The 576,716-nt window shown below is 42.8% G+C and overlaps 2 protein-coding genes across 6 annotated transcripts; one reads left to right on the forward strand and one right to left on the reverse strand.

Annotated features, from left to right (window-relative positions):
• The first annotated feature begins 28,940 nt into the window (after nt 1-28,940).
• Nucleotides 28,941-331,317, forward strand: Otud7a (OTU deubiquitinase 7A). Of its 5 annotated transcripts, XM_045145981.1 has the most exons (15): nt 31,329-31,354; nt 40,305-40,409; nt 207,591-207,721; nt 238,525-238,617; nt 240,640-240,794; nt 276,116-276,298; nt 287,033-287,251; nt 311,194-311,295; nt 314,711-314,838; nt 315,441-315,553; nt 318,878-319,005; nt 320,706-320,855; nt 327,335-327,449; nt 327,613-327,697; nt 329,893-331,317. In XM_045145981.1, the coding sequence occupies exons 5-15, from the start codon at nt 240,644-240,646 to the stop codon at nt 331,315-331,317; spliced, it is 2,799 nt and encodes a 932-aa protein (XP_045001916.1). In that variant the 5' UTR covers nt 31,329-31,354; nt 40,305-40,409; nt 207,591-207,721; nt 238,525-238,617; nt 240,640-240,643. The 5 variants fall into 5 exon arrangements, with proteins under 5 accessions (XP_045001920.1, XP_045001916.1, XP_045001919.1 ...); XM_045145985.1 differs by lacking the exons at nt 31,329-31,354; nt 40,305-40,409 and adding an exon at nt 28,941-29,015; XM_045145984.1 differs by lacking the exons at nt 31,329-31,354; nt 40,305-40,409 and adding an exon at nt 65,129-65,221.
• A 112,428-nt stretch (nt 331,318-443,745) lies between these two features.
• Nucleotides 443,746-491,203, reverse strand: Klf13 (Kruppel like factor 13). The gene is made up of 2 exons (XM_004658131.2): nt 490,580-491,203; nt 443,746-445,589 (listed from the first exon to the last, which is right to left on the reverse strand). Exons 1-2 carry the CDS (start codon nt 491,163-491,165, stop codon nt 445,300-445,302), a joined length of 876 nt encoding a protein of 291 aa, XP_004658188.1. The 5' UTR covers nt 491,166-491,203; the 3' UTR covers nt 443,746-445,299.
• Between the last annotated feature and the right edge of the window lie 85,513 nt (nt 491,204-576,716).

Below are 576,716 nucleotides of genomic sequence, written 5' to 3' on the forward strand. Positions count from 1 at the left end.
TTGTAGTGTTTCTTGTTGCCATTTTGTGGTTTAATCCCATTGTGGTCAGAGAGAATACAAGGGATTATGTCAATTTTCCTGTATTTGTTAAGATTTGCTGGAGTTCTGGTTAAGATGGCAGCATAGGTAACACGCCAAAGCAGCCTGGGGAGAAAAAAGACCAAAAAACCTCAGCAAAATACACACTTTTACTAAAAAGTGAGGTGTATAGGAAACTGAAGTGGCAGCAGAGAAGTAGAAGAGTTCCAGAGCATCCAGAGACCGCACAGGCGGCAAAAGCGGCCCCAGCAGCTCCGCCAACCGCTGCGGTGGCGGGGCGCACCAGAAAGCCGCCAGACTCGGCTCCAGCCGCAGGAAAAGCCAGGTGCAGGATTTTCCACTCACATTGCGCTCTCCGCAGCTCAGGAAAGGTGAAGGGAGAGCTGCAGTGAGCAGCGGAGGAGCAGACCACAAGGTAGATGAACACCTGGAGCAGCGAGAGAACCTGAGCAGCTGCGGCTCCCTCCCCTCCCCCACAGCCTGAGCCCAGCTCCGGCGAATAGAGCAGCGTCCCTGGACGGCCACACCAACTTGGGCTGACAGCGGGACCCAAGCAGGAGCAGAGTTCAGCAGCAACATCGGCAGCTCCGGAACCGGTACCAGCAGCCCCAGCAGCAGCAAACCTAGGAGCGGCAGCAGCGGCGGACCCAGGAGCGGCAACAACAGCAGACCCAGAAGCAGCAGCAGTTCCAGCAGCGGGGGTGCTGATCTGCAGGGCCACAGTTGCCAGGCTTGGTTTGCCCCTCAAGAAAAGCCAGTGCCCAGCTCCAGAAATCAGAACAGCAGCCCGACGACCCAGGCAGCAACTTGACTGAGACCAAAATCATCCAAGGTAACTGGGTTTGCACCAGGGAAGGGTCTCACTTGGTCACAAGCTGACTGGGATCCCTCATCAGACCAGAAATCTTAACCTCTGTGTTGATAGAGGATCTGGTTGTTATAATAACTACTCTGGCATACATACTTGGGGCTGTTTTGACTGAATGGGTATAGTGTTTAGTTAACTTTTAGAATCTACCAGTATTTTATTCCATTCAGCCTACTTGAATACTCCCATAGCAGAGAAACTCAACCCCTAGGAGCACCTTTGTAGATACTCTCAGAGTCTTAAGAGCCACATCTAACACCTTAAGCTCCTACCCTGAAAATATATAACATCAAATCAATTGATACAGCTAAGAATACCCAGCTAGCTAGAAAATCCAAGCATTAACTTAATCCAGGATGCAAAAATATATACATTATAACACAAGAAACACTAAAAAGCAAGATGATATAAATCCACCTAAAAATATTAATGCATCAGAAATGACCTCCAGTGAGAATGAGTTAGAGGAAATGCCTGAAAAAGATTTCAAAAGAATGATTGTAAATATGGTAAAAGAAGTCAGAGAACAAATCAAAGGAGTCAAAGAGGAACTTAAAGAGGAAATCAGAGGAATCAAAGAAGATGCAGGACACCAATTTCATGAAATAGGCAATACAAGGCATAAATAAAGAAACAGAAATAATAAAGAAAAACCAGTCAGAATTACTAGCAATGAAGAACACAGTTAATGAAATAAAAAACTGTATAGAAAATCTCACCAGTAGAATGGATGAAGGAGAGGACAGAATATCTAAGCTAGAAGACCAGGTGGCAGATCTAATACAGGCCAACAAAGAGAAAGACAAACATATAGAAAAATATAAGTGGGAATTTCAAGATATTCAGGACACTATGAAAAGATCAAATATTAGAATTCAGGGCATAGTACAAGGAGAAGAATTCCAATCCAAAGGCATAGTAGGTGTCTTCAACAAAATCATAGAAGAAAATTTCCCCCAAATTGGTAAAGAGGTGCCAATACAGATACAGGAAGCCTTTAGAACCCCAGCCAGACAAAACCTGGAAAGAACCTCTCCTCGCCATATTATAATCAAACTTCCAAACACACACACCAAAGAAAAAATATTGAAAGCAGTTAGAGAGAAAAATCAAGTTACCTACAAAAGTAAGCCCATCAGGATTACAGCAGAGTATTCAACACAAACTTTTAAAGCCAGAAGGGCTTGGGGTGATATATTCCAAGTTCTGAAAGATAACAACTGTCAACCAAGGTTACTTTATCCTGCAAAGTTATCCATTCAAATAGACGGAGAAATAAACATATTCCATGACAAAAGCAGGTTAAAGGAGTATTTGAAGACAAAACCAGCTCTACAGAAAATACTTGATAGAATCCTCCATGCTGAAGAAAAGGAAAAGCACATATATAAGAACCTAGAAAAAAACAAGCAATACTTAAATACTAGTTAACAGAAGAGAGCGCAGGTAGGACCAGAAACACACACACACACACACACACACACACACACACACACACACACACACACAAATGGAAAACATAAATACACACCATTCAATAATATCTCTTAATATCAATGGCCTCAAAGCCCCAACGAAAAGACATAGATTCGCAGACTGGGTTAAAAAGCAGGATCCTACAATTTGTTGTCTCCAAGAAACTCACCTTTCTACAAAGGATAGATATTATCTTAGGGTGAAAGGTTGGAAGACGGTGTTTCAAGCAAATGGGCCTAGAAAACAAGCAGGGGTTGCTATCCTAATATCGGACAGGGTAGACTTTAGTCCAACATTAGTCAAGAAAGATAAGGAAGGTCACTTTATATTGATTAAGGGAACACTCCAACAGGAGGACATTACAATCCTAAACATATATGCACCTAACATGGGGGCTCCCAAATTCGTCAAACAAACACGATTAGAACTAAGGTCACAGATAACACCAAACACAGTGGTGGTGGGTGACTTTAACACCCCACTCTCATCAATTGACAGGTCATCCCGGGAAAAAATAAACAGAGAAGCATCTGGACTAAATGATGTCAAAGAAGGAATGGAATTAACAGATATATACAGGACATTTCATCCAAAGGCCGCAGAATATACATTCTTTTCAGCAGCACATGGAATATTCTCTAAAATAGACCATATATTAGGACACAAAGCAAATCTTAACAAATTCTGGAAAATTGAAATAATTCCTTGCATTCTATCTGACCACAATGGAATTAAACTACAAATCAGTAGCAAGAAAGGCTATAGAGCATACACAAAATCATGGAAACTAAACAATACACTACTAAATGATGAATGGGTCAAAGAAGAAATCAAAAAGGAAATCAAAAACTTTATACAGTCAAATGATAATGAGAACAGAACACACCAAAATCTCTGGGATACAATGAAGGCAGTTCTAAGAGGTAAATTTATAGCCTTAAGTGCCTATGTTAAGAAATTAGAAAGGTCGCAAGTAAACGACCTAATGCTTCCCCTTAAAGCCTTGGAAAAAGAAGAACAAGGCAAACCAAAAATCAGTAGATGGGAAGAAATAATAAAGATTAGGGCAGAAATTAATGAAATAGAAACAAAAAGAACAATCCAAAGAATTAATGAAACAAAGAGTTGGTTCTTTGAAAGGATAAACAATATTGATAAACCCTTAGCAAATCTGACCAAAAGAAAGAGAGAAGAGACACATATTAATAAAATCAGGGATGAACAAGGTAACATCACAACAGATTCCAGAGAAATTCAAAAAATCATAGGGACATACTATAAAAGCATATATTCCACAAAGTATGAAAATCTGAAAGAAATGGATTATTTCCTTGATCTATATGACCTACCTAAATTAAATCAAAATGAGATTAATCACTTAAATAGACCTATAACAAACATGGAGATCCGAACAGTTATCAATAATCTCCCAACTAAAAAAAGCCCAGGCCTGGATGGATTCACTGCTGAATTTTACCAGACTTTTAAGGAAGAGCTAACACCATTGCTTCTTAAGCTTTTCCAGGAAATAGAAAAAGAAGGAATTCTACCAAACTCCTTCTATGAGGCCAGCATCACCCTGATACCAAAACCAGGCAAAGATAGAACAAAAAAAGAAAATTACAGACCAATCTCCCTCATGAACATAGATGCAAAAATTCTCTACAAAATATTGGCAAACAGAATACAAGAATATATCAAAAAGATCATTCACCCAGACCAAGTAGGCTTTATCCCAGAGATGCAGGGATGGTTCAACATATGCAAATCTATAAATGTAATACATTACATAAATGGGTTGAAGGACAAAAATCACATGATCATCTCATTAGACGCAGAGAAAGCATTTGACAAAATCCAACATCCCTTCATGATAAAAGTTCTACGGAGACTGGGAATAGAAGGAACATATCTCAATATAATAAAGGCTATTTATGACAAGCCTACAGCCAACATATTACTGGAAGCTTTTCCACTAAAATCAGGAACAAGACAAGGGTGTCCACTGTCCCCACTTTTATTTAATATAGTTTTGGAAGTCTTAGCCATAGCAATAAGGCAAGAGACACATATAAAAGGGATACAAATTGGAAAGGAGGAGATCAAGTTATCATTATTTGCAGATGACATGATTCTATACATAAAGGACCCTAAAGACTCTACTAGCAAACTGTTAGAGCTGATCAAAACCTACAGCAATGTAGCAGCATACAAAATAAATACACAGAAATCAGTAGCCTTCATATATGCTAACAACAAAAACACAGAGGATGAAATCAGAGAATCACTCCCGTTCACAATTGCATCAAATAAAATAAAGTACCTTGGAATAAACCTAACCAAGTAAGTAAAGAATCTCTACAATGGGAACTTTAAAACACTCAAGTGAGAAATCGCAGAAGACACTAGAAAGTGGAGAAACATCCCTTGTTCCTGGATTGGAAGAATCAATATTGTGAAAATGGCAATCTTACCTAAAGCAATCTACACATTTAATGCAATCCCTATCAAAATTCCAAAGGCTTTCTTCATGGAAATAGAAAAAAACAATCCAAAAATTCATTTGGAATCACAAAAAACCTCGAATATCTAAAATAATACTGAGCAACAAAAATGAGGCTGGTGGTATCACCATACCTGATTTTAACCTATACTACAGAGCCATAGTAACAAAAACAGCATGGTACTGGCACAAAAACAGACATGTAGATCAGTGGAACAGAATAGAGGACCCAGATGTAAGCCCAAGTAGCTATAGCCACCTGATATTCGATAAAAATGCCAAAAATACTCATTGGAGAAGAGACAGCCTCTTCAGCAAATGGTGTTTTGAAAACTGGATATATATCTGCAGAAGGATGAAAATAGATTCTTCTTTCTCGCCATGCACAAGAATTAAATCCAAATGGATTAAAGACCTTAACATCAGACCTGAAACTCTGAAACTGCTAGAGGAAAAAGTAGGGGAAACCATTCAACATATTGGTCTGGGCAGAGACTTTCTGAATACAACCCCAATTGCTCAGGCAATAAAACCACAGATTAATCACTGGGACCTCATGAAATTACAAAGATTTTGCACTGCAAAGGACACCGTGAAAAAAGCAAAGAGGCGGGGCTTCCGGTCAAGATGGCGACCGCCTAGCTGCACTACAAACAACGAGGGAAAAAAAGGCAAGTATTCAAGGGAAATTAGGAACTTTCTGAAGAGGGAGGGCACTGATTGGGATAAAAGAGGGAAGCACACACCCCCACCACCCACGCCCCGCCACCCCGCCCGCTGCGAATAACTGCATCGGGCGCGGCCCCGCGCCCAGCGGCCCGGCGCCCCGTGCACACCAAGCCCCACGCGCCCCGGCAGCCCAGCGCACCCCACAACCCCCGTGCCCCACACCCGCCGCACCCCCCGCACCCCTACAGCACGCCCCTCCCCCCCAGCGCGCCCCACGCTCCCTATCCACACACGGCAGACGCGGCCCAAGCGAACCAAGGCTTCCCGCGCCCCGGGCATCCAGGCCTGCCCCGCGCCCCTGCGCGCCCAAGACCCCTGCGCCCCACCCCCGCGTGCCTCGAGACCACCCCACGCCCGCCCCACCCTCCCGCGCGCTCTACCCCCCGCGCCTTCTGTGCTCTCTATCCACACACAGCAGGCATGCCCCAAGCGCCCCGCGCCCCGGGCGCCCAGGCGTGCCCTGCACCCCCGCGCCCCCCGCGGGCCCTGAGACCCCCACGCCCCAACCCCACGCGCCTCGAGCCCCCCCCGCGCGCCCCGCCCCCGCCTCCCCCCCCAGCGCGCCCCACGCTCCCTACCCACACGCGACAGGCGCGCTCAAAGCGCCCCGCAGCGTCCAGCGCCCGGGTGCCCAGGTGTCCTCCGATCCCCCTGCATGCCCCGAGACTCCCCGCGCCCCACCCCCGCGCTCCTCGAGCGCCCCCCGTGCACCCCACCCCCGCCGCGCCCAGACTGCCCCGCAGCGTCCCACAGCATCCAGCACTCCATCTTACCTCAGCGTGCTCCACGCCCCCTGCGCTACCCGCAACACCCTGGACCCCCTCAGCCCCCTCCCCCGCGCGATCCGCCCCCTCCCCCCCTGCGAGTCCAGAGCACCCCACGGTATCCCACAGCACCCCACGCTCCTAGCTGCCCCCCCTCCCCTCACGCCCTGCTGTTCTCACATCACTTGCCGCCGGTCAGTTTCTGCTGTGTCCTGATTCCGTACCCACATCATCTGCCTCTGCACTACAATTGCACGTGCAGTGGGCCCAGTCCCACAGCAAGAGCCACATAAGTCCACACTGAGTCACTAGCGCCAGCGCAGGTGCCATCCCCTACCTGTACATCGCCACCCATCCCCCACTCCCCTGAGGCGGAAGAGCACAGACTGTTTACAGACCCCAGTGTACCCAGCCAGAATCTAGGCACCTTCAAGGCTTGCTACCTCAGTCCCTTTTCAAGCTCAAAGGCAGGCAGCTTAGGTGCATTACTGGGTGAGAATTCAGGCAACTTTGGTGCCCCTGTCAGGCTATAGGTAGGCGGCTTTGGCAAGAGTGAGCAAAAACCCAGGCTGCTTACAACCGCCCCAGGCTGCCTTGGATTTGCATTAAGCTAGATCCCAGGCTGCTCCACCCACCTACCTGCCCATACACTGACATGGGTAGACCACAGCACAAAAGAAATAACACGAAAAATAAAATGGAAGAAAATCCAGACAGATCACCCAGTCCAACAAGGATCACAACAAACCAAAACATAGAAGAGTGTTTAGGATCAGAACATCAAGTGGAAGCAATGAACAATGCAACCCTGACCAAACTACTGCTAGATCTGACAGGAAAGCTACAAAGGATAGATAAACGTATGGATGCTACCATCACTAAGCTAGAGCAATATGATAAGACACTGGAAGGAATTCAAAGAGAGCTAAGAGAGTTGAGGGAGAATGAAAAAAAAGAGGACCTTAAAAATCAGCTGGCCACACTAAATGAAAACATAAAGAAATGCAAGGATGATTTCCAAGAATCAGCAAGAAAATCAGAAAATGAGACAAAAAGGGAGCTGGACAAAGCGATTGAAGTGATACATAGGAAAGTAGTAGAAAATGCAAACTTAATTGAACAAGTCCAAAACTCACTAGAGGCTCTCAAGAATAGAGTCAGCGAAGTGGAAGATAGAAATTCTGATCTGGAAGACAGGATGGAAGAAACAGTTCGAGAGTCCAAAAATTTCAGTAAGTTCAAAAGTTCCTGTGAACAGAACATGAGAGAATTGTGGGATACACTTAAACGTCCTAATATTAGAATCATTGGAATACCAGAAGGAGAAGAATTTCAGACCAAAGGCATGGAGAACTTATTTAACACAATAATTGAAGAAAACTTCCCCCGTCTCTTAAAAGAAAGGCCCATCAAGATTCAAGAAGCAAACAGAACTCCTAACCGACTAGACCAAAGGAGAAACTCCCCAAGGCATATTATCATTAAGACTCTAAACATTGACACCAAGGAAAAAATCCTAAAAGCAGCTAGGGAAAAACAGCACACCACTTTCAAAGGAAACCCCATCAGAATTACTTCAGACTTCTCAATGGAAACCCTGAAAGCTAGAAGGGCCTGGAATGATACTCTCCAAACGCTAAGAAACTATGGCTTTCAACCTAAACTACTCTACCCAGCAAAAGTCTCCCTTATAATAGATGGTGAAAGGAAAACTTTCCATGATAAAACTCAGCTTTACAATTATATGAACACAAAACCAAACCTACAGAAAGTACTCCAGGAAATTCTCCACAGAGAGGAAACAAATAACCAAACACAAATGCCTACAAGAAGAAGATCACAGCAATCAAACCCAGAGTAGATACAAAAAAAAAAAAAAAAAATTCCATGGAAATGCCAACACACCTCTACCACCACAAAATGACAGGGATCAAATCAAATCTCACAGTCATCACCCTAAACATTAATGGCCTTAATTCACCCATCAAGAGACACAGGCTAACAGGGTGGATCAAAAAATTAGACCCCTCAATCTGCTGCCTTCAAGAAACCCACCTTACCACTAAAGACAGAAACCTCCTCAGGGTGAAAGGGTGGAAAACAATATTCCAAGCAAATGGGACTAAGAAACAAGCAGGTGTAGCTATATTAATATCAGATAAAGTTGACTTCAAACCAAAAACAATCAAAAAAGACAAAGAAGGCTACTTCCTACTTGTAAAGGGAACAATCCATCAAGAGGATATTACAATCATAAATCTGTATGCACCAAACACAGGGGCACCGCAGTTCATAAAACAAAACCTACTTGACAATAAAACAGAAATAACCACCAACACCATCATAGCTGGGGACTTTAACACACCATTATCAGTAATAGACAGATCATCCAAACAGAAGCTCAACAGGGAAGTAAGAGAGCTCAACAAAACCATAGAGCACTTAGACCTAACAGACATCTACAGAACTTTCCACCCCAAATCCACAGACTACACATTCTTCTCAGCAGCCCATGGAACATTCTCTAAAATAGACCATATACTGGGTCACAAAGATAGCCTCCACATATTTAGGAAAATCGACATAATTCCCTGCATGATATCAGATCATAATGCTATATTCCTAGAAATCAACAACAAAAAAACCAACAAGAGCCCCAATGGCAACTGGAAACTGAATAGCACACTCTTAAACAATAAATGGATAGTGGATGAAATAAAAAATGAAATTGCAAAATTCCTGGAATTGAATGACAATGAGAACACATCATACCAAAACTTGTGGGACACAATGAAGGCAGTCCTCAGGGGAAAATTCATAGCACTCAATGCCTTCATAAAAAAGACAGAAAAATCCCAAATCAATAGCTTAACCATCCACCTAAAGGCATTGGAAAAACAAGAAAAATCCAACCCAAAGAGCTCCAGAAGGAAGGAAATAATTAAAATCAGAGCAGAAATTAATGAATTGGAAACCAAGGAAACAATTAAGGCAATTGACAAAACAAAGAGCTGGTTCTTTGAAAAAATAAACAAGATTGACAAACCTCTGGCCAATTTGACCAAGCAAAAAAAGGAGAGACTCCAAATTAACAAAATTCAAAATGAAAAAGGAGAGATTACAACAGACATCAGTGAAATCGGCAGAATCATCAGGACTTATTTCAAAAACCTCTACTCCACAAAACTGGAAAATGTGGAGGAGATGGATAAATTCCTGGATGCATATCATCTACCAAAGCTAAACTCAGAGCAGATCAACCACCTCAATGAACCCATCACGCTCATGGAGATGGAAAAAGTAATAAAAAACCTCCCAAAAAAGAAGAGTCCAGGACCAGATGGATTCCCAGCCGAATTTTATCAAACCTTCATGGAAGAACTCAAACCAATCTTCCTAAAACTGTGCCACACAATTGAAGAACAGGGAAAACTACCCAACTCCTTCTATGAAGCTAGTATCACCCTAATCCCAAAACCAGGCAGAGACGCCACAAGAAAAGAAAACTATCGGCCTATTTCCCTAATGAACATAGACGCAAAGATCCTCAACAAAATTCTCGCAAACCGAATCCAACAACACATCAAAAGCATTATCCACCTTGACCAAGTGGGATTTATCCCAGGAACACAAGGGTGGTTCAACATACGAAAATCTGTCAATGTAATACACCACATAAACAAGCTTAAACATAAAAATCACATGATCATTTCGATAGATGCAGAGAAGGCCTTTGACAAGATACAACATCACTTCATGATCAAAACATTGGAGAGAATCGGCATGGCCGGTTCACATCTTAATATAATAAAGGCAATATACAAAGCTCCAAAGGCCCAAATAATTCTTAATGGAGAGAGACTGGAGGAATTCCCATTGAGATCAGGAACAAGACAGGGATGTCCTCTCTCACCTCTGCTTTTCAATATAGTTCTGGAAGTCCTAGCTCAAGCAATAAGAAAGGAGAAGAAAATAAAAGGGATACAATTTGGAAAGGAAGAAGTTAAGTTAGCTCTATTCGCTGATGACATGATTGTATATGTAAGAGACCCGAGAGACTCCATCCCAAAACTCCTGAAGGTGATTAACTCCTATAGCAAAGTAGCAGGATACAAAATCAACGCACAAAAATCGGAAGCATTTCTGTATGCAAATGACAAAGACACAGAAAAAGAAATAAAGGACATAGTCCCATTTTCAATAGCAAAAAATAAAATAAAATACCTTGGAATAACGTTAACCAAGGAAGTAAAAGATCTATACAACGAAAATATAAAAACTCTCAAAAAAGAAATTGAGGAGGACTTGAAACGATGGAAAGACCTCCCATGCTCCTGGATAGGCAGAATTAACATTGTGAAGATGACAATCCTACCAAAGGCAATATATAGATTTAACGCAATTCCAATTAAAATCCCTACAATGTTCTTCACAGACATAGAAAAAATGATCTCAAATTTCATATGGAAAGGCAGAAGGCCTCGCATAACCAAACATATCCTCAGCAAAAGAAATACCTCTGGTGGCATCACCATACCCGATATAAAGTTATACTACAAAGCCATAGTAATAAAAACAGCATGGTACTGGCATAAAAACAGGAGTATAGACCAATGGAATAGACTTGAGGACCCAGATTTTGGGCCAAGCAACTATAGCTACTTGATATTCGACAAAGGCCCAAACAATATAGACTGGAAAAAAGATAGCATCTTCAACAAATGGTGCTGGACAAACTGGATAACCACATGCAGGAAACTAAAACTTGATCCACACATTTCACCATGCACAACACTCAAATCCAAATGGATCAAAGACCTCAACATAAGACCAGAAACTCGAAAACTACTGGAAGAAAATTTAGGAAGTACTTTCCATGATATAGGAATGGGAAAAGACTTCCTGAATAAAACCCCAGTGGCTCAAGTTCTTATACAGTCACTCAACCATTGGGATCATATGAAGCTGAAGAGTTTCTTTACAGATAAGCATATAATAAACAAAGCCAATAGAATACCCACAGAGTGGGAGAAAATATTTGCAGGTTATCCAACTGATAGAGGCCTTATCTCTAGAATTTACAAAGAACTCAAAAGTCTAAACAATAAGAAGACAAATACCCCACTCACAAAATGGGGCACAGAGTTAAACAGGCAATTCACAGAGGAAGAGATACAAATGGCAAACACACACCTAAGAAAATGTTCATCATCCCTAATCATCAGAGAAATGCAAATTAAAACAACTATGAGATTCCACCTTACCCCAATAAGGATAGCCAATATCAAAAGGTCAAATGAAAATAAATGCTGGCGAGGATGTGGAGAAGCAGGGACACTCATTCACTGTTGGTGGGAATGCAGGATGGTACAACCACTTTGGAAAGCAATATGGAGACTCCTGAAAAAGCTGACTATAGAAATACCAACAGACCCAGTTATACCATTACTGGGCATGTACCCTAAAACCTTCAAACCAAAAGCCAGAGAGATTTGCTCAACCATGTTTGTAGCAGCTCAATTCGTAATAGCTAAAAGCTGGAATCAACCCAGATGTCCATCATTAGAAGAATGGATAACAAAGATGTGGTATATCTACACAATGGAATTCTATACAGTAGTAAGAAAAAACGACATAAAGAAATTTGAGGAAAAATGGTTGAACCTGGAACAGATCATTCTCAGCGAACTTACCCAATCACAGAAAAAAAATCGACACATAGTCTCACTCATCTGCAACACCTAAACTGAATTTGCCCAAGATGCCTTACATACCCAGCAAGTACCTCATGGACTAGACAATAAGATGGATGGGAGGGCGGGGAGGGAATCAAAGGGTGGAAAACAGTAATCCGGACCCAAACGGCAATGGTACCATAAAATTCTACTTCCTAAAAGACAGACCAAATAACTGAACCTTCACTAGTCCCTTACAGGAAACACCTGAACCACAAGACACTGGAGAGGGTAGGATCAAGACTGACCTAAATCTCCTACATCTTCCCTCCCTCCCTCTCCCCTTCTCCCCTCTATCTGTCTTCTCTCTAACTCTTGTATATTAGTTATCTTTTTCCTCAATTTCTTAGTGGACACTGACCTGTAACCCCCACTTCCAGCTTGGGCCTACAATCCACAATGAGCTTTTGATCAAAGAAACCTACAAGGTTTCCCAAAACAATGACAGACTTCTGTCAGAGTAATTGATGACCCACCAAAGGCCAGTGGTAAGACCCTATTGCTGAAGACTCCATACGCAGCTGACACGTAAAATGGAATGACATGGCTGGAAGCCAGGAGAGAGTCAGTCCCCAGACAGTCAGCGTGTCTAGTGCCAGAAGGCACTACATAGGCGACTGGGGGAAGTGACCAAGATCTGTCCAAGCAACACATTGTTTAACCTAAGTAGCAACAATTAACCGGATGTGATACCCATACAAGTGCAATAGTGGTACACAGCCATGGTGAGGAATCAGTTGCTCTTGATTTGGCTAACTGATCCACTCAGTGGTACTAGACCCTTAGCTGGAGCTGGGAAACAAGTCAGAACCATACCCAAACACAAGCCCACTCTACAATATCAAGCTACCATCAATCACGGGGTATAAGAGGGCCTACACCTATCAAACTGTCTATCAAAAAAGTAAGTGTTATCTCAATTTTCTGGGTGCTAACTCACTCTCCGTTGGAGAATCTGCTTCTCTTTTCCAGATAGATGCAGATCCTAAGAAGAGAGCTGCCCCAACATACCTCAGAAGGGGCCCAACTGAAACTAAGGACAACTGGCGAAATAAGCAAGGGTGATGTTTTCCTGTGAACTGGATACCAGCACAAAGGGGAAGGAGATCAATTCAGAGAAAAATCAACTCCTACCAAATCAGAGAGCCAGAGCCTCAGAGGCCCCCAACACCTCAGCACTGAAGCAGACCAAAAATGAACCCAACATGGCTCAGGGAAATCTTGCGGAAGAGGGGGCGGAAAGAATGTCAGAGTTACATGTTGGGTCATGATTTTCAGAGACATTTATCATATTAATAACTGGGGGCTAACTCCACAATGCACGACCCATTTTCAATAATAAGGAGGGTCTAATGGGAGGGGGTAGATCACAGATGAGCCTAAATAATGGTACCAAACTGCCTGTATTTACTGAAAAGAAAACTAATAAATTAAATTTAAAAAAAAAAAAAAAGCAAAGAGGCAACCTACAGAATGGGAAAAAATCTTCGCCAGCTATATATCTGATAGAGGATTAATATCTAGGATATACAAAGAACTCAAAAAGTTAAATAATAAGGAATCAAACAAGCCAATCAAAAAATGGGCTATGGAGCTAAATAGAGAGTTCTCAAAGGAAGAAATACGAATGGCATATAAGCATCTAAAAAAACTTTCTACGTCACTAGTCATCAGGGAAATGCAGATTAAAACTACATTGAGATTTCATCTCACTCCTGTCAGATTGGCCACCATCATGAAAACAGATGATCATAAATGTTGGCAGGGATGTGGAAAAAAAAGAACCCTTCTACACTGCTGGTGGGAATGCAATCTGGTCCAGCCATTTTGGAAAACAGTGTGGAGTTTCCTAAAACAGCTAGAGATTGATCTACCATATGACCCAGCTATAGCACTCCTAGGCATATATCCAAAGGACTCATCTCATTTCCTTAGAAGTACATGCTCAACCATGTTTATTGCTGCTCAATTCATAATAGCTGGGAAATGGAACCAACCTTGATGTCCCTCAACAGATGAGTGGATAATGAAGATGTGGCACATTCATACAATGGAGTTCTACTCAGCAGTAAAGAAAAATGAAGTTATGAAATTTGCAGAAAAATGGATGGACCTGTAAAGGATTATACTAAGTGAGGTAACCCAGGCCCAGAAAGCCAAGCGCCACATATTCTCTCTCATATGTGGATCCTAGCTACAGATGATTGGGCTTCTGGGTGAGAATGAAAATACTTAGTAGCAGAGGCCAGTAAGGTAAAAAGGAGACATAAAGGGAAGAGAAAGGAAGGGAGGAGGATACTTAATAGGTTGATATTGTATATATGTAATTACAATGATTGTAATGGGGAGGTAATATGATGGAGAATGGAATTTCCAATGGGAAAGTGTGGGGGTGGGGAGGGATGGAATTACCACGGGATATATTTTATAATCATGGAAAATGTTAATAAAAATTAAAAAATAAAAAATAATAAAAAAATTAAAAAAAAGATTTGCTTTATGTCCTAACATATGGTCTATTTTAGAGAATGTTCCAAAATACATATTTTGCAGCATTTGGATGGAATGTTTTAGATATCTGTTAGGTCCATTTGTTCCATGATATCATTTAATCCAGATGTCTTTCTGTTTATTTTTTTTGCCAGCATGACCTGTGAATTGATAAAAGTGAGATATTGAAGTCATCCACTTCAAATGTGTTTGGTGTTTTCTGTGACCTTAAGTTTAGTAGTGTTTGTTTGATTAAATTGGGAGCCCCTGTGTTAGGTGCATATATGTTTAGGATTGTAAGGTCTTCTTGTTGGAGTGATCCTTTAATCAGTATAAAAGGAACTACTTTATCGTTCCTCACTAATGTTGGTTTAAAGTCTATCTTGTCAGGTATTAGGATAGCAACCCCTTCTTGTTTCCTAGTCCCATTTGCTTGAAATACCATTTTCCATCTTTTCACCCTAAGACAGTGTCTATCTTTTATTGAGAGATTGGTTTCCTGGAGGCAACAAATGGCAGGATCCTGCCTTTTAATGTAGTCTGCAAGCCTGTGTCTTTTGCTTGGGACATTGACATCGTTTATATTAAGAGTTATTATTGAAAGGTATGCATTTATTCTCACCATTATTCTTGTTTTGTAGCACTTCCTGTTTACATATTACTCTCTTGTTTTAAGTGTTGAGTATAGTTTAGTTTTTCCTGTTTCCTCATGTGTGTGCTTTGCTTTCTCTTCAGTGTGAAGGATTCCTTCAAGTATTTTCTGCAGAGTTGGTTTAGTTGTCATAAATTCCTTTAGCCTGTTTTTGCCTTGGAGTGTCCTTATTTCTCCTTCAATTTGGGTAGATAGCTTTGCAGGATAAAGTAATCTTGGTTGACAGTCGTTATCATTCAGAACTTGGAATACATCATTCCAAGCCCTTGTTGCTTTTAACATTTATGTTGTGTAAACTGCTGTTATCCTCATAGGCTTACATTTATAGGTGACTTGCTTTTCCTCTCTAACTGCTTTCAATATTTTTTCTTTGGTTTGTGTGTTTATTTGTTTAATTTGTTTTGTCTGTTTGTTGTTCTAAAAGATTTCTTTATCTGCATTGCTATTTCTTTCATGGTTTGGGAAAATTTTTTCTTCTATGATTTTGTTGAAAACACCTACTTTTCCGTTGTATTGAAATTCTTCTCCTTCTGGTACAGCCTTAATTCTTATGTTTGACCATTTCATAGTGTCCCGAATATCTCTAAATTCCCATTCATACCTTCCTATTAGCTTGTCATTCTCTTTGTTGGACTGTATTTGATCTGCCACCTGGTCTTCTATTTTAGATATTCTGTTCTCTCCTTCATCTATTCTACTGGTGAGCTTTCCATAGAGTTTTTTATTTGACTTTCTGTAGCTTTCCATGTTAGTATTTCTGCCTGTTTTTTTCTTCAATATTTGTATTTCCTTATTCATGTCTTGTAATGACCTCCTTATTTCATTAAGTTGGTGTCCTGTGTTCTCTCATAAGTCCTTCAGGGGTTTGTTTTCTTCTTTGATTCCTTTGATTTATTTGATTATAGATGAATATTTTTTGAAATCTTTGTCAGGCATTCCATCTAAAACAGTCTCATTGTGGGTCATTTCTAATGAATTTATAATTTTTGTTGTAATTATATTGTCTTGATTCTTTGTGTGTCTTGTATTATGATGCAGTGATTTTTACATCCTGAGTTGATTTGATGCTTGGGTTTTCTAATTATCTGCAGTGCTCTTAGACTTGGAAATCCAACTTTACGTACCTTTAGAGTAGGAGTTTAAGGTGCAATGTGTAGCTCTTATACTCCAATCCAACTGCAGAAGTAATCCTAGGTGTTGAGTTTGCCTGATATTCAAGTGTTCTAGTAGTCTGGGTGGAGCAATTTACTGGAGAGATTCTAAAATTCAACTGAGCAATATATACATTCAATAAAAACTAGAACAAAGTATGCAAGTGTGGGGATTGAAACAAATAGATAACCTTAAAAAGCCAAAATCCCTAAGAGTTTGTGTTACTCTACACCCTTAATCCTGTCATCTGGGATGTTGAGATTTCTGTTCTGAAATGGGTTCCAGGTCAACCTGGCTCTGACTCAGACCCAGGCCCCAATCATGACAGAAGAAAAAGACAAAGACCCTATGAATGCTGTCTTTGCTATGGGGGATGATAGGCTGGCAGTCCTGAGCGTGGGTTCCCACTAACCTCTGTGACATTCTTGAGGAAGAGTTTGCCTCAGCCATATCCTTAAGAGCCACACTTCAGCTCCCTTGTTACATGCCTGTAGAAATGTATCAGACCCTTGTTCCCACTGGCTCTGGGCTTTTCCAGAGCTCTTCCTGTGGGCTCTTCCACAATGCTGTTGTACGGTGGAGTGATAGATGTAGGCCTGAGCCTATGATCTCCTTCAAAGTCTTCAGGTTTTTGGGTGTCACTGCAAACTGTGTATGAGGCCCTGTCATCCAGTCTTCTGCTCCTTCAGGTATGTGTATGTAAATGGCTGTGCTCCCTAGCATTTTCCATTGACCATGCCTAAGCCCTCCTGCAACTGGATACTAGAGGCCTATTTGAAGCTGTCCCTGCCTGCTTCTTCATGGAGATCTCATCTGGAATTGTGTTATAACATCACCAAAAGGAATGACACAGCCCTCTTCTAATAGCAAATTAGCTTTCCAGGTGTATGAGCACCTACCATGGATGTGGATGCTCAGTTTCTGTCTAGCCTTCAGGTGATGCACTATGACTGCAGCCTAATAGATATCACTGAGCTAAGGGTCCCAGCTAATCTTTACCCAGCCCTGCCCCAGACAAGCTATGTGAGAGGGAAAAAAAAAAAAAAAAACAAGAAATGTTTCTATAAGCTGCTAAACTTGGAAGGGGTAATTTGTTACACCAAAGCTGATACCGTTGGCACAATTATATCTTTGCATGTTACCTTCTACATTAGGTATGAGATTCCTTAAAATTATGACTCACATATACTTTACTACATCTTGCACAATGTCTAAACCTTGATAAGTTTTCCAGAAATCTCCACTCTATAGATAAATGAATGATTTTTTTTTATCAGCTTCAGAGCTGAATTTATTCATTAACACATGAATGGGAAAATGTCTGAGCCTAGGGCTCCCCTGTGGCCAACTGTAAAAGAAAATTATGAACATGGTCAGAGAGTGGAAAGCTGGGTACTCACACATGGACTCCCGTCCAACTTCTGCCGTGGGGAGCTGCTTCAAGGACCTCACATTCTGCCACTGCTGACATTAGAATAGCAGTGCTCAGGCAAACAACTCCCAGTGCATGCCATAAGCAGCTTTGGCACAGCCCAGGAATGGCAGTACCTGCCCATGTGATGACATGTTAGACTTGTGTACAGTGTTGAAGGAGCTCAGATAATGGTCAAAATGTATAATAAAATATTAAAGAGGAAAAGATAAGAAGCTGGTAGACATATCAATGCCCTCACTAGAGATGTTGAAAACTTTGTTAAGAGATAAGATTTATGTTGTTGCTGTGGAATGAGTGCTGAAAACCCCAGGAGAGTGCATTTGAAGGAGAAGGTGTAGTATTTACCAAAGCGAAGATGATATGTCAGGTAACAGGAAATGTTCACTTGGACCTGGGGGATTAGGTGCACAAGAAAGAGGAAAATGGAAGCATGGTGGTGCAGCCCTACTTCCCAACACTAAGCAGGCAAAAGCAGGAGGACCAGAAGTTTTAGGCAAGCTTGGGCCACACAGTGAACTCAAAGCTGACCTGGATTCACACATAAATCCTGTCAGCAAGATAAGGTGAGTGAGAAAGAAAAGGAAAGGGAAAAAGAAAGGAGAAAAGAAGACAAGAAAAAGAAGAGAAAGCCAGGCATGGTGGTGCATGTCTTTAATCCCGGCACTTGGGAGGCAGAGGCAGGAGGCTCACCATGAGTACAAGGCCACCCTGAGACTACACAGTGAATTCCAGGTCAGCCTGGGCCAGAATGATACCCACCCTTGAAAAACCAAAAAGAAAAAAAAAGAGAGAAAAAAGAAACAAAGAGAAAAAGAAGGAAAGAAGGTGGACTAGAGGGATTGCTTAGCAAAGCCAAAGGACCCAGGTTCAATTCCCCAGGACCCACGTTAGCCAGATGCACAAGGGGGCACACATGTCTGGCATTTGTTTGCAGTGGCTGGAGGCCCTGGTGCTCCCATTCTTTCTCTCTCTCCCTCCCTCTGCTTCCCCCCCTCTCTCTCCCCCTCCCTCTGTCAAATAAATAAAATCTAAAAATAAAAACTTTTTTAAATAAAAAAAACAAAAGAAGCTTATAGCCAATGGTTCTTTAAATTTGGAAGCATTCACTGGTGTCAGAAGTGCTACCACAAGTGGGTAACTGAATGCACTGTAAGAACAATGTACATTATTTTGAAACTTACTCATATTCCTCACACCCAACACTTCCAACTTTTCCACAGCATCAGAACTCCTGACAGCACCAGTACTCCCAATATTTTCAATATCCCCAGTATTTCCAACACCCCAACTTTCTTAGTATTTCAAATGTCTCCCGTATTCTCAACATCTCCAATACCTCCAACACCCTCATCATCTCCAATGGTTCCAAAGATTCCAAATGTTTCTAACATGAAGACTTGTCCTAGGAAGCAGCACCCTGTGATGGATGGCAGCCTGACTTCTAGAGACAAACAACCAGCCTCTGCTGTAATGAGAGAGGATTTTAGTCCTTATGCTTTATGTTGTGGCTGTTGCACAACTCTAAACCTTTTATATATTTGAAGCTGTTGTGGATTAAATTTTTGTGTCCCAACAAAACTAATATGTTGAAGATCTGGCTCTCAGTGTGATGTTAATTGGAGGTAAAGATTTGGGCTGGGATGAGGAATAGATGAAGTCATGAGAGCGGTATCCATGTGAAATGGTGCTCTTATAAGTCACCAGAGTGATAGTACCTCTTCTTCATCTACTGGCAAGAAGGAAGCCATTTTCAGCCCAGAAGAGTGGCCATGCTGGACCCCAGCCATGCTGTTACCTGACCTCGCACTTCCTCCAGGATGATGAGGAGTAAATGTCTGCTCTGCAATTCCCCCATCGAGTCTCTGGTCTTCTATTATGGCAGTCTGAAAAGATTGACATAGACTCTGCAGGATGATCTTAGAGATGTAGGATCTTGCCTTCAATGACAGACATCAAAAACATTGATCTCCCCTGAACTAACCCCAGAGCATGAACCAGCTTGGGTCAGTGAAATGCACGTCTGAGAGAATACTGAGGTACATGAGGCCATTGCAAAGTGATATTGATATATGGGACTATGAAGCATCAGCATATCTCTTCCTAAATAGGGGACACTGGACATCAGGTAATACATGCAGTCCTAATTCAGCCTGCTTGGGAAACAGTGCAGGAATTGTGAGACTATGACATGACGTATCTTGCTGTGTCTTCCTCATTCCATTCATATACATATTAGGGTTTTATTATTTACTAGTGACTTGTGGACTTCTATGGTGGTTTGACTGTAAAATGTACTCTATAGCCCCATGTATTTGAGATTAAGCCTCATACTTGGTCCACAGCAGGTGGAGCCCTTGGGAAACAGAATCTTGCTGGAGGAGGTGTGTCACTAGGGATGGACCTTGAAGTTTATTAGTCCAGACCCTCTGATTATGCAGATCAGTTCACTTTTTCTGTTTCTTCCCTGTTGATGCAGCAAGATGCAATATTCTGGCTGTCTGCTTGTGTTATGCTTCCCCCACTATAATGAAACTTTTTCTTGAAGCTGTAAACTGGAAATAAACCTTTTCCTTCCATAAGCTGCTTCTGATCTGTTTTGGGTTTTTTGTTTGTTTGTTTTTAGATCCAGCAACAAGAAAATAAGTGGGACTGAAAAATGGCTTATCAGTTAAATTACTTGACTGCAAATCCTTTTTTCATTTTATTTTATTTTTACTTATTTATTTGAAAGACAGACAGAGAAAGAGAGAGAGAGAGAGAGAGAATAGGCATGCTAAGGCCTCCAGCCACTGCCAACGAACTCCAGACGTGTGCACCCCCATGTGCATCTGGCTAACGTTGGTCATAGGGAATCAAGCCTTGAATCCAGGTCCTTAGGCTTCACAGGAAAGCGCTTAACCACTAAGCCATCTCTCCAGCCCTTGCCTGTAAATCCTAAGGACCCAGGTTTGATTACATAGTACCCATGTAAGCCAGAAGCACATGGTGGTGCATGTGTCTGGAGTTTGTTTGCAGTGGCTAGAGGCCCTTGTCCATCCATTCTCTCTTTCTCTCAATCTCTCTCTTAAATAAATAAATAAATAAATAAACATTATTTTAGTTTCATAAAGAAGAAGGTAAGGAACACAACTTTGCATATGGGATCCTTTCTTCCATAAGGGTGATATAATGGCCTTGATTTAACTCAATTCTTCTTCTCCTCCTTCTTCTTCTTTGAGGCAGGGTCTCACTCTAGCCCAAGTTGACCTGGAATGGAATTTACTATGCAGTCTCAGGGTGGCCTCAAACTCATGGTGATCCTCCCACCTTTGCCTCCCCAGTGCTGGGATTAAAGGCCTGCACCACCACACGCAGCTTAATTCAATTATTCTTGACTGAACAATTGTTTTCTCTTCATGCTGATGCTTGTGTGCAAATATAGCATCTCAATAGCTTGCTCTCTCTTCTTCCCATTCACCCCAGTATTCACATTAAATGGACTAAATTGTCATCCCCATCTACCTACAGATGATATTTCTGTGTGTGTGTGTATGTGTCTGTGTCTGTGTGCACGCATGTGCACACACATGTGTGTCACAGAAAATGTGTAGAGGTCAGAGGACAACTTCGGATACCAGTCCTTGCCTTCCACTTTGTTTGAGGTGGGGTCACACATTGTTTACTAATACATTTGCAAGGCTAACTGGCTTGTTAGCTTCTTGAAGATTCTCTTGTCTCCAACTCCCATCTAGGATTACAGATGCCTGCTATACCATGTGGTTTTTTAAAATATATAACATTTATTTATTTGAGGGAGGAAGAGAGACAAAGAGAAAGAAAAAAGAGATTTATAATTCGCATGTCAGGGCCTCCAGCCACTGCAAACAGACTCCAGACTCATTCACTACCTTGTATATCTGGATTACGTGGATCCTGGGGAGTTGAACCTAGGTCCTTAGGCTTTATAAGCAAGCACCTCAACTGTAAGACCATCTTTGCAGTCCAACATCTGGCTTTTTTAATATTTGAAAGTGTATTCAACATCCTTAAACATGCAAATTAAAACTGATTTAAGATTCCATTTCACCCGAGTCAAGATGACTATTATGAAAGAAAAAAAAGACAACAAATGCTGGTAAGGATGTGGGGAAAGTTGATTATAAATCTGCACAGCCACCATAAAAGTCTGTATGGAGGTTTCTTATCTGGCTTTTTATATGGGCTTTAGAGATTCAAAATCAGGTACTCACATGTGTGTGGCAAGTGTTTTATCTACTGAGCTACCTCCCCATCTCTGAGACAATTTCTTGTTTGGAACTTTATAGGTAGAACTAAAAAAATTGATGTCATTATTACTGTAATTTGAAAATCAAATGTATTTTATTTTAATTTATGCTTTTGCTATAGGAAAAATAACAGTAATTTTATGTGCCTTTAAAATAATTTTTCATAGCAATGAAATATTCATTCAATAATTTTTATAATTTCCCATCTACAGGTGGGATTATATCTATTTGCACTTTAAAGTGTTAACAACAGTTATTCCCAACAGTAGATTTTATTTTTATGTGCTTTAAATTCACTGTAAAAAATATTTTTTACCAAAAAGTAATAAAGAATGAATTTCAAAATTTTCAAAAGAAAAATGTTGCTTCAACATAATATATTTTTAAGGTCACTCCCACCCACCTGAGGCAGAAGTAAATTTCCAGACAAATAAGTGCATGCACACACACACACACACACACACACACACACACACACACACACACCTTGTGAGCCTTGTCACATATTTCTACAAGTTGTGGCTCTGTTGGCCTTGAGGATGGATAGGGATAAGTATATAGCCCCATCACTTGAAGATGCAAGGATGCAATGTCACTGGTGGCAGCCAGTATGCAGGGCTCTGACAGTCATCTCTTGTACCAGCCACAGGGCTTCTCCAGGTCACCTGCTCCTTGCTACTTGAGGTTGTTCCTAGGGACCTAAAAGGAACCCAGTCCAGCAGAGTAGGGAATATAGGAATATTCAGGTCCCTTATATAAGGAGCTTGGGGACTCAAATATCCCACCTTGGACAAGGAAAATTACTTTACTGCTACCCAGGTGAGCAGAGTGGGTGAGAGCTTTGTGATACTGTTTGTGTCCCTAGACCAAGTGACTGCAGACCCAGGGATGTCATGTTGGGAGATATTCAGAGATTTTCAAAGAGAACAAGATTCCCACCCTACACTTTTGATACTGCCTTGTCCTTTCTGCTATTCCCAACTAGCCTTCTTGTTTGGCATGTACCAAGGTATGGAGAGAACTGGCCCAGCCCACTTGCTCATCTCTTGATTCAATATCTCCTGTTTTCCCTCTGATAGTCTCTCTCTCTCTCTCTCTCTCTCTCTCTCTCTCTCTCTCTCTCTCTCTCTCTGTGTGTGTGTGTGTGTGTGTGTGTGTGTGTGTGAGAGAGAGAGAGAGAGAGAGAGAGAGAGAGAGAGAGAGAGACAGACAGAGAGAGAGAGAGAGAGAGAGGTCCATATCCATAGGTGTGTGAGTGTACTTGTATCTACATATACATGGAGGTCAAAAGTCAATCTCAGGTGTCACAGATACTCTCTATATTATTTGAGAAAGATAATCTCTAAGTTTAGAGCTCAACAATCTGGCTAGACTAACTACCCAGTAAGCTCCAGAGGTTCCCTGACTTGACCTTCCCAGCACTGGGATGACAGGCATGCACTACCACACCAGGCATTTTTACATGGGTTCTAGGAATCCAAATGCAGGTGTTCATGCTTATGCAGCAAACACCTTACCTAGTGAGCCATCTCCTTAGCTGTATATATATTATTTGAGGCATGTTCTCATTATATATTCCACCTCAGCTCCCCAAGTTCTGGAATCATAGTTGTACACCATGATACATGGCTTCTCTAACAGCCTTTCACTCTTTCATTTCTCCCTCAGTTCAGGAAAATTTAAGCCCTTTGTCAGTGTGAATGAGTACATACACTTCCTTGGAGCTTATTGTGTAAACTCAAAATGCTTTCATGTCAGACCCTCACTTCAGTGATATTGAAACACTAAAGCTGAGCAAGATCATTCACATTTGTACTCCCAGCACTTGGGAGGCTGAGGAATGAGGAGTTCCCTGAGATCAAGACTAACCTGAGCTACAGAGTGAGTTTCTGCCAAACTGTGCTAAAATTAAGACCTTGCCTCAAAAACATCACAACAGTAGCTGTTCGGACATTTGCTCTTTTATATACTCTGTTATGAATGGTCTCTACTGCTGTGTGAGGTCCATACATGGGCTCTGGCTGGTTCCTCTGGGGATGTAAAGCAAAGGGACACCCAGGAACAAGAATCTGATGTTTCTATTATCAGGATGTTGCCCACTGCTAATGTAAATACTGGGACAACATCTAGAAAGGGCATTTTGTCTCAGAGATGCTCATATCACTAATGATGTTGACTTTTGAACTATTGAAAATCATGGGCTAGATTACATTGAAAGTCTACTTTCTTCAAGGACTTTTGGAGCAGCCTGTAGCAGGCCCTCCAGAGGGGTCAGTCCTGACTACTGCATGGAGTTGGTGGCTGCCTAGAAGGGCTCCTTGGCATATAGGGCCTAAGAAATCTATGTGAAGGAAAATGTGAGGATTTGGGAGAGTATGGCATAAGCATGAAGTCAGTCTTCCATTATGCAAGTTCTGCATCCATAGACTCAACCCACATCATCCAGACTCACAAGGTGATGCATTTCAGAAAGTGATGCAAGTGCGCAGGGTGGCACTCTATCTGAAGTTCAACTGCAGTGGCTAGCAGCCCTGATGTACCAATTTTCTCCCCCCCACTCATAAAATAAGCAATTATTTTAACTAATTTTAAAAGAACAAATATTTTTCATCATATGATGCTGAAAGAACTGGTTATGTCCATGCAAACCAGGAATTTTGATACAGACCTGCCTTCTACTTTACACAAAAACAAAAAGTGATCATAAATCCACTACAAAGTTCTAGAAGAAACAAAATTAAATACATAATTTTGTTTGATGATGGTCTTAGTTACAAATAGGAAAAAAATAGAAGATCATAAATTTTTCTTAGAATTAAAGCTATGTCTCTGCAAAAGACAAGAAATTTAAAAGACAAGCTTCATACTGGCAGAAGATATCTAATAAAAAACACACAGGAGTACTTCTCTCCAATATGTGCAATGTGGGTAACAGCTCAGTGGTAGAGCAATTGACTATAAAATGTGCCAAGAATCTTAATAATCAACAATAAGGGAACAATCCAATTTAAAAATAGGAAAAATTGTGAACTATACAAAATACATTGATTTAAAATATAGAAATGAAAATATTCCCAGTGTTATTTTCTTCTAGGAAATTAAAAAGTAAAACAATAGTGATTTTGTTGCAGTCAGGTTCACATTACTGCTAGGAAGCACCCAACCAAGAGCGCTTGTGAGGAAAAAAAAAAAAAGGTTTATTTTGGTTTATAGACTCAAGGGGATGCTACATGATGGCAGGTCAAAGCAATGTCATGAGCAGAGGGCGGACATCAACTCCTGGCCAACATAAGATGGACAATACCAGCAGGACAGTGTGCCAAACACTGGCAAGGAGAAACTATCTATAATACCCACAAGCCTGCCCCCAACAATACAATGCCTCCAGGAGGCATTAGTTCCCAAATCTTCATCAGCAGGGAACCTAGCATTCAGAACACCTAGGTTTATGGGGGGCACCTGAATCAAACCATGACATTACATCTCTAGACCCCATAAACTGATAACCACCCATGATATAAAACTCAATGCATTCTGCCCAACTTTAAATGTCCTCATAGCTTTTATCAATCCTAATGATGTTCAAACATTCCCATAGTCCAAAATGTTTTAACTGAGCCATAATTCCAAAATTAAAAAAAAAAAACATAATAACACAGAGTACACGTTCACACTGAAAAAGATGAAACTGGACATAGCAAAGAAATATTCAATCAATACAAGATTGAAAACAACCAGAGCAAACATCAAACTCTGTAGCTCCAAGTCCAACAACTCTAGCCAGTGACAAATCTCCTGGTATCTTACTGAGTCTCCACTGTTATCCATGGTCCATCCTCACAGCTCTATCAGGTCTTCATGCAGGCATCCAGCAAACCTGCTTCATACTGCCTATGGCCATTTCCAAAACACAAGACTGTGTTGCAAATTCAATGACCCATTCTTTCCTGCATTTCTTACATTCCATAATACCAGGGAGGGTGCCAATTTGTTAATCTGGAGGGGAGGGGGATAAAGCAGACTTTGAAGAATAGGACACTCCTTTTGTACTCAGGCAATTTCAAAAGACTGAATTCTGTCTGTGGTTCCAATGCAGGTAAGCTAGCCCAATGTCAATGATTGTAGTCTCTAAATCGCACCTGAACAGGCAGCAGTTTCACCCATAGATTTCATTTTATTCTGTGCCAAATCTCTCTGCTCAAACCAGTCCATTTCTATGCAATGCAACCCTGCCAACGTCTCATGGCCATAACAGCAAGCCTCTCATACAAACTGCTTCTATCCAAGTCCAGACAAAGCTCCTTTTTCCCTTGTAAACCAAATCTTGCAGTCCATGGTTCTTACTGCACTCAGGGCTTGCAACTCTGACCATAATAATCCATCAAGCTGTACTTATAGAACTTCAAGGCATTTCTTAGGCCGAGTATTCAAATCCTTCCACATTCCCCTTGAAAATCAACTACAAAAGGCCAAAGCAATGCAGTCAGGTGTCTAGCAGCAACCTCACTCCTAGTACCAACTATATTGTTGCAGTCAGGTTTGCGCTGCTGGCAGAAATCACCCCCACCAAAAGCAGCTTATAGGAAAAAAGGGTTTATTTTGGCTTACAGACTCAAAGGTCAGCTCCATGATGGCAGGGGAAAATGATGGCATGAACAGAGGGTGGGCATCACCCCCTGGCCAACATAAGGTGGACGAGAGTGACAGGAGCATATGCCAAACACTGGCAAGGGGAAACTGGCTATAAGCCACAAGCCTGCACCCAACAATACACTGCCTCCAAGACAAGATGCATTAATTCCCAAATCTCTACCAGCTGGGAACCTAGCATTCAGAACACCTAAGTTTATGCAGGACAGCTTAATCAAACTACCACAGATATATATATATATATATATATATATATATATATATATATATATATATATATCCAAATGTCTCATATACAGACATTATATACATTAAATCCAGGTTTATACTTACAAATATAAGCCCTCCCTAAAAATGTCCAATTAAGTTTTTATTTATTTATTACTTTACAATGATGCAAAAGATATACAGTCAGTACAAACAGTACTTAAAAATTTAAAGTTTGTTCCATTCTTGGTTAGTCCCACAGTGATGGACAGTAGCAGGGGTCTCCTCTCTGAGTAACCTCCAGATCATAGGAATGACCAACATACTCTATAGGGTGTGCTGTTGCCTAAGAGCTATGATGCTTAGAAGGTAGGTGTATTAAAGGCATTTTCAACTTGTGATTTTTCAAGTTACAATGGGTTTTACAAGTGCAATACCATTGTGCATCTGGGAGCACTTATATCTATGTTGATCTGTATTCACCCAACTAATTTGAAATATTTGTCTATATAAACTCCTGAACCCAAACACTCTTCAGTGGATGAGGCACAGATGATAAGACAGAATTTGTGTTAGCCAGCATTATGTTGCTATAACACATATCTGACAGAAATGAGTTAAAATGGGTAAAGATCTATGTTGGGACACAGTTTTTAAGTTTCACCCCATCCTGACCCCAAGAGCAAGGCAGAGCAGCTCACATCTTGGAGGCCAGGATGCAGAGACAGAATCCCTGTAACTAGAGCTTTTTCTTTCCCCCATTTATTCCATTTGTACCAGGTGGGTCTTTTCCCCTTAGTTAATCTTCTCTAAAAGTAATTTTATGGACACACCCAGGGATGAGCTCCTAGGTTCTTCTTAACCTAATCAAGATCAATCACAACAGTACTCAATAATAGAAAGGACTACTGATCTATGGAACACAAAGACAGATCATAAAGGCATAGAGTCAGTTTTCATGTGCTTTTCTGTAGCATAATTTCCAGTGTAGACATCTCAACAATGACAAAACTGTAATGATATATAAGCAATTGCCAGAGTTTAGAGCTTGGTGAGGATATGGCTTTAAACGGGTAATACTAGGGACTTCTTTCTTTGATATATCCTGATTATGCTGCTTAAAGATATCCAGTTGTTTAAAATCATAGGCTTTCATATTTAAAAAATAATAACTTTACTGAATGCTAATTTCAAGTCAAATAGTGTTAAAACCACGCAAAAGCCCTTAAACAGGAATAAAACAGACAAAAAATAAAAAAGCATCCCGGTGCTATTCGGGGCACTATGTTTGACTTGTAATAAGGGGCGTGGCTACTCCAAGAGGGGACAGACAGAAATGGGCAGAACTTGAAATGTCTTAAGCAATAGCGTGAAAAGGCATTAAGCCAAGGAACAGGAAAAGGTCACCAAACTGATTCAATAGGATGTCTAAGTCTCCGGAGAAGGGCTCAGTATTGGAACCCAGACAGGGAGCATGGAACAAAGTTTGGGACACTTAGGCAGCCCTGAGGAAGAAACCAGAGGTGGACTCAAACCCTGCGGAGAGGCAGAAGCAAAGGCAGGAAAGGTGGGTAAACGGCCTTCCTGTAATCCCAAGACACGGTGGAAGAGGGCGACCAGAACCGCAAATGTGGGTTGCGGTCGGGCGCGCGATCACTGAGCATCACCGGGGACGGGTTGGGGCGGGAGGGGTGGGTTCGGGTCCTGGTCGCGAGCACGCGCGCTTCTGGGGCCCGCTCGAGGCGCGGCGCGCGCACGCTCGCGGAGGGCGGGGGCGGGGCGCGGCCGCGGCCGGTGACGTCAGGGGGCGGGCGCGCGCGGGGCCGCGGGCGGAGCGGAGGGGCACGAGGGGCGGAGCGGGCGCTGGAGGAGGCGGGGGAGGAGAGGCCCCCGGGACCGCGAGCGGCAGCTGGGGAGGGGGCCGCGGAACCCGAGCGGGAGCCGAACAGCTGATGCGGCTTTCCTCTCAGGCGAGAGAAAATGGAAGTCGGGTAGCGGCGACTGCGGCGCTGCAGACGGGCGGCGCGGCGCAGCGCGTACGGCGCGGCAGGTGAGAGCCGGCGCTGGCCGCGGTGCTGCCGGCGGGGCCGGGCCGGGCGGCCGGAGCGGAGGCAGGCAGGTGCGCCGGCGGCCGCGGGGGCGCTCCGCCGCGAGGCAGGTGGACTCCCGGGCCGGGTGGGTGCGGGCCGGAGCGCGGGGGGCGTGCTGGGGCGGCCGACGCGTCTGCATTGCGGGCTCTGCTCCGGACCCCGTGGGCGCCGCGGCCGGCGGCTCCTCCGGCCCGGTGCCGTGCGCGACTCGCGGGCAGGGCGCGGCGCGCTCTCCGGGTCGGGCAGCGGTCTCCTCACCCGGCGCTGTCCGCACTGGAACGTGATGACAGGCGCGGGGACCCGGCCCTCGGTCCGTGCGCGCGCGTCGGGGGTCCCTCGGTCGTGTGCGCAGGGCCCGGCCGGCACTGCACGCGAGGCCGCTCGCGGGCGCAGGGCTGTGGCTGCGTGGGGCGCCGCGGCCCCGCGCACCGCTCGCCTGCTGGCTCGCTCCGCGGGGTCTAGCTGGACAGCGGTGAAACCCTTGGTGCGATTTGGCTGTGAACCCGGCGGCCTTCCCCAGTATCTCTTCAGTGGAGGGGGAAAATTTCCATCTGCTGTGCTTTAAGTGCTCCTTTAAATTTGGGAGATGTCAGTGATGTCATCATTAACTAAAACTTTCCTTCATTGGACACCACCGCTCAAGTGTACCCTCCTCCCGCCTGGTGCAGCTATTTGCAGCCCTTTGGGAATCTTTGCAATGAAATGGATTTGTCTTTGCTCTCCAAACTCCAAAACCTCACAGAAGTACAGTTTTTATATATTGGCTTTGAAATTCATACATTTAAGACTGGCTGAAGGGAAACTTGTTAGATTCCAACAGATCTGAGAATCACTCCATCCACAGTCCACAGATTCAGGGAAAAGTCATGTATTCTCGCTTGCCCTACCTCTAAATGAAAGTGAGTTGTAAGAGGATCATATTTTTAAATGCTCTAATGAGAAGGTGAACAGCAAGGCCTGTCTTTTCAGACAAATCTGCAAATCTCGGTCTCTTCAATCACCCCTTTCTAGGGTATGCCTGAGAAAGATCTATCCCTGGGCATAAGGTATCACTTCACTGGGGCTACCCCAAAAGTTGTGTCTCACCCGGCTTCAAGACCACCCCACAGAGAGTCCAGGGAATGTGGAGGCTGGAGATCTTCACAGCATACCAAGTTCTGAGGAAAATTCTTCTAAATGCCAGCAGAACATTTTCTTGTGGGAGTGTTCCATTAGTACCAACTCATGGGAACAGAAGCAGCTAGTTCCCTGGACAGTCTACCTAAGCCTATTGTATTGTTCAATAAGGAACAAAAATATTGATGTTCTTATATTTAATAATTAATGACAGTTTCTAATTGGTCACAGTAAGGATTTCTTGAATTATTAGTGTGATCATATTGGGTCTGCAAGGAATTTAATACCATATGCTAACCTATGTCTGAATCTGGTTAGGACTGTGAAACATTTGAATTGGTGTGGGAAAGTATGTGAAAATAGTGGTTTACTGTAGACCATTGGTGTTCAGAATTTCAGTGTGTAGAAATCATTGTTTTATGAAGTTTTGCTAAGGCCTAGATTCTGAGTGACAGGTGTCCCTTTGGGAAATCATTCTGAGGCCCTCAAAGGGCCTTGGTGGAGAAGAGGAGGGAACATCTTCCCCTAAGTGAGCAGTCAACACACTTCATGGCCTCTGACCCCTTGATGGTATTACTTTGCTTCACAATGGCATGCCTGAGTGAGATTGGCCTTGTATAGAAACTAGTCCCAAACAGATTGGTTTTCTGTGATATTGCTCCTGCTGCATGTAGTTGCTTTGAGAACTTCAGCTTGTTAGAGGTACCTAAGATACTTGTAATTAAAGTGTCAAGGACAGAAGGATTGGTTTATGGGGCTCTGGACTGAGCTCTGAAGATTGAGTTCATGAAAGGAATCTGTCCACTGTAGATCTGTGAAAATATTCATAATGATGTTTTTGATTTAATTCACTGTAGTGTTCATGAAAATACAAATGTGCAAGTGTTTCCTCTTAATTTTTAGGGATTAATCGCGTGTTTTCTAAAACATTTTTAAAATTCATTTGAAAGATTCCACCTTCCCCTTCTATGTTGATTTCATGTCTTCAGTTTCTAAGAAGCCAAAGTAGCCTTACCTTTTCTTTGTGTCCCTTTAAATCTTAAGGTCATTCATCCGTGCCTTAGGCCCACAGAAGATTGGATGAGTCAGCTCCTGCCGAGCCAGCAGGGGGCGTGCTAGTTGTGTCTTCATGGTACCCCTAGCTGAGCCACCTTGGGGGAGGATTGCCAAGTGTATATGTGAGGTGTGTGTGTACACTGAACCCCCATGTTAACCACTGGATACCCGAAAGATGGAAACTTGAGGGGGAAAGCACATGCTTGGATGGCCAGAGAAAGGGATATCCGGAATGTGAACCTGCTTTCAGAGGATAGAAATTGCTGTAATCACTCCATGTCTTTGGAGAATGGTTGCTAGTTCTTAGGACACCTTGAGTCTGAGGATTTAGGGTTCTCAAGTGTGTTGGGTTGGGGAAACAAGAGTTGTCCTCAGGGACCTCTGGTCTCATATACTTGTGAGGTACAACCATGTCATCTAGAGCAACCTCTGGAAACCCTTTCCCCATAACATTTACTTTGGTTTTCATTCCAAACAGATTTAAACCCTAGGTTCTTATGTTGTGGTACTTCCCAAGGGGCCCTACTTGATTTCCTCACCAGAGTTATTCGCCTCAAAGGTCTTATTGATGGAAAAAAGCAAATGTTTAATCAATATACATCTCTATGTTCCTAGAAAATGAAAACAGGAGAAAGGTGACCACTATGCTTTTAATTGAAATGTGATTAATATCAATGTAAGTTTACGAGGGGTTCTTCAACTATGTGTTTCTTGTGAGGATAGGCCTCTTCAAAGCACAGATCAGGCAAGCCATCTCCTGCTTAGGTCACCTTCATGAGCTGTTAGGAGCATATGCCATGGCTCAGATGTTATTGTAGTGTTTGGTTATGTTACTGACAACACCTCAGGGAGCCCCCATGCAAACAGACCACTCATGTCTTAAAAAGAAAGGAGTTTAAGGGATGCCCTAATAAAGGACTGTCCAGATGCCCTGTCTAGGTATATTATTACCCCTTTGAAACTATGGGAAAAGCCAAGTTACCCATTTCAAGGGAGAAAATAGGAATAACTCATTTTTCAGCTTTCTGCTTTTTACTCTGAGCCCTTTAAATGGCCATGGGAAAGAACCACTAGACATAAAAACAAGTGTCACCAGCTCACTTAGGAAGCTTTCTATCACTAATGGTGACCACAGAATATTCTGCTTAGAAGGAACCTGAAAGGGAAATACAATATAAAGGCTCCCTTTTTATAATTAAGTTAAAATTTTTACCCTTGAGCCCTGTAAGGAGAATTTTTCTTGCCCTTTAGAAGATTGCTGTGTCCCCAGGAGGTTTATATATTGGACTAGGAACAGGGTGATCTTAATATGGCTATGACGGAACAGTTCAAGGGGAGCTACCTTCAGGATACTTTGGGAGGGGTGAAGCTCTTTATCATCCATGGTAATAAGATTTTGAGTTTTTTTCTCCCAAGGAGATGTTTTCTATTTGAGTATAGTTTATTCTTTCTCAGTATTCCTTACAATGAGCTGTAGTGTTGATTTATGAAACATAAAATTAGACCTTTTCTTTTTTTATTTTTATTTATTTATTTGAGAGCGACAGAGAGAGAGAGAGAGAATGGGCGCGCCAGGGCCTCCAGTCACTGCACATGAACTCCAGATGCATGCAACCCCTTGTGCATCTGGCTAACGTGGGACCTGGGAAACTGAACCTCGAACTGGGGTCCTTAGGCTTCACAGGCAAGCACTTAACTGCTAAGCCATCTCTCCAGCCCCAAAATTAGACCTTTTCAACTCATTTCCAGGGCCTCCAGTCACTGCACATGAACTCCAGATGCATGCAACCCCTTGTGCATCTGGCTAACGTGGGACCTGGGGAACTGAACCTCGAACTGGGGTCCTTAGGCTTCACAGGCAAGCACTTAACTGCTAAGCCATCTCTCCAGCCCCAAAATTAGACCTTTTCAACTCATTTCCATGACTGCTCAGTGTTTCATTCAATTATTTTATTAGCTTGCTGCAGTTTTCATGTGGTTTTGGATAACACACTTATCCCACTGTGAGGTTAGACCATTTCTCCTTTACTGAGACAAAGTTTAGAAGCTTCATGAAAGGAGAGCAGGCATCTGTCTCTGGCGCCACCTCATCAGGTGGAGCATTGCTACTCCAGGTCTGTTATTCCCTGAGCCAACATAGCATCCCAGAAAGAATTGAACTGCTCATTGCTTACATTGGCCTGTCCTGGTTCTGACACATGTTCAGGACATGTCCTTGTTGAAGAGGCTGCCCAGTATATGTTGTATTAAAACATGACATGTCCTTCTCTCCTAAACCTCCACTACTACCACCCCCAAAGCTAATGCTATACCCTTTTATTTCAGGTTCTAAAAACCTTCTCATGCATAAAGTCCATTTCTTGGCCATTCCTGTCATGATTTAAATCTTGAAGGTAGTATATTGCCTGTGCTTATTTTCTGTTGCTGAAATAAAACATCTGAAGCTGAATAATAGGTGTTACAAGAGACTTAATTTGGCCCATAGTTTCAGAGGCAAAAGTCCAAGATTAGTGGGGAGAGTCCCTTTGACTTTTACAATGTGGCAGAATTTGACAAATGCATGAACTAACTTCACTTTATAAAATCCTGATCTCTGCAGAACTAACTCACTCCCTGAGACCTGCATTAACACTGCTGAGGGCACATACCAGTGACCTAATTACTTCTTAAACCTTGCCCAGACTGTACCTCTTCATGGCTCTGCCACCTTAACACAGCCACACTAAGGTCCATCTAAGCGTCTAGCATATGAACTTCTATAGGGCATACTCAGGTCACATTTGAACCACAGATTTACTGAAATGTGAACAACACAACTTTGTGTATAATTTTTCATGGCTTAAAAATCTCATCAACATCCAAAATATACATAGATAACTTTTTTTTTTTTTTTGAGGTAGGGTCTTGCTACAGCCCAGGCTAATCCAGAATTCACTATGTAGTCTCAAACTGGCTTTGAACTCATAGACATATTTCTACCTCCACCTCACAGAGATTAAGGATGTGTACCACCATGCCCAAGCAGAGTTGGGGAGAGGGAAAGAATGGGTGCACCAGAGCCTTGAGACACATGTACTACCTTGTGCATCTGGCTTTACTTGGGTATTAGGGAATCAAACTTGGGTTTTAAGGCTTTACTAGCAAGTGCCTTAACTGCTGAGTCATCTCTAGTCCAATTTTTTAAAAAAATGTATGAATTGGGATATTTGTCTTTTAAATATTTTATTTTTTGAAAGAATCATCATTGGGCAGTTAAAGTAAATAGGACAGAATGCCACTTGGACCTGGTAACCAGTTATGTGACCTTGGGTGCAATAACAGGTGGCCTTGTGGTTAGAAAACCTCTCTGGTCTCTGTGTAAGCTCTCTGGTAGAGCAGGTGAATGAACACATGTAGGGAGTTCTTAAATTCTGAAGATTGCTAAATCACTGCAGTATAAGAAATTGTAAACAATGCATTTGCCTTATCACTAGCCCAGCCTCTCTTTTGTCAGCTGATTTAGTTACTGATTACACTTACCACTGAAAGCATTGCTTGGATGAACTTGCTTTGACTTTGATGGTTTTTTATTAGATATGGACATATTTAGTACATAAATAATACATGTTAGTACCATTCTTTCCCTTATCTCTGCCCCTTTTCTGAAGAAGCCCTCCTCATTGGAGATGCAGGTCAACCCCATGGGGATTGTGGGTCATGCATTATGGGGGCAGCAGTCAGTTATGGGGGAGAGCCGATGTCTCTGTGTAAAATGTCCCAACTTGTGGCTCTAATAACCCTGTACCCCCACTTCTGCAAAATTCTCTGAGCCATGCTGGGAGAATTTTAACTTTACTTCAGCGATGAGCACTTAGGAGCCTCTGGATCTCTGGTTTGGTAGGTGTTGCGTGTCCTCAGTGTCTATCTCCTTCACCCTTGTGCTGATATCAGATTCACACTTACTTATTTCCCCAATTCCTTTGTGGTTTCAGCTGGGGATGGGGTGGAGTTCATTGGGTCATTTATCTCCTCAGGTCCAGCAATCATCTGAAAAAGAGAAGCAGGTTCTCCAATGGATAATGAAGTTAGTATCAGTTAAATGGGATAACCATTATTAATTTAGAAGAGAATTGAAGGGTGTAGACCTTCTTATAGTCTAAGGAAAGCAGGATCATTATCTGGATATGATTCTGATGTGTTTCCCAGTTCCAGGTATGTTTTCCTTTACACTGAGTGGATCTGTTAGCTAATCCAAGAGTAGTTGGTTACTCACCATGGCTATGTGTCACTATTGTACTTGTGTGAGCAGTGGGTCAGGTTGCTTGCTTCTGAGTTTCTTAGACTTTGGGTTGCTTGGAGAGATGTTGGCCACTTTCCCCTGGTAGTTCAGATAGTGCCTTAAAGCACTAGATGGGGGCTGGAGAGATGGCGTAGCGGTTAAGCGCTTGCCTGTGAAGCCTAAGGACCCCGGTTCGAGGCTCGGTTCCCCAGGTCCCACGTTAGCCAGATGCACAAGGGGGTGCACGCATCTGGAGTTCGTTGGCAGAGGCTGGTAGCCCTGGCACGCCCATTCTCTCTCTATTCCTCTATCTGTCTTTCTCTCTGTGTCTGTCACTCTCAAATAAATAAATTAAAAAATTTAAAAAAAGAAAGCACTAGATGGGTTAATTTGACTTTGACTTTTTATAGAGGAAGAAGGAAGAAAGAAGTGTGGGGTAAAAAAAAATGGGACTTCTGTGGCTGAAGAATTCTTAAAGTTAATTTAAGGCCATTAGGCAGCTCTGGTAAACAGTACTATAAGTTCTTTGAAATCAGAATGGATGGCAAACTTTGTATGAATCAGGCTGTATCTTCTACATTGTGTGTACTGTTGGGCACATGGATAGCAGTTCCACACAACCTCATTTATTGGGATCTTTATTGAATATATTTTCCTACTCCTAGAGTCGATGCAAGATTAGTCCTTTATATGAAAAACTGTGAAGTGAGTGAGAGGTAAGAGACTAGCATTCTGAAGGTGGAGTTCTGAGAGGAGTTGCCAGGGAGAGAAGTTGTGTTGGTGGACAGGGGTGACCATAGGTCCTGCCAGCCAGGATGCCATTTTACTTTGGGGTGGTATATGGCCAGGCTAGGTCCTGTTCCTCTACTATACTCTGAGCATGTTTCCTTGCAGAAATACTTTTATTCCTAGGGCAAGATTGGGGCTTTGGGATCACGTGCATCTCTTGTCATTGGCTTGACTGTGGTAAAGGGCCTAGGTCTTTGTGCCATTTCTGGGATGGAATATACTTACAAAGGTCTTCGGTCCTTTGTATGTGGTGTCACTTGTTAGGTTGAGTGAAAGTTCTCTGGCTATCTGTTTAACATGTTTGTGGATCTGCACTTATGGGGGCCAAAGTGAGTCTCATAAGAACCTGTGTTCTAAAATTGCACAGTTGGGTTACAATTCCCGCATATATCTTTTGATTATTCCCTTTGTAAAACTTGTTTTGTCTGAGGAACTGCTTGTGACCTTGGCTCTCAGCTCTATATGTTTGCAAGGTTCTTCTTGACACAGTGACTCTAGCTTATCAAACAAGGTGAGGTGGTAAAATATAAGGTAGTAGGAATGTGAAATGTTCCTCCATAGCTTCTTATGTTTGAATATATAATCTCTAGTTGGTAGCACTGCTTAAGAAGGTTGGGAGCCTTTGGGAAATGGAGCCTTGCCAGAGGAAGTATGTCATTACAGGCGAGCCGTGGGGTGTTATGCCCCAGCTTCACATGCCTTACTCAGGTCTCATTTGCTGCATCCTCCCTGCTTCCATGCTGATGTGAAGATGTAATGCAGTGTTGTCTGTTTCTGCAGTGCTTTCACTGCTATGTAAAGCTTCCCGTTCCTGTAAGCTGTAAAAAAACAATAATAATCATCAATAGAAAAACCCCACATTTCTTCCACAAGCTGCTTCTAGTCAGGTGTTTTGTCCCAACAAGAAAGGAACTACAAGATGAAGAGATTGCTTAGTGGTTAAAGTGCTTTACAGAAAGTCCCAAGAACCCAGGTTCAATTCCCCAGGACCTGTGTAAGCCAGATGCAGAAGGTGGCACATGCATTTGTAGCTCATTTGCAACAGCTGGAGGTCCTGGTGCACCTATTCATATTCATTTATTCTACCTCCCCTCTCTCTGCCTCTTTTTCCCCTCTTTCTCTCTTAAATAAATAAATAAATAAAAGTAAACTGTTATTTAAAAAGAAAGTGGGTGGGGAGATGGCTTAGCAGTTGTACCTAGTACCCACCTAAGCTAGATGTACAAGGTGACACTTGTTTCTGAAGCATTTTTTTCCCAGTGGCTAGAGGCCCTGGTGTGCTAATTCTTTCTTTCTCTCTCTATCTGCCCCCCCTTAAATAAATAAATAAATAAATAAAATATTTAAAAAATAGAAAGTAACTATTGTGCAAGGCATACTCTGCTTTGTTGTGTACCTATACACATGATGTCAACAGGATTTCCTAAGGCTTCTACCAAAGTTGACATCCCAATCCCATTTACAGTCTGGTAGGCTGTGTGTTCAGAAGAGCCTTCTCATAGGTCAGAGTCTTCTGGGCTCTAGGGCAGAAGTGTCTTTGTGGAAGCCTCCCACCTCAGCATGTGCTGATTATTGAAGGATGATCTCTAGGTGTGCTCATTATCATCACAATTCCTTCATTACCTATACAGTACTCTTTAGAGGGCTTGGCCCTGCTCTGCTTAAGAGAGACAAAATCTCAGGCCCTGTCTCACCTTTTGGAGGCAGCCTACTTTGGGCATATTTTGTAAGTCTTAATTTTATGTGTACAAATAAAGAGATGTAGCTATGCCTGCCTTGTCATATCCCATTCGACTCCATGATTCTGTACAAAATTAGTTCCATAGTGCTTCCCAAATGCTGACTAATCAAAGAGAAAGAAAGCTGGGCTCAGTGCTATATGAGAACTAGTAGGAAAAAAAAAAAGGTTTCTCTTAAAAATATTTGTCTCAAAAAATAAAAATTGTCTCCATGTTATAAGGGTTAAAGGATCTACTGTCATCTGTTCAAGGACTTATAACTTATAATGAATTGTATGTTCAAGAGTCATCCTTCTGACTTTTAGGCCCATAAGGAAGAGCTGATATATCAGCCTTTACTATATCTTGGTGGCACCTTGTTCAGAGCAGGCTCTCAATTCATGTTTGTTAAATGCATTTAGTAGCCTTCTGGGGATTAAAATTAGAAATTTAAGTATTCTTTCTAGAATTACTTAGCTCCCATGAGTTCAGGAGCATTATAGCTTAAAATGTTGCTGATATAAAAAGTGAAACATTTAGAATCTTAGTTCTCAGTTCAGTACTATGCAAAATTTTGTTTAGGTTGCAAATAACAAAACTCAGCTAAAATAATACTTGTTATACAGCAGAGCACATGTTCTAAGTAGAGTTATGGTTTGATATTTCCTGTTCCATATATTACAAACTTTATAGATAGCCATAAGGAACAGTAGATCTATCTGTTTAATTATTTCTTGATTAATTTTAAAAGGTAAGATACAGTCATTGTACTTCCTTAAAATATTAGTATTATGAATGAGACAATGAAAGGTCATATGAATGAGTCATATTTTAAGCACTCCTTTAGGCATGAGAAAATCTGTAGTATAAGAACAGGCATACATATTGTGATTGATTAAAATGATTGATTGTATTAACTTCTGCACAGGTTGAATATCCATAAGTGTTTGGGAGTTAGTTTTTTCTTTTTCTTTTCAGATTTTGGTACATTGAGATATACATAATGACATGCTTTAGGAGTGGGACGCAAGTCTTAATACAGAATTCATTTCTATTTCATGCACACCTTACACATCTAGGCTGAAGGTAATGTGATATGGAAGTTTCAGTGTACCTGTGTTGTGACTGGAGCCTATTACTTGAGGCCAGGTATAGAATTTATGCTTGTGGTAGCATGTCCACACTAGTCATCTAAGATTGTGGATTCTCAGATTAGGCATTCTCAACCTGACTGAAAAATAGAAGTTGTGCATCATGCACATCCAGAATACCAGTCCTTGGTGATAGAAACAGGATTATGAGTTTGAAGCACATATTGAGTTCAGGGTCAGGTTTTAAGACCCCATCTCAAAAGAAAAAAACAAAACCAAACAAACAAACAAAAAAAGCTAATGCTAGAATCTTCCCAACAGGGAAGAATGTGCCTCCCACTACCAGGCCTATCTTCCTACTAGGTGCTGTATGTTCAGAGCCAAAGTCTTGGACTGCCTTCCTATCTGGAGGGTCTAGGGTGAAGGCCTCCACTTAATATGGAAACCATGTGGGTGCTTTAAAATTGCTGATGTTTGGTGCTGAAGCCAGCCTCTGAGCTCATCGGTGAACCCATGAAAGTTGGTTCTGAGGTTCAAAACCACTGACCTTAAGGAGAGTCTTGTAACTTTCAGAGGGGAGAGAAAAGTGTTAGGAAAAGCTGGGCAGATCCAAGAGCCCTCTTGCCTTCCTGCACAGTATGCCTACTAGTGGCAAAGACAGGAATTGATCTCCATAAAACAGGAGATTAGGAGGCACTATAGGAAGATGAGCTACTACAGGTGTCATGATCTGACCAAATAATCATGTTTTGTAACTGAACAATATTTAGTTGTTATAAAACTTCTACATTCAAGAGATCAAATGTACATGTTGACTAACCATTAATATGAATATGCTATGTTAGTGAAAATTTCTAAAAGCATATGTTTTAAGTGTTAGTACCACAAAAAATAAATGTACAAAATAATAAAAATGTTAATTAGCTTAACTTGGCAATTTTACAATGCATATATACTTTAACAAATTATACTGGACACCCTATATATGTATGCATATATAATTCTCCATATCTTATTTTTAAAGCAAAAATAATGGAAAACAGCCAAAAATAAAACTATAGAAGAAACTCAACAAACAAACATGACTGTTAAGAGAAACAGCCATGCAGAAGGGAGCCAAATTATTTTCCAGTTTTATTAACCTGCATAAATCTATCTTCATGTCTTGCAACGCTTGCAGTGACATATTATGTATATTATCTTATTTTATTTTCTCAATAGCTCTGTCACATCAGAATGGAAGTTAGTCACATTCTACAGGCGAGGAGACTGAGTATTATGACCTGTGGCTGTCTTTCAGTTGTGAGAACGAGCAACACATCTGGGGTAGGTACTCTGCTTGGTCCCAGGGTAACAACTGCCATTTATCTGGTGACTTCAGGGCTCTAGACTCAGCCACGGGCTCCCTGGTACTCTAAGAACATTTGAGGAGGAAAGAAACAAAGGTATTCAGTTGGGAAAACATGACTTTCCTCTGAAGCTAAAACAGCCATTGTCTGAGTCAATTGGAGTAATATGCACTGTGAGCCAGAAATAGTCAACTCATCCTCTTCTCACAGTTACATTTGCCCTCTAGTTTAGGTAGGGGTCTCAGGCAATAGATCCAATAGCAAACATGAATAAATGTTAGGATGGATGGATGCCTGCATGCACGGTTAGATGGATGGATGAGAGGAAATTTATTAGGGGAATTGGCTCACAAGGTTAAGGGGCCTGAGAAGTTCCATCATAGACTATGTGTAGTGGGATATCCTGGGATGAAGGTAGCTTTGCATAGTATAAGTCCATAGGCCTCAGAACTAAGGAAGCTAGTGGTGTAATAATTCTCAGTCTGAGGCTGAAGGTTTGGGAAACTGTGGGACAAGGGTTGTTACTTGTGTAAGTTCTGGAGTCCAAAGGTCAGAGTATCTGGAATTCTGTATCTGAGTAGGGAAGTGAAATCTGTTCTACCTCAAAGAGAGTGAAACATGTATTTGCTTTTGGGGGGTGTTTGTTCTTTCTAAGCTCCCAAATAATTGGAAGGTATCTGCCCATGAAGGTAAATCTTCACTTAATTCACTCAGACTCACACACCTGTTTCCTCTGGAAATACCTCAGAAACACAGAGAGAAATAATGCTTCACCCAACTAAAGTAAACTACCATACCTCATCCTCCTGTGCCTCTGGGCTTGTCTTGTGACAGCAGCATCTCTACATCATTATGTACTTTTTGGAAGAAGCACCTTCTTATATTCCATAATGATATCATCCAGTAGCATCTCCATATCAGTATGTACTTGTGGGAGGAAGAACCTTCTTATATTCCATAAGGACATTGTCCAGCAGCATCTCCATATCAGTATGTGCTTGTGGGAGGAAGAACCTTCTTATATTCCATAAGGACATTGTCCAGCAGCATCTCCATATCAGTATGTACTTGTGGGAGGAAGAACCTTCTTATATTCCATAAGGAAATTGTCCAACAGAATCTCCATATCAGTATGTACTTCTGGGAGGAAGAACCATCTTATATTCCATAAGGACATTGTTCAACAACATCTCTACATCATTGTGTACTTGTGGGAGGGAAAACCTTATTATAGTCCATAAGGATATTGTCCAGAAGCATCTCTATATCATACTTGTTGGAGGAATTACCTTCTTATATTCCATATGGATATTGTCCTTGAAGAAAGATTTTTGTCCTTACCTGCTCCTGTGTCCTCTTTTGAGGTTTAGTTCCAACCACCTGCATGTGTGCCTTTGGCAAGTGTGCATGGTCACAAAGCCACTGGCTTTCTCTCTGGCCTCTTGTCATATCTGGTTACTCAAAAGGCTCCTTGAAAGAAGTCTCTTATGCCATGCATGGCTGATTCATGAGATTATGGACTTAGGGTTCGTGTGGGCCTCCGTCAACATCAGGTACTCTAGCCAGTGACTGTACTATTCATGTACCATATAGTCTTATTACCATCACTGTGTTTTTGCTCCATTTATGCCTCTCTCAGGGGTTATCACCCTTCTCTAAAAGACTTGTGGGGGTCCTTATATGATATATGTCTAATGCTGCATAAGGCTTCTATCACCTGCCACATTATTACTTCAATTTGGCAAGGAATAAGATCTCCCCAATTTTCCATAACAGGTTAGTACCTGTTATGTAACAATGCACAAATTGGTTGTCCCCATAGTAGTATTGAGTGGGAAACTATACTACCTGAATAAAGAAATATTGGGCACCCTTTCATTTAGGTGAACTTCTCTATCATCATTTCTTTTGCTGTTTATTGTACTCTTTCCTGCAAAAATTGCTTGAGATGTAAATGAAGCACTTAACACATTATAATAAAATATGGGTGCACAGTGCAGTGTTGTGGGCTTTGTAGAGTATCCCTTTTCCAAAATTGGAAGTCCATGATCCTTTCTGCCTCAAGCCCCTTGATCTAGGTAACCTAGGGTAGCAGTTGTGAGGCCCTAGAAGCAGACAAACATTGTTAAGAAAGAGTATGTGATCAAATGTCAATCCTTTTTGGTATGAGATAAGCAAGGAATGCATCAGCTAGAGGGAAAGCCATGGTTAACGGTTTAAAGGAGCAATATGGAATCAAACTGAGACCTTCTAACCACAAAATATGTTCTAGTTACCTTCTTGTTGCTGAAACAAAACACCTGATCAAAAGCAGGTAATGGAGGAAAGAGTTTATTTTGGCTTACAGTGTCAGGAAGCTTCATGATGGTAGGAAAAGATGGTAGAGCAGAGACTGGACATCGCATTCTACCACAACAGGTGGAGGAAAGCAGAATGACAACTGCCCTCTTTCAAAGGAGAAGCTGGGTGATAACACTCCAAAGCCCACTTCCAGAAACACCTCCTCCAGCAAGGCTCCATCTCCCAAATTACCGCCCACTGGGGAATAAGCATTCAAAACCCATAAGTTTATGGGAGATTCAAACTACCACACATATAGTCTTCATGTCCTGTCTTCATAGCTTGAATAAAGATCAGAGAACCCACAACAGGGACAGGAATCATGCCTCTGACACCCTTACCCATAATTTTGTATTGTACCTAAGAGGCTGCTAATGCTCCTATCATATTCTTGTGTGTCATTCTGTAGACCAGCAAAGAAAGTTGTGAGAAAACACCCTAGGAATGGATGCCTACAAAGAACCAAGTCTGCTGGCCTGAGCCAAGCTGTGGTGACATAAAGTGAAAGGATATAGCAAAAGGTCCCACAGAGAAGCCTATAAGTGCCAGGACTAGATCCAGATGAGATACCCAGTTCTAAGGTTACACACTGGATTCACTTGAGCTGTCTCTTGCTGAAAGTTCTTGGCTGCATAAGTTCATCTCCCAGCTTCAGTGTCCCTACATGTGATATTTGTCTCACAGGAAACAGCAAGTCTAGGGTGGCACTTGTCAACTCTGGCTGACCATTTTCCCAGCTCTTCTTTCCTTGAGCCAGAGCGTAAACCACCCTGGACATTAATTCTGTTCCTGGGTGGCACAAATTGGGCCAAGAATTGGAAGTAAGACCTGTTCCATTACTAATAATCTTGGAATATGAATTTCCATGTTGTATATGGAGGATAAGACTAGGTACCTTACAGTATCATTTTCATGAGGAAAGCTAAAAGGCTATATGCTGTCAACTCTTAGAAGTAACCCAGGAAAGGAAAGAGGGCACAGTGGTCATTAGGCATGGACCCAGTGATGCAAGCCGCTTCTCCATTGGTTCCTGGATGTTCCAAGACAAACAAGAGCTTAGAATCAGAAAAAAAAAAAAATTGAACCCTTCAGGAGATGCCAAAATATACATGTGTGCTTGGCATTTTGGGGAATGTGCAGGCTTCTTCAAACCTTGTCCAGTGTGCATCATTCACTTTAACTTTTACATACATTTACTAATGGTCTTGGTTAACATGTGGTAGTGGCAGTATGTTGCATTTATGTGTGTGGATGGGGTGTTGAAAAGCTGTTCTGAGTTCTGCTTTGCTACTTGTATTTTGAATATAACCATCTGCCTGGAGGGGGAACTTTTATAAAGTATATCCTTTAAGAAATACATCCACAAAGATAATACAGTAATCAATAAGTTTCCAATCTCTATGCTCCACTCTTAGCTTCCCCATTTTTTTTTTAATACAAGGAGAAGCAGGGGAGTGGACATTACATCAGTGACATAAAAAAAAGCCATACTCATTTTTGTTATTTCTTACTCCTTTGTTTGTTCATTTGCCTTTTTTCTTAAGAAGAAAAGCCAATATCTACTCACATTAAAAGAATAAACTTATGGAAAATGAGTTAATAGTGAAATGAATGATATTACATTACCAGTTACACAGTTGTTCCTTGTGTGTCCTTCTATACTCATCTTATGGATACGCATGTGTTTCATATTGAAACACATAGTACTTATTGGATATTACTCCATTTTTAACCTAGAATATGTGCTAGTTCCAATAAAAGTATTCAATTATATCTTGGTTTTACTTGATAGTATAGGATTGCCTAAATTTAAGCTACATGTCTTATTTTGGTGCATAAAGCTTCTAACATATCCCTTTAGATAAGACTATGGTTTCAGTTACTTAGCAGCCCCTCCCAGATACTAGGTCCTACAGCAGTACTCTCTGTTGTATTGGCAATATTGTCTTCCCACTCTCTGGCCACTGAGAGCACCCCCCAGAAAAAAAAAAAAAGCACTAATTACTCCATAGTGAACACCTACTGAAGGCAATGAGGAAATGGCGACTGGGGGAGAGAGGTTATACTACAACCTATGTAAAAAACAATTAAATAAAAACTAATAGAGAGGTTATCCTGATTATATATTTGTATGTGCAAAGTGTGATAAGCAGGATCTTTCCTGAAGCTGGACAGAGGGAAGCAGAAGAGCAATGCATATCCATGTAAACTTATAGGATGCTCAGGAAGAAAAGTGGATGTGGGAGCATCCGCAGTCTCCCTCCATTCCTCCTGTAGTTAAGAAAACTCTGTGTAATAATACCTGTTTGATTGTTTTTGCTGTTTGCCAATTTTGTGTTTGATGTGTGCTAAGTACTGTGTGTTGAGAGTTGGCAAAGACTTGGGCTGTAAAAGCAGAGTAATTTGTGATCCATCACTTCCTTTGGCCTCTTATCTATTTATCATTTTCTTATTTACAACTTCTTACATGTTCAATAACTTGTCTTGTGTGTTAAGTAATTTCATTTCGTAGTTATTTGTTCTTAGTGTTTTAAAATAGATTCTCCAGCTCACATTTTTTGTCAGTAGTTTTAGAAGACAGTTTCTTGACAGTTTTATGTTTCTCTCATTTATCTTTCCTTTCTTCAATATTCATTGTAGACCTTGTTTTGGCCCTATTGTTTTCTTCTTTTCCTCTTCTCAAATGGCCCATGCTCCCCTCTTGGAGAATTCTTGCAACTTTGGAAATATTTCTTGCCTGAACATAAAGTTGTTGAGTCACACTGTATTCTATAAAACTAGATAAAAAATGTTTGTACTATCTTTTAGCACCACTATTATGGAGAAATTCAAAGTTAACTTGTTTCCCTCTCTAGACACTGACTTAATTCTTTCAGTCCTAGTAATTTCATCAGGCTGTTTCTAGAGGCTTGCCTTTCATATCACTTTTTTTTTTTTAATATGGTCAGCCTTAATTTGACAATCATTTTATTTCCAAAGTTTTCTTATGTTATTGATATTTCTGTTGTCAATTAAAAAATGTTAATTATATGTAAATTATTTCTGTGCTTTTCTACTGTCATGTCCTCAGTGAACTTTCCCATTTCATTCACTTATTTCTGTGTATAACTATCTTTATTCTATTATTTAATTACTTCTAACATGGTTTTCACCCTTGCCCCATTTATTTTCATTTCTCCATTTCTTCCCCAGTATCTGACTTTCTGTTGACTTATAATATGGTCTTTGAAATTTGTTTTCCTTTTTAGGAGCATATTTTAGACAGGATAATGGCCTTTCACAGTTGTTAATATTCCTTCAGCAGAATCTTTGAATGTTATAATTTAATAAGATATGAGTTTGGGGATTGTAAAAATAAAGTTGAATATAGAATCAAGTTTGCTAATTGGTTGAATTTGGAATAGGGAGGTTATCACTAACACATCCACCAAGGCTCAGGAATTGTTGCAGAAGAGGGGGCTAGAAGATTGTAAGAACCTCAGAATGGGTACAAATACCCTGAGGCAACCCAAAGCACTAATTACTCTACTATGAATACCAGTAACTCTACTGAGGCCAGCAGGGAAAGGGGAATTGGGGGAGAGGAGTTATACTACAACTTATGTAAAAAAAATTTTAAAAAGAATGGGGAGACAGCCTCTTCAGCAAATGGTGTTTTGTAAACTGGATATATATCTGCATAAGGTTGAAAATAGATTCTTCTCTCTCGCCATGCACAAGAATTAAGTCCAAATGGATTAAAGACCTTAACATCAGACCGGAAACTCTGAAACTGCTAGAGGAAAAAGTAGGGGAAACCCTTCAACATATTGGTCTTGGCAAAGACTTTCTGAATACAACCCCAATTGCTCAGGCAATAAAACCACAGATTAACCACTGGGACCTAATGAAATTACAAAGATTTTGCACCACAAAGGACACAGTGAAAAAAGCAAAGAGGCAACCTACAGAATGGGAAAAAATCTTCGCCAGCTATATACCTGATAAAGGATTAATATCTAGGATATACAAAGAACTCAAAAAGTTAAATAATAAGGAATCAAACAAGCCAATCAAAAAATGGGCTATGGAGCTAAATAGAGAGTTCTCAGAGGAAGAAATACGAATGGCATATAAGCATCTAAAAAAATGTTCTACGTCACTAGTCATCAGGGAAATGCAGATTAAAACTACATTGAGATTCCATCTCACTCCTGTCAGATTGGCCACCATCATGAAAACAAATGATCATAAATGTTGGCGGGGATGTGGAAAAAAAGGAACCCTTCTGCACTGCTGGTGGGAATGCAATCTGGTCCAGCCATTGTGGAAAACAGTGTGGAGGTTCCTAAAACAGCTAGAGATTGATCTACCATATGACCCAGCTATAGCACTCCTAGGCATATATCCAAAAGACTCATCACATTTCCTTAGAAGTACGTGCTCAACCATGTTTATTGCTGCTCAATTTATAATAGCTGGGAAATGGAACCAGCCTAGATGTCCATCAACAGATGAGTGGATAATGAAGATGTGGCACATTTATACAATGGAGTTCTACTCAGCAGTAAAGAAAAATGAAGTTATGAAATTTGCAGAAAAATGGATGGACCTGGACAGTATTATACTAAGTGAGGTAACCCAGGCCCAGAAAGCCAAGCACCACATGTTCTCTCTCATATGTGGATCCTAGCTACAGATGACTGGGCTTCTGCGTGAGAATGACAGTACTTAGTAGCAGAGGCCAGTAAGTTAAAAAGGAGACATAAAGGGTAGAGAAAGGAAGAGGGGAGGATACTTAATAGGTTGATATTGTATATATGTAATTACAATGATTGTAATGGGGAGGTAATATGATGGAGAATGGAATTTCAAATGGGAAAGTGTAGGGGTGGGGAGGGAGGGAATTACCATGGGATATATTTTATAATCATGGAAAATGTTAATAAAAATTAAAAAAAAAAGAATGGGGAGCTGGAGGGATGGCTTAGCAGCTAAGGCATTTGTCTGCAAAGCCGAATGACCCAGGTTCGATTGCCCAGGACCCATATTAACCAGATGCAAGAGGGGGCACATGTGTCTGGAGCTCCTTTGCAGTGGCTGAAGCTCTCTCTCTCTCCCTTCCCCTCTCTCCCGTCCCTCCCTCCCACCCTCCCTTCATCCCTCCTTCTCTCCCTCTTTTTCTCTCTTTCTCGCTGTCAAATAAATTAAAAAAAAAAAAAGAATAGGGAGGTTATCCTGATATGTATTTGTATGTGCAGTGTGTGATCAATAGGATCTTTCCAGAGCTGGAAAGAGGGAAGCAGAAGAGCAATGCCACATGAAAAGGACATTGGAGAAGGCAAAGGGCCATAAGTCAAAGTGTTTGTTGGTTGTCTCTCGAAGCTGGCAAAGTCAAAAACAGTCACCGTGTGGTGGGCAGAATAATGACCCCTGGAGAGCATAGTTCAGGAGTAGAGCATTTTAGGGCAGAATAATGCTCTCCAAAGATGTTCATGTACAAATATTCACCTTCTGTGGAAAAGGAGGGTTGCAAATGTGGTTTAAGTTTAGGTCTTTGAGATGGGATCATGATCCTGGACTGTCTAGGTAGATGGCAGGTAATCCAAGAGGCAAGAGTGTTTTAGAGAGGATGCTGTGACAATGGAAGCAGAGGTCAGTAAGGTGCATTTCACAGAGGGGCCCATGAGCCAAGGGCCTTGAGAAGCTATAGAAGAAAAGGAGCAGCCTGAAGGTATGCAGCCCTGTCCATACCTCCGTTCTATTCAGGAGAATATTTTGACCTCCTTAACTCTTATGACAGCAGTTTCTGTTGTTTTAAGATGTGTTAACATATCATTTAAGATGTGCTTTAAGTTTATGTGTTGTTTCAAGATGTTATTATAGTCATGAGAGGAAACTAATAGAACGTGAAATAGCCTGTTGTGAAGATCATTTATAAAGAAAGTTATTTTTATCTTATTAAATATTTTTATTTGAGAGAGAAACATTCAGGGAGGGGAGACAGAGGGAGAGAGAGAGAGAGAGGAGAGAAATAGAGGGAGGGAAAGAGAAAAAATGAGCATGAGCACACCAGCACACTTTTCCTGCTACAAACAAACTCCAGATGCACGTGCCACTTTGTGTGTCTAGCTTTACATGAGTACTATGGAAGTGGACCAGGGTTTCAGGCTTTGCAAGCAAGCAGTGTAGCTGCTGATCCATGTCTCCAGTCCTAAAAGTTCTTTACTTGATTCTATTTTTTCTGAGTGTCTTCATTGATTTGTCTTCTTTCTCATACCCTTTCCCATGTCTGATTCCTATGCTAGAGACTTTGTAATTTGGGGATTATTTTGAGTGTGGTCAGGTTTTTGCGGAAGAATGAGGGTGAGATGAATCTAAGGCATGGTTTCACACTTGATTCAAATTTGTGGTCTGCAATGTGCTTTCTCCAAGTGAACTTCCTTTGCCCAAGGCAGGACACCACATTACTGTATTGTATTTGATGCCTGCCTTTTTCTCTGAGCAAAGTCAAGTCCATAGGCTCAATGGCTCTACTCCCATGTCTCCATGTTCTCTCATGAGGAGCTACATCCAGGCTACGCCATTTTTCCCAGCGTGACTCATGAGCTGCTGCTGGAGTCAAAAGTTGGTTATGGCTTCAGTCCCTTCCTGACTGCACTGATTTGGTGTGCTTGCTTTGTGGTTTGTGGTTTATGATGGTGTCTGCTTGATTCATTGGGGGTGGAATATAGTTATCTTTCTAGTGCTCTTTCTATTTTTAGTGTTTTACAGGCTTTCAGAGAAAATGTGGAGGAGTAAATTGTTCACTAGAAGCTGGGAGGTGCTATCGGTAGATGACTGTGGATGTTCAGGATTTTGTTTATCATCTTTGGGGGACACCTTGTGCTTTTAGAAGGAGAAGCAGGTCATTATTTTGTATAGGGGCTGGGCATGGTTTAGTCAACTTGGGGTTCCTTTTCCAAGTAGAGTTGTTGTTTCTTTAATCCAGAATGCTTCCTCACAAAACCCCTTCTGTTACATTAGACAAGCTATTGTGTTAGTGTTTTGGCAGCCTCAAGAATCAGCCTGGCCCTTCCTAGCACAGCAGCCTAGATAGAAGGGAGTCAGGCAGGTACCACACTGGACATCCGTATCCCTTCCTCTCAGCCTCTGGGCACTCTGCTTAGTTCCTGTCACTTTGTACTGACTGACCACCTCACCTCTGCTTGGAGGTTCGCATGAACTTCAACTGCTAATAAATCCTTGAGTAAGCATGCATTGTTTTAATCATTTTCTTATCTGATTAGTTTAATATTTATTAGGTTATTTTCTGTAATTGCTAAGAAGTAAGACTGTCTATGACTGAGTACCATGTGCTGTACTTATATTATGTACTTGAGTTTCACAGTGACCTGTGAGGCCGATATGGGGTTCTACCTACTTCACAGATAAGCCATCAAGGTTAACAGTTTTGTCAGTGTTTTTCCCTTTGGCTAATAAGTACATGTGCTCTTTGAAACATCCATTTCATCTGCTACACTGAAGTAACTGAGTAGGTAGAGTTGTTCATGTGTATCTGTGAAGCAAAACTCTATTATGTAACAATTTCTTGTAATGTCTTTAGACATGTTTGTTTAAATTAGTCATATTTAGGCTAGAGAGTTTTCTTAGTGGTTAAGGCATTTGCCTACAAAGTCAAAGGATCCTGGTTCGATTCTCCAGGACCCACATAAGCCAGATACACAGACACACATGTGTCTGGAGTTCGTTTACAGTGGCTGGAGGCTCTGGTGCATCCCCCTCCCCCGCCAACTTTCTATCTCTCTCAAATAAATTAATTAATTAATTAAATATTTAAAAAATTCTTGACCTTAGAGTTTCTTTTAAAGGTCATGGAAATTTAAAAGTGGGAAATTCTAAATCCCAAAGAATGAGAGTTGGTAGTAATTTTATCCCAGCCAAAGCTCCTCTAAAATGTCAGTTTTACAATTCCATAATGAATACCAGCAATCACTGAGGAAGGTACTCAGTGGAGTGGGGGCAGGGATGAAAATGATGGTACCAAAAGATGATGTTTCAATACAAAATTTCTACTTAATAAAAAAAAAAAAGAGCATAAAAAGTGCAGCCATTTCAGTCTGTTGCTGATGAGGCACTTGTCAGTCAAGAGATTTAGGAAAGAACACCTATCCTTATGGTTTTAAGTTTCCTAGAGGACATAAACTCTGCCTTAAAAAGATAACAGGCTGAATATCTGAATAGTTTTCTTCTTGCTCTGCCTATCTTTAGTTCATAGAGTGCACTGGGGCTGTTACTCACGAGACAGGAATAGCTGTGCCATGGCTTCAAAGAAGCCCAAAGGGCCAAGACCCTGCATTTCTGCAAACAGGAGGTCCTTGGAACCAAGGGAACCAGTTCAAATGACTGACTCCATCATGATGCAGAGAAAGAGCAGAGCATCCAGGTGTTTGAAAATGGCTACATCTCACACCTATATAACTGGAATGTTTGACATGTGAAAAATAATATCTTCCTACTCTTTTCTGGACATCTGAGGAGTTAGGAGAACGATCATCCATCTGTTGTCTTCCTTTGGCTCTTTTGAGTAGAAGACTCATTCCTGGCATTAATTCTAGGGCTCCTCACACATTGCTAGTACCCACATCTCTCTTGTCTTCCCTTGTGGGTCATCTTTTATTGGTTTGTTCAGTACTTTCTTTTATAGTCATTTTTCTCTTGTCACTCTTTCCTCTAGTTCCCTGTGGCACATTCTTGATAATTCCTTCCATGATGCCTTTCAATTTTACTCATCTGCCCTTCACCTAATACATGTCAAATTCACTGTAAAACTGGCCACTTCACCTTTGATTTCTGTAATAGATGGCTAATTTCTATGGATTCTTTCTGCTTCCTACCACCAAGTCTTTTTAATAATGTCATATTCTTTATTTAGGCTTTTGAACACATTAAAAATGGTTCAAAGCTTTACTTCAGTTAAGTGAATTTTAATTAAAGACAATCAGTCACTTAAAGCATGATTTTAAACTCTGGGGAAACATGTTCAATTGGTTTGCTGGTGGTGCTGGTGGGGTGGGAGAGGGGCAGGCTCTTGCCTTGTCCTGCTGCCTGCCTGCCCTGCTGGTCTCTGCTCTTCTGGCCCTGTGCTGCTTATGCTTTGTCCTGTGATTGCAGCCTTCATAAGCTTGCCTCACGCTGGCACATGTGGCCAGGGAGCTGGGTTTGTTTCTATTGGGTCCCTACACATGCCTCTTGGGTTGGTCGTTTTAGATACCAGTGGACTATCTTGGCTGAGGGTCCTCTTGGACCGAGTCTTTGTCTGTATGTCTGTATGTGAGGATTGTGGAAGTACTCTGAGTGCATCAGTACTGGGATGGGTGTGGACACAGTACAAACCAGCCACACACCAGTGGTCCTGTGGGCCTATTGGATGAGATGCTCTGAAGATCACTTAAGAAGTAGAGCCATGGAACAATGAAACAGAACTGAGGTATTTGTGTGCCAAGGATAGAGAGTACCCAATGGATAGTTTTCTGACTTGTCCATGATTGGCACAGGCTTGGGCCCATCAAGGAGCTCTACTGGTTAAACAGAGGCAGGTGACTTACCAGCCCTTCTCAAATGGGTGTGTTCCATTTTCTGGAAGTCTATTTGTTTGATTGTTTTTATTACATCACCAAGACTAAACTGCAAATCACTGGATGTAGAACAGCACATGGGACCTTGGGAGATGATTGCTGAGTCAGGGCAGAGGAAGGAAGCCAGGAAGTACACACATTGAAGGCTGGACTATTCTAGAGCCTGCTATGTGGTTGGTATCTATTTGTGGTCTCTTCACTTCTGTAAGCTCTTAGAAAACTTTAATAAACTTAGAACATTATAAGGGTATCCAGACTGCAGAAATTGTGATATGACATCATCTACAAATGTGTAGGCTGCATTCATAACTGTCCTAGGATGCAGCTCTGAAAGTGTACATTCTTCTTACCCACAGGGAACCTTCCTCATGGTGGTGCTGATATTCCATAGTGGAAGGCCTCTTTAGATTTCTAAGTGAAGGCATGCCCATGTTTGAATCCTTTATAGCTTCAACACTTCTATGACCTCATGGTGGTGCTGATATTCCATAGTGGAAGGCCTCTTTAGATTTCTAAGTGAAGGCATGCCCATGTTTGAATCCTTTATAGCTTCAACACTTCTATGAAACTTTGCACTAATCCCCAATACCTCTCCAATATGCAAATTTGGAAATCTGAAGTTATTTTAATTTTTTTTCTTGGAGTTCAAGTGTGTTATTAAGCATTGTGACCTGTGGTCTTCAGAAATACCCTCCTTTCCCTAGGAACAAAGGGTAGGGATACTCCCAGTTGTCTCTAGTGGAAGAGATTCCACATGTTGTTCTTCAGTATGTTCCTGTGCATGTGTAACACATGCGCCATTATTCATTTCTGATTTATGCTGAGCCTCAGTTATGTGTTTGCAGTGGGCCACACTGGCCACTTTTCTCCTGTATGTTGGGAATGAGGCAGCATAGTCTAGGAAATATGTAGCATGGACGGTTTGTATTTACTCCTGGAGGGAGTTTTGAAGTGCCGTACATGCTTGTCAAGTTCCTAGTCATCTAATCACACTCTTTGCCTACTCTGACATACTGTGCCAGCTTCCTTATATACTCGAGTCACCCACAAGGTGTCCAGGCAAAGTCAGGGCCTGCTGAGCTCCATGCTTCTCTATAGCCTTGGGGTAGGGCAGAAGTTGGGCCCTCACTGCTCTGTGGCACAGGGAGCAGTGGATCGACACTCAGCTTTACATTATTTCTATCTCTACATTTAATCTATCACCAAATCTCCTTGTTTTTGGTTTTGTATCATCTGCTCATTCAACAGATATTTTTCTATTTTTTAAAAATCAAAACATTGTCTTTTTCATATAGGTAGTATGTTTAATTTAGAAAAATATTCATTGGAGAAGAAATTATCATGCGTGCAAAGAATATTTCATCCAACCACATTTTCCTCACCTGGCTTCATTTCTTGAGCCTTTTCCCAGTTACTAAATATCCTGTTCCCTTGGAGGTTTTGGTGGCCGTCTGGCTCTGCACTGAGTGAATGGAATGTGGATGTAGAGGATTATTGATTGAGGGCTCACCAAGAGAGGGCACGGTGGCTTTGGCCAGCATCTGAATTGCTCCCATGCATCCTGGCAGGTCATCATGAGCCACCATTTCTGCCCACTACTGTCCCATTAGTGTTATTGCTCTGCCTTTGCTTATATTCTGTAGAGATTCCAGTATGTCTCCCTTACCACTTTCTCTGATCTCTACAATATGTGCTTATTCCAGCTTTCTAAACTAGGCTCTTGGCAATACACCCAGCATGTTGACAATTAGTCCTTCCTCCACAAGCCTTCACAAAAAAAAAGAAAGAAAAAAGAGGACTGGCTGGTGTGCCAACTTACACCTTGTGAAAAGAGTGCAGTCTACAAGGAAAAAGTCCTGCTGACCCTCTTCATGACAGCAGCATTGTTTGGGGGGCATGAATTGAGAAATATTGAAGCAGTTAGGCATCTGGAAATAAGATCAAAGGCCCAAAGGGTAGGAGTTGGAGAAAGGCTAGTGATACTGAGATGTACAGAGCTACTGTATGCTTGGGTATGAGGAAAGAGAGCCTACCCAGCAGATGAGCAGGTAGAAGCCAGCAGAACCCGGCACCCACACTGTGACATTAGTGTAAATGTCAGACTGGCCTGGTAGTGTTTCCAGGTGGTTTTCCATGTGTGCCAGTGTCTGCTTCATATATTTGAAACCTGAGGCAGAAGGTCCACCCAACAGTAGAGGAATTTGTAGCCCCTTTCCTTTGAGGCTCAGGGTATAGAACAAGGCGTGTGCATTCATCAGGGAAGCAGGTCAATGCCTTATCATGAAAATAGCAGGATGCCTTATGCCTTACCTCATATGGACAGCTGTCATGATAAAGTATCTGTCTTTTTATCATTTTTATTTTAAAACAAGCAGCAGAATGGGATTGGGAGGCAAGAAAAAAAGACTATGTTGGGCTCTCTCAGGAACCCACCATTAAGGGCACAACACACTGTCCACAAAGAGGACAGAGCTGTTGAGGATGCTCATGTCTCCAGCTCACACATAGGAACATAGGCTACAGCATGGAGCCTGACTGTGTGTGCAGGGCCCTAGGGACCTTCCTTCCCCATCTCCTTCTGTGGGACCCACTGGTCTGCCTGGCACCAGGCCCTTGTCTTTATGGAAGGCTAGGTATGTTTGCTTTGATATTTGATGTTTTTACTCAGTGAAGTGACTCATACATAGGTGTTTTGGCATTTTAGGGAGCAAGTTACTAGTGATGACATGAAAGTTCTGAGAGTTGTGCAGGAGGACCCAGGAGACAGCTGCAGGTTCCTTTGGCTCAAACTGGCAGAAAGCCAGGAATAATAAGTAATCTCCAATGTCACCAAAATCACCGGCTTATGGAACAAGTTTGAGTGTCATGGTTTCTTTTTTGTTGGATCCTGTGTAACTATATGGGTACCTGGGCCAATGGCGTAAAATATTCTTGGAACTTTGCCAGGCAAGGATTAGTAAGATCTGATTTGAAAGCTCCCATGCATGTCACCACACCTTGAAGTTGTGTCCCTCTTGACCTGGCAAGGCATCCTCACAGGTCCTATGTAGTTTAAGCTGGGAGTGAATGTGGCTCTGTAGGGTACTGCATGCCATAAACATTGATTTAGTGTGAAGCACAGAACTCATCTTGCAAGGACAGATGTCTGCTTCTGGGATTTTTTTTTTTTTTTTTTTTTTTTTTTTACCATTTTGTGACACAAACTGATCCCAGTAGTCCTTGACCTGTTATGTTTGATTCATAGGCAAAACAAGGGGAAAAAGCAGGCCCAAAACAATGACTATGACACAGCCAGGATTTGTTCATTGTCACCCAGCTCAGCAAGGCTCTGCCAAGCAAGGGCTCATCTTCATGCCACAGCAGATGTTTGCTGGAAATGCGGTCATTGCCTCAATTCTGGGACTGGGGGAGAAGCAGTTACCCCATTGCACAGAAATTATACAAGTTTTTGTTTTAAGATGGGGATTTTTTAAAGGCTAGAAAAAATAGCATTGCTCAGAAAAAAAAAAATCAGTCTCAAGTGTGTGTTTGTGTGTCTGAGTTTTTTGCAGTGCTGTGGATGGGATGGAATCCAAGGTATCATGTGTGCTACATAAATATTCTACCACTGAAGCACACTGCCAACCCCTATCACAACATATTTTAAAGAGACCAGATTTATTAAGGCTTGATGGTAACATGTGCTTTTGAGAAAAAAAAAATTCAAGGTAGAATCTCATTGTAGCCCAGGATGACCTGGAATTTAGTATATATTCTCAGGTTGGCCTTGAACTCACAGTGATCCTCCTACCTCTGCCTCCCGAGTGCTGGGGTTAAAGGCATGAGCTACCACACCTGGTGAGAAAAAAAATAAAATAATGTTTCATCATGGAGAAATATCTCCCAGAAGATGGATGGGACATCTTTTCCTATGCCAAATGAACTTTTCTAGGCATGACTACCTAGGCTGTCAGGGGAGTGACCCAGTGGGACAACGTCACAGATTTCTCACTTCAGCTTTGAGGACAGAGCAAGAGTGGCCAAATTTGTTCCCTTCTCCATGTTCCCTGTTGAACAGGCTCTGAGGCTGTAGCAGGGTGGGAAGTGTCAGTTTCTAAGCCACTGGCTTGGAGCATGAGATGCATGCTGCACTGGCATTTAGGGTTTTCAGAGCTGTTAGCAAGTGCAAATTGTGCCTTTTCCTTTGTTCTATTGCTTAAGTCATAAGAGACATGTTTTAAATAGGGAAGCAGCAATGTCACTTGTAGGCACTTTCCTGGCCCTAAGTAGGTCAGGGTTTTGTCATAGTTTTGAGATCACAGGTGATTCACAGCAAATTTGGAGTCACAAATCTCCTTGTCAAAATTCACAGTATGTTTGTGGTGGTGTTAAATAGTATACCTAACACTTGTCCAAGTTAGGATCTTCTATGCCTTCACCCCACATCCTGACCCCATATACACAGAGCACACAGAGCACTGTTGAAATCAGCCTCTAAGCACTCACCCTTAGTTCTGGCTGTGAAAGTCCATCCTCTTGCGGGCTTAACGTTGGAGCAGGGCCTGCCCTGCTCTCCCTAAATCTTGGGACTTCGAGCAGGCCTTGGCCACACAGTTTCTCATGGAAATAAAGCCTCATGCATGGTAAATCTTTGCTTTGACAATCGCGTATGCATTGAACATACCAGGAAGCCCTAACCCAATTCAAACCACAGAATTTGGAACACCTTTGGAGTACCCCGCAAACCTTTTCCACATCATCCTTGGGAAGCCACTGTCCTCCTGAAACAACTCATTTGTTTTATCTTGTTTGTACTGTGCACCAGGATCATACAGTATGTGTGCTCTTCTGCTGGGCTCTAGTCACTGAGTACCAAGTACTTGTGTGTAACAGTAGCATATTAGTCCTGACTGCATTATGTGCAGCTGGTTTGTTTCCATTCTGTGCTGTCCTGGCCGCATGACTTTTGTCTCTCTAGATCATGGTTTTCGTGACCATTCTGTTGGAGCATATAAGTGCCTCATCTGTGCATTCAGCTAGAGCATGCTCCCACTTTCCAAAAATATTGTTTCCCGTAGATGAAGGGAAGAATGTGGGTTTTCCAGGCAGAGATAATGAGTTTAGGATGGCCATAGAGTTTATCATGGTTGTTACCATGTTAAGTAGGGAACCAAAGACATTGAGCAAACAGTTGTTCTTAGACATCTGAGGGAAGAGGTCTTTATAGAGACCCTGCATTTATGTGGGGACCTTTGTTCCTGTGTCTGTTCTTACAATTCAGGTTGCCTTGTACTCGCTGGGTTCAGTGTTATCCAACAGATCATGTCTCGCCCTTCATAAGCCAGGGGGGATTATAAAGTCTATTGTGTGGAAAAGTAGGCAGAGTGGAATCATTGAATAGTCAACTGTCCACTTGTAGAGGCTTTACTGTACAGTAAGATATGTCTCGAATGTGGTGATTTGATTCAGGTGCCCCCCATAAACTTAGGTGTTCTAAATGGTAGTTTCCCAGGTGATGGATACTTGGGAATTAATGCCTCCTGGAGGGAGTGTGTTGTTGGGGGCAGGTTTATGAGTATTATAGCCAGTTTTCCCTTGCCAGTGTTTGGCACACCCTCCTGTTGCTGTGGTCCACTTTATGTTGGCCAGGGGGTGATGTCCACCCTCAGCTCATGCCATCATTTTCCCCTTCCATCATGGAGCTTCCCCTCGAGCCTATAAGCCAAAATAAATCTCTTTTTCCCAGAAGCTACTCTTGGTTGGGTGATTTCTACCAGCAATGTGAACCGGACTGCAACAGTCTCAAAGCAACTTTCAGAGGCTAAGAGCACCCACATTTGTGAGTCACTCCAGGTTTTGACCAGGCCTCTGCTACCATCAGGATCACTTCACAGTCAGGGTGGGGCAAAGGCCAGTGGTATTCCTTTATCCAGGTGATAAAGCAGAGGTTTAAGCTAAATGTCTTGCCTAGGGACCATGAGTGACTAAGAAATAGATGGGTCCCAGCCCATTACTGTTTATTACAAACCTCCTGAGATTCTTCCAGTTACAGCCCCATCTTCTTTGTACCTAGCACATGCTTTAAGAGGCAGAGGTTTGGGCTGGAGAGATGGCTTAGTGGTTAATCACTTGCCTATGAAGCCTAAGGACCCCGGTTCGAGGCTCAATTCCCCAGGACCCACATTAGCCAGATGCACAAGGGGGTGCACGCATCTGGAGTTTGTAAGCAGTGGCTGGAAGCCCTGGCGTGCCCATTCTCTCTCTCTCTCTGTGTCACTTTCTCTGTCTATCACACTCAAATAAATAAATAAATTAAAATGAACAACAACAACAAAAAGAGGCAGAGGTTTTACAGTCACTTCCTTGGTCTGCAAAAGCAGCAGGCCCTTTGGTGTCTGACCAGGGTTTGACTTTGCAGTCACCATTCTGAACAAGTGGCAGCATTCTTCAGCAGTAAAACATATCTTCAGGCAGCCTTCCTAGTATACAGCCAACACACCTTAGACTGGGGCCTGGAGATACAAAGAGAGGCCTGACTTTGAGTAATATATATGGAGTATCACCAGTGCCAAAATCTGCAGCTGAGTGCCTTGGCGATGGCTATACTGCTGGCAGAGGGGAAGTACCTGAAGCTCTCTGCTAAAGACTTTTGATAGCTATTGCTTTTTAAAAATTTAATGGCACAATTTGTTCTTGTTTGGGTGAATTTTGAAGAACTTTTTATCTAGTGGGCACTAAAAACATTCTCTTGTGATTTATGGTTTTATATTTTACGTTTGATTCTGTGATCCACTTTGAATACAAAATATGATTTTGGTTAAAGCTCCATATTTTGTCCATGGCCTCTGGTTGCTCCAGCACTATTTTTGAAAGGCTATCCTGGTATTGAATTGATTTCTATCTTCTGTCAGATAGTAATGGCTACTGTCATGAATGGGATTGCTTTCTTATTTCTTTCTCAAGCAGTTTACTGCTGATTTATAGAAATAGCAACTGATATCTGTATTTTTGGTAGCCTATAACTTTACTGAATTTGTTGGTCAGTTTAAGCATGGTTTTGGTTTAGTCATTGGCATGTTTATGCCTAACATTATGCCCTCTGTAAACAGAGTTTACTAATACTTTTCATACTGGATATCTTTTCTCTGCCCATTTCTATGGCCAAAACCAAAGTAATATACATAGGAGAAAAGTTAACAAAAGAGGTGAAATGTTTATATTAAAAATTGTAGGGCTGGAGACATGGCTTAGCAGTTAAGGCACCTTCCTGTGAAGCTTAAGGATCCAGGTTCGATTCCTCAGATCTTACCTAAGCCAGATGCCTATGGTAGCCCATGCATCTGGAGTTCATTTGCAGTAGCTAGAGGCCCATTCTCTCACTCTATCTCTCTTTAATAAATAAATAAATACTAAAATTTAAAGAACAAATTCTTGAGCAAAACTATGAAACACTGAAGAAAGTAATTAAAGAGGATACAAATATATACATATATCCCATGTTCATGTATTGGAAGAGTCATTTAAAAATAACTGCTAAAATGGGGTTTGGTGATGACTCAGTGGATAAAGCGCTTGCTGTTGAAGCCATTGTACCTGAGTTTAATGTCTAGACCCCACGTCAAAACCTCAAAACCATTGTGGGCTTCTGTAATCCCAGCTTCCTGATGCTGATAGTTTGGTGGACGTGGAGGCAGAAATTTCTAGAAGTGCTGCAAATAAGAGCAGTGTAAGAATTCAGAGAGAAAAACTCTTGAAATAAGGTGAAAACGTTAAGACTGACCCAAAAGTGTGACTGCCATACATGGACTATGCTATGTGCATACCTGTACTCACACACTCACACATGAGCATCCACACACCACACATGAACACACACAATAAAATAATTTTTTTAAATTACTGAAATGTCTATGCAACCCAAAGCAGTTTATAGAATCATTGAAAATCCTATCAAAATTTCAATGTTTTGACAGAAATATTAAAAAATAAAATTCATATGGAGCCTTAAAAGAATCCTTGAAGCAATCTTGAACAAAAAGAGCAAAGCTTAAGGAAATATGTTCCCTGATTTCAAAATATATTCTAAACCTATTATAATCAAAGCACCATGGTACCAACCTAAAAATTAAGGCCATCAACCAATGGAACAGGATAGAAAGTCCAGAAGTAGGCATCTGGAAAGATGGCTCTGTTGATAAAATGCTTATCACATAAGCATGAGATTGGAGTTTAGACCCACACACCTATATAAAAACTGGATGAAAAAAAAAAAAAAACTGGATGAGACAATGTGGGTCTGTATTCCCAACACTTCAACAGTGGGATGGGAAGCAGAGACTTGAGAATCAGAAGCTTGTAGGACAGCTATTCTGGTGAATGTAGCAACAAATAGCATAGAAACCCTGCTTCAAACAAGGTATAAGGTGAGGACTGACATCTGAAGTAGCCCTCTGAGTTTTCACATGTGTGCACATGTTCATGCATACACACACGCACATGAGATTTTTTTAAATCCCATAAATAAATAAGTTTAAGTACTTACTATTAATTGATTTTCAATAAAGGCGTTAAAAATATACCAGAAAAGACAGCATTTAATCAGTGTTGCTAAGAAAACTGAGTGTCTACCTGCACAATAATAAATTTGACCTCTATCTCATGTCTTACATAAAGCCCAATTCAAAATAGATTAATTATTAAATACAAGAACTAAAACTGTAAAGCTGCTACAAAAAATAGGTTAAAAGCTTTGTGACATAAGCCTTCATACAGTGATTTCTTGGACAGAATACCAGAAACAAAGGCAACAGAAGCAAAAGTAGAAAGATGAGCTGTCTGCAGAAGGTAAAACCAAAACAGTGATGGGAAATACTCATATGTAAGCCAGACATGTGTAGCCCGTACCTCTGACAAGGGGCCAACACAAAACACACAAGCAATTCACATAGTAACACAAAAAAAGCAAATAACTCAAGACATGGATTAGAGACTGAACAGATATTTCTCAAGGAAAATATAAATGGGCAACAGATTCATTTATTTTGAGCATCACTAATAAGGGAATTGAAAACTGAAACCACAATGACACTACTTCACACTTGGTAGGAAGTCTGTTATTAAGAAGATGAATGCTAGGTATTAGTTTGGACATGGAGAAAAATGAATCCCATAATCTGTTTTGAGGAATGTAAATCACTATAATCATTTTGGAAAATAGTGTGGGGTTTCTTCCAAACACTAAAATAAAATTATCATATGATCTTGCAATCCACTCTGGGTATATATCCAAAGGAGTGAACTTGCCCAAATTAATTTCCACATTATTAACAATGTATAGAAGCCAAGGAATAGAAGCATCCCAATGTTTATCATCATATGAATGGATGAAGAAAATGTCATCCAGACAATAGAATACTGTGTGATATTCTGTCTCTCAAGACAACATAGATAGAATGGAGGACAATGTGCCAAGTGAAATCAGCAAAGCAAGGAAAGATAAACACGCCATATGCTCTCACAGTTGTAATCTTACCTCATAGACACTGACTCGAAAGGTTATTACAAAAGACTGAAGGAAATATGAGGAAAAGAAATGTGTTAAGTAATCAGCAAACATTAAGTGTCAGATTGTAGGGGAAAGTTTTGGTGATCTTGTTCTATATAGTGACAGTAGTGATTAACAATGTATTTTTCAAAATTGTTACAAGGATAAATTTTGGATGTTTGTACCATAAACAATGATAAGTTGGTAAGATAATGAATATTAGTTGATTTTTTTTCTAAAATGTGTACACAGATCAAAATATCTAGTTTAAATAAATATATACAACTTTGTCACTTTAAAAACATCACATGGTTGTACTTACATAAATCTCTGTTTTTTTTTTAATCTGTTCTCTTAATCAATGTGCTATCTATCAACTCCATACTGCCTTAGTCACCTATAATGATAAATAAATAAGTTATAATAACATTCATAATGATTTCTCTCTTTTAATATTAGTGTAACCAATTATTTTCTTTGATCCTGCAAAATTATTTACATCATTTGTCTTCTAAAATTAGTCAGTTACAAAATACATTTCTGGGGTGTTTATTAGAATTTGAAGAGAACTGATATCATTATTTTGTTAAAGCTTCCTTTTTTTAATAAGATTTCAATTATTTATTTAATAATTCACTTATTTTGCTGTGCTGGGTATTGAACACAGGGCCTTGTTTGTGCATGCCAGGAAAGCACTTTACTATATCCTTAGCCCTAAGTCTTCAAATCCATGAGTCTCTCCATTTATTTGGATCTTTTTTATTTCCTTTATCATTATTTTCTAATTTTAATTTATAAATCTGAGCATTTTATAAGCATCGAATTTGATTTTGAATGGTTGTAACTGACACTGTGTTTAAATACCAGTTTCTACATGTTATTACTAACATGTGGAAATGGTTGCTTTTTTAAAAAATCTTATATATTATGACCTCATTGAGTTTACTTAGTCTGGGAGGTTTTGCACAGATGGCTTAATACTTGATACATTGATTATGTTGTCTGTAAATAAGGCAACCATTATTTCTTCCTTTGTAGACTATGTGACTTTTATTTCCTTTCTATGCTCTTTTGATTGGCTGTAACTTCTGCTGTGTTGGATGTCAGTGTGAGCATGAGTTGCTACCCTGTTTAGCCTCCTAGTCCTATTTGTAAGGTATTCACTTTATCTTCACTATTAATTATAGTGCTGGGTTTTTCTGGCATGAATACCTTTACTCACTGAAAATGTTCCTTTCTATTTATTTTGCTGAGTTTTCATTATAAGTGTATATGTTAAATCATGTCAAATTATTTTCTGGGAACTTCCAGACAAGATGGCAGAGGCATAACCATGCTAGAGCTCCAGGGGTGAAGTTAGGAAAGAATAGTGGGGTGGGGTGGAGATAGGCACTCAAGTATTAGTAGGTCTTAAAGGACCTCCACTGGATGGGCATAAGGGTACATATTTGGAATCTACCAATTTTTATATGGCCAAGCTAGGGTGTAGCCACAGGCTGGCAGGGCATTCTGGCTGTTGGCCTTCCTCCATCCTCCATGCACTCAGAAAGTGAACCAGCCCACTGAGCCGGTACACACAGTGCTAAAGGCAGGACCCTCGCTTCTGCTGGGTTCCAGTGGACCATCCATCCAGGGGATCCTAGCACCTTGCAACTCTGTCAGTCCCATTCCCATCTGACACACACTGTTGCCCTCTGACTCCACATTGTGCTCCCATGCTACACCCCCATCTGTCTCACATCGGATCCATGCCTCAGGTCTCCACTGTGCCAGGGCCAAGGCCCATGCTTCTTCTCAACCCCTGGCTGTTTAAGTTCTACCCCGTACTGCTTTTGCTCCATTCCAAGCCACCTGCCCCTGTGCTTCTGGCCCCTGTGTGTTGCCACAGTGCCAGAGCCAGGGCCCACACTTCTGCCCTACCCCAGCAGCCATCCCCTGTGGGTCCCCACCACACATCTCTGGCCTTGAAGGTCTGCACATTATCAGCCTCAGAAGATCTTTCTGGTCTCTACCACTCCCCTAACTTGGCAAGCCATGACACTGACTGCCTTCATATACTTAAGCCTCCATGCCAGCTACATCCTAAGACCACCTTAAGGCCTGTTTTCTGCATTTCAGAGGCCCACCCACCACTCTAAACCCCTCCACCAGCATCCACTTACCAGCCTCCTGAACAGGGAGCACAGGAATGACTGGCAGCTACATGCCAGGGGTAACCAGTGAGTCTTCAGGAAGTACTCCACATAGAAGAGTTGAATCAACCAACCTCAAGAACACAACAACCAACCTCAAGAACCTACAAGAGGAAGAACACTATAGCCAAAACTAGAACAGGCACACAAATGTACAAAACCCAAGAAAGCACCAAACCCCATCAAGCCTCTAATATGGCAGGGATTAAATTGAACCTCACAAGTATAACCTTAAATATCAATGGAACTATGAGGTCCCCAAAACATTAGACTTCTGTCATAGCACTTGATTACCTGCCTATGGTGAAAGGTAAGGCCCTGTTGCTGAAGACACTGGCTGAATCTGTAAGGATGCCAGTTCCAAGATGATTAGCCCATATAGTGCTGAAAGGTGCCTCATGAGCTGCCAGCAAGGGGGCTAGGGATGGCCAAAATGTTGTGAATAAGCAGAGTAATCTGTTATATGAAAGCAAACAGCCTGGCAAGATATACACACCTGTGCAATAGTGGCACACAGCCTAGGTGGGTAAGCAGTGGTTCTCTGATTAGCTAGGAGATTCACTCAGTAGAAAGGAACCCATAGCTGGAACAGGGAACCAAGTCAGAATCCTATGAAGACCAAGATTATGGACTCCAATGAGGAGCTCCCATAAATATTTGTCTAAAAGTGAGGCTACACCCATTAAAATCTCTGTAAACTGTGGCTGAAGAGATGACTTAGCAGTTAAGCACTTGCCTGTGAAGCAAAAGAACCCCAGTTCTAGGCTTTATTCCCCAGGACCCACATAAGCCAGATGCACAAGGTGTTGCATGTATCTGGAGTTCGTTTGCAGTGGCTGGAGGCCCTGGCGTGCCCACTCTCATTCCCTCCCTCCCCCCTCTCTGTTGCTCTCAAATAAATAAATAAAAATAAACAAAAGCCTCTCTAAATTAAATTAACAATGCTTATTCTCTTTAAACTTATCTTGGTTTCACTCTTCATTGAAGAATCTGGTTTTCTTTTTCAGAAAGCATTGAGAACCAAGTACAACCAAAATCTATCAACAAGACAAGAATAGATAGCTGACTCCCTTGCAGAAGATGAACCACCTCTTGCACAACAACAGCTAGGACCCAGGTGAAACCACAGAGGAATTGGTGAGATGAGCAAGAGTGTTGTTTCTAGGCTGGATGGATGACTTAGCAGTTAAGGCATTGGCCTGCAAAGCCAAAGGACCCAGGTTCAGTTTCCTAGGACTCATGTTAGCCAGATGCACAAAGGGACGTATGTATCTGGAGTTCATTTACAGTGGCTGGAGGCCTGACATGCCCATTCTGTCAAATAAGTAAATAAAAATAACATATTTTTAAAAAGAGCTGCTTCCATGAGGAGCCTGACAACTTTCTCCAGGATGGTGAAGGCAGACACTGAGGATATTGAAAACACACCAGAGCAGAAATCCTGAATCCCCTACAGCCCTAAAGTAGACATAAACCACACCCAACAAGGCTAAGAGAATTTTGCAGAAGAGGGGCAGGAAGAGTGTAAGAGCCACAGGGTTGGAGGGAATATCCAGAGACATTGTCTCTCCCATAATGACTGACTGCTGCTGTCATAACTCATAACCCATAACTCCATGGTTAATACCAGTTATTTCACTAAGGAGGGTCCTCAGTGGAGTGGGTACCGGGAGGAGGGAAATGATGGTACCAATATATGATGTGTTCATACAAAATTTCTACATAAAAAAACTTGGATGTTACTCTACATACCTGTAACCCTAATACTGAGGGCCATAGAGACAGGAAGATTGCTGGGGCTGTCTCAAAAAATTATCAGCTGCTTTGCATATTTCATTTAACCCTTTTTAGAAGAAAAGTAAATTTTAAATATTTCTGCAAATTAAAAATATCAGCTACAGGGGATGGAGAAATGGCTCAACAGTTAAGGCACTTACCTGCAAAACTTAAGGATCTGGGCTTGACTCCCCAGTACCTATGTAAACCCAGATGTACAAAATGGCACATGCATCTGGATGTAGTTAGCAGTAGCTGGAGATCCTGGCATGCCCATTCTCTTTGTCTGCCTCTCTTCTCTCTGACTCTCTCTGATTTCAAATAAAAAATAATATTTTTAAATATCAAAAATATATTTTCTGAAATAATTAGTATGATTTTATAGATTTTATATGTAGTCTGTTAATATAGTAAATCATATCAAATTATCTTTGTTTTGTTTTGTTTTAGGCAGGGTGTTACTGTAGCCCAGTCTGACCTGGAACTCATTCTGTTGCCCCAGGCTGGTCTTGAACTCATAGTGATTATCCTACCTTAGCCTTCCAAATGCTAGGACGGAAGGAATGCACTGCCATACCAGGCTTACTTAATGTTTTAATGTCAAAATAGTCTTGCATACTTGGACTAAAGTCTACTTGGACACATGCACGCATGTGTGTGCGTGCGTGTGTGTGCACACACACACACCAGTTGATTATATTTGTGAGTACTAAGTGGAGGTTTGCTGTGTCTGTGTTCATCAGCATTTCTCATGAAGAATGTTGATACTTTTTTCTTCTGTTTTCAGTTGTAATTATAACACTAGCCTCAGAAAGTGAGTTCTGAAAATAATTGTTCTTAGTAAGGATATGTGAAAGGAATCATGAATGAAATTTCCCACAGTATGTTTTTTTAAATCTTCTCATTCAAACATGTTTAAAATCCATGAGAAGTACAAAGAGAGAGAAAAATATTTCGGAAGTACTGATTAAATAGGTGAACCACACAAATATCACAGATATGTACTTCTCCCTTATGCATATTTTGACTTTGTGAGGTTTTAGTAACATTGTCAACTGTAATCCAAAAATATTAAATGGAAAATTCTAAATATTAACAATTTGTAAGTTTTAAATAACTTATTACAATAGAATTTGTACTTGTTCTATTTTATTATACATTGTTACTGATCTCATATTGTACCTAACTTAAAATTAAACTGTCAAATGTATGTATGCCTGAAAACTCCATCGTCTTTAGAGTTTCTAGGCTTCTTTTGAGGGAATGTGCCTCCTGTGGATGAGGGAGGGCTGCAGTACTTTTTCCTTTTACATTTTATTTTTTTTAATTTAATTTATTAGTTTTCTTTTCAGTAAATACAGGCAGTTTGGTACCATTATTTAGGCTCATCTGTGATCTACCCCCTCCCATTAGACCTTCCTTGTTAATGAAAATGGGTCGTGCATTGTGGAGTTAGTCCCCAGTTATTGGTATGATAAATGTCTCTGCAAATCATAATCCAACATGTGACTCTGACATTCTTTCCGCCCCCTCTTCCACAAGATTTCCCTGAGCCATGTTGGGTTATTTTTTGGTCTGCTTCAGTGCTGAGGTGTTGGGGGCCTCTGAGGCTCTGGCTCTCTGATTTGGTAGGAGTTGATTTTTCTCTGCGTTGATCTCCTTCCCCTTTGTGCTGGTATCTGGTTCACAGGGAAACATCACCCTTGCTTATTTCGCCAGTTGTCCTTAGTTTCAGTTGGGCCCCTTTTGAGGTATGTTGGGGCAGCTCTCTTCTTAGGATCTGCATCTATCTGGAAAAGAAAAGTAGATTCTCCAACAGAGAGTAAGTTAGCATCTGGAAAATGGAGATAACACTTACTTTTTTGATAGACAGTATGATAGGTTTAGGCCCTCTTATACCCCGTGATTGATGGTAGCTTGATATTGTAGAGTGGGCTTGTGTTTGGGTATGGTTCTGACTTGTTTCCCAGCTCCAGCTATGGGTCTAGTACCACTGAGTGGATCAGTTAGCCAAATCAAGAGCAATTGATTCCTCACCATGGCTGTGTACCACTATTGCACTTGTGTGAGCATCACATCTGGTTATTTGTTGCTAATTAGGTTAAACAATGTATTGCTTGGATAGATCTTGGTCATTTCCCCCAGTCGCCTATGTAGCACCTTCTGGCACTAGACACGCTGACTGTCTGGGGTCTGACTCTCTCCTGGCTTCCAACCATGTCATTCCATTTTACGCGTCAGCTGCGTATGGAGTCTTCAGCAATAGGGTGTTACCACTGGCCTTTTACATTTTAAAATGGACTGTCCTGAAGACAGTTGTGAGAGAACTTGTCTGCACCACAGTTCTGTATTAGAACATTTTAAGATGTTTCTGTCCAATTAGAGTGTTTGAAAATTGGAGCATTAGCCAGGCATGGTGGCGCATGCCTTTAATCACAGCACTTGGATGGCAGAGGTAGGATTGCCATGAATTCGAGGCTACCCTGAGACTACATAGTGAGTCCTAGGTCAGCCTGGGATAGAGTGAGACTTTACCTTGAAAAAAAATTGGAGCATTAAAAAGAACATTTAGGGGCTGGAGGTATTGCTTAGTGGTTAAGGTGGCTGCCTGCAAAGCCAAAGGACCCTGGTTCAATTCCCCAGGACACACACATTAGCCAGATGCACAAGGGGGTACACATGTCTGGAGTTTGTGTCTGGAGTTTGTATGCAGTGGCTGGGAGCTCTAGTATGCCCATTCTCTCCCCTTTCTCTCTCTCTTTCTCTCTCCCTCTCCCACCTTATTTCTCTGTAAAATAAATAAATAAATAAATATTTTATAAAGAGAACATTTAGAAATGTCAGCATCGAGGATCACTTTGGGAGTTCACTTAATATATGTATCTTGAAACAGATACACATTACACAGTTCTATACTCCAGCAAGAAAAGTACTGCTTTGTTTGGGATGTGATCATAGTGGATATGCTTTAACAACTCAGTTGGTTACAACCACTCCTATGTGCATGTATAAAATATTTAAATGTAGGTCTCAAAAATAAGGTGGTTGGAGCTGGGCATGGTGGCACACGCCTTTAATCCTGGCACTTATGAGGCAGAGGTAGGAGGATTTCTTTGAGTTCGAGGCGACCCTGAGAACACATAGTGAATTCCAGGTCAGCCTGGTCTTGAGTGGAACCCAACCTTGAAAAACCATAGTAGTAGTAGTAGTAGTAATAATAATAGCAATAATGTGGTTGAAAAAACAGGGAGGAAAATAGCATTTTAAAAAATAAGAGATTCGTGGTAATTGCATTTCATGTTCATGATGACTACCTGTTCTTGCTGCCTTTTATATCCTGTTTCCAGGTATAAAATTGGTACATCTTTGCCAAGTTCTAGTGAGCTTTACCTTTTCCCTGTGGAGACTAGCAGATAGGATATTGGGAATCAGGTCAGTCTGTATCCTATAGAACTATGGGAGGTGTAGTGCTTATGCTGGCTGGCTTGTCAAATATGTATCACAACCAGGAATGAATTATGTTCCATTATAAACTTGTCCAAAATATATCATGGGACAAACACTAAAACTTGCACTGCTTATCATAAATTAACATTCACTGGACATCTGGAGTTTATCCAGCAATCTACTTCCTGTACACACATGACTTTCTATCTCTGAACATTGCTGATTTTCATTTAGGGTAAAAGCAAAGAATTTATAGAAGGATCAGAATTCTATATCATTAGAGAAGTGCTTACCGGGCAGTTCGGTGAGCATAGTATATACATTTAACCAGACCCTAGCAGACATTACACCTGTGGGGCTCATGACCCTCCCAAATGTTTTAAGTATCAGGGATGTATCACCTCCATAGGTTTTCAGTACCAGGGATGTATTACCTCCCATAGAATGGGCCTCCAGTCAAATTAGAGAGTGGTTGATGCCACTATTGCACCCGTCGGCCCATTTGGCTTGGCTGGCCAAACTTATGGCTTACAGTGTCCACTGTTGTTGATCTCCACTGGTGATGTAGAGAGATACAGAGAGAGTGAGGGAGGGAAGAAGGAAGGGAGGAAAGAAGGAAGGGATGGAGGGATGGAGGGAGAGAGAGAAAGAGAGAGAGAGAGAGAGAGCATACCAGGGTCTCCAGCCACTACAAATGAACTGCAAATGCATGTGCCACTTTGTGTGTCTGGCTTAAAATGGGTACTTGGGAATTGAACCAAATGCCTTAACTGCTGATCTCTCCAGCCTTTTTTATAAAAACTATTTATTGACAATTTCCATAGATATAAACAATATACCATGATCACAATCCCCTCTCATCACCCTCCCTTTTCTCCCTCCTAACTCTCCTTTCACTGAATTCTTTCCTCCTTCCAACTAGTCTCTCATCTAGTTTGATGCCATTGTTTCTCCTTCTGTTAGTACTCTCATGTGTAGTTGGCATCAACTACTGTAAGGTAATGAGTATTAAAGCCACTTTGTGCCTGGATGACAGCATTGTAAGCAGTTCTCACTTTGCTTTGGCTCTAATATTCTTTCTTCCACCTCTTCCACAATGGTCCTGGAGTCTTGGTGGTATGACAGAGATATCACAGTTACTGATGAGCGCTCCACTGTCACTTCTCAGAACTATGGTGATTTTTGAGTCCCTGACCAGTCACTGCCATATAAAAAGTGAAGCTTCTCTAACCAAAAGTGAGAGTAGTATTAATTCATGGGCATAAACATAAGTGCTCGGTGAGTATAAAATAGGAAGTTAGCCAAACAACAGTAGTCATTATTCCCCTAGGTCTTATAACTTTCTCAGCCACAGGCTTTTGACTAGGTTTTCAGTACCAAGCATGTATTCTCTTCTCTGCAGTGAGCCTCCAATCCATTCAGAGAGTAGTTGATTTCCCCCATAACAGACATGCCTCCAGGTGGCACATTTGGCCTGGTTGACCAACTGTAAGACTAAGAGGGTTCACTGCTGTACAACACTAGTGATGAATTTCCCCTTCTAGGAGGATAAATAGCTTTTGTTTTTTAGACATAGTCTTGCTGTGGAGTCCAGCCTCAAACTTACCATCCACCTTGCTTTGCCTCTCAAATATCAGGATCATGGGTATGCACCATGCCTGACCCAGCAAGAGTTTTTATTTAGTGAAATTAAATAACAGTAGAATAAGGGAGTTTCCAGACATTTGAACATGATGGCACACCTTATGGTACCTGTGACCCAATCCCAGTGACACTTTGCTCTGCACCACCATGGCTCACTCACATTTCCTATTCACAGTGATCTCACTTCAGTGTCTTAATTATCCAGGAAGAATCTTATGCACCCACACATCACCCCTAGTCCTATTTGCATTTACCCTTTTCATGATGCTGCCTAAATTCCATACACATGTAACTTTCCTGTCCAAACATTAAGTAGATACAGAGTTTGCCACTTTTCTGTGTTTCCATTACTCACTGTAGTAAACATTGCACTGATATAACATATAAAGCTCAGATTCAATGATTCAATTATTGGCCTAAAAATATAGGATATCCTCTTTGTTAATGCCTGAGATCCCAGGTTCCAGAAACAGGTGGCCTTGCCAGAGATATTTCTTCATGCATATTCTGCTTTCTCTCATATAAACACTCCCACAAACCCTTATTTCATTCCTTCTGCTTTGTTCTGTTCCAGGCAGCTGGCAGATTCACACTGCTGTGAACAGAGTTCTTCTACCTTTAGACATTATTTCAGCTCCAAGGAAGACTGTGCCACCATCTCTTCATTGTATTTGTTCTGGGTGTAGGGTATCTGCACCCCAAAAAAGGTCCCTTTGTTGTGTTTATTCTATGATTAAAATACCTACATCCCAAAGGAGATAACACCACTGTCCCTTTGTTGTGGAGGTTCTGGGATTTGGGCACCTGCACCCATTAGAATGCTAGCTCTGCTGGAAGCACATCTGGATGTCACCTCTCCTTTAATTCCAAGTATCCTTTAGAATGAGCCCAGTAACTTGTATGGGGGGAAGTCTACAGGTAGCTAAAATGAAAGCATACTATGGTGTCCCTAGTTGTTTGTAAGGTTCTAAGAACATGGGTATCTGGATGGGGTACATTGAGAAAGAGAGCCCTGAGAGCAGAGCCAGCATCTGGGACATTTTCCTTACAGCTCTGCAAGTGTGCTCCGTGTTCCCAAGCTGAGCTTGCTTTTCTGGTTTCCACTGTTCTCAAACAAACTTAAACACAGATTAACATGGAATCTTTTGTGCTGAGCTATGTTGTTCCTCATTGTGGTGGCGAGACACTTGATTATTGTTAATATCTCTGAAATTCTGACCATATTCATATCTAGTCTGGTTCTAAGTGTTAATGAATTGTAAGTGTCATTTTTATTGACTTCAATATGTTTTATTGGTTATAGTGCATAAAAATAGATTTTTTTATCAATTAATCTTTTTGTGCTCACGATGAATGTTCCTGTATTCTTGATATTAGACTGAGAGAAACACCCTTGCACAGCTCCATCACATTTACAGGGAATGATTATTTCTACAGTCCTCAGCACTGGATATAGAGTATACAAATAAAGTTGATTGATTTTGTAAACATTTCCTGTCTTCTCACCCTTACATGTAAAGAAAACTTTGTTTTCTAATCATCAGGAACTGTGTGCACATTTTGTTTGCAGGCTAAGTCCATGGGTAATGCACAGGAAAACCATCCGAGATGGGCTCTTTGTGGAGACAGGGTCATCTTTTTCATCACCTGGGTCTTCTTTACCCCCTTTCCTAGCTATGCCTGTGCTGGGAATTCATACTTGAAGATAAAGCCCTCTTCAGTTCTCCTTTGGGGAGGGAATATAGAACTGCTTTTTTTTTTAAAAAAGTATCATGAATTCTGCCACTACAATGAATGCTGTCACAAACCCAGGAAATAAAAGCTGCTGAAACTGAGCCTTTCGTACACTGTTGGTGGGTGTAAATGACAGCCATGGGGAACATAGTCTGGTGGCTCCCCCTAAAAGTAATCAGAAATGCAACATGAGTCAACAATTCTACTCTTGGGATAAGCCCAAAGAAACTGAAAGAAGGGACCCAATGAGATGCTTGCACACCTGTTTTCATAGTAGAATCATTCCCATTAGCTAAGAGTGGCAGCAGACCTAGTGTCTCATAAAGGATGACTGGATCAACACAAGGTAGTGTATGCACACAGGAGGAGTTTAATCAGACCTAAAGAGGAAAGTCTGACACCCACTGCAACTCTGATGAATCTTGAGGAGATTATGCTTGGAGAGGTATACCAGTTAAAAAGCAATAAATACTGTGATAGTCACATTCATAGAGGCAGAGGTAGAATCCAGGTTACCAGGGGTTAAGGGATAGGATGTTAGTGTTTAATGGGATCAGTTTTACTTCACAATGATGAAGTGATAGAAGACAGTGGTGATGACCTCTTAATGTCATTGAACTATATACTTAGAATGGTTGTTTTATGTTATCTGTGTCCTATCACATTTTTGTTTGAAGTATCAATGGTATGACGCTGCCCGGACTTGGAGTGACCACTCATACCTTCCTAGGCTCATGCAGATTTTTCTTAATGTGTGGCACTGTGGCCATTACATGTTCACTCAGCAGATGACATGTGATACCACTGAAAATAAGATTTCTTTCAACTTCCAGGGTACTGTGCTTGCAGCTTCTATAGGTTTTCTCTGGCCCCAACATCTTGGTATTGGTATGACTGGGGTGTTGAATGGAGAAACATACTGGAAGTACATCCAAATTAGGCCCAGATTTCAGCCTAATAGCCAATTAATTCTCTCCCTCTGCTTATCTCCTTCTTTCTCTCTTTCTCTTTCCTTCTCTCTCTCTCTCTTTCTCTCTCATAAAGTAAAATGCACAAATGAGATGAATCTTGACAAATACTTTTACCTGTATAAACTAGATCCTTATCAAAATACATAATCTTCATACCAGCATCCCTTTAGACAATCCCTCTATGCCCTGCTCTGGCCTTTTACCAGGCAATAAACTTTCTGATTTCCCCATCACAGGTGAGTTTAGCCTATTCAGGAGCTTCTTCTCAGAAGACTTGGAGCACTGATCACCCCCTCAGCAAAGTGTTTCTGTGGCCCACCACAGTGTGGCTATACTTTGGCCTATTCCTTTCATTGCTGCCTGTGTCCCATTGTCTCATTGTGCCAAGGTGTTGGACACCTGGGCTGCTCCTGATTTGGTGCTCATAGGAATAAGGCTGCTGCGAACATTCTTATGCAAGATTTTAATGAACAAATATTGTCTTTTTTAAAGTTAATAACTATGAATGAGATTATTGGGTTATTGGGTAGTTTCTAAGAGACTGGCATATGGTTTCATACTCATGCCCAAGAGATGTGAGGGATCTGGCTGCTGAGCTTCAACCAGCCTTTGGTCCTGGCATCTTACATCCTTCAAGGCACTCCAGTGACTGTGTAGTGGTATCCTATCATAATCTTGGGGCATCTGTATGTGTAGGATGTGTGGAATGTGAGTGGTGTATGTACAGGTAAGTGGCCATGTACATGCATGCAGAGTCCAGAAAGGGACCTGGAATGTCCTCCTCCATTGTTCTTCTGTTTCCATGGGACAGGGTTTCCTAGAGTTCACCATTCCTCACTTAGACTGGCTGAATAATGAGTCCCAGCAATCTCTCTGTGCCCCTCAGTGCCATTTGTGGCCTTTTGCATGGGAGCTAGAGATCAAACTCAGGTTCTTTAGCTGTGAAGCAAGTGCTCACCCACTGCCATGTTCCTAGTACCCTGGTGTCATAATTTTCAATAGTATTTCCCTGTTGAGTAGTGGTGTTAAACCCTCTTCTTGACCACTCAAATATCTGGTTCTTCATGTTTACTGGGTTGTTTAGCTATATATTGTTGTATTTTTTTTGGGGGGGGGGCGCATAGTGTGTGGTGGTGGCAATGTGTGTGGAATGTGAACATTTGAGTACTGATATGGCTCCCTATGTGTTTGCCTGTGGTGGCTGGAAGAAAACTTCAATGCATCTCTCACCAGCTTGATTTTATTTATTTATTTTTTTCCTAATATTTGAGCTTTTGTTGTTTGAGAGCCCCAGAGATGCTCTGATCTCTGCCCTCCATAGGGCAAGAGTTATAGACATGAGTGACCATGCCCACTTGTTTCTGGATTTGAATGCCAACCATCTCAGGCTCCCTCTGGCCTTCATGCTTATACAGAATATACATTTAACTACTGTTAACCACTGAACTCTTCAACCCCTATAGTTGTCTTTGTTTATTTTAGGGGGCTGAGGCTGGGCTTCCCTAGCTCGGGCTGACCTGGAATTTACTCTGTCTCCCAGGCTGGCCTCAAACTCACAGTGATGCTCCTACCTCAGCCTTCCAAGTGCTGGAATTATAAGCATGTGCCACCATGCTTGGCCAGTTATCTTTTGATTAGTAAAAATTTTATAATTGTAGGAAGTGTACTTTATTACATTTTTAAATTTATGGTTATTATTTCTTTGTTTTCAGAAACTTTTGCATATCCTAAGCCATAGTTATATTCTTGAACATTTCCAAAAAGTATTGCTTTCATGTTATAGTTTGTAGCTCATCTTGAATTGCCTTTTATATATAGTGAATAGGAGCTTAGGTTTTTTGTTTTTTCTATATGATAGTGTTTATCCAACACCAAGTTTTTATGTGTTTGTGTATGTATGGTGTGCATGCATACCATGTGTGTGGATACGTTCATATGCGTGTGGACACATGTATGTATGTGGATGCATGTATAAGTCAGAGGCTGATATCAGGTGTCCTTTTCAATCATTTTCCACCTAAATTTTCTTTCCATTGTGTGTGTATTAATGCATTTGGGTTCAGGCATAAGCATGCTGCAAGGTACACGTGGAGGACAGAGGATAATTTTGGGGTCCTTGTTAACTACCTCATTTGAGGCAGGGGCTCTTATTGTTTGTTCACCACTGTACTCACCAGTCTGGCTGGTCCACAATCTTCTGAACATTTTCCTGTGTCTGCCTCCTATCTCACCATCAGCTTGCTAGGATGACAGATGCTAGCCATGGCTTCCTTCTGTCTTTTTACATGGAGTCTAGGGTTCTGAATTCAGGTACTCAGGTTTGCTGTAGCAAGTGCTTTATTCATTGAGCCTTTTCCACATTCCCTTCACCTCAGGTTTGAGGCAAGCACTCTTGCTAAACCTGGAGCTCACTTTCAGCTAGAAAAGCTGGATAGTACGTAAGCCCAGGAATTATCCTATCTCCACCTCTCCAGCACTGACATTCTCTCTCTCTCTCTCTCTCTCTCTCTCTCTCTCTCTCTCTCTCTCTCACACACACACACACACACACACCATTTTATGTGGGCACTAGGGATCCAGCTCAGGTCCTAATGCTTGTACAACAAGCACTTTATCCACTGAGCCATTTTTCTATCTCCTATGGCTCCATTATATATTCTTCTGTGATGAATTACAGTAGTACCTTGTTGAAAATGAAATGGTCATTAATCAAGGGTCTATTTCTTGGCTCAATTTTCATTTCCACTGACATTTCATCTGTCATTTTGCCTATACCACACCTCCAGATAATTACACCTTAACCATAAACTCCTGGCCATCATGCTGTTGTAACTTTGCTCCAGTGTTATGGAGTAGACAGTGTTAATACTGCCTGATTCCCTCATGTACAAAACAAGGGTGATGTCACAAGTGGATGGGGTTGGTGAGGTGAATTCTTATGGTATCGTAGGTCAGTACACACAAGATGTCTTAGGAAAGCATCTTCCTGTTTGATCCTGGCAGTGGATTGCATCACTAGGGTTAATTGAGAAGTCAATGCTAGAGCAACTGAATGAAATAGTTCTAATTAAAATCTTTGATTCAGTGGTAGAGAAAAATTTGTAACTAACATCTACTTAGTTCTAGCTTCAACCTTGGACATTTTATGTTGCAGTATTATCGAATATTTTGAGGAATACCTGTCTGAACCTCAGTGTTTATATATGCAAAGATAAGGATAAAACCCTCAAACTCATTGTCAGTCACAGGTGCATTTAGGCCATATGCAAGCACTTTGTAGGATCTAAATTATAATGGCAGCACAAATTGCCATCTCAATTGTGGTGTTTTGAATATGAAATGTCCCTCATAGCCTCATGTGCTTGTGATTAAGCCTCATCCTCAATCCCCAGCTGTGGACCTTTCCAGATGTGGAGCCTTGCTGGGGGAGGTGAGCTGCTGGGAAAAGACTCTGAGGTATAGTAGTCCAACTCTTGTTGTTCCCAATGTGAGCCGGTTGCCTGCTCTGTTATGCTTTCTCCATGCCAAAAATCCTCTTAAAACTGTAATCCTATAATAAACCCTTTCCCCCCATAAACTGATTCTGGTCAGATGTTTTGTCCCAGCAATGAGATAACTGCTAAATTCCCTCTCCTCTCCATTGAAATTCTGGGTACTCAGAAGATGAGCAGGTGTTTCTTTTCTCATTTTTGTGTATGACTCAGCTGTGAGAACTCACATCATTGATTTGCTATTGATGAACAGAATATTTAAAATCATTTACTTGAAGTGTTTACAGACTTAAAGAGCCAGCACTCACCCTCTCCAGTTTCTAATTATAGGCAGGATTGAGGGCAGATAGAAACAAGAATAATAACCATAGAATACAGATAACAAACAGACAGTGCTAGCAACAAGTAGTGGTGACTGATCAGCCAGCCACATGCCATTCTTACCTCTTGGAGCAGGTCTAGAGCATCCCAAATTCTCTCAGTTGAGAGAAAGGGTAAGTGCCATGGGAAAACGTAGAGAAAGAATGCTGAGGAGGGTAGGAACTGTTCCCCCCAGTGAAGGCAAAATGGCTGTGATCACTGTAAGCCCAATGCAGGGTTTTGTGCCTGTTTGGAGTGTGTTGGCTCTGGGGATAAGTGTGTCTGAGTCTCAGGTCACAGATGAAGTGTTGAGGAGAATCTTCCCTTTCCAGTAAGTCTGCTTAGGTTCTGGTTTTGCACTTCCATTCCACACAACAGTGCCATGGAAAATTGGCATTTTCTGCCTCCCAGGATTATACTGGAGGTAGGATCTTCAGAACTGAATGTGGCTTGTTCATAGAGGAAATAACCATGGGGTATTAATCCAAACAGATGGACTCTGCAGTGTCCATGCCCCTGTTTACCTGGTGTGGCATATGAGTATATCTGGCTATGGTAGGGAATGCTTGGCATCTTTATAGTAACAACCAACTTCTAGTATTCCATCATGCCATGGAAGTCATTACTCTTGCACTGCTTGAATGACAGAATTACCTGGAGCTGCCCAAAATACAGAATATCAGGCTGGAGAGATAACTTAGCAGTTAAGACACTTCCCTGTGAAGCCTAAGGCCCAGATTTGATTTCCCCAAAACCCATGTAAGCCAGATGCAAATGGTGGCACATGCATCTGGAATTTATTTACAGTGGCTAGTCCCTAGCACATGTGTTCTCTCTCACCCCTTATCTCTATCATAGAATAAGTAAATGAAAATAAATAAGACATATAGTGTGTCAGTGAGCCCCACCCAGGTATAGCACCATCCTTAGAGGAGAAGGGTGTGTCTTTATACTTCTAGTCTTAACTTGTGGACTTTGCTGCTGCTGCTTATGTAGGGTACTTTTCATCCCCAACTGTCTAATCTCTGCTGTTCTTCATCTGGTTAATTAATCAAGGAAATGTTGCATTCATTTAACAGAGGTTATGGGGCATGTACTATGCCAGGAGGTTCAAGTACAGAAGCAAATTAGCATCTTTCCTGCAGGTACATAGCTAGTTCAGTTCCATTAGATGTTCAGAGGCATGGCAACAAAAAAGTGGTCAAGTTCTCTTTCATAAATAGTATGCAGCATCTGGCGCCTAGCCCAACGGGAAGCAGGAGAGGGAGGTATGGGGGCATCAGACTCTTCTCTGCCCAGAAGGCTGGATGCAGGGAATGTCTGTTGAACCAACCCAACATTTGAAAGCCAAAACAGTAGAAATAGATAAGAAAATATTTCAGACCAAATTGAATATAAACCATACAGTTCATACTTGCTTCCCCAAGTCATTCTATACTGTCTTATGATGAATGAATGAAGTCTACAAAAGAATCAACACACAGAGAAAGTAGAACAGAAAGAAAATTAAAAACATGAGCAAAAGACTGTGAAAGAATGTGGACAACTCAGACTAGCCCAGTAATTCAGAAAAGCATGGACTGGGGAGGTGGCTTGTTTGGTAAAACACTTGCTGCACAAGCATGAAGACTGGAGCTTGGATCCTCAGCACCCACATAAATGCCAATAAAGATGGAAGCTTGCGTGTAAACCCAGTGCTCAAGGGGTGGAGACAATGAGTCCCTGGGGCAAGTTGACTAGGACTGAGCTCAGGAGAGAAACCCTGTCTCAGTAAATAAAGAGGAGAGCAGTCAGAGAAGACACCCAATGTCAGCCTGTAGCCTCTACATGCACACATTTGAATGCATACCACACACACACATGTGCACACACACACATAATTCAGAAAAATATATTTCTGTCCTCTAAAGAAAATGTTGACAATAGGTTCTTTAATACAGAACCACAGCATCAAAAAAGACTTGGAGAGTGAGGAGGGTACATGCAAACAACCCCCAAGGTGGCAAAATTGAGAGGCGGCAAGATGAAAACAATGAAATAAAACTGACCAAGAAGCACTGATGCTAACTTGAGAACACTCTGTGGGCAGGCTGGAGCAAAAAGCACGAGGGGCAAAAATTTACTAGCAAAGCGTTTCTTAAAATAGGGGAAACATTCAAGTATATGATAAAAGAAGCCATGTGCAGGCTAGACCTCTCTGTCATTCAAAGGAATGATGGCATTTAGGTAAACCTGAAACCAGTCTCCAGTACTGACATGTATCCTGGTGAATTCCCTGGTTCCATGGGGTTCCTCTTGTTTCTTAGCAGAAAAGTCAATGGTCACTATGTGGAAAATTCCTAATTTTAAAAATGAAGGATGGCTGGAGAGAGGGCTTAGCAGTTAAGGTGCTTATCTGTGAAGCCCAAGGACCCAGGTTCAACTGGCCCAGAACCATGTAGGCCAGATGTACAATGTGACGCATGTACACAAGGTCACACATGCACACAAAGTGGGACATGTATCTGAAGTTTGATTGCAGTGGCTAGAGGCTCTGACATGCCAATTCATTTTCATTCTCTCTCTCTCTCTCTTAAAAAATAAGAATAGGGCTGCGGGGACGGCTTAGTGGTTAAGGTGCTTTCCTGCAAAGCCAAAGGGCCTAGGTTCAACTCTCCAGGACCCATGTAAGCCAGATGCACAGGGGGCACATGCATATGGAGTTCATTTGCAGTGGCTGGAGGCTCTGGCGTGCCCATTCTCTCTCTCTTTCTGTCTCTCTTGGCCTCTTTCTCCCAAATAAATAAAATATATTTTAAAAAGTTTAAAAACTAAAAATGAGGGATATAATTATAAAGTTTTTCCTTCCTATTTTCTGACAATGTTATGCATATAATGAATTTTAAGGCTTTTATAATGCTTTTATTACTTTTAGAGCAGTAGGTGAGGAAACTATCTTATGATGAAGAATTGTTTCCCTGAAATTTTGAAGTGTTTATCATTTGCCTATGGCCTCTTTTCTCTATGATACTTATAGAGAAAAATGGAATTTTTCAAACGCTGAGGGTTCCACTCTAAGTACTGCCATTCACAAGCAGAACATCATGGCAAGGTACAGGTTATAGTTAGAATGTAAAATGTTCTTCATAAACTGGGTGTGGGGCCACATACTTTTAATCCCAAGCACTCTGGAGGCAGAGGCAGGAGGATTGCTGTGAGTTTGAGGTCAGCCTTGGATAGTGTGGTGGTTTGATTCAGGTGTCCCCCATAAACTTAGGTGTTCTGAATGCTAGGTTCCCAGCTGATGGATATTTGGGAATTAATTCCTCCTGGAGGGAGTGTATTGTTGGGGGCGGGCTTAAGGGCTTTATAGCCAGTTTCCCCATGCCAGTGTTTGGCACACCCTCCTGTTGCTGTGTTCCATCTTATGTTGGCCAGGGGGTGATGTCCACCCTCTGCTCATGCCATCGTTTTCCCCTGCCATCATGAAGCTTCCCCTCGAGCCTATAAGCCAAAATAAATCTCTTTTTCCCAGAAGCTGCTCTTGGTTGGGTGATTTCTAACAGCAATGCAAACCGGACTGCAACAGTAAAGTGGTACCGAGGAGTGGGGTTGCTGCTGGACACCTGATTATGTGGCTTCAGCCTTTTGTAGCTGATTTTCAAGAGGAAAGTGGAAGGAGTTGAAACCTAGGCCTAAGAGATGCCTTGCAGTACTGTAAGTACAGCCTGATGGACAATTCTGGTCAGAGCTGAAAGACCTGAAGGCAGTAAGAACTATGGACTGTGAGGTTTGGCTTATGAGGGTGAGAAAGAGCTTTGCCTGGACTGGGCTAGCAGTTTGTGTGAGAAGCTTGCTCTTATGCCCATGTCCTGAGAAGTTGTGCAGGGTTGCTTTGCGTAGAAATGAACTGTGCAGAGGGATATGGCACAGAAAGGAAAATCTTTGGGTGAACTGCTGCCCGTTCAGCTGCAACTGAGAGATTACAACCTTTGAGACTGGGCTAGCTGACCTGTGCTGGGGCAACAAGAAGAATGTAGACTCTTTTGAAGGGGCCTGAGTGATCAAGGAGTGTCCTGTTCTTCAAAGTCTGCTTTATTCCCCCCTGGATTAACAAATTGGCACCTACCTGGTATCGTGGAGTATAAGAAATGCTGGAAAGAGGATCATTGAGTTTGCAACACGGTCTTGTGTTTTGGAAATGGCCATGGGCAGTGTGAAGCAGGTTTGCTGGTTGCCTGCATAGAGATCCCATGGGGCCATGAGGATGAACCGTGGCTTGCAGTGGAGACCCAGTGGAGATGCCGGGACCATGAGATGGCTGCCAAGGAGCTGCCGGCCCTGATGAAGTTTTCCAGGACTGTGAGTAGCCTAGCTGGAGGGGCGGAATTGGAATGCCAGAGACTTGTTGCTGGTTAGAATTATCGGACTTGAAGACTTGTCACTGGTTTGAGTTGCTGGACTTGAAGCTACAGAGTTTGATGTTTGCCCTGGTTGTTTTAAATCTTGTATTGGTTGAATGTTTCTTTGCTATGCCCAGTGCCATCTTTTGCAGTGTGAATATTTATTCTGTGCCATTATGGGTTTTTTGAGGTTATATTTTGGTATTATGGCTCAGTTAAAAGATCTTGAACTATGGGGATATATGAACATCATTGGAATTGATAAAAACTATGGGGACTTTTAAAATGAGATGAATGCATTGTATTTTACATCATGTATGGATATCAGTTTATGGGGGCCAGGGGCGGAATGTGGTGGTTTGATTCAGGTGTCCCCCATAAACTTAGGTGTTCTGAATGCTAGGTTCCCAGCTGATGGATATTTGGGAATTAATTCCTCCTGGAGGGAGTGTATTGTTGGGGGCGGGCTTAAGGGCTTTATAGCCAGTTTCCCCATGCCAGTGTTTGGCACACCCTCCTGTTGCTGTGTTCCATCTTATGTTGGCCAGGGGGTGATGTCCACCCTCTGCTCATGCCATCGTTTTCCCCTGCCATCATGAAGCTTCCCCTCGAGCCTATAAGCCAAAATAAATCTCTTTTTCCCAGAAGCTGCTCTTGGTTGGGTGATTTCTAACAGCAATGCGAACCGGACTGCAACAGATAGTGTGAGACCCTACCTTGAACCACCACCTACCACCACCACCACCAAAAAAACAAAACCAAAAAAAAAAAAAAAAACCAAAAACAAAAACAAACCACAATAATGTCCAGCATGTCCTTGTGTGTTTATGATTAAGCCTCATACTTAATCCCCAGCTGATGAAGCCTTAGGGAAATGGAGCCTTGTTGGAGGATGTCTTGAGTTTTATTAGCCCATCTCCACTGGCTCTTTGGAACAAGCTCAGTCTCTCTTGTGCCTCTCTGCTGATTTGGAGGCAGCTGTCTGCTGTTATCATGCTTTCCCCACCATGATGGAACTTCTCAAAACTATAAACCAGAAATGAACTCTTGCCTTCCAGTTAGATTTTCTTTCCCCCCAGCAGAAAGAAGGTAACTTCTACGCAGGTGTTGCTATGGAACTTATGAAGTTATGTAGTTTATGAAGTAGGTAAAGTGATCATGGGTTGTGGTAGTGTCACTCAGGAAGGCCTCTCTGAGGAGGTGGTTATAGAGGACTGCTATCCTGTAGCAGATGGTCTATCTGTTCCAAACTGTACTGTTCATGGCTTAGACTGTATCTTAGGGTTTTTGTTTCCTTGTTTCTTGTTGTTTTTTGTTTGGTTTCAGCTTAGTGATTGTCACTTTTATAATTTGCTTTCCCAACCAGCTTTTATGGCCTATCTGTATGATACTCAATGACTATATCAGGATGAATGCTTGCTTGAATTCAGGGAAAAAAGGAAGAAAGGAAGGACTGACTCTTGGTAGACCCTAAGTTAATCACATATTATAATTTCTGTCATTAAATATTTATAAATGTAATAATTTTAATGTAGACTGCTTCTTGGAACCATTATGAAACCCACATTTTATAGCATAGTATTGAGCCTGCTAATAAATGGCTTGTGACCAGGCAGTTCAATATTCTGGCATCTTCCCATGAACCACATAAGTAGCTCTTTTAAGAGATTTAGTTTCTATAGCATATATGCAATCAGAGACATTAATTTTACAGCCAAGACCTGAATATGTATTGATTTGAGAAGAAAATAATGTGACACATTATCTCCTCAGGTTTAGGAAGCTGCTAGCACCCTTGTACTGGATGTCTTGAGCAGAACACTCATGACTTTTGCTCACCTTTGTTTACATCACAAACATGGCATCTCTGGAATATAGGACTATAAGTAATTGTAGCTCCTCTTTATTGCCAAGATGGGGACATGGGAGCTTACATTTTGACAATAAAATATGTAGATATTTTGTGTTTTGCTGGTTTACATGGAGAATGAAATTGTAAATCTACCTTAAGGGTAGGGCAGAGCCAATGTCTCCCACCCCAAAAGGCCAGCTCAGGAACATTGGTAGAAGATGGTTGTGCCTATGTTCTAGGCTGATCTCCAGGAGGAGAGCTCTATGAATATGACATTTTTTTTCTTGTCTTTACACACAAGCTTCAAAGAGACTGATGAAAGTTTTCAATCTATAGCTCACACATCCTTTGAATGCTCTATTTTAACCTCTGGAATTCATGCCTCATTGCCCAAGACTTTTATTTTTACCCATTTTGCTCTCCATATTTGGACAGGGAGCAGTGCATCTTAGAGCATTTCCATACAGGAAACTTACAATTGAGATGTTTGTTTTTAACCAGTATGGAAGGGTTCTATTAACTGTAAATAGTTCTCTTCTCTTGTCTTGAGTTTGAGTTTGTACAGAGATATTTCCTGGAAATGTGTGCTACTGTGTGTTTCCTGGTATTTGCCCCCATGGTCCACTAAGTGTGCCTGGATTCTAGGTGACATCTCTGTAAGCTGTAGGATTGCTTATCCCACTTATATAAGGATGTCCCCACAACTGATGCTCACAGTGTTCTATTTAATGGAAGTTTCTGTGAATCTCTGCAAGTGAAGTGAACAGATTTGGGTTTGTGGTATTCCTTCTGCCCATGGGAAAGCAGGGTGGCTGGGCTGGGAGTGCAAGTATTTGTTAGCTGCTCTAGTACCAGCTTCATGGCTAGACTCTCTTGGGTCCTCTTTTCTCATCTGTGCATTTTCTTTGATGTTCCTTTGTTATTGTGTTAGTAAATGTCAGAAAATAAATAGATGGAGGAGTGACATAGCAGACAAAGTATTAATAGCTCAAGCTCTAGTACCCAAATTCAATCCCCAGACCCCACATGAGAAACTAAAAACTATGGAGGGGCTTCTGTCATCCTAGTATGCTGACATTGACATTGGTAGCCAAATGGGAAGCAGAGACAGGAGAATTCCCTGGAAGCTGGTGGTGAGTGCAGCAAACAACAGACAAGCCCAGTGAGAATCCAGAGTAACAACCTCTACCTTCCTCAAATGAAGTGAGCAAGTGAGTACCCACCCATAAGTTGTTGTTGAAGTCAGCTCCTATTGCTGGGACAAACACCCAACCAGAAACAGCTTATGGGAGGAAAGGGTTTATTATAGGACTTCAGGAAGTACCAGCAATGATGGAAGAAGTTGACTCACTTCCATGATTGCATAGCACAGACACACCACCAAGCTTCCAGCAAACACAAACAAGCAGAGCTCAAATTGCCTTTTACATCTAGTAGAGCTGGATTAAAGATCTGCCCCCAGTAACATACTTTTTCCTCTGCAGGCTACTGGAGACTTAAGTACGAAACAAACTTATCAAAAATTTCTGAGACTATGGGGGATATACATTCACATTTACACCTCCAAAATTGTCCTCTGACTTCCACACCATGGCAACCATGGACCTGCCCATACTCACTCTAGGAACACACACACACACACACAATAGTAAAATAAAATGAAAAAAGAAGAGAAATGTGTCTATGCATGATGATAACGAATGGTATATTCCTTGAAGGGTAATGTTATTCAAATGAAAAAATACATGCAAATAATTTAATAAAGTATCTGGCATGCTGTACATATCAACTCTAATTGTCATATCAATGTTACTTTGCCTCAGGAAGACTCACTGGGATACAATGTATATAAAATTCAAAAAAATAGTTAAGTGAAGAATTTAGCCTAAAGGAAACTCAAGAGAAATCCAAGTATGAAAAGATTATTGAACTCTGATTTATCATTTAAAGGCAAAATGGTTGCTTGATTATGTACATGAGATACAGCTATACTTCACATTTTAAGCCCATAGATTTGGCATCATGTCCATATATATGTATGGTCACGTTCTCCCTTACCAGTTGGTAGTAATTTGTATCTTCCATGACTAGCACTATAAACAGTTATTGATTGCTGGTTGTATTGCATTGTCATTAAGTTTCCATTGCTACTTCCTCTCATGTGATACATTAAGAAGTAGTCAACAGAAGCAGATAACAAGAGTGCATAAGGATGAAGCAGGACAAAAGCAGGCTTCATATACCCAGCCTGTGTCAACAAAACTCAGAGCCAGAGTTTTATTGCTCATGTGGGGTTCCATCCCCTATGTGAATGATGAAGTGTCACATGTTGATGTGGAGATTGAGGACTTCATGGGTAAAACACTTGTATCCCTAACAACCATATATACTTTGATTTTAATCTTAATAATCAAAATATAAATATAGGCTATCTAATATTTATAATTATCTACATATTAAATACATGAACATGGATTTTATACAAGTTTAGTGAAAATTATAATTTGAATTATGTACATAATAATAACTTTAGAGAAAAATGGATGTGTAGAATAATTAATATCTTGAAGTTGTATATTCCCAAACGACCACTATTAGTATCTATCCTTCCAGATTTTATTTAGTTATTGCTGCACAGAGACACAGATAATTTGGGGCTGGAGAGATTGCTCAGTGGTAAAGTGCTTGCTACACAAAAATGAAGACCCAGACTCATACCCCAGTACTCATGTAAATGCTGGGTTAGAATGGCAGGCTGTCTGTAACCCCAGTACTTGGGGAGGCAGAAATAGAACATTCCCTGGTAATCTAGCTAGATGAATTGGTGAGCTCTAGATTTAACTGGGAAGACCCTACACCAGTCAGATGAAGTAGAGAGTGATTGAATAAAACACCAAAGTCAACCTCTGGCCTGTATCTACACATACACATGCATGCATGCACACATGTAAACATTTGTGCCCAAATGAATATGCATAATGTGTGCACCAACACATACACATTTATGCACACACAGAGAGAGAGATTATGCTAGTAATACTGATTGATCACTTGCTAAATACACAAAATTTCCTTGTGAAGTACTAAATACATATCCAAATTTCAGACTTTTTTCATGTACATGTTTGTATAGTAATATATGTATGTGTATATGTTTATATGTTTGCATGTACATGTGTAGGTATGCATAAAGAGACTAGAGGGCAACCTTGGATATCATTACTCAGGCACACAATCAAGTTGTTTTTGAGACAGTGTCTCTGATCTGTCTGAAGCTCACTAATTAGGTTATACTCATTGGACAGCAAGCACCAGGGATTTGCCTATTTGCTGTTCCATTGCTGGGATTACAGTAAACCAGAATTTTAACATGGGTTCTGAGGATCAACCTCAAGTCCTTGTGTTTGAGCGGCAAGCACTTTGGTGACTGTGATATTTCTCTTTAATTTTTTTCCAAATAATTTTAGAGTTACAGAAGATTTGCAAAGTCATGCTATCTCTCACTTGTTGTCTCCTGGGGCCTGTCAAGCACCCACAGAAGTGCTTAACCTTAGTTTTTAAGTTTTAGTCCCCATCTTCAAGCCATTTTGTTCACCTTAAAAGAATCCCTGAACTTTTAATCCACACATAATATATAACAGCACTGTTAAGGGCCTTTAAAATTTAGGTTTTAGTGGAGCTGTACAGTTAAGAGCACTTCCTATTACAAGTATGAAAGCCTGGGGAGGCCTTAAAGACCATTTAGAGTTAATAGCCTGCAAGAACCACATAATAGCTGTGTATGACCCCAGACTCATAGGGGAGCAAAGAACCAGCAGGCTCTGAGATCAGCGAGACTGGCTCAAACAAGAATGTGTGGAAGAGCAGTGGGTGGAATGCCTGACATCAAGCACACATACATGTGCATAACACAAACACAGACACACAAACACACAACATTATATACACAAGCAAAACAAGGGGTTTTTAGGACTGGAGAGATGGCTCAGTGAATAAAGTGCTTCCACTAGAGCTTGAGTACCAGATTTTGATCCTTAGCCCCTGAATAAAGGGCAGTAGTCCTAGAGAGCGTCTATAATCCCAGCATACAGAAGCTGTGCTGATGAGGAATGGGAAGGCAGGAATGGAGAATTTCCTGGATGTACTTGGTAAACCCAAAGAACCACAACAATAGCTGAGCAAGAATCAAGATAAGAGACCCTGCTTCAAATGAGGTGGAAAGGCAGAGGATGGCCCAAAATTTATCCTTTGATTATACATGCATGCTATGGCATGTACATGCACACAAGCTTACAAATATATATTTTTAAGTTTTTATTCTTCCAGATTTTTATTAACAACTTCCATGATTATAAAAATACCCCATAGTAATAAGACTTTAGGATTTAGCCCTGGTTCCCTGCACTAGAAGGCATGAGTGTGGGCACAGTGCAGAATGAGTAGGTCAGATCCCTGTTCTCTTACTCCTCCCAGTCCCCTGGTCCTAGTAGGTCTCATTGTGCTTTGCTTGAGGAGGCCTGGTCCCTATGTGGGCTGTGGAAGCAGGCCTTTTGCTCAGGTAACCTGACTGACTACTGGGTACCAACATCCCCATTCACCTGAGTCAGAGGGTGCACAGGCCAAGGGGGACAAAAGCTTGCTTTCCCTTCAGTAACATACAGTCTCTCTAAAATGGATAAACCACAATGCAGAAAAGCCAACAAAAGTCAGAAAACTAAGAGAACTCCATCAAGGATGCCTAGTGCTACAATGAAAGCCTCCAATGAAATCATAGAGAAAACTACAGAAATTCAATCCCATTGAAAACACAACAACCAATGAGACCCCAATCAAAAGACTTGCAGAAGTGGAACCAACAGTTGTGTCAATGAAATTGAACAAAATCATCTCTTAGAGTGTTCATCTTTTGACAGTAAGCTTAACTTGTATGAAGAAAACTTTAGAACCCACAAAAGAGATACGAATGAATTGAATGTGAGGAAAGAAATGGAAGATAAATATCAACAACTGATTGACTAAACTTAATGAAGACTTGATCAAATATAAGAATGAATTCCATAAAGCATCAAAAAAATCCTAATTTGAACTGAAATTGTACCTCAAAAAAAGAGAAACATGATGCAAACTAACACAACAGAAAACAAAACTCAAATAAAGATTATAAAAATCTCTCTAGAACCCCTGACTAACAGAGTTACTCATGTGGAAGACAGGACCTCTGACCTGAAAGACAAGAGAGAAGAATTTGGTGGGGAGGCCAAAGACTTTGCTAAGTACAAAAAATCAAGTGAACAGAATATGAGAGAAGTGTGAGATACCCTAAAATAACCAAACATCCAGATCATGGGTATACTAAAAGGAGAGGAAATCCAGGCCAGAGGCATAGAGAACATATTCAACAAAATTACTGGAGAAAATTTTCTGAATCTCTCAAAAGAGAGGCGCATCCAGATACAAGAGGCCCACAGAACACCAAAAAGACAAGACCAATGAACAAACTCTTCAAGGCACATCATAGTTTAAACTCTTAACAATGAAAACAGAGACTGTGTGTGTTAAAAGCATCAAGAGAGAAACAACTCACTACATACAAAGGCAATTCCATCAGAATTCCCTCAGATTTCTCAATGGAAACCCTAAAGCCAGAAGGGCCTTGAATGGAACACTTCAAAATCTAAAAAAAAACTATGGCTTCCAATCCAAGCTACTCTACCCTGAAAAAGTATCCCTTATAATAGATGGTTAAAGTAAAATTTCCATGAAAAAAGTCAACCCTATGGTTATATGAACCTACAGAGAATACTTCAGGGAATACTCCACACAGAATAGTCAAACAACCAATCTTAAGAGCCAGCAAGAAGATGACAATATCCAAAACTAGACCAGGCTCAACATATTACAAAATGAAAGGATAAAACACCTCATCATGGTAGGAATTAATCCAAATCTCACAGTAAAATCCTTAAATATTAATGGTCTTAAATCTCCCATCAAAAGACACAAGTTATCAGGGTACCCTTCTATCTTCTGTCTTCAAGAAACCTACCTCACCACTAAAGATAGACACCTTCCCAGGGTGAAAGTTTGGAAAATGGTATTTCAAGAAAATGGAAATAAAAAGCAAGCAGGTGTTGCTATATTAATATCTGATAAAATAGACTTCAAACCAAAAGTAATCAAAAAGGACAAAGAAGTCCACTTCTTCCTCATCAAGGGAATGATCCAACATAAGCACATCACAATCATAAATATATGTGTGCCAAACACAGGTGCACCACAATTCATCAAACAAAATTAATTGACAACAAAACAGAAATAACCACCAATACCACTGTAGATGGAGACTTTAATATTACACTATTATCAATAGACTGATCATCCAGGCAGAAAATCAACAGGTAAATAATAGAGCTCAACAACGTCATAAATGAACTAGACCTACTGGATATCTACAGAACTTTCCACCCCAACTCTATAGAATGAATATTCTTCTCAGGAGCCCATGGAACCTTCTCCAAAATTGACCATATATTAGGCCATAAAGCATGCCTTCATAAACTCAGGAAAATTGAAGTAACCTCCTTCATCATGTCAGATCACAATGCTTTAAAGCTAGATATTAACAAGAAACACATCAAGAACTCTACTACATCCTGGAGATGAAACAACACATTTTTGAACAATGAATGTGTCATGGAATAAATCAATAAGGAAAATTTAAAATTCCTAGAATTTGGATGATAAGGAAAATACAACCTACCAAAACGTGTGGCGCACAATAAAGGCAGTTCTAAGAAAAAAAAAATTCATAGTACTAAATGCCTTCATTACAAAGACAGAGAGATCCCAAATTAATAACCTGACTGTCCACCTAAAGGCACTGGAAAAAAATTAAAAGAAGAATCCAACCTGAAGAGATTCAGACAAAAAGAAATAATCAAGATTAGAGCAGAAATTAATGAATTGGAACCTAAGAAAAAGATTTAAATTAAAAAATTTTTTAAATCAATGAAATGAAGAGCTGTTTCTTTGGCGGGGGGGACAAAAGATTGACAAATCCATGGCCAATTTTATCAAGCAAAAAAGAAGTCTCAAATTAACAAAATCAGCAATGAAAAAGGAGATATCACAACAGACATCAATGAAAGTGGAAAAATCATCAGGGCATACTTCCAGAACCTCTCCTCACAAAATTGAATAATATGGAAGAAATAGATGAATTTCTACACACACACCACCTACCAAAACTAAACTCAGAGAAGATTAATCTCCTAAACAAACCTATCACATCCATAGAGACTGAAAACGTAATCACAAACCTCCCCCAAAAGAAAAGTCCAGGACGAGATGGCTACTCAGCTGAATTCTATCAAACCATCATTGAAGAACTGAAACCATTTTTTCTCAAATTGTTTCACACAATTGAAGGCCAGGTAATCCTCCCCAACTTCTTTTATGAAGCTAGCATCATTCTAATAGCAAAATCAGACAGAGATGCAACGATAAAAGGAAACTATAGTCCTGTATGCCTGATGAACTTAGAGGCAAAGATCCTGAACAAAATCCTTGCAGATCAAATTCAACAAAATATCAAAAGCATTATCAACCTTGACCAAGTAGGCTATATCTCAGGGATGATTCAACATACGGAAATCAGTCAGCATAATACACTTCATAAATAAGCTTAACTGTAAGAACCACATGATCATCTCAATTGATACAGACAAAGCCTTTGTCAAAATATAACCACTTCATGATCAAACCGCTGGAAAGAATAGGCATGCAGGGTTTATATCTCAACATAGTAAAAGCTATATATAAAGCACCTAAAGCTTAAAATAATACTTAATGGTGATGCCTTCACTCTCTGTTGGAGAATCTGCTTATCTTTTTCAGATGGGTGTGGGACCTGAGGAGATAAATGGCCCAGCGCACTTCACCCTGGCCCCAGCTGTAACCACAGAGGAAGTGGGGAAATGAGCAAGAGTGCTGCTTTCTTGGTAAACAAATATCAGCACCAGAGTGAAGGAGATAGACACTGAGGACATTCAACACCTACCGAACCGGAGATCCAGAGGCTCCTTAGAGCCTATCACTGAAGAAAAACTAAAATGCACCTAAAATGGCTCAGGAAATTTTGAGGAATAGTGAGCAGAAAGATTGCTAGAACCACAAGTTGGAACATTATGAACAGAGACTCTGCCTCTCCCCCATAACTGACTGCTGCCCTCACAATGCATGACCCATAATCCCCTTGGGGTTGACTTGCATCTCCAATGAGAAGGGCCTCTTCAGAAAAGGGGCAGGGATGAGGGAAAGGATGATACCAACATCTGTTGTTAACATACTAAGTATGTCCATATATAATAAAAATAAATATAAAAAGAAAGTAAACAGCCTTAACAGATACAAACAAACTACTACACACTAGTGGGTGAAAAAAAATGTAGGTTTTAGGGCTAGTAGTCAGTGGTAGAGCATTTGTCTAGCATATGGAAGTTCTGGGCTATATCCTCAGCATTGAAAAAAAATATAATTTAAGTTTTGTAGCTCAAAGTTCATCCTTGGTTAAATTTCATATTATTTGGAAATGAAAAACAATAATTTTATTTTTCAACTTGACAAGCCTCTAAATTTATGGGCCATCTGTCTCCTTTCATTCCTGCTTGCAAATCATCCAGTCTTGTGTGAACTCATTTCTATCCTGTATTATCTTTCCAAAACCATTCAGGAGCAATCCCCCACCTCTTCCCATCTAATAGAAAATACACCCACCAGCTTCTTATAGGAAATATTTACCAGGGTGTTTTTCAGTCCAATTCCAGGGCTATATAAATTATTGTTACTGTTATTATTATAACATTAGACCAATAGTCGATACCTTTCTGCATGAATCATGTTAATCCCTGTTATGTTTTAGAAACAGGCAATATCAATAATCTTAGTGGCTTACAGATTTTGTAGCTAGGGCAGGAGTGTGGTTTACAGGTGATAACTACACTTGGGGATCTGCTTCCCCCCATAAGACAGGGAAGTACCCTATCATCTTTTGTTGTTGACAGGACTTAACCAAAAATCCCAGAAGTGGAAGTTACAATTCAGAGTTGGTTTTTGCTTTTAACAACTATGAACATGTCCTGAGTAGCTAAGACTAAAAGAAAAATGAAAATGCTATGTATTTTTTTAATTTTTTATTTATTTATTTGAGAGCGACAGACACAGAGAGAAAGACAGATAGAGGGAGAGAGAGAGAATGGGCACGCCGGGGCTTCCAGCCTCTGCAAACGAACTCCAGATGCGTGCGCACCCTTGTGCATCTGGCTAACGTGGGACCTGGGGAACCGAGCCTCGAACCGGGGTTCTTAGGCTTCACAGGCAAGCACTTAACCGCTAAGCCATCTCTGCAGCCCATGTTTTTTTTTTTTAATCAGAAATTAGCATTTCTGTTTCCTTACATGTTTTTCATTTCTTTGTATTGGGAACCTTTGCTATCTCTTCTAGGTCTTTGGAAAACACTTGCTAAATAATTTTGAACTATAGCACTCTGTTGTGTAACTAAATGCTGTTTCCTGTCATCCAACCTCCATCATCATTACATGGTGTGTTCATTACTGGATTACTGCTCTTCACCACATAAATGTCTGTACTTACTATGTACAAATTATAAAACTCAGCAGCAGCAAACAAACTCCAATATAGAGCCACTCATTCTGTACAGCTCATTCTAGTCTGCAGATTATATTGTATCTCTGGTTGTAGTATACCAAAATAGAAAAATGGGACTGCATGTATCTAATCTCCTGGTTTTTGTCTTCTTGTTTGTGGAGGCTTCCTTCTTTAGAATTGAGTTGTTTTATCAGTCATGTAGTGCTCTGAACTTTTAACCAAGCCAGTGGGGAAGTAATCCAGGGTGGCATTAATTAAGAAAGGAGAAAGTAGTCACAAATAATGGACTTAGATTGGACAACAGAGCTATGAATAACAACTAAAACCACCAAGATCTGTTCAGGACTTCAGAACCCATGAAACCAGGGAGTCCACTGACCATGAAGCCAGAGTTTTCACAGCCCCAGGCTGGAAAAGTATCCAAGAACCACATTGTTTTGTTCTTCTTATTTGGGATCTGAAAATGCAGTTTGATTCTGCAATTTCAAAAATCAAGAGCACAGTTAATTTAGGGAAAGTCTTTGGGTTGGTTTGCCTCTAGGTGTGCCTGTTAAAATGCGCTGTAACATGACAGGTGCCTTCTTGTTGTTCAGTCCCTTGTCCAGTGGGCTTTCCAGAGCAGCCTTCCTCTGGGATGGCCAAAGGCTAGTGCAACTCACAAATGAAGGCAGTTATAGGTCTGTAACTCTAGTCTGCACACCTTACATTTTGGAGTTTTGTGTTTGCTAGAGGATTTACTCTGGAAGTCAAGTACTAATCATCTTAATATAGATTCAACATATGATTCTAATTTTAAAAAATCATTTCCCTTAATAAGATCAATTGTTAATGGAAAACCCTACCTACCACAGTCCCCCTTATCTGTGGTCTTGGTTTCCAGGTTCAGTTATCTGACATCAATAGCATTCATAAATATTAAATTTAAAATTCCAGAAATAATTCATAAATTTTTAGTTGTATGTCGTTCTTAGTGTGCTGTAATCACATGCTGGCCTACCTCAGACCTGAGCCATTGCTCTGCCCTGTGTGGACACTGTATGTTCTATCTGCCTATCAGTCACTTGGTGGTTGCATTTGTTAGCTCATTGACTGGGGAAAGAACATGGTGCTTGGGCTCAAATAACCATTACTTTGTTTATCAGGGGCTCCCAAGTGCAGGAGTAATAGTGATGTTTGCAATTTGGATACGCTAGACAGAGGCCATAAAGTGAAAAGATGAAATCACTTAACATATTTGAAAGAGAGAGAGAGCACTCCCATAAAGAATATAAGACTTTAAAATTGATGTATTTTGGGGCTGGAGAGATGGCTTAGCGGTTAAGTGCTTGCCTGTGAAGCCTAAGGACCCCAGTTCAAGGCTCAGTTCCCCAGGACCCACGTTATCCAGATGCACTAGGGGGCGCACACATCTGGAGTTTGTTTGCAATGGAGGCCCTGGCACGCCCATTCCCCCCCTCCTCTCTCTCTCTCTCTCTCTCTCTCTATCGGCCTCATTCTCTCTCTGTATGTCCCTCTCAAATAAATAAATAAGAGAAAATTTTTGAAAAAATTGATGTATCTTATCATTAGTAGTCAATCTCTTATGCCAAACCTATAAATTAAACTTTATGATAGATATGTATGTATATGATATAAAGTATATATGGGGTTTGATATTATCTGCAGTTTAAATCATCTACTGAGTAGGTTGTGAGTATTCCCATGGATAATGGGCATAGGGATTACTGTATGTTTCAGATATCTTTTCACTCCCTCTTTCTTTCCATTTCTGACTATAATCCATGTTACCTTGGATTAATGAAATGAATAGCATGTCCAAAGCCACTGTTTTCATTTACTGACAAGAGCTGGGAAAGTAGCTAGAGCACTCTATAATTGCCCCACCAGGGCACCAAGCAAGTGGGCTTCTCTCCTGCAGGCCAGCAGGGGCTCCTCAGGCAGGAGTGACCACTGAGAAATCCAGCTAGTCACTGTTCCAGAGTGAGGAGATGGTGTATGGCATAAACTACCACCTGTTGGGAAGGCTAAGTCTGTGAGAGGGATCCAACTGTGGGCAAAGAGACTTATCTGTAGATATATTTTCATGTGAGTACATGTCTTATCTTTGGGGAATCATTTTCTTCATTATTCTTACAGAATACTTACATGTGTGAGTCATGACTCAACACGATTCTCCCTGAGACTTGGGATGGGACACTTTGTCTGTGTTTGGTAGGATACATGAGGTACCTGAAGGAAGGGACCTCAGCCATCTTCAGTCTGCTCTCATGTCCTGGTATAGGTTCAAATAATCTCATCCTCATTCTGGGTGCTGGCAGCCCTGGATCTTCACCAAGTATACTCTCAGAGGACATTCTAGCTTTCCTCAGACCTTAGTCGAAGGCTAAGCAGAAAAGTTGGAAGCACTGATCCCAGTGAACTGTAACACAGATTGCAGGTGATCTTGAGCTCATCATGAGAATGGATAACTATGCAGCATCCTGGCTGCCTTCAAGTGATGGTTGTGGGAATGAGATGGGCAAACAGATGTGCAGTGTCAACAGCACATGGGACTGTGGCATGGCAGAGCCTCTGCTTCCTGCAACAGGATTCTACCCAGAGCCTGAATCACAGCTCTGCTCTGATATGTTGCTTTCCTGGGTAAATCAAAGGCTGGAAAAATCTCCCCTGCTCTATCATAGCAGGAAGTGTTTGAGGAGAGTTTCCTGTTTAACAGATTTGTGGGATTATAAGCATAGATGTTGCTTCTCATCTGAAGATAAGAGTGTGGCAGGAGGAAGAAGAAAGGGTCAGGAATTCTATGTGTGTATGTTAAGGGACAAGGGGCCAGTGCTGAGGAAAATAGACTATCTCCTTTGCAGCCAGCAAGGGATTCAAAAATCAACACAGGTTTTGCAGAAGATAATGGTTCTTGAGCTCAGAGTTCATTCTACTCTCATCAGGACAGTCTGCTTATCTATATCTTTCAAATTATGAATAGATGCTTAGCTACTATGATCATCTGGGTTGATGTTGATGCTCCAAAGATGTTTTATCCCCTGTTTATTTTTTAGAAGGTTTCAGTATAATTTATCATAAAATTGAGGCATTATGATTATTTTCCAGAATTCCAAATGATGAAATATTTTCAGGCATTCTCAAGGAACTACAGTAGATCTTCCTGGTCCAGATGGAATGGCAGAAGCAAGAATTAGTCTTTGAGATTCCAGGACATACATATTTACAGAAGTATTTGAAACTAGATAGTTTCACAAACTGGTGACTTCATGTTTCGTGATGCTAAAATATATTTCATTACAAAAATAAAATTAGGTTATTTGGTATAATAAGCTAGGAATATTATATTCTATCATTTGTTCCTATATATGAATGATGCCAATAGCAGCTACCTTCTTTTGGCTATAACAAAACACCTGATCAGAAACAGCTTATGAGAAGGAAGTATTTATTTCAGGTTTATAGTTTCAATAGGAAATTTCAACATGGTGGAGAAAACATGGCAGAGCAGAGGCTTTGCATAACATATTGTCACATCATCGGGAGGTAGCAGCAAGAGTGAATAAAGCTGGACTAATAAATTTCAAGGTCTTTCTATAGTAACACCCCAAAGGCTCTTAGCTGGGGACCAAATACAACACATGACACTATGGGGGGCATTTTAGTCAAACCACCACACTGCCCATTCATATATATCTGAGTCTGTGAGGAGACTTATAACACTGGACTTATTATTCACATGTAATCCTGTATTTTTTTAAATCTTATTTGACTTAAATGTATTAATTCCTTCCACATAAATATTTTAGACCCACTGTTTATGGAAAAGTCAGTATGTGATGTACAATTGGCCTGATCTTGGTTTGGTAAAACAGTGTTTGTGTCTGCCATAACCTGAACGGTATCTTATATTATTATGGCATGGCACCCATATCTACATAGATAGTTATTTCCTTCATAGTCTTTAACCAACACTTTATTGAGTTCCTCGTGTAAACAAGGCTAACTGTACTAGATGTTGAGTGGAATGCTCTTTGCCTGGTCCATGAGCCCATGCATCTCCATCTGCATCTGTGTGTGGAGGCCGCATATATGAGGGGACATGTATGCACTTGCATGTCCCTGGACTGCTCTATCACTCTCATAATGAAGTTCTCCTGGATGGATACTGGAGATATGCTTTGAGCACATACTGGTATTTAAAAGTGATACACCATCCCTCTTTCTTCTACCTTATCTCTGCTTTAGGTTATTTGGAAATAGCCCTGCCGATCTTGTTGTGGGGTCCCAAGAGATGTGTGTGCGAAGAAGCTCAGGGCCCTCAGACCTCACGAGATGTGTATCATTTGCATGTTAAGGCTGTGTGCTAAAGACCAAGGTATGTGGCTTAGGCTCTTGACATTTGTGTGTTTGATTGATCCAGCCTTTATACTTGCACATGTACTGACCATATAGTGATATCCTTTTAGAGACAGGGTATTACTATATAGCCCAGGCCGGTCTAGAACTCACAATACCCCTGCCTCAGTATACCAAATTGCTTGGATTTTAGATGTGTCCCATCATCCAGGGCTCACATGGTAACATCCTAAAGGTTTCAGGAAGTAGGAGTAACATATAGTGAGGGTTTAGTAGTAGCTAATCCACTGGCCTAGCTCTTAAATGCTTTTCATTTTAGCCATCAATGGTAAGGCTCCTGAAGCATAGAAATCTGTTTCCAGGTATCAGTTCTGGAATTTGTTCAGGCACACATGAGATTGAGCAATTTCTCAGGGTCCATTAAATGATTCTAGGCTTATATTTCCTTGGGGGGTGGGGAATGCTATTAGCCATTCCATGATATTCCTGCCAGGCTGTTTCATCTCTCCTCAAGCAAGGGCAACTGTGAATGAGACAGAGTAATTGAAATTCTGTCCCTTTACATTTAAATTACATCATGGTGGCTGATGTGGCTGTTGGGAAGACATTACTGAAGGACAGTTGCTGGTGTGGTTGTCTGAGTTCTGCAGGTCAGTGTACTGGGCTGGGGTCTCTAGGACCAGTACTGAGGGGGTGGATGGGTCTTCCAGGGACTGTACTAGCTGGTACATGCTGGCTAAATGGGTTATTGAGTTTGGGAATATGAGAGAAACAGGCCAATGAGATGCAGATGGAGGCTATAGAACCAGGTAAAAGTGGGGTTCTACCCACACTGGAATCCTCTTTCTTAATACTCTCTGACAGTTGTTTGTGTAGCCCCTAGGAATCCCATTCTGAGGAGAAACAGTGTGTTGTGTCAGTCCAGTTGGCACATCCTCTGGCACCTTCTCTGTTCCTAAGACAGCTGGTTAAGTGAAGGTAGTAGGGTCAGCATCCTCCTGGATCCGCCCGTTACTCAGGTCTTCCAGGGGTGACCCTACAAGGTAGACTGTGGTGAAAGGGAAACTGGCCTTTCAGCACCTGGTGGGTGGAATGAATGTGAAAGTGACTGCCTGAGAGACTGACTGGAGGCTAACTGCTCTGTGCACAGCTGGAAAGGGAAGGGAAAAATTAGCTACCTCAATTAAGGGAAATGTGGCAAATAAATGGACTAATGGTTTGCAGAGGTCACACTGTCCCACCTATAACAGTGGACAGATGGAAGCCTTCTCTGTGATTCTGTGTCTTCCTATGAGGACCTCAGCAAAGTACCTGTGATGACAGTGAGAGGAGGGCATACAGTGCTGCCCTTTAAGGAAAAGAGCTTGACGTGCTTGTGCTTCTGTCTCATTCCCTTTGCCATATTTCTTGGACACATTCTCTCTTTCTACCTCTATCTCTTTCCCTGCATTTACATACACACATGCAGCACACAGTATGTAAAACACACACACCACAGACATCACACCTTCCATGCTTAAAGATGTACACATGTACTTATAGAGACACAGTCACAAACTACATATCCACATGCACATATGCCATGCACCCACATACTGTACATATATGCAAACATAAGCTCTATATCTCCCACATACCACATTACATAGACCCTCCACAAATATTTCTATACCCCAGACACATACAAGTCACACACATACACTTATATTTATATACATATCCACTACATCCTAACTTCCTCACAAACACCATACATCAACAGTATGCCATATATGCAAAGTACATCCCACAAATCCATAAAATAAAGCAGATACACCTCATCCTATACTCCCCAAAGTGTGCATACACAGCATGCCAAATCTACATATACACATCAAATCAATCAAAATGCCCCTATAATTCATTTTCCAAAATGCCTTTCTTACTGTCTGCCTCTTTCCATTCCTAATGTCCTGGTTGCAGTCATCCCTGTCTCTCCCTGGTCAGAAATACTATTATATTTTCCACCAAATATAATTTAAATTGCCCTTGACGGTAGGGGCTGAGACAAGAGGCAGAATCCACATAACTTCTGCAGTGCCTTGTCTGTTGTAATGAGCTCCAGTTGCCATGCCTCTGCTCCATAGGAATCTCCAGGACTCTGCTCTGAGCTGGAGATGCAAGGCACTCTGTGTCCATAAGCATTTGGTCTGGGAAGTCTGCAGTTTGGCTTTGGGCCTCATTGAATGAGGGCAGGGACTTCTCATCAGAGAGTACTCTGCTTCTCCCTAATCCATATCTGTGAGGATCACAGCTTCCTGAGTACCACATGGGGGCTAAGCTGGCTGACACTACAGAGCCAAGAGAGACTAGATTCTAGATGGGATTCCAGAACATGCCCACTCAGCCCTGAGAGCAGTGGGCCCCCAAGGATTAGTGCAGAGTGTTTACTAAAATGTCTTATTTGTAGTAGTGGGCAGGGAGGATGCTGGCATTATCTGTTGTCTCAGACTGCTTGGGCTGCCACAGTAAAGCGCTATTTTATTTTCTGGGTGGCTTAAGCAGCAAGCATCTAGTTCTATAGGGTAGAATTCTCAGATATAGGGCACTGCCCTTATAACCTCATTAACTTTGGGTACTTTATTAAAGATTCATCTCCAAATCCAGTAATATCAGCATTAAGAATTCAACACAAGAATTTGAAGGACACAACAGTCTCTAGCAGTGCTAGACTTTCTAGAATCTTCCTGCCAAGAGTAGGATGTAGATCTGACATCCTGCATCCATAAAAAAAGAATACAGCCAGGCATGATGCAACATACATGTAATCCTAGCATGAAAAGCTGAGGCAAGAGGATTGGTGGCTTGGCACTAGCATGGGCTACATAGAAGCCCCATCTGGCAAAAGGATGTGAGGGACTAGGAGCATGGTTCAGCAGTTAAAGGTGATCATTTACCAAAAGGAGGTGAGGAGAGAATGCACCTGACTGTCCTATACATAAACTTCTAAATATGTAAAACCAGATCCTAGGTAAATGTAAATAGCATCCCTGAAGCTAGGAATGATGAGGATTCACCCACAAGGAGGTGGAACCAAGAATAAGGAACCCACGCCCACCAATGCTGGAAGACTGGACGCTTATATCAGGTGTCTTCTGTTTGCACAGAAGACTGTTTTCTAAATGTGCATCTCTTCAGGATTGCTCTGGTAGTAGAGGTTTTTGGCTGGGAATCAGCTTGGTCTTAGCAGTTCTGATGGTGTCTCAGCAGTGCAGTCCTGCAAGGGCTTTGGAACAGAAAGACAGAACTGCTTACATAGGAAGATGGCTGGGCTGTTGTATTTCCTTAGCAGTTGTTGGGCATCATTTATCATACAATGATGTGGGGAAATACCATACATTTGGACTTTTTCTGTCTCCTGGCCCTTCTCTAGGTAAAAGTACTACGCACTTTGAGTTGTCTACAGCTTTAGTGGGTGTATAAAAGTGACACTAGAAATTCTTAAATTCTCTGGGATAGTGAAACATCATAGACCTTGAGATTCAGCAGCCTGCAAGGGTTCAGTCTATCTCTCTGTCTCTTCTTTGCTCTGTTTGTTTTGGTCTATAGTTTCCAGTCCATTTTATTTCTGGAAGAATGTAGAAGATCCTTAAGCATACTATGTTAATTACTGTGGGAAAAAGCTGTCATGAATCTCTGCTGCTTTTCAGCCATGTCGGGCTGGAAATACATGTCATGTAAACAGCTGGAGTCAGGTGGAGGACCTTTGCCTACCACACACATGACAACCATTCACCAACTCCCTGTAAACCTGTAACAACTGGAGCTAGAAGTATCACATGTGAGTTTCTCAACCATCTGAAGGCCAAAAGAGCTTGGCAATGTTTCTGCCTTTCCTGCTAAAACACTTTTGGACAAAGTGACATGCATTTTGGAGGTAATCAGAGAAAATACAATGTAACAACTTAATAATAGGGGTTTATGTGTATGTGTGTGCACCCACACATGCACAAAATCCATTTCTCCATGTGGTGGTGTGTCTCGCAGGAGAGCAGTGGAGTGTGAGATTCAGTGGTTGAGAAACCCACTCTCAACTGTAGGTAATGATATCAAATTAGCCCCCGCTCAGTTTTACCTTAAGAGTGAGAATGATATTGTTGAACCTACTAAGTGTGCAGAGGGATTAAGAGGCAGGTTTTGCAAACAGACTAGTCCATTGCCTACTACAAGAAAACTGATAGTAAGGGAAAATTGAGTTGAGTTGAATTGTGAATGGAAGAGGAGAAGAGAGCTGGTGGCAGGTGTGAACAAAAGCCATCCCCACTGCTTGGAAAAGCAAACAAGTGTGCATCCCTATAATGAAGGGAATGGAGCAAGGGAAGAGACAGAAGCAGTGCTCCATGAACCCAGCTGTCTCAGGTTATAGACCACGCACTCAGAGCTGGTTTCTGGACAGGGCTATCATGATGGCAACATTCCCTTTCCAGTGAGAAACTTGCTTTTCTAGATTTAGTTTACTTCTGTGAGACTGGAAATACATGTCATGTAAACAGCTGGAGTCAGGTGGAGCTGATTTTGATTGGTGTTTCTCTGATCTCCACCTGTGCAGGCCTGGGTTACAGACATGCATAGCCACATAATGTGAGTGCTGGAGAATTTAGTTTAGGCAGAGTTAGACCCTCTCGGACTCTCATGCTTGTGAAGGAAGCATTCTCAACTGTTGATCCACCTTTCTGGTTCCCTACCCAAACTCGAAATTAGAATATTATTTTAGTTCTGTGGACTGAATACATCTCAAGAGCTTTAGAGGCTGGAAATCAGCAAGAGTTTTATATAAATCAATGTACAGTTTTATTGCTCTAGTTATTATGTATAGACTGGAATATAATTCCTAAATGTGCAAATCTCCAAAATCTTTTTTAAAATAGTTTGTTTCCATATAGAGACTTTCCTAAAAGTTATTTAAAGTAATATGTTATATAGACAATTTCATCAAGCCAGAGAGGGATTTGGAAATGTTGATCAGACTTGTTTCTCCCATGGCTTCACTGCCCAGTGCTTTTAATTGATAGTGTTAATGGGTTTCACATACACATTTGTTCCTTTTGTTGTGTTGTAAAGGAGATCCCAAGCAAAAACTATCTCTACTGTCAATCTTGGTGAGGAGAGTCAGGAATCCAGGCAGTTTTCTGAGATGAGAAGCACCCTTCCTCTCATTCCAGTAATTCTCCTCTACTCATTGAGATCTGAATACAGGCACAGAGTGTGATGTCATTGGGCTCTGGATTTTGCCAAATGTAAACTTGTCAGTTTCTACATGTGCTTACTGTAGACAGAGAACCTTTTGGTAGGTAACACACCTCCCTTCAGAGCATGGTTCTTTCTTATACTGTGCCTGTTTGAGCAAGGAAAGTTAGTGCCCACAGGAAGAGAAAACATACATACATGTAGTACACTGGCTGACCTTTTAGTATAGAGGGCCCCACACAATGGGCACTGGAGAGAGTTGGGAGAGATTCCTTTACAGGGCTCTAGCTTCAGTAGGAGCCTCCATTGCAGGTCACTGCTGCCCAGTCTGCCTTCTCCAGATTATTGGCTGTCTGAACCTCTGCTATGTTTGTAAGTTGCTCCCAAACCAGGTTCAATACTTTTTTTGCACATGACAGCCTTTGGTGAGTTCATCCCCCAGCCTTCAAGCTGAATCTAGACCCCCTCAAGCTAAGTCATCCTCCTGTTGCTTTCTTAGGGGCCTTGTTCAAGTAGGGGGGCAAGTAGGACAAGATGAGGACAGCTCCTACCAGATTTTAGGTTAGCACACCTAACAGATGAGAAACAACTGAAGCACAGAGAAGCTTTCTGATGGCTGGCTTCTTCGCTGGCCTCTGGATACAGTCCTTGGGGGTAATTATTTTATGTTGTGGCTATTGTTTTGTTATAGTAATGTTTGCACAAGTTGTGTTCAGTTCTAGAGCTCAGAAATAGCTCATCAACACTTAGATACCAGTGGTCTACATAGACATAGAATATCTCTTCCTTGGATAAATTGGATTGAAAACTGGGTCTAGGCCTGGTTGGATGCTGTTCATAGAGCTACCACTGTGGTGGCTTCTCAGGACAGAGAACTCTGGCATGGCCAGAATTGGGCCAACTTTCCCTAACCCCACCTCAACATGAGCCTGATCTCTTTGTAATCTCTGTCTTCACTCCCTGCTCTAGTCCTGAGAGGCATCATGAGGTAGAGGGGATTAAAATGGCAGTGGGCAGTATCAGTGTCAGGTGCAATCAGAGTCACATTCCGAGCTCCTATACAGTGGGTAGAAAGAGGGGATCCTGGTGCCCTCCTAGATTCTAACTCAGGAGGTCAGGGTGAGGCTCTAAGGGTTTTCAGTAAACTCTATAAAGAGATAGCCAATCTGTTGACATTGTCATATATAAATATGTTGGGCCACACACACAGCTACTCTGGGATGAATGTGACCATGGAGCCGTAGTTTGAATGTACCTATAAAACCAAGAGCCCTGTGAAATTATCAAGGGTTGCAGCCCCTCCTTACTACATTAAAGATAAATTATATTAATTGACATCAAATAAAACTGGCTGTGTTTAATCTCAAACCGTAGTTTCATTCCACTCCACTGTAGTTTGTCCCTCACCTGGTATCATATGCTGTCAGCAACCACGTGGAAACTTTGAACTCTGTAACAGACAACTACAGTTGGTCTATGCATGCTTCTCTGGGTTCAGAACCAGTTGCTTATGGTGTAATGCATTTTATTCTAAAGTTAAATTTAATTTTAATGGGCATAATACATGTACATATTTATAGGGCATAGTAAGTAACATTTGTGATAATCAAATCAGGGTAATTAGCATTTCCATCCCCTAGAACATTTATCATTTTTTAAATATCTTTTTGTTAATTTTTTATTTATTTATTTGAAAGTGACAGAGAGAGAGGGAGAGAAAGAGACAGATAGAGAGGGAATGGGCACACCAGGGCTTCCAGCCACTGCAAATGAACTCCAGATGTGTGTGCCCCCTTGTGCATCTGGCTAATGTGGGTCCTGGGAAAATGAGCCTCGAACTGGGGTCCTTAGGCTTCACAGGCAAGTGCTTAACCGCTAAGCCATCTCTCCAGCCCTATTTATCATTTTTATGTGTTGGGAATGTTTGGACCCTTCTAGTTATTCCAAACTCTCTCCTGAGTTGTAGTTCATAGAACTGGCATGAACCCCTCCTGTCTGTATCTCCACTAACCTTTCTCCTGGTCCTGGTCTCATGAGGAGCTCAGAGGTCATCTGCATAAAAACCTTGCTTGCAGATGCTCACTTGGAGGGGTGGGTGCTTATGGAACTTCCTGAGAACAGTACAAAAGCCTTTACATAGCCAAGTCTTTTGAGTTATAAAGAGGAGGCTGTGACTTCAGCTGGGTTCTGCAGCATGTATGGACAAGAAGTGGGATTTGGGGCCCATAAGCAGCTCTCATCAGGTTAGGAACAAGATGACCTCTTAAAAAGAGCTTTTCTTTCCCCCAGTATCCTCAGGAAGTCAAGTGAGAGCTGTTCCCATGCTTTTCTGGGCATGTTGGTCGCTATGCAGAGCATGTGTTTTGATGTCTAACCTGCATGAAAATCTGAGCCACTGGTGATTTGGAGCAAGAAGTAACATGTATCAAATACAGTGAGCAATTTTTGTTCAATATTTTTAATAAGTGTTTTGTGAATGGTGAAAATTGGAAGGAAAATGACATTTTAGCAAATAGTAATTTACTGTTTTGAAATTCACTTTAGGCTTTTAAAATGATGCAGACTGATATGAGATGATGCTTTATCCCTGAATTCTGAGCAGCAGGCAGTGTGGCATGGAAGCAAAGCACTTCCTAGCCTGCAAATTAGAAAATAGCAACCACTGTCAGCTGTGTGCTGCTGAGTGACCTGGAAACTTGGGCTACTCTGATCATCTTTTTCCAGAACATGATTGTTGGTTGTACGAATCAGAAGCATTCAACGGGCCATTTTTAGTACTGGGAACAGTGAATTCACTAAACCTCACCCATAAAACTGATCCTTCCCTCCCCAGCTCAGAGTCACCCGAGGAGCCCAGACAGCCCCCTGCTGATGATGTTCAGGGCCTCTCTCTCCAGAACTGTAGAGGTCCTGAGCCTCTGTAGTGCTTAACACCACCTCCTAGTCATAGGTAATTCAGTCCAAAGAGGTCAGCCTGCAGTCCTCCTAGTATTGTTATGCCAGAGAGGTGGTAACGGTCCAAAGTCCATTTATGGGGAGGAATGTGGTGGTTTGATTCAGGTGTCCCCCATAAACTTAGGTGTTCTGAATGCTAGGTTCCCAGCTGATAGAGATTTAGGAATTAACACCTCTTGGCAGCAGTGTATTGTTGGGGGTGGGCTTATGGGTATTATAGCCAGTTTCCTCATACCAGTGTTTGACACACACTCTTGTTCCTGTTGTCCACCTTATGTTGGCCAGTGGGTGATATCAACCATCTGCTCATGCCATCATCTTCCCCTGCCATCATGGAGCTTCCCCTTGAGTCTGTAAACCAAAATAAACCATTTTTCCCCCACAAGCTGCTCTTGGTCAGGTGATTTCTGCCAACAGTGCAAACCTGACTGCAATAACATGTATTTTATGATTTAAGTTTATGACAAATAATATACTTATTTTGCAACATAAATATTACTTACTCATTTAAAACAGCATTCAAACATCATAAGTTCTCTTGGCTTTAGCTAAAAATTTAAGGTAATATAAGAGTAAATCTCATTGTGTACACTCACACTTATAGACATACAGTATAGTTTGCCCTTAGACAGATCTTTGCAGTGACCAAGTAGATTTCTTGTCTGTAATTTCTTTAATTCTTTTAGGTTTTTATTTATTTATGAGAAAGAGAGAGAGAGAGAGAATGAATGAGTGCACCAGGTCCTCCAGCCCTGGCAAACAAACACCAGATGCCTGCACCGCCATGTTCATCTGACTTATATGAGTACTGGGATGGGTCCTTACCCACTAAGCCATCTCTCCAGCCTCAATTTCTTTAATTTTTTAAAATTATACTTTAAATTTTTATAATTACTTCAAACAAGCAGTTTTAGATCTTTTTTAAAAATGTGGGTGCATGCATGCATGCACACACACACACATAGGCAGACACATGAGGAGATCAGTATCTTAGGTATCATGACACGCCTCTTTTTTATTTTTATTTTTTTGAGGTAGTGTTTCACTGCAGTTCAGGCTGGCATGAAATTCACTATGTAGTCTCAGAGTGGCGAACTCACGAATTCATGGTGATCCTCCTACCTCTTCTTCCCAAGTGCTGGGATTAAAGGCCTGGCTTTTTTTTTTTTTTTTTCCTCATTGCTAAGGAACTCAAATTTACCAATTAGACTGCACTACGTGACCAGCAAGCTCCAGAGATCCTCCCGTCTCTGCTTCTCCACTGCTGGGATTACAGCACTATGCTATCATATAGAATTTTTATGTGGGTTCTAAGGATTGAACTCAGGCCTTCCTGCTTGCAAGGAAAATACTGTACCAATTGCTATCACTCCAGCACTGGTTTTAAGCCTGTTGAAAAAAATACCTACATATCCATGATGATATGCATTGCTGGCCTGGATATGCATTGCTGCTCCAGTCTTGGAAGGTTTAGATTTCAGAGAACCTGTTTCCTGTGGCTACCTGCTGTTAGGCAGGAAACACTGAGACATTGGGTGCTATGGTTGGTGCTGCAGGCTTGGCTTAGCCAGTGTAGGAAGAGTGCCTGGTCCCTGAGAGTCATAGGCAGGTTCTGTCCTTGCACCTGACACCCTGTTGTCCAAGATCTGGAGGCTGACTCAGCTCTGTGCCCTGCCTGGCTGAGGCTTAGCACCATTGTAAGAGTTTAGTAATTGAATGCTCCAGTGACTGTATATTAGAATACTAATTGTAGGGTGGGGCTTTTTTCTGGTCATATCCACTTTCTACAACCATCTGTGGAAAGCTGATCCTGTTCTTTAAAAATAATGAGGCTGCTGGGTAATGTGGTTCATTGTCTGTGTGTGTCGGGGGGTTGAGATTACAGGTATGCAGGTGTGCTTTGCTAATTGTTTTGGGTCCAGAATTTAGAGACCCTGAAAGGCCGCCCTAGGTCATATGGAGGGTCAGCAACCTGGGTGATCCACAGAAGGCTCCTCGGTATTCCTCGGTGTGCCCTAGTTCCTCGCAGCAGAAGTCAACAGAAAACCACTTGCTTGTCAGAGGTTTCAGAAGAAACCACACCAACCCCTAGGCCTCCTTTCCTTTGGGGTAAGCTCTCGGTGGAACTGTCTTCCCAGCTTCTCTCTCTGCTCAAGCTCTGGTGGTGAGACCGATTTGTGATACAGATCTCCTGTGAATGGAAAGCTGGACTGAGACCCACAGCAGTCTCTATGCAGATGGAATTGGGACCTTGGTAGCAGCCTTCACAGGGCCTGGGATGCCACCATCAATGATAGGGAACACCCACCATAGTGACCAGCCATAAAGAGCTTTGGGTGAGCTGGCTCCTATGTCCCTGCTGGCTGCCTTGCAGAGACTTGAGCATCTTCCCTGATGTCGTCAATGGAGTCCCAATGACTTTCAACCTCCAAAAGCAGTGGGCTATACTGGCATTCCTAATCTGCATTGCATGTTGAACATGCAGAGTGGTGATCCCCTGAACATCCAAAACCCTAGACATAAGGTTGCCTCCTCTGGACCAACGAGTGTTCGTCTGACTGAGCCTCGGGTTCAGTACTGCAAGTCATGCAGTCTAGGATTTGCTGTCTAGTAGTGGGCATTCCTTGAACTTCCACATGAGCCCAACCAGGGTCATACAGGTCTCATTCTCTGATCCTGCCCACAGCAGACCCAACTCTTCCCTGCCCCACATCTGGAGTGATTTGGGGGCTCTTTAGCGACTAATTGCCTTTAGTTCTGCCTTTCCTGAGGTCCTGAGATGAAGTACTAGGGTACTGTGATAAACAAGATATGTAGATATCTACACTCCTTGTGTTTCCACCAGATGGTGATAACCAGTGTCCTGATGTATAAATTGGTAACTGTATAAAGGAAACACAGAAGCAACTTGGCTAGCACCAGAAGGCCTCCCTTAGCTTGCAATTGCTTTAATGTGTAATGGATGAGTAGGTAATGAGGCAAAGAAAGAAAAGGGCATCATTTGGCTAGTCAGGCAGCTTGTACCAGACAGATGGTTGGAGTGGAGAGCATGCAAAGGACCTCACAAGGCTGGGGTTGGTGTGGGCTGCATTGTGCAAGGCCTTTGCCTCTAGGTTAGGGGCAAAGTGATTGCATCTTCATGGCTTTGTGTGTACATTCAAAGACCAGGACTTTCTGTGCTAGGAAAAGATGCCTCCTGCTGCAGATAGAAAACCGCTAGGTTTAGCAGGAAGTCTGGGAGACCTGTGCCTATCATCTGGCAAGAGAAGGTGCTTGGCTCAAACATCTACTTTGGACTCATTACTGCCTCCTCTTGAGTCCTGACACCTCTGCTGCATGGTCCTGATACCTTACCTGTTGTATGTCTAGCCATGTGTTTCCTTGGTAAACTTCAAATCCTTTATGCACAGGGGTCTGTGTTACTGAATTTCTTAATTCTGTCCTATCTAGCACACAGAGGCTGGGGATAGAGTCAATGAATAAGTGGGTAGATGGATGGGTGGGTGATGGGTAGATGGATATGTACATGGATGGATGGGTAGGTGATGAATGAGTGCTTACAGGGCATAGGGGTGGGGGGACACTGGACTTGGATTTAGTCATTTTTCTATCATATCCTATCTGATTTCCCTTGAGTGAGTAACTTCATTACTCTCATTTTTAATTCATTCACCTGAAAGTGTAGCTAAGTGTTACGTACTACTTAGTATTATGGGATGACAGGAGATAAGTACAGCAAATATATATGTGAATATTATAAGAGCATGAATAAATGTTGTTACTGTGCTAAGCAAACCCTTCAAATAATGTGAGGCAGCAAAAAAGACTCCCTTCCTGTCCCTCAGCATCTGTAGGAGGGAAGCCTTTCAGTTTGATTACTGAAGCTCCCATATGGTAAGTGGATGGGGGACATCTGTGTTCATATGCCAGAGAGAGTCTTCATGTATACCCAGTGCCTTGTGTTAATAATCATCCAGCCATTAATATCTTTCCAGACCTCTGTCTGCATCAGAACCTGGTACCAGCCTACTCACTCCATGTGGATTTTAGTATAGTAAACACAGTCTCTGCTTCTGTGAATCAGGAGTGGTTTCTGGGTTCAGCATTTAATGTGGATGCCATGATTAGCTTAAAGGAGAGTTTGGATTATATGTGAAGATATCCTAGACCACCTGCTGCACTGCCTGTGTCTTTAGCCCTATTTTCTCCTCTGGCTTGTGACTCTTTGCTAAGGTGAAGCCCTAACTCCTAGGACAAGCAGAAGCCAGCAGGCATTTGGAAAAATTAGGTGCAAGCCAAACAGATCTAGATCCCTCTCTGTCTTAGTAGGCATAGGATACTCTAACAGATAAACAGGCTGGTGGCTTAATAAGCAAACATTCATTTCTTTATGTTCTAGAAGCCAGGCCATTAATGCAATGTCAGGTGTTAGGTAGGTTTAGTTTCTAGTTAGGACATGCTTTTAGATTTGTAATAGGAAGCCTTCTGGCTATATCCTTACATAACCTATCTTTAGCACATGCAAATGGAGAAGGAATCTTCCTTCTCTTACAAATGCACTAATTCTGTCTCGGGGAACTCATTCCCTTGGCTTCATCTAAACCTGAGAGCCTCTCAAAGCCCCACCTCCAAATACAGAGATGCAGAAGGCTAAGGGCTCACCTTGTGAACATGAATAAAAATAAGCATTCAACCCATAGCATAAGCCCACCACTTAGGAGTCAAGTGTAGCCAACATTTACATTGTATTCATTGTAATACATCATATAAAGATGAGTTAAGATGTACGGAAGGGCTAAGTATGGTGGTACATGCCTGTAATTCAAACACTCACGAAGCAGAGACAGCAGGATCACACAAGTTCCAAGCCACTCTGATTTGTATATCAAGTTCCAGGTCAACCAGGGCTGTATAGAAAGGTCCTGTCTTAAAAAAAAAAAAAAGCAACTATACCATTTTAAATAAGGGACTTGAGCTGAATAAAATTTGATATCTCCCTGGGTCTTGGAATCAACTCTCATGAGATATTAAAGTACAACTATAATGTTAAAAATTAAGCCATATGGTGAGTCCTTAACATGTATAACTGCTGTCTTTATAAGAACAAAGGACAGCCAGATGCCAGGATTTGCACACAAAGAAATGGCCATGTGAAGTCATAGTCCCTCCACAAACACAGTAATCAGTGTTCCACGGTGAATGTGCTAGGAAGAAGCATTGCAGCACTGAGAGGATCAAGACATACCCAGACTGACACTTCCTTTGAACACTTGGCATTAGGGGATTTTTTTGTGTGTGGAAAGCAGCTTAAATTTGTAAGCATCAATTCAAGTTTAGGACTGAATATAGGAGAGGGCAAGCAACTTTCTTTGGTTACAAGTCATGTGACTGTTAGGTTCAACCCAAGCAACAGGGGCTGTTCATTATGCATGGAGGAGCTGGGAGTACACTGGGAAGACAGACAAGTTCATGGCCGTGGGACATAAGGAAAGGGCTTGAGATCCAAGAGAGATGTCAGATGCCTGAGCAGAGACATCCCTGAGAGTCACATGGGATAGAAAACCCGAGTTACTAGAATCAAGTTCTTGTGGGTGGTTCTGACACTGATTTAAGGACAAGCCTCCCAGAAATGTCATGTGCCTGTAAAACATGGTACTTATACAACCCAATCTCTACTGATGCTGAGGAAAGCACAAAGAGAGGGAAATGGTTCATTAACAAGTGTCAAGTTCATGAGGTTCCATCCAGCTGGGACCAACATGTGCCATGTGCCTCTGCCCAGAGTATCTCCTACCTGGACTCAGGAACTGACTAGAAGGGAAGGAATTAGATTTGAGCTGTCCATTTCATGGATTGATTACATTAGATGATCTGTAATGCTGAAGGAAGACAATTAGAACCTTGGCTTATTCTGCAATGGAGAGTAGAACCTTTTGTTGTATAATTCTAACTTAAATATCCTTAATTATGAATGTATGGAGAATAAATAAAGCAACTAAGATTGATGCCACATATCAAAATTGATTCTGCCTTTAATTATTAATGAATGTACTTGAGCTCTAATCCTATAATCTTGGCAATCAGGAAGCTGAGGCAGGAGGATTTCTAGTTCAAGACCAACCTGGACTATGTAGAGAGTATTTAAGAAAAAGAGATAAAAAGAATTTATAGCCTTATAAGTTAGGCTTAATGAAAATGGGCTACTTCTGAGATGGAAAGGGGCACTGTTGACAATATGCTTTCCCTGGAGGACAGAGCTATATATAGTCAGACCATTTATAAGGGGTGTGGCATAATTCTGAATAACAAGATGTCAGGTAGAAGGAAACAGCGTGCAGTAATAAATATGATTATAGATAAAGATGAATTATAGCAATGCTTTCTTCAAAATGGATTCATACTCACTGGTTGAGCTCCTGCATATGACTCGCACAGAGGAGCCCTCAGAAACATCCATGACACACATGACCCTCCTTCATGGAGTTCCACATTCCCCAAGGCAAGGAAGAAACCCGAGAGAGCTCATGCTGTAAGAAAGGCTATGTGTTTGGGAAACTGAGGCTCATCACTAGGAGAAAGCATGAACAGGCAGCCCTGCCAACTCAGGAGCTCTGCAGAGACACCACCTATGGCCAGGACTGTGGTCTTTATGAGGTGGCAGACCCATCCTGGAAAAGTCTGTGTTGTTAGTGAATGATCTATAATGATAGCAACAAACTCAATGTTGTAACTCATTGATCCTAAGATTACATTTTATCATGGCTCAAACTGTGATGATCATCCCACTACTAAAGTCTAGTAGGTGGTCCGAATGGCCACTAAGGCTGTGTGTGTGCAAACTCTTCATGGTGTCATCCCTTGCATAGATTGACGATGGAAACATATCAGGAATCCATTTGCCTTTGCATTGAAGAGAGAAGCCACCAAAAATGGTGTGCCTAGGCATATTCACAGAGTAAGTACTTCCACTGAGAAGTGACCACAAGCTTATATTTCCGGTGAGAATCAACAAATTTCTGGAAACTCAGGAAGGAAAGTTTCTACAAGGAGGAGGATTTGTGTTCCATCTTGATCATACAAAGAAGACACTGTCACCACTCACCCTGTTTGTAGGGGAGGGTGGGAAGTTTGAAACAGTGTCCCCAAAGCAACCTGAAAGCCCCTCCATGCTCCCAAGGTCAGCATAAATGACGCTAGGAGAGTGTTGTCACCCGGGGCACCTCAGAAAGTGACTCTTAGGATGTCTTCCCTTATTGGTTTCACTTACTGTTTTCCTTTTTGTGTCTGTGCAAGAGTAATGCTTTAAAGGAAACTTTGCTTAGATCTAAATAAAACTAGAAATCAGGTCCTGGAGAGATTACTCAGTGGTTAAGGCACTTGCTTGCAGCGACTAACAACCTGGGTTCAATGCCCCAGTACCCATGTAAAGCTGGATGTACACATGGCACATGCATCTGGAGTTTATTTGCAGTGACCAGAGGCCCCACTATACCATACTTCTTTTTCTCTCTCCCTTCTCTCTCCTTGCAAATAAATAAATAAACATATTTTTTTTTAAGAACAGGAAATGTGCCAGGTTTGGTAATGTATGCCTTTAATCTCAGCACTTGGGAGGCAGAGGTAGGAGGATCACTGTGAGTCCAAGGCCACCCTGAGACTACAAAGTGAATTCTAAGTCAGCCTAGACTAGAGTGAAACCCATCCGTCCCCCACAAAAAAAGAACTGGAAATGATACAAAAGTGTCAGCTTATAGTTAGCTTGGTGGCTTTTCTTCCTTAATTCTCTGTTACACTTTGGCCTTTCTAGCAATCATGACCATCATTTTTTTTTTCAATTCTGGGGATGCTATGGTTAATTTAATAATTTAATATTTCAACTAGACTAGGTTTTGATACCCATATATTTAGTAAAACACATCTTAACGTTGCTGTGAAGGTATTTTTCACATGTGATTGACACTTAAATCAGTACATTTTGAATGAAGCTTTTTTCTCTTCATGATGTGGGTAAGCCTCGGCCAGTCAATCAATTGAATGTTATATGAGAAAACACAATGTGTCCCAAAGCAAAAGGAAATCTACCTCCTTGGTGGCTTCAGACTCAAGTTGCACCATCAAGTGGAGTTTCAGTCTGCTGATCAGCCCTGCACAGTGTGTTCTCGCCAGTTCCCACTAATAAGTGAGCCATGTCCCGAACATACATCAATAGACAGACAGACTGACTGACTGACTAATACTACTTCCATATCTCTGGAGAGCCCTGAATTCTACAAATTTGGATTCAATAAGTATTGTAGTGTTCTTTACTCTGAAGCTGGCTGACTTTGTGAGAAGCTCACCAAGACTCAGCTGAGCCTTCTGTGAAATGAGAATGTTGTTGCATCCTCACAGCTTTATCATGGAGGTTCCAAACATGAGACAGTAAAAGCATTTACCCAGCCAAGCTCCAAGAAGGAGCTAGGACTATGTTTGAGGCATGAGTGACTGCATTCTTTGCTGTCTGTGTTGTGGAGGGTGAGGTATGAATGTTCTTTATTTTATGAAGAGAAGGCTGAGTCAGAGCAGTGCAGTCATGTTCCATGTCACCTTGAAGTGGCAGCCTGAACCTCCCAGGGGCTAGTCTCCTAGCTCCTGTGTAAAGAGAGCTAAAGTGGCATGCACAGAACACTGGCCACAACCCTGTTCTATATATCATCCAGTCCAAACTTCCAGCTACACAGCTCTGACTTCATAATCCCATCCTGGCTCTGCCTTGGGCCAAACCTCTGGGGTACATGCCCAATTCTAAGAAAGTGTATATATGTACTGGTCACTAGTGGCTGAGACAGCCTGGCTGTAGATGCATTTCTAACAGAAAGTCTGCTTTGCCCTTGCATGTTCCAAATTAACACTGAGTCACTACCAGATTCTCCTGCCTAGATGGAGCAGGCAGCTGTGAATTTGTCAAGATTTACTCTCAAATTGTTCTTTTGAAGGGACAGTTTCATTTTTAATATTAAAATATAATGAAAATAACTATTGTTGATTGTTTAGGAGATTCATAATAGCAATAATTTTATCTTCATATGGATGGATTATTATTCACAGAGCAGTGACTATACTAGAGAGAGAAAGGAAGTGATCTTCTATTTCACTGAAGTTAAATAGATTGACTTTTTACAAAATTAAATCTTCAGCTAACTAATTCATGTATCTGGGTTGCTTATAAAAGCCAGGAGAAACAATCATTACTTATTTGCAAGGTAAGATTTGTCCTCTTCTCTCAAACATTCATTTACTCTACAAGTCAGAGGGAGCTTTGACCCAGTCACCTTGTGGAAGAAGCTTTCCCCAGGCTGGACTAGGAAGGATGCTTAAAATGGTCCCCTAATTCCTGTCACTCAAGCAGAAGTTCAATGAAGGGAAGATCAGGATTTTCCTTGCACACTGCTCAATCTCCAGCCTGTAAAGCTATGTCTGCTAGCAAATAGGAGGTATCTAGTGTATATTTGTTGAATGAATGCATCAATCAATCATTTACCAGTTTACCTCCATATTATACAGAGGCTGATTGGCATTACTTTTTGCTTGGTGCAATAAATATTACATAATGTCTTTAGATAAATAACTTCCCATACAGAGAGACCTTACTGTTTGAGATATTAAGGTATACCACAAATGCACAGTAATTAAAGGCTGTGGTCTGAGGCAAATATAGACAAATAGGCACATAACACAGCATAGGGAGCTGGCTTGAAGACAGACCTTTGTGTGGCAAAAGCTCAACATTCATAAAGGTAGAACCACAAATCAATAGAGAGAGTTTCTACACAGAAACTTTAGAAACATTCTATATGGGGAACACTTCTATGTAAAGAAAAACCAAATAGGAACAATACCAAATCCTAAAGCAATGCTAATAGTAAATAAAGGCTTAAGTTGTAAAGTTAATTGAAAAAGGCTAAAGTAAAAGAAGGGCTTCTAAAATAAAGCTTTTAAGAACATAGATTATGAAGCTGGATTTGGTCATGTTAGAACTAAGCATTCCTGGTTGTAGCGATCTTGGAAAGAATGAACAATCAAATGACAGGTTGTAAGTAAATAACTATAATTCTAGGAATATATAAAGAACTCTTCCAGAAGCTGGGTATGGTGGTGCACACCTTTAGTCCCAGCACTCGGGAGGCACAAGTAGGAAGATCACCATGAATTCAAGGCCACCTTGAGACTCCATAGTGAATTCCAGTCAGCCTGAGCTAGAGTGAGACCCTACCTCAAAAAAACCAAAACAAACAACAACAAAAAAAAAACACTTCCAAATCAGTAGGAACCAAGAGGAGCTCAAATAGAAAATTTGGTATAATGGATAACCTTAATTATCAACATGATATGACTTAGAATCACATAGTAGACACATGTATCTTGAAACATGAGTGTGAGAGTGTTTCCTTCTGAGAAGGGACAACTGGCCCTAAATATGAGCAGGGTCATCTCATGGCCTGCTGTTGTAGCTATCTTGTTATTGCTGGGATAAAGCCCCTTAACAAAAGCAGCGGATATGAGGAAAGTTTGTTGTTGTTGTTGTTGTTGTTGTTGTTTTTAATTTTGGCTTGCAGTCTCAAGGGGAAGTTTCATGATGGCAGGGGACAGCATGGTATGAGCAGGGGCTGGAATTCACCTTTGCACAGCAGGTGGAAAACAGCAGCATGAGAGTGAGACAGACTCTGGCAAGAAGGAGCTGGCTATAATACTCTAAAGCCCGCTCCCAATAACACACTACTCCAGTGAGGCTCCACTCCCCAAATTGCCATGAGATGGGGACCTAGCATCTGAACACATGAGTTTATGGGGGACACATGATTCAAACCACCATAGGCGGAGTCCCTGACTTAAAAAAGAGAAGAGAGATTGTGAGAAGGCAGGCAACATATCAGCATCCATCTCTCTCTGCTTCCCAACTGCAGATGCAATGTGACCAGCTGCCCCAAATTCCTGCCACCATGTCTTCTCTGCCATCAACCAAGATAAACCTTTCCATCTGAAGTTGCTTTTTTCAGGTATTTTTACCACAACAATGAGGAAATAAATAATAATAGGCAAAGTATATGACCAGACTGTAAACTCCCAGAACTAAAATAAAAGTTGTTGCTCAACATTTTAATCAGAGATGTATGCATTGGAAATCACCCAGTTGGCTCTTTATAAATCATAGGGACATAAGACATCTTCATCAAATCCTTCTTCTGGTAGCCCTGGCCACAAATGCAGGAATAAATAAGAAGGTGACACCTCCTTAACTCTTTTAGAATATATTAAAGAGTGAGGGGGGATGAGAACACATATTTCTGCTTAGTTCATAAGAGGCTGTGACATATTTTCCCTTGATATTACAGATATTTTTCTTCCAGTCTTTCATTGGTGTTAATTATATCAAGATAGTTTTCATCCATCAGAAATTCTTAGTTTTTATGTGACTAAATTTATTGTTTTGTTCTTATAATTTGTGCTCTAGAAGTAGAATGAAAGTTTTCTAGGAAGGGAGCAACAATGGAAGGAGGACTAGGAGCAGGGAGGCCACTGGGAGACTTAGTCTTGGCACCAATGTCTTCATGGTAAAGCCTGAAAGCTGAAGAGATAGGAGGTAAAGTTCTTGGTCACAGTAAAGCCTCTCTTCACTCTACCCACACCAAGTCCAGGTGTTCCTGGTTTGGTGTGGTGGTTTGAATAGATGGCCCCCAATATATTCAGTTCTTTATTGTTTTTAGTTTGCATCTACTGGCTACCTGGCTGGAGGCAATGTCACTGGGTGGATCTTTAGGTATGGTGTTGGGTTTCAGATTTCAATCTAAAGATATGTTTATAAAGTATGCCTAGCTGGAGTTCCTGGAGTGTGCTGTGGCTTTTGACCTTTAGGCTTGTACTTCCCTCTTTCTCTCTGTTTGGGCCTGTGAAGGCAGGCCAGCTTCTTCTGCCATTATGGAACTTCCCCTGGATCTGTAAGCTTCAATAAATCCCTTCCTCCATAACTGTGCCTGGTCTGGAAGTTCATCTCAGCAAACCTAAAACTGTCTGCTACATTTGGGAATACAGGCTACCAGGCCACAACCAATCCAGAGGGTGGGAAACAAGATCCTGGGCTCTGATGCTGATGCAGGAGAGATGGGAAAGATGGCCCTGACCTGTCATCAGAAAGAACATTCCTGAAAGAGCATCCATGGTATACTGGTTATCACTCTGGTTTTTGCATTCATACAACTTCTAGAGCAGCAGTGCAAAGAGGAAAGTCCTAAAAATTTTCACAGGCAGCAGTGGGATGGAGCAAGTGGTTTCTCCGTATTTTCAGCATTCATATATATTTGGTTCCCATTGAGGCCTGTGTGTTTTCTGGATGGAGATAAAGAGAACAACTCTAACTGTGGTGGGATTACTCAAGAGTCCCTGGTGGCAAGACAAGCCAGTAGCTACGCTTATCCCCTCTGCTTCAGGGTTGTGGACCTGGGCTACTTGAAGAGCTCCCCTATCACACCCACCACCAGCTCTCTGGGAACTATTGACTTGAGTGTTACTGGGGCCACTGTTCCAGATCCTGAAACAATAGATGTGGGTGGACACACAGGTGACTTGCTAAAAAGCTTGAGGGGAAGACATGAAGTGGATCTGAAGAACGAAGAACATCATCTGGTGGAGAGAAGCATTGTGTGGAGAATTTACATAGATTGTGGAGTAGAGGTTGAGGCAAAGTGAGCCTGGGAAGGAAGCATAGGCCACACAAAAGATGTTCAAGGAAACCTAAGGGGAGGACAGGAACTAGACAGCTATAACAGAATAAATAAGAAATGCTAGGTGTGGATAGCTTGTGGCTGGGCCTAGGACCAACAAGCTAGCCTTTCTGGCTAAAGCAAGGGATGGGAGAGAATAGAGCAGGGAAGGCCCAGGATGCCATAGAGAGAGAGACAGCCAGCATATAGGAATCTTTTGAGCCTGGGCATGGAATTTGGGTTAGAGCCCACATGTTAATCGGAGATGATGGCATTTAGTTTCCTTTTGGGGGGGGGGAGGGTTGAGGTGGAGTTTCACTCTAGCCCAGGTTGACCTACAGTTCACTGTATAGCCTCAGGCTGGCCTTGAATTGATGGTTATCCTCTTACCTCTGCCTCCCAAGTGCAGTGATTAAAGGTGTGCGCCCCCATGCCGAGCTAGTTTCCATTTTTAAGTACCATAATGTGACTTCTGTATAAGGAGTACAGAGGACAAAGATGTCAGTCAGTGGACACTCAGTCAACAGGTAAGAGATATCTTGAGGTGTACAGGTATTGGCAGAAAAGTGAAGAGAGGTAGAGAGCAGGATTGCAGTGGGAGCTGGGGAGAGAGAAGGGAATTGAAATATTGGACTTTCTGCTTGAAAAGCTGGATAGATGCTTCTAGCCTGTGTTAAGCGGAAAAAGGAAGAACTGGATCTAGAAGCATAAGGAAGTTAGACTCTGGTTAGGAAGTTTATGATTTGCAATGAGTGGTAATGTCAGACAGGAAGCTGGACATTGAAACCCAGAGTGCCACTGAAAGATCAACATTATAGGCAGAACTGTGCCCTTCCTCTCACAGCAAAATGCTGTTTAGAGTGCTGTGCAGGGAGTGCATTGTGGAGTGTGTAAATGGACAGCAGCAGTGCAGGCTGAGCACTGCATCCCATGACAGCTGTCTGCAGGGCTTGACGAGCATCTAGTGAGGAGGCAGAGGACTGAGAGAGAGTGAAGTTCTTCTGGAGGGAGGGGCAGCTGCAGTATCCTTGAAGGCTGATTAATACACTCCCCAGCTGATTATAGAAACCCACATCAGATAATGCAAAACAAAGCTGAACAGAAAGCCTTTTAGATGTTGGCATTGGGCTGAGATATTGGTACCTTCTCATTTGTTACATGCTTGTGTCACAGGTATCTGTTCAATTGAGTATTCCTCTTCTATCAACTAGAAATAAAGATGTGAGCCTTTACTTGACCTGCCTACTCAAAAAGGACATAGTGAACAAACCAAAAAACAAGGTGGAATAGAAAGGGTGGCAAGTCCCAGAGAAGCCATCCACCCATTTCATATGTTTAGCACAATTAACCTCGTAGGGCCAGATGATGCACTTAGGGCAAGTAGATGAAAGGCCAGAACTCAACACAGCACTTCCAGCTGTCAGTCCATTATTAGCAATATGACCACTCTAGAAAAAAATGTCACTTTGGGAAGTGTCTCAATTGTCATCATCTCATACCATTTCCACACCCCACTACTAAAGAATCAGACCCACTGTGAGGCAACATCTGTAGCCACCAATGCCACCCCTGGTAGATGGTGGTCAGTGAACTCAGAGGTTCCTACAGGACACAGATACATCATCTAAATTATGTGACATTGTCTAGAATTTATCTTCATGATTAGGTGCCACAACAGAGGTCACATGACAGAAAATCCCTGGAGCAGGTCATATTTGTACCTTCCTAACACTCTCAGACTTCAGGGAGCTGTTTGCTTTGTATTGTTGTCATTGTTTTGTTTTTGTTAAAGCTATGCAGTCATTATTTAATTTTTCCCTCTCCCCCATCTTCCTTTGTACCATTCTTCTTTTATCTTCTCATTTATTTAACCTGTTTTTGTTTGTGTACATGTACTGTGTGTGTCTGTATGTGTGTGTATGCACGTGTATGTGGTATGGTGCACTCACCTGTTTCATCAATCTTCTACCCAGTCTTATTTGAGCTGGAATCTCTTTTTTTTTTTTTTTTTTTTTTTGAGAGCGACAGACACAGAGAGAAAGACAGAGGGAGAGAGGGAGAATGGGCGCGCCAGGGCTTCCAGCCTCTGCAAATGAACTCCAGACGCGTGCGCCCCCTTGTGCATCTGGCTAACGTGGGATCTGGGGAACCGAGCCTCGAACCGGGGTCCTTAGGCTTCACTTAACCGCTAAGCCATCTCTCCAGCCCTGAGCTGGAATCTCTTACTGATCCTGGAACTTGCCATGTTCTCACATGCTCTGGCATTTCCCAAGTCTCTGCTCCTCTACAGGACTTTGTTAAAGGCTTATGTGGCCATACCCAGTTGTTTACAAGGGTTCTGGAAATTCAAAGTAAGGGGCCCTGGGGCATAGGAAGCACATTAAACTGTTGAGTTGTTTCTCCAGCCCTTCACCTTTTCTTTTGTGAGTCAAGATAACTCATCTCCTCGGTGCTTGTGTCTGTGAAATGAAGGTTTTGGGACTCAGCTGGCAGAGGTTCTCCCATGTGCTTGCTAGACCCAGAGAATCAACATTCCTGGAATGGAAAGCACAACCTTGGGGCCAATCAAAACCTGGAAATAGACAAAATGCCCTGGTTTACCAGGCCCTTTGGGTCTTTTGGTGTTACCACACCAAAGGGCCATGATTTCAGGGGTCTGTGGTCACTGTTGTCCATACATCTGGAGAATATGTCACACTCTGTTGGCTCTTTACTTCATAGGACAGCAATGGCTATATATCCACATATAAGTTTTAGAGTCAGGCTAGGCTTATCTTTGTAAAGTTCAGACTGTTGCCTTGTCATCCCTCTAGCTGGTGAGAATCCTGAAACTTTATAGCACTTGTCACCAAGTCTTGGCTCTGATGCCTATACCTCTAGCTGCACAGAATGGCAGCAAAGAAGCAGGTCACAGTTAGGCTGGTGGACAAAATGCAGCCTATTGTTTTCCCTCCCCCTCCCCCTGCCTTTCTGAAAAACAGGACTGTTCATCACCTGTTGCTGACATAGCTGTGACAGGGATGAGGATAGCAAGGATTAGTATTTCCTATCCATTTTCCCCATGACTCTCCTTAGTCTCCTTCCTCTGTTGCCTACACTGGGGTCAGCTGTGCTAAGTACCATAGGTGGATGGATCTGAGAAGATGTGTTTTCCTCAGATTGGATGTGACCTTTGCTTATCTCAAGTAAGAGCATCTATAATCCCTATCATGAGACCTTCTTGGCAAGACCATGCCTCATGACATTCTCCACAGAGGGAAATAAGGTTGTGACTCCACTCTCCTCTCCAAGGTTGTGGAAATATAAATTACTGGAGTGATCTTTTAGTGCAGTTGTCTGTAAGTTTCCCAAGGGACTGTTCAACCATGCTAGGGTTTGGGGGAATGAGACAGGATATGGATCTCTTCAGTTGTATAGCTGTCCATATGCTGCCCAGGTGACTTTTTGGTCCTATAAATAATCTTAGTAAACTCATTAGTTAACTAAGCTGGGATTGAACAGAACCTTTCTTTGGCCTCTCAGTACCTACTGTATCTGAAGTAGATATTTTCATACAGCTCCTCAGGAAAATCACATGATAGAGGAAAAAGAAAAGGAGAGGCTTAAATAACTTAAATAGTTACTGTATGCACAGCTTTGCTTTCCTATCCTAGCATCTACTTGTCACCTGTGGTGTGAAAATGCTAAGTGGAGAATTCTGTATTTTTGAGAGAGAACCAAACATAACTTATTACAGTATATTGTTATGATTGTTCTATTTGTATTATTAGTTGTCAATGATCTCTTATTGTTCCTGATTTATAAGTTAAACCCCATTGAAGGTGTGTGTGTGTGTGTATAGGAAAAAATAAAATGTATAGGGTTTGGTACTGTCTGCATTTTTAAACATTTTAAAATATTTTAAATGAGGGACCTTGGAATATGCCTACCATGGATAAAAGAAAGATGGCTGTATGAGAACAAAGGAAGGGATACTGCTAGAGAAGGGAAAAGTCTGTTATGGCAAAGGAGAAGGGGAGATGTGAGTCCTAGGAGTGTTCCAAAGCTGGCCAGAAGCTGAGTTGGCGTGGAACACTGCAAACCACGCAACCACCGACGAAACAGTACAATCACTGTGTCATGTGGTGGGGTTCTCCATTTGTGGATGATCTTACGTGAAAACATCTTCTGAAAATTTTCCTGCAGAGAGGCCTTTGTTCTTTTGGTGTTCCAATCAGCTGAAGGGGTCACTTTCTCAACATTTCTCTTCTAAAGGTGACTGTTCTCATTTATTCATTGTTTCATTGGGCTGCCATAGTTCCTGTCTATGACTGTCTATGACTGGAGATGATTAGCTCACAGAAGGGCACATGAGGGATAATGCAATCTTCTCTGAGAATGTAAAAATAGTTCCTTGAGAGTCTTTTGTCTCTGGGTGGCTTAGTCTATAACATGGAAACTGGATTGCTATCTTTCCTGATCAGGGACTGATATGGGAATCAAGGGCAGACTAGGTGAACTCTTCATAGCATTGTCGATCTGGTTTACTGTCCTGATGTGAAGACTGGATCTATTCTGCTTTGGGGCATCTGTCTTTCCCTTATTTTCATAAACTGACATTTGCAGTTCTGTAATTTATGGCCCAAAAATCTTTGGCGTGCAGATAATCATAACTAGGAACATAACCATGAAGTTTTATGTATACTTCTCAATTCTTATAAGGCTTGATTAATGCATTCTTGCAAGGAAGAAAGAAGTATGCATACTCAGAAGATAGTAACAAAACTGTTCCTTGAAATCAATATGATTATTTACCTGAAAAAAATCTAAGATTAAAACTAATTTTTGAGTACATTTCTGGGTCTGACATTGTAAAAAGACTTAGAATTTATGATACTATTCAGTGAAGTGGTCAATTATAAGATATTATGTAATAGTAAGCTTTTCACATTGCATAAACTATATTATAGATCCTTTGATATTGATTTAGAATAATAGGGTTTGGACCATATTTTAGCCTATATTATGTTGCTGTAATAGAATCCCTGAGACTAGATAATTTATAATTAACAGAAACTTGTTGGCTCTGTTTATTAGGATGGGAAGCCTCCTCTCAAGGTGCCAGTATCCAGGACATCCACTGCAGACCTTCCTGCTGTGTTACCCTATGGATAAAAGAAAGGGGGGCAAGAGAATGAAAGAGAGCAAGAGACAGCAAAAGGGGTCAAACTCCCCTTTTTTAGCAGACCCACTCATGCCACAGTACCCACTTCCATGAGAACAGCATTAATATGTGACTTCACCTTGCGTAGTACTCAGTGGGACCCAGGTACAATAACAGCATGCAACACCCATGCCTCTAACTTCTTTTCCTTAAGTGCCCAGGAACATTCAGCAAGAAGTGTTGCTGAAGATGGAGAACTTATTCTGTGGCTCAACAGCATGTATCATAAGTAGTAACCATTGCCAATATTAATTCAATGCTCATCCTAGGTCAAGCCCTGATTTGTGTGCTTTATATGAGTGATTTAATCCTAGTGCTCTCCCTGTAAAAGTGAAACTCTTCTCATTTTATAGGTTAGGAAGCTGAGTCGTATACAGTTACATAATTTGTCCAAAGTTCCATGGCTGGTACATAGCCTGAGTAAAGCAGTGTGATGCTTCATCTGTATCATCAACTTGACTGAGCTGTGAGGCACCTGGTTCATTATTGAAGCACTACCAGAAGTGTCTTTGAGAGCCCAATAAAGGGAGGATGACATGGCCTGCATATGGACAGCACCATTGTACAGGCTAGGCACTACATGAAATCAAAGGAGCAAAGGAAGAGAAAGAGCCAGAGAGATGCAGGTATCTTTCTTCTGCTCAGCCCTGCGTGTAGGCAGCACTATACCATGGACTGTGGTCCCAGACTGAATAAAAAAGAGAAAAGAAGAAAGCAAGCGGAGCACTAGCATTGCCTTTCTCTGCTGCCTGACCTACACAGCTATGAGAAAGCTACTTGCCATCACTCCTTCCCTGCATGGTAGACTCAGGTAATCACACCATGAGCCAAAAGAAATTCTCCTTTAAGTTGCTTTCTGTCAGACATTTAATCATAGTAGCAAGAAGAGTACCTGAAATACCCATGATAATTCCAGAATAATTCTATAGTAGACTACAACCTCTCAAACAGAGCCAAAAGCAAATCCTTCTTCCTTTTAATTTGTTTTTCTCATGTATTTGTCACAGTAACACAACTGGTCAACAGGAAGGTGACACATAATAGACCCAATGTGTCAGTTGTGGTTAAGCAGGCATGCATGTCATAATCTGAGCTAATACCCCAGGCGGAGGCAGAATTATGTAGGATGCTGTGCTCGTGAGGACATCCAGGGATGGCCTGGATGATCCACATTGTCCTGCTTCTACAAAATGGGAATAAATAAAGAGGAATTTCTGTTCTAAGAGATGGTCTGGAAATGTTACCCACAATTTTTCTGTTCCTCTTTCATTAAAAAAAAAAATAGTAACAGGTTATGTGTTGTGGGTTATGCATTGCGGGAGTAGCTGTAGGTTATGGGGGCAGGGGAGGCAATGCCTTTGGACATGTCATCCCAACCTATAGCTCTTAAAATCTTTCCACCACCTCTTTTGCAAAATACCCTGAACCTGAACCTTGTTGGGTGTATTTTAAATCTATTTCAGTGATAAGCTCTTAGGAACTACAATTTCTGTTTTGTTATGTGTTGAGTATTCTCAGTGTCTGTCTCCTTCACCCTGACATTGATTGTCAGGCTCACCATGGAAGCAGCACTCTTCCTCATCTCCCACTTCCTCTGTGGTTTTGCCTGGTTCTTAACTGAAATGCAAGGGGTAGTTTATCTCCTCGGGTCTCACCACCTTCTGAAAAAGAAAAATAGATTCTCCAACAGAGAGTGACGGCAGCATAGGTAAAATTGGATAAACATTATTAACTTAGGGAGAGATTGATGGATGTAGCCTCCCTTTTGGCCAAACATTAGTGGGAGCTTGACATTGGGGAGCATAATATTTGGCTCCATAGGGTTCATACCTGGTTGTGAAGTCTAAATATGGGTTCATTTCCACTGAGCAGCCCTCTTAGCCAATCAGAAAGCCATGAGTTACCCACCAAGGCAGTATTACACCATTTGAAATGGTGTGTGCTTCTTGTCAGGATAGTTGCTTCTGAGTAGCTTAGAACCCCTGTTTGCTGTTCTGTGTCGATAGCATATGGTGTCTTCAGCAATATATTCTTACCTTTTACCTCATGTCAGTAATCAAGTGCTTTGACAGAAGGCTGCCTTGTCTTAGAGACCTTGTAAGTCTCTCCAATCAACAGCTTAATGTGGGTAGCAACTATTTCTAGTACTGCAAATTACAGGTCAGAGCCAAAGTTTATAAGGTTAGGCTTCATTCCACCCTCTACAGGCCCTTTTTTTCAGGTGCTCCTCTTATACACCTATTGAAGGTTGTATCTTTTAATCTACGTTTAATGAGAAAGATTTCTATGGTACCAGTTCATTTCCTCCACCCTCTCCGTCACTAACCCCCAAACCCTTCCATCCCTGTGGTCTGGGCCTTGAGTTGCCTATCATATATGTCAGCAACTCAAGTAGGTCCAGGTTAGGAACCACAGATGAATGAGTACATGCAGTGTTTGTCTTTCTGTGATTGTGTGTGTCCACCGAATATGACCTGTTCTAAGTCCAGCCATTTTCCTACAAATTTTATTGTATTACTTTTTCTTACTGCTGAGTAGAATATCATTGTGTATATATGTACCACAACTTCATTATCCATTTGTCCAATGATGGGCACCTGGGTTGATTCCAGTTCTTAGCTATAAAGAATTGAACAGCTATAAACATGGTTGAGCAAGTGTCCATGTAGTGATGCATGGAGCATTTAGGGTAAATGCCCAGTAAGGGAATAACTAGGTCTCTTAACATCTCTATATTCATCTTTTCAGGAATCTCAATATTGATTTCCATAGTGGTTGCACAAGTTTACATTCTCACCAACACTGAGAGTTCCTCTTTCCCCACATCCTATACAATATTTGTTGTCATTTGATTTTTTAATAATTTCTATCCTTACTGAAGTAAGGTGGAATCTCATAGGTGTTTTAATTTGCATTTTCCTAATTGTTAGGAATGTTGAACATTTTCTTTTCAAAAATATTTAACAGCTTTCATGATTATAAAAAATATTCGGGGGCTGGAGAGATGGCTTAGCGGTTAAGCGCTTGCCTGTGAAGCCTAAGGACCCCGGTTCGAGGCTCGGTTCCCCAGGTCCCACGTTAGCCAGATGCACAAGGGGGCGCATGCGTCTGGAGTTCGTTTGCAGTGGCTGGAAGCCCTGGTGCGCCCATTCTCTCTCTCCCTCTATCTGTCTTTCTCTCTGTGTCTGTCACTCTCAAATAAATAAATAAAAAATGAACAAAAAAATATTAAAAAAAATATTCTGGCTGGAGAGATGGCTTAGCGGTTAAGCGCTTGCCTGAGAAGCCTAAGGACCCCGGTTCGAGGCTCAATTCCCCAGGACCCACATTAGCCAGATGCACTAGGGGGCGCACGCATCTGGAGTTCATTTGCAGTGGCTGGAGGCCCTGGCGTGCCCATTCTCTGTCTCTCTCTCTCTGCCTCTTTCTCTCTCTGTCTGTCACTCTCAAATAAGTAAAAATATTTTAAAAAATATTCCATGGTAATGCCCTCCCTCCCCCCCATTTTCCCCTTTGAAACTCCATTCTCCATCATATCCTCTCCCCTTCTCAATCTCTTTTATTTTGATGTCATGATATTTTCCTCCTATTATGACAATATTGTGTGTCAGGTAGTGTCAGGCACTGTGAGGTCATGAATATCCAGGCCATTTTGTGTCTGGAGGGAGCATGTTATAAGGAGTCCTACCCTTCCTTTGGCTCTTACATGCTTTCTGCCACCTCTTATGGATCCTGAGCCTTGGAAGCTGTAATAGAGATATTGCAGTACTTATAACTCCTGTCACTTCTCTGCTGCCGCACCATGATGCCTTCTGAGTCATCCCAAGGTCACTGCCAGCTGAAAAGAGAAGATTCTCTACCAAAAGTAGAGTAGTATTAATATAAGGGTATGTTCATTAAGAGAAGTGCTTACTGGTCAGTTTGATAAGCATGGTATATACATTTAGCCAGATATCAGCAGACTTTACACCCCTAGGACTCATGACTACCCCTGTTTTAAGGTTTCAGTATCAGGGATGTATTTCCTCCCATGGAGTGGGCCTCCAGTCCAATTAGAAGGCAGTTCATTTCCACCATGACAGACATGCCGCTATTGCGACTGTTGGCTCATTTGGCCTGGCTGGACACATATAAGGCTTGCAGTGTCCACTGCTGAGTATCTTCATTGGTGCTTTCTTTCTCCCATAAAACTGCATGCAGAATGGTTTCTTCAAGCTTGCTGTCAGTTTGTCTACATGGAGGAGGTTATTAGCTCAGTTCCAGCAGGATTTCTCAGTGGCCTTGCAGCCCAAGTATGTGGAGACTTCAGCAATAGGGTCTTACCATCTATTCCTGGTAGGAAGCCAAGGGCATCAGCAATGGCCTATAATGTTTTGGGGGCATCAGGAAACTCCCTGGCCAAAAACTCACTGGAAGATATCCCATCCCTGACACTGAAAATTTTACAGCATCAATCTATGGCTCCTGAGTGTTCCATTGTCCAAAAAAGTAGGTTTCCATATGATTTATTTATATCCTCTTAGATTTTGATTAGCCCTCCCTCCACCTTTCCTTTACTTAATCTCTTCCCCTGACCTCACTGTGGGCCTTTTCACACCCATAAATCTAGTCTACTTACATATATACAATACCATCATATTAAGTACCCCCCTCCCTTCCTTTCTCTTCCCTTTATATCTCTTTTCTAGCTTACTGACCTTTGCTACTGAGTTTTCTTCCTATTCACACAGAAGTCCAATCATCTGTAGCTAGGACCCACACTTGAGAGAGAACATGTGGCGCTTGGCTTTCTGGGCCTGGGTTACCTCACTTAGAATAATCCTTTCCAGATCCATCCATTTTCTTAAGTGTGTGTTAGCCATTTGTATTCCTTTCTCTGAGAACAACCTATTCAGTTCTCCACTCCATTTTTTTGTAGTGGGTTGTTTGATTTTTTTTTTTTTTTATTGTTTAGACTTTTGAGTTCTTTGATAATAGGCCTCTGTCAGTGGTATAGCTGGCAAAAAATGATCTCCCATTCTGTGGATAATCTATTGGTTCTGCTTATGGTGTATAAATGAAAAAGCTTTTTAGCTTCATGAGATTGAGAGAATGTTTAATTTCCTGGGCTACTGGGGTGTTGTTCAGGAAGTCCTTACTTCTATATTGGGAGAGTTCCTCCTATTTTTTCTTCCAGTAGTTGAAGAGTCTCAGGTCTTATATGGAGGTCCTCAGTTACTTTAGAGTTGATTTTTATATACAGTTAGATGAGTGGATCTAGTTTCATCTTTCTACGTGTGAATATCTAACTTGCCCAGCACCATTTGTTGAAGATGCTGTCTTTTCTCCAGCCTACATTATTGACATTTTTGTCAAACATCAAGCCGCTGTAGCGACTTGATATAAGATCCAGGTCTTCAGTTCTCTTCCATTGGTCTATATTTCTGTTTTTGTTCCAGTACCATGCTGTTTTTCTTACTATGGTTTTGTAATACAGCTTTAGATCTGGTGTGGTGATACCACCAGAGGTGTTTCTTTGTTGAGAATATGTTTGGATATCCCAGGACTGCTGTCATTCCATATGAATTTTGAGATCATTTTTTCAATCTTCGTGAAAAATGGTGTTGGAATTTTTATTGGTATTGCATTAAATCTGTATATTGCTTTTGGTAGGATTGCCATTTTCACATATTAATTCTACCTATCCAGGAGCATGGGAAGCCTTTCCATCTTCTCATGTCCTCAGTTTCTTTCCTGACTGTTTTTTTTTTTTTTGTGTGTGTGTGTGTGTGTGTGTGTGTGTGTGTGTGTTTCACATCCTTAGTTAGTGTTATTTCAAGGTATTTAAATTTTTGTTGCTATTGAAAATGGGACAGTTTTGTTGATTTCTTTCTCTGTATATCTGTCCTTTGAATATAGAAAAGTTACTGATATCTGTGAGTTGATCTTGTATCCCACCACTTTACTGAAGGAATTATTCACTGTTAGAAGTTTTGAGATGGAGACTTTTGGGTCACTTATATGTAGGATCATCTCATGTGCCAATAGGGCTAACTTAACTTCTTCCTTTCAAATTTGAATCCATTTTATTTCTTCTATCTTATTGCATGGACTAGTACTTCTAATACTATGTTGAAGAGCAGAGATGACAGTGGACACCATGTCTTGTTCCTGATCTCAGTGGGCATTCCTTGAGTCTTTTCCAGTTAAGTATTATTTTGGGCTTCAAATGCTTTATATACAGCTTTTATTGTGTTGAGATATATACCACTTATGTCTATTCTCTCCAGCATTTTAATCATGAAGTGATATTGTATTTTGTCAAAGGTCTTCTCTGCATCTATTAAAATGATTATGTGGTTCTTATGATTAAGTTTATTCTGTGGAGTAAAGTATTGTGGAGTATAAAAGTTCCCAACTATGATGGTGTTGGTATTTATTTCTGTTTTGTTGTCAAGTAGGTTTTGTTTTATAAACTTTGGTGCACCTGTGTTTGGAGCATATAGATTTACAATTGTGATGTCCTCATGCTGGATCATTCCCTTGATGAGTAAGAAGTGGCCTTCTTTGTCCTTTTTCATTACTTCTGGTTTGAAGTCTGTTTTATCAGATAATACAGCAACACAATGCATAACCCACAACCCCATGGGGAATATTAGGAACCCCACAGAGGAGGGGCCCCTGCCAAATGTGGCTAGAGAAGAGAGAAATGATGGTACCAACACATAATGTATTCATGCAATGTATGTTCTCAATAATAAAAATTATATTGAAAAAAAAATAAAAGAAAGAAATCATACAAAATACAGAGTGAGGGCAACTGTTTCTAAACAGAAACTCCAGGATAAGTTCCAGATGAAAATACAAAATGGAATTTATAAAGTGTTTTTTTTAATTTTTAAACAATAGAAATTTATTTCTTGCAGTTATGAAAGCTGAGAAAAGTCCAATATTGAGGTGCCAGAAAGTTTGATTTATTAATGAGAGCAGAACCCTTATGACTTCAAAATTTCTCATAAGACCCTATCTCCTTTGGGGTATTTTTGAGTTTTTTTGAGGTAGGGTCTCACTCTAGCCAACGCTGACCTAAAATTCACTATGTAGTCTCAGGCTTGGCTTGAACACACAGTGATCATCCAAGTCTACCTTCAGAGTGTGGAATTAAAGGTGTGCACCCCCATGCCCAGCAATAACCTCTCTTAATGTCACTACCACACAGAATAGGTTCCAGTGTGAATTCTGGAGGAAACCTTTAAAGTTCACCAAAAACTTAGCAAGAGTTATAAAAGGAGCAGCTGAGAAAAGATGTAAATATGTATTTGCCATCTTAGCTGCATGATATATTCATGGTGTCTCTATACCCACACTTAAGATGAGTACAGGGGCAGAAACATGCTCTTCTGAGATGACTTCAGTAAATGGCACAAATATGGCCACCTGCTTCTGCTGCCTGTCTTGAAGGAAACACAAAATTGCCCATCATCTGTACATAATGTTGCTACTACTTGCATTCCATTCATTTTTAAATTTTTTTTAAGTATTTTATTTTATTTATTTATTAGAGACAGAGAAGGAGGGAGAGAGAGAGAGAGAATGGGCATGCCAGGGCCTCTATCTACTGCAAATAAACTCCATATGCATGTGCCCCCTTGTGCATCTGGCTAACATGGGACCTGGAGAATCGAACCAGGCTCCTTAGGGTTTGAAAGCTCGCACCTTAACCGCTAAGCCCTCTCTCCAGCCCCCATTCATTTTTAAAATTATAAAATCTTGATTTTATAGCATTTTAAGCAATCAGAATGTATTATTATAAAACCCATTGCTTGTAGAATCTCCTCCTTTGGAGTTTAGCATCCTTCTTTCTGAACCAAACACTTTAGAATACTGAATCCAACTTTTTTAAAAATCTCAGAATCTCTTTGTATTCTTAAAACTTACTGATGTTCTCTAATGAGTGTTGCTTTTTTTTTTCCTTTGACACAACCTCATAGTTTAATATAAACAGAAAACATCTGAGACTCACAAACTGCTGTTCATGGAAGAAAACCAGGTAAGGAACTCTGCAGGAGAGAACAGTAAAAACAGGCAGTGACATGGGGAAATTCAGTTTGTAGTAGAAATTGTTTCAGGAGCAAAGAGCATTGTACAATGGACTGAATAACTGAAAGATTATGGGGGAAAGATCATGCCACCTACTGGCAGGAAAGAAACTCCTTGGGTGTGCTTCTAACACTCCTAAGAGAAAAAAATCCCTTTATGCTTAAGCAAAAATATATTTATACATGAGATTAGTAAATACTATGAATTATATACTGAAAAATTTAACTGCCAAAGGTGTGTGTGAAGGGGGTACATATGCACACATATTTACACTCTAGTGTGTATGCTAAAGGGTGGAGGTGGAAGAAGAAAAAGAAAGGTGATGAGGCTGATTATTTAACAGTCCTATTATTAGTATTATTATTATAATTGGATTTTCAAGATAGGGTCTCACTCTAGCTGAGGCTGACCTGGAATTCACTGTGTAGTCTCAGGGTGGCCTCAAACTTACAGCAATTCCACCTACCTCTGCCTATTGAGTGCTGGGATTAAGGTGTGTATCACCACAGGGAGCTTAACAGTCTAATTCTGCTGGTACCTGTCACACCAAAACAGCTGTTAGTACCTATCCTTTCCCCAGAAAAGGATAAAACATAAATTTCATATGGGTATTTTCTGAGAATTCATAGATCTCATTATATCTATAGTCTAATATTGTTTTTAGCTTGATACTTTTTCTTTATTTGTTTAAACAAATTTCAGTCAAGGTCTCACTCTGTATCCCCGAGTGGCCTGAAAGTTATTCAGATTCACCATGCTGCAGCTCAGGCTGACCTTAAACTCATACCTGTCTTCCTGCTATAGCCTCTCAAGGGATAGGATTCCAGATGTGAGCCCCCTCACTCTGCTTTTCTCCTTGAAATTAATAATGCATCATATATTTATAAGATCTGAAACCTCTGAAAGTCCATATCATGGTTCTGACATCTAATGGGAATATAAGATTTTTTCCTTAGGCACTCTACAATGCTCAGTATTACTTTTTCTTTATGAAATCTCAATTCAAAAATCTTAACTATTCAGACATGTATTGTATATCATAGAACTCAGTGTGATGAGAACTCATTTGGGGTTCTTTTTTTAATTAGTTTTGTACTCAGTTAATACAGTCAAGTTGGTACCATTGTTAGCCTCCTCCCTGTCCTCCCTTCCCCCTGGCCCCTCCTTATTGGGTCATGCATTGTGGGGTTAGCCCTCAGTTATGGATAGGAGGAAATGTCTCTGTGTATCATGACCCAACATGTGGCTCTGAACCAAAACAGCACATCTCTCTGATAATGTGGGTTCTACATTGTTCTATTTATAGGGGAGCAAACCTGTAAGGATAAATGTTAACCAAGAGTGAGTATAAAGATATGAGTGGGAAGAGGGATGAGGGATGGGCAAAGGGACCCGTGTGACATGTAAACAGAAGGGGAGAGGATATCGGGCGGATGGAAATAGGGGGGAGGATTTGGAGAGGAAGGCATGAGAATCAACTAAAACAAGTTGTTTTTGAAAATATTACAACAAATGATACTTAAATCTTTCTATACCAACTAAAATAAAATAAAACTGGATGGGGAGGGGATATGATGGAGAATGGAATTTCAAAGGGGAAAGTGGGGAGAGGGAGGGCATTACCATGGGATATTTTTTATGATCATGGAAGATGTTAATAAAAATTGAGAAAAAAATAAAATAAAATAAAAACAAAGAGATGCTATTTATATGTAATTAGCTTTCTTGTTATACCAGTGGAGTACTTCTAATATGAAAAAAAAAAAAAAAAAAAAAACTTTATCTTATGAAGAGCTAAGGTTTCCCACACAGCCTCCAGGAAACATAGGTAAAATGCAGAGGTTGCCTAACTGCGTTTGAGCGAAAGTTTGAAGCACTGAATGAAGCTTGCTTTCTAAGTTGTGTTAGCACTGGGGAGGCTGTTCCTGCAAGGGAATTATTTCAGAGTTCTAGGTCACAGTTTTCTTGGGTACATGGGAAATGAAACTGCTAAACCCAGGTAATTCATGTGGCCTTTGGGAGGAAGAGCCACTGGGTTAAGAATATACAGACTTATGAGGTGGCTATTGCATTCATTATCTCACAGCAGCTTTTGTTCCCTACACACGACCCGTGCAGTACTGAACCCATCACCATTCTGTCATAGATGGTGGAGGAAGAAAAAAAAAAAAAAGACACCAGAGAAGAAGAGGGATGACTACTTGAAAAGAGAAAGGAGTTCTTATACTCTTGGTACTAGATTGATTCTGAGGGATCTGATTTTTAGGATGCAAGAGTGCCCTTCCTGCTTTGACTATTCCACACATATGTTCCCTTGACCTTAAGTTATCTGCTAGGAGTTGAAGCACCTTGAGGCCTCTGCCAGATCCGTGTCCTTTAGCTCTCCAGCCTCCAGAACTGTGAGCCAACATTAACCTCTTTCTAAATTATTCATTATCGGGCATTTCATTATAGCAACAGAAAATGCATTGGGGTACAGTCCTTATCCTTGAACTCACCTATCCCTACTCTGGCATATTTTTTTTCACATGAGTATCATTATCTGTGGTTTGATTTAGGAACACTGTTACTTCAAACCACCCCCTGCGGACTCCGGCAAAGTAGCATTGAGGAGAGGGCTCAGGTGACCCCAAGTTCCTTCCTTGCATGTGGAACTTATGCTAACATGTTTTTTCTTCCCCCCCTCTTTCCTCTTATCCCACCCTCTCTCCACCCCACCTTCTTAGATGTTTGTCCTGAGGTTTAATGGCTACTAAATCTGTCATTAACATGGAACAAACCTAGGTGGTTCTATAACTGTGCAGCCCAGGCTCTTCCCAAGACTGAGACCCCTCTAGATCAAACTGTTCCATAATTATCCATCATTACAAATTCTGTGCCTAAGAACTCCAAGATGGTCCTCCAAGAGGCCTCTCTAGGCAACTCCCCACCCCAGTTCTCTTCTCCAACATAAGAGTGAGAGACTAGCAGGGCCCTTGCTCTTATTTGCTTTCCTACCATTCCATACATATTATTCCTCTCCTTCCACTCTCTGCTGCCACTTCAGATTGGGGGATTTGCTTTGAGTTCTGCAGGCTCTCATTAGGCTATTATCTTTTCCTCTCAGCCTAGGTCTTGCTGCAAGAGAGATTTGTCCCTAGTCCGCCACTTAGCCATCTTTAGGCAGAAACCAAGTGGATAAACTTAGAAATCGAGGGAATCCCACAAGTTTGGCTTGGCCACAAGCACATCCCAGTCCAGGTTATACCTTCCTGAGGGAAGGTGCACTTCCATATTCCTTCCAGGATTAGCCCTCTCTGATTTCACACCTTTGGGCATCCAGGACAAGTCTTGTACTCTTAGGTACAAGTAAGACTGAGTTAGGAAATTACTGCCCTCCTTCTGTTGGGGAAATTCATACCTTTTTGCTTAAAAAAATCAGTTACCAAAGATGCTTTTCCTCTCACATATATGTGCAACTGACTACATTTTCATGCCGTCATGTAAATGTCTTCTTCTCCTGAGGTTCTCAAAGTTTGTCCCTTCCAAATCTCCTGCTCTCCTATCTGGCAGCCAGATCTGGCATTTTATTCTGGCATTTACAGACTCAAAATCCATTGTTTACTTACTTTTATATTTGTTGCTTGTCTCCTCTGGACTACAGGGGTAGAAACCAAGGGGTGGATTTCTATATTCCCTAACATGTACAGAGCACCTTATCTACTCTACATAGCATGATTACTTGTTCAGTAACCCTAACCCTTACCCTTACCCACTTTAGGATTTAGGCTGGATCCACTTTGTTGATCACAAGAATCCTTATGGTTCTATATATTTTGACATACATTTTTGTTCATAAGCAGCTATGTCTTTAAGAAAGCAAATAAAGATGATGCTTAATATATTAAAACTGTCTAGATTGCTAGAGTGACTTACAGTGTGTGCATGTACATGCACACATATGAGAATGTGTGAATACGTGTGCAACAGAGCACACACATGTGCATGTAAAACAGAGCAGAGAACTGGGTTGTGTATAATGCTGAGTTTCTTCTTCCAGTAAAATCACCATTTTGTCTCTTTTCAATCAAACTCATCCTGCTGTGAAGGCACTAAGCCATCTCTCTGGTGAAATGTCCTGGCTCCCACAAAGAGATTGCCAAAGTTCAGAGTTTTATCACAGAAGAAAACTGTTGCCAACTTTTACTGTGTCTGTACAAATGTCTCTTTTCTCCTAAATTAATTTGTGGAGTTGATAGTGTCTCCTAGACAACTGGGATTGTTTTTGAAAACTCAGTGAAATGGTGTGTTGAATAATCTTTGGATGCCAGAGAGGTGCTGTAATTGGCAGCTAGCAGTGTTGAGCATTTGAGCGCCCCCGCTGGGACATCCTCCCAAGTGCCTTTATGTGCATGGTGTTACCAAATCCTCCTTGGAAGCATGTACTGATCTACTGTTTTATTTTTGAGCAGCAGGTTCAAGCCAAAGTGTTTCATTGCATGCAGATGGCCATTCACTTTCCTTCCAGGCTGGTTTTATTCTGGGAAGAGTGTTTTAAAAGGTGTTGGAATATTGTGGGAATAAAATAAGTCTAAACCAGTCATGAAGAGCCAGTGCTTGCAAGGTCCTGTTATCCCATTTCTGAATATATATCCAAAGAAAATAAAGTCAATGTATGAAAGAGAAAATGTGAACACCTGTGTTTGTTATGGCCTTATTCACAGCAACTAAGATATGGAATCAGCCTAGATACCTCTTAAGAGATGACTGGATAAAGACAATGAGATCTATATGCATGGTGGAATATTGTTTAAACATAAAGAAGAATGGAATGTTGCCATTTCAGCAAAATAAATGACATTGGAGGACGTGTGCTAGGTGAAATAAGCCAAATATAAAACAAAACATATTTTCCCTCATGTATGGCAGTGAAACAAAGTCTACCAAAGTGTAAACTAGTCACTACTAGAGTTCAGGAAAGGCATGGCAGGTAGATGAAGGAAGGTTATATTTAATCAGTACACATTGTCTACACCTGATGAAATATAATTAACACCATTAAAATCCACACTTAATAACCAAAACCACAATGAAATGTTCAAACTAACAACAACAAAAAAAAAAGAGCCAGTTCAGAGAATCCTGGGTGCAGATATGCAGACCAAGTTGTAAAGTAACCATAGCGCTGGTTACAGTGCTGTGCTCCACACTGCCTGTGACTCATAAGCAACAGGTACCTGCTTTGCCCTCTTCCTAGGCTGCTTGTCTGACCTTGCTCCTGACAGAGTCTTTTCTGTATGAAAACCAGAAAGCCCCTGAGTTCCCACCAACCCAGCCACCTATGCTTGCTTGCTAACTCCAGAATCTGTTTTCAGGGAGCACCCCTGCCAGGCTGTATTTGGAGAGGAAGGAAGCTGCTCACAGGTGCATTTACAACACAGGGCTGGTGGTTGCTCTGGGCTCATCCTTAGAGAACCTGGTTTTTATGATGTTTACCATCTTGTTAGTTTTATTCCAGTAGACTGATCCCAAGTTTTCTTCTTGACAAATAATCTGTGGAGTTGTGGGGATCAATTTATTTTTTGTTGTCTTTTCTTTTTTTTTTTTTTTTTGTTGTTGTTTCTTTGCTTTATGGTTTTTCGAGGTAGGGTCTTACTCTTGCACAGGCTGACCTGGAATTCACTTTGCAGTCTCAGGGTGGCCTTGAATTCACAGTGATCCTTTGCATCCCAAGTGCTTGGATTAAAGTTGTGTTCCACCACACCCTGCTATTTGTTGTTGTTTTTAAAAGTGCCTTGCACTTCTAAGTTTCTATCCCTGACCATCCCCCACCCCACTAATTATTATTTGTGTGATATGTGATTATATTTTGGGGAATTAATTTACATGAATTGAAACATGTGTATGTATCAGGCAGTGTAGCTCTGCTAAATATTATTTCATGTGATTTCAGACTATCAAAACTCCTGTATCCAGTTTACTGTAGTCAGATTTCAGAAAAATGAAGATTAACAGTCACTTAAAGTTAGAGAATAGTAAATAATAAAAATTGGGATTGAAGTGGCATAATGAATTAGATATTTGTGCCTCTCCTGAAATTCATATGTTGGCACATTCACCCCTAATGTAATGATTTTAGGAGGTGGGACCCTTGAGGGGTGATTTAAGTCATGAGGTTGGAGAACCCTTGAATGGGATTTGTGACCTAATAAAGGTCACCTCAGAAGTTCCAATCTTTCCCACCATGTAAGTTCACAGTTGCATGCTCCTCTTTTAAAGGCTCCATGTCAGTTGTTCTCAGCTTTTCTGAGCATCATTATTACCTAAAAGCCTTTTAAAAATTTTTTATTTATTATTATTATTTATTCATTTATTTATTTATTATTTATTTATTTGAAAGGGCGAGCATATCAGGGCCTCCAACTGCTGCAAACAGACTCCAGATGCATGCACTACTTTGTGCATCTGGCTTATGTGGGTCCTGGGGAATTGAACATAGGTTCTTTGGCTTTGAAGGCAAGCACCTTAACCATTAAGCCATCTCTCCAGCCCCTAGAAGGCTTTTAAAATATTAATATATGGGTCCCACCTGAAGCCATTTTGGTTTAATAGGAGTAAGATTTAATCTGAATACTGGGATTTCTAAAGGCTGCTAGGTAAATGTAACACATAGCAGAGTTGGGGAACCCCTGTCATACTAAGTGCATGGTGAATCACCAGATTTAGTATCTGAGCATTCCTCAAGCCATTCAATTCATTAATTTATTCATGTTTTCACTGTGTATTGGCATAAATACCACCTATCTTCCCAAAATTCTGCAGACAGAAACTGAGCACATGGGAATGAATGAAAAAGGCATAGAAATGCCCTTCCATTATGCTAGTCTAGTAGAGGAAGACAGACAGTATACAGGTAAATTTATAAGCACTCTATGTTTTTTATTAAAAGTTGTGTAAAGTGAGTTCACAAATGTGATGTTATAGAGACTGAATGAGATTCTTTGACATGGTGAATCTGCATGAATGAACACTGCAAGGCAGGAGGAAGTTTGTAATGTTCTAAGACTAAAGCAGAAGCTGAAGTGTCCTGTAGGAGAATCTGATGGGTTTGAGCAGGGCATCTGTGGAAGAGCTTCTGAGCCATGACAATGACTTGAAATATTGTACAGCTACTGCCTATATTAAAATAATGGGCTGGGCTGGAGACAAAGCTATAAGGAACCATTTTAAGAGTTCTTTGAGGAAACTACTGTACTCATGCAAGAGGTGACTGCAGAAGAGTTGGGGATGATAGAGCTGGACTCATGATATATTTGAAGATAGAATCCACTGGAGTCATAGGTGAATTGTACATGAGATAGCAATGAAGGAAAGGAATCAAGGATGATTCCATGTGTTCTACCTGAAGAATTAGGTGGATCTCTATGCCATGTGGTGAGGAGAAGTGGAGTTGGAAGAAAAGTCAGTAGTTCTTTTGGCACATTAAACTTAAAATGACAAATGGTCATTTGATTAACCCCATACCCGAACCTAAAGCAGAACATTCTCATCTCTCCAGATATGACCCTGTCAGCCCACCTGCCACCTTGCAAATGATACATTTGTGCTGGTAGCTTTGCTGTGAGTTTTTTAGACATTTATATGTAAAATTCATGTCTATCAATAAAATCAGGTTATATTGGTTTTTTAATATGAATGCCTTTTTTAATGCTGTTATTTATTTTATTAGGTGCAGCTTCCAGCAAAGGTTTGGCCTCAAGGGAAGAGAGCAGGAGATCTTCTTTGTTCTTGGCCTTGTTTGTGGAGTGTTCATTAGCAGCTTCATCATTAAACATGATGCTGGCTACAAGATTTACAAATATGCCTTCTAGTAAGCTTAGGAAGTCTTCTTAAGTTTTTGACAGTCTGTGTCAAAAATGAATATTAGGTTTTGTCAAATAAGTTCTCTAAATTTTCTGGATATATTGAGGTTAGTATTGGAGGTTCTCTTTTAGCTTTTATTGTATTACCTGTCTGTTAGTGCCATATTAATTGAACATTCTAATAACAGTTCAAGCTTACATTACTGGATAAATCTAACTTTTCATAACATATAATATTTAATATTTTGCTAAATTTGATTTAGTCATATTTTGTGAAGGAGTTTTAGGCCTGTGTTCATGAGAAATATTTTCTTGTAGTTTTTTTGTAGAGTCTTTGGTTTTGATATGAGGGCAATACTAGCTTTCTAGAATGACTTGAACAGTGTTCTTACATACACTTTATAACAATATCTGTGAAGAATTAATATTATGTTTTCTTGTATACTTCTTAGAATGAACCAGTAAATGCCTTTTGGATTTGGCTTTGCTCTGTGGAAAGATTTTATTTCTAATTGAATTTTTCTTTAGTTGTTATTGGTCTATTCATATTTCTGCTTGTTTACATATTCCTTAGTACCTGTCCATCTCACACGACTCATTTGACCTAGTCTGCATGAAGTTGCTCTTTTTTTTTTTAGAGAAAATGTTATTTTATTTTTATTTTTTTCTTTTTGTAAAGCTTTACTTTTATTTCTTTTTAATTTATTGGATATGGATATATTTAGTATGTAAACAACACATGTTGGTACCATCATTTTCCTCATCTCTGCCCCTTTCCTGAAGAGGCCTTCCTCTTTAGGGATGCAGGTAAACCCCATGGGGATTGTGGGCCGTGCATTATGGGGGAGGGCTGGAGAGGCAGTGTCTCTGTGCAAAATGCCCTAACTTGTGACTCTAACAGTCTTTCCACTCCCTCCTCCACAAAATTCCCTGAGCCATGCTGAGAGAATTTTATGTCTACTTCAGTGGCTCCTTCAGTGATGGGTACTTAGGATCCTCTGGATCTCTGATTTGGTAGGTGTTGAGTGTCCTTAGTGTCTATCTCCATCACCTTGTGCTGATATAAGATTCACTAAGAAGCAGCACTCTTGCTCACAACCCCAGTTCTTCTGTGATTTAAGCTAGGATTGGGGTAGAGTGCAATGGGTCATTTATCTCCTCAGATCCAGCTCCTGTCTGAAAAAGAGAAGCAGAATGGAGAATGAAGTCATCTCCAGCTAAGTGGGATAACCATAGTTAATTTAGAGAGAATTAAAAAGTTTAGACTCTCTTATAGTGCAAGGGTAGTGGGAGCTTGACAATGGAAAAGAGAATCATTATCTGGATATGATTCTGGTTTGTTTCCCAGTTCCAGATACGGGTTCCTTTCCACTGAACAGATCTGTTAGCCAATCCAAGAGCAGTTTGTTACCCACCATGGCTGTGTGCCACTATTGCACTTGTGTGAGCATCACATCAGGTCGTTTGCTTCTGAGTTGCGTAGACTTTGAGTTGCTTGGACAGATGTTGGCCACTTTCCCCCAGTAGTTTATGTAGTGCCTTCCAACCCTGGATGGGATAATTGTCTGGGGACAGGCTCTCCTCCAGATTCCAATGAGGTCTCTCCAAAGTTCTTGCCAACAGCGTATGGTGTCATCAGCAGTAGGGTCTTATCATTAACCTTTGGTGGGTAATCAAGTGCTCTGACAGAAGTCTGTCTCATTTGTTTGGGAGATCTACTAGGTCTCTCTGATCAACAGCTCATTGTGGATGTAGACCACAACCTTGTACAAGGAATTACAGGCCAGAACCAAAGGAAAAGAAAAAGACAGAAAAGAAGAGAAACAGGAGAAATTTGAAATTAGGTTTCATCTCACCCTGTCCAGCGCCCTTTGAATCAGGTGCTCCCCCTAATGTCCTCTTGAGTGTTCGACCTTTTAATCTGACTTCCAGGGTATAGGATTCTATAGTACCAGTTCAATTGGGGTTATTGGGGTTCCAGTTTTGTGCCTTCCCCCACCATTTCCCTTCCCACAAGGCCTACCCTCTATTGTCTAAGCCACAGGATGCTAGTCATGTCAGCAACACAGTCTGATCCTAGTTAGGAACTGCATATGAGTGAGATCATGTGATGGTTGTCTTTCTGTGATTGTGTAAGTTAACTTAGAATGACCCGTTCCAAGTTTACCATTTTTCTAAAAATTACAATGTGTGATTTTTTTTTCTTACTGCTGAGTAGAATTCCATCATTTAGATATACCACATCTTGGTTATCCATTCAACCCATGATGGGCACCTGGGTTGATTCCAGTTTTTAGGTATTATGAATTGAGCAGCTATAAACATGGTTGAGCAAATATCTCTGATCTGAGATGTGTAGTTTTTAGGGTAAATGCCCACTAAAGAAATAACAGGTCTTTTAGTGACTTTATTCCTACTTTTCAGGAGTCTCCATGTTGATTTCCATAGGGGTTGTACCAGCTTACATTCCCACCAACAGTGAATGAGTGTTCCTATTTCTCCACATAATCACTAACATTTGCTTTCATTTGATTTTTTAATGTTTGCTATACTTAATTGGGAAAGGTGGAATCTCATAGTTGTTTAAATTTGCAACTGCCTAATGGTTTGGGATGTTGTACATTGTCTTATGTGTGTGGTAGCCATTTATAATTTTTCCTCTAAGAACTTCCTATTGAGTGCCCCAGGTTTAGAGTGGGTTGTTTGATTCTTTATTGTTTAGTTTTTTGAGTTCTTTGTAGATTATACATATTAGGCTTCCGTCAGTGGTATAGGTGGCAAATATTTTCTCCCATTCAGTGGGTGATCTCTTGGCTCTGCTTATGGTATGTTTGTCTCTGCAAATGCTTTTTGGCTTCATGAGATCCCATAGGTTGAATGTTTGTTTAATTTCCTGAGCTATTTGGGTTCTGTTTAGGAAGCCTTTTCCTCCTCCTATATGATGGGGAGTGTCTCCTATTTTTTCTTCTAGTAGTTGAAGAGTTTCAGGACTTATATTGAGGTTTTTAATCAATTTGGATGTGAATTTTATGTATGTCAAAATGAGTGGATCTAATTTCATTTTTCTACATATGGTCATCCATTTTGCCCAATACCATTTATTGAAGATGCTATCTTTTCTCCAGTCTACATTACTGGCAACTTTGTCAAAGATCAAGCAGCTGTATTTGCTTGCCCTAAAGTCGTCTGAGTCTTCAATTCTATTCCATTGGTTTATGTTTCTGGCTTTATTCCAGTACCATGCTGTTTTTGTCAATATGGCTTTGTGATATAGATTTAGATTGAATGGTGATACCACCAGACGTATATTTTTTGCTGAGGATATGTTTGTCTATACAAGGGCTTCTGTCATTCCATATGAATTTTGAGATCATCTTTTCAATCTCTTTGAAGAATGATGCTGGTATTTTTTTGGGGGGGGAGGGTTTCGAGGTAGGGTCTCACTCTGGTCCAGGCTGACCTGGAATTAGCTCTGTAGTCTCAGGGTGGCCTTGAACTCATGGCAATCCTCCTACCTCTGCCTCCTGAGTGCTGGGATTAAAGGCATGCACCACCATGCCCAGATTTGATGCTGGTGTTTTTATTGGTATTGTATTAAATCTGTATATTGCTTTTGGTAGAATTGCCATTTTCACAGTATTAATTCTACCTATCCAGGAGCATGGGAGGTCTTTCCATCTGCTCAAGACCTCCTATATTTCTTTCTTGAGTGTTATTAACTGTTCATTATACAAGTCTTTCACATCTTCACATCTTGGTGTATGTATGTATGTGTATATATATGTTTGACAAGTACTATACTTACAGACAACAAACCATGGTATTTCCCTCCCCTCCTCCACTTTCTCCTTCATAACACTGTTCTCCATCATATCCCCTCCCTCTCTCCATTAGCTTATCTTTGAATTTGATGTCATCATCTTTTTCTCCTATTGTGAGGGTCTTATGTAGGTATTGCTAGACACTGCAAGGTCTTGGATATTGAAGCCAATTTCTGTCCAGACAGTTGTATGTAAGGAGTGGTACCCTTCCTTTGGCTCTTACATTCTTTCGGCCACCTCTTCTGTAATGGACCCTGAGCCTTGGAGGGTGTGAGATGTTTCAGTGCTGGACTCTCCTCTGTCCCTTCTTCTCAGCACTATGTTGCCTTTTGGGTCATTCCAAAGTATTTAATTTTGTTGTTGTTGCTATTTAAAATGGGACAGCCTCATGATTTCTTTGTCAGTATATTTGTCCATTGCATATAGAAAAGCTACTGATTTTGTGCATTTATTTTATATCCTGTCACTTTGCTAAAGCAATTTACCACCTTTAGAAGTTTTGAGATGGACACTTTCAGATCACTTATACAATCTCATTGATGTCTGTTGTGATCTCTCCTTTTTCGTTTCTGATTTTGCTAACTTGAGACTTCTCTTTATATTTTTCCTTGATCAATTTGGCCAGGGGTTTTTCAATCTCGTTTATTTTTTCAAAGAAACAGCTCTTTGTTTCATTGATTTTTTAAAATTGTTTTCTTGGTTTCCAGTTCATTAATTTCTGCTCTAATCTTTATTATTTCATTCTGTCTGGAGCTCTTTAGGTTGTATTCTTCTTGTTTTTCCAGAGCCCTTAGGACAGACAGGTTATTGATTTGAGATCTCTCTGAATTTGTAATGAAGATACTTAGAGCTATGATATGAATTTTTTCCCCTTAGGACTGCCATCAGTGTGTCTCATGTTGTGGTAGGTTGTGTTTTCCTTATGATTCAATTCTAGGAATTTTATAATTTTTTTAAAAAAATTTCTTCCATGACCCAATCATTGCTATTTAATGTTCAGGAGCTGGTGGAGTTTTTGACGTTTCTCTTTTATTAATTTCTAGCTTTATAGCATTGTGACCAGACATAATGCAGGAAGTTTCTTTAGTTTTCCTTAATTTATGAAGACATGCTTTATGGTCTAACATACGGTCCATTTTGGAGAAGGTTCTGTGAGCTACTGAAAAGAATATATATTCTATAAAGTTGGGGTGGAAATTTCTGTAGATACCTGTTAGGTCTAGTTGATCTATGATGTTGCTGAGCTCTTTTATTTCCCTGTTGAAAGTCTGCTTGGATGATCTTTGTATTGATCATAGTAGGTTATTGAAGTCTCCAATTGTGCTGGTGTTGGTGTTTATTTCTGTTTTAATGTTGAGAATAATTTGTTTTATAAGCTGTGGTGCATCTGTGTTTGGTGCATATATATTTATGATTGTGATGTGCTCATGTTGAATCATTCCCTTGATTATGAATAAGTGGCCTTCTTTGTCCTTTTTGATTACTTTTGGTTAGAAGTCTATTTTAACAGATATTAATATAGCAATACCTACTTGTTTTTTATTTCCACTTGCTTGGAATATAATTTTCCAACCTTTCATCCTGAGGAGATGCCTATCTTTAATGGTGAGATGGGTTTCTTGAAGATAGCAGAAAGAAGGGCCCATGTTTTTGATCCACCCTGATAACCTGTGTCTTTTGATGGGTGAGTTAAATGCATTAATATTTAGGGTTATTACTGTGAGGTTAGAATTAATTGCTGCCATGATGAGGTGCTTTTTGGGGTTTTGTGCTTTCTTGTGTTTTGTACTGTGTAGAGCCCAGTCTATTTTGGTTATTGTGATCTTCTTGTTGGCTCTTGAGATTGTTTGACTGTTCTGTGTGTAGTACTCCCTCAAGTATTCTCTGTGAGTGTGGCTTTTTGTTCATATAATCATAGAGTTGACTTTTTTCATGGAAAGTTTTTCTTTCACCATCTATTATGAGGGATACTTTTGCTGTGTAGAGTAGCTTGGGTTGAAAGCCACAGTTTTTCTGACTTTGAACTGTTTCATTCCTGGCCCTTATGGCTTTTAGTGCTTCCTTTGAAATATCCAAAGTAATTCTGACGGGAATGCCTTCGTATGTTGTGAATTGTTTCTCTCTTGCTGCTTTTAACACTTTCTTATTATTTTCATTTTTAAGGGTTTGAACTGTGATGTGTCTTGCAGAGTTTCTTCTTTGATCTTGTTTGATGTTCTGTGAGTTTCTCGTACCTCAATGGTCCTCTCTTTTGAGAGATTCCGAAAATTTTCTTCAATAATTTTGTTGAATTTATTCTCTATGCCTCTAGACTGGATTTCTTCTCCTTCTGTTATATCCATGATCCAGATATTTGTTTTCTGTTGTGTTATTTTTCATCATGTCCATCTCTTGTCTGAGGAACAATTTCAATTCAAGTTCTGGTTTTCTTGATGCTTCCTGGAGTTCATTCTTGCATTTGGTCAAGTCTTCATTAAGCTTAATCAACCAGTTGTTGAGATCTTTTATTTCTTGACTTGCCTTCAATTTATTCATGTCTCTTTGGAGGATTCTAACATTTTCTTCAATCAAGTTAAGCATACTGTCAAAATCTAAAAGCTCTAGGAGATGATTCTGTCCAATTTCATTTATATGATTGTTGGTTCCTTGATGGTTTGCTTACAGTTCAGCAATTTTTTTGATCAGGAACTCGTTGGCTGTTGCATTTTCATTTGGGGAATGAATTTCTGTTGATTCCTCTATGATTTCATTGGAGGCTTGCTTCCATTGTAGGATTAGGCATTCTTGGTAGAGATCTCTCAATTTTCTGATTTTCATTGACTTTTTTTGCAGTATTGTCTACCCATTTTAGGAAGACTCTTTATTTTATTGAGGAGGAAGCAAGTTTTTGTCCTTTGGCCCATGTACCCTCTAACGTTGGTGCCCAATGGTCAGTCAGGTTACCATCGCAAAAGACCTGATTCCACAGCTCACACAGTGACCAGACCTCCCCAAGGAAGGCACAATGGGACCTACCAGGACCAGGGGACTGGGAGGAGTAAGGGAACAGGAATCTGGCCTACTTACTCAGTGCTGACCCCTTTAGCACACAGACTTGTGCAGGGAACCCACACCAGGGAGGTGGGAGGAGCCAAGAAACACGGGTCTGGCCTACTCACTCCAGACCACTGTACCCCATCAGCCCACAGACAATCAGGGAACTCAGACAGAGGAAGTGGAAGCAACTAGGAGACAAGGATCTGACCTACTCACTCCAGACTACTTCACCTCCCTGCATACTGTCCACACAGGAACTCCCTGAAGTTCTTCTTGTATCCACAAAGAACACTTCTTGTATCTGAGGAGTTAGTACTGGTAGTTCATCTTCCACTCTTTATTTTTACAATTTCTTTTTTATATTTATTTATTTATTTGCAATCAGAGATAGAGAAAGAGAATGGACATGCCAGGCCCTCTAGCCACTGCAAAGGAACTCCAGAAACATGTGCCACCTAATGCACCTGGCTTATATGGGTACTGGGGAATCAAACTTGGGGCCTTGGGCTTTAGAGACAAGTGCCTTAACCATTAAACCACCCCTCCAGCACTATTTTTACAGTTTATATCCTCTCTTCATTTCTTGATAGACCTGAAGAATGGCTTGTCAATTTCATCAGTATTCTAAAAAAAAAACTTATTTTTTATTAGTTATATACACAGTGTGTATACAGTCATTGCCGGGGTCCAGCCCAGGCTTGAATGAGGGTCCCCAAAGAGAGGTGTTACAATAATGACTCGAAGTCAAGTTCTGGTGCAAGCTGACAGGCTAATGCTGAAGGCAGCTGAGTTTTTCCATCTTTCTCTGCTTCTCTGTTCCAATTTTTTTTCTTTTCTCTCTCTGCTTCTCTGTTTCTTTTTCTCTTTTTCTTTTTTTTCTTTTTTGCTTTTTTTTTTTTTGTCTTTTTCTCTGTTCTCTGTTTTTCCCTGTTTCTATGCTTCTATACTGCTACAGCTCTTAGCCTCAGTCTTTTATTTTCTGATCACGTCATACAAGAACAAACTTCAAGAAAGGTACAATCTCACAGAATTCAAGGAAACTTTGTTATTCCTTTTCATCAACCAATCCCATAATTATTAACCTCAAGTAAAGTCATCAGGCCCCTATAATGATTAACTGTTTTCACACTTTCCCCATATATGTGCGGTCAAGCACTTGCGATTTCCTGAACTTCTACTTCCAATTACTCTCTCTCTCTTTTTCTCTCTGTCTGTTACTCTCAAATAAATAAATACAAATAAACAAAAATTTAGGGAAAAAAAAGAAAATGAGGAGGACTTGAGAAAATGGAAAGACCTCCCATGCTCCTGGATAGGCAGAAGTAACATTGTAAAAATAGCAATCTTACCAAAGGCAGTTGTCCTGCCTCAGCCGTCCAAGTGCTAGGATTTACAGGTGAGGGCCACCATGCTCAGTTTCCATTTGAATATTACTGATATTTTTTCTCCTTTTATGACACTTTGTATCTTTTCATGTGTCCTTACTTCCTGGACCAGGGTTATAGTAGTTGCTTTTGTCTGGTAGTGACAACATTTTTTGTCATCTCAGGGTGATATATGTGTTTTGGTGTTTTTCCTTAGCTGATGAGTTTTTCTTAAATGTTTTTATACTAAGTAATTTGGATTAAACCTCTAGGCATTTTGAATCCAAAATCCCTTTATATTCAAGAGGGATGCATTCCAAAACCCACATCCTCACCCGGTGGATACTTGAAATTGCAGATAATACTGAATAATACATACCTATGATGAATTTACCTTATAAGTGAGAAATTAACAATAACAACTGATAACAAAATAGGACACTAATAAAACAAGGTTATATAATAATCACACATATGGTCCCTCTTATACACAATGTAGCCATCTCAATTTCTGATTGACTAGATGGCATTGTGGTGCCTATGTTCCGGTAATTCTTATTTTACATAAGAATAGTCCTACAGAGCATGGATAGTGGAATAGTGATGCTGGCTACCCAGACACAGCAAAGAGAAAACTTTATTTGAAAAGGTGAAGGTTCTTAGCAAGGACAGCAAAGCATTATATGCTAGAACAAATCTCTCCTACCTGAAATTATGAAAAATGGCAATGAATTCTGTGTTACCTTTGCCATATGTTTAACCATGACGAACTGGAAAATGAGGTGCTGTGCATAGTAAGACTCTGAATCCCACTCAAGTCTATGGATAAGAGTGGTTGCTTACCTGTTTAATCAGGCAACCAATTTAGTTAGATTCAGGCTTCAAGTTATGATCCTCCTTAGAATGTGCTGCCAATTATCAAGTTGGTTTTCAGACCCTTTCCAATACTGTTTGGCTCTTTCAAGCTATGTGCTACAGAGAGGCAAACTTGAATCCTAACTTTGGTTAGTCTAATGTTTATTGCCAAAGAGGCTGGCATTCTGTGTAAGGCTATCCTCAAGCATGAAAAGCTCTGCAGTAAACCAGGAGTACATCCATCATTCTCTGGAGCTGGTCCCCTATCTTTTTCCTAGTACTCCAAGGCTTTCTTCTTCCTTCTAATGTCCTGTGACAAAAGGGCAGGATGATGGCAGGGTGTGAAGCTCAGTGGTGGAACACTTGCCTAGCATATGCAAAGCCCTGAGTTCCATACCAAGCACAGAAAATGAGAAGGGAGGGAGAATTTTGGCTTCTGTGTTTTGCCTTGTACTTCTTATGTGTCAGTAGTCACATAGTGGGGAGACCCAGAGAGAAAAAGAAGCATTACAGATTTGATCCAAACCCATGAGACCATAGCTTCTGCTCAGAGAGTTTTTGGTGTATGTCTTGAATATCCCCAAAGGGCAGGAAGAGTGATGCTGGTTACTGAGACACAGCAAAGCTATTGACGCTGTTGCCACTGTAGAAATGCAGTTTCTTCACAGTGCTGACTGTTACTGTCGAACAATCAGTTTTGTTGAGAGGTAACATAGATACCACAAAATTCACTCACTTAGAGTATGCAGCCCATTACTCTGTAGCATATTGCACCCATCAGCCCAAAGGAATCTTAGAAAATCTTGTCCTTTCCAAGAAAAACTCATACCCATGAACAATAATTCATATTCCATTAATCTGTTTCCTGTCTTCATAGATTTACCTATTCTAAACATTATATATAGTCATATAGTAGGTTATATTTTATATCTGACTTCTTTTATCTGGTTTCATTTCCATGCACTCATTTTGAAAGCATTTCATAATATTCTGAGTTTATCGATACTGTACAGTGTTTCAGCACTCCATTCCTTCTGTTGCCTAGTAGTGCTCAACTGTTTCGATGCATCACATTGTGAATCTGCTCATCAATTGGTAGACATTTAGGTGCTTCTGCTTTTTAGCCAGTATGAATATTGTTGCTATGACAGCTTGTCTGCAGGTGTTCTCATTGCCCTTTGACCTTGTCTTAAGAGTGGATTTGCTGAATCATAAGAAAAGTTGGCTTAGCTTTTGGAGGAACTGCCAAACTATTTTCCAGTGTCTGTATCCCTTTCCATTTCCACCAACAATACATGAAGATTCCCATTTTTCCACATTTTTGCCAGCACTTAGTGTCTTTTTCAATATGATCATCCTAGTGGGTGTTAAGGGCATCTCCTTGGTTTTGATTTTTCATAATTATTTGGAGCATCTTTTCATGTGATTATTGACTATTTGTATTTATCATTTGGAGAAATGTCAATTTCAATCAAAAATCCAACTGAGATTTTGAAAGGATTTGCTTTAAACCTGTACACCAATATAAATAGAATTGTTATCTTAACAGCATCAAGTCTTCAAATTCATGAACATGGGATGCCTTTTAGCACTAGCACTGACATCAGAGAAGAATGGAAACAGTGAAAATTTCAATGTGTTCAGCACAAAAATACATGAATTTAAATTTTTATTGCCAGTGAAAATATCTTTATAAAGTGAAGGAAAGTGAAGTAACCATGTGGCAACCAAGAATATAGATAAATCTTCAAATATAGTTAATACAAAAAGAAGAATGGAGAAAGTGGTGGAGTTGGAAAGAGATGCAAAGTCTGTTTTTAGTAATGAACAATAAGAAATCACAAGTTGACACAACTGGAAACACTGTTGATGGCATGAAAATTGGCACTAATTAGAAGGATGATATTCTTCAGTAACCTGCAGAGCACAGAGTAGTATCCAAAACTAACACTGTGTGGAAGCAAGTTGCCAAGACAGAACATGTTGGAGATTTAAAAGGAATCTAAATGTATGATAGTCACCATGAAGAACAGGAAAGTGAGTTCAAATGCAATAAAGCAGTTTGTCACTATTTAGATTCTTATGTGAGGAGAGTGACTGAGTTTAAAACCTACTTCCAGCAATGCTCAGATGTTTTAGTGCAGGTGCACAATGAATGAGGTAGAGGGAAGGATAAGCACAGTGTATTCTTTGTCACAGCACAGCTGTGTTGAACTATGATCTGTTGTGTCAGCAGTTAGAGATGCAAGAAATAAATGGGAAAGATGAAGTATGAAAAGTGACAGCTTTGGCAAATTGGAGGACTTGAGAAGTGTGTATTCATAGGTGTATGTGGCCATTGGATATCGCAGAAATCAGGAATTGGTGCTTAACTATGACTACATGTAATAGTAACTTGAGTACCTTTCTCCAATGCCACAGTGAAATCTATCCCCACTAGTTTAGAGTCTCTGACATCAGTGTCTTTAAAAAAAAATGAAGTTGACTCTGATGCACAGACAGAACTGATAATGACAAGATAGCATGAAATGCTGGCAACCTCAGAGCTGGGCAAGCAGAGCTGCTGCCTTGCTTTGCTCTTGATGGCACCATCACTACAAATTGCAATGGCCCTGGTTGGAAGGTCACAGAAACTTGGAACATTCTAAGATTGAAGACTGTGAGGGGAATGGACCAGTTCAAATATTGAAGATTTAAGTTATCTAGAGCAGTGATCCTCACCTCTGTGAAGAAGTAGCTTTTAAAAATAATCTCGAGCCGGGCATGGTGGCGCACGCCTTTAATCCCAGCACTTGGGAGGCAGAGGTGGGAGGATCGCCATGAGTTCAAGGCCACCCTGAGACTACAGAGTTAATTCCAGGTCAGCCTGGACCAGAGTGAGACCCTACCTCGAAAAACCAAAAATAACATAAAATAAAAATAATCTCAATGCCAGGAAGTTCTGCACAATGTACAAATTGCATCCTGTCTTGGAGGTGAAGCCCAAGAAAAATCAAGATTTGATAGAGCTCCTCACATCTTAGGCAGAAAGCATTGGACAGATGCACACTTAAGTGAAGAGTCATCAACTCCTTCTGGGGTCCTGCTGGGTTAAGAAAGCTATGCTACATCTAGAGAAGATGTCAGCAGGGCAGTCAGCTCTGGATTTAGCCTTGAGCTAAAGCTGTGCACCATTCCCACATACTCTGGAAAAATTGTTCTCAGAGCTGTTACTTTTTGGATGCTCCTATGCAATGCTTAGCCTATACAAATAACCACATGTTTGCATGACCCTCTGAGCAGCACCCAGCTAAACAGAGGTAGGACATGTGAAGTTCTGGCATGGAGACAGAATAGTTAAAATACAGTTACAGAAACATCTTGGAGGGAAAGGGTCCAAAGAGGTGACCATGTATGGTGATTTTATAGTCAGAGGCCCACACTAGTAGAATACTCACTGCAGACATCATGAATAAGACCAGCTAACATCTCCTGTTCTGTGCAGTGGCAGTGACTGGCCTGGCCCTGGGCTTAGAGTGTAAATGTGGCAGAGTTGGCAAAAAGGAGTATCTGCTTGGTTTTCTGTTTGATGATAAACATACTATAAACTTCTCCAACTCAATAACATTCTCTCATTTTCACATTTCTAGTTATTTTTAAGGGAAATTTATTATCTCAAGGACATTTTTGAACTTTATTTAGTTGTTGTGATGTTTCAGGTCACTATATTCACTTTGATAATTTCCTGTAGAGGCAAGATCACAAGCCTGAGGCTAGTCTGAGCTATAAATATAGCAAGACCCTATTGCAAAAAAATAACATTAACATTTTGTACAGTTCAGGAAAGCCTGCATTTTCAGATTCACACAAAATAAAAGCCCAAGGCATTTTTTCCTGGGAGCTCTGTTAGCATATGTCAAACCACTGGGCACAGTTTATTGAGGCTGTTTCAGGTGAGAGGACCTAGGCATTGTTTTGGGTTACACATTGCTTTCCTGACTCTTCTAGAATTATTAGCAGGTCAGCCTTAGTTATGGAAACTCTTACACATGCTCATTCTTATGGGTATTCCTTTGCTTTGTAAAGGGTCTGAGATTTCTACTGAATTGTTTTAAAAAGTTTCATTTTAAAAATGTTCTTGGGCTAGAGAGATGGCTTAGTGGATAAGGCACTTGACTATGAAGCCAAAGGACTCAGGTTCAATTCCCCAGTACCCACATAAGCCAGATGCACATGATGGCACATGTGTCTGGAGTTCATTTTCTATAGCTGGAGGCCCTGGTGCACCCATCTTATTCTCTCTCTCTCTCTCTTTCTCCCACCTCCTCCCTACCTTTCTCCCTCCCTCTTTGCCTCTTTCTCTCAAATAAGTAAATAAAATTTTTAAAGAAATTCTTTATTATGTACAATGTTCTGCCCATTTAGAAACATTTACACATTTAGAAACAGAACTGACATTTTCTAGGGACTGCAGGTTTATATTGGAGCAGATTTTTGTCATCTTGAGGCAGGTTACAGTTCCAGGAGGACTTTTGGAATAATCTGGTAGTATCCCAGTTGTCTCCCAAAGGTCATTCCATCCTTCCAGCCTGCTGTTTCATCTGCCTTTGTTTCACATCTGTTATGCATCTTAGAGTTGAGACTCCAGTGTACCCTTAACTAAGCCTATTTGAAATAGAGCAGCAACAGTTCTAATGGTGTTAAGTTCTTCTTCTCTGTCAGGCACGCTTTCTGTCTTTACCATATATGTGGTGGTTTAAATGTAAGATGTTTTACATAGTCTCATATGTTTATGATTAAGCTTCCTAGTTAGTCCCCAGCTGGTAGAGCCTTTGATAGGTAGAACCTTGCTGGAGTAGGTGTTTTACTACCTTGAAGTCCAGCCCACTGAGTGTTTAGAGTCATCTTGCTCTTGCTGCTCTCCCAGTTTCTGCTGTGTGAAAAGTTGAGCCAGTGTCCTGCTTGTCTATCATTTTCTCCACAATGATGACTTCCCCTTGAAACTATAAGCGTGAAATAAACCTTTTTCCTCCCATCGCTACTTTTGGTCATGTGCTTTGTCCTAACAACCGCAACCTAACTACTACAATGTATGATCTCATTTCAATATTACAGTTGCCCTAGGAGGAAGATGCTGTTTCCATTATTATTCTACAAAAGAGAAAATTGATTAACTTTCCCAAGCTTTTGAAAGGAGAATTACAAGTCATGATCACCTATTCTAACATAAGGTGCCTGGAGATGCAGATACTGAGGTAATATCTCAAGGCACAGGATGCATGTGATCCTTTCCTACCTAGCAGAGCAGAAGGTGACATAATACCACAATGACATTGACAAGGGGCTGGTCAGGAGAAGCATGTATGTAGCATATCCTTCTGTCTCCCTTGCTCAGTCAACCCCTGTGCTGGCCTTCCATTGGCTCCCAAGGTAAGCTGGAGTGGTTCCCTACTTTGAGGAAGAGACTGGCTCCCCACCATCCCTGATGTGGCATGCAGTAACCCCTGTGTAGTCAGCACCAGTTGTCACTTCCCTCATACTCATGCCTTTCCTCAGAAGTAAGGAGGATGCTAAATGTTTGTTGGGAGTGCAGTAGCTGCTGTATGAGTCCAGAGGTTCATCAGAATGTCAAGTATTTGGACACTGACCAATCTCATATAATTCATGCACCTTGCATGGGATACTTCAAATGTTAACTTCATGTGGATCAAGGTCAACAAAAGCTGTGTCTATATCTTTATTAAGTATAGGGTTCAGTTCTGGGTCTTTGCTCCACTTAACTGAAAAGACACATAAAGAAGTGTGTGTGTGTGTGTGTGTGTGTGAGAGAGAGAGAGAGAGAGAGAGAGAGAGAGAGAGAGAGGGGTGATGGATTGTGGTATAGTCACCTATATATACTCTTGTGGTACCTAGAAATTGAATATCCAGCATCCCACTCCAGCATTGTTCTTTCTGGTTTTGTTTGGAGCAGGAGTCTCTCTTTACTGATTCCCAAATCTGTGAGGCTCCAGTGATTCTTGGGGGTCTTCTTCTCTGTGAGACTGAGGTTACATGAACATGTAGTCATATTCAATTGTTTTACATGGGATCTGGATTTGAACTCAGACAGTCTCAGAACCCCCGAGGCTCTCATGTTTGTGTAGGAAGTGTACTTGACCACAGAGTCATCTCTCCAGCCTAAGACACTTTTAATCTAGAAGAGGTCTCTATCTTTTTGACATTGATGTTTTTCAGGATTGTAGACAGGTTCAATTGGAGAGTAACTCTCAGCGTCAGCTTCCTTGGTTCCTTGATGATAACAGTCAGATGAAGTGTTTTTATGAATAATACTGCAGATGTGGTACTGTGTGCCTCCTAGTACATCAAATCACACTATAGAGAATATGCTGTTGATTTGGCCCATTGCCAGTGATGTAACCTTCAGTCACTTCACTGTATATCTGCCTAAGGCGCAAACTTGGAACAAGTTTTCACACAATGCATACCAAGTGGTAAAGGCTAACTGTAGTTCAGTATTTATGTGACACTGTTTTAAGTTAAATTCACATAAATAAAATGCACGTTTTAAATGTATAACTCAATAAATTCTGACAAATGTATGTATTTCTATAAATGGTATGCCTATCAGGACCCAGAAATCTTTCTTTGCTGTACAGTCTCACTCTACCCCATTCTAGTCAATACCATCCAGGAGCAATGAGTGCTAAAGGTTTTTTAAAGTTCTAAGGTTTTAAAAGTACACATTTATTATGCCCACTTGAATGTAAAAGGCATGATGGCAGTTTGACTTCTGATGCTTCCAACTTCTCTGAGATTCATCTGTGTGGCTGAGTATGTCCATACGGCTTTCTTTTTATTGTGAGATAATAAGCATTCCATTGTAAAATGTTCCATTCCCTTGTGGATGGACATTTGTACTGTTTCCACTCTTGTACTGCTGTGAATGGAGCTCTTTGATCACTCGTGTCTACACCTCTCTGTGGGCACATGCTCATTTGTCTTGCATCCATACCTAGGAGAAGAACCCTAGGATCTGATGGTTGTGATGCACTTATTTTATTCAAAACTGCCATATTTCTTTTCTGATGAGTTGTATCATTTCATTGTCTTCTCCAGAAATATGAGAGCAGCAGAGGTTCAACATCTTTGACAACATTTGATGATGTCAGACTTTTTAATTTCACTCATTCTAATGAGTGTCAGTTGATATTTATTAACTATAGAACTTCTACACTGACATTCCTGTCATCTACAATTTAGGAAACTATTACCTTTTGTCAGTCTTTGTTCCTTTATAAGCTTACTATTAGAGATTCATGAGCCAGTAGTAATAATGGGTATGCTGAGCATGTTCTTAATTAAGGGAAAGTAATTCAATATTTCTCCATAAAGTATTATGTTAGCTGTAGATTACAAAATAATACTCTATCCAGTAAGAAATTTTTCTTTTGTTTTTTAGTGTAAGACTATTGTAAATAGAAAGAGAGAAGAGAAGGGATGTGGGAGAGGGAAAGAAAGACAGAGATAAGGAAATAAGGAGATAGACAAAAGGAAGTTGCATGTATCTGGAGAGAAGAACCAAAAGAGAGTGAAAAAATCCACTTTTATTCCAATTTTTTATGATTTTTAAAAGATATTTATTTACTTGGGAGAGAGAAAGAAACAGACAAAGAGAAGGTGAGTATGGGTACATCAAGGCCACCTGCTACTGCAAACAAACTCCGTACACATGCATCACTTTGTACATCTGGCTTTGCATGAGTACTGAGGAAGCAAACATGGGCCAACAGGCTTTGCAAGCAAGTACCTTTAATCACTAAGCAATCTCTCCAGCCTCCATATCTATGATTTAAAAAACATATAGCTTTTAAACCTGGTAATTTTTTTGCCTGATATGATGGATATTTATTTTTTTTAAGTGTCAACCCCTCCCTACTTGGGATATGCTCTAGTTGGCCTTATTTTATTATTTTGTAGAATTCAAGTAATATGAATGGCTATGCTTATGTTTACAATGGTATGGATATATGATCTTCTTTTAACGATCTGTTCAACAAGGTCTAGTTATAGCTTAGTGGTAGAGTACTTGTCTAGTGTATTTGAGGCCTGGGTTTTTTTCTCTAATACCAAAGTTATTTTAACTGTTGATTGACAATTTTATGCATGAAAATAAAATAATTTGATCATAATACCCTCCCATTAACTTATTTTTCACTCCTTGTAACATTCTCTTTCACTAGATCCCATGTTTTTTTTTTCTAATCAGGCCATCTTCTATATTGATGTGTGTTTTCTTGCCCTCCTAAGTCATTATTGTCAAAATGTTGATGTGCTCTATATTGGGCATAACTTGTAGTAGTTACGACAGCCACTGTGAAGCCATAAAATAATGATCAATGTATGTGAGAGAGCTTCCCAAAGTACTCCTCCCTATCATGTGGCTCTTACATATTTTTTTTAATTTTTAGAGAGAGAGAGAATTGGCATACCAGGGCCTCAGCCACTGAAATTGAATGCCAGATGCTTGTACTACCTAGTTGGCATGTGCAACCTTGCACTTGCCTCACCTTTGTGTGTCTGGCTTATATGGGATCAGGAGAGTCAAACACGAGTCTTTAAGCTTCATGGGCAAGCACCTTAACTGCTAAGACATCTCTGCAGCCCCCTTACATTCTTTCTACCATTTCTTTCACGAATTCTCTCAGCAGTCAGGTATTCTCAGCATTTTGACAAGTTTTGAGTCTCACCAATAGTCACCACCATCTGAAAAAAAAAAAAGCTTCTCTGACTAAAAGTGAGAACTTAACTAATCTATGGGTATAACATTTTATATATATCTTTAGAGGGCAATTTGATGGCCACAACATATCCCTTTAGTTAAACAACAGTAGTAGCTTCCCCCTAAAAGCCTATGACCTTCCCATCCATAGGCTATTGATTAGGTTTTCAGTACCAGGGATTAATTCCCTCCCATGGAGCAGGCCTCAAATCAAATCAGATGCATTGTTTATCACCATCACACAAATACCACTATTGTAATGGCACTTCTTAACTGGCTGGTCAGCTGTGTAGAATGCAGGGTAGATTCACCATTTGATAAAACTGTTGATGACTTTTCTCCTTTAGCAGGCTAGATAGCAATTTCCAGTACTATGACAATTATCCAGTAGAAAAGAGGCTTCGAGGTCAGTTCCAGCTTGACTTATTGGTGAGGTATCTAGCAACTGATACAGATGGTTCAACATCAAAGTTTTTAATCCAGTATTATTCCTTTCAAAAACCAAAATAATAATAATAATAATAATAATAATAATAATGGTTGATTTTGTTGATTTTATCTACTGTATTTTTGGTATTTGGTTTTATTTTATTTATTTCTAATATTTTCTGTTGTATTTATTTTCACCACTTTTCTATTTAACAGAAAGCAACTATTATTCAGCATACTGCAAGGAGCAGCAGATAGCCAGCAATAACAGTACCACCTATAGATTACTTTTTCTCTAATTTCTTTCTTTTTTGTTTTGCTTTGTTTTGGTGTTTTTTGTTTTTTGTTTGTTTTTTTTTTCTTTTTTTGAGGTAGGGTCTCGCTCTAGCCCAGGCTGACCTAGAATTCACTATGTATTCTCAAGACAGCCTCAAATTCACAGTGATCCTCCTACCTCTGCCTCCCAGCTGTTGGGCTTATGTTCTCTAACTTCCTGAAGTAGACACTACTTTTAGTTCTTCTTACACACATATACACAGCAATAGAAGTCCCGTAGTCCAATAGTCTTACTGTTTCCCACGTTCTGTGGAAATTCTTACTTTTTTTTTTTTTTTTTTGCAGTGTCAGGAATTAACTCTGTATTCTCACTATGGAATAATAATTTTCAATTGCTAGATTATGTACATGAAAGAAGTTTTTACAATGTATATTTAATAGTGTTTCAAAAGACCTAGTATTTCTTTTCTTTTTAGGTTAAAGATTATTTTTTAAATTTAATTTATTAGTTTTCTTTTCAGTAAATACAGGCAGTTTGGTACCATTGCTTAGGCTCATCTGTGATCTACCCCTCCCATTAGACCCTCTTTGTTGATGTACATGGGTCGTGCATTGTAGCGTTAGCCCCCAGTTATTGGTATGATAAATGTCTCTGCAAATCTTGACCCAACATGTGACTCTGACATTCTTTCCGCCCCCTCTTCTGCAAAATTTCCCTGAGCCATGTTGGGTTCTTTTTTGGTCTGCTTCAGTGCTGAGGTGTTGGGGGCCTCTGAGGCTCTGGCTCTCTGATTGGGTAGGAGTTGATTTTTCTCTGCGTTGGTCTCCTTCCCCTTTGTGTTGGTATCTGGTTCACAGGAAAACATCACCCTTGCTTGTTTCACCAGTTGTCCTTAGTTTCAGTTGGGCCCCTTTTGAGGTATGTTGGGGCAGCTCTCTTCTTAGGATCTGCATCTATCTGAAAAAGAGAAGCAGATTCTCCAATGGAGAGTAAGTTAGCACCCAGAAAATTGAGATAACACTTACTTTTTTGATAGACAGTTTGATAGGTATAGGCCCTCTTATACCCCGTGATTGATGGTAGCTTGATATTATAGAGTGGGCTTGTGTTTGGGTATGGTTCTGACTTGTTTCCCAGCTCCAGCTATGGATCTAATACCACTGAGTGGATCAGTTAGCCAAATCAAGAGCAATTGGTTCCTCACCATAGCTGTGTGCCACTATTGCACTTGTGTGGGCATCACATCAGGTTATTTGTTGCTAATTAGGTTAAACAATGAGTTGCTTGGCCAGATCTTGGTCATTTCCCTCAGTCACCTATGTAGCGCCTTCTGGCACTAGACACTCTGACTATCTGGGGACTAACTCTCTCCTGGCTTCCAGCCATGTCATTCCATTTTACCTGTCAGCTGCGTATGGAGTCTTCAGCAATAGGGTCTTACCACTGGCCTTTGGTGGGTCATCAAGTACTCTGATAGAAGTCTGTCATTGTTTTGGGAAACCTTGTAGGTTTCTCTGATCAAAAGCTCATTGTGCAAGAGGGGGCGGAAAGAATGTCAGAGTAACATGTTGGGTCATGATTTGCAGAGACATTTATCATACTAATAACTGGGGGCTAACTCCACAATGCACGACCCATTTTCATTAACAAGGAGGGTCTAATGGGAGGGGGTAGATCACAGATGAGCCTAAATAATGGTACCAAACTGCCTGTATTCACTGAAATGAAAACTAATAAATTAAATTTAAAAAAAAAAAAAAAAAAAAGCTCATTGTGGATGGTAGGCCCAAGGTGGAAGTGGGGTTTACAGGTCAGTGTCCACTAAGAAATTGAGGAAGAACATAACTAATATAGAAGAGTTAGAGAGGAGAGAGAGAAAGAGAGGGAGAGGGAGAGGAAGGGAGGGAAGATGTAGAGGATTTAGGTTAAACTTGATCCTACCCTCTCCAGTGTCTTGTGGTTCAGGTGTTTCCTGTAAGGGTCCCTGCACCCCCGCGCTCCCCCGCCACCCCCCCACCCCCCCCCCCCCACCTCCCCGCCCCCACCCCCACCCCCGCGCCCTGCCGCACCCCACACTCCCCGCCCTGCGCCCCCGTTCCCAGCCCCCCGTGCCCTGTAAGCCCCATTGTGCCCCCCCCTGCACGCCTGCCAGGCTGTGCTCTGACCCAGCACCCACCAGCCATGCCTGCCAGCCTGCTGTACTGAAGCTGCGACCTCCAACCTCCGACCTCCGCCCTTGTTCTTACTTTTTTCCAAAGTATTTTATTCTTTCAGCTTTGGTTTCTTTATTTACTAAAGAAATTATATTTTATTTTCATGATGACTTTTTTTCTGCTAACTTTATTTCACTTTAGTTTTTAAATAATGAACTATGGAAAATACTAAATATCTGTAAATTTACATGGAATACTATGAGTAATTCCCATGTGCCTATTACCCAAATTCTAGAATCACTGAGTTGTAGTTTCAACAGCCTACTTTGCTTTTGAGGCAAATCTTTTGGGTTATTTTGATGCAGTTGTTGAATCTGTAATGTTTCTACTTTAATTATAGTATGATCAGGAATCATAACCTAGGAGCTGGAGAGAAGGGTTACCAGTTAAGGCATTTGTCTATAAAGCCAAAGGAGCCAGGTTCAACTCACAAGGACCCACATAAGCCAGATGCACAAGAGGGCGCATGTGTCTGGAGTTCGTTTGCAGTGGCTGGAGGCACTTACATAGCCATTCTCTATCTGCCTCTTTCTCTGTCCTCTCTCAAGCTCAAATAAATAAACAAAAATAAAAATAATTGTCTTAAAAATTAATATCATAACCTATATGATTTTATCCTTTGAGGTGTTTGCAGTTCTGTTTAGGTCATAGTGCATGATACATACCTCATAAATGTTCCGCATATAAAGTATTTTGTAACTTGTAGCTCTTGGGAGTATAATTCTATATGGACTTTAGGTAAATGTTTGTTAATAGTATACTCAAATCTTCCATATACTGCTTTTCTTTCATCTGATTTTATTACCATAAAGTGATTTTTATCATTAGCAAATGCTTTCTCCCTCAAATTCCATTCTGATACTAGTATGGATATACCAGCTTCTGATGGTTACAGTTTACCTGGTTCATTTCTCCCCTTTTCATCCTTTTCTGTATCATCCTTTAGATGTCTTTTATAGCCAGTCTATAGTTAAATTTTGTATTCAGCCTGCCAACTTACTGCTTGTTACTGGAGCATCTGTCCCTTTACATTTAACTTAATTAGTGGTACATTTGGGTTTAAGTTCACCCATCTCATCTTGTACTTTCTATTTCTTTGTTTTATCTTTTATGATTCTTTTGCCTGTTTACTTCATTTTGGGGATTCTTTTTAAACTTGAGCTCTCAAGATCTATCTGGAACCTAGCCCTTTCTCATCACCGCCCTGCTGCCATCCTAGCTGGACCCTTTTCTTCCTCCCTGGAGATGAGGCAGCAGCCTCCTGACTCATCTCCTAGCTCCTCTCCTTCCTCCCACTTCCCACCCTCCCCTCAGCCATCTGCTCACCGAGTAGCCGCCAAAGGGAGCCTCACAGCTTTCAAGCTCTACCACCCTTGCCTCAGCTTCAAAATGTACAGTGGTTCCTAGGATGACAGAGGGAAAACCTTGAGTATCAAGTAGCAGCCTGTGCCCTATAGGCCTCAGCTCTGGCCCACCTTATCTCCATGCATTTCCCTTAGGACACATGTGCCCACCTGCAGGTACTTGATCGCAGAAGCTCTTGCAATGGCTTGCCCCCCAACCTTGGTTCAGAATATTGATGCAAAACACAGCTATTGTTCCAAAGAGAATAATAAAGTGCATTCTGAGCAGTGTGTAAGTGGTCATGGTTTAGGAGCATAGATTCAGGTTGCCCTAAATAACATGATCCACCATGGAAGTGACTACATGAGCTCTTTTTAGTGACAGAAAAAAGACAGAGAAAGTCATAAGTCACCCTATTTACTAAAGATATCAGTGAAACATCAGGTAGGCAGGTTACAGCAAAGTGAGAAAACATCTGCTATAGGTTTCAGATGCTAATGACCTGCTCAGCTTTGGGGTTGATAGAAGCTGGTAGTCTGCTAAATTAATCCATTCCAAAGGTTTTCTCTGACAGTCAAAAAACATTATGTCATGTACAAAGCTGAGTGATAAATGGGCTATTAAAGGGACTAATGATAACCCAAGGTGATCTGTAACATTGCCTCTATATTCACCACATTCCAACTCTCTACAACCACTGTTTTAATCAGTCAGGCTGCAAAATCTTCACCCTACATGTAGCTTATTCAGGGACCTTCAGTTCACAAGAGCCGCTTTCTCAATGAGGCCTGCTTTAAAAGTCCCATTAAATTTGTCTTCATACATACCCCAATGCCCTTTGTCCTCCTCTGTCCACTCTTCATCATGGCAACTGGTCACATTCTAGTATCCTGTGCAGTGCACTAAGGGTGGTGTCACTTTGTTGGTTTGTGTGCAAAGGTAGCAAAGAAGCCACAGTATCCTTAGTAGGTCCTAGCCATATATCTCATCTTATGCTATTTCATTTTATTTTTGAGGAGGGAGATAGCCAGGAGTAAATAATCAGTTGTTTGGTGAGAAGCTGAGTCCAGGAGCTTAAGTACTGGACATGATGACGTTGCTGAGTCAAAGACATGTGACCTCAAATTGTAATCTTCATTTAAATTAACCAAGCTAGGTTAATTAAAATTTGAGGTAGGGTTTTACTACATAGCCATGGATGACCTGGTTCTCACTATGTGGCCCAGGGTGGCCTTGAACATTTGACAGTTCTCCTGCCTCTGTAGGTGCTGAGGATTATGATTATGAGGATGTGCCCAGCTTCCAATAATTTGCATTATTATTTATGTACATTTTATAATATTTGAGAAAGTTTCCATCCCAGAGTCATTAATACTCAAATGAAATTACATGTACTGTGTCTACATTTAAATTGATTACATTTCCATCTTTATCTGAAGTGTTTTTATAAGTTTGTAAGGTATTTCTCTTCCTGATCCATTTATTAAATGAACTTTTCTTCTCTGGGAAAATGAAATGATCAAGGCATATTTTTCTCTCACAATGCATTGAGTAGCATAGCTGCATGGTCAACCAAATGCTCCCTTTTAATTGTTCCATGGTTTTCTTGTCTGCTATTGGAAAGATGTTACCAGATCTAAAGAGATTAGGACTATCTCTTTTTGTGTTCTACTGAATTTTCTTTTGCTTGTATTTCTATTAATTTAATGAAATTTTGAATATCTATAAATATACACAGAATTATATATTAAATTTAATATACCCATCACCCAGCTTCAGTCGTGACTAAGAATGGCCAAACGTGTGTGTAGGAGGGTGTTTTAGACTTTTTCCATGTCTAGAACAACCAGAGTCATATAAAAAACCCATTGTTTTTATTAATATTACTACTCATGTCAATCCTTCTTTTAAAATTTTTATTGACAACTTCTATACTTACAGGCAGTACATTATGATAATTCCCTCCCTCCCCTACTTTCCCCTTCACAACTCCACTCTTCATCATATCCCCTCCCTCTCTCCATTAATCTCTTTTATTTTGATGTTATCATCTTTTTCTCCTATTATGAGGGTCTTGTGAAGGTATTGCTAGGTACTGTGAGGTCATGGATATCAAAGCCAATTTCTGTCTGGACAGTTGCATTGTAAGGAGTGGTACTCTTCCTTTGGCTCTTACATTCAATCCTTTTTTCATCCTTCAAAATGATCATATCCAGTTCCCAAAATGCAACATTGGAATTCCAGTGGAAACTGCATCCCAGTGTTTCATTTATTTTGAAAGAACTGTTGTTTGCATGACACTGCTTTGTGTTTCAATATGACCTGCCTCTTCTTTGCCCTGGGTTCTGCTCTGTGGCTTTCAGGAACTCTCTGAATGCTTGAGTCAGGATGACTGGCTGGTGTCACCTCTTTCTCTTGATTTCTGATTTTGTTACCTCTACCCATGGCTAAGACTTGAGTCCTGAATTCTTTTGAGGCCAAACTTGCTGTTCAATAGTACTCAGATGGTATTGAATCTACATTTGAGTATCTGTAAAGTGATTGTAATGACTCTTTGTGTGCTGAACATTGGACAGCAGACAAATATTATCTCTGATCCCTAACAGACCCAAGGTTTCACTGAGGCTAGAGAAGTGGACAGTCAGCCTTTTCTGAACAGCTGGAGAGGGCTTCTTGGAGGAAGAAGAGTATACACAGAATTCTGAAGGTCTAATAAAATGAACCAGGCTGAGGGGCAATATGTTAGTGTGGGGCAGAGGAGGCAGAATGGCAAAGGCTGGCTTGACACAGGGCTCAGCTTTCCAGCTGCAGCACTTTCCACTGTGTTCAGGAGTGTTATGCAGCACACACAGCTATCATTATAGAGCAAACTTGACCACTCCAGGTGAAATCACAGTGTTCATCCCAGATTTCTGGTGTGCACTTTTCTACCAAGCAACTTTTGGTGTTTGTTTTTTCCAACTACATGTTATGAAGCATCTTTCTAACTGAATTGTAGGCTTGAGGGTTTACTTATAAAGCTGAAGATAGGCATCTAAATAATTCTTCTCCTTGATGCAAGGATAAGGTGTGGTATCATTCTACTAGGAGGAGGATGTGCTATGTGAACCTTGACTTCCCTTTGGGCCAGGCCAATCATCTCTCAGAGCTTCACTGTCTTCATGGTTTCCTCCATTGAAGAACTACCCAGACCAGACACCCGCTCCACACATGCACACAGCAGGAACAGCTTTCCCTAGAGCAGTGTGTTGCTTACTTTCTGCTGTTTAAATTTTCATTGAGTGTTTTGTTTCTCTGGGTGACTTAATAAAAAAAAGTGGAAATAGGAAAGTGGGATCGTGGAATAAAGGGATGGCTAAGGGGAATATCTTGCTTTCTTAAACACAACTGTTAAAACTTCAGGGAAAAAAGAAGAGGGAAGAGAGAGTTGCACCTCATTGTGTTCATATTCATTTTAATCCTGTGTACTTGTCTATCTGTCTGTCTCTAACTCTGTACCTCCCACCATCTCTCCTTCTTGTCCTATACTCTGCTCCACACAGGACAAGTGTATGTTGAAGAAATGTTACTGGAGGCAAACTGTTTATGTGATTATGCATAAATTTTTCACTAGAAATGATTTCCTGTCTTTCTCTTCTCAGTAGACTATTTGTTAGAACAGTTTTAGTTTACAGCAAAATTGAATGGAAAGTATATAAACAATGTTTATATACCTCACCAGTAGCATCTCGATGCTTCACAGTGATGCATTGTTGAAGTCAGTGGACCTGCATTGACATATCCTTGTCACTCAATAAGCATGGTTTACATCACAGTTCACTCATGGCATTACATATTCCATGGGTTTTGACAAATTTATGTCATTGCTATACTTTACATCTTAAATGTTCCCTAAAAGTTCACGTGTTAAAGCTTTCCACCCTACGGTGGTGCTATTGGGACCTTGAGAAGGTAGACTTTCTGGAGGAGTTGAGGTCATTGAGGGTATGCCTTTTAAGGGGCATGTGAAATCTCAGCCTTTTCCTACTTATCTTTTCTTTTGTGGCCATAAGATATGTGGTTTTTTCTTCCCAATGCATTGCCACCATTATATGTTGGTGGCCTTGTTACAGGCCACAAGTAACAAGGCCATCCAAATGTGGACTGTTATATCCAAAACTATAAGTCAAAATAAAACTTTTCTGTTCACAAGTTGGTTATTTTAGGTATTTGTGATAGTGAAAGCTGACTAACACAGTTATATATCTATTCTCATGGTTTCATTCAGAATAATATTCTTATCTTTAAAGTCCTGTGTTCTTACCTGTTTCTTCTTTGCTCCTTACACACTCCACATAGCTACTAATCTTTCTCTGTACCCATAATTTTGGCTTTTCTAGTATTCCATGTAGTTAGAATCACAGAGTATATAACATTTTTAAGTTTATCTCTGTCTTTTCATCATTTGAGAGTACATTTCCTTTTAGTGCTACATCTTATTCCATTGTCTGGATACACTGCAGTTGTGTATCTTTTCACCTTCTGAAGGATACCTTGGTTGGCTCTATGTACAGACATTCATGAATAAGATTCCACTCTTGAACATGGAAAGACTCTTTTTAGAAGAGGACAAAATACACATGATCTAGCTGCATTTGACTAAAACATCAAAGAATAATGATTAGTTTTATAAGGAATCAATTTCTTGGGATTAAACCATGTGTGTACCAACTAGTAAGCTAAATTGGATTTACTATCTTAATAGTTTGACACCAAGCATTAAATGAAACCACAAGAGTAAAAAGGTGATTTCAACTGTTAGAGAGAAAAGGGGATCTTAGATACAATTTATTTTACATTTGCATTTTTTTTGTTTGTTTGTTTGAACTTCTAGCGACTACTAAACTCTTCCCCAGGGATGGGAGAATCTGGTGTCTGAGCTTTGAACTATGTGTGTTCCTTCCCACTGACCCAGTAGTGTTCACGCTGTTCTGGCTACAGGCTCACGCTGTAGGGGGGTGGCAACAGTCATTTCACAGTTAAAAGAAGGCAATATCAGTGTTCAGCCCTGGTTGCATCTGTCTAAACCTATTTAGAATTACCTTTTCCTGGTGAAAACTTAGCTTCAGGTCATTTTATGTGTGCTTCATGAGATAAAACTCTCCAGTGGACCAATGGAGAATGAGCTGAATTTGACTTCAAAGACTGGCTGGGAAGCAGACTTTTTTTTGGAGCCAGGCATATAAAGGGTTCCAAAGCACTGGAAATATGTGGATGGACTCACTAGTAAGGCATGACGGTGGTCCACAACTAGTCAATTAGAAAAGGAAGGCATATATCATTAAAAGAGGGAGAAGCATGATGAGAGACTAGAAAGAGAAAGAAAAAAACAAAGAGATAGAGTAAGGTAACATAATGGAAGGCAAGAGATTGAAGTATATTTGATTGTCTTAGTCAATTGGACTGCTTCAACAAAACATGACAAGCTGGATAATTTACACAACATAAATTCATTTCTCTCCTCTCAAGAACTCAGCCCTCTTAACCTTATTCCTTCCCAAAGCTCCATCTCTAAACTCTATTGCTTTGGAGGTTAGGGCTTCAGTACATGGATTTTATGAAGACACAATATGAAATCTATATCAAAGCTATAGATTTATAGTGAATGAAAAACAAAGAGTACACGAGACTCAATTGAATAAATAGGAGTGGAAGATAGCTGGCAGAGAATGGGGGTAGGCATGCAAAGAAAGAGGAAAAGATGGAGTAGATGTAGGCCAGGAATGGGAGGCTGTCATAGAAACCATGGGTTGGGGGTAGCATTAAAGCCCAGAGAGGGTGTGCATTGTGCCTAGAAAATCAGGAAGAAGGTCTTGGACAAGGAGCACATAGTCAAAGTCGGCCAGAGCCTTGAGAAGCAACAGCCATAGAAGCAAGAGAAGACCAAGCCCCCAAGGACCCGGCCATCTGTGCTGGAAAAATTTGTGTACTGAGCCAGAGACAACAATCCCCAGGATAGCCCATAGGGAATTAAGTGTTGCCTGATGATTGCTTTTGTAACTTGGGGCTTGGCCTCTAGCTCCTTGAATGGGTTGGTATTAAAGAAAATGAGCTTTAAAAACAAATCTGGAAGTGTTGTCAAAGAAGTCATATCTTCAAAGAGGGATGGAAGCAAGCTGTGGCTAAAGGGAAAGAAAGCACAGGACTGACACTGAATGGTGGCAGATAAAAACAATATCCAGTGTGAGCTTCATTTTTCTAGGATTCAAATCAGGTGCCCTTGAAGGAAAACTAGGTAAGGACCAGAATCAATGTCCTGCTATCTTCCTTTGCCCAGTGGCATCACAATGCACACTGGGCCTCAGCCCAAGCTGTGTTGCTGGTCTGTGGGCATGACAGCTGCAGACCAGTCATCTGTTTATTGTTAGTCTCAATAAACAGGTAGTTTCTGTTTAGTTGTCACTTTCTGGGTAGTTTTGACATTATGTCAGCTATTGACTCTCTAATGGACAAAAACAGACCTGAAACTCATAGTACAATGAAAGATGAAGATATTAACTAACACGTATGTGCACATAATTGCAATTGCTGTCCACATGGAAGAAGGGAAGAGTAGGTGTAATCTTACGCTGGTCAGGCCTCTGTTTCTTGTTAAGCTTTTTGTAAAATCAGTGAGCAGACCATCTGGTGCTGCAGTCCTTTGAACCTGAACATCCTGCAGCCCTGACGTGGGTCCTCAGTGGCTCACTGTTGCAGCTGTTGGCCTGTCCCTGCCAAGCTCTCAGTTGAATTCTTGTGCTATAAGAAGAGTTCAGCTCAGGAGCATTCTTATATTTTGCTCCTCATTATGTGACATTATTTTCGTACACATTTTTTTAGATAAGGGAGGAAGAGAAAGAAGACTGACATGCCAAGGCTTCTGCCATTCCAATTGAACCTAGTATGCATGTACAGCCTTGCACTTGCATCCCCTTTGTGCATCTGGCTTACATGGGATCTGGAGAGAGATCAAACATGGTTCCTTAGGTTTCACAGGCAAGCACCTTAACCACTAAGCCATCTCTCCAGGCCAAGATAATTCTTTGTAGAAAAATCTCACTCTCGGATCTCTTCCCAGGCCCTGAGTGGTAGCAGCTCAGTGGCTCTGGTCACTCCTCCAGGCATGGTGTTCCTTCATGCATCCATATTCAAACTAGTGTTCTCATAAACCTCCCTGCTACTGCTGCATGCAAACAATCCTTCCTTATGTATAACTGCACTGCAGTCAGAAGTGCAAGGAGCCCACAAGTACATCTGTGTTTCCAACCATCAGAACTTTGAAGCACTTGGTAGGCACTCGTGTCCCATTCTGAGAGGAACCACTCATGTTCCAAGAAATTTAGGAATATCTACAACACGTTGTGTGGTAGCCACCATATACACATGTGCAGTGACTCTAATTGACAGATTCTTACTAAGCATCTGCTTCAGGTCAACACTGAATTACTTGTAGGCAATTAGATGAGAAAGATAAAGCCCTTGGTCCCATAAACCTCAGGTTTCATTACATAGCCATTCTGTGTATAGTAGGTGCCATGTGGCTTCTGTTTGTGATGTACTCTTGTGATTTTATGGTAGTTGCAGGTAATTGAAAGTTCTTCTAATTTTATGGGAGAAAATGGAAACCAGGTAATAATCATTGATTTAGAAATCATTGTATCATTTTGTATTTAGTTTCCTAATTGTCTTTCTCAGTGATGCTAGAGAAAATTAGTAGTAAGGTTTTCTTTAACTGACTTTCAGCTTGTATTCTTTAAAAATATGCTAAAAGAATAACTGTGGCTTAAGATTGTTCTGTGAGGGAGAGCATGACAAATGTTCTCTCAATGGAGGAAAAAGCAGGATTGCTCACTTAGGTGGAGGGAACCCTTGGAAGTCAGTAGCTTTGCCTGCACAGGTCACAATGATAACCCAGGGCTCTGTGTTCCTTCAGAGGGTCATCTTCAAATTCAGCTAAACCCAATGTTATTCTGATTCCTCCCCCTCAACTGAAAAAATCATCTGCTGCTTAGTACTTTATGATGACTCTAATTACCTCACAGAACATGTATGTGTTCAAGCACACACACACACACACACACACACACTTGTATCATGTGAAGTTGCTGTTGATTTCCATGTGATCAGAGTGTGTGGTCCAGGAATGCACATGAGGAAGTAAATAGCAACTGCACTGGATGTATCACAGATGGAACTTCCTTAAACGGTCTATAAAATATGAACAAATGACTGGGCTCCCTTCTGTTAGTGTCTTGAGAGCAATTTTAAACCTTCCACACTCATTTCTGAGCCTTAGAGTGTTTAATTAACTTGATATTAATATTACTATTTGCATTTTTATTAAGCCTTTTAGAGAACAGCTGCATTTATTATTTCTGGATACAAAATGCATTTGTCTGTACTCTTAAAAGCAAAAAGGATGGTAGAAGGTCTGGATTTTAACATGAAGTGACTGAATTTCCTTCAGTTGGGGAAGATCAGTGTGCTTATAGTTTACTGACTAGCTTAAAGGTAAAGAACAGTGAGTACCCACATGCTTGACCTTTGACTTAGAAAATAAACTGTAGGATCTGGAGTGGTGGTGCACACCTTTAATCCTAGCACTCTGGAGGCAGAGGTAAGAGGATTGCCCTGAGTTTAAGGCCACCCTGGATTACATAGTGAATTTCAGGTCAGCCTGGGCTATAGTGAGACCCTACCTCAAAAGAATTTATCTATCTATCTATCTATCTATCTATCTATCTATCTATCTATCTATCCATCCATCCATCCACCCACCCACCCACCCACCCACATACATATATATAATGTTTCCCATGATATAGGTCAATGATATTCTGAAAACTACTTCTCTAGCTGGAACTTCAAGGTAGGGTATAAGAAACATCTTTCTAAATGTAGGACTCATTGTACTTCCCCTTAGTTTTTCAAGTGGGTATGTGTACCTGTGTGCCACGGTCTTCATTTGAATGAACAAAATCTCCTGTCCTTCAGTGCTGAGGTGTTGGGGGCCTCTGAGGCTCTGGCTCTCTGATTTGCATGGAAGTTACCTCTTGGGGGAAGGGGAGGAAGGATCAGCAATAAATACAAGATATGTGTATAAATTAAAGGCAAAGAAAGCCAAGAAGTGAAGTGTGAGGGCTGAGGGAATGGAACTAGGAAATCTGGGTATGCCTCACCAAAGGGCGTTATGAGAAAGAACGGAAGCAGAGACATGGCAGATAAACATCCCAAAGAGTAAAGAATGACAGATGCAGGTGCTGGAATTTTCAGAAAATAGGGGATATGGCTGATGATTAAAAAAACAAGGAGAAAAGTGGGTGGGGACACAGTATGACAGATGCCATGTCATGGGGAGCACTATGTCATGTAGTAGGACTATGGCTTTTCCTCTGAGTAAGATGGGGCATTGTAGGAGAGCCCAGGGCAGAAGGACTTGATCATAACTCCAGTTAGGGCTGGGAAGATGGCTCATTGGTTAAGAGCACTTTATTTTACAGCCTGATGACCCAGGTTCAATTACCCAGTACCCACATAAAGCCAGATGCACAAAGTAGGTCTGGAGTTTGTTTGTATTGTAGTGGCAAGATTCCCTGGTATACCCATATTCATATTCTTTCTCTCTCTCTCTCTCTCTCTCTCTCTCTCTATGTTTTTTGAGGTAAGGTCTTACTCTAGTCCAGGCTGACCAGGAATTCACTGTATATTCTCAGGGTGGCCTCGCACTCACAGAGATCCTCCTACTTCTGCCTCTCAAGTGCTGGGATTAAAGGCATTCATCATCACACCCAGCTTCTCTCTCTCTTCCATACATAAATAATTTAAAACAAAATAATTCAGCCAGTGGTGATGGTGCACACCTTTAATCCCAGCATTTGTGAGGCAGTTGTAGGACAGTTTGAGCCCAGCCTGAGACTACATAGTGATTCCTGGTCAGCCTGACCTAGAGTGAGACTCTACCTCAAAAAATCAAAACACCAAATCATCATCATCATCATCATCATCATCAAGTTGAGCAGATCATTCAGTGCAGTAGTTATTCAGCCATGACAAAGTATAACAGGGATGAATCTGGAGAATGCTTTGTTAAGTGAGATAAACCAGATGCAGAAAGTCAGTCATGTATGTTCTCACACATACTCAGAACTTCAATCAAGCTCATAGATGCTGAGAGTAGAATAGTGGTTAACAAAGTGAACAGGAGAGGGCAGGTGATGCTGGTCAGTAGGTGCAAAGTCACAGTAAGAGAAGAAGGAGAAGCCATGGCGTTCTGTTGCACAGATTGATGAGTATGTTTGATGATGGATGTTTCACAGTAGATAGAAGATAGGATTTAAAACATTCCAGCATGATAAAACAGTAAAGAGGTGACAGGTATCCTGGTCACACTCATGTGATTCTCCCACAGTGTATGCCTGTATCATGTTGTATTTCAAAAATTTGTATAATTATTATATTATTATCATAATTATTATGTTATTATATTATATCAGTTAAAGTAAAGAACCAAACTGGGATAAAGATGTTCTTCACATTATAATTAGAGCCCAAAAGACTTGCTTATGGGCCCATTGTGGGATGTGAAAGAAGAGCAGCAAAGTTAAGTCCCATACCTTGACCAGATCAGAAGTGGGAGGCTTAAAACACAAGGTTTTCTGAAACCAAGTTTTAGCTTGTTTACTTTAAAGTTTTGATATATATTTATCTTCTTGAAGAAAAGGAGAGTAGGTTGGAGCCAAAACTGAAGGAAGATTTTAAAATAGGTCACAATTTTCAGCATATGAATAACTGGAAAAATTGACAAATATGAATTATAAGACTAATGGGCTTTTGAATAATTGAAAACCAGAAAAATAAATAGAAGGTATATGGAAATTGCAAAAACAGATTGAAGTTGTTTATTTTAATATAGATTTAATTTATAGGATGATCTAGAAATGATCTCAATTCATTTTGATTTTGCTGTAATCTTTTCTAGCAGTCAGGCTCTGAGTTTTTCATATGGACCTGGCAGGTAGGTACTTTACAGAGGAAGCAAAGAAATTTAAGTCATAGGCACTGCTTTTACCTGAGAAAACAGGCACAGGTCAAGCACCTAACCAACAAGTGCCATGATGGTAGCAAGGTGTTGGAAGTGAAAGGAAGAAGAGAGAAATTGAAACAACCTTCTAGTTTGGCTAATAAGTAATAGTATTACCCAGCAAGAAGCAGAGGGCACAATAAGAGGTGTATAGGGTAGGGTGTGGCTAAGTGCTAAAACGACATCCAATAGGCAAGGCCCTGAATCAAACTGCAGCACTACAAGAAGAGAGATGAAAAGTACAGAGAAATATGGTATGTTGTCAGAGCTTGCACTTCAAGGGAAAAAAATCAAGGGACGAAAGAATGAGAGGTTATATCAGATTAAATACTGAACCTCAAAATAATAACTACAAGTGACATTCTTTTGCATTAAGCTCATAATTATTCTTGGTGAAAATACATATTTCATATGTCAGCATTACTGAAAATAAGTGAATGAATAGGGAACTAAGTAGGGATAAAAGGAAGGCTCTCTTGTAGTGGAATGATAGCTAACAAATATAGAAGAAAAGAAGGTGCTATCATTAAAAAGCCACCACTAACAGGCACTGATTTTTGTAAGTGGACTTCTCATTGAATGGTAAAGCCCATGAGAAATTCAGTGAGAAATGGGATATTTAAACCAAGAATCACCTTACAAGATGAACATTAACTACAAATAGAAACATTCGTAAGTTTTAGTGAAGCTCATTCTGGGAATTACCCTAAACAAGAGATCAAAATAATCACCATCAGTAAATGGCCCAAAGATGCTATGCCCCTGATAGTCACTTGAATACAGTATCATTTCTGCATTTCTGGATGAGTAGAACAAAGTCTAATCATCAAGCCTCCTGGGGCAGACCCAAACTAAGGAACTTTATTTACCTAACTGGTATGACAGGGTCAATGAAAGACTGAGGAACAATTTCAGGTGCTTATAAACTAGGCTTATAACATTATAATGAGATGCAACATGGAATCCTGGATGGGATCCTGATCCTGAAAACAGTTGTTTTGCTATAAAGCACATTTTAAGGGACGTTGAGTGCTCTGGTTTGAGTATGGCATCAAGACTCATGTGTTTCATGTACTAGAATTTGACTCCCCTTTATGAGGTATGGGAAGGTAGAAACTTAGTGCAACTATGATTTAGAGGTGGGGTCCTTGGGAAGTGATTAGGATTAAATAAAGTCATTTGGCTGAGATCCTCATGACTGAATCCTACAAGTGTTACAAGAAGGAGAGAGGCAATATGCATATCTGTACATGCTCACTCCCTGTTTTTCACCAAGTCCTGCCCTATGCTATAAGAAAGGAGGCTCTAATCAGATATGGTTTGGGGCTATACACCTCTATGGTTTCACCCCCCCCCAAAATTAGAGGTTCTGAGAAGCTTCTAACAATGATGTGGTCCCTTCCAATTTCTCCTTTCATAGAGATGCACAAACTGCAAAAGGAGAGGGCATGTAGTTAGAAAGTCTTCATTTTTCTGTATCTTTTAACTGAAAAATGTCCCTCTATGTGATAGGCTGGATTTCACCATAGCTCTTCCCCTTTGGGGCCTTAACTTTGCTTCCAGCATGTCCTTGAGGTTAGTACTAACGATATTAGAACACATGATGTTCAGCTAGAAATACCTTATTTGTGCCTTGCTGATTCAGATATACATGCAGTAAGGCTCTTGCTTCCTTTTGCCATACTGTTTTATGTGTGTGATTTATTTCTCTGCCTTCCTGAAATTCTTGTTCATCTCTACAAAGTAATCTCTTGGCAGAGCACAAAATGAAGATATGAATTCAAAGTGCATTATTGAATTAATTATGTATATACATATAGCTAATTACACTTCATGTATGTACTAATATATCACAAGAGTTACCAGAAAAAACTTTGTATTTCGTTTTTTCTTAGTGTTTCTGATAGATGTTTAGTTAGAATGATAGGCAGGTGGGTAAATAGATAAGATGAAAGATGCATAGGTGATGTGATAGATAGATAGATAGATACATACATACATACATACATACATACATGAATGATAGTTTCTATTTTCCCAATATTTTTTACAGTTGCATAGCTTCTTTGCAAGCCAATCTGAACACAGTACTTTCTTTGTGTCTTGCTTTACCACTGACAGGCAGGCAGCATCCATGTGTTAATGCACCCTTCAAATCTATTATACTAAAGGGTATCCTTAGGAAGGACTTAATACTACTTACTGTATTCTTCAAGAAAAGGTCACTTTGGAATTACATAATAGATGTAATGCTTAGTTACAAAACTTTTAAATGAATGACCAGTTAAATTTATAATATTCCTTTATTTCTTTGTTATTTCACTGAGTACCAACCACTTGTCCCAAACTGTGCTAGGTTCTTGGATAGAGAAGACAACAGGCAAGTTTCTAGGATTTAAATTGTTCACCAGGAGAATATAGCTCAGGTGGATGGATGGATGGTTGAATTGATGGATCATGGATGTGGAATGTTATTAAGATGATAAAAATTGGTCTGAAAACAGTAGTTGTTTCAAAGTAGGATAATAGGGAGGTTCATTCAGACAGAGGAGGAGACAAAGAATGCCTCTCAGTAGCAGGGAAATTAAAGCAGATACTTGAAATAAAAGGAGGAAGATGGAAAGTTCTGGAATATTTATTATTCAGTTATTTATTAATCAGTTATTCAGAATATTGTCCAGCAAATTCACTCAAGAATGCACAGAAAGGTCAAGAAAGCAGCCAATATATGTGAGGTAAATAGATGGCCTAGCCGGCAGTGCTAGACTATACAAGCCATGCATGGAGGTAGGGGGTAGGCAAGGACTAAGAGAGATGTACATGGCTTGGTGGCATAAAACAAGGCAGACGGAGGTTTGGAAAGTTTGGATGTTATTCTGATGCAATGGGAAGCTAGCAGATGCTGCCTCCCAAAGTGAAGTGTAGGACCAAGATCTTCCAATCGGGAGGGAAAAAAAAATTGCTTACCTGGATTATAGTAATCTGGACTGATCCTGAATACAAAGGGGTCATCAGAAGTTGGGATGAAAAAGGACTTTTGTGACTAAAATTTTTAACTTTTTGGGAAAATCTATTATAGTACTTGAATGAACAGCTTTGGCCCAAGCAGAGAGAGAAAAAACAACACCATCACCAGCACAAGCAAGCACACTTCAGGAATTCCAGGCAGGGCTCAACCACTCTGCATATCTTTAGACTGGAATTCCAGATCTACCTCCACACCTTAGGGATAGAGCCTAAAATCCACCCAGTGATACCACCTCCAGCCAGGTGGCTGGAGATCTAAATTACAAATTGTAATAAAATCCTGAATACATTAGAGGCCATCTATTCAAACTACATGTCACTCTGGCCTCCAGTAGATCATAACTATCTCACACTGTATATTGTCAAACTCAATGGTCCCCACCATCATTACTAACTTAAGATAGTTCCAAACTCCTAAGTCTCATCTGATATTTAAGATTGTCTCTTAGCTGTAAGTCCTGTAAAATCAAGCAAGTTATATTTTTAACATATAAAGGCACAGAATAAAGACTTATTATTCTGTGGTTCAAGTCTGATATAACTAGTGACTAACAATTTCTGGATTTTCCAGTTCTACCCCTCCAGCTGAACTGGAGGGAACACTTCCATCCCAGGCCAACAGTGTGCTCCACAGTAGCCCTTGCACAGTCCTGGTATATCCAAAACATCTTTGGGTCTCCATGCAAACCAAAGCCCATCTTCCAAAGGCTTTGCCAGCTTCAGGGTCATCACGCCCCACCTGTGTCATGTCTCAGCAGTGGCACCTGGGACCATGTAAACTTCATGACCACTCCACACATTTTTCATGCTTCTAAAATCAATACCAGGTATGTAGCACACACCTTCCCTAAACTGCTTCATAACTCAGGAAGGAAATAAATCATAACCTTGAAGAGCAGGTTTCTTTACCAGTCATCTTTTTTCCAAAAGAGTGCACTTCTTTTATAGTCTTTCCTTGGGCATCCTTTTCATTGTTTCAATGCAAAGTAGTTGGGTCACTTTACTAATGTGTTTGACAATAGCAACTTCAGTAACCTAAAAGCAGTCATGGTACCAGTAAATTTTAAAATTGCTTAAATTTTTCCAACTTAAAATCTTAAATCTCTCAGTCCCATATCTTTATCCATTTATCTAAGCACAACAGTCCATTACAAATTTAACCTTGATCAAACTGTCTGGGCCTGGGCAACAGTTCACAGCCAGTGCTTATGCCAGTAGCTCAGTCCCAACGAAGTTTTCGCTAGTCTTTCCTTTCCCTTAGAAAGTTCATAAACCAAGCCTTCAAATACATTTCTTTCTGCACTTAGAATTTTCAAACTCTGATAAGAATAGTTCATAAAAGAAGACTTACCACTCCAGAAGGCATCTTCAGTTTCAAGCACCAAGTCCATGCCCATTCCTCTAAAACAAAATTACCAAAAGACCAAAATCTAAATGGTCAGATTCATTACAACCACACTCCACATTCTGGTACCAATTTTGTAGCAGACATCTTTGGCCCACTTTCACAGGCCTGAGCAGAAAGAGAAACCAACATCATCATCAGCACAAACAAGCACACTTCAGGAACTCCAGGCAGAGCTCAAGCACTCTGCATATCTTTAGACTGGAATTCCAGATCTACCTCCACACCTTAGAGGTGGGCCCTAGGATATACCCTCAGTGACACCTCCTCCAGCCAGGTGGATGCAGATCTAAATTACAAAGTTTAATATAATCCTAAATATATTGGCAGCCATCCATTCAAACAACTACAAATACTACCCACTTCATACTGTGGAGGACAGTCTAATAAATCTCCTTCATAAAATATATTCATTCTATTAGAGAATCCTAACTGGTATACTCTGTAGATGTGGAAGATTAGTGTGGCAGATCTTGATTGGGAACATGTGGTGTGGTGGTTTGAATGTAAAGTTTTCCAAGCCTTATGGGTTTTTAGTGCTTAGTCTCCAAATGGGAGATAGAGTATTGTTAGATAAGGTTTCTCACTGGGGACAGACCTTGAAGTTTATTATCCCAGCTTGATAGTACTAGCTAGCTGAATCTTGCTGCTACTTCCCAGCTTCTGTGGAAAGATATAGTGCCCAGATCCTGCTCTGCCATACTTTCCTGCCATCATGAGACTTCCTTTTGAAACTATAAGTCAAAATAAATACTTTGCTTTCATCACTTGCTTCTGGTCAGGTGTTTTATCCCAGCATTAAGAAGTTAACTGCAATAGAAAAGCACTACCAAGAAATGGGGTTGTTGATGATATAAATTTGACTCTGTGTCTTTTAGTCTTCTGAAACTGATTTTCAGAAAGAATATGGAAGGATATGGAATTCAGGACTGAGAGAAGGCTTACAGTACTGTAAGGAGAGTTTGAAGCTGTTCCACTTACAGTTTGAAAGACATAAATTCAGAGAAAACTTTGTACTATGGAGGTTTAGCTTATGATATCTCAGAGAAGAAGAACTTTATCAGAACTAGACTAGGGGCAGTTCATGTGATAGTCTGGCTATATCCTGCCCATGTCTTAAGAACTTAACCAAAGGTGAATTTAAAAGTATTTTACTCATGTGTTTGTTGGGAAGAGCAGCAGAAGGATGTGAAAGATATAAGTTTGACACAGAAAGAAAGTTTTGGGCTAGAGGCTATAGCCTGGTTCAGCTACAGTTGTTTTAGAGATTAACACCATTGAGATTGGGCCAGTTATGGATTATGATAATAGGAGGAATGCTGGTTCTTTTCAAAGAAGAATATTGAAGTAGTGCCGTGCTCCTCAAAGTCAGCTTTATTTCCTCCGTGATTAGCAAATTTTGGTGCCCTAGCCCATCTGCTCCTGGTTTTGGAAGTAATACAGATGCAGTGAAGAAAGTGTCATTGGATTTTCGATGCAGTTTTTTTTTTTTTTTGAGATGGCACCTTGGTGATGTGGAGAAGAATCATAATCCCTGGATAGAGATCCATAAAGGACTATGACATAGAGCTCTGACAATGAACCATGGGATGCAGTGGAGACCGCAGGATTTTGGAGATGCTGGTACTGTGAGCTGGCTGCCAGGCATTGCTGCTCACTTTGGAATGGGTGGATCTGCCAAGAATGTAAGCAGCCAAGGTTGGAGGGGCAGAATTTGAAGTTTTTTGGAACATTTTGTCACAGGTCCCAGATGCTGGATATGGAGTTGCAAGATTTGGTATTTTCCCTGCTGGTTTAACATTACATTGGTCTATCATTCCTCATTATTCCCTTATTGCTCCTTTTGGAAAAAGTTATGTTTACTCTGTCCCATTGTGTGTTGTAAGTATTTAACTTGTGTTTTTATTTTAAATGCTCACAATTAAGAGACATGGTCTCTTGAATCACAGTGAGATTTTGGATTTTTGAACAGTGTGGGATTGGTAAAGACTATGAGAACTTTTAAAGTTGGGCTGAATGCATTTTGAATCATGAGATGGTCTGTGGGGGTAGGGGTGGAATGTGGTGGTCTGAATGTAAAGTGTCCCCAGTAGCCTCACATTTTTGAATGTTTGCTTCCCTAGCAGCTTCTATTTAAGAGATGCATCATTGCTAGAAAAGGTGTGTCACTGGTGACCAATCTTAAACTTATTATTCCAGCTTGTCAGTGCTAACTAGCTGAATCTTGCTGCTACTTCTCAGCTGTGACGGCAAGATGTGGTGCTCAGTCTTTGTTATACCATGCTTTCCTGTCATGGTGAAACTTGCCCCTTGAGACTATAAACCAAAATAAACACTTTTCTCCCACTATCTGATTCTGGTTAGGTGTGTGTTTTGTTCCAGCAGTGAGAAAATAACTTCAACATGTATACATCTAGACATGAGAAGTGGGGCCAGGACAAGTTCCTTGGCATGCCAGTACAGGGTACATGAACACTTTTCAAGGACTGGAGAAAAGATGTGATCCTATATCATTCTAGGTCCTGTCCTTGTATCACTTGAAGGGCAGATAGAATCTAGTCATAATAAACTGTGATGTGGACATGTGATTCCTAGTATGGCTATTGCTCAATGTCACCATTAAAAGCAGGCATGAAGCCACCTAGGGCAAGGATACTGCAAGCAGGTGACCCCTAAATATGACTCTCCAAAGAAGCATTAAAACATCCACCAGTCAGAGTACAATTAAGGAGTATGTGTAGGACCCTCAGATCAAACTGCTTTTCCTGCTACCTTCTCCCCATTTAGTAGCCATAGTGCTTTGATTCAGGTGTCCCCCATAAATTTATGTGCTCTGGATGCTAGGTTCCCAGCTGGTGGCAATTTGGTAATCAGAGCCTCTTGGAGGCAGTGTATTGTTGGGGTCAGGCTTATGAATGTTACAGCTAGCTTCCCCTTGCCAGTGTTCTGCACACTTTCCTGCTGCTGTTATCCATATGATGTTGGCCAGGAGGTGATGTCCACCCTCTGCTCCTCTGATCATGCCATCATGCATCTTTCCCTCAAGTCTGTTAGCCAAAATAAAACCTTTCCTCACACAAGCTGCTATTGGTCTGGTGTTTTCTGGCAGCATTGTGAAGCTGACTTAAGTAGTAGCAGTTGGGTGCCAGGTTTAGCCTGTGTGTGACACAAACACTCCTGCATTCTTCCAGACAAATGAACTTTAAAGTGACAGAGGGAGACAGAATAAATTATGTTTTTATACATCTCCTAAATCACTCTCTTTCATTTTTCCTTGAACTGGACAATTAACTCTTCACTTTCAACACTGCCCTGGGAAAAGTCACCTTATCACTCAGAGCCTGCCCCTACTAGGTAAGAGTTGGCATAAAGATGTCTTATGCCCTGGGGCCACTTGTTACTATACCATACAAATACTCAAGCAATATTTGAAGAGGAAATGGAAAGAAAACATAGAAACTCAGTACACAACTGCTGAAGGAGGCAGGGAAATGACCCATTCTTACAGGAGTCTTACTAATAAATTTAGGGAATCCCCATATCTTCATCTTACAAATTTAAGGAATTAAATTTGTAGACTAGAAGGTAGAACTTGAAGAGGGCTTATTAGATTAAAAAAAGGAAAGAGGGGCTGGAGAGATGGCTTAGCGTTTAAGCACTTGCCTGTGAAGCCTAAGGACCCAGTTCAAGGCTCGATTCCCCAGGACCCACGTTAGCCAGATGCACAAGGGGGAGCACGCATCTGGAGTTCGTTTGCAGTGGCTGGAGGCCCTGGCATGCCCTTTCTCTCTCTCTCTCTCTCTCTCTCTCTCTCTCTCTCTCTCTCTCTCTCTCTATCTGCCTCTTTCTCTCTCTGTGTGTCACTCTCAAATAAATAAAATAAAATAAAATAAATATTTAAAAAAAGGAAAGAGGAGAAAAGTACAGAGAAGTCCTACCATGCAGAAGGTAGGAGGGGTAGAGAGCACATGTAGGCTGAGATGAGGGGGCTTACCATGGGACCTGGGAGTTCAGGAAATGTGAAAAGCCAAGGTAAAGGTCCTGCCCACCTGGTAAGGGTCTATTTATAATCTTATTGTGGTGAGCTTTATCCTCAGGCTCAGGTGAGTCAGAGAGTCTGAGCTCAGGTGCTAGCTCCAGCGTAAGGGAAGAGAGCTGATTGTATGGCTGGATCAGATGCTGAACTCTGATTCTGCTCATGCAAGAAGGCATGTGTTCCCTCCTCTAGCCATCTCTCCTGACTAGCTAACTAATGCCTCCTCACTATCATGTCACTATCTAGTATGTGGCATCCCAACAACTCAGAATTTATGAATAAGAGTCACTCAATGAAGTGGAAACATTTTTAAATAATACCAACATAAATACATGAATTCACCTTTACTTTCATTTATCTCATATGTGCTTTGAACTTTGGTGCAAATTGGGGAATTGGCTTTCAAAATTAAGACCAGTGAGGTAATTCAAGATATCCTGCTCTAAGAAATGTTAAGGAGTAAAAGCCTTTCTCACTTGAGTCTGTGTTTTTCCATTTTTTCAAGATTCTACAGTTATTACAGATATCATCAAACAATTTAGAATTTATTTCCCCCAGAGGACCTGGTGTCTTCAAGGTGATTTATAGCAAGTGAAATTTGCAGAGTCATGGACAGCAGTTATAAATAAAGTGAGGCAAGAGAGAGGAAGAAATAAAAGAAGGAAATTAGACTCAGGTAATTCTTTATAAAGCCTGGGGAACAAATAAGGCATACCAAGGCTTACTGTATGGAGCCATGTGAGCATGAGTGAAAGCCTAGAGCCAAGTAGCACAACACCCTCTGCAAATCTGTACCCCATGGGAGTAACTCATGCACATCACTTCATCTCTCACACCTTAGTGATGAATTGCTTCCCTCACTGATTTGGGAAATCAGGCTTTCATCATCCAGAGCCAGCCAGGGAAGCATTTCACATAACACTTGGTTCTTTGAGGCTCATTTGGACTCTTTCTTGGTTATTTCACTTTCATCCTGTGTGACCCTCTTCTGAGACACAAACAGAATGGAAAGAATTACTCAGGTCTCCCAAATCCCTTCAGGTGGCTTCTGACATTAGGCAGGAATGCACTGTATGGGAGTGGGTCACAGTACTGCTACTAGATTTGTTCCTTCTGATTGGGTCACTGACTTTCTTTCACATGCCCTGAGAACCAACCTGGAGGATATGACTCTAATTCTTTTTTTTTTTTTTTTTACTTTTTTTGTTTATTTTTCTTTATTTATTTGAGAACAACAGACAGAGAGAGAGGCAGATAGAGAGAGAGAGAGAGAGAATGGGTATGTCAGGGCCTCCAGCCACTGCAATCACGGGTCCTGGGGAATCAAGCCTTGAACCAGGGTCCTTAGGCTTCACAAGCAAGTGCTTAACTGCTAAGCCATCTGCCCATCCCTTTTATTTTTTTTTTACTTTTTATTGACAACCTCAATACATGTACAAGTTTATCCTGATCATAATTTTCTCTCACCATCCTCCTTTGTTCCCTTCTATGTCTCTCTCCACCAAATCCCTTCTTTTTCCAGCTAGTTCCTCTTTTACTTTATTTCATTTTATTTTTTCTCCTTCATATTATGCAGGTGTGGTGCAGCCACTAAGAGAAGGTCATAAATGTAGCCGCCACTTTGTGTCCAGAAGACAGTGTTCCAGAGCACTCTTCCCCATCCTTTGGCTCTTGCATTTTCTTCTCTGCCACATCTTCCACAATGGTCCCTGGGCCTTGGAAGGTGTGATAGAGATGTCTGATTTATTGTTGAACACTCAGCTGTCATTTCCCTTAGCACTTTACTGAGTTTTGAGTATCCCCAATAGTTATTGCCATCTGAAAACAAAAACTTCTCTAACCTGAAGAGAGCTGCCCCAACATACCTCAGAAGGGGCCCAACTGAAACTAAGGACAACTGGCGAAATAAGCAAGGGTGATGTTTTCCTGTGAACTGGATACCAGCACAAAGGGGAAGGAGATCAATGCAGAGAAAAATCAACTCCTACCAAATCAGAGAGCCAGAGCCTCAGAGGCCCCCAACACCTCAGCACTGAAGCAGACCAAAAATGAACCCAACATGGCTCAGGGAAATCTTGCGGAAGAGGGGGCGGAAAGAATGTCAGAGTTACATGTTGGGTCATGATTTTCAGAGACATTTATCATACTAATAACTGGGGGCTAACTCCACAATGCACAACCCATTTTCAATAACAAGGAGGGTCTAATGGGAGGGGGTAGATCACAGATGAGCCTAAATAATGGTACCAAACTGCCTGTATTTACTGAAAAGAAAACTAATAAATTAAATTAAAAAAAAATAAAGAAAAGTGGAACTTTCCAACTTTCAAAAAAAAAAAAAAACTTCTCTAACCAAAAGTTGGTGACTCCAATTCTTAATCTTATGATATGATGAGCTAGGAATGTCTGTAGCAAAAAGTAGATTCCCATTATAAAAAGTAAGGCCAAGTATATAAGGTCTAGTTATACTTCCAAGGACATGTTGCTTTATATAGTTTAAGGGCTCAGAATATGGCTGTATTACAGCATTTTCCTACTGTGCACAAGACCCTAGATTCAATTCAAAGTACTGCCAAAAAAATGAGCATTATGACTCAGCACTTTAATACTTTAATACCAGTGCTGGGATTAAAGGCATGCACCACCATGCCTGACATTGTGTCTATTTTAATCAAAGAATTGAATAAAATAAGATTGAAAAGGATAAGTACAGAACCAAGAGAAGGAAAATGAATACACCCACATGGCTTGAGAGCTCACATGGTGGACCTGAAGAAACTATGGAGAGGACAGAAAAGAAAATATAAGAGCTCCAGCCATGTGGGGGAAAGGAGGTGGTAAAGAGCCCAGGTGGAAAGTTAGGGGTTAGGGATTATGCCTTCATCTCAGTCTGGCAGGCCAAGATTAGGAGAAACTCACCAGAAGCTAGAGGGTCACAGGTGATTGTGCAGAGACAGATATGGCCCTCCCCTGGTAAAGTGTATTTAAAACCTTATGGTGTTGGTGTTACCTTCTGGCTCAGGTGAGCCAAAGAGAGACAGCTGATTGGTCTGGGATAAAGGCTGGCTCAGAAAGATGCTACCTCTGATGCCAAGTTCTGGGGTCTAAGCTTGACCAACCACCATGTCAGTATTCTAGAAAAGGACCTCCCACCCAGGGAGGCACTCAGGTATGGAAAAATAGGTCAAGAGAACTAGGCAAAAGATGAGAAATCATATTATCCTTTGACCTCTAGCTAGTGCAAACCTTCCTACCTTTTCATCCTAACTGCCTAACAAAGCTACCTAACTCACTCTAATTACCAAATGTAGTAGTTTGAGTCAGATGTCCCTCGTAAATTTTTATGTTTGAAATCTTGGTCCCCAGCTGGAAGTGGTGCCTTGCTGAAGGAGGTATGTTGTTGAGGGCAGGCTTGGGAGTGGTGTAGCCAGTTCCCCTTTGCCAGAGATCAGCTCACTCTCTTGCTTTGCATTTCTATACATTAACAGTGAATTATAATGCAAAGGAAATTAATAAGACAATTTTGTGTATAATAGCATCCAAAATAATGATACTCAATGTTTAAAAACCTTTTTTTGATAATTCCATACATATGCACAATGTATCCTGATCAAAACCTCTTTCCACCACTTTTCTTTGTCCTCCCTCCCATGTCCCCCATCCACTGAACCCCTTCTTCTTTCTAACTAGTCTATTTTCTATTTTGATGTCATAATTTTTTTTCTCATATTATACAAGTCCTATGTCGGTAGTATCAACCACTATGAGGTCATGAATGTGAAAGTTACTTTGTGGCTAGAAGACAGCATTCCAGAGCAGTCTTCCCCACACTTTAGCTTTTTCATTCTTTCCACTACCGCTTCTGCAATGGTTCCTGAGTGTTGGGGAGGGGGTGATAGACATGTCTCAGTGCTAAACACTCAACTTCCTCTTCTCAGCACTTTTGTGAGTTTTGAATCTCCCTAATAGTCACCATCACCTGAAAGAAAAAGCTTCTCTAACCAAAAGTGAGAGAACTATTAATATATGGACATAAACATGATTATTTATAGGACAATTTATGGTCATAGTATATCCATTTAGCCACAAAGTACCAGTGACTTCCCCTCTAGAGCTTATGGCTGTCAGTTTTATATCCTCAGAATTTGTCCATTTCTACTAAGGTTGTCCAATTTGTTGACAAATAATTGTTCAGAGTAGTCCCTATGATTTATTTATTATTTATTTTTGTTATTTTCATTAATTTTTTCAATTTTTCTGTTCTCTATTTAATGTACTTCTGCTCTCATATTTATTGAATAATTTCCTCCTTCAGTCAGCCTTGGGCCTACTTGCTCTTTTTTGTTTATGCAAGTATGCCTTGATGAGATTTTTCTTCTCTTTTTCCCTTTTTTATCTAGATACTTGATGTAAGCTTTCCTGTTAGAGCTGCTTTCTATGCTGCATAGACTTTGACATGTTGTATTTTAATTCTCATGTATTTCAAAATAATTTCTTTTTCTGAATATGTTTGTTCATGTGTGTGTAGATGGACATGTGTCTGAACATGTGTGTTGGAAGGGGGTTACAAGGGATAACCTGGGGTGTTATCCTTAGGAATGCTGTCCATCTCTTTCTGAGAAGTCTGTCATTGGCCCACAGCTTAACAATTAGGACATTGAGCCCCAGGGATCTTCCTGTCTCTGCCTCTCCAGTTTAGGGAATAGCAGGTGTGCTAGGCATTCTTATGTGGGCATTAAGGGTCAAACCCAAGTCCTTATGCTCAGAAGGCAAGCAGTTTGACAACCTAGCTCTCTCTCCAGCCCCATGTTTCAAGACAGTTCTGAATTTTTTAAAGTTTCTTTGACCCAGTAATTAAGAATATGTCATTTAGTCAGACACAAAGTGGCACATGCATCTGTAACCCCAATGTACCCATGTCAGTGGAAGGAAGAGCCAGATGATTCTAAAAGCTTATATGCCAAGTAGACTGGAATGCACACAATTGCAAAAAAAAATAAGTGGGACTCTCTTAAGTAAAGTGGAAGGAGAAGACAAAGTCCTTAATGTTGTCTTCAAACTTCCACACATGTGCCATAATAGAACAATATCACCCATCCATGCACACACAATTAAAAAAATAGTTTGTCATTTTAGTTTCCATGGATTTGTAAAATTATCTATATTCCTTTTGTGTGTTTGTGTGTGTGAGTGAGAGAGAGAGAGAGAGGAGTGTGTGTCATGGCATGCGTGGAGATCAGAGGACAATTTTAGGATACTGAATCTCATTTTGTATCTTATTTGAGGCAGGACCTCTCATTCAGCTGCTTCATTTGCCAAGCATCTTCACTTCCTATCATGTCATAGGTATGCTGGGATTAGATGGTCATGACAGCATCTGGGTTCTATGTGAGTTCAGGGGATCTGAACTCAGGTATTTGTGCTGCATGGTAAGTGATTTATTCACTGAGCCATCCCCTCAGCCCCTAAATTCCTTTTGTTATTTTTTAGTTTTATTTTATTGTAGGAAATGCTTGATCAGTTTTCCATCTTCTTAAGCTCATGTTGTGACCTAGCATGTGATCGATCCATCCTGGAGAATCTTAAGGATTAAGAAAAGTGTGTCTTCTGTTGATCTTGGTGCAACATTTTGAATAATGTCTTTTGGTTCCATTTCATATGTATGTTTTCTGTAAGTGCTATTTCATCTGTAGATGTTGGTTCCATTTGGATTTTCTGTCTGGATAAACCATCCATTATTAATAGTGCATAATAAGAGATGGAAGTCTCTTATTGCAGCTGCATTGTTCTTTCTCACTTTTGTTCAGGGACTTCTTTGAATTTCTACAGCTTTACCTCCTGAAACAATAAGGAACCAAGGTCCCTGTAACACAAGCTCAGACAGGCCCTCCCTTCATACTTATAACCTAGGTTGTTGACCATCCCCTTGATGTCTCCCACAGGTCCCAAGCCCTGAAGATTTGTTCTTACCCTGTGCCCATGTGTAACACTGGGGCTATGACACAACTAGAAATTACCTTATAGGTTTAATAACAAATGTATTAAATGAGTTAACATGATTATGTTTATTTTCAGTATCTAAAAAACAATATATAACTATTACAAAAATTAAAGATGGCTATTAGAAAAAAAATTAGAAAGCACATAAAAAAACAAAGATAAAAGTCACAATTTACCTGAAATCCTATCACTGAAAGGCCTATGACTAACTGGTAGCATTTTTCCCTTTTTCTTATTACAAAATCACTATGTAGTCATGATAATAAATAACTATTACTAATCTTTTCCCAGCTTAATTCTATCTCCCAGGGTACTGTTTAGCCTTCCATGAAGTTTTCTAAACTTAAATAGCCAAGACAATTTATAGGACTTTATTTTGTCACAGTTTGTCTTGCCAGAGGGTTTAAACCATATATTCTACTGCAAAACTTATTTTCTCCTGTTGAAAATAAAATATGGACGTATTTCCAGATACATGCTTATGCGGCTATATATATGAGTACATATGCACATGTAGGTGTACAAATCACATGTTATTTTGCATTTGTTTGTTTGTTTGGTTGGTTTTTTGAGCTATGTAGTAGTTAAGGGGCTACAAAAAGCAGCATGTGGAAACAGCACACAGGCATGAAAAGCAATGGTGCCTTTCTGAGACTGGAGTGTCTTCCTATTCTCTGTCTTTTTGTCTTCCCTTTTCCCAAAGCAGAACAGAGAAAATGGCTTCAGGTTCAGCCTTGCAGTTTGTGCTGTCCTGCACCCTGTTTGCAGAGCCCTCTTGGACTATGCTCATTCCTTCAATTACCACCTCCCTTTGACATCTTGGCCACATAGTCTGTTGGCTACCTGCAGTGCTCATGAGAACAAAGGACGTGGCCATAATGATGCTGGAACCCAAATATGTCCAGGAGTCTCACAACTGTCCCTGCATTTCCTCCTGCCAGATGCTCCTGTGCCAGGCTTCTGGGTCTGTCCCCAATAAACTGCTGACATCTCTGAAGATGGCTACATATGACAGAACACCTGCCCTTTCCTGTGACATACTCAGGCCTGGGGTCAGGGCAAAGTTAAATATCAGTACTGTACTTGCTGAATACACCTAAATCACCCTGCAGCTCATGGAATAACTAACCTGGAAAATGCAGGTGTAAATGAGAGACACTGCCTCAAACAAGGTAGAATGTGAGGACTGAAGCCCAGAGTTGTCCTCTGACTTTCACACACAGACACAAAATAAGGCACGTGAGATGCTGAAAGAGCCGTTGGAATGTTTAGAGTCCTTTGCTTGCTTTCTGTCTGGATTCCTAAACTTCATTCTAACTAAGGGCACTAAGAAAGGTCAGCAAAACACTGAGACCCAGCACTCAGCAACAGCCCCTTTGAATGTGACTTTAAGTCAGCTTTTAAGGGGAAAGCTTCAAAGGTAGCATTATTATGGAAGAAAGATGTAGACATTCAAAATGGAATGTTTGCTGTATTAGAGTGACCCCTCTTCCTTTGAATGATAGATACACAGTCTTTTGGGGACAAACCTTTTAACAATAAGTTGTCTTTACTTGGACTTATACTTTTTGTAGAATAAAATTCTAAAAGTGTGATTCATATGGCAGGTGTTGTAGAATAAATTTCTAAAAGTGTGCTTCAGATGGCAGGTATAAGTTAATTGTTAGCATCTGTCAGCCCACCCTTCTTCAGTTCACACTCATATCATGGGGTGTGAGTGCTTGTTTACACACAGCTCACACTGGGTGCTGTTATCTCAAATGTTACACAAAAGTATCTTGTTTCATCTTGCCTGTTTGCTTGCCATCTGGTAGGCAGTGGTGCTTTCAACCCCTTATCAGCTGTCCCTATCCCCTCTTTTACAGGATAACATTTTATTACTCGCTTCTAAAGCTACTCTTCTTTTTTAATTATCAATCTTATAAACTGTTTACACACTAAGAAAACTAAATTGTAGTCAGGCATGATGGAAATTTCACCCTCTATATACTCAGTAATACTGTGTGTTTGGTGATAAAGATAGATATCAAAAGCAAAAAGAATAATAAATGTGAATTTTTGTTAACTAATTAAAATATCAATAAATACATCATTACATTATGCTTATGGATGTCATTGATACCTGGGGCTGTCTAGTGTGTAAAGAAAAGTCTTTGTTAGCTCAGAGTTGTGGTACTCCCAGAGCATGCATGGTACCTGAATCTGCTGGGTTTCATGGGGACATTCTGGATACATCACAACATGGCAGATGACATAATAGCAGAAACATGTAAGAAAAAGAGAGAGAGATCACATGGTGATACAGGAAGCAAGAGAGATTTAGGGACCACACTTGATCATTTTGTAATAAATTCCTCTCTTGGGAACTAACCAAAATCCCTCTAAAGCTAGTTAGTCTCTGCTAAGGATGATCTCACAGTGAGCTAACCACCTTTACTAGACCCAATTTTACTAGATCCACCATTGCTATACTAGTGACCAATCTTCAAGCACAATCTGCTTTCTGACCCAGGTCTCTGTCTGATGGTCTTGAGATACTAATAGAGCTGTTGGAATTTAGACAAGTGCTTACTTACTTTCTATATTTCTACTAAGCCTGGATTTCTAGACTATATTTTTGCTAAGAAGATTTTAAGAAAGGTCGGCACTAAGAACCTTGAAGGATAAACTCACATCATATTCTAGCTACAAACAGATGGGGAGCTAAATTGGAAGATATCAATACTTTTGAAGGTATTATATAAATCCACTACAATTTGAGTCAGCATGGTGTAGTTTTATTTTAACTAATACCAAACCATCCACAAATACCAATAGGAAATTCTTAAAGGACACTAGAAGGGACTTGTATCATATGCTATAAGTTTCACATAGCTATTCTAGTCAGGAGTTATGAAATCATGACATTTGCACAAAAATGGATTATCACGTTAGGCAAAATAAACCAAGCTCATAAAAACCAATAATGAATATGTACAATTTAAGTTTAAAATGTGTGTGTGTGTGTGTGTGTGTGTGTGTGTGTGTGTGTGTGTGTATAAACATGAAAGTACAAAAGGGAATGTGAGAAGATAGCTAAGGAGAGGGAAAGGGAATAGAAGCCAGTGATGGGTAGTGAAATACATGTGGCATGAAAACAGAAGCAAAGCTACAGAGGGTGCATGCAGAGTGAGTAGGCCAGAGCTTCCAGTTCCTTCTTGACCTCCCAGTTCCCTGGTTCCAGTGACTCTGCTCCGGGCTTGCAGTGTTCTGGTCCCTCTGTGTGTGCCGTGGAAGCAGTCCTTTTGCTCTAGTTTCCTGATTGAATAGTCCCTGGTTCCCCAAATCCCTGTTTCCCTGAGCCAGAGGGTACATGGGCCACTGTGGGAGCTTACCTCTTCCTCTGGTTCCCAGCTTCCTGGGTCCCAGTTACCTAACCCTTGATTCCCTTAAAATGAAGAGTGTGTGCAAGTGGAGTGAGTAGGCCAGAGCTCCCAGTTTCTCACCATTAAGTTTCCCAGGTACCTTTGATGTACTTTCATTCTCCACAATCTGAGCACCTGCAGTTATAACTCCATCCTATCCCAATTTGATTAACATTTAAAATAAACACTCACTGAAAATCTTACAAGGACAAATACTTGTTTCCACCCAATAAAATAAGCCCTTTCCCTCAGATGGGTAGACTACAATGCAAAAATAAAAAAAAAAAAAAAAGTCAGAAAACTGGGAGATCTCCACCAAGGATGCCTAGTCCCACAATGGAAGCAACCAATAAAATCATAAAGGAATTAACAGAAATTGTGTCCCAAAATGAAAATACAAAAAGCTATGAGATCATGAGGGAACTGGGATACCCTAAAATTACCAAACATCTGGATCAGGGGTATACTAGAAGGGAATAAATCCAGGCCAGAGGCATAGAGAACATATTCAACAAAGTTATTGGAAAAAAATTTCCTGATCTCGCAAAAAAAAGAGGCCTATCCAGATACAAGAAGTGCACAGAAGACCAAACAGAAAGGACCAAAGAAGAACTCTCCAAGGTACATCATAGCTTAAACTCACACTAGTGAAAACAAATAGAGAGTGCTAAAAGTAGCAAGAGAGAAGCAACTCACTACATACTAAAGCAACTCCATAGAATCACCTCAGATTTCTCAATAAAACCCTGAAATCCAAAAGGGCCAGGCATAGAACACTTCAAAGTCTAAAAAATGATGGCTTCCAACCCAAGCTACTCTGCCCATAAAAAGTATCCCTCGTAATAGATAGTAAAAGAAAAACTTTCCATGAAAAATGTCAGCTTTATGATTAAATGAACACAAAGCCAAAACTACAGAGAATATTTCAGGAAATAATCCACACAGAAGAGTCAAATAGCCAATTTCAAAAGTCTACAAGAAGAAGATTAAAATAACCAAAACTACACCAGGGTCAAAAAGAATGCCAAACCTGGGAAAAGACCACAACCCATAAAGAACCCCATTATGGCAAGAATTTAATCAAACTTCACAGTTATAAGCTTAAATATTAACAGTCACAAGTTAATAGGATGGAGCAGAAAAATGGACTCTTCTATCTTCTTTCTTCAAGAATCCCACCTCACCACTAAACACAGATATCTCCTCAGGGTGTAAAGATAGAAAATGATATTCTAAAGAAATGGAAATAGGAAACAAGCAGGTATTGCTACATTAATATTTTATAAAATAGGTATCAAACCAAAAGTAATTTTAAAAAAGGACAAAGAAGTCCACTTCTTACTCATCAAGAGAATGATCCAATCATAAATGTATATGCACAAAACACAGGTATACCAGTTTGTAAAACAAAACCAAAACGTATGGGATACAATGAAGGCAGTCCTAAGGAAAATTCATAGCACCAAGTGCTTTCATAACAAAGACAATGAGAACCCAAATTAATAGGTTAACACTCTGCCCAAAGGTATTGCAAAAGCAAGAACAATCCAACCCTAAGAGCTCCAGATAGAAAGAAATAATCAAGATACAAGCAGAAATTAGTGAATTGAAAACTAAGAAGACAATTAAGAAAATCAATGAAATGAAGAGCTGGTTCTTTGAAAAAATAAAAAAGATTGATAAACATTTGGCCAATTTATCCAAATGAAACAAAGATAAGTCTCAAATCAACAAAACTAGAAATAAAAATAGAGAGGTCACAACAGACATCAATAAAATTAGAAGAATCATAAGGACATTCTTCCAAAACCCCATTCCACAAAATTAGATAATATGGAAGAAATGGATGAATTCTTAGCCACATACCACCTATCAAAACTAAACTCAGAGCAAATTAATCTCCTAAGCAAACCTAACACATTCATTGAGATTGAAAAGATAATCAAAAACCTCCCCAAAAGACAAAGTCCAGGACCAGAAGGCTTCTTGGCTGTATTCTATCAAACCTTCATTTAAAAACTAAAACTAATTTTTCTCAAAGTGTTTCACATAATCAGAGGAAAAGGAATCTTCTCTAGCTTCTTTTATATATATTTTAATTATTTATGTATTTGAGAGAGAGAGAGAATGGATGCAAGAGGGCCTCCAGCCAGTACAAACAAAAAACTCCAGATTCATGAACCCCCTTGTGCATCTGGCTTACATGGGTCCTGGAGAATCAAACCAGGCTCCTCTGGCTTTGCAGGCAAATGCCTTAACCACTAAGCCATCTCTCCAGCCCCCCTAACTTCTTTTGTGAAGCTAGTGTCACACTAATACCAAAACCAGACAGAGATACAATAAGAAACGACAACTATAGGCCTATATCCCTGATGAACTTAGATCAAAATTCCCGAACAAAATCCTCAATTTAATCAAGCAGAATTCATACCAGGGATGCAGGTATGATTCAACATGTAGAAATTTGTCAAAATAATACATCACATAAATGACAATCACAAGAACCACATGATCATTTCAGCAGATGTAAAGAAGGCTTTTAGCAGCACAACTTCATGATCAAAACATTGGAGAGAATAGTCATGGATGGTTGATATCTTAACACAATACAAGCTATATATAAAGCACCTAACACCTAAGTAATACTTAGCAAGGAAGGACTCCAGGAGTTCCCATTGAGATTGGGAACAAGACAGTGTGACCACTTTCAGCATTGTTCTTTAACATAGAGCTAACAGTCCTAGCCCAAGCAATAAAGCTGGAGAAAGAAATAAAATGGATATAGATTGGAATGGAAGAAGTCAAATTAGCCCTATTTGCAGATGACATGATCCTATATATAAGTAACCTGAAAGTCTCCAACTCAAAACTTCTAAAGGTGATTAGTTTCTTCAGCAAAGTTGCCAGATACACAATCAACATAAAGAATCAGTAATCTTTCTATATGCAAAAGACAAATATACAGAGAAAGAAATCAGTGAAGATGCTCCATTTTCAATACTCACAAAATAAATCAAGTACCTTGGAACAACACTAACCAAAGTGATAAAAATCTACATATTGAAGACATAACAATACTCAAGAAGGAAACTGAGGATGACTTGAGAAGATGGAAAGACCTCCCATGCTCCTGGATAGGTAGAATTAATATTGTGAAAATGGCAATTCTACCAAAAGCAATATACATATTTAATGCAATACCAATAAGAATTACAGCATCATTTTAACAGAGATAGGAAAAAAAAGATCTCAAAATATATATGGAATGGGAGCAACCTTCAGATATCCAAATATATCCTCAGCAAAAGAAATACCTCTGGAGGTACCACCATACCTTATCTAAAGCTATACTACAAACCCATAGTAACACGAACAGCATGATACTGACATAAAAAACATAAATATAGATCAATAGAAAAGAATTTAATGCCCAAACATGAGGTCAATTAGGTATAGCTACCTGATCATTGATAAAGGTGCCAATAATGTAGACTGGAGAAATGACAGCATCTTAAACAAATGGTGCTGGACAAATAGGATAACCACATGAAAAATCAAGCTATACCTACTCATCTCACCATACGCAACAATCAACTCCAAATGGACTAAAGACCTCAATATATGGCCTGAAACTATTTAACTAATGGAAGATAAAATAGGAGGAACTCTCCCAATATAGGAGTGGGGGAAGAATTCCTGAATAATACCCCAGTATCCCAGGAAATTAACCAATCTCACAATCTCACAAAAAGCTTTTCCACATACAAACATACCACAAGCAAAACCAATAGACTACCCACAGAATGGGAGAAAATTTTTACCAGCTATACCACTAACAGAGGCCTAATATCTTAATCCACAAAGAACTCAAAAACCTAAAGAATAAAAAAATCAAAGAACCCACAGAACAATTGGGGTACAGAACTGGGTAGGAAATTCTCAGAGGAATACCACAAATTTAAGTGTTCAACATCTCTAACCATCAGGAAAATGCATATTAAAACAACTAAGAGATGCTACCTTACTCCAGTAAGGATGGCAATCATTTACAAAATCAAATGACACAAATGTAGGCAAAGGTGTGTGGAAAGAGGAACCCTCATTCAATGTTGGTGAGAATGCAAACTTGTTATAACCACAATGGAAATCAATATGGAGATATCTGTGAAAGATGAATATAGAACTACCAAAAGACCTAGTTATACCCTTTCTGGGCATTTATCCTGAATGCTTCATGCTTCACAACATGTGCACAACCATTTTTATAGCTGCTCAATTCATAATAGCTAAGAACTGGAATCAATTCAGGTGCCCATTGGACAAATGGATAACTAAGTTGTGGCACACACACAATGGAATTCTACTCAGCAGTAAGAAAAAGTTTACACCAAAACTTGTAGAAAAGTAGATGAACTTAGACCATACTCAGTAAACTATACAATCACAGAAAGACAAACACCCATGTTCTCACTCATCTGCAGTTTCTAACCTGGATTAGCTTGAGTTGCTAGCATACTGGATAGACAACTTGAGACCAAGACAATAGGGATGGAAGGGTTTTGGGGGGTAGGAGTGTGGGAAAGGTGGAGTGGAAATAAACACAAAACTAAACACAAGATGAACTTGTACTATACAAACCTTTCTCTTTGGAGGTAGACTAAAAGATATAACCCTCATCAGGAGTATGGGGGAACAACTGAAAAGAAGTTCCCAGATAGGGTGGGATGAAGCCTAACCTTAAAAAATAATTGGCTCTGACCTGTAACTCACAGTTCCAGAAGTGGCTACCTACATTAAGCTGTTGACCAGAGAGATCCCCAAACCAAACAGGCTTCTGTCAAAGCACTTGATTACCTGCCTGAGGTAAAATGTAAAAGCATATTGCTGAAGACACCATATGCTGCTGGCACAGAACATAGAGAGACCTGGTTGGAATCTGGAAGACAGCCAGTCCCCAGAGAGTTAATCTGTCTAGTACTGGAAAGTGCTGCATGAGCTACTGGGGGAAAGTGGCCAACAGCAGTGTGAGCAAGCAGGGTGCTAACCTACTCAGAAAGAGCTAGTCTGACAAGAAGTGCACAGCAGTGCAGTAGTGGTACACAGTCTCAGTGGATAACCAATGGCTTTCTGATTGGTCAAGAGAGAAGCTCAGTGGAAGGGAACCCATATCTGGTACTGAGAACCAGGTCTGAATCCTGTGGCGACAAAGATAGTGCTCTCCAATGTGAAGCTCCTCCTAATCTTTGGCTAAAAGAGGGGCTAAATCCATCTAACACTGCTTAAATTAATAATGCTTATCCAGTTTAACCTATGCTTGTTTACTCTGCATTGGAGAATCTGTTTATCTATTTAAGAAGATAGCAAGACCCAAGGATATATATCACCCCTCGTATCTCAGTCAAGGCTCAGACATGACCACAGAGGAAGTGGGGAGACAAGCAAGAGCGGTGCTTCCATGGTGAACCTGACAAGCAGCACCAGGGTGAAGGAAACAAATGCTGAGGATACTCAGGACATACCAAAGCAGAAATCCAAAGGCTCCTAATAGCTTATCATTGAAGTAGACCCAAAATACACCTACCAAGGCTCAAAGAATTTTGCAGAAGAGGGGGGCAGAAAGATTGTAAGAGTCAGAAGTTGGGATATCACATGCAGAGGCGTTTCCTCCCCCAATAACTGACTGATGCTCCCACAGCACATAACCCATAACCCCACTGAGGAGGGCCCCCTGCAGAATGGGGGCAGGGAGGAGGGAAAAGATGATACCAACACATGATGTTTCCATACAAAATATGGTATTAATAATAAGAAAGAATGAAAGAGAGAGAGAAGGGAAGGAAGGGTGGAGGGAGGGAAGGAGGGGAGGAAGGAAGGAAGGGAAGGAGGGATGGAGGGAGGGAGGGAGGGAGGAAGGGAGGGAGGGAGGGAGGGAGGGAGGGAGGAAGGAAGGAAGGAAGGAAGGAAGGAAGGAAGGAAGGAAGGAAGGAAGGAAGGAAGGAAGGAAGGAAGGGGAGGAAAGAAAGCAGACCAGGAAGAGGGAGAGAGGGGAGATGGAGTGGGCTTAAGGGAGAAAGACGAATGAGATCAAAGTAGAATGACATATATATGTGAAAATCCCTGGGCTGAAGAGATGGCTTAGAGGTTAAGGCACTTGCCTTTGAAGCCTAAGGACCCATGTTAAACTTCTGAGATCCCATGTAAGCCAGACATACAAGGTGATGCATGTGCAAAGTTGAGCATGTGCACAAGGTAGCACATGTGTCTGTAGTTCAATAGCAGTGGCTGGAGGTCCTGGTGTGCCAATTCATCACCACCCCCAATAAAAAAAAGAAAATTCCATTACTTTGTATACTGACTTGAAATTTTAATTTTATAAAGAGTGAGAAATTGGCACCAAAATGAAAAAAAAAAAAACAATTGAAATCACTAAAAGTGAGTAGGGATCTTACAGATTTAAGAACAGGCACAAATGCTACTCTCATGGCTAGCCATTTCCTGGGAACTCCAGAGAGATGGCAACAGACACTGTGGTCCCTCAAACCTCATCAAGCAGAGATCCAGAGGCTACAGAGAATGTAACATTAAATCAGATCTCTATTTACAGGAAAGGCTTAGGAAACATTGTAAAAGGAGGTGAAAAGATTGTTAGAGCCTCAGGGTGGGTGGGAATAGTCTGAGGCACCATGATGCCCTCCCCGATAGACACTGACTAAGGCCTCTTGGTCCCCACAATGAATACCAATAACCCCACTGAAGAAGACCCTGACCAGAATTGGAGAAGGGGTGAAGGGGCATAAGAGTGCAACTTTTGGACTATGAAGACTGGGAATCTCCCTGTGCACAGCTTGCTGCTCCAAGACTTGCAGGATTACAGTGAAGGCATAGAAGCCCCTGGGGATCAGGGATAAGAGAACTTGTCTGTCTGGGCCCAGAGAGGGAGGGAGTTCCCTGGAGATGCCAAGAGGCCTGTCACTGAGCCTCGTGTCAGGTTCAGGGTGCCCAGTACTGAGGCAGCCAGGTGTGCAGAGCTGTGGTAGTGCCACCCCAACCCAAAGGGGACCAGGGATTTTGGTGCACAAACCCAAGTCCTCTTGTCCCTTGCTAGCTCCTCCCTTACCTACAAACTGGAATTCTGATGAACCACTTGGGAATGGAATTTCTAAGAAGGTTAGGAAGTCTTTATTCTGTGAAATTAAGCAACAGACTCTAACCCTCTCCTCTCTCCCATGCCGTAGAATACTTTCTCCCTGACTGGCTACTGGAATTCTCATTCAGCTCACCAAAATAGCTGTAGGGGATCACTTGCGAATGGATGACCATGGGTCCAGGGTATTCCAGGAGGATAACCAATGGAGGAAGTCCTGTGAGCAGTGGCTAGACATGGTCAGGTGACCATAGATTCATACTTCTTTTCTCTCTTAGGGATGTTTCATTGATTTCTCACCAAGTTTATTGCTTCTGTTTACCACTTTGTGATTTCATTGCATCTCTCACTCATTACTTAGCTACTTCTAGCTACTCCACAGAGGGTAGGTAATCTATTGTCTTATGTAGGCCTATCTGGTTTTCTATAATGTGGTGTGTGGGTGTGGGTGGGTGGGTGTGTGTGCCAGGGTTTTGCTATGTTGCCTTGGCAAGGTTCAAGTCATGCTAGTGTCTTGGTCTGGAGCTATAGATTTGTACCTTGCCATTAAAGGACAACTTTTTTTAGTTAAAAAAAAAAGTAAATTTTTAAAAAGAAAATCACTTGGTAATTTTTTTTAAGGTCAGTGCAATGATTCATGCTGCCATTTGGTTATTGTGACTACTAATTATCAGCTATTAAATGTAATAAAGTCAAGCTCTGGTGAGATTTTTTTTATCAAGTAGAGACTTTATATGGATACATCATTTGTTGGTACCATCATTTCCCTGCTCCATTCCACTGAGGGCCCTCCTCAGTGGGATTGCTGCTATTAACCATGGAGTTGTGGGTGCAAGTGATGCCAGCCCTGGGGAGGGATCTCACTGACCAGCCAGTCTAGCCTACTTGTCAAGCTCTAGGCCAATGAGACCCTGTCTTAAAATGTGGACTGTACCAAAGGAATGACACTTGAGGTTGTCCTTGGCCTCAACATTCACATGCACACACTAACATGCACACACACATCACAGACACAGGCCAAAATAAAATGGGTTCAGTTCATTATAGAGCCAAATCTTCTAAATTATTCATAATTCAATAAATCTCTCTTCACTCGCAAAGATCCTCTCCTTCAAGTATTATCCCTATATGGATAATCCCCTAACCCTTCTCCTGATATTGTATGATTTGATCTTTTTCTCCAAATTTAGGTTTAAAACCCATCTGGAATTTATTCACATAATGGCATATTATTGGCATCCAATTTTATTTTCCTTCAACATCACTGTTATTTACTAAATATGCCAATTTTCCCAGTGAGTTAAAATACATCTATTCTTTTGATTAAATAGCAGAGTTATTACTAAATTTCCAGAAATGATCCAAAGAATGAAACTATGTGTACACAAACATGAGCCATTAGTTAATACCACAAGTAAAATTTTGCAAATTTCATAGGCCTTTTTTCAGAATTCAGTTATGATTGCCATTGTTTGTGAGGTCATTGTTACATATTTTTCTTTCTTTTCAACATTCTGATTATTTGACATAGATCAGTTTTACATTTGTCAGTTACTATCTCTAGCAAAGAGCCATAAAATAGTAATTTCTCAATAAATATTAGTCAGAGAAGCAACTCAACATATGGTGTCTTCAGCAATAGGGTCTTAGCTTTTCCCTAGGACAGGTAATCAAGTACTTTAACAGAAGGCTGTCTTGATTTGGGGACCTCATAGGTCTCTCTGATCAACAGCTCAATGTGGATAGCAAACAATCTCTGGTACTGGCAGTTCCACGCCAGAGACAGAAAAAAATTATTTTAAGCTTAGGTTTCATCCCACCCTCACCAGAGCCCTACTTTTCAGGTGCTCCCCTTACACTTTTGAGGGTTGTATCTTTTAGGCTATCCCCAAGGATAAAGATTTATATGGTATCAGCTCATTTTGGATTTAATTTTGTGTTTGTTTTGCTTCCTCCACTTTCCCTCTCTCTCCCCTCCCCCCAAACCCTTCCATCCCTATTGTCTGGGGCTTGAGTTGCCTATCATGTATGTCAGCAACTCCTACCTCCATGTATGTCAGCAGGTCCAGGTTAGGAACTGCAGATAAGTGACACCATGCAGCGTTTGTCCTTCTGTGATCATATGAGTTCTCTGAGTATGATCTGTTCCAAGTCTGTCCATTTTTCTACAAATTTTATTGTATCATTTTTTCTCACTGCTGAGTACATTTCCATTGTGTAAATGTTCCACAACTTTTTTATCCATTCATCCAATGATGGGCATCTGAATTGATTCCAGTTCTTAGCTATAATGAATTGAGCAGCTGTAAATATGGCTGAGCAAATGTCTCTCTATTTGATGCATGGATTCATTAGGATAAATGCCCAGTAAGGGAATAAATGGGTCTATTGATACCTCTGTATTCATCCATTTCAGGAATCTCCAGTTGAATTCAGTAGCGGTTGTACAAGTTTATGTTCCCACCTGCAGTGGATGAGGGTTTTTCTTTCCCCACATCCTCACCAGCATTTGTCACTGTTAGATTTTTTTAATGATTGAGTAAGGTGGAATCTCATGATTGTATAATTTGTGTTTCCCTAAAGGTTAGGGATGTTGAACATTTTCTTAAGTGTGTGTAGCCATTTGTAATTCTTCCTCTGAGAACTCCCTATTCATTTATCTGTCCCACTTTTGGAGTGGGTTGTTTGATATTTAATTGTTTAGTTCTTTGAGTTTTTATAGATTCTAAATATTAGGCTTCTGTCACTGATATAGCTGGTGATGCTTTTCTCCCATTCAGTGGGTAATCTGTTGGCTCTGCTTATTGTATGTTTCTCTGTGCAAAAGCTTTTTAGCTTCATGAGATCCTACTGGTTGAGTGATTTTCTTTAACTTCCTGGAGTACAAGGGTTTTGTGTAGGAAGTCTTTCCCCACTGCTATATCATGAAGGGTGCCTCCTATTTTTCCTTCCCATAGGAGAAGTATTTAAGGTCTTATATTGAGGTATTTAATCCATTTGGACTTGATTTCCATTTATGAAGAGATGAATCAAAAGCTGAATGCTCTAAGGGATAATTTTGTTCAATTTCATTGACATGATTGTTGGTTTTTTGATGATTTACTTCCAATTCAGCAATTCTTTTGATCAGAGTCTCATTGGTTGTTGTGTTTTCATTTTGGGACTAAATTTCTGTTGTTTTCTCTATGATTTCATTGGAGACTTCCATTGTCAGACTAGACATCCTTGGTGGAGATCTTTCAGTTTTCTGACTTTTTTTGGCTTTTTTGCATTGTGGTCTACACATCTTGGGGAGACACTTTATTCTGTTGAAGAGGAAGCAAGATTTTGCCCTTGTAGGTTCTTCAGAGGGTCCAGAGGAATAGGGATGTTGGTACCCAGGGACCAGTCAGGATACCAGAGCAAATGGCCTGTTCCCACAGCACCAACACAGGTACCAGGCCTCCCAAGCCAGGCACAGGGGGTTGAAGGGGGACCAGGAAACTGGAAGAAGCCAGGGAACAGGGATCTGGCCTACTCAGTCCATGCACCCTCTGGCATGCACACTCAGGCACAGGGTATCTGGGAGCTGGGGACCCAGGGACACTTTGATCAGGAAGGCAGAGCAAGGATCCTACTTCCACAGCAAGCTCACAGAGTCCAAGCAGCTCCAAGTCAGCTATAGGGGGACCTACTGGGAGGGACTAGGAAACTGAGAGGAGTCAGGGAACAAGGATATGGTCTACTCACTCCACACTGCATACACCCTCTGGTGCATACCCTCAGGCACAGGGTATCTGGGAGTTGAAGACCTAGGGGAACTTTGATCAGGAAGGCAGAGCAGGGGGCCTGCTTCCGCAGCAAGCTCACAGGGTCCAAGCAGCCCCAAGCTAGCCACAGGGGTGATAACCAGGCCAGGAAACTATTTTCTGTGTTCTTGAGATTCTTCCCTGTGATTTTCTTTTGTGTTTTGCAACTCGTAGGTGTTTCCCCATTGCATATGAAACTCCAACAATGGAATTCATCTCTGTATATGTTCTAATTTTAACATGTACTTACAGTTTTTAAATGAGAAAAACATTTCTTTGAAATTGTTTTGAAAATAGAGAATTCATTTCATAGCAATAGAAATTGAATAGATATTTGACATGCAAGACACATAGCATACTGTGGTACAAACTCTCAGGAGGAGATAGTCAGAAGCCATATGGTTACTAGACCGTGTGATCACAAGTGTGTACTAGTGGGTAAACAGTGTTTAATAAATTTTTAGCCTCATTTGGTAACAAGTTACAAAAAGGAAAATTATTAGGACTTTTCCTCATTTCATATATTTTGATAAAAAGAAGGTAGATGATATGGGATTGATACCTCAGGGAACAAGTACCACATATGCATGTGGCAAAGTTAATGTATAACCTCAACAAGTGACCCAGAAGACTTTCCTGACAGTTTATCAGGAACTTGCATAAACACTTTTCTAGCAATTCCAGGAGGACTACATATTCGTTTTGCAAATTATGGAGGTAATACTCATGTCATACACATGTCCAAAAGAAAGGATGGTGTGCTGTGAATATTCATGGGATCGGGTAGTGTTGGCTGCAACTCAGCACAGGTTCTGACCTTGTTTGTTTGTGAATGATCCATCCCTTGCCAGCACTGAGCATGACTTTTCATTACTGGAATTCTGATAGGTGTGGAATGAGACCCATTTGGTTGTTGTTTGCATTTCCCTGGTGGCTAATGATGCTGAACATGTTTTTAAGTACATTTCTGCCACCTATAGTTCTTCAGTGAAATGTCACTTCCTGTTTCTTCTAATTAGAATTATTTTTACTATGGAGTTTTAAAATTCTTTGTACATCCTACATAATAGTCCTCCATCATATAAAATATTATAGTAACATTGTATCTATGCAAAAATGTTGCTGGCTTAACAGAAGTTACCCTAAACCTGAATGTCTATAGTCTGTTAATGTGTGACTTACATTGACTTGTTTTCAAATAGTAAATCAACATTGCCTTCCTCAAATTATATTTGTTCATAATGTGAAATTAATTTATATAATACCAAATTATATTGGCTAATATTTGTTAAGGACTTTAAAAACACGTATTTTTGAGGGCTATGAATATGTAGTGTGTGTGTGTGTGTGTGTGTGTGTGTGTGTGTGTGTGTGTGTGTATACATATATATATACACACACACATATACATACACTTTCTGTCTGGTGTAGGAATGAGAGGGAAGTGGAAGTGTTAGAAAGTATTCCCTTCTCTCCTATTTTTTAGAAGAGATTTTGCAAAATTGTTGCTAATTCTTGTCCAAGTGTTTCATAGAATTCTTCAGTGAAATTATGTAGACCTTAACATTTCTTTAAGAGACTTGTTTAAGTAGTGAATTTAATTTCTCATAGTTGTAGGGCTATATAAATTTTCTGCTTCATATTGAATCAATTGAGTAGTTGGTCGTTTTTAAGTAATTACTCTATATCATCTAAATTATTAAATATATGTGAATATATTACTGTTTCCATAACTGCTTCAATCATTAACACAATACTAGGGTAATTCTTTACCCTTGTGTTTTATCTTTAGTTCTCAAAAATAATTGCTTGATTAATAATACAAGTAGATAATATATTATCATTTTTAATTCACTGTTTCTACTTGTATCTCTCCTTTACATGCTAAACTACTTTTTCTATTGTTTGTTTTGATTTTGCAGGGCTGAGGATTATGCCCAGTTTTATTCTTTTGAGTATTTGCTCTCTGAATTTTTCTCAAGACTGGATAATGAATTTTCTGAGTCTGTCTGCAAATCCATTTCTCTTAAAATAATGTTGCTCCTTATAAAAATTCTAGGCACCATATCATATCTGCTCCACCCTATGTCTTCAGATATTTTTTCTATGAATGGTATATGCTCAATGGGAAATTTTCAATCTATCTGATTCTCATTTTTATGGGATTTTGTCTCTTTTAAATGTTTTATTGTGATGAAGTATGAGTAATAACCTTTACCTTGTGAATTACATTCAGTGCACAAGTCAGTGACATTAAGTTCATTCACATTGTTGTATAACCATCACCACCCTCCATAGTCAGAACTTTCAACTTCCTGAAAAGAAATACCTGAAACTCTACTTCCCCATGCAGACTTCACTAGCCTCTGCTTTGTATATCTAGGAATTTAAATACCTCAGATATTTATCAGGAGTCACCAGTGTTGTACCTTTTGTAATTGGCTTAGTTCACTGAGCATGGTATCCTCAGGGCTCATCTGTGTTATAGAATGTTTCTGAATTTCCCTCCTTTGAAAGGCTGATAAATATCCCACTATCTGCAGAGATAACATTTTGTTGGTATGCTCATAAATAAGTCAAAGGAAACTTTTGGTGTTGTTACTTATTAGCTTATTAGGAACAACTGGACTATGAACATGCCTATACAAATACCTATTTGAGTCCTGCTTTTAATTTGTTGCATTAAAGTTTACCAGATTATATTGCTGAATGGCATAGTAATTCAATCTTTACTATTTTATTATATTATTATTTATTACTGTTTTCCATAGCAGTTGCACATCTTTACGTGCCTGCCAGCAACACACATTGGATTCTAGTTTCCCTGCAGCCTTTCCAACCCTCTTCTGGTGCTTATGGGTGTGTGTGTGTGTGTGTGTGTGTGTGTGTGTGTGTGTGTGTGTGTTAATTACCTTCTCATTGCTGGGATGAAACACCAAACCAAAATCAGCTGATGGGAGCAAAGTATTTATTTTGGCTTGTAGTATCAAGGGGAAGCTCCATGATGACAGGGGAAAAAAAGTAGTACAACAGAGGCTGGGCATCACCTTCTTGCCATAGCACATGGAAACAGCAGCCAGGAGAGTAAGCCCAACACTGGCAAGGGGAAGCTGGCTATAACACCTATAATCCTACCCCCAACAATATACCTTGTACATCAAGGTTCTAGTTCCCAACTTGCCACCAGCTGAGGACCTAACATTCAGAACACATGAGTTTATGGAGAACACCTGAGTCAAACCACCATAGTGTGAATGCATGTACATGGGTAAATTTGTGTGTTTTGTAATAATAGCCACTTTGATGTGTATGAAGTAACATCTCAATATAGCTTTGATTTGCATTTCCCTAATGACTAGTGATAATTAGGCATAATTTTATATGCTTATGACAACATATATATCTTCTCTGGAGAAACTGACAAGTATTTTTGATTGAGTTGTTAATCTTTGTTGAATTATGGTTCTCTATATATCTTGAATACTAATCTTTTATCAGATATATGATTTGCAAACATTTCTTCCAGTTGATGAGTTATCTCTTCATCCTGTGGATACCTCTACATACTGTGGATAGTGCTCTTTGATGCAGAGGGACTTTTGATTTTGATGAAATGTACTTTATTCTTCTCTTTTGTTGCTGGGAAAAATAACTGTAAAATTCAGTGTCATAATGCACTTGCTTACAATGACTACTGGCCAAGGTTTGATGTTCCATTACACATGTAAAACTAGACACATAGTGTGGCACATGGTTCTGGAGTTCATTTGAGGAGCAAGAGATCCTGGTGTACTCCCACTAACACACTCATATACTCTCTCTTCACTCCCTCCCTCTCTTTCTCAAATAAATATTTTTAAAAAGCCAAAAACTTTAAAAATATTATAAATAAAATAATATGATAATATTTAAACTAGCTATACTCATTTTAAAAACACTGAAACACAGTCCTATATTATAGTTGTTAATGATAAAGCTAAAAATTTGAAACAACTATTAAGAAATAACTTTCAGAACTGGGCTTGGTAGCGTATGCTTTTAATCCCAGCACTTGGGAGGCAGAGGTAGGAGAATCATTGTGAGTCCAAGGCCACCCTGAGACTACATAGTGAGTTCTGAGCCAGCCTGAGCTAGAGACCCTACATAAAAAAGACTCTCAGATTGGGATTATAGCTTAATGGTAGAGCATTTGCTTAGCATACTCAAGGCTCTGGGTTCAATCGTTAACACTGCAATAAATATCTTTAAAAAGTAGGAATATGAAAATTAACAAGAACTTGGAATTAAAGTTTTAAGTGTTTTCAGGAAACTAGAACAAATGGTTGGAAGCAATATGAAGTATATTATACTAATGACCTTTGTGAAAATTACTGGATCTATACGTCAGTTAATTCTTAATTTAGATAAAAATCAATAAATATGTATGTTATAAGTTTAAGAGAGTTATTGAAGAAAAATAAGGTAGATAACTTTAAAAAATAGAGGAAAATAAGAGCAACAAAGTTAGCTGAAGTCAGTTAAACAAAAAAAAAGAAAGAAAAAACATGAGAAGCATCGAATCAAATAAAATGATGTGAACAGTCCAAATATGCCATCACCCCTACTCTCATCCCTTGCCAAAATAAAATGGGACATTCTACAATTAAAATATGTAGACTCAAAATCAAGTAAAGAATTAAATTTGATCTGTAAGGTATTATATGAAACACAATTGAAAAATAAAACTATAAAAATGTAAGAGCATAAGCAAAAATGTAACAAGTAATACTGCGAAAAAAAAAAAAAAGAGGAAGGTAATATCTGTGGCCAACGTGGAAGATTGGAGGAAATGAAGTTTGTGGATATCCGGTGGAAACCACCAAAAAGAGATGGTGACCACCCTGGCTTTGAGATGATGAGAGCCACTCAGTTCATGAATATATGTGATGAATTTGTCTGAGTGGGATAAGTCAATTGGCAAGCCTGCTGGGAGTCTGGATCCTAGGCTGTTCAGGGTCTAGAGGTAGATAGTGTCTTCTGTACCCCACACCACAGAACAGGACAAGGAGCTTGACAGTGGGGCTTGAGAACTCACCCAGGCCCCAGGTGGTGAAGTCAGAGTAGCACCTGGGATCAGACTGGACTCTTTCCCCTGACTCAGCTCCTAAGCAACAACAGAGTTCTGGTGACTGGAGGAAGACCTCCATTGAACATAAGCAATCTGCAAGGGGACCTTAAGGTCAGCAGGACATTCATAATCCACATAGGGAGCACAGTGCAAACCACCTGGACAAGGTTGGGGGTCAACATCTTGGCCCCTGGGAATCCCCTTGCTTCCTGATTTGGCTGATCTATGCTTTTTAGCCCAGAGTCACTTCAGTCTACATGGAGGAAAGACATGTTTGTTTAGTTTTTTTTAATTTTTTTGTTTATTTTTATTTATTTTTTGAAAGTGACAGAGAGAAGGAGGAAGAGAGAGAATGGGTGTGCCAGGGCTTCCAGCCACTGCAAATGAACTCCAGATGCATGCACCCCCTTGTGCATCTGGCTAATGTGGGTCCTGGAGAGTCAAGCCTCGAACCAGGGTCCTTAGGCTTCACAGGCAAGTTCTTAATCGCTAAGCCATCTCTCCAGCTCCAAAAGACATGTTTTAAAATGATTCATTTAAAAATGAAGGAGTGGGAGGCTATTAGGAGTGGGATTCACAGTTCAAACCATTTAACCAGCATGCAGAATAACTTAAATTTTAGTTTTTCACTGTGAATGTTCTCTCACCTTACCTTTCCAGCCTTCTCAAGAGCCAGGCCAGGCTCTGGCACCTCCACTGTGGCAGCAATGGACCATTTCCAGCAGGTACGGTGCCGTGCTGACCAGAATGCCTGACTGACACCAACCCCAGAGAACCAAGGAGTCTGAAAAGTAAGTCCTGTTACAGAGTCCTGGTGACAGGGCATGAGGGTTAGAAGCAATCAACATCTCCACCAATATCTGAGAGCAGATTGCCCACAGCAATGTGTTATCCACTCACAGTAGTGCACTGAAAAAGAGTTAAGAAACTATTTCACATTATGTCAGAATATTAAAGTATACTTACATGGAATGTGACTGTGATCATTGCGATTGACAAGTGATTTCATGTACATTGGTGTAAAACCTTGTTAACTCTTGTTGCATCTGTTGCAACTCTGATTCATTTCTAAAGTATTAAGAAAAGTACATACAGGGGCTTGGGACATGGCTCATTTGGTAAAGAGCTTGCTGTGCAAGTTTGAGGACTGCGTTCCAATAACCACCACCCATGTTAAGAAAGAGACAAACGTTGGGCATAGTGGCATATACCTGTAAACCCAGTGCTGAAGTGGACATAGAAGGAACCCTGAGGCATGCTAGCTAGCTTGTATAGCCAAATTGGTGAGTTCTAAGTTCGGCAAGAGACTCTATCTCAAGTAAAGGTGGGAAGTGGAGGTGGAGACCCATCTTCAACCCCTGGCTTCCACATACATGTACAAAGCTGCACCTACACCCACATGTAACCACACAAACACACTGTTGCATACAACAAACAAATGAGCATGCAAAAATTAATTTAAGAGAGCAATATAGATCTAAAGAGATAGATCAGTAGTTAAAGGTACTTACTTATAAAGCATGACAACCCAGGTTCAATTCCCTAGTGGCCATGTAAGCCAGATGCTTTTGTCTGGATTTCATTTCCACTGACAACAGACCCTGGCACACCCATGCATGCTCTTGCTCTCTCTCTCCTTCCAAATAATTAATTTTTGAAAATATAAAGGTTAATATAATCAAAGAAAAATTATCTCATTTTCTTAACACACTATTTTCATTTTTAGTGTATACATATAGGATGTGTGGTAGGTACACGTGTGTGTCTGTAGATGTATATGTGTCACACACACATGAGATCAGAGAAGAATGTCAGGTGTTCTTCTCTTATCACTCTTCTGCCTTAATTTTTCTGAGCCAGAATCTCTCACTAAACCTGAAGCTTGCTATTTTTCAATTAGACTAACTAAAGAGAGCCTCCTGCCTCCACCCTCCCTCATCATTTGGATTACAGGAATTCATGGCCATGCCCAACTGTTTACGTGAGTGCTGGAGTGCTTGGAATTGAACTCAGGTCCTCATGCTTGTGCAGCAAGCACTTTTACCCACTGAGCTACCTCCCAAGACCCTATTTTCATTTTTGTTTTTTTTTTTAATTTATTTATTTGAGAGTGGCAGGCAGAGAGAGAGAATGGGCACACCAGGGCCTCCAGCCACTGCAAACAAACTCCAGATGTATGTGCCCCCTTGTGCATCTGGCTAACATGGGTCCTAGAGAATCAAGCCTCGAACCAGGGTCTTTAGGCTTCACAGGCAAGCACTTAACCACTAAGCCATCTCTCCAGCCCCCTATTTTCATTTTTAATGTTTCTTTTTAGTGCTTGTTCAAAACCACAATTTCTCTTTAGCTGGTATCTGAGCAGTGACATGTATAACTTACACTTCTTGGAACAAACATTTCATTACCTTTTTGCCTACATTTTTATTAAGAAAAAATTTCAGATTTTCAGGAAAATCTAAGTAGTAGGACAATGAAAAGTCATGTATTCTTACCCAGATTTACCAACTGGTTATGTATACATGCACAGGTTATACATATGTATTTGTAAGTATACATGGGTGTGTTCAATTTTTTGTCAGAAACATTTGAAAACAAGTTGCAAACATCACAATGTCCTTGAACATGGATCTTCTAAGCCATGAGTTCGAGGCCACCCTGAGATTACATAGTGAATTCCAGGTTAGCCTGGGCTAGAGCAAGATCCTACTTCAAAAAAGAAGAAGAAGAAGAAGAAGAAGAAGAAGAAGAGGAGGAGGAGGAGGAGGAGGAGGAGGAGGAGGAGGAGGAGGAGGAAGAAGCGAGGGGGGAGAGGGAAGAAAGAAAGAAAAATCCAGTATATTTTTCCAATTCAAATGCCCTTTAATTTACCTAAAAGTACTCAACACAGCTATGTTTATCTATCTGGCATTCATTTAAGTGCCATGCATTGACTTTGGTTATGTCTCTTTCCTTTGAAACCCAAGCATTGATTTTGTTTGTATTTTCCTGATACTGTACTGTTCTCCTTTCATTTCCTTTTTGTTCATTCTAGAAGTTGAACCTTCAGGACTAAGATCAGGACCTTATACATGCTAGGCAAGTAGGCAAGTGCTCGGCCACTAAGCTATATGTCCAGTCCTATTATGTTGATAATTTTAATGAATCTAAACCACTATTTTTATGGAATGCCTCACAGTCTGAAATTGTTGTTCTCTCACTAGATTAAGGTGTACATTTTTCTGTGTTTACCTATAATGACCAACAGGAGGTACACAATGCCATCTGGCCTGTGAGGGATGGTGGTATAGTATTCTCTTAGCTAAATTGGTTTCTGCGTAGCTCCCCTTTATAAATTACCTTTTTTCTCCCTTGTAATTAGTAAGTGCAGTAAACTTTGAAGTCACATAAATATTGTCTTCCAAGGTTAATTTTCATCGAGTGGGTATATTTGTTAATCAGAACATTACACATTCTTCCTGACATAGTCCTTTTTCACTTTTTGGAGGTCGAGAGATAACCACACAGGGGAGAGTATTAGGATGGCCAAGAGAAGGTCTCTGAAATTCAACTATTCAACATGTGCTCCTTCTCTGTCACGCACTAGCCCACTGACCACAAGAAGGTACTTCACCTCACCAACCTTTGTTGTCCTCTCAAGGACTAGGCCACTAAGTGACCACTACCAAGGTATGTGGCACAGGGTGAAGCTATGGTCAGCCCCACTGAGCACTGTAAATTATTACCAGAGGCAAGGAGGATGACAGCCAACTGGATGCTATGCTCCTACTGAGATCTTTTTAAAGACCCTTGGCAAAATGCAATCAAATGTGTGTGAACCAGTAGAGGCTCCTGTGATCTGAGGGTCTCTTTGTAAAGTTCTGCATTTAGAAGGCTGCAAAGAGAAGCTAAATAGCCATAACAGGAAGCATTCAGTACTGCACCATGTCCTGACCAGTTGTGGGCACTCTGTTGTTCTAATTATTTCTAAACTGCTTGGTTACTCAGGTACTTCCCCCTCTATGCCAAGATTTTCCTAGCTATTTGTTTGTTTTGCCTTTCAGTCACCAGTAACAGTTGGAGTTTGTTTGAGGAGTAGTAAACCTTTCCCTGTGCAGACTGTCTGTGGTTTTGTGTGTACTTCATTGCCATGAAATAAATCTAATGCTTTGAAGAGGTTATTGAGAAAACTTGTGAAACAGTTTACAAGTTATAAATACATGTGTGTTTTTATAAAGACTGTTCTTAGTGGATATGTTAGTACATTAAGCGTACTTCCTATGAAACTTTCACCTGCCCAGGTTTTCCTTCATGACTCTTCACAGCAGAAGAAAGCTGAGATTCACAAAGCCTGACTGTTGGCATGTGTGTTCTGTGGGCTGCATCCCAGTACTTTTAGCCTGTTTCTCTGCAGGTTGAGTTTGGGGGATTGTCCTGTTGGTGTCACCTGTGCCAGTGCTTCTTGGGGCAATATCCAAGGCAACCTGTGGTTTTCAGGATACCAGATGGGCCCCACAGATGCAAAGGGCCAGTGAGCATCTGGGCAGCATGCCTGCCACTAGCTTCTTTGTATTAGCCTTTGGCATGCCAGGGATCCACAACTACTGTCCTGGTCCCTAATACACACCTAGGAACATCCCTGTATCTTCCTATACTTCATTTCATTTTATTGGTGGTACCAGATGGTTATCCTAGCTAGGGTCAAGCACACTTACCACTGAGATACATCCCCAGCCCCTTACCTTCCATTTTTCAGGGTTCATACATGACATAAGTAATGTATGAGGTGAGTAGGTTGGTCTCTAGTTTTGCATGAACAACAAAGAAGCCACTCTGTTTTCATTCAGTTGACTTAATGGGAAAGAAATAGTGGTGCTACATTTGTATATCCCAAGTATGTCCTGTGGAATCCCAGTCCAGTTAAAAGTGCCCTGTGGAGAAGCCCATCCCCATATGTTTTAAGGTCCTGGGCCACTTGAGTCAGGAATATCACTGCCTGGGCAGTGCTGGGCCATGCCCCTGCATACCCTTCCCTTTCTTCTTTTTCCCTTTCTTTCAACTCTGCAGTCCTGTCCTGCAGGTGTGGTTGGGCACCGTGTCTCTCATCATGGAGCCAGAATGTCCCTGGAGCAGCTCAAGAGTCACTAGCATATCTGGGCTGTGAACAGGAGCCAGTGGCCTGAGGTCAGCTTAGGGAGCCAGTGCCAATGAGTTTCTGTTGCTGTGACAAAATGTCTGAGATAAGTGATATTGTTCTTTGCAATAGAGTCTCATTATATAGTCCCAGCTGGTCAAACTTTCAATCCTTAGCCTATTACTATATATAAAAACAAGTTCACCCCAGTGACATGGCCAACTTTTAAAGAGACAGACCTTATTTTGACACATAGTTTCCATTGTTCCGTGGCCATGGTCATCTGGCTGTGTTGCTTCTTAGCCTGAGGTGGAGGCAGCACATCATGGTGCAGAAAGCATATAGAGCACAGCAGCTCACCTGCCAGCATCTGGCAAGCAAAGACAGAAAGAAGGGAAGAAGAGAGGTGGCATCCCAGTGTCCCCTTCAAGGCATCACCCCAATGGCCTTCTAACCAGCCCCTGCTCTTAAAGACTTCACCAGCTCCCCAACAGCACCATAGGCTAGGAGCCAAGCCTTTAACAAATGACCTGCAACATACCATACTGGAACTAGAGCAGTCAGGTCATGCCCAGTGGTGCCAACTGTGTGGGGGGCAAGTGGTGCTGGATACAGCAGGTTGTCCTTCAAACAAGCAAAGAGCAGCCTATGACCTCGTTGTGGTTCTGGGTCCTGGGATCAGGACCTCTTACTGCCTTCTGGTTGCTGACTGTGGTGTGCCCATTGGTTGTGTGCAGCTTGTTTCCTTCCTATCAAAGAGGAACAGTCCTTGCTGAGTCAGTCTCCTTGTGTGGATTTGGGGATACTATATCCTTACAGTCGTGGAGGCTGAGTATCCAAGGGCACAGCTGTGTATTCGAGTTCCCTCCTCACTCTTCCTGCATTAGAGTCACTGAGAATGCCTCATGGAAAAGCCTTTTCCTCACCCTTGGTTCCATAGGTGTTAAGGAAGAAATAAATCTCTGCAGAACATGAGGTGAGACCCACAGGGCAGACAGGGGTTGCAGTGCTGTGACCTTTTAACTCTTCCAATGGAAGCATCATTAAACCCACCCCTCCTTTAGCAGAGGTAGCTGCAGCTAATGAGGGTGGCCACAGTCTCCAAGTGGCCTCATTGCAGCCAGATCAGCTCCCTGTATGTCCTGAGCACTGTCCTTCCAGGATGTAGGCTAAGTTCTGCCAGAGGACAGAATGCAGGGTGCTTCTAGTAAGACAGCACCGGAACTCAGCTCCTTGTCATGCTAGCTGTGGGACTAAGTGTCAGTAGGAAGTGGATCAGCATCCTATGCCTCGGTTCCTTTTCCTGAATTCAACAAGTGATGGGAAATCACACCAAATAAGGAATGAGTGTAGGTGAAGGAGTTACACCAGAAGTATACCTTCTAAGAACCATGGACCATAGGAATACAGGGAACTGTTGTGATGGCATGGTTGGTTGTCATGAGTTGAAACACAAGACAGTGTCTGACCAGGGTGAGAACTTGCTAGGTTTTATAGTATCTCTGATCACCCTCATGATCCCTCAGTTGTCAGATCAACTCAGCTCCTGGGGTCATTTTTCAGGATGTTAGGAACATGTTAAGAGTACACCCTGAAGCTGATTCAGTATTTTGGTTTGCCTGCTATACTTTTCTATCACAGGGCCCAGAATTTAGAGCACATGAGTCCAAGAGCTACCTATATGTGGCATCCACTGAAGAATGAGACTAGCCTTTGTACCTGTAACCATGCACCACTGGCCATTCCTCTTTATCCTAACTCTGTGCATGACTGGTTAATACCTGGTCCATCCAAGCTGTCCCTCATGCCTTCGTTTCTGAGCCTCAAGACCCCTCCATCCTTTTCAGACTGACCAGAGGGGCTTCCCTTAGAGACCAGGAGAGCCTTGGGAACTGTAGCCACAACAGCTTGCTGTGTCCATAGCCTGTGGTGCAAAGGATGAGGCTCCATGAGGACCCAGGTACTCCTGATCTAATGTAAAATCCCTGGGTTCCCACTTGCTTGATATTGCCTAACACTACAGATCATAAATTTAAACAAAGGCAAAGAGGATACTTAATCATAGAATGGTTTATTATTTAAAGCACAAAGTTACAATGAAGTTCATGGGCAGTGCCATGGTTTTGAGGTCTCAAGGTCCATGGACTGGGAGCTTGGTCCCCAGTGTGGTGGTATTGAGATGTTGAGACCTAGTGGCAGGGCCTGGTGAAAGGTGTCTGGGTCCACTCTCGAAAGGGGTTATGCTGGGTTAGTGGGCTAATTCTTGGACAGCAGAATAAAAAAAATTCTCCTTCTTCAATTTAAAATGAATGGCAGGGTTCCTTCTTCACCTTGAAAATTTATACTCTTTGTTTTCTCCTTGAATTTGAATTTCTGTTCTGTGCTCCTTCCTGTCTTTGTCTGTTTTGTGTTGCTTTAACAAAGTAGTTGAGTCTGAGTGTACAGTAATATACTTCATATGCTTCATAATTCTGATGGCTGGAGGATCAGAAGAAGATGCTGCCCGCAGAATCCTGGCATGGGTCCCTGGCAGAGTCACAACATGGCATAGAAGTGAAAAGGGAAGTAGCCATGCACAGAAGGGCCGAAGCATGTGAGGTGGCCAGCTTTCCAAAAACTGACCAAGCATTAACCCCTTCCAAGGAGGGAGATGCCCTCAAGACCCAGTCACCTGGCATCAGGCCTCATCTTTACAGGTGTCACTACCACAACACCACCACACTGGGGACCAAGCTCCCAACTCACAGATCTCCAGTGACACCCTCAAACCACAGCACTACCCAACATTTCCTGTAACTTTGTGCTTGAAATTCCCTTGGGGATCATTGTATCCTCTTACTTAGATGTGTACATTGTAGTCAGGCATATAACAGGATATCTGTGTATGATGAATCCTTTTTTATTAATTGAATTATTATCTTTGCTTACACAGCTTATCACAGTAGCATTCCTATAAGAAAAATATATATCAAATAAGGTCTGCATGAGATGGACAATAGAAGAGCTTCTAACAGTTTCCCAGCCCAGGTCAGTGAATTTGTGGTGAAGAAAGACTATAAGTCAAGAAGCTTCCCCAAAATGAGTATTAGAAGGGATTATATAGTGAGATTGAGAATTTTTTAAAAAGCCTCCCATACTCCTGTTTCCTTAAAATAAATGAGTGGGTCATCAGAAGATCTCAGGCCTGTGCTGGTGACACTGTGCAGGGCTCTTCCAGCCCAGTTCTAGCCCCAACCCTATGAGTGGGTATGTCACCACTCCTGTGATGTGATTCTTGGTGCCTATTCTGTCATTACCCAGAATTCCTTGCTCCCCCACTCCCAGCTGCCCTGGGAACATTTCCAGGATGCAGTGGCATTCTGTGTGTGGCCATCTGTCCAAAAGCATGTGAATTCCCAGAGTTATGCAGAGGCCATATTAGGTTTGAGACATTCGCTGAATCAGTCTTCCCTGAAGTCAGCCTATATTCCATATTGGCTGTGCTCCTATATGCCATGTGCCTGTGCAGAGCCACGGCAAGGTATATCCAGCAGCATGGGCACATTGACATTTCCAGTCAGTAAAGCTCTAGTAACCAGGACTCAGTTTTGAAGCATTAACCCAAGCTATGAAAAGAGGCCTAGCACACCAGGATAGAGCAGGAGTATAGCCTCAGAAGAGTTCTAGGATATTCTGGGATGAAAGGGACTTGCTATCCACACAGACATGTCACCATGAATATGTTAATGGTCTAGCCATGGTCACATGAGCCTGGGAAGCTTTCAACAATCACTTTCAAAACCCAGGCCAGTTTCTATTGATACCACATTTCGGCACTGGACAGAATTTCCTTTGCATGTTGTGGACACTCCTAGAGCATGCAGACACTCAACTCTCAGAAAGAATCATCTGTTTGCATGTGCCAAAGCTCTGTTTTATGTATTCATTCGTAAGGAAAACAACAAAACAAATGGTCTGGCTCTAAGAGTTTTGAGAAACTAGAATTTATACACCATTGAAAAAGAAACAGAGATATAAAATGTGAAGTTAAGCTAACCCTATAGAGCAATAAAAACAATAGTATAATTGGGGTTGCATTTTACTAGGCAATAAAATTCATAATCATCTATTTTTATAGGCTAACTTCTGCCCTTACAGAAATCCTTTGCATTTTTATCAGCAAAGAATTGTTAAGTACTTATGATGCTTCTCAAGAGTTTCATGATAGGATCTAGCAAGCACATTAGCAAGATACCAAAAATTTAAGAAATCTCACCATTTTCCCCTTTTTCTAGTTGGAAATAAATATTTGAGAAATTTTAATTTTTCACAAACTAAGGTGAATATTGAATTATAAGTGGTCATATAGTGATCATGTACAGGCATCTTTTGAACTACAGGATTAACTTACGCCCATGTGTAGGTGCTATAGGGGAATTCTAGGTTCCCTTTCATGGGTGCTTAGTCTCATTAATAAAAGAATTTAGAAACATGCTTAGAAGAAAACTCAAGGGAAGCTTTATTAGTGTTCACAAGGAAAAACATAGGGCTGGAACACTGTAAATCTCAATAGCTGCTGGAAGAGGGAGGTGGATACTAGGAAGACAGAAAGACCTTTTGGGTCAGGGTCAAGAAAGTAGGCAATTTCAGCAGTGCAGACCAGCAAGCAGCTGCAGTGCTGGGGGAAGGGTCTTCAATAATGAGGAAAACCAGAGTGTCAAGGAAAATATTCTTAAAATTTCAGCAGGCATCCAGAGACAGAGGAAAAACAGAAAACTTACACTTCCTAACTAGGTACTCAGAGAAGTGGGAAGGCCTCAGCAGTGAGGGTCTGGGAGCAACTGCACTAAGGGAGGAGCTTTTGCAGGTGTTGTAGTTACCATCCCATTGCAGGACAAAACACCTGACCAAAAGCAGCATGTGGAAGGAAAGGGTTTATTCATCCCCTGTTCTTGAGGGGAAGCTTCATCATGGCAGAGCAGAGTAGAGGCTGGGCATCACATCCTGCCACAGCAGCTGGCAGGTAGCAGCAAGAGTGAGCTGGCCCTGACAAAGGAGATCAGGGCTATAATACCCCAAGGCCCACCCAAGCAGCACATTCTAAGGCTCCACCTTCAAAATTACCACCAGCGTGGAATTTAGTATGAGGTTTAGTCACAAACACATGAAGCTGTGGGGGCATTTTATATTCAAACTACTGTGGAAGGTTAAGTACATTGTCTCACTATTATATCCTTGTTTTGTCCATAGGTGAGGGGTGATCTCTTGGTGGGATGACTGAGAGGCTCAGTTGAATTAACTCTTAAGGGATGGGAGCATAACCTTGGGTTTTGGATAGCTTAAAATGTCAAGTCTGGGCTGGAGAGATGGCTTAGCGGTTAAGGTGTTTGCCCTGAAAAGCCTAAAGACCCATGTTTGACTCTTCAGATCCCACATAAGCCAGATGTACAAAGGTGAAGCAAGCACAAAGTCACACATGCCCACTAGGTGGCACAAGAATCTGGAATTCAACTGCAGGCCCTGACGTCCCAATTCACTTGCACACACGCTCGTGCGCTCACTCGCTCGCTCTCTTTCTCTCTCTCTCTCTGTCTCTCTCTAAAAAAAAAATAAAAGAAATTTTAAGAATTTCAAGTCTCCTCCCAAGACCAGAGATAAAATTCTAATTCTAATCTTTTGACCAGGAGAAAGTAGCTTTCCCTCAACAAAGTTAATACTTCCACTCTCTTCTGCTTACCAGAGAAAAAGGAGGTTCAAAGCTAATCATGGAAGAGGGCTTCATCTTTAATGGCCTGAAAGCCTTCTAATGCCTTTTGAACTACCTTATGGGTACCAGGAACGCATCTAAAGCCTGCAGCTGCTAACAAGGCTCCCAAACATTCCTGCCTCCTAACATCCCATCTTTGTGTCAGGGATGCGCCTAGTGGCTTGTCCCCAGTAAACAGAATACAGCAGAAGAGATGGCTGTCACTTCTGAGATCAGGTAACAACAGTCATGGTTTTCCTCTTGATATCCTCTCCCTGACACTTCTCATGTGATTGTCCTGATGAAGCAAGATACCATGTGTTCTCCCCTGTGGGAGTGCCAACATGGCATGGAACTGAAGATGTTAATGCAAGAACCATAAAAACAGTCCTGCTGGGTGGGGATTTGGCATGCCTAGCAAGGGATCCTTCTTCAGTTGAGCTTTCTCATAAGACTACAGCCACAAACAACATTGTGATTAGTCAGGAGACAGATACCAAACCAGATACTCAGCCAAGATACATGCTGGTACTTGCCCTACAGACAATGAGATTACAAATGCAAGTTGTCTTAAGTCTTTAAATTTCGGTGAGTTTGTTTCACAGCAATTGTAGCATCCCTGAAATATATAGTATCAATTACAGTTGGATGTTCATTCCCAGGCACAACTCTCATTTGTCCCTTTCTCAGCCCCTCCCATCTTTCTTCTCTCCTCCTTCTATCCTCATTCTTTGCTCTATTAATTTTCCTTTCTTGATTCCTATTTGGATTTAGTTCTTCTCTGCAGCTATGATTGTATCCTTGATGATTCATTACAGAAATCATGTGCAGCTTATTTGTAGGAACAATATTCAGTTGAGAAAGAGATGCCTCATCCAAGAGTGAAAGAGTTCACTTTCTTGAAATCAATTTTTTGAAACTTGCTGAGGCTCTTTCCTCCAGAGCTGTGATACTGCTTGCTGATGGTCCCCAGCCAATGCCTAGTATTGGAGTGAAATTGGTTTTGCCATTCTTTCCTCAGGGGACTGTGAACAAATAATTTTTCTGCTTAAAAGTGCAGTTTCTTTATTGACCTAAGCAACTGATGCTGGAAACTTGGACTTCCTGTTCATCACTTTCAATACAGAAACAACATTTTAAGAATTATGAGTCCCGTTAATATAATATGAAAGTTATCCAAAGCATATTTGTGAAAGAATAGAACTCCAGAGGCTTTTATTAGGTTTCTAAGATTACTAGTTTAAGGATATATTTGCAGATCAATACATAGGTAATATCATCAGCTATGCTAGGCATACCCAACCCTCTCTAGTGCTCACCATGCTGTTGGCATAACTACCAAACCACATTAAAATGAGAAGTGCTGTCTTCACTTAAGACATGAACCAATGAGAGCTGGAAGTGTATCTCAGTGTTAGAGTGATTGCTTAGCATGCAAAAGGCCTTGGGGTTGGATCCCAAGCACTACATCCATACATTTTTTTAAGCTATGAGAACCAGAGATAAGTCAGTTGTCCCCAGCTTATTTGGAAGGACTTTGTTGATTTGTATTTCTATAGATGCTTCTAGACACTAAAAAGTTGAAACTCCAAAGAGTTAAAGAAGAAAGAAATATTAGATTAATCTATAAGTTCGCAAATTTGCCAGAGTATCAGAGAAATGTGTGTGGGTTGTTAAAAACAATCCACCTGTGTCAAACGCATTTATTTAAAAGTCTCAAAGTCACCCAATATGCTGGATGAACTATGTCTGTGGATGCCTTTTTTCTTCCCACATGCATATTTATTTGAGTCAACTGTTTGGTTTTTTTTTCCTATATGGAAAGATCTATCATTAAACATTGAGTTTTACCAGTCATTGATATGTGTAAACTCAACTAAAATAAGTCTCTTTAAAAGTTCCAATACTGCTGGGAATAGTGGCACATGCCTTTAATCCCAGCAGTTAGAAGGCAGAGGTAGGAGGATCACCATAAGTTCGAGGGCACCCTGAGACTACATAGGTGAATTCCAGGTCATCCTGGACTAGAGTCAAACCCTGAGAACTCACACACACAAAAAAGTTCCAAGGGTGAAATTATCTTATACTTTTGAAATTTAAACCTATATTTTAAATAATAGGTAAGAGCTACTATACCCATTCTCATGGTTCTGTTTGCCATACATAAGCTAGAAACATCAAGTATAAATGTCCAGCCTATTGGACAAATGTTCAAATGTCCCTTGGATGCTCTTACCAACTGATCTATTTAATAGAAATTCAGACACACATAACTGTACAAATGTACAGTACATTAATGCACAAGAGCATAAACATGTATGCACATGCAAATGTTATCTTCACCCATAATTAGCATGAGCAAATGTTCACACTGACACACAGAAGTTCACAACTATACATCCTTCAGCATATGGTCAGACTCATAGACAAATGCACACATGTACATACTCATGCATGGATACATGAATGCACATGCATTTGATAGATGGCCTAGTTACAGTTAGTTTTACATATGTTGTGTGATGTATGCTGAAGTTATTTTATTGCATTTTACAAGTATACAAATTATATATTTTTACAAATTTGTTACAGCAACATTTATTGAAAAGTCTGTCCTTTCTCCATTACAGTGCCACTGTACCTATGTGAAAAATCAGTTGTCTGGCTTGTGCTACATTCATATGTGTCTTTCTTTTCCCAAGTAATGTACTGTCTTATGCATATACTTAATTGAGTAATGTAAGTTTTCAAATTTTTGTTTTCAATACTGCTTAGACTAGCATAGCTCTTATTTTTACATGTAAATTTTCAAATCAATTTTATCTGTGTCTACAAAGAATACTTCAGGAATACTGACTGGGATCACAATGAATTCATAAATTAATAAGATAATGTATATCTTATGCGTTGTAGTATATATTCTGTGGAAACAGAACATCAACCCACTTACTTGGGTCATATTTAGTCTTGCACATCTGAATTGTATAAACTTTTCAGTCCTCATTTCTGCTCTTCTCCAAGTCTATACACAGCCTTTTCCCTCTTTCTGGCTCTGCAGACACTGCCCATTACCCAAGATTAACCCACAAACAGTACCATGGAACCACCTTTTTGCTTCTTTATAAAATCCCCAGTCCTCCTATGGTTTGCCAGTGTGGTATCACATCCCCAAAGCCTCTTTCATTCTATGTGTCGTGGTCTGGGTAGGTGACCTTCCCATGCACCTGTCTGCTATCTTGCCTCTCTTAAAACACTACATGCCATGTGAGGTACTTACCTCTTTAATTTTTTTAGACTATCAAGTTAACTTGGAGACCCTTAGAAAGAAGAGGCCATGCCTGATGTGATTGTATCCATATCACATACCTTAGAGTAAGGGCTCCATTAATGGCAACTGATTATAGAAATAGGGAAATAAAGGGATGAACAAAAAAATGAACCGGTAAGAAACTAAGCTGTGTTATTAACATTTTTCCCTGTGTTAACCACTATGGCGGGACACTGATGCACTGATAGACTGAGAAAGATAAACAGTTGTCAACCACTTGTGAGATAGTACAGCAGATATCTTATGCACATTTTCTGCACAAGATTATTTTTCCTTCTAATGTTATTTGATCTTACTATAACATATAAATATTCTTCAAGTACCTTAGAGAAATTACCATATTGATACCTATAGTTCGTACATTGAATGCTCCACACCTTATTAGCCACCCTCATATGGGTGATCATTTTTCTGTATCTCATTCTGTGGAACACTCTCAGACATGTATCCTTGTGTCCTGAAGCTAGGTCTCCGCTATAGGAAATATCAGTGGTCAAAAGTGTTGATTATAGGATATGCATATGATTAAAAAATGAGATATTGAAAAATGCCCACAATTGACTGCTGCAGACAGCTCCACATTGCTTGGAAGACCTGCCAAACATACAGTTTATGGTAGGAAGGAATTTATTTCAAGCTTACAAATTCAAGGGAACTTTCATTGATGGCAGAAGAATCTGGCTTCCTTTCACAGATCCAACTAGAGAGAAAAACTGCATCAAGCAAAACATCTGCACCAGCAAACACACACCAAAAAGCAGCAAGCAGCAGGGACCCTGCAGAGCTCAAACCTCTCTGCTTATCTTTGGGCTGAAATTCAGGTCCACCTCCAGGGACACCTTCTCAAGCCAGGAAGCGGGAGACCCAAGTTACAAGCTTTAATAAAACACCTATTTGGGACGTACATTCAAACTATGGCACTGACCTCATCAATACCATAAAACCCTCCCACCAGCAGTGTCCACAAGTTTCTAGTTCGCCTCTCCGAGATGAGGTTTCCAGGCTTTTTTGCCAGTATGATGAGCAAGGGAATGGATGGTAATGGTTATTATCATGAGTTTAATTTGTATTACTGTGATTGATCATCTTTTCATTTGTTGATTGGTCATTGACTTTCCTGTAAATTGCACATGCATATAGTTTACCATTTTTATTGGCCCATCTGTCTTTTTCACATTATTTGGGAGTATTCACCATATATTCTTTTATTTTATTTTATTTTATTTTTTGAGGTAGGGTCCCACTCTAGTTCAGGCTGATCTGGAATTAACTATGTAGTCTCAAGGTGGCCTCAAACTCATGATGATCCTCCTACCTATGCCTCCTGAGTGCTGGGATTAAAGGCATGCACCACCATGCCCAGATTCAACATATATTCCTTTTTCTTCTTTTTATTTTTTATGAGAGAAAGAAAGAGAGAGAGAGAATTGGCGTGCCAGGGCTTCCAGTCAGTACAACCAAACTCCAGACGTGTGGGCCACCTTATATGCATGTGTGACCTTGCACACATGTATCACCTTGTGCATCTGGCTCATGTGGGACCTGGAGAGCCAAATATGAGTTCTTGGGCTTCACAGGCAAGGGTCTTAACTGCTAAGCCATCTTTCCAGCCCTGTTCACCATGTATTCTAAATGCCAATTATTTATTATATAGTTTTCAAATTTTTCTGTTGTTCTCTTATGTAATGTTTAAATTGTTATTATATGTCAACAATTATGTTATTATATGTCAATTAAAAGTTTGTGGTTTGCTGCTATTGTTTTCCTCAAAGCATTTGAGTGGGTTTTACTTCTTGTGCTTTCAGAATGTTTCTTTATTGGAGAAGCAGGTCAATGCAGAAGGAAGCACTCCCCAGAATCTCAGGCCTGTAGCACAGTGATGCTTTATTTTATGTTGTGTCTGAGTCAATGTTTACAGCAGTGAGAAATTGGCACCACATGATGCCCTCTAGGCCCCAGCCACTCCATGGAACCTTCTATAGATCAGAGGGACAGTTTGGAGACACATCAAACTTTGTCAACTAGCCATATCTAACTTCACAGAGACCAAGGCATATGCATAGTCATGAGGGAAGGCCCAGGGTCCATATCCAGCAGGACTTGTACCCGGAGGCCATTATGTGCTCACCCAAACTCAGACCCTCTGACACACTTACAGTTTTGTTTCTTGTTTAACAAAGAAGACTATCAGGCATGAAATTATTTTATTGCTTATTTGATTTCTGTGGGGTTTGTTAATTCATTGCATGATACAGGGGATGTCACTATTCCTTTCAAAAGGATTGTCAGCTTATTTTATGAATAGTTCTTCCCCATGAGATTCTATATATCATGGTTTCACTACATTTGTCATTCTTTCAGCCAACAGTGCTCGCAGCCTCAAGTGACAAGAGAGCTGCCCATCGCTGAAGACTTACCTGTATTCAAAGGACATCAGTCCTCAGTGCAGACACTCAGGCAGCTTCTCAGGGAAATCAAGCCAGCAGCTTTTGAGACATCTGAATTTCCTCTCACTTACAGGTTCTTGTGTCAATCTCTTCAAGGAGGAGCAGAAATGGAAGGATTCTGTGAGTGCCCCATTTATTAGGGAAGAAAAATACTTGCCTGAAGGAACATTGTAGATTTCCTCTTTCCTTCTAGCATTTTATGGAAGGAGAAGTGCCTACCTACATAATTTCAGCTGCCAGAAAAACTGGTAGACAGATATCAGAATTGTCTTGATTTGCTTAGACCAATTAAGACATTTTCCAAGGGATGAGCATGATGCAGCCAGAAACAAAAGCAACTATCTGACAATGAAGAACAAAACTGGGCCTTAGAGGGGAAATTAAGGACATAGGCCATGATCCTATACCAAATTCTCTCCTCCTAAACCATCACATATGTATGCACACAGGCACACATGCACACATGTCTGCAGCTTCCTCCTGCACTGCTCTGTCTGCCCTCATATGCCTACTAGAATCACAAACATTGTTAGCAGAAGGACAAACATCTGCTTCCACATTTTTCTCTTTCAAATCCATCTTTGACTTTCTTGTTTATTTATTCTCCTATGGTAGAGAAGTTTGTCCTAATGATTTCACTTAAATATGACCATTCTCATCATTAAAATACATTCTTCCCATCCATAATGTTAATTCTCTTAACAAATTAGTGTCTCCTTTTTTTGCTGTGTTTTTATCTTTTTTCTTTATTAGTTATACACATACTCAGTGTGTAAACAGCACATGTTGATAGCATCATTAGCCTCCTTCCTCCTCTGAAGGGACCCTCCTTGTTGGAGATTGTGGGTCATGCATTGTGGGGTAGCCATCAGTTATGGGGAAGAGGCAATGTCTCTATGCATAATGTCCCAACCTGTGGCTCTAACAATCCTTCCACCCCCTCTTCCATGAAATTCCCTGAGCCATGTTAGGTTCATTTTAGGTCTACTTCAGTGATTAGGTCTTGTGAGACTCTGTGTCTGTGGATCTCTGGTTTGGTAGGAATTGAGTGTTCTCTCTATCTCCTTCACCCTTGTACTGGTACCAGGCTCATCAAGAAAGCAACACTCTTGCTCATTTCCCAAATTACTCTGTGGTTTCAGCTGGGGCCCTGGTGAGGTGTGATGGGCTGATTCTCTCCTTAGGTTCTGTGTCCATCTGAAAAAGCGAAGCAGATTCTCCAAAGGAGAGTGAGATCAGTATTAGATAAATGGGATATCTATTATTATTTTAAAGAGAATTTAATAGGTGTAGGCCCTTTTGTAGCCCAAGATTGGTGGGATCTTGATATTGGCAAGTGAACTTGTTTTTTGGATATGATTCTGACTTGTTTCCCACCTCAACCTATGGGTCCCGTTCCACAGAGTGGATCTGTTAGCTAGTCCAAGAGCAGTTGGTTACCCACCATGGCTGTGCACCACTATTGCACTTGAGTAAGCATCACGTCAGGTTGTTTGCTGCTGAGTAGCTTAGACCATGAGTTACTTGGACAGATGTTGACCATTTTCCCCCAGTCGCTCATGTAGTACCGTTGGCACTAGACAAGCTAACTGTCTAGGGACTGACTCTCTTCCAGATTCCAGCCATGTCACTTCATGTTCCATACCAATAGCATATGGAGTTTTCTGCAGTAAGGTCTACCTTTGGTGGGTAATCAAGTGCTCTGACAGAAGTCGGTTGGTTTTTCTTTTTTTTCAATGGATTTACAGGCTGTTCTTTTGGAACTGTAACCTATTTTTTGTTTATTTTCATGATACAGAGAGAGAGAGAGAGACGGGGGGGATGTATTCATGTGCATGTATAATATAACCTGGGGTCTCTTGCCACTGCCAACAAATATCCACTTACATGGGTAAATGGGGAATTGAATATTGGCCAACAGGCTTTGCAAACAAGTGCCTTTAAGTGCTGATCCATCTCTCCAGCCTGCAAATAGATCTTTTACATTTAAAATGCTTCATTGAGGCTGGAGAGATGGATTAGCAGTTAAGACACTTACCTGCAAAGCCAAAGGACCCAGGTTTGTTTCCCCAGTACCCATGTAAGCCAGATGTATAGTGTGGTGCATGCATCTGGATTTCATTTGTTGGCTGGGGCCCTGGCATGGATATCTTCCCATTTGATCTCCATCTATCTATCTATCTATCTATCTATCTATCTATCTATCTATCACCCTACCTATATATCTCTGTGTCTTTCTGCCTCTTCTTCTCTCTCAAATAAATAAATAAAGTATTTATTCGTGAACGTGACCTGATCTTTAGTAGCAGTACTAAAGTTTTCATTACTAGGTCTGAACATTAGTATTAGTTTGGAATATATGCCATCTAGTACATAAAAGAAACCTCCTTCTACTATGGGTTTGTTTCAAGATAGTATACCAAGCAAATGACTTTTTAGCATCTTTTTAGATATCCTGTGGTTTTTTCCCCCACAAATTTGCTTATAATATATTGACAAGAGAAATATGTTTACCTAATAGAAATAGAAGAAATAAAACAGTGTTTAGTAGGAGAAGTTGTTTCTCATGTGATTCTGGAACAGGACATTCTATAGACAGCTTCTCCAGTAACTTAACTCACACCCCAGCTCATTAGCCTCCATCACCAAGCATCCAAGCCCAATGTGTCCTTCCAGCCCTACTTTGTCTTTGTATGTTCTTTTCTATAGCTTAGAATCATTTGCTTATCTTTCACTGTACTTTTACATTGTGCTTATGAGTGGCATTAACTTTAGATTTTCTTTTCAACTGATGCTCATTACCAATCCTAATCTCCTAATCATTCTTTCTTTCATCAGTTAACATAGGGTTAAATAGTTGATGTGCTTGACTTGCACAAATCAGTGTGTATATGGAAAATACAAAAAAAGTCCAAGTATGGGTTGCCCACGGCTGGTGCAGATGCCCAGTAATACAGGCAAGATGGTGTCTCTGTGCTGTCCAGCTTCCAGTGAATTTGCCTTCTTGTTTGACATGCCATAGTCCCAAAATATTGTACTTTTTCACAAGCCACCGCCAGCAATGTCACTTTCCACTGGGTAGATTTTATCATCCAGCAGGACCTAATTCACACTGGTGAATCACAGGTCCAGAGCCCTGGTTGGCTTTGACCCATCATGATACTCTGGGAGCTGAAAATGCTGCCTGTTTTCTCTCATAGGCAAGGGCTCTCCTACTTTCTGCTAAATCAAGCTTCTGTCTGCAGTAGGCTATAAGGTAGAGGGTTGACAACACCTAAGAATGTGATCAGAACCTTCCATGACTTCACATGGTCTGGATATTCTCTATTACAAAGTTTTAGCATCTTTGTCATTTTCATAAAGCAAATGTCATTGGTGTCAAATTATCCTCAGGATTTTCATAAGCCTTATGATATACTCACAGCTACTTATACTGACAACCCAGGATGCTGGTCCCACCCTTTCCTCAGAGCTGGCTGCTGGCTCCCTGGGTATGCAAGAGTCTTTGTTCTAATGACCTCTACTCATGTTGCTCATACAGCTAGGAAAGTCCTGTTCCCAGCCACATCTTAGGGCGTATGACTCAGTGCTAGAGTACTTATACTTGCCTGGTGTGCATAACACCCTGAGTTTGATGCTGGGCACTGCTAGAAATCAAAAACAACAACAAAAGCCTCATTTCAGACTAGAGAGTTAATTCAGTGGTGGAATGTTTTCCTAGCTTTGCAACAATATGGGTTCTGTCCCCAGCACTGTCCCACCTCCAAAACTCATTCTTCCTTCTCATTTCTTCATTCAGACTCATTTCTTCATTCTTTGAGGCTCTTTTCTTGGGTTCCTATGTGTTTACTTATAATAGCATTGTGTTTATTCTTATCTAGGTTCAATTTGTGTGTGTGTGTGTATGTGTATGAGATAAGGTCTCTCACTGAGCTTGGAGCTGCCATTTTTCAGTTAGTTTACCTGACTGGCAAACCCCAGCAATCTTTCTGTCTCTCTGCCGCCTCAGCACTGGCGTTTCAGGCATGCATGGTCACACCCACACTCTTACCTTGGTGCTAAGTTCTAGTCAGGTCCTTGTGCTTGTGCACCAGGTGCTTTTCCCCATTGAGTCATCTCCCAGCCTGAGTTGTAGTTACTTTCAGTTCTACTTGTCAAAATGAAGAAGAATTCCCTTTCCTTTTGTTCAGTCACTCTGAATGTTTATTTGGTTCCTGATATCCAAACTGTGGTGATACAGCAAGAAAAGGATGAGCTCTGCCCTCTATGGAGGTCCTCACCAAGAGAAGGTAGGAAGCAGGTTGGCTGGGGCAGCAACATAGTGTTCCCTCAACCTGGCACAGTGACAGCAGGAGTGTGAAAGGAGCCAGATACATCATGTCGCTTTCTCTTTGTGTTTTTACCTGAATAGGAAGCTGAACAAAATGTATAGGTTAGTAGTGAAGGGATCAGCCTGATTAGTAAACCATTTGACTCTTCTTAGGCCTGGGCTGAGGGACACATAGGTCTAATATTTACATATTTTATGTCATTTAAACAGCCAGATTTGTGAACCTGGAAAATAAGAACATGAATTTTCCAGAGCAAGTGATCTGTATTCATGCTGGTGCTAGAGGTCTCAAAGGGTGCAGGGCAGCTCTGCCGCACGCTTGTAAGAACGAGACAAGGCTTCCAACAGCCCTAGGAAGGTAACCATTCTGAGGCAACTCCTGTAAAGTTATTCATTGTCAAGTCATTCTTATAAGTCAGAACATGTGCCTTTTGCAAAATTCAACTCAATTTTCTCGTCTTCCTTCAGATTTAGTGATTATCATTCCTCACAGATTCTTTAGGAGTTATCTAGTCTTTGTGTGAGGTCAAAGCAGAAAGTGGGATGAAAGGAGCCATGTTGACTCCTGTGGAATCATGATCTGTGGTTATGATGGCCACAGTGTACCTGTTCACATATTACAAGCTCTTAAAGAGTTCCATGTGTCATAAGTTTAAACATCATTTCAGTGCACACAGAGGAAACCTTACTACAAAGGATATATATTCTAGGAGAGACAGTTCCTGTATACTCCCATACAGAGAGAAAAATTTAATTAATATCAACCAAGGAAATCCTTCTCTTTGAGTTACATGTCTATTCATGTAATGGATTTCAGAGTACCACATGTTTTGTGGAAACATCCTATTGTTATTGTGAAAAGACAGCATTGTGTGATGGAAGGATGGTGGCTTTTCAATCAAAGCAGGTCTGTGTAGGAGTCACAACTCTGCCACCAGGATGTTTGGGCCTTTGTAAAATGGAAAAGAGCTTCTTGCCCTGTGAAAATGACTGTACTGAGTGCTTTCTATGTGAGTTCATTCTCACAGGTAAAGGAGTATTTATTTTCCTGATTTAGACAGGATTTAGCCAAAGGAAATTTTTATGTTTTAACTCCTTTCAAATGAAATTGAAAGCCAAGATAAAATGGAAAATCTCTAGGAAATATAATCTAATAAAATTGAGCCCTATAGAGACATAAATTCTGTCTCTATAAAAGCAATCCTCATAGGGTAAAGAAAAAATGGAGAAGGTTATAAGAAATAGCCCCTGCACCCAAAGAAGCCAGAGAAACAGATTTATAGGGGAAATCGTCCAGGCCTTAAAACTCCAAGCAACTGCAGAGCTTCTGTGTACCACAGAGCATTGATCAGAAAAAAAGCTGTATGAGTTTTGTCTTTGGTATGTAGTTGTGATGATTTGATTCAGGTGTCCCCCATAAGCTAGGTGTGCTGAATGCTAGGTCTCCAGCTGATGGTAATTTGGCAATTGAATCCTCCTGGAGGCAGTGTATTGTTGGGGGTATGCTTATGAGTGTTATACCCAGCTTCCTCTTGCTAGTGTTTGGGACATTATTCTGTTTCTGTTGTCCATCTGATGTTGGCCAGGAGATGATGTCCAACATTTGCTCATGTCATCATTTTCCCCTGCCATCATGAAGCTTCTCCTCAAGTCTTTAAGCCAAAATAGCCCCTTTCTTCCCACAAGCTGCTCTTGGTCAGGTGTTTTGTGCCAGAAGTGTGAACCTGACTGCAACAGTAAAGTTGGCACCAAGAAGTGGGATTGCTGCTAGAAATTTGACTGTGTGGTTTTTGGCCTTTTGGAGCTGATTTTCTTTTTTTAAAAATTTTTATTTATTTATTTGAGAGTGACAGAGAGAGAAAGAGGCACAGAGAGAGAGAGAGAGAAGGGGCATGCCAGGGTCTCCAGCCACTGCAAACGAACTCCAGAGGCGTGCACCCCCTTGTGCATCTGGCTTATGTGGGTCCTGGAGAATCGAGCCTCGAACCGGGGTCCTTAGGCTTCACAGGCAAACACTTAACCACTAAGCCATCTTTCCAGACCCTTTTGGAGATGATTTTCAAAAGGAATGTGCAAGGATTTGAAACTTTGGTCTAAGACATGACTTGCAGTGCTGTAAGTATAACTTGATGGACCATTCTGTTAGAGTTGAAAGACCTAAATGCAGTAAGAACTATGGACTATGAGGTTTGGTAATGAAAGAGCTTTACCTGGACTAGAGTAGAAGCAGTTTGTGTGAGAGGCTTGCTGTTATGCCTGTGTCCTACTTGTGCAAGGTTGCATTGTGTAGAAGTGGACTGGTATGCATGGAGTATGACACAGAAAGAAATGAAATCTTTGGGCCCAAACTGCTGTCTGCAATTATATGAGAAATTACAACTATTGAGATTGGGCCAGCTGACCTGCATTGGAACAATAGGAAGAATGCAGAGTCTTTTGAAGGGGCCTGAATGCTGAAGGAGTGTCCTGTTCTTCAAAGTCTGCTTTACTCCCCTCCTGGATTGACAAATTGGTAGCTGACCTGGTATTATGGAGTATAACATAAATGCAGGAAAGACAGGGTTATGGAATTTGCAACACGGTTTTGTATTTTGGAAATAGCAAGGGGCATTGTTAGATATGGACACATTTTGCATGTAAACAACACATGTTGGCACTATCCTTTCCCTCCTTACTGCCTCTTTCCTGTAAAGGCATTCCTCAGGGATGCAGGTCAAGCCCATGGGGATTGTGGGTCATGCATTATGGTGGGAGAGAGGGAATGTCTGTGTGAAAAATGTCCTGACTTGTGGCTCTAACAATCTTTCCACACCATCTTCTGCAAAATTCCCTCAGCCATGGTGGGAGCATTTTAAGTCTATTTCAGAAATGGGCAATTAGGAGCCTCTGGTTTGGTAGGTGTTGAGTGTCCTCAGTGTCTATCTCCTTCACCCTTGGGCTGGTATCAGATTCCCTGAGAAAGCAGCTCTCTAGCTCATTTCCTCAATTAATTCCCTTGTGGTTTTGTGGTTTCTGCTGGGGCCAGGTAGAGTGCACTGAATCATTTATCAAATCAGGTGCAGCTCCCATCTGAAAAAAAAAAAAGCAGATTCTCCAACAGTGAATGAAGTCAGCAACAATTAAATGGGATAACCATTATTGATTTAGAAAAAATTAAAAGGGTATAGATCCTCTTATGGTCTAAGGTTAGTGGGAGCTTGACATTGGAAAGCAGAATCATTATCTAGATATGATTCTAACTTGTTTCCCAGTTCCAGATATGGTTTTCTTTGCACTGAGTGGATCTGTTAGCCAATACAAGAGCAGTTGGTTACCCACCATGGCTGTGTGCCACTATTGCACTTGTGTGAGCATCATGTAAGGTTGTTTGCTTCTGAGTCACTTAGGCTTTTGAGTTGCTTGGACAGATGTTGCCCACTTTGCCCCGGAAGCTCATGTAGCACTTTCCAGCATAAGCCGGGCTAATGGGGGATTGGCTTTCCTCTAGGTTCCAACCTGGTCTTTCTATGGTCCGTGCCACCAGTATTTGGTATCTTCAGCAGTAGGGTCATACCATTAACCTCTGGTGGGTAATCAAGTACTCTGAAAGAAGTCTGTCTTGTTTGTTTTCAGAGATCTAGTAGGTCTCTCTGATCAACAACTCATTGTAGATGTAGACCATATCCTGGTTCAGGGAATTATAGACCAGCATCAATGGAAAAGAAAAAAGAAAAGGACAGAGAAGAAAGAGAAATTTGAGGTTATGGTTTATCTCACTTTCTTCAGCAACCTTTGATTCAGGTGATCCCTCTAAGATCCTCTTGAGGTTTCCACCTTTTTGTCTGACTTCCAGGATATAGGATTCAATGGTACCAATTCAATTTGGGTTCAGTTTTGTGTCACCTTTTCCCTTCCCCCAAGCCCTACTCTCCCTATTGTCCAAGCCTCAAGATGCTATTCAGTTATGTCAGCAAGTTGGGCTGATCCAGGTTAGGAGCCACAGATGAGTGAGACTATGGAACAACTGTCTTTCTGTGATTGTGGGAGTTCACTTAGAATGATCTGTTCCAAGTTTGACCATTTTTCTATAAATTTCAATGTGTCATTCTTTCTTACTGCTGAGTAGAGTTCCATTGTGTAGATGTACCAAATCTTTGTTATCCATTCATCTAATGATGGGCACCTGGGTTGATTTCAGTTCTTAGCTATTAGGAATTGAACAGCTATAAACATGGTTGAGCAAATAGTTCTGAACTGACATGTGGAGCTCTTAGGGTAGATGTCCAGTACTGGAATATCAGGGTCTGTTGGTAACTCTATATTCATCCTTTTCAGGCATCTCCATATTGATTTCCACAGTGGTTGTACCAGCTTATATTTCTACCAATAGTGAATGAATGTTTCTGTTTCCCCACAGCCTTGCCAACATTTTTTTTTCATTTGATATTTTTAATGTTTGCTATCCTTACTGGGGAAAAATGGAATCTCATAGTTGTTTTAATTTGCATTTCCCTAATGGTTAGGGATGTTGAAAACTTTCTTAAGCGTGTGTTAGCCATTTGTAATTTATCCTCTGATAACTCCCTATTTAGTTCTCTGCCCCACTTTTGGAGTGGGTTGTTTGTTTGTTTTATTGTTTGTTTTTGATTTATTTGTAGATTCTAGATATTATGGTTTTGTCAGTGGTATGGTTGGCAAAGATTTTCTCCCATTAAATAATTAATCTATTGGCTCTGCTTATTGTATGTTTGTCTGTCTGTGCAAAAGCTTTTTAACTTCATGAGATCCCATTGGTTGAGTGCTTATTTAATTTCCTTGGTTACGAGAGTTTTGTTCTGGAAGTATTTTCACAGTCCTCTATTATGGAAAGTGGCTCCTGTATTTTCTTCCAGTAGTTGAAGAGTTTCAGGTCTTATTGAGGTCTGTGATCCATTTGTACTTTATTTTTGTGTATGGCAAGATGAGTAGGTCTAATTTCGTTATTCTACATATGGTCATCCAATGTGTCCAACACCATTTGTTGAAGTTGCTGTCTTTTCTCCAGTCTACATTATTGGCAACTTTGTCAAAGATCAAGCAGTGGTAGTTGCTTTCCCTAAGGTCTGGGTCATCAATTCTGTTCCATTGTTCTATGTTCCTGTTTTATTCCAGTACCATGCTGGTTTTGTCACTATGGCTTTGTAACATAGCTTTAGATCAGGTATTGTGATACCACCAGAGGTTCTTTGTTTTGTTTGTTTGTTTGCTCCTAGGATATGTTTGGATATCCAAGGCCTTCTGCCATTCCATATGAATTTTGAGATCATTTTTCAGTCTCAGTGAAGAATGATGCTGGTAATTTTATTGGTATTGCATTAAATCTGTATATTGCTTTTGGTAGAATTGCCATTTTTACAATATTAATTCTACCTATCCTGGAGCATGTGAGGTCTTTCCATATTCTTAAGACCTCCTCTGTTTCTTTATTGAGTGTTTTTGTTTTCATTATATAGGTCTTTCACATCCTTGTTTAGTGTTATTATAAGGTATTTAATTTTTTTGTTGCCATTGAAAATGGGACAGAATCACTGAATTTTTCTCTGTATATTTGCCCTTTGCATATAGAAAAGCTACTGATTTTTGTGCATTGATTTTATATCCTGCCAGTTTGCTAAAGTAATTTATCACCTTAGAAGTTTTGAGATGGAGACTTTCAGATCACTTATATATAGGATCATGTCATCTGAAAATAGAGCTAACTTGACTGCTTCCTTTCCAATTTGAATCCCTGTTATTTCTTTCTCCTATCTTATTGCTTGGCTAGTAGTTGTAGTACTATTTTTAAGAGCAGTGGTGATAGTGGGCACCACTGTCTTATTCCCAATCTCAGTGGAATGAGTTTTTCCCCATTAAGTATTATTTGGACTTTAGGAGTTTTATATATATCCTTTGTTGTGTTGAGATATAAACCCTTCATGCCTACCCTTTCCAGTGTTTTGATCATGAAGTGTAATATATTTTGTCAAAGGCCTTCCCTTCATCAATTGAGATGATCATGTGGTTTTTATGGTTCAGTTTATTTATTCGTGTATTATGTTGACTGATTTCCATATGTTAAACCATCCCTGATAATGCTTTTGATATGTTTCTATTTGCAATTATATTGTTCAGGATCTTTGTGTATAAGTTCATATAGGGATATAGGCCTATAATTTTCTTTCCTTGTTGCATCTCTGTCTGGCTTTGGTATTAGGGTGATGCTAGCTTCATAGAAGGAGTTGTGGAGGATTCTCTGGTCTCTGATTATGTGGAACAGTTTGAGAAAAAAAATGGTTTGAGTTCTTCTATGAAGGTTTGATATAATTCAGCTGAGAAGCCATCTGGTCCTGGACTTTTCTTTTGGGGGAGGTTTTTGATTGCCTTTTCAATCTCCATGGATGTGATATGTTTGTTTAGGAGATTAATCTGCTCTGAGTTTACTTTTGGGAGGTGGTATATGTCTAGGAATTCATCCATTTCTTCCAGATTATTCAGTTTTATGGAGTAGAGGTTTTTGAATTATGCCCTGATGATTCTTCCAATTTCACTGATATCATATGTGATCTCTCCATTTTCATTTCTGATGTTGTTAATTTGAGACTTCTCTTTATTTTTCTTGATAAATTTGGCCATGGTTTTGTCAATCTTGATTATTTTTTCAAAGAACCACCTCTTCATATCATTTATTTTTTAAATTGTTTTCTTAGTTCCCAATTCATTAATTTCTGCTCTAATCTTGATTATTTCTTTCTGTCTGGAGCTCTTTGTATTGGATTCTTCTTGTTTTTCTAGAACCTTTAAATGGGCAGTCAAGTTATTGATTTGGCATCCCTCTGTCATTGTAATGAAGGTACTTACAGCTATTAATTTCCCCCTTAGGACTGCCTTCATTGTGTCCCATAAGTTTTGTTAGGTTGTGTTTTCATTATAAGTCCATTCTAGAAATTTTACAATTTCTTTTTATGATTTATTCCAGGACCCATTCATTGTTAAAAGTGTATTGTTTAAGCCAGGCATGTTGGTGCACACCTTTAATCCCAACACTGTGGAGGCAGAGGTAGGAGGATCACCATGAGTTTGAGGCTACCCTGAGAATGAATAGTGAATTCCAGGTCAGCTGGACTAAAGCAAGACCCTACCTCAAAAAAATAAAATGTGTGTTGTTTCATCTCCAGGAGGTCATGGATTTTTTGATGTGTATCTCGTTAATTTCTAGCTTTAAGGCACTGTGATCTGACTGATGTAGGAACTTACTTCAATTTTCCTGACTTTAGGAAGGCATGCTATAATTATGGCCTGATATATGGTCAATTTTATATATGGTTCCATTGGCTGCTAAGAAGAATGTGTATTCTGTTGAGTTGGGATGGAATATTTTATAGAAATCCATTAGGTCTTATTGATCTATGGTGTTATTATTATTATTATTATTTCCCTGTTGATTTTCTGCTTGGATGATCTGTCTATTGATAATAGTGCAGTATTGAAGTCTCCAACTATGATAGTGTTGGTGTTTATTTCTGTTTAGTTGCTGAGCAGACTTTGTTTTATAAACCGTGGTGCACCTGTGTTTGGTGCACATATATTTATGATTTTTATGTACTCCTATTGGACCCTTCCATTGATGAGTAAGAAGTAGTCTTCTTTGTTCTTTTTTTTTTAATTTTTTTTTATTTTTTATTGGAGAGCGACAGACAGAGAGAAAGACAAATAGAGGGAGAGAGAGAGAATGGGCGCGCCAGGGCTTCCAGCCTCTGCAAACGAACTCCAGACGCGTGCGCCCCCTTGTGCATCTGGCTAACGTGGGACCTGGGAAAGCGAGCCTTGAACCGGGGTCCTTAGGCTTCACAGGCAAGCGCTTAACCGCTAAGCCATCTCTCCAGCCCTTCTTTGTTCTTTTTGATTACTTTTGGTTTGAAGTGTATTTTATCAGATATTAATATTTGCTTAGAATATCATTTTCCAACCTTTCTCCCTGAGGAGGTATCTTTAGTGGTGAGGTGAGTTTCTTGAAGACAGCAAGCAGATAGAAGGGTCCAGTTTTTTGGTCCATCCTGATAACCTGTGTCTTTTGATGAGTGAGTTAAGACCATTAATATTTAAGGTTATTTCTGTGAGGTTTAATCCTTGCCATGATGAAGTGTTTTATGGGGTTTGGTGCATAATTAACTCTGAAAGAAAGTCTTTAAGATAGCAACACAAGGAATCAACTAGTCCTGTGTGTTTATCTAGTTGGTGATACAGCCACATGGAAAAAATTCAGTGATACACACACAGAAGTAATATAAATAGGTTAAAGTGAAAATCTAGCATTTATTATAATAGCTACAGGACTTAGGAATCTAAGAAATATAACTAGATCATATGATAGTTCTTTATTTTTTTAAAAAAACCACCATACTGATTTTCACAGTGGCTATCCCAGTTTACACTTCCACCTGCAGTGACTGAAGGGTTCCCTTTTCCCCATACCTACTCCAGCATTTGTTGTTATTTCTCCTTGATGTTAACCTTTATAATAAGTAAGGGTACTGAACACTTTTGAAAATATTTATTGACCATTTGTGTTCACTATTTTGAGAACTATCCAGTTCATTATCTTGTTTATTGTTTTGAAGATTTGGAGGTTTTGCTGTTTTATTTTTGCAGGTTTTTGTAACTCCCTTTCTAAAGCATAGTTGGCAAAGATATTCTTCCTCTATGTGCTTTGTCTCATCACTCTGCTGAAAGTTAGACTACATCCACTACCCTACCTTCAGTTTCTGTCCCCACCCACTTACCCCTCTTACCTCCAGACTCCAATTCCAACATCTGCAGACAAACACGTCACAGTCATGTTTGATCTGGGCCCCACCTGAAACAAGTTCATGAAAAATGGAGACCAAAGTGTGGCCTGTGACAACTCTACCCTGTGACTTTGTTCCCTCTAGTGAAACCCATTCTTCTTCTTGGTCTCTCAGATTCAGCAGTGAGCTTGAGTGGCTGCCACCTATGACTGTGCCTGACTCCCTCTACTCAGAAGCTCAGGAGTGTGAGAGAGTCTGTTCCACACAGCAGTGGCCTCCACAGAAAACAGCTCAGCAAATGCTGGTTACACTGGTAATGAGTGAAAGTGGCTACTCCTGTGAGGGACAGAACATGTGTTGACAGAAGGACTCTGATTGCATGCTGAGCTGGAGGCAGCCCCTTCTTCTGCCCATGGTGACAACATTCTCATAGCTCAGTGGAGACCACGAAGGAGGTGTTTCCAGGGTTCTTGCCTAGAACTCAGTAATAGTGTTTATTGAGTAGTTTGTGCACAAATTGTTTAAAACTTCATAGCAACAATGTTATTCTGCCATTATGCTGCTTCTACTGGTGGGACAACTGAGGCACAGAAGGTAAAGTAGCATGCTTGAGTTCATACAGACAGTAAGTAGACTGATTCCAGGGTCCACTTCATCCACTTCATCCCCACACAGTGGAAACAGCTTAAGACACCACTTTCCCTGGGTGATACCCTCAGATCTTCTATCACAGTGCAAGAAGAGGAAAGTGGAGCCAGGACATGGCTACCCTAAGGTTCATCAGGTTTAGACCTGGGGCAAGCAGGTCTAAAGGTACAGCAGTGTGCTTTGGAGTGGGGTATGTGCTGCTGAAAGAGAAGAGCCCAGTATCTATGACCCAGTGTCCTTGCTGACCCTGCTGCTCCACAGGTATTTGAAGTCTTAATGGTAATGGCATTGGGCTTGAGAATAAGTCTTGATACAGATGTACACAGAAGTTTCTTTCTGTACAAGAGCATTCATTTAAAGGCCACCCTTGAATCTCTGTCTATGTTGCATTCAGGGAAAAGTACAAGAGAGATGTGGACACAGATACCCACCACTTGTGAGCACCTGTCAGGTTAACAACAAGGTAGCCTGGCATAATCATAAGGCACATGACATCACATTATTTCCAGTGGCCAAATGGTGTAAGAAGTTCAGGTGTCCCATCAGTGGATAAGTGGATAAGCAAAAGATAACACGCACACTCTGGAACATATACCAGGTCTTGAAAATGAAGAAAGTTCTCATGCAACCTACAACATTGATGATCCTTGAAGGCTTTATGTGAAGTGGAATAAGATAGTTGTAAAAAGATAAATACTGTGTGACATAGGAGGTATTTGGATTAAATTAATAGGTACATAGAATATAATGGAGATTACAAGAGAATGATAGAAATAGGTATAGGGAGTTAGTGGTGTTTAATGGGGTCAGGGTTTCTATTTAAAAAGATGAAGGAATTCTAGACACAAATGGTGGTGAATACACTTAATGTCACTAAACTTTATATTTTAAAACAACTACAATGGTAGCTAAAATCAAATGCAGTAATACAGTAATTACTAGTGAGGTTGAAAACAATTCTATTCTGTGAAAGTCTTCGTTGAAATATAAACACTGGCTAAATAGAAGTATGGTTAAGACCTCCCTCCCTTATCGGCATCCACACGTGGGAGCTTCTGCCAGCTGGCCAGGATGCCCCTATGGCACCCAGGAAGCACAGGACTCATCTCGGGCAGCTGGGCCCCTAAAGATACATCCTCATGTGATAAGGAGAAAATGTGCTCCAAGCCTCATTCCCAAGGTCAGGAGAGTAATGTGCCCTTGTTCTCTTACTTATCCCCCAGGTGACAGTGACACAAGGACACTCTGCCGGCCGAAGCTCCGGTGCATGGAGAGAAGGAAGAAGGCAGTTTCCTAATTGGTGCCATATATATCAGGTCGAATCATTTTCATATTTTTTAGCCACATAAACCAAAAATTTCTCTCAAGTAGAAGCCACATCCAAGATCGTGCAGTAGCACTGATAGTCTGAGTCACATGCTTCCCACCAGAGACCCTTGGTCCTCATGTCCAAGGCATTATGAGCATATGTCATCCCTTCTTACAAAGATGCAGCACCCTTAGATATCCCATCAATCACAGAGCTAGGCTCAACTATGACCAGTGTGCCTGGCTTCAGAACCTTAGAACCCACCCTGAGAAAAGCCCCTCCCAGTAGTTATCAGAGAAGAAACAAAGTAAGTTCATCACAGTACTGCACAATGTGTAAATTAAATATGTAGTTGCTGGTCTAAAAGTGTCCTTTGTCTGCCTTGGCATCAGAAAACCTTCTGTAAAGGCCCAAGTAGTAATTTTGACTTTGTGAATGTTATACTTTCTGTTTCTACTCGTCCATTTATTCATGTGCTAAAGTGGCCACAGGCATGTAAATGACTTGATGTGGCTGTGTTCTAATAAAACTTTATGCAGAAAAACAGATGGAGGGCCACATTTGGCCTGCCATGAGCCATTATTTTCTGGACCATTATCTATACAATGGTGGATATATCTGTATATTCTTAGTCAGGACTGAAATACCAATGCCCCATAACTGCATCAGTAGTGTGAAGCACATATGTGTGGCCTCTGGATGGCTTTCCCCAGCTGCCGCAGTCCCCATTGAATACTTCTGCCTACAATCACTCTCCTTAGGGCATCTGACTTCCTTGTAAATGTCATGGGATTATTACTGAGGCTATAACAACTCACAGAGGAGACAGATGCTTGAGTAGTCATCTTCAGCAGGTATGGCATTCCAGTCAGCTATCACTGAACACAGAGTCTATTCTAATAACCAAGTGATGGTCAGGGAGGCTACAGAGACCCCTGAAATAATGCAAGCTCTTGCCATTGCTCTTGATTGCCCACCAAAACCAGATGGTAAGTTCCTATTGCTGCAGATACCACAGGTTCCTATTGCAGGACATAGAGAAACTAAGCTGAAACAGCTGGAAGCTTCCTCCCTGCTGGCTAATTTTCTTTTACCAGAAGGTGCTACACCAGCTGCTGGGGAGGGGGAGCAATTAACAGCCCTGCCTAAGTGAGGGGTGCAAATGAGGGGTGGTGTGTCTACCTGCACTGATGGAGGCATGATTGGGGTTGTACTTGGAGGCATTACATACCTAAATAACTCAGAAAGGACTGGGAGCCTGTTTTATCCAAATTAGCTTCTCCACTCAGTTGTTAGATTCACAAAAGTACCCCAGACTTTGTTTGTCCCCCAACAGTTATTAACGGAATAAACTGAGTGTAAGATTACAGAAACTGAAGTTAGGAATGTCCCCTTGCCTTGGTTTGTTTTGACTGCAATAAACAAAATATCACAAAGCTAGAGGCTTATACAAAACATAAATCCATTTCTCATTGTCCAAGATCAAGGCACACCCTTGTTTGTTATCTGCTCAGGGCTGCTGGCTCACAGGTGATGTCTTTTCACTGTGTCCTCTCTTGGAGGAAGGGTGAAGCAACTCCTCAGCCTCTCTACAGAGGCCCCAATGCCATCATAATGCTGACACCCCCTCAACTCAAACACTTCCAAGACTCCCAGAGGCCCCTCCTACTGATATCACCTTGAGATACAGACCATAGCACCCCATCTCATGACATGCAGAAGAACAATGTTTTAGTTTGACTTTTGTGATGTAACATCCCATATGAAGAATAGGACAGTATCAAAAAATAAAGAATAACACAGTTCCCAAACTAATTCTAATTCAAACTATATAATGGGGTGACAGTGGTTCCTTCTGCCTGCTGGGCGTGTGTGTGTGTGTGTGTGTGTGTGTGTGTGTGTGTGTGTGCATGTGTGTGTGTGTGTGTGTGTGTGTGTGTGTGTGTGTGTAGGAACGGGGGTGTGCATGCGCTCACTCACACCTCCAGGTCCACCATGTGGTGAGCTGCCTTCCTCTTACTCCCTGCAGATGGATGGTCTCTAGCCTGCTTCCACACCCCACCTCGGCTGAGTGCTGGGCAGCCCTTCTACATGATCCTATGACGCTTGATATGGACGCAGTCCTGTCAGACTTTGTTCGGTCCACAGGGGCAGAACCTGGTCTGGCCAGAGACCTGCTAGAAGGTAAGTGGACCTTCCTGTTCCCCATGCTACCTGCTCAGGCTTGACTGCCTTACAGCCAGAGACAAAAGACCTTTAGTACTTAATAAAGATGTCACTTTAAATTTGGCTGTTTACAAAGTGAAAGCAACTGTTGGTGGTGTTGAAATTATTTTCTTTATTTTTGTCTTTGGTTTGGGTGAGGGGTTATCCAGCTCTCTATTGTTGCTGGATCTGGGGCACAGGAAGCTTTGCTTGTTTAATTCTTATAGATATTGGGTCAGAACTTGACATCAATCATTTTTTAATATTTTATTTATTTATTTATTTATTTATTTATTTATTTGAGACCGAGAGAGGAGGAGAGAGAGAGAATGAGCACACCAGGGCCTCTAGCCACTGCAAACAAACTCCAGATGCATGTGCCACCATGTGCATCTGGCTTACATGGGATCTGTAGAATCGAACTTGAGTCAGTAGGCTTCGCATGCATGTGCCTTAACCGCTAAGCCATCACTCCAGCCTGACATCAATCATTTTTAAAGATCATATGCTTATAAAGTAGAAAATCTAGAACATTCAAGTAAATACTTTTAATACAAAGTACTTGCATCTTCTGTCTGATCTGAGACAAAACTATCCAAAGTTATTGGTGAAACAACCACCTTGGATCTAGCCAAATAGTTGTAAATAATTCCTAAGAAAGGAATCAAAGGTATCTTCAGCCTTTTTGAGTAGACATGGCATTTGCTCCATGAAAACTGCATGTTGTATGTATGATGTATCCAGGTATCCAGCTGTAATCATAGTAGACTAAAAATTAAAAGTTTCATTGCTATCTCTAAAGTGGATTTATTTTGTGTCGTTTTTATTGGTTTTATTTCTATCTGGTAACTGTTTACAACTTCTCAGGATGGGCCAATGTGGGAAATTAGAGAATCTTTTTAAAGTTTACTGTGCTTCAGAAACAGAAGTTATATTTTGTAAAGTTAGTAAAGAATTGAATGCTATAAGTCATAATGGTCCCTTAAGTTACATAGAGAAAAATACATTACTACACAATTTTGTGAATGGAGGTAACTTGAAAGTTAGGATGTACCTATTGGAAGGCTGGTGAGAAAATCCCAATGGCAGTCTTAAAATTCTCCTCAACCCTCATAATTCCAAAACAGCTCGGGGTTTGGAATAAATAAACTGAGAGACTTTCTGTAGGTTGTGTGAGTAATCACACAGTCCTCACTTCCCTCCCACAGATCACAGTGTTTTGATTAAGGTAAGTGGGTAGCCATGTGGACATTCATGCTGGGAAGGAGGATGGTCAGAGGAGCTGATCTAAGACCAGTCTCTGGTTCTTGTCAGCTCTGAGATGTATGGCCAATTAATTTTCTTCCCACGTCTTGTGGGGTTTTGTTCCTGTAAGTAGAGCCTAGTCTACCTCACAAAGTGAGAGTGAGCATTGGAAGTTGGAGTAGAACTTGCCTGATAAAGGAAGCATTGTCAGCAGGCCACTCAGAATGCTATTGTTGAGGGTGTAACCAGCACACACTAGTATTCCTTCCTAGACAGCCTTCCAGTGCAAGAATGAGCCCTTTCCTTGACCCTTATTCTTAAATTATGATCCATAGGAAAATGATTTCTGTTCACTAAGAGCCACAGTGTTGGTTGAACTATCCGGAGGCACAGTCCCCCCTCCCACAGACACTGACTAAGGCTTTAATTACCCAATAGTGAACTCCAACAACCCCACTGACAAGAGCCCTCAGGGAATGTAGGACTTGGGGACAGGGGAATAGAAAACTAGAACCTTTGTAAAAAGAAGAAAAAGAGGGCTGGTGGGATTGCTTAGTGGTTAAGGCATTTCCCTGCAAAGCCAAAGGACCCAGGTTTGATTCCCAAGGACCCATGTTAGCCAGATGTACAAGGGAGCACAAGCATCTGGAGTTCATTTACAGTGGCTGGAAGCCCTGGGGCAGCCATTCATATTCTCTTTCTCTCCCTCTCTCCCTCTCTCCCTCCCTCTCTCTCTCTCTCTCTCTCTCTCTCTCTCTCTCTCTCTCTCTCTCTCTCTCTCTCTCTTTCTCTCTCTCCTTTCTCTGTCAAATGAATAAATAAATATAAAAAAGCTTAAAAAATAAAATTTAAAAAAGAAGAAAAATAAAAAGCTTTAGAGAGAGAGATTTAAAAACACACAAAAGGACTTATGTTAGTACTGTTGTCAGGCATATATTTATCCCCTCCATGGACTCTATCTTGCTTTCTTTTATAGTAAGGTACTCGCCAGCCCTGTCCACAGGCTTTATCATGTCTTATCATTGGTTTTGTCTCTGTTTCAAAAGTGTCATCTCCACAAAATCAGTCATCTTTTGAACTAGCATTTCACTCAGTGTGATTCCTCTTGGAGTCATTCCAGGTGTATAGCAATAATTTGTCTTGGTTCTTGAGTAGCAGATCCTTCTATTACTATGAACTATGAACCATAGTTTGTTGATATGCTCACTTGTTGAAGGGCATTTTGCTTCTCCCAGCTTTTGGAAATGATGTCTAGAAGTGTCTACGAGTGGTTTTTTATTATTATTTTTCCAGGATAAATGCACACAGTGTCAGGATCCCTGAGGCATATAGAATGTGCTTAGCTGTACAAGGAACTGTTGAGCCGCTTTCCACAGGAGTTGGGCCATTTCACATTCCCACCAGGAATGGGGAAATGTCTGTTTGCTCCCCATCCCCATCAGGATTTGTTTATACTTTGGTGCTGTTTTTGCATATGTTAGTCGTTCTACTAGGTATAGAATGGTACTGTCTCACAGCTTTAATTTTAACTTTCCTAATGGTGAATACTGAAATGATTTCATACTATTATTTCTACCTCATGTGCTATAATGTAACATATAACATCTAGTAATGTTATAATGTAATATAACATCTAGTCAGACTTTTTGCCCGTTTCTAAATTGCTTCTTATACATAAGTATTGAGAGGTTTTTATATGTAGAGAGTATAAATCCTCTGTCAGATATATGATTTGCAAATATTTTCCCTTGGTTCTTGCTTGGCTTTCATTCTTATAACAGTGCCTCTTTTGAATAAGACATACTCAGTTTTGATGTGATTCACTTGTCAGTTTTGTCATCTGTGGATCTCACTTCTGGATACCTATTGTAGTTACCTTCTTGTTGCTGGGACAAGCACCTGACCAAAAGTAGTTGATGGGAGGAAAGTTTTTATTTTGGCTTATAATCTCAAGGAAAGGCTAAATGTTTTCAGGGGAAAACATAGCACAAGCAGACGCTGGACATTACCTCTGCCACAGCAGGTGGAAACAGCAACAGGAGAGTGAGCCGACTAACACTGGCCAACTGGGGTCTAATAAACCTTAGGATCTGCCCCACATCACACACCTCCTCCAGTAAGTCTCCACCTCCTAACTTGTTACCAGCTATGGACCAAGCATTAAGAACACATAATTTATGGGGGACATCTTATTCAAACCACCACACATTTGTATAACTCTAGATCATGAAGCTTCTTCTTCTTCTTTGTGTGTGTGTGTGTGTGTGTGTGTGTGTGTGTGTGTGTGTGTGTGTTATTTATGAGAGAGAGAAAATTTGCATGCCAAGGTTTCAGCCACTTCAAACAAACTCCAGACACATGTGCCACCTTGTGAACATGTGACACCTGTGTGTATGCATCACCTTGTGCATTTGGCTTACGTGGGTTCTGGGGAGTCAAACCTGGGTCCTTAGGCTGTGCAGGCAAGTGTCTTATCCACTAAGCCATCTCTCCAGTCTCTTCTTCTTGTGTCTTTCAAGTTTTGTATTTTTTTTATTTTCATTGAGATTGATGAATCAGCATGAGTTTTATTTTGGTATAATATATGACATTGAGATTGAGGTCAATTTTTATGTATATGGATGCCAAATATTTTTATACCATTTGTTGAAAACATCCATTTTTATTGCTTTTGAGTTACTTTTGCATAGTTGTCAAAATCAATATGATGTGTTTGTGGGAACCCATTTCTTGTCCATACAAGTACTATGCCGACTTACAGAAGGGACGCGAGCAAGCTTCCTGCACAGGCAATAGTAAATATTTGAGTCTTGGAGAACACTGTAGTCTCTCTTGTGACTCAACGCTCTGGTCGCAGAAAGATAGCCATGGACTACAAATGAGGAGGCAGTATGCTGACTTACAGAAACAGGCAGCAGGATGAATATGGCTCATGGGCTACAGTGATTTAAAGAGACCACAGCTAGACTGCCAAATGGCAGAAATATTTCATATTTTATTAAAAGAAATATAATGGCGCATGTGCCTTTAATTCCAGCACTTGGGAACCAAAGGACCACCATGAGTTCAAGGCCAGCCTGGAACGAGAGTGAGTTCCAGGTCATCCTGGACTAGAGTGAGATCCTATCACAAAAAGAAAGACAGAGAGAGAGAGAAAGAGAGAGAGAGAAGGGAGGGAGGGAGGGAGGGAGGGAGGGAGGGAGGGAGGAAGGAAGGAAGGAAGGAAGGAAGGAAGGAAGGAAGGAAGGAAGGAAGGAAGGAAGGAAGGAAGGAAGGAAGGAAAGAAAGAAAGAAGGAAGAAAAGAAAGGAGGGAGGAATGGCATGAAAACCACCTCCCTGGCTTGCCTCTGACCGCCACAGCTCCAAATCCATTAACACTGGAGACACACATTGTTTAGCGGAAGGCTAGTAACCTTTCTCTTAGTTTGAAAACTCATAAGACCCTCAACCCACTGAAGGGCTGGAAGATGGGGGTGGGGACCCCCACATTGCTTCTCGCTATGGTATCAGGTTCTGGAGCTCTGGGAATGACTGGAATTCTGTTCCATTGATCAGCATGTCTATTTTTTTTGCCAGTAGTGTATCACATTATTACTATAGCTTTATGAATCTTAATATCAAAAGATGAAGACTGGGTAGATGACACAGTGGGTAAAATATTTGCTTTGCATGCATGAGAATCTGAGTTCAGATTGCCAGTACCACATAAAGGCCAGGCACAGTAGTGTGTACCTGCAATCCCAGTGCTGAGGATATACAGACAAGAGGATCCCTGGGGCTCACTGGCCAGCCAGTCGAGCCTAATTGGTGAACTACAAACCAATGTGATATACTGTCTCAAAAGAGATGGGTGGCATGTCCTGAGGATGATACCACAAGTTGTCATTGGTCCTCTACACACACATGGACACAGGTGCACATGTAACATACAAAGACACATATACACATATGCATACCACACACATGCATTTAAAAACATCAAATTGTATTACTGATAAATTTCTTCTCCTTAAAAAGTGTGCCAACTATTCCATTTCCTTTGCCTTTCTGTATAATTTTAGGAGCATCTCACTTCTATCAATAAAGTGTCCTACCAGGTTTAGATTGGAATTATACTAAATGCATGAGTAAATCCTAGATATTTGGTATCTTAGTCCATGAAGTACAGCCGTATTTCCTATTTCTTCCTTGAGTTCTTCCATCAGCATTTTATAGGTTTCAGCAGGTAGATCTCACACATGTTTTGTTAGATACATGTAGAGGGGTCTGTTTCTTGAGTAAATGGTAACCTTCAATTTTTTAAGCTTCCAACTGTTCTTTGCTAACATGAAGATATACAGTTATTTTAAGTCTTGATATTGTTTCCTGAAATCTTGTTAAAACTATAATGTATTTCTTCTATAAGATGTGTGCATATGTGTGTGTGTATGTGTTCACGTTTTCATTGGGATTTTCAACAAAGGTATCGGGCAGCCTCTGAATAGCAACAGTTTTTCAATCCAGATGTCTTTTTATTTTTTCATGACTCACATCACTGGTTTGGATGCCCAGAAAGAGGCTGAGTAGAAATGGTGGATGATCATCCTGGCCTTGCCCTTCATCGCAGGAGGAGGCCATGCATCTTTTTCCCTGGCTGCAGGGTTTCCTATTTCTGGGGGCAGGTGTTCTTAGTTTGTAGAGTTATATCAGGAATAGATGTTAAATATTTGCAAATACATTTTCTGTGGCAAGTGATATGATGCAGTGTTTCTCCCACAGCACAAACCACCTTCACCTAGCACAGCAGCCTTGTGGTGGTAATTCTAGATGCTATTCCTTTGTGTTTCCATCCTCTCCTTCCAGGACTCAATGATATGAAGATGGCACCTTTTGTTCACAGGTTCCCCTGCTGCCATTCCTTTCCTTTTACTGTCTTTTTTTCCACATGTTGTTTAGACTAGATCATTTCTATTAACAACACATTTTGTATGGATACCTCATGTGTTGGTACCCTCTTTTCCCTCATCCCTGCCCCCATTCCATTGGGGACACTCCTCAGTGGGGTTGCAAATATTTCCCATGGAGTTGTGATTTATGCCTCGTGGGAGCAGCAGTCAGTTGTTTTGGGGGAAAGGGAATGAATGCCTCTGGGCGTGATGTCTCAACCTGTGACTCTTAAAATCTTCCCAATTCCTCTTCCACAAAATTCCCTGAGCCATGGTGGGTGATTTTTAAGCCTACTTCAGTGATGAGCTCTTAGGAGACTCTGGAACTCTGCTTTGGTAAGTGTTAAGTATCTTCATGGTCTGTCTCCTACACCCTGGCACTGATTATCAAGTTCAGCATGGAAGCACTAAAAGGGCTAACTGTCTGGAAACTGGCTTTCTTTGGGATTCCAGCCAGGTCTTTCCATGTTCTGTGTCAGTAGCATGTGGTGTATAGCTATAGGGTCTTACCATTTGCCTCAGGTACATAATCAAGTGCTAATACAGAAAGCTGTCTTGATTTGGGGACCTTGTAGGTCTCTCCAATCAACAGCTCATTGTGGGTAACAACCAATCTGTGATACTGGGAGTTATAGGCCAGAGACAAAAAATTTTTTCTTTTAAGCCTAGGCTTCATCCCACCCTCTCCAGGGCCCTACTTTTCAGGTGACCCTCCCTCCCCCCACCTTACTCCTTTTGAGGTATATATCTTTTAGGCTCTCTTCCAGGATAAAGGTTTATATGGTACCAGCTCATTTTGTATTTAGTTTTGTGTTTGTTTTGCTTCTCCTTTCCCCCTCCCCCAAACCTTTCCATCCCTATTGTCTAGACTTTGAGTTGCCTATCATGTATGTCAGCAACTGGAGCAGGTCCAGGTTAGGAACCACAGATAAGTGACACCATGTGGGGTTTGTCTTTGATTGTGTGAGTTTACTGAGTATGATCTGTTCCAAGTCTGTCCATTTTTCTACAAATTTCACTGTATCATTTTTTTTTTGTTACTGCTGAGTAGAATCCCATTGTGTAAATGTACCATAACTCTTTTTAAATTTTAGGGATTATTTTCATTTCTAAAACTTCTTCATATCTTATATTTCTTTGCCAAGATTTTCGATATTATTTCATGTGCTATTGAGATTGCTGTGTTGTTTTGTTTTGTTTGGGTTTGAGATACTAAGTACATTTAAATTGTATCCTAGACATTTAGAAAATGATGGATTGAGATTCTTATTTTGGGGCTCTTACAATGAATTTCTATTTCTGTTTGACAAGTTAGTCTTCCAAGTTGTGTTCCGACCCCAGCACCTTCCATAGATTGTGGTTTCAACAGCAAGGTTAAGAAGGGCTATTTGGGGCTGGAGAGATGCCTTAGCAGTTAAAGTGTTTGTCTATAAAGCCAAAGGACCTCAATTTGATTCCCCAGAATCCACGTAAGTCAGATGCACAAGGTAGCACATGCATCTGGAGTTCATTTGCAGTGGCTAGAGGCCCTGGTGTGCCTATTCTCCCTCTTTCTCTCTCTTTCTCTTTCTCTCTCTCAATTAATTAATTAATTTTTTTAAAGAGCTATTTGTATCTGTCTCGCTTGTCTGTCACCTAGTGGCAAGTGGATGTTGTCAGCATTCTGTCTTATTTCCTGTGTGCTAGGGTTAGATACACCTAGGAGCAGCTCAGGGACAAGCTGAGAGTCACCAGCCTCCTGCTCACTGGAACCACCTAGCCCTGGACTCCATGCTTCCTCTAGAAGTTTTGGTCAGTGGCTTTATCTATTCCACCTCCTGGCACACTTGACATGGCTGTGGAGCTAGAAAATCAAGCCTCAAGCAGAGCAAGGAGGATCCCCCTACCACAACCCTTTTGGTTGGGGAGGAAGACTGCCATGCGGAACCAGTTTTAAGTCCCTGCCATCCTTGTGCCATCATAGAATTGCTTGGAGTACAGAGCACAGAGATTTTAAGAAGACAATGGGGGAAAACAAAACATAAGTGAGGAATTCCCACACTTTGTCCTGCCCACTGAGCCAGGACTGGAGGGCATCTCCTGCAGCAAATGCCACTTCCAAGCAAGGGCACATTGAGTTAGTGTCAGGAATGCTTAGGGGAAAGGGATAGTACCACTACCAGCTGTGTAGGAAGCTAGAGTGTGGGCTCTTCTACCATCTGCTTCAGCTCAGCTGCTTTTGCTTATTTTCATATTTATTTTTTAGGTTGATGAATAAAATTGTATTTATCTTGTATAGCACAATGTTTTAAAGTATATACAAAAACACATATAACCACATATGCCCACATTATCAAATGGCTAAATCTAGATATGTTTCACTTTCTTTTTTTGAGTATGTATAATATATATGCAGGTAGGTATATGTGTTCATACAAATGAACATGTATGTGGATATCAAAGGGTGGACTTAGCTGTCATTCCTCAGATACCCTGTGCACCTTTCATAACCTTGCAGTGGCAAGAGAACCTGGCGTGCATGTGTTCTCATATGCTCTTGCACACTCTCTCTCTGTGTGTGCGCATACACACCCATATGTAAATAAATAAAGAAATTTTTAGTGAAAGGATAAAAGGAAATCACCATGATGTCTAATGCTAGACAGTAGAATTTGGGCCTTCCTGTACTGCCTTTGTAATATTTTGTGAGTATAATTTATCTCAAAGGAGGAAGGGTTGATTTGGGCTCACAATTAAATGGACAGCCTATCCTGAAGAGGCAGGCATGGTAGCAGGAGCAGCTTTAGCTGTGAAAGTAGGAGTATGAGGCTGCTTGATCACATGTGAGTGGATCAGGAAGCAGAAAGCTAACAGCAAGTGGAGCTAGAAAATCAAGCCTCAAGCCCCACCCTTACTTACCCACTTCCTCCAGCAAGGCTCCACTTCCTAAAGGTTCCACTACCTGCCAAAACACTGCCAGTGGCTGTGCACCAAACGTTCAAGCACATATGCCTATGGGGTCCATTTCATGTTCAAACCACAGCACCCTCCAAGTTGGATCAGAAGTACTGGGACAGCAGGGAGGCTCAGCTACTGTGTTCCATCAACACCCAGCTCAAGAAGTCCCCTGATAGAGTAACATCAGTGAGCAACCAGACAAAAAAGCTCACCTGCTCAGAGACACACAGGCCAAAACAAGTTACAGAGCATCTTGGTGCTGTGCATGAAACTAACCAAGCAAGAGGGTGGGGCACATTTTAAATTAGGATTGTCAGAGAAGGCCTTACATCGTTAAAAAGGGATCTGAATGGAAATGTGAGAGAGGTAGGAAAAGGAACTACTGTATTAAAGATTGGAATGAATTTGTCATTCTCTGTCATCCCTTGAACTTTTGTGGACTTCCATGCTGTCTTTCACAACCAATTGCATGTGCTTAATTTTCTTATTTAATTAGAAGTACTTTAAAACAAAGAAAATATCATTTTTAATTTATTTTATTAATATTTTATTTTTATTTATTTATTAAAGACAGAGAGAGAATGGGCATTCCAGGTTCTCCAGCCGCTGCAAATGGACTCTAGGGGGGGCTTGTGCCCCCTTATGCATCTGGCTTACGTGGGTCCTGGGGAATTAAACCTGGGTCCTTTGGCTTTGTAGGCAAGTGCCTTTACCACTAAGCCATCTTCCCAGCCTGAAAATAGCATTATTAATGGTTGTTAGCATTTACAGAACATTTTAAAGAAATTTTTTAATTAATTAATAATTGTGTGTATATCTTGGTATGTATACTACTCCCAAATTCCACCACCTACACAACCTGCACCAAATTTGAGTAATATGTGTGTTCTCATCATTCTCATCATTTTTTGTACTTGCAGCTTTGAGTTCCTCTTTTCTAGCTTCATGATGTTGATAATGGGGACATGTTATATGGTAGACATTAAACTCTTTACAGGTAGCATCTCATTTCTCACTTCACATTGAATTAGCAAAGGAGATGTTAAATTTCCCATTGAATAGTCAAGAAAAGCTGAAACCAAGAACATTCCCTGAGGTTGCACAGCCAGAAATTACATATTCAGAGCCAACAGCTGAACTTGATTCCTGCCACTAAAGTCTCAGTGCTCTCTACAAAGCGAGTTATCAGCCTGTTACCTTTGTATACACTGCCCTTCTGCAACTTAACAGCATTCTATGCAGCATGAATGCAAGAGTGTTTTTATAAATCACTAGAAAGAATGTTTAGTAAACCTTTTTATGAGTTGGCTAATTGACTTATCTTTCAAATGAAACTATATTCCAATAGACTGCAAAAACTATTCAAAAATAGAACTAATGGCTAGCATCCACGTGCTAGACACTGTCTGGACACTTTCCATGTATTAGACATTAATTAAGATTTTTGGATTGGGGCCAAACACATGAGCTGTTTATAAAGTGTCTGTTCCTTGCCTAAGGAGAAACAACACTCATACTTTCACAGTAACTGATATTTAGGCTCATACACAGCTAGCTCTACTGAGATACTCTTTCAACAAACCCATACCTCCCTGACCTTGTTCTCCAGAGAAATAATTCATGAACAATGATGCACCAAGATTGCATTTAGAAAAACTACTAGTGGAAAATTAATATCTCGTATGTCCTAGGTAAAATTTTTCAAAATCATTGTGGAAGTACAAAAATTAAGGAAAAGATGTCAACTAAGTTAAAGTTATTCTTCAAAAGTGTGTGGGAAGGGAATCCACTTATGGTGGCATGCACCTGTAGTCCTAGCTAACGTGCAAGTCTGAAACAGAAGGATCTCTTCAGCCTGTTAATCCAAGGCAGGCCTGAGAAATGCAATAAGACCTCAGTCTCTCATTTTAGAAATAAAAGCTTAGGAACGCTATCTATCTGTCTTAAGATGTATAGGTTACCACTTGAGCTGATAATTTGAAAAAGAGTTGTTCATGATAAAGTGCCACCCTCTTTTCCTGAGTCCCTTGTGTTTGAAGAATGTGTTGTTTGGAAATTTATATAAGAATATATATATATTGGTCCTTGTTCACAAAGAGGGATAACTCAGTCATACTGACAGACAATTCACTGGTATTTATGTTGAGCCTTTGAAAGCTTTCCCATGATGTAGGGATAGCAGCAGCTGGCTAGGATCACTGCAGTAATGCTCCACAAGGTTACCCAAGAAAGGGGAGGGAAGACTTTGTTTAGTAAAGCCCATCACTGTCTACAAGCCAATCATGGAATCCAGCTGAAGTAAATTCACTTGGCATCTGTGGAACATCTCCCAAAGCAGGCAAGGTGAACCAACATGCAAACCTGCCAGCACCTAGGACAGCCCCACGGGGTTTTGCCCTGCCAGTCCTACTCATGCTCACTAAAACACTCTCAAGGTAGGAACAAGAATGTTCCCTCTTCTAACAAAAATGAGCCAGAATTCTGTACCCTGGTGAGACATAGCAGGTGTGGGTGACCAGGGCAGCTTTCCTCTAGGATCAAGTAGATTTTCCAGTCTTGAGCAGGAGCCACCATGGCAACAGAACTCATTGCTGAAGCTTGTGGGGTTTACGTGGTTAGAGGACCACTATTGGAAGCCACATTCATGAGCACCCTAGTGACTGAGTGTTAGGCAGAAATTAGAAGAGACAGGCTGCCTGGTGACCAGGGCAGGGGCTACCTTCTTGGTGTGAGTAAAAATACCACAATAAAGCTTTTGGCTATTATTCCTGCTATCCTGTCCCTACATGGGGAGAGCTCTGCAACTAGACTAGACATTTTTATTCATCTTTCTTGGGTGTATGGACTGAACCCAAAACCTAGCACAAACCAAGCATGTGCTCTACGTCCTATTCAAAACTAGACATTTTTGAGTTAAAATGGCAATGCAGGGCTGAGGAAATGGCTTAGTACTTAAGGTATTTGCCTGCAAAGCCTAAGGACCCTGGTTCCATTCCCCAGGACCCATGTAAGCCAGATGCACAAGTGGGCACATGCATCTGGAGTTGGTTTGCAGTAGCTAGAGGCCTTGTCAGGCCCATTCTCTCTTTCTATCTGCCTCTCTCTCTCTCTCTGTCTCTCATAAATAAATAAAATATATTTATTAATGGCAAGACAAAATTGGTCTCTTCATGACTAGACTTCTAATGACACTTCTCTGGCCTAACCCCAGTCATTTTAGATAAATGAATGTATCTACACCCTCTGGAAAACAAACTGAGGCCCATTTTCACCTTTTGTGGTGAGGTTTTGTTGTTGCTGTTGTGGTCAATTAAATACTTTTCTTTCCCCTATTTCCTCTATTAAGAAATGTTGTGACCCAAGTACCATCATTAGCCTATTTTCTTGGCTTAACTCAAAAGTCTTCCTTAGTTTGGCTGACTGAGATTAAACATTTCCTGTCCAGGAAACCAGGTGTACCTCAGAATGTTTCTTGGCAACTCTACATGGGTCTCTATTGCTGCATAGATATGACTTCACTGTTTTATAGGCATAATTCGCAGGCTTTCTTTGATTATTAACAAGCGTGTGTGTGTGTGTGTGTGTGTGTGTGTGTGTGTGTGTGTGTATATCCTTAGAACCCAACAGCCTTCTGTTATATGGAAGGTTGACCACCCACAGCCAGCTGGGCTGATGAATCTTTTGGAAGTTGGTCCTCCATAGATCGCTGGCTCCCCAGAGAAGTTCCTAATCCAGATGTGATGCCTGAACAGAAGCAGTCTCATTGCTAACCTTGTGGTATAGGGACAGTGTGGAAGGAACTCTGGTGTGCTTACAGGTAAAACTGAATAGATAGAGCTAGAAAATTTTCTTTATACATAACAGATTAAGACTCCTCCTGGCGGCCAGGTTGGCAAACATCCAAGATACATGAAGTGATTTATTTTTCAGATCTTTAAGATTTAGCTTAATTGCAGGTTTTAAAAGCTGTCTGAAGAATTTTTTAACTGAAATGATTTAGCTGAAAGTAATAGATTCTTAAACCGATCTACAGCACAGGCACACAGCTAGGGTGAGCACTCAGGTGGAGGGTTCTGGAAGTCCCTGCTTAGAAAGGTGCTGCCAATCTGAGCAGAGCACACGCTCAGATTCCCATAGGTTCAAATACATGGACAACTGACTCCCCTTTCTTAGACTTTATGAGATTTAGATTCTTTATGCAGCACCACTCTAAGACTAAAGGTCAGGAGCCCTTTCTTGGTGTTTTAGTTACCATTCCATCACTGTAACAAAATATATGAGATAATTCATTTGTAAAGAGAAAAGGTTTATTTTAACTCATAGTTTTGAAAGTTCCAGTCCAGAATCAGTTGGTGCCACTGTTTGGGGCCTGTGGAGAGGCTGCACGTAGTGACAAGAGCATGTGACAGCAAAAAGAAAAAAAAAATAATTTCCCACAGTCCCCTGAGGGCATTTTCCCAGTTATAAAAGACCTCCCCCTAGGCCCCACCTCATAAAGGCTCTACCACCACCCAACTCAAGGTAAGCTAAGCCTTAACACACAGGCCTTTAGGAGGCTTTCAGCCTTCAAAATGCAGCCCCTGGGTTAACAAGGCTGACTCTGCTTGTTGTTGATGATTTCAAAGTGTAATTTTAGGCTGGCAACAAAGAAAAACATGGGGCTTAGTGGGAAGATTGAGCCACAGCTTAATTTTAGCTTTCTGTGCCATGACATGCTATCCCAGCAGCATCCACCTCTACTGAAGCAATTGTAAGAATGGTGTTGCTTAGACATCAGTGCAAATGGCTGAGGGTATGACCAAGGAGGTAATAGCCATTCACAGAACTCATCTATTGGTGTTGTAAAGCAAGTCATATTTTTTAAAGAATACATCTGAAAGTTTGAAATCAAATTACATAACTTATAAAAGTCCATATGAGAAAGTATCGTTTGGTCCTGCTGACCTTTTGTTATATAAATGAGCCAAAGACAGACTCTGCTGCCCCCCCCCCCATTGGTTGTTCACATCAGGGTAAGGTGCATTAGCCTAAAAATGTACCATCCCCAAGCTATTTTGTGGCACTGGAGGACACAAAAAAAAAAAAAAGTCTCACACACACACTATACGAAAGTTCTACCAGCCTCACATATCCAATCAAACATAGCCAAGACAAGCAGAATGTTAACTACTTAGAGACTTCATATTTTGCATAGCCTGCCAGCCCTCCTCCAGCATCTACTGACATTAGCATTAGCAATTAGCAAGACAGAACATCATGATTATATGACCACAGCAGACTCTCTGCTTCTGAATCTAATATCTATATATTTCCTAATGGATAGCTTACACACACACACACACACGCGTGTGCGCACGCGCGCGCGCACGCGTGCGTGTGTGTGTGTAGAAAGAAAGAGAGAGGTAGACTTATAAGGAATTGGCTTATGCAATTATGAGGACTAACAAGCCCCAGAATGTATACTGAGCAAGCTATATAAGCAAATATAAAGAGATCAGTGGGGAGGGGAGGCTGTGTAAATTCCAGCAAGAGTCTGAGACAACTCTCTAAGTCAGGGGAAGAGACTTTTCTCTTTTCAGCCTCTGTGTTCTACTGTGGCCTTCAATAGACTTGATGAGACCCACTCATACCAGGGAGGGTACTCTGCCTCAGTCTGTGGATTCACATATACATCTCATCCAGGAAGACCCACACAGATGCACCCAACGTCATGTTTGACACCCTGTCTGGAACGCTATGGCCCAGTTAAGTAAACAAAAAATGAACCATTATAGCATTTAGCTAGCTCTCCAGCCTTTCTCTCCCTGGGAGTTGCCTTGCCCTCCCATTCAGAATAACACTCTCCTGGACAGTCTCCTGTAGTGAGTGTCTTCCAGCACAGAACCCTGTCAGCTTTCCCAGAAAGCTGTGTGTTCTGCTGCCACCACGTGGTCACATCTCTTTTTCCTTGTTCAGCCTCAAAATCTCCCTAACCCTGGCACTTCTGTGCAATTCACTGAGGAGGCTTTGCTAACCTGTGAAATATATTGTTCCCCACATTGTCTTCCTCTTCCTGTACTGGAAATCCTCCACTTCCTCACTTCCAAATGATGGGCACTGTGCAAAGGAAAAGCTCCAGGCTGTGCTTGAGATGCTCTTGACATCAAAGCTAAGCTACCAAGTGAGGAGCTGGATATGAGGCAAGAGTGGGTCTAGGTGGGCTGGCTGTGTTGCTCAGTGGTAGAGTGCCTATGGAGCCCTGAGTTGGTGCATCACTGTGGAAAATAAAAACAACTGGTGGAGGAACACGTCTCTAGTCAGTAGTTACTAGTGAGTAGCCTGGGTGGAAATTGCAGTGAAGATAAGTGCTCCTACAATGAAGGCCCTCCTACCCACAGAAGCCAGGGGAGGAGAAGGACCAATAGAGTAGGCAGAAGAACAGTGAGTGAAAAGGGAAGCAGACCAGATGGATTCATCAGAGGCCTGTCAATTATAGCTACATAAAAAATGATGCACATACACAAAATGAAGTATCACTGAGCCTTACTGAAGTATGAAAGCTTGTTATTTACAACAAAATGGGTAGAACTGGGAGACATCATATTAAGTGAAATATGCCAGATAAAGCAAAACAATACCATGTTCCCTCATAGGGAGAAGGTGAAAAAAAATAGTATGATAGTTACTAGAGACTGCTAAGGGTGTGAGTGGAGAGGGTGGATAAAGGAGGTTATATTTCATCAGTGCTGCATGTGAAGAAATATCTGAATGAGCTCCATTAATATGTGCAATTAATGTGTGTTCATAGAATTTTATAATTTTCTTAAGAAGTATTATGGAAGTGGCTCAGCAATTAAGTGCATTTCCTGTTCAAGCATAAGCTCCTGAGGGGGCCTGAGACTACTGCAGTTCAATTTTCCAGGTCCCACCTAAACAGCTTAGTGTAGCCACATATACCTATCCACCAGTCTCATAAGCTCCTGAATTAGTAAAAGGAAACTCTGGCTCAAAACAAAACCAGGCATGAGAGCAATGGAGTTGTTCACCCAATGTTCTAAACTGGCCTGTGCAGCTGAGCGACCCCGGACTCAGGTGAGCACGTGGGCACTACAAGAGCACAGACTCATGCACATACCACAGACAGACACACACCACCACACATACCATTTACACATACACACACACATACGCAAGTAAATAATAAAATAATTTAGTGGGGAGTATTATGGTATCACAGAAAGCAAGAAGAAGGGAGAAAGCAGAAAGGAATAATCAATGTTGAATGTCCATGGAGGTTGACAGAGTACAGGTGCTGGTTATAAGAATGGTTTCACTACAGTGGTGGCAAGAAAAAGACTAGGGAAAGGAACAGGTTGTGACAACAAACACAGATGAATCTTAAACCCTGTCTGATGATGTCCTTGTGCTTCCTAGAGTTACTTTAGCAGCTTCCCCATTTGCTTCCCCTTGTTCACACATAATGAGAGTGCCCTGTTGGGTTGGCTTTTTGGGTTCCAGTAACCCACTCAAAGTAGGATGTTACTTGCTCATTTATTTCCTTTCCAGCCAAGCTGGTGAAGAACCTAAGAGATCACTGTCCTGTGCTGCTTTTTACTTATATACTTGAAATTTAGAGGCCCTCATAAATTCTTCTCAACCTGCTTGCCTTAACATTGCCTAAATTGGGACACAAAGAGGAGACAGAAATTGCCCAAGGTCACACAGAAGTCTGGGCAGGGAGGGCTGTGGCCAGAGGGTTCCTGCTCTCTTCATTCCCAACCCAGCCCCCACCTCTGATTCAGTGTATCTTTCAGGATAACCTCTCTCTCTCTCTCTCTCTCTCTCTCTCTCTCTCTCTCTCTCTCTCTCTGTGTGTGTGTGTGTGTGTGTGTGTGTGTGTGTGTGTGTGTGTGTGTAATTTACCATCCCAGAGGCTCTTATATAGAAAACCCTGCTCTCCAGCATTTTGCCTTTCCAATTCACTTAGCCTTGTTTTAACTTGAGCAGTTCATTGTATGTATAGAACTGAAACTTTCATTTTAAATTTCAAGTTAATTTGTGTAAAGAAATGGGTGGTAAAAGTGAAGCTAATGGCTGTCATGTACCATGTCAACGCTTACTGCAATCTCTGTTCCCTCTTCTTCCCTATGCTATGCTAGTCCTTCCGTCTTGAAAGAGAGAAAAAATGATAAATAGGGTCACAACAAGAGTACTATTTGAAGTGAACTTGGGGTCATGTAATAGCAACTAACTAGGAACCTATATCTATAGTAAACTAACACATCCTCACCTTTCAGAATTTCAGCCAAGGCCCTCTCTAACCCTACTTATTTTATGTAGCCATTTGTATGCACATCATGTGTAAGTTTGTTAATTATATCCTAAAAATATACCATCTCTTTCTAGAAAATCTTTTTGCTTGGCCCACTCTACCTACCCCCTTCTCAGTGTGTGTGTGTGTGTGTGTGTGTCTTTGCATGTCTATAAGCACATTATATGTTTTGTAGGAATGTGCACACAGGTATCTGCATATGGAGGGCAGAGGTCAATGTTGGTATATTCCTCATTTATACTGTCCATCCTATTTTGTGAGACCAGGTCTCTCACGGAACATGAAGCTTGTACAAATGAGCAACTTGTAGTATCAAAAAATTCTGGCTGTTGGAATCAATACCTTTTTGGCTGTAAGAGCTAAGATGCTCCTCAGTGGAGGACTTGGGTGCTCAGGCTCTACAAGCATACTCAAAGTTGGGATGAAAGCCCGGCATGCCTTTTTCTCCTATAACTCTATGGTGGAGTTGGCAAGGAGCATCTCATCCTTTTCCTCCTCCTAAATCTTTCAAATCCCTGCAAGATGCCACTGGACATACTAGGGGATTCTAGGATGCAGATCAGTGGGTTATAATTAACTATAAACAGTAAGGTAGGGTATGAGCCAAATTAGATTGCATAGAAAACACTTTCAGCATATTTTTCTCACTCAGCAATCCCAAAATCCATTGTATAGAGAAACTCCTTTGTAATGACTGAGTAGTATTCCTGATAGGTACAACTGTAAGTGCTGGCCAGTGAACCAGACCCTAAGCCTCTCCCCTTCCTTTCTTCTTCCTCCAGTAAACCATACAAACTTTGGGTTCATTCTTAGACTTACCTCCAGAACCACCCTCCTCTCCATCCTCGCTGGTGCCAGGTGAGGACATCTCTGTCTCTTACTGGTGTTGTTTCAGTCACTTCCTGCTTCCAGTTTTGTACAAGCTCTAACACAGTCTCTGCTATTTAACAGGCGTCATTTTTTCCTTAAATAAAAGTGGTTTTCTCTAAACTAAAGAAGTTCACTCACTTCTGTCAAAAATGCCACCACCGAGCTAGAGAGATGGCTTAGCCATTAAGGTGTTTCCCTGCAAAGTCAAGGGACCCAGGTTTGATTCTCCAGGACCCTTGTAAGTCAGTTGCACAAGGTGGCACATGCATCTGGAGTTCATTTGCAGAGGCTGGAGGCCCTGGAGACTCATTCCCTCACTCTATCTGCCTTTCTGTCTTTCAGATACATAAATAAAAATAAATATTTTACAAAATGTCACCATTGCTGTTCTTTGCCCTTGATGTCAATTCCAAACCCTACAATACACTAGTTAAGATCTTTAAGGCTAGCCAGGCATAATGGCACACGCCTTTAATCCCTGCACTAGGGAGGCAGAGGTAGGAAAATTGCTGTGAGTTTGAGGCCACCCTGATACTACATAGTTAATTCCAGGTCAGCCTGGACCAGAGTGAGACCCTACCTGGGGAAAAAAAAGATCTCTAGGGTACATCTTGCCCTTGCACCTTACCCTCCCAGCTTCAACTTCTGCCATCAGTCTCACCACTCGTCTCTTCTTGAGCTCCTTGCATTGTATACTCCTCACAACCTGAAGCCTTGACTTCTGTGATTGTCCTAACAGATGTACCTGTCCCCATCCCTTCACCAAGAGGGCTTACTTTCTGCTGTGTCTTCTTCTAAAATGAAACTCTGCCACAGGCTCCTGGAATCATCCTCAGAGTTCCAAATGCTATCCTTTCCTAGACATCACAGAAGACCCTGTGACTCTATATAGCACTTAGGTTCCATTGGATACATCTATTTTTTTTTCTTTCTTCTTCCATTATTTAAGAATGTGTTGGGCTACATGTAAGTTTTTTTTATATTATTTTATTTTTTTCACAATTTTTTAAAACATTTTCCATGATTATAAAAAATATCCTATGGTAATACTCTCCCTCACCCACCTTTTTCCCCTTTGAATTTCCATTCTCCATCATATCCTCTCCCCGTCTCAATAAGTCTCTCTTTTATTTTGATGTCGTGATCTTCCCGTCTCAATAAGTCTCTCTTTTATTTTGATGTCGTGATCTTCCCCTCCTCTTATGATGGTCTTGTGTAGGTAGTGTCAGGCACTATGAGGTCATGGATATCAAGGCCATTGTGTGTCTGGAAGGAGCACATTGTAAGGAGTCCTACCCTTCCTTTGGCTCTTACATTCTTTCCGCCACCTCTTCCGCATTAGACCCTGGGCCTTGGAAGGTGTGATTGAGATGTTACTTGGTACTCTAGTCACTTCTTTCCAGCACCATGATACCTTCTGAGTCTTCCCAAGGTGACTGTCACCTGAAAAGAGAAGATTCTCTACCCAAAGTGAGAGTAGCATTAATATAAGGATATGAATATTAAGAGAAGTGCTTACTGGGCAGTTTGATAAGCATAGCATATTCACATATCCAGACATCAGCAGAAGTTATACCCCCTAGGGCTCACAACAACCCTGTTTTAAGTTTTCAGTATCAGGGATGTATTTCCTCCCTTGGAGTGGGCCTCCAGTCCAATTGGAGGGCAGTTGGTTTCCACCATGACAGACCTGCCACTATTACACCCGTTGGCCCATTGGCCTGGCAGCCAACTATAAGGCTTGCAGTGTCCACTGATGAGTATCTTCACTGGTGGTATCTCTTTCTCCTATTGAACTGCATGCAGAATGGCTTCTTCCAGCTTTCTGTCAGCAGGCCTACATGGAGGAGGTTATCGGCTCAGTTCCAGCAGGATTTCTCAGTGGCCTTGCAACCCAAGTATGTAGAGTCTTCAGCAATCGGGTCTTACCATCTATTCCTGGTGGGAAACCAAGGGCCTCGGCAATGGCCTATAGTGTTTGAGGGATATCAGGGACCTCCCTGGCCAACAACTCACTGGAAGGTATCCAATCCCTGGCACTGAAAATTTTCTGGCAATGATCTATGGGTCCTGAGTGTTCCATTGTCCAAAAAGTAGGATTCCATATGATTTATTTATATCCTCTTAGATTTTGATTAGTCCTCCCTCCACCTTTCCTTTACTCAGTCTCCTCCCCTGACCTCACTTTGGGCCTTTTCAACCCCGTTAATCTATTCTTCTACTTACATATATACAATACCAACCTATTAAGTACCCTTCTCCCTTCCATTCTCTTTTCTTCATGTCTCTTTTTTAGTTTACTGGCCTCTGCTACTGAGTTTTTCATTCTCACACAGAAGCCCAATCATCTGTAGCTAGGATCCACATATGAGAGAGAACATATGAGAGAGAACATGGCTTTCCAAGCCTGGGTTAACTCACTTAGTATAATCCTTTCCAGATCCATCCATTTTTCTGCAAATTTCATAATTTCATTTTTCTTTACCACTGAGTAGAACTCCATTGTATAAATGTGTATATCTTCATTATCGACTCATCAGTTGAGGGACATCTAGGCTGGTTCCATTTCCCAGCTATTATAAATTGAGCAGCAGTAAACATGGTTGAGCACATACTTCTAAGGAAATGAAATGAGTCCTTAGGATATATGCCTAGGAGTGCTATAGCTGGGTCATATGGTAGATCAACCTATAGCTGTTTTAGGAACCTCCACACTCATTTCCACAATGGCTGAACCAGATTGCATTCCCACCAACAGTGTAGAACGGTTCCTCTTTTTCCACAACCCCACCAGCATTTATGATCATTTGTTTTCATGATGGTAGCCAATCTAACAGGAGTGAGATGGAATCTCAATGTAGTTTTAATCTGCATTTCCCTTATGACTAGAGATGTAGAACATTTTTTTAGATGCTTATATGCCATCTGTATTTCTTCCTTTGAGAACTCTTTTTAATTGGCTTGTTTGATTTCTTATTATTTAACTTTTTGAGTTCTTTGTATATTAATTAATTAATAGATATTAATCTTCTGTCAGATATATAGCTGGTGAAGATTTTTTCCCATTCTGTAGGTTACCTCTTTGCTTTATTCACAGTGTCCTTTGCAGTACAAAATCTTTGTAATTTCATGAGGTCCCAGTGGTTAATCTGTGGTTTTATTGCCTCAGCAATTGGGGTTGTGTTCAGAAAGTTTTTGCAAGACCAATATGTTGAAGGAATTCCCCTACTTTTTCCTCTAGCAGTTTTAGAGTTTCTGGTCTGATGTTAAGGTCTTTAATCCATTTGGATTTAATTCTTGTGCATGGAGAGAGAGAAGGATCTATTTTCATCCTTCTACAGATACATATCCAGTTTCCCCAACACCCTTTGCTGAAGAGGCTGTCTTTTCTCCAATGAGTATTTTTGGCATTTTTATTGAAAATCAGGTGGCTATAGCTACCTGGACTTTTCTGGGTCCTCTATTCTGTTCCATTGATCTATGTATCTGCTTTTGTGTCAGTACCAATCTGTTTTTGTTACTGTGGCTCTGTAGTAAAGGTTAAATTCAGGAATGGTGATACCACCAGCCTTATTTTTGTTGCTCAGTATTATTTTAGATATTTTAGTTTTTTTGTGATTCCAAATGAATTTTTGGATAGGTATTTCTATTTCCATGAAGGACACATTTGGAATTTTGATGGGGATTGAATTAAATGTGTAGATTGCTTTTGGCAAGATTGCCATTTTCACAATATTGATTCTTCCAACCCAGGAACAAGGGATGTTTTTCCACTTCCTAGTGCCTTTGCAATTTCTTGCTTGAGTTTTCATTGTAGACATCCTTTACTTCCTTGGTTAGGTTTATTCCAAGGTACTTTATTTTTTGGATGCAATTGTGAATGGGAGTGATTCCCTGACTTCATTCTCTGTGTGTTTCTTGTTAGCATATATGAAGGCTACTGATTTCTGTGTATTTATTTTGTATCCTGCTACATAGCTGTAGGTTTTTATCAGCTCTAACAGTTTGCTAGTAGAGTCTTTAGGGTCCTTTATATATAGAATCATCTTATCTGCAAATAATGAAAACTTGATTTCTTCCTTTCCAATTTGCACCCCTTTTATATGTGTCTCTTGCCTTATTGCTATGGCTAAGACTTCCAGTACTATATTAAATAAAAGTGGGGACAGTGGGCACCCTTGTATTGTTACTAATTTTAGTGGGAAATCTTCCAGTTTTTCCCCATTTAGTAATATGTTGGCTGTAGGCTTGTCATAAATAGCCTTTATTATATTGAGATATGTTCCTTCTATTCCCAGTCTCTGTAGGACTTTTATCATGAAGGCATGTTGGATCTTGTCAAATGCTTTCTCTGCATCTAATGAGATGATCATGTGATTTTTGCCCTTCAATCCATTTATATAATGTATTACATTTATCGATTTGTATATATTGAAAGATCCCTGCATCTCTGGGATAAAGCCTACATGGTCAGGGTGAATGATCTTTCTGATATATTCTTGTATTCTGTTTGCCAGTATTTGGTTGAGAATTTTTGCATCTATGTTTAAGAGGGAGACTGGTCTGTAATTTCCTTTATTTTGTTCTATCTTTGCCTCTGGTTTTGGTATCAGGGTGATTCTGGCTTCATAAAAAGAGTTTGGTAGAATTCCTTCTTTTTCTATTTTATGGACAAGCTTAAGATGCAATGGTGTTAGATCTTCCCTGAAGGTCTGGTAAAATTCAGCAGTGAATCCATCTGGGCCTGGACTTTTTTTATTTGGGAGAGTTTTGATAACTGTTCAGATCTTCATGCTTGTTATAGGTCTATTTATGTGATTAATCTCATTTTGATTTAATTTAGGTAGATCATATGAATCAAGGAAATCATCCATTTCTTTCAGATTTTCATACTTTGTGGAGTATATGCTTTTATAGTATGTACTATGATTTTTTGAATTTCTCTGGCATCTGTTGTGATGTTACCTTTTTCATCTCTAATTTTATTTATTTGTGTTTCTTCTCTCTTTCTTTTGGTCAGATTTTCTAAGAGTTTAGCAATCTTGTTTATCCTTTCAAAGAACTAACTCTTTGTTTCTTTGAGTCTTTGGATTGTTTTTTTCATTCCTATTTCATTAATTTCTGCCCTAATCTTTATTATTTCTTCCCCATCTACTGATTTTTGGTTTGCCTTATTCTTCTTTTTCCAAGGCTTTAAGGTGAAGGTCATTTACTTGTGACCTTTCTAATTGCTAATATAGGCATTTTAACCTATAAATTTACCTCTTAGGACTGCCTTCATTGTGTCCCAGAGATTTTGGTTTGTTGTGTTCTCATTATCATTTGACTCTATGAATTTTTGGTTTCCTTCTTGATTTCTTCATTGACCCATTCATCATTTAGTAGTGTATTGTTTAGTTTCCATGATTTTGTGTATGATCTATAGCTTTTATTACTATTGATTTGTAGTTTGATTCCATTGTGGTCAGATAGGATACAAGGAATTCTTTCAATTTTCCTGTATTTGTTAAGATTTGCTTTGTGTCCTAATATATGGTCTATTTAAGACAAAGTTCCATGTGCTGCTGAAAAGAATGTATATTCTGCAGCATTTGGATGAAATGTCCTGTATATATCTGTTAGGTCCATTCCTTCTATGATCTCATTTAGTCTGGATGCCTCTCTGTTTATTTTTCCTGGGATGACCTGTCAATTGATGAGAGTGGGGTGTTGAAATCCCCCACTCCCACTGTGTTTGGTGTTATCTGTGACCTCAGTTATAATAGCGTTTGTTTGATGAATTTGATAGCACCCATGTTAGGTGCATATATGTTTAGGATTATAATGTCCTCCTGTTGGAGTGTGCCCTTAATCAATGTAAAGTGACCTTCCTTATCTTTGACTAATGTTGGACTGAAATCTACTTTGTCAGATATTAGGATAGCAACCCCTGCTTATTTTCTAGGCCCATTTTCTTGAAACACCATTTTCGAATCTTTCACCCTAAGATAATGACCATCCTTTGTAGCAAGGTGAGTTTCTTGGAGACAACAAGTTGTAGGATTCTGCTTTTTAACCTACTATGCAAATCTATGTCTTTTGGTTGGGGCATTGAGACCATTTATATTAAGAGATATTATTGAAAGGTTTGTATTTATATTTGCCATATTTTTTTTGTAGTTCTGGTTCTAGCCTTTGCTCTCTTGTGTTAACTAGTATTTGAGTATTGTTTGTTTTTCCAGGTTCTTTATATGTGTGCTTTTCCTTCTCTTTGGCATGGAGTATTCTTTCAATTATTTTCTGTAGAACTGGTTTTTTCTTCAAATACTCTTTTAGCCTGCTTTTGTCATGGAATGTCCTTATTTCCCCATCTATTTGAATGGATAGCTTTTCAGGATAAAGTAACCTTGGTTGACAGTTGTTATCTTTCAGAACTTGGAATATATCACTCCACGCCCTTCTGGCTTTTAAAGTTTGTGTTGAGTAATCTGCTGTAATCCTGATGGGTTTGCCTTTGTAGGTAACCTGGTTTTTCTCTCTAACTGCTTTCAATATTTTTATTTTTTTGGATTGTGTGTTTGGTAGTTTGATTATAATATGGCAAGGAGAAGGTCTTTCCAGGTTTTGTCTGGCTGGGGTTCTAAAGGCTTCCTGTATCTGCATTGGCACCTCTTTCCCAATTTGGGGGACGTTTACTTCTATGATTTTGTTGAAGACGCCTACTATGCCTTTGGAGTGAAATTCTTCTCCTTCTACTATGCCCTGAATTCTTATGTTTGATCTTTTCATAGTGTCTCTAATATCTTGAAATTCCCATTCATACTTTTCTATTAGTTTGTCTTTCTCTTTGTTGGACTGTATTAGATCTTCCACCTGGTCTTCTAGCTTAGATATTCTGTCCTCTCCTCCATTCATTCTACTGGTGAGATTTTCTACAGAGTTTTTTAGTTCATTAACTGTGTTCTTCATTGCTAGTGATTCTGGCTGGTTTTTCTTTATTATTTTATTTCCTTATTTATGTCTCGTATTGACTTCTTTATTTCATTAAATTGGTGACTGGTTTTTATTTTTTCAATTTGTTTCCTTATTTATGTCTTGTATTGACTTCTTTATTTCATTAAATTGCTGTCCTACGTCTTCTTTGATTCCTTTGATTTGCTCTTTGACTTCTTTGAACATATTTACAATCATTCTTTTGAAATCTTTCTCAGGCATTTCCTCTAACTCATTCTCACTGGAGGTAATTTCTGATGCATTAATACTTTTTGGTATATTTATATTGTCTTGAGTTTTAGTGTTTCTTGGGTAATAATGCATATATTTTTGCATCTTGGATTAAGTTAATGCTTGAATTTTCTAGCTGGCTGGGTATTCTTAGCTATATCAATTGATCTGATGTTATATATCTTCAGGGTAGGAGCTTAAGGTGTTATGTGTGGCTCTTAAGACTCTCAAAAGTGTTCCTAGGGGTTGGGTTTGCCTGCTATGTAGTATTTAAGTAGGCTGAGTGGTACAAACTACAGATTGATCCTCAAATATAACTAAACAATGTAAACATTCAATGAAAGACAGCAGCAAGTATTTATGCAAGAGTAGGTATTATAACAACCAGATTTTCTATTAACAAAGAGGTTAAAATTTCTGGTTTGCTGATGGCTCCAAGTCAGCTTGTGAACAAGTGAGACCCTTCCCTGGTGCAATCCCAGTTACCTTTTTGGATGATTTTGGTCTCAGTTATGCATCCCTCTTTGGCACCCTGTGGGTTCAAGTAAAATGGCTGGATCACTGGACCACTGGACCACTGTTCTGTTTTCTGGAGCTGGACCCTGGCTTTTCCTGTGGGGCAAGCCAAGTCTGGAAGCTGTGGCCCCACAGACCTGGCACTGCCTCTGCTAGAGCTGCCCCTGCTGGAGCCCCTGCTGCTGCCGGAGGCGCCGCTGCTGTGGATGCCGCTGTTGCTGCTGGAGCCGCAGCTGCTACCACTGCTGGGTCTGGTGCTGGTGCTGCTGCTGCTGCTGCTGCTGGAGCCACCACTTCTGCTGCCTCTGCTGGAGCAGCTGTTACCTGAGCCGAAGCCGCCATTGCTGGAGCTGGAGCCGGAACTGCCACTCCCAGATTCTCTTAGGCCTGCCTGTGTGGGCTCTGGATGCCCTGGATCTCTCCTACTTCTCTGCTACCATTTTAATTTCTCATACACCTCACTGTTTAGTAAAAGTGTGATTTTTGCTGGGTGTTCTTTGGCTTTTTCTCCCCTAGGCTGCTTTGGTGTGGTTCCTAATCTGCCATCTTAACCGGAAGTCTACATGTACAATTTATAACAGTGTATTCCTTACAATTCATGTAATTTTACGAATATATATAATAGAGATATTTATACATATATATGATATGTAATTATATATATATTTCTATGTAGATATGTCTATGCATGCCTGCACATATTAACACATTTTTAATTTATTTTAATTAGAATACAAAGAATGAGATTGTATTATGCAAACATTTTTGTTTCCCTTTCCTCTCTTCCCATGTGCCTTCCCCCAACTTAGCTTCCTTTCTGCTTTCATGCTGTATGTAAAACATTGTTTTGATTTTATTTTGCTTTTGAGGCAAGCCTATTAGACTGGTCTTTTTATTTGAAAGAGCAAGAATGAGAGGGAGAGGAAGAGAGAGAAAGAAAGAACTGGCACGCCAGGGCCTCCAGCCACTGCAATCAAACCTCAGGCATGTGTGCCAACTTGTAGGCATGTATGACCTTGCATACTTGTGTCAGTTTGTGCATCTGGCTTACGTGGGACCTGGAGAGTCAAATATGGGTTCTTAGGCTTTGTAGGCAAGTGCCTTAACTGCTAAGCCATCACTCCAGCCATTTTTATTTTTGCCACAGGGTGTTACTGAAAAACTTGAGACTGGCATGGAACTTACTATGATGCTGAGGCTGGCCTCAAACTTTTTATCCTCCTGCCCCAACTTCTAAGTCTTGATTGCAGGGTGTGCACCACCATGTCTTGCAATATATACATGAAATAAATGGGGGTTTGGCAATAATTCATCCAGACTCTTACACAAGCCTTTTTCCCAGCCATCCTTTGCTGTTGGTCTTTTCTTCATGCATGTTACCTCATGTTTATTTGCAGGAAAGCTTCCACAGGTCAATATACTATGTCAGCATTCAAGTTAGTAGGAGTGGGGGAAACAATGCTTGAGTGAGAATAAAGACTGCTTTCAAACAGCTTCCCACAGGCTTTGGTCCAGACCTGAGCACTGAGAATGACAGCATCTAAAACTAAAGAATAAGGCACTATAAAGGAAGGGAGAAGGCTTATACACAAGGAATGCTAGCAAGAAATGTGACTCAGAATGTTGGTAGAGGTCAGAAGTACAGAAATGGTCTTGGATGTGTCTACATGGATGTCATAGATGCCTTGACAAGAACTGTCCAGAGGGGTAATGTGCACCTAATCCATTGACATATGCTGAGCACACCATCCACTAGAGCAGGCAATGGAATAGGAAATAATTCTAATATTTTAGTGTTCTTAGCAAAACATTAGTATTATCATTTGCATTCAAAATGGACAAGCATGTAATAGCCTATGACCTACTAGAAAATCAGTTTAGACAGCTGTTGGACTAATTTCTTTCTCTATATCTCTATGGAAATATGCTAATTATAATTAACTATCACTATAAGCTAGAGAATTATTTCAATTGGTTCAAGCTATTGCTGTTTATATGTAATTGCCACACAATTCAGAATTGTTGATTGCAAAAATAAATGGGCTAAGTTCTTCCATTTCTGGAAATATGACAAACTTCATAGTATAAAATCATTCCCATTCTATTATATTTAAAATACCAAGTGATTATTTTAAAATCCCTGCTAAATGCTTATTTCCTCACTATCTTAGGTAAGTAGTTAAATCAGATAATTAAAACCCAGAAAAGGCATTGAAAATACTGCCCCCTTTTTGTCCCTTGTGCCCCTTGGTCCTTCTAGCCCCACTTTTATTATTTCTCTCTCTCTCTCTCTCTCTCTCTCTCTCTCTCTCTCTCTCTCTCTCTCTCTCTCCCTCTCTCTTTCCCCTCCCTCCTTCCCTCCCTTCCTCTCTCTGTCTCTAATAAATAAATTAAAAAATCTTAAAAAAACAGAATACATCTTTATTACAATCATCTTATTTAAGCTTTGGTATCTGAATTCTATGCTATTTGCTATAAGAACATCCTAAGTATAGTTTTGTCTTCATAAACCCGACAAACCATCAACTATCTCTTTTATGCTTCCTTTAGAAATAGCTTTGCTCTATAGATTTTTTTCTTTTTTGCAATTTTTTTTATGACAGACAGGGAGAGAGAATTAGAATTGGTGCTTCAGGGCCTCCCACCACTGCAATCGAACTCAAGACACTTGCAGGACCTTGTGCACGTGTGTGACCTTGTACATTTGCATCACCTTGTGCATCCTATTTACATGAGACCTAGAAAGTTGAACATAGGTCCTTAGGCTTCTCAGGCAAGAACTGTAACCACTAAGCCATCTCTTCAGCCCCTCGTTTGTTTAATGTAGTACTGGGGATTGAACCTAGGGACTCAGTCATGCTAGGCAAGCTTCAGATCTCCTGTTATTTTTTTTTTTTTTACTTTATTTTGAGATAGAGCCTCAGAAAATTTCCCAGGCTGGCCTGAATTCACTCTTCAGCCTAAATAGTCTTTAATTTGTAATCCTGCCACCACAACTGAAAAACAGCTGGGACTACAGGTCTTCACCAGCAGGCTTGGTTCAAGTGTAACTTCTGTATATAGCAACAGTTAAACAGCTGTCTAAGCCTTCTTCAGTGTGTCACTATGAATGACAGATATGATTGGTCTTTGCTGTGTCATAATTCCTACTTTTATATGTGAATATTTTAATGTTACTCATTATGCTTTCTTACCTTTTATATTTTTATTTTGTTTAAAATATTTCTTATATTTACAAAAGTTATAGTTACTATCTAGTGGTTACTTTTTGATATATATATATATATGTATATATATATACATATATGTATATTATGAGAGAGAGTGAGAGCAAGAGGAAGAGTAAGAGAGAGAGAATTTGCATGTCAGGGTCTCCAGCCTCTGCATTTGAACTCCAGACCATGTGCACCATCATGTGTGTGTGCAACCTTGTGCACTTGTGTCACCTTGTATGTCTGGTTTATGTGGGACCTGGAGAGTCGAACAAGGGCCCATAGGCTTAGCAGGCAAGTGCCTTAACCTTCACCCATCTCTCCAGCCCTCTAATGGTTTCTTTTTTAAAATCTTCCTTTAGGGCTGGAGGGATGGCTTAGCAGTTGAAGCATTTGCCCGCAAAGCCAAAGAACCCAGGTTCGATTCCCCAGGACCCATGTTAGCCAGATGCACAAGGAGGCGCAAGTGTCTAGAGTTCCTTTGCAGTGGCTGGAAGCCCTGGTGCACTCTCTCTCTCTCTCTCACTCTCTCTCTCTCTCTCTTTCTCTGTTTCCCTCCTTCCCTCCCTCCTTCTCTTCTTCCCTCCTTCTTTCCCTCTTTCTCTGTCAAATAAATAAATATGTAAAAGTACTAAATCTCCTCATAAGGAAAAAGAAATATGAAAATATTTTATATATAAAGGTATCCTGATTCTGATGAGCTTTTTAAAAAGTCTTCCTTTATATCTTAGAAGCCACCAGCTATCTTGCCATCTCATTCCTGTCTTTAGCATCCATGTTTTACAATATAAATTTCTGTTATCTTCCCTGTTTAAATTTCCCACATTCCTCATACCAGAACTTAAAGTTGTGGTTGTCAATCACTCAGAACAGGAGAAGATGATAATGAGGAAAACCCAGGCAAAGGGCTAGAAGTTACCCCAACTCCTCATTACTTCTCATTCAACTGTAGTTAGAGGGACTCAAATTCCACCTGCTAAATTTCTGTCAAGCAGATTTAGTGTCTCCATTCAGGTCTTCTCCATCAGCATTCTTCATCACATTCCATATGCCCAGTAACTACTGCTTTTCTTCCTCTATGCTGCCTCAATAGCAGTGTGACTACAATTTAAAGAGATATTTCGCCAAAAAAAAGTCATTTTTCTTTATGTATTGTTTCATTCCAGTTTTATTTAGACAGTTAATTTTTCTATGACATGCCTCAATAAAAGTGAGCCCTCTCCTACCTCCCCTCCCTTCCTCCTCTTCTTCCATCCTCCTTCTTTCTCTCTCTGTTCTGCTTTGCTATTTAATTAGTAGAAAATATCTTTCTACTTTCAGAGCTTTCCTTTATACTGTTAAATAGGCATTATTGAGCTGGGTAGATTTATCAATGGATAAATTGCTTATTGCACAGACATGAGGACTGGAGTTTTGATCCCCAAAAACTGTATAAATGTTGGGTGGGCATGGTATTCCAGCAGTAATCCCAGCGCTAGGAGATGAAGATAGGTGATGTCTGGGATAAACTGCCTAGCTAGATTAGCCAAATCACTGAGCTCTGGATTCAAGTGAGAGACCCTTCCTCAGTAAATAAAGTGGAGAGTGATCAAGGAAGACACCCAATATCAACTTCTAGCCTCCATGCCTATGAACAATTTGTGCCCACACATAAACATAAGCACACCACACAGCTACACATGAAAAAAAATCTTGTTATTCTCTTGTATTATAGCAAAGCAACTGAAAATGACTTCTTTCTATTTCATAAGTTTATTGATTGCATCATTTTGCAATGACAGAATATTTGTCATTGCTTTTTCCCCTTGGACCTTTGCTTTTTCTAGAGGTGCAGCTAAAAACATTTACTGCTTCCTACCTATCCCTTTGCCAAACTCCCATTCATCTGTTGATTGACTGGAGTTCATCCTGTAATAGTTTTCACAACAAATGTCCTTTACAGCAATGTTTTCTGATCTCATATATGTTTAAAAGTATATGTGTGTAGTCTTTATACCTGAAGAAAAAGGATAGGCCTTGGTGGGTGTTGTATTATTTAGCTTTATATGATTATAACATAGTATCTGAAGTAGGCTATTTATAGAGAAATACAATGTATTTAATGAACACTTGTACAAGATAGAAGTTCAAACAGCATGTTTATGTTCATGCAAGGGTTTCCTTAGGCTGATCTATAGAAGGTGTGTGTAGGTGTATATGTGTGTGTGTGTTTGTGTGTGTGTGTCTGTGTGTGTGTGTTTGTACGCATATGTTTGTTTTCTCTCTCTCTCTTTCCCTCTGTCTCTCTCTCTCTCTCCCCCCTCCTTCCTTCCCTCCCTCCCTTCCTCTCTCTCTCCTTATTAATCCATCAGGATTCAATCTTGATGGCTACACTCTGATAACTTAATATAATCCACCTAGAGAGGCCTCACCTTTAAATACCATAGTCAGATTATGTTTCTATCTTCTTAATACTATTGACATAAGACTTTGGGAATTGAATTTCTGCCCAAGTTCAGGAGGTGGGACCATATTCAAACCACAGCAGGCACAAAACCCTTCTAGCTCATACCTGTTTCTTTTTTCAGTATCTTGTAGGTGTGTTCCCGTCATGCTCCAGCATTGAATGTCATTTCCAAGAAGTGTGCTGCCAACCTAGTTTTCTTCCCTTTTTGCTTAAGCATTTCTCTTTAGAATATGGTAATTTTAGAAAAATAGTTGTTGATATTGATACCATATAGAACCAAATAATTTATTTTGGCCATTTTTTTTGTAACTAAAGCTTTTAACTTGTTTTGCTCTTTTCTATTATTTTGTATTTCTTATTCTGAGCTTCAGGTATGTGTATGGCCTCTGTTTCATTTATTTTCTGTCTACCAAAAGAAACCATTGTCTTATTATATTTCTAACATTTTAACCCTTTGCTTCTTACATTTGTTTCATTTTATCTACTTTACTTAATTTTTCTTTTATTCTGTAAGTCTCACTCTGCTGTCTGTGGCCTGGTTTTCTTCCCCTTGTAATTTGACATTCTCCCAGCATATCTACATCCTATGTCACCTCCTCCTGTGAGTGCCTGTATCTCTTTGCCCTTTTCTACCATAACTGTGGTTCTAACTGGAAGATCATATCTCCAAAACATTCATGGCTTAACTTGAGATATGCCCCCTTTAAGACAATAAAAATGTAAGTGAATTAGGGGCTGGAGAGATGGCTTAGCAGTTAAGTGCTTGCCTGTGAAGCCTAAGGACCCCAGTTCGAGGCTCGACTCCCCAGGACCCACGTTAGCCAGATGCACAAGGGGCGCATGTGTCTAAAGTTCATTTGCAGTGGCTGGAGGCCCTGGCATGCCCATTCTCTCTCCCTCTCTCTATTTGCCTCTTTCTATCCCTCTCTGTTTTTCTCAAATAAATAAGCAACAATAACAAAAAAAATTTTTTAAATGTAAGTGAATTAGAAGTTTAAAGCCCAAATATTTACAACTGTAAACTGCACTAGAGATTTTGGTGAAAATAGATGAAATTAGAGCAAAGACCTTTAATGAATGATAATACTGGTGATAAATACTGATGAAAACTTCAGGTTTCAGTTGCAGGGTAGTTACTTGCATGGTGGCCATTAGTCACATGTAAAATGGTATGCATTCTATAGTTTATCCATCAGTTTGGTGGTACTGCCCCTGTCCATCCCCACTCCCACTGTCACTACTAAAGGTAGTGGGGTCAGTGGAGCGTCCACACTGCCACCTCTCAGCTCCACCAAATTTTGTCAGACCTTTTGTTTTGCTGAAAAATTCAGATGATTTTAATTGGCTTTTCTCACCTCATAAGATGGGAATTGTCTGTGTATTAATATCATATGTTAAGTTCGTCCCATATGCTAGACACTGAAGAACACCATCTCTGTGTCTTATTTACTTCTTAAGGATTCTCATTAGATAGATTTTATTCACCAAGTTGTACAAAGAAGGAATAGGAGACATCATGTAATGCAGTCATATAATTACCACTGTAAAGTTAGTGAGGAGGTGGAACCAAAGCCTATGTTCTTGAGTGCCCTAAGTCACATAACAAACTGCAGGTCATCCAGCCAGGTCTACTTTCCAACCAAAGTCCAACAGGGACATGAACCTCTCCCTTCAACACAGAAGGACCAACTGGGAACATGAACCCTTTGCGTAGATTGACATGCTGTACCTGCTTCTTGCCTGTTACCTGCTTGGCTATCTCAATTATCACGTCTGATGTGACAATGTACAAGGCTTGTGATGAGCCCTCAGTTCACTTAATGAGGCTCCCAAAGCAGCAGAAGAGTGATGCCTGCAATCCCAATGTGCCAAGAGGAAGTTGTAAAGTGTTCTACTTAAGTGCTAGAAATTCTCAACTTAATTGAAAAAAAAAAAAAAACACTATATGCTTAGGGGACTAAGATCGGCAGTGAGAATAATTCAGCTCTGTGATTGTGAAGCAGTAGGATTTGCTGTCCCCACCCTGAAAAACCACAAGCATTGTAGCCATAGTGTGTGATAAGTGCTTAGTTAAAATGGAAAAAGCATTAAATGTATAGGTGCTTCTGGAGTTTGGTACTGTACATAGCTTCAGGTACCCACTGAGGATCTTGGGTCCATCAGGTAAAGGAGAGGCACTACTGCCATAGCCTTCATTACAAATTGACCACCACAGTCAACCTGCAACTCAGAGTGAATAGGTGAGGGTAAGACTGATTTGCTTTGTAGAAAGAAAGCTAAGGGTTTTTTTTTTTTTCCTTTTGTTTTTTAAATATTCTAGTTCTTGGTATCAAACTTAGGGCCTCCTGCATTCTAATCAGACCCTCTACCTCTGAGCCATATGCCCAGTTCAAGACTAAGCTTTTAAGCGTTTTTATGTTTTATCTGTTTTTAAAAGGCATGTGATGCATAACTGATTCCTAAAACCTCTAGGAGAAGTGGTCTGACCCAATCTTGCACTCTTGCAGCTTCTGCTTTTTCCATACAAAGCCTAAAAGTAAATGAGAAATGAAACAAAATCTAAGGAAACCTTAGGATTCTTTTTACTTTTTTGTCATCTGTGATTTGTTCTTCATGAACGAGATGAATTCAATTCAGTCAAGGGCAAAAAAATATTACATTTATTTCAGACTATCAGGACCAGACCCAAGCATCCATGAAAATGTGTACTGTGCTTTGTAAGGTGGTGACTGTTTTGATAGTTTACACTGTTTAGAGGTTGTGCCTCATGCCACTGGATCAGAAATAATTGGCGAGGCCATCATTTGGGAGAAAGGCTTACTCTTAGCCTCTGGGTAATTTAGGGGCTGTAGATGGGTGGGGTCATAATAAGGTCAGGAACTCTTAGGAAGTCTGGTGAGCTTCCTTCTAGAGTGGTGGTTTGACCTGTCTCTGAGGTCAACCTGTCCCTAAGAGTGTTGTGTGTGTTCAGACAGCTCAGTTCAGAGATCAACCTTGACTGATGGGTACCTCCCAGCTCTATTTAAGCATCTTATGCCATGCCACTTTAATACTCCCTTCAGAGCTTAAGATCTATGACTTGATTTTCAAAGGGTAATATGGTAATTAGGGACATAATGTTTACAGGTATGTGTATGTGTGAGTGAGTGTGTGTGTATGCTAATAAATCCACAGGCTATTAGAGGAGACACAACTCATGTATTTCAGAGGCCATTTTATTCATGTAAAACTCTACTTTCAGACATTGCAGTTATACTTTTTTTTTTAATTTTGTATTTATTTATTTGAGAGTGACAGACACAGAAAGACAGATAGAGGGAGAGAGAGAGAATGGGTGCGCAGGGCTTCCAGCCTCTGCAAACGAACTCCAGACGCGTGTGCCCCTTGTGCATCTGGCGAACGTGGGACCTGGGGAACCGAGCCTCAAACCGGGGTCCTTAGGCTTCACAGGCAAACATTTAACCGCTAAGCCATCTCTCCAGCCCGCAGTTATACTTTTGAAAACCAAGAACACTGGTAGAAAGGTCATGAGTTAACATGCTAATGGACATCCTTCCTTGTCAGGGTTCTCATCCACAATGAGACCATTACTTGTGTATTCCTATTGTAATCTCTTGTCATTTCCTATCCACAGGCAAAAACTGGGACCTCACAGCTGCTCTAAGTGACTATGAGCAACTCCGACAGGTGCATACAGCCAACCTGCCACATGTGTTCAATGAAGGGAGGAGCAGCAAGCAACCCGAGAGAGAGGCGCCCCAGCCTGGGCACAAGGTGGAGCGGCCCTGTCTTCAGAGGCAAGACGAAATTGCTCAAGGTATGTGCTGAGGGACTGAGTGTAAGTTTGTGATAGTTAATCTTTATTGTCAACTTGATGGGATTTAGAAGCACCATGGAAGCAAACCTCTGGGCAGCATATCTGTGAGTTAGTTTCTAGATTAGGTTAGTGAGGTTAAAGATAGGAAGACCTATCTTAAGTGTGGGCAGCACCATCTCATTGTCTGTATTCTCAGACTGAATGAGAAAAAGCACACGTCAAGCCCAGCATCACTCCCTGCTTCTAACTGTGGACACAGTCCTGCCACCACACCTTCCTCACCAGGATTGACTATACACTCAAACTGTAAGCCAAGGTAAACCTACCCTTCCTTAAGTTGCTTTTGTCAGGGTCTTTGTAACAAGAAAGTAACTATAAAGCATGGCTGCCTGTGACATACATTATAACTTACAGGTGCGAGGGAGCGGGGCGTGAAAAGAACTGGGTCAACACCTTTGAGCTGCAGGCAGATTGAATCCTCAGTGTCCATTCCTCCCAATAGGCTGACATGAAGTATCAATTCTTGGCTCCTTATGGAAAGTAGTAGAATGTGGCTGATGCCTTCGGAACCCAACTGTCCTTGAAGAGTGTAAAAACCTCGTGGAATCTTGTTCTTTCCAGACTAGATATCTTTAGTTCTTCAACTGTCTTCCAAGCAGCTTAGTCTCCAAGTCTGTTCAGTATCACAACCATTGCTCCATATACTTCATCTTAGAGGAGATAAAACAAAATCTGTCATTCTTTTTCTCATTTAAGTAAGATATACATGTCATAACAAAGGAATCAATACAGTGATATATATTTCTTTAAACTACTCTTTTAAGTATATACTTTGTATGTGTTGGAACCATCATTTCCCTCCTCTCTGCCCCCATTCGGCTGAGGTCCCTCTTCAGTGAGATTGCTTTTATTCCCCATGGGGTTGTGAGTTATGGGTTGTGAGAGCAGCAGTCAGTCATTGTGGAGCGAAGCAGGTGATGCCTCTGGATATGGTCTGCCAACCTATGAGTCTTACAAGTTTTCTGCCCCCCTTCCACAAAATTCCCTGAGCTGTGGTGGGTGTGTTTTAAGTCTACTTCAGTGTTGAGCTCTCGGGAGCTCCTGGATTTCTACTTTGGCATGTGTTTAGTATCCTCAATGTCTGTCTCCTTCATGTTGGAGCAGGTTATAGGTCACATCATGGAAGCAGCACTCTTGCTCATCTCACCAGTTCCTCTATGGTTTCACCTGTGCCCTGGATGATGTGTGAGGAGTGGTTTATTATCTCTTTGGTTCTTCCTGCCTTCTGAAAAATAAAAAACAGATTCTCAAGTGGAGAATGAGGTCAGCATAGGTTAAATGGGATAAGCATGTTTTGATGGATGTAGTCCCTTTTTGACCAAAGACTAGTGGGAGCTTGTCATTAGAGACCATAATCTTGGTCTCCCTAGGATTCTGATCTGGTTCCCAGTTTCAGCTATGAGTTCCTTCCCACTGAACAGATCTCCGAGCCAATGAGAAAGCCATTGGTTACCCACCAAAGCTGAGTGCCGCCATTACACAGGTGTTTATATCCTGTCAGGCTGGTTGCTTTTGAATAGCAGTGTCCCTTGCTTGCTCACTACATTGTTGGCCACTTTTCCCCAGCAGCTCATGTAGTGCTTTCCAGCACTGTGCATGCTAACCATCTGGGAAATGACTTGGTCTTCTATGCCAGCAGCATGTGGTGTTGTCAGCAATAGGGACTCACCTTTTACCTCAGGCGGGTAATGAAGTATTTGACAGAAGTCTTTTTTGTTTTGGCAACCTCATAGGTCCCTCCTATCAACAAATGTAGGTAGCAACCAATTTATATTACTGGGAGGTACTGGCTAGAGCCAAATGTTTTAAGATTGCCTTCATCACAACCTCTCTAGGGCCCTTCTTACCAGACGATCCCTGCCCCCCCCCCATACTCCTTTTGAGGGTTATATCTTTTCATCTACTATCCAGGAGAAAGGTTTCTATGGTACCAGTTCATTTTGGGTTTAGTTTTTTGCTTATTTCCCCCCAACCTTTTATTACCTCCCCCCCAAAGCCCTTCTATCCCTATTGTCTGGCCTTCAGAATTCCTGCTAGGTATGTCTACAACTCAAGATGTTCCAGGTTAGGAATCACAGATGAGGGAGAACATGCAGCATTTGTCTTGTTGTGTTTGTGTGAGTTCACTGGGTATGATCTGTTCCAAAACTGTTCATTTTCCTACGATTTCATTATATCATTTTTTCTTACTGCTGAGTAGAATTCCATTGTGTAAATGTACCACATCTTCATTATCCATTTATTCAATGATGGAGCTGGGCGTGGTGGCGCACGCCTTTAATCCCAGCACTCGGGAGGCAGAGGTAGGAGGATCGCCTTGAGTTCAAGGCCACCCTGAGACTACAGAGTTAATTCCAGGTCAGCCTGGACCAGAGTGAGACCCTACCTCGAAAAACCAAAAAAAAAAAAAAAAAAATGATGGGCACTTTGGTTGATTCCAGTTTGGTTTACATATTTTTTATGCTGTGCTTTTATCATCATTTTAGTGTGGACTCCTACTTATAAAATAATTCACTGTAAAATAGTCTGCCATCTTATGCTGATAGTGATCTCAGGGGCACATTGTGAACCTGGGCTGGCCCATTCAGACCTGTGTAGGGAAACTTTCTGAGGTTTGCACACAGGCACACTTCTCAGACTATCTCTATGCATTTCAGAGACACATGACTGTCTTCATTTATCTCTTGATAAAAGGATGTTTTCTAAGATATCATCATCAAAACATGTTTTTGCAAAGAATCTCCTAAGCTTTTAGTGCCTGGAAAAATTTGCTTAGTGGAATGAAAATGCTCAATTCACATTATTTTCCTTGAATTCTTTGCAACCTTTCCCCTATTGTCTTCTTGAAGCTGTTCTTCGTGTCTTTTGTGGAATTTGCCTGATCTGGCATTCTAACTTCCTAATTCATTGCTTACTGGGCATCTGTTACGAGTCATCGCTATGTTCATTCGTTTTAGACTCATTTTTCATCATCATTAGTGTTTCACACTGTAATCTTCCCTTTGTCTCTGTCAACATGTTTCAATAGCTCATGTATAAATCCAGACAATTGGTCCCGCTTCCCCTGGCATAAGTATTTTATTTGCTTTTATTTGTGTTTGCCCTCCACAGGAGTTTCCTCAGTTTCCCTGTGAACTGCCAGTGCCCGTGGCTACCCAGGCCTCTGCTCCTCATATACAGCAAGCAAAAGGCAGGCAGGGTAGGCTCTGCCTGATCCTCTACCAATTGAGTGTTAAAGGAAGGGCCCGTATGTTGAAGAGCCTTGAATTTTGTTTTTATTTTATTTTTTTATTTTTAGTTTTTAAAGGTAGGGCCTCACTCTAGCTCAGGCTGACCTGGAATTCACTATGTAGTTTCAGGGTGGCCTCGAACTCATAGTGATCCTCCTACCTCTGCCTCCCAAGTGCTGGAATTAAAGGCATGCACCACCTCGCCAGGCTTGTTTTTATTTTTAATTGACATGAAATAATTGTACATATTTCTGGGGTACAGTGGGATATTTTAATACATGTACACAATGTATGATGACCAGATCAGGGTTATTAGCATATTTAATCACCTCAGACATTCATCATTGTTTCTGTTAGAAACTAAGTTAACTATTTACATCATTACACTGTGCTATGGAATATCAGAATTTATTTCCACTGTCTACAGTATTGTGTGGCTAGACACTAACCTCTATCTCTTCACGCCTCCCATTCCAACACTAACCACAATTCCACTCTATAGTGTTTCTTCTTCTACCTCTGAGTTAGAGCATAAGGTGTTTTCTTTCTTTGCCTGACTTATTTCACTTACCATAATATTCTTAGGTTCATCCATGTTGACACAAATGACATAATTTCATTCTATTTGTCTTTTATTGATTTAATAAAATTTATTTTAACAAATATTAACTTGTTAATATTAATTTAAATTAAAATATCATTAAAATTTATATAATCCCCCCCCTCCACTGAATCTTCACTTCTTTCCTGCAATTCCCTCTTTTATATTGATGTCTTTTTTTTTTTTTTCCCTACTCCATCATCTATGGCAACCTGTTGGGAGGTTTTGTAGTTACCTTTGTGTTGCTGGGACAAAGCACCTGACCAAAAGCAGATGATGGGAGGAAAGTTGTTTATTTTGGCTTACAATCTCAAGGGAAAGCTCCATGATGGCAGGGCACAAAAATGACATGAGCTGAGACTGAACATCACCTTTGCCACAGCAAGTGAAAAACAGCATCAGGAGAGTGAACAAAATTCTGACAAGGCTACAATGGATATAACACCCCTAATCCCCTCCCAAAAAAAACACATCTGCTTCAACAAGGCTCCACCTCCCAACTTGCTCATAGCTAGGAAACAAGTATTCAGAACACATAAGTTTATGAGGGCATCTGATTCAAACCACCACAGTAGGCCCGATATTATGCAGGTCTTGTGAAAATAATGACAGCCACTATAAGGTCATGAATACAACCACTTTATATCTAGGAGACAGCATTCCAAAACACTCCTCCCCATCCTTTGGATCTTTCATTCTTTATGCCATCCCTTCTTCCATAGTCCCATTGGAGGGTATGATAATGATGTTTCATTCACTACTGAACACTCAACTGTCACTTTTTCTCAACTCTTTGATGAGTTTTGAATCTCCCAAATAGTCACTACCACCTGAACACCATATGTATGTGTGTGTGTATATATACATATACATATACATATACATATACATATACATATACATATACATACATATATATATATCTGTATATATATATATATGTATATATATAAAATACATAAGCATAAATATTGTGGGAAATGCCATTCTTTTATGGCTGAATAATATTCCACTGTGTATATGCCCCAGATTTTCCTTATTCATTCATCTATTGGTGGACACAGGTCAGTTCTGTTTCTTGACTAATGTGAATAGTGCCATAGTGCACCAAGGAGAGCAGATGTCTTGACATACTCATTTCCTTTCCTTTGGATATATGCCAAGTGTTAGGATTTGTAGTCTCAGTATTGGGATCACTAGGCTTTAAATGTTTTAAGTCAGGCTTAAAGCCTTCCCTTCTTACCCGTTCCCCACAGTAGGCTTTTCTCTCCAGGTAACCTTTCAGCACTACTGTTACAGAAAGTGCTCATTTCCATGCCCCTCTGTGATAATGGTGAGGAGCCATGCTCATTGTTATTAGTGCCTCACCCTGACTGTGCATGGACAGTGGTGTCAGATCCATGAAGCCACTTGCCTATTCCACTGCAAGAATGGCATTGCTGGTGACCTGCAAAGCCACTACCTGGGAAAGAAAAGGTATAGCCAGATCATCATTGCAAGCTTTCCCCATGCAGCCTCACCCACCCCACCTCTCCACCTCTATGTATCCCCAAGGAGAGGGACTCTCTCCAACTTGTCCTTCTGTCTCCTCTTAGCAATTAGCTCAGGCTAGGAGAGACCCCACTGTCAGCCCTTTGGTCCTCCTCCCTGGAGCTCTCCCTGATTGTCTATGCCTTATAGCACTATTCAGGCAGTGAAAGCCCTAGAACATGGCATGTGGTAGTACCTACTTTTTCAGCCACAGCAACAAACAAAAGAGCCAGTGAGCTCAGTGTCCTGGTAAAATGCTGGAAGGGTCTTCTTTTAGTTCTAAGAAATGCCAATAGAATTGTAGCTCCATCAGTGCCTTTAGCCCTTCTCAATGAGAATTTTGTCAGATATCATTTCAGGGGAAAAAAAAGAAAAAGCAGGAGTCAATCATAGCACCAAGGTCTTATAGGCAAACCTATTGGGTTAGGGGGAATGCATGTTCATGTATATGTGAGTACAGATGTGTGTGGAGGCCAGAGGACAACCTTGGTTGTCATTTCTCAAGGAACACTGACCATCTTTTTGGAGACAGGATCTATAATTATCCTGGAGCTCACCAATTGGGCTAGACTGGCTGGCCAAGTAAGCCTCAGTGATCCACATGCCTCTGCCTTCCCAGAGCTTGGGCTACACACCACCAAACTTGTATTTTTATTAATTTATTTGAGAGAGATAGAGAGAATGGGCATGCCAGGGCCTCTAGCCACTGCAAATGAATTCCAGATACATGTACCACTTTGTGCATCTGGCTTACTTAGGTACTGGGAAATCAAACCTGGGTCTTTAGGCTTCATAGACAAGTGCCTTAACCACTAAGCAATCTCTCCAGCCCACACTTGGACTGTTTACATAGATTCTAATAATCAAACACAGGTCTTCAAACTTTCAAAGCAAAAACTTTACTAGCTTGACCATCTCCTTGGCCCTCACAGACATATTTTAAAAACAGAAATTGAAGACTTTCTAAATTAGGCTTATCTCCATTATCTGGGTTCCTTTTTTGATTTTTAAAATTTTTCCTGGATTATTGCTAAAATCAAAGTATGCTGAAATGGAAGCTGTGTGCTGGAAAATAAACCTCATGTAGTCTAAATCAGGAGTCAAAAAGTGATAGCCCATGAGCCAAATCTGCCCACTGTCTGTTCCTTAAGTAAAGTTTTATTGGCACATGCCCACACCCACCTATGTTTGTATTGTTTATGACTGCTATAGTGCTATAAAAGTAAGCCATTGAGACCCAGACTATATGGCCTACAAAGCCTAAATATTTTCCATCCTTTTAAAGAGAAGGTTTGTTCACTTGCTTTAAACTATACCCAGGCTTCATTTTAATCAGGTATGTATGGTATGACACCAGACACAGAAATGAGTATTATGAAGGAAGAAGTTTGTCCCTAGATTGCCCTGGACTAGGAGAATAACAGGGCAGAACAACAGGGATGTATGGGATGGTCTGGAGGCAGAGGAAGGAAGAGCAAAGGTAAAGCCTGGGAACAAGCTTTTGTTGTGATCTGTGGAAAAGACAAGCCAGGAAAAGCTAGAATTGGCTTCTTTGAATGTCTTTAACAGAATGGGGGTCACAGGGTAGGAGGCCTCTCCTGTATCTGATACCTGTACCGGGGGTAAGCAGGGTCTTCTGGGTTACGCCTGGAGGAGAGTGTTGGAAGTGGACTCTGGTTGACCAGTTGACATATAAAAGGCACTCCCTTCAGGTCATTTGTCCTAAGACTTCACTGGACCTTGGTAGAGGCAGGCAGTCTCTACTAGTCAGTGAAGTCCCAAAAGCCTGGGCCTCAGAAACATAGAAAACAAAAAATATATATACTTAGCAGCCTCCCCTCCCCTGAATCATTCAGTTATCAATATCTGAGTTGGGTGTGCCAGTGGAGAAAGCACACATTCTCCCACTGTAGTTTTCCTGTTTGTTTGTTTTTTTTTTCATCTCTTTTTTTATGGCATAACTTTGAACATAGTCATTCCTGTAAATATTCATTTGTACCTCCAAAAGAAAGGTTACTAAAGAATGAGGGTGCAGCTCAGTAGTAAAATACTTTGCTAGCAGAGGGGGAAATCAATCAGTGAGTGAGTGTGTGTATGTGTGTGTGTGTGTGTGTGTGTGTGTGTGTGATCACCATGCGCAGTCATCATGGAGGTGGTGGTGCGGAGGCCTTGAGACCAGGAGCATATACTGCTCATGATCTTCAGCCAGTCTATTTTTAATTCAAAACTGCTTTTTCTTCAGCATTACTTGGAATATTTTGTGTCTGAATCTGCTGATATCATCACGTTTTACTTCAAATTGCAGGGTTTATCAGGTCCTCATTGTACCTTGGCAGCCTACCAATAGGTACTAATTGACAAGCCCAAATGGATCATGGTTCACCCTAGTCAGCAAGTTCCCCCTGTTAAGAGCAGCCTGTAGGCATCTGTCTAGTGGGCTATGCATGAATTCATGTAGCTCCTCCCTTCTCTTAATACCTGGTATACATCTCCACTGGGTCCCAAAGATGAGACCATTCCTTCTTTCCCAGACACAGAAACAAGTATTATATACCAAGATATATTCCTTCATCATGATCTACAATCAGCTGACCTGCTTGAGGTCTCCTTGGCTCCTGCTCCTGAAGGTTGGACTGAGTGCAGGAAGCAATGGGAGAACCACTCAGGGACACACAAGCCAGCCTCACATGTTCCATTTCTCCTTTTTCTAATATCTCAATGCTTTCATTTCTTTGTTTGCCTTTCCACAAAATAAAAACAAAAATAGCTAAATAATCATATTGTCTCAGAATGAAATAGAGGTGAATTGAAGCCATCCATTCTGAAATAAGTTGTTTCTGTGACTTCCTGTTCATTTCAATAAGAAAATACACAAGGCTTCTGAAAATTAGTTTTGGATTTAAAACTAGCCTGCCATGGCAAGCCTTTGCTTGCTGATCTGTCTTACAGAATTACATTAATGCCATTTCTACTAACCAGTTTTGCAAATGAGGCTGTGTGTAGGAAAGCCTGTTGTGGGAAATTAACTGGCTGAGATGGTCCATGTGGCAGGAGTGTGCCTCAGAAGAGCATCTCTCTCAGAGAGCAGTTAGTCTGAACTGAGGTGGATGTCCTTAGGAATGTACTCAGGAGTCTGCTGCAAGGTGTATCCAGTGGTCATATTCATACACCAGTGCTCCTACTTTCCTGCCCACAATAAAAGAACTTCTGATGAAAGAAATCCCCATGGTCACAAACACTGACTATAATAAAGAATTATCATTCTTGCATTATATGTTCCAGAATTGTTTTTTAATGTTTATAAACTGTTGCAGTTGCCTTCTCATTGCTGGGACAATACACCTGAGCAGAAGCAGCTTATGAAAGGAAAGGGCTTATTTCTGGTTTACTGTTTCAAAGGGAAGTTTTCTCATGACAAGGAAAACATGGCAGAACAGACAGCCAAGAAATCATGCTTTGTCGTAGCAACTGAGTGGAAATAATCTAAGTGGGATAGCTAGTGAACACCCAGTAGGGGTGAACTAATAAACCTCAAGGTCAGCCCCTAGTAATGCATCTCCTCCAGCAAGACACTACCTCCAAAGGCTCCACTAGCTTGACATTGAGCATAAGGCTTAATCACAAACACATGAGGCTATGAGGGACATTTCACAGTCAAACTGCCACATGGTCATGTGCCTGTAATCCCAGCATGTGGATACTAAGGCAGGAGGATCATGAATTCAAAACTTGCTTAAACTGTATAGCAAAGCCTTGTCTAACAAAAAAGAAAGTATTTTGATTTAGGTTACATATTATTTATTATATAGCCCACTGGCAGAGTGCTTGCCTCACATACCCAATGTCCTGGGTTTCATCCTCAGCACAGATGATAGATGAATGGATGGATGGATGGATGGATGGATGGATGGATGGATGGATAGATAGATAGATAGATAGATAGATAATAGATGATAGATATAGTAGAGATAGATAGATAGATAGATAGATAGATAGATAGATAGATAGATGATAGATAGATAGATAGATAGATAGATAGATAGATAGATAGATAGATAGATAGGCAGACAGACAGACAGACAGACAGACAGACAGACAGACAGATTTCAAATGATCGGCTTCCTACAAAGTTACATACTATGCTTAAAAAACATTCTACACTGAATTTCTCATTCAGTGGTTGGGAAGCCCAAGAAGAAACAAAGAATAGGATAGAACATCATACCATAGAGTACAGGGATAGAAGAGCATGCAGATAGACCCAAGGAAGACATGTACAGACTTCATATGTGTGTCCTCCAGATGTCCAGGTGGGAGGTGTTTATCTGAGAAACCTGAGTAGAATAACCTGTGAATGTAAAGTCAGCTACCACAGAAGACACAGAAGGTTGCTTCTTGTTTTAAATTTGTAAGTGCATGGAAACAGAGGGGTCACCTGGTATCACTCAGTGCTGGGATAGGAAAGTTCTCAGGAGCTGAGTTAAATATAACTCAAGACCAGAAGCAAGTCTGCTGCATCATTCAGCTCACAGTTCTCTTCCTGTGGTTCTGAGATGGAGCATGCCAGGTGAGGTACAAGTTTAGTCAAGTAGCAGGAAGACCTGGGGGATAGAAGAGGCATGTAAGATGGAATGGCTGGTAGGTGAAGAATGTGGATGTTCATGTGTATGTGTATAGGGTACATCTGTGTTAATATATTTTGTAGTGTGTGCACATAGCTGTGAAAATGTTTGCTGCATATCTTATATACTCTTATTAAATGCTCTGTACATGTTTGTATGGTGGTGTCTAGTTCATATATACCTGTTATATGAGCGCGTATACATGTAATGCATGTATATATAGATTTTATAGTATATGCCTAGGTACATGTGTTTGTAAATAAATTTGTTGTCTCTAAGTGTCATGTGTATTGTGTGTACATAGATCTACATATATACCTGTGTGTGTGGATGTATGTAAAGTGTATATTTATATGTACATATATATTGTGTTGTATAGTATGTACATATACTTCTACTTATCTGTGTGAATAGGTATGTGTTTATATGTGTGTATATTTGGTGTGAGTATGTATATATATGAGGGTATTTTGTATTATATATGGTATGTTCATAGTATACACATGTGTGCTTGTGTATGTCTATGTGTGCCCACAAGTGCATGTATGTGTGTGGCATGTATGCATATACATGTGTTTTCATGCACTGTGTATATGTATGTGGGTATATATGTGTGCTCATAGGTAGTTACATGTACTCACAGAGGCACCCTTACACTGACATAATCCCTGTCTTTCCTCTTTGCCAGCAGAGAAACGGCTTTCACGGGGGATTTCCCATGCCAGCTCAGCTATTGTCTCCCTGGCCCGGTCGCATGTGGCAAATGAATGCAACAATGAGCAGTTCCCCCTGGAGATGCCCATCTACACATTCCAGCTGCCAGACCTAAGTGTGTACAGTGAGGACTTCAGAAGCTTCATTGAACGGGACTTGATTGAGCAGGCCACCATGGTAGCCCTGGAGCAGGCAGGTAAGTGGCTGTACCCACAAGCTCCTGTTCCCAGGACTACAGAGTAAGCAAGCTGGTCCAGTCTGGATCAGGAGGAAGATTAATGTTCCTGTCTTCTTTCTTAGGCTCTGGAGTTTGTCATAGGGATTCTCCATTTGTCCAGCTCTAATAATCTCTGTGCTCTCTCTCACCCTGTGCTGTCTGGATGTGGGGCCAGTGAGAAGTCATGTGGATATCTCTTTGAGGCATTTCCCTCATCCCTAAGTCCCAGTGCTTCCCTGCAAATGAACTCTGTGCTGCTTTGCCTTGTATTCTCTTCACCATCCTGCTGCTCTGCAGGTGCCAGAAAGCATAAGAATTGTCCTGGGCCTAGACAAAACGAGATCTTTTTGCTTCTTGTCTACATGGGCTGGTCCTGGGCCCTAAGCCTCAGCTCCCCATTTGCGAAGATGACAACACTGCTAGAGAGGAAGCTCTGAGGACTCTCTGACATTTACCTCACTTAACTATCACTTCCGTGTCCTCCCTGGGGAGGAAACACAGAACATGACTTCCATATCTCTATCCTTAGCATTGTCCCACAAGCCTAACATGCCAGGGAGGAAAATAGGGAGGAAAAGGAACCTTTATCATCCTTGACATTTCTTGGGGGAAGCACAACAAATGCCTGAAGAGATACGGTTTCTTCCAGAAGCCAAATCAATACCTCTTTCATAATCATTTGCACTATAAATATTGTAAAAATCACATCTTCAGGCAACACAGACATGTATTTAGAAAGCTATGTCCTTCTTCCCAAGCTATGTGCCTCCCTGGTATAGACTGTGGACCAAAGAATGGAAACCAGGCCTTCTGATTCTGGACCTTCATCCAGTTCTTCCTACCTTCTGGGAGTCTTGCCTCCACTTCTAGAGGCCTGGCCCTTGAAGGGACTCCCAGGTGGCATGTCCCAGCATAATAAGAAGTGAGGCCTCTTAGGTATGACATCACTCACCAGAAAGAAAAGATTCTGCTGAGGACAACAGTCAGCAACATAAGGCAGTGGAGTAGAAATTATCTCAGCCTTTCACCAAACCCAGTGAACATATCTGTCAGTGTTTCAGAAAAAGGTGACAGGGAAGAACCTGTAGGTTGGTTGGCCATGGGAGCTAGAATAATCAAGATGAAAGAAGCCTAATGAGATGACAGGATTTATAAAGGCAAGGTTTAAGGACATCAGCATAGGATAGTCCTAATCTAATGAGGTTGACACTAGAAACTAACCATCACAGTCTCCAACCACATTAATCATGAGGCATGTGAGCAGCCCATCTGATTTTAAGGCCTCTATGTCAGTGGGTGCAGCTTTGAATTCCCCAAATATATCACAGGCAGGGAGAGCAGCCTATTATAACCCTGGGGATGACAAATCATTCTCACCCCATATCAGCTGTAGCCTGGTCATCATCAACTAGAATTGACCTGAGAGGAAGGGAAATACTTTTAACTGTTTAAAAACTAGTCAACCATTGAGAATACAAGGATACATCCACTTCTTCATCAGTGACCCTGCTGCATTCACATATAAGAAGACTCAGAGATCAACTGCTTGGGAAAAGACATTTGGTACCTCATCTGGGGTTAACTTCCCCATGGACAAGAGTGTATGTGGTACTTCAGTGTGTTCAGGGCCCAAGAGCAGAGATATATTTGTGTTACATAGTTTCTGAAGACACAGAAGGTTGGAGTACAAATGTCAAAAATAGTTACAGGCAACTTTAATGTATGCCATCATGCCTTGCTTCCATAGAAGGGTAAATGAACTAGAGAGAACCTACTGGCTCCAGTCCCAAATGATCTCCGTCAAGTTGCTTGATCTGCTTGAGCCTCACTACTTTCCTTGTGAATGTCAGAGATGAGCAGCTGCCCAACTGAGATAGAACTAACCCAAAGATACCTGTACTGCACTCCCACCACATCTAATTCTAAGTTGCATGCTGTCTCTGCAAATCAAGAAGAAAATCTTTGCTAAGAAAATCTTCACCTAGGTGTCTGGGGACATTTGAGAAAGGCCAGAGTAACACACACAGGTGCAGCAAGAGCTAGAGGAACTGGGGGAAAAGCAGTGGAATGGGATTCCAGGCAAGAACAGTTTCACATATTTTTTAATCTTAACTGTAGGCAGAATTTACAGTCTCCAGAGGAGTTAGGGCAGGAGAGTAGCCCAGGTTTTTATTGTACCTTATGTATCCTGGCTGCTCTGTCAAGATTGTACTGTGGCATTATAAGAAGGATCCCTTACAACGTGCTCCCCCCAGACACAAAATGGCCTGGATATCCATGACCTCACAATGCCTGACACTACCTACACAAGACCATCATAATAGGAGGAAAAGATGATGACATCAAAATAAGAGAGAGACTGATTGAGATGGGGAGGGGATATGATAGAGAATGTAGTTTCTAAGGGGGAAGTGGGGGGAGGGAGGGTATTACCATGGGATATTTTTTATAGTCATGGAAGTTGTTAATAAATATTCGTAAAGAAAAAAAAGAGAAGAATTTGGAACAGGAAAGATATGGTTACTCTAGCCCACAAGGGACATGGTAGCCAGGGCTTTTCCATAGCAGTTGAAGTAATGAGAAGCAGGTAAATATTGAGGTAGAATGTATTTTGATGTGACTGCCAAACCTTGGTGAGGGATTTGGTGGAGGTTGTCACAGGCAAGAATCAAGTGTGACCCCAAGAAGGTGGCCTCGCCACATGAGTAGATAATGATGCCACACTGGTGAAGGGAGCAATGAGGAAGCTTGTATGAGGTTATGCTCATACTGGTAAAGTTGCTACACAGCCAACGTGGATTTGAAATTAGAAAGAGGTCTAGACAAAAGGTATAAATATGGAAGTTTGCAGTGATATATGAAATGCATAGGATGAGGTAATCTCAGGGGACCTCACCTACCATGCTCCCAATAGTTCCATGCAATATGAGCATCTATTGGATTCTTTTTTGTCAGAAAAAATTCAGTTAGCTTTATTAGTAGATGACATGTTGAAAATAATAACTAAAATCCATTTTGAGCTTATCCTGGGACAGAAAAAATGTTAAAATCTTCAGCTGTGAGGCAGAGGTAGGAGGATCACTATGAGTTCAAGGTCACCCTGAGACTACATAGTGAATTTCAGGTCAGCCTGGGCTAGTGTGAGACCCTACGTGTAAAACAAAACAAACAAACAAAAATTTCCAGCTGTGGTTCTCCAGCACCAACAGCTCAGGAAATGAAGGACAACCTAGCAGAGAAGACAGACAGTCCCTGGCGTGGGAAGCAAGGAAAAACAGTGGCTGACAGCAGGTCAGTTTCCTCAGACAACAGCTAGCAAGAAAATGGGACCACAGGTATTCAGTGGAAAGGACTAAGTTCTGCCAATAAGTATAGAAAGGAAGTCTCCCATGTGCAAGGCTGTAAATGAAGACACAGCCAGATGATTCCTGGATTTCAGCCTGGAGAGACAGAGTATATTCTCAAACCAGCTAAAATTTACCAGAATAATGACCCACAGAAACTGAGATGATTTTAAGCTGCAAACTTTGGGGTCATTTGGTATACAGTAATAGAAATTAATATAATGCCCTTTTAGTCAAAGGACATTCAAATAGGAATTCAGTCCATTCATTCCTATTCCTATCCCAGAAGTGTTGAAAGGGTCTGAACAATACCTGTGTCCTTGAAGCTAACTACAGCTCTGCAGCGACAGAGAGGCTACTTAACTCACAAGAGCAGACAGATGACTCCTGGGAGCTATGCAAAGTGCACTGTGGCCTAGGCTGGTGCTAATGCCATATCCAGAAGAGAAAAAGAGATGGATTCACCCTACCAGAGAAGTTAGGCAGTAGACTGACTTAACCTGACTTCCAGAAGCCAAGTCTCACCCAGTTGGTAGCATTCACACATGCATGCATGCATGCATGCATGCATGCATGCATGCATGCATACATACATACATACATACATACATACATACATACATACATACATACATATAAAAAATAAAAAAGTCCAGGCATGGTGGCACACACCTTTAATCCCAGCACTCGCGAGACAGAGGTAGGAAGCCTGAGACTACATAATGAATACAAGTCAGCCTGGGCTAGAGTGAGACCCTACTTCCAAAAAAAAAAGAATATGAGGTTATACCATCAAAGGTCAATGGTTCATTGCTGAGGAGCCATTAGTCACTTATTTTGGCATTTCTGAGCAACAGTCCTCAGATTCACACATGATAATGGGACCAATTAACTTGTGCCTGGTAACTAAGTATTACCATACAGTTTAGAATAAGATGTCAGTTTGCCCATCGCCCACTGAGATATTTCCATGAAAGAAAACAAAACATGATGACCCTCTATGAGAAAGCCAAGGAATTCTTGCCTAGAATATGACTGTGATTCTTTTAATAGCATTGGAACCCAGCCCAGGGTCAATTGTTTCCCTCTGAAATGTAGCTCAGAACTGCTAGCATCATGAAATGTCCACAGAGGATCATGGCTCTTCTAGGTTTGGCCACCTGGAGATTCTGCTGTGAATGACAGTAGGAGTAAAGAATAATCACATTAAAAAGGAAGCCAGGGAAAACCACAGGAAACAGTGGGAGGGGACAGGCTGCAGTTTGGAGTGAATGTTCTCCAGTTGCTCCAGTGGCCAAGGGTTGAAGGACTGGTTCCCATTCAGTGGAGTTATTGACACGTGGGCCCTAATGGAAGGAAATTACCCCATTAGAGGTGTGCCCTTGAAGGAGATGTTTGGATCCTGTTTTCTCATCTTTTTTCCGTTTTTTTAATGATTTGTTTATTTATGAGAGAGAAAGAGGCAGGTAAAAAGTGGAAGAATGGGCATGTCAGGATCTCTAGCAACTGCAAAGAAACTCCAGATGCATGTGCCACCTTGTACATCTGGCATTATGTGGGTACTGAGGAATCAAAACAGCTAAAAATTGATCTACCATATGACCCAGCTATAGCACTCCTAGGCATATATCCAAAGGACTCATCTCATTTCCTTAGAAATACGTGCACAACCATGTTTATTGCTGCTCAATTTATAATAGCTGGGGAATGGAACCAGCCTAGATGTCCCTCAACTGATGAGTGGATAATGAAGATGTGGCACATTTATATAATGGAGTTCTCAGCGGTAAAGAAAAATGAAGTTATGAAATTTGCAGAAAAATGGATGGACCTGGAAAGGATTATTCTAAGTGAGGTAACCCAGGCCCAGAAAGCCAAGTGCCACATGTTCTCTCTCGAACTTGGGTCCTTAGGCTTCGTAGGCAAGCGCCTTAACCACTGAGAAATCTCTCCAGCCCTTCTTTCTGTTTTTGTTTAAATAGCCCTCCACCATGCATACATTCCTGCAATGATATTCTGTACTGGTATAGACCCAAAAACAACAGGACCAAATGTCCATGGAATGAAACTTCCCAAACTCTGAGCCAAAATAAACCTTTAATTTGTTAAGCAGATTAATTTTCAGCATTCTGTTACAATAACACAAAGCTGATTTATACAGGGTATAAAAGCAGCAAGACAGAAAATGCAGCACCTGGCAAGTACTGAGTGGATAGTTATGTCCTGACCCCTCAGCAACAAACACAGTGCTGCTGGTGGTGCTTATTCCCCAAGAACCTCAGCCTCAGCAGCCAAGTCCCCACCAGTTCCCACTTGTGAAACAAGTGCCCTACACACTGATGATCTACCTGGTGCTGCTGACAAAACACTCAGATACACAAGATGTTGCATGAAAATAGTTTATCGCTTTCTGGGGTGCATCAAGGAACAGTAGAAGCCCAAGATTCATTGGCAAGGTGGCCTCTCAAAGACCATGGCAGATGGAGTCCACATGAGCACACCTTCCTGCACAGCAGCTGAGGAGCCACAGAAAGCTGCCTTATCTGGGTTTCATACCCTGGGGAAATAATATAACTGGGCTAGCATGATAAAGGACATCTGTTATAAGAGGGTACACCCTGGCTATGGCTATTCTCTTCACATCAGAAAGCTGTCTTCAAGCAATCCTACAGTCATATTGAGAATTACATGGGAAAACTGTGTCTATCAGAAGCTACTTGGAGGGTTGACCTTTGACCATCTAGCTCTCTTAAAACATGACTGCTTACTTTTTAATATTTTATTTATTTTAAAGACAGAGAGGAAGAGAAAGATAGAGAGGGAGAATGGGTGCACCAGGGCCTCCAGCCACTGCAAAAGAACTTCAGACACATGTGCCACCTTATGCATTTGGCTTATGTGAGTACTGGCGAATCAAACCTGAGTCCTTAGGCTTTGCAGGAAAGCACCTTAGCCACTAAGCTATCTCTCCAGCCCATGACTGCTTACATTTGCAAAGCCATCCACACAATTTCTGTCTTCTCTCCCTTCCTCTTCTCTTGAGTCTTTTACCCTCCACAATCTCTCTCCAACTCCCTCTGACTTCTATTTTCTCTGACCACTAAATGCTTTTAATAGAGTTCACATAGGTCAAACCAATGCAAAATAATCTGCTGATCAACACACATCCCCAAAGATCCTTCACTTGGCCCTGTATTATAACCTAATCCTATAGAGAATCATGGTCAATGGGGAGGAGATTACACAGAAGTGCTTCCCAAGAGGTATGAATCTTAGGGCTACCTCAGAAGTCCTCCTGCCCCATATGCAGTGAAGTTATTAGCAAATGACAATCCCCCCGTGCTCAAAGATTCATGATAAAATAATAAATAATATTGAATATACTGGAATCAGGGGAGTTTCCCAATGTGCCAATGTGCCACTTTTAACCATTCCACTTGTATGGTGAACCATGCTATGGGTTGAATTTCTCCTAATGATTTCAGATCTCAAACTGCACACCTCTGAGTCCTCTGAGAAAAACAGACCTTAGGCTTAACAATCAGAGCTGTGGCTCCAGACACCTAGGCTAGACACTATGATAACTGACTGTGCTTTCGTAAAAATAGCCTTCTCATACATACTCCATGCACTCATGACATTGATTACCCTCCACCTCACTTCAGCCACATGCAATTGCCATTTTGATTAGCACTTGATAGAAAGGAAAGGAGCCCTGAGAAGCAAGACACCCCACCTGGGCCACCCCCACCTGGAAAATAGAAAAGCCAGGAGAGTGACCAGCTGTGTGTTCTACCCCACCCCACCCCCACTTCCATACTTTCTCTCTCCAGCCCAGATCCTTGGAAATTGTCACCCTTTCACTGAAGACTTTAAGCTGAACATACCCTGCATATGAATTGTACTATTCCTTGGTTTTATCAAAGAGAAAATCACAAGTGACAGACTCCCAAGGAGCAGAGACCAGATACAAAGCTGTGCAGTGAGGTCATGCAATAGATCTAAAATCTCCCTGAATTGATAGTGGACAACTCTGCTCTGTTCCACTGCTTTACTTGTCTTTGGAATAAAATGACCATAATTTTATTAATTTTAAAGCATAGTCTTTTAACTTTGCTTTTCTTATTAAGATTTATTTTGCTGGTATGTTGGCACATGCCTTTAATCCCAGACCTCAGGAGGTAGAGGTAGGAATGGCACTGAAAGTTCAAGACCAGCCTGAGACTACATAGTAAATTCAGGTCAGCCTGGAGTACAGTGAAATCCTACTCAAAAAAAAAAAAAAAAAAATATCTGTGCGCTGCAGAGCTCAGAAGTTAAAGCCTGCTGGCCTAGGATTCCATTCCCCACTACCCACATAAAGCCAGATGCAAAAAGCAGTGCAGGGCTGGAGAGATGGCTTAGCGGTTAAGGTGCTTACCTTCAAAGCCTAAGGACCCAGGTTCAATTCTCCAGGACCCACATAAGCCAAATGAACAAGGTGGCACATACATCTGGAGTTTGTCTGCAGTGGCTGGAGACCCTGCTGGCCCACCCTTTCTCTCCCACTGCTCTTTCTGTCATGTAAAATAGATAAAAATAAAAAATATTTTTAAGAAAAGTAGTATAAGCATCTGGCCTTCATTTGTAGCAGCATGGGACACTGGCACACCCATACACACACATAAATAAATAAATAAAATATTTTTGAAAATATTTATCGTTGCTATCCTTGGCTTTGCTTTTCTATATGAACTAGCCTATATGGGATGAATATATATATGTATATTAGTTACACACACATTAATGTGTAGTCCAGATGAAAGACTTGCTATCTATTTATATTAAAATTTCTGATCCATGGACATAAATTGTCCCTGAATTTTATATATGTTCCAAGTGAAAATATTGAACATAATTCATAAATTTAACTTTATCCATTTAATTCAGTTTTTTTCTAGGTAGGGTGTCACCTGGACACCCTGGAATTCACTATGTAGTCTCAGGGTGGCCTCAAACTCAAGGCAGTCTGTCTACCTCTGCCTCCTGAGTGCTAGGATTAAAGGCATGCATCACCATGCCCAGCCCATTGATTTATTTTTAAAATTATAAGCAATATCTATTTCTCTCACTCCTCACAAATAAAGAAAACTATTTTAAAAATTAATTTTTAAAATAGGTATCACCTTCAAGGCCTGCTTTCAAGAACCCATTTATACTAGCTAGGGCACATGTGGCAAAGGTTCCCCAACCTCCCAATACAGTGCCACAACCTGGGAACCAGTTGTTTAAATACATAATACATAACCTATGAGAGGTGTTTCTCATTCAAACTAAAACCTTTACCTGAGTTGGAAGCTTGTAAGAGTCATGAGCTTATTCTGTGGGTAGACTTGCCAGTCTCTTCAGTCTTTTCACCAGAGCTTCTGCCTAACCCCAGTCCAGGAAGCTGCAGTGGCTACAGCATGAGCAGACTGCTTCCTTCCACACTTCTCAGCTGTCCTGTCACCCCTTCTGTGAATTTTGATGATCTGCGGAATGTCCTGTCTTTGGAATGGAGTCAGTTCTTCGTTTTCATGTCTCTCCTCCTTTACCACTTCACATGGACGCAGCTTCTAGTCTGTCATCTTACCCAGGAGTTCTAAAGTTTCTCATCTTTATTAAAGAATATTTTTTAAATCACATAGATTCAAAGATGTTAAAATTGGCTTTCCACAAACTTACCCATATACAACTAAATTAGACCAGCCTTTTTTCTGATGTGATTTTTGGCTGGATGAGCAGGGTCTATTAGCATGCAGTAAGTGGATCATGGTCAAGTTTATTTAGTCTCTAGGAGCCTCAGTTTCCTTCTTTTTAAAACAGAAGTACACACAGAGAGATATTTGATTCATGGTGGGTTTGTAGTAAGGAGGAAGACACCCCAGTCCAGCCAGCAGGGTCTTAATCCAGAAGCTCATCACCACACACACTGCATCTGAAATAAGAAGACCCATGGCAGAGACCCTCACACTCACCTCCTGTGTACTTTCCCAAGGATGCCTGTAGGAGCACCATTCATGATGTTGCATGCCTGTAGCTACACCAAGGCAACACATCCTTGAACTGATGAGGTCCCTTTTAAAGAATGAGCATCACTGTCCTGACAGCCACCCTCTTATACTCCATGAGCCAGATGACAGCACATGCCCATGTCAAAACCAGTCCCCAACAAGGGAAGGAATTGTATGGGTGCTCTCAGCCCTGCCAGTATTTTGCTCCCTGGGACAGGAAAGGACACTTGGATTCTACCAGGAAGGTCAGGGAAGCCACTTCCCTTGCTAGTATATTCACTTTCTCACTACTGTTCCCACTGATTTTCCTGGACCAGGATCAGCTTAAATTCCATTCAGAGATAGATAGTCTACATTCTGATGAAATATATCAGGCTTGCAGGCAGTACATACATTCTGTCACGTTTTATACTTCTGTTAGTAAGAATCTTACCATTATCTTTTTCTTTGTAGTGGCATAGTTTTAATATTCCTCGCCCTAGATGTTTGTTTAAAAGATGTTTTTAAACCTGAGTGAGACATTGCTATTTCACAGTCTACAGAAAAAGAAGTTACTGAACAACTGCAAATTCTTTCCAATTATTATACTTCCAACAGTCCATGCAGTGGTGCTTTTAACTAGGGCTCTTAATTGCATTTCTCATTTAGCTTTAATGAGGTGATCCACGGTGCTATGAATGTGCCAACTGTTGGCATAAGCGTTAGCATCCTCATATCCATTTAATTTTGAAGTTCATTTGAGTACGTGTAAAACATATTCCATTTAGAATTAAAAGCATAGTTATTGTATGTCAAGAAAATACTTATCATTAAAACAATTTTACTGAGTATTTATCAAATAACAATGAGAATAGATAGGAGCCAAGTTTAAACAAAAATATGAGATTTATTAAACATGTTAGTGTGCTGATTTATTAGGCAACAACATGCTGAGCCTTTTTCCTTCATAGTTCATTATTCCTACTTTGAAAGTATTAATAACTTTCATTTTAAAATCTTAAATGAGAGATACAGTGAAAAATGTAAATGAAATTATATTCCTTCAGTTATTCAAATCTATTAGTATTGTTCTCTTTCTGTTGTTTTGTAGGGGGTAAAGTTTGAATACAGTCACTATGTAGCCCTGACTGGCCTCAAATTCAAGGCATTCCTGTCTCAGCCATCCAACTGCTGGGATTGTAGACATTAGCCACCATATATGATGTTGCAGTCAGGTTTGTATTGCTGGCAGAAACCACCCAACCAGGAGCAGTTTGTGGGAAGGGGAGATTTATTTGGGCTTAAAGACTCAAGGGGAAGTTCTATGATGGCATGATCAGAGGCTGGATATCACCTCCTCGCCAACATTAGATGGACAATAGCAACAGGACAGTGTGTCAAACACTGGCATGGGGAAACTGGCTATCACACCCATAAGCCCACCCCCAACAATACACAGCCTCCAGGGGGGTGTTAATTCCCAAATCTCTATCAGCTGAGAACCTAGCATTCACAACAACTAAGTTTATGGGGAACACTTTCAATCAAACCACCACACATAGCTTACTCAGTCTTTAAATCTTTTCCAACTGAAATATATTTTTACAATTTTAGGAAATCTGTGATAAATATTCTTACTTAAATGAAATTCACAAAGATAAAGGTCCTGAGAGGTGACCATTACATTTCATCCCTTAAGTAAAATACAATATATACAATAAATATATATGTTTTATATATTTTACTCATAGTTTCACATAATGCTAGAAACGATATATATACTTGATTCACATAAAGGTATACATACATAGACATACAAAATCATATACATAAGCATATTTCAACTTGATTCATGAATAAGCAATATCAATATCTAAGATGCAACTTATAAACAGTACTTGTGTCACTTAAAGGCACATTCTCAGATGACTCAGACACATTCTCTCAAAAAATAAATGCACCTGCTAAGCAGGGTGAATGTTGTCCTGTAATACCATCTTGGTAACAGTGTTTGGCTCATTGCTGTATGGCTCAGCCTATCTCCCTGTTCCCTCATATCCCTGCCTTAGTTCTTGTGTTAGTTACTTTCTTATTGCTGGAACAGAATACTTGACCAGCAACATGAAGAACATATGGGCATTCATTGTTTGTTTTCCTTATTAATATATTGACCTTAACTTCTGAGAGTTGTAAATTTAAATTTATTTATTAGGCTAGAGTTTTGTGGCAGATTTTCTAAATATTTTCTATTAAAAATAAACACATCTACTAATAAATTCAGTTTTATTCATTCCTTTGCTATATTTCTTCATTTTATGTATTTTTACATTATCGCACTGGCTAAAACCTTCATCAATGTTAACACTTGTTTCCCTTTCAGGTTGCAAGCATATCTCATATTTAAGTACATGTTAGCTCTCATGTTTTATAGATGATGTGTACCATATTGAAAAGATACCTTGTTTTCCTATCAATTTTGTTGCTGAATGATAACTTTTCTGTGTACGCTCTAGATTCAGGGCTGTTTTCATATATCTCATTAATGATCTCACTGTGTTGTGGACAGAGTTCTCTCTTGTTCCTCCTCCAATATTTTTATCTACTTTTTTCATCATTTCAACAGTTTTACTATTTGTTTTGGTGAAGTTTACTTGTCTTTATTCTTGTGGGTGTTTGTATACCTTCTAAACTCTGTATGACCAAATTTGGAAAATTCTTGAACATTTGAGTATGGCTTCAGACCCATTTGTTTCATCTCCTTGAATATATTTATCCAAGTTATTGAACAGTTCCTAACAGGAAACCTCAAGATCTGGATTATTTGTGGAGATTTTTTCCAACCGTATAATTTGGTAAATTGTTTGTGTATATACCTAGTAATTTTTACTACCTTCGAGACATCATGAACTTAAAATTTTAGGCTGTAAATGATGACATGTTTCTGTAGAGAGGAAGGGCCTTCTTCTGGTGGCTGATTAACTCTAGTAAGAACTGCTAAACTGAGACTGGCTTTCAGTCCTTGAAGGCTCTGTGTACTGTTCATGCTTTGTCCAGTATTTCCAACTTACCCTACTGCATTTTGTCAGCTCTCCCTCAGTGGTAGGATAATGAACTTTGTATCTCATGACCCATTGAAAATATTGCTTTGTCTAAAGAACATCAAAGTGTCTGAGATTTTACTCTGCCTGCCAGCAAGTAACCTAGCCTACCATGGCTCCATGAGTGTTGACAGAAGACCTGAGACTCCTGAGTCAGAGAAGGGCCCTTTTATTTACATTTATCATTTGAAGCAGCTGTGATACCCACACCTTTCTTCATGCAGATACATGTGATACACACATCATTTTTCAGGCAGAAGTCTATGGGGTTTGTTCTAAACTATAAAACATTATTACTATGCCCATATACTTCCAATGATCTAAGATATTTCTTCCTCCTTCACTGAGGTTGTTCCTTCCTCTGCCCTCACAAGATTCATGTGTGAAGTCACATTACCTATAACTTACTCTTTAAAAATCTACTGATCACAACTATCTCTGTCCTCAATGACAGCTAAAACCAACAGAGACAAACACATGTTTATAAAGCCGAACCACAAATAAATTAATAGAGTCCTCTTTAGGTTGGACTAACCCAGAGATTATAACAAATAGGACAGTTTGGGTTTGTCAGAAGGGAAATAAAAGCCACAATGAGCCAAAAAATGCCCATCTGGAATTTTCAAAACCCAGGTCTCTGTCACCCCTGCCCTGTTTATCCTGAACACTGCATAGGAGATACATAGAAGGAAATGGTCCCTCAGTTGCATCCAGTAAACAAACTAAACAAAGTCTTACAAGGTCCTTTTATAGAATAAATTTTCTCCCCTGAAATTCATATGTTAAAGTCCTATGGGGGGCAGGTAGGTAGTAAAATCTTTTGGCATTGGAATACTATGCTGTCATCTACAAATGTGTTGTACTGCATTCATAATTATCCTAGCATACAGCCTGTGAGCAACAAATTGAACACACTTGCCAGTTAAACTTGTCATGATTGTATTAGAAGGTGGAGCCTTTGGGAGGAAAATGGGTTTCAAATAGTAGGGAGATAGGGCCAGGATCTTGGTTCTTCCAGGCTGCTATAACAAAAAAAAAAAAAAAAAGTGCCTTGAATTGAGTGGTTTATAAACAACAGAAATGCATTGCTTACAGTTCTGGGAGCTGCAAAGTCCAAGATCAAGGTGCTAGAAGATAGGTATATGAGGAGGCTTGTGCCTGATAGCAGGCACTTTTAATGTATCCTTCACAGTAGAAGAGATAAAGAGGCTCTCTTAGACCTCCTTTATAGAGACACTAATCTCATTCATGAGATTATGACCAAATCACTTCCCAGATGTCATACAACACTATAGCTCTGGGGATTGAGTTTCAACATATAAACTTTAGGGGGACACATTCAGCTCATACCACTCAGAGTTCATTTTGGGGCTAGCTTTTAGAAGGCCATCCTGATGTTCAATACTGTCATGTAAAATGGTGTAAGAAAGTTTGTGACATGGGTAGTAAAGAAATTTACCCAGGAAAACAAAATACAAAGAGAATTTATTGAAATACATTTCCAGAGTGGTAACAGAAGGTAACAGAAGCTCAGAAAAAGTCATGTGGATGAGAGGAGGTAGAAATCTTTTATAGTAATTGAAAAGGAGTTAATTGATTTTATTTCATGGATCATTTGTGCAAGGTCCATGTCTGGCCAGAGAGACAGATATTTCATTATCTCATTTAGTACTAAATTTTACAGCATGGTATTTTTCCTTAGACTGGACGTTTGTTCAGGCACCATGAGTCAGTAGGAGTTAGTTATGTCTGCATAAGACATAAGTCACTAGGCGCCGTAGCATGATGTTAAACTGTGGAATTTCTGCATTCGTGTTGGCCTTTGTCCCTACATTTCTTCCCTGGCATACCAGCAAGGTGAAATCAAGGGATAAATGTGTTTCTTCTGAATCCACTTCAGAGATGAATGGTAGTATAGAGGAGGCTCTGGTCAGTATTAATGATCTGACATAAGATTGTAGAATTGTAAGGTGTAGGAGTCTTGAGAGACATTTTATAGGAGGGATTGGCTAGGGCAAAAGGTGAAAGGTCAGACTGTGACACCATTTGGAGATCTAGAGGTCCTTGGTGGTGACAGGGGCAGACATCTATGCTGATGATGATAATAACTGACACAGTACCCTTTAGAGCTCAATTGCCTGTAATATGGGGGTTGTGCAGCCAGTTTTGTTAAAATATGGAAGAAATATACCAGATTAGCCATGGAAGGAAGCAAGGACCATAACTGTATACCAACAAAAGAAATTTTCTAGAGGAATAAGAGGTACATACATCAATCAAAACAATAAATTGGAAAAACTGACAGTAAGGGGAGATCAGAGCAGCAGACTTGCGAAGAAGAACGTTTACCATAGGAGAGGACAGCAAGAAGGCAAGAGCCTGTTGTATTGTGGATGCAGAGGGTTTGAGTTTTGGTTTGTTTGGGTTTTGTTGTCATTGCCGCTGTTTTCAGCGGGAGGGTGCTGTGAGGCAGGAAAGAATCAAGCAGGAGACAAACCATCAGCATATGCCCATTGCCTGGTGATGCCTGTGAATTATAGGAGAGTTGAGGAATGTTTCAAGATGGAAATAAAGTACAAGCAGTTTCAATCAAGCTGGAAGATGAGTGTGACAGACCCAGAAGTGATAGAGATTTTCCCTGGCACTAATAGAGGAGACTTTAAACAGATTCAGATTGTTACATACTTGGAGCTAACCAGTTAGTTTTGACAAGAATACATCTTGAAAAGTTGGGGGGTCTGGTTTGTTTTGTTTCATTGTTATTTTCATTTTGCTTTGCTTCAGGACCAAATCAGGGCCTTTCACTTTCTAGCTAAGTACTTTTCTACTGAGCTAAGTCCCAACCCTTGAAAGGGGCTTTTAGGGCAGTCAAGGAGGAATTATGGGCTGAAAAGTTTGCTACATGGTTAAAGGAACTTGGCTGCAAAGCCTGACAACCTGAGTTTGAGTCCACAGTACCCATGGAAAGCCAGATGCACAAACTGGATCATGTATCTGGAATTTGATTGCAGTGGCTAGAGGCCTTGGTGTGCCTATTCTCCCATTTACATATTCTCCCCCCCCCCCCCGTCCTTGTAAATAAATAAATAAAAAGAATGTTTTAAAAGGGATCAGCCTGGTGGTGCAGCACAGGTGAGGTGAAGGTGAGCATAAGTGTGATCAAGACACTTCCTGAAGCTGGGAAGATGGCTTAATTAGGGAAGCGCTTGCTTTGGAAGCATGAGGATCTGATCCCTACAATCCACAGAATAAAGTGGCAATGTATGTATGTGATCCTAGTGCCAAGGATTCCCGAGCCTTGCTGGCCATCTAATATAGCCAAATCAGTGAGCTGCAGGTTCATTGGGAGACTCTATCTCAAAAAATCATAATAGTAATAATTATCATCATCATCATCATTATAAGGTAGGGAGCAATTGAGAAAACACCTGTCAACCTCCGGCTTCCACACGCATCCACCTACATACATACAAATATGCATGCACGCCACCCACCCATTTGGAGAATGCCAAAATTAGGAGCTATGTATCATGGTCCATAGATTTAGTTATCTGATGTTGTCCCTGGGGTTGCTTTTGGGGGAAAAAAAGTAAGCTTTTAATTGACTTATTGTTCTAATAGGGTTCTTTTCAATCTCACCTCGAGCACTTTTTGAAAAACAGAATTTTATCTTAGATGAACCAAGTTAGAAGTTCTCTTAGCTAGTGGAGTACTTAATAAGACCCATTAAAGTCCCCTTTAAATAGGCTGAATGATTGTCTTCGGAGGTTTTGAGAAGTGTCCCAGCTGAATTGCAGCAGGATGAGAATCTAGTCAGAACTGATAGAATTTTGAAAGATTTCTAATTATTTTATCCTCAGTTATGCTGTTTGGTGTTTGAGACATGTAAGTGGCCAAAAATTAACATTTTCTTTTTCACAGTTAAGGTCATTTGAGATGCCATAGAGGTTACTCTACGATGCTTATGAGGAGCCCTTGGCTTCTTTGTTGTGCCATCTGCTGGGATGCATCAGGGTCTTGCTGACCATATGGCTCCCCTTGTAAGCCTAGGAGCCATTTGTCCCTTTAGTGACTCTTTGTAGGATTTTCACTGTAGGGTCACCTCTGAGGTCCCCATGCCCTCTCCAGTCAAAAGACAGGTGACTTCTCAGAGCTGTGGTACTCTTTTCAAGGCGTACCACCATCCTGTGGCTCTCCTTTTACCCCTTTATCCTAACCCCTAGAAGAACAGTTTTCACCAGTTTTCAAAGAGTGATAGATTTTTAATGTTAATTTTCATGTAACATATAGACAAAGCTGATGTGTGACTTCTCCTGGGGAGACATGAGCAAGAGTCTGTCCACCCCTGCTAAGGCACTGACAACAGACCAAAGAAATGGGTCTAACTCAGGGATCGAGGGAGTGTACTGGAGTTATTTACAGAGCACAGGTGAGGAGTTACTTACAGGAGCATGGGTGACTCAGAGACAGCTGCATCACCAAAAACCCCACCCCAGCATGGGTGACGACTCTAAAAACCTTCATTTCTATAGCTCCCTGACAACTTGAAGCCAGCTAGGCTATCTTAAAGCATTTCCTCTTAACAGCAATAAGGTGGGGTTTTTGCATGTATGCCATGTATGTGTTGGTAGGAGTGATATGGTGTGTGTGGTGTATGTATGTGTGTGCAAATGCAACACCCCATGCATGTGTGGAGGTCAGAGGAGACCCCCACTAGTAATCACCTACTTCTTTCTTTGAAACAGTCTTTTCACTGATTCTGGAGCTTTAGCAGTTTCAGGAGCCCCATTAATATCCTATCTCTGCTTCTCAAAGAACTTAGATTATAGACATATGTGGCCAAGTCAGAGATTTACATGAGTTATGGGACTCAAACTCAGCAGTCTCAGACCCTGTCTGGCCCCCATATTTACATAGGAAGCACTCTTAACCACTTAACTATATTTCCAGCTTGCCTTGTAGGTGTTGTTTTTTTTTATTTTGTTTTGTTTTTATATTTACTTTCTGGGTCTATAAGCCTCCCTCCTCCCATCAGGAAGGAGTTTAAGTTTGGTATAAATTTTTTCTACCTGCTCTTCTACAATGCTCCTTGAGCCTTGGACTGCTGGCTGACCATTTAGCCACTATGTCACAGCAGCAGTCATTTATTCTCAGGAGCTTGATCAGTTATGAATCTCTCAAGTACACTACAAAACACCAAAGAGAAGTTGTACCAATAGATGGTGGGGAATGCAAAACCCTATTGAAGATTTCTACTATCTACCCATTGTTGGCTGAATGTTTGATAAAATTTTGTTTGATAAAATATTGTCAAATTGAAGTAAATCTTGGAAGCTAAAAACAGCAGGAGTAAGTTTTGAAGGTCATAATAATGTGGCCAAAGCTAACTGTTAGACCAGAGCTGCAGCTGTGTTGCTGGAGAAAGTGTCAGCAGAAAAAAAGCAGAGACAAAAACCCTGAGAATATGTCTGCCAGGAACAGAATGGGCAGCGTGGCATGGGTGCATCCTCCTCCATCGTGAGACACCATTCAGCACGTATATGGATACAGTGGCAACCTCTGCATCAGAACATGGATCCTTTTACTCTCTGCCCTCTATGATGGAGAGAGTGCAGCTGTGTGTGCCGAGTGAGAGGTCCAGGCAGCAATGGTGGCATCTAGGAAGTGTAGGAAGTGCCAAAAGCATCTTGATACTGGTTGTTGTCATCATCTGTCAGAGGATAAGCACTGTACCTACACATCAACATGGGTGACTGCTGCAGACAGGTTTGCATTGCTGGTAGAAATCACCCAACCAAGAGCAGCTTGTCAAAAAAAGAGGTTTATTTTTGCTTACAGGCTGGAGGGGGAAGGTCCATGATGTCAGGGAAAATGATGACATGAGCAGAGGGTGGATATCAATCTCTGGCCAACATAATGTAGACAACAGGAACAGAAGAGTGTGTCAAACACTGGCAAGGGAACACTGGCTATAATACCCATAAGCCCACCCCCAACAACACACTGCCTCTAGGAGGCTTCAATTTTCAATCGCCATCAGCTAGGGAACCTACAATCCAGAACACCGAAGTTTATGGAGGACACCTGGATCAAACGACCGTATTCTGCCCCTGGCCCCCATAAACTGATATCCATACATGATATAAAATACAATGCATTCAGAACAACTTTAAGAGTTCCCATAGTTTTTATCAATTCGAATGAAGTTCATACATCCCCATAGTCCAAGATATCTTAACTGAGCCATTATACCAAAAAATCCCCCCCCAAAAAAACAATGGCACAGAATAAACATTCACACTGCAAAAGATGGCATTGGGCATAGCAAAAAATATTTAACCAATACAAGATTTAAAACAACCAGAGTAAACATCAAACTCTGTTGCTTCAAGTCCAACAACTCTAGCCAGTGACAAATCTCCAGGTCCAATAATTCTAACCAGCAACAAGTCTCTGGCATTCCAATTCCACCCCTACAGCTAGGCTACTTACAGACTGGAAAACTTCATCAGGGCTGGCAGCTTTCCTCAGTAGCCATCTCATGGTCTGGGCATCTCCACTAGGTCTCCACTGCAATCCACGGTTCATCCTCATGGGCCCATGGGGTCGCCATGCAAGCATCCAGCAAACCTGCTTCACACTGCCCATTGCCATTTCCAAAACACAAGACTGTTGTAAACTCAGTGACCCTCTCTTTCCTGCATTTCTTATACTCCACAATACCAGGTAGTGTGCCAATTTGTTAATCCAGGAGGGGCATAAAGCAGTCTTTGAAGAACAGGACACTCCTTGAGCACTCAAGCCCCTTCAAAAGAGTCTACATTTATCCTGTTGGCCCATTGTAGGTCAGCTGGCCCATTCTCAAAGGTTGTAATCTCTCAAAACAATTTTCAAGTGAATGGACAGCAGTTTATGCCCAAAGATTTCATTTTTTTGTGCCATGTCCCTCTGCTCACACCAGTTCATTTCTACATAAAGCAACCCTGCACTTCTCAAGACACAGGCATAACAGCAAGCCTCACACAAACTGCTAGCCCAGTCCAAGCAAAGCTCTTTCTCACACTCATAAGCCAAACCTCACAGTCCATAGTTCTTACTGCATTCTGGTCTTTCAACTCTGATCAGAATAGTCCATCAAGCTGTACTTAGAGCAATGCAAGGCATCTCTTAGGCCAAATTTTCAAATCCTTCCACATTCCTCTTGCAAATCAGCTCCAAAAGGCCAAAGCCACACAATCAGGTGTCTAGCATCAATCCCACTCCTCGGTTCCACTTTACTGTTGCAGTCAGGTTCGCATTGCTGGTAGAAATCACCCAGCCAAGAGCAGCTTGTGGGAAAAAAAGAGGCTTATTTTGGCTTATGGGCTGGAGGGGGAAGCTGCATGATGGCAAGGGAATATGACGATATGAGCAGAGGGTGGACATAACCCCCTGGCCAATATAAGGTGGACCATAGCAACAGGAGACTGTGCCAAACACTGGCAAGGGGACACTGGCTATCAAACTCAGAAGCCTGCCCCCAAAAATACACTGCCTCCAGGAGGCTTCAGTTTCTAATTGCTATCAGCTGGGAAACCTAGAATCCAGAGCACCTAAGTTTATCAGGGACACCTAAATCAAACTACCACAGTGACCCAAATATTTGGATTAGCAACTATGATTTTCCATCCTATTTTGTGATCCAAAGGGGGATGTCTTTAGCCTACTAAACTATGGTCTCCACATGGCAGGTGAATTGCTATGTAACTGACAACAGCCCAAGGACTGCTACAAATACAACAAGCTTTATCAGGAGAGTATTGGCCAGAGCTTTGAGAGCAGTTTTGAGTTCTGCTCAATGAATGGACAGCCAAGTCCACTGTAAATTCTTGCTCACATTGGAGATGAATAGTTGCCACTGCCGAGTGAGCACCACCAATTGTCAGCAGAGGCAGCCAGGAACCAAGGCCAGCATTTAGAAGACTATGTTGAGAAACCTACGCAGTAAACAATTTACCTTGGGCAGCCACATAGGAGATAAGGTCTCCCCCAAAAGCCACTTTTTCATGCAACTCCAAGATTCTCCTAAGAACAAACCAGCAGTATTATTTTTTAAAAAAAATTAACTGTGCACTTTACTCTATGAACATACTGTATATTTATCATTTTCCATCAGGTGATACTCTTATGTTCCCTCTCCCCTTAGTACCCTCTTCAATGGGGTTATTGATATTCACTGTGGAATCATGAATATACCATTAAGTTTTTATGAGGGGGACAATGTCTCAGGATACTCCTTCCCACCCAATGGCTCTTACAATCTTTATACCCTCCCCTTCTACAATATTCCCTTGGTAGGTGTGTTGTAAGTCTCCTTTATTGTTGAGCTCTTTGTATACTCTGATTTTCTGCTATGATGAGTTTTGAGTCTCTTTAGTGTCTACTGCAATCTCACTGAAGGAGGTTCTCAGGTTAGCATTTAAACAACACTCATGTTTAGTTCGCCTCTTCATCTGTCATGTCTCCTAGGCCCTGGCAGGTGTGATAGAGATGACTCTCTCATGCTAAGCAGTCAGCTTTCTTTTCTTGTAATATGGATGGATCTTGGGTCTTCCAGTTATTGGCCACCATTTGTAAAAAGCAGATGCTCTAATCAAGAGTGAGAACAACATGGATCAAAGGGGATAAACATAGTCATTTAAAAGACTTTTTTGACAGGCATACCCACTAACTTAGCCACAGAATAAAGGGAGCTTCCCTCTAGAGTGTATCTGTAGGCTTCTGGCTTTGTTCTCAGTACCAAGCAGAAGTCCTTCCCACTGAGTGGGCCTCATAGCCAATCAGAAAATAGTTGATTCCCCCATAGCCTGTGTGCCACTCCTGCACAACTGTGTACATCTTGCTTAACTCATCCAGCATGTTCTTGAATATGTCACCTCTATTTGACAAGTAATGGGCCCATAGGTACCTCATGTATAAGAATGAAAATAATTGTACATAAACTCTTTAGCAAATTGAGCTCCTCAGTACATTTCAACAATGCTGGGTTTATCCTAGGGATACTAATTGGATTAATATCCAAAGATGGTACATTCCAGTCTTCTAGTCCCCAGAATCAGTGGAGTGGCTAATAGCAAACCTTTCTGCCTTCCCCCATGAAACAAAAGACCAACACAAAAGTTTTCAGAAGAGCAATTAAACACTGCTGAGGCACTGAGATTTACACTGGGAATCTTAAGATTTCCTCGGAGAAGTAAGGCTGCATAGGCAACTGTCTTAACATGAGATGCCAGAGAAACCTGGGTGAAGAGAAAGATTTTAGCAAAACTTGGGGTACGTTAAGCATATATCTGGCTTAACTGTAAAGTGTTTTTCTTTCCTGAAATCTTTCGCTGAACACAAGGTGAGTGTTCAGAAATCCCTAGAAAATGAAGCAGAATTCAAAATCACCATGGGGCTCTCATAGTCCAGCCAACTCTGTGGCAAGTGGAAGCTTTGTTCACTGTCCACCAAAATAAACAGAGTCTCTCAACAGCAAGGTTTGAGCAGGACTTCTTGCAGCCCATTATACATATGTGGGGTTTGCTAAGTTTGGAGCTGTTTGGCTCAGACATACTCACCTTGAGTGCATAGTGTCTACCTGGGCCTGGTGCCCCCACACACCCCTGTAAGATTTGCAGGAAAAGAAGAGCTGACACAAATAAGAAACCATGATAGGATCTTGACAGAAAATGTGCTTGACCAGTGTCAATTTGGGAAAAAAAAAATCACAGCTTTACTATATTGTAAGTTTTCCAATTTATGTATATATGTCTCTGTTTGTTTAGAAATTTGATTTCTTTCATCAGCATTTTATACTTTTTAGTGTGCAAGTATTAAGAGTGTGGTAGGTGCTGGAGATATGGCTCAGCAGTTAAGGCACTTGTCTGCAAAGCTGAAGGTACCCTGTTCAATTCTGCAGTACCCACATAAAGCCAGCTGCACAAGGTGGAACATACATCTGGACATCTGGAGTTCATTTCTTGCAGTGACTAGAGGTCCTGGCCCACCCATTCATATTCTGTGTGTGTGTGTATGTGTGTGTGTGTCTCTCTCTCTCTATATGTGTGTGTGTGTGTGTGTGTGTGTGTGTGTGTTGTGTGTATATGCATATACATATATGTATTTATGTATATTTATATATTAATATAAATATATATATTTATATATAAATAATATCTCACTGTCTCTCAAATAAATAAATACTCTTTAAAAGATATTTAACATGTGTTAGATCTTGCCTAAGTCAATTCTCAGTGGTTCTAATATGTATCACATTTTAAATTTGGATTCTCATATATTATTGCTACTGTACAGAAATACAACTGATTTGTATATATTGATCTCATATTCTAGGACCTGTACAAAAAAAACTTATTTGTAATTTCCTTCTGATTTTCAATATAAGCAATCATTTCCTCTGCAAGTAAAAATAGTATTATCTCTTCCTTTCTTTTCTAAATAGTTATTTATTTATTAGAAAGAGAAAGGGAATGGGCATGCCAGGTCCTTTGGCCACTACAAGCAAACTCCAGACATATGTGCCACCTTGTGCATCTGGCTGACATGGGTCCTGGGGAATTGAACCTGGGTCCTTTGGCTTTACAGGCAAGCACCTTAACCACTAAGCCACTTCTCCAGCCCTCTTACTTACTTATCTATGACTACAGATTACTTTCTTTTTCTAACTTGTTTCACTCGCTAGGACTTAGAATACAAGGTTAAACAGCAATGGTAAGAATGTATATACATTCTGGAGGAGATTTATAGTATTGGCTTGTTTATTTCTTTGTTTTTGAAACAAACTTTTATTGTGCCACTCAGGCTGATCTCAAACTGCTGTCCTTCTGACTCAACCACAGAACTGATGATAGTCGTGTGTCATCCATGCCCCCCTAGGACTGGTTTTGAATGTAGCTCTGTTCCAGTATTTTAGTGGTTATTCTTGATTGTAATTATACATATTCCTTATCAAAGCCAAGTTGTGTTATCTATCCACTTTTAGGGGAGGCATATAATTCTTACCTGCCTATTTGCTCCTTTATTCATGATATAATTGTCTTAAATATTCATTCCAGAGGACATGATGCATACCAACAATGTTATCATTGTTGTTGTTTCTTTTTGTCATTGTTGTTTTTTCAAGATCAGGTCTCACTCTAGCCCAGGCTAACCTGGAAATCACTATGTAGTCTCAGGCTGATCTTGAACTCACAGAAATCCTCCTACATCAGCCTCCCAAGTGCTAGGATTAAAGGTATGTGCCACCATGCCTGGCATCATTATTTTTTCTAGCATCAGATATAATTTAGAAAATTCAAGAGGAGAATGAAAGTTTATTATATTTCCCACAGTTTTTATTTTATTTGAGAAAAGATAGACCCTATGCTCTACCTTCCCAAATTTATACCTTTACTGAGTCTCTATTGTAGAGTGAATTTCTTTTCCAGGTCGCCTGAACTGGTGGTCCACTGTGTGCACAAGCTGCAAACGGCTTCTCCCTTTGGCCACAACAGGGGATGGGAACTGCCTTTTACACGCTGCCTCACTGGGTAAGTTCTACAGCACAGATTGAGGGCAGCAGGGCTCCAGGCCTGCTTGGTGCATGATTCACACATAGACAACATGCTAAGTACAGCCAACCATATCACTCCATCAGATGGAACCAACATCTGACCCTTTTAGTCAAACAACTTGCTGGGTTGGGAGCGATAGAACACACATGAGAAGGACCTGACTTGATGGAGATGGTCAAGCAGAAACCTCAGGGAGGGAACTAGAAAAGCCTGGAGACATCAAAGACTTTCTTTGAGATGCAGGATCTTTACTGAGACCTGAAAACTTGAAAGAGTAGAAAAGAGGGCATTGTGGGCAGGAGACAAGGTGGACAAAGGGCAAAGGGACTGGGGGGTGTTCGGAGCCAGGGCTAAACTAGGAGCTCTTCAAGCAAGAAGATGGGAGCAGTGCATGAGGCTGGGTATTTATGGGATAGCCATGTAGAAAGCAGTTTATAATAAATGTAGAGTGGTAAAAATATGCATAGGTTCCTCTTGGGTCCTCACAGAGGGATCACCACCATCAGAATATATGGCAGATACATTTACAACCTTCCCCGTTGATATCATAGGCACACAAGCCATACAGGCATGCTCAGCAACATTCAAACCTTGACTGAGACTGACTGAGGATCACAGTACACTTTCCAGAAACTCAATCAACCCCTGTAGGCCAAGCTTCACATGTACAGGGATGCCTCCATTTGTCATAAAAGTCTGGATTTGTACCAGAGGGCTCAATTTCAGGCCAGAACTTCCACATAAGTCCCGAAGGAATGAGTCAGTGAGGTGGGTCTCTCAATGAGAACCAAGTCTGGGTTTGTCCCAGGGGTTCAATATCAGGCCAAAACTTCCACATAAGTCCTGAAGGACTGAGTCAATGAAATGGGATCCTCAAAGATTGCTTTCCCAGGTACTGTAACCCAGAGCAAGTTCTAGTCCTTCAACTCTGTTTTGATTGCAGTGAGGCCTGTTCAGCAAGAAGCAGACTAAGAGTGAAAAGAGTTTTGAAGGAAGTATATCTGGGTCTTGCAAGAGCACAAGAGACCTAAAGGAGAATGGAAATTGAAAATTAGGGAAACAGACTATGGATTTGACAGCAGTGATGGAAAATAAGCATCTACTTCCTGTTTCCTCTCCATAGCACAACTGACCCATTCTGCTTGTTGCCATTAAAAATTATTCTACAAGCCAGGTGTGGTGGTACACATCTTTAATCCCAGCACTTGGGAGGCAGAGGTAGGGGTATCACCATGAGTTTGAGGCCACCCTAAGACTATATAGTGAATTCGAGGTCAGCCTGGGCTAGAAAGAGACCCTATCTCCAAAAACCAAAAAATAAATAAATAAATTATTCTACACTTATCATGGTAAGAATATAAAAAGTTGATAATCCTACCACCCAATACAAACCACTTTTAATATTTCTGTATATTATTTTCCAGTATCTCACATGTTCTTTAAGTCAAAGTATAGCCTTACAGTGTTCATAGTTTTGAAACAAATGCCTTCCACTTAAAGTTTCCACTGAAAATTTTTTAAGATTTTATTTTTATTTATTTATTATTAGAGATAGAGAGAAGGAAGAATGAGCACACCAAGGCCTCTAGCCACTGCAAACGAACTCCAGACATATGCACCACCATGTGCATCTGGCTTATGTGGGATCTGGAGAATTGAACCTGGATCCTTAGGCTTTGCAGGCATGCACCTGAGCCATGAAGCTATTTCTCCAGCCCATGAAAAATTTTTAGTATATGTTTTAATTTTGGCATATAATAAATTATATATATTTATACTTTCCAATTATTGAGTATAGTTTACTTTGTTGTGTATAAAATCTGGAGTATCTATGCCTCGTTGCAGCTTTGTTGCAATCTCAAGCATTGAGTTAGCTTTGGCCTTCAGACACTTCAGTATATACAGCCACCACCCCACTCAGCCTGCCAGTAAATTCCATTGGAGCACAGGCTGTACACAGTCCCAGAAGTTAGCAGAAACAGGGCTGAGGATACATAAGGAACAGTGATGGCCATTCCTCTACATCTGTGCCATAGAAAAAGACATGAGCTTGGGCACCTACAATGCCCCCAACAGACCTATCTAGTGGTCACACCCTCGACAACAGCAGCCAATTCAGGTCACACTTCAGAGGCTTCCAGATTACTTGACTGCCCCCCTGCTTCCTCTGCTCATGCCCTTTGTCCTGACCCTGGATACCTTCCCCCTCTTACCTTTCCTCATGTACACCCACCCCTGGGCAGAGCTCAGGCCTTCTCCTCTGCCTATCATGGCAACTCAGCTCCCTCCTTCAACACTGTCTCCATCCACTCACTCCATAACAGATGAAACTGCCACTCAGATGTCTTCATCTGCTCCATCTTTTCTTACATGATGTGCACACTTAATGGTTTCCTCCCGTCCCACTTCCTACACTTTGTGCCCTGTTAACATTTAGGAACTATGTTGTGCCATGAATATTCCAAACACAGTGGGTGGATGGATATAGATGAATTAACAGATAAAGGGGTGGGTGGGTGGACAGATGGATGGATTTCCCAACTTGTTTTCCCTATAGCAGGGCTGCCTATCACTTCACTGCTTCTCCCAGTGCCTGCTGAGCTTTTTGACTGCATCTGAGCTGTCCACTGTCTGTCCTCAGAGTCGGCTTATCTTTTTAGTCCCTTATAGCACTCAGCCCCAGGGCTTCCAACATCCCATCTGGCAGACCAGAAGGAGCCATAGTGACATGGGTTACCACTCCATGAGGACATGTCACCATGTTGCTCTAAAAGGCACTTTCCCATGCGAATACGAGATACAAGACTTGCATAGGTGAGCAGTAGGTTCAAAGGAAACCTGCTAATAAGGGTGGGTAGCCCAGGTTCCCAAAGAGAAGTAGCACTCACTCTATGCTCACAGCTGTTCTTTTAGGACAGGGAGGATCATCCCACCTGAGCTAATGAGAAGTAGAGGGAGCCAGAGGGGAGGGAACTACGAGTCTGTGTCAAGAATCAAAAAGCTGCCTATGGGCTGGAGAGATGGCTTAGCGGTTAAGTGCTTGCCTGTGAAGCCTAAGGACCCTGGTTCGAGGCTCGGTTCCCCAGGTCCCACGTTAGCCAGATGCACAAGGGGCGCACGCATTTGGAGTTCGTTTGCAGAGGCTGGAAGCCCTGGCGCACCCATTCTCTCTCTCTCCCTCTATCTGTCTTTCTCTCTGTGTCTGTTGCTCTCAAATGAATAAATAAAAAAAAAAATAAAAAATAAAAAATAAAAAAAAAAAGCTGCCTAACATGGTGGAACCTTTGTTTATGCCCATGTGGGAGGCCAGCCTAGTAGATTGTGGCCCTTTTAGTCACCTCTGGCTTGTCCTTTTCTCCTTTCTCTACTCCTTGTGGCCTCTTTGCTTCAGGAATGTGGGGCTTTCATGACCGGGACCTGGTTTTACGGAAAGCTCTCTACACCATGATGAGGACGGGTGCTGAGCGGGAAGCCCTGAAGCGGAGGTGGAGGTGGCAGCAGACACAGCAGAACAAAGAGGTTGGTACCCCTGACCCTGTGGGAGACCAGAATCCATACCTGTGCAACCTCATATTGTGCTAGAGTTCAGAAGAGCCCAGTTATAATGCACAACCCTAGAAGACAGTAATCACATACTCACTCAACACACCTGCCTTCGCTCTCAAAATGCCCCAACTTAGATAAGGAATTATTTGGTCACTTACTACCAAAGGCAGCCCTTGGCTTCCAGCTCATATGTATGACCTCAATCCAGAAAGAATTACAATTGCCCTAATTATGGTGATACTTGGTACTTTGTTCCCAGAGGAGAAAAATCTGCCTACAAATGAAGTGACCAGGTGACCCTTTAACCTATTTGTTTAGCCCCAGCCAGGCACACTGCAGGTTAATATTCACCCATTCCCATCCTTAAAATGTTCCCTACTGGCTAAAGGACTGCTGGCTTCTCTGAAATTAGAGGCTGGTACTTCTGAATACATGTATGAGGACTGTCAGGTCACTCCTATAGATGTATCTGGTGGCACTTGGATCAGTCTGGTAGGGCTGCTGTGATTGGGAAGAGGAGATGAGGGCAGACTGCGGTGACCACCCACCTCCTAAACCAGCTTGCTTTGCGCCAGTCAGGGCTGGTGTACACGGAGGAAGAGTGGGAGAGAGAATGGACCGAGCTGTTGAAGCTAGCCTCCAGTGAGCCACGAACACACTTCAGCAAGAACAGTGGCTCAGGTGGCGGGTAAGTGCTGCCCCCACTCTCCCCATGGGTCACCGGGAGCTGTCAGCCATCTGTCTCAAGCACATGGGGCTGAGGGTGGGACTATGGTACTGTGTTCCCCTTGAGCAGCAGAAGACAGAGGATTGCTAAAGGAGGTTGGAGAATATGCTCCCAGGCTCCATAAGCATCTCTCAGGCAGAGGAACAGGCTCCTATGAGCTGCCCTAGCCCTGTGTTCCTTGGGCCTGGAAGTGGCAGGGAAAGGACTCAGAATACAGGCAGAGCCTGGAGGTAGCCCATGATAGTGGTTATTCCCATATGCTGCCATTGCAAACACTGGGCTCTGAAGACACTGGCTGCTGGCTTGGAGGTTCCCCTAACTGTATTTAAGTTGTGGTTTCAAATCATGCTAAAAGCAAGAGATTATTAACTCTCCTGGAACTTCCCAGGTGGGCTGGGTGGACACCACATGTGTTCCTGGGGCAGGAAAGGAAGGGCTCCACATATTCAGTGCACCTTCAGGAGTGGCTTCAACTGCAGGCTGAGCTCCATGTTTCCATGTGGGGATGAAAAGAAAGCCATACTGACAGGACAGCCACAGAATTCAAATGGTGTATGCTATGGTTTGTGCTATTTGGATCCTGAAGGCAAAGATGTCACCCCAGAAAATGTCTCTGCTGAACATCAGGAAGTGTGAGAATGAACACTGAGGAGACCCACAAGAAGTCCAGAGACTGTTCATGGACTCAAAGAAGCCTCTGAGTCCGAGTCACCCCACTCAGCCTCCACAGTGGGCCTGGTGCCCTTCCCCACATGGCCAGCTGAAGGACAGGCTCCAGCAGGGGGCAGCAGCAGCAATAGCAGCAGACTGTTCCAGGATGCAGAACTCTCCCAACACGAACCACTGTTCCTATAGGGTTGACTGTTGCTTTGCTTTAGTGACAGCACATCACACAAGCAGTCTATCTTTGTTAGGTACAAGCATATTTCAATACTTGGGGACAGGCATGCTGAAGACTCAGGTTCTGAAAATTCACCTACTTTCTTTCTCATTCCCTCTGAGTCCTGCTACTAATAGGTCTCAGGTATTCCTTAGTATTGCCTTTCCTTGTCCTTGCCACAGGAAAACAAGATCCCTGAGAGAAAGCGAGAGGGGGCAGAAAAGATGGTAGCAATGGTAACAATCATGAGTACATTAGCATATTTGCCATGGCTATGACAAAATACCTGAAATTGGACACTTATGAAAAAAAGACATTTATTGTATTATTTAGCAAATGATGACAAGAAAAATGCACACAATTTTAAAATTATTTTTATCTGCAATTGCTTTAATATTTAGAATGGGACCCACAAATACAGAAAGGAATATATCTAAAACAATATATGTTTAAAACATTCCTTTCCTACTTCCTTCCTTTCCTAAAAAGTTCTGCCTTCAAGCCATTAGGTGGGCTTCTGCAGTGGACAGAGGACCATAGTAGATGTCAGCCTAACCAGGTAAACAAGGAAACAAGGGGTGGTCAGTGGGAGCCTGCGGCAGAAAGTGAGATTGCTTGCATGTAGAGGGATTAATCAAATGAGTGAAATTGATAAGATTATTCAGAATAAAATTTCCCACTATTAGAGAAGACAGTTATAAATATGATGAGTTTTGTGGAGTTGGACTATAATGATAGGAACCAGGGAACTCAGCATTTCCAGTAAATGTTAATATAGGATATACAGGTACATAATAATGCATATGTAGAGAGGGAGAGATTAAAATAAAGATGCAAATGTGTGTGTGTATGTATGAACTTGGGCCATCTTCTCATACTAGGGAGCAAAGAAGCACTCTAAAAGAATGACTGGGGAATGTTGTAAGGACACAGAGCCTGTTGAAATAGACCATAATGATCAAAGTATTTAAGCATCAAAATATTTCAAATGAACCAGGCCAAGGTAGGAGGATTGCTGTGAGTTAAGGCCAGCCTGAGACTGCATCATAGTAAATTGCAGGTCAGCCTGGGCTAAAGTGAGATCCTACTTAAAAAAAAAATAAATAAATAACAGTCCTAAGCACCAAAGAGCTCACGGTACCTATTACAATATTACAAATGGACTACAATGCACTAAAAATAATTAAAAAACTACAAATCCATGGTTCTACCAATCAATGTATGATGTCTGAAGAAGAGTGAAAAAGTATGTAGCTTCAAAGTTCCTCTTCATAGAATCCTTGTTAGGTAAAGAGGGGACATAAGCAACTTTGCAAAGGACTTGCCCAGAGCCTGGGCAAAGCCTGACACACAGGGTTGGGGGATGGGGCTGAATGCAGAGTTGCATAGACACCTCCACCAACCGTCAGAATAAACTCAGGTAGCGGTAGCCCTCACTTTTTTCTTTTCCATCAGGATCTTTCTTAGAAGGCTTCTCAGATCCTGACGGTAATGGCTCTGAAACCACTGGTGTTCTGAGTCCCCCTGAGAGATCAGGTTCAGCCTGAGCCATGGAGTGTGGAAATGAGCAGAAGAGGTCCCTCCCCCAACCCCATAGTATCCTTGGAAAACACCCACAGAACCAGCCTCCTGGTTGTCACAGGCTACAGAGAGCTATCTCTGTCTACAGAGACATCGTCTTATTTTAATCAAGATTTCTATTAGCATATATTTCATACATATGTATAAAAGCTGGTTTGTTCATATTCACCCCATTGCCCTCTTATCTCTCTTCTACTCCCACTGATCTTCTTCTATTCCCAAGTAGTCAACCTTCTACTTTAATAACTATTTTTATTGTTGTTATTTGTGGCCCCATGAGTTTTACTAGGGTTGCTTACATAGAATGCATAAGGGATATTCGTAGTAGAAAATCCAACTTACCAATGGCTACACTACTGAAGAAAATGCCCCTCTCACCAGCAACCATTAACTGCCTATAGCACTTGGGGGAGGGATGAGCCAACTGAGACCCTCCCTCTCCCCCTCCCATCTCCATGACAGAATGTTGATGAGCCCAACCTTGTGCAGGTGTTGTGCAGGTAACCACAACTGCTGAGAGTTCAAGGATGCAGCAGCCATGTCATTTCCAGAAAAGTGTTCCACAATACTTTATCCCTTCCTCCAATTCTTGCGTTTTTCTGTCCCCTCTTCTGCAATGTTTCCTGAGGTGATGATATAGATTTCTCTTTTAAGGCTGAACATTCAGCAATCACTTACTCTTAAAGAGTTCATCTGAACACCTTCCATTGAATCATCTCCTGAAACCACCCAGGCAAGGTGGGGACTTACTCACTTTCCAGAGTCTGGGACGTTCATTCCCTACTCAGAATCTCCTTGACAGGCTCACTCTACTTGTTTTCTAGTGTGGACAACTCTGAGGACCCTGTGTACGAGAGTTTGGAGGAATTCCATGTCTTTGTCCTGGCTCATATACTGCGGAGACCCATTGTGGTTGTGGCAGACACAATGCTAAGGGACTCAGGTGGAGAAGGTAAGTTCCTCAGATAGCATACTCTATCTTTAAAGCATGATGACATCAACAAAGAGTAAACAGTATCACATGAAGGTCAGCTCCAGAAGGCCACCACACCTTTCTTAGATGTATACAAACAGAGCATCATTCCACATTTCATTTTTCCTCCAGGGGCATCAAGAATTGTTCTGGGCCATCTGCCCTGCATGTCACTAGCAAGTGGCCATGAGAAATCTGACAGAGCATTACAGACAGCCAACACAAAACAAGATTTGTTCCTCATGTCACTGTCCCCTGTGTAGCAGGCCGTGTCCCATGGCCCTCCATTTGTTCTCATTTTTCCTTCACCTCAGTGGCACTTGTAGCCAGTTCTTCTCTGGCTGCCACCTTTCCTCGCTTGCCATGTCTAAAAATGACATTATGAAAGAAAGCATGTGGCCCAGTGACATGTCCCTCTGTCCCATTTAAACTTAAACCTGCACCTTAGTAAAAACCACAGGTCTCCAGAGACTCCCACGAATTAAGCCATCACTCTTCATGCTGCATCATGGCCGCCAGAGAGGCCAGCATTTCCACTCTTCCTATCTGAGCAGGGGTATGAGGGGGGAATGTATGTCCTGCCTAGCACCAGCAGCCCTCCTCCTCTTAGGGTGACCGCCCATGAGTTTTACTAGGGTTGCTTACTAAAGCAGAATAGGTTAAGTGGGCAAGGAGCTAAGTGGTCCTCAGAGATAATACTAAAGGTGATCATCTCCATGTTTTGCTCCAGCAAGGGTACAATTCCAACTATGGAGCCAACAGCAACATTCTGCCTAAACAAAACCCAGATGCTGGGCCGGGAAGGTGGCTCAGTTGGGAGGATGCTTGGCCTGTATTCCATCCACAACCCATCATAAAGCAAGTGGTGGTACACAAATATAATACCAGCACTCAGGAAATGGAAGCAGGAGGATCAAGAATTCAAGGTCATGCTCAGTTACATTGTGAGTTTGAAGCCAGACTGGAATACAAAAGGCACGGTTTTGTTTTTTGTTTTTTGTTTTTTTAAAAAAAGCAACTGGCTGCTGTTGCTTAGGCAGCATTTCCAGAAGTGACTGTGCTCTGTGAAGTTTTAAGCTTCTCTTCCTTCTTCAGGAGGAAAGAAATGAACACAGTGATGATTTCCTTTCTGACATACAGCTCACCCAAACACTCTGGCTGGTCCCTTCACATTCAGAAGAGGTTCTTAACCAAAACACACACACTAGAAGTGGAGCTAGCTGGGAAGAAGAAGCTCAGTGAGAGGGAATGGGGGACAAGAGAAGGTAAAAAAAAGCAGTGAAGATGATCAAAATACATTATATGTGTGTTTAGAAATTGCCAATAAAATGAAATTTATTAAAAAAATACATTAAGCATATTCACTGCCTTGCGTACAAACATTTCAGTGAACCCACAAGAGAAAGGCAAAAAGAGACACAGGTTTCTGAACCAGCTGCCAACACATGTTATTGCTGACTATCTTAGATGACAGGCTTGTCCTTAACCACAGCAGCACTTTTGATCACCTGTATGGGTTTCAGAGGAGCAGGACATCAGGACAGATCACCATGGAAATCTTCAGCCCTGGCCCTCAGCACTTCTTCTTTTTCCCTTCCCTTTCTCTGTCCCCTCCTTTCCCCTCTTTCTCCTCCCCCCAACCCTCCTCTTCCATTCCCCACCCCTGTTTATGCCTGCAGCATTTGCACCCATCCCATTTGGAGGGATCTACCTGCCCTTGGAGGTCCCTCCCAACAGGTGCCACTGCTCTCCTCTGGTTCTGGCCTATGATCAAGCGCACTTCTCAGCCCTCGTGTCCATGGAGCAGAGAGACCAGCAAAGAGAACAAGGTATGGCGGTGTGGAGTACAGGGATAAGTGGGACAGAATTGTGAGAAGGGTAGAGAAACTGTGGGAGGAGAGCTGTGGGCCGTCACCTCCAGCATAGCTTAACAGCCAGAATTTCTGCATAAAACTGCTTGATATGTGTACAAATGTATTCCCTTAAAATGCTAAAGTGTTAGAGACAGCATTCCATCCAAACCACTGTTCAAATGCTTCTGTTGGAGATCGCCTTGCATCCAAAACACCATACAAATGAACCATACCGCTGCCCCCTTTTTTAAAAAAAATCTTAGCTGATAACATAAAGCCATACCTATTTATGAAGCTCTGTGTTATGCTTCAGTATATGTACATACTGTGTAGTGTTCAAATCAGAGTCAGTATATCTATCTCCTCAAATATTTTGTTTTGTTTTGTTTTGTTTTTGAGGTAGGATCTCAGTGTAGCCCAGGCTGACCTGTAATTCACTTCTTAGTCTCAGGGTGACCTCAAACTCATGGCTGTCCTCCTACTGTGCCTCTCAAGTGCTGGGATTAAAGGTGTGTGCCACCATGCCTGGCTCCTAATATTCAGTCTTTCTTCATGTTGAAAACATTCAGAATTCTAGCCTTTAAAAATATAGAGTTTGTGTACTCTATGGGAATTTTTAAAACCAAATCTAAAACTAATTGTTGCTAATGTCCTGTATTTTATTTGGATATAATTAATCTTAGATATGATTAGATCAAGAAAACCCCTCCCAAACATAACTGTGGCCCACCACTTAGATTTATAAATAGTTTTATTGGCATCCAGCCACAGTCATTTACTGTCACTTTGCCTGTGGCTGCTTGTGCACTTCTGAAGCAGAGTCAAGTATATCTACAAAGCCTAAAACTTTCATTAATTAGCACTGTTGGTGAAAAGCTTACCCACTCCTATTATAAGTTTCTGGATCAGAAAGTCTGTACTTTCAAACTATTCCAGCTATGTTTCCTGAAAGTAGCCTTTTGATGCTGATGGACCCACAGGATTGTCTCACAGGCTACACCCTGTGCAATCCCAGCTACTGGTCAGCTGGAATATGACATAGGTATGTCCTGTTTTCAGTCACTGTGCTGTCTTTGCTAAAGAGATGGATTTTTTCTTTTTTTTATTTTTTGAGGTATGGTCTCACTCTGGTCCAGGTTGACCTGGAATTAACTCTGTAGTCTCAGGGTGGCCTTGAACTCAAAGTGATCCTCATACCTCTGCCTCCCAAGTGCTGGGATTAAAGGCGTGTGTCACCACGCCTGGCTAAAGAGATGGATTTTGATGGGGATGGTTGCTATTTCATGTCAGCTATGGTGGATGTGTGAATACTTGAGTTACATCACCCGTGCTTCCAGTATGGGCAGCTATCTCCCCTACGAGTCAAAAGGACAGGAAAAGGGGCCTTGGATACATATGATGGGGACTACAGCATTCACTGTACCCATTTGAAGCAACACTATGGTGTTATGTAACCATCTTCTTGTACCAGTACTTGTTCTGAATGTTTGATTGACAATATTATGACTCTCCCTGGCTCTTTGTGTTAGTGTCTTTAATTTTATTTGTGTTTATATTTATAATGGAGTTCCTGAAATTAGGATTTGATATTTTATAGTCCCAAACTAGAAACTTTTGATAATTTTGGCTACTTTCACTTAATTATACTAATGATATGGGTAGATTCAAGTCTACCATATTGCCTGTTCCATTCTATTAGTTCCATTTTTTTTCTTCTGATGTCTTATTTTGGATAATTACTATGGCTCCATTTATCCAAATTGTTAACATATCATTATTCAATTATTAGCAGTTTACCTAGGGTTTATATAAATATTTTTATTAGTTTTATTTATTTATTTGAGAGAGAGGCAGAGAAACAGAGGATGGGCATGCCAGGACCTCCAGCCACTGCAAACAAACTCCAGATGCATGTGCCGCCTTAGGCATCTGGGTTACATGGGTCCTGGGGAATTGAACCATGTCCTTTGGCTTTGCAGGCAAGCACCTTAACTGCTAAGTCATTTATCCAGCCCCTACATAAGTATTTTTGGTTTTTCTTTTCTTTTTTCTTTTCTTGCCTGGCTTGTATTTTTATGAAAAGTCTATTATCAAGTATTCCTGATTCCTCCCATGATCCTTTGTGCTACTATCAGACATTTTACTTTTCACTCAGCTATGAATATAATATTTTTCTCTTTGTTTCAGACAGTTGGCTATCTCAGACTTATTAAAAGGGAAAGAAAAATGAATTTGATATTCATGTTCATTTATTTCATTTTGTGATTCTTAATTTTGTAAGTCAGAGTCACTACTGGTTCCTTATGCTTAATGGATTTTCTTTAGCGTTTCCTGCAGTGAATGTAAGCAGGGCCATTTTGATTGGCTCTTCTTGATTGGCCCATCTTGATGCTCAAAGATTATTTACTGAGCTCTAGAAAGTTAACTGATTCATTCCTCAAAGCCATTCTTCATCTCTGTTGACTGGGGTAGGTTTTTTTATTTTCATTTCTAGAATTTTCCTTTAATTCTTAAAGATTCCATCTCATCACTGAAATGATTCATCAAATCCTGCATGGTGTCCATCTTTTCTATCAGTCTATAACTTATCAGTGGTTTCAACACCTGAGCTGTATATAAATTGGTAACTGCCATAGTTTCACATGGGGTGTGGAGATGTGGATAAAGGGGAGCCTCTGCACATACTTTACACATTTTAAAGTAATGTTGTTATAAGCATGAATACCTATGATGTTATATCATTTTGTAGAACCGGCCCCTTTATCATTATGTCTCCAGTGTCATTATGATTTTTGAGGTAAAACAGATACAGAAGATAAAGCTATGGTATCTTTAGAGGACTGAAACAAAAACCATTTAGAATTCTATACCCAGCAAAGATAACTCTGAACCATGCAAGTGACAGAAAGGCTTTCTCAAACAAAAACAAACAAGTCCATCCTTGAGACCTGCACTTGTTCTGTGAGATGCTTTGTATCTTGTCAACACATAAGGGTGTTTCTTTTTTTATCTTTCCTTATTTCTCATAGTTTTTATTCAAAGTCAGTCATCTTAAAAGACAATGGAGGACTGGAGAGATGACTTAGAAATTAAGGCCCTTGCCTGCAAAGCCAAAAGACCCAGATGCACAAGGTGGTACATGTGTCTGGAGTTCATTTGCAGTGGCTAAAGGCCCTGATGTACTCTTTTTCTCTCCCCCTGCATATTTCCCTCCCTCCCTCCCTCTCTCTCTCTCTCCACACACACACGTGTGTGTGCATGTGTGTGTGTATTTAAAGGACAATAGAGATTGAGTTAAGTTATTTTTTCCCCTTCCTTTAGTCTGGTCTTTAGTATCTAAGATCTGCACAATGCTACTGGCTACATTCTTTCTTCACAAATTTAACAGGTTTGGCTGAATTCTTCTTAATGGAGCCCAGCTCAGTCAGGCTCTTATCTTAAATGCATATCCATTTTTTCTTAGATTCCTTATGACACTTTTAACCTGTGCTTGGTTAAAGATAGGCTGTGAGTTTGCAAACTTAACATTGTACTGTTAGGACAACCTCTACAACTCAAACAGAAACTTCCATTCTAGCAAGTCTGAGATGGTGTCTGTATACTTACAAGCTAAAAGGTTTAAGAGCCCTTTCAGGAACATCAAAAACAAGCAAAAAAAAAAAAAAAGAATAAAACCCCTTCTCACTTATTTTGAAATCATTTGTTACTCTTGACATTTGCCACCAAGCAGTGTGCTACCTTATGTCTGCATGTCTTGCTGGGCAATACCAAGAGCTTCATAGGAAATTTTCATTGTTCATAGTCAGGCAAAGGTCAGCAAAGTGGATGCTCACAGGAGGGGATAGTTTTGATGCCTCTATGGCCTATATTTTCCCCCTGGATCTCAGCCTCTCCAGCCCTAGTCATCAAAGAGGCCACAGCTTATCCTCTGCAGAGATTGGATATAAGCAGCATGGCCCCTTGCTCAGGATCTAACCTTCACCCATCAAGATCTAGGCTGAGAGGATGTCAAGATATGTCTAGTAGCAGGCCTTTGCACCTTCAGGTGCATTCTAAATTGTCCACTTGGAATGGGCAGGCTAAGGAAACCTACTCTGAGAGGATAGGAATTCCCAGGAGTTCCATGACAGGAAGGTGAAGAGGGTGATGAAGGCATACTAGTTTGAGTGGTTTTTACAGAAATTTTTTTTAATTTTTATTTATTTGAGGGGGTGAAGGAGGCAGATAGAGAGAGAATGGATGCACCAGGGCCTCTTGCCACTACAAATGAATTCCAGACATGGCACCACCTTGTGCATCTGACTTACATGGGTACTGGGAAATTGAGCCCAAGTGCTTAGGCTTCATAGGCAAGCATTTTAACCAGTAAGCCATCTCTGAAGCTGTAGTTTAGGTAATTTACCTGAAACAAATAAAATAAAGCCATAGTAGATTAACACAGCAGTGGTTGCATTCCTAAGCAAATAAAACCTACAACAGGTATTCCTGTTGGGGTTGGCAGGCAGTTCTTTCTCAAGAGGTGATTCAGGAGCCTGCTCCTATCATCTTGTAGCTCCACCATCTTCTGTAGGAGCTGGATGGAGAAAGGGAGAGGGTCTCCTGATCCTAACATACCCCACATTTCTTTGGTCACAGCCTGATCAAAAATGTTCCTTGCTAGCTGCTGAGATGGGTAATGTAATCTTAGCTGCAGGTATTTCCAGAAAAAGCTCTACTCCAGGAAAGGATAGCCAACTCCAAAATGCCCAAATTCTCACTCACAGGAACAGCTTATAATAGATTATTTTTGTCTACAACAATATTTCTGAAAAATGCCTGATTTAAAGAGCCATGGAGACTTGTTTTTCAAAAGTAGTCCTCTGTCCTTATCTTGGACCCTCAACTTTACATCTGTGTATAGGCATACAGAACTGCTGGAAGCCTCTGCTGTCCAGTGTGTCTGGGAAGCAGTGTTGCTAAGAAGCACTCCTGCTGCCCCCAGAATTCTCAATGCTGGGAAGTCAGGCCAAACCCTTGAAGTTTGTGGTGTGACCTATGAAACTATGGGACAAACTTATAAGCACAACCCCAGGGAGGCCTGTCCCTGATCCAGCTGCACAGTCCTCCCTGGGTGTGTCCACCCTGTAGCTTAGCCCAGGGAAGAAAGGCCACACTGAAGTGGAAGCCTGGAGGCAAGCTGAGACACCCCTGGCCTCCCAGAACAGACTGCACTGGCCTGCCCTATGTGCAGTGAAAACCCCTGAGCTAGCTGATGGTCAGCAAGCAGGCCTTTCCATGGTAGAGATGGAGATGGAAAGGACTAAGGGGCAAGGGAATTGTGCTTACAACTTCTCTGTACAACACTGGAGGGCAGCATTGTGTCGAGTGTTCCAGTATCTTAGAAAAGCAACTATTCACATGATTCAGTCCAGCATGGTGTTTGCCTTTTTGTTCTTGCCATGGCACCTTGGCATGAATCATGAGCTGTGGCAAAGAAACAAAATATCTTGCCAGAGGCCCCAGTCTGGTCTTCTCTGCTGTGGTGAGACTCTGGGATGGCGGAGGTGGGGGGGACACTAAAGATAACTCCACAGATGAGTCTGGTGCTTATCTAAAGGATTGAATTGGGGAAATCATATCCCTACTTCTTACTCATTATCCCCAGCAACATCTTTAAGAGAAGATGGGTGTGTCATTAAGGATTTCCCTGTGGAGCTACAGAAGTAGCTCAGAAACCCTTAGCAGATCTCAAGTACACCTATGGAAATCTCCCACTCCTCTGCTTTCCCATGGCCAGTGTGCTGCAATCAAGAGGTTGTGTGTGAGTTAACCCCTCTGAGAAATAGGCCAGCAGGTCTTCACTGCAGTCCACACCTGCACATGACCTCAGTTCTGCCTCTGAGTGCTGCCTTGGCTTCCCTCTGAAGGCTCATTAATACCAGGCACTATGGTTTTGTTAAGGAGCTTCTCTTGCCCAGCTCAGGTGGGCTCCCAGAGCAGGGGTTCCCAGGCACCGGTAGTCTCCCTGCACTAGAGGTCAGCACATACCCTCTCATCTTTGCACTTTCTGCCCTTTCCGACATGACATGGGGGCAGAGAGAAGATCATAAGTGTCCACGCACAGTGCACCTCCTCTGCTTCAGTCCTTCAGAAATAACAGAAGCAGTGGTGGCTTTGTACCTTCTGAAGCTAACAGGGTGTCTGCCATTCAACAGACCCAAGGAGAGAGTCGAGACAATGCCTTTCCTGCCCCTCAATTTTCATGGTAGGACATTTCTAACACTCAATTTTAAATCCTATAATCTTAACTGCTCCTGCTAGCACCATCCACTTTAGTTCTGCATCTCTCTCCATTGGGTTCACCCTGCACCAGGACACCTGGCCTTGGAATTCCCTTCTCACCAGTCCACCCTGAGCTCTGCCTGGGTTCCCAGCCTCCTGGCTCACCAGTGAACTGCCTGACTCTTCTGTTTCAGCTGTGATCCCCCTGACTGATTCAGAACACAAGCTGCTGCCCCTGCACTTTGCAGTGGACCCAGGGAAGGACTGGGAGTGGGGGAAAGACGACAATGACAACGCCCGGCTGGCACAGTAAGGCCCTCCTTGGCCCAAATCCCACCCCAGTATACCCCTAGGGAAAGCGGTTGCCTACTTCCTGCTGGGACCACAGGCTTGTTGGGGGAGGACTGGACGCTCCCAGGCGAGAGAGCTCTGGCCCCTTCCCAGCCCATTTCATTCAGTTTTCTTTTGTCAGCCTCATCCTGTCACTAGAAGCCAAGCTGAACCTTCTTCACAGCTACATGAATGTGACATGGATCCGGATCCCCTCTGAGACCCGGGTGAGTCTCCCACACACCTGGACCCAATGTGATGGGGCAGTGATTGCTTAGCGCTGTCCTGGCTACTGTGCACCCTCCCAAATGCTCTCAGGGCTTGCCTTACTGCCCTGCTACCCTGAGGCCCTTCCCTCACAGGACAGCTTTCCTGGCTCCAAGTCTAAGTATCTCCTAATGGACTTCCTGCACGTGTGAGAAGTATGTACATGTGCACTCCAGCATACATTGGTCCCCTTACTTTCTACAGAGAGGATTAACACACCCACTCAGAAAACAAACCATAGGCAAGTCACAACACAAAACTATCTCTGCTGACATCAGAACACGATGTGTCCCAGCAGAGCAAAATTAATTATAAACTGCATGTGGGTCCTTGGAAAAGCCAAGGAACCTAAAGCGAAAGCATGAGTCTTCCACACGCACCCTACTTCCTCCCCTCCCAGAGGCAGAGGTGCCCCCTGGAGGTAGAGCTGGCAGGGAGCAGGAGCAGCCCACCCACCTGTCCCCAGAGGCTACCACCCAGATACTGAATGATTCATTGTCAGTATCTGACTGATGTATTTGTAATCTCTGCAGAGAACTCCCAAGGAAAGGGATTTGTGAAAACTGCTTGCAAATAATTGGTCCTTCCCAGACATCCATTTACTTAAGCATCTGGTGGGGCTCCTAAGTAGTGAAAGGAGACATAAGGAAAGTGAGCAGAGCACCTGCCTTTGGAAGGTTAAGTGCCTACTTCCACCTTCTCCACACAGTTATTAATTCTCCGTGTTAATGAGGGCACAAGGAGTTGTTTGGTGGCAGTTGGAGACCTGCCTCCTGGAAGCCTGGAAGAAGCCATGTCCCCAGGATGCTGTTCTCCAGCACCCACAAGGGGTGATGGCAACAGTCCAGGATCCAGAATCTCCAGCCAGGGACAGCTCTGATATGCTATAAACAATGCCCTTGATCAAGCTTTGATGGCAAAGTCAGAGCTTTCTGCAGACACCCACAGGACTGTGGGCACTGCAGACTGTGTTCTTTCCCTGTTCCAGCTGCCAGAATCCACCCATTAGTGTCACTGGCAGACAGCCATGGTATGACATACTCCTTCCCAAGTCAGGTGGGAAAGTGAAAGAAGGAATTTCTTCCTGGGAAGTGGTAAACCCATTCTGCTAGCATCTGCTTATGGTGAGCTGGCTACAGGAGCATCCTCCTCTTGAACAGTCTTGAGGAGAGAACTAAATAAAATACTTCCATGTTCCTCCTCATTCAGACGTTCCTGTTGCACCAAGCTGCTGACATGACGGATGGTACTCTTCCAAAGCCCTGGGTCAAAATCCTCTCCTCAAGAAGGCCCTCGTGGAGCAGCAGGGGTCTCCTCTCCTCCACCCCACCACCTTTCAGGCTCCCTACCTGCCCTAGAAATTGGCCTGGCCGTGTTCCACGTGCTCTTGCTTGCCCTCCTGACTTGTTGGCCCCTTCAATGGTTGTTAAGTGTCATATTCACAGAAATATTTCTTGCTTAGTGTCCTCCCACCAGACCCAACATCCCCACTGCAGGCCTTTTCTAAAAATGAGAATGTTTTATGCTGAGCCCAGACCTGTTTCAAAATTTTTAATTTTGCACTTCTCATATCCAATCTGAGAAAGGAATCCTAATGTGACTTGTCATCACTGAATAAAAGAAATGTCTGCTTCATGATCCAAAGAACGAGGAGCTTCTGGGACAAGGCTTCTAGACCCTGCCCAGAACTGTTAAGTGAAACATCTGTGTGGAAGAGACTGTCCCTCTCCCTCCCTCCCCCCCCCCCCATTACCTTTACCTTTACACAGAGTGGGACTGGACTTTCTCTCTAAAATGAAAGAGGCGCTGTGGACTTTCAAGAGGGTTGTGGGCACTGCAGGCTCGCCTCCACTTAGGAATCTAGACAATGTACCTAAGTTCAGAAAGGACTTGCCTCTCTCCACAAACTACACTGCAGGTGAGAGGTCCCTGCCAGTTTTCTGCCAACCCAGATCGTGTTTCAGTGGCCTCCTAGTCCACAAACATCCCCATCCGTCTTTGGTGCTCCCAGAGCATTGGCCAAAACTAGACAGTGATGCCCCAGTGGTCCACCCTCACCTGACAATGCCAAAAGGGTCTGTCATCTACGGGGTGTGTCTCCTTGGGCCCCACATGAAACCAGCTCTCCTCTAACCTCCTCCCTCTCACTTATTAGGCTCCCCTGGCCCAGCCTGAGTCTCCAACGGCCTCTGCAGGGGAGGACGTGCAATCCCTGGCGGACTCGCTGGACTCGGACCGGGACTCTGTGTGCAGCAATTCCAACAGCAATAATGGCAAGACTGGCAAGGACAAGGACAAGGAGAAGCAGCGCAAGGACAAGGACAAGACACGCGCGGACTCCGTAGCCAACAAGCTGGGCAGCTTCAGCAAGACACTTGGCATCAAGCTGAAGAAGAACATGGGTGGCCTGGGCGGCCTGGTGCACGGTAAGATGAGCCGTGCCAACTCCGCCAACGGCAAGAACGGCGGCGACTCCACGGAGCGCGGCAAGGAGAAGAAGTCCAAGTCGCGAAAGGGCAGCAAGGAGGAATCGGGGGCGTCAGCCAGCACCTCGCCGTCGGAGAAGACCACGCCGTCGCCCACGGACAAGGCGGCGGGCGCGTCGCCGGCCGAGAAGGGCAGCGGACCGAAGGGCGACGCCTGGAAGTACAGCACGGACGTGAAGCTGAGCCTCAACATCCTGCGCGCCGCCATGCAGGGCGAGCGCAAGTTCATCTTCGCCGGCCTGCTGCTCACCAGCCACCGGCACCAGTTCCACGAGGAGATGATCGGCTACTACCTGACCAGTGCGCAGGAGCGCTTCAGCGCCGAGCAGGAGCAGAGGCGCCGGGACGCCGCCGCGGCGGCCGCCGCCACGGCCAAGCGGCCGTCGCGCAAGCCCGAGTCAGACGGCACGCCGGGCCCCGAGCGCGCCTCGCCTGGCCCGCCGGCCGCGCAACCCACGCAGCTGGTGCTCAAGCTCAAGGAGCGCCCGAGTCCCGGGGCCGCGACGGGCTCGCGGGCACTGCAGCGGGCGGCGGCGGGCGGCGCGGCCTCTCCGACCCTGGGCGGCGGCGGGCGGCGCGCGGGCGTCCACGGACCCGCCCCGGGCCGCAGCCCGCCGGCGCCCGCGCGCCAGAGCGTCATCCACGTGCAGGCGGCGGCGGCCCGGGACGAGGCGTGCGCGCCGGCCGTGGGCGCCCTGCGGCCGTGCGCCACCTACCCGCAGCAGAACCGCTCGTTGTCGTCGCAGAGCTACAGCCCAGCGCGCGCCGCCGCCGCCCTGCGCACCGTCAACACCGTGGAGTCCCTGGCGCGCACGGAGGCGGCGGGCACCGCCGAGCACAAGTCGCAGACCTACACTAACGGCTTCGGGGCCGCGCGCGACGGCCTGGAGTTCGCCGACGCCGATGCGCCGGCCGCGCGCTCGAGCTCGAGCTCGAACGGTGAGTGCGCGCGCGGCGGCCCCGGGCCCGCGCAGCGGCGCTGCCAGCGCGAGAACTGCGCGTTCTACGGGCGCGCGGAGACCGAGCACCTGTGCTCCTACTGCTACCGCGAGGAGTTGCGGCGCCGGCGCGAGGCGCGCGGAGCTCGGCCCTGAGCCGCCCAGGGCCCGCGCGCACGCACGCACGCACGCACGCCCCCGCTGGGCCTCTCCACCGCCCGAGGATTTCTGGTCCGTTCTGTCGGTCTTTTTTTACATGCTGGGGCAACGGGAAGGCCGGCGCCTCCTCGGTCAGTGCCGTGTACGTGTTTGGTCAAACGTTCCTCATGGTGCCTGAACCTACACTGACGCCACTCAGGTAGTAGACGGATAGGAAACAAGTCATACTGTTGGAAGTGGGTGTGCTAGCCTAGCATCTGCCTCGTACCTGTGGAAACTCAATAGCCATTGCAAGAGTATTTTTGTTCCTCTATACGAGAAATAAAGAAATTCGCAGCCCTTTGTTTTTAGAAGGGAGTGTTTTACATGCTTTTTTCCCCCCTAACCTAGCGACTGACCTCTTCCAGGTGATGGTCACTTGCGTGCGGTCGGTAGCACCCAGGGTTTATTTAGAAGCAAGTCCACAACCCTGCCTGGGGTGGAGCTTGCTCTGGGCTCCCACCTGCTTCCCATCTGGGTCCCTGGAGATTGAGCAGACACCTTGCTACCCGCTGACGCTCTAGTGCTCGCTGCGGCCCTTTAGAAATACACGGCTCCATTTCATAAAGCCTGCTCCCACAGCCCCTGGCTAGAGCAACATTCACACTGCCATCCAAGCCGCGCGACCACAGAAGGGGCACCGGACAACCTACCTCGCAGGGCACGGTGAGGTGGAGCAGTAGCTCCGGTGCTGGGCAGTTCCGGAGACAGGAGCTTCCCAAAGATACTGGGGGTCCAAACAACAGGGTTCTGAACCCACAATAAGGATTGGCCCACGTATTGACAGGCTGCTCTTATTTCTCCTTTGAAGACACTTCCACAGTGGACTGTCAATGGACGGGCCCCTTGGGAGGTGATAAACACATCTGTGCCCAAGGACAGAGGCCAGAACTGACCCCTTGGTCACTTTACTAGGCTGCTTTGAACCCCTGCCTGGCCTCCTTCCAAATGGAAGGGGCCGAAGGCAGCTGGGAAAGAAGGAAAACACCCTTCTAGCCCCATCTGCGTCTGTCTGGGTTCAGCCAGGTAACAGGGCAGGTAGCTCTGCCTCTGGCTCTGTACCACATTGAGGAGCAGCCCGATCTCTGAGCACTCTCCCTTTTGGTGCCTCCTACATTTCTTGAGGAAAATTTAAAAAAAAAAATGTGTCCTTAGCTACCCTGTTTTGAGCAGCAATATGCAGCCTCTTCCTTCCAAGATTACCTCTGCAGACCACCATTCTTGGCCAAGGACACAGAGGAGCTAACCTGCCTCACTAAAGAAAGTGCTTGCTTCTAGAAAATACGGATAAGATGGGTAAAATCCTCACTGACAAAAGAATGCTTTCTTACCTATGAAAGCTTTAGAATAGCAGGGTAATTCCATGACAGAAAAAAGCACCTCACCTGTGGTCCACTTATCCTCAGAAAACGCAGGAAGGAGTTACATCTTCAGTGGAGCCAGCCACTCCTCCTGAAAGGATGCTTTATCCCCCTGATACCCAGAGCAGCAAAAGCAAAAAACTAAAAATTTAAAAAAGAAGGGGAGGGATTTTTTTTTTACTTGTTTAGAGAATTATAATAAAATAATAGTATCTCCTGTGAGTAATTCCTTTTGTTTTTAATTATTCCACAGCTTGTGGACTTTTCAGTATTTTATTCAAGTTTTGCATAAATGGTTCCTTGAGTCAAAATTATTTATTAAATAGAATCTTTAGAAAATTTTTTTATTTTTCATGCCAAACACAATACTTTTAATGTGTGATAATTATTAACATTCATGTTCCTACTAGTACTGGAGCTTCTTTTGTTACAAAGAAAAAAAAAAGCATAAAAAAAATCTCTCACCAGAGGGTTTGTGGCAGCTTTTGTGGACTGATTTCTCTTCATCACATCACCTGAACAGCTGCTTTGCCCTTCAAAGCTGTGGGGGTCACAGAAAGTGTTGCTTCCACTAGCCGCCACGTCTTCATGCTCCTCACCAGTCAGAGGTTGAGCTGGCCAACCCTACACATGCTTGACTGTGCATCCAGAAGCCAAACTGTATGCACAGGCAAGGAGGCATAAAATTATGTGTGTACTTTTCATATTGTAATGTTAAAACAGCCAACTAGAAATTTCTAAAACTGGCTATGCAAATCTTTTCTCTTTCTCATGGTCTCAGCCAGGTCAAAAAAAAAAAGGCAAACTGAAAATTAAAAATCTATTGTCATAGAGGAAAATCTTCCAAAGAGGATAGTGAACATGCACTCGCCAAAAAGAATGGTGGGCATTGCCAAATTATTCCCACCCAACCCTTACTTCGTGATAGATGGGTCATGAGTAAGAGCCAGGGCACAGCTTCTCAGCTTGGTCACAGATGGTCTACATGACATGGTGCCCCACTGGGCCTCTCCAAACAGTCGCATGACCAGGAGGAACAGCCATTTCCCTTTGTATGGAGCCCATCCTCTACAGTATTAAAACTGATGAGAGTGAGAGCCAGTTGCAATGTGAAGTGTGCCCTCTGCACACAGCAAGCTCCATGCTGCTCCGGGATCCTCGCCTGACTCTGAGGCGCAAGGGCCCCCACCCTGCCTAGAACAGTAGCCAGTAACGATCACAAACTGATTGGGCCAGAGCCCTCTTTCTGAGAACCAATGTCTCTAAGCAATGGCAGGTTTCCAGAAGAATCTGAGATATTCCTAAACCCCCGTGGAGGTTACTTCAGAAATACTACTTCTCATTTTCTTCACATACATTACCTGGGCAAAGGGTGTCAATGAATGCATTGGTAAGGGATGGTGTTTGGGATGTATTCTGTTTCTACATTTTATGCAATGTTCCACTGAAATTTTACAAACCAAGTTTAAACTGTACTACAGAAATTATCTTATATATTTTTCAGAACATGCCACACTATTATTGTCACAGGTTTATCCCTTGGAAGAGTAACTTAAAATAGGAAGGGCTCCACTGTGAGCTCTTGAGATTTAAATGCTTTTTCCTATTTGTGCCTCCCCCCTCAAAAAAAGCAGGAATATGTAAATACCTTTTCCTTTTTGACAGCCTGGTTTTCTTTCTCTGTCCATGAGTTTTGGGGTACTGCAACTTTCCAGTTAATGAGTACTTTATATTCACTAAGCTACTGTGGACTTTTTCCTACCCACTAGTACCCAGTATAATTTGAGCCTATCCCTTTACAAATTCAATGTTTTCCAAGATGACTTATTAATTCTAGTAGCTTACCTGTCATAAGCATCTTACTGTGGCATGAGGCAAAAGAACTCTCCATGACTATTCACCCTCCATGTACCCGCTCACCCTGTCTTCTGGGACAGGGACATGGGTGCACCAAGGCCCACCTTCAGATCCAAAGGTGGTGGGTGGGTGGTTGGTTGGTTGGTTGGTTAGTTGGTTTGAAAGCTGCATTGTAAAAACAAACCTCACCCAGCACAATTTATTTCACACTGGTTAAGAAAAAAAGGGGCTGTGCCTCTCAGTTGTGGGAAATTTATGCAAGGAAAAACAAAAACAAGGCTTTGCCCAAGCCATGTGTCTAAGTTTCATTCCACATGAGTCTTTTTTGCTTACTGAGAGAACTGGAGTAAAGCTAAGGTTTCCACTGTATGTTTGCGGTTCCTTTCTTTAAGACATTCTTTTCATCACGGTGGGTGCTTTACATATTAAATTCCAACAGTGTTCTTCCAGCATTTCTAGTAAACGAGAAGGCAAGATTTGGTGGCTGAGTAAGCTAGCTCTGGCCTTGGCCCTCTTGGGCTGGGGAAGTAGCCTCTGCTCTGACAATCTCATGCTATTGTCACTTGAGGCACAAAGGACCTAGGGATGGCTGGCACTCCTGGTACCAGCAAGCAGGCACCCCATTCCAAAAAGCCTTAAAGTGGTAGCCTGAGACCACTGGCCACCCTGCGCCTTTACTTCTGGCCCTGACCTCTCTTTTCTAATGTCACATTCCCAAGTGTGAGTCTTCAGGGTATCAACCTTGGCTTCGTCTGTGGTAGATTCAGATCCACCCCATGGCCTAGATCTACCAGCCAACATTGTTCCTCTTGGCCCAGGGTATGGTTGTGCAGTGGGTCTTACAGCGCTGGGTAGGATAGTTCATCTTAGTGGCTGTAAACTCTATACACAGTGATGCTGAGGGCTCCCACCTTCAGGGCATACCCCTGCACAGGGTTCTCTGGACAGTTCAGAGGCAAGATCAACAGTATTCAGGCTGCTGCCTTCCCAAGAGACATGGCCTTCTTCCCCACTCCACTACCAGCATAGAATAGTGACAAGTCACCCTGCAGGGACCCCCTTAGAGCAGCAGAATTGTACAGTCTGTGGTGTGAACATACATTTGCACGAGCAACACAGAAGCCAGCATTTCTAAACATGCTGGGAATATGACTGTTTCTATTCATTTTGCAAAATAATTTGTTAAAATTTGCATCTTTACCATTTTAATCTTGCAAAAAAACTTAAAAACAGCCCCACCAACCCTAATTATGTATATAAAAAATGATGCACATTACTTACACATTTTATTCTTCCCAGACAGTATTTCAAGACATATATTTAACATAAGGTGAGGAACCAGTTGATTTGAAGGGTAAATATAGATGGAGTCTGCCTAAGACCAAAGCAACCTGTTAATGAAATAAGGACAGCCAGTGAAATCAGCTATTTCAGAATCTCCATATGCTGAAGGACTACTTTAAATAAATAAGTTAATAAATAAATATCTCCCAATGAATAGTAAAAGCCAAGACCTTACAAAGCCTGCTGTTCCCCAATGTGCCCTGCCCTGAGACTGGGGCCATCTGCAATCATCAGGCATCCTCTTGCCTCTGACCTTTTCATATCCTATTCTACATGGAATATTCTCTCCCCCAAATCCCAATGACTCAGCCTTCCCTACCTGCCCAACTTTGCTGTAACACCGCCTTTCCACAAGGCCTTCCCTGACTCCATTATTTAAGAGACTAACACATCCCACTGTCCATATGCTTCCCTGTACAACTTTCTCATGCCCTCACATGAGCACTGGGTATGTAAACTACTCATTTATTCATTATGCCACACCCATCAGGTCCCCACAGAATGTAAGCTCCATGTGGGTAGGACTTCTCATGCATCTTTCTCACTCCTGTATCCTGGTGCCTACAACAGTGCCTGACACATCCTAGGCACTAGATAATATCTGTTGAGGAAAGAAAATGAAATTTGTAATTTGATTGTCATTAAGAGATCACAAAATGTGACCAAATCCAGATTTTTCTACTGCCCCTACCTATAAGATTGCCAACTGGTCAAGAGTCCTGGCTCCTCCCAACTGCAGGACCAGGTGAATAGATATGACAGTAAGCTTAGGTGGCAGCAGTGCCACTGGCTGTCTGTGTGAGCCCTGGCCCTGTGGCTAGTTCTTCATGATGTGGGCTCAGCAGTTCACAGGGGCACTTTGGGTCAAGCAGAGATGAGAATGATTCTCTACCAAGTAGCTCAGTGGTCAGGTGCACTTTGGTAAACCTTGTTCGTGATGTCACTGGAGACCTGGACCATACCAGACAAGCTTTGTAATGGATCCATAGGTGTCTATTGGTCCTCCTCTCCAAGATGTGTGACAGCAAGTGGCCCATCCTAGTTGAAGGAGTTTCTCTACCCACTAGAAGAATCCACTCTCCAGTCACCAAAGATCCCAAGGGGAAAAAACCAAGGGGAAAAGCAAACTTGTCACACAGAAGATGTATGGTAAGGGTGGGTGACTGATGACAAATGTGAAAACAGCAGAAAGCTGAGCCAAGGCCCCATGGGACTCCACTGGTTGGCATGCAGTAGAGAGACAGAGCCTGGACACAAAGCCAAGCCACACTCACCTCTTTGGACACAGCCCCAGAGTGGAGGCTGTCAGCTCTGCACTGGTAGGGGACCTCACCCCCAATGGGGGCTGCTCCTCCCCCGACATGTTTTCACAGCTACCTAACTGTGCTGTTTACTTCATGGTCCTTTGACCAAATGCGTTTTCGTCTAAGAGTTGTCGGCAAAATACTGTTACAAGCTGCTTATAGGACCATTGTCTTCTGGTAGCCTGGTAAAAAGGCATGTTCTTCTCTTTAATCCTCTTCTGTTTTTATTTTCATCTATCTGGATGCCATACTTTAGGGCCCTCACAACACCCCTCTGCAGCTGTCTAGCTGTGCAAGTGGACACATGTGCATGTGTACCCACACTTGAATTGCCAAATAAACCATGTCCCTTTCATTGCTGACCAAATAGAATGGGCCCTTGCTCCTACAGGACTCAGGAAGAGGCTTTCCAAAGGCCTGCATACTAGCCCACACCAATTTCTCTCTGGCAGACAGCGTGGAGGTCTTGCAGGCCTGAGGAATGCCCAGCTATTGGCATCTGTGTGCAAACATTGAATATCAAATTATGACTTGGTAGATAGGTGTAGGGCAGCTTATCTGCTCACTAATGACCAAAACTTAGTACAATAACCATGAGCATGTGTTGGCAACCAGCCATATCTAAGGCCCACCTTTGACAGAGCCAAGCTTTGTTCAGTAGAGCTGGTCTCTGCTAGAGCCCCGAGTAGCAGACACTGGGCCCTTAGTCACACAAAGGAACACTTAGGAGCTGGGAGCAGGCTCACCTGAGTCCCAGCCCAGACTGTGCTCCTTGGTGACACATCACTGCCTCATCTGCAGAGCCTGGACCCCATCTACCATCATTGACAAACTGGCCTCCTTGTAATTGGGGAGCATTGAAGTTGTTTGTAACAAAGGACCGTGCCCTGTGCTGAACTTGTTCATTTAAACATGTGTTTGGCTTGACAGTCAGTGGTATAGCTCCTCTTGTTTCCTTCCCTCTTCTTTCTTTCTCTCTCTCTCTCTTTCTTTCTTTCTCTTTCTTTTTAGTTCATTTGACTGATTTGGGGATGAAATAGGTTGTTTTGCTTTCCCATTTATTTTAGTATTGTGGACAAAGGAAAACATTGAAGTAAAAATGGGTAGTAAATCATGATGTTTTGACCAAGTTGTTCAGATCTTTTCTGCCTGTGAGTATTCATTCTTATTCAATGCAAATCTTTTCCCTCTGATCCATTCTTGGTGAAACCCATTGTAAGAGCTGTCTAAGGTGGCTGGGTTGTTCCTTTGTAAAGTACTAAAAGCACTAAACCAATTTTTGCAATATGTAGTAAATCTTGCTTTCATTTTGGAAAACTTCCAGTAATGACTACTGCACTTTTTATAGAAGAACTGTATTTAATTTCTTTCTTTTATGAAAGATTATTTCAAGTAAAAATAGCTCTGTAATCTGTGTGACATGGCTTCTCCATTACTTGACACAGAGAAGCTTTGATGCCTATTCAATAAAATTAACATGTTTATAAAGCACTGGTTGGTCCAATTATTTTCCCACCCACTCCTGTATTCTTAATAAGACATCATTAAAGAGATCTTTATGGTTTAAAAGGAAGGGAACTGATTGGGCATCCATGCACACCAGGGTAGGGGAAATGTGTTTCTAGTCAAGTGGGATGTGAGCACATTGATCCCAGTTCTAGTCACCGCAGAGGCTTGATGGCTCTCTCCTTTGACAGAGCTCAGGATGCATTCTCCTTGAATGGAAACTGAATAGACCTTTCTTTACCATGCAATCACCAGAAGCTGCAACAGTCAGCAGCAGGGGACAGCAGCAGGGTGCAGGAGAAGACTAGGGCTTCCTTCCTTCTGAGTTGGATTTGTGCTTTCCTATAAGACTAGGCACTGAGGAAAAGCCCCACCCCTCCTCTGAAGAGCCTTGGGCCTCTCAAAGTCATGTGATCCAGGACTCAAATAACAGCTATGAGTCCAATGCTGCCCACTGTGCTCCGTGCCCTGTGCACAGTGATGTGGGTGGGTGTTGACAGTGCTTCCTGCAGTGAATGACACCTTTAGAGCATGGCACATTCTGTGCATGGTAGACTACAGTCTATGCAACAACCCTGTGACTTAGAAATCAACAGCCCCAGCTTGTATATGAGAAAGTGAAAGCTTAGAGAAGACAGTTGTGAAGGGTGGATATGGGCTCAGGTTTGTCTAGCATGAGCTTTCAGCTTCAGGGCTCTCTGTAGAGCCCGCCAGCCCAAGGAACAGCAGGAACCCATAGACCAGGGAAGCCAGCGCATGAATCTTCATGTCACTTCTAGGTGTGGGGAGCAGGGAGGGTGAGTTAGCATAGATGCAAGAGCATTAGACAGATTCTAGGTAGGTCTGTGGAATTTTCTGAGGCAGCTGCATACATACCCCTGGGTCATGTTAAGACTCCATTTATGACTCTGATGTTCTTCCACACTAGGAATATTTTCATGCAGAGAGAACTTAATGTTGGCAATTGGACAAAAGCCTGCAGAAGGCAGATCATCTCAGGGCTGAAACACAACAAAGTGGTTGGGATGTGAAAAGCTGCAGGCAGAGACTGAGGCTGTAGCTCAGTGGCAGAGCACTTGTCTAGTATGTGCAAGACCCTGGGTTCCATACTCAGCGCCACACACAAAAGGGCTACAAGCGAAAGAAAGCAGCTTCACAGAGTAGGGTTCAAAGGGAGCCCTTTATGGAGAAGGAACCCTGCTTAACTGGGGCTGTGGCCTGAGGAGCCCAGAGGACACAGCTCAGAGCTGAGGTCAGATATCTGAGGAGGAGTTGCTGTTGTTGCTGGTTATGAAGGGAAGAATTGATGCCATAGGTTCTTCCATATGGGGGAAAATGGAACAAATTGTAGCAGGCAAGGGAAAAACTGTTACTAGGACAACACAGACAACAGGAACAAAACTTCTACATGTGTCTATTTCCACAACCATACACAGTGTACACATATGCATGTAAATTGTCCCTGGGAATGGGGAATCAGGTGACAGGTTCCAGGAATCCTACAAATCCCAAAAATCCATGGATGCTCAAGTCCCTTATATAAAATGACACTGAGGTCAGGCATTGTGGAGCACGCCTTTAATCCCAGCACTTGCAAGGCAGAGGTAGGAGGATTGCCCTGAATTCCAGGCCACCCTGAGACTATGTAGTGAATTCCAGGTCAGCCTGAGCTATAGTGAGACCCTACCTTGGAAATCAAAATAATTAAATAAAAATAAAAATAAGGCCTGGAGAGATGGCTTAGCAGTTAAGGTGCATGCCTGTGAAACCTAAGGACCCAGGTTCAATTCTCCAGGTCCCACATAAGCCAGATGCACAAGGTGGCACTGGCATCTGGAGCTCCTTTGCAGTTGTTAGAGGCCTTGGTGCACCCATTCTCTCTTTCTCTCTCTCTCTCTCTCTCTCTCTCTCTCTTTCCCTCTCTTTGTCTCAAATAAATAACTAATCTTAAAAAAATAGAAATAAAATGTTTGCATGAAACCTTTCCACATCATCTCTACATGACTTACAATGCCTATTAAAATGTAAATGCTGTTTAAGTAGATGTTAGACTGCATTGACTAGGGAATAATGACTCAAGGAAATGTTTGAACATGTTAAGTATAGATGCAGTTCTTTGGATTTCTACATGCCTACATCTGCAAGTACAGACATGGAGCCACAGATGTGTGTGCGTGCATATGCCTGCATGTGTGAGCGTGTGTGTGCATGTATGTGTGTGTGTGTGTGTGTGTGTGCAAGGAAGAAAACATGCCTGTGCCATACTCACAGTAGAAGTGCAATAGGAAATGACCATGAATCAGGGTGGGCATTTATCACTTCCTTCTTCTTTGGCTACTCCATATTTCATTTGCACGTGTTGGAATCTTTACCTGAGGAATAATCCAAACTTTCATCTCCTAAAGTTCTGGGTCTTCAAAGACCTTTTGTAGAATGTTACAGTTTATTATATCCTTCTTTTTTTTTTTTTTTTTTCATTTTGGGTTTTTACACTCTAACCCAAGCTCACCTGGAACTTACAAGCTGGCCTCAAACCCATAGTGATCCTCCTACCTCTGCCTGTGAGAGCTGGGACTAAAGGCATGCACCACCACACCTCTGTGTGTGTGTGTGTGTGTGTGTGTGTGTGTGTGTGTGTGTGTGTGTTGTATACACGTATGGGCAGATGTGTGCACTCTGTGCAGACATGCAGAGGCCAGAAGAAGATTTCAGTTGCAATGATGCTTCCACTTTATGTCCTTGAGACAAGATCTCACTGAACCTGGAGCTCAACATTTTTCAGTGGGCTAGCTGACCAAAAAGACCCAGTGATCCTCCTGTCTCCACCTCAGTTCTGGGCACTGCCACACCTGGCTTTTTACATGGATGCTTGGAATGAAACTCAGGTCCTCATGCTTGTGTGGCAAGCACTCTTACCACTGAGCCATCTCCCCTGCAAAGAGGCTCAGATATACTTTAGATCTTCACTGGCTCAGCAATTAAAGGTGCTTGCTTACACTACCCGCCAGCCCATGTTTGATTCCCCAGCACCCATGTAGATATATTTTTTAAAGTGACACAAGCATATGACATTCATTTGCAATAGCAAGAGACCCTGGTGTGCCCACACACACACATGTGCATGCAAATAAACAAAAAATATTTTAGAAAACAGCAAGGAATGCTTAACAAAAAGAAAGAAAATATTAACTCACTCAGTGAATAGCGTGATGAGATATGCAAAGCACTTATCTGTATTGCTCAGTGGCCCCAGGTGGTATGTCTTGGTGAGATCCCAGAGCTTCCTCTTGGAAGACTCCAACAGGAAGCTATATTGGAGAAGGAATGTACAATCTCTCATTTATGGTAAGTATAATGGTGGCAAGCGCTACCCATCAATTCACATATTTTCTCTCAGACTGCTGCAGCCACAAGACACATCACCAGGTAGCCGTGGCTGTCCTCAGCTACAGGACAGAGCACTCAGCTTGCAGGGCATTGTCTCCCTGCTGGCACCATAATTAAACCTTCAGTGGGCAGATCTCCAGCCCTGTAAGGCCAGCTGCTTCCGGACAGATGGAACAAAGTTCACACAGATTAATGATATGAATTTATGGCGTCAGGTAGGTATGTGGAAAAGGCATGGAGACAGATCCCTCCACTTAGGTAAAGCACAGAGGTAAGTGGAGGCATGTTTATACTAACAAGTGAGCTTTGTGTGGAGGAAACTGTTGACTCTGGTCAGAGCCTGCTCTGTGATGTCTGTTAATGCTGCCACCAGCCAACCTCATTGCTCAGTGGACTGTACATAAAGGGTCATGCTTACATGGATTGGGCTATGGATGAGCACAATGTGGATTCCTCCTCACCAAGGCCAGCCTAGAGGTTAACACTGCTATACCTGTGTCACCTTCTGACAGCTGAAACCACTGTGGAATCCAGATGATTACAGGTTACCCTTTCCAATATAAAGGGTTCCAGAGTTTTGATCTGGAAGGTCTCCCCAAAACCCATATGCTAAAGGCTTAGTCCCAAGCTTATGCTGGCAAGAGTGGGTAGAAAGTTGAAGAGGTGAGGCGGAAGGAAGAAGTTAGGTCACTGTGGCTAGTCCCTTGAAAGGGATGGTGAGAGGCTCTGTCCCTCTTCCTCTCACCTTTGCTTCCAGCCATGAGGTGAATAACACTGTTCCACCACACACTTCTACCATAATGTGCTACATCCCACATACCCAAAGCCATGCAGCCAACCCATCTTACACTGCTACTTATGTGAAGAGTTTTGCCTTCAAACCTGATATACCTCAGATCTTCAATGTGTTAAAGGCATGGCCTCCAAACTGGAACAACTTGGAGGTGCTGGAATCTTTAAGAACTGGGTCTAATTCATACTGCTCTTATTGCTACCCTGACAACCAGCTCCAGGGTGATGGTGACAGACACTGTGATGAATCAAAAGCTATCAAAGCAGAAAACCAGAGGCTACAGAGAACTCAACACTAAATCAGACTACCAACAGGACTGTCATGGCTCAGGGACCATTGCAGAAGAGGGGGCAGAAAAATTGTAAGAGCCACAGAGTGGGTAGGAATATCCTGAGGCATGGTCCCCCCATTACCCCACTGGGACTGACTGAGGCCCCCATGGCCTCATGGTGAATGCCATAACCCCACTGAGGAGGGCCCCCAGGGTAACAGGAGCAGAGACAAGGGCATAAAAGAGTATAACCTGTTATAAAAGAAAATGAAAAGTGATGAAAAGAAGAAGTGAGTCTAAGAAGGAGATCTAAAATGAGCTCTTGAAGGCATTGTGGGAGTTTGTGCTTTTCTCTTTGTTTCCTGTCCATAAGGTGAAAGGCCTTGCTCTGCTTCACACTTCTGCCATGAGGTACAACCATAGGCCCAAAGCCATAGGACCAGCTAATCATAGACAGGAGCCTCTAAAACTACATGTGAAAATAAACCTTTCTCCTTATAAAAGTTGATTATGGGGCTGGAATGATGGTTCAGCAGTTAAAAACACTGGTTTGAAAAGCCTGGTAGCTTGGGTTCAATTCCCCAGTACCCATGTAAGGCCAGGTGCACAAAGTGGTGCATGTGTCTGGACTTTGTTTGCAGTGGTGGAGGCCCTGGTGTGCCCATTGTCTCTCCTCTTCTTCTCAAATAAATAAATATAAATAAAAGTTGATTATGTTCAGGGATTTTGTTGTAGAAATGGAAAGCTAACACAAACCTGAAGCATTTTTAAATATTAATTTATTTATTTGTAAGCAGAGAGAGAAGAGAGACTGACAAAATGGGTACCGCAGGGCCTCAAGCCACTATAAAACTACTTCCAGGAGCATGCACCACCCTGTGCCTCTGGCTTTTTGTGGGCACTGGAGAATTGAACTCAGATCCTTAGGCTTTGAAAGCAAGTTCCTTAACCACAGAACAATTGCTCCATCCCTGAAGTATTTTTAAAAGATTAATTATATTGACATGCTTTCCATTCAGTAAATTATTAGTTTGCAGGGAGTGGCTTGGAAGAGACTATTGTCCTAAATTTTCTGTTCCCATTTTGAATAATGCTTTATGGCAAAATCTCCACATGGAACCCTTTCTCATCTAAAGCATTTCCCTTTTTCTTAAAACCTTTACTAAAAGCATATCTTATGTCTATACATTTTTATATCTCTTTATCTTATGTAATGGTTTCTCTATCATAGTTTTCCTTATAAGACCTACATTTTTTAAATAATTAATATTATTTTTATGAATGTTGTTATATGAACATGTAGCATATTGGTCATAGTCCCATTTGGGCTATACCGTGTTATTATTATTATTATTATTATTATTATTATTATTATTAACAACAAGATGTTTCATACATTATGTGTTGATACCCTCTTTGCCCTCGACCCTGCCCCCATTCCACTGGGGCTGCTCCTCAGTAGGGTTGCAGGTATTCCCCATGGGGTTGCAATTTATACATTGTAGGAGCCGTAGTCAGTTATTCTGGGGGAGTGGGGGAATGCCTCTGGGCATAATGTCTCAATCTGTGGCTCTTACAATCTTTCCGCCCCATATTCAGCAAAATAAGTCTACTTCAGTGATGAGCTCTTAGGACCCTCTGGATGTCTATTTGGTAGGGGTTGAGAATCCTCATGGAAGCAGCATTCTTGCTCATCTCCCCATTTCTCTATGGATTCAGCTGTGGCTTGGCTGAAATTCAAGGGGTGGTTTATCTCCTCTGGTCTGGCTACCTTCTGAAAAAGAAGAACAGATTCTCCAATGGAGAGTGCAGTCAGTCATTTTTTATTTTATTATTTTGGGTTTTTTTGTTTTGTTTTGTTCTTTTGGTTTTTCAAGGTAGGGTCTCACTCTAGCTCAGGATGACATGGAATTCACTATGTAGTCTCAGGGTGGCCTTGAACACACAGTGATACTCCTACCTCTGCCTCCCAAGTTCTAGGATTAAAGGCATGTGCCATCACTCCCATCAAGACAATGTTTTTTGTTTTGTTTTGTTTTGTTTTTAACCAACAAATTTAAATGAACCAATCTGTTACAGATAAAAGTCTTCTTATAATGGCACCCAGAACATATTTTTGTTAAAATGTATTTGCTTTACATTTGTGCTCCAAAGGAAATGAAGCAGAAGAAAGTCCTGCATCTTTGTTACCATGTTGGGCATCCACTTTCCTGTGGCTCACTGACTCACCTCTGCAAGTAAGACATTTGTTATTTATTTAATAAAAATATTACATTTAACACTTGAATATTAAGAAGATTCCTGAAAAAGAAATCTGTACCAAGTAATCTAATTTAAGGGGTTATAATGTACATTACTTAGAAGTAGTTTGATTAGCATAAACAATTTTTTTCAATTTTTTTATTAACAAATTTCATGATTGTAAACAATAACCCATGGGAATACCCTCCCTCTCCACACTTTCCTTTTGAAACTTCATTCTCCATCATATCCTCTCCCCCTCTCAATCAGTCTCTCTTTTATTTTGATGTCATGATCTTTTCCTCCTATTATGATGGCCTTGTGTAGGTAATGTCAGGCACTGTGAGGCCATGGATATCCAGCCCATTTTGTGCCTGGGGGGAGCAGGTTGTAAGAAGTCCTACCCTTCCTTTGGCTCTTACATTCTTTCCACCACTTCTTCCGCAATAGACCCTGAGCCTTGGAAGGTGTGATAGAGATATTGCAGTACTGAGCACTCCTGATACTTCTTTCCAGCACCATGATGTCTTCCGAGTCATCCCAGGGTCACTGCCATGTGAAAAGAGAAGATTCTCTACCAAAAGTGAAAGTAGTATTAATGTAAGGGTATGAACATTAAGAGAAATTCTTAATAGGCAGTTTGATAAGCATAGTATATATACTTAGCAAGACAGCAGCAGTTGTTACACCCCTAGGGCTCATGACTACCCTGTTTTAAGTTTTCAGTATCAGGGATGTATTCCCTCCCATGGATCAGGCCTCCAGTCCAATTAGAGGGCAGTTGGTTTCCACCATGAAAGATGTACCACTATTGCACCTGTTAGCTCATTTGGTCTGGTTGGCCAAATATAAGGCTTTCAGTGTCCACTGCTGAGTATCTTCACTGGTTATTTTTCTATCTCCCATTGAACTGCATGCAGAATGACTTCTTCTTGCTTTCTGTCAGCTGGTCTACATGGAGGAATTTATCATCTCAGTTACAACAGGATTTCTCAGTGGCCTTGCAGTCCAAGTATGTGTAGTCTTCAGCAATAGGGTCTTTTCATCTATTTCTGGAGGGAAACCAAGGACCTCAGCAATGGCCTCTAATGTTTTGAGAGCATCAGGAACCTCCCAGGCCAATCCAAACCCTGGCACTGAAAATTTTCTAGTAACAATCTACTGCTCCTGAGTGTTCCATTGTCCAAGAAAATTGGGTTCCATATGATTTTTATTAGCCCTCCCTTTACCTTTCCTTTATTCAATTTCTTCCCCTGACCTCACTTGGGCCTTTTCACCCACATTAATCTATTCTTCAACTTATTAAGTACTCCCTCCCTTACTATATCTTCCCTTTATATCTCTTTTCTACCTTAATGGCCTTTGCTACTGAGTTTTCTTCCTACTAACACAGAAGCCCAGTCATCTGTAGCTAGGATCCACATATGAGAGAAACATGTGACGTTTGGCTTTCTGGGCCTGGGTTACCTCACTTAGTATATTCCTTTCCAGGCCCATCCATTTTCCTGCAAATTGCATAACTTCATTTTTTTTAACTGGTGAGTAGAACTCCATTGTATAAATGTGCCATATCTTCATGATCCACTCATCAGGTGAGGGACATCTAAGCTGGTTCCATTTCCCAGCTATTGTGAATTCAGCAACAATAAACATGATTGAGCAAGTATGTCTAAGGTAATGAGACGAGTCCTTAGGATATATGCCTAGTAGTTCTATAGCTGGGTAATATAGTAGATCTATTTTTAGCTGTCTTAGGAACCTCCACACTGATTTCCACAATGGCTGGACCAGATTGAATTCCCACCAACAGTGGAGAAGGGTTCCTCTCATTCCACATCCTTGCCAGCAGTTTAGGTCATTTGTTTTCATGATGGTAGCCAATTTGAAAGGAGTGAGATGGAATCTCAACATAGTTTTAATCTGAATTTCCCTGATGACTAGGGATGTAGAACATTTTTTTTAGATGCTTATATACCATACATATTTCTTCTTTTGAGAACTCTCTATTTAGTTCCATAGCCCATTTTTAATTTGCTTGTTTGATTTCTTATTATTTAATTTTTTGAGTTCTTTGTAAATCCTAGATATTAATCCTATGTCAGATATATTGCTACCGAAGAGTTTTTCCCATTCTGTAGGCTGCCTCTTTGCTTTATTTACAGTGTCCTTTGCAGTACAAAATCTTTGTAATTTCATGAGGTCCCAGTGGTTAATCTGTGGTTTTATTGCCTGAGCAATTAGGGTTATATTCAGGAAGTCTTTGCTAAGACCAATATGTTAAAGAGTTTCCCCTACTTTTTCCTCTAGCAATCTCAGAGTTTCAGGTATGATGTTAAGGTCATTAATCCATTTGGACTTAATTCTTGTGCATGGAGAGAAAGAAGAATCTGTTTTCATCCTTCTACAGATACATATCCAGTTTTCCCAGCACCATTTGCTGAAGAGGCTGTCTTTTCCCCAATGAGTATTTTTGGCATTTTTGTTGAATATCAGGTGGCTATAACTACCCAGACTTATATATGGGTCCTCTGATCTGCTCCATTGATCTACATATCCGCTTTTATGCCAGTACCATGCTGTTTTGGTTACTATGGCTCTGTAGTATAGCTTAAAATCAGGTATGGTGATACCACCAGCCTTAATTTTGTTACTCAGTATTATTTTAGATACTTGAGAATTTTTGTGATTCCAAATGAATTTTTGGATTGTTTTTCTATTTCCATGAAGAATGCCATTGTAATTTTGATGGGGATTGCATTAAATGTGTAAATTTCTTTTGGTAAGATTGCCATTTTCACAATATTGATTCTTTTGATCCAAGAACAGGGATGTTTTTCCATTTCCTAGGGTCTTTTGCAATTTCTGGCTTGAGTGTTTTAAAGTTTTCATTGTAGGACTTCCGGTTAAGATGGCGGCGTAGGTACCACGCCAAAGCAGCCTGGGGGGGGGGGGGAAGACAAAAAAAACTCAGCAAAATATACACTTTTACTAAAAAGTGAGGTGAATAGGAAATTAAAGCAGCAGCAGAGAAGTAGAAGAGATCCAGATCATCCAGAGCCCACACAGGCCGGCAAAAGTGGCCACGGCAGCTCCGCCAACCACCGCGGCCGCGCATCACAAAGCCGCCAGGCATGGCTCCAGCCACAGGAAAAGCCAGCTGCAGGAGCTTCCACTCACACCGGCGCTCTCCGCAACTCAGGATATGTGAAGGGAGAGCGGCACTGAGCAACAGAGGAGCAGACCAGGAGGTAGAAGAACACATGGAACAGCAAGAGAACCAGAGCAGCTGCGGCTCCCTCCCCTCCCCCACCGCCTGAGCCCAGCTCCAGTGAACAGAACAGTGGTCCCAGGACCCGGCCATGCCAACTTAGGCCGACAGTGGGACCCAAGTAGGAACAGAGTTCGGCAGTAACATCAGAGGTTCTGGCACCAGTAACAGCGGCCCCAGCAGCAGCAGACCCAGGAGCGGCAGCAGTGGCAGATCCATAGCAGCAGCTTCAGTGGAAGCAGTGGCAGTGGACCCAGCAGCAGCAGCTTCAGCAGCAGTGGCTACAGACCCAGCAGCGGCACTTCCAGCTGCAGGGGTGCTGATCTGCAGGGCCACACTTGCCAGGCTTGGTTTGCCCCACAGAAAAACCCAGTGCCCAGCTCCAGAAATCAGAACAGCAGCCGAACGAGCCAGGCAGCAACTTGACTGACACCAAAATCATCCAAGGTAATTGGGATTGCAGCAGGGAAGGGCCTCACTTGGTCGCACGCTGACTTGGATCCCTCAACAGACCAGAAATCTTAACCTCTTTGTTGATAGAGGATCTGGTCGTTATAATAACTACTCTTGCATACAGACTTGGGGCTGTTTTTTATTGAATGTGTACAGTGTTTAGTTAAATTTTAGAACCTACCTGTATTTTATTCCACTCAGCCTGCTTGAATACTCCAATAGCAGGGAAACTCAACCCCTAGGAACACCTTTGTAGATACTCTGAGAGTCTTAAGAGCCACACCTAACACCTTAAGCTCCTACCCTGAAAATATATAACATCAAATCAATTGATACAGCTAAGAATACCCAGCTAGCTAGAAAATACAAGCTTTAACTTAATCCAAGATGTAAAAATATATACATTATAACACAAAAAACACTAAAAAGCAAGACGATATAAATCCACCTAAAAGTATCAATGCATCAGAAATGTCCTCAAGTGAGAACAAGTTAGAGGAAATGCATGAGAAAGAGTTCAAAAGAATGATTGTAAATATGTTCAAAGAGGTCAAAGAACAAATCAAAAGAATCAAAGAAGAAAACAAAGAGGAAATCAAAGGAATCAAAGAAGACACAGGACACCAATTTAATGAAATAAAGAAGGCAATATAAGACATAAATAAGGAAATAGAAATAATAAAGAAAAACCAGTCAGAATTACTAGCAATGAAGAACACAGTTAATGAAATAAAAAAAACTCTGTAGAAAATCTCACCAGTAGGATGGATGAGGGAGAGGACAGAATATCTAAGCTAGAAAACCAGGTGGCAAATCTAATACAGTCCAACAAAAAGAAAGACAAACTTATAGAAAAGTATGAGTGGGAATTTCAAGATATTCGGGACACTATGAAAAGATCCAATATAAGAATTCAGGGCATAGTAGAAGGAGAAGAATTCCACTCCAAAGGTATAGTAGGCATCTTCAACAAAATCATAGAAGAAAATTTCCTCCAAATTGGGAAAGAGGTGCCAATGCAGATACACGAAGCCTTTAAACCCCAGCCAGACAAAACCTGGAAAGAATCTCTCCTTGCCATTTTATAATCAAACTTCCAAACACACACACCAAAGAAAAAATATTGAAAGCAGTTAGAGAGGAAAATCAAGTTACCTACAAAAGCAAGCCCATCAGGATTACAGCAGATTATTCAACACAAACTTTTAAAGCCAGAAGGGCTTGGAGTGAGTTATTCCAAGTTCTGAAAGATAACAACTGTCAACCAAGGTTACTTTATCCTCCAAAGTTATCCATTCAAATAGATGGAGAAATAAGGACATTCCATGATAAAAGCAGGTTAAAGGAGTATTTGAAGACAAAACCAGCTCTACAGAAAATACTTGATAGAATCCTCCATGCTGAAGAAAAGGAAAAGCACACATATAAGGAACCTAGAAAAAACAAACAATACTCAAATACTAGTTAACGCAAGAGAGCACAGGTAGAACCAGAACCACAAAAAAAAAAAAAAAAGGCAAACATAAATACACACCTTTCAATAATATCTCTTAATATCAATGGCCTCAATGCCCCAACGAAAAGACATAGGTTTGCAGATTGGGTTAAAAAGCAGGATCCTACAATTTGTTGTCTCCAAGAAACTCACCTTTCTACAAAGGATAGACATTATCTTAGGGTGAAAGGTTGAAGACAGTGTTTCAAGCAAATGGGCCTAGAAAACAAGCAGGCGTTGCTATCCTAATATCGGACAAGGTAGACTTTAGTCCAACATTAGTCAAGAAAGATAAGGAAGGTCACTTTATATTGATTAAGGGCACACTCCAACAGGAGGACATTACAATCCTAAACATATATGCACCTAACATGGGGGCTCCCAAATTCGTCAAACAAACACTATTAGAACTAAGGTCACAGATAACACCAAACACAGTGGTGGTGGGTGGTGGGTGACTTTAACACCCCACTCTCATCAATTGACAGGTCATCCTGGGAAAAAATAAACAGAGAGGCATCTGGACTAAATGAGGTCATAGAAGGAATGGACCTAACAGATATATACAGGACATTTCATCCAAAGGCTGCAGAATATACATTCTTTTCAGCAGCACATTGAACATTCTCTAAAATAGACCATATATTAGGACACAAATCAAATCTTAACAAATTCAGGAAAATTGAAATAATTCCTTGAATTCTATCTGACCACAATGGAATTAAACTACAAATCAGTAGCAAGAAAGGCTATAGAGCATACACAAAATCATGGAAACTAAACAATACACTACTAAATGATGAATGGGTCAATGAAGCAATCAAGAAGGAAATCAAAAAATTTACAGAGTCAAAAACGATAATGAGAACACAACATATCAAAATCTCTGGGACACAATGAAGGCAGTTCTAAGAGGTAAATTTATAGCCTTAAGTGCCTATATTAAGAAATTAGAAAGGTCGCAAGTAAACGACCTAATGCTTCACCTTAAAGCCATGGAAAAAAAAGAACAAGGCAAACCAAAAATCAGTAGACAGGAAGAAATAATAAAGATTAGGGCAGAAATTAATGAAATAGAAACAAAAAAAATTCCAAAGAATTAGTGAAACAAAGAGCTGGTTCTTTGAAAGGATAAACAAGATTGATAAACCCTTAGCAAATCTGACCAAAAGAAAGAGAGAAGAGACACAAATTAATAAAATCAGAGATGAACAGGTAACATCTCAACAGATTCCAGAGAAATTAAAAAAATCATAGGGACATACTATAAAAGCATATACTCCACAAAGTATGAAAATCTGAAATAAATGATTTCCTTGATTTATATGACCTACCTAAATCAAAATGAGATTAATCACTTAAATAGACCTATAACAAACATGGAGATCCGAACAGTTATCAATAATCTCCCAACTAAAAAAAGCCCAGGCCCAGATGGATTCACTGCTGAATTTTACCAGACCTTTAAGGAAGAGTTAACACCATTGCTTCTTAAGCTTTTCCAGGAAATAGAAAAAGAAGGAATTCTACCAAACTCCTTCTATGAGGCCAGCATCACCCTGATACCAAAACCAGGCAAAGATAGAACAAAAAAAGAAAATTACAGACCAATCTCTCTCATACACATAGATGCAAAAATTCTCAACAAAATATTGGCAAACAGAATACAAGACTATATCATAAAGATCATTCACCCTGACCAAGTAGGCCTTATCCAAGAGATGCAGGGATGGTTCAACATATGCAAATCTATAAATGTAATACATTATATAAATGGGTTGAAGGACAAAAATCACATGATCATCTCATTAGATGCAGAGAAAGCATTTGAAAAAATCCAACATCCCTTCAAGATAAAAGTCCTACAGAGACTGGGAATAGAAGGAACGTATCTCAATATAATAAAGGTTAGTTATGTCAAGCCTACAGCCAACATATTACTAAATGGGGAAAAAACTGGAAGCTTTTCCACTAAAATCAGGAACAAGACAGGGGTGTCCACTGTTCCTACTTTTATTTAACATAGTTTTGGAAGTCTTAGCCATAGCAATAAGGCAGGAGACACACATAAAAGGGATACAAATTGGAAAGGAAGAAATCAAGTTATCATTATTTGCAGATGACATGATTCTATACATAAAGGACCCTAAAGACTCTACTAGCAAACTGTCAGAGCTGATAAAAACCTACAGCCATATAGCAGGATACAAAATAAATACACAGAAATCAGTAGCCTTCATATCTGCTAACAACAAACACACAGAGGATGAAATCAGAGAACCACTCCCATCCACAACTGCATCAAAAAAAATAAAGTACCTTGGAATAAACCTAACCAAGGAAGTAAAGAACCTCTACAATGAGAACTTTAAAACACTCATGCGAGACATTGCAGAAGACACTAGAAAGTAGAGAAACATCCCTTGTTCCTGGATTGAAGAATCAATATTGTGAAAATGGAAATCTTACCTAAAGCAATCTACACATTTAATGCAATCCCTATCAAAATTCCAAAGGCTTTCTTCATGGAAATAGAAAAAAAAAACAATCCAAAAATTCATTTGGAATCACAAAAAACCTCGAATATCTAAAATAATACTGAACAACAAAAATAAGGCTGGTGGTATCACCATACCTGATTTTAACCTATGCTACAGAGCCATAGTAACAGCATGGTACTGGCACAAAAACAGACATGTAGATCAGTGGAACAGAATAGAGGACCCAGATGTAAGCCCAAGTAGATGTAGCCACCTGATATTCAATAAAAATGCCAAAAATACTCATTGGAAAAAAGACAGCCTCTTCAGCAAATGGTGTTGGGAAAACTGGATATATATCTGCAGAAGGATGAAAACAGATTCTTCTCTCTTTCCATGCACAAGAATTAAGTCCAAATGGATTAAAGACCTTAACATCAGACCTCTGAAACTCTGAAACTGCTAAAGGAAAAAGTAGGGAAACCCTTCAACATATTGTTCTTGGAAAAGACTTTCTGAATACAACCCCAGTTGCTCAGGCAATAAAACCATATTAATCACTGGCACCTCATGAAATTGCAAAGATTTTGCACTGCAAAGAACACAGTGAAAAAAGCAAAGAGGCAACCTACAGAATGGGGAAAAAAATCTTCGCCAGCTATATAGCTGATAGAGGATTAATATCTAGGATATACAAAGAACTCAAAAAGTTAAATAATAAGGAATCAAACAAGCCAATCAAAAAATGGGCTTTGGAGCTAAATAGAGCATTCTCAAAGGAAGAAATATGAATGGCATATAAGCATCGAAAAAAATGTTCTATGTCACTAGTCATCAGGGGAATGCAGATTAAACCTACATTGAGATTCCATCTCACTCCTGTCAGATTGGCCACCATCATGAAAACAAATGATCATAAATGTTGGCGGGGATGTGGAAAAACAGGAACCCTTCTACACTGCTAATAGGAATGCAATCTGTTCCAGCCATTGTGGAAAACAGTGTGGAGGTTCCTAAAACAGCTAAAGATTGATCTATCATATGACCCAGCTATAGCACTCCCAGGCATATTCAAAGGACTCATCTCATTTCCTTAGAAGTACGTGCTCAACCATGTATATTGCTGCTCAATTTATAATAGCCGGGAAATGGAACCAGCCTAGATGTCCCTCAACTGATGAGTGGATAATGAAGATGTGGCACATTTATACAATGGAGTTCTACTCAGCGGTAAAGAAAAATGAAGTTATGAAATTTGCAGAAAAATGGATGGACCTGGAAAGGATTATAACTAAGTGAGGTAACTTAGGCCCAGAAAGCCAAGCGCCACATGTTCTCTCTCATATGTGGATCCTAGCTACAGATGATTGGGCTTCTGTGTGAGAAGGAAAATACTTGGTAGCAGAGGCCAGTAAGTTAAAAAGGAGACATAAAGGGAAGAGAAAGGAAGGGAGGAGGGTATTTAATAGGTTGATATTGTATATATATAAGTACAATGATTGAGATGGGGAGGTAATATGATGTAGAATGGAATTTCAAAGGGGAAAGTGTCAGGGGGGAGGGAGGGAATTACCATGGGATATTTTTTTATAATCATGGAAAATGTTAATAAAAATTTAAAAATTAAAATAAAATAAAATAAAAAATCAAAAAAAAATTTAAAAACGTTTTCATTGTAGAGATCCTTCACTTCCTTGGTTTGGTTTATTCCTAGGTACCTTAATTTTTTTTTTGATGCAGTTGTGAATGGGAATGATTCTCTGATTTCATCCTCTGTGTGTTTGTTGTTAGCATATAGGAAGGCTACTGATTTCTGTGTATTTATTTTGTCTCCTGCTACATGGCTAAAGGTGTTTAACAGCTCTAAAGTTTTCTGGCAGAGTCTTTAGGGTCCTTTATGTATAGAATCATGTCATCTGCCAATAATGATAACTTGATCTGTTCCTTTCCAATCTTTATACCTTTTATGTGTGTCTCTTACCTTACTGCTATGGCTAAGCTTTCCAGTACTATATTAAATAAAAGTGGGAACAGTGGACACCTCTGTCTTTTTCCTGATTTTAGAGAAAAGCTTTCAGTTTTCCCCCATTCAATAATATGTTGACTGTAGGCTTGTCATAATTAGCCTTTATTATATTGAGATGTGTTCCTTCTATTCCCAGTCTCTGTAGGACTTTTATCATGAAGGGATGTTGGATTTTGTCAAATGCTTTTTCTGTGTCTAATGAGATGATCATGTGCTTTTGTCCTTTAGTCCATTTATATAATGTATTACATTTATTGATTTGTGTATGCTTAACGATCCCTGCATCTCTGGAATAAAGCCTACTTGGTTGGGGTGAATGATCTTTCTGATATATTCTTGTATTCTGTTTGCCAATATTTTGTTGAGAATTTTTGCATCTATGTTAATGAGGGATATTAGTCTGTAATTTTGTTGTTGTTGTTCTATCTTTGCCTGGTTTTCTTATCAGGGTGATGCTGGCTTCATAGAAGGAGTTTGGTAGAATTCCTTCTTTTTTTATTTTATGAAAAACTTAAGAAGCAATGGTGTTAGTTCTTCCCTGAACATCTTGTAAAATTCACCAGTGAATCCATATGGGACTGGACTTTTTTTAGTTGGGAGATTTTTGATAACTGTTTGGATCTTCATACTTGTTATAGGCCCACTTAAGTGATTAATCTCATCTTGATTTAATTTATGTAGATCATATAAATCAATAAAATCATCCATTTCTTTCAGACTTTCATACTTAGTGGAGTATATGTTTTTATAGTATGTCCCTATGAGTCTTTGAATTTCTCTGGTATCTGTTGTGATGCTGCCTTTTTAATTCCTAATTTTATTAAATTGTGTCTCTTCTCTCTTTCTTTTGGTCAGATTTTCTAAGGGTTTATCAATGTTGTTTATCCATTCATAGTACCAACTCTTCATTAAATTGATTCTTTGTTTGTTTTTGGTTTCTATTTCATTAATTTCTACCCTATTCTTTATTATTTCTTCCTGTCTACTGATTTTCTGTTTGCTTGTTCTCCTTTTTCCAAGGCTTTAAGGTGAAGCATTAGGTCATTTACTTGCAACTTTTCTAATTTCTTCATATAGACACTTAAAGCCATAAATTTGCCTCTTAGGACTGCCTTCATTGTGTCCCAAAGGTTTTGGTATGTTGTGTTCTCATTATCATTTGACTCTATGACTTTTTTTATTTCCTTCTTGATTTCTTCATTGACCCATTCATCATTTAGTAGTGCATTATTTAGTTTCCATGATTTTGGGTATTCTCTGTAGCTTTTCTTGTTATTAAATTATAGTTTGAGTCCATTGTGGTCAGATAGAATGTGAGGAATTCTTTGAATTTTCCTGTATTTGTTAAGATTTGCTTTGTGTCCTAATATATGGTCTATTTTAGAGAATGTTCCATGAGCTGATGAAAAGAATGTTTATTCTGCAGCATTTGGATGAAATGTCCTGTATATAGCCCTTCAGTCCATTTCTTCTATCACCTCATCTAATCCAGATGCCTCTCTGTTTATTTTTTGCCAGGATGACCTGTCAATTGATGAGAGTGGGGTGTTGAAGTCACCCACTATAACTGTGTTTGGTGTGATCTGTGACTTTATTTCTAATAGCAGTTGTTTGATGAAGTTTGGAGCCCCCATGTTAGGTGCATATATGTTTAGGATTGTAGTGTCCTCCTGTTGGCATATGCCTTTACATAATGTAAAGTGACATTCCTTATCTTTCCTAACTAATGTTAAACTGAAGTCTACCTTGTCAGATATTAGGATAGCAGCCCCTACTTGTTTTCTTGGCCCATTTGTTTGAAACAACGTTTCCAACTTGTCACCCTAAGATAGTGTCCATCCTTTGTAGAAAGGTAAGTTTCTTAGAGGCAACAAATTGAAGAATATTGCTGTTTAACCCAGTCTTCCAACCTATGTCTTTTGTTTGGGCATTGAGGCCATTGATATTAAGAGATATTATTGAAAGGTGTGTATTTATTTTTGCCATTTTTTTGTAATACTTCTGGTTTTACCTTTGCTCTCTCTTATTAACTAGTATTTGAGTATTGTTTGTTTTTTCCAGGTTCCTTATATGTGTGCTTTTCTTTCCCTTCAACATGGAAGATTCTTTCAAGTATTTTTTGTACAGCTAGTTTTGTCTTCAAATATTCCTTTAGCCTGATTTTGTTATGGAATGTGCTTATTTCTCCATCTACTTGAATGGATATCTTTTCAGGATAAAGTAACCTTGGTTGACAGTTGTTATCTTTCAGAACTTGGAATATATCACTCCCAGCCCTTCTGGATTTTAAAGATTTGGTGAGTAATATGCTGTGATCCCCATGGGCTTGCCTATGTATGTGACTTGATTTTTCTCTCTAACTGCTTTTGATATATTTTCTTTGGTTTGTATGTTTGGTAGCTGAATTATTATATGGTAAAGAGAGGTTCTTTCTAGGTTTTGTCTGACTGGTGTTCTAAAGGATTTCTGTATCTGCATTGGCACCTCTTTCCAAATTTGGGGTAAGTTTTCTTCTTTGTTTTTTTGAAAATGCCTACTGTGCCTTTGGAGTGAAATTCTTCTCCTTCTACTATACCTGGAATTTTTATGTTTGATCTTTTCATAGTGTCCCGAATATCTTGAAATTCCCATTCATACCTTCCTATTAGTTTGTCTTTCTCTTTGTTCCACTGTATTAGATCTGCTACCTGGTCTTCTAGCTTAGATATTCTGTCCTCTCCCTCATCCATTTTACTGGTGAGATTTTCTGCAGAGTTTATTATTTCATTAACTGTGTTTCTCATTGCTAGTAATTCTGACTGGTTTTTCTTTATTATTTCTATTTCCTTATTTATGTCTTGTATTGACCTTTTTATTTCATTACATTGGTTTTCTGTGTCTTCTTTGATTCCTTTAATTTCCTCTTTGACTTCTTTGAGAATATTTATAATCATTCTTTTGAAATATTTCTCAGGCATTTCCTCTAACTCATTGTCACTAGAGATAATTTCTGATGCATTCATACTTTTTGGTGGATTTATATTGTCTTGAATTTTGGTGTTTCTTGTGTTATAATGTATATATATTTTTTGCATCTTGGACTAATTTAATGCTTGGATTTTCTAGTTAGCTGCAGTATTATTAAATGTATCAATCAATCTAATGTTATATATCTTTAGGGTAGGAGCTTAAGGTGCTAGGTATGTCTCTTAAGACTCTCAGAGAATCTATACAAGTGACCCTAGGTGTTGGGTTTTCCTGCTATGAGAGCATTCAGGTAGGCTGAGTGGAATAAAATACAGGCAGATTCTAAAATTTAACTAAACAATGTGCACTTTCAATGAAAAACAGCACAGAGTATTTATGCAAGAGTGGGTATTATGACAACCAGATCTTCTAACAAATTCACTGTCACTTAGGGTGTATGGTGCCCTACACCCTTAATTCTGTCAACTAGGAGGTTAAGATTTCTGGTCTGTTGAGGGTTCCAAGTCAGCTTGTGACCAAGTGAGACCCTTCCCTAATGTACAACAGAAGAGGAAACAAAGGCAATATAAATAAAGAAGCAACAAATAACAAGCCCAAAATATAGATTGTTTAAGAATGGCAAATTCGACCATCCATCAGATTTAACATATAATTTATCCTGATATAGAAGGTGCAATTAGCACTTCTGATTCAACCCTATATACCAGGCTTATTTGGTGGGTACTGACCTGGTGTAATCCCAGTTATATTTTGGGATGATTTTGGTCTCAGTTATGCTATGCTCCTGCTTGGTGCACTGTGGGTTCAAACAGGATAGCTGGGTCGCTGGATCACTGCTGTGGTCACTGGTGCTGGATGCTGTGAGCTCCCTTCCCCAGGTCTCTGGTGCTTGCTGGTGCTTGTGCTAGCAGTGAGGGAGGGGAGGCTGTGGATGGTGGCTCTAGTTCTCCCGCTGGTCCATCTGATCTTCTACCACATGATCTGCCCCTCCATTGTTCACTGTGATCCTCCCTTCACATTTCTTGAGTTTGCAAAGAGCTCCGGTGTGAGTAGAAAATCCCCTCACCTGTCTTTTCCTGTGCTTAAGCTGAGCCTTGCAGCCGTGGCCCCGCAGACCTGGTGCCACTGCTGCTGGAACCGCTTCTGCCTGCCTGTGTGGGCTCTGGGTGCTCTGGATCTCTCCTACTTCTCTGCTGCCATTGGTAATTTCTCATACACTTCACTTTTTAGTAGAAAAGTGTATTTTGCTGGGTTTTTTTGTTGTTGTTGTTATTTTTTGGCTTTTTCTCCTCTAGGCTGCTTTGGTGTGGTTCCTACGCCATCATCTTAACCAGAAGTCAGCATAAAGAATTTTTATGTTCTACATTTTTTGTTGCCTTTAACTAAAAGAATGAAAAATTTAATTTTTTGAGAACCTTATTTTATAAGGAAATTCTTACCAAAAATTTATGTATCCAAAATACAATTTCATAGATATATGAAAATATTATCTTATGACTCCAATTACTATTGTTTTATATAAACAAATAGCATTTTTAAATCTTTTGAAACATTTAATAAACCCCAACATGCCATTTAATAGATTCTAAGAAGTTAATGTAACCTATGTTTCTATGTATGTAGCTGTCCTTTTAACATATTCAAAAACACATTCACACATAAACACACATTTTTAAGATAGACAGACCAAGAAATTAAGTAATACAAAAAAAATTTAAATATACAATAAAAGTGAATGAAAAAATTATAGTGGCCACACGTTTTGTTTCTCCATTATTTTGTGGAATTGTGGGAACAGAGTTTTGCTCCATGTTGTTTTATCATAGAATGATATATAGTTATATAAAACGATTATGAACACATGACACAATTATATTAGCTAAGTAAACAGTTCTTATCTCTACCAATCTTCAAAGCATTAAAGGCTGACTCTTGAGAGGATTGTAAGGCTACCACATGCTTTTATATCTGCCAGTCTATTTATTTAGGTAACCTCAGTCCTGTAAGATGGTAATTTCCGGAGCTGGTTACTTCCAGGTTTTGCTTGTTGAACACCAAAAAGTCAGCATCTAATAGTTGAGTCTGTGATGCTTGAGGTTCTTTTTATTGTTGAGAGTTTTAGAAATAAGATGGTCATTTGGGTTGGTTCTAGGATTAGTATTTGGGCAGTGAAAATATAAACAACAGTGAGCCATGTATGATGAAAAAGTTTTAACCATTTGGAAAGGTAGAAAGAATACAAGAAGCTGTTATAACATTGGGGCAGAAAATTTGGGCTTTTGGCAGTTCCCATGATGCAAGAGAAAAATCAAGATAGTAGAAAGACAGGCATGCCCAATTAGTGCATATCACTTGCCCAGTGATATTCTGAGGATCCTCAGAGAAGTGTATTCTGAAAGGCCCAAGAATTCAGAAGCCCAGAAATACTATCACGCTCCAAAGGGAGCTTAAGCAGGCCCCTGCATACCTCAAACTCCAGGCTTTACTCTGTTGGAAGCAAGTAAAGAATCCCTCTTCTCATTATATCAGAGCCCGCTCCGAATATAAAACTAGGTAAAAAGGGCATGAGATAGCCCTCAAGGATGGAAAATGAGTAATGAAGTGAACCACTTATTTGGTTTCTGTAAATAGCCTGCACCATAAGCCTTAATAGCCCACACTGTAAGCCTTAGTAGCTCACACCATAAGCTGTAGCAGCCTGCCTCAGACCACCAAGCTCATAGGAGGCTGATACCATACTCTGCTACCTCCACCTAAGGAACTGCACAAATGCTGACCTCCAAGGTCATAGGAGACTGGTACCACACTCTGCTACTCCCACCCAAGGACCTGCGCAAATGCTGACCACCAAGGTCATGAGAGAATAATTGGTCCACGAGGGGCTTGAACAAATTAAACTAATTGGCTCAGAAACTATGGGGTGGCACAAACTGACTGGCTCGCACCCTGCTGGCTCCTGATATTAAAAAATGCACAGGCTTTGTTAGAAACCCTATAAAAACTGTCCTGTTCCTGCATTTGGGGCTCTGCAGTCCTCTACCCCTGTGCGGTGTACGACTGTGGGCCCCAGCGCGCTTGGAATAAAATCCTCTTGCAGTTTGCATCAAGACCGCTTCTTGTGAATGATTTGTGGTGTCGCCATATCCGGGCAGAGCATGGGGTCCCCCTCCTGGGGTTTCCTTCATTCCTTGTATTGTTGAGTGAGGAATGGTGATTGAAAAGGCACATGAACTTGGATTGTTCCCAAGTGTGGTAGTTTGAATGTGTGCCCCCACTCCCAGCAGACTCAGGTGTTTTATTAAGGCTTATAACTTGGGTCTCTAGCCATCTGGTTAGAAGAGGAGTCACTGGGAGGATCTTGGGGTTTAGCCCTAAGCTGTGTTTGGGAATGGATCTGATTTCCAGCCCAAGGTATGCAGAGCAGTTTGAGCTCTGCCTGGGTCCCTACTGCTTGCTGCCCATTTGTACTTGTTTAGTTTGCTTTTTATGGGCTGTTTTGTTGTTTCTCTCTGCTTGGATGTATGGAAATAGCTTCCTCTGCCCCATGAGCACACCTCCTCCAAGACTCCCCTCCCAATTGCCACCAGCTAGGAATTGAGCATGAGGCTTACTCACACAGACATATGAGACTATAGGGGACATTTCACATTCAAACACAGTCCTGTAGGAGTGTGTGATAGCTTGAATATAAATGTCCCCCATAACCTCAGATATTTTTTATTAAGACTGAGCTTCCTATATAAGTTTGTATCAGGCAGAACCCTGCTGGGGCCAATCTTGAGTGTAGCCCCAAGTTGGTGCTTTCTGGTCCTGGCTTTTGTCTCTCTACTGTGAATGCATAATGAAATGATCCAGTTTCTTCTGCCATGATAAATCTTCCACTGGAATCTGTAAACCTGTAATAAACCCTTTCATCTCATAAGCTGCTTCTGGTTGGGTGTTTGTCCAGTAACTACAACTGAAAATTGGTACTGAGAAGTATGGTTATTGCTGTGATAAAAGTGATCATGTGGGTTTTTGATCTTTGGGAATGTGCTTTTTGGATATTAAATGAAAATGAAAAATTTTGGTGCTTTGGGCCAGAGAATAATTGCAGTGCTGTAAGAGAATTTGATGAGATATGCTAATGACAGCGCGAAAATGCTAAAATGCAGAGAGAAGTGTGCACTATGAAGGTTTGGCTTATGAAATTTCAAAGGGGAAAGAGAGGACTTTGTTGGAACTGGGCTACTGTCATTAGGGCCTTGTGGTTACAGAGTCAACCTTAACAGAACCAGTCTCAAGCCAGGTCTGAATCTACCATCCAGATGGTTGGTCCAGATGGTGAAAGGAAGAAATGAGGATAGTAGAATGTGTGTATATGCATGCCAGCAGCATGCAGTTGTCCTCAGGAAACCAAGTGGCATTAGGGTTCCTGAGAAGCCATATGAACATCACCACTGCTCACATGGCTGCTGGACAGCCTCATGAAAGCCTAAGCTCCTATTGGGATCTGTATATCTTGTTCTGGATCACTATGATCCACAGGCTCCTCAATATAAAGGTCTGAGCCATGGGCAACTTCCAGCCAGTGGGCACATTGTTTCTGCATAAGTTCTACCACATAAAACAAATAATAAGTCACAAGCACATGCAGAGCTCCCAGCCTGAAGCACCACAAACCACAAAGGAAAGGAAGGATGGAAGGATTCCAGGCATGGAGCTGCAGGATTTGGTGCTGGCCATGCTGAGTTTCAGTCTTACTTTGGTTTAATATTTCTCTGCTATGCTCTCATTCCTCTCCTTTGCTTTTGTGTTTGTTTTGTTTGCTTGTTTTTTTGTTTGTTTGTTCTTTGAGATTGGGTCTCACTCTAGCCCATACTGGCCTGAAACTCACACTGTAGTTCCCAGGCAGGCCTTGAATTCAGAGTAACCCTCCTACCTCTGTATGCCAAGTGCTGGGATTCAAGGCATGCCCCACCACTCCCAATCTCATTCCTCTCTTTTGAAACAAGAGTATTTGTTCTGCACTAATATATGTTCAAAATATGCAACTTGTGATTTTATTTGACAGAGATCAGACTTAAGAGATTGACTTAACTCTCGGGTGAGACTTAGGCCTTTAGACTTTTGAACAGTGTTGTGACTATGAGAGGCTATGGGGATATTTGACATTGGACTAACTATATTTTACGTCATGAAATGACCACGAAACCAATGGAAACCAGGTGAAGAATGCTGGCATTTGAATGTAAAATGTCTCCCTTGAGCACTTTGCCCTCAGCTGGTAATGCTCTTTGAGAAGGTTGTGGAACCATAAGGAGATTGATCCTGACTGTAGGAAGTCACTGGGAGTGGGTCTGTGGTTTTACAGCCTGGATCCACTACTTTTTTATCCTAGGTTTCCTGCCTGCTGATGTGGACAACCAGCTTCCCACTCATGCCATCATGCTTTCCCTCATACTTCCCTTCAAACTGCAAGGCAAAATAAACTCTTTAAGTTTGTTTTGGTCAGGTATTTGTTCACAGCAATGAGAAATTAATACAGGAGAATTTCCAGTTCACTGGCATCTGGCTTCTTTCATGTTAATCTTGATGCTTCTCTGCCTCAAAGTCTCTATTCTCCTTCCATGTTGTCTGATATGAGGACCCTGTGACTCCCTCTACTGGCTGCACTTTCCTCTCTGAGCAGACCTGGATCCTCTACAGCAGCATAGTAGGAAAAGAATGAGCCCACTGGCCATCTGCCTCATCCCTGGGCAGTGATTCTCATCTAGCCAGGCTGCAGGAAGCAGCCAGTGAAAGTCAGGTTCAGCTTCTTACAGACCATAGCCTTTTAGAGGCCATGCACAAAAAGGATTTGCCCTCCTCACTAGTGTCACACCTTTCATAAGCTATGGGAACTACCCTCTCTACTAGCTTTCTCTGTGTAGGCAGAGTCCCAGGCCCATCTTCCCTTCTGTTTTCTTTCCTGAACCTCACATTCATCAGTTCAAGTTTGTGAGGCATGGGGGAGGGGTGTGCATGTGTGTGCATGTGATGCTAAGGCAGGATAAAAAGACAGAGAAATTTAGGGGGACATGGGAAGAGAAATCTCAATCATGATTGGAATCTCTCACAAGCTGACAGTCAACAATTCAAGCACAATTAACATCTGCTCTGAAGATTGCTAACATAAGACAATATTCCTTTTATACACAGATATTTGAAACTATGAATGTTAAAATAAACCAAGCAATAAACCAAGCTTAAAGTATAAACATAAATGACCTTGAATATAACATGACTTTTCCCAGATTTTTTTTTTTTTTTTTTGGAGGTAGGTTCTCTCTCTAGCCCAGGCTGACTTGGAAGTCACTATGTAGTCTCAGGATGGCCTCTAACTCATGGTGATCCTCCTACCTCTGCTTCCCAAGTGCTGGGATTAAAGGCGTGTGCCACCACACCCAGCTCCCAGATATTTTTTTTAATAATTTCACAAACAAGACTGTTAAGTCCTGGTTATAGTAAAAACTACTTATTCCTTTGCAACTCTAGGGACCTAGACTTTTACCTTAACAGTTATAATTCTACCCATGCACAATAGGAACCATCTTATGAAAATGTCCCTAAGTACCCTTTGAGATGAAACTAAGAAGTGACCAAGTTTGTATATATGGCTATTGTAAAAGCACTTAAGTGCAGCTTTCTTGAGAAACTTACAGCCATATACCCTTTCCCTGATAATCTATTAACCCCTATGCTTAAATCTATGTCTACTCAATAAACTTCTACTCCCACTTCATGCTCACTTTTCCTGAAATTCTTTTCTACAACACTAAAGAATTCTAGTTTAGCTCTTCACTGATCAGTTTCACAGAAAGAATAACAGAGAGAGGGGTCTCAGGAAGAGAAGATGGCAAGGACCAGACCTGACAGATGCGGGCCTCTCAAAATCAGCAAGATCAAGTGAGAGGACAGCGAGGGGTAACTAACAAGCATATCTGTCTATATATGTCTCCCAGCAAACCAGGGATCTGCTACTATTGGGGCTTACATTTTTGGCAAAATACTTGATGTGGTTTGAATCACACCTCTTTCACAGTGACAGGCTCATGCCCTAGCTTTTCCTTTGGATTTGGTACTAATTGTAATACTGCTGGTTAATAATCTTATATGCCTGTAGTAGTAAATGTATTCTACTTTCATTAATACCCCAATTTGAGATGAAGTATGAGGTAAATAGCCACCTGCCTTCCAGAGATAGGATCCTATGCTTGGATGGAGGCTTTTGGGGTGCTGTTGTGTGACTTTTCTGGGGATATGTAAATAAACATGCTTATCCCAAGTAAGACTCTGACAACAGACCCAAGAAGCAAGCCCACCAATGTCTAGCTTAATGAACCAGTGAATGTGCTGGGGTTACTTACAGGAGGATAAGTGACTCTAAGTTGGCTGCAACTCTGAAAAGCCAACTCTAGCATAGATTTGTTCATGGAACTCATGGAAGCTGTGTCGCTGCAGCTCCCTGCACAACTAAATCAGAAAGCTGGCTGAAGGCTTTATCAGCAAATAAAGTGCAATTACTTTCCTTTGCAAACAGGGGGAAATATCCAGTCCATACATTTTTCCAGCTGAGAAATAGAAATAAATAATGGTGCTCATCAACTCCATAAACAACTTCTTTAAGATTAATTACATCAGTTAAAATATGAGGATTTTTTTGTTGTGTTTTTGTACCAAACATTTAAAGAGTACTTTTCTTTTTCTTAAGCAAGCCCAACAGACTGGCCTTCTATTTTTATGCAAGACAGAAAGAGTGGGAACAAGTGGGAGCAAGGGTGTGAGGAAAGAAAGAGACAGAGCATTGGTGCACCAGGGCCTCCAGCCACTGCAATCAAGCTCCAGATGTGTGTGCCACCTAGTAGTCATGTGCTATCTTGCACACTTGCATTACCTTGTATCTGTGCTTACATGGGACCTGGAGAGTTGAACATGGGTCCTTAAGCTTTTCAGGCAAGTGCCTTAACTGGTAAGCAATCTCTCCAACCCTTAAGGGTACTTTTCTAAGACCAGGTATGATGGCTTACACCCACAATTCCAGTACTTGGGAGGCTAAGTCAGGAAGATCATGAATTTGAGGCCAATTTGTGCTATATTGATAGTCCCAGGACAATTTGGACTATGAAACTCTTGTCTCAAGAAAGAAAAATAAAAATATTTCTTTTCTACATACCCCAGAATTCCCACCATGAGGAATATTTCCAAGAATGAATGAGTGAATCCATAGGGTTGTATTATAAATATCTACCTCTAGGGGAATTGAAGTTGACATTGGTTTCCATGTCACAGGATGGCAACTTAATTAAATTTTATTGTACCATCTCCCCCCACCCCACACATCACAGATCTGGGGCTTTCTCCTTTGTGACTACTGCTTACAGTGTCCACTGGCACAGTTTGGCACCCAGGGATGCAGCAGAAACTTTGTGATGGGAAGGAGGATTCACAGGGCACCCATTGCTGTAGAGATGTGGAGCCTTGCATGCAGGCAGCAAAGGAGAGGTTGAGGAGATGGTGGGCCTGGCAGAACTTGCCTGTCATTGGGAACATTGCATTGATGACCCCATCCAAATTGGCCTTAGAGTATTAGTGATGAAACTGCCCTGTGTTGCTTGCCAAGGCTAAGAAATGACTTTGTCACTTTCACTCTGACTTTGAACTCATGAGCTGGCATTCTGAATACCGCTCACCTCCCATGAGTGATACAATAGTAAGAATATCTATTCCTTGCCATTTGGACATTCAAATAATATTAACAATATTCTAGGAAAAGGGAGTACACAGGTCTGGCTTCTGATCAGGAACATTCACTATATTAATGAAAAAAGAGCAGGGAACATGGGACCCTGAAGTCACTGCAAAATCAAAAATGAGTGGTGTTTAAAAAAAAACTGAGTGGTGGGTGAGAAGGATGGCTTAGCAGTTGGGGGGTTTGCTTTCAAAGCCAAAGGACCCAGGTTAGATTCCCCAGGACTCACTAAGCCAGATGTATAAGGTGGTACATGCATCGGGAGTTCGTTGGCAGTGGCTGGAGGCCCTGGCATTCCCATTCTCTCATAAATAAATAAATAAGTGGTATTGAGAATGGTAAGGAGATTTTGTTCAGAAGTATGCTCAGAGCTATGCCATGGGAAAGATGGGCAAATACAAGACGGAGCCAAAGCATCTCAGTCTGGGTGGGAAACAAGCCAGAAAACTGAGGTCTCTTGCACAGAGGCCAACAAGAACATAGGCTCGCCAGGCGTGGTGTTGCACGCCTTTAATCCCAGCACTAGGGAGGCAGAGGTAGGAGGATCGCTATGAGTTCAAGGCCACCCTGAGACTCCATAGTAAATTCCAGGTCAGCCCAGGCTAGAGTGAGACCCTACCTTGAAATACAAAAAAAAAAAAAAAAAAAAAAGAACATAGACTCACCTGGGGAAAAGATATGCTGATGGAGTACCTGGAGAATCCCAAAAGTGCATCCCTGCAGCCAATGAACTTTGGTGGCACTATGAAGCAGGACCAGAGCACCACTGATGAATAGTAGCCACTGTAGTTATTGCAAAACAGGGCTGTCTCATGGCATTTTGTGCATGATATAACTTAATTGATCTTATGCACCAGAATTCAGAGCATGAATTGATAACATAATGGTTCTGTCAGACAGTCCTGATTTAAGTAAAATTGGCTTATAGTAAAACAAATATGGTCTTTAAAAAATAGTTATTCCAGTTCAATAAATATCACTGGATTTCCTTTCTAATGATGTAATTGGACTTGGCTAGTAATGTTTAACTCTTTACAAACATGAGGAATACCACCTCAAAACAGTATAATTTTGTTCTAGTTTATTTCAATTTAGTTGGAATTCCCTATGTCTAAATATGCTGCCTTGTACTTATTGAAAGGTCTTTGAGTGTGGTTTATGCATAATATAGAATAAAGATATTTTATTTTCTCAGTTTTTTCTGTAAATAATAAGTCCTAAATGGAAGTAGCATGAACATCAGGTGACATGAACTAGCAAGTACAAAAGCACCCAGAGCAGCCCTGGGATGTAACCCTCAAATGCCAGCAATGCTACTGCTGAGCACCAGGACATCTGAGGCAACACTGCAGGGATGTTCCTCAGATTCTGTACATGGGCCTGTCCTGAACATGGATCCCAATGACTCTGAGTGATAAATGAATCTAGGTTTCAAGACCTCACTACAAAGTCAGCTCAGAAGGCAGATGACTAGATGGAAAGTGTCAAGATTTGGATGTGGTTTGTCCTCCAAAGGTGCATGTGCTGGAGGCTTGGTCCTCCAGAGAGTTGGGAAATGAAGGGGGGGTGCATATCATAAGGACAAGCGCAAACCCTGAGGGATCTCTTCTTGTCTTCCTCCCACAATGTGACAACAACCACCATTACTTCTTCAACATAAGCTGAAGCAATTGGAATTTGAATTTTCAGTGAGCTAAATGGACAGGTATTCACATAACATCCTGAAAAAGTCAAAACTGTATAAGCATAAAACACACTGCAGCTTATAAGATTTGGGGGACGGGGAGCAATAGACTACAGAAAGAATCTGAAGGGCAGTTTTGAGGGTGATGGAACCATTTTGTCTGGTATTAATCATGGGCATAGGAATCCTGCATTTGTTAATCCCACTAACACATATGTATTATGCTTATAAGTAGAGATCTTATTAATTTTTGTGTCACCCATTTTTCTTTTGAACATAAACCAAACCCATGACCCTAACTGGAAGTATAATCACAAAATATAGGATGATTGTGCAGAGCCCTTTTCATAAGTAGCTCCACATTTAAAAATATTAGAAATTATCTGTACTGTTAATCTATATTTGACATGCTGGAACAAGAAATAAACATTCCACAAGGAGGGTAATGCAGACAGTGAAACACAGAAGGAGCCAGCTATCACCAGTGCCCAGGCATGACACTGGAACGTGGAGACTAGCCCATCAACTTCCCTGAAGCCTGTCCTGGAGAAAACACACCCTGGCTCCAACTGTCCAGGAAGCCATCACTGAACACAGCAATATATGCATGTTTGCATGTCTGTCTTCTGTATCTATCCATGTCTGTGCATATGTGTGTCTATGTGTGTCTATATGTATATGTGTGGGTCTGCCTCACTACGTGCATGGACATCTGGTGTGTGTATGGCTCTGTGCATGCCTGTGTCTATCAGCCTGTCAGCATGTATGTATTTGTGGCAGGTGTTTGTGTGCACACATTTGTGCTCATGCATGAACATGGTTTCTTGCTGCACTGTCCCTCTTGAGGCACTACCCTCAGAGACCAAGGAGTAGCAAGTGGCTAGATCCATGTCTTGTGATTGCAGACAGAAAGACTACTGACTCCCATCTGTGAGCATTAAGAAGGCAGCCTGTGGAGGTTCCCTTTAGTGTTCTGGCATAGCTCCTATGGCTCTGCAGAGGGCAGGAGCAGGCAAGGGCAGCTGTTACAGGTGAGTCATAGCCTCAGCTTGAGCTCAGACAGGTCTTCCTCTGGCCAAAGTTGCTGATGGCTGGGTTGAGAAATGCAGGATGCTTGGTTTGTCTGGATCCCACAATAAATAAACAGGAAATTCTCCACTGTCTCATGAAATGGCTCATAAAGAGTTGGGTGGAAGTAGATACTCTTAAGGAAAAACAGAATTCATAATTCACACTTTCTTCTCTAGCTCTCTTTTTCCCAGAGAGCTATTTTTGTGAAGTTGTGAAATGGATTTTAAACACATATAATAGAAAGACATGGAAAGTCAGCTTCAAAGGGATTAGATCCTCATTTAGCTAAATAAAACAGCAATGCAAGGAACTGAGGTCTGGACACCAACCCCCACGGAGTGTGGTATGCTATCTATGGTTTCCAATGCCCAGGCATATCTGGGCCTGTATGAGAATATATATGGTATGCTCTTCCACACATGGGAGCACTCTCTGTTAAGACCAAGCTAGTGGAATCTGCAGCATCCTGATTTCTGAAGCAGACAGGTACTGTTGTGTTTCTTTAAGACCAACCTAATGGGATCTGCAGCATCTCAGTTTCTCAAGGGTACATGTACTGCCATGTGAATGTATACTTTCCTCAATTTGTTCCTGTTGGGTAAGCATTAGGCATTAGGCATAGCATAGGCATTAAGTCATAAGCCTTTCCGTAGTGAATGAACACTTTGTCACTTGACCTCACCCAATTGCTCAATTGTGAGCACATTGGCTGCAGGATAAGATCCTACAGAAGAACCAGAACTAAGCATGGTGTTGTGCATATATAATCCCAGCACTTGAGAAGCTGAGGCAGGAGGACCACAAGTTCAAATTCATTCTGGGCTTCATATTGACTTCCACAACACCCTGGTCTGCAGAGCATGACTCTTGTCACACACAAAAAAATTAAAAAATAAAAAAGTTGGGGTTGGTAAGATGGATCAGTGATAAAGTGCTATTTGTCAAGCATGAGAACCTTAGTTCAGATCCACAGGACCCAGGTACAATGTTGTGCACGATGGCACACATCTGTAATGCCCACCCTGGAGACAGAAGTGGACAGATCCCTAAGGCTTAGTGTCTAGCAAGTCTAATCAAGTGACTTAGGAGGACACTAGAGGACACTCAATGACAACCTCTGACCTCCACACATATGTGCACACATATAGGCACTTACACACATGCAAACACACCACATACATATGCCAGAAAAAGTAAAAAATGAAAATCCTAAAGACTTAATTTCAAACTCACATAGCTGTAAACAGTCATTGTGTGACATCTAGTGCCATGAAGGCTTCAATATGAAGCCCAGGGAGCAGAGCCCACTTCAGGGTCCATGGAAAGAGTGGCTAGGTACAGGCCACAAGCTGGGAAGACACTTGTCATCTGATGAGGTGACATTCATGCACGTGAGGCCTTGCTCATCTGAGATGTGGCCAGAACAAGTGGAGGTGTGCTGAGTTCAGCCTCCCTGTCAAGCATCTAGCCAAAGGGTAAGCTGTAGCTGCTGACTGACAGCCAGACAGCCAGGAGCAGGAGCAAGAGAAGCTGCATTCCTGGGCCTAGTAGAAAACTGAAATGACTGCCTAGCCAACTCATGCCTGATTCCTCAACCTTGGCCCCATGGTTTGACTGTGGTTTGTCCCCTCCAAAACTGTTGTTACAGTCTTGGGAGGTGGGTTCTCAAGAGGTGACCAAGTCAGTAAGAGAGATTAATGCAGTTCTCACAGGATAGTCTAGTTACCACAGGACCAGGACTGGTGTTACCAAAGGAAGCACACCCTCTGCTTTGCCTGTACTGAACACACCTGCTTGCCCTCCAATTTCTCTGCCATGAACTGCAATACAAGTCCCTCACCTGACGCCAAGCAGATGCTGGTACCATACTATTAGATTCCCCAAACTCCATTGCCAATAAGCAACATAATCGTTATTCTTTTTTAAATTTTATTTGTCTTTATTTACTTATTTCCAGGGAGGGAGGGTGGAGAGAGAGAGAGAAAATGAATATGGGTGCACCAGGGCATCTTGTCACTGTACACAAATTCATGTACCTCTCTGTGCATATGGCTTTATGTGAGAAGTGGGGAGTGGAACCTGGGCCACCAGACTTTGCAAGCAAGTGCCTTTAACCACTAAACCATCTCCCCAGCCCTAAATCTTCATTCTTTTGTTTTTTCAAGGCAAGATCTAACTCTAGCCCAGGCTGACCTGGAACTCACTCTGTAGTGAATCAGGCCTTGAACTCATAGCAGCCCTCCTACCTCTGCCTCTGGAGTGCTGAGATTAAAGGCATGTGCCACCATGCTCAGCAATCTCTATTCTTCATAAATCACCCAACTCACATATTATGTTACAGCAACTGAAAACTGGCATTCCTTCTCTTTATCTTCAAGCTCTGCTTTGTTTCTTCCAAAACTAGTCACAGTGACTGAGCCTATCTGCTGTGTGCTAGGGCCAAACTTACCTACCTGGCACAGGGGAGTGTAGAGAGCAGGATTTCCAGGACGGAGTGGCCAAGTGAGGTTTCTAGCAAGGTTCTGGGTACCTTTTACTGATTCTGGGGTCTTCCATAGGCTCTTCAGAGACAGAAACTGAGTGAGACCCCTTCCACTCCATAGTCATAGTTTACTGCCTGTCTGCAGGTAAATACAAATCCTGAATAAGCCAAATCAGACGTGCTGAGCCAGCAGAGGGGCCTGTTGGAAGCCGACTCCAGCCCTATGTGGATAACCACATGCAGAGTCAAGCCTTCGCCCAGGCCCATCTTCATCCATGGCTGTCTTGAGACTACTGAGAAAAAATATCTTGATGGCTTTTGCTTCCCACCCCTTGAACCTGGTACTTCCTTCTACATAACATGTGTCTCTGCTGTCTATCAGAACAGGGTGGGGGGTGGGGGCGAATATTGAGATAGACTGTGTCCTCTTTAGAAATTTATTTTTGAATAAATCATGTAGAGAATGTTCCGTGACCACAGTGGAAACAAAGAAAAATCAATATAAAACAAATAACAAAATACATAAACACTAAAGTGACCCAGTCGTCAAAGAGGATGTCTCAAGGAAAACAAAGACTATGGAACAGAATGAAACTTATAGGGTGGGGCTGTAATTCAGGGGTAAACTACTTCTCTAGCGCGTTCAAGGTCCTGGGTTCCATCCTTAGTGCTATAAAAGAAAAAGCAATGAAAATAATGAAAGTTATCTTGTTCATATTTTTGCATGTGTGTGGTTTACATGCACATTCATATTCACTCTCCACTTTATTCTTTGTGACAGTCTCTTGCTAAACCTCAAGCTCACTGACTCACACTAGCTAGCCAGTAAGAACCAAGGTCTCCCTGACTCTGCCTCCCCAGAACTGGATTAGAGACACACACAGCATTTTCGCATAGGTACTGGGATTCAAAGTCAGGTCTTCATGCTTGTGTGGCTTACACAGCAAACATTTTAACCATTGAGTCTTCTCACCACACCATGAGGATTAATCTGATGAGTCAACTTGCCTGGAAGCTCAGGATCTAATGAAAAATTACTTCTGGGTGCCTCTCTACAACCTTCCTGGAAGAAAGTGGCATCTGAATTGTTGGACTGCTAATACAATGGCCTTCCCAATAGGTCCTCATTCCATCCAGTGAGAGCTCAAATAGGACAGAACAATGCCCATGAAGGCTGAGTTAATTCTGCCTGACTGTCGAGCTTTGATATAAATCTTCTGCTCTCAAGGTTCCTGCTTCTTAAACACTTCAGACTTGCACTTAAGTGCATATCATCAGTTCTCCCATGCATTTGAACAACACCCTGGTTTTCCTAGTCTCCAAGTTACATATGGTAGATTGTGGAACTTCTCAGCCTCTACATTATGTGTCAAAACCGTGTGTGTGTGTGTGTGTGTGTGTGTGTGTGTGTGTGTGTGTGTGTTCCGATTATCTTAAATGACAGTGGTAGCAGGGAGATGCAGTCCTTAGCAGCCTAAGGAGTCCCACCCCAACACACACACACACACACACACACACAAAGAACCTCCTTTCAAATGAAGCCTGACTTTTCACTACACCACACAAAAAGTTTCACAAGAAGTCAAAGTAAAAGCAAAGTCAGAGAGTTTATTTGGTATTTAGACAGAGACACATAGGAAAAGGATAGTGAATGCTGAAGATGAGTGTGAGTCTTCACAAGGCTATAAGCATGGCTTTGTAGCTTTCTTAGCTATATTGTTCAAAGGATGTAATTTACAACAAGGTATAAAGAGTAAGCAAAATTTAAAAATTAAGTGCTACAGATGATTGGGCTTCTGTGTGAAAAGGAAAAAATTCAGTAGCAGAGGCCAGTAAGTTAAAAAGGAGATATAAAGGAAGAGAAAGGAAGGGAGGAGGGTACTTAATAGCTTGGTATGGTATATATGTAAGTAGAAGAATAGATTAATGGGAGTGAAAAGGCCCAAAGTGAGGTCAGGGGAAAAGATTGAGTAAAAGAAAGGTGGAGGGAGGGCTAATCAAATCTAAGAGGATGCAAATAAATCATATGGAATCCTCCAGTTTAGGACAATGGAACACTCAGGAGCCATAGATTGTTGTTAGAAAATTTTCAATGCCAAGGATGGGATACGTCCAGTGAGTTGTTGGCCAGGGAGGACCCTGATGCCCCCAAATCATTATAGACCATTGGCGAGGCCCTTGGTTTCCCACCAGGAATAGATGCTAAGACCCTATTGCTGAAGACTCCACATACTTGGGCTGCAAAGCCACTGAGAAATCCTGCCGGAACTGAGCTGATAACCTCCTCCATGTAGACCAGCTGACAGAAAGTTGGAAGAAGCCATTCTACATGTAGTTCAATGGGAGAAAGAGATACCACCAGTGAAGATACTCAGCAGTGGACACTGCAAGCCTTATAATTGGCCAGCCAGGCCAAATGAGCCAATGGGTGCAATAGTGGCAGGTCTGTCATGGTGGAAACCAACTGCCCTCCAATTGGATAGGAGGCCCACTCCATGGGGGGAACACATCCCTGATACTGAAAACTTAAAACAGGGATAGTTATGAGCCCTAGGGGTGTAACATCTGCTGATGTCTGGAAAAATGTATAAACTATGCTTATCAAACTGCCCAGTAAGCACGTCTCTTAATATTTATACACTTATATTAACGCTACTCTCACTTTGGGTAGAGAATCTTCTCTTTTCAGATGGCAGTGACCTTGGGATGACTCAGAAGGTATCATAGTGCTGGAAAGAAATGACTGGAGTACTGAGTGATATCTCGATCACACCTTCCAAGGCTCAGGGTCTAATGCGGAAGAGGTGGCGGAAAGAATGTAAGAGCCAAAGGAAGGGTAGGACTCCTTACAACATGCTCCCTCCAGACATAAAATGGCCTAGATATCCATGACCTCATAGTGCCTGACACTACCTACACAAGACCATCATAAGAGGAGGGGAAGATCACAACATCAAAATAAGAGACTTATTGAGATGGGGAGGGGATACGATGGAGAGTGGAATTACAAAGGGGAAAAAGGTGGGTGAGGGAGGGTATTACCATGGGACATTTTTTGTAATCATTGAAAATGTTAATAAAAATTGAGAAATAAATAAATAAATAAAAATTAAGTGAAGTGTAAAATTAAGTAAAATACATATGGGATGCTTTATTTATGCCTCATACCTTAAAGAAATTCCTTTTGTAAGTGAAATTGTGAGGGTTTTTTTAGGGTACAATATATAGATTTAGAGATGAGAGAAGAGTGCTAACACAAGACCACAAATATTCTGGCCCTAAGTAAGCATAGTCTGATGTTTTTATTCCTTCTTGCCTTTGGCATGTGTATAATGTGTGGTGTGGTGTGTATCTGTGTAGTATCTGCACATGTGAAGATGTGTGTACCTCATGCCCATGTGAATAGAGGCCAGAGGATGACATCAGGCACCCTCCCCTTGAGATAGGATCTCTCAGTGAATGAAGAGCTTCATTCAGTGAGTTTTTGGCCAAACTGGCTGACCAGTGAGTCCCAGTGATTCACTTGTCTTTCTTTCCCTCAGGTCTGGGATTACAAGTACATATGGCTATGGCCATCTTTTTATGTGGGTGCTGGGGACTGTAATTCAGACTGGCTCCAGCCCTCTTGCCCCCCCCCCATGCTTGTACAGCAAGTGATCATACATGCTAGGCCATCTCCCCATCCCATAGTCTGCTTTTACTTAACATCCCTGTTTGAGATGTCTTTAGGCAGATAAGCACTATCTCTGCAGGCAATTTTAGCTTTATCAGTATCTTGAAGTTCCTGACTCTCAGCCAAATTCCAGAGCAAAGGGCTTCTCTCTCATCCTTTCTTACATCCCCTTATTTTTTTTTTCATGTAACCCTGACCAATACTAAGTGAAAACACAGCTTACCTAGCAAATGTAATGCAACTAGGGCAATGATGTATGAAAACTTTATAGCACCAAAAGTTTGCCATAGAAAAGAGAGAGGTGCTTCAGGCATGACCACATGAGATGAGCAGCCACATGCACATTTGAGTCAGGTTTCCTCACAATCTTAAAGATGACAGTCCATGACCAATTGAAACCACTGCCTTGAGCAACAATAATCAAACATGATGGGAGCATGTGGCAGAGCAAAGCCCCTCTTATCACAAGCCAGGCAGCATAAATATAGAAAGAGACCAATGTAGTACCACAGTCCACTTCAAAGGCATATCACCACTGACCTAAGAAACTACTCCTGGGTTTACCTCCTAAAGCTTCTAACACATCTCAGTAGTGCCATAATCTGAGGACCAAGCCTTTGAAGGGCATTTAAGATTCAAACTAGGGCTTGGAAGATGGCTCCATGGGTAAAGTACTTGCCACACAGCATGAGGACCTAAGTTTAGGTGCCCAGTACCCATATAAAATGCTGATTATGGTAGCATGCACCTGTAATACCAGCACTGGAATGTACAGGCAGAATACTTGGGGTTTTCAAGCTAGCTAATCTAACCCAATATATAACATAACCTGATTCAAAAAATAAGGTGAAGAGTAATTGCACATGTGCAACCATGCATGTAAACACAAATACAGTATGTGCATGCACACGCACATGTGCACACACACACACACACACACACACACACAAGATCCAAATCTTACAAAATATAAAACTGGTTAAAAAAAAAAAAAGAAATAAAAACACTTAAATCAGCCTGGCGTGGTGGCACATGCCTTTAATCCCAGCACTCGGGAGGCAGAGGTAGGAGGGTCGCCATGAGTTTGAGGCCACCCTGAGACTCCATAAGAACAGCAAGAGTCAATGGTATACAAACCAAGACCAGCTCCCTCACTTTAACAGCAACTCTTCACAACAGATACTCCATTTCTAGTGAGTACAGCCAAGAACCAAGAGTCCCACTTGGAGAGCTATGATATCTTATCAGACATTTCTTATCCTGCCTCTAAGTGCCTGAGGTTAAATTCAAGGTAAATATGGACCAGAGGTAGGAGTTTCTTTATGTCACCTCATATGAGATGATGACTCTTCCTTGAACAGTGAGGATAATAAGGAAAGACAAGACAAAACCTGAAGCTACCTTAAGCCACTAAGCACAAATGCAGCTCCATTAGTGGGGACTTCACCTGGAGAGAAGCACACCATTGTCTCTACACCCAGTTTTATACATATTGTTCATGGAAGTTTTTTGGTTTTTGTTTTTTTCCTGGGAGAGAAAGCAGAAAACCCCAGAAAGAGATCCTGAGGAGACAATAGTCACCCTGGGATCAGAACAAATAACAAAGCTGAATTCCAGAACAGCTCTTTGCTTCTTCAAAGGACCCAAATAGAGTTGGATTAGACTGTGCAGTAATTTATACCCATACGCATTGTTAAGAACAACAAGCTATTAATGAACCTAATTGCTGGGTGTGCTCAGGGAAGAACTGTAAACAGAGAAGGGACTGCCCAACCCATGGCGTCTCAGCAGCTACCTGCATGCCGGTTTGCCCTTCCTTGCCTGGGGACAGTATCAAAATGCTTGAAACCAGAAACAAGAGGGTGGTGAATGTAAATCACTGAAGCAAATCCAATCATTTATCACACAAATAAGCAGTAGGAAGACCTTTGTGGGAGAGAGGAGCTATGATCCATAGATGCTGCAACTTAAAGTATCCCATTGAAACACACTGGAACATAGCAATCAGAAAGAATGGCTCACACACCAGGGAGAAGACTCAGAAGCTCACTGTGAGAGTGACTTGATGTCAGATTTAGCAAAGACTTCAAAGTGTAAATGTCATGCCACATAGGCAAGGAAACCTGCCTTTCCTAACAAACAGGCTTCCCAAGTACTAAGCCCTAAACAGCTAGCCCCCTGTTGTGTAGGTCTCCTGACACGTGACTTGTCATGTAATAAAAGGGTCACACATTACCCAAGCCTCGCTCATCTGCCGAGGGAACGAGCAACTCCTAGAACATAGCCTACGTCATATGTGCCCACTCCCCGCCTCACCTTGGTCATGTAATATAGCTCACATATTACATAGGCCCACATTCCTACGACGTAAGGCATCCCTTTCACTAAGAAACCTTAAAACCCCTACTGCTAAAAAATGACCATGGTACTAGCTGTGGGGGAGCATGCCTTTAATTCCAGCACTTTGGAGGCAGAGGTAGGAGCATTGTCATGAGCACAAGGCCTGCCTGAGACTACAGAGTGAGATCCAGGTCAGCCTGGGCTACAGTGAATCTACTTCAAATTTTTTTTTCATGTTTCTGTCAAGCTGCACCTGTCCTGAAGGCTCCAAAATCTAACATATCTTAGAGCCAAAACCCAGGAAGAGCTCAGACATGGTGGCGCATGCCTTTAATCCCAACACTTGGAAGGCAGAGAAAGGAAGATCATGGTGAGGTCTAGGTTCAATTCCCTGGTACTCACATAAATCCAGATACACAATATGGCACATGTATCTGGAATTCGTTTGCAGTAGCAAGAGGCCCTGGCAAACCTATTCTCTCACTCTCTCACTCTCTCTGTCTCTCTCCATCAAATAAACAATAAATAAATGAAATATTTTTTAAAACAGGGCTGAAAAGATGGCTTAGCAGTTAAGGCACTTACCTGTGAAGCCTAAGGACCCATGTTCAAAATTCCAGGTCCCACATAAGTCAGATGCACAAAGTGATGCAAGTGCACAAGGTCGCACATGTGCACAAGGTGGCACAAGTGTCAATTACAGTGGCTGGAGGCATGGCACACTAATTCTCTCTCCCTCTATCCCTTGCTCTCTCACATAAAAAATAAAGGCCAGTGTATTTGGCTTGCCTCAAAAATAAAATTAAAAAAAATATTTAAAGAGAGAAAATGAAACTCAGTAAATTGATGGCCATTGCATTCATGAACTCACAATAGCTGCTGTTACCTGCACTACATTGAGCCCATCAACATGTCATTGTGAATGATGCAGGAGGGAAAAAATAGAAGAGAAACTACTTGGAAAGAAGAGGGTTTGGTGGAAGAGAGATGGGAGAGAGAGACAAAAGAAGGAACGTGAGCATAATATGTTCCAAACACATTATGTACAGGTATGAAAATTATCAATAAAAAACATTTTAAAAAGGAACAAACCTACAGGCCCATCACTACCCCTACTGCCCTACTCCATCTCCTAAAGGTGTCACAACCTCATCAAATAGCACCACTAGCTTGGGACCAACTATTCAAACATGTGAACCTATTGGGAATGGTTCACTTTCAAACCACACCATCACCTATCTTTTCAAACAGAACACCTTCTTCTGTGGCACCTCAGCCTATCTATCTTCCCACCAAGTGGACTAGAACTTGTACCTTATCCTCAAATACAGATGTTGTTCCAATAACCAGAGTTTTCTAGTGCCCTTGACTGGCTACACATGTAACCGAAAGAATCCTCCTTTTCATCCTCTCCTTGTGACTTTGGAGATAATGGCAGGTGTTGGAATAGGAATCTGAGGTTTAGCCACATCTGTAACATATTATCACCCTTTATCTCAAGAAAAACCTTATGCAATGTCTCAAAGCTTATAAGATCAGGTGGGCTCCTGACAGCAGTCACTCCTCAAAAGAGGATTGGCCTAAATATCCTGACAGCAGTAAAAAGGAGGATTTCTGCCTCTGGAGGGAGGAATTCTGCTATGATGGTTAATCTCTGGTTGTTGACTTGATAGGAGAATCACCATGGGTACCTTAACAGTGATGGGATAAATCACCTGATCAATGGTGGCCAATGGGAGGAAAGATTGTTTTGGGGGAGTATTTTTGTTTATTTGTTTGGCTTGCAATCTCAAGGAGAAGCTCCTCGAGCAGAGCCTGGACCTCACCTCTGACATAGCAGATGGAAAACAGCTATAGGAGAGTGAGCTGAACTCCAGAAAAGGGGAGCTAGCTACAACACCATAAGCCCTCCCCCATAAACACACCTCCTTAGGCAAGGTTCCGCCTCCCAAACTGCATCAGGTGGGAACCAAAAATTCAGAACACATGAATTTATGAGGGACGTCTGATTCAAACGACAATACCATGAAAAGAGATCTCATCCATTTTAACTATGAGTGGCACCAAGCCATGGGCTGGGTCCTAGATTGAATAAAAAGGAGAAAGTGACTAAACAGGAGCATTCATCACTCTGTTGTGCTTCCTCACTCTTGGATGAATGCGTCTAGGTCCTTCCACCATGCTTACCCTAACATGATGGATTTACCCTCTGGAACTATAAGCCAAAAATAACCCTTTCCCATCCTTAAGCTGTACGGCAGTTTGAATGGATGTCACCCAATTTATCCAAGAGTTTTATTTAAGCTTGTAACTTGGTATTACTGTGGATGAATCCTAGGTCCAGCCTTAAGGTATGTTTGGGGAATACCAGTCTAAAGATATGCAAAGTGCTTAAGCTTTGCCCAGAGTCCCTGAAGTGTGCTTGCTTATGGTGCTGGTGGTGGCTTTTTCTTCTCTCTACTTAGACCTGTGAAAGGGGAACTTCCTTCCATGGAACTTCCCCTGGATCAGTGAGCTTCAAATAAATTCCCTTTCTTCATAACTGTGCCCTATTTAGAAGTTCATCCCAGCAACTTTGAAGCTGACTGCTACAAAATTGGTACCAAGGAGTGGGATAGAGTTGCTGAGATGAATATGACCATGTGGATTTTAGTCTTTTGGAACTTGTGTGCTGGAGGAATGGGAAACTTGGTGCTTGCCACTGAAGACTCCGTTTGGAGAAGTAAGCCAAGCATTATGGTCTATTCTTATGAAAGTTTGAAAGTGCTAAATGCAGAGAGAATTGTATGTGGAAGCTTGGCTTATGAACTTTCTAAAGGTAAGGAAAGACTGCAGAAAACCTTGTTGGAACTGGGCTACTGGCATCAGGGCAGGCTGCATTCTGATGCCCATACCCAGAGAGTTTGATCCAGGTTAAATTTGTAATTAACTGATAGGCTTGGCTAAAGATATGGGACTAAGAGATACAAGATTTAAAATTTGAGAAACTCAAACAAGTTTAAAATTTACTGGCACAGAGACTGGTTTTTAGTTACTTAAACTGCTATTGTCAAACACATTAATGATCTTAAGGAAGATAACCCAACTGCTTTACATTAAAACAATATAGATGATGCCTGAGATGATCCTACCCCAAAAAAAGACTGAATGATAGGAATCTAAACTGTTTTGAGAGTCAATCTTAAAAGAAGGAACATGCTTTTCAAAGTCACTATTTATTTCTTCCCTGAATTAAGAATATGAATGTGTCCTGTCTACCTTGTATTGGTTTTGGACGCATGAAAAAATCACAGAGTGGGTGGAGTGCATAAAGTTCCAGGAGCTGCTGCTAAGACATGGCATGAGGCAGGGTGTGATGATCATGATAGGCTGGCAAAGCCATTGTGAGATGGACAGTGGTTTGCATGGAGAACCAAAGATGTTTTTGATTAACCACAGCTGTGCAAGGCCTATCATTAAGTGCTGCTGGCCAGGGATGGACGGTTTCCCTGGCTATTCAGCCTAGCTGGAGGGAAAGAACTGAAAAATCTGGAGACTTTCAGTTACTGGTTATGATATTGGACTTGAAATGCAGAAGTTTGATGTTTGCATGATAGCTATTAAATTTGCATTGTTCTAGTCTCTCCTTGCTATGCCTTATAACAGTTGAAAATGATTGCTCTGGGCCTTTATATGTTGAAAGTATATAACTTGCTTTGACTTTACAGGATTCACAAACTAAGAGAGTATCTTAAATCTCAGATGACACTTAGGACTTTGGGACTATCTTGAGTTTGTAAAGACTGTGGGGGCCTTTGAAAGTGAACTGAATATAATTTACAATGTTAGGTTATTAGGAATCTATTGAGGGTCAGGGGAGGAATGTGGTAGTTTAAATGGATTCCCCCCACCCCAATTAATTCAGGAGTTTTATTCAAGCCTGGAACTTGGTGTCACTGTGGGCGAATCCTAGGTCCAGCCCTAAGGTGTATAAAATTTTTGAGCTTTGCCTGGAGTTCCTGAAGTGTGCTTATTTATGGTGCTGAAGGTGGCTTTTTTTCCCCCTCTCTGCTTGAATGTGTGTTGGGGGGAACAATTTCTTCCATCATTATGGATTCCTCTGCATCTGAATCTGTAAGCTTCAGACAAATTCCCTTCCTCCATAACTGTGCCTGGTTTGGAAGTTTATCCCACATTGAAGCTGACTGTTACAAGCTGTTTCTAGTCATACATTTTGTCTCAGCAATGAGATAGTAACTTATACACCTGTGTTTATGTAAATCAATCTAGTCTTATCATAGATACAGCAATAAATTAGCTGGCAATTCTTCAAAATTCTCATAATGGACATCAAATTGTGTAATAAATTCTTTCAGAACTTATCTTGTACCTCCTGGCTCATATCTGTTGCCACCTCCTTAATAACCCTTGATTTTTACATCCATGGACACCTCTCTAGTCCATCTGCTGGCCCTACAGACTCATCCTATACCCAGCACAAGAGGTGGGGCTGTGGGGAGGACACCTGACTCAACATACCCCAATTCATCAGGAAATAGCAGGACTTATCTTGATGCCCACTAATCCCTTGCTCCCACATATCCTTTCTTATGCATATCCCTCTGCTCATTTTCATATTAACAAGAGGCTGGAAATATAAATGTCACTTCAAACATACCCTTCCTATAAACAGGCTATATCATGCAGTATGGGTCACACATTAACCAAACCCCAGAAAAAGAGTGTTCTCTACCACATAACCTAAATCATGTATGGCCTGCTCCTATACCTTGGACATGTAGCATAGGTCACATATTGACTAGGTTCACTTTCCTATGAAAGATCTTCCCTTCTCTAAGTATACCTTTTCTGTCTTTCTCTCTGTGTAGGTTCAAACTTTTCTTAAAACCCCTCCTGCATGGCTGTTAGCAAAATTTTTTACCTAAAAACAATAATCTTTTTGTCCCTCTGAACTTTCCAGACATAACACATATTAGTCATTAATATTTGTCCAAAGAACTAAAGAAAACCATGATAAAAATGATTAAAAGAATTAATAATATTAGGATTGAAAGATTAATTACTTTATTTGTCCAACAGATATTAGAACTGTAAGATAGTGTTAAGAACAAATTCATGAAAACTGGGCATGGTGGCGCATGCCTTTAATCCCAGCACTCAGAAGGCAGAGGTAGGAGGATCACTGTGAGTTCAAGGCCACCCTGAGACTACATGGTGAAGTTCAGATCATCCTGGGCTAGAGTGAGACCCTACTTCAAAAAACAACAACAAAAAAAAAATTATGAAAGTAAACAAATTAATGAAAGCCTCTTGACATAAAATTAATATACAAAATTCAATGATATTTCTGTGGACTAAAAACAAACAAATGGAAATGCAAAAATATTACTTACAAATGGTATAATAACAATGTCATATCAAAAAGAAAACACCAATAGAGATTTTTCAAAGAAATATAAATACTAGAAATTGAAAGTACAATAAAATGGAAAACATTTACTAGGTGGGCTCAACAACACATTTGTGCATGTGTGTATGTGGGTGATGCATGTGCATGTATGATGTATGGATGAATGGTGCACATGCATGGGACAGAAGACAACATCCTCGCCTTTGAGACAGGATCTCTATCGTGGTTTGAGTATAAAATGCTCCACATGGATTCATGTGTTTAAATAAATACTTAATACCCAGTTGGTGGTGCTGTTGGGGAAGGTTGCAGAACTTTTAGGAGGTACAGCCTTGCTAGAGGAGTATGTCAATGGGACCAGTCCTTGAATTATTACAGCCCAGCTCTGCATGCTGCATTCACCTGGCTCTCTCTACTTCTTCCTTACCTATGTGATCATGTGACTCTGGAAGTCTGCCTCTGCCATACTTGCCCCACCATGACAGACTCTACCCTCTGGAACTTTAAGCCAAAAATAAACCCATTCCTCCCCTGAACTCTATGACATTTCATCTAAGGTTACATAGGCAATAGTAATCCAATGAGATTATACTAAAGATGGAACTTTCCTATAGCTCACTGATGTCATACATGATGCATCACGCAATTTGTGTAGCAACACTACCGTAAACAGACATACTTCACTGCTAGTCATATAACAGTTTAGCAATGCAACTCACAGACCAGTGTGTTGATGAAAAATGGCTAGATTGCTGGGATTTGTTGTATATTGTAGTTTGGATGTAAAATGTTCCCCTTAGGCTCATGCATTTGAATTCTTGGTACCCAGTTAGAGTCACTGCCCAGGAAGGCTATAAAACTTTTAGGAGGTGGAGCCTTGCTAGAGGAAATGAGTCATAGGATGGGAGGGGCCTGAGATTTTGTAGCCCAGGGTCACTTCCTTTGCTCATTCTAGGTTTCCTGTGCTGCAAAGTGATGCCGGTATCCCATTCTGGTTTGTCATGCTTTCTCCACCATGATGAAAGTTTCCTTCAAAAATTTAAGTTGAATTAAACCCTTTTCCTTGCATAAGCTGATTTGGGTCAGATATTTAGTTCCAGCAATGAGAAAGTAACTAATATTCTATGCTGTGCTATACTTTAAATTATTAGTTTAATGTGTGCTTCTTCTACTTATTAAAAATTAAATAAAAATGGGCTGGAGAGATGGCTTAGTGGCTAAGGTACTTGCTGTGAAGCCTAAGGACTCATATTCAACTCTCCAGGTTTCACACATGCCTGATGTACAGTGATACAAGTGCGCAGTGTCACACATGCACACCAGAGGGTGCACATGTCTAGAGTCCAATTGCAATGGCTGGAGGCCCTGGCATGCCAATTCTCTCTCTCTCTCTCTCTCTCTCTCTCTCTCTCTCTCTCTCTCTCTCTCTCTCTCTCTTTCTCTCTCTCTCTCTCTCTCTGTCTCTCTCTCTCTCTCTCTCTCTCTCTCTCTCTCTGTCTCACACACACACACATTAAAAAAATACAGTCTGTTGGGCTTCTCTGGAAAAAAAAAAATAGCCTCAAGAAGGTCCTCAGAAGGTGTTCCAAAAAAAGAGTCATCAGATAAGATGGCAGCTCTGTGCAATGCTGTTCTTCAATATCTCCCAGTGTGACAAGATGTGAAAAGGAAGAAGTTACTATCACAATCCTGACCTGAGCAAGCCTGATCTCATGTCTGTGTCTGTGTCTTAGTTCTTTTTTTTTTTTTAAAGCAACAGGTTTCTTTTAATGTCAAGCTTAAGCAGGGACTCAATCCACACAGACCGACGCAGCGGGAGTGGGAGAGAACCCCGACCTTCTAAAAGTAGGGGTTTATAAAGGAAAAGAGTGGGAAGGAGGAAAAGGGGTTACATCACATAGCATCTTTTATTTTTATTTTTATTTTTTAATTTGATTTATTAGTTTTCTTTTCATCAAATACAGGCAGTTTGGTCTTAGTTCTTTTTGAGATAGTGTCTTATGAAGCTCAGGTAGACCTTGAACTTGCTATATAGACAAGAAAGGCCTTAAATTTATGATTGTACTGCCTCCAATCCTGTTAGTACTGGGATTACAGACATGAAATGCCACACAGTTTATGTTATGCAATGTTAGAGATGGCACCCAGACCTTCATTCATACTAGACAAGTATTGTACCAACTGAGCTACATTTCTAATCCTATGTGCTAGTTCTTAAGAAAAGGTTTAAAAAGTGAACATATTATTTTTATTTAAACACAGGAAAAGGCTTAAAAATAAGAGTGTAAAGAAGTAAGTGTTTTGCATGGCAATAGAATGTTCTTGTTTTGAGCTACTATTAAAAAATTATTCAATCACTCCCATTCACAATTGCATTAAATAAATAAATAAATAAATAAAGTACCTTGGAATAAACCTAACCAAAGAAGTAAAGAATCACTACAATGAGAACTTTAAAACTGTCAAGCGAGAAATTGCAAAAGACACTAGAAAGTGGAAAAATATCCCTTATTCCTGGATTGGAAGAATCAATATTGTGAAAATGTCAATCTTACCTAAAGCAATCTACACATTTAATGAGTCCCTATCAAAATTCCAAAGACATTCTTCATGGAAATAGGAAAAACAATCCAAAAATTTATTTGGAATCACAAAACCCCTCAAATATCTAAAATAATACTGAGCAACAAAAATGAAGCTAGTGGTATCACCATACCTGATTTTAACCTATACTACAGAGCCATAGTAACAAAAACAGAATGGTACTGGCACAAAAACAGACATGCAGATCAGTGGAACAGAATAGAGGACCCAGATATAAGTCCAGGTAGCTATAGCCACCTGATATTCAATAAAAATGCCCAAAATACTCATTGGAGAAAAGACAGCCTCTTCAGCAAATGGTGTTGAGAAAACTGGATATATATCTGTAGAAGGATGAAAATAGATTCTTCTCTCTCTCCATGCACAAGAATTAAGTCCAAATGGATTAAAGACCTTAACATCAGACCTGAAACTCCGAAACTGCTAGAGGACAAAGTAGGGGAAACCCTTCAACATATTGGTCTTGGCAAAGACTTTCTGAATACAACCCCAGTTGCTCAGGCAATAAAACCATAGATTAATCACTGGGACCTCATGAAATTACAAATATTTTGCACTGCAAAGGACACAGTGAATAAAGCAAAGAGGCAACCTACAGAATGGGAAAAAAAATCTTCGCCAGCTATCTGTCTGATAAAGGATTATTATCTAGGATATACAAAGAACTCAAAAAGTTAAATAATAGGGCTGGAGAGATGGCTTCGTGGTTAGGCACTTGCCTGTGAAACCTAAGGACCCCAATCCCAGGCTCGATTCCCCAGGACCCACATTAGCCAGATGCACAAGGGGGCACATGCGTCTGGAGTTCGTTTGCAGTGGTTGGAAGCCCTGGCGTGCCCATTCTCTCTCTATCTGCGCCTCTCTCTCTCTCTCTTTCTCTCTCTCTCTCTCTCTCTCTCTTTCTCTGTCACTCTCAAATAAATAAATAAAATGAACAAAAAATATTTTTTAAAAAAGAGTTAAATAATAAGGAATCAAATAAGCAATCAAAAAATGGGCTATGGAGCTAAATAGAGCATTCTCAAAGGAAGAAATACAAATGGCATATAAGCATCTAAACAAATGTTGTACTTCACTGGTCATCAGGGAAACGCAGATTAAAACTACATTGAGATTCCATCTCACTCCTGTCAGATTGACCACCATCATGAAAACAAATGAGATCATAAATGTTGGCAGGGATGTGGAAAAAGAGGAACCCTTCTACACTGCTGGTAGGAATGCAATCTGGTCCAGCCATTGTGGAAAACAGTGTGGAGGTTCCTAAAACAGCTAAAGATTGATCTACCATATGACCCAGCTATAGCACTCCTAGGCATATATCTGAAGGAATCATCTCATTTCTTTAGAAGTACGTGCTCAACCATGTATATTGCTGCTCAATTTATAATAGCTGGGAAATGGAACCAGCCTAAATGTCCCTCAACTGATGAGTAGATAATGAAGATGTGGCACATTTATACAATGGAGTTCTACTCAGTGGTATAGAAAAATGAGGTTATGAAATTTGCAGAAAAATGGATGGATCTGGAAAGGATTATACTAAGTGAGGTAACCCAGGCCCAGAAAGCCAAGTGCCACATGTTCTCCCTCATATGTGGATCCTAAGTACAGATGATTGGGCTTCTGTGTGAGAAGGAAAAAACTTAGTAGCAGAGGTCAGTAAGTTAAAAAGGAGATATAAAGGAAAAATAAAGGAAGGGAGGAGTGTACTTAATAGGTTGGTATTGTATATATGTAAGTAGAATGATTGAGATGGGGAGGTAATATGATGGAGAATAGAATTTTAAAGGAGAAAGTGCAGGGGTGGAGGGTATTATCATGGGATAATTTTTATAATCATGGAAAATGTTAATAAAAATTGTGAAAAGATAAAAAAAATATTCAGGGCTAGAGAGATGACTTAGTAATTAAGGCACTTGCCTGTGAAGCCTAAGGACCTAGGTTTGATTCCTCAGAACCCATGTAAGCCAGATGCACATGGTGGCACATGCATCTGGAATTCATTTGCAGTGGCCAGAGGCCCTGGTACACCCATTCTCTCCCTTTCTCCCTCAATCCCCCCCATCTCATATAAAAATAAAATATTTTTTAAATCTTTTAAAAATTATTCAAAAGTCTTTAAAAATGTTGAAAGTTTATAATGTTTTTAAAAATCCAGTAAGTAAAACTTAATTTTTTGTGACCAAAAGTATTTAAAGGAATCTGGTACAACCCCAGTGCACCATGCTTATGGTAATGGACCGTGATGCAACATCCTAAGTCTTCACAGTCCTTTCCACTCACCCATAGACTTTCTACTGCCTCCAAATCTGACAGTTTCACTTAACGGTCCAGCTCTATACAGGATATTTCAACTGAACCTTTTTTAAACTCAAACACACAAATGCTTACCCTTGTCTTACTGTGGTCTGCAATACATAGCACACACTGTGAAGATTTGAAGCTGAGGAGCAGGCCAGGCACAGCTAAGTCTGTGCAAGTACACTCCATAATATTCTTACAATGACAAAATCCCCTAAAGACACATTTTTCTGAATCTTCCCATCACTGAACAAAGCATAAGTAGTGTGAATATAAAATGTTCCCTGTAGGCTCACATGTATGAACACTTGATCCCCAGTTGGTGGCACTGTTAGGGAAATTTAGGAGATTGAGCCTTTTGGAAGAAAGTGTGTCACTGGGTGAAGGCCTTGAGGTTTGACAGCATGGTCCCATGTCTGTCTCTCTTTCTCTCTTGCCATATCTCATCTGCCATGATGAAACTTCCCCTGGAAACTAAACTGAATAAACCCCTTTTCTTCCATAAGCTGCTTCTGGTCAAGTATTTTGTCCCAGCAACAATAACAACAACAACAACAAAAAAAATAACTGATATAGAAAACTTGGGACTGTGAGTGGGGACATTGTTGTATGCTTACCTTGAGGAACAAGAGATCCCTATTCCCCAAGGATTTGGCCATGTAGTTCAAAGGCTTTTGGAACTTTTTCTGTAGGGAAAATATGGGAGAATCTGGACTTGTGGACTAAAGAAATCTTACAATGCTATAATCAGAACTTTGTAGGCCATTCTGTTAGGAACGAGCCTATAAAAGAAAGAGCAAAAGGCTAAGAAAAATGTGGACAACAAAGGCTCAGCTTATGAAGTTTCAGAAGGGAATAGGCTTATATCAGGAACTAACCTCTAAGTAGTTTGTGTGATGTTCTGGCAAAGAAACTGGTTGCATTCTATCTCTGTCCTGAGAACTTGAGCATGGCTGAATTTAAAAGGAATGGACTGTGTTGATCAGAGGAAATTTCAGAAAAGTCCTGAAAAGGAAATGAAGGAGATCCCTGCTCCCATGGTCAGCATGCAGAAAATGATACAACTTTGGTCCAAGGGTAAAGGCTATGCTTCATCCTGAGATGGCAGCAGAACTAGGGAGCATTATCCATGTTTGATATTGGTTTTAAAAGTGTGAAAAATGCAAGATGGAGGGCGTCATAGAGAGCCACTGAGGCTAAACAATGTGATACTGGGTCAGAGTCCCCACACTGAGGCCCTGAGAAGCCAGTGTGTGAAGTTGTGAGGGTAAAACACTAAGCTTCAATGGATGCCCAGTATGTTGGAGGTGACATGACCATGGGATATTTGCCAAGGGAGGACGTGGGCTCGGGGTGGATCCGGCTCAGGAGAGAGGCTACAAGGAGCACACTTGAAGGGTAAAGCTCTCCAAACTTTTTGGAGCCCAGATGATTTCATCCCAAGTCCCAAACACCCAACATGGAGCTGCAGGATTTGGTGTTTGCTCTGCTTAGTTTCATTCTTTCTTTGATCCAATCTTTCCTTGATACTCCCTCATTTCTCCCTTTTGTCATGGGAAGGTTTGTTCTGTGTCATTATATGTTGGAAGTATGTAACTTGTGTTTTGATTTAGAGAGTTCACAGTTAAGAACTTGTCTTGAGAATCAGATGAGACTTTGGACTTTTGAACAGTGTTGGGATCAATAAGGACTATGGAAACTTTTTTTTTTTTTTTTTTTTTGGCTTTTCAAAGTAAGGTCTCACTTGAGCCATTCACTATGTAGTCTCAAGGCTTCAAACTCATGGTGATCCTCCTACCTCTGCCTCCTGAGTGCTGGGATTAAAGGTGTATGCCATGACTATGGTAACTTTTTTTTTTAATTTTTTTATTGACAACTTCTATACTTACAGAAAATAAACCATAATTCTCTCCCCTCCATTTCCCTTCATAACTCCACTCTCCATCATATCCCCTTCCTCTCTCCATTAGCCTGTCTTTTATTTTGATGTCATTGTTTTTCTCTCTTGTTATGAGGGTCTTGTGAAGGTATTGCTAGGCACTGTGAGGTCGTGGATATCAAGGCCAATTTCTGTTTGGACGGTTTCATTGTAAGGAGTGATACCCTTTCTTTGGCTCCAACGTTCTTACCACCACCTCTTCCATAATGGACCCTGAGCCTTGGAGGGTGTGATAGAGATGTTTCAGTGCTAGACACTCCTCTGTCCCTTCTTCTCAGCACTATGTTGTCTTTTGGGTCAATCCAATGGTCACTGCCATCTGAAAAGAAAAGCTTCTCTAACCAGAAGTGAGATTGGCATTAATATATGAATATGAACATTAAGTGGAGTGCTTACAGGGTAGTGGTGAGCATAATATATGTATTTAACCAGACAAGAGCAGGTTTTATACCCCTAAGGCTCATGATCTCCCCTGCCATAGGCTTTTGATTAGGTTTTCAGTACCAGGAATGTATTCCCTTCCATACATTGAGCCTCCAGTCCAATTAGCAGTTAGTTTCCCCCAGAGCAGACATGCCATAATTACACCTGTTCCGGCCATTTGGCCTGTCTGGCCAAACTTGAGGCTTCCAGTGTCTCACCACTGATAACTTCTATCTCCTATAGGGCTGCATGCAGTGCTGGTCTACAGGGAGAAGGTTTTCAGATCAGCAGACGATGGTAACGTTTAAAGTTAAGCTGAACACATTTCTCATCATAAGATGCCCATGGAGCCTATGGGTTCAAAAGTGGAAGGAATGTGGTGGTGTGAATGTAAAATGCCCCAATAGGCTCCTGCATTTAAACACTTGATCCCCAGGTGGTGGGGCTATTTGGAAAGATTGTGGAATCTCTAGGAGGTGGAGCCCTGAGAGAGGAAGTGTGTCACTTGGGGTGGGCCCAGGATATTACTGTCTGGCTCCACTTGCTTTCTGACTCTATTAGGATGTGATGACTGGCTCCCACTTTGGCCTCCTCTGCCTTCTATGCCATATGGAACTGAAAAACTGTAAACTGAATGAAACCCTTTTATTTCCATAAGCTGCCTCTGGTGGGGTATTTGTCCCAGCAATGAAAGTAACTGATATAGCATGGCTGTATGCTAAGTGTATTAATAGCAATGTGTCTTTCTACTTGAAACAGTAATGTGATGTGTATAACAATAATATCACAAAGGGGGAGAGAAAAGAAATATAGCTGTATGGAAGCAATGTTTCTGTATGCCACTGGAGTTAAGCTAGCAGAAATATGAGACTGATACTGCAGAGCCCAGCCAGAAGTCAGTGTATGCATGATTCTCAGTATTATTTTCATGACAGAAAGAGGTTGGGCAAAAAAAAAAAAAAAATGACCCAGGCAAATGCAAGCAAGCAAGTGAAAACGTAGCTGTCAGAATTAGAAAAGAAAAACAAAAAGCAAAGAAAGCAAAAACAGGAAATACAATCCAAACAAAAAAAGTCATTAAAGGAGTTTGGGGCGATGACTCAGTGGATAAAGCAGTTACCACTGAGGCTGGAGGCCCTGAGTTTGAACCCCAGGCCCCACATACAAAGCCAGAAGCCATGGCAAGCGTCTGTCAGCCCAGCACACTGACACTGATGCCAAATGCAAAATGGGAAGCAGAAATGACAGCATGTCCTAAAAGTTTGGAGTAAGTGCAGCAAAGAGCAGCACAGCAAGATCCAGAGAGAAACTCTGCCTCAAATGAGGTGTTCAGATGAGGACTGACTCAAAAGTTGTCTGTCCTCTGACCTGCACACGTATGTGTGGCATGCTTACACCTCCAGTTGTGCACTCACACATAGACATGTGCATGCCAATAAATGATTACTAAAAAATTATTTAAATACATTAAATTATTAGGGCTGGAGAGATGACTTAGCAGTTGAGCTGCTTGCCTGCAAGACCTAAAGATTCAGGTTTGATTCCCCAATACCCATGTAAGCCAGATGCACAAGGCAGCACATGCATCGGGAATTGATTTATAGTGCCTAGAGGTCCTGGTGCCTCCATTTTCTCTCTATCTGCCTCTCTTTCAAATAAACAAATGAATAAAAGTTTAAATATATTAAATTATTAAATAAAAATTAAAATTACAAAAATATTATTTTTCTAATGGATAACAATCATGACAAATTTCCATGATCCCTCTTACATGTGAAATATTACTCCATTTAAATGAATTTTGTTAAATATTTTATTTGGGCTAGAGAGATTGCTTAGTGGTTAAGGTGCTTACCTACAAAGCCTAAGGACCCTTGTTTCACCTTCTAAATTCCACATAAACCAGATGCATAAAGTGATTCATGCACAAGATTGCACATGCGCACAGGTGGTAAACACATCTGGAGTTTGATTGTAGTGGCTAAAGCCCCTGGTGCTTTACTTCGGTACTGAGAAATTGAACCCAGGTTGTTAGGCTCTTCAGGCAAGCATCTTAACCACTGAGAAATCTTTCCAGCCCCTAAATGTATTTTTAATGGTGTATAAGAGCTAGGAAGATGGCTCAGCAGGCAGGAGTGCATACTGCACATACATAAAGAACCTTGAGGGCCTGACTTGCCCTGATTTCTATCTTCAGCACCCACATAAATAGTGGGAATGAGATATAACCACGTATGGGGGCCCCATCTAACTGAAAATAGCAGCTCTGGGTTCAGTGAGAAGCTCTATTTCAAGGAAACACATTGAGTGGTAAAGGAAAAATTTTCATCTGGCCTGTGCACATGTGCACACACGGTGCTTCATCTAGATGCACATGTGCATATGTCACACATGCAGACATCATAATCCACATGTACACACGTACAGAAAATGATTTATAATACAAGGAGAAATGATTTACAATACAGACATGATTGCAGAGGAATGTTCCACTGTCCCTTTTTACTTTTATTCAATTTCATTTATTAGAGAGAGAGAGAGAGAGAGAGACAATGGGAGGGCCAGGGCCTTCAGCCACTGTAAATGCACTCCAGATGCATGTGCCACCTTGTACATCTGGCTTATGTGGGTCCTAGGGGATTAAATCTGGGTCCTTTGATTTTTCAGGCAAATCTGCTGAGCCATCTCTCAAGCCCCACCATCCCTTTTGATGGAGGTGGCTGCTATGGTTTGACTGAAATGTCCTAAAAGGTCATGTGCTAATGGCCTATTTGCCAGCCTGTGGTAATAACTGGAGAGCTGCAACCTGTTTGAGGTAGGACCTACGGGAAGTGAGTGGTGTCACTGAGGATATGACCTTGAAGAAATACTTAGACCTTGGCCCTTTTTTTTTGGTTTTTGCCTCCAAACAGCCAAGAGTTGGGGAGCTCTGTTCTAGCACACATTCCTTGTCTCCGGCCCAAAGTAGTAGGGCCATACCACCAGGGTCTGAAACCAGGAGGCAAAATTAACCTTTCCTCATCATAACTTATCTCAAGTATTTTGACAAAGTCATGGAAAGCTGGTTCACTAAGTATATCAAAAGTCATCAGGCATATACAGACCTTGAACACACAATACTTCCGGGTTGAGAGTAAAAGCACAAAGTAAAGAAACAAAGTCTATTGAGAAACCTGGTAAATTTACAGCAATGGGCTGATTCTTTATTGTTACCTAACTGCTGAAGTGGAAGCCTTCGACACTAGTCTTGGGCACAAAGAATGCACTGCTTGGTCCAAGTGACAAAGTGTGGAAAGAGCTGGCTCTAGGCCCTGTGGCCTTTCACTGCTACAAGGAAGTAGCCATATTCTGTGGAGGACTGCACCCTTGGTGGATGTGGGAGAGGAGCTTACAGTATTCAAGACTATAACTACAGTAAACTGTATGTAAAACCTCAATTCATAGACATTAATATATTGACTACACAGAGAAGACCTCAATGTACATCAAAAAGCAGAATGTGTATTGATAAATCAAACCTCAGTGTTGTGAATCTATAAGTCAATAACTGAAGTTTAATTTTTAAGTCATACTTGTGTTTGCAGTCTAACCCCTTGAAACTTAAAAATAAAATCACTCAGCTAGAGAAATGTCAGCCAGCAGAGAAAATGGAAACTGCAATTACACAGGCAAGAATGAGTAGGACACTGCCAGGCAAAATTTACAGGACATAACCCGGCCTGATGTTATTACAAAGCAAGAAGGAATGAACATAAATGAGATGAGCAGTCAACATAAGAAGCTAGCCAAACAGAAGTAAGATGTGAGGAATGTGTTTTAAAGACACACATATCAGGATTAAAAACAAAGATACATGACTCTCCTGAGAAGACATGTAGCCTGGGGATACAGACCAGTGTCTTGAGTACTGGCTAGTTTATGTGAGGCCCTGGGTTCCATCCTGGCATTAAGTCAGTGAAGAGTCTTGAATATACTCCCCCACAGGGGGACAAGGGGTGGGGATGCTCAGAATATCTTCACAGCTATTGGCATCCACCAGGCTTATGAGCTTTAGAAAGCAAACTGGGCATACAGCAGCAGCCTGGGTGACCCCCGAAGGGCAGTATGTCTCTTCATTTGGGGAGTCCAGAAGGGTGTATTTGAAGATGAGACCAAATCAGAAAGCCATTGTCCCCAAACCTCTACTCCAGGATAGTGAGCTTCAGGACCCCTGTGCCATGCTAAAAAGGAATCTGCTATATTTGCCATATCCTGAGTTCACCCACCTCCTTATTTAATGTCCTGACAACTTTGAATGGCTAGAGCTAGTAATTTGCTCTTGGTAGATCTTGGCTTCGGATCCCTGCTTCCTCTGCGCATTGGGACACAGGATTACCCAACACAGCACTGCTCCACAGGTCCTGTCAGCACTTCCCATCCTCCCAACTCCCAACCCCCAATTAAGCTTCAGGGGAAGACTGGAAAACGACAAAAAAGCAAATAAGGTCTTTAAAAGAGCTCCCCCAACCATTCTCATCCAATTGTCCAATCATATTGCATTTCTTTTTTATTTGTTTGTTTGTTTTTGGTTTTTTGAAGTAGAGTCTCACTCTAGCTCAGACTCAACTGGAATTCACTCTGTGTTCTCAGGGTGGCCTTGAACTCACGGCAATCCTCTGCCTCTGCCTCCCGAGTGCTGGGATTAAAAGCATGCGCCACAACATCTGGACTCGTTACGTGTTCAGATGATTTCCAGCACAGTCCTAGTGACCCAGGAAGTATATTAAAGAAGAAATTAAAGAAAAGCAAGTATACTGTCTGAGGCTGGGAGGATGTCCAAGCCTTAGACTGATGAACATAATCTTCACTAAAGCAAGATCATTAGCATCATAATCCACACCTCTGGGACTGTGGTAGGCTGGTGGCAATGCGCATAGAGGTACCAGCAAAGCACCTAGCACATAATAGATGTTCGCTAAGCAGGGGCTGCCATCCCTCTGCCAGGACTGCCGAACATTCCACCAGTTCTGTTCCATATGCAGCTATCCACTCAGCTGGCCATTAAAGAAACAAAGGCTTTCTGTGGCCAACATCTCATCCCATGTTAATGCCCCTTTTTCTTTCTGTTTCTGCATGTGCATGTGTGTGTGAGCACACAGGTGTGCACATGTGTGCATGTGCATATGGAGGCTAGAGGTTGATAGTGGGTGTCTTCCTCTGTCACTCTCCAGCTTATGGCTCTCTCACTTGAACACAGAGAGCCAATTCAACTAGTCTGGTTAGTCAGTTTTCCCTGAGGACCTTCTCTGCCTCCTGAGCACTGAGATTGAGATAGGAATTAATGCCTCTAGGCAGTAAGGACAGGGTGAATTATAAGCCACTCACATAACCTCTTACAAGTCACAGGTAGCTCAAGGACAAAAAGGAAAAAGCACTGGGTCAGTAGTCTTCAGAGCACAACCAGTGGAAAGAGGAATGGAGAAGATGACAGTGATGCATGATCACCCCATTATCAGTTTCTCTGTTGGGCCAAGTGGATGTGTGCAGGGCACAGTACAGAGTACCCCAGTCTCCATCCAGTTCCCACCATAAACCCCATAAGGCCAGTAAACCCAGTCACTCAGGGCAATCTCTGTCTCTCTCTCTTGCTCGCTCCTCTCACTTTGGAGCTCTATCCCCTTATTAAATCATCTTTTTTTTCTTACTTTTTTTTTTTGCTTATTTTTTATTTATTTGAGAGTGATAGAGAGAAAGAGGCAGATAGAGAGAGAGAATGGGTGCGCCAGGGCCTCCAGCCACTGCAAACGAACTCTGCCCCCTTGTGCATCTGGCTAACGTGGGTCCTGGGGAATTGAGCCTCAAACTGGGGTCCTTAGGTTTCACAGGCAAGCGCTTAACTGCTAAGCCATCTCTCCAGCCCTAAATCATCTTTTGTCTGCACTCCTTAATCCCTCTTAGTAGGGCGTTTAGACATTTCTTGCTCCTTAGCAACCACCACAATGAGGCTTATGGGGAGCCAAAAACCCTATCAAACCCTGAATCAGGATCACAGACATACTGCTAGGTCTGCCAGGCGTTTCTGTGGATGCTAGGCTTCTAAAATCATCTTCACACTTGCATGTGGACTGACTGCTTTATCACATGAGCTATCTTCTCAGCCCTCTTTCATTCATTCATACACACACACACACACACACACACACACACACACACACACCTTGGTCTCAAGGTAATTTTCAGGTTAGAAATAGGTTCTGAGTAAAGCTGAGGCCTGGCTTAGCCCAAGTGCTGTTTTGAAGTGACTAGCCACCAGTGGCAGGGTGGAACCATACAGAGCATCTCTGGGTGGGTTCCCCGCCCACAGCTGCTCTCCCTGCTAGGTCACCATAACCTTGAGGCCAGGCTGACTCTGCCTGGTGTTTTCCACAGTCTCAGTGGGGCAACGCTGGGGACTGACACTGGGAAAGGCTGACATGGTCAGCAGAGGGTGCCTTGCAGGCTGCAGCTCAGGCTGCCTGCCACGTGGGCGACAGCAGGGCCACCTCGGGATCAGCACAGTTCAGTGTCCCTAAGTACTGTGGGCTCCTCCCATACACTGGGTGGAGCAGAGTGCAGCAGTGCCCTGACATTCCGGGCTGGACTGAGGTTGGGCTCTCCAGCTGGCCGCTGGGAACCAGGCAAACTGATTCCTAAGTCTAAGGCCACAACCCCCGGCGCAGGAGCTTGGCCCGCCTTTCAGGTTTGGTGTGCGGTGCACTGGGGCGCTTGGAAGCCAGGACACAGGCTCCGTAGGAGCCTAGGAAGCTAGGTCTGGCCAAGGCTAAAGCTAAGAGAATGTTTGGTGGGAAACAGGGGTGAAAATTTGTAAGATTAATTTACACCCTTGGTCAAGCCGTGTCCGTGAAGGAGGGGTGCAGGAAGGCTAAAGCGGTGGGGGAGAGGCGCAGGGAACTAAAGAGGTGTCAAAGGACACAGAATGCAGTCAGCTCAGGGCTTTCCTCTTCTTCCTTCTTCCTTTCTTTCATTTCCTTTTCTTCCTGCCTTCTCTTCCTCCTTTTTCTCCTGTGGTGCTGGAGTCTTGCACATGAAGTGCTCTATCACCTGAGTTATATCCCCAGCCTAAGAGAGTATATTTTAAGTGTTTTACACATGCACCCGCACACACACACGTGAGATAATGAATGTATCATTAGCTTGATTTAATATTTCCACAATGCATTCAGATAGCAAAACATATGTACACGTCAAGATAATAAAATTTTATTTGTCCATTAAAATAAATTATTCCCCACCCAAATTTGCATCTCCAGCAGGCAGGCCAGGAATATCTAAAAGAAAGCAGGCAGGGACAAGATCCCAGGAGCCTGCCCTGTGAGCAGACTGAAGCCAACCACTGGCCAAGGGACTGCTAGGGTATCCGAGGCAGGAAGGCTGTAGTTACAACCCATGCCAACTCTTCACATCCAAACACAGAGAAGGTAGGGTTCTGGTGAGCGCACTCTACCTAGCAAGTCTAGGAAGGACTGGCTTGGCAACAGATTGCTCACCAAGCTGAATCCTTACTGTGGCTCCTTCTCAATAGAATAACTCCTCCGCAGTCCCATGACAGTGAAAAGAGAGACCTGGCAAGTAGGGAAGGCCAGGTAACAAGCCCCCTGAAGGTGACAGGAAGCCCTTCAGCTCACAGCACACCACCCAAATGTCACAGGCCCCTAATTAAGTGACTGTGAAGAACTGGAGAGTTATCTCAGGGACCTAGAAGAAGGAAAGCCAAATGGGCTCAGGGCTGGAAGTGTCCACCACCAAAGTATGGAGTCTGAGCCTCAGGACCAGCTGTGCTTTGGCAGGAGGCTGGCTGGCCTCCCGAGGCCATTCCCTTATCACCCATCCACTTCAGAAGTCCACAGCCCTCAGATGGCCTTCTTAGAGTACTTTCTGTGTGTTGCTGGAGGGTAGGAGGCTATGGAGAAGGCTCAAGTCTAAGCCACTCTCACACAACACCCCATCCACAGAAACACAGGCTCCCCTGCTCCCAGGAAAGTGAAAAGGCTTCGGCTCTGTGTGGAGTTGGGCTGCGCAGGACTGTGTGGGGGATCCAATCTGGCCTCAACTCTGCCTTCCATGCCACAGGGTTCTGTCCAGGGCTGGGCCCAAGGAGCACCAGTCAAACAGATCACAGGCACTTTGCCTTGAGTGCTTATCTCTCTAGTTCTCTAAACTAGGAGCTGTTGACCATCAGCTTGCCATAGAGTGCTGGACTGAGACAAAGGCCTCAAAGTGGGGAAACAGAGCAGAATTATGGAGTGATGTTGTGAATGAGATAAATATGTTTTCAACTTGAGCTCCTGGAATCAACTGTGCCTGCAGCTTGAACCATTACAAAGCCAAGAAATTTCCTTTTTTGTTTAAGTTAGTTTGTATCGGATTGCCAAACAATTACAAATGACAAACATATTGAACAATATAATTACTAATTGTCATTTGATAGCAGGACTCCACACAGCCTTCTGAGCTGGGCTGGACTGTAAGGTCTTTCAGCTGAGGCAAGGATACTAGAAGCTACCCTTTCTTCTAAGACTGACCTGTTAGTGAAGAAGACAAATTCCTTGGTCTAGGTATGGGGAAAGAAAATTCACAGTCCCTTCCCCTGGGGCACATCTACTGGGGCACTTCTACCCTCAGTCTTGGGTCCTGATGGGTTGAGGGCTTAGACAGGAAGGAATGAGATGCTATCTAGTATGGCAAGAGCCCCACATCTTCTGATATAGGGAGACCCACGGGATCGCCCCTACACACCTAATGAGATCAGCAGGTCAGCAGGGGCTTGGAGAGGGCGGCATCAAGAACCACATGTGAAAGGCAACTCCAAGACTGGAAACTTTCCCAAGGTAACAGTAGAGCAAGTGTGAAAAAAATACCTGTGATACACACATTGAGGAGAAGCAGATGTTATGTAAATACCATGGTTCAAAAAGAGTCATGAGACTCATGGCCTCCCACTTTTGGGTGTGTATATCTTTTCTAACTCACTAGCCCACTCCCATTCTTAGGAGTGCCTTTTTTGTGATTTGTATGTGTGGCATGTGTGGTGCAGTATGTGTGTGGTGTGTGTATATAATATGTGTTATTTTGAATCAAATGTCTCCCATAAACTTGTATTTTCAATGCTGGGTCCCCAGTTGGTAGCAATTTGGGAGGTGGGAACTTGCTGGAGGAGGTGTGTTGCTGGGAGTGGGCTTCTGAGTGTGATAGCCAGTTTCCTCTTGCCAGTGTTTGGCATACACTCCTGCTGATGTCCATCTGATGTTGGCCAGGAGGTGATGGCCAGCCTCTGCTGATGCCGCATTTTCCCTTGCCATCATGAAGTTTTCCCATGAGTCTGTAAATCAAACTAAATCCTTTAGTCTCACAAACTCTTTTGTTTGGGTGCTGTGTACTAGCCACAAGGAGGTAACTGCAGTACATAGTGTGTGTGTAGTGTGTGCACATGCATGTGTAATTGTGTGCCACATGCACATGTGTGTGGAGGCCAGGAAACATCAGGTGTCCTCCTCTGTCCCTTGTCCATGTTGTTTCCTTGAGACAAAGTCTCTCTCTGAAGCTGGAGCTACTGCTTTCAGTCATACTTGCTGCCCAGAAAGATCCAGAGATTCACACGTCTCCAGCTTCCACAAGGCTGGGGTTACAGGTATCTGTGGTTCTCTCAGGCCCTCCCGCTTGTGCAGCAAGTGTTCTTACACACTGAGCCGTCTCCCAGCTCCCTTTCTCTTTCCTAATAAACTCTTTCTATTCCCCTCTCTCTCTCTCTCTCTCTTACATACACTATATATATATACACACAATTCCTTGTCCTGGGTCACAAGAACTTGGAAACTTCAGCAGGTGTCCCCCAGATCTATGCTTACTACAGATGCATACTCTACTTCAGTGCCAGGTACTGGGGGACAGAGAAACAAAGAGTTTCTCAAGTGAGCTTGAGTGCAGTGCAATTTCTGAAGCTATAGTTCACCCCTGTGGGTCCCTGTGAGCACACAGTTTCTCTATGCTGTCCTCGAGATCTGGCTCCACTGGAACATCTTCAGATCTCTATTCTGTTGCCGGCTGGGCAGCCCTGCTAACCTAGGCCAGCAGCTTCAGCCATAGCCCATGCTAGCTTCTAATTCAAAGTTCCAAACCATGGAGCCCAAGACCTAAAGGTAGAGTCTCTAGATAGAACACAAGACACCCAAGAAACCTTCAGGATGTATTTCTACATTTTTGCAATGCTTTCATCAAATGCAAATATAGTATAACATTGAACATTTTTGACCTTTAAGTTTTTAAATGTATTTAGTCTATACCCCCCCCCCACCGTGTGTGTGTGTGTGTGTGTGTGTGTGTGTGTGTGTGTGTGTGTGTGTGTGTACATGTGTACAGGCACATGTGTGGAAGTCAGAGACCTCACCTTCTACCCACCTGTTGTGTAGGCACATGGAGATTACAGAAGCCCACCACAGTTTCTAGCTTTTACCTGGGATATGAGAATTTGAATTCAGGTGCTTACTGAGTTGCACCATAAGTGCTTTATCCATTGAACCTTTTGGCTTTTTAAGATAGGGTCTCACTCTAGCCCAGGCTGACTTAGAACTCACTCTCTAGTCCAGGTTGGCTTCATGGCAATCCTCCTATCTGCCTTGAGTACTTGGATTAAAGATATGAGCCATTTTATTTTATTTTATTTTTAAATTTTTATTTATTTATTTGAGAGCAACAGACACAGAGAGAAAGACAGGTAGAGGGAAAGAGAGAGAATGGGCACTCCAGGGCTTCCAGCCTCTGCAAACGAACTCCAGACGCGTGCGCCCCCTTGTGCATCTGGCTAACGTGGGACCTGGGGAACCGAGCCTTGAACCGGGGTACTTAGGCTTCACAGGCAAGCGCTTAACCGCTAAGCCATCTCTCCAGCCCAATGAGCCATTTTAATTTGATAATTTCTGGCAACAGAAGTGGAGGAAGGCCCAGTAGGAGGAAAGTCTAATGTGGAAAGGGCAACCCCAGGACTCACCACCTGCCAGCTATTTCCTAGTGTACCCGCCTTTTCTCACCCACAGATGTCTGGGCTCTGAAGAAAGCCTTGCACCAGCAGGGCCTCCCTTGGTTGGTTTCAAAGCAATCTTCAGTATGGAGCAAGGTAGAAAAGGGAATCAGGCTGCCATACTGCACTGCCCATCTGGCATGTCTAAGGCCACCTGATGACCAGCGCACCAAGATCCTCTTCCTTAAGAGGTAAGATACTCCAGTAATGATTGTGTTAAGTCACACAGCAGTCTTGCTGTGGCCTTACTGAACAGCTAGGACAAACCTCTAAGCTGGTCCAGAACTGTCTTTGAACTGTCTTTCCATATAAAGATGACAAATGCCCACTTTCCCTGCCCCTGGCCCATACTCCGTGAAAGTGCCCAGGAGATTGTCACATCAGGTGACCATGGGAGGCAGGATTAGTGGCTCATACACTGAGGGTTACCCCAGCCCCAGTGGTTGCAGAAATGACCTAGAGCCTTAAAGCAGCCTCTGAAGTTGCCTGACCCTGGAACAGCAATTTCTTATAGGCAGAGTGAGGTTCTGAGCTCTGGCAGTATGCTGAACATTGGGTCCTGCCCATGGAGGCTTGCCAGGCTAGTAACAGTTTTGTTTCACTTCATTTTGTTTTTTGAGATAGGGTCTCACTCTAACCCAGGCTGAGCTGGAATTTAATATGTAGTCTCAGGGTGGTCTCGAACTCACAGTGATCCTCCTACTTCTGCCTCCCAAATGCTGGGATAAAAAGTGTGCACCACCACGCCCTGCTCAGGCTAATGACTTTTAAAAAGGGTTCCTTTCCAGACAGGTAACATTGTTAGCCAAAGAGAGAGGGGATCCTACAGTCACAGGGCACATAGCATAGCCTTAGGCATTCCTCTCTGACAGGCCTGAGGGTCTCTGACCCCTTGCTGGCAAAATGGGTCACTCCTTCCTCCCATAAAGGCCTATGTTTTGAAACCCCTCCATCCACCATTCAAGCTTGCCCACAGATGGAAGCAGCCTGGAGGCCAGAGTGCTTGTGAATTAGGAGAACACCCACCTATACTGCTTCTGCTGTGCAAAGTCACAGTAAACAGATGCTCCAAGATGTGAACAGGCTTCCAACTATGTGTAGGTTGAGGCCATGGTTTACATTTGGAATAAACAGGCTTGGAGGAGCTAGGGTGCAGTGAGCTGCCACACAGACTCCCATTCTTAGAGGCCCAACCTCTCATTGCACCTGCGACTTCAGAAACAACAGGTTCTGTGGGCAGGAGGCTGGATCCCAAGGCTCAGCTCACGTGGGTGCTGCCTGAAGGCAAGGTGCTCCACCCCTCCTTAGGCCACCTGCATGCCTGTGCTGGACTGGGTAACACAGGTGCACAGGACCAGAGGCCAGATTCTTGAGGCCCCACCCATGCAATGTCTTCCTGGTCAGTGTGTGCACCAGATTTCAGATCGGAACCCCCTGAAGTCTGGTCATAAGCTCAAGGGTGGCTATCCATGGAAAATGTGAATATGTCAGACAGAGCATGTAACATTGTAGGCTGTGTGAGGGTTGGTAAAGATGACATCCGTTAGGCTTATACAGGCACATGTATGTATTGCAGATGCCCTGTGTGACTCATGATGGGGTTGTATTCTATAGATAGACTGTAAGTCAATGACACCACTCATGGAGAATGCATGTAATACATTGAACCTAGGCATAATGTCTATACATACACATGTGTTTTGCAGTTAGGTTCACATAGCTGGCAGAAATCACCTGGCCAAGAGCAGCTTTGGGGGAAAAAAAATGGTTTATTTTGGCTTACAAACTCAAGGGGAAGCTCTATTATGGCAGGGAAAATGATGGCATGAGCAGAGGGTGGACATCAACCCCTGGCCAACATCAAGTGGGCAATAACAACAGTAGAGTGTGCCAAACACTGGCAAGGGGAAACTGGTTATAACACCCATAAGCTTGCCCCCAACAATACACTGCCCCAGAAGGTGTTAATTCCCAAATCTCCATCAGCTGGGAACCTAGCATTCAGAACACCTAAGTTTATGGGGACATATGAATCAAACCACCACAGCGTATATGAATGCACACGTGTTTGCACATGAGGTGTGTGTGCGTGTGTGTGTGTGTGTGTGTGTGTGTGTGTGTGTGTATGAGGTTGCTAAGTGGCATGTATCACTTTTTTTGTGTCATAGGTTAAGGGCATTTGAACAGCTCAAGAGAAAATGAAAGTAACAAAGCAAAAGACCCTTGGCTCCTCAGGAGACTGACTGGCAGGTCTTTTGCCACAGAGGGAAATGGTCTGGGTGGAGGGCCTGTGACACTGCACGGGGAGGGCTTGGTCCGGGAACACAGGAACCTCTTCCACCTCGAGGCTCCCTGCCTTCTTTATCTGCTAACTTGCAAAAGAAGCAGAGCTGTCGCCTGTGGCCTGTTGAGATGAAACAACAACACATGAGGGTCCCAGCAGAAGGGTACTGCTCTTCATTCTCACAGCCAAATGTCTTCACCTTGTAGACAAAGCCTGAGCTGTCCCCAGCATCCTGTACAGCAAGAAAGTCCCCTTAGAAGCAGCCCCATCTGCATACCTTACAACACACCAAAGGAATAAAAACACAGACATAAACTTAACAGAAACAAACACACACAGGCCAAACCCACCCTGGCCCCTTAGTGACTGTAAGATACACACAGGAAGGAAGAGGCCATGGCCGGGTGATTCAAGGAGGCAGAACAGCAATATCTTGAGGACTATCTTGAGGAAGGAATATTTTCCTACCAACCCACCCTGCCTGTTGACATTGAACAGACTTTCAGATGTAGTTCCAACTAGTCCCTTGCCCCTGCTGTGGCCCTCCCAGACCCTCTGCCCACAGTGGCTACTGTCTAGACATTGCAACAAGGGTTGTAATGATATCCCTCAGGAAGTGGCCCAACAGGCTGCTTGGTGGCCTTTGCACTGGAAGCAGGTAGGTAGAGCTCAAGCTGGCCAGCAAGGTAGACTGTGGCAGGAGCAGGGAGGTAGCCAGTGTGCAGGCTGAGGGAAGAGGGGCTGTCCAAGAAGCCTGTTTCTCACTGGGTGCTCCCAAAGGCTGACTCACCAACAAACCTGTTTTGCTTTCTCCTTGGGCCTGGGCAAGTTCAGCCTTGGAGAACCAGGGTAGCTGCAAGTATACCACTCCCTAGTGCAAAGTCCCTTCCACACCCTGCAACTGAGAAGGCTTACAGGCCAGACACAGTTCTGAGTCTGGCCCTCTGTCTTCTTGTATCTGCAGCTTTGCAAGTCCAGCAGAGGTGAACACATCAGGTTATTCCCCTCTTTGCCTGGGCTGCTGTTTCTCTGTCCTCCCCCGCCCCCCCGTCCTCTGTCCATACCCTGCCTGCTCCCAAAGCCCAGTTCAGTGTCACCTCTTTGCACCTTCCTAGACCTTGAAACTGGCTAGTCCTTCTACCTCACTGTCGCCAGTATGGCACTTGACCATGTCAACTCTCACATGTCCATCCATGGGAGCCTGAGCAGGTCATTTCAGCTCTCTGGGTCAACTGTGTGGACTATATTCTCCAAGACTAGGACAATGCCACTCTGGGACCATGCTGTTGGGCACTTCCTCCAGGGTTGAGGACAATGATGTGTTTGTGTCTTCCACTGGGTGGTTACCCTCCCTGCAGAAGGACTTGCCAGTGCCACCCCCTCCACCTTCTCTCAGTGCCCTCAGAATCTTTCCCCAGCCACCAAGTTCTTTAACTTCCTGATACTTTTCCACTAAAGAAGCATCCGTACACCATGGGGATGCTCACACACTTGATGGTAGAGATAGATGGGGATGAAGTCATACATATAGTGGATACAGGGATGATCTCTCCCAGTTTAAGCTTCTAAGACTTAACTTGTTCCGGTGAGCATTTATACACTCTTAAAGATTTTTATATTTATTTGCTTGAGAGAAAGAGGGAGAGGTAGAGAGAGAGAATAGGCATACCAGAGCCTCCAGCCACTGCAAACAAACTCCAGATGCATGTGCCCCCTTGTGCATCTGGCTTACGTGGGTCCTGGAGAATCGAACCAGGGTCCTTTGGCTTTGCAATTAGTTTGGGTTGTAAGAACTTAGGAACAAGGGACTGTGAGACCCTGGGTTTGATCTACAGCACTACAAAATATAAATCATAAGTCAGAAAAGCAAGACTCATAAAGGTACATTGTCTAGTTGCAAAGTTAGTTTCCATATCGCTTTTGTAGCTATGTTACTTTATTTTTCATCTTTTTAAAACTTGTGGTAGAATTTACATAACATGGAATTTACCGTCTTAGTGTTTTAAATACACAATTCAGGTACATTTAATTAATGCACATTTACTACAGTGGTTTCAAGCCAGGAGCAGGCCAGCAGGGTCTAGACTCTCTAGCCTTCCCAACATGACCCATACAGGGACCAATTTGCTGGTTCACTAGAGCCACACTTTGAGAAAGACTGAGACCTTTGCCTTCACTCACTACCCATCTCTGATACCACCTTCCCAAACTGAAACTGACCCACTAAACACTAACTTCCATTTCACCCTCCTTTGAGCCCTTGGCTCTGTTCTTCAGAGCCACTGACTTCAGAAATCAAGTGAGATTATAGGCCCATTTCTTAGCTCTCTATTAGGATCCAGTGGTTTGTACTCTCCTATTTTTGATCAACACTCAGGGCCAAATTCATGAGTGGAGGAATTGAATATCTACCAGGACCTCCTGCTAAGGAGGGTTTGACTCGCCATTCAACAGCCTCAAGTTCTTAATAATCTGTGAGCAAGGAGCCCTACATTCCATGCTACATGGGTTTTGAAAGCTATGGAGCCACATTGTGCGAATGGTTATAGTTTTAAAATAAATTTGAAATCTGATAGAACAAACCTTACCAGCTTCTTCCCATATGTCTACAAGAATATCTTGGATAAACCAGGCATGTTAATCCTAGCACTCGGGAGGCAGAGGTAGGAGGATTGTCATGAGTTCGAGGCCACCCTGAGATGACATAGTGAATTCCAGGTCAGCCTGAGCTAGAGTGAGACCCTACCTCGAAAAACAAAACAAACAAACAAACAAAAAGAATATCTTGGATATCTTTGGTCTTGGAATTTCCTGTGGTTTGAATGTGTCCCCCACAGTACACTAGTGGAAGTGAAGAGCTTCCCCCTCATGTTTCCACTGCCTTTCTATGAGCCCAGAATCAATGGACAGCTAGCATAGTCATGTTCATTCTCATTCTCATTCTCATTCTCTCTCCCTCTCTCTCCCTCTCCCTCCCATTCTCTCTCTCTCTCTTCACCTTCTTCCTGACCTCATGATATGAACTACTTCACCACACCCTTCCTGCCATGGTAGACTGAAATCTCTGAAACTACGAGCCAAAATAAGTCATAAGTCCTTCCTCTCTTAAGTTGGATATGCAGGTATCTTGCCACAATAATGAAAGGCTGGCTAACATGCTAGGTCATACAATAATTCTATTTTTAAGTTTTCAGAGAATCTCAATACAATTTTGTATAGCACTTACAACTTTCTTTCATTCTTACACAGGGAGTCATTTTCATAGTGGCACTGCCATTTCATTGTGCTTTCTGATTTGGGTTCTGATGACTAGGGTGATGAGCATCTTTCCATGTTTGTTGGAAACTTGCATACATTCTTTGGAGAAATGTCTATTCAAAGTTTGTTTTTGAATGATGCTGGGAAGTGAACCTAGAGCCTCATACCAGTTAGGTAGGTGTTTTGCCTAAGATCTACAACCCAGGGTCATTTGACCATTTGTAAATTTTTTAAATTGTGTTTTTAATCTTATTATTTATTTATTTATGAGCAAGAAAGAATGGCATACCTTAGGCTCCAGCCACTGCAAACAAACTCCAGACAGATGGACCACTTTGTGCATCTGGCTTACATGGGCACTCTAGAATCAAACCTGGGTCCTTTGGCTTTGCAGGCATGTGCCTTAACCACTAAGCCATCTCTCCAGCCTTGATTTATTGATTTTTTAATTAAAAAAAAGGTTGCACACATAGAGTCCCTCTCCCCCACCCCAATTCTGCTGTGGGTCTTCAGTGGCGTTGTTGGTATTCATTGTGGGGACCAAGATGCCTCTGTCTCTGCAGGGATGAGGGAAGCATGCTGTCTCAGGCTACTCCCACCTACCCTGAGGCACTTACAATCTTCCAGTCCCCTCTTCTGCAATACTCCCTAAGCCTTGGTGGGCAAGATAGAGATCTGATTTAGTGTTGCTTTGTCTGTAGATTCTGTATCTGTTTTTATGAGATTTGAGTGACTAGTGTCTGTTGCCATTTCCCTGGAACTGGTTTTCAGGCTAGCTGTAAGAGTGGTATTGGTGTCACCACTTCCCATGTAATGACTTCTGGTCCCAGGCAGATGACGTAAAGGTAACCCATCTCCTGGTAGACTGAAATCTCAGCTCTGTCTTCTTGATGTACCCTTATTCTCTCTGGTATTCTCCTCCATCAGTAAAATAAAACAGATTCTCCAACCAAAAGTGAGAACAGTTTGAATAAAAAGGAATAAGCTTAGTTACCAGAAAGATGTATTGATGTATATATTCATTCTTCTTAGTTAGAGAGCAGTGAAGGTTGTCTCTGGAGCCTATTGGATTCCTGTTCTATGGAATCTGGCTTGGTTCCCAGAGCCAGATATGAGTTCATCCCCCACTGAGTGGGTCTCATGTCCAATCTATGGGCAGTTGGTTACCTACATCAGCTGTGTGCCACTATTGCACAAGTGTATACTTCTTGCTCAACTGGTTGGTTTTGTAGCTGGCAGGGTCTCGTGCTCATTCAATTTGTTGGCAACTGCTATTCTCCAGCTGTTCTCATAGCACTGTCAGGCACTATAAGGGCTAGATGGGAAGGAACTGAATTCCTTCTCAGTTCCAGCATGATCACTTTATATCCTGTGGCTGCAGGCTGTGGTGTCTTCAGCAATAGGGACTTATATTTTAGCTCTTGCAGGTAACCAAGTGTATTATTTGGGGGACCTCATATCTCCCTGACCAACAGCTCCCTGTGGGGGAAAGCCAATTCCAGCATTGAGAATTACCAGCCAGTGCTCATGGTTTTATATTTTCTCTTCTGTTCAAGTCTCCCTTCCCCTTATTGAAGGTAATGACTTGTAGAGTGGTATCCCAAAGGTTTCTATGGAATCGATTCATGTTCCCATTAGTTTTGTATATTCCCCTCATGCCTCCCTTCCTTCATCCCCTAGGCCTTTCCATATCTTTATTTATTTCTTTTTGCTGATCATTAACTTGTCCAATAGCCCTTACTCCCTTCCCTCACTATTTTTCCTTTTTACTATCTTCATTCCAATGCCATGTCCATATCATAATCATTTATTACAGCTTACAATTAACTGATGCTAGACCAAGTTAGGACCTGCATATGAGAGAGGTCATGTGGCATTTGTCTTTCTTAGTCTGTGTGATCTCACTCAGCATGATTTTTTCCAAGTCCCTCCATTTTCCTGCAAATTTGATTGTTTCATTTTTCCTTACCACTAAGTCGAATTCCATTGTGTATATGTACCACTATTGACATACGTAATCCTTTGCATTAATTTATATCCTCAATTTATGCCAACAATGTTTTATAGTTTTTGGTGTAGGACTTTTACCTCATTGGTTTAGTATATTCTTGATGCTGTTGTAAATGAAAGTGTTTTGCTTCTCATTGTTATTGTACAGACATGAAAGTTGACCTTCATGTGCTGATATTATAGACTGTAATATTGCTATATTTCTTTATTAGTTCTTTGTTTCTGATGTGGAGATCTTTTCGTTATCTTTCTTATATACTTGCTCTGGCAAGGATTCCAGTTCCATATGCAATAGAAATAGTGACGCTGGGAATTCTGGTGTCCTCCATAAACTTAGGTGTTCTGAATGCTAGGTTCCCAGCTGATGGTGATTTGATACTTAAAGCCTCATGGAGGGAGTGTGTTGTTGGAGGCAGGCTTATGGGTATTACAGCCAGCTTCCTCTTGCTAGTGTTTGGCACACTCTCTTGCTGATATTGTCCATCTGATGTTGGACAGGAGGTGATGTCCACCCTTTTCTCATGCCTTCATTTTCCCCTGCCATCATTGAGCTTCCCCTTGTGTCTGCAAACCAAAATAAACCCTTTTCTTCCCCACAAGCTGCTCTCAGTTGGATGTTTTCTTCCAGCCATGTGAACCTCACTGCAACAGTAGTATAGTCACATGCATCCTTCTAAAAGGGAGAAGAGATGGTTAAAGTCAGAGAATAGGTAGCTGTCAGTGGAAGCAGCTGGACAGAAGAAAATGGGTGTCACATAGAGATTTGAAGATAACCTTGAAGCAGAAGTGAACACCAGCCAAGGATCATAAGATACTTTCTAGAAGCTGGAACACAACTTTCAAATGGAATATAATATATCACTAACACCTTCATTTCATGACCTCTGACTTCCAGCATTGTGAGACAGCATATTTAGAACAGCAATAGGAGTCAAGATACTTTTCAGGGTGCAAGCCTACTATTCTCTAGAGAGCAGTGGGGGATTCTCTCTAAATTCTATGAATTTGCTGACCATTAGATTCTGACTTTGTTTCCAGTACCAGACATGAGTTCTCTCCCACTGAGCAGGTCTCATGTCCAACTACAGAACAGTTGGTTACTCACAGGGGCTGTGTGCCACTATTGCACAAGTGTGTACTTCTTGTCTGGCTGGTTGATTTTGTAGTGTGCAGTCCCCTACTTATTCATGTGTTGGTAACTGTTGACTTTCAACAGGTCCCATAGAGCTTTACAGCACTATGAGGGCTCACCTGGCTTCCTCTGTTTTTGATATGTTAACTTTGACTCTAGCCTTCTGCTTATTGATGTTCTGATCAGTTTCCTCCAGGAACAACTGTTACTTCTGCTCTCCTGTTGCTTGTAATTGTTTTCCTTGGTTACCTGTTTTCACACACAAAAGAAAAACAAAACTGATGCTTATCTGCAGCTGGCAAAGGCTCCCTCTGTGTCTCCAAGTCTGTTTACTCAGCAGGCCTCTCCCCTTCCTGGGAAGGCTGGCATGAGTTCTAGACATGGATGAGTCACAGTAACTGTCAGCTTTCACCAGAAGGCACAAGGACTCCTGTCTCTACAGAGGACCAAGCTTCCCAGGGTCTTGTCCTGGAGGGCATTCACAGTCCTGCAAGTGCACTTTATTTTCTTAGCAGGAACCTGAGTCATTTGTAGTCATTGCAGTTTGAATATGAAATCTCCTCTGTAGGCTCATGTGCTTGATCACTTGGTCCCCAGCAGGAGGTGCTGTTTGGGAAGGTTGTGGAACCTTTAGTAGTTGGAGCCTTGCTAGAAGAAGGGGTCTTTGGGGGCAGGCCATGAGGTTTCCTAGCCCAGCCCACTTCCTGCCCTCCCTCTGCTTCCTGATTGCTCTGCATTGTGACCAGCTGCGTCATGCTCTTGCCATCATGCCTTCCCTGCCATAAACTCTCCTCTTGAAACTGTAAGTTGAAATAAATGCTTCCCTTTTTAAGTTGTTTCTGGTCAAAATGTATTCACAGTAACAAGAAAGTAACTAATAGAGAAAATTGGTCCCAATTAGTGAGGTTGTTGCTGGAGTAAACCTGAGAGATTCATTAGCCTTTGGAAGTGATTTGTGAGAAGAATGTAGGCGAGCTGGACGTGGTGGTGCATGCCTTTAATCCCAGCACTCGGGAGGCAGAGGTAGGAGGATCACTGTGAGTTCAAGGCCACCCTGAGACTACAGAGTGAATTCCAGGTCAGCCTGGGCTAGAATGAGACCCTACCTTGAAAAATGAAAAAAAAAGAATGTAGATGAGTTTGGAACTTTCGGGCAGGAAGGTCTTATAATGCTGTAAGCAGAGCTTAATGGGCCTTTCTGGGGAGGCGGGGAGCGGGTTGGAAGACCAAAATGCTGAGAGAAACATAGACAATGGAGTCATGGTCCAAAGTGCCACTCAAGGCTCTAATTTGTTTGAATGTAAGTTCTTTTAAAAGGAGAAAGTCCAGATACTAGGGATATGGTTTAGTCAGTAAAGTGCTTGCCGCATAAACATGAGGAGTCCAGTTTGATCTTCAGTGCTCATGTGAAATTCTAGGGCATCATGACATACGTCTATAATCCCAGCTCTGGACAGGCAGAGACAGACAGATCCCTGGGACTCACTGGGCAGCTAGTCTAGCCTAATTAAAGAGCTTCAGGCAAATGAGAGATCCATTCTAAAAGAAGATAGATGGCATTCTTGAGGAGGATGACACCTGAAGTTGTTGTTTGGCCACCACACAAAGGTGTGTGGGCACAGTTTTGTTTTGTTTTGTTTTTAATTCTGTTTGAAAGAGAAGGCTTGAAAGGAAAATGCTGAAAACTCAAAAACATGTATCTAAGAAAGTATTTTCACAGATTAAGCAACCAAGTCACATAGTTAGGGTGCAGGGGTCCAGGCTCCATTCTGAACTGGCAGCACAAACTGAAAACATTATCCACATGGTGCTGGTTTTACAGTCATGAAGAATGCAAGACTGAAGGATTCATGGAGTATTGTACCATGGCTCCAGAGAGCTGCTGAGGCCAGTCAGGAACAGAGTCCCTGCCAGGAGGCCTGAGAAGCCACTGTGTGAAACTATCAAAGTGAACCCTAAGATTCAGTGGAGACCTCGGGATGTTGAAGAAACCAGAACATGGAACATCCAACAAGAAAAACTAAAGGCTTGAATGGATCCCACCTAAGAGATAGGCTGTTTGTTTCACAGGCAGCAAAGTTGGAGGGACAGGGTGACCACAGCTTTTTGGAGCCTAGCTGATTTCATCATGAGTCCCAGAGACCAGCCACAGAGCTACAGGGTCTGTTGTTTGCTCTACTGAGATTCGGTCTTTCTTTGGTCCAATCTTTCCTCACTATGTCCCTCTGCCTCTCTTTTTGGAATGGAAATGTTTACTCTGTGGCATTATATGTTAGAAGTATATAATTTTCTGTTTTATTTTATAAGGGGGTCTCACTTAAAAGATTTGCCTTGAGTCTCAAAGACTTTGGACTTCTGAACAGTTTTGGGACTGTTAAAAACTATGAAAACCTGGGCACAGTGGCTCACATATCTTTAATCCCTGAACTTGGGAGGCTGAAGTAGGAAGGCTGTCATGAGCTCAAGGCCAGTTTGGCTACACAGTTAGTTTCAGGTCGTCCTCAGGGGGGAATAAAAGACTATAGAATTCTTTTGAAGATGGACTAAACGCATTTTGCATGATGAGATAGCCATGATACTATGGGTGCAAGAGGTGGATATTAGATTTGAATGTGAAAATGTCTCCCATAAGATCATGAGTTTGAATTCTTTGTTCCAAACTTGTTATTACTGTTTGGAAGGTTTTGGAATCATTAGGGAGTGTATCCTTGCTGAAAGAAGTGGTGGTTAGCCTTGAGATTTTATAGTCCAGCCTTATTTCCTGTTCTCCCTCTGCTCCCTGACCCTAGCCACAGTGTGACCATGCACTTTTTCAAAACAACAAAGTAATGCAGAGGCTCCCAGAGTAGAATGCCTTGTGCTGACTGCATGCAGAACACAGGCACTTATTCCTCACATTTCCAGAGTCCAGGAAACCCCACGTCAAGGGGAGAATAGACTTGGAGTCTGGTGAGTCCTCCCACGCATAGATGGTCCTCTGCTCGTCATCTTGTCCCATGGTATGAAGGGGGTGGGAACTCTGCAGCTCATCCCCTTGATAAGGGTTCTATGCTTAACCTCCCAAAATCCCACCTCCTACACCATCAACTTGAGGGCCAGGTTCTAACATGTGTCAGGGGTGTGAGGCAGACATACAGTCATAATGCATGAACACATTGACTCTGTCCTGGCACAAATCTAGGGCTACCAGTGTCTTTGTATCATGCCTTGTGGAGCCATGTTCTCTCTGCTCTTTGGAGCACAGTACTCACTTCACAATTCTATGAACCCCAAAGTGGAGTCTCTGGTCCACTCTTGTTCTTACACTGTGGACCGAAATTGCAGCCCCTCCTCCCTACCACATACAACCTCTCCTTCAGACATATTGGACATCAGTTGCCTCTGTTCTAGTTTGCAAATCCACATTCCTGTGTTTGCTTTCCTGGAAGCTCAAGAAAGCAGGGCCACTGAGGTTCACGTGTATCATGCTCCTCCTTGGCTCTCCCCACAGTCCTGATGTTTAACTGGTTCTGGAAGTGCTGGAGAGAGGAAGGGAGAGAAGAGTCATTCCCTGTTCATGTTTAACTGATGCAGCTCTCCAGGCTGTCTGCTGTGTTCTTGGTGCCAAGTCAACTTCAGCTATGGTGCTCCAGCCCAACACCACCTACCATTGGCTACTTTGGCATAAGAAACACAGACTGTAAACTCACTAAAAGCTATACATCATTAATATTATCTTTGGCTGGTGTTTAAAGAAACTCTACTCAATAGTATCTTAAGCAAAACCATCAGTTTATTCTATGTGTGAAGAGAAGTCCAGGAATATGACAGTGGTTGCACTATGTAAAAGATTCTGGTTGCACTAATCAGGACTAGATCATGTGTGGCTTTCGGTTCCAAGATCAGATTTTAATTCAATATGACTGTTGCAGCTTCAGCTATTACTTCTATATTTCAGCCAGCAGGAGGGAAAAGGTGGAGGAACTACTTCCTGTCACCAGCATTTTTCATGATGCTACAACTCATTCCTCTATTGTCCAAAAATGTTGCACCTATCTCAGTCTCTTTTTTTCTCTCTCCTTGAAAATAAATAAAATAAAATAATTATTTTAAGAGTTGCTTGCAAGGCCAAGGACCTAGATTCCCCAATACCCATATAAGCCAGGTGCACATAGTAGTGCATGCATGTGGAGTTTATCTGCAGTGGCTACAGGCTCTGGAATACCCATTCTCTCCCTCCCTCTCTGTAATGAATAAATAAATTTAAAAATACTTTTAAGAAAAAAGTCAGAAGACAACAATTCTCTGGAAACCTTGCCTGCCCCTCCAGTGTAAACATTTGTAAAAGCATTTTTCCCACATTGTAGCCCTGCATGTTTTGATAAGGCTCATTTACTGGGGCTGCTTTGGAGCCAGAGAAGTCTCCACATCCCAGGGGAGGTCTGCAGGACACACAGAATTCCATACTAATGAGCTGTAGAAACTGGTGACTAGAGAGCTGACCTCACACCCAGCTCCACTGAAGGAGAATCCATTGTTCCCAACCATTGGGACAGCAAGATGACACTGGGCTCCACTGCCTGCTCACATCCTGGTAAAAGGTGGTCACTGAGTCCTGCTCCACAGAAAGACTTCAGGACTCCAGGACTCAGTGATTTTCCAGTGTCTTTTCTACACTGAGCCATCACTTCTCCCTGACTGGTTCTGCCTTTCTGGGCCTTTATTTTTTAACAACCTGGGGCTACTCAATGGATGACAGCATGGGGGCTAAGGCTTGTCCGAGGCTAGAAGGGGTGGGTCCCCCTGGACAGCCTTCCCCAGGGCTCCAAGAGACCAGGAGCTGCAATGCCAGTAGTTAGCACCCCCAATCCCAGCTCCCAGGACAGCTAGTCCTGTTCCTTGCCTGATAGATTCAGCAAGGTCCCCTCTCAGAGCTTCCAAAGACCCAGCAGGTAGAAGCTGGCCATCATGACCCCACAGGGTGGGCCATGGTGTTGCCACCTGCATGCCACCTCTCCTCTTGGTGAGTCAAGATGGCCTTAGCATTTTCTGTGAACATACTCCCCTTACATAGAGACTCTTGACAGTCTTGCTGAGAAGTGGGACTGGGGTTTCTTACCTCAAATTGAGCCAGTGCTACTGTATGACTTCTGAGGCATGGTCCCCTGGTCATCTTCTGCCTGATACTCTTGGAATATTCACTTTGTTTCCAGACCCCAGCTGTGAAGAAGTGCAAGCTGGCCATGTGGAGTGCCAGGGTCTTGGAAGAAAGCGAGTTCAAGGGTCTGTGCTGTCATGGTGGGAAGCCATCCATCTCTGGGTCTGCTTGTTCTTCTGGTAGAAAGGGTATAATCTTTTCCCTACAGAGTTCTTTGGAGGCTGAAATCTCTTCCAGAAGTGTTCATCCCAGCTCTCCCTTAGGCAGACTCATGCAGAGCTGGTCCCTACTCCACAGCTCAGGCCCCCTACAGTCTCTCCATGGATACAGGAGCCTTCAGCAGCTGTGAGCTTGTCCTTGTCCACCTGGACAAGTCAACCAACATCGGGCAACAGGCAGGCCCAAAGGACCATGGTGGAAAGAGAGTAGCTCTGCAGGCCAGAAGACACGGATCTCCAACTACCCACGCGAATTGGAGCAGTGCCTCCTTCAGAAGGCCACCTGGTCTTGTCAATAAAATGATGGTCGCAAAACACTCCCAGGTAGGTGCTTTAGGCCAGATTTGAATCAACTCAACCTTTCTTCCCCAGCCCCCAACCAATGCCTTGTCCAGCCATAGTCCTTTTACAGAACAGTTAGCATCCAAGCCACCATCACCCTTGAGTTATCCATCCTGGTTCTTAGTGGACCCTTTCCTGGCCTCCTGCGGGAACCACTCCCCTCCACTTGCCACATGGTAGAGTGATCCAGTTGATTTCCAAGCAGGGGCTTGGTGCCCCTCAGTCCCTATATCCCTGTCAGGTGTGCCTCACCTCCTGCCCAGCCTTCTTGGCCTCCCATTGTACTGGCCACACCAGTGCTTGCCTCCTAGTCTGGGCCTGGCATCTGAGTTCCTTGCAAGATTTACTAAGGGCACCTTTCTCCTGCTCAAGGTTACCTCCCAGACAATCTGTTTAAACCTGCAGCCCACCCCAATCCCCTGGAAGCAGTCTCATTATTCATCTTCATCATCCTCATTTGTTGTGGTTGCAACCTTACTCACTTTCTTAGTACCGAACGACTATCCATAATCCAAAACGTTGTAAGACCCAAGGCAGGTGTGGTGGTGCACACTTATGACCCCAGCACTTCAGATAAGGGCAAGGCAGTAAGAACAAGTGTTGAAAGTCAACCTGTCTCAAATAAAAATCAAACAAAAAAGCAAAATGCTCCAAAATTAGAAACATTCTGAGTACTGACAAGGGTATGCCATCAGTGGGAGATTGTGTTCCACGAAACTTTGTTACATGCACAACATTATTTTAAAAATATGACATTACCTTCAAGTTGTATGTGTAACATATATATATTACCTACATACAAATACACCAAAACCGGAAAACAAAACAAACTTCAAAATCAAAAACATTTGCTGTTTGGGGCATTTTGGATAAGGAATGCTCAAGCTTTCTGTATATATGTACTCATTGCCCTTCCTTAACTAAAATGCAAGCTCGAAAACCAAGCCAGGGCTCCTCTCTCCCCTGTCCCCAACAAACACACTTCATGGAATCCTAAGGTCCGTAAAGGTGGAAATGCCACTTCCTGATGAAGGCCAGTAGAGAGGCAAGGGGAGTAGGGTGGAAAGAGAAAAAAGGAACCAGCATCTGGCTGTGTGTGTGTGTGTGTGTGTGTGTGTGTGTGTATGCGTGCGTGCGTGTGTGTATGTGTGTTGGGGGGGGCAGGATGCAGGCAAAGCTTCCTTTGGCCCTAGATTTCTGCCTGTCGGTCCCAGCCACACAGATGACAGCCTGGGGGAGTCTTCTTTACCCTCCCCAAAGGCAGCACAAGAAGAAGACCCTCAGTAAAGAACAGAAACTGAGTTCCAAGAGGACACCTGAAGCTTGGCATGGTCATCCAGGCAAGGGATCTTAGAAGAGTAAGGAGGGAGGTGTTGGGGCTCAGTGTTGCAGGCTCTCAGCAAGCTCCTATGGCCGACAGGGGCAAACTGGGCAGCAGACAAAGAGCCCCTGAGCAATAGGACCCTGACTTTAAGTTGCACTTGCTCCTACGGCCCCCAGGTATCCCACCCTGGCATAACTACGTGCTTAGAGTGAGCCACCTCTGACTCAGGGCACACCCATTGTCCTGCCCTTGAGGCTGGAAGGCAACACACGTTTCAGCACCCTTAGACCTCCTCTGGGAATAGAGGGGGCAGGCCTAGACCGGGAGCAGTGGGTGTCACGGGATCCCCCAGGGCTGGCCTTGGTCCCTGAGTGGGTGAGATGGCTGTGGGAACCCGAGGGGATTATATGGTGGTTTGGCACAGCCAGTGGGCACAGCCCTTCTCTGTGAAGCCGAGGGCCCCTTGTTTTTAAGGGCATTTTGCTTTTCTTGGAGAATGTTGGACAGGTGTGGCCCTCCATCGCGCATGGCCCCCCTCCTTCTCAACCTCTGCAGGTTGGCAGGTGGAGGACTTTCACTGCCAGGGACACACAGGATACCCAGCGTGGGCGAGGCTAAGCTCAGCAGTCTGCAGGAAAACCCACATGGTCCAGCAAGCCAAGCGCATCAAAGGGAGAGATGTGCGCCCCGCCCCACAGCGGCCGGTTCCCAGCTCCCAGCGCGTCCAGAGCCCTGCTTCTCCCACCCAGTCCTCTGGCGCCTGTGGCTGTCCTGGGGGGTGGTGACGATGCTGCCACGTGGTCCACTCTGCCTGCTTGCAGGCTACAGCATCCTTGGCTTCCTGCTTGGTTCTTCCAATGACTTGGTCCTGTCCCAAAGTCACCACGCCTATACTACCGACTGGGAACCAAGGTGCCTAGAGAGGCTGGTAGTCTCCGTCTCTGAGCCCTGGCATACGGGTCGCTTTTTCCGCATGGACCCTAGGAGCCAATGCTACCTGGCTCCAGACTGAACCTAGGATAGGAGCAGCAGCGCATGTTGGGTCCCCTGGAAGAGGTGCTATTCGGGACCTGGGTGCAATTTGCAGGACAGAGGGACCCTCAGCTAGAGCGCCTCACCAGCCATGTGCTTCCCGCTAAGGTACCCAGCTGCTTGGTCAGGCTTCCTTTTTCTGTCTGTCCCACGTAGCACAGTCCCGTGACAGTGTTTCCTTGGAACAACAGTAATGCCTCTGAGCATTGGACTTGCTAGGACTACAGGCAAGTGGGAGTGGGGGATAGAGAACATGGAAAACAACATCAATTATGGGCCCCACCCTGAGATGGGGTGTTTTGCTGTAGGAACCTGTCCAGGCAAAGGTCTTATCTGAGGGATCATGCAAATTACTGGGTAGCCACCGGAGCGTTGCCTGAGCACAGACATGTGCGTAACAGACACCTTATTAGGCTAATTATGGGCTCCAGGGCCCACTGGTACTGCGTAAGTGTAAGATAAATTCGAGGTCGGCCAAGAGAACAGCGCTAAATTGTTGTTTTCCTCAGAAGGGGCTTGCAAAACATCCTCAGGCTGAGGCACTCAGAAAAAAGATAGAAGGGGGAAGGGACCCCTGAGCTACCTTAGCGGTCTCCAGAGGGTACACCCACCCCAAAGCTCTGCCTTCTTCCATTTCCTCCTCGTGACATTTACGTCCCAGGAGGCAGGAACTAGATATGCTAGAGCTTGGAGACGTTACAAAGGTTAGCTTTGCACTATACATACATTAGCTCATTTCGAATTAGAAACAGTTCCACCCTCAGTTTATAAATGAGGAAACTGACGTTCTGGCAAATTAAGCGATTTACCAGCAGCTCTCAGAGCTAGAAAATAAAGAAGCAGGCCAGGCCCTAAAACGGAAGCCGCCCCAGGAACTTCCCAGAACAGACAAGCACGTGAGGTTTGCGGCCAAGGGAGCCCCAGCGCCCCTCCCACGGGGACCGGTGACGTCATAGGCTGGCCCCGCCTCCCCCAAGGCGGGTGCGGTCGCTGCTGTTGGGATCGGGTAATTAGTTCGGCGTCCAGGCTCAGGAGTGCTGAGTGCAGGAAACCTGCTCAGTGGCACCGCGCATCGCAGCGCCCTGGCCCTGGCCGTGGCTTGTCCTGCAAGCACCGCTTCACCCCGTTCCAAGGTCAACTCGCGCTGCGTGGGAAATGACCTCTGGACTCCACCTGCGGAGCGGGCGTTTTCACTGCACTTGCGGAGGCGGGGAGAGGGCTCTGAGTCACCAGGTCCTCCAGGTTAGGCCCTAGGATTCCACCGGAAGTCCTCCTCCGGTCCAGGTCCTAAAGTTCCCAATTTCGGCTGATCCCTCTAGAGAGGCTTGCCACATCCAGTCACCTAGTCTCCAATCCCAGCAACCATGTGATTTCTCTTGGTTTATTATCTCTGCCTTAGGGCGCTTCTTAGCATCTGAGGCAGGGACACTTGAAGGATAGCGAGGAGAGGATCCAGCCACACCTTCAGGGCCCACCAGGCAGTGAATATCCTGGTGGAAGGACCAGACAAATGGCCTCACACTTGGAAGCCATCCGGTGTCATGCAGAAACTCTGGATCCCTACTTGAGATCCTAGCATCGCCCCCACTTACTCTGGACCTGGGTTACTTTTTTAAAGGAGGGGTGCACATTCAGTACATTCCAAATAGAACCTAAGAGCTTAACAGCTTAATATAGTCCATCTTGCATTCCTTTTTCATGAAACAGAGGAAGAGGCACAAAATACCTGATACTGGGAGACCAATGAAGAACACGTTCTGAAGGCTGGCAAATCCTAGAGCAGGGCACTGGCACCAGGCAGGCGAGGACCTCCTGCTGCATCATCATATGGTGAGGGCATCTTTGTAAGACAGAGAAAAGACTTCATTACCTCTAGGTGAGTCCACCACCAGACACCATGCACGGAAGAATTTGAGGGTAAAGAGTTGCAGCAGAAGAGATTGATCTACCATATGACCCAGCTATAGCGCTCCTAGGCATATATCCAAAGGACTCATCTCATTTCCTTAGAAGTACATGCTCAACCATGTTTATTGCTGCTCAATTTATAATAGCTGGGAAATGGAACCAGCCTAGATGTCCCTCAACTGGTGAGTGGATAATGAAGATGTGGTACATTTATACAATGGAGTTCTACTCAGCGGTAAAGAAAAATGAAGTTATGAAATTTGCAGAAAAATGGATGGACCTGGAAAGTATTATACTAAGTCAGGTAACCCAGGCCCAGAAATCCAAGCGCCACATGTTCTCTCTCATATGTGGATCCTAGCTACAGATGACTGGGCTTCTGCGTGAGAATGAAAATACTTAGTAGCAGAGGCCAGTAAGTTGAAAAGGAGACATAAAGGGTGGAGAAAGGAAGGGAGGAGGATACTTAATAGGTTGATATTGTATATATGTAATTACAATGATTGTAATGGGGAGGTAATATGATGGAGAATGGAATTTCAAACGGGAAAGTGTGGGGGTGGGGAGGGAGGGAATTATCATGGGATATATTTTATAATCATGAAAAATGTTAATAAAAATTAAAAAAAAAAAAGAATGAGGACCAGATTTTGGATCCCCAGGACCCACATAAGCATTGGGTGAATGTGGAGTTTTGCCTGTAATCCTAGTAATGCCTGTACTTAGTAGGCTGGAACAGAGCAGCACCAGAGCAGCCTGGCTACCAGGACTAGCAGTGATCTTCCTCCTACCAGTGCCTCCAGAGTGCTGGGATTAAAGTGAGTGCCACCACAAAAAAAAAAAAAAAAAAAAAAGAGTTGCAGCAGATGAATTCTGGAGACAAACCTTCAGCCCCCTAACAAAGGCCGACACCCACCTAGTACTTAGGCCTTCTGTGCCCTCCCAGGCACTGTTTCAGACCCGGGCCACGGGGTCCTCCCAATAACTGAGTGACACTGACCAAGCAAGCGTGTGAACCTGGCTTTTCTCTATTGGGTAGGACTGTTGCATTCAGTGTCACTCCACTGCTGGAACTTTGGATGAAGGAGGCCACTCACCTAAAATAAAAAACACAGCAAAAAGATAAAATTGCAGCAGTGGGCTGAACTGGTAACCAGCATGTAATCCCAGTATTTGGGAGGCAGAGGCAGGAGAATCAGGAGTTCAAGCACAGACTAGGGTAGTGTCCCAAAGGAAAAAGAAAAAAAACGCTCTCAAATAAAATATGGTAACTGAAATTCTCTATGGGTCCCAATATTTTTTATGAATTTAGATTTCAAGATTAAAAAGCTCAAGTCTAAGTTAATTACTCAATTATAACTTTAAATTTTCATTACAAGGCTGACCTTCAACTATAATGGACCAGATTCTCTTAAACAGGATGAATGCCAGTAAGACAAATGTTCATGTTTAACAATGTTAAATCATGGGTTTGATGTTTGTTCATGTTTGGATGAGCCATTCTGTGATTTTGTTACTCAAAATAATACCTTTCCAATGCACATCAGGTTACATTCTTGGCTGGCAGTGTCTGAGTTGTTCTCACCCAGCCAGGGGCTAAGTCTGTGTCATGATTGCTCTGCCAATTCCTTCCACATGGCAGGAGAGGGGTCACAAGTCACTCAGTTCTCCTCTGCTATAGAAGCTTGCTATTCCCCAATTGTATCCATGGCTTAATGAACATTCCTCTTTTCTGAGTTGTTTTCCAGGCCTTTCTCCTGCAAAGTCAGTATGTGCTTAGCTGCCACATGGTTATACCTGCTACAACTGCTTGGGAATGCCAGCCCCCACCCCCAGTCCTGCTCACTTATTCCTAATAGGCTGCATCTTCTCCAAGTTGGCTGTGCTCTACGGTGGCCCCAGCCCACCCTGCCCAGCTGTGCAGCATCAGGGACAGGATAGCAGGGTGTCCCAGATTGTCTGTAGATCCTGAATATGCAACTGTGTGGGGATCATGGCCACTGGAGCTCAAAGTGATATCCTATGTCCCTCCCTCATATCATCTACATGTTGGACTTGGGGCCAGAAATGATCTCTGGCAGCAGCCTCTTGGTGGGAGGCACTATGGTGCAGTGAGAAGGTCACTCTTCTTCAGTATGAGCATGGGGAAGGTCACCCAGTTAGTTGTCCTGGACACAGCTTGTGGCATGAAAAAGTAGGTGCCTCCTGCCTGGGCCAATCACAGGAAGCAGAGGCCTAGAATTGCTGGCTGAACAAAGACAGAGGCTGGGGCTGGGGCTGGCTCCAGGACCCTCATGCTCAGGGCTCTGAGGAGACAACAGCTAAAGAAGCCAGTTAATGCAAGGATGAAGGGCCCCTTTAAACTGTGATCCTGCAGCCAGAATGCTGGCTCTACCCCAACCACCAGCATAACTTAGGGGCCTCTCACCCTGTTGTTATTTTATGGGCTGGGGAGATTGCTCAGTGGTTAAAGGTGCTTACTTTCAAAGCTTGCCATCTGGACCTCAATTCCCCTGAACCCACATAGAGCCAGATGCCTGGTGAGTCTACTCCCCCTTCCCCCTCTCTCTTAAAGAAAGAAATAGAAATAAATTATTTTTATATTATTAAGTGAAATTCAATATCAAAACTAGATATAATGTGCATTCTCACCATCAGGGAATATAAAACAAAACCACATGAGACACTACTTCACAGCCATTAGGATGGTACTTGAAGAACATGGACCACAGCATTAGAGGATGTGGGAGATAGATTGTTTATGGAATGAAGGATGGTGCAGGTGAAAACTGGCAGTTCCTCAAATAGTCAAACAGAACTTCCATATAACCCAGAAACTCCACTCCCAGCTGTACACACGAAAGAAGTAATAAAGCTCCATACAAAATGTGTCAGAAGTGTCGTAACACTGCCACTCACAATAGCCCTAAAGAACAACCCAAACACCCATCTCCCTGTTTAAAAAGGCATATTCAGGGATTGGAGAGATTGCTTAGAGGTTAAGCGCTTGTCTGTCAAGCCTAAGGACCCCAGTTCGAGGCTTGATTCCCCAGGACCCATGTTATCCAGATGCACAAGGGGCACACGTGTCTGGAGGTCCTTTGCAGTGGCTAGAGGCCCTGGCGTGCCCATTCTCTATCTATCTATCTGCCTCTTTCTCTCTCTGTCTGTTGCTCTCAAATAAATAAATAAATAACAAAAATAAAAGGCATATTCAGGAGCTGGAGAGATGGCTTAGCAGTTAAGGTGCTTGCCTATGAAGCCTAAGGATTCCTGTTCAACTCCCCAGATCCCACATAAGCCAGACGCACAAGGTGACACATTAGCAAGGTAACACATGCACACAAGGTGGCATATGGCACCTTGAGTTTGGTTATAGTGTCTGGAGGCTCTAGCATGCCAATTCTCATTCTCTCTCTCTCTCATTCTCACACATGCACTCTCTCTCATTAATAAAGAGTTTGCCTCAACAACAACAACAACAAAAAAGGTATATTCACACAAAGATTGTTACTGGGTTGTAAAAAGGGATAGAGCACTGGATGAGCCTTGCAAACATGTTACATGAAAGAAAGCACATGGTGTATGGCTCCATTTGTGTGAAATACTCAGGAGAAGCAAATCTATAGAAATAGGCACACATCAGTGCTGCTTTGGGTTGAGGAGATTGAGAGAGTACAGGGTGACAGCTGAAGTATACAGGCTTTCTTTTGGAGGATGTTCTGTGTGTGTATGTCTGTGACTATAGTGCACTAAAGTACATACATTAAGTGGGTGTGTTATATGAAGTAAAATCAAGTTTTATTTCTACTACTTCCCTTGTGCTTATATACAGAGGCTTCTCTTTACAAAAAGAAGTGATGGATGGATAGATAGAAAGAAAGATAGGTAGGTAGGTAGATAGATGACAGATACACTGGTAGGTAACTTGAGAATGAGTATACTGGGGATTGAACCCAAGGCCTTACATAAATGCTAGGTAAATACTTTACCACTGTGCTACATTCTCAGCCCAACATATAATCTTTTCGTGTGTGTGTGCATTGAGAGAGAATTAGCCAGGTAGCTTGATATTCAGGTGGTCAGCTAGGGATGGGCCCAAAAAGAATTCAATGTTTGATCTATTCTAGTCTCATCCCTTTGACAGCGGCCACTAATCAGGTGTGCTGGCCTCTTCCTGAGCCACCCCTGCCCCCTGTCCCCTGCCCAAGGTCAGACCAATCAGCTCTCTTTCAGAACTCCACTGAGCCTGAGAATGAAGCCCACCCCAATAAGCTATAAACAGGGGCTTACTGGGTGGACAAGGTGTTCTTCTTGGATGTTTATCTCTCCTGATGCCTGAATCTCCAGGTTCCTGCACTGGTGAGACCTCCCCCATCTCAGGAGGGGAGCACCCTTACTGACTGGCCTCTTAGCTTTCTTCCTAATGTGAAGGTGAGAGGCTTACATGCTTTTGCTCTACTTCCCTCATGGGTGGGTGTGCATGTGTTTCGTTAAGCCCTAGCTCCTTATTGGGTCTCCTTAGAAAACCCCCTTCACATTTCCCTCCACTCCCAGGCTCAGCTTCCCAGATGGGCTTCCTCTGGTCTGTGGATTTCTATGTTTTGAATTCATAAATTGAGAATCCAGGTGTGCCCAAAGTATTGAGGCAATGGTATATACTGGTGTATTGGCAAGGAACTCCAAAATCCCATTCCAGTATGGATGCATGTGTGCATGGCAAACTGTGGAGGTAAGAGGATAACAATGGGGTGTTGGTTCACTCCTTCCACCTTCTTTGAGATAAGGTTTCTCTTGTTTGCCACTGGGAAGGGCAGACTAGCTCATCCTCTAGCTGTGGACTCCTTCTGATTCTGCCTCCCATAGGCACATTGGGATCACAGACACATGTGTGTGCCACCTGGCATCTGGCTTTACATAGGTGCTGGAAATCTGAACTCCAGTTAGAAGGCTTGCAGAGCAAATGCTTTTAATCACTGAGCCCTGAGTTTCTGTTAATTAACCAAAGAATTGGAAATACAGACTAAAGAGAATAATTTTTAAGCCACCACATTTTATTTGAACACAACAGGGATGTGAGGGAGAGAAAAGGGCTGAGGGTTCAAGGACTGAAGAGGAAGGGAAAGTGACTGGGGCTGGGGAGAGATACCATGTGGTCTGGGAGCCCATGTGAAAGAATGAATATGGATCCTGGACACAAAATCTGTGACAAGGAGTTTTTCTAAAAAACAAAGGGGTATGCTTCCAAAGAGATTAAAAAGTCATAGAAACAGCAACAATGCAGAACTTTGGGATTCAGGAGGGGTCCCTCAGAATTTATGAACCCAAGTTTTGGATTCTGTCCTACCTTAATAGATAATTAATAAAGGCATACTCAAGAGAGATAAATTATTTAGTTAAACTATTATTACATAGTTTACTTAAGGGGGAATCACAAATTGTGGGCTTTATTTAAGGGAGATTGGGATTTAAGAGAAACTGAAACCTTTAAAGAGAGATTAAAGCTGCAAGCACGTGGATTTAAGAGAAACAGGCTTTTGTAGAGAGATTAGAGTAGAGCTGCAAATATGTGAAAGGTAAGAGAAACTGAGGCCTTTAAAGAGGGATTAGAGTAAAGCTGCGAGCACGTGGAGGATAGAATTTAGGAGCTTGTGTAAGGAGATTTAGACGGAACATACATGGCATCTGCCATGTGCTTTCTTATGGAGGGAAGTTAAGAGGGCAAATGGTGAGGCTCGAGAAAGAATAAGAGGGAAATTATCAAAGCAGCAACCAAGAAGTTCAGAGAAGAAATAATTAACAAAGAGAGTTACACTCATGGTAACCCCAGTTTAAGGAAATTACACAGGCAACAGGCCTGGAGTTAGTGAGAGCACCCATGAGGTAGATCTAGAGTGTAATGGAAAGACACATGTGGTCGATACAGAGATTGGTGGAAAGTCATGCATGTAATCAAAGTGAGAAGTTACCCCAAACTATAAAGCAGAGGCCAGCAGAAAATACCCCCCAAACCAAAAAAGTGTTATGCTCTTTGCCCTCACCCAGGCTGAGCTAGACTCACAATGTGTCCAAGCAGAAATGAAAGGGAATCCAGACAGAGCTGTGCAAAGAGGGAAAAGAGCCCAAGAGGAAGAAGACTAGACTCTTCATATGCAAGGGAAAGACCTGATTGGTTTGTAGATTTGGAGGGCAGATCCCAGAACCAGCCCACCTAGGCCAGCCCATATAGGTAGTGTCTCAACTGTGGGCAACAGTGGGTGCTGTAGATCACTCTTGATCAGACATGCATTCCACTTCTGCCAACAGTTTTATTCTTGTGCCAGGGCCAGGTGGCATATCCTGGTTCTCTCTGAACCTCAATCTTTAACTGAAACTAAAAGAAGCTAGCTTTCTCCTATCTTCAGTAAATATACATACATACATACATACATACATATACATAAACATATACATAAACATATACATATACATATACATATACATATACATATACATATACATATACATATACATATATATATATATATATATATATATATATATATATATATATATATATAGTTGTGTATAGCTCAAAAATCAGAAAGAGAAGTCATACCTTCTCTGTAGGCTCAAGTAAAATGTTTTGGGAGTCCTTGCTCAGAAAGAGATTGGCACACCTGTGTCAGGTGTAATGGCCAATGGGCCTGAGCTCACAGTGGAGGGTCCACCTACCCCAGTGCAAGAAAGGGGTGGGGAAGATTTGATTTTGATTGGGTGAGACAGGCAGATGTTGATTCCTGCAGCTGAAGCAGGTGGAGCAAGTTGAGATAGGCATGGCGAGGGTGTGACAGATTACTCCCTCTGTCTGATTCAAAGCTGTCTAACCTGGGCCATCTGCAGGGCTCTGCAAAGGCAAGTGCCCACATTAATGGAGAACTGACAGGGGTGGGACCAGGTCATGATGGGTCTCTCAGAGCCTATCCTTTCTCACCTGAGGGGCAGAGGCTCAGGTCCTCTCAGTCACGACCATGGTGGGGTCTCCCATGCTCAACCTTTTAGGGTAATTGTTAGTACTTTACCCAAAACAGCATCATGTTTCTATCCTATGTGTGGCATGTTAGAAGAGGTACTCCCAGTGGATCTAACAATGCTTTTGGAAGGTCACAAACTTCAGAGTAAGCAGTAGCCAGGAGTCTGTGACATTATCATCTGCAGGCCTGCAAAGGCCAAGTCAGAGGCTATGGACTGTGAATAGGAGGAGGCAGGAAGGGGCAGGGCGATCTCCTTTCCTCCCCCACTCCATGGGGGAATGTCTAGAGCCTGATCAGGTTCCCCCCTAGGGATCCATTGTGCTGTGGTGGCATCTCTGGTGCAGTTCAGGGGTTATGTGAAAGATAGTGAGGCTCTGGGCCTTACATAAAGAAGGGGGCAGAGTTTTGGGGAACAGCAGGTCATGGGGACCTCTTCTCTCAGTCTCCCTGCCTGGCCCTACTGGCACCATCAGCCTAGACAGGCAGGAATCACAAGCCTTCTGGGGTTTCCGGCAGAAGACACCCTGGGGCCAACAGTTCTTGAATTCCAGGAATTTACTAGAGCCTTGGGAAGCTTTGCAAAGACTTCCTTGCCTGGTCTCTGCCTTTCCTCCACCCCTTCTCCCCACCCCTTGGCTCTGACTCCCTGGGAGCTCCAGGTGGCCTGGACAGGGCAGTATCCCACTGTCCCCCAAAGACTGACAAGCACAACCTCACCCCATAACTCTCTCAGTACTAGATCTAGTCTCCCCCACACACTCGACAGCCCCATTCAGCCCTTCACAGCCCCACCAACAGTGCTATGACACTATGACCTTCCATGCTTTATCCTGGTAGCTTAGCTTCCTGTCCTTCAACAGTTCTCCAGAGGCACTCATATCATTAGAGGGGGTCCCTGTAATTGTGTTCTTTCCTGTATCAGCAGCCTAGTTAAGGAGGAAGCTGTGGCACTTGCTGAGAACAGATACTAGGAAAGCCTTAGAACAGGGCATGACAGTATGTGTGGTCTGGGTTTCAGAGGATAAACAAGGCTTGAGTAAAGATGTCTGTTTCAGCTCTGGGAGTGGACCAGGAGAAAAGAGGAAAAATAAACATAGGCTAATCCTGAGAGAAGAGATAAGAGACTCCACCTTCCACTAATAGATTCTGAAGAGGAGAGAAAGTGAAGGGAGGGAAATTAGCAACAAAATGGCCGAAGGAAACATTTCAGAGCTAAAGTGACAGTTTTCACATGCAGTGAGTGGTCCAGGGAAGGCAGGTGAAGGAACAGTGACCTGGGAGACATCTGTTATAAAAGCATACAGTAACAAGGAGTAAGACATATTTAAAAGACAGTTTGTAAAACGGACCAAGAACTCCACTGCATCAGACTTCCTTCCCATCAGTAGCAATGGACTTGAGAGAATCCAGCAATGTTGAACTTAATTTTCTAGACTGGACTGTGGTGGTTTGAATGTGAATGTATGTACTCCCACAGACTCAGTGTTTTATTAAGTTTGTAACTTGGGTCTCCAGCCACCTGACTGAAAGAGGTGTCACTGGGCGCGGATCTTGGGATTCAGCCCAAATCTATTTGGGGGGACAGATCTCATTGCAACTCAAAGGTATAAAGAGCAATGTGAGCTCAGTTGGGCTGGGCGTGGGGGTCCTGCTTGCTTTTTGGTGTTTGCTGGCTGGTGGTGGCTTTTCTCCCTGCTTGGATCTGTGAAAGGGGGCCAGCTTCTTCCACCATTGATGGAACTTCTCCTGGATCTGGAAGCTTGAAATAAATCTCTTCCTCCCATAAACTGTTTGGTTGGATGTTTGTCCCAGCATTGTTGAGCTGTCTATAACACAGACCAAAATATCAGTCAAGTATGGGCAGAATAAAGATATGTTCAATCCTTCAAGTTCTCAAAAAAATAAGTATTCAGTAAACAAATGCCACCTTTCATTCACCCTTTCTGGAGTGGTTATTTGAGGATATATTACAGCAAGGTGAGAAAGAGCAGTTAAGCAAGAGAAAGACCTGGGATTCGTACTATGGAATGATGCACCAAAAGGGTGGTAAAGGTAGTCTTCCCAGGTATTGTGTGCCCACCCTGTGAAGGGCAGCCAGATGGTATTGGATAGGCCAGGGGAGGAGGTATACAGACAAAAGTGAGAATACTGAGGTGGCATCACAGACTCACAATATTACTCTGCTTACAAGAAAGATGATGCAAGCTATACAGAAAAAAAGCATGTTGAGACTAGAGAGATGCATCAGCAATTAAAAGCACTTCCTTGCAAAGCCTGATGGCCTGGGTCCAATTCCCCAGTTCCCACATAAAGCCAGATGCACAAAGTGGCACATGCATCTGGCGTTCATTTGCTGCCATGCACATTTCTCTCTCTCTCTCTAAATAAATAAATAAATATCCCTCTTCCCCCCACCAAATTTTAAATGTATATAACAAAATAAAACTTCATCTTTAAAGCAGAGTAAAATACAATGACATTCATCTACTAATAACTGAAAATGGATTAATTCAGTCTGCTGCTTTAAAAAACTTTTTTTTTTCATATGTGTGTGTGTGTGTGTGTCTGCAGGATTTTTTGTTGCTACAAATGATCATCAGACACTTGGGCAACTTTTTGCATCTAGCTTTACATGTGTGGCTTGGATATTGAAGCCAGTAGGCTTTGTAAGAAAGTGCCTTTAGCCACTAAACAATCTTCTCTCTTCCCCCACCCCGTTTGCTTACTGTCAAGGTTGGCTGGAACTCTGCAGTTGCTTGGACTTTAAATGCAAGCCACCACACCTGGCTTCCAACTTGCTCTTGATGTCAGGAATGTCTTCCTTGAATGAATTCAGGTATGGATGACAATGTTAGGCTCACAAAGAAGGAACTGTCTCTGAGACCCTTCTGCTTTGCAGTCAATAACCTGAAAGTGCCTTAGGCTCAGACCCTGTGAGCCACTGAAATCTGCCTTTGTAGACAAAGTTCATAAAAGCAAATGACTCAGGAGGCCCTGGAAAAGCAGAGGTAGGAAGGGGAGTCAGACAGCAAAGGTGAAGCAGAAAATGGAAAAGAGCTCTGTGTCCCTTTAGAGAGGATGTGAGAGGGCTGAGGCACCCTACTGAACCCCAGAGGCCCTAGAGGACAGGCAAAGGGTGAGGAAAGGGAGGTAATTATGACACTCCTCATTCATATCAGAGGGCCAGTACATTTCATCGAGTGTTCTCCTGGTGAAAAGAAGGAGCACAAGCATTGTCTTAATAAAATGCTTAAATGACAGAAAAGGCTTTCCTGTGAGATAGTGGAACCAGTGTGTGTACAGCAGGGCAGGATGGGAAATGATGGAGAGATGTTTGATGATTTTAGCCTTAGGTTTGACGGGTTACTTTTACTTTTTTCTTTTATTTTTTTTGAAGCAGAGTTTCACTCTAGCTCAGGTTAACCTGAAACTCACACTGTAGCCCAGTCTGGCCTCAAGCTCATGGTGACCCTCCTACCTGAGCATCCTGTCTACGGACTAGGATTATAAGCATGAGGTATCATGCCCAGCTGGGGACTTTACTTTTTAAAAGCATTACTCTACTCTTTAAAGTATTACTTCGACTCAATCTCCTAATTTACTAACTAGAATCAAATTATATTTAAAAATCCTAGGACACCATAAGCTAGCACTCCATAAAGTCAACTTTGTTTTGTTTTGTTTTGTTTTTTTTCCTAGGTAGGGCTTTACTCTAGCTCAGGCTGACCTGGAATTCACTATATAGTCTCAAGGTGTCCTTGAACTTATGGCAGTCCTCCTACCTCTGCCTCCCTAGTGCTGGGACTAAAGGTGTGCACCACCATGCCTGGCTTGAAGTCAACATATTTTTAAGAAATATTTTAGTTTATTTATTTATTTGAGAGAGAGAGAAAGAGAGAGGCAGAGGCAGACAGACAACGGGTGCACCAGAACCTCTTGCCACTGCAAGTGAATTCCAGACACATGTGCCACCTTGTGCACCTGGCTTTATTGACTGGGGGAGTCAAACCCAGGCCAGCAGGATTTGCAAAAGATGTCTTTAACTGCTGAGCCATCTCTGTAGGCCCTAAAATCAATACATCTTGCTGTTTGACTTTTCAAATACTTCCACCGGCATTTTCTCAATCAGTTTTACAACCATCACCAAATGTAGATGGAGAACGCATCCTCCACCCACTTGTGTACAGGGAGGAAACCAAACTATTTCCAGTGGTTACCCTAAGGGCTTGGTGCCAGTAGGGGAGAAAAGCCCATTATACTACGTTTAGGGACCTTCACTCCACCCACACTCCACAGCATCCTTCCCTGGCTTGGATCAATGAGACATGCTGCTGTTTCAGAGGCTTCCCAGCGAGGATCACAGCTCCTTCTCCCTGCTGGAGCCAGCTCCATTCTATTTTTACTTTGTGTTGCTATGGCTTGAATCCAAGACAGCACTATGATCCAGCAGCCAGATTCCCTGGCAACATCCCTACTTTAGAGTACAAGCTCTGCCCTGGTCACAGCCATCTGTGTATACCTTGGACTTACATCATGGGGACAGCCTGTAGGCTAGCCTGGACAGATCTAGGAGACATGCTAAAATCCTGAGTGGACTGTGCAAAACTGCCAAGCACTCACACCCAGCAGAAATACAGAGACAGGGAAACAACCCCCCCTGCTACCATCAGTCATTGTAAAAAAAAAAAAAATCCTAAGTAAATGTAATGTACAAGCACAGAGGAAACCCTCTTGGGCCTCTGAAGCAACCTCTTTCTGACTTCAGGGTCTCATATTCTTAGCCCATACTCCAGAGAATATTTGTGTCAGTGCAGGCTGCTAAAACAAATTATCACACTTTGGTGACTTAAACATTGTTCGCAGACCTGGAGGCAGGGAGGTCCAAGTTCAGGCTGGTGCAGATCCCATGTCTGGTGAGGATGGGCCTCCAAGTTTCCAGAGGGCTGACTTTTTTCTTCTTGTGTCCCTCACATGGTCAGTAACGACATCTCTCCATCTTTTCTTATGAAGGCCAAATCCTATTTGTGAGCATTATGAAATCATGAGGTCCTCTGTCTGACCTATTAGCCCCCACAGCCTCTCCCAGTTTGTCCATGGGGATGATGAGGAGTGGGGCATTAGCCCACAATGGGCAAGGCTGCCAGCAGGGCTGGGTATCTTCTGGTGCTCAGCTGCCCTTTGGAAATGTGGCCTGTAACTTATTCAGCTTTCCTTTGTACTGCTGCAGGGCAGCTGCAGGGCATGTCTGTCCCCATACAGACTCCCCTTTGGGAACACTTGGAGTGAGAGTCCTGTCCTGGTCTTCCTAAGGGCAGGAGTGCAGCTGGCAAACAGTCCTTGGAGGTGAGAATGGGACACATCACACCGGCTGGCCTTTGACACACTTTTTGTCACAGAAAAGTGATATTGTTAGTTTTCCTGACTTAAGTTCTTCCTGAGCAGACTCAAAATTTCAGAATACAAACAAAAGCAAGTAAATGTAATTTGTGCTTTGGGGTACCTAAAGATAACAAGTGCTTGAATTTAGGTCTCTCTGCATCATTTCTCTCTTTTATATCTTTTTGAGGTAGGTTCTCACTGTAGTCCAGGCTGACTTGGCATTCACTATGTAGTCTCAGAGTGGCCTCAAAGTCACAGGGATCTTCCAACTTCAGCCTCCCAAGTGCTGGGATTAAAGGTGTGCACCACCACACCCAGCGCTACATACATTGTTGTATGCATGTGTGTTGTAAACATAATTATATAACTAAAGAAGTTTTTTTTTTTTTTTTTTTACACAATGTGATTCTTCTTTGTATACTGTTCGTGACCTGCCTTTTCAATTAAAATTCATTGAAGTAATACCCTCTCACTGGACATTATAGCTATTTTAGCTGCTTGGCATTTTCCTTTTTAATTTTTCATTATTAGCATTGGTATCAATATTTCATTACTAGAGGGAAGTGTGAGTTCTGGCCAGTGGTGCCCTCCAGCCCTAGCCTGTTCCCTGTGTGTGCGTTCCCACAGTAGAGGCACCACCCTCCTGAATTTCCCTTATCATCCAAGTTTAGTGAACTGGTGCCTGCACTTCCAACAGTGGGAGGTCCATGTGGATAGGAAGCTCACAGGACCCCAGGCAGTGAGGGTACTGCTGAGCAAGGAATGAAGCCATCCTCCTCCTCTGACAGTTTCTAACCCTGCAGGCTAGTGATGGATCTTGGAAAACCCTTTGAGGTGCATGCAGTTAAAATGAAGGAGCAGGAGACAAAAAAAAAGGGCCACTCTATTAATCAGAGGGAACCTACAGAGACTGGCTTCCTAAACACAATTATCAGTCAATCCACCACCCTGTCCGTTTGTGTATTCATTGGTTGCTCCCCTGTGGGGGAGGAGTGTGCTAACTGCATGATCCATGGTGGACCTGGGGAAATTGTAAGGAAGTCATGCCCTAGTTGTGAGGTTATGAATGGGGGACTTTAAGACACTAACAGTTGTAAAGAATAAGCTCTGGCATTATAAAACAACAACAACCACAACAAAACCAGGCATGGTGGCACCCAGAAGGCTGAGGCAGAAGGATCCAGAGTTTCAGGCTAGCCTGGACTTACATAGACATGGTCTCAGAAAAACAAAAAAAAGTCCTCAAAGCCCAATCAACCAACTAACAAACACAAAAATCCCCCAAAATAAAACCAGTATTACTGAAGATGCTACAGAAAGGGAACCTATTTCTGAAACTCTTTTTTGGTTGGAATGTAAATCCACACAGCCTCAAAACACTAAAAACAGAACTACCATATGACCCAGCAATCTCACTGCTAGGTATATATCCAAAGGAAATGAATTCAGTATGTTGAGAGACACATGTGCCCAATGATGATTATAGCATTGTTGACAGTTGCCAAAAATGGAAACAATCTAAGGTTCTCTCAATTGATGAGTGGGTAAAGAAAACCTCACACATACACAACATTCTGAATAACAGAATGCCATCAGTCCTAAGAACATAAGGAAGCCATGTTATTCACACCAACATTGATGGAATGGGACAGCAGTATGTTAAGTAAAATAAGCCAGACACTGAAAGACAAATATCCCATGATCTCAGTCACATATGGCATCTGAGAGTAGACATGCAGATACTGGAGGCTAGAGGCAGAGGAGTGATAGGTTCTGATGTTCAATTGCATAACAGGGAGACTACAACAGATAATAATGTAAAGTATACTTTTTTTGTTTGTATTTTGTGTTTTTTTTTTTTTCTGAGGTAAGGTCTTACTCTGGTCTGGGCTGAATTCACTCTGTAGTCTCAGGGTGGCCTTGAACTCATGGTGACCTCCTATCTCTGACTCCCAAGTGCGGGGATTAAAGGTGCGTACCACCACACATGGCCCCACCTGTGATTTTTTTTTTAAATGACAACTTCCATAATTGTAAACAAGATCCCACGGTAATTCCCTCCACTTTCCCTTTTGAAATTCCACTCTCCATCATATCCCCTCCCCCACTCAATCAAGCTCTCTTTTATTTTGATGTTATGATCTTTTCCTCCTGTTATGATGGTTTTTGTAGGTAGTGTCAGGCACTGTGAGGTCATGGATATCCAGGCCATTTTGTGTCTGGAGGAGCATGTTGTAAGAAGTCCTACCCTTCCATTGACTCTTACATTCTTTCCATCACCTCTTCATTAGGTTTTCAATTATCGGGGATGCATTCCCTCCCATGAAGTGGGCCTCCAGTCCAATTAGAGAGTGGTTGGTTCCCCCATAACAGATGTGCCACTATTGCACCCATTGGGTCATTTGGCCTGGCTGGCCAAATATAAGGCTTGCAGTGTCCACTGCTGGGTATCTTCACTGGTGATTTCTCTCTCTCCCATTGAACTGCATGCAGTATGACTTTTTCCAGCTTTCTGACAGCTGGTCTACATGGAGGATGTTTTCAGCTCAGCTCCAGCAGGATTTCTCAGTGATCTTGCAGCCCAAGTATGTAGTCTTCAGCAATAGAGTCTTACCATCCCTGCTGGGAAACCAAAGGTGTTGGCAATGGTCTCTAATGCTCTGGGGGCATCAGGGAACTCCCTGGCCAACAACTCACTGGAAGGTATCCCATCCCTGGCACTGAAATTTTTCTGGTAACAATCTATGGCTCCTAAGTGTTCCATTGTCCAAGAAAGTAGGTTTCCATATTACTTATTTATATCCTCTTAGATTTTGATTAGCCCTCCTAATTTTGATTAGGAAAGGTAGAGACCTTTCCTTTACTCAATTTCTTCCCCTGACCTCACTTAAACCTTTTCACCCCCACTAATCTGTTCTTCTACTTACATATATACAATACCACCCTATTAAGTCCCCCTCCCTCCCTGCCTATTCCCTTTATATCTCCTTTTATTTTTTGAGGTATAGTCTTACTCTAGTGCCGGCTTATCTTTATGTACTTTATGTGGGTGCTAGGGAATTGAACTCAGGTCATTAGCCTTTGTAGACAAGCACCTTAACTGCTAAACCACCTCTTCAGTCCTAGAGTATATTGTTAAAAAGCTAGAAGAATTTTGAATATTCTCATTACAAAGAAATGATAAATATTTAAAGTGATATACTAATCCTGATTTGATATTGCACAGACTATACACATGAAAATAACATTAGCACACCCCATAAATATGCAGTTATGAATCAATCAAAAGAAACTTTTAAAAGAAGTCCTAACATTGAGGGAAAGACCAATATTAAGTCTCCCAGGCTTGCAAATGGGGGACTGATCATCACTGTTTTGTGTTCTCTGTGTCTGGATTCCAGGAGGGTCAAGTGGGTGCATGCAAACACCACATACATGCATTCTGGTTGAGGGAATCATGGCTGAAGGACTGCATGGACCCTGAAAGAAGGCCTGAATCTCACAAGACTGTACTGCACCATCGTGGAGGACTCTTCAGCCTGTCACTGGAAATCCACAACTAGCTGGGGGTTTGGCCTAAAAACAAGCAGCCAGAAAAGAGGTGAGGGTTCAGTTATGTCTTGTGAGAGACAGTCCTAAGATACCAGACACACCCAAATAGGCTATAACAATCCCTTAGCTAACCCAGAGATTAAGGCAGCCAATCCCCGACTTTGGTCAGTCTTGTGACCTTAGGAAGGCCATATTACTGCTCTGAGCTTCATCTTTTCTGTGCTTCTGAAAAGAACTGCTCATATGTCCCTCCCATGGTGCTCCAAAGGGCCTGACATAGCCCCTGGCACAACCCAGAGAGCAGTACCTGATCCAACTCAGCAAAGCAGCACCTGGTCCACGACGAGCAGATACAAGACAAATAGTGGTGAAAAGTGGAGAAGCTGAATGTGAGCTGCCCTGGTCAGGGAGCTGAAGTGTGAGCCTGCCAACTTCCACATCCCAGGCTGGCCCTGGCTGTACACACACTGAAACAGTCTTGCAGGGCTACGGGAAGTAGAGGTCAGGCAGACAGGGCTGAGGGCCTGGCACAGGCCAAGTCCACTGAATTGGCCCCTGGCATCTATTCTCAGTGAACTTCACGATGACCTTCCACAGACCATGGCCACATTGCTTTCCATGAGGAAGGTGAGGCATAGAAAAAGCCTCCTTCATGGCTGCCTGCCCAGGCCTGTGAGCCTGGAACCGGCCGAGTGTTCAGTCCTGACCCCAGCACTGTGTGTCCACTGCCATGATGGAGGCCACGCACTCTGCAGGAATGGATGTGGAGTAGAACCTGTCTTCAAAAACCAATCTGTGTTTAACATTAGCACAGTGACTCATTTTCATTAGTATTCCTGCTATTCAAAGTTGAATGGTTGAAGAAAAATACTATAGAGGACTAGACCCCACATAATGAAAGAAATGCTTCGTCCAAAGGGTCTCATGGGGCCTGAGGGTTTCCCTTTATCAAGTGCAGACTGGCTATGGCTCAGGAGGGTGCAGGAAGAACCTGCAGGCTGATACGGGTAGAGGATGGGCAGTGAGTACCAGCTAGCACTGAATCAATCACAGAAAGGCCAGAAGTAGAAGTGTAAGGAGAAAGAAGAGCTGGCTTGGAGGATGGGGCTACAAACCAGGGAATGTAGGTGGCTTCTAAGAGCCTCCAGGAGCCAGCCCTACTAACACTTTGATTTTAACACAGCAGGACCAATAAGGATTTCTGACCATACTTCTATGAGAATATATGCTCCTTTAAGCTGTTGCTGGGGAAAATGTTATAGGCTCTGCTCTCCAGCGCTGCCGCAGTCCAGTTTGCCTGTCCTTGGCATTGCTGCTGTGGAAGCCTGGCCCCTCACGTATGCTGATGCAGCACAGTTGGGCAGACATGGTGCCCCTGTCAGGTGAAGCTAGTTTTCACTGGGTCACCCATTACTGCTCATGCCAGCAACAAGTGCTTACTTGTCTGCAGGCCAGTACCAAGGGGTAATTTTGCAGTTTGGTTTATCCCTATTTGAAATTCATGTTGGAGTTTAGTAGCCAGTGTGGCATATTAAGAAGGGGAAACTTAATCCAACTATGGTGGAGGTGGGGCCTTTGGGAGATGTTAGGATGAAGTCATCAGGGTGACAATCAAACAGAGTGACTGCTTTTGCTTTATCAGAGAGGAAACAGTGGAGACACATGAGAGCCCTACACTTATTACCTGGCCATGGGCTGCCTTGGGGCTCTGCCAGTAAGACCATCAGCAGCTGTGGACAGGAGCCCTTGCACTTGTAGAACTCAGCCAGAATAAACCTGTTTTCTCTATATAGCTAACCCCATCTGTGCCATGATATTCTGAACAGCAAGGATTAGGCAAGGACAGGGGTGTCCTTTTATAAGGGGCAGATGTAGTCTGTGGACTTTAGTCAGATCCTGGGCCTCCGGATGACAGAAGCCTGCCATTCTCGCTGTCAGCTGCCACCCATACCCTGGCTCAGACACAACTAGCTATAGCACTCTGTGAATCCGCCATAAACTTGACCTTTTAACTCCAAGTCCTAAAGAAAGTGAAGGAGGTGGGGCCCAAGGGTCCTGACCTCTAGAACGCTGTCAGAGATCTTGGCAACCAGAGACGCTCCACCCTCAGTCCCTTGCTGATGTGCTCTCCTTGCTTTACCTTACCCGCAGAACAACAGGATGGTGTGTGTGCCTCAAATACTAATTAATTTGAATTCAAGTATCAAAGAGACCTATTGCTTGCTTGTTAGGGGATGTTTACTTGTTCTTACACTACTGGGGCTCTTTCAAGGCCACAGAGATCTCCATTTCCCCATGTGAGGCTCTGTCAAGGCTGCCTGGCTCCTAGAAAGAGCTCCTGCAGGATTCATAGCCCATTCAACCCAGCAGTGACATTATGACTTTTTAAAAATCCTTTCTAAAGCTTGGCGATCCTTTCACCATGTAACTATCGATGGAAAAAGGTCTTCCCTGCAGTGGCTACTACCTATGGCAGTCCCTGAGCAGTAAAGGAACCTTTCAAGAGGCCAAACAGATCCATTCTGGGGTGAAACTACAACTACGAAGAGGTCCCAAGTACCAGACTTTTGCTTAAAGATGTGTGCTTGTGTTTATGACTATTGGTGTGCTTGGGTGCGTTTAGTCCACTCCTCTTCCCTAATCCCATGTGCAAAACAAACGTTGTATTAGGAAGTACCTATGAAATTCCAGAAAAAAAATCTTTGATTCACTGCAATGCCTTCACTTATTACAACTTCTTTAAATTTCCTAATGTTTTTTATGTACCCTTTAAGTAGTAAATGCAGACGTAACACTGTGCCATGTGGATGAAGTTCAGTCTGCTACTGCATTAGGACTCAGAAGGTGGGCTTCACTTGTACCTTCCTCCCACATGTTACAGTGCACATGGGCCAATGGCCGGATCCACCATCTACCGGCCCCTGTTGACTGTGGGCCTCCATGGCCTGCCTTTGGTGACAACCAGTTAATAATCATAGGGGACTAGGCCTTTGCTGTAGACAAATACCTTTGGGCTCCTCAGGCCTTGAGACCATCCCTGTGGTGGCACACACTGGAGTAGGGTCTGGGGCTAATTGCAGGCGCTTCAGTGGCTAAAAGCAAGCATTTTCATCTAGACAGTGGGTTGAGAGAACTATTCTGGGGTTGATGTGTGGCTGCTTCTCAGGGAGAGCTTTCAGGGGATGCTAGTTTGTCTTCCAGTAGTCCACGTGGGAGACTTGTGCCTCTATAGTAGTTACTGGAAGGTGGCAGAGCCTTTAAAAGGTGGAACTTAGTGGGAAGTCAGGTCTTGAGGGACAAGTCTGTCAAGGCCCTGTGGGAACTGGGCTCCTTTACTTCTCTTTCACTATGAGGTGGATGGCTTTGCTCCACCATGTGCTTGTCACCAATCCTAAAAGCAATGGGCCAACTCACCAGAACCGGATCCTTTGAAACCAACACGACACAAAATAATTATCTCAGGTATCTGTTAGTAACAGCTAATACAGAGGCATTTTAGGGAAGCCACTGTACCATTTGGGGGACACCACCATTGCTATTTCCCTTTGTTTTCTGTGGGATGGAAAGAGCAACAGAAGGGTGATGAACTGAGACAGCTCCCAGGACTGGACAGCCACAGAACCCACAAAGCCTTCCTTCTGGGAAAAGGCCTCCAGGTCCAGTTCTTTCTGCCCCTTGCCAATCACAACTGCTGGAGTTTACTCCATTTCAGCTGTTGTCCTTCCCTCAGATCCCCTGCATGGCATGCTCTTCAAATGCAAATGACTCAGCATAGGAAAGTAAGGAATCATAAATTTTATTTCAAAATGTAAACGTCACTAAACATGCATACATGTTAAAACAATAAAATTTACAATTTCATTAATTTTTCTTTTGCATAGGACATCATTACAATATAGAATCTATGCCTTACAAAATACATACAAAGTTTTATCCGAGCAAGCCAAGGCCAGATTGGGAACTGTACAACTGTAATACTTCACTGTAGTGATCCAGGAAAGATGAAACATGGCCTTTGGAAGCATGATGGGAGCTAGGGTTTTTTTGTTTTGTTTTGTTTTTTTAAAAAAATTTCCTACAGAAAAGGAAAATGTGAACTTGATGGAAATGGTCTTGGACCCTTGGATTCTGCCTTGCGGTTTTGGCAAACAATTCCAGAGAAGCTTCACCGATGGCTTTGGATGGGAAGTGGTCACCTGGGCTTATCTACCACACTATTCTCAGTCACTATGGAGTTAACAGACAGAATAGTGGTGCCCCACAATGCATAGCTGTTTAGCAGGGAGCCTCACGTTACTGTTGACCAGGCCTCTTCAGGGTGAGGCAGGCAACACAACCTTCCACCCATACACCTGAGACAAGCACCCTAACTCAGTCATGGACATGGAGGCCATGTTGGGAAGTGGCCCTTGCTCCTCTCAGGAAGGGATACAAGTCTAGGCACCTGGTGCTGAGGGGCCACCTGCTTACACACTCAGGCTTCAAAATTCAAGTGAATGTGTACAGCATTCACCAACAGGTCCTCTAGGAAGACAGCCAGGAAAACAGGACCCCCAGAAAAAGTTGGGCAAGCGCCTGCTCCATGACTTCCTGTCACACCCAACTTCCCACCCCTGGGAATGTTGACTCAGGGTGGGGGAGGCTTCTCTCCCATCCTGTTTGTTTTTAAATAAAAGTAGTAAAGTTTTAAAGCTGTGTGAGAAGGGAGGAGGCTGGGCAGGGCCAGGTGGCTGCAAGGCAAGGGCCATAACTCAACAGGTCTCCCTTCCCTGGTGGACAAATGCCTAATGCCCTGTCCATTCATCTGTGTAGGCCGGGCCAGCCGGCAGGAGGAAGGGCCTGTCCCTCAACCATGCTCTGGCCTGTATTAGTGGTAAGATGGATTGTGCATTCAAGTTCTGATACAAAATTCTCTGGAATGTGTCCAGGACAAACCTTCAAAGACTCAGAATCAGGAAAGTCATTATAGGACCTGGCTCTTCCTGGGGCCATCCTGATGTCAGAACCAGTCAGCCCACATCTGGATTTTAGCTTTGGAACATGTGGCCACCAGGAATCACATATGGAAACTTTGGGTAGCAAAAGATGTGGGTGACCTAAAAGCATTTCTTATTGACCACAATGCAGCCAACACACAAACCTTCCAGCAATTTGACTTGAATGGCCTTTTAAAACTGGGTTTTAAAAATAAAAGTGATGCCTGTCAGGAGTCAAAATAGGTAGCTTTCTAGGTAAAGCCACAACCAGGAGCTAAGAAATGAGGTCACACTATTGCTCAGATTTTGCCTTCCTATTGAATGGTGCCCCTGCCCAGCGGAGATCCTGGGAGGCCCCTGGGAAGTGCCGTGACCCTACGCAGTCCATCTTAGCACCTGCTTCTGACAAGAAAAAGGCTAGTCTTCTGCACTGAGCTAGGAGACAAGAATCCTGAAGAGACCCCAGTTCTGTCATGCTTCACTTGAGACCATAGAATGCCACCCCTCAACCTATCCTCATCTCTGAATCACCCTTCACTGGCCTGCACCATGGCCTAGGGCATGACAGGATCTGGTGTCACCAGGGCATGGTATTTGCACCTAGAGATTACACCCCAGTGAATTCTGCACTTGCCCCAATGCTGCCATTAGAACAAAATCAAGATGAGCCAGGCTAAAGGTAGGCACCTTACATCTCAAGTCCTATGGGTGGGAGGATTAAGTGAAGGTAGGACACCCTCAGGACCACATTCCCTTTAAGGGCATCACTACCCATCTCTACATAGCACCCATCAAGAAAGAACCCAAGGGCCCTCTGTGGAAAGGGCTGTATCCATTTATTCTTCTGTATGGCTGTAGGATTCAGTAGGCATTTGGGGAGCAGCTAATGCTCCCCTAATATGGCTGACACAAAGAGGGGCTTTCTTGCTTGAGACATGAGCTGGACTTTAGGAGTCCAATGGATTTCTCAGTCACACTGAAACCAATAAGCAAGGCCATAGACCACAAAGATGAAAGACCTTGCAATGGATCCAGACTGGGAAGACATTCTGCATTTCAGAAGGCATCCCTTGATTCAAGATGAGATGGAACCCTGTTGAGAACCCACTGGAATTAAGACCGAATCACTCCCCCCACCCCCACCCTTCAATGAGATGAACTGAAGTCCAGATAGTTGAGAGTCCAACAGGGAGTCCCCTCACAGCAGAAAGACTGCCCCTGCCATTACAGGACCACTCTGGAAATGAAGACATGCTCATTTGCCAAAAAGAACCAACGCCTGCATATTTCTGTTTTAAGGCAATGTTACCCTTCCATCTATCAGACGGAACAGCCCTGGGTCATTTAGAGGAAAAATTAAATTAAGTGCTCTCTTTGGAAACAGCCTACGCCCACTTTCCCTCCCCCGCCCCCCAACCCGCTCTAAAACAAACCAGCTCTTTCTTTTATTCCAAGATGACTGGGTTTAGAGTCCTTTTTACCCTTCCTATGTGCAGACAGTTGTGGGGTTAGAAACCTCCTTCTGTGACTGTGGGCAGAGCACAAGGAGACGTCTGGCTCCTCCCAGGGAGAGAGCTTTGCTGGCCTCCAGAGACATGCTACATGCAGCCTTCTCTGCCTTCAGAACTGTGGATGTGGGTGCACTAAAGGACTTTGGAATAAAATTCCTGAATCTGGAATGTGAATTCCTGAGACATGAAATGTGTTCAGAGTGTGGCTTTCCCTGCCTCACACAAACGACTTTAGGAGGGACCGCAACTTTGGAACTGGGCATGAAGATCGCCACACCCCAAGCACCCGGGGTTTTCTTCAGTCAAGGTCCCAACCACATATTCCATTTTCTCCCTCAAAGTTCAAGCAGGATTCTCACAGGGCCCACAGGCAGTATATCCACCACACCTCTGCACTGGACCGGGGCAGGGTTGCCCTATTCACTATGCCCACCCATGGCAGGAACAATGCCACAGCCCAACTTGGTACCTACTATGTTACCAGAAGCCACCACATGCCATTAGCCTCTCACAGGTGACACAGGTAGTTAGAAAGGGATACCCCAGAGCCATATCAGAACCATATGATACAGCAGCCAGGAACTGTAGTCCCTCACTGGTCATGTCTCTGGGGTTTCTCTGTGTTGTACCCCACAGTGTGTGAGGGCTGGGGTGGAGGCAGAATGGCCACAACCAAGGCACTCTGGGCCCAGGAAGCCCATCTAAAGCCCTCTGAGTCACAAGGGCTGTTCCTCTACATCAACATGAGAGGTTTCAGTAAGATAACCTGAATCCACCCCCAAACCCACCCACCCAACACACACACACACACATACATACACACGCACACACATACATATATTCTGTCCTGGGACCTTGCAGTCATAGGCCCCAGTTCTTGGGAATAAAGGGAAGCAGTGCCTGAGCCTCTGCAGGCTGAGGTGGGTAGACGCTCCAGTGGTCTGCAGAGGCTACCTGGAGCCAATGCTGCCCAGGTCAGGCCTTGGGAGAAACAGTCTTGGCTTCTGCTCCTGCTGTCCTACAAGCAGGCTGGATGTGGCCTGGAGCTTCCCAGGCAGGACAGGCAGAAGCAGCAACTGGGAAAGGGAAAAGCACGCCAGTGCAAGTGCGAAGCTGTAGGTTTGCTGTCTTACCGCCCCAACTCAAGGGTCTGAGAAATGGTTCCCACAACCTTCCATCTGGTGTTCCCCTGGGAGGAAGCAGAATGCATGTTCTCCAACAGCGTTTCCCATAACATCTGCCATACTACTCCTAGAAAGTTCCAACTTACAATGTTTGGTCTCTTGCCACTAACCAGTCTGATGCTGTGAGGGCCATCTCACATAGGGCCACACCCACAGACTGAAGAGGTGACAGGATCGCCCAGCTCACTGTTTCAAGCAAAGTTTCCTCCACAGTTGCCTAGGGCAGGAGAGCTTGGAAACTGGAGGAATCAACACCATTTTTCTCTGACGCCTTTTAGAACAAATTCCCAGGCTTTATTTGCCAGTCTGAGAACATGGTGTAAAAGTGAAGGGTCCCAGGTGCTTTCAGTAAGGCTGGCATGGCCCAGACCCTGTCCCGCTGGGTTGTTAGAGGCATCTGGGCTTCCAGTTCGCTGAAGGGCCCAGGAAGCGGGCTTCTGGAGGCACAGAGTGAGGCAGGCAGGGCAAGCCACAGAGGGCAGATGCCTCTGTTGGAAGTGCCCCAGGTAGTGAGCTCCTGTGGTCCATCCTGGCTTAAGGCATACCTCTTGAGGTGCCCCATTCCTCATATCCACCTGCGAGCTCAGCCAGGCCACAGAGCAGGGGACAGTGCTGAGTTGATAGGTAGGATGAAGAGGACACAGGCCTTGCCTTAGGGATTTACCGCAGAAGCACAATGTCAGTGACCTTATCTGTACCCAGGGGGCTGAGGGACTGACCTGCGGAGCAGATGTTGAGCTCCCTCAGCACTGGCTTGCTCTGCCCAGTGTGTTCCGAAACCTAACAGAAAACTCCAGAGTGCAAATCTATGTACAGAGTAAGGCGGCAGAAGGGGGTGCCCTCACTGACCTCATGGAACGTGTCCATCCCTGAGAAAGGGGGGGGGTCAACACCGCTGAACCTCAACTTCGTAGGTATCTCTATTTCTCTATTGTGCAATTTGTGGGTGGTGGGTGGGGTTTTTTTTGAAAAAAAAAAAAACAACTTTTTTTTTTTTTTACAAATTGACTTGACACCTGAGGTGAGAAAAGTGTTTTTGTGGACTTTAAAGTTTTAGCTCTGCTTTCCTATTACAAAAGGAAGGAGTGGGGATGGACAGGAGGAAGAGAGCCCGCTCATGGCTGTGGGGGGCGGGTCCTTGTCCGGAGGGGTCCTGGCCGCGCTGCAGGGGCACTCAGGGCGAGCTGGCCGGGCTGATGGTGGGGCTGCTGGCGTCGGAGCGGCTGTAGTCGCTGAGGGAGCCGGTCCGCGAGCCCCCGCCGCGCCGCTGCAGCATGCCCGGGTGGAAGTTGGCGTGGCGGCGCGCGTGCTTCGTCAGGTGGTCGCTGCGCATGAAGCGCTTCTCGCAGATGGGGCAGCTGAACTTCTTCTCGCCGGTATGCGTGCGGTAGTGGCGCGCCAGCTCGTCTGAGCGCGCGAACTTCTTGTTGCACTCCTGCCAGCTGCACGCGAAGGGCCTCTCACCTGTTGGGCGACAGGGTGAAGAGTCAGTCTCAGCATCACTGTCCTCCCGCTGTGGCGGGCAGTTCCGCCCCGTCAACGTCCACAGGAATGCCGCGCTACAGCTCTAACCCTGTTCTGGGCGCCGACTCCTCACCTTTGTGCTCCCAGCCAGTGCACAGAAAGCATGGCCTCCAACAACGAAATAGTCAGCTGTCTCGATACAGGCCCATGGGGCTCTGATTCTCTTTAGTCTCGTGGGTAACGAGGGGGGGCAGACCCGGAATTTCCCAGGGGCTGAGATTTGACAATCACCAGACCTACTGCTCCTTCTCTGACAAGAGGTCCCAACAGACTTCAACAGGCTCCTGTAAACGCGGTCAAGTAGGATGGCCCACAAAGCCCCAGAACAGCCTGCCAGGGGCCTGCACATGTGGGGTGGGGGCAGACCGGAGAGGGATATGGAGGTTAGTGTGGGCCTTGTTCATGACAAGGGACAGGTCAGCATTTACATGACCTCTTTAACCATAATAAATGATAACTACTCAGGGAGGGGGAATCTGGCACCCTAGAATACAGCCTTTCTGGCATGTGATGGAGAGCCACACAGCTGCCTTCCTCACCTATCTCTCTTTGCTTGTCCTCCAGGGCTCCTAAAGCTGACTGCCAGTCCTTGGAGCTGGCACATTTATGACCAACAGAGGAAATTTACCCACCTTAACTATTAACAGACACTCTAAGGATAGCCAGACAGCCAAGAAAAATCAACAGTATGAAAGGGAAAGGCCAAGCGCAACAAGCTAGCTCCAGAGGAAAGAGTGAAGCCAAGAAACAGACAAGAATGGTAACCTAAAAATTCTAATTAGTATTCCCAGGGGAAGGTAAGACACAGTTTGATGCACAAAGCAAACAGGATACCATAAAAAGGAAGCTCAGAGAACAAAAAGTGGTACTTACTTAAGATATTGTTGTCAAAATAAAAATTCCAACACAGTTGGAAGTATACCCCCCCCAAAAAAATCGCAGAAAATAGAAACAAAATAAAAACAATAAAGTAAACCAACAAAATCAGCTGTAAAACATATGTAAATGTTACAGTGTTCTGTTTCCTGGTGCTGGCCAGGTCAAGGACCATGTGGTTGATTTCATCCCCTTACTAATTTTCATCCTTAGGAGAAAGAGATTGGGAGTTGGCCTTCAAAACCAATTGGCCACCATTTCCCTACTCTATTTCATAGTTAATAGGACAGTAGAAGCCAAAAAAACAGAAAGCCCCAGGAACCAATCCAGGGTTAGGGTTAGAAACATGTTTGTTATAGGAAGTATAGAAAATAGAAAACAAATGGAATATAGGAAATTACCAAAGAAATAAGTAAATCAGTGTTTGTCAGAGTGGAGGGGTTACAGGGAGAGCATGAAGAGGATGACTGGAGAACAAGGAAAATTAGGCAGAAATGAGCAGGGTGCGCAGGGGAAAAGTACCCCTTACTGGGACTGAAATTCGGCAAAGTCATAAGGGTGAGCAAAAAGATGTGATCCCAAGATTTAGTACAGTGAGAGGGGAGAAAGATGATCAGGTTACCCATGAAGGAACAAGGCTGGAACAGACACTAGCCTTCTCCTAAGTCACACAGGATGTTAGAAGGCAGGAGAACAGGGTCTTCAACCTTAATATCTCACACACTTCACACTACTATTCTTTTTTCTTTTAAAGCTGACTACCAACTCCAGAAGAAATAAATCAGGACACAAGGAAACTGTGGTACAAATTAAAAGCAAGCTAAAATGTCACATGCTTATATGTCATCAGTGAAGATTTCTAAAGCTCTGGGTGCTTTTTGTATGTTACAAATTTATCCTTCTCAACAACTCCAGGAGTGGCAAGGAAATGTAATCCCAGCACAGGCCTTAGGTAGTGGTTGAAAACTTGACCCACTTAAGCCTTAGTGCTAGATTCAACATTGCTCAGTACAAATGTCCATAGCCCCATAGCTCCATCAGAAAATAGTGAATTTCAGGAAGATAGTAGAGGTGAGTTAAATCCTCAAATTTCATAGCACTAAAGTAACAGACTAAGCTTGATAAATTAAGAATAGAAATAAGATGGTGTGGCGGCACATGCCTTTAGTCCCAACACTGGGGAGGCACAGGTAGAAGGATAACTGTGAGTTTGAGGCCACCCTGAAACTACACAGTGAATTCCAGGTCAGCCTGAGTTACAGTAAGACCCTACCTCAGAAAAAAATAATAAAAGAATAAAAAAGAAAGAAATAGAAATGAAAAACATATAGTTCAGTCTGGAGAGATGGTTTAGTGCTTAAGGCACTAAAGCCTAAGGACCCAGGTTTCCAGATGCACAAAATAGCACATGCATCTGGAGTTCACTTGTGGTGGCTGGAGGCCCAGGTACACTCATTCTCTCCCCTTCTCTATCTGAATAGTTCTCTCTCAAATAAATAAAATTTTAAAAACATATAGTTCATTTTTGACAGTAATCATCAAGACAACTAGAATCAGAAAGAAGTATTAGACTCTGGAGAGTGGGGCTGAAGGAAGATGGTTTTAATTTTAAGCTTTTGTTATGGCTCCTTTTTAAAATATGTATTTAATCATTTAATAACAATTAAAATAATGTTTAAGTATAGCTCTTTAAATATCTATCCTAACATTTCCTAAATTGTATTTGAAGAAATGTTAGTGTTAGTACTGCTAACTGGATCCACAGGGAGAAGTCTTGTCAACAAAAGTGAAAAATGTCACATGCTAATTCAACTCTTGCAAATTCACAATGCATATTAATCATTAACAGCTTAGAAAGGCCTGGCATTAAATGGTCCAACATTAAATGTGTCAGGTCAGAGACTTTGTCTCTATACTGATCTATGGCCCCAGACAATCTCCTCACTGCCTGTGGGGAAGTGAGTAGTGAAAAGCCTTAACTCCCAGATCTGTGATGTATCCTTATTTGGAAAATGGATCTATAGACATAATTCAGTTAAAAATCTTGAGATGGGGTCACAAATGCTGGGAGGGGAGCAGAGAAAAGGTGAGATGAAAGCCAGCTGGAGTGATCTATCTGTAAGTTCTTAGCTGCCAGCAAGGTGCAGAGTCTCCCTCGGGGCTTCCAGAGGTTACAATCCCTGCCAACATTTTACTGTCAGATATCTGGTTTCAGGAACTTTACAAGGAAATTTTTATTGTTTTTAACCATATAGCTTGTGTTACTGTGTTACAGCAGCCACAGGAAATAAATTTGCTGTCCTAGTCTCACAGTATGGTACACATGGTGATGCCACAGATTGTGTACAGCTAACTGTGACACCATGCTTGGCATGTTCCAAATGTTCACTCCTGAGATACTAGCTTTATCATTATTTGGATCTGTTATCTCCCCCCACCAGGTCTTTGAGATCTATCTGAATGGAAGCAGAGGTAGAGGTCATGGTCACAGTCAGAACAGAATCAACCCAAACTCAGATTAAACCTTGCTTCTCAACAGCCTTGGGTCCTTGGGGGTGTGAGCTTTTTCGATTGCTTGTACCCCTGGTAAGCAGATGAGGTGGATATAATTATATGTGGGCTGTGTGTCGAAGGTGAACCACTGGAGTGTAGGAAAGAAGGTACGATAACAGGACCTCAAATCAACTGTGAAGGACAATCCTGACTAAGCTGAGGTGCGAAGACCATCTTAACTGTGGCACCATTGCACAGGATGTGGCCCTCTGTGGATTAATAAAAGGAAAAAGAGAGATGAGCACAAGCTCTCATTGTTCTTTGCTTCCTCACTGTGGACTGAATGTGACCAGCTGCCTTAAGCTCCTGCCACCATGCCTTCCTCTACATGATGGACTATTACCTTGAACTGTAAGCCAAAATAAACCCTTCCTTTCTCTCTTTCTTTCTTTCTTTCTTTCTTTCTTTCTTTCTTTTTTTAAAGCAGCAAGTTTCCTTTATTGTAGTGCAAGCCAAGCCCTGGACCCAGTCTCCACACAGACCATGCAGTGGGTGTGAGAGAGGGAGCCCCGACCCCTTCCTTTCTTAAATTGCTTCTCGTCAGTTATTTGGTCACAGCAAGGAGAAAGTAACTAATACAGTGTGAAAGCCTGCACACGTCACTTGGCCAGCACTTAACTCTTGCCTATCTGGCATCTGCCTTTCCACAATTTGCTCAATGCAGGGCCCTTGGGATGTGGTCCTGAGCTAGACAGATGCCAGTCTCCTATCTGCTTGCTTTCTGTTCCTCCACCAGCATATTTCCAATACACTAGTCTACAAACAAACTGACATGGAGCAGCCCAGGTCTGGTTGCTCCCCACCCCATGGTGATATTCCAAGGGCACCAAGAAGATTGATTGATAAGCACCAGCAACTACAATGGATGATAGGTTGTGAGAACAGAAAAATGCACATTCTAAGGCACACCCTTGCAATTTCAACAAGCTCTCCACAGTTTCTCTGCAGGCTATAGACATCATTACCTATTTGTATTAGAAATGAAAATTAAAACCTCATAAGTCCAAGAACACATACCAGTAGCTGTTCAGAAAGGTGATGTCCTCACACATCGTGTAATATAGATCATGTTCCTCTTGTGGAAACAGTTTTGATCTCAAGGCCCCCCTGAAGCAGTCTCAGGTGCCTGCAGGTACCCCCTGGCCTCACTCAGAAGCATTATTCCCAGGACCCACCTCAGGGTGGAGTGGCTGAGCTTAAAGAACACAAGACACACTGGCCAGGGCAGGGCAGGCTAGCCCACAGCTGGTAAACTCACCTACCACCCATGGCAAAGGAGTCTGCAGTGCTAAAGAATACCAGCATCACCTTGTTAGACTTGAATCCTGCATCTGCCTTCCTGGGCATGAGCTAAGACAGCAGTAGTAAGTACAACAGATCCCTCACAAGCCGAGGAGAGTTGACTTCGGAAAGAATGACCCTGATCCCGTTCCACTCAGAACCGGGTGCACTGTGTGCCGGGTGAGGGGCGCGGGTGTCGCAGCAGCACATGGTGGACATTGGCCTTCTGGGAAACTGGGGAAAGGAAGGGGTGCGCAAGCTCCGGCACTGTAGGCCACGCTGGCGTCGCAGGGTCGGGAGGTGCCTGGGCTGCCCTGTGAGGGGCGAAGCAGGAGGGCGTCAGGGGATGTGGTGGGGGTGGGGCTGGCCATGGGCGCTTGGCTCGCCGACCGAGGTTACATAAGTGTTCCCTGGCGCCGCCGCGAGGCCGCCGCGAGAGCTGAGCAGCGCGGGCTGGCGATTGCCTCATCTTATCAGGGAACACGGAGTCCCACACGCTCCTCTTGCCTAAGCCGCAGGCCTGGGCGGGAACAGCGTGTTCCCTGCAAGAGGAGAGGCCGGCCTGAGCCTGGGGGAGGGGGCGGAACACTGGGGCTCGCCTCCTGCCCAACCCCTCACTGGACTACGCGCCCACGCCCACCCATGCCCGCAGCAGCTACAGACAAGTGCGTATTCCGGCTCACTGCCCAAGCTCAGACTTGAGCCATGCACAAACTCACTGCTGCTCTGGCCTCCGGTCCAAAGGACACATTCCCAATTACTTAGCACTGTCCAACCAACCTTGGCCCAAGGTGAGCCCCTTCTGACGTCAACGGCACCTGCACCTGCACAAGCCAAGGTTCCTCCCCCTACCCCCGCACCCCGTTGGCCTTTGGGAAGGGGGGTGTGCTAGCGTGCATACTGTCTCTGTAGTGTGTGTGTAGGGGGGCTGAATGTAGGGGGGGAGCTGCCTCCTGCAGAATCTCAGTTAGGTTTACTGGCCCAGCCTTCAGAAATGTCCCGGAGGCCAGCCTGAGCTCCCCCTATGGAGGGAGAAGGGAGGGTGGGGGGATGATGCACCTCTGACTTGGGGGGGGGGGGTGTCTTACAAAGCCTCAAGGATCCACCAGCCTCATAAGGGCATCCTGGATCACAAGAGCAGCACCCTGCGGACACAAGGAATCCCTGTGGGTGTGTGGGAGGGGGGAAGTGTTGGAAAGAGGCAGCACAAACCAGTCAGAGGGAGGCCTCCAAGGAGACCCCAAGGCTCCCGGTGCTGGTGCTGGCTACTACACACCAGAGTGGGCTGTCATTCATCAGTAAATCGCTTTGATCTGTGGGCACTGGCTTGGGGCCATTTCTAGCTCTGACCTCAAGAATGCCATGTTCTTCGCTACAGGAAGCCTAGCTTGCCCTCTTCATAGGAGGCAGCTCAGCAGGCAGCTAACACACTGGAGATTATCGGCTACAGGACTCCAAGAAAACTACTGTACAGCCTCTGCAAGCCAGAAAGGCCTGTCTCTGTTGTGGTGGACTTTGCTAATTCCAGAAGGATTCCATCTGGCTGCTCGACCATGGGGAGCTCACATATGCATGATCTGCCTCCAGGTTGAAGGCTTTCACTTCACACATTGAACAAGTGAGCAAAGTGTGGCTCAAGAGGGGGATCTGCCTCTCAGCTGGCTGATAGTGGAGCCAGAGCCATATCTGGGAGCCAGGACCCTGCAGCTGGTGAGGTACATGCAGTAAGGAAGCAGCCCTCCCTGCCCCCACACAGGTGCTGATGTCTCCTGTTGTTATCTTCCTTCCCTATTTCTCAGTCACTGTGAGGGGGGATGTGGGAGGACTCATGTGGGACATGTGCCTGCTGCACAGCAGTGCTTGCAAGAGATATGATTTTATCACCTGTGAGGCAAGGAGGCCCCTGGAAGGCATGTGTCTGAGCAATCTGGTGGCAAGTAGGACAATGGAAGGACCTGCTGGCTACAGAAGCTGCCCTGCCCCTATCTCTGCCCCAGGGCCCTCTGCCGGGCTGTGGCTGTTGGGCTGTGGCTGTTGTCGGAACACCAGAATCCATGTCACACACTCCTGCATTGCACATGCATGAGCCGTCAGGACATGGAAGGAGACTGTCACACAAACCACCTCAGAATCCACCTTGGTTACAAGTGTCTCAACAATTTATGCAATAAATGCTGGGATATTTCTTAAGGTTGACATTTCTGTTGTTACTTTACTTTGGCATAAGGTAGCTCATTCTTGAAATTCATACATAAAAATAAAACACAGAAAAGCCTTGTAAATGAAGAACAATGCCTGAGGACTGAAACTAGTCATCTTGAGGCAGCTAGTAACAAACAGGTCATTGGACTGGGGCAAGAACGCAAACTGGGACTGGAGAGATGGCTCAGTGGTTAAGGTGCTTGTCTGCAAAGCCTAAGGACCTAAGTTCAATTCCTCAGTACCCACATAAAGCCAGATGCACAAGATGGCACATACATCTGGAGTTCAATTGTAGTGGCAACAGGCCTTGGTGGGCCCATTATTTCCTTCCCCCACTGTGCTGGTTTGATTCAAGTATCCCCCATAAATTTAGGTGTTCTAAATGCTCAGTTCCCAAGTGATGGAAATTTAGGAATTAATGTCTCTTGGAGGCAGTGTATTCTTGGGGGTGGGCTTATGGGCATTATAGCCAGTTTCCCCTGGCCATTGTTTGACACACTCTCCTACTGCTGTTGTCTACCTGATGTTGGAAAAGCGGTGATGTCCACCCTCTGCTCATGTTGTCATTTACCCTGCCATTGTGGAACTTCCCCTCGAGTCTGTAAGCCAAAATAAAACTTTTTTCCCACAAGCTGCTCTTGGTCAGATGATTTCTGCCCGCAATGCAAACCTGACTGCAATACCCTTTCTCCCTTCATATATGTACATTTTTTTCTCACTCTCAAATAAATAAATAAATAAATAAATATTTTTTCAAAAAGCAAAACGAATGTCAAGCTGGACCCAAATCCAGTGGCAATTGTGTACAGACTAAGGGGACATCTCAAACCTTAGGTCAATAAAGGCATAAATACAATTAGTATTTATAAATTTAACTCACACAGTATTCCATAAATGCATGCAACTTGTATGTATCAGTTAAAATTTTAAAAATTAAAACAATTCCAATTTGTCAAAGACTTAAATGTGAAAAATGAATACTTTAGGTGAAAACACAAGAAAGCTTTTATAATACTAAGACAAGTTGATTCTACATAAACCAAAGTTCAGAAGCTGTAAAAGAAAAGACTGATAAATTGGATGACACAGAAGTATAAAATACTTTATGGACAGATCATTATAAAAAGGCTAAAGGTAAATAACAAACAGGAAAAAAGTACATCTGCATCTCACATCAAAAATGACTAATCTTGGGGCTAGAGATTGGCTCAGTGGTTAAAGGCACTTGCTTGTCAAGCCTACCAGCCTGGGGGTTCAATTCCCTAGTTAGTACCCATGTAAAGCCAGATACACAAAGTGTTGCATGCCTCTGGAGTTTGTCTGAAGTGGCAAGAAGCCCTGGTGTACCCATTTTCATTCTCTCTTTCCTTGCAAATAAATAACTTAAAATAGACTTGGAAGAAAATAAACACCCCATGGAAGAACAGGAAAATAAAATTTATAAGAAAAGATATAAAATGGCTCACAAATACCCCAAACTGCTCCACTCCCCCATGAAGAGTTAAAGACCAAAGACCCCACTGAAATACAATCATTTACCTACTAGTCTGGTGAGGCCATAAGGAAACAAGCATTCTGATCCCTTTCTGACAAGGACAAACTAATAAAAGCTCCCTTAAAAAATGATTGACAATACATGTCAAAATTGTTAAAGTGGGGCTTGAGAGATGGCTTAGTCACTAAGGTACTTGTCTACAAAGTCAAAAAACCCAGGTTCAATTCCCCAGGAACCACATAAGCCAGATGCACAAGGTGGCACATGCATCTGGTGTTCATTTGTAGTGACTAGAAGCTCTATCATGCCCATTTTTTTCTCTCTCTCTATTTCTTTATGTATTTTTGAAACACACAATGTATTTCCTATTTAAAAAAAAAAAAGACAAAAAAATCCATGGTTAACTGGAAAATCCTAGCCATAGTTGATGCCAATTTTAACAGTAGATATTGGGACTTGAGATGCAGCTCAGTGATAGAATACATGCCAAGCATGCAAGAAGCCCTGGATCACATCTACAGCACCACAAGCAATAAATAAGAATCAAAATTACAGTTTATTCCCTTTTAAGTCTGAATGTTAAAACAATTAAATTTAATTTGTTTCTTTAAGAGCTGGATAAGGCTGCTCATACCTGTAATAACTACCAGCATTATGAAAGAAAGCTGAGGCAAAAACAAAATAAAACACAAATTTCAGGCCTGCCTGGGCTACGTACTGGATTCCAGACCAGCTTGGGCTAGCAACCATATCTCAGAAAATATATATATATATAATCCCTTTCCTGTGCATCCCTGGCCAGATCCCATTCAGGCTCACCTGAATATTCCATCCAACATGATGCTCAGCCTCCAGCTCTCTCAATAATGGTCATCCAGGAGATTCTCCTCAGACCACCAGGGACTGCTCAGGATATGAGAAACCCCTAAACAGCAACCAGTGCAATTCTTACAGATGTCCCCAGTACCGGGCTCCAGAACCCTTGGATAACCCAATAAACTGTCCTATTGATCCTTGATGAAGGGATCAATCAGCAATAAGTTTTAAACAGCAGCAAATCCAGGGTGATTATGTCTTGGGAGGCTTCTCTTAGCTACGGCCATAAAAACTCCAGCCTGTACCCTCTCATGACAGTCTCTTCATAACCTACCGGTGTGGACTACCGTCGGTGCCACTCATGACAGTCCCCTGAAAACCCACCTGTGAATGAGCACATGGCTGGCAGGCTTGAGAGGTTAGCAAGCTGGAAATTTATTGGAGTTTACTCTTGGACCAGAAAAGAGAAAAAGAGAAATGGAGGTGGTTGTGAGGGAAGGGGCAGGCAGTGTTTTCAGAAGCTTCGGGCAAGTCGGGGCTGGGGTGGCACCAGCCATCAGCAGTCACTGAGGGAGACCCACACAGAAGTCCAACTGCTACCACAGATAAGCCCTCTGCCAACCTGGGGCAAGGAGGGGGACACACCTCCTCTGCTAATGCAGTAATCCTCTCCAGTGGAACCAAGGCCTTGGAGACAAGGTGTGACACAATGAGGGTATCTGCCAGCTGTACTGCTGTCATCCTGCTCTGTACCCCAAGGCTCTGTAAGCAACTGGGAGCAGGGCCCCTTGACCTCTTTGGCAACTAGCATGTTCCACTTCCTCTTCCTGTGCCTCCCTTCCCCCTTTCCATTTCCTCTCTCACCCTTCTCCCTGGGTGCCTCCTGTATGGGCCTGGTCACCAGACACCTGAACCATGCCCTGCTCCAGACACTGCCTCAATGGTAGCAGCCATCCACAGCAGGGACAGCTGTGTGCACACACTTCCAGGGCACAGATTCACCATCAGGTTGTATAAGGAGAAGGCAGTGATGTGGGGCACATTGCACATGAGAAATCAAATGTCCTCAAGAAGGTCATAAACCCCTCAGAGTTGGGCCACAAATCCTAGATTTTGCCCAGAAAAAAAAAAAAAAAAAAAAAAAAAAAAAGGAATTCAAAGGGATGTCAGAGCAGAGGAGAAACCATGGAGCCAATGCATCATTTGACCCATAGGCAGGGGGCTTAGCATAGACCACACTGTGAGGCATGTGACTCCCCAACCTAGTGAGGCCACCCGCCCTCTGCACTCTGGAGCCGCAGGCTCTATAGAGTTAACAGCTACCCCAGAGTCAGGATGTAGCACTTGGCCAGTTTTCAGTTTCATACCAGCCAGCAAGGGCAGGGGCAGCATCCCGGCAGGGCAATCCTAGACAGGGCCAGCCAGTCCCTTGGGCCCTTGCAGCAGGAGGCTGCACTTTTCTATCAGGCAGGACCCAATGTGGGAGGAGGACCCTACCTCCAGGCTCGGAACCTCCCCCAGGCGTGCTCCAGGTGAGACAACAGGCTCTGTTTTAACTGTGTATGGAGGGGGTAGGGGGACAGCATGAAGTTGCCAGCGGAACATAAAACAATCTACTACTCAGAGCTGGCTACATATGGCAAATAACTCCAAATGATCATTTTTTACCACAGGCCTGAGCTATTTAGTGTTTAAGGGAAATGAGTTTAAACCCCCCCCCCCAAAAAAAAAAGGCCTACACTGACCTGTCTTTTCTGGAACTGCTGAAGAGTGGTAGTGACTCTTGCTCCAGACCCCCAGAGCAGCCAAGAAAGCTCCCAGGGCCTCTCCTTAAGGAACTCAGAGCCACTGACCCAGCAGGTGCTTCCAGTTACTGGCAATTTTACACCCAGCATCTTCTGGGAAAGCTATTGTATTCAAAAACCTACTGTAAGACAGGCTGCCTGGCAGAGGCCCAATGGCCATAGGTGCAGTTCCTCTGCCTGCCTGAGGCTGCCCTGCCTATAGCAGCTTAGGAGCCATAAACCAGTCAGGCTGTGCCAGACTGCCCACTGCCCACAAAGTCCCTTCCTCCTCATATCCTGTCTGGCCCTCCACCCTGTTAGCTATGCCCTTTGTGACCCTTGCCTGGAACAGAACTCCAAGGGAGTTGACCCCAGGGACCAGCCAGGAAGAAAAGCGGGTGCCACTCTACACTAACCAGGGTTGAAATGAGTCTTCTTTATACCTTTGCAAGGGATTCCAATGACCCAGGACTTCTAGTGTTGGCTGATGACAAGGGAAGGCTACCTTCAGGGCAGGACCCCTAGCAGAGGATGGAAAAGGTCAGTGCTCACTAGTGTTGCCTTCAAGATCACTGGAAAGCTTCGTATATAAGGTGGTTAATTAGACATAGGGAGAATAAACAGAGGTATTGCCCACCTGCCTCTCTAATATTCTCATAAGCCACAGTCAGGGCTACTCCAACACAGCAAACTACCAAATTGAACACTGACATTCAAATGCATGCGTAACATGAGTAAGCTTCTGAGCCAAAGTCATAGGAAGGATCAATATCTTGAGAAAATAAGGTGTGATTGTCCTTTCTGGCATCCTTGCATTTTTCAACTGAACTGTTCTGTGCATTCAGAAAGATTGCAACAATGTTCTACACAAAGATGTGTATACACACATACACACACACACACACACACAAACACACAAACACACACACACCTACATCCAATCTCCAGCTAACAACCTGGGCTGTTTCCACAGAACCAGCACCCCAAACTCTGATAAGGAAGTAGCACTACTTTGCACACACTGGTACACTCTTGCCTGGAGAGGTCAAAAGGACCACATGCCAGGAATTTCAGAAAGGTGTTTTCTCTCCTTTTGCTAAGGGTTACAAAACACATTTGAAAATTTCCGTTCCTAAGGTCTCCTATAAAACAGCAACAATAAAACACCAGTGGTTCTGCCAGGAGGTTAGGAGGCAAGGCTTGACCCCCACCCTCCCAACACACACACACACACACACACACACACACACACACACACACACAGGCGCCATGCCTCTTGTTACTGCTAAGAGATATGCAGAGAAAGATGAATCTACTACCCGAGATTCCAGATACAGAAATGCTACAAGCAAAGGTCTTCTCCAGGTGATCAAGTTCACAAGAGAGTGAGCTGAACCAGAGAACGGACATTTATATTTCCTTCCTCTCCATTTTGAGGTCTTATCACTATCTCAAGAAATCCCAGCATCCCAGAGAATCTTTCTGCACTGGGCAGAGTCCCAGCCTGCCTGCTTTCCTTCCCCACCCTAAGCAAACATATCCTCCTGCTTTAGAAGCAGGAGCTATAGCTCCCCTCTGTACATCACTGGTGACGGCTGCCCACTGATGCCGACAGTGCACCTTCCTCTGTACATCACTGGTGACGGCTGCACACTGTCACGGACAGTGCACTTCCCTCAGTACATCCCGGGTGACGGCTGCACACTGACGCCGACAGTGCACCTCCCTCTGTACATCCCAGGTGACGGCTGCACACTGTCACGGACAGTGCACTTCCCTCTGTACATCCCAGGTGACGGCTGCACACTGACGCCGACAGTGCACCTCCCTCTGTACATCCCGGGTGACGGCTGCACACTGACGCCAACAGTGCACCTCCCTCTGTACATCCCGGGTGACGGCTGCACACTGACGCCGACAGTGCACCTCCCTCTGTACATCCCGGGTGACGGCTGCACACTGACGCCGACAGTGCACCTCCCTCTGTACATCACAGGTGACGGCTGCACACTGACGCCGACAGTGCACCTCCCTCTGTACATTCCGGGTGACGGCTGCACACTGACGCCGACAGTGCACCTCCCTCTGTACATCCCGGGTGACGGCTGCACACTGACGCCGACAGTGCACTTCACCCTGTACATCACTGGTGACGGCTGCACACTGACGCCGACAGTGCACTTCACCCTGTACATCTCGGGTGATGGCTGCACACTGACGCCGACAGTGCACCTCCCTCTGTACATCCCGGGTGACGGCTGCACACTGACGCCGACAGTGCACCTCCCTCTGTACATCACTGGTGACGGCTGCACACTGATGCCGACAGTGCACTTCCCTCTGTACATCACTGGTGACGGCTGCACACTGACGCCGACAGTGCACTTCCCTCTGTACATCCCGGGTGACGGCTGCACACTGACACTGAGCTGGACAGTGGCTGACTGCCCAAGAATGATGTATCCCCCATCCATTTCAGAGAATTTCTAGCCACCAAAGTATGGCAATGGCTAAGGTTTAGTTATTTTAAAGTGTTCCTCAATGAAGCTGATCTAAAGAAAGGCAACTTTTGCTGAGGTGATGACTCAGAGACTAAAGGCGCATGCTTGCAAAGCTTGTTCACTAAGGCTCAATCTCTAGTATCTGTGTCAAACCAGATGCACAAAGTGGGGTGCACATCTAGAGTTCATGTGCAGTGGCAGAGGCCCTAGTATGCCCATTCTCGCTTGCAAATAAAGACTACTTGCTAATCTAGCCAATACATATAAAAACTCTTAAATGTCAACAAAAAAGCAAATACACCAAAAAATGATAGAAACATCTGAATATGCCTTCTAAGATAATAATCAGACCAGAAACAACTATCGGAAAAGGTATTCAACATCAGCTGTCCTTACAGAAATGCCAATTAAAACAGTGACCACACCACTGTATACATTTATGAAAATGGCTAGAATCTGAAAGGCTGAGAACACATTGAATAATGACCACATTCAAAACCTGAACTCTTATTTGCTGTTAAAGGGAATGTAGCTCAAAGCAGTCATTTTGGAAGATAGTTCATTAGTTCTTTATGGATTTATATAACACCCCAAAATTAGTCTTAGGTCTTTACCAAGGGAACTGAAAACTTAATATAGTGTTGCACAGTAATCTATATACAAATTTTAAAGTCACTTTATTCCTAACTCCAAGAACTGAATGCTTCTAGCACACTCTATATTTGGGTGAATAAATTTTGGCATATCTATACAATGGAATATTACCAATGAATAAAAAAAAGCAGCTATTGATACATACAACAAAATAGATAAATTGTAAATACATTTTGCTAAGCTGAAGAAGCCAGACTCAAAAGGCTATACCTTAGGCAGCTGAAGAGATGGCTTTGTAGTTAAAGGTGCTTGCTTGCAAAGCCTGCCAGCCAGGGTTCAATTGCCCAGCTACCCACATAAAGCTAGACAGGTGTCCATTTGCAATGACAAGAGACCCTGGTGTTTGTGCATGCATACACTTTGCATGTTACATTCTGCAAGAGGCAAATCTGTACACAGAAACACATTAGGGATAGGGAGAGCACGGACTGGCTGACTAGTCTAAAGGGGATGTCCAGGGATATTTCTAGGATGACAGAAATGTTCTGTCTGGTACTGTGACAGTAGATAGAATATTGCATTTGTCAGTACTCTTAAAATTACCTGGGCTTCGTGGCACAGCCCTGTACTCCTAGCTACTCAGGAAGCTGAGGCTAAAGGATCCTTTGAGCTCAAGTACGCAAGACTAGCCTATACCACATAGCTAGAGCCAGTATCAAAAAAAAAAAAAAAAGGGCTGGGGGTGGTATTTTGAGAGTGCAATTCAGTGGCAGAGTGCTTGCCTCCCATGTACAAGGTCTGAGTTTCATTCTCAGCACCACAAAAATCCAGTAAGTACACAACAAAAACAAACACAATTCTTAGAAATGTACACCACAAAAAATATACTTCACTGTATACAAATAAAAATCAACCAGGAAGTTGGGGAATTCCAGGCTGGAACTCAGACTGACAAAAGCTGCATGCAAATGAATCAAAGGCCTTTGTGGAGGGAAGGGACAGCAGCTGACCTAAGTAACTAGGAACACAGTGTTTTGACGGGAAACTCTAAAGAGTTCAGGCAAAAGGACCTACCTAAGCTCTAGTCAGTAAATCCATCTCAACTAAGAGCTATGTTGCAACTCTGCACCTACCTCCCATGTACACGAGGTGAACAAAGAGGTGAGGACCCTGATGCAAGGTGGAGGGGTGGGTAATCAAGGGGCAAGTGAGGATGAGTCCTGTGGATTGTTCCTTAGGTCTGGGTCCTCCCCTTGGGTTCTGCCACTATCCTCTTGTGAGCTGCCTTTAGTTGCTTCTAGCATACAGCCCTAGCTGATTCCTGGATAATACTACTAGGCAAAAATCAAAGGCAGATGCTGGTTGCTGATAAGGGGCATTCTCTTATACTTATCCTCCCCTGCCTGGTTCTCATTTTCCCTTCTCATTGCTCCCTAAGCCTCCCAAGCTGGACTTAAAACCAATAGGAACTCTGAGTAAAGGTGGACAATCAGTCACAGGCATTTGCCACCGTCAGTCCCCAGGTTTCAACGGACACAGAAGAAATTAACCATCAAAGCATAGGGGAAAGGTGCAAGTATACCCAGAAACTGGAATGTGGAGACAGCAGAGAATATGAAAAAGGACCTGTCCTTACCGTACACAATGCTGCCAAAGGGCTCTGGAGTCTCTGGCAGGTGTGGGGGTATAGGAAGATACCTAAATATTAGAAGCAGTACAGATATGGGGCCCCTACCTATACTTGCTGGAGCAGAGGCTAGCTTGTTGAGAGGCAAAGGGCTCTGGACAGGGTCCTGACGTTGCTCAGGGAGTGGCAGCTTTCTCAACAAGGGCTCAGGGAACAGCATGTGCCCCAGCAATACACAGCTAGCTCTAAATGCCACCCACCTCTTCCCTAGGAAGGGCAGAAGACTCCCCTCTGAGGGAAAGCCCTAAGACCATCCCACTGTGCTGTTAATCCTCAAGGCAGTGTCTCCAGACACCAGAGACAATCTACCCAGCAGGGGACAGGAAGAGGCAGCTCTTGAAACGGAGGCCATGCTGGCAGAATGAAACTTCCAGAACCACTGCTAGGATCCTCAGAGATAAGCCTATCTTCTGAGACAAGATGGGTTTGGCAGAAGCAGGAAAAGGATGTGCCTTAAAGACAGAAGTCTGAATTGGAAAGTAAAGATAATACTGAGGGAAAAGGTGACAGAAATGAAAATCTCAATAGCAGAGTTATAAGGGAACGCTGAAAAAACTGTAGAGAAAACAGCCAAAAAGATGAATGAATGAAAAGATAAAGACAATGTAAGGGTCAACCCAACATTTCCAGTATCACATATAAGGAGCCCCAGAGAGCACAGGACTTGGGAAGGGAGGTGACTATGGACAAGTATTAAAGGAGACTTTGCAGATATCACATGGGGAGCCATCTCAGGAAAGTGCAGAGCAGGAACTGCCACATATCCACACCTACAAGCCCTGGGGTAGAGGCACCCCATAAAAAGTTCCAGAGAGAAGCTGGGCATGGCAAATGTGGGAAAGCTAGCCATCTAAAAGGCACTATTCTGTCCGCAATGTCACTGTAGGCAGCCAAGGCTGAGAAAATCTCCCCAGCTAAATCTGACACACTGCTAAACATAGAGCAAGTATGAGACCAGAAGGGGACATTTCTAGACACAGGAGCTTCCCAACAGTGGCCTCCATACACCCCTTCTAGGCAAGGATGGAGGGGTATGCTACTAAAACATGGGATACAGAACAGCCAAGCCCCAGAGGCCATACTGAACAGGCCACACCTATCAGGTACAAGAGACCAGAAGGGTAGACAGATGGCTGTTGGCACCCAAAAAGCTGCACCAAAATGGCAACTAGGTTGGTTATAAGAATAAGAAAGGCATGTGCTACATGAGTCCCCAACAACTAATGTTCAGTAATGATCATCCAAGAACTGAGGATCTGTTATCACACAAGAAGTGGCAAAGGTCCCTACGGGTGGAGGTAATAGAAAACCACATCCCCAGCAGCCATCACAGGAAGTCAAGAGATAAGACCTGGATGTAAGGGATTCTCCAGGAGCAGAACATGGTCAGATAAGGGAAAGTACCAAAGGAAGTGGCCAAGGAAGGTGGCATTGCTGCCTCAGGGAGAAGGAACAGCGGTCACAGAGCAGTCAGAGGCCCGTTTATCATAATAAATTGTGCACAAAAACTTGGTCCTTAAGCTGTGTGGATTGCTACATGTGCCTTTTCATAAAATGCTAAAAATAATTTACAAACTGGAATGGGTATGGCATTCTCAGCAACCCTGTCTTTCCTTAGAGAATTACTTTCTCAGAAAGCCATGGAAGGGAGTTCTGAAGGTTCTCAGAAGGGTGTTGTGTCTTCTCTTATTCAAGGCTGAGGGCCAGACCCATCACATTAAACACTTCTAAAAATATTTTATTTATTTATTTGAGGGGGGTAAAGAGATAATGGGCACCCCAGGGCCTCTAGCCACTGCAAATGAATTCCAAATGCGTGTGCCACCTTGTGTATCTAGCTTACATGGGTACTGGAGAATCAAACCTGCATGCAAGTGCCTTAACAACTAAACCATCTCTCCAGCCCTAAAAAAAAATTTAAGTATGTATTTGTTATTATTGACTGCAATGCTGGGGTGGAACCCAGGACCCCATGTACACAAAGCACACCCTAAACCTTTCTTTTAAAAAACGTGTATGTACACCAATAAATGCCAGATGCTTTCATCATTTCTAAAAAACATTTTATTTATTTGAGAGAGAGAGAGAGAGAGAGGAAGAGGCTGAGAGAATGGGTGTGTCAGGGCCTCTAGCCTATGCAAACTAACTCCAGATACATGAGCCCCCTTGTGCATCTGGTTTACGTGGGTCCTGGGGAATCGAACCAGGGTCCTTAGGCTTCATAGGCAAACGCTTTAACCACTAAACCATTTCCCCAGCCCTGCTTTCACCATTTGTTACATCTAGCTTACATGGGCAGATTGGAACTTGACCCCAGGCCCATAGCCTTTGCAAACAAGTGTTTTAACCTCTTAGCTTCCTTCCCAGCCTCATCTTTAAATGGTGGCTCAAACCTCAAGGTGAGGGGGATTCAAACTCTTAAATGTCTTCATGCTGTTCTTAGTGCTATCCTAACACCAGAATTAGATACATTGGGTTTCACCTAAATACACATGGCCCTTTTGTTCTTGGTTGCCCACCAAAAATAGATGGTAATTGCTGAAAATATATGTATAGGATGCAGGACATACAGAAACTAAGCTGGAATAATATATCTGGAAACTTCATCCCTGAAGTCTAGCTTTCTAAGTGTCAGACGGTGCTATGTGAGCTGCGGGAGGTGAGAAATCATCAACAGTCCTACCCAGCTGTGTATCTTGTGTATTCCATAATAGACCTGCCAAGCAAGGTACCTTCAGTGTGCAATAGTGGCATGAATGATACGGGAGTAACCAACTGATTTCTGATTTGGTTTGAGGCCCACTCACTAAAAGAGATTGCATACTTAGTGCTGTAAACCTGGCGGGAGGCTGGAAATATAATCCTAGGGGGAAACATACTGCTGCGGTAATGCTAAATGGGCAACATGTCAAAATGCATTTTAAATATCTGTACTTGTTTCTACAGATTAGTACTGCTTGAAGACTTGACCACAGATGTTTGTTACTACAATGGACAGTGGTTGATGCAAACTCATAGCTGGCAAAGAGTAAGTGACTACTGTGTGCCCAGCCTCAAACAGGACATCCACCTCTCCCTCTAAGGCTCAAGGAACCTCACAGAAGAGAGGACATAAGAGATGTAAAAGCAGAAGGATGGGGAGGAGGACCAAGAAATGCCATCTTCTGGATACAACATGGTCATTATACTGATGAGTTCACAGCATGTGTGGCTTCCTACACAAGACTGAGCCTGTTAATACATCACCATCATTGGGTGAAAGGTACATGAAACCTCACACCTCCTGAAGTAGCTAATGGCAGCTAATGATTGTTGGAAGACAGGAGTCAGGTTCATCAGTGGTGTAGCCACTGCTAAAACCCATTCCATGGTAAACATTCTTCTACCTATTATCATGTAAGCAGCCCTAATTTAATACAATGAGTTTTTTTTAAGGCATGAAAGAAAGATGAGGCTTGATGGGGAAAAAAGGTATTAATTGAAGGGGGATAAGAAAGAGTAATTTAGGGAATAAGATCAAAATATATTGCATGGAGGGCTGGAGAGATGGCTTAGTGGTTAAGGCACTTGCCTGCAAAGCCAAAGGACCCAGGTTCCGTGTAAGCCAGATGCAAAAGATAGTGCATGCATCTGGAGTTTGTTTGCAGTTGTTGAAGGCCCTGGTGCACACACACACTCTCTCTCTCTCTCAAATAAATAAAATAAATTTTAAAAATTAAAATACATTATATACATGCATGAAACTATCAAGGGTAGAAAAAAGAAATACAAATTAAAATAAACCATGGCCCTTAAATATATATGCCTAAATGGCATGCTGTCCAAGACTTCCCTCAATACAACTCAGGGGGAATGGGTAGGGAACTGGGTAAGAATAGAGCTGAGACAACCAGACTATAAGAACAGTGAGATGGGGCTGAGGGTGTAAGCATATGCTACATGCTCCTTTGGTCCTGGTGCCTGACGGATGTTCTCCACAATAGAAATTTAGCAACCCCATGCCACAAGCCAGGCTACTGGTTATACTTCCTCCTTCACTACATTTTAATCTCTCTCAAGGCCTGCTCTCAGTGCATTGGGGTTGGGTCAATTGCTCCACTTGCTGCCTTCCCTCCATCCTGTAGGACCAAAGCCTTGGATACACCAAAGTCATCACTGGCACTCCACTCAGGCCTGGTGCTCCTCCCTTGCTTGGCGGGTAGAGTGGTGCATACTCCAGGGCTGTACAGGGCAGCAATGGACCTACTTGGGCCATCTAGCCTCGGCCTGACTGCAGTTAAATGACACATGTGACCGCACGCTAAAACTTGGGTGCTGAAGTCTGAGGTGCTCAACTCCTCAGCGATTGCCAGGTGTCTGTGTATGAGGCAGGATGGTGGGGGTGTACCATTTTCCTGGCAGCAGCTTGGTTTTGACTTAAAAGGAGAAACAAATGCTAAAGGGAATCCTTCTTGTCCTGATGGTCTGTGAGTGATGTGGGAATTGGGTGGGGCTGGGGGTCTATGCCTACAGAGGGCCCCTCCTTCCAGCGCTGCCACAGGAGCTGCCCACAACCCTGCCAGAGAGCTTGCTGTGGGAACTCTGGCCACAACTGCCACAGCCCCTCTTTTGTGGCAGCTATTCTTGGTCTGTGTCTCCCTTTGGGGGGGGAGGATAAGGGTGGAAATGATCAGAAGCTAAAATTAGCAAACTGCAAACAATTGAGGCCAGGAATCTGAGGTCAGCTGAGGACAACAGTTTGTTCTCTGTGGCCCTGAGGTGGTTTAGCAATAAAGGGAATTGAAAATGAAAACAGATCTGGAAGTGGCCCAACCCCTGCTGGGACCAAGCCTGTTAATGTTTGGCTCCAGGTGGGCCAGTCCAGATGGCAGAAGAGAGGAGCGCCCAGACTAAGAACCTGCCCCCTAGGGTATTCCACTTCACAAGGAGGTCGTAGCTCTGGAGCAACATTCAGGCACCTACATTCCTGATTACAGAGAACTTGGGCCAGGCTCCCCTAGCATTAAGAGACTCCTGCAGCCTGTGGGGAGCAGCCAGCACTATGGCTATAAAATCCCACTGTAACTGCACTTTATAACCAGGGCTACAGCTCCCTGCACTGGTCCTGCTGAGTACTCACCTAAGATGCCCCAGTTTTATCCCCTTGATGACAGACCAAGAAATCAAATCCAAAGAAGGTCTGAGAGGAGCACCAGGAGATTCACAGCCAGCAAGTGGTGGGGCCAAGCTGAGCTGTTCCCTGGCCAGTCACCCTTGCCTCTGCAGCCCCTGCTCTTGAGGGCCTACCCAGTTTGAGCAAGTCACAGGCTCAAATGAAGTGGCAGCGGAGCACACAGCCCAGGCCTGCTGCTTGGTGGTTGTACAGGATTGTCTGGCCTCGTCCCTCTCCATGTTGGGTAGTTTCCCTATCCAACAACAGCAACATTCAGGCACCTACATTTCTGGTTACAGAGAGCTTGGACCAGGCTCCTCTAGCATTAAGAGACTTCTGGAGCCTATGGCCACCACTGGGGATCTTTCACACTCACTCCTTAGGAAACTCACTTGGCCATGTAACAACATGTCCTTTTCCTAAGGTTTTCTCCATCAGTGTCTGCCACCTAGCAGTTCGCAAATATTTTAAGAAATGAATTGGGCAGTAGGCCTAACTTGGCGCTGTGGCCTGCACCAGAAGCCTACAAGTGTCTGATTGAGTAGGGACCACACTCCCGAGGATGGACAGTGCTCCTGTGCCTTGAGTGAGAAGATGACCAGAGGCTGTCCCAGGCTGTGAGGCAGGGCCACGGAGGATGCTCTTCCTGGAAGCAGCCTGGTGTTCTTTTTCAAAGAAGAAAGACTCAAAGGGGGGTTTTCCTTTCCCGGAGGCATGTGAGTGCCCTAAGGGTGAAGAAGGGTGGTTCTGCCTGCCTAGCCTGGGCCAGGAGCCAGAACCACACCAAGTGACACTGCACACAGGCATTTATCTCAGCAGTCACTGAGGCTGCTGGCTGGCCTCATGGCACAAAGAGGTGGGAACCTGGCCTATGTCCAGCCCACACTTAGGCCAGGCAGGACTGACCCAGCCCATAATTTCTCACTATGGCTACCAACTCTGTGCTCCAAGAAGAACTCAGGATGCTGAGCGCCCAGGGACCCTGCAGGGCAGATCTGAGGCCCAGAGCCTTTCTTGACAAGTTCCTTAGGCATGTGGAAGAACCCTCTTGTGGATACTGTGGCTGAAAAGAGGAATGGAAACTGTGGGAGTGGTCTGCTGCAGGCACATAGTGGCCAGCCCACACCAGGCCTCTGCAATGAGATAGACTCTGGACTATAAGATCTCAAGACCCTGGTATTCAAGGCCAGAATACAATTATTAAATACAAAAGGTCCAGAAGAGCCAGGCCACAAGAGACTGCAATTCCTGAGCAAGGGGCAGGTGCAGGCTGTCATAAACCTATTTGGTGACTTCTGTTTACCATAAGGGTGGTTTGATTCAGCTGTCCCCCATAATTTTAGGTATTCTGACTACGAGATTCCCAGCTGATGGCGATTTGGGAATTAACACCTCTTGGAGGGAGTGCATTGTTCGGGATGGGCTTATGGGAGTTATGGCCAGCTTTCTCTTGCCAGTGTTTGGCACACTCTCTTGCTGATGTTGTCCATATGATGTTGGCCAAGAGGTGATGTTCACTCTCTGCTCATCCCATAGTTTTCCCCTGCTATCATAGAGCTTCCCCATGAGTCTGTCAGCCAAAATAATCTTTTCCCCACTAGTTGCTCTTGGATGTTTTGTGCCAGCAATGTGAACCTGACTGCAACACCACAGAACCCTCTCAACATCTAAGAAGAATACACTCTTTCCCCTCATGAGGGGTGAGCGTCAAGAGGCACCCCCATGCCTTGCTTCTAGACATCAAACTCATTCCACCTTTCTAGGAGGCAACAGACTTCTGAAAGGTACAATCATGTGCTAGCTCCTAAGAATTTGCACTGAAAATAATGATGTAGACACCATGGATGGCCAACACAGGCTGTTCCAGAAGATCCAATTACTGAATATACCATGGCTACCTGACACAGGGGCTTAAGAAAGGTGGCGGCAAGATGAATAGACAAAGTATGTACAAGGCTCTTGGTTCCATCTCTACACACACACATACACACATAATCAGGACAAAAAGCAGTTAGTATCTTGGGATTTCAATCATATAAAATGTTAATAGTAGGGAAGACCGGGGCTCTGGAATGCAGCTCAGTGGCTGAGCATGTATCTTGTATAAGTCTGCATTAAGATTCAATTCCCAACACCATAAACACAACAACAGTGACTTGTGGGTGGTGGAATTCAAGTTCTTGATTTCTCACCTGATTTTCTTTCTGGATAGCTTCCTGTTTCCTAAATCATTTTTAATTACAATGTTCAGCTTTTGGGCTGCAGATATAGCTTGGCACTTACAGTGCTTGCCTGCAAAGCCTCAGGACCCAGGTTTGATTCTCAGAACCCATGTAAACCAGATGCACAAAGGAGCACATGCGTCTGGAGATTGTTTACAGTGGCTTGATGCCCTGGTGCGCACATTCTCTCTCTTTCTCTCTCTCTCTCTGGTAAATAAAAAAAAAAAAAATCTGTTAAAAAATGTTCAGCTTTTACCGTCATAAATATAAGTACAAAGCACTCAAATCAGTGTTGTACGACAACTTTTTGCAAGCAGCAGCAACCCACACCTGGCTCCATCTCAGAGCACCAATAGTGTTCCCCATTTTTCTGTCAACTCAAGCTTTTCAGGCCTTGATTTAACTTGGAATCTGCTTCTAGGTCCAGGATAGAAGATTTGGGTGTTCATGCAAAGCAGATCATTCCTGAAGACATGGGGTCCATGGTCCAGGTTTCCTCCTACCATCTCTGTCTCTTGGTCACCACCACATTCTCAAAGGAAGGCCATGGAAAGTAAGGCTCTGGGCAGTGGTCACCAGCCTGGGATTTGGCTGAGCCACAGGGCATCTCAGAACACAGTGGATTTCACCTTTCTGCTGACTTGGGCCACCTGAGGCCCACCTGAAGGGCTGTCTCCAGAAATAAGACTTCCTGGGTTCCTTCAAGGTCTGAAAGCTGCAGAGACAGTCTCTGTACAAGTCCTAGGTTTTACTGAAGCCAAGGAATTTGGACCTCAGGCCACCTTATGCACCAAACTGCTTTCTCAGAACACTTGGTGGGTGAGACAAGTGTAGAACTCAAAGTCCTAGACCTCATGTCCTTTATCAAAAACCTTGAGGGGGTGTAGACAACACATAACTCCCCTAAATTTTAGGCCCTCAATGCAACCGAGCCCAAGTAGAGCACTGTTGCCTAGCACTACACATGTTTCCTCTTCTGAGACCTGCTCAATGTTGTCTACCTGCCTGGCCCAGACAGCTGCTCTCATTCCACTCAGACAGAGAACAATGAGCTTATTATGTGGTGGCTGGGCATCCAGGGGTCTACGTCTCTGAAGCCAGTTCTCTCTCCTCTGACCTTCCCAGTCCCAAAGGACTCACCTATCTATCCAGGATTCCTGCATCCAAGGTGCCTGACATCCTACTGTGCCGGTGGTGGACAGACTTTGTCCCCCTTCCCGGCCTGTTACTTGCATAGTGGTTGAAGAATAGAGGCTTCATGCTACACCTCTAAATCCTGGAATGGCTGAAGGTCAGGGGACCTGTCTCTAGGGCTTTACTTGAAGCAGAGTACGCCATCCCATGAAACATGTGCAGCTCTGCAGAGCCCACTCTGTTGACTTGGAAGCTTTAGGAACTCTCGGAGTGCTTTTGGGTTCAGCCAAGGACACATGGCTGATCATATTCTACCATTTAACATTATGTGGAATTCCAGGGATATCTGGATTCATCCGCTTTTTTTTTTTTATTAATTCACACCCAAGTTCACACTGGCAAGAGGGACACTGAAAGCTGTGACCCCTCAAAGGACAGCTAGCCCCAGTTGAAACAGGTTTCAAGCAGCCCCAAGTTCCTGATGTCCCCAGCTATTGGCTTCTGTTCTGTGAGCTGGGCCACAAGAACAGCGGCATAAGCCTGGTCCACACCCACCTGTAAGGCCTATGGGCCCTTCTTCCTACAATCATAAGCTTATTTTCTCCCCAGCGCGGTGGGGCCAAGAAGAGGCATCAGCCCCCACTCAGGTATCAGAAGCTCTGGGATTATCAGAAGGGAGATAACAAAGTGGAGGAGAGCACACGGCTAGAACCAGGGCGAGGGTCAGCAGAGCATGAGGCACTCCTATGTCTACTGCTGCCCTATAGGGCACAAGATTACATGTGGGCGAAGGTCAGTCTATCCTCAGTCCAGGAAAGCTGTACCAACATCATGATCCACCCAGGTAGGACACTGAGAACAGTATAAGCTTCCTCTCCCTGAGTGGGTGACAATAGCATTCCCCAAAGATCCTGGGATTCCTCCAGATGGATTAACAGTCATAGCTGTGATCCTGCAGAGCCAGGGTGGAAGGTGCTTTCTTATGTGGTTCTAGGAAGAACACTATATACTGTGGCTTGCTTATCTGTCTCCTCCCAATATTCATACTGAAACCTTTAAACTGAATGTGATGGTGGTAAAGACTAGGGTACTTGAGAGGTCAAGAAGGTGGAGCCCTGATGATTTGGATGAGTGACCTTATAAAGGGAACAAAGGGACACAGTGAGCTGCCTAGCACCTCCCACCATGTGAGGACACAGGGAAAAGGCACAGTGTGGATCAGAAAGCCCTCACTAGACAATCTGCAGGTGCCTTGACATTAGACTTTCAATCTCCAGAACTAAGAGAAATAATTTTTTGTTGTTGTTTAAAAGGTATCTAGACAATGGTATTATGACAGCAGCCCAAAAGGACTAAAACATCAGCTTTCCACAAATGGCACTAGGCCATGGTAAGACCAACACTGGCAAAAAGACTACAGCCAGTAGACTGTTGCAAAAGGCAGAAGGCCAGAGATGCAGCTTGAGCCCCCAGGTTCACTAAATATGGACCTTTCAGTGGCCAGAGAGGGCAGGGCTTCCTGGACATTTATAATTCTTCATTGAGAACTGGGTTAAGCACTCCTCTCTTGTTTTTTGAGGTAGGGTCTCACTCTACCTCAGGCTGATCTGGAATTCACTTTGTAGTCTCAGGCTGGCCTTGAACTCACAGTGATACTCCTACCTCTGCCTCCTGAGTGCTGGGATTAAAAGCATGTGCCACCACGCCCAGCTAAGCACTCATCTCTTGATGGTAAATCTGTGGGTGCTGCTTAATTTTTTCTTTGAGCATTTCTGTGGCATCGAAATGACACAGTAAATGTAGCACTTTCAGTAAAAACGTGTGTCACATGTACATGTGCCATGGATGTTGTTTCAGAATACACAGGAGGCTGGGTTGCCACAGACCTCTGGGTACTGTCACTTTAGTGTGCAACTAGGTCAAAAGGGTGGCAGGAGGCATCTACTGCTCCCAAATACTTCTGCTGTGAACTTTTTTCTGGACTTCATCCCTCCAGGGGTCATCCTTTCAAGTGAGACAAGGCCTATCCACACTTGACAGAGAAGGCAGGAATCCCTCCATCCCAGAGTCCTGTGCCTGAACCCCTCTCCTCCACCAACAAAGAGACCCAGGGCTGAGCTGTGCCTCCAGCCTTCAGGAGTAAATGTGCCCAGGAAGAGCAAGAAGCTCAAGGGTGACACAGACATGTGTGGTCTAGGACATGCCTGTGAGAAGACCTTTCCGGTTTATGTAAGGGACTGGGGCACAGCCCTCATGTGCATGTGATCCAGGAGAAGCCAAGCACACATGCTGTGAAACGAACATGGGGAGGCTTGGACCCAGCCACAGCAATGCACACTCACTGCTCTTTTAGCCTCGTCTTCCTTTGGCTTCCTGTGGCGCTCTGATTCTGGTGTCCCCCATGAACTTGGATGTTCTGAATGCTAAGTTCTCAGCTGATGGAGATTTGGGGATAAACACCTCCTGGAGGGAGTGTATTTTTGAGGGCGGGCTTATAGGTGCTATAGCCAGTGTCCCCTTGCCAGTGTTTGGGACACTCCCCTATTGCTATTGTCCACTTTATGTTAGCCAGAGGTGATGTCCACCCTCTGCTCATGCCATCACTTTCCCCTGCCATCATGGAGCTTTCCCTTGCGTCTGTAAGCCAAAATAAACCTTGTTCCCCCCCCCACCCCCCACCCCCCGCCCATAAGCTGCTCTTGGTTGGGTGATTTCCGCCACAATGTGAATCTGACTGCAACACCTCCCAAGTCGTATTGTCCCTTGCCTGTCCCCCTACCTCAGCTTCCTAGTGTTGAGGGCCTTGCTGTAGGTCTCTCCATCTCTCAGAAGCGGTACTTTCTCTGCACAACAGGTCACAGGATTTGCACAAAGCCATGTTCAAGGCAGTGGGTGCACAAGGCTATCCTCCTGAAGTGCAGGGGGCAAGGGTGTATCCTTTTCCAGAGGGTTTATCCCTCCCTCTCTCCACATTATATTGCCATTCCCACTTAGAAAGGCTTGAGACAGCTCCTCTGTCCTTGCACCCATAGGCCATTTCTGGCCACCCATCTGGGTGCTGAACCTTGTTCCCAGCTCTGGTGAGACTCTCTTCTCCCTTTCCCCATCCACAGACACCAAGGACAGCAACTCCCAAAGTGCACTGGTCCAATGGGTCCAAGAAATGCTGGTGACCCTGGTAGGCCCAAGTTAGAAGCCTTTTTGTCCCAAGACTGGTACTGCTGACAGAGGCATGTGGAGACACCTGCTGATTCCTAGAGAGTGTCTAGATCAAACTCTTAAATCCTCTCACTTTCTGGGCTGGGTATGTACTGGCACAGACCTGACTTACCATAGCCCGAATGAAGTCCACAGGGTAGACACCAGATGCCCACTGAACCTACTTTGGTAAATATCCTACCTACCACATCCTGCTGCAGCCTCCCACCTCCAGCCCCCAGATTGTCTCTCTCTTGTGGGTGACTTGGCCCCACACCAAGTATGCACCTTTCTAGGCCATTCCTGAGTTGCAGTTATGCAGGGTGGGGGTGACAGTGGCCACCATCCTGTCTGCTGGGCTGTGCTGGCCAGACTATATGAGAGCCCTGGCCCCACCACAGCATCCAGAACAACTCTGTCCAGAAACTGAAAGATTTTGAGGACAGGTGGCATTTTCATTTCTTCTTCCACATGACAGGGAAGCAAACTGCAGAGGAAGCTGGCACTGAGAGGGTGCTCTGCACCTACATCGGAGACTAGGATCATTTAAAGGGGCAGCCGGGAGTTTTGGGCCTCTGAGAGGTGCCACTTGTGAAGATGCAGGGAGAACCAGGGGTGGGAGGAGACAGACTAGCGAGCTGTGGTGTGGGGCTTCCATAACCCAGGCCTATGACTCCATGGATCACAATAGAGATGGTGTGGGTCTTGAGCACAAGGGAACTAAATCCAGGATGGAAGATAGCTGCTTGCCTAGAGCTCAGCCCTGGTGCCAAAGTGCTCGCTGTGGAGATCTGCCCTCTAGGACTTACAGAAATACAACAAATAGGGCAGGACTGGATGGGAGAAGGTTGCAAGTTTCAGAAAAAAGAAGCCACAGATGGATGATGCTTCTTCCCCCCTCCCTCCACCGCCTGAATAATGTAGAGATGACTAGCCTGTTCTGGGGAACAAAGCCCTGGTTCCTGGCCAGTGTGGTGCACACACAGGTTAGCAGGAGGCATGCTCCCTCTCTCTGGGTTCTTCCTCTCTATCTATGAATGTAGGACACTTATCCCACCAGCAGCTGCTAACAATAGCCTTGGGACAGCAAAAAACATAAGGAAGTGACAAACGGGCAGGTGGAGCCCTCTTCTGCAGCAATCACTCTAGACTGATGGAGAGGGTGCAAATATGAAGACCTCATGCTGTGGCAGGGTAGGCAAACAGAACAAACCAGGGGGCTGTGGCCACATAGCAGTGACAGTTCCCAGGGAACATGTCAACCATATGAAACCTACTATTTGGGGACATTAAGACCCAGAAGGTGGCGACTCTCTCAAGGAGCCTGTGCTCATACCTTTCCCTCAGTAACTCTCCTGGAGAAGCTCACACACACACTCATGCTCTCAGGCATGCTCCCATTCCCTCCTTGAGCACCTTTCTTATTTAATATCTTTAATAAAGCCTCCATCTCTGCTTCACTGAAAACGAAAAAAACAAAGGGCTAGAGAGATGGCTTTCTGGCTAAGGCACTCGCCTATAAAACCAAAGGATTCAGGTTCAATTCCCCAGGGTCCACATAAATCAGATGCACAAGGTGGCACATGCTTCTGGAGTTCGTTTGCAGTGGCTGGAGACCCTGGCATGCCAATTCTCTATTTGCCTTTCTCTCTCACACACTCAAATAAATAAATATATTTTTTAAAAAGATCTAGAAGGCAAGGGAGGGGCTATGGATGAGGGGGACAGGAGGCCACAGAGCCGCTCACTTCCTTGCGTTCTCAATTCTGCTCACTCTACACAATTACTCAAGGACTTGTGGTCTCAGGATATGATCTGGTGACACCTCCCTAGGGTGCCCTTTCTGCCTGCCTCTGGGCACAGGGCCTGAACCTGCTCTACTTGCAGTACTCTCTAAGTAGGCATGATGAAGAGGACAGAAGGAGGAGGGAGAAGAAGAGGAAGAGGAGGACAACCTCCCAGGACCCAGCCAGGTGGACAGGAGAAGGAGCTCATGCTTCCTAGTACTGATTCCGCAGACAAGCAGTCCTCAGGAACAGGTGCTGCGTGACACTCAGGAACAAGTGAGAAAGCCCATGTCACCCACCCCAGTCACATCTTACAAATTCACTTCTACATGGCTAGGTCCAGTGGTATACCATGGTCAGGAGAGCCCACCTCCCTGTGCTTGTCTTTCTCCTAGGCTTCTTGGATGCAGGATGAGCCCTCAGAAGGAGCAGGGCAGGACCCCTGCCTCAGACCTCCTCTGCTCACACTCCAGCTTGACACAGCCCAACACCAGTCTATAACTCTCAGAAGCACCATGGGTGGGAACCTGGAGACATTAAGGGACTCTGGGCTGGGACTTTGGCATCTACTTGGTAACCTTAGGCTCCTGCATTCCCAATTCTCTTAGCTGAATGCCTTGCTTCCACACTGGGGCCAGGAAAACCTCTATACCAATCTGTCAACAACATGGTCACCTGGAAGTGAGCTGTACACAATATGAGTATGGAAAGAGCCAAGCAGTGGACCCAGCCTCAGCTCCTAAGAAGTGAGGGAAGCCTTTTGTCATGGGAAAGCTAGTGGTAGTGGGTGAGAGACAAGGCCACCATCTGGGACACAAAAGAGAAGGTAAGGCAGGTACCAGGCACTTAATGGGAAGTGTTTGGTAAAATGTTGAGTATGTGTCCCAGGACTGGAGAAGCAACCTGCAGGCTCAAGGCATCTTTGACACCCAGGCCTTTTGTACATAAGTATTTTATTTACTGATGCTGAACAGGTACCAGCTATAACAGCATGTGGCTCACCTGTTGCCAGTAACAATGTGCAGTCTTGGGAAGAGCTAGTCACCCACACCCACACAAAAACCCAGACTGTACTGGGCAAGAGACTACCCCAAGCTAGAAACAGGTCAGAGGGTCGTCCTAAAATGGAGGAAGCAGAAAACCCAGTATCTCCCGAGCTTGTTCAGGAAGCTGGTCTGACTAACTCCATTCACTGGAACTCAGAGTGTGTGGTGGTTTGATTCAGGTGTCCCCCTTAAACTTAGGTGTTCTGAATACTAGGTTCCCAGTTGATGGAGACCTGGGAATTAACACATCCTAAAAGCAGTGTATTGATAGGGGTGGGCTTATGGGTATTACAGCCAGTTTCCCCTTGCCAGTGTTTAGCATGCTCTCCTGTTGCTGTTGTCCACCCTCTGCTCATGCCATTGTTTTCCTCCGCCATTGTGGAGATTCCCCTCAAGCATGTAAGCCAAAATAAACCTTTTTCCCACAAGCTACTTTTAAGTTGAGTGATTTCTATCAGCAATGCAAACCTGACCTAATAGGGTGCCTGCAGGCCACCTGCTCAGGCCTTTTCTAGGAACCCTTCCCAAGAAGTCCCAGGGTGCAGGGACAGGGTCAACTTGCTGTACTGTGTGGGCTGCTGGGAGCTATAGCTAACCAGCTCTTGGCAGCTTGAGAACACCTGTAGGCTACTTTGTGTAGTTGGTACTGCCCTCACAGGTCCACACTTCGTTCTTATCAGGGCCCATCAGCACCAGTGCCCACACAAGGCCAGAAGCCAACACTGTCTCTATTCTTGGACAGGATGTGGCAGATACTGGAGGCCGTCAGGCAGATCAAGCCTCTGCTCTAACAGGCCAAAGCCTTCTTGGCCCCTCTGGTCAGGGCTGGAACATCTACCTCTATGTTGTGCACAACATCCAAACAGGGTCACAATGGATGGGCCTTGCCACTACCTCTCCCAGAATGGTATAAGGCAGGTATGTAAGCAGTAAGTCCTATACAGGGTTCAGGACAGCCCCTGCCTGGACGGAGTTGGCTATACACCCAGCCAAAAGGTAAAGAGACCATCCCAAGACTACATGAGGAAGGCCCTATCCAAACAAAGGAGCCTGGCTAGTATGGAAGATAAGGACATCTCACATCCCTACCCCACTCAGCAAGTGACTACACAGTGTGGCGTAATCCCAAGTATCCCCTGGAATAATCAGATGCAGGAAGATAGGCAGGAAGGCCTCATATTTAAAGTCATTCACCTCAGACCACACAGGAAGTATTTTCATGCCAAGTACACTTACACAAAAATGGCGAGTAGACAGCAAAGAGGTAAAAAAAAAGTGTGGCTTATAGCTAAAAAGCCAATCTCAAGAGAACCTTCATGCTTCCCTTTAGAAAACAATTCTCGTATTTGCAAAGTTACCGTCTCCCCGGAATGAAAGGAGATAGATGGATGGACAGACCAAAGCTCACAAAGCAATTATATCTGTAAATCAAAGAAGGAATACCTGCTGAAGCCAGAGCAGCTCAGGCAAACCCTAAAAACAGCAAACATGTCCCCTGGTGGGCTTTCCTGCACTGCTGATGGCAGAAGGGAGTGCACTCCAAGGCACTCATCTAGAATAACTCTGGGTGTGTGAAGCCATCTTCTGCAAACAGGATTTCTGGGATTCTCAGACTGTAAAGAACTGTCAGTGAAAACTCACCACGGCACATGAACTATGGGCAGGGAGGTAGGACACCTGAAAGGTACTAGCCTTTCTGAGGGGCAGGGCCATACCCTTGCCAAGACTATACACTCTATGAAGTGTTGCCAAAAGCATACCAGTGACAGTAACACTTAGCAGGGCTGACACAGTCACCTGCTGTTGTGAGACCATCCATGACGACTAACATGCAGAGGGGCTAACCCTGAGCCCACCTTGGCTTGTCCTGACTGCTCACGTGACCAGTGACCAAGTCTTTCACCCTAAGGTTTCAGTTCTGCTGCTTCTGATAATTAGCCCCGCAGAGTACAACCTGGTACCTAGGAGGGCTCGTTACCTGGCAACCTAAGGAGGATCACCACCTGAGATGGGGATGCCACTCCCTAGTCTGAGCACAGCTCAGCACCCAGCAACCAGATCTCCATAGCAACATGAAGCCACTTATGGAACCTTGCAGTCTTCTGTAGCTGGGTCTTGATTCATACTCCAGGCATCCTGGAGGTAGGCATTTCAGACACAGAAGCTGAGGCTGTGTACATGGGCCACGCTTCTGTGAGGCTTACCCATGCTCCTTGCCACAGGGCATCTCTGCAAGAGCAGACTCATAAAAGGATGTAAGGAAGCCAGGCATGGTGGTGCACACCTTTAATCCCAGCACTTGGGAAACAGAGGCAGGCGGATCATCATGAGTTCGAGGCCACCCTGAGCCATAGGGAATTTCAGGTCAGCCTGAGCTAGAGTGAGACCCTACCTCAGGAAAAAGGGAGATGAGGGGGTGGGGGAGGAAGAGCTTGGGGGCGAGGCGAGGGGAGGGGAGGGGAGGGGAGGGGAGGGGAGGGGAGGGAAAGGCTGTGAGGATCCAGGGGCATGACAATCAGCAAACTCTATCCAGAAGCCCACTACCACAACTGCCAGTCATGATATCCTGCTCTTTCCAGTTAAACACGTGCATGCACGCATACATGCATGCACGTGCACGCGTACACACACACACACACACACACAGAGAGAGAGAGAGAGAGAGAGAGAGAGAGAGAACGAGCCTAGGTACAAACCCCTTGTGTGTCTTGGCCATTTTCTCCTTTGATCGTCAAAGGTTAGTATGGCTACAAAGACCCAATTTACAAATGAAAATCCAGGATGATGCTAGACATAACAGTCTGTTAAGTACACAGGCATTTCTCATAAAAATAAAACATTTGGGCTGGAGAGATGGCTTAGTGATTGAGGCGCTTGACTGTGATGCCTAAGGATCAAGGTTCCCTAGTACCCATATAAGCCAGAGGCACAAAGCACATGTATCAGAGGTTCCTTTGCAGTAGCTAGAGCCCTTGGTGTGCCCAATCTCTCATGTTCTATCTGCCTCATTCTCTTTCTCTCTCAAATAAATAAATTAATAAAATATTTTAAGAAATAAAACATTGAAAGGCTCTTGAAGGGCACTAAAAAACACGATTTATGAAGCCAAGAATCAGTAATGATATGGAGCTCCAAGTTCAAATTCACACTGTTAGGTCTTTTCACAGCACATGAAATTCTTAAGCACGTCCTTTAACACTTTTCAACCAGAAGTTTACACTTTAACATTTTTTCTGCAGGTGTGTGGAGGTTTATGTCAGTGGTCTTCCTCAATTACTGCTCATCTTATTTTTGAGATGGGCTCTCTCACTAATCAAGAATTCTCCAATTCAACAAGACTGGCTAGCCAGTAAGGCCCAGGGATTCCCTCTCTCTACCTCCCCAGTTCTGGGATTACAGGCACACACTGCTGGTATCCTTATGTGGGTTCTGAATTCAGGTCTTCAAACTTGTGAGGCAAATGCTTTACTCACTGAGCTATCTCCCCAGTCCAGCACTCTAATACTATATCAGTATCTAACTTGTTTCTTCAAAACCATAGTGAAGTAAATTCTCTCCCTGCACCAAAATTAAATCCTACAAATATCCTTAAAAGAGATCATATTAGGACTGTTCTGGACTTACAGAGAATGCTCAGTGCCTAAGTCAGAAGGGATTCTCAGGGGAGGGTTTAGCCATTCACAGAGGGACAGCTGCCTGATACTCCAGGGACAAACTTGGCCAAGCTGAGAAGCTCATAGTGTGGAGAAGCAATGCAAGGACCTCCTCTGAAATGAATGCAGCAAATGTGACTTCTCTGGGTTAGGGGCCCTGCCCCAAGCAACTGGGATAGGCTGGTACAGGGAGATGCTTTGCTGGCAGGTCCATGCCTGAGCTGGCCCTGAGGGCAGAGGACAAAGGATCAAGAGGCAGTCCAGCCTACCTTGCCCTGCCTGAGCCAGAAGTCCCTCAGATCCATGAGAAGAGGACCTTGGAAACAGGCTAACTCTGCTGCAAAGACATTTACCTGCCTCCCAGCTAGGACAGGTAATTCCACACAAGGTAATGTAAGGGTAGAGCAGAGAAGCCTAGTGGGACAATAGGTGCCTAAACCTACTGCTGAGTCCATGCACAGTCTGGGACACTCTCCTCCAGTACCACCAGGTGTGCAAAGGGACTAGGAGAAGGCCAGATGCAGGCAGCCTGAGCTGGCTGCAGGCACAGTTGAGTTTAACAGCAAACACAAATGTCACCCACAACAAGGGGCCCCTTAGGTTCTGGGAGCTCCACTTATGGCATCAGAACACTCCAAGAGGAAAGCAGCAGCTCCCCAAAATTTTCCATGGAACTTAGTCAGCCTCAAAGCCAATAAAATCCTGGAGTGGTGTTTACGTAGGTGCTCCAGGTCAGTCCCTGGCCTTCAGCCAGCCCTCCACAGCCCGCGGCTGTGCCAGCTGTCAGCAGGAGTGCTCTTAGTGCTGGCCCCTCCCTGATTCTCCAGCCCGACAGAAAAAGTCAGTGTATCACAGAAATGTTCCCCTATAAAAGCAATATAAATGTTTATTAAGAAATTATAGGAACCAGGTCAGGCATTTTGGTTTCTTAGTCATACTAGCTAATTAAAAAAAAATCAAAATAGAATCCCATCCTAGTAACTTGAGACAATAAGAGCTTCTCCAGCCACATCTCTTGAAGGCCTGTCTCCAAGTTGGTTGTCAAGACAACCCAGTGTTTACCTCCAGTTCTGTGTAGGAGGACCCTGACTATGACCAGGAACAGCCAACCAAGCCACCTCCTCTCAGCACCCTATGGGATGTGTACCAGGATGTCCCCAGAGAACGGAAGGAGGAAGCCACAGCCTCCCCCACAGGGTCTCCCAGGTTGAGCCATCTCCACCACAAAGAAGAGGCACCCTCATCCTCCTTCCTCAGCAGATCCCCAGAGCTGGAAACCCCTCCGTGAAGGATGGAACAACACAGGCCCCAAAGTACAAGAAGGAGACCAAGAGGATGCACCTAGGTTTCCCCCACAGCCAGGCAGCCAGAGCTGGGTACCAGCCACTCACCAGGTCAGGTCAGACCCCACACCAGGCCCCTGATCTGTGAAAAGGCCCAGAGGTACTGGGAGCAAGTACCTTTCCAGCTCAACTCCATATTCCTCTATACCCTCAGGCAGTCACACCTGCATGGGCACTGCTGGGCATGCATTGCTCCCTCTTGCCTCACACTTACAAGGGGTCACTTCAGTAGTGATGCCTCCACACCACAGAGTGACATCCTGCAAAGCCCTCACCCACAAGAGCTCCAGGTGCCTTCCACCAAGTGGCAAAACAAATTTAGAGAACATGGCCTGCTACTTTTACTATGCTAAAGGGGAATTCTGAAATATATGAGTAGAGCCTCTGCACACAGGGCCTCCTCTGGGGTCAGGCTCCCTGAAGTTCCGAAAGACCATTACAGCATCTCCTCTCCACCACAGCCTTGGTGCTAGAAGACAAAAGCAGCAGCACAGTGAAGAAAATCTTCCTAGGATGGGACCTCTGTGACGGACAAGAGGAGACCATGGAGAGACATGTGTCCACCATTAGCAGTAGGTAAACCAAGGAGTGAAGACTGGGGAAGAGCATTGAAAAGACAATGGACAGCCTGCCAATGACCAATCTGCAGTATCTTTATGCTAACTTCTAAGACTCACGTGACCACCAACTATGTAATTGACTCATACCATCCCTGTTCAAAGAACATGTGGGGAGTTGTGGCTGGTAAGAAGCCCAGGTTCATGCCTGGTGCCCATTCCCTCTGGTCTGCAACAGGAGCCAGACAGGGCGCTGAATAGCTCCCAGCTAATGATCTGGGAAGAGTCTAAAAATCTGGGAAGAGTCCTGGCAACTCCAGGCCAACCACTTCTGGGCCTAGACCCTCAAGCCCCTCTTGGAGCCCAGGAGTCAACTGTTTCATAAAAGTCTCTTCTGTTTCCTCTTTCCCAATGGCTCTTTGCACAACTCCATTTTGTGTCCTGCCACTAACTTTATCCTCTGCCGCTAGCCCCAAGCCAAGTTCTTTTAGTACTTCTCTTCTTAGCAAGCACTTACAAAGAAGGACTAAGGAAAAGTGAAAAGGCACAGGAAAGGAATTTACAGGGGCAGGACATTCCTGCCTTTATCACAGGCCTGGCACGTACTCAGGCCAAGAATGACTTTTAGGCCTCCTTAAACCACGTGCACACCTGAATTTCCCTGACAGACTTGACCCCCAATCCACAGGCTAGACCCTCTCCCAGCAAGGGATTCCAGGGCCAGTAAAAGGCAATCTGCCCTGAGATCCCACATACTTAATCACAAGGGTCTCACAATCCCAGACAGCTCGCAACCTGATGGTCTCCATTGTATTCATGGCTCTCCTCAATGTAGGAAGAGGGCTGGATCACAAAAGGGCTTCAAAACACCCTCAATGGTTAACTGGTACTCCAAAAGGAAAGGAGGAGGCCACATCAAGGCCTCTGTCCACTTGCCTTGCTGGCCCCACCCCCAATATCTGTGCCATTGACCCGGTGGGGTCATGGTGAACCTATGTCACCCTCTGACCATTTCCAAACTTGCTTCCATAGGCAACCAGCCTGTGCCAGGACTTCCCCCTTTAGACAGTCACCCAAGACAAGAGCCCATGAAGGCACTGAACAGTTCTTGAGCGAGGGTCTTATTTTATTTTTTGCAGTTCTGGAATCAAACCTAGAGCCTCTTGCAAATGATGCAAGCATTCCACATTAAGCCACACTGCTAACTCTAACAAGTGACTTTTACTTGGGATCCCCATGTCTTGCGAAGCTCTTCTATGATACATCTTGGGTTCTGACTCCAATGAGATAAGGGTGTGCCCTGTCCCCCACACCCCTGTGGCAGCAGCACAAGGACATTTAATCTGAGGGATCAAGCCTCAGAGCTTTTCTAAGCAGGTCACCTTGGGACAGATTGGCCAATGGCCACAAAATGTGGCCAAGTTCCTGGTTAGCAAGTGTTCTAGTGTGATGAAGTTCAAAAAAGAAGAACAACACCCTCCCCACCCCCCTCACCAAGGGGAAAAAAACAACTATGGCAGTGTGCCCTCAGCTTGGTTTGTCCAGAACAACACTAGTAGCTACTGAGGAGGAACTGGTCAAGGATATGTTTCTGGCTCCTAGTGCCACACTGTGTCCTATTTACCACACACACACAGGCACAAATGCTCAAGAGTAATCAGCGTTCAGTAAATACCCAGCCCTACATCAGGGCAGGATGTCAGTGAGATGAAGACAGAAGAACCAGCCATACCAAGAGGCCAAGAGAGAGCCAGGTGTGGCAGTCATGCCTGTAACCCCAGAACTCAAGAGGAGGAGGTAGGCAGATCCACAATTTGGGGGTACATAGCAAGATCCAGTCTCAAAAAAACCCAAATTTTAAAAGATAAGACACTGAGGCTTGGGTGGAACAGATAAACAACCTCTTTACCAGGACCCTACTTCCAACTGAGGGAATGGTGTACCTCCCCCAAGAGTAACAGTCAGTTAAGTCTACAGTTACTGGGGCGCTGATGGATTTTAAAGACAGAACTAGAAGTCAGAGGGTCCACATAGCTGCCATTTTCTAGATTCGAATGCCTGGTTCAGATGCAAAAATAAAAAGACATCATGTTTATATGTATACACACATGTATGTGTTCATATACGTGTTACATGTAACTGTGCATAGGCACATGGGGAGGACAAAGGCAAAGCTTTTGCCTGAGCAAGCACTCTTCTAGCCTCCAAGTCCCACATTCAGTTATTGAAACTTGACTAGAAATTTGGGGCTCAAATCTCCCTTCTATGGGCCTACTGCAGTGGCTAGAGCTTCTGAATCGCATGTCTCTTACCCTGGGGACTGTGTGGCAGCTGCTTTGCCAGCCTAATCCTGCTCACTGGCACAGCCTACCTCTCAACTGCCAAAATGGAGAGGTTTATTCCCACTCTGATGAGAAGCTGATTTCTCAAGAAAATAATACCATTTGGGGATTTAAAAGGAAGGGGGAAAAAACAGGCTTAGGTGTGTGCAGCAGGAAGATGTTTTTCTCTGAAAAGCATATTGTAGTAGACAGTTCCACAATGTGGGGATGAATATCTAACCAGACACTGTTTATGGGAAGGAATGTATTTCAAGCTTACAGATCCAAAGAGAAGTTCCCTCAGTGGTAGAAGTTGCTTCCATACATCCAAGCAGAGAGAAACAACCAGCCAGCACTCACCAAAACACAGCAAACACACCAGAGCTCAGACCTCTCCACATACCTTTGGGCTGGAATTCAGATCTGCCCCCAAATACATCTTTGGACTGGATGCAAAGACGTGCCCCCAGTGACACATCCTCCACCCAGGTGGCTGGAGACCCAACTTACCAGCTTTAATAAAACACCTGTGTGTATAGGGGGCATACATTCAAAATAGCACACATATCACATATAGTCTCACTAGGACCTTAAGGATACTGGTGATGGCAGGGACAATCCAGCCACAAGAAACAGGCCAAGCCAATGTAGGAAAGCTGACCAAAAACCATTAGCAATGACTTTTTGAGTTGGACATAGAGACGTCTAGAAGCATTTTCATTTAAGGCAAAATTCTGGTGTGTTATTTGTTTGGGGATGGTAGCGCATGACCCCTTCAAGGTTAGGTTGAAAGCAGCACCCTCAAGCTCCAACATTTGTTCAGCTAAGGAAGTTAGATGATGATGCAGAAAGTAGCCAGGGTGTGAAAGGGATAAAGAGATGCATGCCTGCCCTAGCACAAGACAAGCAGCATACTGGCTCTCCAAGAAGCCAGTTCCAGAGCATTAGCTGACAGGCTGCTTATTATTTATCAACAGGAAAATGTCCCTATTTAGTAGGCACCTGGCAGACACCCTTACACCATGTGATTCAGAAAGGGGACTAACTGACATCCTCGCTCCTCTGCTAGCTATGGTGCAGTGGAAATGGCCAGCATTACCTGGGTCATGTTAGCCGAAGCTTGTCTAAGCTTCACCCAAGCATGACGAAACAAATCGATCAGTTCACACTGTGGGTTGTTCCTCAGGACAACTGGCCTCCATCCTTAAGATGTCCACATATCAAATGACCACAAGATGCACTAGTCTGACTGAAGGAAACTTTAGAGAAGGCAAGTGAATACAAGTGTGTTAACTGGATCCTGTTCAAGACATTTGGGGAACCCTTAGAGAAACTGTATTCAAAGAACCAAGAGAGACAGAGAGGGCGCAAAGGGGCAAAATGTGGCACAGTATCAGTTGTTGAGGGGGAATAGCATATGCCTGCTTATTGCCCCAACCATGCAGCACATACCAGACATACAAATTTGTCACCCAGGAAGCAGGATCAGAGAGAAGTGACAATGAGCACAAGGTAGGTACATTCAAACTTAGGAGCCCACAGAACAAGTGCTATCTCTGACTCCTCCTCCACTTGCTGTGTGACTGTGGGCGTGTTGCTTAACCCATCTAAACCTTAGGTTCCTTAGTTGAAACTGTAATGATAATAGTGTGACTAGATGTGGTGGTATATACCTGGAATCCCAGCTATTCAAAGACTTAAGGCATAACAATAGAAAGCTCTCAGAGATCAGCCAAGAATACAGGGTGAGACCCACCTTAAAAGACAATTAAAAAATAATAATAAAAAAAATTAAGAATGAGGATGTAGCTCAGTGGCAGAGTGCTTGCCTAGCATGCGTAGGTTTGATCCCCAGCACCACAAAATAAATAAATAGACAACAGTCCCTATCTCCTAGGATTCTTTTAAAGATTAAGTAACTTCATATAAACTAATGAAGTCAGAAGATGTCTAGCACCTACCATGTAGTCTGGAAGTGTTTGATATGGCTGTGAGTGGAATGTACCACTCTAGAGGTTTTAAAAAACATTTGAGCTGCCTTCTTAATGCATACGCTTTACACTTTATGCACTTTAATGCACTAGTATCTAAAAACTCACTGTGAAGAATGTCAGTCATTACAGGGTGTCTGGTACAGGCCCCACAACCACTAGAGACAGGGACAAGATGCCCCTCCACAGCTGCCCAGCATCCTGGCAATGTGCTCAGGGTATTTTCAGTTACATATTTAAATGCACAAGTGAGTGTGTGCGTATGCTTGTTTTCTCCTTTGCCTTTAGCAGTTTTGGGATGCCATTCACCCTGGTCCTTTTGATTTGCTACACCTAGAAACCAAGTAGCCACAGGGTGTTTTTAGGTGAACAGAGCAACCACACACATGCCGTAATCACACTCAGGGATGCTGTCACTAATAAACCAGGTCTCTATGGTACAGAACGGCCATCTTCTCTGCATCAAGGCAATCACACACAGGAGCCTGCTGCAGCACAACTGGGAACAGCAGAAACAAATCAGTCCACGAAGCTGTCCTTCCAATAGCAGACAGGATACCTAAGTCGTGGCTTGATCATATAACCAACCATTCCTTGGGACACTCCTCAGCCATGAGAAAGAAAAAGAAAGTGTCTTCTTAAAGCAAACACACACAATGAAAACCTGAAATGGAATATGTCTGCTAGGATCCCACTCTTGTACGTTTTAAATGTCTACAGGCTACATGGGTATGCATGTATGCAAATCCATGAAAGGGGGAAGTGAACAGCACATTGGCATAGTGGTGATGGATGGTTAGCTGGGGGATGGACACGAGGACACAGCTCAGGTCTCTGTGCTGTTCAAGGAGTTTTACAAGAAGGCAGACTGAAAGTGTGGGGGTGGGTGGGGCTGGGAGCCACTGACTTGTGTATGCTCCTTGACCAAGAGATGGCTATCAAGCAATCAAGCAGCCTGGCTCTGTCCTGGGTAAAGGAAGTTCCACTTTGTCACCCTTTGCTCTGACAGGCTGCCTTCCCAGGAAGCTGTCTCAAGGAGCACACATCTTGGTATGAGGCTCTAAGGTCAGAGTGCATAGTATGATGCGTGAGGAGGCCTGTGTCAAGAATCTCATGCAGGATCAAATCTCTGTTTCTGTGAGGAAGGACAAATTTCTAAATTCATAAATTATTGTAAGAAACAGCTGAGAACAATCTTACTCTATCTACCTCAAACATAAGCAGGTGCCATGAACCCCACCTGGGGTCTACAGGGAAGGGGTGTGCCCAACACTGTGCCCATCTTCTCACAGGGGCCCCAAGAGACCCTGAGATGGTCCAGACCAGGCAACATGCAGGGAGATATTTTGATTCTGGGTGCTGGAGGGAGAACAGGAGACAGAGCTATTTTAAGAACAATTCATCATGGAACAAAAAGGTAGCAATGTACTCAGGATGTCTCCATGAAGAAAGACTGAGTAGCCACTGCACTGCAAGCTCACTAGGCCTGATGGATGGAATCTCTGAATGCAAGGAACTAGTCTGCCCTCAAGAGGGTCCCGGCCTGGCCTGGCTTATTGGAAATCCTCAAATTTCCTCATGAACCACACCCCAGCTCCAAAAGAAAAGATTGCTCCTGGCCTTCCTATCCCCTAAAGGTAGTGTTATCAAATGTTCCAGTATGGTCTGGCAAGCTCCAATCAAACAAACTAATGGCTTCCACACCAATGTATCTTTTAAAATTTTTTAAAAATGTTTTATTTATTTGAGAGAAAGGAAGAGGTAGATAGAGCGAATGGATGCACCAGGGCCTCTAACCACTGCAAACAAACTGCAGACACATTCATCACTCTGTGCTAGCTAATGTGGGTACCGGGGAATTGAACCTGGGTTTTTAAACTTTGTAGGCAAGCATCTCAACAGCTAAGTCATCTCTCCAACCCCAGCAATGTTTCTTTTATTGTGTATTTTCTATAAAATCAACAACTACTTAAAAGAGACAGAGGGTCAACAGCTCACCTACTGACTACTCGGGAATAGAGAAGCAACTCCCACACAGCCAACCAGGAGGGGTAGCCCTTTGCAGTTCAGAAGGTGAGCATGGGGGATCTGGCGCCCCCAGAGGCAAGGCTGACAACTGCACTTCCCAAAATCTTTCCAAACTACAAGCGGGACAGAGAACAGGTCCGCTGCTCGTCAGCGTTGAACAGCACAGTACTGCTGGTTACCTTCACCAGCTGCTACAAAATCACTATGGTTCGCCAAGGAAGGGGATTCTAAGTAGAGTAGATGTGGCACGATTTCAGCCACTGCCTGAGACACCCACCCCACCCCCGCCGCCCAGAAAAAGCACGACTGACTCAGAGCCAGGGTCTAGTCACTCCCTGGCTAAGTGGCTTCTCCTTTCTGTGTCCTCCTCAGCGTTCCTATGAATCCCAGTTATGTGCTGCGCACCAGGCAGGGGCACACAAAGGCTTCCCAAGGCAGCTCTGAAGCAGGGTCTGAACCAGACCTCTGCAGAGTCAGGTGTTTGGCTGGGATGGGCAATTATCATATCACGGTCACCGGGGTATCAAGAAAATGCAGTTCTCAACTGCAGGCTTTAGGTAAAATCAGATGTAGTAGGTCACCACTAGGACTTAGAAATCTGCATTCTTCCCGACCCTGCCCTAGAGGAGGCTTTGACAGACCCACCAGTATCTACAAAAGGTGGGGGCCTCCCTCTTATCTCTGCACATCAGGAGGGCGGAGCGGATTCCTTGCTCCAAGAACAGGCCTTGTAGCACGCCTATGGAACCCAAAAGGAAGTTGGTCTGTCATCATCTATTTGCTTGAACTTCCAGGCACTCTGGAGAAAACGGATGCTACCCCACAGGGGAAGACTCGGGCCTCCAGCGCCGCCAGACACAATCCTCAAGCCTGGAGGTTTGTACAGGGCCAGCGGAGCCTGAAAGAGGGGACGGGTTTACGAAGAAAACAACTCTGGAGTGTGCTCCGCCCACGGAGGTCGGCCCACCCCTCCTCGGTTCTCTTAAGTTCGCCACCACCAGCAGCGGGGGTGGGGGCATGGTGAGAAAGCCTGCACCAAGATTTCCCAACAGGCTCCCCGCCCAGCAACCCGCCCCAAGCGCTGCCCACCTGGCACCCACGGTCTAACAGGTTCAGGACCCAGTCGACCCCTCCCCCATGGCCACACCCACCGAGACGCTTTCCACAGCAAAAGGATAGCCCTACACAAACCCCACCCACCTCCTGCACTCTCACACCAGTCTTTCTGACCCAAATGCCTGGAAACGGCCCTGCTTTCACCCAACCCCATCACTTGCCACGTGGTCAGGCCGTCCCACCACGGGAAGGACCCCCGGTGCAGCCATAAGCGGGAAAAGATCGTCTGCGACCCTTAGGTTTCCCAAACGGAAGGGCTGTTTCGGCCTGCTCTAATGCACAGGGTTGGGGTGGGGCTGGAAAGGGGGCCTTCAGCTCCAGTCTCCAATTTCTTTTTTGTGCGTTTTACTCAGCGGGTCAGTTATTTTAAATAGTAAGAAGGTGCAACTCCTGATGGTAAAGTAACGGGAAGAAGTACTCGGGCTGTGAACCCGCCACAAATCTGGAAGAGTTGTCACAGAAGAGTTCACGTGAGCTCAAGGGAAATAGACGGTTCCTTAATTCAAATCATCCATTAAATGTTCACACGGCTGTGTTAAAAACAACCACCACTACCAAAAACCAAGTGGGTGGAGGGGGAGTGAAACTTTCACAGACGAATCCATCTATCAAGTATCGAGCCCGCGCGAAGCGACACGAGCGACCCGACGCGCCCCCCAGGCTGCCAAAGTCGAATCCTCCCCCCATACAGGTACCATTTGCCAGCAGCCAGCCCCAGGGCAGGTGAGAGCAGAGCCGGGAGAGGAGCTACGCAGACAGTGGGCAGTGGGCAGGGCTCCCTTCAGGAGAAAGTGCCACCCGGCCCAGGAGCCCCCTCGGGCGCGGCGCGCCCCCGCAGGCCGGATGGGCTGGGTCTCCGACAAAGGGCGGCAGACCAAGAGAGGACACCCGGGACCGCACCCCGCGTCGGCCAGGACCGCCACTGGCACCGGTTAGGACAAATTAAACCTTACAGCGTTGGAAAAATTACAGGAAGAGGAGAGGAAGAATGTGCCGAGTGGCTGAAGGGAGTCCTGTCCCCGCGTGAACTTCGCCCGCCGCGCGCCCGGGCCCGTCCCTCCCTCCCTCCCAACCCGAGCGTGCGTCCAGTGGACGGGGGAGGTGGAAAAGGACCAGGGACCCACAGGATGCCACCCACCCCACCCTCCCCCCTCTCCTGGGCGCCCCGGCTGTCCACCGCACGAGCGCCGCCCGCAGCCCCCACTCAGCCCCGGCGCACCTGCCCGCGCCGCCTGGGGCCTGGGCGGGTTTCCCGCCCCCAACCCGGATGACGACATCCACCCCCGCGGCCCCGCCCTTGAGAGCCCGGAGGGGGCGTGCCCAGCGGGGGCGCGGTCGGCGGGTGGGTAGGCCGGCCGGCGGGCGGGCGGGCGCCGGCTCCAGCCCGGACCCGCCTCACGCGGCGCGCGAGGCCGGCTGCGGGACGAAGCAGCGGGGGAAGGGGCGCGGTCCCGATCGCCCTCCGCCGGCCTCGCCCGTGCCCGGTCCTCCCCCACACTCGCACTTTAGGCCGGGCGGGCAGCTCCGGGGGCGTGGCCGGCCATCACCCGGTCCTCAGTCCGCACACTCGGGCGTCAGGGCCGCCCCACTGACCTGTGTGAGTTCTCAGGTGCGCCTTGAGGTGCGAGGATTTCCCGTAAACTTTCTCGCAGCCCGCGTAGTGGCACTTGTGCTTTCTCTGCGGGGACTCGAGGTCCGCACGACTTCGGCCCCGCCGACCCCTTTGTCTGAGGCCGGGCTCGCCGTTCCCCGCGGGGCCCGGCTCCGGCTCCAGCCCCGCCTCGGGCTCGCTCCACGCGGGGCTGGGGGGCGCGGCCGCCGCGCCTTCTCCGGGGGAAGCGGGCTCCGAGACGGGCGGCGGCGCGGGCGGCGCGGGAGGCAGGCGGCAGGGGATCCTCGCCTTCCGGGCGGCGGCACCCTCTCTGCGCTCCGCGGGGGCGGGGGCCGGCGCCTGCTGGTTGAGGTCCGCTAGGATCCGCGCCACCACGAAGAGCGACGCGCTGTCCTTGCCATCGCGGCGCTCCTCAACACGGGGCAGTGTGGGGGCGGCGGCGGCGGTGGCGGCCGCGCCCTCGGGCCGGGGCTCCGACCCTTCCCGCGGCCCGTGCACGACCGCGCGGCTGGACATGGACACGAGGCACTCGGCGGCGAAGTGGTCCACATAGGCGGCGGCTGCCATGCTGCGGGCTCTGGCCGGCGGGCGGGCGGCAGTGCTAGTCGCTGAGAGTCGTCAGCGGCGCATCCGCACCCACGGCCTCCGGAGAGCGGGCGGGGGGCGGGGGCGCGGCGCGCCCTCTCCTCGGGCTGGGCTGGGCTGGGTTAGGCTGGGCGCGCAGCCGCCTCTGCCGTCACCCGCGCGGCTCCGCGTCCGCCCGGCCGGGCACCGGAGAGGGTGTGCATGGGGGGCGCGGACGACTAGGGTCTGCGTGCGGCGTCAGGGCCGGCCTGTCCTAAGGATGTCGAGTGGCGACGTTAGAAACAGCCGCGTCAAGTCGCGGCCGCAGCTTCACCGCGCATTGTGGCAGGCGGGACAGCCGCCGTGCGCGCCGCGGATCGGTGTGGGCGGACCGGCCCCGGGGGTGGGCGTGGCTGGGGCCACATCTGGACCCGACGTCAGCCCCCAGCCACATCCTGGCGGCGCAGGTTACAGGCGGTGGCGGCCGCAGGGAGCTGCGCGCACGAAGGGGGCGGGGAGCCTGGAGCGCGCACCGGAGGGACGGTACGGTATGGTCGCGCGCCCGCGCCTTGGGAGGGGGCGTGGCCGGTGGCAGGGGCACACGCCATTGGCTCGTGCGGACTCGGTCAGGCCAATCCGGTCCTCCAGAGGGGTCTCCTCGGCCGCGGGACCTGCGCGCGCCAATGGGCGTAACCCTTGGCCAGCGGGAGGAGGGGCGGAAATTGGAGCTGGGCGCGGGGCACGCTGACGCACGACGTCCGAGGGTGGTCGGCCGAGGTGCAGCCGCGCGAGGCCACAGCCCGTGCCTCCTGCAGCGGGAACCCCTCTGGCTTTTCCCTTGCCAGAGCTTTTGTACGATGACAGCTGGAGCCGCGCGTGGAGCGAGCATTGGAGGGCACCCTTTTGTCCCTTCGGCCCCGCCCGCGAGGAGGCGTGTCTGCTCCGGCTGGCTGCTGGGCTGCTGTCCTCGCCTGGGGGGAAAACACACCGCCGCACCCCACCGCACTCCAGTTCCTGGGTGGCAGCCACTGGAGCCTCGGGCTTCTGGTCACCTCCACGCTCCATCCGGGCAGGACTCCAGGCGTCCGCGCAGCCATGGCGGGAGTTAGGTTACTGAGAGATCGGGCGCTACCCCACTTGTCTTGGGTGGTCGGGCACCTAGGGCGCGGCTGCATTGCCCTTGATCCCAGTTGGGCTGGGGCTGCACCGTCCCCGGGCTGAGTGCCCGCTGACAAGCCCTCCGAGGCTCGTGCTTGCAGGAATGAACTACGTGCCGGGCGAAGGACTCGGCTGTTCAGGGAACACGAGGCCCCTTCCTCCCCCTTCCTGCCCCAGGCCTGCTGCCAACTACTTCAGGCCTCCTCACTCCCGCCGCGGTCGGGTCGGGGAGGCTTCAAAAGCCACCAGCTGCGAGGGCCCCCGCCTAGGGCGCCCCACCCACCCACTGTCTGGGCCTCCTGGAGGAAGTGCTTGGCCATGAACGCTGAAGGCCTTCCATCCTATGCCAGGCCACCTAGCCAGTGACACTTTCATATTAATATTCTTACATGCGCCCCAGCCTAGGCAGTTATCGGAGAAACCAGTATGTAGCGTTCTTTGGTCCCATATTTGCCACGCCCTTTCAGAACTCTGGCAACAGCTGTCTTCTGACACAGGATGTGAAAATGGGGCGTGCAGCCTCTGGTTCTTGGTGGGTAATGACCTTGAAACAAGTCAGCCACCTGTGCTGAATCTCAAGAGGAGCTGGGAAAGTTAGGGAGTCCCAGGCATATTCCACTCTAGGAGCCTTGCTGGTCATCCCGCTGGCAGAACGAAGAACTTTGGTCCTGAGCGCCAGTTCTCGCCAAATTAAATTGGACCATAGGTATAAACTTCAAGTTCCAGGTATCCGACAAGGAACTGAGCTTTTCGGGGGATGACTGTTGGGGTGAACTTGTAGCTACGTTTGAGTGCCGCAGGGTGCTAACCCACGCTCTGAGTCTCTTTTTGTTTGGGCTTCCATCCTGTGAAGAGACTACAGAGCTGCTGAGCTGGGTCAAGTCCCTGTAGGAGGGTCTCTTGGCAGAAAGTATTCATATTTCTTCCAGGCAGATTGTGTTGATGACATTTAAGAGACTTGTGTCCTGACCAAGTGATGACTCAGAATGTTCCTCTTTTCCCACCACATGCCACAGTCCTTGTTTCTTCAATGGGAAGGGGCTGGCCCTCTGTTGCTTTGCTGACCACATTTTTCTCCGTGTTCCTTGCCAGTCAGGGGGTTCTGTAGTCTTCTGGGTGTTATAGCTCTCCAGCGCACTGCACACACAATGGTGGGGCTTCATGAGTAGGTACTATCTTAATCACTGGGCTCCTACATCATAGGCTGTTACTATTTTAATGGCAGCCTAGATGAAGAGACCCTTGGCCCTGGCATGCCCCATCCAAGGATTCCTTGTGCGTGTAGCCTCCCAGAGTTTATCACCTGTGCCCAGTAGCTTTCTACATACAAAACCACCCACTGGCTGGCCTTAACAATTCACTCATCTAATTTCTTTTCTTTTCTTGTCCCCCAGGTAGAAATATCCTAGGGATACAGTGTGGTCCCCAGTGAAGGTCCCTGCCTTTCTTACCAGGAGGATTTTCACAGATGGCTTATGTCTGTGAGGATGAGGCATCTCATTTGATTCCAAAAAGCAGATCTGGGACGACCAGATGGGGGCAGGTATGCGGTGAAGAGACTAAAGGTTTCTGTGGGTGAAGACGATGAATGGATGGATGGAATGTGTGACTTTAACTTCTTGTTAGAGCAACCTCAGTAATAAGGCAAAAATGCACAAGGACAAGGACACTGACTGCAAATGAGGCTGAAGTGCTACAGACCAAAGAGAATGAAATCCTGAAATAGGAGTCAGGAAAGAAAGCTTCCCCAGAGGACTTAAGTGGGAGAGGGGAGCTGGGGGACTCATTGGACACAGCAGGGAAGGGGACCTGCAATAGAGCAACTGCACAAAAGCCTGTTTTCAGAACCTTCAGATGTCCCAATCCCTTGCCAGCCACATTCAGCCTCACAGCTGCCTGTCCCTGTCCTGACAGCCTGTGTCTATATGAAGGAGACAGAAGGAAGTGTCCAAGCATAGTATAGGGTGTAGCTGGAGAATTAAGTACACAGGTGAGTATGGATGCTGAATTCCATAAGCTCCTTTCTGGAGTTTCAGAGTACAGGGAGCCAGGGGTCCAGGAGTCTTTTGGGTAAACCAAGCTGGGCCTAGGGGAATCACCTATACATTCTTTTTAAAAAAATATTTTATTTATTTATTTATTTATGAGAGAGAGACACACACACACACACACACACAGAAAATGGGTGCACCATGGCCTCCAGCCACTGGAAAAACAAAAACAAAAAACTCCAGATGCATGTGCCTTGTCCTGGGGAATTGAACTGGGGTCCTTTGGCTTTGCAGGCGAATGCCTTAACCACTAAGCCATCTTCTCCAGCCCCACCTATAAATTCTTATATGCACACTTGCCCAGTCTGTAGGGAAGGCTACAGTAATGGTGCCACAATGGGCACAAAACTCTTAAAACAGCCTCAAAACTTTGCCAGGCAAATAGGAGTAGGTAGTCAGAGCTGACCCCTGCATCTGGAGAAAGCCTGTGTCAGGAAATATAAAGCCACAATAGGTTTTTTAAAAAGCAAGCTGGAGGAAATAGGTCATGTACAGAAGGGTAAACATCAACAAAACGTTTAAAGATCCCATAATCTACAAAGGGAAAACATAAATATTCAGGGGTTTAAAAAGTTTTGGGTAATTTAGAAGTGCAAAAGTATAAATGACAAAGCCTTCAATAGAAGGACTGGAAGGAAACAATGAACAAAAAAAGAAAAAGGAGAAGATTTTTTTTTTTAATTAGAGAACCAACCAAAAAGTGTATTGGTCAGATAATAAGAACCCCAACAGAGTGGTCAGAGAAAATCCTCAATGAGTTAATCCAAGAAAAGTCTCAAGAACCAAAGAATGTGTGGACCCTCACATCCAGGCATATCACTTTGAGGTTTAGAATATTAGGGACAAAGTGCTTCTGGTGTTAGACACAAGTAATGTAGAAACAAGTAGAATGGTAATTGACTTCTCCACAACTACAGTGGAGGTTAGTATCAAGGGAGCAAAACCTTGGAAATTATTTTCCAGTTTTCATTCAGCCAAACTGTAAGCCAAGCATAGGCATGTGCCAATTAACAACATGGATGTGTTCTGAGAAATGGCTACTTGGACAGTTTGTTAGTGAGATCATAGTGTGTCCATTCAAGCCTGGATGCTGTGGATCAGTCATCCCATGTGGCAGGTAACTACAGTGAGAACACATGGTAGATATGAGTTAGTATTAACTATGGTTTGAATATGGGTCCTCCAGGGGCCCATGTGTCAAGTTCCTCAAAGTTCCTCAAAGAGGTAATGCCCTGTAGAATATTGTGGGTCACTGGGGTGTGCCTTTGGGGATATTGCAATCCTAGCCCCTTCTCTTCCTTTCTTTGCTTCCCAGCTGCCATTGATCTTAGGCAAAACTTAGACAAAAGAAATTTTCCTATTTTAAATTATCTCAGGTATTATCGCAACAACAAACTTTAAGTAGGAGTGCACTCAAATGATAAAATGTGTGGCATAGTAGATATATAAAGCAGTAATGTAATCATTATCAGACATTATCACTACACAGTTATCTGTGCTATACTTATAGGTTTACTTAAACCAGCAGCCCCCTCCCCACACCCAATGTGAGCAGTGCTTTGTGCTGATATTACCACAGCTAGCACATTGTAAGTGATAGGACTTTACAGCCCAGTTATAATCTTATTGGGATCACCATGGTGTATGTGATCTGTCACTAAAACTTTGTTTTGCAGTGTGACCATATTTTTAGTTGCATAGGGTCTCAAAAATTTTCCTTCCTAGAGAGAATGAAATGCATCCTTTTTCATGATAGGCAGCTACTTGAGATTAGGCTTTACCAAAATGAAGAGTAAGCCAGGAAGCAGGGCACCTAGCAGAGCAGAGCAAGGAAGTCCCAGGTGAGAGCTGCCTTACCAGATGTGGGGATCAACAGTCCAGGCTGGGTCAGGTCAGCTTGGGAGAAGCATCTGCTCAGGTTAGAGTGACAGCACTCTTCTGTCCATCAGGAGAAGGAGGCTGGGCATACCGCAATTTCAAGACTGTTTCTGGCACCTTGCAAGTCCATGATACAGTGCTACCATGACCAGCAGCCTCTGTGATATGATAGTTGCCATGGCAGAGGGAGAAGGGTACACTGTCCTGACAGTGTCACCTCTCCTCCCTCCTCTTTCCTCTCTGATGGCCTGACCCAATCTTAGGTGCCTGGTTAGTCTAGATCTATAGGCAGAGACAGGATAAGAGGATTCAGTGAGGGACATTGGGTAGCATCCAAGTCTAAGACCCTCTGTGGGACACTCATGGGGTTCTTCTTGGTCTTGGTATCCATGACATAAAGTGACTTGCCTTCCAACCCTCACTGATTTAGGCATGGCTTATCCCCCAGGGATTTGTGTGCTGTAGTCATTAGTCATAAAATGGTGGTATTAATAAATAGATCCTCTAACAGGAGGGTCTTAACAGAAGGTAGGTGGGACCCAGCCTCAGAAGATATTAATGTTGGTCTCTTGGAGCAGATTAGCTGCTACAAGAGTGGGTTGTCGGGCTGGAGAGATGGCTTAGCGGTTAAGCACTTGCCTTTGAAGCCTAAGGACCCCGGTTCGAGGCTCGGTTCCCCAGGTCCCACGTTAGCCAGATGCACAAGGGGGCGCATGCGTCTGGAGTTTGTTTGCAGAGGCTGGAAGCCCTGGTGCGCCCATTCTCTCTCTCCCTCTATCTGCCTTTCTCTCTGTGTCTGTCTATCTCAAATAAATAAAAAATAAAAAAATAAAAATTAAAAAAAAGAGTGGGTTGTTATAAAAAGAGTGAACCTGAAACTTGAATGGCTCTGACTCTGTCATCCTCAGGCACATGAGCCCCCCATGGTGTGCACTGTATTGTGACATAGCCGAGGAGCTCCTCACTAGAGGCCACATTAATGGGACTTTCAAAACTGAGCTAAATAAGCCGTTTCATAAAGCAGCAGCCTCGGGTATGTTGTTATTGCAACAAAAAGCATAAACTAACACATCTTTCCCATATACACAATTCAGGCTAGTACACAAGGACAGAAACAGCCCAGTTCAGAAAGGGGAAGAGTAGGAAGACAGCAGAGAATATCCATAGCAACCTTGAAGTCTCACTGGGTAGATAGACACTTCCCCAGCCCTGGACTGACAGTCTTCCTTGAATAGTCACATACTTGCTGGCTGGGTCATTGTTCTCCCGCACCAACTCCACTCTCAGGGTTTCTCCATTGTAGTTATATCCCTCAGCTGCTACAAAGTGGATAATGGGTAATATGCCCTTTGGGAGCTGAGCAGTGTTCACAACCCACTATGTGTGTAAAGTTAAAGACCATGGGTCGTCTTAAGTTCTATCCATACACTATCCTAGTTTGTCTTCTCAGACATCCATTTAACTTCCTGCCTGATGTGTTTGATTCCAGTTAGCCTCCTTATCAATATCTTCTCAGTGTGTTTCAAGACACACAGAATCAGCTGTTATGTAATACATTGTTAACATGTGGTTCCAGAACATCAGTAGCTTAAAATAACAAAATGTTAATTTTCAGTCCATCATGGTTGGGCTGGAGACTGCTTCATACCATCTTTGCTCTCACCACAGCACCCAGGTCAACAAGGAGGTCCACTGTGACATGGAGACAGTCATCACTTCAGACAGAAAAGGACTTTATTTCAATTCTTGCACTGGAATTAAGTGCTTGGACCAGAAGTGACACATACCCCTTTTGTTTATAACTGGTGACAGGGACTATTTGCTGTGGATGCATGTGCCTCCCTGAGAGTCATCTGTTTACATTCTAATCTCCAGTGTTAGGATATTTGGAAGTGGATCTTGGGAGGTAATCAGTCCATGAGTGTGGATCTCCAGAGTTGAGTGTGGTGGTACACTCTTGTAATCCCAGTCCTTGGAAGGCTGAAGCAGGAGGATTATGAGTTTATAGTTCTCCAGGGCTGCATATCAAGGCCTTATCTCAACCAACACCAAAAAAGAAGCTCCCAAAAACCTCCTTGCCCCTTGCATGATCTGAAGTTATAATGAAAGACAGACATCCATGCACTGCAAATCAGATTCTTACCAGACACAGAACCTTCCAGCACTTTGGCCTTTGATTTACCATGCTGCAGAACTGTGAAACATGACTTGTGGTGTTTTACAATCTCAGCCTGGCAGATGAGGGCACCTTCCTTCATAGGAGAAGGTCCATAATGACTCTGAAGGCCGGGGAAGAGATAACTATTCAGTGAAGCTCTGAGGGATTCCAGGATGCTTGGCTGGAGACCGAGAAAGCTGGCAGAACATTTGGGGATGAAATGATAGGTAGATAGAAAAAAAAGAGCTCCAAAAGATACAAGAGGAAAGTCTACTGTGGTGACTACTTGACTTGACTGCAGATAGTGTCCTCATAATGGTGAACAGGAGCAGGGACTGTGATCTAATTAGCTTCTTTATGGAACCCTGAGTTGGGTGCATGGGTAGGGGGCAGGAGAAAAGGGATCCAAACTGACATCTGCATAAAAAGTCAACAGAAAGCACCCACACTGAAAAAGCAGCATGCTTCAAAGATGACCTAGTGTTCTGCTACTGGTCTGCACACACCTCCCAGTTAGTTATGTGCATATTTTAGATGTTCCCATGGGATTTTAAGATGTCTCTAATCAGTTGTTAAACTAGGCAAATCATACCAGTGGATCTGAGCTAATCACACGAGCCCATTATATTTTGCTTCAGAGGTCAGATGCAGGAAAGAGATCAAGAACAAGGAGGTCGGAGACTGGGAAGTAGAGGGGTGGAAGCTTGACATGGATTAGAGGTGAGGAAGGTTTTATGCTGCTGGCTTTGAAATGGGTATCTTACAACAAACACATGATGGTCCCTTGGGGACCTCAGCCCTAAAACCTTAGCTGCATAAGCCTAGACAAGGACTCCAACTCCAGAAGGGAATAACCCAAGCAATACTTTGATTTTAATCCTAGGAGACCTAAGCACAAAATAGTGACCTGCAGCTGGACATCTAACCTATCTACCATGGGGTGATAATTGGTGGTGTCTTTAGCCATTTGTTGTACAACAGTGGAAATGCTGTATGAGTGGTGTGAATATTCCAGTAGAAGAATTTTGTTTTTGTTTCAATGTGCAATGTCCCCTTGTAGGCTCACGTGTTTGAACACTTGGTCCCCAGCTGGTGGCGCTGTGTGGGAAGGTTGTGGAGCCTTTAGGAGGTGGAGCTATGCTGGAGGAAGAGAGTCCCTGGGGGAGGACCTTTAGGTTTTCTAGCCTAGCCTCACTTCCTGTTTGTTCTCTCCTCTTCACTGTGGAAGCAATGTGACCAGCTGACTTCCTGCTTCTGCTGCCATGCCTTCTCCACCCTGATGGAACAGGTCTGGTTGCATAGGTTGAGACTATAAGCCACAATAAACTTTCCTGCCTTAAGCTGCATCTTGTCAAGTATTTGGTGACAACAGCCAGTAACAGTAACATGATACAAAGAAGCAGAGGCCATGTGCAAGCATGGTCCACCCTCAGCATCCACTAGTGCCTCATCTGTATTGTCAGCCTACTGCCAAACGAAAACATCTGAAAAACAGCCACACTTCTACTGAACTTGTCCAGACTTTTCTTGTGTGATTATCCCCACTGATACAATATACCAACCACTTACATAGCATTTGCATTGTATTCAGTATTCTATCATCTAGAGAGGATTTCAGGTATACAGGATGTGTGTGTGTTATACAGAAATACTAGGCCTTTTTATATAGGGACTTGCATACCTCAGGTTTTGTTGTCTGCAGTGCTTCCTGGAACCAGTACCTCTGGATACTTTATAACTTTGACACTACAGAATGAGTCCAGGTCAGTCTGGGCTAGAGAGAGAGCCTACCTCAACACCCCCTCCAAAAAAAAAAAAAAAAACACCTTTGATGTAGGGGAAAAGCTAAAATCAAAATTGTTGGAAGGGGCTGGAGAGATGGGTTAGTGGTTAAGGCATTTGCCTAGGGTCTGGGTGAGTATGGAGAGGTGGGCACATCCCTACGGGGGGGGGGGAGGAGTGGAGGGGTGAGGTTAGAGGATTCTTAACTGATGGAGCCCTCCATCTTTCCAAAACTGAGACAGACTCCCCAGAAACTGTGATGGATGCTTTAGGCCACTGTTTGGGGATATTTGTTACACAGCTGCTGGTTTGAACGTGACTTGAATCTTATGTGTTGAAAACTTGAACCCCAATGCAGTGTGTTAAGAGGTGGACAATATTGTAGAAGGGGATGAAGCCTAAGGACCCAGATTCAATTCCCCATTTAAGCCAGATGCACAAGGTGGCACATGTGTCTGGAGTTTGTTTGCAGTGGCTGGAGGACCTGCCGTGCCCATTTTCCCTCTCTCTCTATTTGCATCTCTCTCTCTCTCTTTCTAAATAAAATAAATAAATAAACTTATTTTTAAAAAAGTGTTGGAAGTTAACAATCCACCACCTTTCCCCAATAATAACTGACCACACTTCCTAGACACCTAAACGATTAGGTAAGCCTGGGCAACTGAGAACCCAACATTTGCACACAAGCAGAGTTGCTGTTCCCAGCTTTGCACTGGGCATTTTTAAAAATTTACTTATTTGAGAGAGAGAGAGAGATAGAAGCAAATAGAGAGATTGGGCATACCAGGGCCTCTAGCCACTGCAAACAGACTCCAGAGTCATGCACCACCTTGTGCATCTGGCTTACATGGGTCCTGGGGAATCGAACCTGAGTTCTTTGGCTTTGCAGACTGCCTTAACCACTAAGCCGTCTCTCCAGTCCTGCACTGGGGCTCTGAAAGGGGGAGAGGGGCTCAGTTCTCTGTGGCTACATCAAATGTACACTCAATGTAGAAAAAGCTTCCTTTGGCTCATGATTTGGGAGGCTGCAGTCAGTGGCTGCTGGGCTGCCCACTTTCGTGCCTGTGACAAGCAGCACTTCAGGGCAGAGGCAGATGATGGTATAAACGCGCACCTCATTCCAGGAGCAAAGAGAGGGAGGGAGCTGGGCTTCCATAGACCCTCAGTGATAAATAGACCTCCCACCAGTCCCCAAGTCTTAAAGATTGCACCCTCTCACACCACCCTGAGCCCTGCACAAACACTGGCTTGGGTGGGGGAGCTGTTCACAATGAAATCATAGCAATCTCCATGCTATCTTATTCCTCTACCAGAAGCTTATGGCAACAGAACTCAGGGGATGAAGAGACCCCCAAGTGAAAAGAGCCTGGGACCCAGAAAGCTGGTCAAGAGCATTCTCCAGTTGAGCCCCAGTACACCTCTAATTACCCCCCTTGATAAAGGCAAGAGATGGGCATGAGGAAGAAAAAACTATGTGCAGTGAGGGAGGAGTTGGTGCCAGGAGTCCTGACAGCTGTACTGCGTTCTATAGGGCTTTCCTTGAGGCTTGGCTTCCTGGTATCTCCCAGAAGGTGAGAGACCAGCTCTCAGAACCACCCTCCCTTCTTACTAGGGAGCCCACTGACCGTGGGCCTCATCTGCCCACAGCACACAGCCAGGGGCAGAAGCGGCTGGGTTATCCAGGCTATCTCATAATACCAGTGACCAGAACCCCCTCCACTCACAAGCAGCACCCTCCTCACCTGTCCAGGGCCCACTGAATAGCTCTCAAGTCTCCCACATGCTCTCTGCCTCCTCTCTGCCTGTCTCCTGAATTATTCACAATGCCAGTAAAGGAATGTTTGAGAGGCCCCCAAAGGGCTTGTCACTCCCAAGTCTGGCCATTTCAGAAGTAGATTGTTGTGAGAGGAACTTCTAGTCAGCCTCATATTAGTGGCTGGTGGGTTGACATGTGAAAAAGGAACAAGCCAAGCTGGTTACATGACACAGGGTGGGCTAGAAAGCTATTTGCAGATCCTATGTCCCATAGCCAAGAGTGCAAAATAACTCATCAAGTCATGATGAACGCTGGGTCCACATCTGGTAGCTGTTTACATGGGGAAAGATTACATCCAGATGCACCCTCTCAGTGAGCTATCGTCAGGCTAGGGAGGCATCAAGTGTCTGTAGCAGTGTGTGACAGGAGTATGTAAGCCTGATGGATGCGCCACTGGACTGCGTGAGCAGGTGGCTCCTGCCCCTCCTCCCAAGTGCCTGATTGATACAGTCCCCAACCTCCTTAGTCACTATCCTAGAAGGGTTTGATCTCAGTGACAATGGTTCCTTCTTGTGTGCATCTTCTCTCTTTTCCTCCTTGGTCATCTGCCATTTATAACGTGTAATTCTGTCCCCTACGGTGGTGTCCAGGGTCAAATACTGCATTTCATGCTTTTGACTCTGATTCTTGCTAAGCCCAAGGTCAATAGCCATGAGCCTCAACACATGAACACCCACCTGACACTCATGGAACCCTGTGAGAAGGAGCCATCTCATTCATCTCACAGGTGAGAAAACTGAGCCTACACCAGAAGTGACTTCTCCAAAGCCTCACCAGTGAAATGCAGAATGCAAATTCAGTCTAGACAGAGTCCTCTGGCCTCACCATGGAGCCACCACTCCATGGGCTAATTAATATGAGGTTGTATCAAATCAGTTTCGCAAGAGTGAGGTTGGTAACCCAGGGCTTTCAGAGATCCCTGTTTAATGAGCATTCCATTAATGGGGCTGGGAGGGTTGCCCAAGCAGGGTGGGCTCTGGCTCTGGCTCTGGCTCATGCTTGCTGTGGCACTCAGGACAATTTGCGATCCTGAGTGTGGCTGGGTTAGCTGCGCAGACACAAAGGGAGCCTTTCTTGTTTGTCTAAACTGAGGTGAATGGCTTGTGTTCATACTTGACATCAGGAAAGTTCAGCAGATGGAACCAGAATGAACTGTGGTCCCATGGTCGGGTAATCTCTTCAGCCAGGGGACACCATCTATTGTTAGCTTCAGCACTGGATGACTCCCCCAGTCTTCAGATCTTCCCACATTCCAATGGCTTTGTGTACCTGAGAGCATGGTGTATTGAAAGACTTAGCAACTATTAGACCTGACTTTATTGTTGAGCAAGCTGCTTGAAAATATTTTCAAACTGTAATATGAGTTGATTCTTTTCTCTCCATGCCACTTAGAACTGGGCTTTATATTTAGTCTGAAGTATGAAGCTTCTTTCATATGGAAAGCAGAGAGCTCTGCACAATCAGTGCTATTGATATACCAGGGGGAAAAGTGTTGTGCTCTGCCCCAAGGAAAGGGAAGGAGACGCTGAAAATGAATCAGATTTAATCATATTTCAGGTAACTGGAGAAGAGCCGAGTGGTTGCCATCCCCCACTTAAGTCATTTCCTGCAAGCCCAGGATTTATCCTCGCTGTGGACCTGCTGAGGACCTGAGGCCTTTTGAGCATTTTGCCTAGGGTCTGGATGAGTATGGAGAGGTGGGCACCTCCCTGTGGGGGGAGTGGAGGTGTGTTAAGAGGTGGACCATATTGTAGAAGGGGATGTAGGCTCAAGAGCTCCACACTCATGGATCAGTGGCTGTGGGAGAAACTCTGGCAAGTGCACTGTCTCACCGGACAGCACCCTTTTCCATCTTGAGATGCAGCAGAAGACCTTACCAGGTACCAGTGTTATGTTCTTGACCTCCAGCCTCCAGAAGGAAACCCAAATAAACCTGTATGCCTAAACCTGCCCATTTTAATTATGGTATTTACTTATAGCAACAGAAGACAAAGCCATCCAATGACAGTAATGGGAGCAAACATGGGCCTATAAACTATGAAACTACCAGTCCTTGCTCAAAGAAGGCCCCTCACCCCAAGGGACCCAGGGGCACAACTTTCTGTCTGTCCACCTACACATCAGCCTCCCACTCACTGGTGTCCACATGGGGTCTCTGCAGCCCACCCGTACAAACCATCTCCACTGTTTTCAGGAAAGAGCCATGTCTTTGCTTCCTGCTCTCTTTCCTCCTGTGCTCTGACTGCCTTTTGCACAGTGACCACTGTTACTAGCATTTGCCAGTAGGCAGGTGGCTAATGCTGTATAACATAATTCCCAGAAGCACACTGGAGAGATGGCTCAGTGGTTGAGGTTCTTTCTTGCAAAGCCTAATGACCTAAGTTCAATTCCACAGTACCCATGTAAAGCCAGATGCACAGTGGCACATGCATCTGGAATCCTTTGGCAGTGGCTAGAGGCCCTGGTATGCCCATTCTCTCTCTCTTTTTTCTTCTTCTGCTTGCAATAAATAAATAAATAAAGTTCCCAGAAGCCCATGCCTCAGAAATATAGTGATGATTGATAGATAGAGAGATTATAGCACCATGGCTGGGGTTTCTCAGGAGTCTGTAATGACATTGGATAAGATTGTGGTGGCCTAAGGCCTAATTAGGGCTGGAGAACCAGCCTCCACAATAGCTTCCTCACAGGCTCACAGGCTGGAAAGTCAGGGTGGCTGTTAGTAGGGATACCATCCTGACGACTTGGGCATTGCCACCTGCCTGCCTTGGCATCTTTAGCCTATGGCAGCCAGCTTTCCTGACTCAGGGCAACAACTCCAGGACAGCAAGCCAATGTCTTATGACCTCAGGCATCATATAATATCATTTCTGCTATTGTGGTAGTTTGAATATATGTCTCCTCAAAACTCAGGTGTTTTATAAAAGTTGAGCTTACTGCTTTAGCCCCTAGCAGGCAAACTCCTGCTATGGAGGGGAGGGAGGGACAGAGAAGTTTGATCTCTGTCTGGGTCCCTGCTGTTTTACTGTTTGTGTGTGATTGCTTGATCTGTGAAAGGAAGCCAGTCTCTTCTGCAATTATGGAACTTCCCCTGGATCTGTCAGCTTGAAATACACCCTTACTCCTATAAACTGTGCCTGGTTTGGATATTCATCCCAGCAACGTGAAGCTGACTACAACAGCTATCATCTATTAGTTGACATTTTTAAATTACCAAATTTGGGCAAGATTTAGAAGGACAGTTAGACTCTACTTTTTAAAGGGGGAGGAAATGTCCATAAGTTTGGGGACATATTTTTCAACAATTCTGTTACTTCCTTCTTCCTGAGAGTACGGGCAGGACTGTGAGGTGAGCCTTGAACTTCCTCGCAGCATGGTGAATGTGCTGTAAGAATGACTGTCTCAAGAGTGGGACATTTACATTTACATGTCATGTGCAGCACTGCCACAGAGCTCTCCATAGGCTGGTCATAGGCCACCCAGGCAAGTGGGGCACAGACCTCCCCATTTGTAGTGGTGTTCTAAGGTCTTAAAAGGATGGTGGACAGGAGATAGCACTGTGGAAACACAGTCTGACATGTGTTGAGGTCTCATCATAGAAACAAGCTGGCATCTGACTGTCCATAGGGCAGTGGGGAAACTTGGCCTCCCCTACCTCGAGGTCTTTCAGGAAACTAGCTTTGTTTTGGAAAAGAATGTTTTTTTAGAACTACATTATAATTTCAGCAGTTCCAAGGTGAGCTAGCTCTTCTATTGAGAGCCATGAGCACTGTGGAATTATACCCTGTTGGAAAAGGATTTTTGTAGATGGATTTTTATAGTAGTTTATGTCCTATCTGATAGCTTTGGACTGGATTGTATCTCCCCAAGTGGGAAGAATCAGAAGCTAGTAGGATGGTAGAAACATGCAATGTGTCCCCCAACTCCCAAGCAGCAGATTTCCCAAAGACTTCTGTACTTATGGCTCCTCCCACCCATCAGGCTCATGGGCTTATCTTCAGTCCTCTCTGCTGTTGACTGCAGTGAACACCTGGCCACTCAGGGCACCAGCACCAGAGGAGCAGGTAGCAAGGTGGCTTGGGAGGTGGTAGCTGGGTGCATCTGTCTGATGAGGCCACCACCCAGCATCTTGTTAAAAATCTGCTTTCTGATTGCGGTGTTAGAGGACAGGAAAGTTTAGAGAGCTCATTTAAAACCAAGTGCCCTTTAAAATTCAGTGGGAGGGCTTTTAGAAAGATGGGTCAGCAGTTAAAGGTGCTTACTTGCAAACCCTGATGGCCCAGGTTTGATTCCCTAGTACCCACATAAAGCCAGATACAGAAAGGAGTTTGTTTGCTTTAGCACTAGGCTCTGGCAAGCCATACTCATTCTCATCCTCATTCTCTCTCTCTCAGTGCAAATAAATAAACAAAATTATTATTTTTTAAATTCAGTCGATACCTAGCTAACAGGCAATATGATGGCTGATTTTTGTTCTCCTGGTACAAAGGAGCAGAAACTTCCAACGTTTCCCAGGCTTTCCTGTAAAGGTCACTGGCCTGTCTACCTTTCATTGTCTGTCATCTTGGGTAAAGGGGCTCAACCCCATGAGCCCCTTCACAGAACATAGAGGCTCCTCTAGTCCTATGAGGGAAGCACCCCTGTCTGGCCTTACTCTAAAACATGGAGTTTTCAGGCAGGCCCATGGAGGCCATCAAGCAAGTTACAGGCTGTGACACTGAAACCCACAGTGACCAAGCCTTGACCTGTGCCCCTCCAGCCCCACTCGCCTGCAGCCTCTCTTTGGAGTTTCCCATGATGCCTATGTTATTACCTTGCTCCTGTCTGAAAGAGGCTGTGGGCTCTCCCTCCCCCAACCCCGCCCTGCCCTCACGGGCCTGAGCTTATCTGGTATCCCATCTGAACCCTGTGGATCAATTCCATGACTGTCCTACTTGGTGTCATCCCCTGAGCTTTCAGGGGCTTGTCCTAGGCTCTGGCAGGAACTCATCCTACCCAGCTGTTTGCATATTCAAGGTACTGGTTCTGCCCCCATCATGACTCCCAGCACAGTGGGCCTCTCCTCCACCTTTACTGTTCCCTGACATGGATGCACCTGTCAGTTTCTGCACATTTCTTGCCTTTGTCAAGGCTTCCAGAAGGGCTCACAGGAGTGTGTGGTGACTTTGTCTCTGGAGCCAGCACAGCACTTTTCCCCTCCATGTTTGTGAGTCACAAATGTCATTAAATATTTCTCCCCTAAGTCTGAGTGGCTGCAACAGTCTCTTTCAGAACACAGTCTAAAGTTAATTTAGGTCTCTTAAGTGTTGGCAGACTGTAAGCAATAAGCGTGGCTTCCAGGTAAGGTCTCAATGCCGAAATGCACATGGCCAGGACAGGGGAGCATGAACAGAGAGGTAGCACCCAGGAGTGACTTTAGGGGAAAGGAAGGTGTGCACAGAGGTTCCACAGCTGTGTGCAGAGGTTCCACAGCTGACAGTGATGCAGGACTTTGGGTCCAGGAAGAAATTAAATTTCAGACAGATGCAGGTGATCCCAGGCCTATGGACCCCAACTTTTGGATCCTTATCCAAGTTAACAAAGAATTGAAAATACAGACCCTAGGAAGGATAAATTATGAGTTATGAGATTTATTTTAGAAAGAGAGAGTTAGAGTCCAGGGTGAAGGCTAGCTGAAAGTCCAAGCCAAAAGGGGGTTCTCCTAGCTGGGAAGGGGAAGGAGAGATAGTCTCCCTCCCATAGGGAAAAGTCTGGGCACACACATATACATACATGGAAAGTAACGCATGACAGCCCAAGCCACAAAATCCCCCTCACATAAGAGGTCAGAAAAGACTAAGAGGCACAGAGCTTAAAGAGAGATCCTCCACGTAACAACATGAGAGCACCCAAAAACAAGACTGGAGAGTGCTAAGACAAGAAGAAATCCTCCCCTTCCCAAGCAACTTACCAACGCAAGGACAGGAGCGTTAGGAGCCAGGGAAATGTGAGAGCCAAGTGTTATACATGGCCAGGTCCATTTATGGACCAAACATCTGATCTGATTGAGCTGCATCATCAGATTCAGGTGTGTAAAGGGAGACATGATTGGTTGATAGCCTCAGGAGGCCAACTCCGATGGGGCAAGCCCACCAGCGTACTATGCTGAGGAAGAAGAAGGAAGTTGTTGCTGAGAAATTACTTGGACAAGACTGGATCAAACATGGCTTCTAGTCCTGTCAGGGCAGGCAAGCTGGCAACCATGTCCTCTTTGGGCCTCTGTTCCTGGCTGACTTCCTATAAAAGGCTATCTTGAGAAATTTTTGCATCCATAAAGGACAAAGGGAAATTAGTTGTGATTGATATGTCTAGCAGGGGCAGCCCAGGTCTAGCAATGTATGCTCAGGGAATGGAGTTCCACCCAACTATAGGGCAGTGCCCATAAAAATGAGATATCTACAGATGGCAGAGGCCCAAGGGCCTTGGCAAGGGTGGATAGCCATGTGCTTGCCTGCTAAGAGGGGCAGCTAGGAGGAGGGAGGAGTAGCAAGCAGGTTGAGATACTCAGAAAGAGAAAGGGGCTGTGACCTCTTGCAGCATGCTGAGGGGCCAGGCTTAGCTGCCAGGCCAGCTAGTGAACCTCTTTGAGTCTGTTTACTTGAGTGAAAAGCTTTTACTGTGAACAGTATGTAAAAGAATGCAACACTCCATGCTCCATGACATACCTGTGATGTGGTTTGCTTCCCTCTACTTAGTCTAGGGTCACTGTTAGTCACCAGTGATCTTGGAGTCCTCACAATTACACAGCCTGGGTCAAGTCTCCAGGCTCTCTGTGGGCCAGGTGAGGTTCTTCCACTGTGTTCTAGGTGACACCTATAGCCCTGGAGTTTGACCCTGGCCACGGCCTTTGCAAGGACAGTGAGTACACAGCAGGGCCCCTGGACAACAGCAGGGTTCGGAGCAGGTGCTGGCAGCTGCCACAGACTCACAATGTGGCTTTGTGGCTCGGGTGGCTGTGGAGCCAAGAAACGACCTGTTCTGGGGAACAATTCCCTAGGCTGTTCTGGTCCAGGCTGCCAGATCTCAACAAAGCCCTAGAGAGCTGTTGGGCAATCACTTTTGTCATGCAAATGAGGATGGAGGTTAGCAACCCCCTCAGCCTGCATGCTAACCACTTTGTGATTCAGATGAAGTGAGCCCTGGGCCAGGAAGACCCTGTGTTATGGGTCCCAGAGCTGGCCCTGCATCTCCTATTGTCCTCCCCGGAGTCTGCCACCATGCTGGATGGAACCCACAGTTTTGGTAGAAGTCAAAAGACAGCATCCCAAATTGTGCAAGCGGATAGGCCACGAATGGTGTTTTGGAACTCATAGTGAAGGGTGGGGAGGCCAGTGCCAGGCTGCAGGGTTAGCCTGGTGGCTGTGAGGAGGCTGGTACAGGGCTCCTGGACAGGGAAAGCTTGAATGGGGCTTGAAGGAGTGAAGGGGATTGGAGTTCAGACAGGACAAAGCCCCAGGTGTTCTTATGGGAATTGCAGGTTTTCTCCTCCATTCACCACACTAGCCAAGGGAACTGGTGACTTTCCGCACTTCTCTGAGCTAGCATTGCTTATCTGTAAAAGAGACTAGGAATTGCCTTTATTTTAGGGTCATGGTGAGAGGGAAAAAAAAAGCCCAGATAACATGTCTGGTTTGGTTCCTGGCTCATATTCTCCATACAGTGCACACATTTCCAGTAACGTTTCTTCTAGGAATTTATTCTACAGAGTCTCACATGGGTAAAATGACACATGTTGGGAGGTTATTCTTTGCAGGTTTGTTTGTAACAGTCAGAGATCAGAGAAGGGTCCAACTGTGCATCTACAGGGCCAGCATAAATAAAGGATGGCCATCCACCCATGTAACAGACTATGGTCAAACAGGAGTGAGTGAGGGCGCCCTCTATGGCCCACTTTGGGAAGCCAGCCTCATGACGAGCTGGGAGGTGTGCAAAGGCACTGCATAGGCTGCCTGAGGCCATAAGTCAATGACTTAGGAAAGACAAGAGCCCGGTGCTCAGCAGGGGTCTTGGCAGCTTGGCAGCTGTAGCAAAGGGGCCACAAGCCCAGAAAATCAACCCCTCCCCTCTGTGTGTGTGCGTGTCTCAGTTCCTTCTCCAATAGAAATGTATCACTTTCGACACCATGGGTGAAAGGTTAATAGCCTTCCCTGAAAACTAGAGGGAACTAAAGAGTTAATAACTAACCTTAAGATTAAAAGGCATAAAGAATGGAGACATCCAGTCCTGCCTAGACAATTCTGCAAAAAAGCCTATTCTGAGCAAGGACACAAATAACTTGGATTCCTTATCTACTTCCCTTGGACCTGCAGCTAATTCAGTATGTTTGCCTTAGGATCCTCCTTATAAGTTTGAACCCCAACCTTACTCAGTGCTTCAGCCTTCATTCCACAGGAAGGCTGCTGCACCTTGCTGTTCCTTTCAATAAACAGTCTGTCTGAAAAGATCAAGTCTGGTGTTCTCTTTTGCTTTTCTCTTATAGTTTCCTTACAATGGGTACAAAGTTTCTCAAGTCTTCTCCAATAGAAACGGATCGCCCTGGACACCATGGGTATGAAGCAGAAACATGCCAGTCACCATGGCAACAACAGGCAGTTGTAATTTTCAGCCAGTGGCAGTGCCCAGAGTACGGGAAGAAGCTGCATACTGCCACCTCTGAAGCCGAGGGTGCAGGGGCTCCCGGCCTTAGTGTGCCCAGCTTTAAAATGAGGATCTGACACTTCTGTCCTGTAAGGCAGAGAGTGAGGGTGGATTAAGAGATAGGCGCAGCTTTGAAACAAGCACAGGGTACAGCAAATATGAAGGCAGTCAGCCTCCTAAGACAGGCCTAGAATGAGCTTAGGTCCCCTTCTCTGTTCCAGAATGCCCTCATCGGAGACATTTGCCTGTAGTCCTGCATTTCTGTCATCAGACTATCTTTTAGATAAATAAATGATGACTGGCAAAGAGGAAGAGGGAGGTTGATTTCACCTGGGCAGGAAAGCTGTCTGGTCTCTTGGACAGGTTACCCACAGGTGAGTAAATGTAGGTGTGAGGCTCAATTCTGCCCATCTGCTTGCCAAGCTTTCTGCTATTCCCTGCCTAAGCCCTTCCAGTCCTGGAAACTGCTTGCAAAATTATTCTATCATTTCTGCCTCTTCATGGGACAGTGTGATACAGGAATTGTGGTTCTCTATCAGTGTACCAAGGCAATATGCACTGGCATGATACCAGAATTTTGTCTCCAGATTCTTGTCTTATGAATTCAAAGAATTGACATCTGCAGATCAGAAGGTAAAGTTTACAGGTTTTATTAGAATATTAACAGGGCTTAAGAGAAGGAAGGAAGACAGAGCTCATGCCTGAGAGGCAGGAGTGAGATTCCCAGAAATGGGGAAGCCCAGAACTTGAGAAGCAGGACTGCAGAACACTTGCCCAAGACAGCAAGAAGGATTTTGAGAAGCCAGAACTTAAGAGAAGGAAGGAGGAGAGAGTACAGAGAGCTCCTGTCCATGAGAAGGCAGGAGCGGAATAAAGCCCACCTATACCCAGATTAGAGCCTTTTCTAGGTTCTGGATGGGGGCTGAATTGATCAGATGGACAGGTTTCTGGATGGTGTCTCAGGAATTTCAATCTCCCAGGATGAGGTAGCCTTCTCATGAAGTGACAATTATCTCTTAAACAGAACTACACTGAGAACTCCTTACTACAAGGGCAAGCTCAAGGACATTACATACCTAACTTTTTCTTTTGGGGTCCTTTTACCCTAAACTACCTCAAATGGGTTCTCAGGAAATTACCACAGGACACCAGACTTGGCCCATGGCATGGAGCTGGCTTCACATCAGGCATCAGCTTGATGAGTGATGGGTGGTCCATGGTCACAGTGTTCAATACCAACAAGGCCTGACCATGGGAAGAGAGACAAGTGAATGGATTCTGAGCATGGCCACCCAAGGCAGCAGCAGCCCCTCTCTTCACATGGCTCCGGATGAAGTAAGAGGTTTGCTGCTAAGACTGGCCTTGGAGATAAGTACAGGCTTGGGAACAGGCCAGGCCATCTGGGCCTGGAACAAAAAGGATCTGGGAAGGCACTATTTGCACCACTCCCAGTTTCTACAGACAAGTCCACCATGCCCTCCTGCTGCTGCTTCTCAGGTGTGGCTTGGGGTAGGGGAGGAAAAGGGAGCAGAGAACAGTGGGCAGGCTGGCCTGGATCAAGGCAGCAAATTTCTTATCCAGCACTACCTTGAGGATGCCCCATGGCACACTAATCTAACCCTATGCTGCACTCAGTATTCCAGACTACCTGCTGTGCTCACACAAGCACAGTGGAGCTCAAGGCTAGAGATTTTGTAGCAGCTGGTCTTGGGGTCTGGGGAAGGGTCAGTTGTCTGAGATTTGTTCTCAAGCTATGTACTGGGTCTGGGTTGGCAGGGAGCTAGGGCACACTGCATAGGCAGTGAGTACTCTTGCTGATACAAAACTCAGAGATGGATGAAATGCATATGAAAATCCCCTACATTCTGACTGGGGGGGGCGCAGCTCCAGCGTGTGCAGCAGTGCAGAGCACCAACTTCAGCCTTATTTGTACTGGTGCTGATGGGGTTGTCTGGCTAAAGGCCTGTAACCTTCCACTTGTGTATCTGTTCTTGAGTACTCCTCCCAGGCATTCGTCTGTGCTGGCTCTTGCCCTTCTGAGACAAGGGTGACAGAGCCTAAAGTGAATAGCTTTTTCTGTGACTAAATAAGGGAATTGTCCTTGAGCCTAAAGGGGAAAAATCTAGGTCATTACACTTTACTACAGGTTAGAAAAATCAGAAGGGTCTGGTCTTTCCTTATCTCTGCCCCCTTAGGGAATCCTTCCACTCCCTTCTGAGAAGGCCCTTCCTAGAGAATTAAGGTTTCTGGAAGATTGCCTTTTCCCACAAATCCTGACTCCAGACACCTGAGGTCAGGACTAGACTGGCTAGACTAGCTACCCATCATGGGGCTCTTAAAAAACAATAATAAAATTAAAAATAAAAAGCTAACCTGAATCTGAGATGAGCTTCTCAAATCGCCTCTTGCCTTCCTGGGCAAGAACTTTGCCTCCTTTCTGCTCTTAAGTTTGGGGCTTTTCATACCCCATTTGCCTCCTTTGGCAAGAGCTATGTCTTCCTTCCTTCCCTGTCTTAAAGCTCTCCCTCCTTAAAGCTCCAAGCTGCAACAAAATCTTTCTCAACCTTATCCTCTGGGCTATCGGTTTCATTCATCAAATTCTGAAGACAAAAATCTGAGGACATCCTAGAGTTATTGATGTGTTGGCATATTATACTGGGTCACTGTTGAGGAACCCAGTAACTCCTGCATTACTTGGATCTTGACAGAAATCACTGCATCTCCTATGGAGGGACTAGGGCTCTTAGAGGAGCCTGAGGCCACCCTGCCCTTGCAGGTGGAGCCAGATGCTCTGCAGCCTCTCTTCTTGCTGTGGCTTGGGGCTCTGGGCTGTTGGACATCATCTTCCCCTACATGGGGTAAAGCTAGGTGAGCTGGTCCATCTCATTTGTCTAGGGGCTCAGGGTTGCTCCAAGTCTTGCTTGAAGTGTAGTCTGATTTGTACTATATAACAAGTCCAAAATACTCCCTCTTTTCTTGAGTAAACCACAATATCTGCCCCAGAAAAATGACAAATACTGTGAGAATTGCACATCTGTCACTTAAATCAGACTGTTTTCAGTCAAACTTGTTTCTTTCCGCTTAAACATTGCCTCTCATTATGCTCCTGCAGGCACTTAGAGGCTTTGGGGATGATTGTGGAACCTTGCCAGGCCTTGATGGCCCTGTCTAAGATTTGGGGAGGGGGTTCAGGCCCCTGCTTGTTGGATCTTCGTCGGTTCACATCCCCACACAACCAACCAAGGAAGAGTTTTACCTCACTTTTACTCTTTCCCTCCCGATTACCAGCTATCACTGTAGGTCACCCATCTAGGTTGAGTGCTATATCAGTCAGGGTTCTCTAGGGGGGCTTCTGTGAGCCTCTTAATAGACTGAAAACTACTTGGGGGCTCTAACACAGGTATGGTGACATCCAGTATGTGTGCACCATTGTTCTTCTCCCCTGTCTACTCCTCACAGACAGAAAGGTCAGACAACAAAGAGGGATGAGCCCAGCCCACAGCCTCCCTTCATTTACCTCTCTGTGAGTAGGGATGCCACAACATGGATTCTCCAGAGCAGGGAGCCATTCAGGGCTGAGCACCTCCTCTTCTATAGAACTGAAGGGAAATAAAAACCCTAAGAATCCAGCCAAGAGAAAATGGGCTTTTTGCATTTAAAAAAGAAATCCATGTAAATTCTAATGGAAAAAGAAAATAAAAATACCTGAGGGTCTTTCTTAAATTGAGTTTGACACATTAGGGTGTTGGTCAAAAAGAAAAGTGCAGCCACTCCTCTGGATTTGTTTCTTAAACATTTCCACAAATGAGAAACAACCTCCTGAGAGATCCGCTATCCATGAGCCGGGAATCCTGGGCTCATGTCTGGCCCGGTGAGGTCTGCTGAGAATGAAGGTAGCTGGATTAAGACCTTGTGGCATGTGGCTGCGGGACCCCAGGGCAGCCCTTGTAGGTCGTCTGTCCCCTGAGCACACACAGCAGCTAATTTCAAGATGCTGGGGACAATTCCTACAGGACAAAGAAGGACCATTTTTTTTTAGAGCCAAGTTGGGTTTCTTGGGCAAGAGGTCTGGTCCTCTCTTCTAGTGCTCCATTTGAATACAGCACACAGACAATGGCAGAGAAGGACACAGAGAGCCTCCCTCCCATCTACCTGCCAAGGAAGGGGCCAGTGACAGAGACAAAGGAGCCACATTCCAGGTAAAGCCAGGCCTGGCTGCTGGGCTAACTCCACAGGACCCAGTGGAAGCCTGTGAAGCAAGGCCTGTACAGTGCACTGAAGCTTTTTCTCATTCCCCCAGCCCCCACTTGGCCTGGCTTAGGCTATGTGGGGTCAAAGGCAAGGATGCAGAGTTCGGCCTGGAGAAGGCCATGGGGCATGCCTTGTCTAGCAGCCACCCACCCTCTGTGGTCATGTGCTTGCCTGCTAGCCAGGAGCCCACAATGCTGCTTTGTGTGGCAGCTGGCTTCAGACACACAAGTGTCTGGGGTAGCCCTGGTGGGCCGGCAGTGCCAGCCCTGGAAACCAGAGATGCCAGGCAGGGGAGGTGTGCCCTGCCAGCCTCTCAAGAGTCAGGTCAGGCTCTCCAGGAAGCCCCTGAGGGATTGTCCAGGATGCTTCAGGGGGCCCCTAGAGCCTTTAGGGACTATATCTGGAAAGGGGTTGACCTCCAGCAAAGTCCTGGCAATCTGCCCATCAATCAGTAGGGTCTGTGGGTACCCTGGACCGTGCTGTAAGTAGGCACACCACTGAGCAAGCTGGTGGGACTCTTCTCTGAGACCGCCTCCCACTCAAGCCAAAAACACTGAGGGAGTTGGTGAGACTATTCCACTAGAAAGTGAAGGGAAAAAAGAGGACAGATGAGTTGATTTTTGTAATGTTCAATGTTTCCATTTTATGAGTTTTAAAAAATATTAAGACATTTCTTTTAAATAAAGTAATAATGGCCAGAGGTTTTTTTGTTTGTTTTGTGATAAAACCCTTAATGGAAAAAAAGGTGGTAAATCTATTTTTATCCATTTAAAAATTTAATCCATGAAACCCCTAGTTCTGCCAGGCCTGGCTTTACCTGGAACGTGGCTCCTTTGTCTCTGTCACTGGCCCCCTTATCACCCCGGAGTCTTGACTGCAGCATTCTCTCCACATGAAAGAACCTGGGTCCGAGGACACAGAGCAGGGCTTCAAGGGTTGGAGGACCAAGACAAGCCACCCAAAGTGGTCAGAGCCAGCTACCGAGTTCGCTGGAGCCCAGGCTCCCTCTCTCTTCCTTTTCCTTTCTGTTGCCCAGTGGTTCTGATTCCAGGCTTCAGCCCAGCCTAACTTGACTGAAGGAAGAAAGAAGCCCCTGAACTTAGAGGTTTAGTCTGAAGAAGTGCAGTGTTTATACTTAAGAAAAACAACAAGAATGTTCTTACCAGCTCCAGGCATGCTTGAGCCTCTCACAGACTGAGACAAAAAGAGCTCCAAGCAAAGAGCAAGGAGATCCTAAACTGAGTTTGTGCAAAGCTCACTGCCATTTCCTTCTCTCTGTCAGACCTCCATGAGCACGCCCTGGACTCTGGAAGGACCTGGGGTGGGGTAGTCTGATCTGGATGTTGAGTGCCTCCCAAAGCTCAGGTGTTGAAGGCTTAGCTCCCAGCCTGGTGCTTCTGGCTGATGATGGAACCTATAAGAGGTGGGACCTAGTGTGAGAAAGTGAGGTAACTGGGGTATGTCTTTGAGGGGGACAGTAAGCCTCAAGTCCCTTCCTGCTACCATGAGGTGAGCAGCTCTGTTCTACCATAGGCTCCAGGGCTGATGTATTGAGCTGCCACAGCACAGCTGCTGACCGCAGGGCCAAGCGACCATAGACTAAACCTCTGAAAACATGAATCCAAATCCATCTCTCCTCCTCTTAAATGGGTTCAGATATTTTGTCACAGTGCTGGAAAGCACATAGTGCCTAAAACCTAAAGAACCTCCAAAGAGACGCATCTTTTTGGGTACAAATGAGGTAACTGGTGGCCAAAGATTTTGCCTCAGGATGAAGGCTGGTTAACAGGAGATCAAGCTCTAGAAGATTAGAAGATCTTAGTGCCATTCTTGATCTCTAAGGAGAGAAGGGAAGAAAGCTGAGCTGTTCACCAGTGGCCAGTGATGTATTAAATCATGTCTATGTAATGAGGCCTCCAAAATAACCTACGGGAACAGAGGTGGAGAGTTTCCAGTTGCTGAACACATGGAGGCTCCGGGAGGGCGGATGGTGTGGGAAAAGCACCATCCCTTCTACAGGCCTTGTTCTTTGTCCTTCTGTGGTTAATCTGCAGCCTTCATAATATCCTTTAGGTCTGAGAATGTAGCCCAGCATGTGCATTGAGCCCTCAACTTTTGGGGCCTCTGTTTGATATCTGCAGAGTTGGGGATTGAATAGTTCACATGTATGGAGATCAGTGAATGTAGAGTATGAACATGATTCATCTCTGCACAGACAGAGCTATGGGCTTTCCCTGTCCTCTGCTTGGCAGCCTTACAAGTGCCCCAGGTTTGTCCTCTGCAGTGCTGCCAGAGCTGGGCCAAGCTCCTCTGCCCACTCATGTTCACCCAGGCCTACTACCTCTCAAGTCTCTCCCTGCAGAAGGGACGGTGCCAGTGTGACCCTGGGGCTGGCCTCCTACCTTCAGCCTCCTTCCTTCCCCCTGTCCGCACATGCCAGAGAAATAGTACCTTCTCATGGTAGTCCTCTCCCCATGCCATGACACCCCACCCAGGGTTTGATGAATGAGCTCTCTCTATGTCTTGTCTTCCCCACATACTTCCCCCATGGCACTGGCTGGCACCTGAGCCATTCCTTCCTTTTCACGTGGCTTGGAGCCCATTTTGATTCCGTTGTCAGTGACTCAGGGATCAGTTCTGGCTGGTCCCTTTCACCAGCCAGTAACAGAAGTCTACTGGGAGCCTCCAGCTGACACAGACAAAGCAGATCCCCAGGAAGCAATGGGTTAGCACGCTCCCTTTGACTTTGGCATGTCAAGATGTCACATCTTTTACCAGCCCAAGGTGAGGCTGTACTCTAAGAGCCAAGGCCCGGGAGATGCCCCAGAGTGAGGCATACCATGATGTTCTGCCTTTGTTCTTCCTGCATCTAGCTTGGACCTGGGTCTCCATTACTTGAGGCCCTCACCAGCCTCATCCCCTGCAAAGCCTCCTCTGCCCTCTGTGCTCTGCCATTGTCAGAGCCCTGAAGGACAGAGGTCATTTCTCCATGGCTGTGCCCATCCCTGTTTTGCGCCCCCCCCCCCTGCATCTTGGGGTCTTTGTGGCAGGCCAAATACCCATCCATCAGAATTCAGCAAAATCTGTTGAAACAATGAGCTTTTTGTAAAACTTCTATTGGTGAACCTGCTGAAATTATTGTGCAATGTCTTTAAAGTCCATATGGTATTAGATTTCTGAAGTAGGAAAACATTTTTCCCTCCTTGGAGATTAATTAACAGCTTCTTTTATAGGCCTTCAGTCTTTAAAGCACAATTCCAAAATCTTAACATTTCAGAAAAACAGGACTAAACTAATTTAGCAGCAAACTCATTTGGTGGCAAAACTTGAGCTGGTCAGATATGAGCATGAATATTTGCACATTTAACCACAGAAACGTGAATGCACATCGTGAGGAATTTCTGTTCCCCAATCCTGCTGAAGTGTTACTTAACACACAGTACATGCACTGAACTCCAACTATTCTGAATTCAGAAACACAGCCACCCACTAGGGTTCCTGGTAAGAGGATGGGGAGTCATGTTAGATAGGAATAGCTTTATAATGCTCTCTGTGTTGCTGACTGCCAAGAAGGTAGAATTTAAATAATCAAGTTTATTCACAGCAACTAGCTTTTGTCTAAAATTTATTATTACAATTATCTTATCTTTTCATAACTTGCCTTTAAAGAATTATCTGTGTGATTTAGCTTTAATTGGTCTTTTTTAATTTGAACCTACTTCTTATCATTATATATTTTTTAATGAAATGAGACTAACTAGACTTCAAGTGAGTGAACCCAGAAGGTTCCAGGGACTATTGGGACAGATGGTCCCCAAGTGTCCCTGTCTGCCAACCTGCTTCATAGAGGTGTGCATGTGGGAGGAGTTGGAATGATTACAGATTGATTCTCACGGTGTTCCTCCATGTGGTCAGGGGAAGCAAAGGCTGACACTTGACATCTGCTGTGACTCCAGCCCTCAGTGTTTCTCAGTCAATTCATTGACAGCTCAGCCACCACCCAGGTGCAACTATGAACCCACTTCTGATGAGGGCAACAAATACTTCTTTGGTTGATTTGTTTTGTGACCAGCTTCTCTGGTTCGCCCATCACATCCACTCTGCTAGGGAGACTCAGAAGTATCATTTGCACATCACGAGCTAATTTTAACAAATAAGCTTGTTGTATAGATTAGTACACAGCAGAGTACGTTTTTAGTCACTGTGATAAAAAGAGTGATTGATAATTGCTGGATGATGGAGACAGTTGGGATCTTCTATGAAGGTCCAGCCCTTATATTCTAAAGTTTTTTGCTTGTTTTGTTTTTTCAAGGTAGGGTCTCACTTTAGCTCAGGCTGACCTGGAATTCTCTATATAGTCTCAGGGTGGCCGCGAAATCACAGCAATCCTACCTCTGCCTCCTGAGTGCTGGGATTAAAGGTGTGTGCCACCATGCCCGGCATATTCTAAATTTTTAATGTCACATAAATTAAAGCTTATAAAATAGTGGCATTTGTTTTCAACCTCCTTTGCAAACCCTATTAGAGAGCAGTTTCTTAGAGTACAGGAAATCCCTCCCCCCACAACTTTTTAAAATGCAGTTCTGGGGACCAAACCCAGGCCTTTGTGCTTATCTAGTAAGCACTCTACCCCTGTGCTAAATCTCCAACCTTTTCCGAAGCAATAGCTTTTCTGGAATCTAGGATACTTTGTTAGAAATTAACATGAAAATATGATCAAACTACTTAAAACGCCAATGAATTTGCTGAGGGTTTTTCCTTTTTGATTGTTTTTGTTTGTTTATTGCATGTTTATGTGTGTGTGTGGGGGGGTGTATGCATGTGTATGTGCCCTCGTGACAGCCCGTGCACTTGTTTAGGGTAGCCAGAGGGAAGGTCTTGCTCCATTGCTCTTCTGCCTGTTCTTGTTTGGGCCAGTCTCTCATTGATTACAGAGCTTTTATGATGAGCTCCAAAGATCCCCAGGTCTCTGCTTCCCTGTGGGGCTGGGGTTACAAATGTGCACGGCCACATCCAGATCTTTTTTTTAAAAAAAATGCTTTATGTATTGATTCATTTGAGAAAGAGAAAGCAGGATTAGAGAGATGGCTTAATGGTCAAGGTACTCACCTGTGAAGCCTAAAGACCCAGGTTTGATTCCCCAGTACTCATGTAAGCCACATGCACAAGGTGACTCATGAGTCTGGAGTTTGTTTGAAGTGGCTAGAGGCCCTGATGTGCCCCTTCTCTATCTACCAACTCCTCCCAATCTCTCTTTTTCCCTCCCACTCCTTTTCAAATAAATAAATAAAATATTTTTAAAATATGTGTAGAGAGAGAATGGCCTTTTAATGTAGGTTCTGGAGATTTGAACTTGGGAGATCTCAGGTTCCATCAGGCCCTCAAACTTGTAGAGAAGCCTGCTTAACCACCAGGTTATCTTTCAGCCTGAAGCTTTTAAAGAACACATTAAAAAAAAAAAAAAAAAAAAAAAAAAAAGCTACTTAGAGTTTCACTTACACAACATCAAACTGACAGATAGTTCAATTTCCAACAAAAGAAGTAGAGTTATATGATTAACAACAGTTTAGTAGGCAAATGACTCTGGCTGTAAGCTAAAATGGAACAAAATAGTGTAACAATCTCTAGACACTGTCATTCAGGTGATTCCTCAGAGGCCACAAACAGCCACAGTCCTGAAGTCCACCTGCAGAGAAGGGAGCCTCCCCTAAATGGAGGAGACCATGCTAGAGTTTAGGAGTCCAGGAAGCTGGAATCTGTGGGGCAGAGAAACAAAGGGATTCATAATTCTGTATAGAGGAGCTCTTGAGTCTTCAGGTGGTGAGCCTCCGTGGGGCTGGGAAAATGGCAATAACCAAGCCCATGTGTAACAAGCTGTAGGGTGGAAGACATTATAATTCACAAGGTTTGAGAAGAGCTCCTGTTCTCACCAGCTAGGTTGGGTGTTCTTATTTGCTATGGTTTCAATCTGAAAGGCCCTTGCATTGAAGTTCTGATCTCTGATACAGCAATGTTTGAAGAGGCACTTTTGGAAAGTGATTGGGTCATGATGGCTGTAATCCAAGCAATGGGCTAATCCACTGACAGGCTGCCAGGAATAATGGGCACGTAGGAGGTGGGACCTAGTTGAAGGGGATGGGAATTTGGCCTTGGACACATGTCCTTGAGGACTGTATCTTTTTGTTGTTGTGATTGTTGCTTTTGCTCTGTATGGTGGTTTGAATGTGAATGTAGGTCCCCCATAGCCTGAGGTATTTTTGATTAAGTTTACAACTTAAGTCTCTAGCAGCCTGCTGGAGGAGGTGTCACTGGGGACAGGTCTTATAGTCAAACTCTAAGGTGTGAGAGCCAATTTGAGCTCCGGAGGCTCAAGTTTGATGGTGTCTCTCTGCTGTGGATCTGTGGAAGTGAGCTAGCTTCTTCTGTGATTGGTGGTGTTCCCTGGATTCCTTAAGACTGAAATAAACCCCTTCCTCCTGTAGGCTGCTGATGATCAGATGTTTGTCCCAGCAACAAAAGGTACCTTCAATACTCTGAGTTGTCACTTGCTATCTATGGGCTACATAGAGCCCTTTTAAGTAATCAGAGGACAGATTTTTTTTTTTTTGTCAATTAAAAAACTATCAAAAATTTATACAGGGGCTGGAGAGATGGCTCAATGGTTAAGGTACTTGCCTGCAAAGTCTAATGACCTGGGTTTGATTCCCCAGTAACTACATAAAGCCAGATGCACAAAGTGGTGCATCCATCTGGAGTTCATTTGCAGCAGCTGGAGGCTCTGGTGCACCTATTCTCTCTCTGTCTCTCTTTCTGTGTCAGTCTATCTCTGTCTGAAAATAAACAAATAAAATATTTTAAATATTTTACATAAGCCAGGCATGGTGGCACACCCCTTAAATCCCAGCACTTGGGAAGCAGAGGTCAGAGGATCACTGTGAGTTCAAGGCCAGCCTGGAAATACAGGGTGAATCCCAGGTCAGCCTGAGCTAGCTACCTCAACAACAACAACACAAATGTACATAGGCTAGAGAGATGGCTCCATGGATAAACTACTCGCCACTCAAGCTAGAGTATCTGAGTTTGATCCCCAGACTCCAATTAAAAAGCCAGAAGCTGTGGTAGGCTTCTGTAATCCCAGCATGCTGATGCTGACAGTGAGATGGGCGAGAGAGACAGGAGAATTTCTGGGAAGCTCGAGACAAGTCCAGTAAGCAACAGAGGGTGGCTCCAGAGCAAGCAACTCTACCCCAAATGAAGTGGACAGGCAAGCACCAACCTGCAAGTTGTCCTCTGATTTCCATAAGTGTGATGTGGCATGTATGCATCTATACCCATTGTGGTGGTTTGAATAGCTGGCTCCCAATATATTCAGTTCTTTATTGTTTGTAGTTTGCATCTGCTGGCTATCTGGCTGGAGGCAATGTCACTGGGTGATCTTAAAGTGTGGTGGTGGGTTTCTGATTTCCATCTAAAGATTTGCAAAGTGTGCCTAGCTGGAGTTCCTGAAGTGTGCTGTGGCTTTTGACCTTTAGGCTTATACTTCTCTCTCTGTCTGCTTGGGCCTATGAAGGCAGGCCAGCTTTTTCTGCCATTATAGAACTTCCCCTGGATCTGTAAGCTTCAATAAATCCCTTCCTCCATAACTGAAAGTTCATCTCGGTGAACCTGAAGCTGTCTATTACAGAACTTGGTACCAGGAGTAGGGTGAGATGTACCTGGCCATGTAGATGTTGATCTTTTAGAACCTTGGTTTTGGAGGAATAGACATGGACTTAGTGCTTACAGCTGAAGATGTCTTCTGGAGTGGTAAGCCAAATTTTATGGACTATTTTGATGAGAGTCTGAGAATTCTAAGTGCAGACAGCATTGAACTTCGAGGCTTGGCTTATGAGCTTTCTAAGGGAAAGGAAAGACTACAGAGGACTTTGTTAAAACTGGGCTACTGGCATAAGGGCTGGCTGCGTCCTGCTGCCCAGGCCCAGAGAGTTTGATCAAGGTTAAATTTGTAATGGACTGATGTGCTTGGCTAGAGATATTGAACTGAGAGATTTAAGATTTTAAGCTAGAAAACCTCAAGCAAGTTCAAATTACAGGCACTGAAACTCGTTTTAGATTACTAAATCTGCCATTGTCAAACACAGTAACAATCTTAAAGGAAGATGGTCCAATTGCTTTACCATGGAAAGGCTGCCTGAGGAAAGATTATCATAGAAATGCAAACACTTTTGAAAAAAGTTGACTGGAGAAGGAGCCTGCTTTTCAAGCTTATGATTTATTTTGTCTGTGAATTAAAAATATGGCTATGTCCTACACACCTGGTATTAGTTTCAGAAGCATAAAAAATACAAGTAGTGGTTGTGAATTACACATGCTTCCAGGAGCTGCTGCTGAGATGTGGCATGAGGTAGGGCCTGATGCCCTGATAGGCTGAAAGAGCCTTTGGAAAATGTGAGGAGTGGTCATAAATTGCACATGGTTCCAGGAGCTGCTGCTGAGATGCAGCATGAGGCAGGGCATGATGCCCTGATAGGCTAAAAGAGCCTTTGGAAGATGGACCGTGGTTTACCTAAAGACCTCAAGATGTTTTGGCTATACCAGGACTGTGCAAGGGTTACCATGGAGTGCACTGTTGGCCTGGGATGGAAGTGCTACCCTGCTACTCTGCCAAGCTGGAGGGGGTGGAATTGAAAAATATAGGGACTGTCAGCCTCTGATTATGTTGAACTTGAACTGCAGAAGTTTGATGTTTGTTTGATGGAGGTTGAGTTTACATTGTTTTAGTCTCTCCTTACTATACCTTATAACCAGTTAAAAATATTTACTCTGTGCCTTTATATGTTAGAAGTGTTTAACTTGTTTGATTTTACAGGTCTTAATATCTTAAATTGGTCAAGACTGTGGGGACCTTTAAAATTAAACTGAGTACAATTTACAATGTGTGATTGTTATAAATCTTTTGGGGGCCAGGGGCGAAATGTGGTGGTTTAAATAGCTGGCTCCCAATATATTCAGTTCTTTATTGTTTGTAGTTTGCATCTGCTGGCTACCTGGCTGGAGGCAATGTCACTGGGTGATCTTAAGGTGTGGTGGTGGGTTTCTGATTTCAATCTAAAGATATGCAAAATGTGCCTAGCTGGAGTTCCTGAAGTGTGCTGTGGCTTTTGACCTTTAGGCTTGTACTTCCCTCTCTTGTCTGCTTGGGCCTATGAAGGCAGGCCATTATAGAACTTCCCCTGTATCTGTAAGCTTCAATAAATCCCTTCCTCCATAACTGTGCCTGGTCTGAAAGTTCATCTCAGTGAACCTAAAGCTGTCTGTTATACCCATACACAAGCATGCAGACACAAAATAAATAACAAAAATAAAATATCTACATAATCCCCCACCACTCTCCTTTGTTCTTCCATCCCCTCTCCACTGAACCCCTTCTTTCTACCTTTCCATTTTAAAATATTTTATTTATTTATTTGCAAGGAGAGACTGAGAGAGAGAGAGAGAGAGCACGAGTGAGCCAGGGCCTCTAGCCACTGCAAACAAATTCCAGATGCGTGCACCACCTTTTTGTGTATCTGGACTTATGTGGATACTGGGAAATCAAACCTGTGTTTTTAGGCACTGCAGACAAGCACCTTAAGGGCTAAGCCATCTCTACAGTCCCCCTTTCTACTTTAATGTTTTGTTTTTCCATCCTCCATTATCCATGACAACCTGTTGATGGACCCAGTAATATGCAGGTCTTGCACAGGTAAACAATACTAGCTGTGAGGTCATTAATTCAATGGCTTCTTTGTGTCTGGAAAACAGTGTTCCAAAGCACTTCTCCCCATCTTTTTGCTCTTATATTCTTTCTGCCTCATTATTGTCTGTAGTTTTGGGACTATGTCTTGATTCAAGCCCTGTCTTTTTTTTTCTCCTCTGCTTGCAGGTAAGGGCCATGAACAGCTATGTCCTACCACCCTTTGTCTTGATCCCTGGTCTCCTCTCGGGCTCAGAGAGATGGGACCAGTGATCATACACTGACATTCTAAGAGCTATGAACCTTGTAACCTCATTACTGACCACCAATTTAGTACAACAGAAAATGCAGAAAAAGGGCTGGAGAGATGGCTTAGCGGTTAAACGCTTGCCTGTGAAGCCTAAGGACCCCGGTTCGAGGCTCGGTTCCCCAGGTCCCACGTTAGCCAGATGCACAAGGGGTCACACACGTCTGGAGTTCGTTTGCAGAGGCTGGAAGCCCTGGTGCGCCCATTCTTTCTCTCTCCCTCTATCTGTCCTTCTCTCTGTGTCTGTCACTCTCAAATAAATAAATAAAAATTAAAAAAGAAAAGAAAATGCAGAAAAATTACCTTAAAGACATAGCAAAGCTTAAAATCAGGTCTTGAAAGGTTCATGTGATGTACAGAAGAATTATGTACCTTCAAAATAAAATACAACCATCCAAAGGAAGTCAGCAGAAGATATTCAGCAATGTAATATTCTCAAGTTTACCATTAGACAGGAAGTATTAGGTGTTCACAAAGGTGGAAAACTGTATACATGACAGAAAGAGAAAGAGTTAATGGTAACAAATCAGAATGGGGTATCACTGGCTAAAGCAAAAATGTAGATATACCAAGAATTAAAAAAAATTACAAAAACCATTAAGGGGTTCCATTGAAACAATGAAAAGAAGGAAATGGAAACTAGAAAAATTCAACATCTGAAGCAAAAACTTCAGTGGCTGGAGGCTTCTGACCTGAGCAGGATGGAACAGGTTCATCCATCCTGTCTGTCTCTCCCCAGAATGACACAGTGGTCCCTGACAGAGGCACGGAGCAGGCACCTGAGGACTCTGAGAAGGAAATGACAGCCAGATGGGCACAGAGGTCAGAAGCAGCAGCTCCATTGCTGTGAATTGGATGTGGTTTGGACAACACACATGAATATAACAGCTGAGGTTGTCCTCTGGCCCCACATCATACATACACATGCATTTTCACACACGTTAACAAAACACACACGAGACATTCAGAGCCCTTAAGTGGTGGTACCTAGTAGAAAGCTATTACTGGGGGAGTCTGAACTGCAATTATTTCCTGTGGGCAGGTTGTTATAAGAGTGAAAAAATGGCCCCTCCCCTGCTCTCTGGTTTCCTGTCTTGCCATGCAATATCACCCTCTTGGGGCTCTGCCATTGCTGTGATGTGATGCAAGAGGCTCCTCACCAGAGAAGGAAGGAAGGGACTGCTTGGGCCCTCAGCCTTTAAAGCTGTGGGCTGAATAAGCCTCCCTTCTTTATACAGTACCTAGACTCAGATACTTTGTTATAGAAATGGTTAGTGGATTAATACAACCATTAAAGTGATAGCTCATTTCTTAGTTAATTTCCCTATAGTATTACATATTTTGGCATAGTGAATGTTTACCTATGAGCCCCAAGAGAAGCCACCTCCTCTCACCCTGGGGAGTAGAAAAGGTTTCAGGGTCAAGGTGAGAAATGTGCTCTGGTTACCACTGTCCTTCTCTCCTCTCCCCAGTCATGGTGGCAGTGGTCACAACAATGACAGTGGTAGTTGGGAGTGTGCCTGAAATTCTTTTGTCTGACCACAAAGGCCTTAGGACAAAGTATCATTGTTATGTCTTGTCTTGTGCCTGTCCTAGATTAGCCCTGCAAACAGTCATAGTCATGGAAAGTGTATTGCAGGGTAGGACACTAAAGCCCTGGCTTTATGGCCACAGTGTGAGGAAGGGACTCTGTAGGAGGAAGGGGATAGGAAGGAAGAAGAACATTTCTACAAAGTGATACCTCAAGGCTCTGTGTCCATTTTTTAAAATATTTTATTTTTATTTATTTATTTGTTAGAGACAGAGAGGGAAGGAGGGAGAAAGAGAGAGAGCAAGCAAGCAAGAAAGAGAGAGAGAGAGAGAATGGGCACACCAGGGCCTCCAGCCACTGCAAACAAACTCCAGATGCATGTGCCAACATGTGCATCTGGCTTACATGGGACCTGGAGAATCAAACCTGGGTCCTTAGGCTTCACAGACATGCACCTTAATGGCTAAGCCATATCCCCAGCACCCCCCCACCACCACCTTTTGAGACAGGTCTCATGTAGCTAAGGATGACCTTGAATTTTTTATTCTCCTGCCTTTACCTCCTGAGTGTTAGAATTATCTATATGCACCACCCCACCTGGTGTGTTGTGTGTGGATTTTGAGTTACATGCAATGGCTCTCTCTCTAAACAACACAACAGGCTTTGAAAATTGAGCTAAAAGTCAGGCCAACACCCAGGACCCAGCCAGGTTCAGGGAGCAGACAGATGTGGTATGAATCCAAAAAGTTCTGTGAAACCTTTGGAAACTAAACTCACACTCAAGCTGTAGCACATGGAAGATGGATCCAAACTTGTAGCCTGAGCCCCTCCGGGTCAGTTATCTGTTAAAACAAACATATTAACATTATCTTCAGTATCTACTAAAGGAGACACAAGGTCTCATAACATAATAGTCAAAATGTCTACGATATGACCTCAAATACCTTGCATTAGAAGACCCAGGAAAATCTCAACATGAATCCACCTTGCAGTGACTCAGATGTAATTACTGAAGAACTAAAGCAGCCATCATGACCATGATTCAGTAAGGGCCAACTCTCCTTAGATGAAAGGAAAGACTGAAAATCTTAGCAAATAAATCAAAAACATAAGTGAGCTAAATGAAAATTAAAGAACTGAAAGCTGCTTTATTCCAAATAAAAAGTTACCAGGTAGATTTAGTAGCAAAAAGGAGAAAAGATAAGTCAGGCAACTTAAAGATAGTTGTAGAATTCATCTGAACAGAGAAAATCCTTTCCTGATTGGAGCATCAGGACCCAGTGAGATGCCTTTGACCTTGCTTGGATCACCAGATGGAGAAGGATAAACTACGATGCTGAAGAAGCACTGGCGGAAAATTCCCCAAATTTGGTAAAGACATAGACTTACAAATTCATGAAATAGTGCATTCTGGACAAGATCAACTCAACAAATATAAGAGTGGACACAGCATAAACCATTGCTAAACATAAAGAAAAACATCTTGAGAGCAGCCAGAGTAAACATGATACATTAAATAAGGACACGGGATTTAACCCTATCTAATGACAATGTGTTTTCATCATAAATCATGGAGGACAGAAGAATGTAACATACATTTAAAAAATACTGAAAGAAGCCAGAAAAAAAAAAACAATAACATTCCTTGCTGGCCAAGGAGTCTCTGTATAGTGAAAAGATCCTCCAAAAACGAAGGTGCTACCAAGACATTGTAAGAGGAAGCACACAAGAGATTGTCTATAGACTCTTAAAATAAAATTCTGAAGGCATTTTTTTAAGATGGAGGTTAATGATACCAGAGGCTAGCTTGGAAGTTCAGAACTAAGGAAAAGTAACAGAAGGCAAGTACTTGGGTGAGTATAATAGACTATTTAAAAAAAATAAAATAGGGTCTTGCTATGTAGCCTAGGTATACCTCAAACTAAGGGCAATCCTACTGCCTCTGCTTTATAGACAACCTCTAGATACCTGCATTTATTTAAATCCATGTGAACATTGAACATATAAAACATAATACTTTATAATGGGATTTTCAAAGTATATAGATGAATATTTTTGATAACTGCTAAATTAATGGAGGCTAACAATACACATGTGTTGGTGAGATTTTATAATTCTCACTGAGCAAATTATGTAGGACAAAACCCTCAGCAATTAAATAAAATAGAAATAGTGAAAATATTCAAAAACCTTAAGGAAAGGAAATGAAAGGGAATCATCAGAACAAAACTGAAGATGAAGAAATAGAATAATATTTTTCTTCTTTATTTTTAATTTTTAAAATTTTTAAAATTTTTTAAATTAACAACTTTCATGATTATAAAAAATACCCCATGGTAATAATACCCTCCTTCCCTCCCCTTACCCCTTTGAAACTCCACTCTCCATCATACCCTCTCCCCATCTCAATCAGTCTCTTTTACTTTTGATGTCTTGATCTTTTCCTCCTCTTTTGATGGTCTTATGCAGGTAGTATCAGGCACTGTGAGGCCATGGATATCCAAGCCATTTTGTGTCTGGAGGGAGCAAGTTGTTTGGAGTCGTGCCCTTCCTTTGGCTCTTTCCGCCACCTCTTCCTCATTAGACCCTGAGCCTTGGAAGGTGTGATACAGATATTACAGTACTGAGCACTGCGGTCATTTCTTTCCATCACCACGATACCTTCTGAGTCATCCCAAGGTCACTGCCATCTGAAGAGAGAAGATTCTCAACCAAAAGTGAGAGTAGCATTAATATAAGGGTAGGAACATTAACAGAAGTGCTTACTGGGCAGTTTGATAAGTATAGTATATATATTTGGCCAGACAACAGCAGACATTACACCCCTAGGGCTTATGACTACCCCTGTTTTAAGTTTTCAGTATCAGGGATATATTCTCTTTCCATGGAGCTGGCCTCCAGTCCAATTAGAGGGCAGTTGGTTTCCCCCAGAACAGACGTGCCGCTATTGCACCCATTGGCTCATTTGGCCTGGCTGGCTAATTATAATGCTTGCAGTGTCCACTGATGAGTATTTTCTTTCTTTTTTTTTTTAATTTTTTTGTTATTTTTATTTATTTATTTGAGAGTGACAGACAGAGAGAAGAAGAGGCAGAGAGAGAGAGAGAGAGAGAGAGAGAGAGAGTATGGGCCCTCCACGGCCTCCAGCCATTGCAAACGAACTCCAGACATGTGCACCCTCTTGTGCATCTGGCTAACGTGGGTCCTGGGGAATTGAGCCTCGAACCAAGGTCCTTAGGCTTCACAGGCAAGTGCTTAACCGCTAAGCCATCTCTCCAGCCCCTGATGAGTATTTTCACTGGTGATTTCTTTTTCTCCCATTGAACTGCATGCAGAATGACTAAGAAATAGAATAAATTTTTAAATTGCATTAAATGTAAATGGCTTAAGACACAGAAGAGCCAGTTATATGTAGTTTATAAGAAAGCTACAATATATAATTGTATACATAAGAGCAAAAGGGTAAAAAATGATATCTCTGCAAATAAGTTGGAACAAATATATGAATATGAGAAAAAGTGGATCACATAGCAAAGAAATAATGGCCAATTCACAAAGAAAAATAGCACACTCTAAATATGTATATACCCAATAACAGAGGCCACCCTGAGTGAATTCCATAGTGAATTTCAGGTCAGCCTGGGCTAGAGTGAGACCTTACCTCGAAAAACCAAAGGGGAAAAAAAGTGACTTAGGCAACTTTAAGAATCTTTAGAGAAGGCAGAAGAGTAAAATAAGCCTGGGCATGGGCTACATCTGTACTGGGGAGGCTATGGCTGGAGGAACACTGAGGGTTCAATGTCAGTCTTGACTACATAGTGAGTTTTGGACCAGCCTGGGGTCTGGAGCAACTTCACCTCTAAAAACTAAAGGAAAATACAAAACTAAAATTATGTTCCCCCCACCCAGGAAAATGGATGCAGTTTGAGATCATCATATTAAGCAAAATAAATCAGACTCAGGAAACCAAATACCACATTTTTGCTCATTTGAAGATTGTAGATGTGGTAGTTTGAATGGATGGACCCATAGACTCAGGATTGATCTGAGTTTCCAGTGGGTGGAATCCTACTGGGAAGATGTAATCACTGAGGACAGATCTTGAAGTCTAGCCCTAAGCCAGATGCACAAGGTCACACATGCATACAAGGTGGCTCACATGTCTGGAGTTTAAGTGCAGTGGCTAGAGGGTCTGACACACCGATTCTCTCTTTCTTTCTCTCATAAAAAAAAAAAAGAAAAGAAAGAAATCCAGGTATGGTGACACACACCTTTAATCCCAGCACACTCGGGAGACAGAGGTAGGAGGATCACTGTGAGTTCAAGGCCACCCTGAGACTACATAGTGAATTCCAGGTCAGCCTGAGCTAGAGTGAGACCTTACCTTGAAATAAACCAAAATAATAATAAAATAAAATAAAATAAAAAACTAAAAAGCAAAAGAAAACAAACAAAAAGTTTAGGGCTGGAGAGATGGCTTAGAGGGTGAGATGCTTACCTGCCAAGCCAAAGGATCTAGGTTCGATTCCCAGGACCCACATAACTCATATTCACAAGGTGCCACATGCATCTAGAGTTCATTTGCAGTGGCTGAAAGCCCTGTCACACCCCTATTCTCTCTCTCTCTCTTTCTCCCCCTCTCAAATAATAAATAAAAATAAAATACAAGAAAAGAAGAAAGAAAAAGAAAAAGAAACCTAGGGTTAACATTACACTTAATGAGAAAAGACTGAGTTCATACCTGCAAGATCAGGAACAAGGCAAGTGAGGCCACTGTCACCACCCATATCCAACATTATACTGGAAATGCTAACAAAGCATAATGGTAGAAAATGAACATATCTTAGCAACATATACTTAGATGAGTAAACTCAAGGATTCACTTGAGATTTTAAAAATTATTTATTTGAAAGAAGAGAGAATGAGTACACTAGGGCATCTTGCTACTGTAACGGGACTTCAGATGCATGTGTCACTTGCGCATCTGGCTTTATGTGGGTGCTGGGAAACCGAGGCCAGTCAGGCAGGCTTTGCAAGCAAGCACCTTTAACTGCTGAGGCATCTCTCCAATCCTAAAATATTTTTTAATATTTTGTTTATTTATGTGAGAGGGACAGAGAAAGAAGCAGATAGAAAGAGAGAGAATGGGTACATCAGGACCTTTATCCACTGTGAACTAACTCCTGACACATATGTCAAATTGCATATCTGGTGTTAAATGAGTATTGGGGAATTGAACTTGGATCCTCAGGCTTTGCAGGTAAGCACTTTAACTGCTGAGCCATCTCTCCAGCCCCTAAAAAGATTTTATGTGTGTGCATGATGTAAGTGTGTTGCATGTTCATGTGTGTGAACGTGGGCACATGTTCAGAGGACAATCTTAGATGTGGTCCTTGACTTCCATCCTGTTTTTGAGGCAGCGTATCCTTTGTTGTTTTCTTCTGTGTCCACCTGGTTAGCTGGTCCATGAGCTTCCAGGGGATTCTCTCATGCCTCCGTCCCATCTCCCACCTAAGGTAGGCATACTCTGATTATAGCCATTTGCTACTATACCCAGCTTTACTTTTACAAGAATTCTGGGCATCTGTATTCATATCCTCATGCTTGTACAGCAGGAAATTTACCCACTGAGGAATCTCTCCAGCCCATTATTCATTTTTTAAAATATTTTTTTTCAAGGTCACAACCGACTTTACTACAAAAAAAAAAAAAAAAAAAAAAAAAAAACAAGGAAAAGGCAAGAACAAATGCTGCCCACAGACTTCTGTAACCTCTACAGACAGACTCCCTATTGCCACTGAGGCTCACTTACAGACCATGCTATGACACACCTCAGAAACTGCTGCCCAAACTAATTTTTCAGAGATGTCCATTTGTTCTTTATTTCAAAGTTGGTAATGTATTGATTTACTTTTTTTTTTAATTAGTTTTCTATTCAGCAAATACAGGCAGTTTGGTACCATTATTAGGCTCATCCATGACCTACCCCCTCCCCATTAGCCCCTCTTTGTTGAAGTATATGGGTCATGCCTTGTGGAGTTAGCCCACAGTTATTGGTATGATAAATGTCTCTGCATATCCTGACCCAAAATGTGGCTCTGACATTTAAAAAAATATTTTAATGTGTGCATTTATTTATTTATTTGACAGAGAGAAAGAGGGAGAGAGAGAAAGAAAAAGAGAGAATGGGCATGCCAGGGTCTCCAACAGCTGCAAACAAACTCCAGATGCATGCACCACCTTGTGCATCCGGCTTACATGGGTCCTTGGGAATTGAACCTAGGTCCTTTGGCTTCATTTGTAGTGCCTTATCTGCTGAGACATCTCTCCCACTATTCATTTTTTAAAGACTTACTTTATATCTAAAGCAGTGATCATGTGGGTTTTTTTTTTTTTTGTCTTTTATAGCATGTTACATTAAATTAGATTTCACATGCTGAATCAATGAAATTACATTTGGGGAATAAATCACACTTTGTTAGAATGAAAAAGTTTTAAGCATATGTTGCCATGTTTGGTTTGTTATTATTTTGTTAAGAAGTACTCTAAGGGGGAGGAAATTGGGCAAGGGGAGGAGGGAGGGGGAACTGAGGATAGGACAGGGGAGAGGTGGATAGGAATCAACAAAAATAATTTGTATTTGGAAATACCAGAATGAACAATACTTAAATCTATGTATATCAACTAAAAAGCAATAAAAAGAACTGTATCTGCATTTTAAGGGACATTGATTTGTCATTTTCTTTTGGTGTTTTTGGTTTTGGAATCATGGTAACAACATTGACCTCATGGAATGAATTAAATAGTATTCTGTCACTACCAGTCGTTGGATCGGTTTGTGAAGAGTTTTTTTGTGTTTTGTTTTTTTCTTTTTTTCATCTTTTTTTAAAAAAATTTAATTTATTAGTTTTCTTTTCAGCAAATACAGGCAGTTTGGTACCATTGTTTAGGCTCATCCATGATCTACCCCCTCCCAATGGACCCTTCTTGTTGATGTAAATGGGTCGTGCATTGTGGAGTTAGCCCACAGTTATTGGTACGATAAATGTCTCTGCATATCATGACCCAACATGTGACTCTGACATTCTTTCCGCCCCCTCTTCTGCAAAATTTCTCTGAGCCATGTTGGGTTCATTGTTGGTCTGCTTCAGTGCTGAGGTGTTGGGGGCCTCTGAGGCTCTGGCTTTCTGATTTGGTAGGAGTTGATTTTTCACTGTGTTGGTCTCCTTCCCCTTTGTGCTGGTATCCGGTTCATCAGGAAAACAGCACCCTTGCTTGTTTCACCAATTATCCTTAGTTTCAGTCGGGCCCCTTTTGAGGTATGTTGGGGCAGCTCTCTTCTTAGGATCTGCATCTACCTGAAAAAGAGAAGCAGATTCTCCAACGGAGAGTAAGTTAGCACCCGGAAAATTGAGATAACACTTACTTTTTTGATAGAGAGTTTGATAGGTGTAGGCCCTCTTGTACCCCATGATTGATGGTAGCTTGATATTGGAGAGTGGGCTTATGTTTGGTTATGGTTCTGAATTGTTTCCCAGCTCCAGCTATGGGTCTTGTACCACTGAGGGGATCAGTTAGCCAAATCAAGAGCAATTGGTTCCCCACCATGGCTGTGTGCCACTATTGCACTTGTGTGGGCATCACATCAGGTTATTTGTTGCTAATTAGATTAGACCATGAGTTGCTTGGACAGATATTGGTCATTTCCCCCAGTCGCCCATGTAGCACCTTCTGGCACTAGACATGCTGACTGTCTGGGGACTGACTCTCTCCTGACTTCCAGCTATGCTGTTCCATTTTACGTGTCAGCTGCATATGGAGTCTTCAGCAATAGGGTCTTACCTGACCTTTGGTGTGTCATCAAGTACTCTGACAGAAGTCTGTCATTGTTTTAGGAAACCTTGTAGGTTTCTCTGAGCAAAAGCTCATTGTGGATGGTAGCCCCAAGCTGGTAGTGGGGGTTACAGGTCAGTGCCCACTAAGAAATTGAGGGAAAACATAACTAATATACAAGAGTTAGAGAGGAGAGAGAGAGGGGGGAGAGGGGGAGAGGGAGGGAGGGAAGATGTAGAAGATTTAGGTTAGCCTTGATCCTACCCTCTCCAGTGTCTTGTGGTTAAGATGTTTCCTATAAGGGTCTAGTGAAGGTTCAGCCATTTGGTCTGCCTTTTAGGAAGTAGAGTTTTATGGTATCATTGCCGTTTGGGTCCAGATACTGTTTTCCACCCCTTTGATGCCCTCCCCTCCCTCCCCATCCATCCTATTGTATAGTCCATGAGGTGCTTGCTGGGTATGTAAGGTATCTTGGGTAGATTCAGGTTAGGTGTTGTAGATGAGTGAGACTATGTATCGATTTTTTTTTCTGTGATTGGGTAAGTTCACTGAGAATGATCTGTTCCAGGTTCAACCATTTTTCCTCAAATTTCTTTGTGTCATTTTCTCTTACTGCTGTATAGAATTCCATTGTGTAGATATACCACATCTTAGTTATCCGTTCTTCTAATGATGGACATCTGGGTTGATTCCAGCTTTTAGCTATTACGAATTGAGCCACTGCACACATGGTTGAGCAAATCTCTCTGGCCTGTGGTTTGAGGGTTTTAGGGTAGATGCCCAGTAAGGGTATAACTGGGTCTGTTGGTATTTCTATAGTCAGCTTTTTCAGGAGTCTCTATATTGCTTTCCAAAGTGGTTGTACCATCCTACATCCCCACCAACAGTGAATGAGTGTTCCTGCTTCTCCACATCCTCACCAGCATTTATTTTCATTTGATTTTTTGATGTTGGCTATCCTTTTGGGGTAAGGTAGAATCTCATCGTTGTTTTAATTTGCATTTCTCTGATTATTAGGGATGATGAACATTTTCTTAAGTGTGTGTTTGCCATTTGTATATCTTCCTCTGTGAACTGCCTGTTCAACTCTGCACCCCATTTTGTGAGTGGGGTATTTGTCTTCTAATTGTTTAGAATTTTGAGTTCTTTGCAGATTCTAGAGATTAGGCCTCTATCAGTTGGATAACCTGCAAATATTTTCTCCCATTCTGTGGGTATTCTATTGGCTTTGCTTATTATATGCTTGTCTGTAAAGAAACTCTTCAGCTTCATATGATCCCATTGGTTGAGTGACTGTTTAAGAATTTGAGCCACTGGGGTTTTGTTCAGGAAGTCTTTTTCCATTCCTATATCATGGAAAGTACTTCCTAAATTTTCTTCCAGTAGTATTCGAGTTTCTGGTCTTATGTTGAGGTCTTTGATCCATTTGTATTTGAGTATAGTACATGGTAAAATGTGTGGATCAAGTTTTAGTTTCCTGCATGTGGTTATCCAGTTTGTCCAGTACCATTTGTTGAAGATACTATCTTTTTTCCAGCCTATATTTTTCGGGCCTTTGTCGAATATCAAGTAGCTATAGTTGCTTGACCCAAAATCCGGGTACTCAAGTCTATTCCATTGGTCTATACTCCTGCTTTTATGCCAGTACCATGCTGTTATTACTATGGCTTTGTAGTATAGCTTTAGGTATGGTGATGCCACCAGAGGTATTTCTTTTGCTGAGGATATGTTTGGATATGTGAGGCCTTCTGTTTTTCCATATGAAATTTGAGATCATTTTTTCTATCTCTGTGAAGAACACTGTAGGGATTTTAATTGGAATTGCATTAAATCTATATAATGCCTTTGGTAGGATTGTCATCTTCACAATGTTAATTCTGCCTATCCAGGAGCATGGGAGGTCTTTCTATCTTCTCAAGTCCTCCTCAATTTCTTTTTTGAGAGTTTTTATAGTTTAATTGTATAGATCTTTTACTTCCTTGGTTAACGTTATTCCAAGGTATTTTATTTTTTTTGTTTCTATTGAAAATGGAACTATATCTCTTATTTCTTTTTCTGTATCTTTGTCATTTGCATACAGAAATGCTACCGATTTTTGTGCATTGATTTTGTATCCTGCTACTTTGCTATAGGAGTTAATCACCTTCAGGAGTTTTGGGATGGAGGTTCTCGGGTCTCTTACATATACAATCATGTCATCAGTGAATAGAGCTAACTTAACTTCTTCCTTTCCAAATTGTATCCCTTTTATTTCCTTCTCCTGCTTTATTGCTTAAGCTAGGACTTCCAGAACTATATTGAAAAGCAGAGGTGAGAGAGGACATCCCTGTCTTGTTCCTGATCTTAGTGGGAATTCCTCTAGTCTCTCTCCGTTAAGTATTATTTGGGCCTTTGGAGCTTTGTATATTGCCTTTATTATGTTAAGATGTGAACTGGCCATGCCGATTCTCTCCAATGTTAATTTTTGTTAATTTTTTAATTAACTATTTATTTATTTACAAGGAGAAAGAGAGAGAGACTGGGTGTGCCAGAGCTTCTAGCCACTGAAAATGAACTCTAGGTGCATGTTCCACTTTGTGCATCTGGCTTTATGTGAGTACTGGGTAACTGAACCCAGGTTGTTGAGTTTTTCATGCAAGTGCCTTAACCACTGAGCTATCTCTTCAATCCCACATTTTAGGTAATATTTCTAAACATTTGATAGAACTCACAAATGAAGCTATTAATCCTCAACTTTTCACTGTATGAAGTTAGCAATGGTTATTATAAACTAGAAAAGAATCAAGACAATAAATGTAGCAAATAAGTCATCAGAGTAGGTAAAAACAAAATATTTTAAAAAATACAAAATTCAGAACTTCCATTTAAGATGGTGGTATAGTAGCCATGCTAATGCAGCCTATGGGGAGAAATAATACTACAATGCATTCTTCTACTAAAAAGTGAAGGTATATAAGGAGTTATAAACCACATCCGAGAAGCAGGAGGACCCAGAGCTTCTAGCAACCATGGAAGCAGTCAGAAACACCTCCTCATGCAGCACCAGTCCCAGTCCAGGTCTCTGAGAAGAGCTACGCTGGGCCCCTCCTGAGCCACAGGAGCAGAACCCAGGTGTGTGTGTGGGGGGGGGGGGGTTCTCTATTCACACCACCTTCCTCAAAAGTCAAAAACCTCAAGGAGAAGATAGCAAGGACCAGCTGAGCAGCTCCTGAGGAAGAGGACCACAGGGACCAGCTGCTCAGCTCTGGCACAACTTTGGCCACTCTCCACAGCCTCCCTTTCCCCGACCACCAGTGAATATCAGAGAGCAATCACACAGGATCCAGCACAGCAAGATCAGATCAGCAGATCCACTGACTCAGGCAGCCTAGCTGAGCTCACAGCACAGTAAAGAAGGACTCAAGTGGGCATGCAGCATAGGTGAGACCTGAAGCCATTCCAAAAGGTAATAGGCTACTTACACTGGATCAATATTTGCCCCCAAACCTGATATATAGGCCTACATTGGAAGTGCTAATCACACCTTCCATGTCAGGGCAGGTTATGTGTTAGATCTGATTGATGGTCGGATTTGTCATTCTTATATAAGCTGTATTTTGGGGTTGTCTTTTGTTGTTTGCTGATTTATAGTGCCTTTGTCTTCAGTCATTATTGGCATCAGGGTCTCACTTGGCCCGAGGCTTATGTGGCACCCTTTACAAATCAGAAATCTCAGCCTCCCAGTTGACAGGATTAAGGGTGTGGGGCAACACACACCCTTAGGGAGTTTGACTTTATGAAATTATCATTTTTTTTAAAGCCCACTCCTTTATAAATGCTCCCACTGGTTTTGGTTTAATGTGTATATTTTCAGTTGAATTTTAGAATTTGCTTATATTTGGCTATACCCAGCCTACTAGAATGCTCACATGGGCAGGCAAACCCAAACCCTAGGGTCACTTCTGCTGTTACTTTGGTGGTAACATAAAAGCCACACCTGGCACCTTAAGCTCCTACCCTGAAGATATATGACATCAAATTCACACATCTAAGAATACTGCAGATAATTAGAAAACCCAAGCATCAAATTAACCCAAGATGGAAAAATCTCTACATTACAAGAAACACAAAAAATCAAGACAATATAATTCTACCCCAAATTAGAAATCCATCCAAAATGATCTCCAGTGATACTATTTAGATGAAATGCCTGGCAAGAATTTAAAAGAATGATTACAGCCAGGTATGGTGGCATACACTTTTAATTTCAGCACTTTGGAGGCAGAGGTAGGAGGATCACCATGAGTTCAAGGCCACCCTGAGACTACAGAGTAAATTCCAGGTCAGCCTGAGCTAGAGTGAGACCCTACCTTAAAAAAAAAAAAAAAAAAAAGAATGATAACTATGTTCAAACAAATCAAAGGAATCAAAGAAGAAAACAAACTCCTGAAGGAGAACACAGGAAACCAACTTAACAAAATAAGGAGATCAATAAAAGACATGAGTAAGGAAATAGAAATAATGAAGAAAAACCAATCAGAAATGCTAGAAATGAAAAACACAGTAAGTCAAATTAAAAACTCTGTAGAAATTCTCACAATAGAATGGATCAAGGAGATAACACAATATCTAAACTAGAAGACCAGGTGGCAGATTTAGTACAGTCCGATAAAGAGAAACAAACGAATAGGTAGGTATGAATGGAAATTTCAAGACATTCTGGACACTATGAAGGGATCAAACCTCATAATTCAGGGTATAGTAGAAGAAAAATTTCACTCCAAAGGCATAGTAGATGTTTTCAACAAAATTGTAAAAGAAAATTTCCCACAAATAGGGCAATAGAGGCCAATACAGATATAGGAAGCCTTTGGAACATCAAACAGACAAAACCAGAAAAGCTCTCCTTGCAATGTTATAATTGAACTAATAAACACACAACTTCAACCCCCAAAATATATTGAAAGCAGTTAGAGAGAAAAATTAAGTCACTTATAAAGGCAAGTCCAAGGATAACAGGAGATTACTCAACACAAACTTTAAAAGCCAGAAGGACTTAGAATGATGCATTCCAAGTTCTGAAAGATAACAACTGTCAACCAAGATTACTTTATCCTCAAAGCTATCCATTCAAACAGACAGAGAAATGAGGACATTCCACAACAAAAGCTGGCTAAAGGAATATACAAAGATCAAACCAGCTCCACAGAAAATACTTGAAAGGATCCTTTATAATAAAGTGAAAGAAAAGCACACATATAAGGAACCTGGAAAAAATAAACCGTACTCAAATACTAGTTAATACAAGAGAGCAAAGGTAAAGGCAGAAGAACTACAAAACAAGGAAAATGGCAAAAATAACTACATATCTTTCAATAATAACTCTTAATATCAATGGCCTCAATACCCTAACCAAAAACACAGGTTTGAAGACTGGGTTAAAAAGCAGGATTCTTTGATTTGTTGCCTCCAAACAAGTCACCTTTCCACAAAAGATTGACACTATCTTAGGGTGAAAGGTTGGAAAATGGTGTTTCAAGCAAATGGGCCTAGAAAACAAGCAGGGGTTACTATCCTAATATCGGACAGAGTAGACTTCAGACCAACATTAGTTAGGAAATAAATATAAGGAAGGTCACTTTTTAAAATTTTATTTTTTCTTGGGCTGGAGAGATGGCTTAGTGGTTAAGCACTTGCCTGTGAAGCCTAAGGATCCCAGTTCGAGGCTCAATTCCCCAGGACCCACGTTAGCCAGATGCAAAGAGGGCGCATGTGTCTGGAGTTTGTTTGCAGTGGCTGGAAGCCCTGGTGCGCCCATTCTCTCCCTCTCTCTCTCTTTCTCTCTCTCTCTCTCTCTCTCTCTGTCACTCTCAAATAAATAAATGAACAAAAAAAATTTTAATTTTATTTTTTCTCAATTTTTTAAAACATTTTCCACAATTATAAAAAATATCCCATGGTAATACCCTACCTCCCCCCTTTTCCCCTTTGAAATTCCATTCTCCATCATATCCCCTCCCCATCTCAATCAGTCTCTCTTTTATTTTGATATCATGATCTTTCCCTCCTCTTATGATGGTCTTGTGTAGGTAGTGTCAGGAAGGTCACTTTTTACTGATTAAAGGAACATTCCAACAGGAAGACATTATAATCCTAAACATGTATGCATCTAACATGGGGGTTCCCAATTTCATCAAATAAACAATAGAACTAAGGTCACAGATAACACAAAGCACAGTTGTAAGAGGTGACTTTAACATCCCATTCTCATCAACTGACAGGTAATCCCAGCAAAAATAAACAGAGATGCATCTGAATTAAATGAGGTCACAGAACAAATGTACCTAACAGATATCTATAGAACATTTCATCTAAATGCTGCAGAATACACATTCTTTTTAGCAGCATATGGAACATTCTCTAAAGTAGACCATATATTAAGTCATAAATCAAATCCTAACAAATACAGGAAAACTGAAATAATTCCTTGCACTCTATCTGATCACAATGGGATTAAACTACAAATCAATAGCAAGAAAGGCTAGAGATCATACATATAATATGGAAACTAAACAGTACACCACTGAATGATGAATGGGTCAATGAAGAAATCAAGAACGAAATAAAAACAATCATAGAATCAAATAATAACGAGAACACAACATATCAAAACCTTTGGGGCACAATGAAGGCAGTCCTAAGAGGGAAATTTATAGCTTTAAGTGCCTGTAATTAAGAAATTAGAAAGGTTGCAAGAAAAAAAATTAACATTCCCCTTAAGGCCTTGGAAAAAGAAGAACAAGTTAAACTAAAAATCAGTAGAAGGAAAGAAATACTAAAATTAGGGTAGAAATTAATAAAATAGAAATAAGAAAATACAATGAATCAATGAAACAAAGAGTTGGTTCTTTGAAAGGATAAACAAGATTGATAAACCCTTAGGAAATCTGGCCAAAAGTAAGAGAGAGGAGACACAAATTAATAAAATTAGAGATGAAAAAAGCAACATTACAACAGATACCAAAGAAATTCAGAAAATCACAAAGATATCCTTTAATAACATATACTCCACTAAGTTTGAAAATCTGAAACAAATGAGTGATTTTCTAGATTTATATGACCTACCATAATTAAATCAAGATGAAATAAACCATTTAAATAGACCTATAACAAGTACAGCCATCAAAGCAGTTATAAAAACTCCCAATTCAAAAAAGTCCAAACCCAGATGGATTCACTGGCAAATTTTACCAAACATTTATGGAAGAACTAACACCAATGCTTCTACAATTTTCTATAATATAGAAAAGGAAGGAATACTATCAAACTCCTTCTACAAAGCCAGCATTACCCTGATACCAAAAGCAGATAAAAATATAACAAAAAAAGAAAATTATAGACCAATCTCCCTTATGAACATAGATGCAAAAATTCTGAACAATATATTGGCAAAAAAATGCAAGAATCTACCCAAAAGTCTATTCATCCTGACCAAGTAGGCTTGACTGAATGATCACATGATCATCTCAGTAGATGCAGAAAAGGCATTTGACAAAATCCAACATTCCTTAATGGTAAAAGTTCTAAAGAAATTGTGAATAGAAGGAACATATTTCAACAAAATAAAGGCTATTTGTGACAAACCTACAGCCAACATAATAATATTAAATGGGGAAAATTTGGAGGCTTTTCCACTAAAATCAGGGATAAGATAAGGATGTCTACTGTCCCCACTTTTATTTAATATAGCATTGGAAGTCTTAGATATAGCAATGAATCAAAAGACACACATAAAAGATATGCAAGTTGGAAAAGAAGAGATCAAATTATCATAATTTGCAGATGATATTATTTTATACATAAAGAACCCTAAAGACTCTACCTGCAATCTGTTATAGCTGATAAACACGTATAGCAATATAACAGGATTCAAATAAACACACAGAAATCAGAATCCTTCCTCCATACTAACAACAAACATGTTGAGAATGAGATCAGGGAATCTCTCCCATTCACAATTATCTCAATAAATAAATATAGTACCTTGGAATGAACCTAACCATGGTAATAAAGGAACTGTACAATGAAAACTTTCAAACACTCCAGAGAGAAATTGCAGAAGACACTAGGAAATGGAAGACATTCCATGTTGTTGGATTGGAAGAATAAATATTGTGAAAATATCAACCTTACCCAAAGCAATCTGCACACTTCATACAATCCTCATCAAAATTCTAATGGCATTTTGTCCTAAAAGAGTCCTAAAATTCATTTAGAAGTACAAAACACCTCAAATAGCCAAAACAATTTTGAACAACAAAAATAAGGCTGGCAGTATCACCATACTGATTTTAAGCTATATTACAGCACCATAGTAATAAAAACAGTATGATCCTTGCACAAAACAGGTATATCAATCAATGGAACAGAATAGAGGATCCAGATGTAAATCCAGGCAGCTACAGCTGTCTGATTTTTGACAAAACTGCCAAAAATATTCACTGGAGAAAAGACAGCCTCTTCAACAAATGGTGCTATGAAAACTGGGTATCTTTATGTAGAAGGATAAAAATAGATACTTATCACTCTGGATGTGCAAGGATCAAATCCCAATCAATCAATGACCATAATATCAGACTTGAAATTCTGAAACTGCTAGAGGAAAAAGTAGGGGAAGTACTTCAATATATTGGCATAGGCAACAACTTTCTGAATATAACCCTAGTTGCTCAGGAAATAAAACCACTAATCAATCACTGGGACCTCATGAAACTAAAAAGCTTTTTTTACTACTAAGGGCACTGTGAATAGAGCAAAGAGGCAATATACAGATGGGAGAAAAATTTTTACCAGCTATACATTTGGCAGAGGATTAATATCCAGGATATGCAATAAACTCAAAAAAACTAAATAATAAGAAATCAACCAAACCAGTTAAAAAATGAGCTATAGAACTAAATAAGAGAGTTCCCAAGAGAAGAAATGCAAATGTTCTATAAACATCTAAGAAAAGCTCTACATATTTAGCCATAGGGGAAATACAAATTAAAACCACCTTGAGATTCCATCTCACTCCTGTGAGAATGGCTATCATCAAGAAAACAAATGATAACAAGTACTGTTAAAGATTTGGAAAAAGAGGAACATTTCTACACTGTTAGTGGGAAATTGGTATAGCCATTGTGGAAATCAGTGTGGAGGTTCCTGAGACAACTGAAAATAGATCTACCATATGACCCAGCTATAGCACTCCTAGGCATATATCCTAAGCACTCTTCTCACTACCTTAGAGATACTTGCTCAACCATGTTTATTGCCACTCTATTCACAATAGCTAGGAAATGGAACCAGCCTAGATACCCCTCAACAAATGAATAGATCATGAAGATGTAGTACATTTATACAACAGAGTTACGCTCAGTGGTAAAGAAAACTGAAATTATAAAATTTGCAGGGAAATAGATGGATCTGGAAAGAATTATACTAAGTGAGGTAACCCAGGCCCAGAAAGCCAAATGTCACATGTTCTCTGTCATATGTGAATCCTAGTTACAAATGTTTAGACTTGCATGTGAGCTGGAGTAAAAATTGGTAGCAGAGGCCAGAAAGTGCTAAAAAGGGCCTCTAAGGGAGGGAGGAGAAGACACGACTTAATGAAATGGAACTGTATATAAGTAACTAAATGAACAGATTACTGGGAGTTTCTAAGTAAGTTTAGGGGAAGAAATTGAATAAGGGAAGGGTAGGGAGAAGGTTAATCAAAATTTAAGATATGAATAAGCTACATGAAAATCCACTTTCTTGGATAATGGTGCACCCAGGAGCCATAGATTGTTACTAGAAAATTTTCAGTGCCAGGAATGGGTTGCCTTCTAGTGAGCTATTGGCCAGGGAGGTCTCTGATGCCCCCAAAACATTATAGACCATTGCTGAAGCTCTTGATTTCCCACCAGAAATAAATGGTAAGACCATATTGCTGAAGACTCATATGCCTGGGCTATAAGGTCACTAAGAAATCAAACTGAAGCTGAGCTGTAAACCACTTCCCTGTAGACCAGCTGATGGAAAGGTGGAAAAGGCTGAACTACATTCAACCCTATGGGAGACAGAAGTCATCAGAGGTGAAAACAGTGGACACTGCAAGTCTTACGTTTGACCAGACAGGCCAAATGACCAAATGGGTGCAATAGTGGCATGCCTTTTATGGGGGAGACCAGTTTCTCTCTATTTGGATTGGAGGCCCACACCACTAGAGGGAATATTTGCCTGGTACTGAAAACCTCCTCAAAAATCCATGGCAGAGGAGGTCATAAACTCTAGGGGTGTAACATCTGCTGTTATTTGTCTAAATACATATATTATACTCACCAAACTGGCTGTAAGCACTTTTATTAATGTTCATACCCATATGTTAATGTTTTTCTCACTTTTGGTTAGAGAAGCTTCTCTTTTCAGATGGCAGTGACCACTGAGATAACCCAAAAGGCACCATGGTGCTGACAAGAAGTGACAGAGGAGCATGCAGTACTGGAACATCTCTACCACACCTTCCAAGACTCAGGGTCAATTACAGAAGAGGTGGCAGAATATAAGAGCCAAAGAAAGGGTAGGACTGCTTACCATGCAATCTTCCAGACAAAATGGCCTGGATATACATGACTTGACAATGCCTAGTACTACCCACACAAGATCCTCATAATAGGAGGAAAATATGATAACATTAAAATAAATACTAATTGAGAAGGGGAAAGGATATGATAGAGAATGGATTAGTGAAGGGGAAAGTAGGGCATTTAGGGTAAATGCCCAGGGAAGGACTAACTGGGTCTTTTGGTAGCTCTATTTTCATCTATTTCAGAAGTCTCCATATTGATTTCCATAGTGGTTGTACAAGCTTGCATTCTCACCAACTGTGAATGAGGGTTTCCCTTTCTCCACAGCCTCAATAACATTTAATGTCATTTGATGTTTCAATGATTGCCATCTCGGCTGGAGTAAGGTGGAATCTCATAGTTGTTTTAATTTGCAATTCCCTGATGGTTAAGGATGTTGAACATTTTCTTGAGTGAGTTATTTCTCCCATTGAGAATTCCATACTCAGTTCTCTGCCCTGTTTTTTTTGAATGGATTGTTTGATTATTTTGTTGTTTACTTCTCTGAGTTCTTTGTAGATTTTAGACACTGTGTCCCTGACAGTGTGATAGCTGGTGAAGACTTTCTCCCATTCCCTGGGTAGTCTGTTGACTCTGTTTATAGTATGTTTGTCTGTACAAAAGCTTGTAAGCTTCATGAGATCCCACTAGTTGTATGATTTCCTGGGATACTGGGGTATTATTGAGGAAATGTTTCCCCACATCTATATCATGGAGAGTTCCCACTATTTTTTCTTCTATGCAATTAAGAGGTTCGGGTCTTATGTTGAGGTCTTTAATCCGTTTGGAGTTGATCTTTGTGTATAGTGAGAATAATAGGTCTAGTTTCATTTTTCAACATGTGGTTATCCCATTTGTCAAGCCCTTTTTTTGAAGATGCTATCTTTTCTCCATTGTATGTTGCTGGCTCCTTTGTCAAAGATCAAATAGCTGTAGTTACTTGATCTAGGGGCTGGGTCTTCAGTTCTGTTTCATTGTTCTATTTTCTTCTGTTTTTATGCCAGTACCATGCTGTTTTTGTTACTATGGATTTGTAGTATAGCTTTAGATCAAGTATGGTGATGCCTCCAGAGGTGTTTCTTTTGCTAGGGATATGTTTAGACATCTGAGGCCTGCTGTCATTCCATATGAATTTTGAGATTAATTTTTCTATCTCTGTGAAGAATGATGCTGGGATTTTTATTGGTATTACTTTAAATCTGTATATTGCTTTTGGTAGAATTGCCATTTTCACAATATTAATTCTACCTGTCCAGGAACATGGGAGTTCTGTCCTTCTTCTCAAGTCCTTCTCAATTTCTTTCTTGAGTGTTTTCATTATATAGGTCTTTGACATCCTTGTTAGTGTTTATTTTAAGGTATTGATTTTTTTGTAGTTATTGAAAGTGAGACAGTGTTGCTAATTTCTCTGTATCTTTGTCCTTTGCATATAGAAAGACTACTGACTTTTTGTGTGTTTTGTATCTTGCCACTTTGCTAAAAGTGTTAATCACCTTTAGAAGTTTTGAGGTGGAGTCTTTTGGATCACTTATGTTTAGGACCATGTCATCTGCAAAAAGATAATTTGACTTCTTCTTTTCTAATTTGTATCCCTTTTATTTCTTTGTCCTGTCTGCTTGAACTTACAGCACTATGTTGAAGAGCAGTGGTGAGAGTGAGCACCCCTGTCTTGTTCCCAATCTCAGTGGGAACTCTGTGTATTTCCCCATTAAGTATTACTTGGACTTCAGGTGCTTTGTATATAGCCTTTATTGTGTTGAGATATAAACCCTCCATGCCTATTCTCTCCAGTGTTTAATCATGAAGTGATGTTGTAATTTGTCAAAGTCCTTCTCTGTATCAATTGAGATGATCACGTGGTTCTTGTGTTTAAGATTATTTATGTAGTGAATTCCATTAATCAATTTCCATATGTTGAAATATCCCTGCATCCCTTGGGTGAAGCATCACTTGATCAAGGTGGATAATGCTTTTGATGTGTTGCTGATTTGGTTTGTGAGGAATTTGATCAGGATCTGCATCTAAGTTCATCAGGGATATAGGCCTATAGTTTTCTTTTCTTATTGCATCTCTGTCTGATTTTGTTATTAGGGTGATGGTAGCTTCATAAAAAGAGTTGGGAAACATTGCCTGTTCTCTGATTATGTGAAACAGTTTTAGAAATAGTGGTTTCAGTTTTTCAATGAAGTTTTGATAGATTTGTCCTGGGTTTTTCTTTTGGAGGTTTTTGATTACCTTTTCAATATTGATGGATATGATAGGTTTATTTAGGAGATCATAGAATGTCTTAATCCAAACTACAACTTAGTACTCATTAATCATGTTTTTGAACAAACACTTAATATAAATCCCAGGAAGGCAATAGTCAATGGATACAAAGTATCCATGCACTTACCAATCATGGGTGTTCTGAACTGCTTCATTAATGGTTGATAAAGGAGACCTCATAAAAAGGAATACTAGTATAGACACAATGAGAGACATTGCATGTCAACAAAAGTGCCCTTAAAAATTAAAAATATATATATATCAAAGCAGGGTGTGGTGGTATACAGCTATAATCTTAACATGCTGGAAACAGAGGCAGAAAAATCTTAGGATTGAGCTAGCCTGGACTACATAGTGAGACCTTGTCTCAAAAATAAAAGGCAAAACCATAACCCTTTGGCCTGGACTGAATTGTGTCCCTAGAAAATTCATATGTAATATTCTTGTCCTCCAGTATGAATGTATTTACATGTAAGGTGCTGGGCATATAATTCAGGTTGAATGCGATTATAGAGTGGGACTTGAGATGAAAGGGTTTGTGACCTTACAGATGCGAACTCTTCCCATCTCCAGGTGTGCACACTTAGGACTGGCCATGTGAGCACACAGGGAGCAGGAGAATCAACAACATAATGAAGAACTCCCTCACTGCAACCTTGCCTGCTAGCACCCTGGTATTGGACTTCCCAATTCCCAGAACAGTGAGAAACATGCCAATTGTGTAAGCCACCCAGGTATTGTGTTATGGCAACCTGAGCAGAGTACAACACACCATCGTCAATTTGTATGCTCATAAAAGCAGAGCTTCAAAACACACAAAGCAAAACCTGATAGAAAAAGGAGAAATAGACTCGTTTTTCTGTGTATGGAATGTGGAAATCTCCCACTGCTTTAAGTGACTTCAACGACATTAGTCAGCTGGGCCCCGTGGCCACTCACACATTTCGTACCTCAACGCAGAAGCCATACCTTCATTTTCACCAAAACAGATCATTTTCTGGATAGAGAGCAAGTGTCAAGATATTGAAAAAGGCTGGAAATCATATTAAAATATGTACTCTGACCACAGAAGATTTAAAAGGGAAATAAGTCACATCAAGATGTCTGGAGAGTACCTAAGCATGTGGAAGCTAAACAAAATACTTCTAAAAATTCCATGGGCCAAAGAAGAAATAATGAAGAGATTAGAAAGCCTTTTGAATTGAGTGATGGTTAAAATGCAACCTGTCAGAATCTCAGGATGAAGCTAAACAGTTCTTAGAGGTGGTTTGAAGTACTTATTCTAGAAGACAGAAAGGTGGGTGACAAGCTGACAGCCCAGTCACATGATGCTTTGGGAGTCACTGCAGGACTAAGTGGCAGGGAAAGGTTTTAGATGCAGGTTCTGAGAAAATAAATAAAGCAAGAGGAGGGCTGGAGAGATGGCTTAGCGGTTAAGCGCTTGCCTGTGAAGCCTAAGGACCCCGGTTCGAGGCTCGGTTCCCCAGGTCCCACGTTAGCCAGATGCACAAGGGGGCGCACGTGTCTGGAGTTCGTTTGCAGAGGCTGGAAGCCCTGGCATGCCCATTCTCTCTCTCTCCCTCTATCTGTCTTTCACTTTGTGTCTGTCGCTCTCAAATAAATAAATAATTTAAAAATAAAAATTAAAAAAAATAAAGCAAGAGGAATAGCTGAGTAGTGTGTGAGAGTGTGTGTGGGCGGGGGGAGACAGAGAGAGAGGGGTGCATGAATGCACCCAGGAACATGAGTTCCTTGACCTCTAGGTAATTTTCTGGACTGCGCTTTCTGCCCATAGTGGAGTAGTGGAGTGATGCTTGTGGGTGTGTTTTATGCCATCCAGATGCACCTGGAAGCAGCAGAAGCACTTTGGCTGGTGGCTGATGCCCACAGAGGAGTTTGGACCCTATGGCTGCTGAGTAGCTGGGCCCTGCGGTTGCAGGGCTCAGACTTCTGGCCCTGGAGCCTGGTCTAAACCCCTACAGCCTCGTTCCTGGACCTGACTCCCTCTGGGTGGGGGCAGATTGGAGCTGCTTGCTGACCTCATTGAGAAATCTGAATAATTGATGCCCCTATCTAATGTTTCACCCAATTGTCATAAAGCAAGAAACACAAGCCCAGTGTGTGGCAGACCCGGGCGTGGACAAAGGGCTGTTTTCATCACTCCCTCTCCCCCAGCCTCAGGTCTGTGTGGCTTTCTCCCCAGCACATGATCTGTGACAAGCCTCCTGTGTTCTCCCACCCCTCCCCGGGGGAGCCAGGAGGGGTTATTAGGGAGGCGGCTCCTCCAGGATCGGGCTCGGGGGAGGTCTGTGCCCTCCTGTGGTGTGTGGCATGTGGAGTGTGTGCCCAGCTGTTGCTCGATATTCACTTGGCACAGACTGACTTCTGCAAGGGCTGCCTGCAGGGCCTCTCACCCAAACAAGTAGCACAGATGCGTCCCCAACGGCCTGTTAAGCCTTGGGCTTCCTGTGCTTGGGTGGAACATGAAGGTGGGAGGGGACCCCTAGGGACTCCTGAGCCCCAGGCAGATGGGAGACAGCCCAGCCCAGCCAGGATTACTGGTGCTGGCCTCGGAGGCAAGGCTCATTTGTCACACCCTGAGGGAGCCAAACACAGTAAAGGAGCTAGGGATAGGTGACAATCCAACCTCATTTGGCTCAGTACACAGGGCCATGACAGAATGTCTAGGCCAGGAGAGCAGAGTGGGGCTTGTGTTCCCACAAGGTTCCCAACTCAGGCACATGTCCCACTTTGGAAAACCTTTGGTAAATCCAAACTGAACACATCTAAGTTACAGGAAGAGGCCCTGGAATCACTTTCAAATTTGGGTAGGAAGGGAAAATGCAGAGGAAGGCCAGGTAGTTGAAAGAAGACAAGAGGCACTGGATGAGTGAAAATGTGCTAGCCACAGCTGGTTGCTTAGGCGATTCTTTGGTTTAAACACTAAGCTGAGAAAGGAATGGGCAGATCTAGGGGATGTCAGAGCTTGAGAGCCAGACAAAATGACAGTTCAGGGCCTCTTATTCACAATGCAAGAATAACTGTGTTTTCTTTTAACACAGTCTTGCTATGTAGTTCAGGCTAGCCTCAAACTCAAAATCCTTACTCTCCTCACCTCAGTGCTGGGATTATAGGCAAGCATTAACTCCCCTAGTATTTGACACATTGCATACCATAATCTCCTGGTTCAAGGATATCTGTGGGGTCAAGCACAGATCTCCAAAGGTACTCAGGGCTTTGGCCTACATGTGTGGGGTGCCCTACACCCAAACTCTGTAAACCAGACCTTCCCAGCTCAGGTGTCTGCGTACCAGGACAGGGAGGAAGAAGTGGGATGGGAGTTCAGAGGGGCTCCAGGGACATTCCAGTGCCCCATCAGTTTCATAAACAAAACTCAAATTCAAGGATGGAAATGGGAAGTTTCCCAGTATAATGACTACAGAATGCTGGCCCCCACATCTTGGCCAGTTTCTAGGTAAGGGCTGCATGGGTGGTCGGGCACTGAGCTGGGTCTGCAACACTTCCTCCTGTCTTTCCAGCTGCCACTTGGTAAGGAGCTTTGTGCCTTTCAGAGGTTGGAGAGGCTGTTGCAAGGTGGAATCTGAGATGAGCTTTTTCCTCACATGGCCTGAGACACACTTACACAGGTCAACTGGAGGCTGACGGAGGCAGGCAGAACTAGAGATCTACAGATGGGAGCTTATAGAGGGCTTCTCCTACCTTCCTGGTGTCCTACATGCCCAGCCCCAACAGGCAGGAGTAGGTTGCCCAAAGGGGCCCATGTCCCTCCCATAGAATTATATTCCACTCTCGGGGGAATCACTTGCACAACAAGCACCCCAAGTGTGCCAGATGCCCCACTAATGTCTTTGGTGTAGATGTGGGATGCAATGCACTAAGGGGTGCAGTGGCATCCTGAGTCCTCTCTGCCTGGCCACAGACCTCTCTCCTTATGAGGATGCCTCCCCTCTCTTGAAGTTCACTGTACTAGCAGCTGGCACTGAGGGCCCATTGCAGGGACAGGTAGTGTGTATCCTGGAAAATTAGTTGGCACTTTTTTTTTCTTTTTCTTCATTTTCTTCTTTTCTTAATTGACAATTTCCACATGTATAGACAATAAACCATATTTCCCTCCCACCACTCCCATTTTCCCTCCCAAATCCTCCCTTCATTGAATCCCTTCTCCCTCCCAATTTGTCTTTCTTCTATTCTGATGTCATCATTTTCCCCTCCTATCATGAAGGTAGTATCAGTCACTGTGAAGTGATGAATGTCAAGGCCACTTTGTGTCTTGAAGACAGCATTGTAAGCAGTTCTCTCCTTCCTTTGTCTCATACATTCTTTCTGCCACTTCTCCACAATGGTCCCTGAGCCTTGTAGAGTGTGATAGAGATGTCTCACTTAGTGCTGAACACTCCACAGTCATATTTTCTCAGCACTATGGTGTGTATTGAGTCACCCCAGTGGTCATCACCATCTGAAAAGAGAAGCTTCACTAACCAAAATGGAAAGTACCATTAGTATCTGAGCATAAATATAAGTGTTTAGAGGGTAGTTTGTGGGCATAATATATCCATTAAGTCAGACAAAAGTCATCATTACTCCCGTTGGGCTTATGACCCCCCCCCAATAGACTTTTGACCACATTTTCAGTAACAAGCATGTATTCCCTTCTGTGGAGCAGGCCCGCAGTCCAATTAGGGAGCAGATGGTTTCCCCCATGATAGATATACCACTATTGCACCAGTTGGCTCATTTGGCCTGTCTGGCCAGCTGTAAAGCTTGCAAAGTCCACTGCTAGTTAAGGCCATTTATGTCTTCTCTTCCCCAGAAGCCTTAATTCTACATTAGTTCTTTCTGGCATCCTGACAGCTAGTCAACAGAGAGGAGGCTTCCAACTCAGCTTCAGCTTATAGAATCTTCAGCAGTAGGGTCTAGTTATGGTGGGCAACTAAGAGCCTTAGCAATGGTCTGTAATGTTTTGGGGGCCTCAGGGGCCTTCATAGCCTCACTGGACTGTATCCCACCCCTGAGTTTATGCCCTTTTAAGAGAGATGAACCAGGAGGAGCTTTAGGGAAGGAGCCCTGCAGCTAATACAATATGTGAAAAGTCTGAGGGAGCTGGAGCTGGGAGGACAGGGTGCTCTGAGCACCGCTCATAGGATGATGAAGAAAGATCATTAAATGAAAATGTGAAAAGAAGAGGGTCCATCTGTAGCATCCAAGGAAACACCCATTCCTGGCAGCTGGCTGATGGGCATAGAATAAGACTCAGAAGTGGCTTACAAGAATGCTGGGGCTCTCAGCTTCTGCTTGCTGGGGTCTCAGGCAAGATGGAGATGGAGATGGGGAAGGAATGGGGCCCAAATACGTAGGGTGGAAAGATGTGGGGAGGTACAAAACATTACACAGAACTTCAGATTTCTGTGAGCACAGACAGGCCTGCAAATGTAGTCATTCTCCACCACCTCACTCAAAGTCCACATAATGGCCACAGTAAGGGCAGGAGTCAGCAAAGCAATGCTGCTCCTTTGGGAACTGCCTCCATAACTCTTCAGGGTGGCCAGACTAAGAAGAAGGAAAGATCAAACCCCAGTGCAACCAACTAGAGAGGTGCAGGACCCACTAAGGGAAGCACAGGACCTATTAAGGGAGACGTTATGGTTTGGGTATGGAGCAGTCATATCCAAAAGGCTCAAGTAATGAAGGTTTGGTTCCCAGCTCATGGATATAGTCTCTGAGAGGGGATTAGATCATGAGAACTCTGACCTAGTCTGTGGATTAATACACTCATAGCAATGGAGTTGGCTGATCACATACTGAAGCTTCTGATACTATGAGTCCATAGTCTTGCTTCCTGTCAGTTGTTTCTCTCAGGCATGTGTTGCCATGATGACAACTCTAACATAGGTGACAAGGTGTTTTTGTTAGCTTAATTTTTAATTGCTAGAAAATACATGTAAAGTTTACTGTCAATAATTTTTCAGTTTCATAGTATACATTTTCAGTGTTGTGGAACCATCACACACAACCACATTTTGCAAAATTGAAATGCTACACAGGTGAAACCCTAGCTCCCCAACCTTATCTTCAACCCCTATAAACCACCCTCCCCTTCTCTCTCCCTCTTTCTCCCCCCCCCCCTCTCATCCAATGACTCTAGACTCCTTGGATGGATGGAATCACATGTCCTGTTACTGGCCTATCTTACCCATAATGTCTCCATGTTCATCCACATTATAGCAGGTGTCAAAAGGGGAGGGGAGGAGTCTTGGCCCTGGAAGAACAATAACTGTGTTTGGACCTATGCCTCAAGGGTTCTGGAGGAAGAAGGATGCAATTCAGGACAGGGGGCAGCTCAACTATTTAGACCTTCCCTCCTTCCTATGGAACTTTGTGCCCTGGTATGGACCCTGAAAGACACTGCTTCCATGTCATAGGATGACTCTTGCAATAGCTGCATAAAGAGAAATGCCAGAACCTTGAGGAAGAAACCAAACTGTTTGAGGCCAGAAAACCCAGGCTGATGCTGTCTCCCATTTGCCAATGGTACAAAGAAAATGCATGTCTGAGAAGCTTGGCAGGACAGTTTTGTGAGGGTCAGTGCTGATAGCAAAGGTGGCTATGGGGACATCATATCACTGGGGCAGGGCATAGTCTCCATAATATAGATAGTGGCACATCACTGTCAGAAGACAGGTAGATGCTGTTATCTCACTGAGTGGTCAGTTGAATAGCAGCTGGGGCTAAGGAGATGGAGCCCAGAACCACATCCAAACAAATGGATGGTGGGCATTCAACTCAGGCACTACTCAAGTGCAATATAGAACACATGTGGACCATAAGGAGGCTCAGTGCACATCCCCTCCCCCCCCCAAAGAATGATCCCTTGACCAATTTCTGTTTTGATACCAGTCCTCAGACCCAAGACCTAGTCCGAAGGAGAGTTAGGTTCTGAGGCCAGACCTGCCACTCTGTGGCAAGTGTGTGAGTAGTGATACATCTACAGATACAGAGTACCCAGAACTTTTCCAGGCTGGGGTGCAGAATTCAAACTGACAATGATGGTTGGAGATAGCAGGGTCTCTATAATTCCTGTGGGTGAAGAGCCCATGGAATAGTGTAGATCATGGTGGCTTCTCTACTTCCAGAAGGTGTCATTAGGATGGTGGCTGTGGGCAGTGAACAGAACACCTTGGGGTAAGAGCTACCAGAGTAGGAAGACCAAGTGGAAGCCTCTGAAAATGTCCCTCCCCTGTGCAGGATAGCAAATCAACTATGACTGGTACACTCTTGAAAAATCCAGTAGTTCAAGGGTAGTGATTCTCTGGTTAATACATGAGGCTGACAGCTATAAAAACTGGATATATGGTGACAGTTGTATTGGGTTACACTAACTTAACTAATCAGTATTCCATTCATTGTAGTTTGGGTAAGTGTCTTCCCAAGGCCCATGTGTTTACAGCTTAGTGTCCATGATGGAACTTTTGAGAGCTGAGATATGGTGGGAGGATGTTAGGTTATTGAGAGTATGACCTCCTAGGCAACTGTGGGACTCTGGGCTCTTCCTCTTTCTCTCCCTTTGTTCCCAAATACCATGGGGTGAATAGCTGTGCTCTACCATATGATCCATGCTAGAATATACTACCTTGCTACAGGCCCAAAGCAAAAGGACAACACACCATGGACTGAAACCATAAGCTAAAATGAACTTTTATTCCTTATAAGTGAAGTATGTCAGGTATTTTGTTACTGTAACAGAAATCTGACTAACATACAATTACACTTGCCATGTTACAGGCAATGTTTAGGGTAGAGTAGATTCACCCAGATTAGACATGTTGCTTATAGCCATACCTATGAGAATATCCTTCTTTCATTTCTACAAGAAGGGTAAAGCTTAGAAGTGTTAACGATGACTCAACAATAATAACTCTTAATAATGCATATTTACCCAAAGGGTCCTGAGCCCTCTGGTCATTCTATAACAGAAAATTCATGTATATTGCATTCTACTTCCTTACTGGATTCCAGCTAGTCTGCCAAACTTTCTATAAAAAAATTCCATAAGTGAAAGTCCTCCAGTGTGCCCACTGGCTGTGGCAACCCTGCACCCCACTACAGCAGTTCTTGAGCTGCCCCTCCTGAAGTGACTACCAGCTCTCTGCCAGATTCTGGAAGGTTCCCTAGCTGAAGTATTTAGAGCTAGCCCCACATTCTATCACATGCCCTGCCTGTGAGGCCCTTGGGAAGGACCTGACCTCCTATCAGGAAAAGAGTTAGGCCTTCTGGGATCTCACAGTCACTAGGAGCTCGAGAAACCTGGCAAGGTGGACTACAGGCAGGTTTGCTCTGCAACTTGGAGACTCCAGGGTATCTCTTGATACTGCATCTTGTGGATATGAATATAAGAATGTCTTCCTTAAGATCAGCTATGGTACTCTACATGGTGGTGGTCCAAGAATTTTGAGAGCTGAAGCCATGCTTTTTCTCAGTGGTATCCTGGACATGTAAGGCTTAGGTCCTGGAGTGACCCTCCCAGGCCAGGTCCTAGAGTGAAAATCCTTAGTGCGTTGCCATAACAGAATGCTTGAGACTTGAAAAGTAATAAATGACAGAGGTTTACTTCTTACAGTTCTAGAGGCTGAAGATTCCAAAGTCGAGGGATTGCATTTAGTGAGTGTCTTCTTGTTGCATTATGTTGTAGCAGAAAGCTGTAGGGCTAGAGAATAAATGAGGTAGGGGCTATGGAAAGGAACAAAGGGGGCCAAACTCATCCTTTTACCAGGAACCTACTCATGTGATAACTAACCCACTCCCTTGATATTTACTAATCCACCCATGAGGACAACACTCTCCTGACCCAGTCACTTCTTAAAACATACTCAACACTGTTGCATTATGCTGTATTTGTTCTGTATCATTCCAACACACAAACTTTGGGGAACACATACAAACTGTGAGATTTGGGAAGCTTCTAGAAAGAGCAGGCCTGTGTCTGACTAAATAGGAACAGGCCTCAGACACAGAGGCCTCTGTTAAGAAGCACCCATGGGGCTGGAGAGATGGCTTAGCATTATGGCACTTGCCTGTGAAACCTAAGGACCCAGGTTTGATTCCGCAATACCCACATAAGCCAGATACACAAGGTGGCGCATATGTCTGGAGTTTGTTTGCAGTAGCTGGTAGCTCTGGTGTGCCCATTCCCACTATCTGCCCCTCCTCTCTCAAAATAAGAAAAATAAATAAAGTACTTAATTTTTTTTTTAAAGAAGCATCCATGGCCTGTAAGGCCTTGAGGACAGAATATGGTCTGTGGTGGTTATGTTGGGGTAGTTTTAAGACCCTGGAGTTCACACTAAGTACAGAACTGCTGATGGCAGCTCCTTTTCCAACCCAGAGACTGTGGACTTCAGGGTGGTGAGGCTCGCCATTGCTCACTTCTCCAAATGTGGATCACATCATATCTGGGAGGATGGTTCTGGTCACATGGGAGGTTGAGGTGGCAGTCTGACCAATATTGTAAGATCAGGGGGCATAGCTGCCTTCCACTGACTGCTAGCCTCTTCTATTGGGTGGGCCATGCCATTTCTATAAAGCAAAACATATGAATTTACAAAATGGTATTAAAATTGTACTCCCTAGTCATGTGAGAATGAAACAGAATATGAGAGAATACTGTGCCTGGCAAGGTTGTGCCCATGAGGCTGGATGGCATCCGAGTGGGTCTGATCATGTCCCATGATGGACAGGAACCAAGATGGCCAGAGGATAGATCAAAGTGGGTCAGTCCAGGCGGGCATCCACAGAGCAGCAGGCAGCTTAGGGAGTGAGGGTCTGTGGAACTTGCAGCCCGCTCTATGGAGCAGATGGAGCTCCCAGGGCTGTGGCAGAAGCCGCTCTGCACATAGTATCTACCCAGCTTGCTTATGAACCCAAAATAGGCTCCTGTCCTCATGGCTGAGCAGCATGGCCAGCTGCTCCTCCTGTGCCGGTTCCCGGCCAAGGTACTGCTCCACCTGGCCCGCGTGCAGGTGGCACTGGGCTCCTCCACCTGCAGGGACAGGCTGTGGCAGAGGTCTTGTGGTTTCAGTGGAAACCACCCCAGTAAGGTGGGAGTCAGGGCCAAGGAGGGAGGAGTCTTGGAGAGCAGGATGTGTGGGATTCCTCCTGCCCATGCTCGACGCCCAGACCCACCCTCCTGGATCCTGAATGGTGCCCAGGGCTCTACCAAGGCCAACCTTTCCTGAGTATGATGGATGGGTTAGTGTTTGCTTTTAGTTGCTAGCCTGTCGTGAGGGCTTCCTGCAGGCTTCCCGTTCATCTCCAACTTCACACAGCCTGGAACCCAGGCCTCCTACCATCTGGGCCTGCCAGACCTCTGCCAAGCAGATCACCTGACACTCCCAGAAGGAAGAGCACCCCGCCCTGCCCTCCACTCCCTCCTGGCTTGTCTCTGTATTGGAAAGCCCACCTGTTTCCACACCCCACACCCTGTGGGTTTAGTGCTTTGATGCATGCCAGGCTCCTGCAAACACAATGGGTATCGCTGACACAGATTTTTAGGTTACACCCACCACCAGTGAAGTCCCCGCCAGGTCCATATGTCATTTCATCCTTCAAAATTATCCATGGTGGTGATATTAGACTCATTTTGTGCCAGAGTTTCTGAAGGGAAGGTTAAAACAGCCAGAGCTGGGAGTGAAAACTTGAGCAGCTGAGAACCTCACCATATTGCTCCTTTGTCCCTGGACAGCCTGGATTACATTTGAGCTTCCCAACCAACCTTTGGTGAGCCAGGTGGTCACTGTGCCAGTATGTGTGATTTCTGCTCAACACTGGGCTGGGAAAGCAGAGATGGGGCCACAGCCTTCTATCCCTCACTGGGGGTGAAGGCTGCATCATGGCCAAAGTGGAGAGGGCAGAGGAGAAAAGGTAGGTGTCCAGCGGGGCTTCTTGACCTCTTGGCTATTATGGGTGCCAGAGTCAAGAACACAAAACACTTTGTCACAGGGGAGGTGGGTGGGCATGCCAGTTCTGTGGGCACAGGAGGTGAAGTCTCCAGCCCCATTTCTAGGCTCTTCTTGCCTGCATGTCTCCACGGCGGGAGCATGTGTGCCAGGGGCTGCCCTGTCACTTGTCCACTATGTGATTTCCAAGGCATCTTTTAGACTGCACTAAACTGCTAATGTGAATCTCAGCCTTGGCCAAGTCATGTGTTCACTTTCTGAGGAAAGGCAAAGACAGGATACATGATAAAGAAAAGAGACCTATTTAGGTTCCCGCCTCTGAAGGCTGGGAAGTCCAAGGTCAGCTGGCTACTATGTCTAGAGATGGCTTCATGCTGCTTTATGACTTGGTGGAAGTTGATAGGATAGAAAAAGCACTTGTGTGCAAGAGTGAAGGGACCTGACTCCTGTGGTGGCCAACAGATTACCTTGAGAAAGTTCTTAAGTCCTTCAAGATAGCTCTCTGTGACCAAACACTGCTGCATGGAGAACTTAATGCTCTGACACATGAATTTTTAGAAGGAACACAGTGGAGCCATAGATGAACCCAATAATTAAGAACTTCTGGTTTCAATATGGCTGTACTTCTGTGCAGACCCAGCTGTGGTTACTCCACTCTTTTTCCCTTGGCCCACTTCCATTCTGCCGCTTACTTACTCTCCTTCTCTTCCCTCTCACCCTTCTCTGTAGCTTATTTCTGTTGAATGTATTTCTGTTGGACATGTATATCCAAGCCATAGAATTATACCATCTTCATCAATGACAGCCTTCTCTAAAAAGTGATATTGTGACAGGCACCTTTCCCATGTTCCCTGGGACTCAGAGGACACCTGACAGACAGACCTCAAATACGTTACCTCTATGTTTGGAGACCAATCTAATACATATGACTTGTGAGTGGGCAATGTTCTCCCCTGACCACCATGAGCTCCTGTGGATTGCAACAGTGTCACACAGTGGCGGCAGACGATGTCTAGGAGAGCAGGCACCATCCTCAGGGAGCAGTAGCCTCCAGTCATGACAGCAACATGACAAAGATTCTCTTTTTTTTTTTTTTAATTTATTTATTTGAGAGCGACAGACACAGAGAGAAAGACAGATAGAGGGAGAGAGAGAATGGGCGCCCCAGGGCTTCCAGCCTCTGCAAATGAACTCCAGACGCGTGCGCCCCCTTGTGCATCTGGCTAACGTGGGACCTGGGGAATCGAGCCTCGAACCGGGGTCCTTAGGCTTCACAGGCAAGCGCTTAACCGCTAAGCCATCTCTCCAGCCCCCAAAGATTCTCTCTTTATCCAGATTTCACACTCCAAGCCCTCTGCCCAACAAGACTTCAATCTTGGTGCAGGAATACAGCAAACTCTCAGCACAAGTGATTTTGTCCGCCCCTCCCACTCTGTATTAGTTAGCTTATTGTTGGGACAAAATCCATGGCAAAAACAAGTTTAAAGGAAAAAGGGTTTATTTCAGCTTACAGCTCTAGGTTACAGTCCATGGCAGGTAAGGAATGGCAGCAGGAGCTGGTGGCATTCAGTGCAACTCAAGGAAGCAGATCAGAGTGATAACTGACTGCGCAGTTGACTTTCTTCCTTCTATACAGTCCAGGAACCCCGCCCATGGGATGATGACACTCGCAGTTAGGGTGTTTCTTCCCACCTCAGCTAACCTACTCTAGAAAACCCCTCACAGACATGCCAAGACATTCATCTCCAAAGGGATTCCAAGTCCTGTCAAGTTGACAAGCAGAGATTAACTACTACACCCTCCCCACTTATTTAAAGGTAGTGTAAGTGCTAAAGATTTTTATTTATTTATTTATTAGAGGGCTACATAGAGAGAGATAGAGTGAGAATGGGAGTGCTAGGGTCTCTAGCCAATGCAAACGAACTCCAGACGCATGTGTCACCATGTGCATCCGGCTTACATGGCACCTGGAGAATCGAGCCACAGTCCTTAGGCTTCACAGGCATGTGCCTTAACTGCTAAGCCATCTCTCCAGCCCTGATGTAACTATTAATAGTTCAAGACTATATCCATAGGATGGCAAAACCAGTAGCTGCTAAATGTCTGGCCTGGGAAGCTCAGCATTGCCTGGAGAATTTACTGTGTGCTCTCATCAGACCTAGCATTCGGAAGGTAAGGTCTCTGATTGCCATCACAAAGTAGCTACTGTCCAAAGCTTGCCATTGTCAATTCTTGCTCTGTCCTTTGAGTATGTGGAGATTCACTGCCCAGTACCATCTCCACAGGGACCTGGGAGCCTTTCTTTGCCATGTTGACATCCAGGAGCTCCAGTCATGGCCCTTCCCCAATTCCTGTGGGGGCAGGCTCTGGCAGGGCGACACTCTGGCTCTGGCCTCTAGCATAGCCTCCTATCAACATACATAAGAAATAAATAATACGTTGTTGTTAATTGTAGTCACTGTACTGTCCTGTGGGACATTAGACCTGATTTCTCTGATCTGACAGTATTTTGATACTGGCCAAGTCACCTTGCTAGATTGTCACTATTCCACTGTCCATTTCTGATTGCCATTTTCCTCTTCCCAATATGAGTGAGAATATGTGGTATTGTCTTCCTGTTCCTGGCTGGGTAAAATTCTATTGTATACATGCATCATACTTTCTTTATCCCTTCATCTGCCGTGAATTCCTATGCTGGTTGCATGTCTTAGTTATTATCAGTGTTGGAGATAGTGGGTATATTAATTACCTCAACTTGATCACTATACAGTGTAACATGCACCCCATATGTATGTTCAGTTAATATGGGTCAATGAAAGATGAAAAAGGACAGAGAAGTCTGTTTCTTGCCCAGAGCAGCTCCAAATAGCATAAGCACAGGGCCTAGGCATGGAAGCCATCTCAGTACACCTCAATGTCTTTACCTACCCTGATAAACCAAGAAAGCCCCCGACCACAGTGACATACTGGAGTCCCACACCCAGCGCCCGGATGCTGTGCTCTTTGGTCTCCAGTCCTGGTCCAGGTGAGACTACAGTAGGAATGCAGCTTGGCTCAGTCAGGGCAACTCAGAGAGCAGAACAGGATGACAAGGGACCTAGGCCCCACTGTCCCTAAGCAAATGCCACTCTTCCCTTGACAGAGATGGGTCTCTGGGGACTTGAAAAGGATCCCACCCCAGCAACCTTTTTTTCTTATCTTTACAACAAACATGACAGCCCCACCCACCACCCAGACAAAAAGAGGGAGGCGGAGCCCTCAGGCTCAGCGGCAGTGACATTGCTTGTGTTTTGCTCTTGTGGTTTCTGTCGTTAAGCAAGGCTTCATTTCTCGGCATAATAACTGAAGACGGCACAGGTCCATGTCCGCCGTGTCACGGGTGGAGGGGGCTGGGAAGGCTGGGGCAGGGCTTGTTCTCTCCCTACCTCTGCAGTCCCTGTGCTTTCTCTAAGAGTCTAAGAGCTAACACAGCTTCAAGGAGCCCCAGAATGCCCCAGAGAGCACTGGGTGGAGGGCAAGGCTGGCCAAGGAGTGTTTTAGTAAGATTAGGACAGAGTGAAGGTGTTAATGCTGGCTGCTGCTCCCAAGGCTGACACCATATTTATCACTCATTGCACACACTGGCATTTTAAATGGGAGGCCCCCCAGGTTCTGAGCTGGCACCCCTCACCACTGGCCAGGCTGGCGTGACTGGAGCCCCACGATGTCTTGGCTTCCTGGAAGTCAGCTCTGCCCCAGCTCTACTTCTCAGTTGCTTACTCTCTCCCCAAACCCTCACTTGAACTGCTGTCCCCTTACTCCCACCTCAGGGCCACCCAGGAAGTCCCTGGCAGGTGAGGTGACAGGTGACTACTACTTGACTTTGGGAAGTATTTATAGGGTGAGAGTGAACAATAAAGTGAGGCAGGATTCCTGCCAAATGCCTACAGGGCACGGTGGTACTGTAAAAGGGCATCAGAGGCTGCTCTATTCTCCCCTGAGACAAGTCAGCCCACGTGGTTTCCCATACCCAGGGGTGGGCACAGCTCACCTCGGAAAGAGCTTTCGACTTTGGGGCCAGAGAGTTCAACTAGACTGCCTGGAGATGCCACCCTGATGGGCTACCAACAGCATCTCAGGTCCCCACCTCTCCTGCTGCCCATCAAACCCTGCCTTGTCCAGCTATGGCCACAGGCCCATAGTCTGCTTTGCCAACATCGTGGCCTATGGTCAACGTACCCTGGCAGCACTGCTCTTCTGCTTTCTCAGCCTCCTTGGGAAGCCTGTAACCCTCATTGTGATCAGCTAGGGAAGCACACTGCTTTCATGGCACAGAGAGGAGGAAGCTGGCAGGCTCCTTGCCCCTTCTTCTCCTTGAGGGGGTTGCACTCAGGAGGTCGTTACATCTAAGAAAGTTCCCGAGAACACTCTGGTGTAGTAGTGTCCAAAATACAGTTACTGCGAGCCTCACAGGTTACATGTCACATGTCACAGTTAGACACATGCTTACCACTGTCTCCATGGGCCCTGGAAACTGCATAGTGGAGACAGATAGAGCAAGGGACAGGGTGTTCTCTTGCTCTAGACTCCCTGGTGCCCAGGAGCCTCAGGAATGAACTCTTCCCTCCCAAGGGTGACTAACTTGCCATAGAGGCCTGACTGGGTTTTCCCCCTGGGTCTCTGCTGGCACACAAAAGCCCGTTTGCCATCTGTGGTGGTTTGATTCAGGTGTCCCCTATAAACGTAGGCGTTCTGACTGCTAGGTTTCCCAGCTGATGGCAATTGGAAATTAATGTCTCCTGGAGGCAGTGTATTATTGGGGGTGGGCTTATTGGGCATTAGAGACAGTTTCCCCTTGCCAGTGTTTGACACACTCTCCTGTTGCTATTGTCCAACTTATGTTGGTGAGGGGGTGATGTCCACCCACAGCTGATGCCATCGTTTTCCCCTGCCATCATGGAGCTTCCCCTTGAGTCTCTAAGCCAAAATAATATTTTTTCCCAAAGCTATTCTTGGTCAGGTGATTTCTGCCAGCAATGCTAATCTGACTGCAACATAATCCTACCTGGACTCAGAGCCTGAGAAGGGGAATGGAGAAGGCAGTGACAGTGGCTCTCCTGGGCAAAGCACCCACAGATCAGCATAGCTGGCATCTGTCCCATCCGGTTAGTTACTCTGTGACCAGCCAAGGTGGCTGTGCTTGTGGATAGCACATTTTTCTCTCCCCTCTCTTTGTCTCTCTTCCCCTGCACATCACACAAAGGGCATGCACAAGCCTCTCTCCCTGTGGTCCCTTCCCAGTGCTCAGCCTGGGATAGAGGAAGAAGGGGTTCTGGAGTCCAAGGGATCCATTGGGTGGGCTCCCTAAAGATGCTACCTGTCCTTGTATGTGCCCTCCCCTCTCTCTGTGTGTATGTATGTGTATGTGACCCACACACCCCACACAAAGCCTCAAACTCTATCCCCTCCCTTTCATCCCCACTCCTCAATACCAAAAGGCTTTGAGGTATCAGTTCAGGAAAAGGATCTCTGTGGTGAAGCCCTGGCAGGGGGAACCCCCAAATTTCAAGGGTCCCCCAGGAAGATTGCCTTGGCTGCAAGTAAGGGAGCCTGGATCCCATACTTTGAGACAGAGAGCTAGGTGTGGGAACCAGAATAAAGATCTGCAACCACAGTGGGTTTCAGTTCAACCAGCATTTTCGTAACCCCTGCTTTGGCTGGGCACTCAGCTCTGGGTAGGTGTCAAGAGGTGCTGGGGAAGGCCTGCCTGCCCTCTTTGGTGTCTGCTTTGTTCATATGATATAGGAAATGCTGTCATGGGTCCATTTGGGTCCCATCTGCTGGGTGGAATGAGTGGGACTCTACTGAGACCACTGAGGAGGTGGTGGAGAAAGGGCAATGGTCTGTGCTTGCCTGCCCTGAGGTTGGAGCTTGGATGGAGGGATGCTGGATAGAGGTAAATCCTGGGAAAAACCATCACTGGGAATCTAGCCCCAGGATCATTCTCATTGGCTCTTGATGTGCTACATAGTGAGTTGTGTTTCAGTTTCCAGAATCTTCTTGCTCAGGGCAGCTCTGCAAAAAGAGAAGTTCTCCAAAAGGTCTATATGACTTCCATCTTTTGCATAAACTTAATCTAGCTGGGTTTTCGGGGGAAAGAAGAACTTGGAACAAGGGCACCATGCTGGAGTTCCCCAGAGTCCCAGGACAGGGTATGCTGCAGCCTGTGGGTGCAGGATTCTAGTCTCTCCTGTGAACTGTCTCCACCCCTCTGGAGCTCTTTTTTTCCAGCACTGTGCTGCCCAGCAAAATGACAATCCCAAATCTCCCCATAATGATATCTTTGTAAAATGAGTTAGAATCTCCCAGTCAGTTTTGAACCCCTGAGGACTGCCAATTGTTGGCCTCTGCTTTGGTTGGCTTAGGCTGATTCAACATGGCCTGGACATATCCCAGAGCAAGTCAGTATGTAAATGCCAGCAGCAACTAAAGCCAAAGTGGGAGACTCAGAGCTGTGGAGTGCCTGCAACAGCCTGAGTTCTTTCCAGAGAACTGTACTCAGGTGACACAGGAATTGTTGACTATTTCCCAGAAAAGTATTTCAGGATGAGTGATTATGAGGCAGAGATAATTTATTAAAAGATTTGAACAGGGCTGGAGAGATGGCTTAGCGGTTAAGCGATTGCCTATGAAGCCGAAGGACCCCGGTTCGAGGCTCAATTCTCCAGGACCCACGTTAGCCAGATGCACAAGGGGGCGCACGCGTCTGGAGTTCGTTTGCAGTGGCTGGAAGCACTGGCCCGCCCATTCTCTGTCTCTCTCTCTCTTTACCTATCTGCCTCTTTCTCTCTGTGTCACTCTCAAATACATAAATAAAAATGAACAAAAAAATTTAAAAAATAAAAAATAAAAAATAAATAAAAAGATTTGAACAGATTTAAGAATGGACATTAGTAAAGATAGAGGGCTTCAGGGAGAAGACAGTACAACACCCTAGTGTGAGTGGCTGAAGAGAACTGTTTCTAAGGGTTTCTGAGTTGATGCTTCCCCTTTTTCTTAAAAACAAAAACAAAAACAAACAAACAAAAAAAACAGTTTTATCTGGCTGGAGAGATGGCTTAGCAGTTAAGGCTGTGAAGCCTAAGAACTAGTGTTCGATTCTTCAGATCCCAGGTAAGTCAGATATACAAAGGTGAGGCAAATGTAAGGTTGCATATGCCCTCTAGGTGGAGTGGTTTTCTGGAGTTCAATTTCAGTGGCTGAGACCCTGGTATGCCAATTATCTCTCTCCCTCCCTCCCTCTCTCTTGCTCTCTCTAATAAAAATTAAATGTTTTATCTCCCTCTCACTGTGTGTGTGTGTGTGTGTGTGTGTGTGTGTGTGTGCGTGTGTGTGTGTGCACATGCATGCACACATGTCTTGCTGCTGCAAATGAATACCAGACACTTCCTCCATTTTTTGTCTTTGGCTTACATGGGTGGTTTGGGAATCAAACCTAGGCCAGCAGGCTTCGTAAGCAACTACCTTTCACTGAGCTATCTTCCTAGCCCTTCCTTTCTGCTAATGAGACCAGAGGGTGGTTCCTAAGGTGCACTGGGTAGGATTACAGCTAATAAGGTAAAACACTAGGTTCCAAGGGTTTCACAAGGGAGCTAAGGCATGATTTTACTATAAACTTCATTTACAGCCTTATTTGTGAGAGTCCCAGGAAATTGCAGGTTTGCATCTGTGAGAGATAGAAAGGTCATACTTGAAGGTCATATACACTTAGGTCTTAAGTATATTAATTGTTATTTAAAATTATTTTTTGTAAAGTTCTTTTTTATTATTCATACTCATTTTCTTGTGTTTAAATGGTTGCATGAGACTATATTAGTTAGGCTATTAGTCATCTATGAAAATTGTTGCCTCAAATGCAGACACAGTTTGTTGGCATTCTTTCCTTTTTCACATGAAAGAATCATTCACATGAACACAGGATCACCGATGGTTGCAGGTTTTGAGAAAGACAGCTTTTCTCAGCTCTGATTGGTCTTGGTTTGAGGGTTAGAGTGCTGGACACACCCCAAGCCAGCAAAGAACTGACAGGTGTAAAAGAAGCAGAAGGGCAAGTTAAGCAAGGGTGTATTCTTTAGAAAGTAGAGCTGAAAACTCCCAAGCTGGGAAGAGGCTTGTGCAGGTAACCCACTAGGGGAATGTAAGCAGGGGCTCTTATACCCTCAGGGATGTAAATTAGGCATCAAGTTAGGGTGAATTAGATTGGTTACTCTGACTGTGTAAGGGCAATATGTAAATTAGGCATCAAGTCAAGGTGGACTGGATTGCTATTTTGAATGTACAGTGGGGCTCTTGATAAAATGGACAAGGGCATAAGGGCTGGTGGACAGCTGACTTCTTGGTGAGTCATGCTGAGTCAGGGATTTTTGAAATTTAGACCTTGAATGCTGCTCTCTGGACTTGTCATTTCTGATAGTCTTTTGTCTTCTGTAATCCTGACCAACTGACTATAAAATAGAGCTAACTTACTCTTAATTCCTATCAATAATATACAGCACAAAGTATCTGTGGTGGTTTGATTCAGGTGCCCCCCTGCATAAACTTAGGTGTTCTGAATGCTAGGTTCCCAGCTGATGGAGATTAGGGAATTAATGCCTCCTGGAGGCAGTAGATTGTTGGGGGGCAAAGTTATGGGTATTATAGCCAGTTTCCCCTTGCCAATGTTTGGCACAGTCTCCCATTTCTATTGATCACCTTATGTTGGCTAGGGGGTGATGTCCACCCTCTGCTAATGTCATCATTTTCCCTGCCATCTTGGAACATCCCCTCAAATCTACAAGCCAAAATAAACCTTTGTTTCCCACAAGGTGCTCTTGGTTGGGTGATTTCTACCAGCAATGTGAACCTGGCAAGCAACATCCCTATATCAAAGACTTGAGAACATAATTGATGCTTTTATGTGGGAAACACATTGGGGTTTCCCAGTTTATCGATGGTTGTTCACAGTTATAGTGAACAGGTGATTGTCAAAGGGGTATTTTAACATTATTATTTGAACATATCTCTAAATAAGAGGAATATCTTCTCTAAGTAGACAATTTTCACAGCAAATTTTGTTAGCTGTATTGAAATTATCAGTTCTCAGCTGGAGTAAGACTTACACCAGACTAGCTTGAAGGACTGCTTTCTGGTCTCACATCTTCTTAATCTCCCCATCTGTGCATCCTGCCTCAGAAGTCTGAATCCTAGGAAAGTACAAGTGGTGCTGAAGATGTGGGGTCTCTCTCTTACACATACACACTGCACATTCAGCACCTCTGTACACACAAAACAGATACACATATGCACACTCACAAACACATGTATATGCATTCAGATACACACATACACATACATTCTCATAAATAAATGCATGTATACAAACTCATAATCAGGAACCTGATTCATTTCATGAAATGGAACCCATGCACGTTTCTGTCTTCCAAAAGTGCAACACAACCCAGTGCACATGCATCTGTCTATAGAGGGCAGCTACAGAGCGGAGCTTGAAACCTTGTGGATTTTCCTCAGATTTCTTACTTCACAGTGTTCACCTTGTTTAGTAAACAGTCATCCGGGGCCATACTGCTCATGCCTTCAGAGCAGCAGTGCACCACATAATTCCTCTCCTGGTCCTAAAGACTATTCCAAAACCAGGAGGAGTGTGACTCATAGGCCTCCACGACATGCAGGAGAAAGTCACCTTAGGGTTAGCTTCTCAATCTCTGAGACCTTCTTCCCTGGGTTGGGGAGATGGCTTAGTGGGCAAATCACTTGTATAAGCATGGGAGCCTGAGTTCAGATACAAGTACCCACGTAAAATGCCAGGCATGGTGGCATGTGCCTGTATGCCCAGTGCTGGGGAGCTGGAGACAGAGAATCCATGAGTCTCATTGGCTAGCTAAGATAGCTGAATCAGGGAGCTGTAGGTCCAGTAACAGACTCTCTCAAAGAATAAGGTGGAGACTGATTAAGGAAGACACTCAGTATCTACTTCTGGCCTCCACAAACGTTTGTGCACACACATGCATGTACCCCACATACATATGAACAAACATGTATATATGCATGCCACACACATGCATAAAACACCTCTCTAACCAAAGTCCTGACAGCTATCCCTGGAGACAGGGGTCAGTTGAACATGACCAGCTCTTGTCCTCCAGTCTCCTCTTCCCCTGGGGGAATCCCAAACAGGGTTCAGAACCTGTTTGAAACATGAACAGGTCTTCTATCCCAATATGAGCTCTCCTCTTGCCCCAGGCTACAACTGATTGCCTTCTTCCTCTCCTAAGCCCCAGTCACCCTTCCTGAGTCTGCAATGACTATCTGTGCCTATGCTCAGAAACATGAGATGGTAGGCTGGGGCTGTGTGTGAAGGGGTGAGCTGTGGTCTGTGGTGGTCCTACTGCACTAGCTATCCTTCTTTACCCATGCCCTCCCCCCAGACCCTCTGTGACAGGGTTTCTGCAGACCGGGGCCTTTGGCTTGTTCTGGTGGCTATCAAACCTCAGCCAGGCATCCCAGCATTTGTCCTATCTATATCCTCCTAAAACCCAGTATATCTGGCCATGCAACCAGTTCATTTTACAGAGAACACAACTCAGAGATGCCAAAGCAAAGCCAGACATGCAGTGGCGTATTAAACCTTACAGTGACCAGTGTCTTTATCCATGACACCACAGCCTGACTTGATCCCTCCCAAGCTTATATAGCTATGGACTCTTAGGACTTGGTGGCACAGCAGACTGCCAGTTAGAGAAGGCATCCTCAGCTCATCCCCACCCACCAGAGTAACGTGTCCCTCATACTGCCCCATGTACTTCCTTATCTCCTCTCTACCTGCTCAGAATCTTGGGAACATGCAGGGAGGTGGGACCCCTTTGTGCAATTCCTGAGGCTGTTTGCAGTAGCAAGTAGCATCCAGCATCCCACCTCTCCTACCAACCCCAGTGCCCTTTCCCAGCTCTTTCCTATGGAGCCACACAAGGCCCCCTTGCCCACTCTCCAGGTGCCCATTGCTGTGGCACTCTGCCCATCACCCTCCCTCACAGCTTTGTCCCACTCTTCTGGACAGCACAGTATTCCCACCATGAGAAGTTGTTGGTTATTATTGAAGGAATTGTGTTTCCCAAATTCCATAGTATAAAGCCTTACCTTCCATGACCTCAGAATATGACCATGTTTGGAGATAAGGATATTAAACAGGTAATGAAGTTAAAATGATGTCATGAGCTCAGATCCAATGTGACCAGAGTTCCAAAAAGAGGTGAGGACAGGCATAGACACTGAGGACATGCCAGAGGGAAAACACATAAGAGAGCCAAATACATGCCAAGTAGAGAACTTGCCAGAAACCAGCTTTGCTGATACCTTGAATTCTACTGGCTGCCAGTCTCTAGAGCACGAAAGTGAATTTCTTTTGTCAAGGCCATCTCACCTGTGATTCATTGCCAACATACTCAAAACCAAAAGAAAAAAAAAATAAGTTTCCCTAAGCAAAGGAAAGTGAGAATTGGTGGAGCCAACGTTATCTCTGAGGCAGAAACAGGTGGCCAGATATTTGAATGCATCAATAAAAAGATGTGTGTTGGAGGGCTTCTAAACAGTCTCCTGGCCAAGATTCTGCTTCCTGGCTCTGAAGTATGGAGCTGTTTTGAAGGTCTACATCCCCAGAAAGGCTGGTGACTCTTGTGTACACCCACACCTGGCCATCCTGGGGCATTTCCATTCGCAACCAGCCACAAAGAAGGTACATCCTTTACCCTGGGATGCTGATTCCCTGCCTGGGCTTGTCTAGAATTCTCAGGAGTCTCTAGGTGTTCAATCAGAAGACCTGACAACAGCAGAAAGGAGACAGACTCTGGAAATGTCTGTGATCAATCCCACCAAGGAGAGAGCCCCCTTTAGCTAAGATCTGGTGGAGGGCAAAGGAAGCCTTCCATGGGCAGCAGTCAGGCATTGGGATGCTGTCAGCACAGATGCATCTCCAACCAAGTCATAGAAATGAAAACTAGCTATTGTAGTCAGCTTCACATTGCTAGGATGAACTTCAAGACTAGACACAGTTTATGGGAAGAAAGGATTTATTTCAGGCTTTCAGATCCAGGGGAAGTTCCATAATGGGGGAAGAAGATGAGCTCCTTTCACAGTTACACAGAGAAAGAGACAGAGAGAGAGATAACCACCACCAGTACCACCACCAAAAGCAAGCATAGTCTGTGAACTCCGGGCAGAGCTCAAGCACTCTGCATACCTTAGGATAGACTTCAGATTCTTCCCCAGTAACACCTGAAGGCTGAACCCCAGAATCTACCCCCAGTGATGCCTCTTCCAGCCAGGTGGATGGAAATCCAAGTTACAGCTTTAATAAGACATTTAAGTATATTGGGTGACATACATTCAAACTACCACACTAGCTGCTGATGCAGTCTGCCTTGCTTGTATATGTGCATTAAGTATTCCCACTATTTCCCCTATATTATATTTGGTAAACCTTTAATTGAATGACAACATAAACAATAAAAAGTACAGCAATCTCTTTGTATCCACCAATTCTATGGACTACAAATGTTTTTTAATTACATCTGTACTGAATAGGACACACTTTTTCTTGTCATTATTGCCTAAATAATTCACTGTGACAACTATTGGCATGGTGTTCATATTGTGTTAGGAATCATAAGTCATCCAGGGATTATCTTCATTATGTAGGAAGGTGTACAAAGGATATCTGCAAATATAGCCCACTTTATATAAGAGACTTGGGCATCTGAAAGTTTTAGAATTCTCAAGGGTCCTGGACCCAAGCCCTCAAGACTCCTGTAGGACTCCTGGCTGTGATTCACCAGAACATAGCCAGGCACACGTCTACGTTACAGCATCTAGGTCAAGAAGCAGGTCATAGCCATTAGACCTTCCCCTGCGTCCCCCCAAGACCTATCTGCACCCAAAGTGGTCACTCCCTTGATCCTAGAAGAAGTAGCGGTTTGCTGATTGAATTTTGCATGAATGTTCTCATATGTAGGCCTGGCTTCTTTCACAACTTCCATGTGTGTGGAGTTGCACACTAACTGCTGCCAAGGTTCCACTTGTGAAGACTGAAGTGTGTGCTTATTCTTTTATTGGTAGCTGCTTGGGCAATTTCTAGAGTTCTGGCTATGACAGTGATGCTGTGATCATTCTATGGCATCTTTCAGTGAACACAAGATGCATCTCTGCTAGGTGGAGCTACAAGCAGACTTTGAATGTTCAGCTTCATTTCTCAAAGGGGCCATGTCAGGTTGTGTCCCCTCAGTGATGCGTGAGCTCTTGGTTCTCTGATTCTCAGCAAACTTGGAACTCACCTCTTCATTTTAGCCTTTGTGCTGGTGGCTGGTGATACTGTATTGCAGCCAGCCTGCTGCCATTCCTATCTCCTTCTCTCCCTTCTCTTCCTAACCTTCTCTCCTTTCCTTTCTTCCTCAGCTTTTCCCTCTCTCACATCCTTCCTCTCCCTCTCCTCTTCCTTTTCCTTCTCTTTTTGCTTTTGGTTAACAGCTTTATTGAGATATAATTCATTCACATGAGTACAACTCAATTTCTTTTATATTTTAAAAAATTATTATATTTATCAAGGGAAGTACAGTTAGGGGAGAACAGAACCAAGTAAAGACACCCACATGCCTTGAGAGCCCATGTGGAGGGCCTGGAAAAACTGAAAGGACAGAAAAAATGTTCAGAATGCTCCTGCTATGTGGGGAGCTGGAGGAGGTAAAGAGCCCATGTGGAGAGTAAGGGCTAGGGGGCTCTCCCCTCAGCTCAGCCCTGCTGAGCCTGGGCCAACCCAAGGGAAAACTCACTAGCAGCTAGAGGTTTGCAAGTGGTCAGGTAGCTCAGAGAGTGTGCCCTCTGCTCATAAATGTATTTATAACCTTATGGTGGTAGGCTCTACCTTCTGGCTCAGGTGGGCTAAAGAGACAGATGGCTGGTTACGGGTAGGGGCTGTTTTAGGAAGAGGCTAGCCATGACACCAAGTTCTGGGGTGCTGAACTTGACAAACCATAATGTTTAAATCCTAGAAAACACCTACCTCCTACAGGTTGTTTGTGGAAAACCAGGTCTAGGGAACAAGACAAGAGATAAGTCAGATCATCATTGGATTTCTAGCAAGTGCAGACCATCCTTCCTTTTTACTTTCAGAGGTCACCCTAACTTCCTAAAAGAGCTACCTGACTCCCTCTCATTCCCTCCTTTCCTGAGAAGACACTCATAACTGCTGTTACAGGAAAGAGGATGATGACTGGTCAGTCTTTTATTGCTTCTAGATGAATGGGGGTGTTGAAATGTGGCAGTTACATCATCTCTTCCAGAGAAGGGAACTATTCTAAAGGTCCTTGAAAGTGTATTGATGGAGTTCAGGAAGATAGTCCTGGAAGAAAATGTTGGGAAGAAACAATAAAAGCAAGGTGTTAATGAGAAGTGAGCATACAGCAAACTGGTCACCTTCAGGGTTTCCCTTCTTGTGAGCATCTAAGCCCAGGGGAGCATTTGAGAGAACCCAGGTAGATGGACTTGGATTGTCTCAGGATCATCAGAGCATAAGCTGGTGAGACTTTCTAGATTTGTTCACTGAATGGCACAGTAGAGTCTGACATGGCTGAATATGTTCCTGAATAGCTTGTAAAACAGATGCATATTAGCAGAGTTATCAGGAATATATAAACAACATTTAGCCTTGATAATGGTGAATATATCATATTTTATATAATAGGCTTCCAGAGTGTATTTTTTAAAATCTGTCCTGAGGGTAGTCAGGGCCAAAGATGGGTACCATAGAGTCGCTGAGTACCATTAGGGGCTGCACAACTTACCTTTAGCCTCAGGACTTATTTAGTAGCAAACCTTCTTTATGACTAGAGTATAATGATGTCCTGGCACAAGTTAGAAGAGACTCACCATTGTTCCCAGTATACAGAAGTCTTTTGAGCTAAGCGACCCTTAGTCATAGTCATCCATATATATATTTTAGAATTGAAAATCACCATCCTAACATTTATGGTTGCTTATTGTAGAATTAGAGCTATTAGAGATGGGGTACAACATGTCTTACTGCAAGTTACCTTACCTTTAGAATGTTTTCATCACCCTCAAAGAAACTCCAGCATCCTTTCTCTCCCTCCTCCTCTGTTCCCAGCATCTGACAACTATAAATCTACTTTCAATCTCCTATAAAAGTCTCCATTCTGGGTATTTCACATTAATGGAATCAGGTAATATGTGGATTCTTTTTTTTTTTAATTAATTAATTTATTTATTTGAGAGCGACAGACACAGAGAGAAAGACAGATAGAGGGAGAGAGAGAGAATGGGCGTGCCAGGGCTTCCAGCCTCTGCAAACGAACTCCAGACGCGTGCGCCCCCTTGTGCATCTGGCTAACGTGGGACCTGGGGAACCGAGCCTTGAACCGCGGTCCTTAGGCTTCATAGGCAAGCGCTTAACCGCTAAGCCATCTCTCCAGCCCAATATGTGGATTCTTATCATGACCATGAGTTTCTTTTACTTCTTTTTACAGCAAAATAATATTCCACAGTGTGGCTTTATAACCATGCTCTGAATACACACTTCATTTTATGCAGTTGTTTCACTTTAAGTCTTATATGAATGATCACTATTTGGATGTAAACCTAGAAGCAAAACTGATGATCAAAATTTCTAAACTTGGGCTGGAGGGATGGCTTAGCAGTTAAGGTGCTTGCCTGCAGAGCCAAATGACCCAGGTTGGACTCCCCAGGACCCACATAAGCCAGATGCCCAAGGTGGCATGTGCATCTGGAGTTCATTTCAGTGGCTGAAGGCCCTGCTGTGCACATCTTCTCCGGCCCCTCCTCCCCCACCTCTCTCTCTCAAACAAATAAAATAAATAAAAAAAACCTTGTTTCTCTTGTACAACTGGAACTAAAAATAGGAGGAACTTTCCATGATATAGGAATGGGAAAAGACTTCCTTAACAAAACCCTAGTAGTTCAGGAACTTAAACAATCACTCATCCATTGGGATCTCATGAAGCTGAAAAGTTTTTTCACAGACAAATATACCATTAGTAGGGCCAATAGACTACCCACAAAATGGGAGAAAATTTTTGTCAGCTATACAACTGACAAAGGCCTAATTTCTAGAATCTACAAAGAACTCAAAAACCTAAGTGATAAAAAAAAAAATCAAACAACCCACTCACAAAGTGCAGCAGAGAACTGGACAGGGAGTTCTCAGAGGAAGAAATACAAATGGCAAACACACACTTAAGAAAGTATTCAACATGCCTAACCATCAGGGAAATGCAAATTAAAAAAACTAAGAGATTCCACCTTACCCCAGTAAGGATAGTGCTGTAGTCAGGTTCACATTGCTGGCAGAAATCACCCGACCAAGAGCAGCTATTGGGGGAAAAAGGGGTTTATTTTGGCTTACAGACTGGAGGGGAAGCTCCACAATGGCAGGGGGAAATGATGGCATGAGCAGAAGTTAGACATCACCTCCTGGCCAACATCAGATGGACAACAGGAACGTGTGCCAAACACTGGCAATGGGAAACTGGCTATAATGCCCATATGTCCACCTCCAACAATACACTACCTCCAAGAGACATTAATTCCCAAATCTCCATCAGCTGGAAACCTAGCATTCAGAATACCTAAGTTTATGGGGGTCACCTGAGTTAAAAAACGACATTCTGTCCCTGGCCCCCATATGCTGATATCCATACATAATATAAAATACAATGCATTCAGTTTAATTTTAAAAAGCCCCCATAGTTTTTATCAACCCTAGTGATGTTCAAACATGTCCATAATCCAAGGTTTTATAACTGAGCCATAATAACAAAAATTCCCCCAAAACCCATAATGGCACAGAATAAACACTCACACTGCAAAAGATGGTACTGGGTATAGCAAAGAAATATTCAGCTAATACAATATTTAAACAGGGCAAACAAACTCTGTATTTCCAAGTCCAACAACTCTAGTCAGTAAAATGTCTCCAAGTCTGATAATTCTAAGCAGCAACAAGTCTCCAGAGTTCCAATTCTGCCCCTCCAGCTAGACTACACACAGTCCTGGAAAGCTTCATCCCAACAGGGACCCCCAGCTTTCCTTAGTAGTCATCTCATGGTCCCTGTATCTCCACTCAGTCTCCACTGCAACCCGTGGTTCATCCTCAGGGCTCCATCAGGTCTTCATGCAGGCAAACCTGCTTCACACTACCCATGGCCATTTCAAAAACACAAGACCATGTTGCAAACTCAATGACCCTCTCTTTCCTGCATTTCTTATATTCTACAATACCAGGTTAGGTAGGTTGGGTGCCAATTTGTTAATCTAGGGGGGAAATAAAGAAGACTTTGAAGAAAAGGACACTCCATGAGCACTCAGGCCCCTTCAAAAGAGTCTACATTGTTGCTGTTACCCTAGTGCAGGTCAGCTGGCCCAGTCTCAAAGGTTGTAATCTCATATAATTGCAGCTGAATGGGCAGAAGTTTCACCCAAAGATTTCATTTTTTTTTTTTCTGTGCCATATCCCTCTACACACACCAGTCCATTTCTATGCAATGCAACCCTGCACAACTTCTCAGGACCTGGTTATAACAGCAAACCTCTCACACAAAGTGCTTGTAGCCCAGTCCAGGCAAAGCTCTTTCTAACCCTCACAAACCATAATTCTTACTGCATTCAGGTCTTTCAACTCTGACCAGAATAGTCCATCAGGCTGTACTTACAGCACTGCAAGGCATCACTTAGGCCAAGGTTTCAAATCTTTCCACATTCCTCTTGAAAATCAGCTCCAAAAGGCCAAAGCCACATAGTCAGGTGTCTAGCAGCAATCCCAGTCCTTGGTAAAAATTTTGCTGTCATAGCCAGGTTCGCATTGCTGGCAGAAATCACCTGACCAAGAGCAGCTTGTGGGGAAAAAAGGCTTTATTTTGACTTACAGACTCGTGGGGAAGCTCCATGATGGCAGGGGAAAACAATGACATGAGCAGAGGGTGGACATCATCCCCGGTCAACATAAGGTAGACAATAGCAACAAGAGAGTGTGGCAAAACCTGGCAAGGGGAAACTGGCTATAATACCCATAAGCCTGTCCCCAATAATACACTCCCTCCAGGAGGCATTAATTCCCAAACTTTCATCAGCTCAGAACTAGTATTCAGAATAACTTGAGTTTATGGGGGACACCTGAATCAAACCACCACAGATAGCAAACATTAAAAAATCAAATGAAATCAAATGTTGGTGAGGATGTGGAGAACTAGGAATCCTCATTCCCTGTTGGTGGGAATGTAAGCTGGTACAACCACTGTGGAAAGCAATATGGAGACGCCAATAAAGGTTGACTATAGTGTTACCAATAGACCCAGTTATTCCCTTATTGGGCATTCACCCTAAAAGTTCCATGCATCAGTTCAGAGATATTTGCTCAACTACGTTCATAGCTGCTCAATTCATAAAAGGT

The sequence above is a fragment of the Jaculus jaculus genome, chromosome 3, assembly GCF_020740685.1.
Source record: "Jaculus jaculus isolate mJacJac1 chromosome 3, mJacJac1.mat.Y.cur, whole genome shotgun sequence".
In the NCBI taxonomy this organism is placed as follows: Eukaryota; Metazoa; Chordata; class Mammalia; order Rodentia; family Dipodidae; genus Jaculus; species Jaculus jaculus.

Bases quoted from the DNA above. Each gene is read 5' to 3' on its own strand.
- Otud7a (XM_045145985.1), top strand. From the start codon at position 240,644: ATGGTCTCTAGCCTGCTTCCACACCCCACCTCGGCTGAGTGCTGGGCA. The intron at 311,296-314,710 runs GTAAGTTCTACA...TCTTTGCTTCAG, and splicing joins TTTACACGCTGCCTCACTGG to GAATGTGGGGCTTTCATGAC. The intron at 320,856-327,334 runs GTATGGCGGTGT...CTTCTGTTTCAG, and splicing joins AGACCAGCAAAGAGAACAAG to CTGTGATCCCCCTGACTGAT.
- Klf13 (XM_004658131.2), bottom strand. From the start codon at position 491,165: ATGGCAGCCGCCGCCTATGTGGACCACTTCGCCGCCGAGTGCCTCGTG. The intron at 445,590-490,579 runs GTCAGTGGGGCG...GTCGCCCAACAG, and splicing joins GCACCTGAGAACTCACACAG to GTGAGAGGCCCTTCGCGTGC.